This window comes from Ostrinia nubilalis, chromosome 25 (assembly GCF_963855985.1).
Source record: "Ostrinia nubilalis chromosome 25, ilOstNubi1.1, whole genome shotgun sequence".
Lineage (NCBI taxonomy): Eukaryota > Metazoa > Arthropoda > Insecta > Lepidoptera > Crambidae > Ostrinia > Ostrinia nubilalis.
Genome location: NC_087112.1, coordinates 2,346,587 through 2,890,529, shown reverse-complemented (window position 1 = coordinate 2,890,529; position 543,943 = coordinate 2,346,587). Strand labels below are relative to the sequence as shown.

Sequence of the window (543,943 nt, the reverse complement as noted above, 5' to 3'; positions counted from 1 at the left end):
GATCCAGGTATGAAGTTCACAACAACGTTTGCCCCTCATGGGATTCGAACCCGCACACTTCGATCTAACATCAAAATCTTCAGAAACAGTAGATACTTTCCGTGTCATTATACCCACGCATAATGCTTCAAATGCCAAGTCTAGACGATAATTAGGTATAAGATAGGGGAATAAATAAATAATAATTTTAATTAAAAGAATTTTATAAATATTGTTAATTAACTAACGACTGCAATTATGGACCACCCACGAAGAAAATAAATAAGGAAAAGAAAAAAATTACATGTTTACTAAAATTATACCTAAACAACACAAACGAACATTTGCAAACTAACAATTAGATTCACAGTGTCTTAGCCGGTAATCGAACGCGTGACCTTTCCTCCAACGGTCATAGAGAAATGCAATTTGCTAAATGTAGCATAACTGAACCTGGTCCCTTGCAAGCGCTGCAGCCAACACGCAATGTAGTAACATAACTCAGGTGAGAGCAGTAGGTCTAATATGTTCAGCCAGTGAAACTTAAAAAACTTTTATTCAAAATCAGGTATAAGTGGAACTAATAGTCAGTAATATTAGAAAAAGTAAAAATTTGCGATTTTGTATGGGTTTTCGTTCTGTCTAAATTTTAATCAAATCATCTTGATCATCGGGTCTTTATCTCCATGCAGGAACACGGTTCTTTCCAATTTACAGTGGCATCAGGATTGGGGAGGCCTGATGTTTGCATATTTCTTCATTATCACTAAAAGGTGGTACATACATTACTGTTCCACTCTATAGAGATTACCCTTCTCTAATTTTTTTGTGGGCCAGTTATTTTGGTGTGTGCCATAGCCTGATTATTATCAGTCTCCACTGCAGGAGAACAACCCTTTCTATTCTGCAGAAGAAAAAATATAGAATCTTGTGTAACTCTCCACGCTGGCAACTTTTAGGCAACTTGACCCCTAACTAATTCTTTGACAAATGCATTTGAGTACAGAAATATTGTATTTCTGGTACACTTCTTCATCATTTCAGCATAAGCCAGTCCACTGCCAGATGTAAACCTTCCCCAAGGAGCTCCAGATTGGCCGGTTGGTAGCAGCTTGTATCGAGCGCCTTCTTGCTACCTATAAGAGATCGTCTGTCCAACTTGTGTTTTCTATACTTGCCAGGTACGTGTATAAAATCTATATTTAAGAAAAGCACCTGACCCTTCTGCTACTTAATTTCCATTATGGCCGATGGCGAGTTCACTGGACGAATGTTTTAATTATGACAAGTATTACGATAATTATAATGAAAAAACCGTTTTTTCGGTTATTTGCATTTTTAATACTTAATTTGATCGTAATGAGATACTTTTGTGCGTGTAAGGTATTATAACAGCCGATGTGCTCAAGGGCGATATCGGAAAGCGTTAAGTTTTATTAAATGTGTGTTTTGTGTGGTCTTTTAGATACCAATGGAAGGTAAACCGTATTCACAAACATTACTATGAGGTCTCACAGTGCGCGTGGACGCACGGGGTGACACACGTACCAATCACAGAGCTCTATTCAACGCTGTGCGTTCGATTTGCAGCAAGCCTCGTTTGTGGATACGGGCGTAAGATTCTAAGATCCGTACCTATTAGTATTACCTATCACTAAGCAATCTTGTAAATGGTATTTCCTGCCATCATCATCATCAATGACGTCCACAGCTGAACATAGATACCCACATCGGCCGGTTGGTAGCGGCCTGGATCCAGCGACTTCCTGCTACCTTTATGAAGTCGGTCCACCTCCAGTAATCGTTAATAGTATACAAAGTCGCTCCCGATGTCTGTGCGCTTAAAGCTTTTAAACTACTCAACGGATTTTAATGCAGTTTTCAGAAATAGATCCAAGAGGAAGGTTTATAGCACCCGTGTCACCCGTGCGAAGCCAGGATGTACTATGAAAGACTGTCAAAAATGACCGTTTCTTCCGCCACTTCTGCTCAGCAAATGTCCAGAAGTGGTGGTAGTTGCTGAGGCAAGCTACTTACATTGTGATATTGTGTATAAGTGACTCTACCTACATCCTGAAAATGGCCTACCTAATAATAATAAAGAATTTCATGAAGTTTAAACTCGATTTTATCTCAAGCATCGATTTCGGCATTTGATTGTTTGAAATTCAATATCATCAGACCAATCAAAGGACAGAATCTATGACGGATATTTAATCTAGGTTCGAGGTTTTCAATACGGACCTAACAGCAACACTCATAACAATTCTCAAATACCAAGAACAGTGAAACTTATACAGTTTTGACGTGCGATTTTGCAGCAACAGTGTTTAACTGATATTATTATGCTGTCGACTGTACGTAGCGATCTGCATACACTTTTAATCTAATTAAATTAAATGACTTCATATACCATTAAATAATAATTTTATCGCTAAAATATTCATCATACAGTATTTTTTGCTTTTTCAACAAAAACTTCAGAAAACAGCGAAATATTTCAAACTGTATAATCATATACTGTAACAGAAACGATTACTACGGCTAGAACATCAAAACGCATAAGTCTGGTTTTCGAAATTGATTGGCAACCATACAAAAAGGTACTTATTTTACTTATACAAGTTCCTGCTTAGCGGGGCTTATCCCACTTTTTTCGATCGTTTGGTAAACGTTAAAATAATTTGCTACTTCAGTATTTGTTTTAAAAATATATTTTCATTAACGTACACCTCATTTATTTTTCTAATTAGAGTTCAGATTCGCGAAGATGATAGTTTTATTTTACAAAGCCACAGACCGTGGTAGAGTTGGAGAAAAAACAGCAGTAGTCAACCTTAGAGGGAAATTTTAATATACACCCCACTATTAAGTGTGGGCAAAACAATAAATTTAAAATTAGCCGAGCACAATTACTAGTAAGGGACGGTTGAGTGAGCTCTTGAATATGTATCGAAAAAAAAAATATGTCAGGACATATTTTTTAATCAGCAGCCATGAACTTTAATTAAGCGTGGATATGGAAGCACTGGTCTATGCGAAGTCCCATGGCTGGAAAGGTCAGCCTTTGAACACGATCTATGGCAATAGAAATCTTATTTTCACTTGCATCGTATCGTGAGCGAGGAGTGTGCTTGCAACAACTTCCCAATACACGTAGGTTTACGGATTTAAGTTTGATCATAGGATTAAACTATGTCACTAGTAAAAATGGGTGAGTACCTAGAGTAGAGTTTAAATGGTCTCTTAGTAAATCGAACGCAAGGCGTTGAATAGAGCTCTGTGATTGATTCGTGTGTCACCCTGTGCATCCACGCGCACTGTGAGATCTCATAGTAAAGTTTGTGAATACGGGCGTTTAAAGTGTCTGTCTACTTATACTTAGTTGATTCATGGGTGTAGTTAAACGTAGATAGATATGCTATTAAACGTTTTAAAGGAGTGATATAATAGAAATTTGAACCTCATAAACAAACCTACACTAATTTATAACATTTGAAACGAAAACTAATAACCGTGGCGAACGCAACGTCTATCACTCGCTATCGAGAACTGATAAATTGCAATCACATTCTCAAAACACTACAAAAAACAAACATAAACCATCAACTCGTAACGACACATCATCCGAAACGCGACCGAATCGATCACAAAACAAAAACTAAACGGCTGTTTATAACTAACAATTCAATCGGCTGAAAACCCCGTTTTTCGTCCACCTAAAAAGTTGCCGAATTAAAAAATCGCAAAAAAAACGTAGGTGCGCCACCCCTGGACTGTGAAAAAGCAGATTTGTGGAATGTAAATTATACAGAGATGTGAAAAAGTGGCGGAAAAAAATGCATTTAACGTGATAAGCGCGTCACGCGATGTTGTGCGATGTTGTATGGATGTGCACTTTGTACATTTTTTGTGGGGAATCGGAGGTCGTGCTTGGGTTTCCAATTTATTACATTCGGCTACTCCATGCAACATTCTAATTTATGCTTGTTAATACCAAGTTAAATTAATTAGACATCGGCCAAAATACTAATGTGGTGAAATGATTTCGGAAAATTTTAATGAAGCAGAATTTTATTACAAGTACCTAGATATAAAACAACGCTGTTCAGAGCTAAATACTTTCTTATAAATATTTTTTTACAATAAGCTTCTGTTTTACTACGAGTTTTTGGAGAAATGTATCGGTAATGTATGAGTTTTTTTTCTATTTATAAATGAATATAATGTATGTAAGGTGACGGTGTCGGCATCGCACCGATTCGAGATTCAAGGAGGCTTACATGATTCATCTACCGCTGGACTGATGTGGAACGCACTCTTAACACAATTATACTTAATATGATACTTACCTACCTATTTAGCTTATTTGGAGTATTGAGCGATATTTATTACATTTCGTTAACCATAAGTTACCTAGGTAATCTTTAAAAAAATATTTGTTACCTTATAATACCATCTATTCTGATTTCGATATGACAAAAGAAGTCAACCTACATATTTTGACGAATAAGTTAGAGATTCGATTCGTTACTTAGAGTTCAGTTAATCTTAGCTTTAAAAAAATGCATGGGTCACTAAGGGTCACTAATTATCGCCATAATTTAAAACTAAGTGGGAAGATCAGGAAAAACATTAAAATAGCAACATTGCATGTCCATGTTATGCTATGGCGTCCATTTTTTTGCCGCTGCGATCGTCGGCGATTTATTTCAAAATTATATTAATTAGCGCACCGTTGGGAAAATAGTGGTGGTAACCCTGGACTAGTGGGCTGGGGTATGTATGTACCCCAACAGTATTGTTTCTAGGTGCTATGTTGGACCAAATAAAATATTTTCTTTCTTTCTTTCTAATGTTCCTACAGATCATAGAAGACTGCTGGGCTGGGGTATGTACCCACATACCCCAGCCCAGCAGTCTTCTATGGTATTCCCCAATGGTATTGTAACCGGATGTCGATGTTAGTGTGTATAAAAATTCTTTAGGGGCGCTGTATAATCGGTCATACATTTAATGTCACATTTTTGTGACTGCGTCACTAGTGAAGACGTTTGATGTAAACTCACACTAAGGCCCGGTTTTTTGATACGTAGTTAAAATAACCAATAGTCAAATTTGACAGATGTCAAATGACAAGTGGTTAAATATCAGAAAAAAATGTTTGTCGAACAATGGTAAGCTTGAATTTTAGTACATTTTTTAAATATTAGTTTACATTTTGTTAATATTTAACCATTAGTAGCAAAATTTAACAATTAGTTATTTTAACTATGAATAAAAAAACTGGGCCTAAGCCCACGGATCATAAAATACCAAATTTAAACTCTGTGGCATAGTAGGTACTCGTACGGAGTACGAGGAGTATAGGGGGTCCTTTGCAGCAAAATCTAAATCTGAAGAATAAGTAAGTCTTGGCACAAAACAATTTCTTATGACTGTGTGAAAATAAACATTAGGTTTTATTACTATTAGCAGGGAAATTGGGTATTTCTGCACCCCAAATGTTCTTCTGTTCTGGGGTTTTTACTAAGTTAGAGACTACAGCTTACAATTATTATTACCTGATTGATTTATCAATGGAAATTAAGTTATTATGTTTGATAGTTGAAAAGAATTAGTTTAATTATTTTTGGTTATTATTATGACCACATATTATTTATTTATAGGTACATATTATTATAGAGTTTTCAAATCAAATCAAATAATTTTGTTGAATGAAAAGCATTTGCGGGTTAAAATATTGAGTGCTTGCAGATCGCACTGAGTGCGCGCTGATGACGTAACTGATATGACGTGTATAACGGTTTATTGTTACTTTATTATATTATTTATTTACATACACAATTACGTACAGTTACCTGTGCTATACAGGGTGTTAGGTAAATGGGTATATGAGCCGACACAAGCCCACGTTAAAACATGCATATAAATGGTATGTTGAAGTCAGATTGATATCATCATTTTATTTTTTTTAATGTTCATACAAAATAAAATTTATAAAATCAGATTTGTATGAAAATTAAAATATGTCGGCTCATATACCCATTTACCTAACACCCTGTATAAGTTGTACTTATTTTGATTACATTTTTAGGGCCTAGGCCTAGATTAACGACCGGAAGTTGTGTCCAAGTTCCACACAATAACAAATATTTGAGTGCGTACCTACAAACAATCCTTCATATTGAATTTTCTATACATATTTATTACTAAACTTCTATTTTTATGTATAAAGTCATATTTCTCTCAAAAAGTAAGAAGAACCTAATTTTTAACGTCGGTTAGGTATCCATACTTAGCACAAGTATTCCTTAGTTTGATTTTAATTTATGCTGTTGTGTAACAATGTCCAAGAATTTTAATTTCGGTAAATACGACAACTGTATCACTTGATTCCTTTACCAATACAGGAATCAAACAAGTTTAAAAACTTTAGTCGTTTTCTTTAAATTTATAATGTGAAAGTGCCATATAAAGACCAATAAATGTATTCCTAATCAGTTTCTTAGTCATATTTTATACTTTGCATGCGACGCACGATAAAGCAACATAATCCAGAAACACAAATGGAAAATTTCAATCGCGTTTCAGTGGTCTCGCATTATTTGCAACATTGTTGCGTAAACATTACCGTATACAACTTTGTAAGATCTCATGAAGCCGTGTGTTTGACTGTTTTCAAGACTTACTTAGCACTAGAGAGACGGGAGCAGTCATTTGACTGCAATTTGAATTTCAAACCTTAATAAATCATAAAGGTTTTGACTAAACTTTCTGATAATTTGTGACTTTTATTATTTTGGGTAGTATCTCAAAACTACATGATTAAATTATATTAATTTGCTTTTATTATTATTTAAAATGCAGTTGTAACTATAAAAACGGCGCGCTTACACTTTGGACTGATATTAGTAAAATGTTTATATTATGCGGATACGTTAGGTTTTAGTTGCTTTATTTCATTTGATCACAGAAGTAATATATTTCATCATTTCAATTCATGTTTAGTATGTTATAACGTTTTTGTGTATAAACAACCATGCCTCACACCTAAGAAGAAGTGAAATAACTACTAAGTATGTGATGGATGTCGTTAGCCATTATTAGGATCTTGTTATGATAATAAAACACTTAAATGTGAAAAAAAAACGATTGAATATAAAAAATAAAATATTAAATTATTATTAATTTTTTGTTTTGAAAACCTAACCTAGTATTTTGTAAACAAACAGTGTTTTATTACGAGTGCAGTCATATGACCGGCGTCCGTCTTTCTAGGTAGTTAAATTTTGCCGTCTTTCTAGTGTTAGAGCGCTTTCACATTAGGGCGTTAGTAGCGCGACTGCAGCGCGGCAGCGGCGTTTTTATTAATGTGAAGGCAGGCATCCGCTGTCAAATAGTATGAAATTTTCGCCAGCGCGTCTGTCGCGCGTTTGTCGCGCTGCTAAGTCACCTAAATGTGAAAGCGCTTTTATATGACTCTTTTACAGATTCTCTATAACTTTTTGTTTAGAGAAAAGAATATTATAAAATGTGCAGCACTAAAAAGCAAAGCAAGAAAGTGTCTAGCTGGTTGGCTGACTGGCTTTCTGTAAAAATATAAAGAAGCCCCTGAAAATAATATTAGCTGTGTGTTTGTGTTAGATATTTCTTTCACTATCTTTTCATAAAGAACAATTAAGTAATATTACAGCATTGTAATGCAATGTGACTATTCCCACCTCTAGTTCCCACCGCTGCAATTCCTGTGTAGCCAGAATTTGGAGGTGTTTGTCCTGGGGGAAAGATAAACTGTCATTGGACCTGCATCGAAATCAATCCGAACATAGGAAGAGAAAAATGCAAGCAAGAAATCGAAGTCGAACCTTAATTTCAAACTCCTATGTTCTTCTGATTAATTTCGTTGCGGGTCCAATGACAGTTAACTTTCCCCCGGGATAAACTTGACCTTCATTGGTTGGGTTTTTGTGGCGGTCAAGCTGTAGATCCTGGCTTCACAGGAGTTGCAGCGGGGGGAACGAGAGGTGGGAATAGTCCCGGTAAGCAAGAAATCAATATTATGATATCTTTGTCATCAAACTTGACTCCAGCAGGATTCAAACCCACACCCATCTAATCAGTAGACTAGTAAACTAGCTGCCAGCCCTGCAGCCATTAGCAAGGCAGATCGCCGTAAGGTGTTGTGAGCGAATTCATGAATGCTAATGAGGAACTATTGTCACGATATTCTTTCAGTCAAGTTATTGACCTGGTGTGAGCTTAGGTTGAGAACTAACGTTACAAGTTAAACTTAAAATGATAGGTAAATACAGTGTGAGTCACGTTAAAGTGTACATATGAAAATAGATTAAAATAGACCTATTTTTATCGACAAAAAAGAGGTCAAAATTTTTTTGAGATTTTTTTTAAATTTTTTATAGAATTTTTTTTCTTCCAATTACTTATTGTAAAAAAAACGTAATAACTTTTAAACTAAGCAGTATATCCTGATAAAATAAAAACAATAATAATGCTTAATAACAGACGATACTGAAAAAATACATAAAATATCCAGAAAATGCCAACAAATAATAAAAAATGATACTTTTTGAAAAAAAATCTGCTTAAAAATTCGTATTTTTTTGGTTATTTGATAAATTTCTCAAAAAAATGCCCCTATAACAGGTGGTTTTTATTACTTTGTATTATTTTCTATCGTATTATCTTTGTAAAACCAAAAATCGCATGTCTCTATCCCTATCACAACATTTGCTATGATCGTTTGAACAAAGGCCTGCCACAACATTATTTTCCGCTACAGGTAGAGACAATTTTAATTTTAACTAAAATGCTTATTTTACTTCGAAATATTTTGTTTTTATTTGAAATCTAACTTGTCTTTATCAAAATTACAAATCTAGAGCCATTTTCAGTTTCGTTGTTAACGAAGCGTTGAATGGCGCGCCCGGAGAGGCTTAGTTCAAACGATCATTGCAAACGTTGTGATAGGGATAGAGACATGCAATTTTTGGTTTTACGAAGGTAATACGATAGAAAATAATACAAAGCAATAAAAACCCCCAGTTATAGGGGCATTTTTTGGAGAAATTTATCAAATAACCAAAAAAGCACGAATTTTTAAGCAGATTTTTTTCAAAAAGTATAATTTTTTAATATTTGTTGGCCTTTTTTGTGTATTTTATGTATTTTTTTAGTATCGCCTGTTATTTAGCATTATTACTGTTTTTATTTTATCAGGATATACCGCTTAGTTTAAAAGTTATTATGTTTTCTTTACAATAAGTAGTTGGAAGAAAAAAAATTCTATAAAAAAATAAAAAAAAATCTCAAAAAAATTTTGACCTCTTTTATGTCGATAAAAATAGGTCTAGTTTCATCTATTTTCATATGTACACTTTAACGTGACTCACACTGTATATTAAGCTCGTCATAAAAAAGTAATGGGACTAGGAAAGTATTTTAAGCAACCACATCCCACAGCATTTTACTTATAAAATTTTTAAATATTTCACTTTTAACAACGTTCTAAATCAACAAATTGTGCCCATGTAGGTACTTATAAAAAACAAATACTTACATCGACTTCGCCATGTGATCAAGTAAAAAAACGGAATCTAAAATTATAATTATCATTGTGTAAGTGAGAAATATAGAAGGGCGCTGGATGCAGGCCGCTACCAACCGGCCATTATGGTTATCATTGGAGGAGGCATATGTTCAGCAGTGGACGTCCTGTTTTTGAATGATGATGATGATGAAGTGAGCAATATAAGAGTATGTATGTACCATTTCTAATTACAGCTAACTGTATTATATCTTCGAGTTTTATGTAAATATAAAATTCGGAGTAGGTTCAACTGTCACTTTTCTCCTGAAATTCGGGACGTCCCTCACAAAAAGGGACAGCAATATTATAACACAACATTTAACCAATTCTTCCACAATTTTCCAGTAACTTCGCGTGTATTAATAGCCCGCAAACACACGATCTCTTAGCATAGCATTCCCCTCAAGTAGATCGTCGATAAGACTTTACGGCGTCCATATTTCCTAGTGTTAACTGTTTCTAAAAATATAAAGTTGGTAATTGTTCTTTATAATTTACAGACTGAGTTATTACTGAAGATAGCCGGTTTATGGACTTATACTGGGTTATTAAGAAATTTTACTTTTATGGCGTTTTTATTCAACAGTTGTTTTGTTTAAACGCCCTTTGTAAGTTCATTTGTAAAATAACTGGTATTAGGTATAATTTTTTTTTATCACCCTCAGTTTATTGTTGCTTTTAGTTTAACTGTGGTGTAGTGGTTAAGAAACTTGTCTTTCACGATCCTTGCTCATACCCATGAAGAATCTAATCCCAGGAAGAATAAACTAAGGAGATTTTTTTTCCAACTGGGATAATGACTGGGTAATTAAATCGAAATTCTATTTACCTAGTCCGTCAAACAGGTAATAAAAAAATATTGGACACGTATTTTTTTTCATAATAGAATCATTACAGTATTATATTGAGTTGAAACGTCACATTTCAACTCGATGTAGCACTATAATAATATTATTATTTACGTATGAAAGAAAATAAAAAATACAAGTCTAATATTTTCTAATTATCTGTCTGACAGACAAAATATTGAAAATTTGTCATTCTAGCCTATTTACCTAGTTACAACATTGCATGGAAAATGCATGAATTTTTGATCTATCTACACTCTACAGTCTTTGGGGTTCGTCTACGAACATAAGCCTCCTCTTCAACCTTCCACCGACTTCTGTCCCCGGCCACTTGCATCCAGTTTATTCCAGCTTGTTGCCGGATGTCATCTGTCCACCTTTTAGGCGGTCTTCTTCTGCCGCGGGTGTTATTACGAGGTTTCCATTCCAAGGTGTTTCTGGCCAGGCGATCGTGGTTCATCATCCGTGCAATGTGTCCTATCCATCGCCATCTACGGCTCTCAATCTCTTCCACCACGTCGAATCTTTGTTAAATATCTATTTTTTTCTGGATATCTACGTATTTTTTTAATCGCCTCTGTGGTCTAGTGGTTAGACCACCTGCTTCAGACGCAGAGGTCCGGGGTTCGATTCCCAGTGGGGGCAGAATTTTCTGTTCGGTTTCGTTAGTAGAGCTTGTTCCAAGTCCGCCTGGCTAGCTACCACCATCTTACCTAAGTCTGTCGCCTTAACAACAATGTTAACAGCATTGTTGTGTTCCAGCAGTTAGAGGTAAGATAGCCAGCCTAGTTCCTCCGTGGTTGAGGATTCCGGGTGAAGCTCGCTTCCACCTTCGGCCTGATCATCACTTACCATCAGGTGAGATACTGGCCAAGAGCTTCCTCGTTGTGGATGAAAAAAATACAAAAAAAAGTGTTACGAGTAGGTACTTATACCAGTAGAATAGTACAAGCTTTGCTCAGTTAGATGGCGTGGTTTAAAATGTGAAAAAATGATAATTTATAAACCAAACATTGAGTTAATTAACGGTGTGATAATAATATGTTTTCTTCTAGTTATTGTAAATAACAAGGTTGATCTACAAACAGTTTTTTTCATTAAATATTTGTATTGAAAGCGACACCTCCAGTGACATGTAGTAATCATTAAAGAGAGCACGCCCAGCTCGCACTGGATGGCGGACAAAAACTGCTATTAACTCATTAATTATGTGGGGAACTATTCTGGAAGCCATCGTAATTTAATGCAAAGTAATGCAAGTTGTAATAGGATTTTTTTTTACTTTTCCAATTTTCCGCTCCTAAAAACCTTGTTTAGACTATTTTTTGTAAGTATTAGATGGCAGACGACTTTACAATTTTAAACATAATTACTCATATTTTTTACTATGGCTTCACGCGGTTTCTGCAAATACCTAGCCAATGTCAAGATATTTTTCAATAGATTAAGCCTCAGCACCTTAACTTTGATCGGTGTTAATATATGAAGTTGGATAAACTTTCGACGTTTCTTATTAGTTAAAGTAAGATGGTACAACCCCGTTATTGTAAAAAACACCCATTATTGTTATAGTTTCGGCTAAAGAAAGGTGATGCACGTCATTTGATTTAAAAATATCTGTCTAGCAAAATAACGAGCACCATAAAATTATTCTCTAACAAAAGTTTCTCTTAAAATTCATTTGATCTTTCAAAAGACGTTTTAATAGACTTTTCATTGACTTCTAACAAAGTTTTTTCCATAAATTATTTCGCCAAATCTTAATTACTTGTCAAATTAGAATGTTTGAGTATTGAACCATATCTAACTAAGGGACCACCTTGTTTACACGCCCCTTAGAAGGTCAGCAATCTAGCTAATGAGTGTCCGTGTAAAGGAAAGAAATATATTTGACTCAAACGGCATAAAAACTATCTGAATAATTTGTGTTATATCACATCATTTATTTCCAATGATATCCTTCTTCGTTTTCTATTAATAGCTAAAGCAGGAGCTATTTTTTCATTGCATTATATTTAATTAATCACCTAATTCCTTAATTAAAAGATTATTATTAGTACCTGGTCCTATACTGTGTCCATTCTGAGGTCTTAGAGTCAATTCCCAGTTGAAATACACAAATTGAAAAACCTTTATGTGTTTGTAAATTTTGTTGCCGCTGGAGCAGGAAAGTTCTTGAGTGGCGACCACGAGCTGGAAAACGTAGCGTGGGCAGGCCTCCCACTAGGTGGACCGATGATCTGGTGAAGGTCGCGGGAGGTGCCTGGATGCGAACGGCGCAGGACCGGTCTGTGTGGAAATCCTTGGGGGAGGCCTTTGTCCGGCAGTGAACGTCTTTGGGCTGAAACGAACGAAATTTTGTTGCCAGTTTGTTTAATTTAGACCATTTACTATCGCATGTCAACCAGCCAGGCTAGGAAACGCCATGACAAATGTATGGGCCTATCGCGGGGAATCGATAAAACCTTATTGCAGCGCGCATCTTAGGCCTCCTCGCCCAAAAAGAAAATGTCTTCGCCTCTGACCTGTCAGGTCATTTATTTATTACCATTGCCATGTCAATCGACTATGACGGCTCATAAAAGTCTAACTAGTTACACGACTGAAGACTCAGTTATAGAAGACAGAAGACTTAGGCTGGGTTGCACCATCTTACTTTAACTTTGACAAACGTGAAAAATCTGTCAAACTCCATACAAGAAGCACCGGTTATCGCTATTGTTACCGTCAAAGTTAGGTGGTGCAACTCAGCCTTTAACTATAACTTTAACTGTATTTATAATTTTATCCGGTGTTTTTATATGGAGTTTGACAGACTTGACATTAGTTACAGCTAAAGTAATATGGTGCAACCCTCAGTCGCTCGCATATGAAATTATTTTTCGATCGATTCCAAAATACCACCCAGTGTGAAAACTACAGGGAAGTTAACCAATAATGATATCGATTATCGCTAATCACACGGCGTATATTATAATTATGCGTTTTCTAAGAAAGCTGTTCTCATACACTTAGTTTTCTAAAGCTATTGTTCTATGAGCTGAAAAGGTGGGCACAGAGTAGATTAATGCAGTTGGACTATTCCAGAAAACTGACGTAGTAAAAAATATTTTAATAAGATAAATACTCTAGCTATAGATTTAGCACTATTCTCGTAGATAGGTATGGATGAACTTATATTTTATTAACGAAAATGTGTCTAAAATAAAGCAATAGAGAAAAGCTGCGGTACGATTAAGCCATGCTATTTAACATCTGATAATAATAATAATATAATAAAATCATTTATTTGCAAGAACATGGTTACAGATTGGTGTTAATTTAGTTAAATCCAGCATATTCTGTCGCATGCGACGTGCAAAAGTTTTTGTTCTTAAAGTTATGTTAATTATTATTGCTACATTTAGTCTTAGATTTTACATTTAGTCTTAGATACTGAGGCGGCGAAAAATCTTAAAGTGTGACACTAGGATGTGAGTTCCATTCGAAACGCCTAATCCATGCCATGGAATATTTTTTTATGACACCTAAAAGAAATAGTTAAAAATAGGGAGTGCAATTACTTTTTGTCTTTTCTTCACTTTTTTATATATTTATAGTAGGTACTTTTTGACTCACGTAATCAAGACCATTGGATACTGAAAGATTTAGGCTGTGTCTTTGAAGGTTAATTTATAACCATTTGACAATCGTAACTTCTGCAAGCATGCAATGAATAAAACTCCACCATAGCTTAGCTGATTTTATTGAATACTTTTACTTTTAAAGACTTCATGTTTCAATTCACTTCTGATTTCTGTATTAATGCCCTTGCCTAAGTTCATCATCATCATCATCATTCCAGCCACAGGACGTCCACTGCTGAACATAGGCTTCCCCCAATGCTTTCCATGTTGACCGGTTGAGCGGCCTGCATTATACGCCTTCCTGCTACCTTTATGAGGTCGTAGGTCCACCTTTTCTGTGTCCAAGTAAAATAGATCTTTTAATTTGTCCATCCGAAATTATCAATTAAGATCTATAGACCTACTGCTTAATTCAGTCAGTGCCTGAGGTATAGTTCCAAAATACTGAACTGTCCTATCCATGACATTGACAGTGGGGCGCCACCGTCAATACCGGATCGCTGGTTCCGATTTTTGCCAAGTTGGAAACCATATAGTTGAACGATGGTAGCGCCCCCCCTGTCATTGAGTTTGGTGGGACAGTTCAGCGTGGGTTATCTATATGGGAGCAGCATAGGAGGGGTGATTTTGACATTTATGACGTGACAGAGCAAACAAATCTGAAGTCTCGCTGACATTTGACGTGACAAAATACCTCAAGCATTGACTGAGTTAGATCTAGATCTATAAATAGCATGCTGAATGAATTTGGTGAAACTAAAAGGTTCCTTATTTTACTACGGAACTCTTATAAAGCTAACTATAGAGTTAAACACCTACTTAGCAAGCAACGAAGCTCGGACAGTGCAAGCTGTGTTGGCATTATGTGACAGGTGTCCATAAATTGTGGAATATTGTTCACATGACCTCTTGCCCGGTCATCTACCTTGGGGTTACATACAGGGTGGTCTGAAAAACTGATCAATATGGAACTACTGTTACGTTCATCATCATCAGTTCACCACAGGACGTCGACGACAGAGCTTAGGTCTCCTCAAATGATTTCCACTTTTACGTTGGTAATAATTATTATATTAATAAAAACTTTACCGCAGAAAGTTTTAGGTAAAAATATTCTTATGTTATAATTATATTCAACGCATGTTTTTCGTAGTCAAAGTCTTACGCCCGTATTCACAAACGATGCTTGTTGAAGCAGCAAATCGAACGCTCAACGTTGAACAGAGCTCTGTGATTGGTTAATGTGTCACCCTGTGCGTCCACGCGCACTGTGTGACCCCATAGTAATGTTTGTGAATACGGGCGTTAGTTTTTAATACTTATTAGATTTTTGTATTATTTTTAAATCTGAATGTCAAAAAAATCCTCTGAAGTCAGAAGAAATTAGGATCTTCATTTAAGCCTGCAAGTCTTAACCAAACTCAAAGTATAGAATACACAATCAAACTTAGAACCCCCCGATCAAGAAAGCTTCACAAAAAGCTTTTGGGGTCACCCAAAGCTTTTTCAAACCATGAAACCGTAAAACAAACAGCTTTAAAACCGTGAAATCTTTACTTACTAATTACCTCCTAATACTAATTGATATAGCGTGATTATATGAGAATACAATAATACTAGCTGTGCCCGCGACTTCGTACGCGTGAAAATGGTTTGAATAATCTTTTCAGTTTTTGCAACATTTCTCTTTACTGCTCTGCCCCTATTGGTTGTAGGGTGATGTAAAATAGCCCAAAGCCTTCCTCGATAAATGGGCTATCTAACAAAAATGTTTTTTTCAAAATCGGACCAGTAGTTCCTGAGTTCAAGGCGAGTGTGAATAAGCACTTACAGGGCAGATTATGTACTTTACCATCCTAGACAGTTTTCACTTAACATCAGGCCTAGTGTGATTTTACTTCAAATAGTGACTTGACTTGACTTATGGTCCTATGTCCCCTAGATGGGGCAGAGGGCGTCCACAACAGTCCTCCATCGCTTTCGGTCTTGAGCTAAGTGTTTGATCTCGCTCCAAGTCTTGCCGATCTTCTTCGCCTCGTCTGCCACAGTGCGCCGCCAAGTTTGCTTGGCTTCAAATAGTGAGCGCGTTAAAATTTTTTATGAAAATTTTAGTTCTTGAAAGATTCCGCTAGGGGCGCTGTACAATCCGTCATACATTTAATGTAATTTTTTACGCGCTCACTAGTGACGACTTTTGATGTAAACTCAGCCTTCAGGTGCGATTACGATCAAATATCTGCCTTATTCTGCATAAAAAAGCGCGTTCAATCAAACAAACTCTTCAGTTTATTATTAGTATCTAAGATAATAATATATTATTATTTCCAGTTCCACAAGTTCATACGAGGTGTTTAAACCGAGATATCATCTTCATCGTCACAGTGCGGTAGGTGCGATCAATTATGTCTAAATGTTAATTATACTTTTATACAGTCTTTATTAATTAAGTAGGGTTGCTCAAAGCGCGGAAATGGCATTTATAGCGCATATAAAATTAGTCTGTTGACTGCAAGAATATCCTACTTCTAATTTAAAGAAAGTTTGTGAGAATGGATGAATTTAGTCACTTGCCTCGCAAAATCCGTTCTGCTCTATGGGTGTGAAACGTGGAAGGTCACCAAGGTTATCTCGCACCAGCTGCAGGTCTTCATCAACCGCTGCCTTCGCCGAATTCTCGGCATATACTGGCCCGAGAAAATCTCCAACGTCGAGCTATTGGAACGCTGCCACGAAATTCCGATCGACCAGCAGATCAAGCGCCGCAAGTGGAACTGGATTGGCCACACTCTTCGAAGGGACCCCGATCACATCCCTAAGCAGGCTCTGGATTGGAATCCCCAAGGAAAACGCAATCGTGGTCGACCCAGGCAAACTTGGCGGCGCACTGTAGCGGACGAGGCTAAGAAGATCGGCAAAACCAGGAGCGAGATCAAGCGAGAAGCTCAAGACCGAACGAGATGGAGGACTGTTGTGGACGCCCTCTGCCCCATCTAGGGGACATAGAACCATAAGTCAAGTAAGTCAAGTCTCGCAAAAATACTGAAAATGTTGATGTTTGGTAAATCTCTAAACCGTAAAAACCGTAAAAAGAGAAAGAGAAGAAACCAGAGTAAAAAATAGTAAAGTTTATATTCCTGATTTAGTAATAAAAGGAGGCGTGACAGTGTTTCTGTCTCAGATCCAAATTCAAGCCAACCGCGGGCACAAACTACTAAGTTTTAATAAATATGACAGTTATCACATAAAGTAGTTACATCTTTATGTAGCTTTTGCAATTTGGTTTTATATGAGCGCATAATACATGTTCCAATATAATATTTTAAGGAACTAGCTATCTTACATCTGGTATCTTTAACTTTAGCAGCTGAAACAAAAAAACTGTTTTAGGAATAAGGAATTGAACCCGGGACATCTGGGTGTGAGACATCATCAGTCTCTAAAGGCGATATCCTAGAGAACTAATTGGCAATTGGTGCGGTGAGAACTTTGGCCAACATTGGTCTCAAAAAACTTCAAACGTTCCAAATAAGTATGGCGAGAAATTTGGCCAACATTGGTATCCTTCAGCACTCCAAACATTCCAAATAGGTACATCATAAGGTGACAATATACTCACTTCGTGGATTGTGCCTAAATGAATGCGACTTACCTAGGTAGCTCATTAAAATAAAAAAATCCAAAGTCTAGGTACCAGGCCTATGCGCAGCGAAGTGATAAGTGATTATTTATAACTGGTTGATTGTCTAAGTAGTAATTATCTAGCGGCGGTTACAGCTGACCTTTCGATCAAAACACCTGTTTTTGCGATGGGCAGAATTAAAGTGCATATCTTTTATAGAAATGTCAACGTTTCCGTTCCGGTCGTGTAGTGGCTTTGGAATAAGGGAGCGGTGGAGGCGTTTTTTCTACGTGTTTAGTTTTTTTACAATGTTTTTTTATCTGCAAAAACAAAATGGACCTAAATAGGCTGAAGTGAGTAAGAAAAAGTGTTAGGTAATATGTAGTATCTATCATCAAGGGATGAAAAATTTAGGATTTTTAAGGATATACACCTTTTACTCTGTCATATTGTGTATAAATATATAATAAATAAATAAGTAAATTTTTGCAGTCAAAAGTGGTTTTGACCGATTAAATTATGAGTTTTGACTGTAACAAATATAATAAAATCGAACGATACTGTAAAATGAAAATTAGATGATGACTCTCGTATAACAATAAAAACACTTTACGTATCTACCTACCCACACAGCTGTCTCTTTCAATTAAAAATTGCACAAAAAATCAAGCTACAAGCCAACAAAAACGATTTTAGTTAAAAAACATTTGTCAGAAGAATGGAGCATTTCTTCTTTTCTTTCAAATAAAACTTACAAGCAAAGAAAGGCGTCGACTCCACAGTTTTTTGTCCTCAACTCTATCGTGTAGTAACCTGCGCGCGCGCACGCTTGATCGCGCGACCTTTAGCCAGTTTTAATTAACGTCTAGCTGCTACCGGTCAGCGTTTGTAGTTGTATGACGTTTATGTCAGTGATATAATGACGTTGGTCCTTTTAAAAGGTACGTCATCATCATCATCAGATCATTTACGCCCGTATTCACAAATTACTATGAGGTCTCACAGTGCGCGTGGACGCACAGGGTGAAGCAAACCAATCAAAGAGCTCTATTCAACGCTGGGCGTTCGATTTGATGCTTCACTAGCAAGCATCGTTTGTGAATACTTGCGTTAGTTTTTAGAAGAATACAGAAATCCCCAGACTGTCTTGGTGCCTTAGAACCAGGAAGGCAGTTCCCAAATGAAATGTCAAAGACACAAAATAAGTAGTCTTTAGAAGAATACAAGCCATTTTTCTTTCGAGGCGAGCATCCGTCCAAATGTCACCTCCAAATAAATTGTCTAAATTCAAATTCAAATTCAATAATTTATTTGCTAGAATACATAATTACATGCTCGTTTTACAAAGCAGATCTTATAGCTAATAATTATGATTCCCATGTATTCAGCCTGCAAGCAGACGTACAAATATTTTATCAGTCACTAAGCTTTAGCCGAAGAAGATTCTTTAGAAGGACTGTCCCACTGCAGGGAAATGTTCTTCTATTTTCTCTATTTACTAAAGGCAAATGGAGGATCGTCATTATCAGGACATTATTCTCCACTAGAGACGACTTTTTGTTACTAAACGCAAATGTAGCATTTGCGCTACACACGCCATGCTGGCCAGAAGTTTGACTCTTACGACATCTTACTGGAAGAATCCACTTATTTTTTCGATGCTTGTTTGTATTCCCGATTATGAAAAATAGATAGTAAGGGGGTATTTCTCCGGAGGCAAAATTTTCGATGTCTTTGGGTATAGTTCTGTAACCAACTAACAAAATGGCATGCAATATTTTTTTTAGTATAGCTTAGCTTTATCCCTATCTGGCGCAAATTACATTTTTGAAATAATTGCTGTCTTTTTACAAAATAAAAATATTTGAAGTGTGATTCTCTGATTCATATGGTGTGTCCGTTGGCCATTTTCCGGAACAAAATGGTTAATGTAGCATTTTCCTTTTGATATATCAATATAAATTAAAATTATTTCGAAAGCTAATGAGTTGTCCTTCTACGAAAAAAATGTGTCATAATTTTAATTAAGTTAGTGTGTTCGCAAAAAAATAAATAAGCAGTGTCCGGCGTAAAATACTGATTCATATGGCGTGAGCTGTTCTTGACCATAACTGGTCAGGTTTTAATCATGAGAGTCTGGTTTCTGGCGTGGAGGCAAGCCCATCTTGCAACGGATGAGCTAGAAGGCAGACGTGGAACTGGTTGGCTTAGAACCCGGTGTGACGAAGGCAAATACTTGATTCATCTGTGCTTGGTTCAGGTGGCATGCTGATTACAATGCCTACTTTATAAAATTACATTTTTACATTAAAAATCTAATCTGTCTTTCTTGTGATGCTTTTGGGTTATAGATTCATGTAGAAAAATGACAACCCTGTAGTCTGTATGTATGACGAGTTTTGCTCGATTTTAGGCAAAAATCTGATTTATCTGTGCGTGATTCATATGGTCAGGGCCCTATATGAATCATAAATTAAATTAGTTTTTGGTCTATCAGGCACCAAAAAAGGGTTTTTTTTAACTAAGAATGACATCCCAGACTGCATCTCACTTAAGACCAGGTGCGTTTGCGGTCTTGTTATGAATAAAAAAATACATTATCATTTTTTTGTGAGAATAATTTATGTGTTTAAACAGTAAATAAGTAGTATATCTTTTAAGCTAGCAACCATAACACAAGCATATTTGTTGCTTATTTTGTGGCTAAATGGCGCTGTATGAAATTGCCCAACGATTTATTTATTTTTATTATTATTTCAGCTACACTTATGGCATCCATAGCACATAATAATATATGTACTGCTGAGCATAGGCCTCCAAAGATTTCGAGATTAACTGATTACCATTGCCACACCCTCTATAAGCTCATCTCACTTTCTTCACCTTGTAGGTGGACGTCTTAACAACAATAGCTTGGATAAGTGATAAAGCTCGGTAGAGTCATCTAAAATACCTTAGTGCCATAAGATGAAAGTCTACATCCAGTGTGTGTTATCAGTGCTGACAAATTGTACTGAAAAGCGGCCTCTCACTGTAGGCTTACGAACCACAAAGTTGCATAGTGTACTATGGAGTGGACTATGCTTGTTTTTTTATGCAATCGAATCTGAAATGAAAAGATCAGTAAACGATCTAAAGTCGCATGGTGGCATAGTCCAATATTTTAGCAAGCTGAAGTGATAATGGGCAGGACACATAGTATACAGAAATGATGGCCGATGGGACAGCACGTTTCTGGAGTGGAAGCCACGTGCCGGAAAGCTCAGTGTAGAACGTCCTCCTATAGGAAGGCGCAGGATGCAGGCCGCTACCAACCGGTCATTATGGAAATCTTTGGGAGAGGCTTATGTTCAGTTGAAATGATTATGATGATGACAAAATATTACGGATGTATAGTAAAGTTTCAAAAAAATGTTTTTTCACGAATTATTGTGGAATCGTTGCATTTTTTTATAACAACAGACCATTGTTTTTGTTATAATATGATTATTTTCTTAATTTAGAGCCAATTGTACATAAAGATTATAAATTTTATTTCTATTTTTGATTAATATGTAACAAATTCTGATTCATATGGGCACAAAATATTTGAACGCCGATATCTTGAAAACTACTTTACAAAAACGAGTCCCTTATCCAAATATATGTTATTGGGTGTACCTATTTTCATATGAGTCTATGTTACAAACCTAAAATTGAATTTGAAATTTGTCCATATGAATCAGCCGAAGAATGCGATTTCGAAGAAGTGCCCAAGGCCAGGCCTGGCTCACTCCGCGCGGTACATCCGATAATTACCTACAGCGAAGCGCCCCGCCGGCGGGTATTATATCAGTCGAGTGTCACGCGCGCGCCCGTCAGGACGCTGGCGTGCGTTGTAGTATGATTATAATTCTATGATCGAAGTATTATTTAAAAATGGACATAAAGAGAAAGAAATATTGTGCGGCGTTCGGGTGTTTAAATTCGAAAAGAAATCTACCGGATTTATCTTTTTTTTTCGCTTTCCAAAGATGCTGAAAGGTATGTTGGCCATGTAGGTAATCAATAATTCTTAGGATAGTATAGGAACCTAACCTACTATGACTACTGCTCAGAATGCGTTCGTTCGTTTCAGCCAAATGACGTCCACTGCTGGACAAAGGCCTCTCCCAAGGTTTTCCGTAATGAATGCCTACCTTTATACGTACGTACCTCATTACAAATAAGTAGATTAATTATTTTTTCACTAGACAGCAACCCTAACAGCGTAAGAAGAGTTCAGAGGCACGCGATAGAAAGAGACAAAACTTGCAGGTGAATAAAATTGTAGGTACGTAGTGCTGTGCGAGCTGAATTCCACTGTATCGCGTCGTAGCAAGACTCGCATTTATTTAAATCGTCTTGCGGAGTAATCCTTCTGTACCTGTACTATTACTTATTCTGTGCCAAGGCTAACATATTGAAAACTAGCTTTCCACCCGCGGCTTCGCCCGCGTGAAATTGTCTGTCACAGAAAAACTTTATCGCGCGCGTTACTGTTTCAAAAACCGGGATAAAAACTATCCTATGACCTTTTCCGGGACTCAAACTATCTCTGTGCCTTTCATCAAAATCGGTTCAATGGTTAGGCGTGAAAGCAAGACAGACAGACAGAGTTACTTTCGCATTTATAGTATTAGCATAGAAGTATAGATTTCCAGGTTTTCTACATCTTCTCAGAGAAACAACGGGCTTAGATTCATCTAAGAGGCAGATAATCGATTTAAAATCTAAAATCAAGTCAAACATTCCAATTGCTAAACATCGCGCCTTGCGTTCCCACGCGTGGTGCGACAATGGTGGGCAAAAACCATCGATTCCCACCAGCGACTTTCCCCGATTGCGATCGACTCGGTTTATATAACTCGCACAATGTTAATTTCTTCTGTCAACCTACTTTGATTATTGGTGCTGTATAGTACATTCGCTGAATTAAGTTACGAATTAAATTAAATTAAAAATGAAATAAAATTAAGGACCTATCGTCACGCGACCTGTCATTGGCCTTTGATCGCGCCATGAACGCGCCAGCGATGGCGATCTGCGCGCGTTATTGTGGTTGAAGCATTAGCCAAACTGCTGGACAAAGGCCTCCCCCAAGGATTTCCATAAAGATCGGTTGTGCGCTGCCCACATCCAGTTCTCGAGTGGCGACCACGGGCCGGAAGTACGTCTTAAAGCTGCGTGGGCAGGCCCCGCACTAGGTGGACCGAAGATCTGGTGAAGGTCGCTGGAAGAACCTAGATGTGGGCACCGCAGGGCCGGTCGTTATGGAAATCCTATCCTCATTATCAGGCCTATTAGTCTCCTTTGTAGGATGAAAAACCTATATTCATCATTTGATTATTTAGTTTTCCACTACAGAAGGACGTTACATTTTTTTTATCCACAACGAGGAAGCTCTTGACGATTAGGCCAAAGGTGTCGGAATCCTCAACCACGGAGGAACTGGCTATCTTACCTCTAACTGCCGGAACACGACAATGCTGTTAACATTGTTGTTATGGCGCCAGACTTAGGTAAGATGGTGGTAGCTAGCCAGGCGGACTTAGAACAAGCCCTACCACCAACCAAACTGAACAGAATAATCTGCCCCCACTGGGAATCGAACCCAGGACCTCTGCGTCTGAAGCCACTAGACCACAGAGGCGGACAATTAGAAAATTTAAATTAGACTTGTCATGCCTAATACTGGACCGATTTTAAAAATTCCTTCACCATTAGAATTGTACATTATCCCTGATGTATAAAAATTTACTAAAGAATTGGATGAATAAAGACATTCTGTGACAAGAAGCTATTATAATAATAGTGATGCCTAAAAAAATTATAACTACATAGAAACATACTCAATTGTTTAGATAGGTATTTACTGCACAATTCATTCATATTCTATGGTGAGTAACGGTTTCTAACGGAAACAATAAATTTATTATGTGGATAGTTTACCTATGTAATGTTATGGTAATTTTCCTGAACGTTGGTTGTAGATTTTCCATAGCAATGCAATAAATTCAAATTATGGGATATCATACTAATTTTATTAGAGTTCCTGTTAGGGCACTCGCCTAAAATAATTGCAGCTGAGTGGAACACCTTCAGAAGAACAAAATATTTTGTAAATATTATTACACCATAGTAAGCAGTATTTATTTATTTGTTGGACAATTATCGTTCAGATAGGTTTACGAATTTATTAATTTAATTCAACCCTAGACCCTACTTACAAACGTGACAGTTGTGATTTCAAAATTGCTTCATTTTGACGTTTTCTGTCCCTAGTAATTTCGATTCATGAAGTGGTTTCGAACATTCCAGACCAGAGAGTCTCACATATTAGACACTCATACAACCTATTAACATGATTGTTGATATATTACCATGTTGATAGATTAAGGCCCAGTTTTTTCATTCATAGTTAAAATAACAAATTGTTAACTAATAGTTAAAAAATGTACTAAAAGTCAAGCTAACCATTGTTGGAATTTTTTTTTTCTGATATTTAACCACTTGTCATTTGACATCTGTCAAATTTGACTATTGGTTATTTTAACTACGAATCAAAAAACCGGGCCTTAGGGACTGGATGCGGACAGCGCAGGACCAGTCGTCATGGAAATCCTTGGGGGAGGCCTTTGTCCAGCAGTGGACGTCATTTGGCTGAAACGAACGAACATCAGGATATTAAACATTTAACGGAATAATCGAGAAGCTGTTTAGTTCGTACGAACTCTTCCCTGCGGTAATTATTGGAGCCTGAGAAAAAACCATTTTTTGCCTTCATCAACAATGGTACGAATCTTGGCTGCTTTTTTACCCGCAACATTATTATTTTAGTAATTAATGCAGATACAAATTAAGATTAGTAATATTGTACGGGAAGATCTTAAAAATTACATTTCTTTTTTTTTACTATTCGTAACATTCTGAAAGATTATTTATGAAGTGATCCGGTCTTTTTTAATTACTTAATATATTTATGAAAAACTTTCGCGTTTATGTTTTGAGCTCAAACTTCATAAATTATGGATCGAGTCGTATAATACTTGGATATTGTTAATTTAAAAGTCTTACAAGGTAACGTAGTTTGGATTATTTTTTCTTTCTAGCATTTGATAGGTTTGTTAGTTTTAATGTTGTTCTAACTATAACACTTTTTACAAGATTATACAGCTAGACACTGTGGTATTTTACGTAGCTTAGTTCTAGATGTGCTACTTTGCAGTAAACGTGTACAGTTTCATGAGCTATCGACGTAGATATTATGCCGAGTAGATTTAAAAGAACATACACTCGAATTGAGAACCTCCTCCTTTTTTTTAAATCGGTAAAAAAGTTTGATCCTTCCTGAAAAGTTGACTCAATACCCAAACCAAGACAAATGGACAATATTATACAAAAGTTTTTTAAATATGTCACAAGTGGAAATCGAAACTAGGACCCCCGGAATGAGACCACTCAGACAACCCAATGTGTGCATAGTGCGCGTTTCTCCCGTTAAAAATCTATTTTTTTAACAAAAGCTTATAAATGAGCTTTTAACAGGTCAACATGCACACGGCTTAATTTTCCATAAACTTTCATGCCATATTTTACCACCTTCATTTAGCAATAAAAAGTCTATCTAAGTACATGGTCCATTCTATTTCTTAATCGAAATTGGTTCAGTCGTTTAGACGTATAAAAGTAACAGACAGACAGAGTTACTTTCCATTTATTAGTATGGATTACGATATTGCTGTATTGAATACATATCATCCAATTTTCCGAACCTCTATTGTTATATTTTTTATCATAATTGCCAATCTAATATGAAATTAATGCGTTAAAATGCCCGTCCGGTATTTAAATTCGAAAAATCAGCCAAAGCTGATCCATCTCTGCCATTAGGTGGCTATCTCGCTCTTTCAATACAATAATAAACAAAGACAAAAAAGGTTCGACGTCACTCTCTTGCAGGAGTCACCAGTATAACTTGAGCTATGACTTGTATTGAAGATTTTCTTGTTTGATACATTTTCCGAGGAAGGTGCTTGAAGGAAAGTGTCAAGTTGTGTTGGTCAAGGTATGTTGTTGTCTCTTTCTCGCGTGGAACGTATGTGATAAAATGAGCGTTTGCGAGGACGGCCTTTTTGCGCATAGTCTGCGCAGCTAGGCGGCATATTTCTGGAGAACAGAGCCGTCTGTGGAGACTTCCCTGAAACTAAAAAAAAATTTTTTTTCTTCTTCGTCGTTTCAAAGAGGTTAGTCTTCACATCGGAGGGCTTAGTGTGAGTTTAGAATTACATCAAAAGTCGTCACTAGTTAGTAAGCGCGTAAAAAATGACATTAAATGAATGACGGATTGTACAGCGCCTCTAGCGGAAACTTTCAAGAACTAAAATTTTCATATATTTTTTTAACGCGCGCTAGTAAGGACGTTTGATGTAAGTAAAATCACACTCAGCCCTCTGGTTTGGTGCCAAGCTTCACAATCCGTCACCATTCCTCCCACATTGCTTTGCAGCCTTTATTGTACACTCGTGGAATGTTTTGCGATATTTTTAAATGAATCCAAAGCTTCTACTAAATCGTTAAGATACGACTTTCCTTAGTGATTTTTCTTTTGCAAGCTTTACTCTTCATTTTGGCTTTCATTGCGTGTTCTGTTACACCGGGTTTAACCTTGTTGAGATTTGTGCTCATCACTCTTTAATTCGCTTCATGCGTGTGACATTCCGACCATTGACTATAGTTTTCCATAGCTTGGCCCTATGTTTTATTTATGAACTACAGATAAACATAATAAGAGTCCCTGCAGACTACAGAATTATTTCCACCGATAGTTTAGTTGGGCAGTTAATCAGTATGGTCATATTGAAGTGCGCACATTAGGTACACCGATTTGGTATCGGCCGATTCCTCATACAAATTGGAAACCGACCGAGTTTTTAAGTCTGTATGGAGTCTAAAGGCAACTCCACCGGTCCCCTGTCCCGTGCAGATGACGGGCGGCATTGCGTGGTCAGTTTTTGCGCGTCATCTGAACTGGACGTTCCAAGTTCAAATTTGAAAATTGGAACTTGGAGCGATTCGATATTTGAAATTTTAAATTTAGCATAAAATACTGGCCGAAAAATGCAAGGTATTTGTTTTCCAAATAGTTTTTTTTTAAACTTTGATCAATTTTTGAGCATTCGTTGTTTGAACATAAAAACAATTTTAACAACTCTTTTCTCTTCTTCATGTTGAAGATCTTTAACTTTCTTCGACCACGATTCCAATACATTAATGGTTTTTAGTGGAAAGAAAATAAAAATTAAATGAGTTCATTGTTATACTCTAAATTCTTGCTTTTTCTCAATTGTTTATTGACTGAAAACGCATGGAAATATGAAAATTTTATTTTATGCTTATTTTTTGACGACGTTGAAGTTTTTTGATATTTTTGATATTATTATGAAAATAGCTAACCTAACCTAAATGTTTTTGGAAACTATTTGTAACAGACTCATTTAAAGAGAAAATAAATCTTATAAAAAATTAAACAGGCTTATTTATTGGCCAAAAGGGCAGGATGATTGATTAGGATTTTTTTCAGTCGTCAATTAACGAGTTAATACAAAATTCATGATTAATGTGAAACCTTTAATTTACTGTTCAAAGACAAACAATTAATGTAAATAAGTATTTAATGAATTACATACAGGAATTAAATAAAATATCAGCAAGTATTAAATAATTCTATTATTTAATTGTATAAATGATTAATATTAATTGGTTAACTGGAAAGTAGTGAAAACCGAACTATCGAATAATTTATTTTGGTACTTACTTACTTTATTATATTTGTTGAATTTGTTATTTTTGGTAACTTAATTAGAAATTCAGCCAATTTTATTAATGACTAGCTTTCCGCCTGCGGCTTCGTCTGCGTGGAATTTTTCGGTTTTTTATAACCTATTACACTCAGCAATAATGTGGCTTTCTATTGGTGAAAGAATTTTTAAAATCGGTTCAGTAGATCCCGAGATTACAAATATACAAACACACAAACTTTACCTCTTTATAATATTAGTATAAGTAGATAGATAAATAGTTTATAACATTACACACGTAAAACCCATTTAAGTGTACCGGAATATAACAATATAATTTAAACATACTTATGATAAGCTACTTGTAGATTTTTATTAAAATAATTTATGAATTTGCATTAAAATAATTATATTTGGTGATAAGTAATGTAATGATTAGGCAATATTATTGACAGCAAATGTTTTTAATAATCTTTCAAAACGCTAAGGCCGATTTGCAACATCTTACTTTAGTTTTAACAAATGTCAAAAGTCTGTCAAACTCTATACAAAAATCACCGGTTATTGTTAATGGTTAAAGTAAATTTGTGCAAATAAGCGTAAGACTTGTCCCTTCTTTAAATAAGCATTTAGTTAACTGCAGTTCAGTTGTTGTGATTATTAAATAAAAATAATTAACAGTGGGTAGTATTACTCGCTGATTTGTACAAAGATTTATTTTCCTTTTTAGGACCAAATCTGACAAATGGTTGTATGAGAAAATCGTTGAATATCCAGATAACCTTCAAGGAGGTCATCCGTCCGTCGGAAAAGAGTCGTCAACGCAGTTTCCACTTTTCAGTCGTCATTATAGGACTTTTCACAGGGTTTTAGGTAAGTATTGTAACTTTATTTTTTATTTCGTAAACGAAGATAGTTGGCAGTGGCTGGATGAATTGATGATTATGAATGATGACACTAACCGTAGTGGTCAATGAATACATTATATCTATCAAATTAGCAAACTTATAAAGCGGGAAAAATCCTGAAAAACTCTAATCTGTGGACTAAGTACAGGGTTTTTTTTCGTAAAAGGCCATATTTTTGTTTTTTAAATGTATTATTAGTTTTAATAAGAACATAATTCGTATTTCATACACGATCCTCTTCTAGCAAGATTACCAAGACCTGCAATTGGGAGCGTCTTATCCAAGATTCTCCGCCGCTTACAAATCAATATCCATTACAAACTACAGTTTCAACCCTGACATTTCCAAGTTTCGTTCACCATACATCAAATGCTAGAGCCTAACCTACCACAAGGCTCGAATCCGAGCCATTTCATAGTTCATCCCAAGTAAAAAAGGCAAGACAATGCACTCGCGCAAAAACAACACAGCACAAGACCGCGCGCCCTACGGTGGCTATCATTTATGCAAACTTAGGCCACTCCTACGTCGACACGCCCAAACCCACATCTTCCATCTCCCTCCCACGTACACAAAAGACTATGTCCCTCTCGCTCGAATGCATAACGCCTACGCACTCCGCACATCCAGTTTTTAGTCGAGGCAAAGACGCCGAGCGGTCGGTCGACGCCGTGGAAACGCTGGCCGAAAAAAACGACAAAAAAAGTGTTTTCTTTTTTTTCGCGCAACGCTTTTTTGGCGGTTTGATAACGATAACGGTTTCGTTATCTATGCTAATGACATGTGAGAGTGGCGGGTGTTTGCGTCTCGCTCGCGCGGTTTTTTTTTCGTGCGTTTTGTGTGTGCTTGTGACTTTGTGTTTGTGATGTGATTTTGAGTGAAGGTAATTTTTGGTTTTCTCTAATTCATATGGATACAGTGTTTTATGCCTTAAGTTACATAAAAATGCTTTGCTTCTATTAAAAACACGCAAAAAAACTGATTTCAGAAAACACCCCTTGTAAAATTAGGGGATTCCCAGTTCGATATTTTGATTTGACCTACAGTTTTCAATGAACCTTTGTTGGACCAATCTTTAATGGAGATTTAAAAAGTGTTTTTAATGGTGGTGTCAGAAGGTTTTACAGGGTTAATGAACCTTAATTACCTAATTATTATACCTAACCTAATACATTAGGTTACCTATAATTGTTATACCAATTAAGTATGTACTTGTCATAAAGATAGTTTATTGATAACATGTATAAATCTTTATGATACCATACGATCGCCATGTTAAAAAAACGGGCGGGAAAACCGGCGATGAGCCTTGAATGAAGTTAACTTTTTTTCTGTAAGTTATTTATGGTTAGTAATTATTTTTATTAGTGATCCTACCAGTACTATCTCTTTTACTATAATATTTTATTTTTATTCTTGAGCTATGGGCCACTGGGCTATGTTTTTTTTTAACTAAAAATAAGATCTTTGATTTCTATTGAATGAATCGAGCAGTGAAGTTGTAGTTAAGCATTTGACTCGCGATCTGAAGGTCTAGCATTCGAATCCCAGATGGGACATGGAAAACTTTAAAACCATTAAAAAAAATTAATTACTCGAAATCTAAGGCTGAGTTGCACCACCTAACTTTGACCGTAACTGTAACGATAACCGGCGTGTTTTGTATGGACTTTGACAAATTTTTGACAATTTAAAGTTTGTCAAAGTTAAAATATTATGGTGCAACTTAGCCTTACTGATTTTTTAAGCCTTTGGCAAGAAAGAGTTCTGGCATTAAAATTCTTTCAATCAAACTCAGCTCATGGAGCTTGACACTATAATAATACTTATGTAAACAATATGTAGCAAACATGTACCTACTGAGCTAGCTTGTACTGAGTTCTTTTAACAAATACCTAACTAGTAAAAAGTTATCAGTTAAATTCTCGATATCGCATTTGCTTTCTGAGGGATTCAAACCCTCAACCGCAGTTGCCGTTGCGACCCGATTAACCACTAAGCTATATGGCAATGATGAACCTTTTCAAATGAAACAATTACTTCTGACTTCATATTGATCTATCAACGCATAGCCCAAACTACTGGGCGGATCGGGCTGAAATTTGGCATGCAGGTAGATGTTATGACGTAGGCATCCGCTAAGAAAGGATTTTACGTACGAAGTCGCGGGCGGCCGCTAGTATTCTCATATACCAAAGCCACGCCCGTATTCACAAACGATGCTTGCTTAAGTGAAACAGCAAATCGAACGCACAGCGTTGAATAGAGCTCTGTGATTGGTTCGTGTGTGACCCTGTGCGTCCACGCGCACTGTGAGACCTCATAGTAATGTTTGTCGGCGTAAGTCTAGGATAGTCTCTGTCAAATAGTTTTCTATAGCGAATGTCACATTGTCTACAAACATTGCTTATTATTGGAACTTAATAACAAACTGAAACTGGGACAATTAATGGATTGTGTTACGAGTACCAACCATCTTTTATTCTAGCTTATGCCTTGATTAATGATCGTGTGAACATTTTCGCGAGAGATTTTTCCTTATTTCCCAATATTTACTAAGAAACGGTTGCAAAATTCGTGCTTTGGTGATGATATGAAACGATAATAGAAACTACCCATGAATAAACATCAGGTAGTGTTCACTGTGCACCACTACATCACCACACATTATTTTTTAAATCATTGCATAAAAGTACCAGAAAGCGCAGCGTAGGACATCCACCCTCAAGGTGGACCGATGACCTCATAAAGGTACCTAACAAGAACGCGCTGGATGCAGGCTGCCACCCCGGCCATTGTGGAAATCATTGGGGGAGGCCTATGTTCAGCAGTGGACGTCCTATGGCTGAAATGATGATGATGATAGAAGTTGTAAAATTGAAGAAGAATCAAAATAGTAATAATGAAAATGATTTACGAAAAAGAAAAGTGTGAAAGTGATATAAATAATAAATCTGTTTTACACCAGTTATAAAATGAGAGAGAAAAAAAAAATAATAATAATTACTAAGAAATAAACTTAGTGAATTTTTAGCGGTCAGAAACGATGTGACAAGGCAAGCGACGATAATAATGCAATTAATTTTATTTACAATGGCTTTAATAGACGGTATTTAAGATATTTAGGTATGTCATTGTATGCTGAAGTAGTGAAGCGCAGTTGAAAATTTTCCCGCCCATTTTTTATTGATAACGCGCGTCTGAGCGTCTTTTGGCAGATTTTAAAGTAATAAATTAATCGCTAAATGTATTGTTAGTTAAGTGCAAAACCCAAGAACGACTCAGTCAAGCAATTCTGTCTTCGTTGAAGTCTGTGTACCTATAACTTATTTGATGGCTCTTAATAAAAAAAGTAATTTATGAAGTTTACCGGAAAATCTCGAATTCGGGAAAACTTACCATTTCCACAGGATATTTATTAAATTAAGAAGACCATTCTGCTGACAAGTTGTACAAAATCTTAAATTATTAACATGATGTTGACAAAATTTTGTCAAAGTAAGTAAAAAATTAGAAAAGTCCTCTAAATCGACACGGCCAAAATTAAATACCAAAACTAATCCTAGTCAAACATTATGAAATGTCTTTTTACCGCCAAGTTTTCTAACCAATCTTACAAAAATATTTAAGCTATCAAAATGTTTACAATTAATGTTTTTCAGCGTCAACAAAAGTTCACGGCCATTTTAAACGGCTGTTAACAGCGTTTACACCCGAATCAAAATAAATGTTAAAAACCATTTATTCTTTATTCGTTATAATTGAGTCGTTGCCGCACTCTTCTATCACTTATAGCTGTAATTAAAGCGCGAGCTTTAGCTTTATTTCAGGGTAGGTAAAAGAATATAAAAGTTGACTAGTTTCTTTCACTATTTTTCAGTACCAGTCGATATGTTGTCATTGGGACGTGTACCTTTAGGTGCCCTGAAAAGGCTACATAATAATAATAAAAAAAAAATGAACCACGAGCTGGAAGACGTAATGTGGTCGCGGGAGATGCCTGGATGCGGGCGGCGCAGGACCGGTCCTTGGGAGGACTTTGTCCAGCAGTGGACGTCGTTTGGCTGAAACGAACAAACCCCTATTCTTCCAGTGGTTGTCGTAAGCAGATACGGAGACAAATATTTGACGATTATTTGATCTTGCTTCTGCATTGTAGACTACATGGCCTGATGATTATACCTAATTATGAAATTTAATAAGAAAGCCGTGGGAGACGCTTGACTATAGGCTTTCTCTGACGGAGTTTTTTAATAGTCGGTATCTTTAAACTGGGTTAACAATGATGAAATAACGCACTTGTGTAATATCTTCTTATTTCACAAGAACTTAATCGCTCAATCAATTGCGCATGCAAACAAATTCGCACGCGGTGCGCTTACGCATGCGTTCGATTTTTTTCGTCTACGCACGATGCGTATTAGATAATACCAGAAAAAACCGGAAAAAACCGGCCAATGCCAATGTTAATGGCGCCAATCGGTATGCAAATCAGCTTTGTCGATGCGGAGACGGTTTTTTGCATGGTCACCGGTTGCAAGGTGTATCTTTCTGTTGCATGTCGATTTTGAAACTATTATGTCATCAAAGTCAGGTGTTGGGTGGTTAGGACTAAGGTCGTGGGTTCGATTCCCGTTTGGGACACTCAATTTGAAAACATCTATTTGACACGCACTTGTTGTAGTGTGCGTCCGTAGTGAGCGCCCAGACCGCTGCGTTTCGGTACCCTTGGTAGCCTTTTATGACATTTAGGGGAAAAGTAGGCAATCTTTTATAATCTGCCGGAAACACACGACCAGTTCATAAGTACTCGAACATTAATTAATAAAACATCTTCTATCGTTTACAACTGAAGTCAAAATCCTGTATGGTGTAAGACTTTATGAAGAGCCAAAGCCGTTTGACATGGCTCATCGGATCAACAGCTTAACGTGACCTCTGAAACAATGTACCTATTTTATTTCTTTTTCAGACTGCATTATCCTAAAAAAACTGGGAACAAATTACACTATGTGTTATTCTACATAGAAATCAAACTCTTGTAATTCGAGAGGCTCACATCCTAGTATTAAATTATCACGACAGCGTTAGCATAAATAACTAGCAGCCGCCCGCGACTTCGTACCTACGCATGGACCGCGTTTTACCCCCTTTAGGAGTGAAGTAAAATCATAATCATTAGGTCATTATTCATAAACAACTGTGCTACATAAAAGAGATTAATTAAACACACTTAAATAAATACATAACAATTTAACACGTCACTATCCGGTAATAAATACTGGTACTCATCAGGCTAACACTTGCCCCCGCCGGGAGTGGTACCCACGACCGCACGCGTCGATGACATCATGCAATAATCGTAATGAATGCAAACAATTTAATGATGGAATGACGTTGTTTATCACCTGCCATCGTAGGTCTGAGTTACTCGTAGTTATAAAACAATTTATATGGCTGAGTTGCACCAACTTACTTTAACCGGAACTATTTCCGGTGCTTTTTGTGTGGAGTTTGACAGATGATGGTGCAACCCAGCCCATTTGAATGCCCATGACTGACTTATTTTGTAAATGACTTGAAAAAATCGATATGCCATAAGCGGGAATCGAACCCACGACCTTTCACTTACCGGGAGACTGCTCTTCCATCTGAGCTACTTTTTTAAAGTTATAAACAAATTAAATGTGATAATTGGAATCTAGGATTCCAAGAGCTGAAAAATGACATTTTACAGGAAACTGCTCACGATTTGACAACTGTCAAAACATAATTCTCCCAAAGCTTTTAAAGCAATAGAAACTTGACGCCATTTTGTTGCCAACTCAATTGACCAATTTATTGATTAGAAAGCCACCAAAAATTCAATTTTACAGTTAAATTGAAACTGATTTGGTTTTCAAGGCTGCGAGGTTTTTAAAAATAGTTTTATCTTAGAATTATTGCTTAATTATCAACTACCAAATTACTAAGCAAGGAGATACAGGCAGTTTCGCCAGAAATCTTTTTTAAAATTCGTTTATGTTTTTTTTTTTACTTTTTATTGATACTATTTTGTCTTTTCTATGAAGTTTTGTCTTGACTGCAAATACACTCTGGCTTGGCTTTTATTAAAATAAATCCAAAAAAATCACATTACAAAAAAAAGATAAATCCTCCATTTGCTTCTGAAAAAGTGAGGGTCGTGCTCTTAAGCGGTTATCACACTGCGTCGCGCTCCGCCGCGGAGCGCGTGATTTTCATATAAAAAATCACGCGCGCGGACGCGTTGTCAGTGTGAAGTGCCGCGCGTGTTTTCTATACAAACTGAGGTACTTGCATACAATGATTAAATCTGTCGTCCCGCGTACCGCGGCGGAGCGCGGCGCAGTGTGATAACCGCCTTACAGTGGAGACTTAATGACCTGATGATGGTGATGATTTAAGTCAACTAAATCCATTAAAGTTATCAAACCATAATGAAGAAATGGCAAAAATTAAGGCAGGCTTACGCCATCTTACTTTACCTTTAAACAAACGTCAAAAATCTGTCAAAATTCATACAAAAAACACCGGTTATTGTTACAGTTACGGTTAAAGTAAGTCGGTGCAACTCAGCCTTACGCTCGTATTCATAAACGATGCTTGCTTAAGTGAAGTAGCAAATCGAACGCACAGCGTTGAATAGAGCTCTGTGATTGGTTCGTGTGTCACCCTGTGCGTCCACGCGCACCTCATACTTAATGTTTGTGAATACGGGCGTCATTGTGGTTAATGAAGCTATGGCAAAAATTAAGTAATATGGACGTGTAAAAGTATTTACATTCTTAGAACCTATTTTCAGAAAGTTATTTCTTGTAATTGGAGAAAAGCAAAGCAAGTAAAGTATGGTTGTGTCAGCACAAATAAATAACATTACGTTAACTAATTACATAAATACCGTTTGAATAACAATAAATTGTGGACAACAACACGTTTTTACAAACTCTAATGAAGTAATAAGTTAGAATAACAATTTTTAACCGATTGCGAAAGAGGGGATTGTTTCCTTATTGTTACTTAAGCTGACATTAGTGCTATGAAATAGCGGTTGTATGGAGTATGTTTATGCACTTTGCTAAAATATTCCGTACTGTCTAACAACGAATTACACTAGGACGAAATGTTATAAGTGAAACAATTAGAAAGTCTCAATATAATCTACATAAAGCGAGGTTTAGACTATTTAAAATAGGGATGTTATGGATATGTAGTTTCGGTTATGGATACGTTTACGGATATAGGAATAATATACCGGTTTCGGTTACGGTTACGGATATCTTAACATCCCTGGTTTAGACTAGCTATGAAACTTGGAGATATTGACTCCCGTAAGCTGTTTACCACTGTGTAAATAGCTGTAGCAAGCCAACTTCTGCAAAATTTACACAGTGGTGACAGCTTGCTTCAACTTCTGCAAATTTTATTGCTAGTCTAAACCGTAAGTGTAGACAGTGTTTAAATTAACAAAAATATCTTGGGAGAGATATTTCGCCATTTTCATAAAAAAAAACTAATTTTCCACCCGAATTAGCTTAAAGTTGAGTTAACTTTCACCAATACAAAAATAATATTAACAGGTTAACTGTTATAATTTAAAGGACCACGTGAGAAGCAAATACTTTTAAAACTCCTATTAATCTCACAATATTATTTCTATTTTCCATTCTATTTATTGGTAAAAAATATCTTCACCTTTATTCTTAAAATTCTTTCACATTTTTAAAGAATATTTAATGGATTCTTCAAATAAATTAAATTCTGAATGTCTGCTATCAAGTAAAAAGTTATTAAAGATATAAAATTCATAACATTTCATAAATTGTAGGCAATAGAAATCGTGTTAAAATTGAATGACTGGACCTATTACGTTCATTCACGAGATATCTGTTCTGTGACAAAAAATACCAGGCGCGATCGAGTATAGCGATTTACAATTTGCCTTTTACAGTATTATGGTATTTCGATGTTTTTGTATCGATTAATAAATTGGGAATTAATTTCTTTATACGGTGAATTCGGTAATAGATAGTAGATTTTTTCGTTACGCAAAAAAATTTTTTTGGTGTTTCACTTTTTAAGGGGTTAAACGTGTTAATTATTTTGAATTCAATTAAGTAGACGATTTTTTCTAAAAATGGAAAATTCTGAAAACATCTGTAAACTAGTAATTTATTTTGATTAATCTTCCTTAGCATCCAGATCATAATCACTAAAGACAAAATATTAGTAAGTTTAGGCTAAATACTATTTTTTCCTTTTCTTCAATGAACTTAGGTACTCATTTTTGTGCTAATTTTATAATGTTAAATATTAATTTATTTGTGATGACGCAAGTAACTATCAAAATGAAAATTATAAATTGTCTCACTGTTATTTTAATATATTTACTTACTTTTACAATAAATAATAATAAATAAAGTTTGTACGTAATTCGAGTGTGTTAATTATTTATTGTTAGCAGGTAGTCAAATAAATAATTTAAAACAAGATTACCTACATATCTGTATTATACTTAGAAAAGCATAAACGTACATAAAAATAACATAATTAATTAACATAAGTAGTGAAAAAATATAAAGCAAAATCGATCGAAAATAGATTACACAAATTTATTTTAATTAATTTAAATGATAAATTTTGTTTCTTACCATTTTTAAATCCATTTTCCTTTAAAAGTTTCGTTTGTAAAGATAAATGGTTATTATGGAGTCTTGTCCATTGAAAAATACCCCATAAATCAACATCTAGCTTTATCAGTTAATTAAATAAATATATTAAACTAGCTTTCCGCCCGCGGCTTCGCCCGCGTGGAATTTTTTCTGTCACAGGAAAACTTTATCGCGCGCGTCCCTGTTTCAAAACCGCGATAAAAACTATCCTATGTCCTTTCCCGGGACTCAAACTATCTCTATGCGAAATTTTATCAAAATCTGTTTAGTGGTATAGGCGTGAAAGCAAGACAGACAGACAGAAAGAGTTACTTTCGCATTTATAATAATATTAGTATAGAAGTATAGATATTAGTATAGATTATTTCTGAGAAAAATATCTCCTTACTTTAAAACAACTAAGGCTGGGTTGCACCGTCTTTCTTTACCTTGACAGATTTGTTAAAAACGTCAAAAATCTGTCAAAAAGCACCGGTTATCGTTAAAGTTACAGTCAAAGTTAGGTGGTGCAAATCGGCCTAAATAATAGACTTAAGTGTAAAGTGAAAATAAAACAAAACACCAATATTATTATCAACAAAATACCACTTTTGCCAGCACTGTAAAACTAACCTTATTATTTAACAGCCTCGTTTGCTTTTAGCATACTCTCCTCGTTCATTATAATACACCATACCTATCAACTATTATCACCACCACAGACTACAAATCGCTTGATTACGTCACCGAAATTCGAGTGGGCGGGGCCTCCGGTAGGCGGGGCGGGTGGGCGTGACCTGCCGGTCATCGACCCGTATGAACAGGTGATAGGTATGTGTAGGTCTGCAATTCTATTTCTATATACTGGAGTACTGAGTATGGAAGCGTACTTGTATGGAATTTTTAGACGTAGGTGTAAATTCCAGGATGGTATGGAATTCCAGGTATGTGACATTCTTGCCCTGATACGGTGGGGTGAGGATGTTAATTAGAAATGTAGGAATGATCATTGTTAGCTGATTAAGGCTTGAAGACGTATTGTGACTGGGAATCTTTGATTAGTGACGGTGTCTGATTTTACGGGAAAAGATGGATTTGTGTGGTCTTTGACTTTCACATTAATCTTATAAAGGATTTGTTTTAAACGAATCAAATATTTTATGATTTAAATTAGTAATATGCTACATAGAATTGTACTATCAATAAAAATCGACTCTAGAATCTTAGAGTGGGCCCAGTTGCCAGAGAAAAAATATTTAAAAATTCTATACAGCTACTTGGCCCGTGAACCAAGCTAAAAGTAGACCAAGTGTCTGGAAAACACCTATTTCCAAGCCATATTTATTTTGGCAAGTTCAATAAATATTAGTCTTAAATCAAAACGTCACAACTCCTATAATATTATATACATAATAAATGTACTGTTTAATTATTGTAATGCGATTGGATAGGACTGAAATTTGACAGTTGAAGGACAGATTTGGATTAATAGGATTGAATAAAGAAAACCGGTCTAAGTAGTAAATTTAAACGCCGACAGCCCACAATATCTGACACTTTCTTTAACTTTGACAAACGTCAAAAATCTGTCAAACTCCATACAAAAATCTACGGTTATTGTCATAGTTATGGTCAAAGTTGGGTGTTGCTACTCCTACCATACGCATACAATTATAAAAACACAAAGCAATGTTCCTATCTTTCTATTAAAATAAAAACAGCTCTATTGCCACAATAAAGCATCTCAATTAAACATCAAAATATTTGATCGCCATTTTCTTTTTACAGATGGTGCGCGGGAAACACAACGTGAAGACCGCAATGTTATAGTCAAATATTTATTTTAATTAATTCAGTGCAATAAAACATATAAATTGTATATTTGATTGTTAATCACAACTAAAACGGGTTTCAATGTAATTGACGACTGCTTCGCGCATTTTTGTTATTATAACAATTAGTTTTGTTAAAAAATTGTTAATGCCATCGTGGTTTTAAATGAGATTAATTTATTTATCTTATTTGTTTGAGTTATAACATAAATAGTAACAAAAACTACATAATATGGACATTGAAGTATTAATTTCAAGTGATTCTTTAAACCTTCATTTAAATAATGTTTCGGACATACAAAGATAGTGGTTCTTTTGTGAAATGTGTACAAACTTATGATGAACATTGTGAACAAAAGAACATTAAATTTGAGGGTTAAACTGGACAAGGGGGTACAATGTGGTTCATATGAGTGACTGTAGAGACCAGAGTTGTGAGATGTATACCACGTGGTACAGTAGGGGGGATGGGGGGATGCACCACCACCAAATGGGGCAGCTGTACCACCATGGCCCCCCCATGATCAAGACGGAGGCGGGGGTCAATAATGACTGCATGATGGCGGTGGATTATGCACCTCCTATTAAGGTAAGGTTTTCTCTGCTTTATTAAACTTTAATTGCATTTCTTTATAATTTAGTATTCTTGAATGTGTCTTTAGGTGAGTCTTAAACAATTAAACAATGAAGTTGTTTAACACCATTGCCCTATCTCCACTTCGGGAGTTCGAGACAAGTAACACAAGGTAGACCGACGACCTGGTAAAGGTAGCAGGAAGGCGCTGGATGCAGGCCGTTAGCAACCGTGCATGTGGAAGTCATTGGGGGAGGCCTATGTTCAGCAGTGGACGTCCTGTGGCTGAAATGATGATGATGAACACATTAGTTAGTTAGTTTTGCAATCGAATACCGCACTTAGCCTCATGATAGGGCCATTGTGCGCGATTTGTGGTTTATCTTCCTACTCCAACCACCCCAGATCCCCCGAGAAGGCGAGCAGCCCGTCCAGGCTGCTGCAGGCCTCCTGTAGCGACGATGGTGATCGAAGAAATTGAGCCCGTTGTTCTTCCACGCTACTGCACTCCATGAGCACATGCTGCGGTGTTTCCTCTGCCTCCATGCACCCCCTGCACAGTGGGCTGGCTGTGACACTTATGTTGTATAGGTGCTTGTTTAGCATACAGTGTCCGGTTATGACACTTAAGACCACATTATGTTGTCCCGAAGTGATCGCAGGTCAAGCTATATTCAGGACGTGTATTATCGCCCTGGAAAGGGTCTAAGTACGGAATAAATGATTTGATTTTATTGTATTTCACTTAAAAACCGTAACACAGAAAATATCTCACTATAGGCTTATGGTTGCTTTGGTGATCAAAGTTCTGCCGCAATTTAGTCTCCGCTGCAGGAGCATGACCCTCTCTAATTTACCAGAGGATTTGGTCTACATTCCTCCAAACATGGGGAGGTCTAATATTCGCATATTTGTCCCTTACCCACCTCTTACGATTACGACATCCACCGAAAGAGTGGTGCTTCTATTCTACTCTGTTGGAACCACACAGCTCTGTATGAGCTTACAACATAGAAGCAAACCGCTTGATTCAGCATCTTTCTTTAATATACCTTATGTAATATTGTGTAGGAAAACGCAGCGTGGACGTCCACCCACAAGGTGGACCGACGACATCCTAAAGGTAGCGGGAAAGCGCTGGACGCAGGCCGCTACCAACCGGGCAACATGGAAAGCATTGGGGGAGGCCTATGTTCAGCAGTGGACATCCTATGGCTGAGATGTTGATCTTTTTATCTCTATAATCTCTAGAAAACAAAGTCGTGTTAGTAACACCATTTATAACTCAAGAATAGCTGGACAGATTTTGATGTAATTTGATATTTACCCAACTACCCAAAAAGGAGTGAAATATTTCTTTAAACTGTGGGTAGTTCGTAACGTAGCCTACTCTTTTAATGCCATGCCAACAATAATTCTCTTAGGCGGTACGAAGTTCGCCGGGTCAGCTAGTTTTCAATAAAGTGTAGAGTGTAAGGATATCCATTTCAAAGTCTCAACAGTAACTAACTTGACATCCCGTCGGATTCTGAGTAATTACTGCAATTTATGTTCCCATTGTATTGTCTCAATCATTGTGATTAATATCAAATGAAATGAAGGTAGTAGGGCATGAAATCAGGTAATCAGTCTGTATATCCTTAATACCATTAAAATTTAAAACTTTGGACACTATCGCGATAGTATCGGATTGTGGTTTTGTTCCAGTTGTCACTGTTCTAAGGGAAGAACATATTGTAAGATTTAGAATAATGTACTAAATTTTAATAAGACTGCATTGGAGCTTCTCCAATTCTGTGCGTCATCGGTGCATCTAAATCTTTTTACGAAGAATGACCAATATTTCATCATCAGCCATAGAACGATATGGAAACCATTGGAGGAGGCCGATGTTCAGCAGTGGTCGTCCTACCGACATTTTATTCTATGTTTTTTTAAGTAGTAAGTTTTCTAAGAGGTTTAGGAGTTTGCCACTGCATCGACCATAGAAAGAAGGGATCCAGATCCCCTAAACTCCCTCTCATAATGGTCCATCAAATATTTAAAGTATAAATAACAGTCGTAATATGGTTATGATTCTCTCTAATCCTTATTGGCTTCCAATAATTTAAGTCGCAAGTATCATAGAAAGAAGTTTGTGTTTCTCTCTAATCCTATCAGGCTTACAGTCTATGTCGCAAGTTTCAATCAGAGACGGATCAGGTCCATGACACCGACACCCGTGCCATCGCCAGAACCCCACAAAAACCCATGAAAAAAGCAAAGCTACCTGTTTATATTACTCCAAAAGCGTTACGCACGAACGCTTGCGATCTTCCACGGCGCGGGCGCAGCATCCGCGGTCGTTTTTCTAAAGTCTATTACTATAGGGTACCGTATTATAAGGTCTCAATATTATACAGTTTGAAAGAAACCCTGTCTGACCCAAAAAGACATGATTTTGGTGTTCAAATTATCTTAAAACGGTGTCGACATCAGACTATCAACTGCCTAGTTTGATCAGTTGACCACTGGATTGTTTTCATCCTGGTTTATTACAAGCATAGCAGGGACAGGAATATTTTTTCAATTTTATGCATTCTACAAAAAGTACATTACTCCATTTCATAAGCGAATGATATCCATAATTCCTAATCCTATTCCATTTCCTACATCCTCAATGTAATTTTTTTCATACCCTAAACCAGCAACGTACTTACTCATTATTATGCCCTCTTCTACTATCTTTAAACAACTGCAAATCAGAGGTGGAATTGTGTAAAGCAATCGTAATCATTTGACAGTTCATAACGTACGATTATTCTGTCAAACGCTTTGTTTAACTGACTTTATCGTACGTTATGAACTGTCAAATGATTACGATTGCTTTACACAATTCCACCTCAGGTCAGTTACCAACTGAAGAGTATCTTTTTAAAAGGGTCTTTTCAAAACCGAAATCGTCCAAAATAATTTCCACTTTCATCCAATTTTGATTAAGATTCAAGTTTGATCATTATGACTGCTTCCCCTTTAAAATGTCACTTTTTACAAAGGTTCTGATTAAAAAGTGCTTGTGTTATTAAGTGTTCAAAGAGTTTGCTTTATATGAAAATAGTCCTTTTCGAAGAGCCTCTGCTTCAACTAAAACAAAAGTCTACGGGACCCCACACTATCACCATCTTCACCCTTCACCCATCTCAAAAGTCAATTTTACTTCCTCTTACAACAAAAACGATCACGTCTCGGCTACGTGAGTAATCATCTAGTTAGCTATTGACTTAGCCACCTGTCGGTTGAATGGAGTCCATTCATTCCGAGTGAATGGGTTTGGCTCCCGACGCGTGCTCATTCATGGTCCAGAGGATGGAGCAAAAAGTCTCAAGGTTTAGGGAATAAGGAGTCATCTGAACTGAACGAACACAGAGGCAGGAGGATTCAGTTGATACCTAACAAATATCAAGTTAAAACCATGATCATAGCGTCCAGATCCGACCCTGGTTTCTATAGACCTTCAATTTTTATTGGCAGCCAATCTGTCTGCGTCGGCACCCACAAGGTGAACCGACGACCTCACAAAAGTTGCAGCATGGCGCTGGATGTAGGCTGCTACCATCCGGTTATTACGGAAATCATTGAGGGAGGCCTGTGGTCAGCAGTGGACGCTCTATGGCTGAAATGATGATGATGATGAAACTGTAGAATCTAGCTACACAGGAATCACAGCGGTGGAAAAGAGAGGTGGGAATAGTCCCAGGTCACCATGGTCACCTTTAAGCTGAGCGACTTATTTTAACTTAATTAAAAGAAGAATTTAATCATCTAGTTAGCTATTGACTTAGCCACCTGTCGGTTGAATGGAGTCCATTCATTCCGAGTGAATGGGTTCGGCTCCCAACGCGTGCTCATTCATGGTCCAGAGGATGAAGCAAAAAGTCTCAAGGTTTAGGGAATAAGAAGTCATCTGGACTGAACGAACACAGAGGCCGGAGGATTCAGTTGGTAATAAATATTAAGTTAAAACCATGATCATAGCGTAAAGATCCGACCCGTTTTTCAGCCAATCTGTAGGCGTAGGACGTTCATCCACAAGGTGGACTGACGACCGTATACAAGTAGCAGGAAGGCGCTGGGACGCCTATGGTCAGCAGTGGACGTCCTATGGCTAAAATGATAAATTATGATGATGAGCCTATTCCGTGATTCCTGTGTAGTCCCTGATAACCATAAGGTTACGACATTGATGCCAAGTGATTTCCTTATTTATTATTTTAAAACCTTGTGTGCTTTTTTTAGTTTGATTAAAATAAATTACAAGAAGGAAACTAGTAGTTGTAACAATGGAGTCCATTCATACCGAGGAATGGGTTCAGCTCCCGACGCGTGCTCATTCATGCTCCAGAGGATGAAGCAAAAAATGCGGAGTTTTAGGAGTAAGGGACTCATCTGAACTGGGAAGGATTTGGATGCAGTTGGATAATTCCAATTTCAAGGTTTAGAGAACAGGGACTCAATTTAGATGCAGTTGGTAACGAACCATGACTACGACCCTTTCCATGGGCCTTCAGTAGTTGGGTTTTAATTGGCGGTCAAGCTCAATGCAGCTTCATCATAGGATCTTAAGTAGGAGTAGATCATAGGATCTACATCTTGGCTATACAACAGCTTTGCAACAGTGAGAGGAGAGAGAGCGTGAGCAGGTAATAGTCACAAATGCGGAGTCATTTTCCATTGCCTCAATTCCTCCTCAATCATAACATTGCCCTACAGCCAATAGGGGCGGAGCAGTAAAGAAAAATGTTGCAAAAACGGGAAATAGGAATAATCAAACTATTTTCATACGTACTTACCTACCTTCGAAGTTGTAGACAGACAATGCAGCTAGTAGTCAATATTTAATCACCATCATCATCATATCAGCCATAGGCCTCCCCCAATGCTTTCCATGTTGATCGATTGGTAGCGGCCTGCGTCAATATTTGTAATTGAATTTCTTTTACCTACGCTATAAATTCGTGGTGAAGTTACGATGAAAATCATAAATAAAACTTCAGTGTGCGTGTGTACTAATGCAATAGAAAATCAATTTCATGATCGTCAAGGCATTTAACACGTCGGCTGCCAACTTGACCATTGACGGGCATCGCATGTAGCTGATGTGTTAATACGCTAATTATAATGGTTGTAAAATTCCTGCAAAGGTACATCAAAAATAAGCGAGTGTTTAAATGAAGACATAGTTTGGGTTTTTAAAGTAGGTATTTCACAATTTAAATTGATCCCAAGGATTTGTTTACTTCCGAGTCGCTGTAAGCTATGGTCTGGCTCAATCAGAAGAATAAAGGATTATCTTTATAAAGCACAGAATGATCCTAAGATTATCCAAAGATATCTGTTTTCGGAAAATGACGTTGAAAACTCGCTACGTTAACCTCCAATTGCCAGAACACAAAACAATGCTGTTAACATAATAGTTATGGAGACAGATTTAGGCAAGACGGTAGTATCTAGACAGGCGAACTTAGAACAGGCCCTACCACCAACCATCATAACAATTAAAAAAACAATCAGTGTTTTTTTCCATTTTCGGATGCAATCCTGAACTTCGAAGTAAGAAGAGAAAGTTCGACTCTATAACAACTATGCCGTAATGGTGTTGCGGTTTAGACAGCTATAATGTCTGTCTTAGATCTGTTACAAAAAGTATATTTCTTACGGAAATAAACGGAAACAAACAATAAACATCAAAACATACCTAAGTACGAGTAGGTACCTATTTCGGCTTCTATAAAATAAATGTCAATATCTTATTTCTCCTTGTCTACTGGCTGGGCTTATTTGACACAATTTTCTTAGCCAAGCAAACCCACACTTGCCCAAACAGACTAATCCCCCCCCCTCTATTAGACAGCATCGTTAGACAGATTATAAAAATCTCCCGCGTCCTGACGTTGATGTATGGCAGCGACATCCCGCGGTTCGAAAAAACACTGACGAAAATAAATGCGAAGTGAAGTTCACTGCGAATTGGACGGAATTCAATTGCATAAAATAACGCACTAAGTTTAACTAAGTTTAAGCACAGAATACGGCTTAAGAATTCTCATTAATGGAACATTATCGAGCCCAGACATGACATAGTTTTTCGGTGTTATGTATTTATAGGAGGCCTTTGTCCAGCTGTGGGCTTAAGTGAGCAGATAAAAATGGTATTGTGTATTATATCAGAATTATTTATCCGCAAATTTCAATGCACAATAGGTAAGGAGTTAAGGACGAACGACAAATTGTGCTAAAAAATAATTAAAAATGTATTTACGAAGATCTCCGAGATCCGAGGAACGCAGATTTTCATCATGGCCTAATATTATCTTGAGGCGCTAGTCTTAATCAAAAACACATGCCTTCAATTCTCATCCTTTCTATTTAACGTCACTGAAGACAACCTACTATGAACAAACGTGTATAATGCATCCTATGTTAGATAATAGTATTTTCATAGCAAAACCATGCGTGATGCATGCACCAGTGATGCGACTTACGCCCGTATTAAATACAAACATTACTCTGAGGTCTCACAGTTCGCGTGGACGCACAGGGTGACACACGAACCAATCACAGAGCTCTATTCAACGCTATGCGTTCGATTTGTTGCTTCACTTAACCAAGCATCGTTTGTGAATACAGGCGTTAAATTCTTAGAGGTAAATTCCATTATATTGATTGTCCCTATAATGCCACCGTCAATTTGGGTCAGTGCAAGCTTTGTCTCGGGAATTAGGATGTGTGGGACGATCGGGATGCCCGTGACGTCATTAATCACTATAGGGGGCGCCACTGTGGGGTGGGAAGGCGTATATGTGACATTGTTTTGGTGGTAGCGCCATTTAGCGCTATAGATTGAGGTGTGGAATAAGAATTGTGATATCTTATTTTAGGGAGAGATTGTTTTGATGAATTCCTTCGTTCGTTCGTTTCAGTTAATGACGTCCACTGCTGGACAAAGGCTTTCAAGGATTTCCATAACGACCGGTCCTACGCTGCCCGCATCCAGACTCTTACTTACCGCGACCTTCACAAGATCGTCGATTCACCTAGTGGGTCAGTCCACCTGCCCAATGCTACGTCCTTTATCATCATTATTTTAGACCATAGCTTAAGACGTCCAACCAATATAAATTATAAACATTATAGAGCTAAAAATGATCAATTTAAATAAGAACAACACTCGTGACATAATTATACTTACTAGCATTAGGTATGTACAGTCGCGGAATGAAAAGGTTCGTCACCTTAGTGTCGGTTTTCGCTTGCACTAGGTAAACCTGCCAACATAAAAGTGCAAGAAACAGTGCTGCTAACATTTAAATAAATATTATGACGTTTGCTAACGAATAAGGTTTTGCTTGTTTATTTTTCTATCCCATCAGTGCAATGCAATGATGACATTGACCAATAATAAAATTGACAATAGTTTTTTTTTATTCAATAGAAATAATAATGGCAGGTTGAGCCAACAAGAAGGTTTTAGTTTATCAATCATAATAATCTTTTTGACAAGATTAATCGTCAAACAACTTTGATCTGAATAATTTTGAACTTTACTGACGAACAGTTAAAGATTATTTTCTCTAACTCGAGATTATTCCGTAACATAGTTTCAAAAGGTAATATGTGCTCGCGATTCGTTGAAGGAATCAATTTGAAAACTGACGAACCTTTTCATTCCGTGACTGTACCTACTTCATTCAAAAATGCATCATTACAATAACACAAAAACAATAACTACAGACTATCTATAGAAATATTTAGATATACCCGCATAATCATTCTACATAATGATAGTAAGTACCTAGTATTAAATAAAACAGGTGTTTGTAGCAGGTGTAGATTGTATAGTAATGTTTATAAATGTATGGAGATTATTAATGCTAGAATCAGATAAAGGTAATTAAAACGACAGTTCATAGATTAATCGTTTTATTTCTTTATTTTTACTTGTTATCTACATGCAATTACTTGCATTGGGTTTAAAAAAATATTTTTGTAAATATTAAATTGTCGATTTTTTCTTCAATTGTTGGGGTTGTAACAGGTGAGATCAAACCCTGATGTTAGATTTATAGATAACCAGCCATAGTCAGCAGTCTATTCCACTTAGATCACCTAGGTGATCTTACCCATGGGTGATCAAAGGACACCAATGTGTCTCCTGGAGTCCACTTTGATCACCTGGGTGATCAAATCTAGGTGATCAAAGTGGAATAGACCTAGTCAGCTGACTGAATAACATTTTGGAGACTTATATCGATATTTTTGTGTACCTACCGTATAAAAACATCTCTTTTAATATCACTGTTAGTTACAGCAAACGTATCCCTCTTTTATCTAGTGCTACTTACAGCATTACACACGACAGTAAGCAGCAAATGCAGCAGGATAAACGCCGGTGCCCGCCGGAATTACATCGGCGCCGCCGAACGCCGGGGGACGCCGGGAATTTAACGGGACCGTCAAACCCCACATGACTAATTGTGGAACTTCGGAAAAGTACGTCTGTGACGAAGTAAGCTGTAAACGAGAGAGTGTCATTTTTACGGCGAGAATTTTGGCGACAATAGCTAATAGTGTCGAGGGCTTAAATCGCAATGAATGAATGCATCGGAATGATAATTGAGAGAATCTAAGAATAAAGTAATTTTATTTTACCCACCTAAGTACAGTCACGGAATGAAAAGGTTCGTCAGTTTTCAAATTGATTCCTTCAACGAATCGCGAGCACATTACCTTTTGAAACTATGTTACAGAATAATCTCGAGTTAGAGAAAATAATCTTTAATTGTTCGTCAGTAAAGTTCAAAATGAATCAGATCAAAGTTGTTCGACGATTTAACTTGTCAAGAAGATTATTATGATTGATGTGGGGGGTCAGGTTCGCTCCGATGTAAAAATAACGCCGTTTTAAATGTTCACAAAACAGTTTATTGCGAGTATTTGCAAGTTTAGTACACTTTTGGGCAAACACGTGTTTCTTGTGCGCGGTAGGCTAACGCGGTGTCGCTCCGAGGGCGTTTGGCAGCAGACTGGGAGACGCGTGAAATTGTGTGCGAATAAAACTGCCGCGTCGCGTACCAACGACACCGAGTTACCCTCCAATAGAAAATAAAAATTGTTCTTAAACTACTGTTACATAATACAATAATATTCCGTCGCTAACACTCCCCACCCCAGTGCTGGCACAGCACTAATCAATTAAAGGGATCCTTGCGACGCGCGCTGCAGACCTCTTCAGCGTACCTGACTTGGTTCTTAGTTCAACCACCCTTACTCGACCGTCTGCCCCTGGGAACACCTGCTGAACTACTGCCTTGGGCCACACGTTGCGTGGCGCTCCTGGATCCACAATTAGAACCAAATCACCTACCTTCAATGACTGTTGTTCCTGGTTCCACTTGCGTCTCGGTACGAGGTCTGGGAGAATTTCGTTGATCCAGCGTTTCCAGAACATATCTGCAAGTAGTTGAGACTTACGCCACTGTTTGCGCAGGTACAGGTCATCGCTGCTGAACCTTCCGGGAGTTGGAAGATTCGAAGAAGTTCCAAGCAAGAAATGGTTGGGTGTTAGTGTCTCGTCGCTGCCAGGTTCCACAGAGACATGAGAGAGAGGACGACTATTGACGATGTTCTCGACTTCTGTAAGAAGGGTACTCAAAACCTCGTCCCTAGGTGCACGTTCCTTCAAGATGATTTTAAGTGAAGTTTTGATGCTTCGTATAAGTCGCTCCCATGCCCCACCCCAGTGTGGACTCGCAGGTGGTATGAATGTCCATTCAGTTGCGTTGTTTGCAGCTTCAGTGCGGAGCACTCCTTCGTCCAGTTCCTTGATTGATCGTTTGAGTTCTGTGTCAGCTCCTCGCAAGTTAGTCCCGTTGTCTGACATCAGATGTCGCGGCCAGCCGCGGCGCGCTGCCATGCGCCTGAGTGCCATAATCAACGAATCTGTGCTGACTGAATGGACTATTTCTAAGTGGACAGCGCGCACCGTAAGACATGTGAAAATTACACCATACCTTTTCTCATGTCGACGGCCAACTGTCACGGTCATTGGGCCAAACAGATCAATCCCACAATGAGTGAATGGACGTTGGTGGTGAGCTACGCGGGCAGCAGGCAAGTTACCCATCCTTGGTATTTCGGGCTTAGCCTTCCTTATTCTGCATACCATACATCGCGATGAGACATATTTAACAGTTGGTCTCAATTTTATAATCCAAAATCTTTGTTTCAGATGGTTGACTACCGACTCTTGGTTGCCGTGAGCAGCCTTCTCGTGGTAGTGTTTCACTATCAGACGAGCGACGTGGTGTTTTCCATCTAAAATTACAGGCCTTTTAGTTTCAGGTGAGACTCCGGTGGCGGCGTCAATACGGCCTCCGCAACGCAGCACGTCGTGTTCATCGAGCATCGGTGACAAGGTAAGTAGTCGACTGTTATTTTCTATGCGTTTTCCTTTCTTTATTGCAGATATTTCCGAGGCGAAACTATCCAACTGCGCTTGTTTAATCAGAAACCGCTCAGCTAGGTCCATGTCTGATAACAGGCTCGACGATGCAACCTTCCTGCATTTATTAATAAAGCGCAACACGGTAGCCGTCACTCTCACCAGTTTCAACCATGATGAAAATCTACTAACGTCGAGTATAGGTAAGTTGTTACTTTCCTGTTTAATTAAGTTTATTCTCTCCAGGTCACTGTCACATAAAGCAGTGAAATCACGGCGCGGCCAAGTAGTCTCATCTCCGTATAAAAATGAAGGTCCCGTGAACCATTCATTTCTAAACACCGTGACGTCATAAGTTTCCCTAGTACCAACGTCAGCGATATTCAACTTCGTAGGCACATACCTCCACTCAGTAGCTCGCGTTAAGTCATCTATTTCGCCGAGCCGGTTTGCTACGAATGTTTTATATTGCCGCGTGTCATTGTTAATCCACTGTAGCACTGTGGTCGAGTCGCACCAAAAATACCTTTGCTTGACTTTCATGCGTCCGTGCTCCTCAGCGATTGTCTTTGCGAGTCTAGCCGCTAACAAGGCGGCCTGCAGCTCCATTTTAGGTATCGTAGTCGGCTTTAACGGAGCAACGCGGCCCCGGCTGGTTATAAGCGCGATGTGTATGTTTCCATTGTGTTCCCATCTCCAGTAGGCTACGGCACACATCGCCTTCGATGAAGCATCGCTAAAAACATGCAATTGCAAATTATTATAATTATTACCAGTCGTAGACCCGTTCGTAGCATGGCCCGTAGCACACTCGTTATCCGTAACGCGTTCACTGACTCGCTGCCGCGTAGAATCTCGTAGCAGCGGCGTAGGCGATGCACTATCGGTCTCCCTCTCACTCGTAGTAAACGCAGACTCCGTCTCGCTCGCACCGGCCCTTACGTAATAACGTGGAATGCGTATACTTGGTATTTCTTTTAATAGATCAATCCAGCTGCACCATTTTTGATAAACATCGTCTGAGATTATTTCGTCCCAGCCAATGTTATGCCTCCAGGTATCCTGAAGCATTATTTTGCCCTGTATGGTGAATGGAGTAAGAAAACCAAATATATCAAAAATAGACATGACTACCGCAAGCATCAAACGTTTAGTCGGTCTTTGTTTACCTTTTACAATGCCGTCGGGAATACGTTTCAATGAAACGTCAAAACCTAGTTCATCTTGGGCCGGGTACCAAATCATTCCCAGCGTTCGCTCGCCTTGGTATTGTTCGTTAGATTTAAACTTAACGGCCGCGTCACCTAAAGTCTTCTTTGGCAAGCTATCTAACACCTGTAGGCTATTACTAGTCCAGTTGCGGATCTCAAAACCACCCTTCTTGTGAATATCCGTTATATTCCGTGCCATACTTATGGCTGTGGTTTCATCCGGTAGACTATCTATATAGTCGTCCATGTAGTGCTGCGTGTAGATAGCGGCTGCGGCGGCGGGCTGTGATGACTCATGCAGCTGCGCATTTTTGTTTTTAATAAACTGCGCGACGAACGGCGAACAGTTTGCTCCAAATATCAGTGACGTCATTGAATACGTCTTTATCTCACCTGAAGATTCATCCCTCCATAAGAACCTTAAAGCCGATTGGTCTTCAGGTTTTATTTTAATGCGTAGGAACATGTCTTTAATATCCCCGGTGACTCCAACTTTATTTATTCTAAAACGTAACATTATGCCAAATAAAGAATTTAGTAGGTCAGGCCCTGTGAGTAGGAAATCATTCAATGACTCACCATAGACTTTAGCGGCCGCATCGAACACGAGTCGCAACTTTTTTTTATTAGGATTATTTACCCCAAAATGGGGTAAATACCAAGTTCTTGGCGACCGTTCGGTATTTTGCGTTTCTTGGGCAAAATTATTTTCCAGCAAGTGTTTTACACGCTCCCTGTACCTACTCGCGTACTCCTGGTCAGCTGACATTTTCCTCTCAACGCTGTGCAGTCGGGAAAGTGCATTAGGGTAACTGTCAGGTAACTTACAGTTTGGGTCCTTCCACGGCAAGTTGACGTGCCACCTGCCGTCAATGAGCTGCGCACCCTCGTCCAGCATGGCCACCGCGCGCACCTCGTCTTTGTTCTGTCGTGGTTTACCTGTCACTCCCAAAGCATCTATAGAAAAGGAGCGCCGCACCTCATCACTGACTTCACTGAGGTCCCGAAGAGCGCGTTCATCATCAGACGCTGATGCTGAAATGAGTAAGGTGGTGTAGGGAGAAGAAGAACCAGCGCACGGCAAGTGCATTACTCCGTGCACGCACCAGCCCAGGGGGGTTCGTGTAGCTGACGGCTCATTGTTTTTACCAACATAAATCTCTAAAGGCATTAACAAATGATAATTGTCTTGACCTAATAATATTTCTGGCTTACACAAATCATTACAGTTTATAGTTACATTTTTCAAATGATCATACTCTTTACATTTAGCTAGTGAAAACTCTTGAACAGGCAAATCTAAGTTATCAACACTTCGCAAATTAATTGTAAACAATCTGTTATCACTTCCCTTACTAGACAAGTCCAGAGTGAGCGCTGTCGACGCACACACAAGCGCATCGTCGCCCCACGCGCCGCGCAGCCCTGCGCGCGCAGCCAGCTGCGAGCTTATCACTGATATTGTAGACCCGTCGTCTAATAACGCACACGCACTTATTTTACCGTTAGGACCGTGAATTTCGACCGGCACTACTTTCAACAGCACTTTTTTGTCCGTAACACTCATATGGGCCACAGTCTCGGTAGTTGACGTACTCGATGAGGTCTTCTTGCTCTCGGCGGTCGCCTCGGCCCCGTGCCGCTGCGGAGGGTTGTGTAACAGCCGATGATGCGCCCCGCCGCAGTCGTCTTGATCGCAAGCGGGCGCAGTACAGTTATCTCTGCCGTGCCGCGATAGTAGGCATTTAAAACATAAGCCGTATCGCTTGACGTGGCGCCATCGATCTTTGCGTAATGCTTTCTTGAATGATTTGCAACTTGTCAGCTGGTGTTCATCTTGTTTACAATAGTTGCATTTTTCACTATGCTCGCTCTTAGCGTCGGAGTGTTGAAGTAGTATACTTTGTGAGTTTCTAGCGTTACTTTCGTGCTGCCTGTATTTGTTTTGATTGTAACGTTGAGCTGATATAGTAACGTTGGCCGTGGTTGACATTTTTAGTGCCTCCTCGTGAAGGAAATCGGAAATCATGTCAATTCTTGACTTATCAATTTCTCCTTTCAATCTAGGGTAACAATAATCCGCCCATTTGGAAACTAGTACAGTGGGCAGCTTGGCCAAAATAATATTCGCTAGGTGAACACCGCGTAGGTATTCGTCACGCCCCACTGCACGTACTGCTGTTACGTAATTCTGGATTTTAACAGCAAAAGGCACTATTTCACTTTGATAATCCAATGGCAACGGTGGTAACTTCTGTACATCTTGCGTGATTTTAGTTAATATAAAATCTGGGTTACCAAATCTGAGCTCCAATGTAGACATCAGCTGATCGGGTGACGTTGCACAAATCAATAATGCAGATACAGCTTCTTTTGCAGGTCCTCGAAGACATTTTCGAAGCCTCCAGACGTTTTCCTTGTCGGTAAAGCCGCATATTTGTGTTGACTCCTCGTAGGACTGTTTAAAGTGAAGCCACTCCAGGGGGTCTCCAGCGAACTCAGGTAAGTCCTTTGGGATGCTCATACGGCTCAGTAGTTGCGGGTTGGGTCCATGAATGGGAGTAGTGGCTAGCTGCTTCAGTGCGCTCGTCAGCATCTCGATGGCACCATTTTGTGGATTCAGCTCGCCCGGGGTTTTACCATTGTGGGGGGCTCGCTGCTCCTTCTCCATCTCATGCTGGCTGTGGTCCAGCCACTTCTCGACGTCGGTGCGAGTATGAATGCTCTCGCGGTCTCCATTTGGTGGACTGTATTCATCTTCCAGGTCAGCTAGGTCTGCTTCTAGCTTTTTATCGATCAACTCCATCTGTATCCTGGCCTTTTCCTTCGCTGCCTCAAGTTCCAACCGTTTTCGCCTTGCTTTAGCTGAGGATGACGTCGATATTCGTGACGTGAGGTCTCGTGGTGCTTCCTCAGGAGACAGGTCCAGTTTGTGAACTGATATGTGCGACGGTCCTGCCTCTGCGGTCGGTTGACGTGTCGGGTGTGGCCACTGACACGACGTTGCATGCTGCGGTGGCACTTGTGACGTTTTCACGGGCTCGGATTTTACACTGCTTTTGAGATGAGTATCGTTCATTGTCTCGGTATGCACACTTGCGGACACCAGTTTTTTACGGTCACTACGCGTGAGAACCATTTTACTCGTACAACGTGGCGAATGATACATCGGACTGATCCGGCCGAATGACCAGCTGTGGGGGGTCAGGTTCGCTCCGATGTAAAAATAACGCCGTTTTAAATGTTCACAAAACAGTTTATTGCGAGTATTTGCAAGTTTAGTACACTTTTGGGCAAACACGTGTTTCTTGTGCGCGGTAGGCTAACGCGGTGTCGCTCCGAGGGCGTTTGGCAGCAGACTGGGAGACGCGTGAAATTGTGTGCGAATAAAACTGCCGCGTCGCGTACCAACGACACCGAGTTACCCTCCAATAGAAAATAAAAATTGTTCTTAAACTACCGTTACATAATACAATAATATTCCGTCGCTAACAATTGATAAACTAAAAACTTCTTGTTGGTTCAACTTGCCATTATCTATTAAATAAAAAAACTACATTTTGTAACATTGCACTGATGGGATAGAAAAATAAACAAGCAAAACCTTATTCGTTAGCAAACGTCATATTTATTTAAATGTTAGCAGCAATGTTTCTTGCACGGTTATGTTGGCAGGTTTGACTCTTACAGTACCTAGTGCAAGCAAAAACCGACACTAAGGTGACGAACCTTTTCATTCCGCGACTGTACATTAAAAATAAATAAATTGCACATTCTTACCTTTTCCAACATAAGCAAAGCTTGTAATAATGGGTACCAGATAACGGATAAACATACTTTAATACATTTTTGAAATACATAGTCCAGTACGCAAACCACTACATACCCTGAACTGTAACTGGACAAGATCCCTTGTCAATGAAAGGTCTTGGCTGACTGGACGTTGACTGAAAAATGAGTACAGGTTAAAACTAGCTTTAAACCGCGGCTTCGCGTTAAGCTTTGTTAAACCCCCATTTCAGCGCAATCTCTTCATTGATTTTGAGCTCTATGTTGACAGATCAGTCAGTCAGTTTCAAGAAAATTACGATAAAACTAGCTTTTGCCAACGGTTGCTTACATTGAACTATGCTGCCGCACAATTTATAAACGCAGTAAGTAACACGTGAACAGTTTCGAGAAAATCGCGATCAAAGTTGAAATTTTATTTTGGGGTGTCTACAATTAGTTACGCAAATATTTGTAAAAAAAAATATATGGGCTTATAGAGCTAAACTCAAAGTTTATTTTGATATGAGGTTTTTGTATTTTAATTAATATTTTGTATTTAAAATTATTAAAAAACTGTTTATGTTATGGATTAACTAAGTTTTCGTTCGATACTTACTACACATGAATGCAGTATGATTGTTCCTTACTGCGTTTATCAGTAGTTTTCGTTACTTACGGTAATGTGTTAAATGATTGATTTAAATTTTAGTTCTTACAACGTAATATATGCGCCGTATCTTTACAACTTACTGCATTTATGAGTGGGAGTGTGAATCAAAATAATTTATCAAAACTTTAAATGTGCAGTAATAATACAATTATACTGCGCTTATCATAAGCCAATAACGCTTTCATGTTGAACTTTCCCAAATGACCAAGGGGGTAAATGAAACAAGTATTACAAAATAATTGCTGAGATCGCTTGTTATTAAATCAAAAATTAAGATATGGCACCCACTTTTAGATCTTAAATATACCAATCTAATAAAATAAAGACTCGGTCGTTCGTTTCAGCCGAAAGACGTCCACTGCTGGACAACGGCCTCCCCCAAGGATTTCCACAAAGACCGGTCCTGTGCCGCTCGCATACAGGCACCTGCCGAGACCTTCACCAGATCATCGGTCCACCTAGTGGGAGGCTTGCCCACGCTGCGTCTTCCAGCTCGTGGTCGCCACTCAAGAACTTTCCTGCCCCAGCGGCCATCAGACAACTTATAGTGTCTCCAATCTTCAGAGGAGTGGGTACATCACGGCATTTGACATGATTTTTGTCTTGTCCATTAAAGACCCATTTGTTGAGAGGCTCTATTGAGGCAATCGATATTACTCGCCGATGATATTTATTCCCAATCCGCTCCAGTCCAGAAGCTTGAAAACATCTTCCAGGGTGGTAGTGAACAGTTTTAGAAATATGACATCTCCCTGTCTGACCCCTCGCTGCAACTGGAGTCCTGATCCCGGAGACGGACTGACATTGTGGCGTTTTCGTACAAGCCCTTCAACGATTATATCTATAGTCAATTTGGCACCGTTGGAGAGACTGTAGCTTGAAGAGAGAAGTCTTTCTCATAGACCACAAATGCCAGACAAAGTTGCTGATTATTCTCCTCAGTTTTCTGCCATAGATAAGTATGTGGTCTATCGTACTAAAGCCTTATCGGAAACCGGTTTGTTCGGGAGGCTAGATGTCGCGTGAAACCATTCGTGATGACTCTCAAAAACAGAATCAGAAGTGAGATGGGTAAAAAATAAATTCTTCAACAAGGTTTTGTTGCCTTTTTTGAAGAAGAGTATCACCACACTTCCGTGCCATGCCGTAGGCGTTTTTCCCTCAAGGATGACAGAATCGAATAGCTTCTAAAGAGCCTTTAGTACCGGCGTTCCGCCTGCTTTCAGAAGCTCAGCCGTGATTCCATCATCGCCCGGTGCCTTGTTGTTTTTCAGCTGTTTGAGAGCCATTCTAATCTCGTACAGACACGTCCGGGATATCTTCGGTAGGATAGTGTCGGGTCAATCTAGCTCTTGGGTCTTCGGCTAGATTTGTGACAGGTTTTCAACTTCTTTCAATAACGTAAGAGTCAGTCACTGCGTTCATAACATGTTAACACCTAGGCAGCACTCTGACAATCCTTAGTATGTACGCAGTATAATTGTAATTACTGCATTAATATTAAGTACGAGTCATCTGTTTTTCCTATGGAAACATAATATCAGTGTGTGTTTAAGTGGAATTACTGCACATATACTATGTGCCAGGTGAACTTAATAATTGTAGAAACACAATAAGAATGATGTAATTGGCACATACTGCACTATTACTGTGTAGCAAATTAAGTAAGCGCGAGTATTCACGTAATATTAAGTTATTATGTGCTCTTACTGCTAACATAGTATGTGAAGAAACCTAAAATATGCTCTTTACTGCGTTTATGATAATATGTATCTTCCGTTCTAAGATAGATAGAAAAAAACGGGTCTTTGATTCTTATAGATCGCGATGTCAGGATTCAGAATATTCAAAACAATCATAAATGCAGTAAGTGGTACTTACTGCGTTTATAAATTGTGCGGCAGTATGAACGCCTATTCAATTTTCACTCACTCATAAACAGATAGGTACCGAATTTTACTTATTATTTTGTTACCGTTCTCGAATGTTCATTAGCTTACAGAAAGTCCTCGCCCTCAATCCTCTTACCTCAGGAGTAGTACACATATTAATGATGCGGGCCTGCGGCTGATGCTGTTGTCTTCAAATTAATTGTCTCGTATGTTTTGTTTTGGTATTGTAACAATTCTATGTTTTATTTTGAAAATGTATACGTATTACTTATTATAACATTTTTCTATTATTCTTCACTTTGATACCAACTACATAACTTGTAATGACATAAGTAAGAATGTAACATACGTTTTGTAGAATTTGATAGAGCTCGTGAAGCAATTAATTTCAGGATCAGTATTTTTTTTTGATATTTTGTATTTAGAAGTAATCGAGTGAGATTACTTACCGTTTTCAATCTGTGGATTCCTCATCAATTTTTCATAATAAATGATAATTAATCTCACTCGATTATTTCTAAACTATACAAGATATCAAAAAACTAGTTACTGATCCTGACAGTGCTGCCAGTTTATTCTGTAACCTGTTATTGGTACCATTTGAAAGAGCTCGTGAAACACCTTCAGGACCAGTTTTTCTAGTTAGATATCTTCTATAGTTTAGAAATAATCGATTGAGATCACTTATCGTTTCTACCCTGTATGTATAATATCAACAGTAGCAGTCCAGCTAGACAGACCGAGGTCATTTTCTTGGAGGAAATGAGGGTTAGCCACAAAATTGCAAATAAAACTGATCTTCTTCACTCATCCTCAAGTGCCCCAACTACACACATACTAAATCACATGTCGTAATATCTCACACTTCCAAATTTCCTCAAATCGAAATCTGAGTACCTTTCCGTCACATACACAGGGTGTAACAAACATAATGAGTAAAAAATAAAAAATCTCGGTGTGTTTAAGAAGTTCTGTTTATTTGAAAATGGTAGAGGCTTATAAATTTTTTGAGTTATTGAGAATTGTGGAAAGTGGTGTTTGTTTATTTCAATTTTTTATTTCAGAATTAATTAGGTCAGTTTTATTTAATGAACAATAATTTTATAATATATTTACATAAACTTAAAATTACTTAAAAACTAAAATTTAAAAATTGCTAATGATAAAAACAATTAATTAAATTACTGTAGATTCCATTTGCAATAATTGGAGTGTGAAAAAAGGTAATAAACAAACAAATCCTTTTTTTCGTTTCATAATAAAATAATTAGCAATTTCCCAATTAAAATGGGATCAACTCGGGAAAGATTTACGAATCGGTTTTTATTTTTAAGTAACGGAGTTTTCACGTAACAAACATACAACCTAATTCAGAACCTCTTATTTTCTTTTAGTCGGTTAAAAACCAATGATATCGAATCCCATTCCGCTGCTTAACTTTTTGCCCTGTCCCTTACACCCTGTATGAAATTCCCTTTATTAAGGCCACGACAAATCGTCCCCATCTGACTGTCTTACACAGCCTCGCTATAAATCGGCTAGATGACGGTACGTCAACGTGACGCAAAAAACGCGACAAAAAAGCGGCAAAACGATTATTCACTATCTTCAGCCCCTCAGGTCGGTGAACTTTTGACAGTGACGTTTGGGTGAGCTTTGGTTTAGTTTTCACATGAGAGAAAATGGGAAATTAAGGCTGAGTTGCACCATTTCACTTGAACAGTAACTATAACAATAACTGATGGTTTTTGTTATGGAGTATGACAGATTTTTGACGTTGGTTAAAGTTAAAGTAAGATTGTGTAAACCAGCCTTAGAATGCTTAAGGCTCTTTCAAATTAGAAGAAATCTTTGATCATCAGTTGTGAGTTTGCCAGACCGCAGTTTTTCAGTTACACCATCTTAATTTAACTTAAACAAACGTCAAAAGTCTGTCAATTTCCATATAAAAGTACCGGTTAAAGTTAAGGTGAGGCACTGAGGCTTTTAATTAGCTTCTAATCCAATACAGTGCCATACAATTTTCCATGACATGACATGAGCAGTTCTGCAAACGGATGACTAACGTCCGGCTCAAGTCATCTAACCGCCTCTGTGGTCTAGTGGTAAGACCACCTGCTTCAGACGCAGAGGTCCCGGGTTCGATTCCCAGTGGGAGCAGATTTTTCTGATCGATTTGGTTGGTGGTAGGGCTTGTTCTAAGTCCGCCTGGCTAGCTACCACCATCTTACCTAAGTCTGTCGTCATAACAACAATGTTAACAGCATTATTGTGTTCCGGCAGTTAGAGGAAAGATAGCCAATTGCTCCGTGGTTGAGGATTCCGGGTGAAGCTCGCTTCCACCTTCGGCCTGATCGTCACTTACCATCAGGTGAGATACAGGCCAAGAGCTTCTTCGTAGATGTTAAAAAAAATTGAAATTACCCTAATGATTAGAAGTCCCCTCCAACCGACTATTCCCCTTTTCCTAGATGCAACAGTCGTTTTAATATCGTATCCTACAAATATGGTATTCTTATTAATAATTTAACAATAGTCTAAAGGCCATTGCATACTAGCCCAGTGATCCGTAACACTTAGCATAATTAATGTTAAGCAGTTCGCAACTCCTTGTACGTTCGTGCATTGAAAAAATAAATTAATTATTACGTTGATTGCGATTACATAGTTTTATCTAATTGTCATGAATAAATTTGTATGGGTAATAATTTATTTATTAAAAGTATCATGAGAAAGTATTTATGATGTTTTTAATTACAAAAATATGAACAGGTGGAAGTAATAAAAAAATCTGTTGTTGATGTAGTTCATGAACATTGATGTATTTAAAGGAGACGAAAATGTATTATTTCTTACGTTTTATGTATTTTTAGCACTATTTACAACAGTTGTTTTTACTCACCAATTCTTTCACATACCTAACCTATCAGTTTTTGGGTTTCGAAGTCAATTATTTTTTCTTTTTTTATAGATTATCATAATTACATCGAGTGCGTAAGAAACGACTACTCCATAGTGTTATAAAGCCTACACTTATTATAAAAATAATACTTACCTCTATTTTTATCATGATATTATACTAATTACCTTATTTACCTTGTTTCGCTACACACTATATTTTTATATTATCAAGTTACTTAAACTGAGTATCTTAGTTACTGAAAAACTTACAAAATCTTGTTGCCTATTTAACAAAAAATACGGCAATAACCAGTTAGCCACCCACTTAATTACTTCACGTCTTTATTAGTACCGAAAAGTCCCAACTGTAGTTACCATTAATACAAAAAATCCAATTACATTTCATTCAGTTTGATTCCCGCCTTTTTTCGCCATCTTGTATTCTCAAAGCGTTTCCCGCGTAAACGTTTCTATCACAGATAAAGCATAACTTTTTAATCTGTACCATGGAGGGAAAAAAGCGGCCAGTCACGTCGCGCCCTCTGCGCGTTTTTTTCGTTCTTTGATGCAGACGGCTGAAAAAGTTGAGGAAAAAACTGCTTCCATTCACTAGTACTAGATGGCGCTATACAGTTAATGAATGAAACGTACTCAGGTTTTTTATGGATTTTGAATACTCTTTGTGGATGAAACGAAGTTGTGGTTTTCAATAAAATTGAGAGCAATGATTTTATTGAGAAATAACGATTTTTAGTAATGAATTTTCATGAATTCAATAAAGTTAACTGAAGGAAGAGGCTTATTTTATGCAACTTTTTTAAGCTTATGGAGGCTTTTATTATCTTGGTCTCTGGAACTTTCACAGGTAGAAAAAAATGGATTTTACCTTTGTTTCTTACTTTGAATTATCTTCTCTTGTGACTTGATTTGATTCTCTCTTGATCTCTCTCTTCAATCTAAGCCATTTGAGCTTATTAAAGAGTGTTTATACAGTAGGTAACATTATCAGTGGGTAACCAGATAAGGCACTAACAAATTTCAAATCACTGAATTTCATATTAAAACACTATTTACCAACCAAACACTGCGTTGTCTCACAAACCCTCAGATTATTTCATTGACTGATATTAATTTTTGATTTCTTTTCTTTTTAGGTACCTACTTCTATTTGATTCACAATCGCCTGTAGATGATTCTCTATCAGATTCTTAGCTTCACATCCAACGAAAATACTGTGTATTAATGAACATTTAAACACTTTAAATAAAAACATATCTGCGAATGAAGCGAAGACGAATCCTGAATAGGTTAGGATACTATGGAGGGTCCGATTATGTTACCATTCGACAGTTCATCTCTATCAATCGGTATTTTATTTCTATCATTGAGAGAGCTTTTAAAAAATGGTTAAAATAAATGAAATCATTTTCTAAGTTTGGTTAACTGGGTAACTAGCTCGACCCTCGGCTTCGCCTGGATCTATCATTATAGACATGAACAAAATAGGTAGGTACTAAGTTTCTGTCAATATGGAAGATGTAGATTACCTATAAAATATGCAAACTCCCAAATTCCTACTCTCTCTTTAGTAGTATCTAACAGTTAGTAATAGTATTTTATACGACACAATTTTACAATAGAAAAATTCAAAGAAATAAAAAAGTTAATCAATCTAAAATATATCGAGCGACTCAAGAATTGCAAAAAATCTACCACAGCGCTGCCCTGCTAGCGGAAAACTTCGGTACTACGAGAAAATTACTATCCGACCGAACACAAAAGTTTTCTCGCGTTGTCCTTTTAAAGCGTTGCTGGGGTGTTTTTAATTCGCCCGGGTCGCAGGCTCTTAACCCTTTACTGCGCATGTCGCCATACATAAGTAGGTTTGGGGAAAAAAAACACAAATTTATACCGGGCAAATTTTAAACCTATACTTTTTTTTCACTCCCGCATTTTTATGTCGATCCTTTGTATGTGTGCGTTGTTCCACTTTTAATTACGTATCGACTTAATTTGCCTGCCACCCTGTGTTTCTGGAGCTACGTTTTGATAGATTCAGACGAAAATACACGTGTTTTAGACGAGTTTGCGTGCAGTTTGTTGTTATTATCGTGTGTTTAGATACTGGAGGTTATGTGTGTGGTTTCGTGCGTGTGAAACGGTTAGTTTTGGTGGGAAATCGTGGTGTTTCTGGGAAAATGTGCGACGGATCTGCTCGTTCCTGAGAAGATGTGATCTGTGGAGGGTTGGGACGAGTTTGGAAACATTTATTCCTACGATGTAGCTCAGGTACGGATACAAACATTGTTTACTTGGATTTTATGGACGCATGTTATTGTTATGGTTATGAAATGGATATTATAGCATAGTTCTTGGCAAGATATGGATGCCACCTGTTGAGGTGATATTGATATATTTAGAAGGCATATTTTGTGTGCCTTATTGTGACATGTGAAGTGTAATATGAACAGTGTCGTTGCAAAATAGCTTCTACTGCATTTGCATAGATGCGATAGTGTTACGCTTGATGATCTGTCAACATTTAATGATCATTTGGTTCATCATCATCACATCAACAATATCATCGGCTTAGTAAATATTCGTCATTGAGTTTTATGAGTTTTTATGTTACTCAGCATCATATTGTTAAATATATATTCGAAAATATAATAGAAAAACCAATTGTTAAAAGGTGATCTCGTGAGACAGACACGGTAAGGATTCCTTCCCATGGCAGTCCAGTTTTACGGAATCCAGTAATGCTGGATCGTGTGAACACACGTGTGTTTCGAAATTGGAATTCAAAATTCGAACGGATGGTTTTTGCGGGACACTGCAAACGGAATATTCGCGTGAATGTTAATATTAATCCTTCAAGCTCCGCGAATCTAGACACAATAGATAATCAATTGTTATGACATTAATTAATGCCGTCTGGGACTCAATCGGTTAAGACACGTATACTATTTGGATCCCTAAATGTCACCAAACTGCATACCAACTTTTTGGAATTTCTGGAAATTTCCATTTTCTACTATCCGGGGCCGTGATGGATGTGGGACACTGCAAACGGGATGTTCGTGTGAATGTTAGTTTTAAGAACACTAAGGCTGGTGAACTAAACGAGATCCTGCAAAAAACAGGATGTCTCCGTTTGGAAAATCTCTTAAGTGGTGAGAATGTACGTAAAATGTACCTTTCGGGACTATTATCCACTTCTCGTTCCAACCGCTGCAACTCCTGTGTAGCCAGGATCTACAGCTTGACCGCCAATAAAAATCCAACTAGTGAAGGTCAAATATGTCCCGGTCAAACTTTCGCGACGAAATTAATCAGATTCTTTAGATTTGTCAATTAATTGTAATGATTGTTTATAAATATTGAACTCTGAGATAATTTGCGCACCTGGTATTTCAGGGACAATTTGTGAAATTACAAAGATAAAGCTGCGTATTGTATAATAATTTTACCCACTTCTACCACAATTATTATTATTATTATATCTTTAGCTAGAGGGGTTAACGGGATTATTAGTAATTTTGCAATAAAAAAATTCAAATAAACATTACAATATGTCTTAAATCCTTTTTTAAATTAATTTGAAATTCCCTTCATTTTAATACGTTTTTGTGAAATACACAATATTATATTTTTTTAATTTTTTTTTTATAATTTGGAAAAATGAAGCGACCATCTTAATGCTCATTGTGTTTTTTATACTCTACTTTTTATGGGTGGCTAAAGAAATAGGGTTAATGTTTTAGAAATAGGTACTTATCCTTAAACATTTTTACGACTATTTTTAGGAATATATTTTTTTGTGATAACTAACTCTATTGGCTTAAAAACGAACTAGATACTACAAAAACCATGTTGCCAGACAACTTTAGCTTTCAGCGTATTCAGATTGGACTTAGAACCTATCCCTGAAAGCACCTCGCTTAGATAGACTTTAACTTGTCCCAGGATCGTTCGGTAGATGGCGTTTTAAAGGGATTACCTAAAGGAAAAAAAAATCTTGCTCTTAGAAAATAGGACATATTTAATTGTTCTGTTCGTCTATCTATATCTATAAAAGCAAAAGGTCACTGACTGATTGACTGACTTAGCACTCATCACGAAATCTAGAAACTACAGTGCTTAGGAGGCGCAAATTTTGCATGGGGGTTCCTTTTAGAACGTATAGGTTTTTAGGTGCTCACTAAGACAGGATTTTGCAAAATTCAACCCCTAACGGGTAAAACCTGATCCACCCGTACGAAGTCGTGGGCGGCTGCCAGTCTTTACTAAAATTCATCAAAATTGGTTCTGCACTTTAAATGTAAGAGTAGGCGCACACCGTTGATTTTTCGTCGACTGATAGTTTAGTCGGGCAGTTGATCAGTATGGGCATGTATGGGAGTGCACAGTGCACACACTACGCCGATTCGATTTGGCCGATTCTTCATACAATTTAAAATCAGGCACAACTATCGGCCAACTAAAAATCAACGGTGTGCGCCTACTCTTAATGTTACAGACAGACTTTCACACAAAATATTACTTGCGTACTGTCTTCGTCACTTGTATAACTTAATTTAATGTCTATTAGAACTTCAATAATTACACATAAGATTGTAAATACCGCACGTTAGAAACAACAATCTTTCAACTATGCGGTTAATTAATATAATCACACGTCTTAATTAAAGATAACTAATTGATAAAATAACTGCGAGATAGAAACTATATCAATCGTGAATGACATCAATATAGATGGAGTTTTTTTAATATTACTAGTAAGTAAGTAAACATTTATTTAATTTTGCTGCACACAGTCACATACATTTTTAAATTACTTTAAAACAAATAATCAGATTGTGATTTCAGATTAATTAATCAATACTAATTTTGTATTATAAAGAAGTAAAAGTATTTTATTAGAGGTAATTTCAGTAATTATTGGTCTGATTACAAAATAATGTTTCATACATCAGATCAACAAAGTACAGGGCAGAGTAGTAGGGTCACTCTTCTCGTGGATGTCGTCGATCATTTGACGTACTTTTCAACCGACTTCAAAAAAGGAGGAGGTTCTCAATTCGACCCGTATGTTTTTTTTTTTTTTTTTTTTTTTTTCTATGTTTGTTACGCGATAACTCCGTCAATTATGAACCGATTTGAACAAATCTTTTTTCGGCGTATAGGTAATACCTCAAGGGTGGTCCCATTTAAATTTAATAATAGAAAAAACAACCCCCAAGGGTGGAAAATTGGGGATGAACTTTTTTATACGCAATATCTCCGCCGATTATAAATCAATTTGAACGATTATTTTTTTGTTGAATAGGTATTATCAAAAGGGTGGTTTCATGCGAATTTGAAGAAAATATTTCACCCCCAAGGGTGGAAAATTGGGGATGAACTATTTTATACGCAATATTTTTAATTTTTAGTTTTTTTTTGTGTTCACGCATTTGAAGTCGGTTTTATTTTTTTTAAAAGTTAATTAATACTGTCAAAACGAGACTCCCAAGATAGGTTTTGTATGGCAATACAAGCAAATGACGTCTCTATTTAATTTTTGTCAACTCAAAAAAATTTGAGATAAAGATTTTCGTAATCATTACTCTATAATATCATCTCCCTACAGTTTGGCACTCTCTTTTTGGGACACCCTGTATGTAAGTACATTACTATTACATTCTGTGATTCATCTCGAATCTTTACTATCGTGTAGGTGTTAAACATCGCTATAGACTTAACCCTTCGTGGGAACAGTTTTTGCATCGCATAATTCGCGCTAAGGGTCGGATTTGTTTAAATTGTAAGGCACTAAATGTTCGGTCGTTCGCGAGCCATAACCTGTCAATGCGCGCGAGATGTGTTTACGAGGGGCTTGATGGACCAGCCGGGTAGGGTTGGCGAAGACAAACTTTTTTCAAAATTTTGTTTACTAAAATATTCCCCATGTTCTAAGGTGAACCCCATAAAGGCTGTTATAGATAGATAAAAATAGAAAATATTCGTACTTAGGATAGAGTTAAGAATCCTGTTGCTAACGAAATTTATTTGTCCAGAGATGTAGAGTTCTATCGCAATTCGCGACGTAAGGCACAATCTATAGGTATTATAAAGAGGTAAAGTTTTGAATTTGTAGGAAATCAAACATGTCAATCAAATCAAATCAAAAATATTTATTCAATTTTGCCAGTATTTTGGCACAAGTTTATGAACATCAAAGATAAAATTTATAATATGTCTCCTTATCTTTAGGGCGCTTCGAGACAAACATAATAATATGGCAGACACTGGAACTACTAATCTGACCAAACATTTCTTAAATGAAATATTTCAACTTTGTGAAGCAAATTTAAAAATTGTAATTTCGATTCAACGTCCATGATTTTGCCACGAAAGTCTAGGAATTATCATTAACAAAATAAAAGTTATATTGGCAACCCTGCTTATTAACCCTGCCAAAGGTAACAAGCATCAATGTCAACAATTTTACAGTGAGGCGGGAACGTAACTGCGGGGTATAAAACGGCCCACACGCCTTTGTGGGTTTGGCAGTTCATTATGTTGGCAGTAAACTGGAACGGTGATACGAATTGTGTTTACTCTTGTTTCTATTTGTTGGTAGAACTGTAAAAGTTGCGAGGGACTGAGGGTGGTGCTAAGTAAGCATTTTTATTTTTTTGGTAGATTTTGCCGGAGGCTTCGCTCATGTAAAGTGAGAATTATCTCTCCGCTCTCCGCTTTCAAAAATATTTTTTTAATACAAATACAGTTTCGCCTATGCAAAATTCGTTACATTAATTTATCCATTTCAAATTTTATTTACTAACCATACTTTAAAAAACATAATATCTTTGCCAAATTATTTGTATTTTGTGTAATCTGCAGTTCTTTTAAGGCGTAAATAGGTAACAAAAAAGATTGACACACAGAAGGACAAAGCTTCTTTCACATTGTTTTTATTATAGCTCACACGAGCAAGCAAGTATGCAAGTAATTGTTGGAAGATATTTATCACAGTCTCAATTTATACAGTGTTATTACACTAGTTCGTCCCATATCCATTCCCACTCCATACTTTAAACCGCATTAAGACATTATACGAAATACGAAGCACATCCCATGCATCCCAATCACCATAGACTCATTACCACAGACTACGTCTAAATAAAACAAATACTCTATGGATCATCAGAGAAGATGTAAACAGTATCCATAATGATACCGATTCGTTCCGACCCAACTCAGCTTCCGTTCAATTCAAATTTAGAACCTTTTTTCTCTGTGGCCGGTATCGGTTATCTTTCTTTTTGTTTTCTTTTCGACAGATAATGGTTTTTGCGTTCCGTTTTTCGTTTTTTTGCCGGCCAGTTTTATTGTTTTCGGCTAATAATGATTGTTTCATATAATGAAACGGCCGATATCAAACTAATTTGTTGCAAGACATGGGAGTGCGTGTTTTGTCTCGCTCTTTTGATGTTAAATGGAATGGGACAGCGAAGAGGTTATGATGTGATCTTGATTAAGCTACTATGGGACCAAAAGACGGGGCAATATTTTATTAGCAATTTTTGAGCAAAAACTTCTGTTTTTTGTAAGCTCTTACTTAATATCTACCTAGATATAAATGTGTAAAGCAGGTAATAACAGACCGTAAATCACGCTAGTGAAACTGCACCTGAATTCTAGTAATTTTGTGTGTGTGTTTACTTTACAGATTACCAATAGAAATTAAGTAAGGCCTATAGGGTACATCTTTGATTCTTTCGTTGCTGAACTAGATTCACCAAATCATCCCCCCACAATCATGGTAATGACGTTCTCGTTAAACCGAGTAGTCTGACCGCAACCGCAGGCAATCAGCTTCTGACTGCAATCAACAGTTTGGGTGTTCAGGCTCTTGAACCAGATATGGAAGAGAAAATGTATTACAATGAGACATCAGCGAGGAAAGGCTTACAGAATATTAATACACACAAAACTTGAGTGCAACATTTAGCGACAGCTCGGCGACTAGACGCGTATTAATTCTTGTCAATTTCATAACTATAGTTCCAAAATACTGAACTGTCAATACCGGATCGCTGGTTCCGATTTTTGCCATGTTGGAAACCATATATAGTTGTACGATGGTAGCGCCCCCCTGTCATTGAGTTTGGTGGGACAGTTCAGCGTGGGTCATCTATAGCTTGCTAATAGTATGAATTGACAAGAATAGGCGTCTAGTCGTTGCCCAGCGTGCGCAGTCGCTTAGTTTCCATTATAAACGAAAAAACAAAGACTGCTTCTAAGTAGATATTTACTACTAACTCACAGAGTGTGAATCTATTAGGCATAAGCGTAACTTCCCCCGGGATAAACTTGACCTTCATTGGTTGGGTTTTTGTGGCGGTCAAGCTGTAGATCCTGGCTACACAGGAGTTGCAGTGGGGGGAACGAGAGGTGGGAATAGTCCCGTAGCTTCACCATTATCATCACCACCAGGATGTAGTCTCCAATGTAGGAAAATGACTCTCTCTCTAAACTAGAGACGAATGAAGAAGTTGACCTTCGGTGGCCTGATGCTCACCTCTTGAGACAACCTCGAGAAGTATTCTTCTCGTCCTTTTCAACTCTACCAGAACCAAAGGAGCGGAACGGATGTCAGAACTTACACCTGATGACCTGAGTAAACACATCTTAAGCCTTGATCACACGTACCGAGTACTCGGTGCGTATGAACATAGCACCGAGTGATCGGCCGAGTGCTCGGCCGAGCAAAGCGGCGAGATAGTAGCTCGACTCCCGTTCTATTTACTAGGCCGAGTGTCCACCCTCCCGCTTCCCCGCACTGTCTCGCTCGCTCGCTCGGCAGGTCTGAACGTGCACTGTCTCGCCACTCGCCACTCGGCCAAATGATTGACGTCACGTCCACAGATTAGAGAAAAAGAAAAGTCTCAATAGAACTGAACTGACTGTGCTAATTTCAAAACACGTGTGAACAGCTACTTACTTACATCATTGTCTCGACCGAGTAAACATTTTACTGTCTCGCCCGTTTACTCGGTACGTGTGATCAAGGCTTTATGCCCGGAGGAAGTAAGACATAATATTATTATCACCCCAGAAAAGATGCTGCACTCAGAAGCAAATTATTGTAACAGTGGCGATTATACATCAAAACCAGTTGCAGTGATACTAGGATATAAGAACCTTTGACAATGTCATTAACACTTCTGCAAAGATAAGGAAATAATTATTTTATCATCAAGATTATAATACTGTATTACAAGTTAATATAAATGCAAGTCTACGATAGTAATTATTGACAGTTTATTAAATACTTATACGTTAGTCACGTTTATAAGTCCCGTTTCGAATTTGGAATTCAAACACACACTGTCCAGTTTTGCGGGATTCTGCACTACTGGATACTGGAAATTGTTACATTGATGCTTACACAGTATACAAAGCCATAGTGGTAATAACTAAATGCACAATTAATTTAAGGTAAACACCGCATGATATTAGTAACATCAATTATTGATTGAAAATGGTAAAGGGTCCTCACGATAATTTATTTCAATACATACTAAGTTTACCGGACGCCATTTATTGGAACACTTTGTATACTTTCCGGTAGTCCTTATAATTTATTCAGTAGCTAGAAAGTCTCCAAAAAAGCTTCATTAACTCTCGTTTTACTTAAACACAATTTAATGAATAAAAATATAATAAGAAAATAACTTTATTGCCAAATTCAAAAGCGCCGACTTCCGTACGTCTAAGGTGTCCAAAATGTGAAAATAAAACAAAATGGCCGCATCCTTCCTGGCCTTAATCGCATATCAGACTATACATTGCTATTGCAAAATAACCCTTACATAAACTACTTAAGGATCATCAGTTTACCTTGAAGTACCGGCGTACACCGCAGAGCACTTTTTGAGCTTATTGAAACTTAATAGGCCAATTACGTAAGCTTTGTTTAAAGCACCGCTTTTGGGATCGTACTTAAAGCAAAGTTATACTTAGTGCAATCATGTAAGTAATGAGGGTAAGTAGTGGTCAATAAAAATATGGTCTTGAGAATACTTACTTAAGGTATCTCGTAACAAAACAAGCTGGGGACTTTTCCCACCTCTCGTTCCCGCCGCTGCAACTCCTGTGTAGCCAGGATATAGTACAGCATGACCATAAAAACTCAAAAAGGTCAAGTTTGTCCCGGGGAAAATTATACTGTTATTGGACCCGCAACTAAATTAATCAGAAGAATATTTGGACTCGCAATTAATCAGAAGAACATTGGAGGAGTTCGAAGTTAAGGATCGACTTCCCTCAAGTGCAAAGCGGATGATGGGTGACAAACAAAGGTGACAAAGAAAAAGATACTGGACAAGACTTTATTTATACGAGAAGCTTTTGCACGTAGCTCGTAAAACTAAAGGCTTTAGGGTCAGAAAGGTTCTCAAGTCTTGGTCCGGAAGATGTATCTAGTGTAGGCAGGTTTCCACTTGGTGGGCCGACGATCTGGTGAAGGTCGCAGGAAGTCTCGATGCGGGCAGCACAGGGCCTAAAAGACAAAAGTCATGAAAAATTTAATGTTTCCAATTAAGTATTTTAATAATGTGACTAATTAATTGTCATAATCTATTTTTTTTTCTTAAATATGAGAACTATGTGACAATAAGTATTAGCAAAGCCTGAGGAAAGGATTGGAGGATTTTCCGCAAAATTCATTATTTCAATAGTTGTGCTTTTGTTCAGAACAGAACCCAAAACTGAACTACTTTTCAGTAGGAACAGAGAAAGAGCAACCAACTCTAGTTGCTAACAAAGGCGGTCTAGAAAACGGGACAGTTCGTATTTATTCCAGCTTTAAGGTTTTTACATTATTCGCATAAAAATAATAATATTTCATACATAGATACGGGAATATTCCATCCCATAAAGAAGTTCCCTAATGCATTATCCGAAACTATAAGTTATAGCGAGGAGATAGCTCGTACCGTCAGCAGAAAAAGTTTAAATTATTTTAAACCTTAATAAATACATTTTAAATGCTTAAATCGAACATTTTTCCATGTACTAGATAAAAAAGTTGACAAGTGCAGTCATTGTTCAAAATGAAAAAAATACTATGGTACCTACTCTTTGCACTCAAAAGATGGCGCCACCACTCGCCTGTGACGTCGACAATAACCGCATAGTCAAAAATAACCCTCATTGACATTCTCTCAAATGGATTAACAACAATTTCTCCATAAATACCTAAATAGCCCAACAAAAGTCATAACTAGGTCACTGAAAGGCCACTGACATTGACAAAACAACATTGAAATTTCGGATAGGTAAATCCAGTTTATTCTGTAATTTATTGATGCCGTTTGATAGAGCTTGTAAAGCACTTTCAGGATCAGTAACTATTAAATATGTTTAGTTTAAAAATAATCGAGTGAGATCACTTATCGTTTCCACCCTGTATGTATAGTCCTAATGTCAACTCAGGTCATAAACCTAAGGGTGGACTCTTTGAGAGACGTCTATGTTAGACCCCATCAGTATAAACTGCGTTAGGCTGAAGAAACTTTTAAGAGCCAATTCCAAAGAAACAGAATTATGTCTTCAGGAACCTGGAAATACTGAAAAAATACACCGCTCTGGATATATTTGAAATTTCGCTGAAAAGCTCCCAAATAAATTCATAGAATATTTTATGTATTTTCTGACCGTACGAGGCTTTTCTTTTACACTGCCGGACAAAATTATTGAAATCACTGCAAATATTAGTATTTTTTATTTACGTTAACATTGCTTAATTGTGTTGAATTGTAATGAATTTCTTTTGATTATGAACTAATTAGCTTTACTGTCGTTAATTATTATTGATTGTAATTTGAGACAGAAATGAGATAACAATAGATATTAAAATAATTAAGACGTTGATTTTCGGTAGAAATTAATTATCCTAATACAATTATTTCTACAATATTTGCTTCAAATATATTGTAACACATTCTTATTGCTAGTATTATTCATCATTAAATAAGTAAGTCGATTGAGAAAGCTATGGAAATCTATTTTCAATCATCTGTTTAGAGAGACATGGGTATGTCACCTGCAAATGACATTTAGTGAGTATGATTTAATGTCATACATAAAATTATTAAATAGGCTTTTTTTAAGCATTTATCAGACTTAAAAAAATGAATTTTGTTGAAAATAAAAAGATTTCATAATAAATCTTGATAAATAAACGTCCAAGATTCTGGGTCAAGATCTTATTATGACACTAATATTTCCCCCAAATAGAATTTGAACCGCAACTAGATTAGTAACAGTAACGAAAAAACAAATCAGGCTTTGTTTTTTCACAATTTCCGAATCAAAAATCGAACTATAAATTTTTCACTGCCACTCTCCACCTGACCCTACGCGTGTAGACATACCGTTTATCAATGAATTTAATCATAACAGCCAAAGTAGATATTCAATGCTATTTTCGTGCATGTACAGTTAATTTATTAATGTATTCACAAACCGCAAGACCAATGAAGCGGCTAATACTGTAATCGCTGGATTTTTAACATTTTTTACTGTGTTGTTGTTGAAGAAAAAGCGATAATCGTATGTAGCTCGCTTTTAAATGGATGAATAATCTTCAGTTGCTTATTTTCGTTGCCTAATTAATGAGACGGCGATAGCGCATACGATAATTTTGATCGCTCGAATATTATCACGCTGATTCGATAATTGACACCCGTACTAAAATACACGAGCACGCATAGTGTGGGCAATCCATAGTAATTTAAAATCTATAAGGACAGTTTAAAAATAAAGTTATTTTTACCCGACTACGCCAGAAGGAATGTTATGTTTTTAGTGGATATCTATTAATTTTGGACTTTTAATTTTTTTGCATTATTTTAGTAGTAGAGACAATATCACAAGAAACTCTGCAACTATAGTCATGAATTTATATTTTGGTTATAAGTCATTAACATCCTTAAAAAAGTGTCTTATTTCAATCAATAAGACAATTCAATAAAATGAAATAAACAAAGATGCAAAATGTTTTTCTACTGAAAATTGAACTTAAATTCAAATTCTCCATATTCGGTGTTCATAGTACAATAAGTTCTTACCGGCTTAATTATAAAACAATGGTCGTTGAGTTCTTAGAACTGTTTGTTTACATTAACATACCTAACTGATTACCGGGCGTTTCAGTTACTGCATAGTGAAAATAAACTAAGGAGACCCATTGAGGTAGGTTCAAGTTAAAAAATGTTGTCATGCCCACCTCAATAATAAAATGCAATCTATATCTTAAGTTTTGTAATTTTTTATAATGTTAAAATTGTTAACTACTTTTTTGTAGTTTACACCTGTAGCATTTCACACATTATTCGACAAGCATGTCAAAAATTCTGCGTTGAATACTCGATGAAGATTTTTTTTACATATTATATTTTTTATTAATGCAATTTGTTTATTAGAGAATAAATTTTATAATATTACATTAACTTAAAATGACTAAAAACTAAAATTTAAAAATTACTAATGATAAAAACTATTTACAAAATAAAAAAAAAAATTTATTAATATTTTATTTTTCATTTTTTCACCTTTAAATAAAGTAGAAAGTCCGTTGCAGTTTCGGAGTGAGTTTTTTAATTAAAAATTGTTAGTTGATCGTTTCTCAAACTAGAAAGTATAAAAAGTAGCAGGTCCACTGCTCTCTATATTTACCATGTAATGAATACTACCGACAACGCCACGCTTGTAGCGGAGTTTTGGGCGGACACTGAAGGTTTGTTGTCGACACGACAAGAAGAAGAAGTGGACCTACTGCATAAATATTTTTTACACATCCGAGTGGCCGACATCTCATTTTAAAGGTCCTTAGACTTTATTTACATGCGACATATGGACCACATTCGTACTACAATAAAATAAAAAGGACTAAAAAAGTGTTTTAAGTCTCCATTCATATTTTGGGCTTGGGAAGCGAAGGTCTTTTTATTTTGTGCAATATTTATAGTTAAAATGTGATCGTATGTGTTTGTGCTATATCTAAAGTTATTTGTGGAATCAATAAGTGATTGTGTTGTGTTGTTTTTCCTAAATTAATATTATTTGTTTGATTTTCAACCTTAAATGCCACGAATAAAGGGATATTTAATGTGCACTCAGCATGGAATAGGCTGGTACTGGAGCAAAAGGTGTAATATTTTTCGAAATTAGACAAACATAACTTTTACCAGCGTCATGGCAAGGTCCACGTAGATTTCGATTAAACCTATGGTATGATGTCATGAGCTAAAACATTATAGTGTTTCGTCAGAATCTTTCGTGTTTACATATTAGAATAGAATATGCCGTTGCCTGGATTATTCAATTATAGGTTCAGATAGATTTGAAGGTTTGGGCAGAGGGTGTGGTTACATAAATTACAATATAAAAGCCTTAAACTTTTAAAATATACTTTAGAATGAAGAAGGGATCCAAAGTTATATCATTAATTGTAAATAAAGTTTTTTATACTTTCAAAGAATTTCTTCCATTTTGGGAATTCGGTCCAAGAATAAAGACCAAATCTTTCAAAAAAGTTTAAAAAAAATTTCGAGTGCCCCCTTTCCCTGTCCCGCGGTGTATTCTCAAGCCTTTGTTGTCTAAGAGCGTAAGTACGATATAAGTTCAAAATTTAATTATAGTAAAAAAAAACACTTTTTTTTTTCAAATGCCCGCTTTCCCTGTCCCGCAGTGTATTCTCAAGCCTCCGTCGTATAAGGGCGTAAGTACGATATGAGTTCGGTTCGTGGCGTATACGTGCAACTTTTCACTGTGGGCGTGCTCGTAGATGTACGACTTTAATACTTCACTAGAATGGGTATCAATATTATTATTTTCAACTGAAATAAAAAAATGGGATAAAGAAATGTAGGTACACATTAATCACAGTAATAATTTAACTCCATGAATGAACAGAGCGTATTGAGTAGCGTCCTGCGTTCCCACATCATTGCCCAATACAATCAACAGTAGTTCGTTCGTTCGTTTCAGCCAAATGACGTCCACTGCTGGACAAAGGCCTCCCCCAAGGTTTTCCACAATGAACGGTCCTGCGCTGCCCGCGTCCAGGCTCTTCCCGCGACCTTTACCAGATCGTCGGTCCACCTAGTAGGAGGCCTGCTCACGCTACGTCTTCCAGCCCGTGGTCGCCACATAATAATATATTATGTATATAATCTACAATAGTAATACGTTATAATCAACAATAGTAAACAATAGTTATACTGTTCCTTGTATACATGTGTCGGCGGCTGAGCCCGACAGTTTTATTTTAGTCGCAAATACACCTTTAAAGAAATCACATGTTTTACTGTTCCAATCTTCTGACGTGCGTTTTGTGGACTTAACTTATAAAGTGGACAACAACAATAATATACCTGAACATAACTATATTATACAGGGTGGAAACGATAAGTGATCTCACTCGATTATTTCAGTTGTGCCCGATTTTAATTTGTATGAAGAATCGGCTAAATCGAATCGGCGTAGTGTGCGCACTCCCATACATGCCCATACTGATCAACTGCCCGACTAAACTATCGGCCGACGAAAAATCAACGGTGTGCGCCTACTCTAACTGACCAATGGTGCCAACTGAAGTATAAAAACGATAGCCTTCAACTACTGGTGTTTGATAGTAATTTGTTTTAATTATAAACTGTTCGAAAATGTACTTCCAAATTCAAAAATATTAGCCTTTTTTTATGGCTATGCTATGCCTCTTGCCAGTGTCGAGTTGAAGTTAAGCAGGTTATGTCTATCATTTTATTTAAGTTCAATTGTTTCTAGAATGCAATTCCAAATTCAAAAATACCAAGCCGCATCAATGAGGGCTATCGTTTTTATACTTAACAGTTGGCACCCCTGGCGATTGACAGGACCTTACTCTACAGTGGCGCCATCTTGATGAGTGCAAATGCGATAGTCCTCCTACCACTTTAGCGCTCACAAGTTGGCGCAACTGTCTTCGCTACTAGCAAGTGACAGGACCTTACCGTACAGTGGCGCTAACTGGTGAGCGCTAAAACGATAGCCCTCATTGATTGATTGTGTTCCAATTTTATTTGGATTCAATTGTTTCGAAAATGCAGTTCCAAATTCAAAAGTCCCAAGCCCCATCCAGTCTAGTGCTCATTTCTGTGATCTTCGCTCGGAAGGTGCACGCACGCGCACAGAGACTAGTCGCGTACTCGGTCTAGGAATAGGTCACAGGGACGTCTGTGGAGAGGGCTGTCTAGATTTATGATTTTAGGTTAGAAATATCGTCGAGGATTTAGCTAGATGTAGGTCTAAGTGATGTTTTTTAGTAGTTTTTGTGGTGAATTTCATACCTCCTAACAGATAATGAATGTCTCAAGATGGTACTAAGTTGCGGACTATCCGCAGCTTACTAGAGACACTAAAAAAAAACCCTCAAAAAGTAGCCTAAATGTTAGCTCCATACCAAGTTTCAACAACTGCAAGCTGTTCTGATCTGCCGCAATCACACGACTTTTTTCCCAGCTAGCCAGCCCTGTAAAAATAGTAGTCAAAAACGTCAAAAACGTTTTTGACCCAGGCAAAAGTGATACAAAGCCTCTTCTAAATCTTATTTAACCTTTGTTTTAAAACTGAGAACTTTATTGGAACTTTTACCATGTTTTTTTTGTCTTTAGAAACTTTTCTGCATTTATCATTCGAGAAGTCTCCACGCCTCCCATGTTCTCCAACGCACACATCCATACGCTGCACCTGTGTGCCCACACGTCTTGAGAATAATATATTTTTGTTGCTTTTATATATTTTTTACTGGTACTATTTTATATTTTCACTATGTATGCGCGGAGGTGCATGTATTTTTTCTGCTCTACCCTCGCTGGGTTTTATTCTTTATTCTTTTCTTTGGGGATATAAGATTTAATGTATTCTTAGAGATTGATAAAATACTTTAAGGTCTAGGAGAATACTAAAACTTGCATTCGATCGATGTCAGACGTTGCTAACTCGTAAAATTTGACATCAAGATTATTAGAAGCCACAGAAGGTATCAAAAATGTTATTATGTCATTAAAAATTGTTAGTAGAAAAATGGAGCGTCACGAAAAAGCAGGACTTTTCAGATTTTGAGAGTACGAAACTCTAGTTAATTGAATGAGATTTTCTCGCTCATAGCCTACGCATTAATACTTTTATTAGAAATTGGTTAAGTAAGAGTCGACATCACGCAGTATGGGTCCCGTACCGAGTTCTTCTTCATTTCGTTTATTATCTCATCAAGTAGACTAACCATAACATTGTAGTTCAAGTTTTCTAATTGGAAAATAATTTTGTACAATCAATAACAATTTTACTTTGAACCTTATTCCTTCTCATGATTCTAGGTTACGACAATCCTAAGAGTTCTTTTATTTGGTACGGAACCCTTAAAATAAAACTCGTTCAATGGAAGAAGGCCTTGGATATAATGACACAATACAAAGATTTAGACAGAAGTTTTCTGAGTAGTTATTCTTCCATTTTGTGTTTGTTCTTTCAGATTCATTCAGCCGTTTTATTCTGATAGAGGTATAATATTCAATAACCTAGTAATAGAGGGATACGTACTGTCAGGCCTGGCTCACTCCGCGCGGTACATCCGATAATTACCTACAGCGAAGCGCCCCGCCGGCGGGTATTATATCAGTCGAGTGTCACGCGCGCGCCCGTCAGGACGCTGGCGTGCGTTGTAGTATGTACCTAATTCTATGATCGAAGTATTATTTAAAAATGGACATAAATAGAAAGAAATATAGTGCGGCGTTCGGGTGTGTTATTCGAAAAGAAATCTACACCGGATTTATATTTTTTTTCGCTTCCCAAAGATGCTGAAAGGTATGTTGGCCATGTAGGTAATCAATAATTCTTAGGATAGTAATATAAGAACCTAACCTACCATGACTACTGCTCAGAATGCGTTCGTTCGTTACAGCCAAATGACGTCCACTGCTGGACAAAGGCCTCTCCCAAGGTTTTCCATAATGAATGCGTACTTACCTACATACGTATCTCATATAAGTAGATTAATTAATTTTTCACTAGACAGCAACCCTAACAGCGTAAGAAGAGTTCAGAGGCACGCGATAGAAAGAGATAAAACTTGTAGGTGAATAAAATTGTAGGTACGTAGTGCTGTGCGAGCTGAATTCCACTGTATCGCGTCGTATCAAGAATCGCATTTATTTAAATCGTCTTGCGGAGTAATCCTTCTGTACCTGTACTATTACTTATTCTGTGGTACTGTATTGTATTGGAAAAGAGTTAAGCAAAAATGTGGGCCAAATTCTTTGAAATCAGTTCAATGTCCAAATCAATAAATTATTTATTAGTCAGACTAATATTGAAACAGTGCCTACTAAAATTAAATTATATTTACTTTAATTTCATTCAGTTATTAGTTACAGTTATTCAAACAATATGCAAGGATAGCCTGCAGCATATTTTTTCCTAAAAATAGATTTTTTATTTATAGAAAGAGAACAGTTTGGCTTGCTCATATTGTGAATTATTCGTGAAAAAAATTATTTGAGGTTGAAAAATACATTAAGTTTTTGCCAATACCCTCAAGCTTAGAATGTTTTGTATGGGATGGTCCGTCGCGTTCACTTTACGCCACCGCCACCCTAATGTCAGCTGTATGTAAGTAACTTTAAAATTAGTCGTAATTATTATGTCATAAACATAAAGTTTTATGTAGCACTAATCTACTTACTCGTTTTTAATATGACAGGTGTATTATAGGAAAGGATAAAGATGTAATGTTGCTATATTAAATTAATTGATGGGTAATTTTAGCTAAGTTTGTTATTGCTTGAAAGGTTTAGAGAACTAGCTGTAGACCGCGGTTTTACACGAGTTGTGTTTTAACTATTACCTACCTTATAATGAAAAATCATTTCTAAGCTTTATTATTACATACATCTACAATCTTTTAGAATGCTTAAAAGAGAAACAAACATCCAGACATCCTGACATCCAAACTTTCGCATTTATAATGTTAGTAGGATGTCAAAATGTCATTTTTTGGACTAAGTAAGTAGCTGAAGATTTATAGGTCCATAGTAGAAAGAATAGATTAGACCCTATTCACTAACGATGCTTGCTTAAGTGAAGCAGCAAATCGAACGCACAGCGTTGAACAGAGCTCTGTGATTGGTTCGTGTGTCACCCTGTGCGTCCACGCGCACTGTGAGACCTCATAGTAATGTTTGTGAATACGGGCGAGACACTTTTACTAAGATGTCCGTCTCGTAGCTCTACAATGCACAAAATATTTTTTATTTGTTGCAAATAAAATAAACTAATATCAGTGACTACAAACCTTAATTAGTACCTACCAAATTAGCAAATGTTTTAAAATAAATCCCAATTTTGAAATCTAATCACTTGTAATACGGTTCGTTTTCCCACAACCGTCAAGTACGCACAACTTAAGATGTTTTCCGACTGTACGTGCGTTATTAAGACCTAGTTATCACCTGCGTAACAGTAAAATCTTCATTTCCTTATTGCTATGGTAATAGAGTTCAAAATCCTTCGAAATTTTTCTCCATACACGGTAATTGGCAATCCTTCTGTGTGTATTGTCTTATAAAATATACAGGGTGAGTAAATCTCTGAATGCTTTATACAGTGTGTTTTCTTATAGAATATCACAAACTTTTTTGCTTGTTTATTTATGCAAAAATAGGGTGATTGAATTTAATTAATATTTTTAACTATTGATACAACACGTTATTTTACTAGATTGTATTGATTTTTTATGCTTCATGCTCTTATACAGAAGATTTTCTTGATCAATATTTATTCTGATTAAGAAATCAATATGATAAGTACAGGCAACAACACATCAGAATATACGTTATTTCTATGCTACTAAAAAGCTTCCATTAAAATTACATAGTTAACTAGGATGCCAAAATTTTCTTGATTTATGCCATACTGTATTTTTCCTCACACCCTGTATTAGGGTCAAGTCACACAAAGCGGTGTAATATTCACTACGAACTAAAGTATTACTTATTTGTGTACGAGAGTTATTCGTTCTGCTAATTTTAGTACCACTTAGCATAGAACCAAAAGGAATCAATATTTTAACGAAGGGTTTAAGTAACAAATTCATAGAGCTTGTTAGCAAAGTCGTAGATTTCCCAAATTTACCGCCAGTACAAAGGTAATATTACGTAAGTTTATTGAACCTTCCAAATACACATACTATACCCCACCACCCCCCGGGACCAACATCAAAAATATATTACCGACGAGGTACTCCGCCGCTTTCAAATAAAAAATAAAACATTAAAAAATAAAGAAAAACCATAAAAGCAGCCGTCTTGCGATGCGTTATCATTTTTATATGTTCACCCCCCTCTCAACCCTTCCACCCCCCACCCCTAGATGCAACACACACACGAGAACGTCTATAAATGGGTTAAAGAAAAATGTGTCTACCTGAAAATCTACGATGCATTTTTTTTATTCCCCCCACATTTTCTTTGCTATCCGCGATTCTCATATCGCCGATATAAAACTGAAAAATACATTTTCCACCCCCAAACAAATTCAACTCTTACCCCCCCGAATACAAAGCTCAAACTGCTTTACAGTCCAGTGAAAAAACAGAGCACTCATACACGAAAAATTCGCTCGCATACACAAGGAACAGTGCCGTTTAGAAAAAAAATAAGGCGCACACATATAAATTGTGTGCGCACCGAAAGGGATGCACTCTGAGTCATAAAATACCCACACATGCTCACATCGCGACTCACACGCTCACTTTGCCGAGTGCGACGCACACAACCGCGCGTGAGACGACCGTAGACTACTCACACATGCACCCGCCAAGAAAACCTTCTATGTATTGGAAAAATGCTTTTTCCTTGCACCAAGCTCAGGGAAGAGTTTCATAGCGAATACCTCGCGGTAAAGACTACTTCGTCTAGTCCTCCAAAAAATTCCATTTGACAAAAACCAAAAACAATTCATAGCAAAAAATGAAAACTTTTTACTGAAATATCTCAGTAATCGATTGTGCATGCTGGCCAGTTGTAATTCGAGGCATTCCATCCGTTTAAAAAAAGAATCGGGCTGTGTTAAACAAAAAAGCGCGAAAACGACAAAGCGGTTTTGAATTAGGAAAGTTAATTGAAAAGTTTGATCTTAGAGCCACGTGCGCACATTAGTGATGTAAATGTGTACTAATGAGTGTCTTTGTGTGTGTTGTCCTTTGTCAGAAGTTTGCGTGCGACGCCGCTCCACAACGAAGTGTGAAATATGATTGACTTGTCCAAACACTAATTTGCAGTTTGTTTTGTTAATTGTGATATCTTTTTGTTATTATAAAAAGAAACAACATTTTCATTAGTATTTTCTAACGATTTTTTTTCTAATTGGACTGCATTTTTGTTAAGTATTAGTGGTATTTATCATTTTTTAGCCAGTCAATGTGCAATTAATTGATATTTATTATGTTTGTACAGACGGCAATTTGGTGTTAAAAATGGTTCGTGAATATCGACATGTTGGAATTATTAATGTTACTTATATTGTTTTTATTTGCGATTTGTTGCACGACTGGATCGTATTAATGACAATTATGTATTAACTTTGGAGAATGATATTTATTTTCGATCGGTTTCGGGATCGTTAATTGCTGAATTATTTTACACGATTGTTTAAATGTATTTTAGAAATCGGTCAGTTATTATGGCCAGTAAAATCCATTAAGTACCTTAATCAGTATCATTAAAAAGACATACCATAACTTAATCTAATCATTGCAATAAATGAAAAAATGAAACGAATCATTATATCTAAAGAAAAACTATGCTCATGGTTTCTTCTAAAATAATTGTGAAATATGATAAAAAAAATCCATTTTACAATTCGTCTTTATTATGTAGTACCTACCTAATCTGTAAAACTATCATAGCAGGCCTAACAATATCCTAAAACCATAATAGTGTCTGTAATAATTTAAAAAATATGGCATTTTCTCTTGTCCCGTTTAATTAGACTCATTCCCGCCAACAAACAGCTTTGTTTTGATTGCTCTACATTCTACAACTTACGATTCTGGATTTGTCTCCAGTATACTTATTATTTTTAATTTTGTAAATTTTTGGTTGTTTTTCAAATTAGGTACATTTAATTTTGTGTATTATGAAATCACAGTTCATTTATGAAAACCTTTTACATGTCCGCAAAAATATAGAGCAATTCACGAAAAAGAGCGATTTGCATAACTTTAATACAAGAAACAAAAATAAACTTGCCGTTCCAAATTTCAGATTGCATAAGATTGGTAATTCATTTATGGGAAAATGTATTAAATTCTTTAATAAATTACCACAAACTGTTGTAGAACTACCCATTCATAAATTCAAAGCACATATTAAAAGTACCTTAATGAAAAAGGGCTACTATAAAGTCGATGATTATTTAAAAGATAAAAATGTTTGGGATACGTTACTGCCTAGCTCGCATAAATATTTATAACTTTGTAGTTACATTTTAAAGCATGTAAACCTTTGAAAAAGAGGCTGACAATAGTGACTGAGTTTCTTGCGCTGCTTCTTCTCAGCACTGGCCCATTTATTGTCCTGAAGCAGTGGTAGGGTTAATACTGGGACGTGTAAAAGTGCTTTTTTTGAGCCTATTTACAGAAATAAATGAGTTTTAATGAGTTTTTTTAGAGTATTATTTTAAATCACCATCCTCTTTTTAGCAAATTTTGGTATTTTATTTTTAATTTTGTAAGTATTTTCTTGATGTTTAGTTTATTTTGTAAAATTTCAGTTTTAATTTTATAGTTTCTTCTCATTATTTAGCAAGTTGTAGTTGGGACGTGTATTAGTGCCCTAGAAAGGCCATAATTAATAAAGATTTTGATTTGATTTGATTAGTTTAGCAAGCTCTTCCAGACCTAATCCGAAAACAGCAGATGGAATTTGGATTCCTTATAGTGTTTAGAGTAATCAAATGAAACACAACGTTCCCTCTTTCTTTGAAGATAAAATTTAACTTCGTCCTATCCTATTCTAAAAAGGCTCATATCCTTAATGTAATTGTCAGGTCACCTTTGACAAGTCTTCAAGACCTAAAAATAGTATCCAGGTCGCAAAACCTAGTCATCTTTCTTTAGACACATTTCCAGCCTAAGTTAGTCAGTCTAGCATTCTAGGTCAGTAAGGTTAGGTACAGCAGGCGTCTATTTTCGCGAAAATATGAGGGTAGTGAAATATTTAAACGACCTATATCACGTTGGAACCGTCTGGACAGTTGAGTTATCGATTTAATTTCATCCACTGGGTTATTTTTAAGTCTGAGGTAAAACATAGTAGTATTTTGTGAATACTGATAGTTACTTGATGTTTGGCAATAGGCTAAAAGAGGTCAGTGGAAATAGTGGGACTATGGAAAATTTTGAAATTATGATAGAAGTTTGGAAATTAATTTAGATTCAAACAAACTACTCATAACAAATAAGATTGTTTATAAGTATTCGATAAGCCTGCGACCATTAATTAATCATAAAACAAAATCGTAGTCAAGAAAATTTAATGCAAAAGTGCTGTGCAGCTTAAATTATAAAGACAAAGAAATATCAACAAAACCTTTTCTAAGAGGACCAAAAATTAGAAAAATGAAAAATTTACGTCTTATCAGAATCTTATAAGATACAAACAATTACCTATTATAACGAATTCATAAAACTCTTATTAGAAAGTATAAAATCTTATAAGAAAACAAAAGAGTACAAAGCCTTTTAAGCCGGACACTATAACAAATTAGCAAAATGGATGGAAATGCCAAGAATTACATAGGTCTAGAAATAATAAAGTTAAAAAAATACTATACTAATAATTTGAATTTTGCTCCAGGCACCTCCCAATCCAACGATAGTTCCTAAAAATACCTACTTAACTTTAACTAGGAAGATATATTTATTTTTATTTCGAGATTATATGAACACTAGTGTATAGTTAGTGAGAGATTATATTTGTAACAAAGTGCCAATCGATATGTCTGTGACATTAAACACAAATTTTATGAAGAATCCAATGAATTTGCAAATGAAGAGAGAATTCGAAGAATTTAATGCTGAAGGGGAAGCTAAGATAGATCAAGCTGATAGTAATAACTCGAGCGATGTGAATTCGGAGACGAGCGACGTTGAGAATAACGGTCCTAATGAAGAAATTGGAAATACAGCTTTAGATTACACTGAAAATGCTTTGTCTTTGCAACCTGTGGCAGAATTTATAAAGAAAGAGTTTCCACTGGAGTTTGATTTCGGGAATCCCTTTAGAAACCAGAATCTTTCTTTCAAAGATGGATTCCAGAATCGATCGCCGTTTTTGCTTCCCACTCAGCTCTATAAGAGCTTTCTGGCAAGCCTTGGGAAGAGGAGGAGGAATGTCACTGATTGCTACTCTCTGTATCCTCGGAACATGCTGTTTGGCTCCAACGGTTTTGGATTAGAAGCTTCTGATGATGAGAACAATACTGATCGAACTTCAGACTCTCCGGATGAGGTATCTGAAACATCTTTAGCTCTAAACAAATTTGTAGAGATCTGTATCAATACAGAAACTATAATAATATGTATTTTAATGCCTATAAAAGTCTGTAAATTACTATGGTACATTCTTAAACACCATATTATTAAGAGAAGACCTAGAATGGATTTTAAACATTATTTATTTTGATTGTCTTATTAGAAAAAAATAGAACATTGTGTTTACTGTTCTAATTGGAAATCAATTTCTTATTGGAATTTGGAGCTCGGATTCCTATTAGAATTATTTCAACGACTGAAACATCAATCTATTCCATTATAGAAAGCTTTAATTCAACTTTTTTTGATACTCGTATATTAGCTCTTTTAGTTATCATTCCGTGACTGTCACAAAAGGCGATTTAAGGAGAATAATATTAATCTAATATCAGGCAACCTCAATTCATCTGGCCAGCGTGAGGAGTAAAGACCAAATTCTCCATTTGCTTTTGGTAACTTGGAGAGGCTCGTGTTCCTGCAGTGGAAACTAAAAGACCTGATGATTAATATGTGTTTAACTTCCTCAAGAATGGCCGCCACCAACAGTCATTGTGGAAATCATTGGGGGAGGCCTGTGTTCAGCAGTGGACGTCCTATGGCTGAAATGATGATGATGATGAAGTTCCTCGATTTGAGTAAATTCCACTGTACCATCAGCAGTACCAACACACGTTGCTTTGTTTCAGAAGGCAGGAGCATCATCGGCGTTCGTCTGGAGCGGAGGGGGGGTGACGGGCGCGGGGGGGCAGGAGCAGCCGGCAGCCCAGCCCGCCGCCGTGCCAACTGGTAACTCAAGCCCACTGTTGGGCAAAACTTCATAACAGAAAGATCTAGAATGACAAAATTGTTTCCATTATAAAATTTTTCCTTCTAAAGCAAAATTTTGTCAAGTGTCATAAAAAAGGATTTTCTAATAAGAATCTTATTACAAAATCTTTGTCTGATGAGGGTTTTCGCGTTTGAAAAATCCATCTGCAATACGTAGACGCGAGGTCCAAATGCTGCATGATTGGTTATTTTTGACATGACATTGACAGATAATGTCAAAATCCACCAATTACGCAGCAGTCAGACCCCACATCCACGTCCCGCTATCTAGCGGATCTTTCATTCGCGAAAACCCTCATTAGATAGGTAGCGTCTTATTTGACGATTTCTACAAATAGATCCCCTTGAAAAATTGACAAAAAATCTTTTACATTTTACTATCAAAAAATCAAAATTAAAATGGTGCCGAGATTCTGTTGATAGTTTATTATTAGGTGTGTATTAGTAATAATAAAAATATTTTTCTTTTTTTTTTCCTACGTGTAGTTTTTGATCTACCCTCAGTTTTAAATTTTAGCTTTAATCGGTACTTTGGTTGCACAGTTTGTAATGTTATCGGTATATTTTTATAACGAAATTTATTTTAATATCATGTCTGCATTGCCAAGAAGTTGCCTCAACGATCCAAATGTAATTTGTTACATTTGTGATGTGTACACAGTTAAGAATTTCAAAAATTTAGACAAAATTTTAATAAAAAGTGCTTATTTTTCTTACTTTAAGTCGGAAATTGTGGTTGTATTCAAGCCGTGGACACCCGAAATTGTTTGTATAATCTGCTGTGAACACTGAGGCAATGTTTCAATGGTCAAAGAAGCCATAACATGAAGTTCAGAGTGGAAAAAGTGAGGAAAAAACAAAAAAAATCCTGGTTTGAGCATAAAAAAAGTTTAAAGCAGTAAATTTTTGATGGCCCACAAATAAGAATATTAATAAAAGATACATTTCTTAAGTTTGATGGACGTTTGGAACGATTTACGTGGACTTATTTCGTTGAAGTTACTAAATTTTTTTTCGGAAATCACAGGACTAGTAACTACTATGAAATTGTGAGACATGCCCTAAAAACTCAGGATGTAATAATTTTCATCAAAGGGCACTACCTCCACAGTCATCTTGACCAATTCCCAGAGAATCTTGGGTCACTATAGCATGCTATAGCTAAGAACAGGGAGAGCGATGCTATCAAGACCTAAAAACCATTGGAAGAGAGGTACCAAGGCAGATGGGATAGCTATATGATGGCTGATTACTGCTGGGGGATGTAACGCGATAGTTCCATTACACCTCATTCACAAAAGTCGTGGAAAAGAAAGTTTTTAAGCACTTCAAAATATTATAAACGCTGATTTTGGTGAAATTTTGTATTTTTCTATACACGTCAAAATCTAGAAAACCACACGTAGGAAATCAACAAATTTGCTACTAAAGCAACCAGTATAAGGTCCTTAATCAAAAAATATATACAGTTCCTTGGCACCAAAACCACTGTTGACCAGTGTTATGGTCAAGAATTTATCATCCTGACACATCATGTCATAGTCTCCACTATGTTATAGTCGCAGTAGCATATCTTCTAATTTACCAAAGGAAAATGGAGAGTCTACTCTCTGTCACTAACGGGACTATTCCCACATCTCTTTCCCACCGCTGCAACTCCTGTGTAGCTAGGATCTACAGCTTGACCGCCAATTAAAACCCAACCAGTAAAGGCTAAAAGGCCAAAGCTCCGAAGTGCCGTTGCATCGTCTTACACAGAAATATCCGTGGCGGTCACACGAGTGAGGCGCCGCGCCGCATCGCGCGATACACGAAATCTTTGCGATGCGGGGCTGCAATGCAACGCATCGTGTGCTATGGATCTTAGATCTCTCTTAGGCTCAAGCTGTAGATCCTGGCTATACAGGAATTGCAGCGATGGGAACGAAAGGTGGAAATGGTCCCGTTAATGAGAGGACGAAGGAATGTAAGTTAGTCCTTAAGACCAAGTCGGATGTCCCTGTCATCTAATCATAAATCGTTTTCACCAGGCACGTCGGGCGGCGGCGGGGCACAGGGCTTGGTGCACTGGATGTCGGTGATGGCTGAGCACATGGGCGGCGGCCACCATGACCCCAGCCACTACGCCCTGCCTCCGTGGAACAACGGTGGTGTTGATGTGAGTACTAGATCTTAAGTCGAACATGCGAAAAAGAAGTGTTAGGCTGAGTTGCACCACCTTATTTTAATCGTGACTATAACCCTAACTGGTGTTTTTATATGGAGTTTGACAGACTGAGAAAAGAGAGTTAAATTAAGATGGTGCAACCCAGCCTTAATGTACAGATTGGACGAGGAAATGTAGAAATAAGTGAAGATGAACAGACGACGGAACCTCAAACACTGTAACACCTTAATTTAGTTGTAATATGGTGCTATTTTGCAAAAAAGATTATAGTCTGATGTGCTGTCGTTTGTAAATATTAATCAACTTGGAAAATCCTAGGGTGGAATCATGAAGCAGGCTCTTTCAGCTAGCAATGGTATAGTTTTCGATTAGCTATGTTTATAAAGTGTTACAATGCAGCAAATCTTAAGAGAATCCTATAAGATTCTTATTACACTAAAAATAATCTTCTGATTCTGATACACATTTTAATGATCGATTTATTCTTATAAGAACAATTTTGGATATCTTAATCAATATACCCAATCGATTTTGTTATGGATAACTTAACTGCATCGACAGATTCGTTTTGTTTTCTGAAAAATAATTTTGTAGACGCTATTCTACATGAATTAATTTTCTACTATTCTTCTAATATTTATTGACTTATCAACACTGAAAGATATAATTTCACTACCTTTAAGAAAAATTGGGCTTACGTTATAAGGACAAAATAATTATGTAAACCAAAAACAGTAAGGGAAGTAAAGTTTGTACCCCAAGTCTGCACTTAATTGCTTAACTCTTAAGTTACATTTCATGACATTTATGCAAATAACTTTAAATTGCCACAATCATTTGCACTCAGTTGCCTTACACCTACTGAGTTTATAGTTAAACTCTCTCATGATACTCAGCCTCTTGGCTTTGCTTTACTCATCTTTCATTGTGATTCCCTTGCTCTTCAAAGTGGGGAGACAACCATAAAAAAGTACAGCAGTACTTTCTAATTTTGCTGAAATCATTTAATGATCCTCTCGTAATACCCTAACTGACATAATCCTCACTATTCTTCGGTTATTTCCTTCTTTATCCATGATTAAATGATTATTGATCATTAAATGATATTGTAACTGTATGTTTCCCAAAAAATAAATAAATTAATAAATAAATTAATTAATAGCTTGTATGATTAGTGTTCTCAAGATCAGTTTTATAATTAGCTTCTCCTTAAAATTATGTTAATGGCTATTTTTATTTTTTAAGTTCACATGTATCAACTCATGCTGTTTGTTTCCTTAATAAAGAAAAAAATAAAATAAAATAATTTAAAATTAATTAACTTTTTAAAACCTTTGAAGTGTCTTTTTAGAAAAGTTGTGATTTTTGGGGAATAGTTTTTTGGCGAATTATTGGGGAATGGTGTCAAATTGTCATTTTCAAATCTAAAATTTGAGATTTTTTGCAATTAGCTTTTCTTCTATTTGGGGAATATTCTTTCTCTTCTTCAATGTTTGTATGAGCATGTCAGGCAGATTTGGTACCAGAGTTCGTAGACTCCACACCATTGATAGTACGTACTCGTAATAACTCAATAATATTCCTAGCATTTGCTATCCTACACAAATTGATCTAACCACACGATGCGCGAAGTTGAAAACAGCAATGATGGTTACTAGGAAGTATACAATCTAACTTTATTTTTATTGGAAAACCACTCCTATTTCCTCTACATAAGGCGCTACAGTGTAGCTTAAAGTGCCGTTGGATACCCATTGAATGTAAATTGATACTTGAGATAGTTACGCATTGTTCAGTCGCGTGATAGCGAGTGATAATAATTATTAAGACATCATTTTGCTGTTTAGGTATAAATTGCCGTGACCTATCTACATAAAGGTTACTTGTTTATTCTTTGTCGTATCCGGGTGAACAACCTATTTACACCCTTCTGTACTGAGTCGAACGCCCGTATTCACAAACATTACTATGAGGTCTCACAGTGCGCGTGAACGCACGGGATCACACACGAACCAATTATAGAGCTCTATTCAAACGCTGTGCGTTTTGCTGCTTCACTTAAGCAAGCATCGTTTGTGAATACGGGCGAAAGATAATGTAGTCACGTTTTATCTATGAATTTATACCTAAATGAAATTATAGGAATATAATTCCCATATTGTAGAATGACTCCGTAACTGTGCCGAAACGTCACCACTAATTCGTGAATGGCTGGACTGATGTTGATGAAATTGATATGAAGGTAGCTGACACCTCGAATTATTAACATAATTTTCTAATTAGTTTGAGATGCGACTCTTAACGCTAAAAATTTAATAATTATTAACATAATATAGGCCATGTTTAACCCGACTCGCTTATAAATTAAAAAATATTTCATAGATTTTAATTTCCTAATTTCATTTTAAAATTTTCTTAACCCATTCACTGTCTACGGCTTTTATTGACTTCAATCAAATCAGTTAAAAAAAATGTCTGTCACTTCGCTCGTCCAAAAAATGGTTAGTGTAATTTTTTCTCACGTCACCATTTGCATATACTTCTCATACTTGCTATCATTAATAAACAATGTAAAGAAAAGAAATCGCGCATCGTATACTAACTAGACAAAACCTGTTTAACCATTCTATACGCGTCATTACCGGGGCATAGCAAATTATTTAGATCAAATTATTAAAAATTTAGATCACCCTTAAGTTTATAGGCATAAGGAACAAATTCTGATCCACTTTGTATAAGGAAGTGTTTGATTCAATGAGAGTTTCGTCGCCTGCAGCGTTGCAAAAGTATGCAAATTTTTTTGACAGCCCTCAGATTTATCTCAATGCAATTTCAATCTTAAATCTATGGGCGTATGGTTAAGATTCGGGTGGCTTTAATTGCTAGAAATGTATTACGCAAAATTAAGACTTGTTTGGTAGAGTGTAGGATATATTTTTGATTGAAGTATTAGATATTTTTTTAAATTATGTTAAAGATGACGGATTAGGTAAATATCCCGGGACACTTGAAGGAATTAGAGTATATTTTGATTAATTATTCCCAATATATCGTGAGGAAGATTTGCATCGTTTAGCATTGTTCTGGATCTACAATATTTTTGCATAAATATTCTGGGAAAATAGGGTTGTGGTCATTAAAATCGGATTTTTTATTATAATTTTTTGAGACAATTGTGGGAAGAAAGGGTTAAGAGTGATTTTTTTGCAGCTGTTGCATGCACAGGTTAAGTAATATAAAAATTGTTATCTTATTTCATTCATTAAACTATTCAGATTTTTAAAATTATTTTATCAGTGGAAAAAGTACCTACATATTTTCAATACTGAGACTTAATTAAAAAAGTAACTTCATACTAAGTATATTAAACAAAACAATCAAAATAGTAGGTACTAATAAATAAGGTAACGAAGCGTTACTAATAAAAAACTAAAATATCAAATAAAAAAATACTTATCTTTAAACAAATAACGATTTTCTGACGAACAACTAGATTGTAATTATAATCCTAGACATAAGTTGTCAATTAAATTATTATTACGTTTGACATCTGCATTAAATTAATTCGAAAAATTACTTGACATTGACGGATTGACTATATCTTTTAATTAATTAACGGAATTTGCTTACCATCAGGTGATCCGTCTGCTCGTTTGCCTCCTATCACATAAAAAAAAAAAAAAAAAAAATTTACTAATTGACAAAACCGACGTTTTATAATTCAATAAATTAGTAACTAATTGTTTGCTGAAAGTATCCAATATTTAAGAAAATATTTTATTGTTTTGGTCAAACAATTAAAAGTTGCTTACCTCTGTTAACTAAGTCTGTAAAATATAAAAAAATAAATTAACAAAAGCTTACAATGAAAGTTACAAAGTAGATCGAAAACTTTGTGATAATGTACACTAAAACATTAATAGGAATTTTATGGAAAATTTCATGATTTTGTAATACAATTGCAACACTATCGTGACTATATGCCATTTGGTTTAATACATACAATAATAATAATATGTCGGCTATAGACACGGTAAAAATGTAAAAAAAATATTAATTTCGAGAAATCCAAAGATAATATTAATTACAATTAGGAGAATTACTTATATTATGTACCTAAATAATAATATAACTAATAATGTAAGATATTAATGAAAGTAATAAGGTATTATTTAGAATCCAGGTTAAATATTTACAGTGTGGGTTATGAATTGTAAAATATTTCGATGGATTAATTCCAAAGTAACATTAATATCCGCTTTAAAGTTTTATTGCTCTGTTAATAATTACAATTGCTATGATAATTGCGTTGTATTTTGTAATCAAATGTGTAAATACTATTTAGAGGCGTGCACACACAATAAAAAAAAATAATGCAATAAAAAATTAAAATATCGGGCCAAGTTTTTTTAAGGACAACTTTCTCTCCAGAATATTGTTGGGCGAGATTGCCAAAAAAAATTGTACAAAATTGTAGGCCTGCTCTTTTCATCTCTACATCAAAAGTCGTAAACCAAGTCAAGTTTAGTCAAAATGTAACTACTTAGTTCCTATTTTTAATCCTAGAGTGCCACGCAGTGATTCTGTCAATATTCGACAGATAGAATATAGGGCTCGATCCCACGGCAATTCAGTTTTACGGGGTCCAGTAATGCAGTACTCCGTAAAACTGGACTGTCGAGTGAACACACATATTATTATTTATGTGTTTACTTAACACTTAAATCTAACACTTAATCGCCGGGTTCTCTCAATATCTAAGTAGCTCAGATGGTGTGATCTGTCGCACGGCAAGCAAAAGGTCGTGAGTTCGATTCCTACCTTACGCCCGTATTCACAAACATTACTATGAGGTCTCACATTGCGCGTGGATGCACAGGGTGAAACACGAACCAATCACAGAGCTCTATTCAACGCTGTGCATTCGTTTTGTTGTTTCACTTAAGCAAGCGTCGTTTGTGAATACGGGCGTTAGACGATTGGAATTTTTCAAGTCATTCAAAATGACTAGCGGCCGCCCGCGACTTCGTACGCGTGGACCCCGTTTTATCCTCTTAGGGGTTGAATTATGCAAAATTTTAAGTGAGCACCTACGTTCTAAAAGGAACTCCTATGCAAAATTTGAGACTCCTAGCACTTGTAGTTTCTGAGATTTCGTGATGAGTGAATGAATCAGTCAGTGACCTTTCGGTTTTATATGCCCCCTTAATTGATATTTATTGTCCGTGGTGCATAATCTTTTCTTAAACCTTTGTTTGTCACCTGTCATCCGCATTGCAATGGAGGGAAGTCGAACCTTAATTTCGAACTCCTCCTATGTTCTTTTGATTAATTTCGTTGCGGGTCCAATGATAGTTTAACTTTCCCCCGGGACAAACTTGACCTTCATTGGTTGGGTTTTTGTGGCGGTCAAGCTGTAGATCCTGGCTACACAGGAGTTTCAGTGGTGGGAACGAGAGGTGGGAATAGTCCCGTTTTTATATAGATAGATAGAAATTTAATCGTGAAATCCGTCAGCTATCGACGATGATAGAGTCTTCGTGGCACTTCAGCGCTCCATCTACGCGTCTGCGCCCGCGCACTTTATCACAACGCTCCAACGACTCCCGCGTTTTTTCCGCACGCACGAAAATTTCGTCACGCTTCGCAGTACGAGAAAGCACATGGATTCAGCTATTGCGTTTAGATCCATTTTTAGAGATCTGTACAGTTATTTTAGTAGATTTTGATTAAGATTATAAAACGGGGAAATCTTGGTAATATTTGACTGATAAAATCTTTACTTCCTATCATTTTTTGTGTTTTTTTTTTATACAAAACAAGGCAGGTATTTGACTGCAATCACACTTGATGTTGCAGTGAGATAGTCTGGGTCCCTGACCCCCTAACAAAATGATGTAGGTAAGTCAAATAGTTTTTATAATTGAAACTAAATTATCTTATTTTACTTCCATAAAATATTAATTTTTGAGATTGGTATCCTTATTCCTATTTCCTTCTTAGGTCGCACCTACGTATTTCTATAGACTGAATTATTAATAATGATTTTTTAATAATAATCAATTAAGATTGATCATACGTGGAAACGTAACACACAGACATTTTATACGGAACTCTCTTATAGAATTTGCAACAACTTGGCCATTTTTTACCGAGTTTACTTTAAATTGGATTAGCAAAATGAATAATAGATTACGATTGAAAAGTTGTTCAACACAAGCTCCTTCTTGTTTGGGTACAGTCGTATAAATATTTGCACGTATCATAATTACCGTTAATGTTATCAATTTATATTAAAAACTAGCTGACCCGGCGAACTCTGTTCCGCCTTAAAGGCAATAAATAAGCCATCGCAATTTTTCCTTATTTGCTCACCGTTTAGACCTACCCTGGACTACGACAAACATTTTAAAACCAAAATCAGCTCAATCGGCCCAGCCGTTCTCGAGTTTTAATCAGACTAACGAACAGCAATTCATTTTTATTTATAAGAAGATAAAAGCGAAAGATCACTGACTGACTCACTCATTCAACACAAAATCTCGGAAACTACAAGTGCCAGGAGTCTCAAATTTTGCATGGGGTTCCTTTTAGAACATAGGTGCTCACTAAGACGGTTATTCCAAAATTTAACCTCTCAGGGGGTAAACCGTGGTCCACGCGTACGAAGTCGCGGGCGGCCGCTAGTGTTTTATAAATGTGAATGTGTATACATTTTAGTATTATTGCGGCTGACTGTATTTCAGTGCAATGATTCAATACCTGTCAAGCTGTTAGTCCGTTACATTTTCGGCAACGCGCCCAAGCAGAAAAACAAGTAACATTAACATTATACCTAATTGAAGTGTTTGTTTCTCATAAGCTTTAAAACAATTTGAGTTTCCGTTCATTATGAAGAAAATTTTTTAACTGAGAAAATTTTAAGAATGAAATATTTTGCGTCTTCGACTTTTTTCTATTTTATTTTATAGATAAGAACACGAAGTCATAGTATCATGATCTTATTTTAAAAGTAATTAGGTAATACAAGTTCGACTCTACGTTCAGTCAATGCAGAAAATAAGTTTTGAAACCTCGTGAAAGTCAGGCTTGTAGTTGTATGGAGTTGTTGATTTTCAACAAAAATGTAGAATCTGATATGCTGGGACATTATTTGGTACTCGAAAATCATTGATGATGACCATTATTTATTTTAACTTTTAAAATCTAGCCAAACGTTTCCAAAGAGGTATTTGTTGATTTAGTAGAGTCCTAAAATATAGTATCTAATACCTAATAATAATTTACATTACACTACAATAATAATAATTAAACATTTATCATCTCAAAGCTCTCTTGCGCAATAAGTATTGATCGAAAATCTTTCTCCGACCAAAAAAATGTCAAAGTGTTAATCGACTCGCACCAAGAACACAATGGTTCATATTTCACAACTAGACAAAAATACAAAGCCACCGCACTGTCTTGTAACAAAAAAAACGACACATGCGACGAGTAGATTTTTGACTTACTGCAAAAAAATTGCCAATATACACATTGTGCTCAGCCTAACGATATTTTGATGACTGCTCTGAGCTTGAACAATAATGAAATAATAAAACGAAGAAAAAGAAAAAAGTGATGCGACTACTGTGCGCGCCCAGTGGGGCGGACGCAATATTTCGTGGACAAAAAACCTGTAAAATAACTCGGCGCTAGCGGCGCTCGGATTTGATCAAGGTGATGTTTTTTGCACTTTCAAATTAGGAAAGAAATGATAGCTTTGGAGTCTTTCGAATTGATTTTTGGATGATCTTTTTTAAGACATGCACAGGCAGGCGCTTTTAAATTTTGCATATTTAAAACTTTAGGTAGGTACTACATCCATATTTTAGAATTACTTAAATCAGTTTTAACAAATACATATACATACATAGATCCGTTGGTCCGTCTGTTTTTATTTTACTTTTCCCAGTTGAATTAATCAACGGTAAGATGTTATAGTAATAGTATCATAATGAGATCTCATGATCTACTACTTATCAAAAGCATCAATGTATAAATATCAAATGTAATCAAATACTTTTTAATTACATATTTATTACAGTAGTCAGATTTATATTCAATGCGATCATTTATAATCATTAGATACATCCATCTTCATTAATAAAATGACGTTGTTTTTTTCTCAAAAACTTAACTAAGTTTCTCATAGGAAAAATTGGATCTTATAACCAGTCATCCGTCGCAATCGCATCAAAATTTAATCGAAACTAACTGGCATGAATAACATTTTAATCACTGTACGTCAAACTCAATTATGCACGTTTAATATTTGAATAAGATTAATTCTGAATCGTTTGTCAAAATGGTTGAGGGTTAAAAAACAAAGGTGATCTTTGTTTCCGTAACCCTTCGCGGCCCACTGTGCAATACTATGATAGTTTCATTGATTTGTTCTTGTTTTGTTATTAATAGTCCGATCATGAGTTTATCATTAGTCCCCTGAATCCTTTTCTCCGAAATTTCATGCTTGATTTAGTTAGGATCATACTTTATATTAATTTTTGGACCAGGTGTGTGGAAGGGAAGTTCACGCCCGTTTAAACTTGAACATGCCGTAGGCTAATTTTACCATTTACATGTCTTTTTCTTGTGAGAAATTTTGCATAGTTAACTTAGTACTAGCTTTCTGCCCGCGGCTTAGCCCGCGTGGAATTTTGTGTGTCACGGAAAAACTTTATCGCGCGCGTCCCTGTTTCAAAAACCGGGATAAAAACTATCCTATATCCTTTCCCGGGACTCAAGCTATCTCTATGCCAAATTTCATCAAAATCGGTTATGTGGTTTAGGCATGAAAGCAAGACAGACAGACAGACAGAGTTACTTTCGCATTTATAATATTAGTATAGATTAAACACATTCAAACAGCTTGAAACCAGCTTGTAAATAAAATACTTACGTGAAAATTTGTACATAAATTAATACATTTCAATCTATTACAATAAAATATGACGATTTCATTATTTACTCTGTATTGTATTTACAATATTACTTTCATTTGACACAAAGATGTAAATAATGTTAATTTGGTGCCAAATAACAACAAAAATAACTTAAAAACTTTACTAACTGACACTTGAATAGGCTAGTTTCCTAAAAAAATTTTTTTAGTCCGTCATGTTTAATATCAAAAAATATTGGACACGTATATTTTTATTTGTCAATCTAACAAATAATTACATAGTTATGGTGCGTTGAAGTTCCGCACGACGTCACAACGTGCGGCACTTTTATGCAAGCATTGACGTCACGGACCTCTTCTTATGAACTTTGGCGCGCTTTATCTCTTTCAATTTTCATTAGTTTGAAAAAATGAAAAATACGTGTAGAGTATTTTTGGATAAGTTAACTGACGGACTAATTAAAACTCTTGCTTTTTGACCCAGGAAACATCCCTATTGTATTTAGGCACTTCTACGAGTAACCACGGTATAACTATCGAAAATTGAAACTGTATAGAAAATAGCAACTTCCTTGTTGAAAGTCTCAATGACATATCATCGTGACAATCCAATCACATACTGTTATATGAACGCTTTATTTGTTAATTTAAATTGTTTATTACCCACGAAACATTGTTATCTTTACTTATATTGTCAATACTAAATTGTGTTGTATTTATCAAGTCGCATGTTTGTGCAGCCGGCAAAATATTTTATAATTGAAATTCTAAATCATTTTATTGATTGATCGAATGATCGCATTATTAGTTCTAAGTGAGCAATCACTCACTTATATTTGTTTGAGTTAGTTATTACAGTCAATTATATAAAACAAAATAACTGTTTTCGTTTGCGGAACTGATTGGTGCAATAATAATCGGTTGATTGTGATTAATTAATGTATCAACAGATAGTGTTATTGTACTGAACGTTTTGAATAAATATCGTTAGTTTTCTTAAATTTGACGTGTTGTGAAGTAAAAAAGATGGCCAATTCAAAGGTTGTGTGATGGATCAGACATGCAACGAATTATTTATGTATGAAAGGCTATTAGTACATTTAGTTTTCGCTGGGGAAAGTCAATAGTGGGTTTTTAAACTTTTTAATGATTACAAGCTTTTGTTTAACCGGTGTATGTGGGTAATTAATCGTACAATTGATGGATTGTTTTAATTATCACACCAATTAGTTTGCCCAAAGTGACCAGAGCATCTAAAGTGGGCAATATACATGTAAGTACTTGAATCTCCAATATATCAGCTATAAACGTAAAATTTGCAATGGTTGGCAGTAAAAACTGAGGATACATTTTGATGAAACTAATAAATTATGCCATTTTGTCAGACTAAGTAAATAATGCCATATTAATTGTTTCTGATTGTTAGTTTTAAATGGCGTGATCAGTTCAAGATATATTCTGGAGGCATTATAATAGGCAATTAGGCAGTGTTTTAACTGTCAAAATTATTGGATGAAATATTAATGGTACTTATACATATTTAAAAGGCAATAGGTAGGTACTTACTGATCTATCGATATACCTACAGCTCAAACCACTGAGCGAATTGCACTGAAATGCATCCAGATAGTTATTATGATTAAGTGAATGAAACGGTTCAAAGTTTAAAGCGAGCAAAACTGCAGGCCAAAGAAATTTCAAATACCAGTTAATAAGGCCCGGTTACCACTAACCAAAGCGAACTTACAAACTTTGTATTATAATATGTATTTAACCAATCAGAGTTCCGAATCGAAGCTGAGCACAGCGAAGATGTAGAAATAACGAAAAAGATTTCGTATTATGGGACAAGAGGCCAACGAGCAGACGGATCACCTGATGGTAAATGATTACCGTCGCCCATAGACACCCGTAGCCCCAGGTTTAATCTGATTGGTAAATCAAAATACATCCTCTTGTCTCCTTCTAGTCTAGAAATAAAGTTAGGAAAGCGGAGAGGAGAGGACTCAGCGTTGCCAGTTTTTTTTTTCGCCAAGTCGGGACTTTGGTACTTTTTGAGTGAAAATAGCGGGATTCTTCCGTCAGAAGCGGGACATGGTAAGAAACGTATATAATCAAAGGTTTTCAAATATTTATCTTTTTATTTGACTTAAAATTACGTTTACGTGACAATAGATAGCAAAAGTGGCCATAGAAAATTTATTTTAACAAAAAAATAATATTTTAAATCAGATTTACTCTATCGTTAAATTCGTCTTTAGAATAAAAAAAGCAAAAAAAAACAAAAAATGAAATTAAAAAAGTTTTATTCTTTAGAATAATATGGCGTTTCAAACAATAGTCTGGTCACGGTAATACTATGGTCTGGTGAAGTGAGTGTCTCTCTCCGAAAAGCGGGACAGAGCCTGTCCTGCGCGGGACATTTAAATTTGATTTAAAAATCGGGACGTCTGGCAACGCTGAGGACTCCTCTCCATCCCAACTGTAACATACGAACCGCCAGTTTTCAGTGGCCTTATCAGAAGTCATAACAGACAATGCGGACAATACACGGTGGCCACGCGTCTGACAGCGGCGGACAAGATTAATGGCGTCGCACTCATCGGCGTAATGATCCTCCGACTAATGACGTAGGGTGTGTGGGCGGGCGGGAAACGCGGGATCGGCGAGGGTTCCGTGAGGAGCTTCGAGGATTTGAAAGACAAGAAAAAAAAGAAAAATTGGAATCCGTCAATGCACGGGTTCCGTGGATTTCAAAGAAAGAAGAAAAAAAAGAAAAATTGGTTTTTTTAAAAGATGGTACATTAAGTGTTAAAATAAAGTCTGTGGGCGGGCGCACTTCGTTTGGGGATTGGTGTAACTTCAGCTTTTAAGAGATTTCGCTAAAAAATAGAAAAAATATAAAAAAGGGATGGTAGGCTTCGAGAACCATTTGATACCATTTATTGAAAAAAAAAATCACGTGCGTCGAAATTCTAGACATGTTCTAATAAACATGAATACTCACGTATTTAGCCAATTCTACATGAAGTGCAAAGTCTTCGTTTCCAAGCAAAAAACTGCTTATTATTTCACACTTTCCTGTCCCACCATATCCCAAACCATGGTCACTCCAGCGTCTTGCTAATGTCTTCTGTGTAAGGAAAAAACCGGCATGTTTATCTTGGTCCACGTTTCGGCCCCTAATCGATTTACGGACGAGTCTAATTTGCCGAATTAATTATGGACACCCTCTCGGCCAATTTACCTGCTCATTGCGAGTGCGGGTAGTTTGGCGTAATTGTTTTTTTGGATGATGTTGTCATCTACAATCCAACAATGTAATGTCATTATGAAAATTTAGGCTGAGTTACACCATCTTACTTAACTTTGACACGTCAAAAATCTGTCAAACTCCATACAAAAGGTTCTTGTTATTGTTATGCTGCTTTTACACTATGCGGAAATTATCCGAGTCAAGTCAAAAAAACAGAGGAGTGGGGATGAAATTCATTCATTTTACTAATTAGCTAATTTCCGCGCAGTGTAAACGCAGCATTACGGTTAAAATACTGTCCCTTGATCCCTGTTGACGACTGGACTATTGTGATGAATCCATTTGTGACATAGAGGTTAACAGAAATATTTGGTTCATATTGCATTTAAAAAATTACAAGTATTCTTTTAAAATCACGCTTAATGTACAAATTATGTAGCATTAAAGCTTAAATAATAAATAATGTCTTTACCACCTTAAAAACTGAATATTTAACCTTGAACCCATCGCATAGCTACAGTTTTAACCAAATGACGTCCACTGCTGGACAAAGGCTTTCCATAACGACCGGTCCTCCGCTGCCCGCATCCAGGTTCTTCCCAAGACCTTCACCAGATAATGTCCTTTAAATCATGAACAATAGATGTACATATTATGTGACACTAGCGGCCGCCCGCGACTTCGTACGCGTGGATCCCGTTTTACTCACTTAGGGGAGAAGTTTCAAAAAATACTTTCTTAGCGGATGCCTACGTCATAACACTCGTAACATCTACCTGCATGTAAAATTTTAGCCCGATCCGTCCAGTGGTTTTGGCTGTGCGTTGATATAGATCACTATGTCAGTCAGTTAGTCAGTCAATCAGTCACCTTTGAGTTATTATATTTAAAAGATTTGTAAATATCTCTATTTCATTAAATACAAACGTAACTTACGAATATAATCGTGCTATAAAAGTTCCCTGTTTACTACCGGCGTGTGAGTCAAGTTCGCAACTTCCGGTACAAGGCCCTTGGGGGTACACAATCTAATATAACTGCCAATTCCTGCTTAGAAAACGTTCAGTTGCTGAAAGAAGTCATGAAAGTTGTTTAGTTCATTTTTGTTTGATTTAAAGCTTTCTATCTATCAGAAAATGAGTAAACATACTTAATTAGAAATTGATCTCAACAGGTAGGTGCCTACTTAATTGGTTTTATTTTAATCTATATTTGATTACTGGCATTTGACTGTTTAACATTCCCCCGGGACAAACTTGACCTTCACTGGTTGGGTTTTTATTGGCGGTCAAGCTGTAGATCCTGGCTACACAGGAATTGCAGCGGTGGGAACGAGAGGTAGGAATGGTCCCGTATCATATTTGACTGTAAAATTATTATTGAATAGAGACGAAAAGTAACATTATAAATCAGGTTTTAATTTGTATTATTTTACCAGATTCTACTCGCGGCTACGTCATCGTGAATTTTTATAGAACAAAACTCCTATTTCAATCCTGAAATTGTTATTTAGACAAAACTTATTGCATCCTTTCCCCAAGCTCAATCTTTGTACTAAAATTCATGAAATTAGCTTTACAAAGAAACACTTTTTAATGTGAATCAGAAAACTTTTATTTTAAGCTTTCAATGCCATTTCTTTGAATTACCTACATACCAAAGACATTCTTTATTAAGTACATCTTCTCTACATTTTTTCTATCCAAACGAATCACACGCGCTCAATGGCTTGACACTTCAACTTATTGTCTAACCAAAGAACCGATGGCAAATAAATAACATGCCAATACAATATTATGATCAGTCCCACAAAGCTTCATATCTGCCTTATTACGGGGGTCGTAAATTCGATGCCCGGTGAGGCCATTGAGAACATTTGTAAAGGGGTGAGAAGAAGTAGGGGGTTGTCGCGGTATTTCTATTGATTTATATGGTTTAGGACGAAGGGATCTTGATACTTGAAGACGGTAAGATATTTGTAGATAAAATAATAGTTATATTTTTTTAGTTTTCTAGAATGGAGGTTTTTTAACGGTTAAATACCGGTCAGTTGACCCAAAATTTAATTAAACTTCGCTTATACGGGGGTAGAAGGATAAAACTTCGTCTCGGGAACTATCACATTATGGTAACGAATTAAATTTTTCTGTTACTAGTTTCCAATTCCGTAAATAATTAATTAAAAAAAACACCGATTATTATTATTTTTAGACTCTACTGGTTCTAAATAAGACATATTTTTTTCTCATATTCTGATGTACCTACTTAATAACCCATTTATTATTTATTTTGTACTAGGTGTTATTATTCTGCAACAAAAATGTTCACAAAGATGCTTTCGACTGTACAGAATCATATTTTCATTAGTTATTGTTCAGATTACATTTATTTAGCTAAATTGGATAATAATTAAATAACTGTTCAAGTAATTAATGAAATCGGTAAATGTATCAATAGTTTGTAATGAAACTTACAAGTAAAGAGTCTATTTTAAGTGATTTATTTTGTTAAATAAATAATTTGTCATTAGAAAGTTACTTCAGTAATATTTTTTATCACGCATTAAATTGCATTATATTTTATTTATTTTTCCCGACAATTTTTATTTATTGGATCCGTGAAAATGTCAAATATAGTCGATGATATAGCAAATAAACACGATAAAGCTCATTAATTGTATTTTGAACGTCAAATTTTTGTGTCAATTATCAAGACGATTGCATCCAACTATAAATTCTCACCATTTAACTTTTATATGATGACAACATAATTTCCGAATCAATACAGCTACCAAACCGCTGCATATTTTTTGTAGCGTTTTTTTACTGACCTTTTTTTTCTTTTTTCTTTCGCTGCTCATGCTACAGGGCTGGAGATAGGTTCATAAAAAGTATTAAGGAGATTTACTACTTCATTCTTTTGTATTTTTTATTTATAGCGAAGTAATGCCGAGAAATAAGTCAATGGTCGTTAGTAGATGGAGAGCGGCGGCAAACACAAAGTAAGTTTTTTCTGTTTTTTGAGATGACAGTTCTTTTTAATTTACAGTTATGCTGGCATTTTGTGATAGCTAAACATGTTTTGATCGGGAATTTTAAATTAAAATTGTTATTTGGGAGTTTTTTTTTACAAATTGCTAATTAATAAGTGGTAAAATAAAATCTTGTGTATCTCATTGTTATATTAATATCTGTTATGTTTTCGAAATTAATTTTAAAATATATTTTTGGGGCTATAAATATTTTCATGTAAAATATTGCCGATGCAAGGACATAATATGAAAAAGTTATCAAATCTCATGTAGAACGTATATTCTAACTCTAATTTTTTGCTACCAAAAAAGCATAGTAATTTAAGTGAGAATCGTACACTTATTTCCTGACTACAGCCACTAGTTTGAAGTATGAAATCGTTCTAATCAAGTACGAGTAGTGTTTAAGCCGGAAGACGTAGTCATCATCATCATCATCATTTCAGCCATAGGACGTCCACTGCTGAACATAGGCTTCCCCCAATGCTTTCCATGTTGATCGATTGGTAACGGCCTGCGTCCAGCGCTTCCCTGCTACCTTTACGATGTCGTCGGTCCGAAGACGTAGTGTGAGCCCCCCATTAGGTGGACCGACGATCTGGTGAAGGTCGCGGGAAGTACCTATACGGGCAGCGCAGGACCGGACTTTATGGAAATTCTGGGGGAGGCCTTTGTCCAGCAGTGGACTTTATTGAAACGAACGAAAAGTTTTAAGAGGTGGGCAAAGAAAACATACAAAACCACCATGCATTGTGTCATTGTCACTCCCTATAATGATCACGGGAATTCTCCCAAAAACAAAACTTAAGAACGTAATTAAGCTGCGCCATCCCAAATAATATCATTACTCTCCCTCCTAAAGCCATGTACACACTTTCGTTTTAACGGGATGAGTGGTAAGTCGGTCTGTCGCCAGCCTAAGACGGATGGTTTGGGTGCGGCCTGCCTACGGCGAATTTTGGTTCAATAGGGCGACGAATGATCGGGTGGCGGGCAGTGACCCAGTTAGAATCTGGTATTAGGCTTAGAGTTCGCTTGGTATGATTTTTTATGCATAATGCAAATAAACACGATAAAACTTATTTGGGTTTTTATCAATTTGGTATGGGTGGTATTATAGTAGCACTACAGAACATAGAAAAACATAGAATCCTTTTTCTATGTTCTGTAGGTAGCACTATATTACATTATTATTACAGTAAGATAATAATGACTCACCTCTATTACACAGGGTATTATCGAGGTAATGCTGTTATTTATTATATACTTTTATTTACTTGCTAAACAAGTCCGTTACCAAGTTTCAGAATAACTGTGATTCTTATAAAATATTTTTTTGGGGATTCTAATTAACTATCATCTTAATTATATCGACTTCTAGAGTCTTCAATTCATCAAGTTTCAGGAGAAATTGATATCTGGGCATTTCTCCACTAAATGGAAAATCGCTGTCCCAAGTTAAATTTATGTAGTAAACCTTAAAATTTCTCAGGTTTTTGTATCAATACCGACATAGAATTAGGTATTCTTAGCATGACATAGCATATTTAGTAATTTAATCATGGAATATTCGAATAAATAATCTCAAACGTCTCAAATCACAGTCCCCTGGTACGTCCCTTTTCCAGAATTACACATATTGTTACAAATGTTTATTATATTGCTGTTGATATTTGAATAAAAAATATCCAAATACATTAACAATAACAGTTAGCATCTTAATACATCACAAACAATGTTTACAATATAATTTTAATCAAAATATCCTTCTGAGAATGCTGTCCTCAAATTATTAAAACATTCCCCTGTTAAAATTTTAAAACCGGTTTAAAGTCATATTTAGTTTTGGCGCAAAGCACTTAGATCGCAAAACGGAACGCAATAGGTGTTAAGGTTGTTCAGTTGTGTAGCTAGTGGGCAGCCGCTATTTTTTTTAATGCTACTACTGCGTCATCTGGTGAATCACGCGTCTCGGCCGTCAGTGAAAACATTCCCCTGGTGAGCCTTTTTTTTAACTATTTTAAGAGTTTTAACCCAGATACTCCTGAAACTTTTTATACTTGTCAATTTTTATAAATTTTTAGTATGTTTCTAAATAGAGGTCAAGTGTCCACAGAAAAATATTAGAAAAATTCTTGGTCAACCGGAAAAGCCGGAAAATGGGTGGTGTTTTAACACCTGGTCGGAGAATGGACTACTACCACAACTACTACTATGAGAAAAAAAACATACTATGATTTTGTTAGGTTTAAGAGTTAAAAACGAATTGTAAGTTACACTCATTTACTAGAAAAATACCAAAATCTTATTCAGAGGTATGGTATATGGTAAGACATAAATCATAGCCTAGGATGCTTTAGTACGTGGCGCATGTTTTACACCAAATTGTTTTTTTCTTGCAAATTTTACATGTCACTTGCGTGTAGTACTCGTAAGTAAAGTAGTACATACATAGGGAGGGATGTAAGCTCCGTGGACCTGGTTGCTATGCCATGTATATTTTAGACATTTTGGCACAGAACTTTCACAGAAGGTGCTTGCACTATATTGATTTGTTGTAATTGTGATTGCGGTAGGTACTTTCATGGCAGAAGAACTAACTGCATTGGAGGCATCATTAGATTCATTTCGTCTTACTTTAAAAAAATCAGAGAGCGGGATGTTATCATCTTTATCTGAAGAAGATTTGTCGTACAGTACTTCTGCCTAGGCTCTAAGTTGCGAACCTAAAACGAAAAATAGCAATAGAAAACTTACACGCTATAAGTAGTAATGCAGAAGCAACGGATGAATATTCTGGTGAAGAAGACCACGTTACCTTACAAAATCTTCCAGGTTATAGTTAGATAAACGGAACCAGGCTAACCTGGAAGATTTTGTAAGGTAACCTGGTCTTCTTCACCAGAATATTCATCCGTTGCTTCTGCATTAGCATTTTCTGGTGGTAAAATTGCTATGTGATTCGGTATTTGAGCATCGTCGTCAATGTTTTCTAATACGTCCACAGTTTCGTGAAGTCTCAGCGGTCTTTTATATAGTGACCTAAATTTTTAATGAATATACAGGTTAGACGTCGATTATGCGACCAGGTGTTAAAACACCGATCGTAATTTTGTCATAAAAAGTATCAAAAATGTAAAGCTTTTCAAAAACATATGTTTATTGTTTTGTAGCTAACAGTAGTACATAAAATAATAACTAGTATAATCTGAGGTATTACTAGCAAGTTTATGAAATATCTTACCATTTATTAGACGTTTTTGCACAAAACTAAATAACAGAATTCAAAATAATAAAAAACTAACAAAATAAAGCAAATATGCGGTATCGAACATACTCAATTATAGCTTGATTCGTAATGAAGAGAAAATACAAGGAACAGTAAACAAATTCTTGATATTTTTATAATTTATCTGAGGATATTCCGAACTACTCTTTAACGGTGTTATAACGCCTGGTAGGAGTAAGTGGGTTAATAACGACAATTTGTTTAAATTAATTAATCTTCTAGTATGTAGCCACATAAGTTGCGTTTATTTTAATGTTTTAAAATGATATTGTTTTATGAAGTATTCACGTAAAAATAACATTCCCCTGGCGAACATTCCCCTGTCATTTCATAGCACAGGGTACTGTTCATACCACAGGGGACTGTTCATACTACTGTTTTCCTAGGTTTTGACCACTAAAATAACGTCTTTTTAGTAGGTATTATCTCAAAATTTCACCGAAAAAGAAGCTACGCGAAACATGAGAAGAATTTCTAGAACAAAAACGTATAGCTGTGCAATTTTGATATCATCGACTTGAAACATTACCCTAAAAGAAAAATTGAAAAAAAGAAGAAAAAAGAAAAACTTTAAATAAAATCAGTTAAAGATATGAGTTGTCGTGAGCATAAGGCTGTAAAAAAGGTTTGGAGGGAGCACTGTGCTAAGTTTCGTGCAAAAAAGAAAGTCATGAAGACATAACAAATAATTTGTGTTTCTTTACGAGATCGAATCAGAAATGAGGAGATCCGTAAACGAACTAATGTCGGTGACATAGCCCGACGGATTAGCAAGCTGAAGTGGCAATAGGAAGGCACATAGTACGCAGAACTGATGGCCCATCGGCAGCAAGGTTCTGTAGTGGAGGCCGCGTGGACGTCCCACGCTGCGTTTTACGGTACACAAGGTGGACCGACGACATTATAAAGGTAGTAGGAAGGCGCTGGACGCAGGCTGCTACGAATCGATCAACATGGAAGTCTTTGAGGGAGGCCTATATTCAGCAGTGGACGTCCTATGGCTGAAATGATGATGATGATAATGAACAAATAATTTCGGAAGGGAAAATACCTACATCTGATTCAGAAGATTTCGCAGAAGAACATCAGGCGCCTTTAAGATCATCTGACCCAACACGAAATAACAAGAATAGCGTTTCAATATTACATTCACCAGAAACGGGGTCAAAAAACAAAAATTAGCAGTAATAATGTTTTTTGTTTATTACTTTTTGTATTTTATTGGTTCTGTTTTAAAAGGCAGGATACTACATTTTTGATTATTATAAAGACTGACTTTAGTGTCATACAATTTAAGTCTTAAAACTTAATTATTCGTTAAGTTTAATGCTACTGTTATTAGGCTTAAGAAAAGTCATTATAAATTAGTAATATTTGTTTTAATAATAATATTTTTTGTTTCAAAAACTTACATATTTTTATAATAGCAAAGAAAAATAAAGAGTTTGTTTATTCAAAGAAAAATACTAATTGTTTTTGTCCATAATACATTCCCCTGGGTGGTTGCAACATTCCCCTGTCGCAATTTTGCGAAAAATCGCCAATAACTCAAAAACTAAGGGGAAAATGTGTGGGCTTTTTTTAGATATGTATTTAAATTACTATTGCCCTGAATTTCGTTAACAAAATTTCTCAACATTTAATAAAATTACTTCAGGACAGTCTTGTATGGACGATTTTCCAAATAGCAGAGAAACACCCATCTAATTAACTTTACTTTCACTAAGAAACAAAAATAGCAATTTCATAATGCTCAATACATTTGACAAAAAAATATATGTATGAATTTTTTATCTCAAATGTTTTAGATTTACAGCATTCTCTAGAAAATTTAGCAATTACAATGTCGAGATGGCGTGATTTAGTTCTTAGAAAATTAAAAAAAGCTTTTTACAACTCAAATTTATTTGACACTAGCTTTCCGCCCGCGGCTTCGCCCGCGTGGAATTTTGTCCGTCACAGAAAACTTTATCGCGGCGGCCCTGTTTCAAAAACCGGGATAAAATCCTGTCCTTTCTCGGGACTCAAACTATCTCTATGCCAAATTTCATCAACATCGGTTCAATGGTTTAGGCGTGCGAGCGAGACAGAGTTACTTTCGCATTTATAATATTAGTATAGACTAGTATAGATTTCGTGTTAAATTCGTCTTTTCCAGACCGCACCTAAAAAGGTGATTATTAGCTATCGCATTTGGTACAGACGTCAGACTACATTTTCGTTCCAAAATAGCCACTATCACAACTGCATAGCATCCTACAGTGTTAAGCTTGATTTCTACAGTCAGCGTCAAATGTTCGTGACACCCAAAGTGGCCAAAAAGTTGACACACAACCTTATTCCAATCGTAACAAAGACGTGTTGCCACAGAATAATAATAAGTACTACGTACAGAAGTTTTACTTCGCGAAGGTATTTAAAAAAATGTATGCTCAATGTCATTAACAATATGGTGTAATTTAGCCTGTCTCAAGAGTCAAGCACCATTTTGTTGACAAACGTCAGTGATCGGCACTGCGCCGAAGCTATAGGGCTGACTTCGGTAAAATGATGTGACGTGAGGTGCCAAACTGCGGAAAATGGCGGAGGAAATACATGATTTAGCATGAATTATCATGAATAATATTAACTACTTATTTACCTCTCAGTGTTTTGAGGCAACTTAAAAAAGTACATTCTGTGTTTTTATTATTATTTAGGCAGTTAAATACTGCACAGTGTTTAGTACACCATTTTCTTTATTTTCTTCCATCATACACAATACGCGTGTGTGAGTCAATGTTCGCTCGTATGTGAGGCCTTGTCGAATAGTATCCTGTAGGTGGGCCATCGTGCGTGTTTTGTTTTCGATGTAAACTCGCGGAGATGAACAGGCCTAGTGTTGCGAACTTTTTGGCTACTTTGGGTGTCACGAACTATGTAACGCTCACTGTACAGTACAATTGATTGCTTACTCATTTAGAAAACACCAGTTTGTTTGTTTGTTCTTTCTATTTTGTTATTAGTATTGCTAACAAACTATATTGAAGATCGTTCATTTCACAATATTGACAGCTATTTTAAATTAAACTTGCTTGAAAGTAATTTGAGTTTAAAACACTGATCGTTGCACTTACACAATTTAACAAGCACTTTTTAATATTGATAAGTTTTTATTTCATGATTTGTAGGTCTATATTAGTAAAATGCAAAATGGCGTAAAGTATTACATCTATGAGGCTACTTGTGAGGCTACTTAAGCAATAAGTAATGTTCAATATCATGATTAATAATGCTTCTTATTTGATTATGACGGATAGACTATAGACACGGAATTATTTTTTTAACTACAACGAGGAATCTTTTAGCCTGTATGTATATATGGAAAGTGATGATCAGGCCGAAGATGGAAGCGAGTTTCACCCGGAATGCTCAACCACAGAAGAGCTGGCTCTCTTACCTCCAAGTTTCGAAAGACTATATCGCTGTAAACATTATTGTTATGGCGATAGAGTTAAGGTTCAGCCAAACCAACGCAATCACATGCGATCAGCCGGCGTGCAGCGATGGCGATCAGACTTAAATACATTGATCGCCATCGCTGCACGCTGGTTTAGGTAGTTATCCAAGCGGACTTAGAAAAAACCCTACCACCAAAGTTTGGCGTCCTCTAGAAATCGAATCTAATGCTGCATCAAATGACCTAGGTTCACTCTTTGGACTACAATAACTAGGTTCTAATACCACTTACTCTAAAACGGGGCTTACTTATTCCTAAAGAAACAATCTTAGTCCTTCAATTAAATATTAACCCCCTTACTAATAAAAAGTTACACAGTTGTTGAACACTGTTTTAACCCTATACTTGGCAACGACGGTTTTGGTTAATATTTGTGATTTACACTATAAATATTGGATTTATGACGAGTAAAAATCATGTAAAAAATACGAAAAAAAATCTTAGGTATGTACTTTTGGAAATATAGTATGTATCTTTAAGTGCACATTGCCAGCTTTGAAGTAAATTAAAACATGGTTTATTTGTTAGTAGAAATTAGTTATTTATATGAAAATTACTACAAAACCTTAAGCTAATCCTTATTTGAAAAATAAAAAATAAATATCTTTTACAAAAAACTGAAAACAAAGTAAAAAAAACACTTCAAAGTCTGTAACGCCTTGTAAGTATAGCTGCATTTGGATGCATGAGAACCACTCCATCAGCGTCGTTGGAATACCTCCTGAAACTCAGACCCCTCTTACCATCCAGGAGAAGCAAACGCAGATAGAACACATGAGAATCTTGCAAGATCATTAAAGAAATACGAGGTGTATTGATGCCAACTGGTACCGAACTGTGTTCACGTCTTTGATTGAAGATAATTAGATATCCAACTTACAGTCGAAACGCAAGATAGCTGAAATGGATCTCTGGAACTCTCAGGGAAACTATGCAGCAGTCGAACTGGCTAAAATTCTTCAATCACCAGCTTTATAACCAGAAGCATGCAGCAGCCTGGACAGGCTGCTCGCTTTTTGTGGTGATTTGGGTTGGTTGGAGTAGGAAGATAACCACCCAAGAGAACCAGGAGACTAAGTGCGGCTTCTAATTCATCAGCTGAAGTGTCACCGCTACTGACTTTCGACCTGGTTCGAGATTTTGGAACCATAACCAGAATTTTGCGCGCCTGATTTTGTTGCTGCAGCACTTAGTTGTCGAAAAAACAACAATTCTTTAGTAAATGAATTAAAACTCATATCAGTATATTATAATTTACAGCTTTGAATATTACTAACTTATAACATATCACTTTTTATGCGATAAAATCTATGAAAAAATCATAAAATAAAGTCAACGAGAACCTGGCAATGTGTCTTTAAAGATACATTCAAAATTGAAAGTAAATTATTACGTATCTGACAATGTGCATTTAGAGATACATTCGGACAATCCGCATCGTACAAGAATAATTATACAAGTTTTGGGATGAAAAAAAAAGCACTATCATCAAGAAACATTTATTTACTGTCCATATTACTACAAATAATCACCAATATTCTTTTAAAAAAACACCGAAAATAATAAAAGTCATCAGCCGGTGCGTAGACGCCTGTCAACGGTCTGACATTTTGCATATTACTGTTAAATCTGTGCAGCCTGTAGCGATTCTATACTGTGTAACACAATCTGTAGTATTTGGGCTAACGTTATTTTAAAAAAACATTTGAAAATAGTCTTTGGTTTCTCCCCCAGATTTTTGTTTTGGTCAACGTATCTTTAAATGCACAATGCCAAGAAAAGGGTTAAAATGACATTTCCATCAAACGTCACTTTTAAACACTGTTCAACGAGCGTGTAAGGTTTATATTAGTAAGGAGGTAAGAGACAAGACCTACTTATTGACTTATTCTCATATGACATAGGTCTACATATGACACCGCGCATTATCTTCCACAAACTGCAACAAAATGCGGACTTAAAGCCCGATTAGGACGTCGTAGAAACGTCCAGTCAGATTAAGGAGGGTCACACCCCTAATCTGTGTTATCCTGCGAAATCTTTCCACTCCGCTAGATTGACGTTAAGCAACCTTAGCGCTGGCTGCGGATGGATGGGTGACCGTGTCAAAAATGTATCTAAGTTGATAGGTAGTAGATAAGCTCTGGTTAACTCAGGGTTATAAAATTGACTTCTGTGAAATTGAGGGTAGGAATAGTAAGTAGAATTTCAGAACTAAACCATTCGTTTACATTAAAAATTTGTTCAAAGGAACATGATACAATTTACATTTTCTCATAATAGGCCAGTAGAATTAAACACAAAAATGAATTAAATCGGAAATAATTCCTACTAAAGATTTTAGGGTTTTAATGGCTTCATTAGTTGCCCATTAAGATTGTCCTAGATTTTCGACTTCGTCGGAGTTGTGCTTAAGTGGTGGGGGCCCTCGAAAGGGGCGCTTTTTCGGTTTTCCGGTTATACCGCGTAAAGGACTTACCATATCGAAAAGTGGTCTTCTTGACGGTTGAAGGGCATTTAATCCTGCATTAAATAAGACCAAATTCATATGTTTTGGACAAACCGTTCTCGTGCAAATGTTCGGCAAAGTAGAAAATATGTGTATAATTAATACCCTTTCCACGTCCAATGGCTCGTTACCCGCAGGCTTCCAAGTCTTGAAAAGGAGCGCCTCAACCAGTGTAACACTATCAAGACTTACGAGCTGGATGCGCCTATCCTTGTTCGTCCCAGCCGTTCCTTAACTGCGGTTGCTGCACCTCTACCTGGCACTCACCTGAACGACTCTGTGTTACCTACTGTGGATGTCCCTCTTCCTTGTATCCTCCTGCACGACTACGTCGCCTAGCAGTATGCCTGGTCTAAGGTTCGACGCCAAAAATCAACAACAACAAGTTCATATTAAAACGCTGAAGAGTTTTTTGTTTGTTTGTTTGAACGCGCTAATCTAGTAGAATTACTAGTTTGATTGAAATAATTATTATTGTGTTGAATAGCTCATAAATTAAGGAAGGCTATAGGATATATACAATCACTCTACAACTAATAGAGACGAAGCAGTAAAGAAAAATGTTGCAAGCACGGAAAATAGTATTTAAACTATTTTCACGCGTACGAAGTTGATTTTGTGGCGTCGAACCTTGGACTAGGCATATGGCTAAGCAATGCAATCGTACAAGAGGGTACAAGGAAGAGAGGCAGCTACATTAGGAAACACAGAGTCGTTCAGGAGAGTACCAGGAAGAGGTGCAGCAACCGCAGTTAAGGAACGGCTGGGACGAACAAGGATAGGCGAATCAAACTCGTGAGCCTTGACAGGGATACGCTGGTTAAGGCGACCCTTTACAAGGCTTGGGAGCCTACGGGTGACGAGCTATTGGACGTGGAGAGGGTCATTAATTATACACATATTTTCTACTTTGCCGAACATTTGCACGAGAACGGTTTGTCCAAAACATATGAATTTGGTCTTATTTAATGCAGGATTAAATGCCCTTCAACCGTCAGGAAGATCACTTTTCGATAGGGTGAGTCCTTCACGCGGTATAACCGGAAAACCTAAAAAGCGCCCCTTTCGGGGGCCCCCACCACTTAAGCACAACTCCGTCGAAGTCGAAAACCTAGGAGAGTCTTAATGGGCAACCAATGAAGCCATTAAAGCAATAAAATCTTTTGTAGGAATTATTTCCGATTTAAAATCTAATTCTACTGGACTATAAAGCTAGAGCATGTTTCATATTATGAAAATTACTATTGTAGAATCCATAAAAATGTTTTTTGATATTTAGCTCCCTAGAGCTTTAAAAAATACATAAAGTGGTATGAAAAATAGCTGATAGCTGAAAATCATATAAATATTATAGTAGCTCTGTCAGTCTGTTATGTTTTTAGATCTGAACATAATAATATTTCGTTGAATTTTGGTAATGATTAAAGAAGTGAGACACAAATAACTCCGGTATTCACAAACATTACTATGAGGTCTCACAGTGCGCGTGGACGCACAGGGTCACACACGGTGTAAAAAGGGGGAAATTTCTCAAGCGAGCGATCTAAAAATTCATATTCATTTGTTAGAAAAGAAATCAAGTGACTTTATGTGACACACTGAAGTATAACAAGCAAGTAACACTAAAAATTGGAAAAGTAAGCTATAAAATCAAACTAGAAACTTTAAGAAACCATTACTCCATATCTTGTCCTTATCGCCCATCGTGTGTGACAGTGACGGATCCGTTGTCACTGTGACAGGCGGTGACATGCGCTCGTTACTTCGAGATATATCTTGAGATAATATCCATGGCTTCCTCCCCTCTGTTACACGCATTTCCTCAAAGACTTTTAGTTGATCTAAGGTTTTTAGTTATTAGTTTAGAAGTGCACTAATTAGATATAAACCGCCTCTGTGGTCTAGTGCTAAGACCACCTGCTTCAGACGCAGAGGTCCCGGGTCGATTCCCAGTGGGGGCAGATTTTTCTGTTCGGTTTGGTTGGTGGTAGGGCTTGTTCTAAGTCCGCCTGGCTAGCTACCACCATGTTACCTAAGTCTGTCGCATAACAACAATGTTAACAGCATTATTGTGTTCCGGCAGTAAGAGGTAAGATAGCCAGTTCCTCCGTAGTTGAGGATTCCGGGTGAAGCTCGCTTCCACCTTCGGCCTGATCAACACTTACCATCAGGAGAGATACAGGCCAAGAGCTTCATCGTTGTGGATAAAAAAATATACAGGGTGATTTTATTACCAGTATTAAATTTTTTTAAAGCTCTATAGAACAATTTAATAATACAACTTCATCTTAATTATATTCAATCGCGGTATTTTTCGCAAAAAAAAAATTGAAAAACTAATTCGCGGAAACTCCATACAAAAAGCACCGGTTACCGTTATAGTTACAGTTAAAGTTAGGTGGTGCAACTCAGCCTTTATTTATTAAGACAACCAAGAAAACAAACACGCATACATGGATACATGTATGTATCAAGTAATGATATTAAGCCAATTCTCGCCAACGAAACACCTGTACTTCAACAGTATCATCATTACCTCCAGAACGTTCCCACAGAAATCAACACAAATAATGTCATCAACAGTTATGTTAATCCGTCCCCCAAGGTATCCCTGTCGGGTGACAACCGCATCGGAATCGGCTCATCAGTCACCGTCAGACGCACGGTCACGCCCTCTGTGCTTACACTTGGCGATTTGTTTGGGTGTGCTCTAGATATACTTCTAAAGATAAGTGATAAGAAAGATGATTTCCAGCACTACAGAAATAGTCTATGGGTCTAAAATACAGGGTGGAATTTTGTAATGCCACCTGGAGGGAAAGTACTCTTAATACTGTAGATAAAAAAAAAATCTGAAAGAAAAAATTCCTTTATTTTCTAAAAGAAAGAGAATTTTTTTCGAAAATTCACTACCATACCTTACAATTTTCTGTACATAATTAAAATAATTTAAGATTTCATGGTTTTCCTTTCATTTGATTTATCAAGTTTGTTAGAGAGATTTCATCCTTATACTTAACCCTAACGATCGATGTAATAAAAATACAGGGTGTAATTTTTAACAGATTTTAGTTGGTTCGATTCCCGGGTGTGGCAAGCAATTTTTGGAAATCTTTGAATGCAGTTCTATTTCTTTTCAAAAATAAAGGAATGTTTTCTTTGAGAAAAAATGACTATCTACAATATTAAGAGTACTTTCCCTCCAGGTGGTATTACAAAATTCCACCCTCTATATTGTTTCATATCTAGTTGTAATACCAAAATAAGCATTTATTGTTATACTTGTATGGAGCCTTTTGGCTGAAACGAAACTAAAAATTAGTATAAACCAGATACGAATCATAGAAAGACGCTATTTTAAAGTCGCTGCCACAGTGAGACTAGTGTTTGATTGCTAATATTATGGACAATGAAATCAACATATTCGGTGGTTCTATGCTTTCAAGGAAATTATGAAAGCTTGTGAGAGTGCATGGATAAGTGTTTGTTACTCTTTTACGCTTAAACTACTGAACTGATTTAGGTGTGGTATAGAGATTTTAAAACGAAAAAAGATTATGATAGTTTTATCTCCGTTTTTTGAAGAAGTACGCGTGCGACAAAGAGTTTTTATAGCAAACCGAAATTCACGATGCAAAATTAAGCTACTTCAGCATAATTTAGACGGTTTTACTTACTCCAAAGCATGGCAAACATCTACAATTTGAGGGCAGCAATAGAATTTATTTAAAAGGAGATGTACTCCAGACATTTTCCTTTCCGAAAGCATCCATCACAGTAAGAAAACGGCGGAAAATAATGATTAACCACAAACTCCGTCGCTCAATTTGGGGCGAACCATTTGTCAAGGCGAATGAGGGTAGTTGGATTATCTATTTTGACACACGCCAACTGACGGTAATGACTTTTGTCTGTATTTGCGGACGATTAAAATTGATGCTTATTGAATATATCACCTTAACTGTAACTGTAATTTTAACCGGTGTTTTAGTATGTAGTTTGACAGACTTTTGACGTTCGTAAAGTTAAGGAAAGATGATGCAACCCAGGGAAAGTATTGTCGTCGTCCAGTGGCTAAAATGATGATGATGATGATGATTAAATAAGTGTCACTTCTTCTCAGCACAGCCAAATTATTGCTGCGCTGGTAGGGTAGTGACTTAAAATCATGACAGATAAAATATCGTCAAGATTTTTGATGAATTTATTTAGTCCATACTAATAAAAACATTTTTAATTTGATTTGAATGAGCTTAAAAGCTGTGCGAGAGCTTGGAAAGATAGTAATCGTACAACTACCAGTAGAGTAACGGTAATAAGCAATAAGTATTTGGTTTGGCGATTGAATTTGGTAAATATCCAAAAAATAATAATGAGACAAGTAAAGGCACGTTAAGAGCACATGGAACATGTCATAAAGATTTGATGATAATTAACGATTGGTGAGGTACCTAATTAATACATCATCATCACCATCATCTTTATAGAAACACGACTCTATCTAATTTACCAGAGGCAAATGGAGGATTTGGCTTACACTCCCCGCGCTGGCCAGACGGGTTAGGGAGGCCTGATGTTAATATTTTACCTTAGTCGCTTTTTGAAGACGAATTTCAACTGACCGTCTCTTACAACATTTAGAAGGAGAATTAAAATCTGTATTATAGTTTATTTCTATAATACCTGTTTATTTCATGAATCTAGTTCACTAAAAAGTTTATTTGAAAGCACAATACATGCATTGTGCTTTTGCAGTACTAGCTTTCTTCAGGAACCATTGTCCTTTTATGACAAAAGTAAGACATTTCTCATTTCAGGGCACATATAGAAACCATTATAACGTCCAAATCCAATCACTATACCATAGCTTTTAATGACGTCATCCAAATTTAACTCCTAAAGCTATGAACTTTAGAATTGAACATAAAACGGTGCTGTTATTGATTATCTATACAATGTTATTTCAAGACCGACAGCATAATATTTTACTACCCAAGACGGCACCCACACAGCTGTAGTGCACACATAGAAACACACTCACACACGGGGAAGTTAAGAAAAATACTCGTGTCGCGGGTTTTTCTTGGGAACAGCGCAGATGTGGAGTCGCTAAAGTTTTTGGTACATTTGAATAAAATATTTGTGCTCATATTTTTCGTAAGGTAATACTTGGATTTTGTGTACGTGTATTCTTTTGCTGTATTCAAATGTGTACCTTTATCAAATCCGAATACAAAAAACTAGGTAAGTGTTACGAAAAAAATTCTTATCAATGATGAATTTGAATTTAAGAATCACGGCAATAATTAATAGTACCTATTGAATAATGGAGTCTGCAAACAAATAGTTTTGTCTTGTATATTTGTATAACGAGTGTTTTATGTATTGAAAGTCTTGCCACTAAAAATAAAATAAAGAAGAATTAAGATTATGACTACAAATAGGTAAATTCAGAGCGAACGAAAAAGTTACCAATTTTTCACAAAACTTATTTATGGAGTTATTAGATTTTTAAAATTGTGTTTTACAACCTTAATTCCATCGTGTCTTTATAAGGCTTGTGCCAAATGTTCTTCATCTCCTTTTTATGGCAAAGACTTGATTTTGAAAATAACGAATCAATGGCATTTAACTTAAAGCTCAATGTAACGATGCTTTTCTTTCCAAACTGTAACTCTATCTCATCATAAACTTTTATCTGTATTCTCTAGTAAAAATGGAAATATTTAAAACTTTAAAACGCAAACGACTCCACGCCACCCTAAGTCTTTTCCCTACACGTCTCACACAGTGCCGTAACTAGGGCGGTGCCAGCGGTGCCCAGGCACAGGGCGCAGACCATGGAGGGGCGCAGAAATGACCAGACCAGTATCTAGTTTTGTTTCATGCACGCTCCGCACCCCCCCCCCCCCCCGTAGAAGGTTACTTTTTATTCAAAAAGGTTACATTTTTTTATATTTCTCGCACCGGGCGCATAAAAGGCTAGTTACGGCACTGGTCTCACATACATATACGTCTTTGCCTGCGTCACACGTGAGCGGCCCTCTCTCTCACTCGAATAAAGATAGAAAGAGAGGCCCCGCGTTTGGGACTAACGTTTTATATGTTGGCCGGGTCATGGATATAAAAATCGTTTTTCCAACATATACATAAAATGTATGTAAGTTGTGCTGTAACGGCATCGTAGAAAGCATTAGGATTCTTCAATAATAGAGAATTATTGCTATTGTACAGCCATTTTAAAGATTATACGAGTTTTCTGGCATGTTTATGTTTATACCTGAGGCAGGTAGGCACTTAGAAGTTGTGGCTATTATTTTGGACAGGGAAATAAGAAAATGAGATTCGCTTCAGTAAATGTAGAGTCGACGGCAAAACTGGCTATTTGGTTGCGAAATAGCTCTTATTGCGACTAAATAAATGCCATAGCGTCTCTACATCGATGTGCTGTCGTTTTTACTATCATCATCATAATTTCAGCCATAGGACGTCCACTGCTGAACATAGGCCTCCCCCGATGCTTTCCATGTTGATCGATTGGTAGCGGCCTGCGTCCAGGGCTTCCCTGCTACCTTTACGATGTCGTCGGTCCACCTTGTAGGTGGACGTCCCACGCTGCGTTTTCCGGTACGCGGCCTCCATTCCAGAACCTTGCTGCCCCATCGTTCTGCGTACTATGTGCCCTGCCCATTGCCACTTCAGCTTGCTTATCCGTCGGGCTATGTCAGCGACTTTTTTACTAACCAGACAAGTATTCATGCTGTCTTCGGTTTCGTTGTGATTAGTTAAGTGTAACTTCTATGCAATGCGCTGAGTCGCATCCTTTTATCGTTGCCCTTTAAGTACCCGCGAATCGAAACGTAGGTAATAGGAATCAGTTGTTACCGTGGTCTCATGGGACCATTTAGAGTTTGAGAGGATATACTGGATGACCAATATTTATAGTGACCCAAATAAAATCTGTAGTAGCTACCATCAAAACTTGTAAACCGATCATTATACTCGTAGTGTAGGATTCTAAATATGGAAATTATCTTTCTACACAATTTAATTTATATTATTTTTAGTAATAAATTCTCTCCAAACACAACAATATGTGGGTACAATATTCCCACTGCCCTAAAAAACAGAACACTTTGTATGTGTGTACACGTTGTGATTAAAATTTACTGTTCCCTACCTTGTGTTTACAGAGACAATTTTGCTGGCAGAGATTGTATTTAGCGATTAATATCGTCTAAACTATATTTGTACACATTTTATTTTATAGAAACTTTTGTGTTAGCTTACAGCTAGTTTTCAAGCAGTGAAGAAAGCCGGGCCATTTAATAACTCATATTATGGGTAATTTTAAGAGTTTTTTTCACACCTAAGTAATAACAGACAGTTTCATAGTGCATTTATGAAAATTAATGCAAAAGCTTCAATAAGATCTTTATCCTGTGATTCTTAGATTAGAAGACATGTGAAATCATTGATCACATCAAGTAAAACAGACGCCCTTAAATCATTCTAAAATCAATCTAAAATACCTAACCCCGCCAATAAATTGGTACTAAATCGGCTACGAAATTAATATGGAGAACATAATTAATAATTCCAAGTCTTCATTATGATTGATTGTTGTATTTCCACATAATAAAATTCCCCTTTTCTTCAACAGCACTGCCAACAAAAAGATGGCCTGGAATACGCCGCGTGGTCTCGGCCACGGGGCACCATGGCCATCAAACAGGGCTACGAGGTGAGCTATGTGTTGTAGCCTTTGTCTCTAATTGTAGCCCTTCGTAGTATGTGCTTGTAGTAGAATAGCATAACAGGCGTAGGGCTTGTATCGATGTGTTTGTTGTAGTTGCTCTTTTGTCTTAGCCCTTACTTTAGTTCTTGGCCCGTGATCGTCAAAGTAACTAAGAGGTGAGCGATGGATGTTGTAGCTTTGTTTATTGTTACTCTTTGTTTGTAGCCCTAGCCATTGTTTGGAATTGTGCTTGTGTGTTAGTGACTTTCATCTCTAATTGAGCTAAGATGTTGTCTCTAAGTGTAGCCCTTAGCTCTGTTCGTAGTACGTACTTGTCTCTAATTGTAGCCCTTTACTTTATTTGTAAAATGTGCTTGTCTGTGTCACTCAAACAGTTAGCTCAGAGGTGGAGTTGTGTAAAGCAATCGTTATCATTTGACAGTTCATAACGTACGATTATTCTGTCAAACGCTTTGTTTAACTGACTTTATCGTACGTTATGAACTATCAAATGATTACGATTGCTTTACACAATTCCACCTCTGGTATCAAACAGTTACGAGCTGAGTTATGGATGTTTAGCTTATGTCTCTGATTGTAGCCCTTATCTATGTTCGTACTATGTGCTTGTCTTTTAGTGCAGCAAATGGCCTTCAAAGAAGGCTACAAGGTGAGCAATGAATGTTGTAGTTTTTGTCTCTAATTGTAGCCCTTAACTTTGTCTGTAGCACGTGCTTGTCTGTTATTGTTTTATAGTTGTTGCTTGTTATGTGTTTTAGTTAGATCGTAATATTTTTTTAACTCAATATAGCTCTTGATTTATTTCAATGTGCTAATAAGAGCTATTAGAGCTTAAATTGATTCTTCTAGGTTAAAAGAGAATGTTAGTTAATAATAAAAGGTCTTAAAACTCTGAATTAAGATTAAAGTTATTACATAATAATAGCATTGGTCTGTAGAGTTTCACGATAGAATGTAGTAAAATAGGTTCTTTGAGAAAATGTAGCCTACCTAGGCATTGGACCAGTGGAATCAAAACCTAAGCGCATTTTAAAATTAATTTAAGACAAACCTATCCGTGTAATATTAACTTATAAGTCAATTTCAGTGGATTTATCTTAAGGGTAAGATCAAAACCGTGATTTCCATGGATTTATGACCGCTAGGTAAGGACCACAGGGGGCGTGTGAGTGCCGCTGCGTGAGACTTTGTCAAATTAGGGCTCTTTGTCATAGGGCGCCCCTAGGGCTAAATATGGAGTCATCAGCGACATGACTGGAGACTTCAGTTTGGGAGAAATTGTTGTAGAGATAGATAAAAAGATATCAAAATGGCCCAGTCTAAAACTAAATGTGCGTAGTATGTACTTGGGCTGAGTAGCAACACCTTACTTTAACGGTAACTATGACGATAACCGGTGCTTTTTGTATGGAGTTTGATAGATTTTTGACGTTTGTCAAAGTTAAAGTAAGCTGGCGCAACCGTGCAATTCAGCCTTAAACTTATAGCACCTACTCAACCACGAATAGCACTAGCACCTAGCCTAGTCCATATTGTGGACTAACGATCACCTACCGATGTCACTATTCGTGGACTCAATTTTCATACTCTTGTCCATGAGAGAGAGAAACAAATATCTATAGGTAGGTGCTCTATGTGAACTAGGCAATTAAACAAACAGTTGAAATATTTTCTCTTTATAATAATGTGTAGAAAAGGTACGAAGTTAGACTTTCTTCTTTTTTATAGAAATTAAAAATTAACAACATTGTTATCCCCAGTCCGTTTTCTTCAGCAACATCAGCGTAAACAACATGTCTGAAAAATATTGCATTCTGCATCCCGCGAGCAATACCCCAAAACATTTCATTACTTAAATCTCAAAACTGAGATAACCCTAAAACGCGAAAGTGGGTCGAAAAACACCGCTGTTTGTCACCCGCGCAGTTTACGTCAAAAGTTGCCATTAGCGGTGGATAGATGGCGCTTTACTAAAGAATTCCATAGAATGCACTTTGGGTTGACGTCGCCTTTACGACGCAGCATAAAAGTATTTGGTAGAATATTGACCTGTTTGCCATTATGCTGTTTTATGTGGACGGTCTTTACATCAATAAAAACTTGGGAAATTCGCGTGATAAAACTAAATACTTTGATAAATAGAACGACTGAAAAGCACTACAAAATTACAGTTCATTTATTGTTGGGGACTAGAATAAGACGGCTTTTTAAATCAAGATGTAAATAAATACAATCGTGCACAAGTTTTTTGGTAACATTTTATTTTAAATAAGTTTTCAGCGTAACTTTTCATCATTGGCAGTGAATATACAATAAATTTAAAATACCGATAAATAATAATTTTAAAAAATATATGTACCAGCTTTATTGCAATTTTACTTATCTCTTTAAAAAATGTTTTAACTAGACAGACTGTCAATCAATTTCTAGCCTTTTCGCTAAATAAATAAACCATCCTTTTCCCCGCGCCCCCAGACATTTTTACGACCGGGGGAATGGCTCAGTGACTTGCATAAGACCTTTAATGAGAAAGTTGCCAGTTTGATGCCGGGGGTAGGCAAGGTTAGTTATAGTTTAGTTTGCTCTTAATTTATTTCCTCTATCGTCTAGTGGTTGTAATATTGGAGGCTCTCTACTTCGAGGTCCTATGTTCAATTTCCTGAGGGACACATTCACATGAGTGACAGATTGACAGAGTTGAGTGACAGATTCACATGAATAGATAGGTCTAATATTATGCCATGATACCTATGGTGTCCCATAAAGACTAACTTACGGTCTGTCGCCTTATTAGGTGTGTGTATAATATAAGCGATAATCTTTTTGATTTTAAACAAAATATACTGCAACTAATTTAATATTTCTACAGCAAATTGAAAATACTATTAGTTTACATCGAAACAGTAATAAATTTCACTTCGCACAAGTGTTTAAGTTAACCCTAAACTGCGGTTAGTGAAATTAAATTTCACATCTAGTCGCCAGTGTAGTGATGTACGCATTCGGTCATTTTTGGTTCATTGGTATTTTGTGTGTATTTATTTTTAAGAATATAAAAAATATAATATTTAAATATGTATTGTTACCATATAAAGAATAAGTTAGTATTATAATATTATTTCTACAAATAAATATTTTATTTTAACACTCTTAAATTCAGACATCTGAATCGTTGTGTTATGGATTTCACTCCAAAATAAGACACACTTTTTCATTTAAACCTCAAAAAAAAAAGATTGAGTGCTTTTTAAGCCATCGTTTCAATTATCCATGGCATGGCCATAATACAAGTTGTTTTTAGCTATTAATCACTGAATAATATCTCAGGAGAAGGCCTATTCTCAGTAATTCACGTCCTACTGCTAATAAAAATAATGAAGTATTTCAGTACAAATAATCGAGATAATAAAACGCTATGATTTATGTATTAACACTAACAAGAGTCGAGCTTATTAAGGCCAAATATTACAGCACAATGTTATTATAATACGAATGTTGTCTTAATTATAAGTATTACACAAGATACGAAATTAATGTAGCATTAAATTCATTAAAATTAGGATTTACATTGTTTAAATATTATACTACATATTCTTTATTTTACTTTATTATCAGTATTGCAATCAATATAGTTGGAAATAAATAACATAATTAAGATAATGAAAAAATAATACGAGTACGTTTTTTATTGATCTCGTAAGTTACTTTATCAGTTTGTATGAAATAAAATATAATTTTTTAGCAAACTATTTTTTTCTCAATAATAATTTATTACAACAAACTTTTCAGCTAAAACTTTGAAAGGAACAAAAAGTCACACTCAAAAACCAAAAATGGCCGAATCCTATCACACCGGTACATCACTAGAGGGCGTTATCGGGGTAAATTAATTCGTAACGAACGTATATCGCCATTGGTTTGTCCCCATAGTTTGTGATTTATGTGTGTTTCGTATCTTTAGGATATAGTTTGCTAAAATTTGTCATTTCTCGAGGATAGGACATAGTTATTTCAATTTGTTAATAAGTTTTGTGTGTTGAGCTGTTTGTCTTAATATTCTGAACTTAATTATGTATTTACTCAGCCTAAGTCATCTGTCCACTCACAAGGTATACAGATGACTGATTATGGAGCTGGATGGCCTCTTACCAACCGGCCAATCTGGCAATCATTGGAAAAGGCATATTATGTTCAACAGTTAAGGTTCTGTAGCTGAAATGATGATGATGACTTAAAATCTCGAAAAGATCTTGTGAAAACTATGGACTGTGATCATTCCGCATTTTCGTTCGCGTCCACCTAATATGTTCAAATGACGAATCAGTCTTGAAACAGTACAATACAGTAACAGTAGACGATACTTCAGAGGAGTATCACTAGCGTTTAAAAACATAGTAAATGTATTTTTAAGAGTATTTTACCTAAACAATCCAAATATGACACTTGATACATACATAACCCAAAAAGGAATCGAATCCACAACTTCTCAACCTCTCACGCCATCGGGCGTCCACTCATAAATCCAAAACTTTCTTCCTCATACATCAACCACTTTAATCAGCAAGGGTGACCAACTCACTAATTCACCTTCGGAGGTCCCGTTAATAACGGTCGATTTGTCGCGTGGTCACCCTGTCCTTTGTTTCATTTCGACTTTAAAATATTAGTTTTGGACGGCCCTTCGACCTGTCTTCATTTTAGGGTTATGATAGATATACTTGGAGTTGTGAATACCACCAAAATGTATTTGATAAAAGGTCACCTACGATTTAAAATAAAATTGAACTTTTTATTTATTTTCCCAAACAGTGGTAAATCATCATCATTTCATCCACAGGACGTCCACTGCCAAACATAGGCCTCGCTTAATGATTTCTACGTCGCCCGGTTGGTAGCAGCCTGCATCAAGCGCCTTGTAAAAGTGTTACATGAACTTAAATAACAAAAAATAAAAACAACTATGGAGACTATGAGGACTGGAGTCTAAACTATGATATTCCCGTATTTCAGGACTCCAGGAAGTCCAGAAACCCGTACAAGTGATGTGTTTTTCTGAGGATTGTTCAAGTGATATTAGGGACCTCGCCCACGGCGACTTTTTGTTGCGATGCAGTCGCGCTGCTGTAGCGCGTTAGTAGCGCGTTGGCATCACTTCTGTAGTGCGTTGCAAATGCGACTAACGCGCGTTAGTAGCGATGCTGTCGCTCGTTTACGAAACGCGCGACAAACAGTCGCCGTGGGCGAGGGCCCTTACATTGAATTTTATGCGTTGCTTCTTCTCAGTAAAAGAATCATGTCGACGACTCGTAATTTCTATGACTTATGACAAGTCGATGACTGTGTCGTCGGGTTGTCAGGTTTTGTGAGTAGACTGCATCAAGCGGTGCTAACCACTCTAGGTGTGTCCTTACCTTTAAGATGTGAATGACCAAAGGGTAAGGGATAGTTTTTGTCGCCACCCCGTCTGTGACAACAGTAACCTAAATAAGTGTGGGGCGATTGTGACACACAGACAGAAAGTCTGACTAGCATTGGTAGAGTCATTTGGTTTAGAGATTATTATTTTTCTTGTTCTTGTCGCATCGACAACAAACCTACACAGTATGTAGAGTTAATAATTTAAATTGAACAATTACTAACAGTCCCGCTGGGCTCTCGTTATACAGGGCTGAAATTGAAATCGTTGGCATTTAAAGTAAGACTCAGCTCATGAAATGTACATTCCTCAAACATGAGATGATTTATGATTTGAAAACTTCTTTCTTTTTAGGCAGCTATTTGTCTAACTTCCCGTAACATGTTTTTATTTAATTTTATATCTTTAATGAGAGCAAACTTTAAGCTTACACGAGCTATGTTATTAATATCGCTACATGTCGTATTTTCAGTCCAAACTTCTCTACAGACAATAAAAACAGCACTTCATTGTGATACCCGATAAATATTAATACAAGCGTTACCATTAACCAGGTAGAGAAACCAAACAAACAACTAAAAAAGATAATTAAATCGCTTATGGATATATAATTGCGGCTAGATTGATTACAGAAAATGGCACGTTACTGTTTCAATTGCGATGTGCCAACCGACATTTTGCGTTTACATTGTTTTCATAACTGAACGTGCAACATTTTAATGATGATTGATTATGTTTAAAGTTTATAGTTTTGTGCATATTATTATTGTAACTCAGTTCTTATTCTCGACTTATTTTAAGCGGCCGCCCGCGACTTCGTCTGCGTAGATGTCGAAAACATTTTCGTAGGATTTTTAAATGGTTTGTAACGTTATGTTAATGTTTGAATAGTTTTACAACGAAATCGAAAACGGCACCTACCGCAGTATTTCTTTGTAAACAATATTTTTTTATTTTCCTTCGGGTGTTAGAATCACCAAGCTTCTTACTATGTATCCAATGCAGTATTAATAATCTTCTTAGAATATATAATCTCCTATTTCACATTTTCTCTTACTCTCTCTTTTTTCTTTCCATTCTCAGGCAATGACTTAAGTATCCATTAAAATTTAAAAAAAACGCTCTTTTTTATTGTTTTTTTTTTTTGCGTAACTTTAATGTTGTGTAAAAAATAATATTTTTTTAAAATGTTCATCGTTCTTAAGAGCATTGTGTCACACATTAAAGTGATATATCTACCTTATCTGCGTTACTCCTACACTAGTTAAAGACAAAGTGACCATGCCGTCTGAGATTATTTATTATTTTGAGTTACACCGTTTTGGCACGAAGTAATTTGTTTATTTTGAGATAGGACGTTTTGCGTTGTGGATGTTAATTTTGATTTTAGCTGTTGCACAACTTGGCTTTGGCAGGAATTGATTTGTGTTGTGGTTTTAACGGGTTGGGGGTCAGTTATTGATATTTTGTAGTTAAAGTTAAGGAAAACGCAGCGTGGGACGTCCACCCACAAGGTGGACCGACGACCTGATAAAGGTAGCAGGAAGGCGCTGGATGCAGGCCGCTACCAACCGTGCGATGTGGAAGTCATTGGGGGAGGCCTATGTTCAGCAGTGGACGTCCTGTGGCTGAAATGATGATGATGATGATGATACGTATAAGAATCAGTTTAGGCAAATCAGAAAAGGGTTTTCTAGTATTAAATTTTATTTACTAGTGTATTTAGGTTCACATTGAAAAAAATACAAATTTTTCCAAAAATGTTAGCATAAATTTCTTGCTCAATTTAGGTATAAGAGTTTAAAACGCATTTTTGAAAATCGCATAATACTCTACCGGTACCTACTTAGTCCTAAAAAGCAGTGAATGAAACACAGTAGTTTTTCTGATACTCTTTTTCAAAGGTTTAAAAATAGTGATGCGAGCGAGTTAGGCCCAGAACAGACGGCGAAACGCAACTGCAACGAAATTGCAACTTTCTGATGATTCTGATGAATGAAACTGAAACTGAAAGTTTCAAACTGGTCGCGTCATGTGTGGTCTCTCAACGGACGCTATGGCAGAAACTTAGATGCAACTCAAAAGTAACTAGCAGTTGCAGTTTCGTTGCAGTTGCGATTCACCGTCTGTTCTGGGCCTTATTCACAATATGATACCTTCCAAAATACCTACCAAACATTTTCCTATACCTACTTTGCTATAAATAAGGTCTGTTCCAATAACATTTTCCTCAAGTCCTGTCTCTTCTGTTACAGGCCAAGATGAGCACCGGGGACGGGTCAGTCGGCGGCCACCAGAAGGTAGACGACCGGCTCGGCCACCACCAGTCCATGAGCCAGATGCTGTATGGAGCGGGGCTAGGCCCTGGGCGATCAGGTAAGGCGATCATGACGAAGACTGCTCAGGTAGGGCAAATATGGCAACCTAGACTGCATCACACTTAACACCAGGTGCGATTGCAGTCAAGTGTCTACCTTTTTCTGCATAAAAGATGCTGTATGGAGCGAGGCTAGGCCCTGGACGATCAGGTAACACGATCATGATGAAGTAAAGACTATTCAGACAGGGCAGGTATGTACCGGCGTGAGAAGCACCCACAAGGTGGATCGATGACCTCATAAAGTTAGCAGGAAGGCGCTGGATGCAGGCCGCTACCAACCGGGTAATGTGGAAATCATGAGGAGGCCTATGTTAGCAGTGGACTTCCTGTGGCCGATATACCATCCTAGACTGCATCTCACTTAACATCAGGTGCATTTGCGGTCAAATACCTGCCTTATCTTGCATAAAAAGGGGCTATATAGAGCAGGATTGGTCCTGGACGATCAGGTAAGACGATCATGTCGAAGACTGTTGAGATAGCTTAGTATATGGCCACCAGAAGGTAGACGACCGGCTCGGCCACCACCAGTCCATGAGCCAGATGTTGTATGGAGCGGGGCTAGGCCCTGGGCAATCAGGTAAGATGATCATAATGAAGTGAAGACTATTCAGACAGGGCAGGTCTGTACCGGAAAACGCAGCGTGGGAAGTCTCACACAAGGTGGACCTCATAAAGTTAGCAGGAAGGCGCTGGATGCAGGCCGCTACCAACCGGGCAATATGGAAATCATTGGGGAAGACCTATGTTCAGCAGTGGACGTCCTGTGGCTGATATGCCATCCTAGACTGCATCTCACTTAACATCAGGTGCATTTGCGGTCAAATACCTGCCTTATTTTGCATAAAAAGGGGCTATATGGACTATTCAGACAGCTTGGCATATGGCCACCAGAAGTCTACCTTCTCCGAGCCGATCGTCTACCTTCCCGCCCCGCTCCATACAGCTTCTGGTTCCTATGAGCCTGGGGCTCCTATGGGACTAGGCCCTGGGCGATCACGTAAGACGATCATGATGAAGACTGTTCAAATGGTTCAGTCGGCGGCCACCAGAAGGTAGACGACCGGCTCGGCCACCACCAGTCCATGAGCCAGATGCTGTATGGAGCGGGGCTATGCCCTGGACGATCGGGTAGGCATGATGAAGACTATTAAATACTATTCAGTTATCTATGTGGTTGGCAGAGAGTAGAATCCACTCTTGTCTTGGATGTCGCAAAAGGTGACTAAGGCCTCAGCCTCGAGTTTAGCGGGCAGCGGGGCGGGAGCGGCGGCGGCGTGGGAGCGGGGCGGGCAACGCAGACCCGTTCTCGAAACAAGCGGGCAGCTCGCGCGGCGCTTTAGCGGCGAAATGTTGTGTTCGGGGTTGTGTTGTCGAGATATTTGTTTTTATTCGCAAACGAAATGTTTGAACAACGGCGACAATTTTATTTCGATTCTAATTTATTCCTAACGCTCGATTTATTGTGGGCAAAAGAAGGAGTGCGCTGCCCGCTCGTTGCCCGCTCAAGCGCCGCTGCCCGCTCGTTGCCCGCTGCCGCGCCGCTGGTTTCGAGAACCGGTCTATTTGATTTTACGCATAAGATCCTGCCGCTCCCGCCCCGCCGCCGCTCCCGCGCTGCTGCCCGCTAAGTTCGAGGCTGAGGCCTAAGGGAGAAATATGCGAACACGATCTACCCAATGTTTCGATTCAGCGTAGGCCAAATCCTTCATTTGCCTTTGGTAAATTATAGAGGGTCGTCCTTCTGCAGTGGCTGTGGAGACTAAATGATGTTAATGGTGGTATTCAGTTGGCGCCACTGGCGCCACTGACTTAGCCAATAGCAAGGGATACGACCTCACTGGGGATTACGGAAAACTAAAGTCCAGAGACAAAAACTCACTGTGGGTCTACAGAAAAGTAATTGGTCCTAGCCAGCCAGTGATGTCAAATTCAATAGCCCTTATTCATTTTCGTAACAGTTAAATGAAGTAGGTGTAACCTACATTTTGTGGTGTGTATTTTACAACAATTGTTTGCATAATGGAGGCCTTTGTCCAGCAGTGGACGTCATTTGATTGAAACGAACACTAGAAAATGATCTGCGTGAAAAATTTATTGTGATTAACCCAAGATTTTGTGCAATACAAACTAATCTTCTTATACTTTACCTTACTTACCACCCACTCCCTCTCTTCCAGGCTCGTCCTCCTCCTCCCCAGTGGGGGGCTCCAACACAGGCAGCGGGTTGCTGGTGGTGCCCCAACCACTCGGCAAGGGCCCCGCCAAGCTGCAGCCGTTGCACGCGCACGCGCGGAAGTACCACTGCAAAATGTGTCCACAGGTATGTCCTATTTATTAAGCCAAGCTACGGAAAACAAAACAATATATTTGACACATTAAGATTCTTTTCCTCTTTTCGTGTCGACAACAAACCTACACAGTGTCAGCCCAAAACTCCGCTACAAGAGTGGCGTTGTCAGCAGCGTTCATTAAATCTTCCTGCGTGCAGATGTTTGGGCACGCAGGGCACGACATCATGTGCTTTGTCGACTGGGGAACAAAACCACACGAGCACTCCAAGCTTGAGCCATCCAAGAACCCCCATCTGAACAGATTGTCCTTACTACGGCCGAGCTGAGTCCGAAGTCTATCTAAAGATTAAGATTTATTGCCTGCCTTATTTGGCAAAACACTATACCAAAGTGTGGCCGTATGATACTATCAGAGTAGAAAACCAACCCGTCTCTTCTCGCAGATGTCTTAAGAAACGACTGCGAACGACTCCCCAACCCATCTGACCAGGGTGGAAACTTGTGAAATGATATGACATTTCCAGATTAACGCCCTTATTCACAAACATTGCTTGCTTAAGTGAAGCAGCAAATCGAACGCACAGCGTTGAATAAAGCTCTGTGATTGGTTCGTGTGTGACCCTGTGCGTCCACGCGCACCGTGAGACATAGTAAGTAATGTTTGTGAATACGGGCGTAAATGTCAGTTTAAGCTAGAGTTCAACTAGAGATTAACTTTTTGTAAAAAAGCATTTAAAAGACTACTTGCAAAAAAAAATTAGTTTGGTGAGTTTTAATAAAAAAAGTATTCCTTACAAACGACTTTGCTATCGCTAAATCTAAAGTTACACGGCCCGTAAGTGTATCGTGACGGGGAATTTACACGGTGCGTCTGACATAATTTTACTTAGGGCCAGCTACACCAAACCAATCATTGACCATAACAACGTTTTCTTTCTCAAAAATTGATTTGTTCATGCCATTTTGTGGTGAAACTATTTTCTTTAAAATTGTCGCTAGCTTTACATGAATAATAATAATACATTACCAATAATAACAATAAGAGCTGTTAGTTCTCGAATGTAGCAGTGGCGAAACCCTAAGCCTGCAAATGTGCGCGGGGGCAGCCGTCGCCGCAGAATGATAATGAAACAGCCACCGGCTGTCACTCATCAAAATTCAATTCGTCAACTGTGGACGGTAGCGTCAGCAAAAACAGGAAAATAATATTTATTTATTCTTTGCCATATAATTGGTACATAAGGCGAACTTAATGCCATTGGGCATTCTCTGGCAGTTCATTTCAAAATCAAAATCAAAAATATTTTATTCAGTTTAGACCAATATTTTGGCACTTATGAACGTGAAAAATAAAATTTATAAAAAGGTATCCCTTAAGGGGGCACTTTACATGTCTCTTTATCTTTATTAAGATTAATTCTTATCTTTATTAGGAATTTATTAGGCATCTCAAACTAGATTTTAAATAACTTGAAAAAAATAAACTAATTGCCTAAGATCGCATACTCGTAGACATACAAAAATTGTGGACGTGTTTAGTTATAAAAATACTCTTGCTTGATACTTTCTGGTATGTATAGCCCCAGAGAATTTTGTCATAAAGCTTCAAAAAAAACTGAAGACTTCAAACAAATAATAACTGTAGTTAAATAAAAAAAATAGATAAATAAATTAGAGATCCAAATATTGAAAAAGTCAACCCAGATGACGCCAGTATCAAAGATTGTTTAATACGCCAAAGTACACTTTTTTCGTTAATCTTAGCACTGCCGAATAATATTTTATCACTTTTCCTGTTTTTAAACTTGTTTCACTCATCCATAAATAAAAACTGTGTAGAAAAAGCAACTTTTTTCACTACAAAAATAATAATCGTAAAAGTTTAACACATTTTAAATGTTATTGGATGTTACTTTCTATAATTGAACATAATTAACTATCATACAATTTTAATAATATCTTGTACAAGAAAAATTACGTTCTTTCACATTAATTCAATGTAAAGCATGCGATATATTATAATTGCCATAGTAGCTATTTAATACTTTGATGTTAAAAACTGATGCACCTTATGCAGTCGTTATAAGTGTTAATTTACAGCAAAAATGTATGTTAGTGCTGAAATTGTTATTCTACATAGCATCACGAACGATTCATAGTTAATTAATTAACGAAAGATTTTGTATAAAACTCGTTTCTTAGTTTCTAAATGGGTGTCAAACAAATGTAGATAATTTTTGGGGTAAAGCTAATTTGATATTGTCACTTATTCCAGTATAAGATTTTTGTCTGATTGCAGTCTGAACCCAATTACCAGTGTAAGATTTTCGTTATTGAAATCAATATAAATAAAAAAAAATATGTCGTACTACATTACATTTCTCCTGCAATTCAAAATCTAAGAGGAAGGTCTTCTTTTATCTTTTATCATTGGTTAATGATAAACTACACTAAAACACACTAAGTAATACAGTTTTTTGGTTAAAAAACTGTATTACTTTTGTATCTATTGCCTGATATTTTTTACAGTACAAGCTTCGCTCAGTTTAGGTAATGCCGCCGTAAATTTTGAAAAAAAAAACTTATAACACTGGATATTTTAGTTATTAAATTTTCTATTTCATACTCCTTTTTCTGCTGACGGTATTAACGCCGTTGTCCTGTAGACCTTGCAATTAATTCTCTATCGCCGTTTTTTGTCGGTCCGCCGAATCTCGGCTATAATATCCAAACAATTTCGCATTATTTAATCATTTGGCTTTAATTTGATTTTAGACTAACAGCTAGTTTGAGTACTAATTTAGTACTAAATATACAGTCCTCAGCAGATGAGAATATGCATTTTTGTAGTAAATTGACACGTATCATAAGTACGTTGATGTACTGTAATCTGTACCTACTTATACAGTTATAATGAATTTGAGAAGGTAATTAATAGGATTAGAATAAAAACAATTTATTTGCACCATCTATGTACTCATTGTAGGTTACTACCTATCTTACAGTTACGAAGAAATACGAGTAGCTTCTGCCTACTTACAGTTTTGTTTGGACGGATTTCGATAAAAATAAGTTTTTAACTAAAAACTGTTTCTGTTATATTAGATATCAGTTATTTAGTTTTTCAGTTTCATCAAAATCTAGCCAGTATTTTTTCGTAAAACTTTCGCGTTTTTACCCAAATATTTTTTGTTGCAAAATTTAATAATATTGTTGTTTATCATTAAGATTTAAAAACAACATCCTAGACAACAACTTTCATTATGCATTAAATACTATGTTCTAAAAGTCTATTCTCACTTTCACCTCCAAAATTTTTTCTCAAAAAATCTAAAAAAAAAACTTAACCTTTGCAGTCTCTAATCAAAACGGAGCCTGGAATGTCATCGCGGGAATGCGGCCCGACGGACTGACAAAAAGTCGAATCGGTTAATACTTTTGCGATTGTGTAAATTTTCGGATTCCTCGGTAGTCGGTCGGTAGTCGGTTCCTTTCGGTGGCTTGTTTTGCAGGGGTGGGTAGGCTGAGGGTATGGTTTTTAAAGAAAGGATCTTGCTCATGATTTTTAAAGAAAGGATTTAAAAAAAAGTTTTTTTCTTGCTTTTTAGAACTATGAAGTCTTTTCTTGTTCCTTGACACATAAATAAAAATAACATCATTCATATTATCATGTACGTCAACAATATCCTACCTAAATTGGAAACAACATTTGAATCACAGTCACATCAGTCATGGACATTATGGAAATAATTGGGGAGGCTTATGGCTGATAATAATATGATGATGATGAAAAAAATAAGTTGGTTTCTATTGTGTCTCGATTCGCGGGTACTTAAAGGGCTACAACTTACCTATGTACATATAACATAGTGTTTTGATGAACGTGGAGGATTTAACACTGCGTTTCAACCGGGGAACCGAACACGAATCTCCAAGTTCGATTCTAAATTGAAACAATTATTGCTAGAGCCTAGATTCTGAAAGAGAGTCTAGATTCTCAAAAAAGAAGGTCAAATATAAATAATCGTTGAGATATAAAATGTTGGCCATCTCTTCTTTAGGGCGGCAGCCGGCACTTTTTGTTTGAACTTTCGACTGACGCCAAAACTAAACAATAAAACAATGCAACTAACGGTTTTCTAATTAAAATTATTGAATTAGAAACTATTCGTCAGAATTTATAAACACTTAAGTCTGTCAGTTTGTCTGAAGGTTGGGGTTGAGGCATTTGAGACCACTGAGGCCGACAAAAAGGATAAAAGTTCTAGCAATTTTTTTAAAAAGTTCCAAATGACTTTTTGTATCGAGAGTTGTGTATGAAGATTTTATTTATTTATTTTTTGGGAAACACAGTTACAATATAATTTAACGTAGGTGCAGTAAGCAACACATAAACCAATTAAGTTTCCACAGTTAAATATTATATTTTATCAAGTGGGGCAAACCATATGAATGAAAACATGAAGAAACCTTATAAGTTATGATAACAAAATACTTCAGTAGAACATTACTTTTTTTCCGAACGTATTTGGCACCATAATTTGGCGTACCTACATTTTTAGGGTTCCGTAGCCAAATGGCAAAAAAACGGAACCCTTATAGATTCGTCATGTCTGTCTGTCTGTCTGTCTGTCCGTCCGTCCGTCCGTCTGTCCGTCCGTATGTCACAGCCATTTTTTTCCGAAACTATAAGAGCTATACTGTTGAAACTTGGTAAGTAGATGTATTCTGTGTAATAATTTTAATTTCATAAATCAATGGTACGGAACCCTCGGTGCGCGAGTCCGACTCGCACTTGGCCGGTTTTTTTAAAATTCGATCTCTGTTTTGTCTTATTTTATCTGGATCAAAAATGGTTAATTGGACGTTAAAACACGCTTTATTTTTTACGATTCAGAAGCTGTCTACAGTCTAGTGTAGACAGCTTCTATTCTGATCTAATGATCATTTAAGAATGATAAATAAATCGCACAAATTACCCACTTTCCTCACTTCTACCGGATATCTTCCCAATAAATCTGCAGCCATTTGGTCACCCTACATCCAATAAGTTGACGAAAATGACTGTCCATTGCAGACGAGTGCAATATCAGAGTGACAGAAAATGAGGTGTCGTTACGACAAACGAGCGATATTAAGGATGTAAAGCAATCGGGGCATGTCAACCTTACAATCGAAATACATAGTATTCTACTCAGGGTGGGAACGATAAGTGATCTCATTCGATTATTTTGAAACTATACAACATATCGAAAAACTGGGTAGTCTGGGTACTGATCCTGAAAGTGCTTCACGAATTCTATCAAACGTATCAACAATTAGGTTACAGAATAAACTGAAATCCGAAAATTCAATGTTTTCAACCTCCATGAATTTAGTACAGCTACAAACCATACATACAGCTTTAAGGAAAAGTTTTACATTGCATTGTTGTACAATGCAATGTAAAATGTTAAAGTTGTTAAATAAACTTTTATTTTTATATTTTATTTTTACATGGCCTAAAACTAATCTATACTTCTATACTAATATTATAAATGCGAAAGTAATTCTGTCTGTCGGTCTGTCTGTCTGTCTCACTTTCACGCCTAAACCACTGAACCGATTTTGATTAAATTTGGCATAGATATAGTTTGAGTCCCGGGAAAGGACATAGGATAGTTTTTATCCAGGTTTTTGAAACAGGGACGCGCGCGATAAAGTTTTTCTGTGACAGACAAAATTCCACGCGGGCGAAGCCGCGGGCGGAAAGCTAGTGTATGTATAAATAACCTATTATTAATACGTGATTTGATTTCTCGATACGATAAACGTCAAATAAGTAGGTCTGTCAAAATTAAATAAAATAAAACAAAAGCTAGTATAATATAAAATGTTTATAATAATTACTGTATTTAACTGGTTACGACAAAATTGACTGGTTTAATGTTACTGCCAGTTGATATAGTGAATAGAAAATAGCTATTGTTATAGGAAGTAAGTGTCGTGCAGTTCAACTTGTACCTGTCATAGAACAAGTGTTTAGTTCAAAGGAAGAATTAATTATTTTAAAGTACACTAATAAGTACTTATACTTTATGTAGTTGGAATTAAATACGAAAATGCATTCGATTCAGTTTTAAAAAAATACACATAAAGGGTCTTTCACAAAATAAAAATAAATCTATTTGACAAATAAGAACACAGCAACCGAATTGAGAACGTCTTCCTTTTTGAACTCGGTTAATTACAATCAAGTGCTACTTTAACAAACAATGATTTTGAAAGGGTAAGAAAATTTAGTATAATTCCCATGAATCAAAAAGCCAAGAAAGCTTAAAAACCATAAAGACTATTAAAATTACCAAAACCTCCGAAGATTCTCTCAATAACCATATCTACACAAGATAATGACAACACAGGCGAAGTCGAGTGCCCCACGAGTCGGGTAATCCCTCACATCGTTTTTGCGAGCCTTAATGACGTCATTAGGACAGGGCGAAATGAGAGAGTGCATGAGGGGCGAGTCGCAAATGTTTCGGAAATGATCGGAGAATTCGCCGGCGGTGTAAAGGACCGCGTGGCCCATTGGAGGACGCTGGTCAGTGCCGATCGCGAAAGTTAAGGATCTTTGTGTTTGGTTGTTTGGGGATGGGTGACCAGTGACATGGCAACCGAGTGACTAGACAGACAGGGTGCCTTATCATCGTTGCTCCTTGTGTGTGATGACTTGATGGTTGACAAACTCTTAGGCTGGGTTGCACGGTCTTACTTTAACTATAACAAATGTCAAAACCCTGTCAAACTCCATACATAAAACACCGGTTATCGTTACAGTTAAGGCACAGAATACATAATAGTAGCAACAGAAATTGCACTCCTTTGTGTAGGATCAGATGCCGACATTTTAACGGTAATAATAATAATGCAAAATATCCAACGCACCTGGTGCATTCGAAATCGCACCTTACTACTACGCTCACAAGAGCGCAATTTTTTTGTGTTCAGAGTTGATCTACCTCACAGCTCAAGCGTCAGGGTTGTATAAGCAAAGTAAAATAAATAAAAACTTAATTTTAAGAAGCATTTATTGTATTTACGATTGGTAAACTTTAATCTAGTGGTGTTTGTATAATCGTACTCTCTAAAGTACCTATTAATAAACTTCAGTGTTGCGATATTTCGAAATTGGACAAACAGTTTTAAATGGTGCAGTGTCGGAAAATAGACACGGTGAAGTAAAGTTCATGTTTTTATTAGCTAAAATAATTTTTTTGCTACAGTTTTTTGTCATAAGTATTTCAAAATTATTTAAAAAGTGTAGTTTTTTTAAATTATTTAAATCACTACAGTTAATTATTATTCCTAAATATTACGATTTTCCATTAAATAAGAATAACAGTGCTGTTGGAACAATAAACCTTGATTGCGACGATGATCGACCGAGCGTGTATAGGTAGTAATAGGTACGCGTGTGTACACAAGCGCGTGGCGGCCCTGACTGATCTGCAACTTCAAGTTGTCGCGCGCTGTAGGTAATTATCTCGGCCGGCATAGGCGAGTGACGGAGGCCTGGTTAAGGTTAAAGATAGGTGGTGCTATAGGTGACCAAGAACACGACAAAGTAGTACTTTGTGTGATATTTGTAGATGACTGACAATCGACGTCTCAAGGGAGAACATTGTGTGATCGCTTGTGGAAGGATGATGAACATCATGGCAATATCGCAGTACATTGTTTGGATGGGTGACCAAAGGAATGGAATTTTCGTCACATTTCCCTGATACATAATTATTATTATTATCTAACTAATGAACATTCCACCTGCCCGCATAAGGCGTTTCGCTGACTTTCCTGTTGCTAACAGCTAAGTACGGACCAAAATGGGAAACAAAACCATTAGTGTAAATATCATGAGCATATTCAAATTCAAATATTTATCAGACAGTTGGTCCATGGGTTTAGTACAAATGAAATATAACTTACAATCTTTCCGCCCGCGGAATGAAGTGGAATTTTGTCATCACAGAAAAACATTATCGCGCGCGTCCCTGTTTAAAAAACCGGGATAAAAACTATCCTATGTCCTTTCCCGGGACTCAAACTATCTCTATACCAATTTAATCAAACTCGTTTCAGTGGTTTAGGCGTGAAAGCAAGTCAGACAGACAGAGTTACTTTCGCATTTATAATACTATTATTATAGTACTACTATTATATTATTATTTTAGAAGTATAGATAGTATAGATTTTATTATATCAGCCTACAGTTGATTCATGGGTAAGCATAAATGAAATATAACTAATGACTAGTGTTAGTAACAGGTAGAAAGAACTACCTGGATTTAAGACAAACAACAGACGTTGCTTTCACCACTTGATAAATGTGCTTGACAGACATCGTAACTTATGTGAAGATTTAGAAAGAATTGGCCATTTTATTAAATATTTACTTTCGTGATCAAAAAGTAGAAATATCATTTACCAACTCCACGATTTACTATAATAAATCTTACAAACACACCTCAATAATCTATTAGTCTACGAGCTAGGCAATTAATCAAATAACAAGTAAAACTAAAGGAAGAAACACGCAATAAATTTAATTTACACGAGTCAAAATATTATTTACTACCACTCCACCATTGTGTAATCAACAGTTAACAATGCCCAAAAAACGTATCATGAGCAAATAACAGCTACCACAAAATAAATTGCAATTACTTGGAAACATAACACCAAATAATCAAACAAACGAAGAAATGAAAATAGATAAAAAACGCCATAAATTCCAATTATTTTAAAACACACAGTGTCCAGTCCAGCCATTGATTTGTCCAAAAAAGTGCAGGAAGGCTCGAACATTATTTTCCATGATAATGAACAATTACGCGAGTATACGCGTATTATTTTGCCAAGTGCGAGTCGTGGGCAGGTGGGCGGCGCGGGCGCAATTAAACGACGCGAATGCTTGAGTGTGGGGCCACACAAGGGGCGAGAATCCAGTACTAATTGAAAATATTTCGTTCCTTCGTTTTAGCCAAATGACTTCCACAGCTGCCGGCATCCAGGACCCCACAACCTTCACCAGATCGTAGGTCCACCTAGTGGGAGGCCTGCGTACACGTCTACGTCTCCCGTGTTTTTTGCCCCAACGGCCATCAGAGCTATGAGCTATGTGCTCCGCCCACTGCCACTTACTTGAAAATATTTGTATTCCCGTATTACTCGTAGCAAAGTGGTTCGTAACCAACTCTTCTGGCCAGCAAGGGGAGTGTAAGCCAAATCCTCCATTTTCCTCTGGTAGTAAGAGATATTCATCCTCCTGTGATGTAGACTAAGATAATGATGATGATAATGAGATGACGCTTATCATCTCCACTGGAATTTACCAGTTAAGCAAATAGGAGAATGTGGGCCACACTCCCCAGGATAGTCATTCATTTACATAGGTAACGTCATTCCTAGTGTGAGGCTGTTAAAGCAGAATAATGTTTCAGCCTCAACAAAGTTTCCACTTTTATGAATTCTAAAATCATCATGAATTGTACTGTATTTCCTGAATTATGAATTACGTTATGTAAATGTGTGTAAACGGTGTTTTGTCTAAAGCTTCAATCATACCAACGCATGCAGTTCGCCATCGCCGGCGCGATAAAAGGCCAATGACAAGTCGCGCGACCCATGACAGTTCACGCGACCTGTCATTTTCCTATGATCGCGCCGTGATCGTGCCGGCGATGGCGATCTGCACGCGTTGGTTGGTGTGGTTGAAGCATAAATAAAAATAGTTGTATCTGTATTATTTCGTATGCATGTTTCCCGCTAGTTTCCTGGCCACACACGCCAACTTAACGTTAGACATAGCGTGCAATTTAACATTTTATATTAATAATCTTCGCTCGCGACCGTTAACAGTGCTTATCAGGGGCCTCCTGATAATTTACAACACTTCATTATGTTGACGGCCGTTTTAAAAATTGCATTTTTAGAGATCCGTGGAAGAATATTTAAGCTAGTTTACCAGGAAGCTTTTTCTTTTATTATAATTAACTAGCAGCCGCCCGCAACTTCGTACGCGTGGATGCTGTTTTACCTCCTTTAAGGATGGAGTTTCGTAAAATCGGTTCTTAGCAGATGTCTACACCCTTTAAGGAACCTACTTGCAAAATTTCAAGTTTGTAAGTGTTAGTTTCTGAGATTTGGTCTGAGTCAGTCAATGAGTGACCTTTCGCTTTTATAAATATAGACGATAGAAGATAGACGTCATGGTGAAATTCAATTAAAGTTTAAGGCTATGCCTTAAATCATCATCATCAGTTAATTTAGTATCCTGTGCAAAAGTGCGACCATCTCTAACTTAAGTCTATCTAGTTTGTTAATTAAATAATTAATTAAATTAGGTATCAATTCCATCATCATGACTGATGACAAATGTACAAAGTTTTCCAATTTAATTTACCCAACTGGGAATTGAACTCAGGATCAAGATAGTTTAGCTTCAACCACTACGCTACTTAAGCTTTCATAAAACTGCATAATTTATTCATTAAACTCTAGATAATTTGTTTTTAATTTACAATTTAATTTACTTGCAAGTAGGCTTTGAGAAAGCTCTTTTAAATGAACTCAGCAATAACAAAGCTTATTATTTCATAAGCCGACAGAACCCAAAGCTTTATAAAAGCATTACGCCCGCCATTTTGTTAATTTTACGGCAGAAGCTCGCATACACGTATGAAGGAAGTGCGCAATTTTATGTCTACTTAGCTATACTGTTGCAAACACAATGTATATAATTATATACTATATAATTACACACGGTAGCGCCATCTAGCGAGATCGTAGATAGTATGATTGACTGTGAAATGGCTCTGGTAGGAATATCTTTATAATTTGCTTTTGTCTTTATTTGACGAGGCAAAGCAGGCGTGACTAAAAAGTTATTAAGTTTTATAGCAAAGTTTAAAGCTTTTGAAGTAATGAGTATGTAGTAAGTTGTAAAAGTTAGTGTTATTTGAAAAAAGTACGAGGGTGACTTGCAGACATAATTTACATTGATTTGTAGTGTGTAGATTGTTTCTTTTAATGACTTTTTACTGTTTTAATTAGCAACTCTGTGTTTTAACTAGATCGTTTAAAAACTATTAAAACTCTGCTAAAGTGGTAAAAAGGTAATTATAGTTCTTGGAACTCACGAAGGCGAGTGAGCTTTACTTGTGTGTGTACGTGTACTACATACACATAACGATAGTGGATTGTCTGTCAAAACTTATGGAAAACGAACAGTGGGCTGAGAAAAAATGTATGAAAATTTTAGTTTTTGGACTTTTCCCGCTAGAGGCGCTGTACAATCCGTCATACATTTAATGTCATTTTTGACGCGCTCACAAAACTCATACTAGGCCCTCAGTAGCTATTAGCGAGCCACCACACATGTAACGCTCACTTGCCTTCGTGAATTGAAACAACTACCTACATCAAATATTTGATTTAGAGGTAGGTAGTAGGATTGAGTTTGCAACAAAAATATTCATAAGTCTGTAATTTTGTATTTTCCTTATTTTCTTTCATGTATCAGTTTAACGCTATTCATATTTATCCCTATACAGTGTTGGACTGGGTTGGGTTGTAGATTCGAATCCCAGTGAGCACAAATCTAGTGTGATTAGAAGAACGTGTTTTTATAATATTTTATTATTATTTCTTACCCACAATAACCATTTGGTGGCACATAAAGTCTCACTTCACCCATTTCATTATGTATGAAATCATTTCATTATAAGGGAGAGTCCGCTAATTTGGACCAGTTTTTTTCAATCCCATTTTACACATAGTTTTCTTTTGTTTTTGCTAATGTCCATGGTATATGATAAAAGATACATTATTCAACTTACTATTTCATAAATATTAATTAACATGATTGTTGTATATTTAGCACAAATCAACAAAGTACGAGTTCAGAGCTTCGGTCCAATTTAGCCAACCGGTTCGATAATTTGTACCACAGGGTTACTAAATTGGATTTCAATAAATTTCAAGCCTTTAAAAAAACTATGGCAAAATATTATACAATACATTCTTAACAAATTAGGAAACGAAGAGGAACAGTAGTTAATAACATAGACAATCGATATTGTTTTACACGTTATCACGATTTTGAGTACAAGTTTTGTAATTCCAATTATCGTAACGAACACTTGTACCTAATCTACTTTGCCAGTCTTTTGCTTTCATTTATTGTTAGTCAAACATAACTACGCTATTATAACTTCAAAATATGATTTACTAAAAAAATTTTTAAAATCCTTTGGTAAAGTTCCATACAACTTGATGTGGTACAATTTAGCCGACTAGGTGATAGTGCTTTTAAAAAATCGGTAAAAAATATAGCTTATAAATATCGAAAAATGTTTCAAATAATTGTAATCCACACTAATTTACGCTTCTAAATAATATATTAGAAACACCCTGTGATTAAATTTAACAAAATTACAATCTAAACATGTATTGTCATAAGCTACTTGAAAACAATGAAAAAATACTTTTCAAAATAAAACACACGTGTTTGTTGTCACGGCAAAAACCACATGGCCGATGTTAATTGATTTTAGTTGTGTATCGCTGAGTGTTGCATTTACAGACATTCAATAAATACTTTACGAAATATGAGGGTGGTACAATTTACCCGGCGGTACAATATACCGAACTCTCCCCTATATAACAATTTACATTTCCAAGTCCTTTCATACAATCCGCGCAACTTGGCGGCCATTAATCCCGATGTCAGACACAGCTCCGGCGTGTGTCAGTTTGCTTTTGTCACTCAAGGGTGGGAATTATTATATTTTATATAATATACTAGCTGTGCCCGCGACTTCGTACGAAAAACCCTAATCACCTAGGGGTATGAACAAGTAGTTAACGTCCTAATCTCAGACCTACTAAACTGAATATAACATGCAAAATTTTATAAAAATCGGTTCAGCTGTTTCCCAGGAGTACGTACGGCACTAGCTTTTGCAAGCTGCTTCGCCTGTGTAGGCTTCGGTGAGTGACAGACGGTATTTTTCACGCGTAAGTTGCTCTTCCTGAAAACGGGATAAAAAAAAATCTATTTCCCCTGAATCTCAAATTATCTCTATAACAAACATCTACCGACAGCCCGGTGGCTTAGTTAGTGACGTCATCTTTAATTCAAAAGAATCATGTCGATGACTTGTACTTTCTATGACTTTTGACAACATGTTGAAAGTTGACGACTGCTGCCCTATTTTACGGTAAGATACTTAGCGAAAACCGATACTTTTTGTGTGGAATTTGACAGATTTTTTTTATTTGTTAAAGTTAAAGTAAGATGGTGCAACCCAGCCTATGTCTTTGTTTTGTACAAAATGAAATATGTCTACATATTTAAATCTTAAAATATACATTTTCCTTCAAAGCCTTTTAACTTCCCCATAACAAACATTTAATCCAATCCAAGAACAACAAAGTCCTTATATGTGGTTAGCGAGTATGTCTGTCTGTCTTAAGTCGCCGCAAGAAGATTTGTGGGTAGAGACGTTTTTGCTGAATGTACAGCCGACTTGCGGCTTACAAACGATTGTGTGAAGACGGGAGGGTAGGAAAATATTAAGATACTAGCTTTTGGTCCCGGCTTTGAATGAGTTTTATTATCGCAGAAAGTCTTTACTAAGGCTGGGTTGCACCATCTTACTTTGACTTTAAGAAACGTCAAAAATCTGTCAAACTCCATACAAAAAACACCGTAGTTACGGTCAAAGTTAGGTGGTGCAACTCAGCATAAGCATCCTGTAGTTCAGTTTGATAACACAAAAATTGATAGTAAAATACTCTATTTTTTTACTAAAATAATGGAAAAGCAGTCATCCGGCAAGCGAAAGGTCGTAGGTTCGGTTCCCACATTTATTAAAGTTATTTATATTTTAGTTTGACTTGCGACTTAGCGCTAGAATAACTGTAAAATATTGTTAACTTGTGAAATTATAGGTACACGACTCTATAAAATAGCATCCCTCATTTCACCAGTTTTAATACTTTGTCCTCTTTTAAGTCTTAACTATCTCTATACTAAAAAATAATCATTATGCAGAAAAAATGACATAGAACAATTAACTATTAGTTGTGTCATCATCATTCAAGCCATAGGACGTCCACTGCTGAACATAGGCCTCCCCCAATGAATTCCACATCGCCCGGTTGGTAGCGGCCTGCATCCAGCGCCTTCCTGCTACCTTTATGAGGTTATCGGTCCACCTTGTAGGTGGACATTGTATACTTATTTAGAACCGGAAACTATGATTGTAGAGATACAGTTTCAACTTATAATGATAATCTCAGAAATAACATACTTCTTTATCTTTTAAGACTTAACAAAGTACAGGAATTCAAACTTAAGTCCATCAATATTTGCAGTAAGTACTTCCCCAACTTAAGACTCTACATCGGATTCGAGACACGAACGTGTAAAAAAATAAAAAATAAGGGTGCACGCAGGTTAAACACAAAATTACAATGACAATGCGTCGGTTTGCTAATAGCTAGTCGGTAACCACCTCTACAGTGTCTTGGGATAATCCGTCACGTTAAAGCTTGGGGTAGGGATGGAAAGTGTCGATAGAATGTCGATAGAGTCGATAAATGTACGAATATTGTGATAAAATACGTTTGTAGATAGGAATTTATTGAAAGATGAAAACTACGGTACAAAAAAGGTGCGTAATATTATAAAAACACAGAATTTTTAGAAAACGATTTTTCACGTGGCAATCTCGTCGACCTCAGTTGAGACTTGACCAATGATATTTCGCTTTTTGGGAGACTTTCTGACCACTGACCTAGATAAACAGCGCGAAATTAAACCTAACATTTTTGTTAGTACGTACTCGTAGCTTCAATTGTTCTTTAAAATCAAAGGAAATCGATATTTAGAAGTTTATTACAATCTTCTATTGCTCTGGACTACCCAACCTTCACCTGATTTAGTTTCAGTAGCAGTCAAGCTGTAGGAGACAGCAGTTGAGCTCTAGGGCCAGCAATTACAAAAACGGTAACTGGCAGTGGCAATCATCATCATCATCATCATTTCAGCCACAGGACGTCCACTGCTGAACATAGGCCTCCCCCAATGCTTTCCATGTTGATCGATTGGTAGCGGCCTGCGTCCAGCGCTTCCCTGCTACCTTTACGATGTCGTCGGTCCACCTTGTAGGTGGACGTCCCACGCTGCGTTTTCCGGTACGCGGCCTCCATTCCAGAACCTTTCTGCCCCATCGGCCGTCAGTTCTGCGTACTATGTGCCCTGCCCATTGCCACTTCAGCTTGCTAATACGTCGGGCTATGTCAGCGACTTTGGTTCGTTTACGGATCTCCTCATTTCTGATTCGATCTCGCAAAGAAACACCAAGCATAGCCCTCTCCATAGCACGCTGTGCAACTTTGAGCTTCTGTATAAGGCCTATAGGCAGTGGCAATAGTGCTGTCAAAAGTATCTACTACCCTAACCCATTTTATCGATATCTCGCTGATCCAACCCTATATCTTTTTACTCATAAATCAAACAGCAAATTGATGGTATTATGTCAACAGTGACAATGATTTTGCATCACAATCCACACTGCGCCAATTACTGCATCAACCCAACCAAACATCTGGACTTGACAATTCATTATTCTCTACCCTATCCCAATGTTAATAAGGTTGCAGATTTAGCAAAATTTTCTGTCATTCCTTCCGCGTTTTCAGGTCTATGATTATCGAGTTTGGTGCCCTATTTTTATTCAAATAAGAATGAAAGTGGCTTGAATATAATTTTGGATGGGTCTCCATACATTGATATGTGAGAATCTATAAACTTTTGAAGATGCTCAGTAATTTGTCAACGCCAAATTCTTAAGCTGCGCACGATTTTATGGAAATTCGGGAGATTAGGGATATTTGCATTATCTAGTGGATAGATTGTGGGAATCTGACTACAGAGGTACCTACTTGATACAGTTTGAATAATTTTTGCAATGAGCATTTATAAATGTCTACATGTAACGGTTTTTAGAAATTTAATAATAACCTAATTGCTTCAATACGACATGGGTTGTTAATTACAGTCGTAAAAATGAAATTAATGTTAGTATTAAAAATAATTAGGTATCTAGGTAGTTAATATGTATAGGCAACTATAGAGGGTATAAAAATATCAAGCCTTTGTTATTAATTTCTTAGAATTCTTAAGTATTATAGTAGCAGAATGACAAACAAATTCTCATAAAGATTCTCAATAAGCTCAACTTTTGTTATCGGATCAATTTTCATTAGTTAGTAGTCGTTAATTTAGATCGGATTACTAAGTTTTTATGGGACAGGAGGATCAAAAAGTTTTTTTAGGAGCAGAGTTATAGGATTACTAAGTGATTTAGTAATTACTTCAATATTTGAATCTGACCCAGTGAACGAATCACCCAATTCATTCCATTCCAATTTCAATAAACGCCATCGTTTAGTCCCAATTTCCATAACTACACCAATCAATACAAATCAATATTGTTATCACTTCACCACACAACAATGGCATGCAAAATACCATAGAACTCAATGGGTACTTTAGCCCCATCTCGCCTCCCATAATGCATCAATACTCAATAATCCTATAATAGTCAGGTAGAAGGGTTAAAAGTTTAAAATCCAACAAAGGGAACAAAAAGACCCATCGACAGTTATCTAAGGGTTGTTTCTTCGGAGATTAGGAAAAAGCCGATTTTGTACGCCTTTGTAATAAAACAATAAGGCTACGTGAAGTGCTTCTAATCTGGGGTCTAACTGTTCATTAGATCATGGTATTTTGCGATGAGCAAGTATTAATAATAATAAATACTCAAAAGACTCTAAGCCAATGAGAAAGGCCACAAAATGAGATAGTAATAGTTCGTTCGTTCGTTCGTTTCAGCCGAAAGATGTCCACTGCTGGACAAAGGCCTCCCCCAAGGATTTCCACAAAGATCGGTCCTGCGCCACTCGCATCCAGGCACCATATGATAGTAATGGTGTAGCATATTATCTTTTAGTCAAAATTTTGTTATGTGTGTGATACTGACTATAAGTATTTTTCTGTGTCATTAATTTCTACTTCTAATCACTCGCATTTCTCATAGTGTTATTGCCATAGCTATTTCAATTTGGATGACTCATTTTTATTCGATTTCAAATTCAGTTGTCTAGGTAGAACGTCATTGAAAGACATCTAAAGGTGCGTTTATCAAGTTTACTATGTAAACCAATTTAAGTTAGTTCTATGCTGAAAAACTTGAAGTAAGTGAAATGGGCGATAAAATTGATACAGGAATCACTTCTTTTCAAGATAAGGCATATTATTACCATAGACAAGATAAAAACATACTTAGGCTGTTGTTAATAAATAAAAAGATTTCATTAGTAGTTATTATTTGCGGACTTTATGATAGATCAGAATCCACGCAAGCATAGCTACTAGATACAAACTAGCTTTAGATACAAATAATACGCTTATTTTCAATTTGAAAACAATTTAAAGGAGCAAAAAGTAGCACCCAAACGACAAACTGGTGCAAGGTCTCATTTACAGGTTGGTGTACAAGAAACACCACAAGAACTACCGGAAGCCAATGATTCAAACAATAACAAAGAACCGGCCGTGGCTGCGGTCACCACAAAAAGCGATCTATAAAAGAAAATCGATGCTAAATCATCCATAGATCATTATCGCGCACGCGTCAATGTCAATCGGTGAATATCAACAGTTATGGATCTTTCAACCCTCGAAATATAATATTTGAAGGGTTAAATTCTTAAAGTTACAATCAATGATTGCACAATGGACAATAGCTATGTAGTCAATAGCAGTATTGGTTAGATTTTAATTTGTTATGCATGGACAACCTAATTATGGATATTAGATATTTTGTCTAAAAAAATACATGTTTTACCCTAAAGTATCTCTACAATATAATTGACTGACTAAAAAACATACTGTTTAGAAAAAAATAAGTTTGTAACTTTTTTGTAACTCATAATGAAAATATTCACTGATTAGAATATAGGTATCTTAGTAAAACTTTACTAATCGTTCTCGATAAAACATTGTAACCAAAGACACATAATAATGTTCACAATAATTCAATTTCTTAACCGATAAAAAACAATAATCTAACAATTTCTATAAAGTTATATAACGGTTATTTTAACACAAAGAGGTAGTAACAAAGCTCCTAATTAATGCGGACATCCGCATCCCCGTGTTCTCACGATTTTTTAATTACGACACAACATCTGCCGTTTGTTCCTAAAAAATGAATCACCCAAAATCAAAGCCGTACAAAAAAACTCCTTAATATTCAAACAAAAAGAATAAAAAAGATTCCACGATGACTGGCGCATCAAAACCGGAATTCAATTAAACACACAAAAGAAATTACTATGGGGACACAGTTTCTTGCTGCAAACAACTTTAATTATTCACCTTACCTAATAAAGAATCTTCAAGACTCTCACACTATCCCAAAAGCATCACTAATGATACTCACAATAGCAAAAAACCTGACCCTCAATTCATGAATTAAAAATTCCTCTATCCTTAAAATAAAGATCAGAATAAACATACTTGAAAAGACAGTCTTGGAACTTTAATATGCAAAATAGTATGCAAAAATAAAGGAAGGGCAGCGAAACTGGCTATGCAAATCTCCGTGCGAAGTTAAACGGGAAAAACAAATAAAAAAAACCGCTTGTACGTGTGTGATATAACATTTTTTTCATTGTCTATCTTTTGGTTGGATAATAAAAAGTTGGGCCGAGGATAGTCCCTTGCGGGACACCTTTCTCACAAGCGCATGCAAATGAGTGATACTATTTAATCTTTTATTTTAATGGCATCATATTGTGTGTGATCTTTTCAGCTTTTGTGGGGTGGGTATCAAGAAAAAAGGGCAGAGTAAAAAATTAATCATTGCACGTATGCAAATTTTACACAGTCTTAGATTGTGGGAATCTTCTTTTTGGTGGATCGTTAAGATTTTCTATAGGGTGGGCCTTGTTCCATAGTTTTTTGGAGCTACTGTTTTTTGAGCCAGTAACGAACTTTTTTTCTTTGTGATTATTATTGCAAAAAGGTGTAATGATTAAGGGTTCATTTTTATTTTGAATTTAGATTTTTATTACTTTTAGTTCCTGATAAATATTTTGAACAATTTGTTAATTTTAGTATAATTTAACTTATAATATTATTTGTAATAATGTTCAATAATATGTATTCTATAATGTTAACGTAAATTTAATATATCTGATTATGTTTGTGTATTTTTACTTATTGACAGAAAACTACAGAAGCCAAATTAAAGTGCTTTGTAATATTATAATTGTAGCTTTTATAAATTTTAAATGACAAACATTTGATTTTAATAATTGTGTTTTTTTAGAATCCGTAATAATAACTTAATGTTTATTTGTTACAGGTACGTACACTAAAGTAGCTGATGCAGGTACAAGTACAAGTATATTTTTGAATCTATTAACATAATCATCTACCCTATTTTATTGCACATTGCATTATTATTCAAATATCAACAATTGAAAATCCTAAACAGATCTAATGATAAACTGAATGCGACATCTAGCGAGACTACTCCGAACTATAATTTTAGTTCGCTAGATCATGCCTAGATGGCGTTGGGTGATGCACGATCGATTTTAGATCCTCAAGCTAGTTGCTACCAGTAGAATATTGGAGTTTAATAAAAAAGTATTTATTTTAAACAGTAGCTGTTACGTACATAACGTAATAAAACTTATATTTTTATCTAAACACAAGAAATGTTTTTTTAAATTTTATAATATTTATTTAATAATTGAAAATATTTAGTCAATTAAATCATGCTTTTTGAAATTGCTATCAAAATTACTTGAAATAGGCTATTAATAAAAAAAAAAAACTTTCCAATGTCTTGACCTCCCCCTCCCTTTCTAAAAAAAATCAAAAATGTTTGTAAAGCAAAAATAGATTATTTCTCTACACTAGGCAAAATAATCTCAACCTTATCATCCCCAAAATCCATTCCTTACAAAAATTCGACAAAGCGTGCAGCACAAACACAGATGCATCAACCCCTCACATACAAACGTCTTAAACGCACACAAGGATCTCTGGCGCACACATCCATAGCCGATGAAAAATGACTTCCAATCAACGAGGCGTTTGTAACCCGAATAATTCGTCCGTCAATGAAACTTGGCACATGGTGAAAGTAGGTAATATAGATCATAGATATGCAAAAATCCAACAAAATTTTTTTTGGGAAGTTATGTTTTTTGACCTAAACATGATAATCGTTAATAACTCTCTATGTAAAAATTCTCAGCCTGAAATTCTTTCTGTATACGTACCTATGTACTACTTAGAATATGTATGTAAAAGAATCCAACACTTTTTCGATTTCAGAGATACCTGAAATTTAACTTTTAACATTTTGCACTATAACTTCTACTGAAAAATTGCTCTGCTGATTTTTATTTTTTAATACGCTTTTATATGTTCAAATACATAGCTATTCACAGTAATCCAATAGATTTTCCTTTACTATGTTATAGTTCTTATTTTTACGTAATTACGTCGTGTGAATAATTGCTCCGTCCATTTTTATACATCTATTGGCCATTTGATAATATATTAAAACAGATTTATCAATAATCCAACAAATTTTCGAACGTTAACTATACTTTTAATGATATAATGCACGCGGGCAATGTAGTTCGCGGGCTAAAGTCAGCGATACGCTCTTATTACTACTCCCGTAAGGTTGACATTTCAAGTAACAGAAGGTAGACGCGTATCCATAGCGAGTTTTTCACCATACGCCTTAATTTTAAGTAAGTATTTGGTTTAATTATGTACTAACATAGCGATTGTAGTAGGTACCTAGATAATCGACATACCTAAATATTAAACAAGCTTATTTCACGTAATTACGTTAATTCTATTTACACTTATTTACCTCTCTTAAAAATAACACTGGGTGATTAAATTTTATCAAAATTACAAACTAAACATGCATTGTCAAAAGTTACATAAAAACATAAAGTTATTATTCCTTCCTTCCAAAAACGGTTCTGTTTGACGTGACGGTGACGGCATCACGCATCTCTTTTTATTACACCAATTTGCTGCTAGTGACATCTCGCTCGCTCAGTCATTTGTTGCTCTATTCTAGCTAGGTAGGTGTAATAAAAAACCTAAACTTTATGCATGCATAAATAGTTACAATGAAATAAAAACTTATCTTAACAAAACACACGTCATAGGTATTCAAAAACCATTTTATAGCCGATATTCAATGAATTTAGTTTCGTATCGCTGAGTATTGCAATTTGAGGGTTCGATTGCTATAATTATTTGCATGTAACATTTTTGGAACTTTACATACTGTTCACGACGACTACGAATTCTTCCCGCAGAACCCTAATAAACATAAAGAAACCGCAGCAAATACATATACGCACTTATTATAGCTATCTGGGGGCACGGCCGCGGCAGTGCCCCCACCAAGTCGAGCAAAAAAGCGGCACGGCCGTACCATCCTTTTCTCGAAGTAATTCAGGCCATTTTCGACCGCCTGTAACTTCGTTGTGGATAAAACTAGAAGGCTGAATTTTCATTAGCTATGCAGGCATTGTAAAGACACGGTATATTTAAAATTTCATTCAATTTGAACCAGTAGTTTAAGAATTATAACGGGTCAAAGTTACTTAATTTTGTCACTCACTGACTCACTGACTCACTGACTCACCGATCATCAAAATTCTAAGGCACTTCTAGCAGACCTAGAAGCTTCAAATTTGGAATATAAGTAGTGTTTGGTGTATGAATCAAGGAAAAACTAAAATATTTGGGGGCACGGTAGTGCAACCGCCAAGTCGAGTAAAATTTTTCAATTTCGGTCCAGTTTTCTAGATACATAACTGCTGTCTACAAAATACAAAAAGAAATGAGATTTGGTGGCACGGTAGTGCAACCGCCAAGTCGCGTAAAATTTTTCAATTTCGGTCCAGTTTTCTAGATACATAACTGCTGTCTACAAAATACAAAAGAGAAAGAAAACACGTGTAAATTAAATTATTTAGTGCGATGGCCAAGTCAATAATTTATGTAAAACGTTAAAGATTTCCTGGCCTGGACTTGGTATTACATGGATCTCACAACTTTTTACCGTAGAACAACTGAGTTGCGAGACTTGGTTTTTTTGACAAGTATTGTTTTTGATGTGGGATAGATATGTTATAAATCATCGGCGCGCGGCAAGTATTTGAAAAGAAAGAGACAGTGCGAGCGCACAAATGACAGAGATAGCACGCGCGCCCGCGATAACCGACCGTAGCGCGTAAGAAATAAGGCTCATATCCGGACGCCTTAAAACTTTGTTTACGAGTCCCGCGCGTTAGAGCAAGTACTCGCGTCTTCCAGAAAGCGGGCGAACCGTCGATTTTCTAGTTAGTAGGCGAGCTGGAGCGGTATACAGTGTGAGTCACGTTAAAGTGTACATATGAAAATAGATGAAACTAGACCTATTTTTATCGACAAAAAAGTGGTCAAAAATTTTTTAAGATTTTTTTTAATTTTTTATAGATTTTTTTTTCTTTCAAGTACTTATTGTAAAGAAAACGTAATAACTTTTAAACTAAGAGGTATATCCTGATAAAATAAAAACAGTAATAATGCTAAATAACAGACGATACTAAAAAAATACATAAAATACTCAGAAAATGCCAACAAATAATAAAAAATGATACTTTTTGAAAAAAATCTGCTTAAAAATTCGTGTTTTTTTGGTTATTTGATAAATTTCTCCAAAAAATGCCCCTATAAAAGGTGGTTTTTATTACTTTGAATTATTCTATATCGTATTACCTTTGTAAAACCAAAAATCGCATGTCTCTATCCCTATCACAACATTTGCTATGATCGTTTGAACTAAGCCTCTCCGGGCGCGCCATTCAACGCTTCGCTAACAACGAAACTGAAAATGGATCTAGATTTGTAATTTTGATAAAGACAAGTTAGATTTCAAGTAAAAACAAAAGATTTCGAAGTAAAATAAGCATTTTAGTTAATATTAAAATTGTCCCTACTACCTGTAGAGGAGAATAATGTTGTGGTAGGCCTTTGTTCAAACTATCATAGCAAATGTTGTGATAGGGATAGAGACATGCAATTTTTGGTTTTACAAAGGTAATACGATAGAGAATAATACAAAACAATAAAAACCACCTGTTATAGGGGCATTTTTTGAAGAAATTAATCAAATAACCAAAAAAACACGAATTTTTAAGCAGATTTTTTTCAAAAAGTATCATTTTTTATTATTTGTTGGCTTTTTTTGTGTATTTTATGTATTTTTTTAGTATTGCCTGTTATTTAGCATTATTACTGTTTTTATTTTATCAGGATATACCGCTTAGTTTAAAAGTTATTACATTTTCTTTACAATACGTAACTGGAAGAAAAAAAATCTATAAAAAATTTAAAAAAAATCTTAAAAAATTTTTGACCACTTTTTTGTCGATAAAAATAGGTCTAGTTTCATCTATTTTCATATGTACACTTTAACGTGACTCACACTGTATAAACCGGCCGCCGGACCGATTCGTCAATCATAGTAGGGAATTTAGTTCAAGAACCCCTCCACTTTGGTATAGAAGGCTCATTTTTGCACCAGTTGTTCTTTGGGTGCTCCTGAGTAGATTTCCGGTAGACATCGGGAGCCCCCCCTGTGGTAGCAGGGGGAGGGGGGGCAAGTTTCCTTCTGCCGCGCTTCACTTTAAGGCCCATATCTTCATCACTGCCTTAAGCACGCCAACTACTCCACAACACAGTAGCTCGTTACACCGTACTCGCCGGCGAGTACGAGGCCCTGCCTTCCATTTCGGACGGTACAGACATGTACCGGGCCGGTTCTCCCCAATCCGTCCCCCGGACACGGCCTGAGCCGAGGTCCGAGCCTACCGTGGCGCCCTCAGGCCGCGTCCGTAGTCCCCTCGATCGGGCCCACTAGAGTGAGCCCGCCGTAGGCTGGACTTTGGTCCAACACGGCGGTGGGCAACCCTCTAGTTGGGTTCGCCACTGATCGGGCGCCTTATGCGCTCGATACGGCCCGATCGCGAACGTCGGTCTGCGACTGACGCGGACGAGCCTGGGCTTCGCTTCGCGAAGCCCACACTCGGCCTCGTCGGCACGCGCACCGACGATCGCCAAACGGCTAGAGTACCTTCTGTACTCGCCACTCTGCCCGGTGAAGCTGGAAAAGCTCTTCAAGCTACCAGCGCGCGTCCCTTCAAAAAAAAAATCCTTACTTGCTTATGAACCAAATAGTATGAATTCATGGATAAAACAAATATTTTTTTCCGACGCGCAGTAAAATTCGCCCGCTGTGTCCTGAAGAAAAAAAATTGTTCACCTACTTTTTTCGAAAAAAGTACCATACACTGGTATATATTTATAATCCTGGTAAATGTAGCTTTCAGAACATATTTTTTTATTAGATTATCTCCAATGGTTTAAAAGTAAACGACGTTTATTAAAAAAAAATACTTTTTTGTTTTTGTGATTTTTTCTCAATATTTCTATTTTTTTGTATGAAAAGGCAAAAAGTTTGTTCTAGAAATGAATTCGCCATCCTTTAGTTATCCGAAAATGACATCACACTTGCCCTAATACCTATAGTTTTGAAGATATGGGCCTTAAAGTGAAGCGCGGCAGAAGGAAACTTGCCCTCCCTCCCCCTGCTACTACAAGGGGGGCTCCCGATGTCTACCGACGGAAATCTACTCAGGAGCACCCAAAGAACAACTGGTGCAAAAATGAGCCTTCTATACCAAAGTGGAGGGGTCTCCATACAAATCATTGCACTAAATTCCCTACTATCAGTTCCACAATCAGTTTTACTCAAGACAGTTCTCCGAACAGATCAAGAGTGAACCTCCTCCGACCGAAGAGCTACAGGAAGACTTCTTACCGCGATAGAAGAATAGTGATTATATTGACGACTTCAGCATCAAAACCGGACGGTTTTTTTTTTCGTTTTTATTTAACTTTTGCAGTGGCAGTCGAGCCTGAATCAAGGGAAGAGCCTGGATGCGGGCAGCGCAGGACCGTCCATTGTGGAAAACCTTGAGGGAGGCCTTTGTCCAGCAGTGGACGTCATTTGGCTGAAACGACGACGACGATTTAACTTTTGACAATGCATGCTTAGTTTGTGATTTTGGTTTTAATCACGTCACAGTGTTTTTAATTTATTATTCAGAAGCGTAAATTAGTGTGGATTACAATTATGTATTTGAAGAATAATAACCCCCTTACTAATAAAAAGTTACACAGTTGTTGAACACTGTTTTAAAATGACATTTCCATACTAAACGTCACTTTAAAACACTGTTCAACGAGCGTGTAAGTTTTATTAGTAAGGGGGTAAGTATTTATTTTTAATCGATTTTATAAATGTACAGTCAAAGAATTATTTCATCATAACAGCTATCATTTGCGCATGTCATGGATTATGTTCCCTGTCTGCAACAATTAGTAACTACTACAAACAACTAAAGCCCGGTCGCCGAGTACGTAGAATTTCGTCCAATGACCCATCTTTAGCAACTGTGCAGCATGCGGCCGCAGTGAGTGTGCGAGTGCGACAGCAATACAATTACGCGCGAGTGATAAGGATGGGTTTGTTACTTGAAATGTCAACCTTACGGGAGTAGTAATAAGAGTGTATCGCTGACTTTAGTCCGCGAACTACATTGCCCGCGTGCATTATATCATTAAAAGTATAGTTAACGTTCGAAAATTTGTTGGATTATTGATAAATCTGTTTTAATATATTATCAAATGGCCAATAGATGTATTAAAATTGACGGAGCAATTATTCACACGACGTAATTACGTAAAAATAAGAACTATAATATAGTAAAGGAAAATCTATTGGATTACTGTGAAAAGCTATGTATTTGAACATATATAAGCGTATTAAAAAATAAAAATAGGCAGAGCAATTTTTCAGTAGAAGTTATAGTGCAAAATGTTAAAAGTTAAATTTCAGGTATCTCTGAAATCGAAAAAGTGTTGGATTCTTTTACATACATATTCTAAGTAGTACATAGGTACGTATACAGAAAGAATTTCAGGCTGAGAATTTTTACACAGAGAGTTATTAACGATTTTCATGTTTAGGTCAAAAAACATAACTTCCCAAAAAAAATTTTGTTGGATTTTTGCATATCTCTGATCTATATTACCTACTTTCACCATGTGCCAAGTTTCATTGACGGACGAATTATTCGGATGTCTCCATACAACGAATCTCCTCGTTGATTGGACTACCATGTGGTAGTTCGGTGTCGAGTATTTTGACGAATTCCGAATAGACAGTGTCTGGTGCGCCGGCAGGAGCACTCTTAAATTTTTATTTAAGCTAAAAAAAGTCTTCAATTTTTATTGAGTTCACATAATTTCTAATTTGTATTGTACTAGCACAGAAGATAATTTTTAAATCATCAATAGTAAAAATAGTGAAAATGAACACAAAAATAAAAAATAGCTCAAAGAGAGACAAGGTAATAAATAGTCTTAACGATAGATGATTGTAATTAAAGGATAAGTTACATAACTTGATTGTCGCACAAGACAATGACAGTAACAACAATAAATTAAAATAATGTCGGTAATCATAAACACGTATTACTCAATGGAGGAACAATAATTGACATAATTGCGAATTTTAATTAATTCATCAGCGGAGAGGACAATTGACGATAAAAGATGAAAATGGATACTTAAAAAAATAATTGAAAAATTATTTAAATACATTGCGTTAGAAGAAAACCTTTTTTAGAAATGTGCATTAATTTAGTTATTTGAAACATATCCAAAGCATTCAAAAATTATCCTTTTTATGTTTTTTTTTTCGTTTAAGTCTACAATTTTTTGACCCAATCCGGAAAAACTTTTGGCGTGCATCTACCAAATATACGGCATATACGGTAAGCTGTATTCTCACCTGATAAAAGTGATGATCAGACCAAAGGTGGAGGTGAAAAAAATTCTAAATACCCAATGACCTTGAAATTTTTAAACTCCAAAAAATTAGAGAGCATGCTAGCGCAACGCACACGGCGCCTCTATGACGCGCCCGCGCACGGCAGCGGCGACGGGCGAGGGGGGGGACCAAAACCTGATTTTCGTCTATGCTGACCTTGTAGCGGACGCATTACATCACAGTGTTTTATAATGCCTTATTTCTTATCTCCCCCATTGTGATTTCTACCGTAACCAAACAATCTAGAGCCGAGTTTCGATTGACAAGTTATATCAAAAGTTATGACCTTACACTCCTGCGCAGATAGTTTCGTGATCTGACGCATATTCAAAGAGACTGCTACCTACTCGCCAGGTTTTTCCGGTATCGCTTTCCGCGTTGGTTTTCAATTTTTGTTTTGGTAGCGAATCTGTGACGTCACCTTCTAATTTTGGACCTGGGCTCTCTTGACAATAGTATTTATAGACAGACAACACTGACAACCTGTCACAATCAGATGTTATGTTTCAGTTACCGTGTAACACATGTTTCTGCTAATTTTTGTAAAAAAAATGTCGTATTTTTTTTTACACCAGAGTTTGTATTGTAATGGATATAATTTGCATAATATTAAAAATAAAAAAATCACATTTGTGAAGATCATCCGTTTGACAAATCTAGGTACATAGCTAAAAGGAACATATTATTATTATTATAGAGTCATAGGTACTCTAGTAATTGGACCCCCCAAGTTTAATACACTTTACATTCACATCCTTCATATTAAAGCTGTAAACACACCTAATTATGTATTGAGTATCTTACTAATATTATAAACGCGACAGTTTGTATGGATGTCTGGATGTCAACATGTTTGTTACTCTTTCACGCAAAAACTACTGAACGGATTTTGATGAAACTTTACAGTATTATTGTTTATAACCCAGAATAACATATAAGCTATAATTTATGACGATCTGTGACAAAATAAATTTCACGCGGGTGAAGCCGCGGGCAAAAGCTAGTCGAATAATAATCGCGATAATTATTCGTGCTCATTATTCACCTTAGACTGTCACCAGTGGGAATCGAATCTAGGTGAATTAAAATATTATGTATTATTATGTGAAATAGTTAATCTTGCGATTGCTATTTTACTAATTTTCGATCAAATAATTATTTATTTGTTTTAATTAAAATTCAGTTGCCAAAAACATAATTTCTACCAATTATGTCTACGACTGCAGAAAACATAAAAAGTATCTAATTTTGAGATTGTTAATTGCTTTAATTTGTTAATATTTGCAAACATTAAAAATAAATGCGTGATGTAACTTTGAACTTGAAAAGAACTGGTTCCAAGACGGTTTTTATGTTAATTCGTGCTGCAATAATAATGTTACTAGACAAGTTTTAGACTTAGGCAAGTCCCAGGTTTTTAGACTACAATTTAGGTACAAGCATATATATAATAAAAGACCGCGAAAGGTATATTTATATGGCAGAAAATGCAACGAAGAAGAACATAAAGAAGAATACTTTTTATTGAACGGATATTAAAGTTTCACATTCAGCCAAAAAGAGGGAAATGGGGTTGCCATTAACAAGGCCTTAGTTTATAATAAATAAATAAATAATGAGACTCTTGTTTAATATACCCAGATATAGTCATAGTCTCGTTTAGTCTTAGAGTTATTTTAGTAGAGACAGAAATAATAGATACCTACGTTTCTATTTTTGTAGGTTCTACAATTATTTATTATTAAAATAATCAGAAATCAAAATATCAATAATGTATGCAATAAACCCGACGACCTAGAATTTAAAAACAATACTTTCCTGCGACTTTATAACAATGACTTTTTACTCTACTTTCATATTTACTCGTATTTAACTCACAGATATGAAAAACTATTATTTATTATATTTTCGACAATGTTTATTGATATTTAGCTCCAATTATTATTAACTCAATTATCACTTTCTAATTTAAATTAAGTATAAATATTCTATCATACCGTATTAACATTAGAAGCCTACTTTGAATATTAAAGAGGTTTTTATCTAAGCATGTCTTATTCCCAAGGCCGTGTACAAAAGAACGCCTAATAAATTAATAAGTCTGAATAAAATACCAATTAATTAAAGTTGAACCAATAAAACATAAGCAATGAGAATAAATTTGCTAAAAATATTCTGCTGTTGATATGTTAAGGTAGTCTTTAGGTTATTATTGTAGAGTTCAAACTATTTTTCAAATAGTGTAGTTGGTTCTTTTTTCGATATTGTAAACATTCTAAAACTATTTTATTATACCTATTTACTTTATTGTACCTATATACTACATACAAAAATGTACAGTTTAGAAACTTAGGGCCTCTTTCACCACCTCCGAGTAAAGTTCTAGTTACTTCCTGATAAATCTATTTAGAGCTGATTTTTCTATAGTCAGATTTATCTTTTAACTGAAGAATAAACCTGTCATTTTGATGTATATCCCATACTGAAACTGTCAATGTGCCAAACTTATTCCTCAGTTAAAAGTTATCCGACGATTGAAAAATCAGCCCTTAGCAAGTACCTAAAAGTAAGAAGTATTCTAACGTCAAAGTCTTGTCAGTGCCATAGTTTCGTTGCTTCAAAGCCATAGCCTACTTGACACTTAGAGATTTTAAATGAAGCCCTTAGGGTCTTGGAAGAGTTAAGAATATAAGAATTTTCATTAAAAATAGGTCATTTTCTTTTTCCATTCAAACACCAAAGGTCACGTGCTATCATTCGACCGGGTAACCCCAAAATTGACAAAAAATGGCTGCCACCTAATTACGCGGGCTTTTTGCAGTTCAAAAAAAGAACTTTCGGTATCACACGGGCCGCTCGTAAAAACAACGATTCACTCATTGTATTCGTTTTTCGAACTCTAATCCACCATTTTGTTTTTTGTTTTATGGGCACGGTAAAAAGTATTGCCACAGTACAAAAATTGAAACGGAAAGTTACATCTACTACACATCTCACATTATTTATCACAATATTTTGTGATAGTATCGTATTTTGTTACTGGTGTGCACTTTTGATTTTATTAGAATAATCAATTAGATTTTCTGTATTAATCGTGATACAAAAAATGCTAACTACCTTAGGCAGTATTAGAAAGAAGGCATCGTAAATGAAAATTTATCTTCATTTTTGAAACAAAAAACATGGAATTACATTACATTACAGTATGATAGTCCTTGGGGGAGGCCTTTGTCCAGCATTGGACGTCATTTGGCTGAAACGAACGAATGATATAATAGTATAATATCTTAAAAACTTGATACAAAAATAATAATTAAGAGAATTGTGTTAATATTACAATGGATTTAGGTTATTATAAAACAAAATTGTCATGTAAGACGAAAGACTTTGAATCAAACTTAAGTTACTCTACTTCCTTTCAACTGTGTCACCGTCGAATTGTTTTTTACATAATAAACTGTTTTTTACATCAAATTATTGGGTCACTGTGTCTCCATTTGTCCTTTAACTGGTTTTTAAGGCTATTTTATTTAAATTTCGCTGTTTCTGAGTCACAGACCGTTAGTGCAGTAGTACTACGATTGACCGATTGATGTATTCATAGTAAACAGCTATTATTGTGTTATTGACTTCTTTAGGGCTCGAATATGTAAACAGAAGGCAGATTTTGTATAATTTTAGTAAAGTTACAATAGTGATTTGATAAAGTAGACTTGGCTATTTGCTCTATGACGTAGGTCGTTAAATTCTTGGGGAATACGTAAGAGTACGTCTCTTAAAATCTATGTAGTTTATCTACATAATTTTAAAGAGGTAAAGTCAACAAGTTTAAAAGTTTGTGGGAAGTAAGCTCTAGAAGTACTGAATAGATTTTGAAAAACTCTTTCACCAGTAGAAAACTACATTATAAAACAAACTTATAAGTACTTATATTTTTTGTAAAAGACTGAATTTGACACGGGCGAAGTTGCGGGCAAATACTAGTGACGTCTGAGTTATACCACCTATGACGATAACCATTGCTTTTTCATGTGTAAGATGGTGCAAATCAGCATTAGACATATTAGACTAGATTTATAAATGTATTAGGAGTAAAGGCCGATAATAGTAGAGCACTCCTTCAAAAAATATTTCGTTATTCGTTTATTCTTGTGACTCCACTTACTTGAAACTAGACTTAAAACAAACAAATACTAATTTTCCATTTGCTATACACGGATCCTGTCAATTTGTAAACACATCAAGGCAACACCGTGGCATCTTACTCCGTTGTATTAAGTACCATATTGCAACAGAAATGAGTAGCTCAATGTGCTGCACATTTCGGCAATGTCCAAATCACATTATAATTCCCGGATTATAAACATTGACTCAGCTCTCGTCGCATTATATTAGTTATTAAAGTTATTACTGATTCAACACTATCAAAATATACAATGGAGTTACAGTGAGTATACTTCAGAGGCAGCCATAATAATTCAAAGGTAGACAGTCTTCTTCTTCTTGTCGTGTCGACAACAAACCTATACAGCGTCAGCCCAAACTCCGCCACAAGAGCGGTAGACAGTCATTTGTTACAAACGCTTCAACGTGATAATCATCAAGTCATTGTATTCTCCACTACAGGAGCACATCATCATCATTTCAGCCACAGGACGTCCACTCCTGAACATAGGCCTCCCCCAATGACTTCTACATCGCACGGTTAATAGCGGCCTGCGTCTAGCGCCTTCCTGCTACCTTTATGAGGTCGTTGGTCCACCTTGTGGGTGGATGTCCCACGCTGCAGAAGCACGATCCTCTTCAATTTACCAGAGGTAAATAGTGTTGTCCCGAAGTGGTGGTAGAGCAAACTTGTATGGTGTGAAGTGCCCTAATGTATTGAATTACTTAGGCTGAGTTACTGAGTTTTACCCTTTGGTAGTGAAAAATGACATTTTCATATCTGCAATAATATGTCAGGAATACTGAATCTTCTTCGTTTATTATAACAAGAAATAAACACTCGCGAAATAGTCATGACGGATCTTTTCTTGGTAAATACCTAATGATCAACGTAAAAAAGTTACAGACATTATTTTCTTTAATTTGCCTACGTATAAAGAGGCTTTTTTAGATATGTACCGACGTGGTAACTAAATTATGTATTGCTAAATATAAGTTTGTGGTTAGTACAGTCAGAGTTAAAAATATTAGAAACCTGCTCTTTTACTACTTACCCTAACAATGCAGTGAAATTTTTTTTTAAAAAAGTTGTTTAGTACTAGCAATTTTAGAGAGAGAGAGAGACCATAATTTGTCAAGTTTCTTTATTATGGCGAAAGATAATAATTAATTCGGGAGGTAACCCTGTTTGAAAAAAATATTTAACGGCTTACCTATTTAAAACTTTCAGAATATTTTAAATTCTTTGTGATAGATCAAAATCCATACAGGCAAAGTCATAGGAAGAGCTAGCAAAGCTTTCCCTTGACATCAATTTTCAAAAAAGAGCAATAACTGGTAGTCTACGAAATTTTTACAAATCGACATCCTTTTTTTATTATTAGTAGAGCTGGCAGCTGTAACTAACGTCTTAATTAAGTTATTCTTACATTTTGATGCGTGTAATTTAGTAATTTAGTTATTTGCATTGGAGTTGACATTTCAAATTCAATTGGATACAATCGAAGCAGTTTCAAAATCATTAAGAAATGTTTGTCAACCTTATAAGCTAACTTTAGAAATCTAGACTAGATTTGTCAAATAGACTTATTTTTTAGTTTTTTGTGCCGTGAGCCAGCATCGTTCCATGAATAATGAGAAAGTAATAATCAATTTTAATATCCAATAGTAACAGAAAAAGTTATCCAATCAGAAATAGTTACACTGTTTTTGAAGGTCACAAAAATGTAGAGATCGTATAGGTAATTCAGTTTTTTACATCTCAAGCTTATCTTTTCTACATGAGCAAAATACCTCAAAAAAGTTACATGAGTAAAATTAATATATTTTCCATAAAAGTTATTGACAATCAGTTTTTCCAAATTTCCTTATGTGTTTTTGTTGCTGACTGTACTTAAAGTTAAACTTGAGAGTTATGAATATGAATCAATGTTTTTGCTCGGACCAGTGATTGACGCGCGCGCATTAGTAGTAATGCGTGCTTCTATGCTAGGTGCGCTGGGGTGACCAGCCGTTTGGTAATAAAACAATATCTTCAAGGTTAGGCATGTACTATCGGCAACAGTGTTAACTACCCATTGCCGGTCATGTCGTCTCGTTCTATCGCAAAGAATCATCATATGATGACAGCGAGAACAAAAACGAAAATGAATAGTTAACACTGTGGCCATGTGTACATGTACCATCCTAGACTGTATCTCACTTAACATAAGGTGTAATCGGTCAAATATCTAAGTAGAACGTCCACCCACAACGTGCACCGACGAACTAATAAAGGTAGCAGGAAGGCGCTGGATGCAGGCCACTACCAACCAGTCATTAATGGAAATCATTGGGAACCTATGTTCAGCAGTAGACGTCTTATGACTGAAATGATGATGATGATGTTTAATTCTTGCATTAATATCTGCACCTAAGTATCATGTACCATTTTAATAACAAACTAAACGTCTCCAATCCAATCCAAAACTCATGGTTCCCCTATCAACAGGTTTTCGGCTAACACTTGGGCACCCCACGACCAGCGAAATAATTCTAAATACTCAACGTCAAGCATCTGTCATCATGAGGCACCTCAATCACCAGCGACTTGTTATATAATGTTTTGTGATTAATTCGGCTATTAGGTTTTGCTGTTTAAAATCTACATGTCTTATTTCAACTCGGTAGGTAAAATCAAAATCAAAATTATCTTTATTTGTTTAGACTAATTAAATTAGTTCTTGCAAATCGTCAAATGCTCGTAAGGAGCCTATACATGTCTCATTCTTTTTTTGCCCTACCAGCGCTTCGAGACAAACATTTGGCAAGTGCTGAGAAGAAGCGCCGCAACAAACTCAGTCACCACTGTCTGCCGGTTTAAAAATATAAAAAAATATAAAAAATGTATCATTTGTCTTAGAACTACGTCTCTATGTCAAATTGCTTCATTCTTCAGTGAGCATTCACCTCCAAGCTTATGGCCCAGATATCAAACCTAATGTCTGACCGTGGACAGTCTAAGATGCTAGAAGCTGTAATGCAATGCAAGGTATTGGTGCAAATATTTGGTTCACAATTTGAAACAAAATTATTCATAGTTGGCTGAATTTAGTCCAACGTCTGGCCGCGGAGAGCCCAAGATGTAAAATGTGTTGTTACACAAATATTGGTGCCAAAATCAAAGTCAACAATGTTAACTATTTGGTAGCCATTCTTGGTCAATATATGCAATGTTGGAGCTCACACTTGGTCCACAGACTTAAAATATTGGCTAAATTGGTCCAAATACCTGGTGCAAAGTTTGGCCATGTACACAGTACCAAATTCAGGATACTTCTAGAATGAAACGTATTGGAGCCAACATTTGCTATATTGAAGCCAAGCTTGGCCCAAATACCTAATCAATGATTGTCTACAATCCGTGACTAGACCCATCAATTGTGTATTAATCAAATCTTCTACTTGATATTTACCTGTATGCCAAACACTCCATTCCTCACCTCCTAACCATAAGAGCCATGCCTCAATTGGCATGAGATCACCAATCAAAATAAAAGGTTATATATCAATTATTTATTTTTACTGTCGAGACGATAGGTCATATTATAGTGTGAGCATTAATAACCTACTAATAGATGGTAGTATGTTGTATTCTAGCAATTATGTGATAGGGAAATGTTATGGAAAAATCTATCAAGTAATGTTGTAACATGAAAGTTGGACTACCAGTGAAGCCAGTTGACACCATCAAAAAAACCCAACCAGCGAATACCAAGTTTGTCCCAAGGGAAAAATAAACTGTTATCTATAAAAAAATCGTACGTACGTTCGTTCGTTTCAGCCAGACGTGGAAAAGGCCTCCCCCAAGGATTTCCATAACAACCGGACCTGTACTGCTCGTATCCAAACGCTTCATCAGATCGTCGGTACACCGAGTCCCTGTCTCATATTATGATCCTACTTATAATATTATAAATGCGAAAGTTTGTATGGATCTTAGGATGTCATGGTGTATGTTTGTTACTCTTTAACGCGAAAACAACTGAACGGCTTTTGTTGAAACTTTACAGTAATATTGTTTGTAATCCCAACTAATCCCAACTAATATTATAAATGCGAAAGTAACTCTGTCTGTCTGTCTGTCTGTCTGTTACGCTTTCCCGCTTAAACCTCGCAACCGATTTTGATGAAATTTGGCATAGAGATAGTTTGAGTCCCGGGAAAGAACATAGGATAGTTTTTATCCCGGTTTTTGAAACAGGGACGCGCGCGATAAAGTTTTTCTGTGACAGACAAAATTCCACGCGGGCGAAGCCGCGGGCGGAAAGCTAGTTTATTATAATTATGATCTGTGACACTAAATTTCACGCGGGTGAAGCCGCGGGCAAAAGCTGGTAAAGCAAAATTGGCATGTTCCCGTAAGTGCAAAGCATTTTCTAATCTACTAGAAAGCAATCGCAAAAGCATAGCTATATCTATGTATTCAGGACGGGACGTTCACCCACAAGGTGGACCGACGACATCATAAAGGTTGCTACCAACTACCAGCGCTAGACGCAGGCCGCTACCAACCGGGTAATAATATGGAAAGCATTGGGGGAGGCCTATGTTCAGCAGTGGACGTCCTATGGCTGAGATGATGATGATGATGATCTATATATTGAAATGTCTACGGATTAACTGCAACAGTGTAGTAAATTAAATTAACACGGACAGATTTATGAAAGACAGACAGAGCTGCGTTTATACACTATATGAATAAATTACACGCTCTATTCTGCTTATAAAACATTATTCTACTCGATCGGACACACAATCCATCATAATTCAATTAATTCGTTATTACACGTCGAGCTTAAATAATTTTTCGTCTACAGACACAGTGAAAGTGTATTCAGTAGAATCAGTTCTTACATAAAATAAAATATTGCTAACATCATCGGCCGCGAATGTCGCTGTAAACGAAAAAATAATAATTTATAAGCAATCAAATTATGTACCGAAGTTGCCTAAATGACAATTAATCACAAAATCATATATTTTAGTGTAACCATGTCTTTTAACTGATTAGCAATACAAAAAGAAGCATGATGTTGCAATCAAATTGCTGTATTTTTGTCACTAAATTAATAATTACGAGAAACTAATGCCACTGCTGAAACTCTATTGAAGCTATGATCGATAACTCGAATAGTACAGTAAATACCAAGGTTTTCCCAAGGGTGATTTAAAACTCTCACTGGACCCGCTTCAAAACTAATCTATCGCCCCGCAAGACTTACATACTGAACCTACTGACTTCACTTCCACTGTGACACATACAAAAAATCCAAGGTCGTTCGAAACGTGCAAAATATAATATTAGTTGCTGTATAATTACAATTAATATATCTTTGCTTAATTGATGCCCGCGGAGAACTAAAGTGTTGGGTTGTTAATTATTTTTTCTTATCACGGGAAGATCAGTCAAATGGAAATCTACTGATGTAACTTACTGAAACCATCCCCAACTGGAAAATTAGCAATTAAAGAGCATCAGTGCATAAAAACACTCTATAGCAGGGTTTCCCAAACTATGAACGAAACACCGCCACCCGACCGATCAATTGCTTTCCTACAGGTGGGTCCCGAGTTTGGGAACTTGTATCAGATGAGTCGTAGCCCAGACAACTTTGGGAACCACTGCTCTATAGAGTTCGTACGCCCGTATTGACAAACATTACTATGAGGTCGCACAGTGCGCGTGGACGTACAGGGTGACACACGAACCAATCAGAAGGCTCTATTCAACGCTGTACGTTCGATTTGCTGCTTCACATAAGCAAGCATCGTTTGTCAATACGGGCGATAGATAACAATACTTGTCAATGTAAAGGTTCGGCCAAACCAACGCTATCACACGCGATCAGCCGGCGTGCAGCGATGGCGACCAGACTTAAGGTTCAGCCAAACCAACGCGATCACACGCGATCAGCCGGCGTGCAGCGATGGCGACCAGACTTAAATGCATTGATCGCCATTGCTGCACGCCGGCTACTGATCGCGTTGGTTTGTCCGAACCTCAGATCATAGAAAGAGAATAGATATGAAGTCGCGCGTAACTACAACGAGAACCAGTGTCCCCACATTTCCCCCACCACAGCTCCCACACACACATTCAACTGTGTAAAAACAAAGCGACTGAGAGTCTACGACAACATGTGCAACCGGCTTAAAAGTGCTGTGATTGGCCAGAAGGCGTGCCTTATGGCCAATCAATGGCCGCGTGACGTGACGCACACTTTGAAAAAAGCAATTAGAGAGAAGAAAGATAAAATGGAGTCGATAAGATATCGATACTTTAAATCCTGGGGGCAAGGCTCGAAATTGGTTTAAAAAATGCTTGTATGAAAACCTTTTTATTATTATACGTTATTATTATGTTCTTTAACGATTTTTGCATAAAGGAGTCAGTTCCATTTTGTATGGACGAAAAACTCAGAATCAATTATTGGGACTAAATGAAGTTACCTTATATTAATTTACCCCAACCAAAGCTCAATGTCGTTATCGATGGAGTATAGAAGTTATAGACTGACAAAGTTTGTATGAAAAGTCATGGGTTAAGTAGGTACTTGCTATTTTTACCAGTATTTACAATATTGGTAATATATTATTATTTACTTTAATAATAATAACAGGATCACTGTAATTATTCTTAACTACTATCGCGCATTAACTTTTTAATTATGGCGAAATTCGTACCGCCTATGTTTATCAAAAATAATGCCTATATTAGGCTTTCAACTAGCTCTTATAGTAATTACATAGTTGACAGTTACTAATCCCTTCTACTATTGTTATTGTTTTTGTAAAAACTTAAAAATCGCAAGCAACTCATGATTTTTTAATTCAAAATTAGAAAATAGAAAATAATAATTTACTTCTATTTATCGATAATAGGAAACCGTATTAGAACACGAGCCCTGCACTATGTTACGACCGGCACATGCGGCCGTACTGTGTATTTTCACGCGTCAGTGGATATCGGAAGAAATAAAATACATTGCGCAGTAGTCACGCATGACATAAAGTGGTTGCTAACTAAATCGTCAATGTACAACGTGTTTGAATTTTTATCACCACTAATTTCGATATCGCAGTAAATGTCAAGGCACTGAATTCGTTCGTAAAAATGTTTAGTTTTTTTTATTTATAAGCAAAATACCAATGGATTTGCAATACTTACATGTGGTAAATGACTTCATTGTTCCTGTAGTTCTTCGTTTCACTTATGTTATTGCACGTTACGACGCATTATCCAACAATATCGGAGAACATTTCCTCAGTACGACTGAATCGCGACTAACCTGGCGTCGCGGGCGATGTTCGTTTCTGGGCATATCGCGGAGACACGCGCCACGCCCCCGTTTCACATCTATTCCCTTCTATGATCTGAGGTCCGAACCTTTGAATGCATTGATCGCCATCGCTGCACGCCGGCTGATCGCGTGTGATCGCGTTGGTTTGGCCGAACCTTTAGTAACTTGTACAAGTGTAGCGCTTAGCTGAGCCAGTGCCTGAGGTCTGGGAGCGGCACGGGAGCGGTGACATATGACGTGACAAAGCATACAAGTCTGAAGCATATCTGAAGTCTCACTGACGTTTGACGTCACAAATATACCTTCCCATACTTCAGGCATTGACTCAGTTATGCGTTATACCTGAAATAATTGTCAGGTAACTAGACTTAGGTACTTACTTTTTGTCGGCCTATAGTTTGATCGGGCTGTTAGCATGTATGAAAGTATTTGATATCAGCCGATTCCTCAACAAATTGGACGACTAAACTATCGGCCGAAAATTTTTGTGTAGTTTAGGGGACTCTCATCTCATCTCCTAACCTAACCTAGGTAATTTTTAAATACATACTTAGTTATATTCTGTGAACATTATCTTAACAACTTATGGTACTACATACTAGCTTTCCGCCCGCGGCACCGCCCGCGTGGAATTTTGTCTGTCACACAAAAACTTTATCGCGCGCGTCCCTGTTTCACCGGGATAAAAACTATCCTATGTCCTTTCCCGGGGTATCACAAACCGGGATAAAAACTATCCTATGTCCTTTCCCTTGACTCAAACTATCTCTATGCCAAATTTCATCAAAATCAGTTCAGTGGTTTAGGCGTGAAAGCAAGACAGACAGACAGACAGAGTTACTTTCGCATTTATAATATTATAAGTAGGTATAGAAGTATAGATTTGCAAATTTAATGTCACAATCCTCATACCTAAACCAACGAAAAATACTTGCAGGTCCCAAATTATTCGTCTTGAGACCGTTTACGTATACTTTTTCTATTTCCTGACCCAAAACTGTTTTAAATCGAAAATAAATGTTTCCAGACCGACTGGAATCAATACAGCGTGTTGACTTACGACTGGCATGAGCAAGGTTTATTTGTATGGATAAGACTTAAGACTATACTCGGCGCAAAGACTCGTGGTAGGCCAAGGCGGTGTAATAATAAAACAGTGCAAAAATCACGTGTTCTTTCGCACTCACACTGGTTATGGATGACGTCAAACAGAGGCAGGCATATCGTATTTATAATCTTCTATCTTCTATATAAATAAAAATTAATTGATGTTCGTTAGTCTGATTAAAACTCGAGAACGGCTGGGCCGATTGAGTTGATTTTGGTTTTAAAATGTTTCTCGTAGTCCAGGGTAGGTCTAAACGGTGAGCAAATACGCGCGCGATATTGTTTTTCTGTGACAGACAAAATTCCACGCGGGCGAATCCGCGGGCGGAAAGCTAGTACGTAATAAATTAATCAAATATTGGTGAGTGTGCATCTCTGTTTCAAAAATTACTTATGGTCCCACCTGCCACGAGTCTTTGGGCCGAGTATAGGCACGGACCTCCGACTTTTAGTTGGCTGATAGTTGGGCCAGATTCTAATTTGTATGAAGAATCGGCCGATACCAAATCTGTCCATACTGATTTAACACACTGAGAAATAGTCTGTACGTCTGTGGCTAGGCTTAGACTTAAATGTACAGACGACAGTATACCATGCTAAATACTGGGGCATCCTAAACGGTTTGTAACAGTTGCTATTTGGCAACACAAAATAGTAATTTGATCTGCTGTTGACTGTACCTCTAGGTTCGATGACATTTTACCTTTCCCCGGGACAAACTTGATCTTCACTGGTAGGGTTTTTATTGTAGATCCTGGCTATACAAGAGTTGCAGCGGGAACGAGAGGTGGGAATAGTCCCGCTGTACCTCTGTGTCCATTGGGAATATTGGGATACGAGTGAGTGGAGCAGATTTGCCATGAGGCCCACAAAAATTGTAGAGTTGACAGACACTCTTGTTGTTTGATGACAACTTTAATCAAGTCTTCAAGCCATCAGGTGAGATACAAGCCAATGGCTTCCTCGTTGTGGATTAAAAAAAAGTCTTGATGGAATTATTCAATCTCAAGATTTCTGTTTTCTATGTTTTACATTAATATTTAAACTGAAGCTAGTGAAATGTTTTTGTTCCCCTTTTCTTGTATTTTTTACGCTACATAGTGTATTGTTGGTCTCGCTCTGTAACATTTCGTTGCATTAAATTAAATTGTCTTTCTTTTCTTTCTCTCTTATTTTGTTATTTTTATGTTGATTTTAATAACAACACATCACACATAACATCTATTTATTTATTCTCGTCACATCCATACTAAACTGTCGTATCAATAATGAGTTATAGCCGAGCTAGACAAGTGCGGCCCAGATGTCGTGTGACATTCCCAAATAATTATTTATTAACTAAACATAATTATAAAAATAACAATAACACGTGTGTAGTTTCGTTCGGATGACAGATTGGTCGTGAACTGCGCGTGAACTTTATTATTTCAAGTATCAAGATCGTGTATTTTGATACTTTCAAATCGATTTTTATTATTATGAAAAGTTGCTGAAAAAATAAGCTTTTCGTAAGTTTTCATTCACTACAGTTCAAGGTGGACCGACGACCTCATAAAGGTAGCAGGAAGGCGCTGCATGTAGGCCGTTACCAACCGGGCGATGTGGAATTCTTTGGGGGAGGCCTATGTCACCTATGTTCAGCAGTGGACGTCCTGTGGCTGAAATGATGATGATGATGATTAGTAGGCCCATTTCAGGGCATTGACAAGTACCAATTATAGCTTGTCCTACCACCACTTCGGGACAAAATATTGGCTGGTGCTAAGTTTGACACTAATGTGAGATTCCATGAGTCACGTAAGTCGAGTCACATAGGGGTCTGACATAATTTGTTGCATCATTTTGTCTTAGAAATTGACATAGAACCCCTATAAACCACTCCCAAACTCAATTTTTATATAGTCCATATTTGAATAAATTGGTTAAATAACAAAATAACACAAAACAGGTTAAAATATGTATCAAGTCTACTTCATGTTTAGCATAGACAGAAATAAAACGATTTTAAAAGACCTTTCGTTATAATTTATTAATAATAAACATTTAAGAATACATTGACCCCTACACGTCCAAAAGATCATTTTTTATTATTCACAAGTGAACTTTTTATACTGGCCTTGATAAATTCGTTAGGTGCAAACATGAGCGCATAAAAACTACGTTTTTTATGATCCAAGTGCAATATTAACTCAAAGGTTATAACAGAATTCCCGGTAACTAGACTCTAGACTATAATTAACATAATAAAGATACCTATCTTTAAAATAGATTTTTGAGGCTAGCATATGGACTAACACTTGCAAGGAAACCTTAAAAAATGACGCGTAATCTCCAAGAATCTTCCCATCGGAGCTCAAAAGCGTATCGCCGCCCGAATTTAAAAAAAATGCCTCAAAAAATCCCTAGTCTATCACCTGTTGCGCCCACGCATCCGTTGCTAGGCAACCGCCCGCGCCATCTTGGAACATGCGCGAGAGCACGCCATCTGTCAAATTAACATTTCGTTATAATGAAGAATGTTCACTAATTTTGTTTTTTAGCTTTCTGTATTCTCTGTTAAAAATAAAAAATACACGTGAAAGAATTATTTCGATACGTCAATTAGTTTCCAAGATATTGAATTTTAAAAGTGCGGGCGGCGGCCGGCCCGCCATTTTATGCGCGTGACGTCATATTACAACGACTGGCTCATATTTGTATGGGTGGAATCTTGCAAACTGAATTAAGACCCACTTCCAGGCAACCGATTAAGCTGAAATTTCGCAAACACATGTGATTTGGATGACCATGCAATATTATGATGACATGGAGCTGATCTGATGATGGAGCTGGAAGGTGGCCATAGGAACTCTATAATAAAACGACTTAAATGCATCGAGTTTGGGCTCGTTCGTTTTGTATTGATGAGTATTTTAATTCTATATAGTAATCGGGGTCTAATGATGGAGCTGGAAGGTAATTCGCAATAAAACGACACAATCGCATCAAGTTTGGGTTTGGTTCAATTTTAATTTCTGTGATGGGTCTGGGTGTTAATATGTATAATAAGTTTGTATTTACAAAAAAAAAATATTTAAGTATGTTTATATCCGTTTTCTAGTGAGCGGACGCTGTGAATGTACGTCACACGGGGTCACGTGACCGTCGGCGGGACTCAATATTTAAGCGAACTTTGAATGCCTATAAAATCATAACTACTGGGTATTTTTGAATGAAATAAAAACTAATGTATTTGTAAATGTAAAAGCTTAACTGTAACATAGGTTTCAAGTGATTTTGCATACCTAGTAACATTCTCAATTACGACCGCAAAAAAGACAATAAAATCGGACAATTAGCTGTTTTAATAACAGTGTATTCTGGTACTAATTTTAATAATACTGGAGTTATTTATTGTTGTTTATTTCCTGGGTGTTTTATTTTGAATTTCAAGGAATACTTGCGACTATGACTAACACGAATATTATATTATTAGTAGTAAAATAATTTAAATAAATTCATTATTTTGTACGTTTGCTAAGTTAATATCTTTGATATTAGTACCAGCTTGTTTCAAGCGAAATATGTTTTACAAAAAAACTTGTAAGTTTCTAAAATTGCAGTCAAATAAAGATGTTTTTCTGTCACAGAATTATTCATTTACATAAGTGATTGCTAATAAAAATACTTTGAATATGCAATCAAAGAAAGATAACTGTGTTTAAAGAAAGAAATAAGAAAAAACCTAACCTGTTCTTGGTGTGGGCAACCCCAAAAAACCGCCCAAATATCTGACCTGTTATGCAACAGAAATCAAACAAACAACAAAAAGTGGTCACTTACACAAGAAGGGCACTTCAAGTAACGGGTTAAGCCACAAAAAACGTGTGCCTTATCAAAAAGGCGTAAGGTTCATTTGGATCTAACCCGCGTGTGCCATCCGAAAAATTCTGACTTTTTTCGCGATCGAAACAAGAGCAAAAAGGCATACAAAAAGCCCACAATGGCCGTTTTTGCAAATACAACTCGGAACTTTTTCTAAGCACGTGTTTGAATTTTAAAGTTGTTTTTGTGTTTATTGTTTTTGTCAAGCGCAGGTTGGGTTAGGTCGCGTATTTGAACTTGTAACTGGGTCATCGGTTCAGGAAGCCTTGGCTCTTCTCACTTTTCAAAATACGCGTTTCGTAATGAGGGGTTAGATTTTTGACTCTACTAAAACGTAACTTGAATGCTCATAAATAAAAATATAGAAATAGTTATATTCTTAACAACTTATTTTTTATGCAGAAATATTTAAACAAGGTGTTCATGTAGTAGGTATTTGAATGCAATTTTATTCTAGAAAATACCTAGCATAAGATTATGAAAATGTAAAATTGTAACTAATTATTTCTTGTTACTTACTAATATTTTTGAAACAGATAATTTAAGACTACATTGTAGGTACCTATGTGTATGATATGGATTTATTGATTTAGACTCATGACTGTCTGTAAACTGTGTTTTTTTATAACTTTTCTTACGTGTTCTTAGCTCTACAAATAACTCCAGAATTTGTATTTTATTATTAATAACTAGTTATTCTCTATATCTAATAGTTTTCAAAAATCCAAAAAACCTGAAACAAAAACTCTACAGCCTACTTTGTAAGTTTACGTTGCAAGCGAAATAAAACGTAGGCCACACCACACGAAATGCATTTAAAATTTAACAAAAATGCACACAACTTGTGTATTTCTAAATCTCACAAGTCGCCACATGGCAAGCGATAAATCTGGTGTGTGTGTGTTAATGCCAAAACGCGAGTGTGTGCGTGTGCGCGCGGGCAGCTTATTGTGTGCGCGCCATTCCCACCCCCACGCTAGGGAAGGATCCTGAAGTCTTGATACTTGACGTTTAACGCTATTTTTAAGATATTTCTTGCGGTTCTATTTAAAATGGCAAGTGAACTCAGATCACTCTATTAACTGTATATCTTTTCTAATCTTTAATATTTATTACAATACAATAAGTAAATACATTTTTCTTCTAAGCTACTTACATCATCTACCATTTGACTTTGACTTTATAATGTTTTCTTACAATATCATTATGTATTCTAGCAATATTTACAAAAATACATAAATTAAACAATAGAATATCGCGTCAGAAACCATTAGAGACCTTTGTTCTAAGCATGAACCCACAAAAAAACAGCTTAAAATTCACTAACTTATTGTGTTTTATGAATCCTAATTAAATGTACCTCATTATAATGTTTTAAATACCTACGCAGGTTCAAATGTTAAATACACAAATAGTTTTGTATATTTCACATCGTTCTTGCGTCAGTAACACGTAAACAGATGTCACTTAAATGTACCCTCTTATTTCAGGTCACCTTTTGAGTGTCTAGAAAATATCTAGTAGATTTGGTTAAAATGTTATTTAATACTTAGTTTCTTATAATTTTATGGTTTTCAAGAGCATAATTAGGGTCTCTAGACAATGTGACATCTATGATTGCTTCCCTGTGTCTTTTCTTAAGTAAAAAAGAGATTAATTAATCATTAATAAGCTGCTATCATAATAAAAAATATATCAATTGGCATGAAAATAATTTTAAAACTATTTGACGCATTCAAGGATCAAACCCGTTCGTTCCCACTACAGGGTAACAATCGTAGGAGTCTAAGGGTGGGGTCGCACAAGCAACCATTTTTTCACATCCACTAAACATTTTTTCTACCTGCGAACCTCAGAATTTCTACCTGCCTATGTGCCCACGCGCAGATTCGAGCATTTCTTACTTTTGGGGAAAAAATTCGTATTATATTGAGGGGGTTTCTTGCTAGGTTTTTTACATTTCACTTGACTAAATGTAAGGTGTAAATGTTTTTATAATGTTGTTGCGGTTTTTATTTTGAGTTGCGTAAAAGGGTTACAGAAAGTCACATGAAGAACGTGTCTTTATTGAAAAAAAAAACTCGGCATCTCTACATTTTTTAAAGTCAAAATATCTTTCACTTAAAATTAAATAACTATATTTTAAACATTGAAATCCTCTTTCATATTTTTTCTAATCATTATCAGTCTAAATCAGTCCACAGCTGAACATAACAACTCTTTGAAGTTTAAGATAAACATAATAATAAGCTTTCTCAAAATTTAACTTTGGAAATCAAAATTGCTGAAATATCCCCCAAACTGATTTAATGAATTATTTTGAACTAACCAATAATCTCTCATCACAGAATTGGTCATTGATTTTATTTAAATCAAAGATGTAACAGCTAAATAATGTAATAATAAATAAATAATTTTGTCAAAGAAACGATCATACGTTAAGTTAATGCAAAGAAAAATGAGATACAATCCTATTTCTATATTTTTAAAACAATTTGAAGAGAGGTACCTGACTTATTTCGTTATAATCAATTCATATTTTGTACCTACCTAAATCTAAATTTTATGTAATACTAGCCTTTGCCCGCGGCTTCACCCGCATGAAATTTAGTTTGTCACAGATCGTCATAAATTATAGCCTATATTTTATTCAGGGTTATAAAGAATAATACTGTAAAGATTCATCAAAATCCGTTCAGTAGTTTTTGCGTGAAAGAGTAACAAACATCCATCCAGACATCCAAACTTTCGCATTTATAATATTAGTAGGACTAAATAAGAAATTACCGTTATGACCGATAGAGTCCATATATTGTACAGAGCATCCTATTACGCATCCTACTTCTCAGGGACATACGGCGATGCGCCGGCGCAGGTGTTACGAGCTAAGTGGCCAAACATCTGGTCAAGCCGTGAGCAAGCTTACTGAATCAGTATGAAGACATAGAAGTGGGTCGATTCTTGCCTTAGGCAGTTCAATTTTTCAAGTTATTTATACATAATTTTCAATATTAGTTTGAGACGCAAATAACCATAACCCCCATACACAAGTCTTGTCTCAAATTTCGTGTCTCAATAGTGACTGAGTTTCTCAGAACTGACCTATTTATTGTCCCCAAGCAGTGGTAGGGTTAAAGAAATAGTGAGACCTGTAAAAGCGCTTTTAAAAGCCTACTTGCAAAAAAATGAGTTTTTGAGGTATACTGATTTATTTAAGCAATATTTTTATCCCCTTAGTTACTAAGATACTAAGGCTTAATAACAGATCATTTTACACATCCTACAATAATTTAAACTTTTTAAATCTTAGCACAGCTTCGAGCTTTCGGTGGCCTATGTTCAGCTGTAGACGCCCTATGGGTGAAATGATGATGACGACAACTTCAAGAAAATTGACGCTTGGGTTTGCAATTAAATAAATAAATAAAACGTTTACTCACTACAATCAAGAGTTTACAAAATTAAGTCAGTTAAAACATGGCTAATGTCTTTTAAGTGATTTTCGTGGTATATGATTTATGTGACAGAGCAACATCTATGAAGCTTTGAAATTTGATATTCGTAAAACTAACTCAAAGACTTAAATCGTCCCGACCAGGGATCAAACCTTCAAACCAAAGCGGCAAATATAATAACATCAATTGCCATACCTTCATGGTGTTCAGGACATACTCCTTACTCTAGCGACAGGCATGCCAAAGAAGAACGGTCACGCCCCATACAAAAAAAACCCAGACCCGACAGAAACGAGACATACCTCAGTTTTTTTGTCACGTCTTAATTAGTTAAATTATATATTTTTTATATTCGAAATCTATGTATAACACCAAAATATTACCCTTTGTTTTTGTTCAGGCGTTATACAAAAACTAATACAAAATGCCTATTTATCACCAAAATTGGCAAATGTATGTACCTAAATAGCTGCTATGGAATGTATCTAGGTGACCTGGAGATACAGCCGGATTATACAGGGTGGTTATACATATGGAACGATAAGTGATCTCACTCGATTATTTCTAAACTATACAAGATATCGAAAAACTAGTTACTGATTCTGAAAGTGCTTCACGAGCTCTTTCAAGTGGTACCAATAATAGGTTACAGATTATGGAAACTGGTAACATTGAATTTTTGGATTTTGTAACTTCTCGTTTCCACCCTGTATAATCCGGCTGTATCTCCAGGTCACCTTGATACATTCCATAGCAGCTATTTAGGTACATACATTTGCCAATTTTGGTGATAAATAGGCATTTAGTATTAGTTTTTGTATGACGCCTGAACAAAAACAAAGGGTAATAATTTGATGTTATACATAGATTTCGAATATAAAAAATATATAATTTAACTAATTAAGACATGACAAAAAAACTGAGGTATGTCTCGTTTCTGTCGGGCCTGGGTCACAGATGACCGTTCTTCTTTAATGGCGTTGCCATAGGACTCGTTGAAAACATACTAATCAAGCTCGAACTGATACTTGAAGACGTGTTCAGTATGTATTTTTTAACTAGCTTTCCGCCCGCGGCTTCGCCCGCGTGGAATTTTGTCTGTCACAGAAAAACTTTATCGTGCGCGTCCTTGTTTCAAAAACCGGGATAAAAACTATCCTATGTCCTTTCCCGGGGCTCAAACTTTCTCTATGCCAAATTTCATCAAAATCGGTCCAGTGGTTTAGGCGTGAAAGCGAGACAGACAGAGTTACTTTCGCATTTATAAAATTAGTATAGATGGTACAGCTTAATACTACCACCATTTTGGCTAATCGACAGCTATCAATAAATAGACTACTATCTGGAAGATTCAACGCTCGCAGTGCCTTTTAATGTAATGTTTTGTGTCAACCCCAATGACATACCAAAGAAATAACTTTAAAAACATGTTAGGTCAACCCTTACTCAATACTCATGTGACATGCAATAAAATAATTTGAGTTTGACTCATCGTAGTATCAAACTCGGTGGACAGACTGATGACCTGGTTAAGGTTGGAAGCTGCTGAATGCAAAAGTTGTGGCAAAAGAGACGGTGAACCTGATGGATGAAAAAGGATAGGAGACAGCAGTTGTAGTAGCTCTCTTTGGAAGAGACCTATGTATATCCTGCTGTGGACATTTAGAAGCTGATCAACCATGATGATGATGACCAGTCACTATAACCAAAAAATTATCCATAGATATAGCTGTCAAGGAGTTTTAACTACCACAACAACTGTTAAACGTAATATTCTCTGAAAAGAAAGAAAATCGTAACACGTTTGCATCCAGCTATTGCTTACTATCTTCTTGAGGCAGTCAGTCCATCCAGCTGGGGTTCGTTCTACATTAAATTTGCTTAGACTTGGTTTCCACTCGAGATATCTCCAACTTTCTATTTATTCTCTTCACTATCAGCCTAATCCCTAATTTTTAAGTGACCTCTATGGCAACACATAAAAGGCATTTTGTTTTCATAGGGGTCACTTAAAATTAGGGATTGATGGTGAAAACGGGCATTAGGCTGGGTTGCACCATCTCACTTTAACTTTGACAAACGTCAAAAATCTGTCAAACTCCATACAAAAACCACCGGTTATCGTCATAGTTACGGTCAAAGTTAGGTGGTGCAACTCAGCCTAATATTGCCAATTTCTGGTCTCAGTTATTATTTTTGGTACGTAGAGCTCAAAAGATGTAAGAACAAAAGCAATTTTCGTCCGATGCCAAACCAATCTCGTACCTAATAGACTATAATAAATCAGAAGGCCGAATATGGTCTCAGCTGAGTACAGAACTCCTAAAGCTCGCTACCTACCACGAGTATACATTATAAGCATTGTATAACACTTACAATGTCAAGTTCACAAAGTATGTTATATTGCTATGCCTCATCGTGCGATGTAACTCGGTGCAAGAAAAGAGGCGACGGTTTCGGAATTATTTTTTTGATAAAAAAGTGAAAATCTTTTGTGGGACATTTTCTTCATCGTATCGTATTGTTATTAAATTAGTATGTAAATTTAGCAAATGGCATTATTTATACATTTCATGTAAGTAAACAACATTGTAAAATTAATGTGAACACATTAGTGCTCTACAATTTCTCAAGCTAAGTATCACGAGAAAATTTAACAACCACCAAATTTCAGGTACGCTTTGAGCCATCTCCAAATATTATTGTACTTTTTTTAGTTTTTCAACCTTTGGCTGGTATAGTGAAAAATATTTTTCATTTTTGAAACTTTTACTATATCAGTAAAGTTCAAAATTTGTTGGCATCAATTCTGCCACCACCAGATAGAGATTTAAAGTACTTTAGGTCTTTGTGACTCTCATTTAACTTGGTTCTTCAGTCTTGAAAAATCACTTAACCGCAACACTAAAAAATACTCGCCATTTTGTTTTCCTTTCTTTTTAATATTCAATACTTATAAGTTTTTTTCTATAAATTATAATTTTTGTTAAAAAAAATATATTTTTTAAAGACACACTTCTCACTCTATTTCGCACCACATCTCAGATTCCCCGCGTTCGTACCGAGTCGCACCGCGATACGAACTCGTTTCGCCCGAGAGTCACGGCCGCCGCCTAATACGCTTGTGATTCCAAACTTACCTATAGCGACAGCACATCAAGCTACACACTGTGGTGTCATTCAGTTGGAATAGGGTCGATATTGCAATGAAAATGTAGAGTTTGATGTGCTGTTGTCTACACATTTTTGCTTCTACTTATACCATAATATCCGAAGTCCAAAGTAATACAAAAATTATTTATTTATTTTCATTGCATTGGACAACTTCATCTGACAGTATGACTAAAGTTTTAGGAAATTAATAACAAGCTACCACAAAATTTTGTTGAAATGTGGGCATGTAAAAAATGATCAGAAAACTCTACATTATTATTGTTTAAAAAAATGTTCCTTATTATTATTATACCTACTAGTACTCTTCCTCCTTCTTATAAAAGACAAACTAATTTTCACAGAAGAAAGCTTTCAAAAAAAGGTCAACCAGGAAATTAATCAGAGATTGTGCTAGAAACTACGCCTCAGAAAAATACCTCCTAATCAAAATACCTTCACAATTTGAAACACGTTCTTTGGGCTCTAAATTTTTCACTGACTAGATCCAATACATAGACGCACAATTTTAAAAGAAAGCTTTTAAAAAAGCTCAACTAGGAAGTTAATTCAGAACTGTGTTCAAAACTACGCTAAAGAAAAAATAGCACTTAGTAAAATACTTACAGAACATAAACATAAAAGTATTCGGGCTATAAACAAGTAAAACAAGTTGCTACAGACATCTCACAGACGAAATAACGATATTATTATACATTATACACAGTATATAAAACTAACTACAGCTAATATTAGCCTGCAGATCACTGATAAACAAACACACAACCTGCATTTTTATTAGTAGGCACTTAGAATTCTAATGCCCATCTTCGAGGTCGAATTTGGTTTAGTACAGAATACAGTTTTCACTATATTATTTAATTTAGGTACTTGACTTGACTTAAGGTCCTATGTCCCCTAGATGGGGCAGAGGGCGTCCACAACAGTCCTCCATCGCGTTCGGTCTTGAGCTTCGCGTTTGATCTCGCTCCAAGTTTTGCCGATTTTCTTCGCCTCGTCTGCTGCAGTGCGCCGCCAAGTTTGCCTATAATATTATTTGGTATTAGATATTTGACATGTTTTATTATACCTTTTAATTTTGTAATAATGGTAAATGTTACTACGTCTGTCTATTAGGGTTTCACGCCTAAACCATTGAATTTTTGATGAACTAAATTCTGAAAGACAATGGAAATAAATTTAATTTTGTCGCAAAATGAAAGTCTAGTTACAAAATCTAATAAAAAGCTCTGCTCTAAACAAAGTTAAATATGAGTAGTAGGGTAATTGCGCCGGTTTTCCGTCCAGCTCCTGTTTTCGTCCATTTGACCGACTTGCCACAAACAAATACGGAAAATTAGAATACAAACCTAACTTTCCGTGCAAGTTTGGACTTGTTACAATCTATAATATCTAAGTAACAGTCCTGCCTGCATGAAAATGTAATTTGACAAGTAATAACTCCAAAAAAAAATCTACGGAAGTTGCTGCTGCACACAGGTGAATGGAAAACGTCGTCAAGTTAGAAAAAAAAACGTGCCAGTAGGGAACTTTCATGATATGTTTATGTTTACTGTTTTAGCTACTTTACGTAATGTTTTTGGCACGTATGTCTAATTATTAGCATAATAAACACTATTTTAAGGTTTTATTAAAGTTTTTGTATAGAAATCTTAGATAATTAAGTGGACTAATACTAGCATAACAATTTTGCAAGATTTTGGTTTTCGTCCACGTGGACGGAAACCCTGACACCTAGTTAATATTTTTAATAATCATTTTACTTCAATGGACCTACAAAATACAATGTTTTTTCTTCCAATATGATCTTTATTGCTATTACATTAAACATTTTAGTTTACGTCCACTTTTTAACAGTGATAAACCCATAAAAACCGTTAAAAAGATGTGGACGAAAACAAAAAACAGCTTTAAACGTTGTTGTGTTTTCGTCCATGACGTCATGAGCAAGCACTGGGGTGGACGAAAACCAAAATTAGCTATTCCTGTAGATTAGTTTTCGTCAATTTATCCTTCAACCTATTGCAATATTTTCCTAAATTTAGCTAAGAAACTTATTTAAATCTTTTTGATATTTAGTTTAAGCTAACAAAATTACCTTTCAAATGATATACCACAATCCATAGTTACTGTATTGTAGAATTGGTTTTAAGTTAATAATTCAACTGCACCCATTTTTCTACACAGTGGTCGAAAACTAGCGTACACTAGGACGAAAACTGATTTTTTTGGACGAAAACTAGTGAAATCGTCACTTTTGCATAAAATATTTTTTATAAAAAAACCCGTGGTATTTACTTATTGTCATATAATATTAACGTAAAGTAGACTATAAGGACTAAAATGACATATGATACATATGAGTAAGGGTATTTTAAGATATTCATTTCGCATCACAAAGTTGGCAACTCCGATAATTGGACGAAAACTAACGCACTTACCCTATATGTATTTTTATTTACTACGCACCTATATCAAAATGACAACACGATGTTAAGTAGAATTAAATCTTTATTCGTCACGAAAAATACAAGTACATTAAACAGAGACTGAAAGCACTGAAAGTATTCCCTTTACATACCTACCTAATTTATATTTACTTACAATCTCTCTTCTAAATAAAAATAATATAATATACCTCGGCTAGCAACAGGCGAGAACATAATATATTTTATAACATAACATAGCACATACAACTCTACATATAATTACAATATAGCAAAAACTACCTCCGAGGCGATGAGAGCAATTCAAGGTTAAGATTCGGGTACTAATGTACTTGTACGAGATTGGGTTTTAGGGTTCAGTAAGGTTCTAACTGAAATATTTGACAAACGTTTATTTCTATAAAAAATGTGTGTTTGCTTCAAAAAGATACTAGAGAAATAGGTAGATGGAATGAAAGATTCTATTATGTAAGAACCTTTGTTTGCAACAAAGAATTTAAATTCATATGTTGAATGTATTTTTTTTTTAAAGAAATTGACGAACTTTAAACTTTATAGGCTAATGAAACATAGATTCTAATTAAGCCCTGTTAAACAATTAACGAAATATAAAAATATTATTCTAGAAATTAAAAAGATCTTTTGATGACGTTCTCTCCAAAATATTACGTAGTGTTTTTATCAAGACAAGACCTTGTCTAACTTTTTTAGTATAAAAACTGCTCCAGAATTCTAAAAAAGTGTAAAGTTTTTTTTTACTCGTAACGCAGAGAAAACAATTTCGCCCATCGTAACGCACAAAATTGTCCCCATTTTATTTCAATTGAATTAATAAAAAAATCACATTTACGTATCACGCCGATAATTTTAAAAGAAATTTGTTCCACAGACCACTGACCTAGTAAAAGCGAAAAAAAATGCACACTGACAATACGGATAATCTCCAAAACTCAGATCTAATGCACAATAATGCAATCAAAAGCCATAAAAAGAAGTAGACAGATTTTTTGAGAAAAAAAAACTGCATCGTGGGATTTCTTTTTTTCTCAAAAAGTCCTCTTTTTAATAAAAAGGGGACGATTTCATTGTCAAAGCTCAGGTGGCCGCTTTGTGTTCCGCTGAATACGCGTTTCGCTATAAAATTTCGTAATATATTGGTCTGTCTTTGTGTTTATTATAGTGCTGGATACTCGTGAAAATTGCGCGATTGTTATCCGTGGATGGATCAATTTTTATATTTTTAATCATTTTTTTGAATCCTCTAAACTATCATCGACTGTCCGCAATTTTAACAAATACTTTATGTTGATTAATTTTTAAACTTCATCTATTTTAATGCCATGACTGCTAATCTCACGTGAAAAAGACAACCTACGTTTAAATTGTGTACTTTGACAGTCAAAAATATATCAATCTTTGTAAAAGCTTCGAAGAATAATAATTAAAACCACCCTGCACTGTCTTAAAATCCCAAATGACCAAACGAAAGACATAAATCTGAAGCAACTCACGACATGTGGCTCTTCACTCTTTGTTACAAAACCCTTAAAACTGTAGCTCCGCAGGACGCGTCACTAATTCTGATAAATTCCGAAACTACGGGAAACGCACATTTTCGTATGCGCCGGCAAAAATCTATTTGAATTGCTTCCATCTAATGAGCGAGCTCCAGAAAATGGCGATGCAATGTAAACCTTATTCAGTGAAGATACAAATGAAATTACAAAGCACAAGCAGGAAGCGGTAGGTCATTAAGTGTTCGGGGATGCTATACAAGATGTTGCAGATGATGTACTGTTCAAGAACGATGTTACTACAGACAGCGATAACGAAAAACCAACTGTAGATCGTTTGCATAGAGTTGATAATGATTTGGTGAAGACTGGTGATATAGGGCAGATATTTGATAAGGGTTGGTTGCAGGTAGAAAAATTCAAACATTCTAAGGGATGAAGAAAAAATAAGGGTCGGTTTTAAATACAAAGGATGGCGTTGGCGTCATGCAGAGCACGATGGACGGATGCAGTTTTAGATGCATCTCCCGATTCCAAAAATGATATTGAAATTGTTAATTGAATGTGCCTTGCAGAGATTCCTTCAAAGATTAAGCTAATGTATTGCGAGGACTAGCTGTAAATATAAAGTCGAATGTTTATGGGAAGATTGTAGTTAATTGCCACGTTTTTTAATTTGAAGATTAGGCCCCAAGTCTACTACAGATGGACATAATGAAAATAGGATACATTTCAATGGCTTAAGCACGAAATGTAAATATGCTGAATGGATGGACGACCTCTTAAAGATAGCAGGCAGTAACTCGATGAATAAAAGCAAAAGATCGACTTTGCATAGCTTCTTCGGAAGAGCTCACGTCTAGCAATGGTCTGTCTAAAATGATGATGAAATGACATGTATTAAGAAGAACACTTATTTCACACTAGTTTAAATTAGTAAATGTAAGGTGACTAAAATATTATCATGTTACTTGCAAATGCACTATTTCGGATCACCCCCAATCTCAAGTGCTTATAACATCTGCATAACAATCAACTCTAAATAAATAGAAACTTTTCAAAGAACACATTGCCTCAATAAACCTCAGGATTCAAGTAAAAAACCAATTTGCATCTCGGTGCTCTTATCACGAACGAAATAAGGTCCAGATTGACAGAAAAAACGACAGGTTTTTGTGAAATGTGGTAAAAAATAGGCGCCCACGATGTTCCGGCAGGAAGGAACTTATATGATTATAATAAACATTAGTGATCAATATAAAAAGTATGATACCAGGTGCATATTCTGATGGTTTTGTTTTTTCATCAGTACCACCCTCTCCTTTTGTTTGTTCTATAATATCTGTGCTAGCTACCCTTTGGTTAAAAAGAATTTTTTCGCCCACCCAAACGTTTTATGGCGACGAAAAAATAAAAAGCGAAAGTGCACTTTTTAAACTGTTTACAATAGAATCTTTTTGTTTCTGTTTTTTAGTATTTTATAATTCTGGTAGCCATCCGTCCATCCTTCTGTTTGAAGGTTAAGTTTCACTTTTATTTTCTAGCCTATTGTACGAAATTACTTCAGATGAGCAATAAAATTTGGAAATAAAAATTAAAAACAAGCAGCCAATTCTTCCTAAATTACTTAAAGTGTCGGCGAGTTACAAAGGAAAGTAGAAAATATTTAAGTGTTAAACTAGATAATATATTGAAATTGAATAGAAAAATATTTGCGTTGTATCCGCGACTTCTGATTTATTTTTTTTAAGACTCAAAAAATATTTCTAAATTAGGCAAATCTTGTGTTACCCAGATTTGACTGGAAAAATCTGGTGCTTATGGATAATGAAATTGATTGGCTTAGGATTGTAAGAAACTTTTTTGAGCTCTTTGTTTGTTTTAACTAACCTCTGGAAATAAATAACCACCTAACGTCTGTCCAGTGTTAGCATACATTTTTCATCCTGCACATTATTAATAGTAGTTCATACCTTATCAGTGGTGAAGATATGTTTTAATAAATCGGCTCTAATCCAGCCCAAAGACAGAAGCACAGCTTAATCTTTGTCTTATGTCTGTTAGAATAGAGGTCAGAAATTATCTTCTGGTTTTTGGTGGACTGTACGCCGGGAATCCGGTTTAGGCATTCGCGTGACGGATGACTGAGCACGACTGTACCAAGTCGCTACTTAGTGGGTCCTTTTACGAGCCTTCCAGTTTCTTTCTCATCCATTGCTGTTTCTGCACCTTCTACAACCTTGAAAGTTCAATCAAATTCAGCGATGGATGCTAAAGGATTTGTATTAAAGTTTTTCGTAGCACAATCATTATTATGATGAGCTATAGATCGTTTAGATCAAAATGGCGGTCCCAAAATACAGGTTCCGTGATGGTGGGATAAAAGAAATTAGCTGCACATGTTAGTTGGGACGTGTTCTTGTAATTTGAAACGAGGCAATCACAGAATCGTTTCCTTTTAGAAAAAAGTTTTAACCAACACAAAGTTTTAAACATGCAATATTTATCTGAGCTTTTTGGTAGCGTAAAAATAAGAAAAAATATTTAAATAATTCATGTATTTCCATAATAATTCAAATATTAAATCTCACGCTTCAAATACACCTGTAAACCCTGTTTCACCTGATTAAGGTGCCCATTATTTGAATAATAATACACAAATCATAATATTTTATCCCTGAACCGATCGACATCCTGCTTCCGAATGCGACAGGTTAAAAAAACTCACTCAATTGTACTAACCCTTACGCAAACCAAAAAAACCTCTCGTCAACGTATGTGTTCGAAAAAATGTGGTAAAAAGTAATGAATGAACGAACGAAATCGAATTTATTAACCCCTCCACTGCATGCAGTAAAAAATATTTCAAAAAAGTTCATCTTTTTTGGATATTAAGTTTATTTTAAAAAGTTTTATTGACTTGTTTGCAATATGTTACAAACCGTAAAATGTATTAGTAATTCAATGCAGTTTCTATATTATAAACTAAATTGGTTTGTTTACTTCCAATGAACTTTTGTCCTAACGACTTTACGTCACACTTTAGTGACCTTGGAACAAAAAGCAAAAGTTATACAAAGAAAAATGCCGACAATTGTTTTATTGCACTTATTATTGTTAAACTTTTATTTGTCGGACTTTTGGGAATAGGAAGTGGCACGTTTTAAGCTTTGGAAATAGGCAGAAAGCTTTATTATTTTATTGGGTATTGCTTCCACTGTTCGAGATTTATTGATGGCCCAAAAATACCAGGTTACTGGGTATATTTTGTTTTTACTCTCACTTTTAGAGGCTTTTACCTTGCAATACGAAAATAGATGTTAAATTCTAAAATGTTTATTTAATCAAGCATTTTTTTACAGCTACTAACTAAAACTAAAAGCTGAGTTATTTTTATTTTTCTGTCTGTGTTTTTCTCAGATTTTTTAAAAACGCTATACATTATTTCAGATAGGTAATTATTTTTAAAACTTTAAGGTTTGGTTGTATGAAACCAAACTAATACCATTTCTTTTCCGTGATTCTTGAATGTTTATTCAGTCGTTTTCAAATTCAAATCGTTCCCTTTGGACGAGAAGCAATCGATCTGCAGGATCAGCTTCTGCATACAATTAACCACCCTCATTTAACTGCGTCTGGTCAATGACAGCCCTGCTTTAATCAATAACTTCTTTTCGCGCCCCGCGTCCTTGGTTTTTTTCCCCCGGCGCGACTTTTTCTGCGCGCTTTTTCGCTCATTATCTGTCAATCGGCCCGCGACTTTTTATCTATGACCACACTATCAGACCTCACCTCGTTTCTACCAATTCCGCAAAAAGCTCAACAAAAAAGGCCAAAGCTTCGCCAAAAAATCGTCTACCGAACATCTCGTATCGCCGGTCTTGTAGCCATTTTAATTATTATTTAATACCAAGGGACGAGCACGTGGCGACGCGCTCCGTCCCTCTCGCGCAACGAGGGTTAAATGCGGCCGACGCTCGCCATCCCGCTCGCACCGAGCCCACTTACACACATAAAAATCGTGAATAATAAAAAAATGTGTACACATTTTTTTCGCTTAACCACCGCGCGGCTGCGTGCGTGCGGCCTCATGCCGAGCGAGCGAGACGCCGCTATCCAGGCGAACGGAACAGACTGATCCCCACTCCGATTTTTTAAGCTCCGGCTTTCAATGTTGTCGTCCGTGTGATTTTTTTCATTTTTATGTGTTAGTGTACCCCGCGCTCGGTGTAGTTCACTTTTTCTACTATAGATCTGAATTTCAGTCTCGTTTTTGCCGCGTTGGTCTTAAGGCGGGCGAGCGGGCGTTTTGTGTTGCATTTTTGTTGACGCGAGTGGCCGGTGTCGGTGCTGGCTGTCTTGAGCCGGCTTTTTGTGAACACATGTCCTAGCGCTACTGCAGGCTGCACGCGATCGCAAGTGCGAGGAAGACGGCAATACGCTCACGTGTGGATCACCTACATTTATACACAATTATATAGCACACTAAAATATTGAGCACAAAAAATCTGGCAATTTTGATCCTAGCAACGCATTCATAATTTTACCGCAGGGTCAAGAACACGCCGGCGCTGCTTTTTCGGCCGATTTTTTTTAAATGTTTATTCGCGGGGCGCACGTGCATTTTTTTAATAATCTTGGCAATCGAGCCCTGGACTGTTGCCTAAGTTGCCTTTTGGACGTGTTGTGACGTTGGTGTTACCATAATAATGTGATATATTTTTAGTGACAATTAGATAGGAACAAACTGTGATTTTTATGGTGATATTGTTGGTGATTGTGAAGATTTTTGGATTGTGACAGGTATTTTTTTATCTTTTTTTTTCTGAAGTGGCAGGTCTTCTTTTTCTTGAGACGTATAAAGGGGGTTGGGGGGTTCTAATGGTAGGGGGTGGTGGAATTTTTACGTAACACCCCGATGTTGTAATTGCGAGCCGGCCATCTGTCAAGAGTGACCTTGAATCTCGCGCAGTCTATAAATACTGCTATATTTTCGGACGTTCTCGTGTTATTTTTGAAAAAATTTGATTTGTAGACTGCGGTGGACGTTTGGGAATGTTAGTGCAACAGGTGACCTGCCACTTTATTGTTTTTTTATTTTATTTTTTGAGACATGTCCAAAGCGTTGTCAGTCAATTACAAAACACCCCGCTTTTTAGCATTTTTTCGGGATTTTTTTTGAGACAGCTAATCGCGTACCATGGCAACAAGACTGGCTTCCAAAAAACAGTTTTTCTACACATTTTTTACTCAACTCAAGTTATTAGAAACGCTCTTATCCAATATCAGAAAACTTCTTGTCAAGCAACCTTGTATTGCACGGTTCAGTAACTACGAAATCTCGGCTACTTAACAAACGCCCATTTTAACTAACTGATCGAGAAAAAAATAAGACATGTGACATATTTTTTGCCGTCAAAAACAAGTCCCTAACTACTCGACGATATGTGGAGCTGATTAAAATTATAAGTACAATCCTAGCGATTGTACTTATAATTTTAATCAGCTCCACATTTTTATAAATCAATAGGGAATGTGTTTATTTTATTCATGCTTCTTAATAAAAAAAATCCGACACTCAAACCTACCTAATATAGCAGCTAACTAGTTAATTGATAAACATGAGAACATAGAATTACATATTCATAGAATTCACATTCAAGTTTGTACCTAACAATCAATAACTCCGGGCAAAAATGTTCTTACCTATCAAATTAAAATTTGCTATCTACAGGGTTTGAACCCGCAACCACGTAACCCAGACGCAACAGTCAATTTGTGAAGTTACTAATGATATTCGTCATTCAATATTTAACGTCTCTTAGGAATTGTATCATGAAATTTCGAAGTGCAAGAGATGTTAGATTAAAGAGAAATATAAAATGGGTAATAATAAATATTAATGTCTGATAATCTAAACAAACAATACACAGCGGCTTCGGAAGTGTTAACTTAACGATTTTTTTTACCAAAAAAACGTAATTACTCCATATAAAACACTTCCCTGCTCAAACTAGTATGATTACAAATCTTAAAGTCGATTGACCGAGGCCCTGTGTACAGACCAAATTACATCCGGCATCATCATTTGGGCAAACTACAAAATTGTCTGCGAAGCCCCTAACGCGCAGACCATAAAGTCTACAATGCAAGGACAAATACAGTTGGTAACAGCAAACGCGATTGGTTATCATTTCTATACGCGCAATTATATCTTTGACAGCGTATTGCTAAGGTACAATCGATCGCACAAGTGTTAACTTAAAAACATTTAAAAACAAATATCGAACCTTTTCAAAAAAAGAACTCGCTTTTTCAAAAAAAAAGAACTCATCTTTTCAAAAAAAGAAGTCAAAAAATAAAATAAATAATAAATAAATAAATAAAATAGTTTATTCATTAAAATAAGAGCATTTCAAGAACTTATTATGCTAGAGTTTACATATACAGTTCATAGTCTTTTGTAGCCTGAGCTAGGTTAAAAAAACCTGTGTTTCAGGAGAAAAAACATGATACATTTTTTTCATAATAAACCTGTTTGATGGCCAGTACCTACATTGTATCGTAGATGTGCGTGCAGTGTGATTATCGCAGCCTTATTCGATACGGCATGTGGGATAGATCGTTGACACACAGCCTACGTGCGCTCGTCACCTGCCGAGAAAAAAACCGCCACCTTTTTTACTCTTCAAATCTAGTTTTAAATAGACAAACGACTTTATACTCGTTACAAGTTTCAATTTTAGAATTCAATTAGAGATTATCATGGGGTTTTAAATTTTAGAACACGACAACGTTTTGGACAACGTCACTTTTAGAATGGCATTTGATTTCCGAAATTGTTTTTGCAGACGTAACGGAGGATCTCGAAAAATTCCATGACAAGGATAACAAGCGGGTCGATAGACATACACCGTATATTTTTATAAGATAGTGCCAAATAATACGAGTTTATATATTTAGATAGAAATTTTAAATCGATCAAGATGATGGAAGGCAGGACAATCGATTACAGGCCGGACGGTGGTGGCCTGGATTATCACAATTCACCTTTAATGGCAGAAATTCCTATAGACAATTACTCGCACATACACAGGAGTATAGAGCACCTCAGATCTATAGGTGTACCACCTCCGCTTGATCATCATAGGCATCTGTCAGCGAATATAACTGACCTGCGGAGGTATGAACATCCTGATGAGATACCTGAAATAAAGCCGTCCGTATTAAGGTTATCTGAATTCAAGAGTGGATTACACGATATCAGAGTGAACAACGATCAAGAGAATGACATCCAAAGACAGATGACGCCGCACGACGATGGACCGAAGGGATACAGCGCGCCATCGACGCCACTGTCGGAGAATGGGGGGCAGAGCGTTCAGGAAGAGAAGGTTAGATCTTTTGATTCATCATTCCAGTCCACTTCTGGACTTGATTGCGTATAATGAAGAATTATAATTCCAATTCGCATTCAAATAATATAAGCCATTTGATATGCAAATCGGAATTCTAGTTTTTCAAATATACTTAGGACTTCTCCAAGGCACTATTTTAAGTCCGACTTCAGTCTACCAACGTCACGCCTCGCTGGAGGGCATCCTCTGGCATCTCGAGTCAAAAACTCGATTTCGGTAATTAAAGTAAATTAATCATTACCACTTAACCTTGAACACTTCGGAAGTCTTCAAATGTTTTTGACGTCATTAAAGTCTTATTCGGGCGCATTGTTCGTCGGATCGCAGAATCACGATGCTAAAGTTTGTTCCGCGTACGAAGCCATTAATCTTTAGATGATTCCTAAATTATGTTTTCGTCTGCCTCAACGGTTTTAGCACGTCCAATGTTAAATTTTAAACTGCCTTTGATTTTTAAATTAGCGTTTACGTTCGTTCTAATTGGTTTTGTTAATGGTTAAATTGATTTGAATTGTCCTTTAACGATCCAATAAGATTTTATCCGCTTTATAAGTTAATTTTCCGCTAAGGCGTTTTTGGTGTTTATTACTGTCTTTACTTCTTCATCTTTTAATTTTTTTACCTACGAGCGAGAGCGAGGTATGGAATGTGTCATTTTATATTTCATTTTCCTTTATGTATTAATTTGTCGCCATTATTGATGCTATTAAATCACATAAAATTATCAAGCTTTACACTCACATACGCAGTTTGACAAATACCATAGCCATTCTACTTGTGCTTAAACACTTGAAACTTTGATGTCATCCAGTCTTCTGCCTAACTACAAAATAAAGCTGGTTTCTGAAGTGCTATCGAGAGCTACTCAACCATAGAGGTTATCACTTCCTTGAATTAAACGATTTGTAAACTGCCGCTTCCTATTGCCAGGCATTTTATCTTCAATTTGTATTTTTGTTTAACTAATTGCCATCGTCTCGATCTCAGACCTTATATTACTTTTATCTGACCCAATATCAGTGAGACTTCATATTGGATCATCACGAAATTTTCCAATAAGACATAAATAGCCGTTACTCATGAATTATAATTATGTTTATCTATCGGATAAGTAATAATTACCGTTCTCACTTTTAATGCTAATTTGCACATAATGTGACAGATGCTTTTGTTTTCGAATGTCAAAAATTGTTGTACGTCACTATAGAATTCTATTTACGTCTGTAGAAGCAGTGATTGACATAATACAATTTATAATTTTTACTTAAATGAATTTTGTGAAATGGAAATTTTCTCGCAGAGAAAGTACCTATAGTAAGAATGATTGCTATTGAATTAAAAACAACCTATCTATTATCCTTTCTGCTACAAAAATCTTGTCAATTCATATATTCATCTATTACGTAATTAAAAATTGAAGGCATCTGTTGCCAACTTACTCCATTCGATTACAAATCCACAATTTGCGTTTTAACCTAAAGTATAATGGTCTGATAAACGTCCGTGTTCACGAATTCGTCAAGGCCAGGCCATCCCAAACAGGGTTACCACTTTTAAAGTCTAGAAATTATAAAAATCTCAAAATTTTACTAAGATTTAGCACTTTTGCAGAGTGCTTTTACATCTAGTTCTAAAAAATGTACTCCCTAATGAGTTGAAGACAGAAACGTAAAAACTAAAAGCCAAAAACAAAGTCCCAGACAATTCTGATGGATGGTCACCCTGCCCAGGTCGCTTAGAGGTTGCGGAGATGATACTAAATTGTCTGTCTCGGTTTTTTAAATGCAATTACGTAGATAAGCACCTGTATGAAGTCAATGAATAATTCGGCGTACGTTTTCCGGGACGATATGTATCTAGCAGGTATTTAATTTGAGTGTGCTTAGAACTGATGCGTAATTTTGTAAGATGGCAATCAAGGATGTTTGGGTCTCGTTTTTCATCTTTGATTTTATTACAATGCTAGGCAAAGTAAGGACGAGGGTCTCGCCTAGATTAAACAATCAAGTGAAGTACACTTCGAAATTATTAACCTTTGGTACTAAGTATTTTAACCGCCTCTATGGTCTAATGGTAAGACCACCTACTTCAAACGCAGAGGTCATCGGGTTCGATTCCCAGAGGGGGCAGATTTTTCTGTTCGGTTTGGTCGGTTTGGCTTGTTCTAGCTACCACCATCTTACCTAAGTCTGTCGCCATAGCAACAATGTTAACAGCATTGTTGTGTTCCGGCAGTTAGAGGTAAGATAGCCAGTTCCTCCGTGGTTGAGGATTCCGGGTGAAGCTCGCTTCCACCTTCGGCCTGATTGTCACTTACCATCAGGTGAGATACAGGCCAAGAGCTTCCCCGTTGGGGATAAAAAAATCTTGTAAATGGTAAAATTTTTTTTTTCACCTTTTAGTCTAAATATTATTTGAGATCTCTACCAAATTTATTATTTTCAGCTGTGGCATACTATGTCTTAAATCAATTTGACTGGTAATAAATATGATTTTTCAGTTTTCTCATCTTTCTTAAGAAACTTAAATATTTTATATCTCAGTCAACTAAGACTACCTTAACAAATTGACTATTATTTTGAAGTGCATTTTTGCATTCATCTTAGTATTTAGAATTCTTGTCATTGCGTTTTAGTGTTGTGTTTTATGTGCTTCTTATCTATGCTATGAATAGTCATGAGAAGTGTTTCTTTAATACTTATTAAAATGAATTGCTATGTGCAAATGACTGTAGACTAATTCTTGTAGCATTTAAATTGTAATGGAATGGTTTGCTAATTTTCTAATTAAACGATTCCTAATAAATGCACACACACACAAAACAAACCAAAATTAAACCTTAAAAAATAAAACCATAACCATGAAGGTAGGTAGGTACTTCAAAATTATGAATAAAGACAAAAAATATGTGTCATTTGTATCCCATAAGATTTTTTACTGTAACAATCAATTCTCGTTGTATTGCAAAAAAAATTACTTGACACGTTAAATTGAGTTTCGTACACGTATATTTAATTGGAGTATTAAATTAGTTGAATTTATCTTTCGTAGCATGTATCATTAATGACTGTTTAATACAATTTCTTAGATAATATTTTACAAGATTCTAGATTTCCAAATTAAGCCTTTATTCAAGTTTTGCGTTCACGTTACCAAACACTCATGGTCGTTATCTAACTACACTGCGTAAAATCCTGGAATCTTATTATTTGTATTTTATTTATGTTTGCTTAAAAGGTATGGCTTCGATAAGCTTGCTCTATGACCCGTTGACGTCCCAATGGTTACAAGGCCATTGATAAATTCCCCTTGGTTTATGTTATGTCAACTTTACCATCAGTCGCAAATTCATTTAAACACCATAGATTTCGAAACTTTTCAATTTTGAATTTCGTTCCATTTGCATTCCATTTGTGATTTTTAATCTATGTTTCTTTTTTATTTTATTTTTAAGCTCACATTGGTTACTTTTTTAATGTCATTCATACTTTTTTCATTTACAAAAGTCTGTGTGGTCTTCCAATAGTCTTATTAATCCTAATAGACATTCTAAATTAAATCGCTTTCACTGATTAATCCACAATCTGAATTCGTTTGTTCTTAAATATACCTAAATATTTGTAAATCTTCCAATGCTATGCTAAGAAATTCGCATATTTATTACCTCTGTTTTCGCTCTTTGTTAAACCGAACTTGATTTTTTCACCAAATTTGACTTTCAATCTGTCATGTTCAACCTTCAAAATCGATTTGAGTGAAATTAGCACACATTTGAATACATCTCTTATTTCTCGCCAGAAAAATACCTGACAATTTAAATTTCTGATTTCTTTAATGTTATCATGGACAACCTTTTTGTATTGTAAAGATGACCTCAAACTTATGAATACCCCCAAAATATTTTTACATACAATTTAATTTTTAAATAAAATATTTGGCTGTGCAACGTGAATGATCTTTGCTCCCCCATTTGACGTTCTATGAATTTTTAATATTTTGACTAACAAAAATATTTGTTTCTCTTTTAAAAAGGGTAGTATTTAAACGAGTGACTGTAAATTTATGTTGTAAGTGTCAAAAATAATGAATGTGGGCTAAAGAATTACTAAGTGAGCGACTGAGTGCGAGTGACGAAAAATCAAAAGAATAGCAACTTACAAAAAAAAATTGAGTTCCTTAAAATACAAAATGAGAAGCTTCATAATATTTGAGCGACCTAATATTTGATTGAGTGTCAACGTTAGGTCCTGCATTTTTTTCAATATTTGGCAAATGCTTTTTTTATACTGAGCGGTATTTGAACTTTAATGAAGTGTTTCGAATGCAAAAACTACTTTGAAAAATACTATTATGAGCAGCGTATTATGAGCCCACATTTAAATAAAAAATGATCTTATGAAATAAATATTTGACGGAACACTATTCTAGTAGCGAAAAAAATAAATCATTAAAATTTAAGGGTAGGTAATCAAATGAAACAATGTATTACGAAAAATGAAATAAATTTGTATTTTCTTAAATCGAATCAACAAAAAAAAAAAACAAAATAAAATAAGTCGCTTCTGTCGACCCAAAAAAAGTAATCTTATTAATAAGGTTCATTGATTGGTACCTGTGAGGATTGAGGAGCTCTACTACTCATCGTCACTGTATGATAAGTGCTGGCTTGGACTTAGCGGGCCGGCCTCGTTTTCTTTTTTGTCCAATAGGTATCAGTTTTGCTTCCAGTGGCGGTGTTGTTAGTTTGAGCCGAATTGCTAGACCCAAAACGTGTTTGCATACATATTTTGTTAAAAATTCGGGACAGTCGCCCATTCGAATTCGCGCGCTGTAACAATCTGTAGTTTTCATTATAGTCCAGTAGAATTAGCTTTTAAATCGGAAATAATTCCTACAAAAGATTTTATTGTTTTAATGGCTTCATTGGTTGCCCATTAAGACTCTCCTAAGTTTTCGACTTCGACGGAGTTGTGCTTAAGTGGTGGGGGCCCCCTAAAGAGGTATTTTTTCGGTTTTTCGGTTATACCGCGTAAAGGACTTACCCTATCAAAAAGTGGTCTTCATGACGGTTGAAGGGCACTTAATCCTGCATTGAATAAGACCAAATTCATATGTTTTGGACAAACCGTTCTCGCGCTAAAGTTCGGCAAAGTAGAAAATATACGTATAATTAATGACCCTCTCCACGTCCAAGGGTTTGTTACCCACAGGCTTCCAAGTCTTGAAAAGGGCCAACTCAACCAGTGTAACCCTATCAAGGCTTACGAGCTTGATGCGCCTATCCTTGTTCGTCCCAGCCGTTCCTTAACTGCGGTTGCTGCACCTCTTCCTGGCACTCTCCTGAACGACTCTGTGTTACCTAATGTGGCTGCCCCTCTTCCTTGTATCCTCCTGCATGACTACGTTGCCTAGCCGTATGCCTGGTCTAAGGTTCGACGCCAAAAATCAACAACAACAAGTTCATATTAAAACGCTGAAGAGTTTTTTGTTTGTTTGTTTGAACGCGCTAATCTTAAGAATTACTAGTTTGATTGAAATCATTATTTTTGTGTTGAATAGCTCATACATTGAGGAAGGCTATAGGATATATACAATCACTCTACGACTAATAGGGGCGAAGCAGTAAAGAAAAATGTTGCAAGCACGGGAAATAGTATTTAAACTATTTTCACTCGTACGAAGTTGATTTTGTGGCGTCGAACCTTGGACCAGGCATATGGCTAAGCAATGAAATCGTACAGGAGGGTACAAGGAAGAGGGGCAGCCACATTAGGTAACACAGAGTCGTTTAGGAGAGTGCCAGGAAGAGGTTCAGCAACCGCAGTTAAGGAACGGCTGGGACGAACAAGGATAAGCGAATCAAACTCGTGAGCCTTGTTAGGGTTACACTGGTTAAGGCGACCCTTTACAAGGCTTAAAAGCATGTGGGTAACAAGCCATTGGACGTGGAGAGGGTCATTAATTATACGTATATTTTCTACTTTGCCGAACTTTAGCGCGAGAACGGTTTGTCCAAAACATATGAATTTGGTCTTATTCAATGCAGGATTAAGTGCCCTTTAACCGTCATGAAGACCACTTTTCGATAGGGTAAGTCCTTTACGCGGTATAACCGGAAAACCGAAAAAACGCCCCTTTCGGGGGCCCCCACCACTTAAGCACAACTCCGTCGAAGTCGAAAACTTAGGAGAGTCTTAATGGGCAACCAATGAAGCCATTAAAGCAAAAAAATCTTTTGTAGGAATTATTTCCGATTTAATCAATTTTTGTGTTTAATTCTACTGGCCTATTAATAAAGCGTATCAAAATAAAAAACATGAAACCTCAAATATAATATCAGTAACCAATAATCATTAATAAAGCAGCTCACAAAACTATGCTTACAATTAACTTTTTTGTAGTTCGTTCAGTAAAACCTCAATTAGAAAAATCTAATGTATCTTCATATTAAAGTTGCCCTCTCTGTATTTCTAGTCGCTCACTTAGTAATTTAGTCGCCCGGATAGTATTTTTATGTCTGAAATGTAATAATCAAAACACACATTTTGTAAGCTCGTTCTGGATTTTATTATTGATCAATATTCGTCGTTAGTTTGGTAAATTTTTCGCTTATTCAAATTCATACCGCTCAAGGTATTAAAACAGTATGCCATCATCAGTCGCAAAGTTTTTTTTTAGTCGCTCGTTTTATAATTCCCCTTTTAAAAATACACATTTGCTTCCTGGTTGGAAACAATCTTCACGGGTTTTATTACAATAGCCTATAAATTTAAATAATTTAAAATAATTCGGCATGCCATCAAATATTCGAGTCTGCACCTAATTCTATTCCATTGCTTCTATCGATTGTAAAAAAAACATGACTCGTTTCCCGCGCGAATCGCCCGCTTCGTCCGTCGAGGAACCGATTGCCAAGGCCGCATTCCAATTTCAAACCATTGTCAATGTCGCCAACCGCACATGACTGATATGTTTACGTTGGCTACGCAACTTTTTCGAATATGGACCAGACTTTTTGGTGACTGGACTATTTGAACAATAACCATGTGACCAGTATTATTATTTTATGCGCTTTTTTAAACTTATAGTTTTTTTTTAAGAGCGTTTACGCGAAGCGCGGCGTTTCAAGGGGCATCATTGGAAATGATTCGCGCGCGGCGTTTTTTAATAGTTTTCAAATGTTTAGTAGTAGGTATTACTGGTTAATGATTGTAACGAGTTGAAAAAGTACTGTTTTTGCGCCAAACGGCGTAAACGCTCTTAAGAACAAAATATAAAATGCGCTATTATTGTCTACTTAATAATTTTTTTTCTTTTTCCTTTCTTAAATCCAAAAGCCGAAAGTTTCTAAGCATATCAACGTCCCGTTGCAAAAGAACCGCGTGCGCATGCTGTTAATTTGCTTGTTCGGGTCTAAGTAAACTGGTTTATCCGTTCGACGGTCAATGTCAACATACAGGGTGAGCAAGACATGTGTCATATTTTTTCTATACCGCAACATAATCAATTAAATCTTTACAAACAACTTTTTGCTGGGTTCATTGACTTCTTAAGCTTTTTTGACACACATGTCACACTTACATCTAATTAATTTCACTTTGGATCTAATTTTAGTTTTTTTTTTAATTAGATTAGGTATAATGTTAATGTTTGACATTAAATTCAAATTTTGAAACACCTCTGATTTCGAGGAAGGATTCCATTAAAAATAAATAATTAATCATTGAAATTAATTCTACAAATGGAATAAAAGTAATTAGGTGCGATTAATCATTATTAAAATTTGACCTTTTTGATACTGTCTGGGCCAAAGTGATGTAATACATACATATAAATGGCACCTCTCCGTATTAATTGAAAGCATCTGCTATTTATTTATCTACATTACATTAGTAAAAACATTTATTCTACAGATTATGTAGATATTCATTAAATTACAGACCAAAGTCCATTTAAAATCAAACAAAGGAATTTCGTTCCATTAAGATTGGTTATTTTATTTCTGGTTTAAAAAAATAGTTAAGTCAACACTGGCCAGCATGTCCAAATTCAAAAAATCAAATTTGGAATCTCCAAGTCGACCGACCAAATATTTTGTAGGCAACTCGGCAGGTCTTGATCCGTGGCAGTTCTAAGAATGCCACAAAATAATTATACTCGTTTAAGCGAACATTAAGACGAAATAAAACCTCTATTGTAAGGGAACAAAGTTGATAATGAGCCACGAATTTTATTGGGCGGACGAACATACAAATTTGTTGGTGTGTAATTTTGATTGACACCAACCATTACGGTTGAGTTAGGTATTGCGTCATCACGTAACTACGTACAGATGTGAATAAAATAAATGCTTTTTGTTTTATTTAGACACAAGCACAAGTTGGATACATTTGTTAAAGTCAGAATTTCGGTTGAGGTAACAATAAATTATTAAACATCAAATACTGACATTTAAAGCGTATGATATTCATCATGAAAGTAATATTATTTCATTTAAAAGTACAAGTTCTTAATTAAATCTGTAACTACAATTTTGTAATTGCTAGTTCCACATTGACTGTTTGACCTAGAGAAAATTTAAAATTGTACCTAAATGTTAAAATGTATTTTGACAAGTAAGGTTAGTATATTCAAATTATGACGTATGTATTGTTGTCAAAGGGCGGTATGTTTATTTTATTCTAATTACATTATGAGTTATTATTATATCTTGTGTATTGGAGTTTTAGAGGCGTGGTTAATTTTTGAATCGTCCTTTTGTCCTGGGGTTTATGTCAGTTCAAGGCTTGCTAGTGTCTATATCTACAGACTATGGTCGATATAATACTATTTTCAACAATTTTATTTAATCTCATTCGTTCAAACCAAGATTTATGTCGAATAAAATTGCTAATAATACTCACCAGCCATAATGTCGTCCGGGAATGGATAAACTTTTATAACAGCTATTTAGAAGTATAGATAAGTTTATGTGATAGTGAATACAAAATAACGAGCTGAGCTTATAAAAGCTTGTATAAATAGATAAAGACTTAATTCTAATAATGAGAGTAGCGATAAAACAATGGAAAGCTTTATTAATACTTACCGTTTATTCAAATTCAAAACGTTTATTGCATGTCACATTACAATTTATAGTTTACACATAAACATGTGACATTATTATAAAGACATTTATACCGTGTGTCAGTATTCCCTTGAAGGTTTTGAAGCCTAAATCTTATTTATTATTATTTATACTTCCCAAAATCTAAACAAACTCCGAAGTTAACAAGCAAGCCCGTCTTTTACCGAAATTGCTGTAATGGTGAGGTCCGTCACGCGATTTGTCTATCTCGGCTCGGTGTGATATAATTTGGCGTCCCTGCCGGAGGCTGCGGCATTCTTAGCTGGCGGTGTCTACGATTTAGATTTTTTGAAATACTTTTTTAAGTTATATCCATTTTTTTAGAAAATAAACGTTTGAACTTGAACCTGTGTAAAAAAATTTAGAAAATACTTCTCAAAAAAGTGTATTATTTTTTGTTTTTGGCTTTCCTCGTTATTTTACTGTAGCTGCTATTTTTTGAAATCGATCAACCGGTCAGTTCAAACATTTTTATAAAGAAAGGAACCTTTTTTATTGTGAGTTTTTTTTTCAATAAGGAAAAACATCTCTTGGTCTTACTCCATTCTAATCATAATTTTTCTAACTCTATAAAAGACTTCTAAAGTCTTCTGAGTTTTAAAAGTAATCAACTTCATGAAATACTATCCCAAGTAAACTTACCTATGGTCACTCTACCACCAACATGTTCTTGAGTTAGTCGTTAAGTCACTTATAATAACCACATGTCCGATAGCATTACTTCCTTTTAAGCCAAACTTATTTGCTCGCCGCAATAGAAAACCAGCTCTACCTTTATTGATTTAAAATTCATTATCCCTCCCCGCATTTCGCCTTATCGAAACGCTCTTAACTCAACCGAATAAGAGCTATTCTCAATAATTTGGCGGACAATTTTCGTGTACTTGAATCTTCGCGTGTAGGTAAGTACGTTTAAGTACAGAGTGTTCGTAGCGAAAACAATTATTATTCTAATGTATTATTCTTACCAGTCTAATAATGTTTATGTTGATTACCACAAAGGCTGTTCACACCACCTGCCTGTTTATAGCCAGGATCAATATATCTTTACATAAATAACCACATGGTTTTACATTAATTAACGTATTTATATGACTATTCATAACGATTTTCTATTCAGACATTGACTTTTTATTATACGTCAGCTTAAAGTATCAATATTATTTTTCCCTGTATTAATTAAATTTTGAAAAAAAGAACGCTAGTTTTTTTAGGTCGTTAATGTCATGAAAAAATACTGGCACAAAAAGTACTCGATTAAAATATTTTAAAGACGCATTTGCCTATAATTGAAACGAAAGGAAAATTATATTATTTTATTGCATTAAATAAACTTTTAGCACGCTTTTAGTATCTAAAATTCTTAATCCTTTTAGTATACCTACCTATGTTGTTACATACAATCCAGCCGAGACCAAACCTGTTTTGGTACATTAATCATTGTAGAGAATTCGCTAACCGAAATATTAGTAGCAAGACTTGTACAGTCATACACAAATGCTTATTTATAGACTGACAATTTTATACATACATTTTAACCGACTTCAAAAAAAGGAGGTTCTCAATTCGGTTTGTATTTTTGTTGCAAAATAGAAGAAAAAAATTTAATATTATGTTATGACGTAGTCATGATTTTTAAGTAGGACACTTCTAAAATCATTGACACAAATACTTTAACTTTCGTAAGTACCATAGTATTTTAGAGTGTAAATAAATTATGTAATATCCATTTAAAAACAATGCTTCTTACGCTAATTTGAACCCATAAATGAACATTAAAATAAATAATGTATCTAAACAAACGTCTTACAATGTTAACTTGCACAAAACAACTTGTTTCCCTTGTAAAAAAAAACAGGAAACTTTTTTGCTAAGCCAAGAATAGAATGAGTGATTCATCACAATTATATTGAACAATGTGTTGAATTATTTAAAACTGGTTAGATTTGGTCTTAGTTATCACAACAACCTTTGATTTAATGCCTTTATAATACCAAATAATTATAACAATAATTTTATGTCACTTGAATACTGACATAACTGGGAATAGAACCTGCGACCTTTCGCTTGCCAGGAGACTGTTCTACGAAAAATATAACCCTCCTTCTGGCGGAGTCAGGTAAAAAAACAGCACGTTTAAAATAATAAAATGTTAAATAAACGTTTTTAAGTTGTCATCTTAATAATATCTTATGTCGATTAATGACATAAACGTTTTCGAGTTATTAACATAATAAATGTCTATGTTCTTTAATGATAGAAACTTGAAAAACTATTTTTTGAGTTGATGCTTTTTACAACTCTGCGTGACAAGTATAGTAACCTATTGACCTAATACTTTTTTCTTTCGTTGGTTCTTTAGCCAAATGCCATCCACAGCTGGACTTGTGGCTGGGCAAAGGCCTATTTCCAGATTGTTTATTAATTATTATTTAAGGGTTTTCTAAATATAGCGTCGACCTCTATCCTTCAAGTCCTCATTCATCACACTACATTAGTGCGTCATCAAATTCTTCCCATACACACCTCCACCATTGGCACTGGTCCGAGGTAGTGTTGCGTGAACATCGATTATTTCACTGTCGACATTTTTCTTTGAGCAATACCATTGATAACGACAATACTATCATTAGTAGACGTTTCAACTCCTGTGTAGCCAGGATCTACAGCTTGACCGCCAATAAAAACCCAACCAGTGAAGGTCAAGTTTGTCCCGGGGGGAAGTTAAACTGACATTCGACCCGCAACAAAAATCAGAAGAACATAGGAAGAGTTCTAAGTTAGCAAAGCGGATGACAAGATAATAAAATACCTATCGGACGTAAACCTATCGTTAATATCAGATCGTTACTCTTACTAAGTATTACACATGACAATAATCAATAAACTTGTTATTTTTTTTCCTTTACTATCAAAGTCTATCGATAGTAGACTATGGATAAGCAACACTAGTCCGAGGACGGACCAGGTTGCGCGGGCGCCGTGACGTCACTCGACGCATTCGGCGGGCCTTGAACGCTCCAATGCCAGGCTAGCGCACTGTGGATCTGCTGTTGTCTATGACCTGTTTCTTGTAGCTATGGTTTTGAGGATTGGAAATAGAATTCAACGGGACTTCAAAGTAATTGTTAAAAACAATGGCTGTGTTAAAACTTTTTACAAATAAAAATGTTGTTTACACGATATTATAGAAATTATAATAAATTAATTCATTTCCTGTTTAAAAAAATAAGTAAATTTAATTGGAACCCTTTCGACCCTTAGAGAAGGCGGAAATATTGAGTAAAGGGACAAAAGAAGCATTAAAATAAAAATAAAAACGATTTCATATGAAGAAAATGATAACTCATCAACATTAAAAGATAAGTCCCCGCCAAATACAAGGCATTTCAACAATAAAATCAACGACAAAAAAGTAATAATCGAAAATAAAAACCACAGTATTTTCTCAGCAAATCGAAATAAAAAATCTAATTTATATCCACAACACGCGCACGCGCCGGCCGTCCACAACATTCTTACGTCACAGATGTGACCCAGACATTGGATTGCGTAATGCCACTCTTTGTTTTGCTAGCCAGTTTGGCAACTATCATCTGGTACGCATGCGGCCATTTCTTATTTTAAAAAATAACGAACTTTTTGAATTCATTCTTTTTTTTTGTCAACTTCGTGTGGATTAAGCCAGTGTTCTTTTTGGTTCGTAATAAAGCAATGTATTGGACCTAAATATTGTTACAACTTTTTGAATTTTTCTTTTATTTTTATTTTTTTTTTTTTAACCCAGCCCTAACACCGCGTGGATTCAGCCAGTTTTTCCAGTGCTCAATGGATCAATGCTTACTATTGGAACTTTTATTTAGGGAAACGTGACTCATAAAAAAAAGGATATTTTTATAAGGGACTATTTCCCACCACTACAACTCCTGTGCAGCCAGGATCTTCAGCTTGACCGCCAACAAAAACCAACCCATGTAGGTCAAGTTTGTCCCAGGGCAAAAATTATACTATCATTTAATTTTATTAAAAAATACTATACTCTTTGGTGGACTACTTTAATTGCGTATAACATCTAAAATTCATGCTCGACTCCGGAACCGAATTGCATACCCTCTTAACTACTGAGGCGTCGGGCCTGTAATTAATGACGTCACGCAAATCAGGCCCATTACAACCAGGCCGGGCCCAGAGCGATGACTGGCGGTTTTATAATTCGCCACTAGTCCCAGACCACTTTTGGGCCAAATTAATCTTTGCCCAACTATTTTGGGTATTAATTACCTATGTGTGGAAGTTGAAGGGTTAGTTTTGTGAATTGTTTAAAATGAGGGCTAGGAACAATCGATAGCACTTCAAGGTATACATTTTTGGAGCAAAATAGCACTTACTACGATTGAATCACATGCCACATTGTTTTGTATAATGTGACTCTTTGTCTAAATAGTCTGTACCTACATTAATTGAACCTCTAAAGTTAAATGACAATTTCTTTTGAGGAATAACGTCTTAAGTCAAAAACCTTTTAATTACGTTCAAATCTATTTAATAACTTACCTACACAAATATTATTAAAAATGAAACATTTTTAGCACATTAAATAATTTTCTAAATAAGCCATACATAATTAATACTACGACTAAAAAGTACAGTAGTACAAATCAAATCAAAAATATCAATTCATTTTTGACCCAATTGACACAATCTTGTTAACCTCTCAAATACGAATGTATCAGAAGTGCCACACCGGTCTTTTTTGATACCCGATACGTTAAAATGCCCATAATAGTACCCATGGCGCTTAAGTGTCAAGTTATTGCCTTTACAGTAATTTAGATGCTAATAATGCATGTGTTTTATGGACTTTATGGGGTCTGTGTAATATGGTAGCGATAAGTATTTCGAGTTGATAATTTTATTGTTATCTGACGAAAACATGGAAGATTACAAATTAAAAGTGAGAATTGGTTGAAGTAGAGCTCTCAAATTAAGTTTAAAAAGAGTCTTGTGCCAAAAAAAGATGTATCTTACGTAAATATAGCTATCAGATTTTATTTAAGGTAATAAATTTCCTTTTTAACCCATCCACTGCTGGACCAACAAGACCTCTACCAAAGTCAGTGTTAAAAAATTAGATTAATTTGAAACAAACACAATCCTTTATGAAATATTAACCCTTAGCCGTGCAGCAATGTAGTAATGTAGTGGCAATAAATTGGGCAGATAACGTTCGTCTTAGGTCGAAGAGGCCTATCTGTACCTTATCTATGCTAATGGGGGCCAGCGGGGTTCATATTTCACCGCCGTGGACCTGGCACCGACTTGTTTGGAACTATTGCATATTTTGGCAAAATTTAGTTTGTGCGTGCACGTAGGGGTTAACACTAGAAGTGCCGAAGATTACGACCCCCCTAAAAGCGCCGCTGGGTCAATTTTGTCCCAGCATATATTTTGTAACATTTTTTAGTTTCAGGCATGAACATTATGGTTAAAACTATTTGTAGTATCCTTAAAAAATGGTTTATCTATATAGTTAAATCAATATGTACTTATTTCTTTAAAAATATAAATGTATTCAATTTTAATTTTGAATTATTAAAAGACAGATATTTTTGGTTTCATATAAAAATAGTCACATATTACATGGTGTTATACTGTATTAAAATTTTGCTGTATTAAACAAATAATAGTGCACATTTTGCACAAAGTTTTTTTATATGGTTTTTTGTCTCTCTGGTGTACTATGTGTTTAGGAATTTCTATAGGTATGGTTATTTTTCTGTTATCCGTACACACACAGTGAAGTTTTTTACCAGTTACAATGAAAAGTATGTACGTTTATTTTTAAATTTTTTATAAGTCACACATTTTAAAAATGTATCAAATCATACAATGTATGAACTGGCCCATGTCTAGAAGTCACCTTCCTACTAATGTTATAAATGTAAAAGTTAATAAAGATTGATGAATTGAAGGATGGATGAACCAATGAATGGATAGGAAGGATGAATGGGTGGATATAAACCTTGAACTTGAACTAAGTGAGTGTGGATTCATGGTTAGATCGATTGATGTTTTTTCACTCTTATACGCAAAAAATACTAAGCCGATCTTAATAAAACTTTGCAGTTTTATTGTTCAGAATAACATAATATAGTCTATAATTTACAATAATATTCAGTTATTTGGTCAAATAACAACGATGAGTGTCAAGAAATTAGGTCTTTCTATGATAAACTTAATTTATCACTAGGTGAAGTCACAGGCAAAAACTAGTACAATATATTTACATTTCTGCATTGTGACGAGTCACCTAAACGTTCCTCACCTCTCCATTCTCGTATCTCCTTGAAACAAGGACTCTTCATCGAATTATTGTTGCAAATACCAGGGTGGGACAAAAATGACCCAGTGGCGCTTCTAGGTAAAACCGATTTTTAAAAATTTTCTAATATTGATATATTATCAAAAACATTAAAAAATGATAAAATTCAATAAATCAGGAAAAGTCAAAAAGTTTCATGGACTTTCGTTGAAAAATAAAAAAGTTAGAGACGATTAAACTCGCGAGTGGGACAAAAATGGGACGGCGGCCTTTCTAGTGTTAAACCGAGTGCCCATCAGGCATTAGTATTGTAGCGGAAATGCGGTAGTATACGTGTACTTACTTATAAAGAACATTTTGATATTAATCAATGAAACACTGTTTGACAGAAATGTGGGCTGAATGTGAGTTTTAGTTTTTGAACGTTTCTCGCTAGGGGCGCTGTACAATCCGTCATACATTTAATGTCATTTTTTGACGCACTCTCTAGTAAGAGCATTTGATGTAAACTTTATATACTAATGTATCGCACATCCCTTGATTTCCCATACTAAGATTTTAAAGCCAGGCAGGCTTAGATTCGGTAACCCTATATTGTTGAGATTCTGTGAGTTTTTGTAGAGAAATATCCATATTAAGTTAATCTCGAAAACCTACACATTACGAGTACACAGCTTTTGAATAGCTTAACTTTATCTTTCATCTTAAAACAAGCTGACATTAATCAAAAACAGCTCAGTAGGGTAAGATCATGCATGATTCCAATGTATTTTTTTTCATGCACAAGAAAAAACTTACCTACATATTAAAATTTACCGGACATTTCAAAATGGACAGCTGACCACTTCATAACTTCTACGGCTTCTAATTTACTCACAACTTTTACTTAATCGCAAAAAATGGCACACCTCAGTGATATGGTGTCAAAATCTCATGTGCTCACTCTCCCATGTAACCCTCGGGTGGTCCGCCGACATCTGACGTAACCCGCTCAACACCTGTCCAGGGTAGGTGTCAATTTGACCCCTTTTAGAAAAAATGCTCCGATAGGTAGGTACTACATACTTACCTACATAATTGCTTACTAAATAATTTGTTAACAAGTTAATGTGAAATGTTTGAAGAAGAAATAAATAGAAATTACTTGAATTTATTGTAGGTAGGTCGAAAATTCTATAAACTTGCAAATTAACGGTAATAATAGTTGCTATGTTGTCTTGCGGTTTTAAAATAATTTCGCTAGGTAGGTACATTTCTATTTAGATCATCAACACTTTTGCTTTAAACAGACTAGTCATTAGTTTAATCTTAAGGTAGCCATTCGAGTAGCATTGTTGACACTCGCTAAATCTCTCAGTAAAATCCTACATCTCACGGGGTACAAAATGACCAATGCATCATCCAACGGTTAGACAACCTCTGACCTTCTTCCCTTAATACGCAAAATTCTCACAAATCTTAACAGACACGCAAATTCGATCCATCACGTACACAATGCATCCTAAACATACCAAAATCCGAATACTATTGTGCGTATTGTGCAACGGATATCGATTCAAAAAAAGGAATTTCCGCAGTTACGTAAATTTGCGTTCCCACGGGATTTGGCGACAGAAAAAGGACTTTACTTCTTAGGTTTATAGTTTATTTTGGGGTGGTGTGGGGGATGGTTTAAGACCATATGCGTCGCCACCTGCGGGTCGTGGGACAGGTCATGCATCCCTCTCAGCGCATCCTGCTTAAGTTGGGTGCTCAAACCAGCGCTTGCGCATCCTGGTATGCTAAGTTTTTTCTATTATGGTTATGTGGGGCATGACTTAGTTTCGCATTTAGATGGGTAAATAGATAGAAAGTATTTATTTGTTTCAAAATTGGTTACAATTACATGAGACAAAATGGTCTATGACTCAGTGCAATTTCTGTAATTTATTGAATAAAAAAGCGATAGACGTGACTTTGTGCCGTGACTTTTTCTCGGCACTGGCCCATTTATTGTCCCGAAGCAGTAGTAGGGTTAATACTGGGACGTGTAAAAGTGCTATTTAAAAGCCTAATAATTGTAAAAATAAATAAGTTTTATGAGTTTTTGTACTTAATTACATCGATATTTTATATGAGACTATAAATACTTGTAGAGTCAAGATTTTTTTAAAAACCTTTTGCTTAAACTCAAATGAAACATTAAACTACAAACAAAGACAATGGAAATCGTTTTCAAGTTTACAAAAATATACATATGTCGTGTAGTTGTAAACATGATACAAAACTAAACATCTGTCAATATTATTTTACATAATGTTACGCTAATACACAGATATTTTACACTTACATAATTATCTTGACATTATATTATCTAAAATCCGACTTTTTTTTATCAAAAATGACAAAGCTCTTGGCCTGAATCTCTCCTGATGGAAAGTTAGGGAATTCTCAACCAAGAGGAACTGGTTATCTTACCCCCAAATTGGATATTTGCGACCACTCCCCAATAATTCTAAAGCACAACATTTTTAAAAAGGCACTTCATTTTGGCCTTAAAAACTTAATTAATTTAAATTACCTGTAAATTAAGATTTTTTGCTGCATTGTTATTGAAAAAAGTTGTTTATTTGACGTCACTGGCTAGTATTGCCATACAAAATCTATGGGACAGTCTCGTTTTGACAGTTTTAAAATGTAGGTACGTCAATTGATTGGTTGTGGCAAATACCCTATTATCGGTATGGCAACAAACTTGGGTAAGTCGGTAAGCAGCTAGCCAGGTGGACAAGCCATAACACCAATAAGACCAAGCATAAAATCTTACTCCCACTGGGAAACGAACCCGGGACTTCTTAGTCTGACTGGTCTAACCACTAGACCACAAGCTTATAATCTTTTTCACGTCTCGCGTGATTGTAAGCAATAAACAGAATGCAGACTCATTTCGCGTAATCATCTTTTGTATGTCTGAAAATATTTTCAACGTTATTACGCTTAAATAAATATCAAGACAACGTTGGTTTAGCACAAAAAAGCAGTTAAAAAAGCTTTGCAGGTTACAGGGCTTGACTTTCTGCGTTCGATTCTCAGATAGGTCACCAAGGATGTCATAATAGAAAATTGCTATAATAAAATGCGAAAGTAACCTTTTCAAGCTTAAATCACTGAACCGATTTTGATGATATTGAGTAACTAGAGATAATTTGAGACTCAGAGAAAAATATAAAGTTTTTTAAAGGGGTAATTCTGTGACAGACCGAAATTTATGCGAGCAAAGCTGCTAGAAAAAGCTAGTTTTATGTACTTACTTAGTCATAAAAATACCTACATGTTTTTAATTGATAACTAAGGCCCATAACAGACGGTGAAACGCAACTGCAACGAAACTGCAACTGCTAGTTACTTTTGAGTTCCATCTAAGTTTCTGCCATAGCGTCCGTTGAGAGACCACACATGACGCGACCAGTTTGAAACTTTCAGTTTCAGTTTCATTCATCAGAATCATCAGAAAGTCGCAGTTTCGTTGCAGTTGCGTTTCACCGTCTGTTCTGGGCCTAGTACAAAAAACATAAACCTCCTTCTGGCGCAATAGGATAACTTAAAATGCAAAATGCTGATTTATCTCTGTATTCTCTATTTTAATTCTACAAGATCCTTCGTTTTAAGAATCTGATCAATTACTTTATTCCAACATGACACCATATCAAAACCTCTCCAATAGCATGCAATCTATAGTATTATTAGATCAATTTACACACTCTACGGCTTTTTCCTTTTATTATTAACATCCCTATCCCATTGAAGTCCCGGATCAGCAACGGTCATCCCGCCCCTTGGTGCACACAATGCACCCCTGCTCTCGCTGACCGATATAACGTATTCTCAGAATACTGATTTGAATACAGAGAATACACCCCGATATAAAAATATAGAACAGAGATGCTATAGACCTCGGAATAAAAGATGCAAATAAAAAAGAAAATTGAATATAAACAAAACAATGTGATTTGAAAATGGAACAAAAAAATCACAAAATAAATAATGCAATTCGAAAGAATCTTCCAGCATCTTGGCCCAAATTTAGCTTGGTCCACGGGCCAAGTCGCTTAATTGAATTTTTAAATATTTTTCTTCCGGCAACTAAAAGTGGGCCAAGTCACTGCAAGACTCATTTTGTCTTTGAAAATGGAACAAAATAAAGAATCACAAAAAAATGCAATTTTGAAAATGGAACAAATAAAGAACTTTTCTTTTTTTAAGTTAAGAACACGATGCTTCTGCTACTGGCTGTACGAAGCTGGTGAATTTGTGGTCACCTGCCGTATTACGTTATCCTACACCATTCATACAATACCATAGAGTTCAGGATAAATAGAAAACACTAGCAAAAAGAAATAAATAATACTTTTTCTTTTTTCTTTCCTGTCTACATCTCGAATACATTTGTTTTACAAATCTTTCTTATGTTTATTTATCATTTTACATGTACTTTTAGTAATTTATCACCAATATAAAATAGCGATGTTTTATAAAAGCTTAGTTGAAAGCTCTAAAGCTTTTTCTTTTCAGTCCAATATTTCAGTTCGCTTTTCATCACACATAGAGACAAAATGTTTATACAAATTAAAAATGTTCTATAAAAAATAGTACACAATGAGAGCTTAATGCCATAAGGCATTAGGTAGGTACCTGCCAGTTAACCTAAAACTTGTAAAAAACTCAAAACTCATGAAACTCATTTTATTTTTGCAATTAGGATTTTAATAACCTTCCTTCTGGCGCAGTCGGGTAAAAAATCCTTTACACGTCCCAGTATTAACCCTACTACTGCTTCGGGACAATAAATGGGCCAGTCCTGACAGTGTTTTAACGAAGAGTTAAAAAAAATACAAAAATGTTACCATTTTTTTGAATAAATTACTTATTGTAACATTCTGAGCTCTATGGTCACTCATCGACAAACAGACTCGCATTGATAATAATTCTTTACAGCGCCAAAACTGGTATTACTGTAAACAGAGACGGGTGCTATCCGCTATAGGAGTGACAGAGACAGCGCGCGGGCATTTCCTGCGAATACACTAGGACGTTTTTTAAGGTTCATTGCAGTCTAAGTGTTGTAATACATACTAATATTTAGTGCATTTTTTATGGAATTTTAATGTGTAATAAGACCTACGAGAGATTTTTTTTACTAAGTATTTAGTGCCAAATAAATCGTTTCTTCTATCATTCTTAAGTAAATCGTAAATTTATAAAATAACAATAATATTGTTACTATTATTTCTTGGGATAGAGAAAAACTATACCCCAGAGAACATCCTCATTTTTACAGTCGGTTATAAACACATTACCACTCCTTTTCGTCGCGCAGTCGGGTAAAAAAGGTCTAAGAGTATAGGTCTATCGAGTCTATCAATCTTTAATTTACTACCTACGTATGTTACTTTCCGAGGTACTTTAGTTTAAATCAATAATAAAGATAAATATTTAATTACTTATTAAAACAAAATATTACATAATACTTTATCTTTTATTTTGACTTACGAACAAGGATTTGATGAACTAGGAAGTGCGGATATTAAGATACAATAAGTTCAATGTCAGTTATCTGATTATTTAATAAACAATTATGTATTATTTGTTCCTTTTATTATCATTTTTTATGTAGTTATGTCTAACTCAGATTATGTTGTGACGTAAAAATTGTTATTAGTTATGAAATATAGATAATTTTAAGATATGTTTACACTATCACTATATAACTGGTCTAAACTAGAACTACATAGCAATAGATAAAAATATTGTTAAATTGTTATTACTTGTAATATATGCAACTCAATTAAGTATAATATTATGTACTTTGAGTCATAGATTCTGTAAAGGTGACTAATGCCTGTTGTATCCATCAATCCCTAATTTTTAAGTGACCCCTATGAAAACAAAATTCCTGTTATGTTTTACCATAGGGGTCACAAAAAAATTAGGGATTGATGGTGAAAACGGGCGTCAGTTTCTTCCGCCACTTCTTCTCAGCACCAGCCCATAATATGTTGTCCCGAAGTGGTGGTAGGGCAAGCTATATTGAGACGTGTGTGTAACTTTGATTTGTGCTGTGATTGGTCTTACAAATTGAAAAAAAGCTCATTTTATTTTTTCAAATTATTTTTGAAAAAAGTATTTTGAGTGATCTAGTTTTCCGTTTTTTAATCCACATTACGGAACCCCAAAAGACATAGGATGAATAGCACCAACATACTTTAACCGTAACTTTAACAATAACCGGAGCTTTTTGTATGGAGTTTGACATATTTTTAACGTGTCAAAATAAAAGTAAGATGGTGCAACTCATCCTTAGTATGCAAATATTTCCCATCAACATTTTATGTGCTTGTTTTCAGAAGCTTCTTTGTTGTTAGGTCAAATAAATTATAATATTGTAGTAATATATTTATCAATACTATATCAAGTCGAAAGCTCGCACACCAAATGTCAAGCCCGAACAGGTGGTTCCATTGTAGTCCGACCACTTACTAATTACGTACAGTCAAGCACATAAGAACATACATTTTTTGTTGCAAAATAACATATTACAGCTATAGGTCTTAACTGAGTCAGTGCCTTTTTTTTTATCCACAACGAGGAAGCTCTTGGCCTGTATCTCACCTGATGGTAAGTGACGATCAGGCCGAAGGTGGAAGCGAGCTTCACCCGAAATCCTCAACCACGGAGGAACTGGCTATCTTACCTCTAACTGCCGGAACACAACAATGCTGTTAACATTGTTGTTATGGCGACAGACTTAGGTAAGATGGTGGTAGCTAGCCAGGCGGACTTAGAACAAGCCCTACCACCAACCAAACCGAACAGAACAATCTGCCCCCACTGGGAATCGAACCCGGGACCTCTACGTCTGAAGCATGTGGTCCTACTGACTCTATAGGTAAGCACTAGACCTACAGATAAGTTGCCACAATTTTAAGTTTGATACCCTGTCTGTAAACCATGTACAGTCATCCGTAAAATTGCTAATGCAAACCTAAAAGTTGTTAAAACTAAAAAAATAAAAGCTTCGTTGAGAGCTCACTTATTGCTAATTATTTTAAAACTACACCGGATTATCTCGCGTGTAATGTATAATTGCTTTTTTAATTAATCTAGACCAGGCTCTTAATTGCTTAAATTTTATTTTAAAATATTAATGGGAAGATTAAGTTGGAAGGAAAAATAAAGAGAGATAAATATTTGCTCTGCTAATAAATGAAAAGATGCTGAATAAATATTTTTCTTTCTTTCAAATTCAGCAGCATTCCCACTCAATTGTCCCACTAAATCCAGTCAAACTTGAAATAAACAAAAAATTTAAATAAAAAATATTTGGGGTTTAAAATGTTTTAAAAACTACTTTCGCTGTAAAGAATAAAAACAGTAGGTATCTAATCAAAAAAAAGTACAGAGAAATAGATAGAAAAGATTAAATTCATGAGACCCCATGAATATCAAGAAACCCTTTCTGTACAAACAAATAAAACCTTGCAATATTTGAATAAGACTTAACATATAAAATTGATTTTAAGCTCGACTCTTCGCTTCTGAATTACAATGGATGTTATAGATAACCTTATACAGTGGTAAATCAATACTATTACCTTAAAACCACTATAAAAAGGAGTAATACCAAACAACCTCACTTTTCTTAGAAATATTAATCTTTCATTGCATCTTATTATGTACTTTATCCCTCTAAAATTAAAGTTCAAATTGCATAGTCATCTTCTGTTTGCTCTGACACGGTTTTTATGACAGATACGTCAAAGGAATATGAGCTATAACTTCTTGAAAATACACTTTACATTTCGCCAATATCGCGTCATCTCTACTTCTTTATTATGAATCGACTATGTACTTTATGGCGCAGACAATAGAGTTGAAATTGAGATTGACGTATGTGGCATTTTGTAATAATCCAGTTATAGATGCTCCCGCGCATCTTACGGTGGCGGGCGGAAATCTTAATGGGGCCTGGATCCCGAACTAACGATGGGACCCATCGATCCAATATTGCGTAGACCTCATAAAATAAACGACATGCCATTGCAATAAATAAAATTTGAATAAAAACGACGTATCTCGAATTATGTCGGTTTCCTGAATAAAGGAAATAAAAATTGAAATTACTGTTAAGTTTTTGTTTCTGCCAAAATGAATAAATAAGTATTCTAAAATGCCGATGAAATATTAATGACTGTTATTAATAATAATAAAATTCACTGTGATATTATTATAATTAATTAAACTTGTCAATTATCAATAAATCATCGGTTCTGTCATTTTGCCAATAATTATAGGTCCACATAATTAGGTGAAATTCAATTTAAATCCTTCAACAGTTTTGAAATTGAAACTCCTTTATAAATACGCATGTCCATTAATGTTGATTTCACAAAATATATTAAAATAATATAATACATTATTTAAATAACAATTAGATTTAAGTACGTAGGTACGTACGAGATATAGAAATACAATTTGTATTTCTATATTATCTTGTACGTACGAAAGATTTTATTAATAAAACCTACTTTTATAAAAACGGAGTATTAAGTCGTCAGATAATATTATACTTTCATCAAAAGGCATTGTTATAATTATTTTGACTTATTCTTGATTGATTGATCTACAATTAGTAGAGTACTTTTCCTTTCTTTTCTTTTTTTACTCGATCGAGATTTTTTTCATTGTTTTTTTTAATTCGCAGCCCACAAGTACGACTTTTTTGTTTCAATTACGATTGTTAATAACTGCAAAAAAAAGTTGTGTCTTTGCGCTCTATTAAAGCCTTTACCTACGCTATTATTTTACGATCTCAATTTTTTCATTTTCTCGTGAAAGTTTTAGCATTCCATTCTATCTAATTATTGAAGACATTTTTGAAAGATTTTACTTTAATCATCTTGTATTTTTTTTTCTTTAATAAAAGTATCAAATATGCCAAGCCTTTAACTCTTTGATGGTAAAATTTACCTTCTTTTTTTAATATCAGATATACAAATATTAAAATAGGATAGGTACTAAAATATCCATAGCTTGTGTTCAAAGCTATTTCTATACGAGATTAAACATTCGCGTTTAACGTGAGTATACATATAATGGAAGACGGTAGCGTGGGCAGGCCTCCTACTAGGTGGACCGACGATCTGGTAAAGGTCGCGGGAAGAGCCTGGATGCGGGCAGCGCAGGACCGTTCATTGTGGAAAACCTTGGGGGAGGCCTTTGTCCAGCAGTGGACGTCATTTGGCTGAAACGAACGAACGATACATATAATGTAACTCATTCATAAATGTCGCGCTAAGACCCGTGTCTTTCTATTTTATTTCAATATTAAAAAACGTAACACATTTGGCTACGTTTACTAAATGCAATATTATTATGTTTAAAAACTATTCAAAATGTTGAATTAAAAACGTAAAAATTAAAAGAGGCTATCTACTAGATGCGACAGTCTACATGTCATTACTCCGGCATATTTGCTCAGGCAGCGCGCACCGCACCAGGCGAAACTTCACACGGGCACAATGTAGCGGACCTTACGATAACTACGATTTGCATACGAAAAAAATTGATATTAGACTAGTAATGGCTAACAGGCTTTTTAAAAAGCAAATCCATTTAAACTTCTGTATATTATTTTGCATTCATTTTTTTTTTCTTAAAAATAAAAGCTGTCTGAAAACAAAAAGTTTAAGTATGCCACTTCGAATGTTGTCGCATCTTATATTTTTAACTTTTCACAAAAAAGTGTGTAGTATCTTATATTCAATCAAGTGAAGTTTAAACCACTATTTTTTATAGTGTAACACCACTGTTACTCATGTTATATCTGTGTCTATGGGTGTTACTTGACTCTACAGCAGCTTTACTGGATGAAATTCCGATGGTCACTATTAATTTTCCCTTATAATTGCACCATATTATTATGTCCATGAAATAAACCCAAATATTCAAAAGGTAACATTTAGTTTAAATCCTCTTTTGATACTTTATTTGCCTTTAACTGACTTGACAATGATGATTTTTAAATAAATATGTGCCCACTATTAACACTTTATGACTGTTTACTCGATGCAATCAAAAGAGCTGTATCCAAGTAAATAAACAAGGAAGTAATAACAATTTAAATTGAGGAAGGTGTTTAAAACATCCGAATCGATTCGTTAACATCGTTTAGGCATGGACGGTGTTAATCAATTGTCAGTCTTAATTATTATAATTAATTGGGGAATTCGTCTTTTTAATCAAACATGAAAATTCATAATCGATTTTTTTAATTGGAATGGTGGTTATTTAATAAGTTTGGGCTTTATGTAATTTTTTTCAATGATGCAAACCATCATGGGATGATTAACCTTTACGTTTATCAAAAGTACTTACTAAGTCTCTAAGATTAGGCATTTAACAATTTTTTTAGTAGAGAAGAAGAATATAATCTACTCTCTATGTATCCCTCTTTTGTTCCTAAATGACACTGTTCCAAACTAAACAGGTATTAATTATTATTAACTCATACAACAAATTATTCATGAATTCAGATTATCTGCTGAGGTAATGACCTAGGAGCACACAATTATTTAGATAAGGAATATTTATCTGCTTTTAATATTATTTAAATATTAAAATTATGTATTCTACACTTTTCAGGAATTAGTTAGAAATTATTTATTTCGGTTATGAGGTTCTGTATTCGTGTAAAAATGAATCGCAGCCAGCTGGCCAGTCCTTCTTATTATGTCAAATCGAGTTCTAGATTTTCCAAGCGACCTCCATCTTAGATTTTGACAAAAACCGATCGGCTCCAATGTCAGCTCGGCGATGCGTGTCAATCTGACGCAAGCGTCGAAAAAAGAGCGATCTAGGTAAATAGCGAGAAATCAACCGGCAAGTTACTACACAGTATAGTCATTGGTAATTTTGATAAACATTGCTTGCGACATGCTGATGAGTTTTTGACAGATTTTAAAGGTTTTTGTGCGCTGAAATATTGGCGAAATTGAGTTGGGCCAGTATTCAAATTAAACTCTTGCAATTACTTTTTCATTAAAATTTAGATAATATGAACTTACAGTGAATAAAAATGAGTGATTGTATCATTACCAGCCAACGAAAAATGAAAAATATACCAAATTCTGAATCACGATACCTTAAAAATTATAATGCAAAATATCATGTTTTATGCAAATATATATTCTGATTCCAGTTTTTTCCCATTTTAGTTTTATGTATTTATATGTGCAATAAAATCAATTAAGCTCTAACGCGGAAATAATATATGGACATTTGACATACTAACTTATATTTAGTACCTAAAATAATTATATAGAATGGAATTTATGTAAGCTATATTTAGCAGGTTTCATTTTATTTTTAAACTTTATTCGTATTCGAAAAAGGCAAAAACATATTCAAAACCAGCGCCCCCATGCGGAGAGCGTGCGCGACTCAGACCTCTTCGGAACTAACAGTTTTTCCTAACTTTAAAGAATCGTCCAAGACCTACTTATCTTATAGAATCAAAGCAAATTCAACTCTATCACCACGGAGTAGGGTGTGCCTGTTTTTTTCTTTTTGCCACCCAAAGCAATGAAAAACTTGGAAATCGTGCCTAAAAACATTATTGGCATTGAACTGCTCGGATTTGAGCGTAACGATCCGTTTGCGACGCTAAATCTGTCGCACGCCATCATCTGTGCTAATGTCACGATTTTGAGGTATTCAAACTATTTGGTAAAATCACAAAACTACAAGAAAAAGATGACCACAATAATAAAAAAATCTTTTTTTTAATTTAGTACCTGGCCATTTTTACACATTTGGACACTTAAAAAAAGAAAAAGTAGAGAAACGCTGAAGTAAAATTTTTGATTTAAAAAAGAACAATTTCTCAACAATTTTTGCACCTTTTGACACTTGAAAAAAAAGTAGAGAAACGCTAGTAGAGTAAAATATTTGATTTAAAAAAAGAAAACTTTACGAGTTGTTCTTTTGGGCTGAGTTGCACCTCCATGCTTTAACCGTAACTATCATAACCGGTGTTTTTTATATGGAGTTTAACAGACGTTTGACGTTTGTTAAAGTTAAAGTAAGATTGTGCAACCCAAACTTATTATTTTTTATTGCCTACTTCAGTAAAAATCTTAAAGAATTAAACGTTAAAATCATCGAACGAGAAATAATCCGTCATACATTTTAATTTAAAACGTTAAAGTAAGTACAATGTGCGTCATTTGTTATTCCATAACTCATTAATGATACAAAATGTACGTTTACTCATTAAATTAAAAATACATGAATGTTTATTTATTATTTATTTGCTAGCATGAAAAATGTACCATCGTTAACTAACAATAATCTGAAATCCATTGCCTGTTAAGTATACTTTAATTGTTTAAAGTTAATTTATAATATTGAAATCTTAAAATGTTTTGTTTTACTAAAAAAGTAAAACAAAACATTTTTTTTAAAAGTAAAGTATTTAGGAGCTTTAAAATCTGACGTAAAACCTTTTCAGTCACTCACGTGTCAAAATAATATGGAGGTTTTGCATGTTTTAACTAGAGATGAAACGGATATCCGGTAACTATCCGGTAGGCCGGATATTCGGCTTAAATTTACTATCCGGCCGGATACCGGATATTAAAAAACTACGACAATTTCCTATTAATAAAATGAAATACATTAATCTTTGAAGTAAATATCAATAAAATGGCTCATAATAATGACGGCTTTTATTTAAAGTCGAAAAAATTACAAAAAAGCCATATTTAAGGCCTTACAAAACTAATTTCTTTTTCTGGGCTATTCACTCTAATGACGAATACATAAATAGTAAATATCTGTTAATGTCGAAATATTGCCAAATAAAATAGGCGATTTTTTTTTCACTGATGGTCTGATGACGTGATGCAACTAATGTCGCTATTTACTCACACACTCACGATTGCAACCGAGATTGAATTGATCCTCCCCCTAGACAAGTGGCAAAATCTGACATTCTATTCGGACGGATTCCATTTTTGAAAAGTGTGACTAGTCTAGTCTACTAATAGACCCACTAATCGCGTTTGTAGCACCTGTGCGGCACTATTATATACTCGTCACGACATGCAACGAGACAATGGGCCAACTATCCGGCCGCCGGATATCCGGCTATCCGGCCTAGCAGCTGGCCGGATATCTGGTATCCGGTATCCGGCCAAACAACTATCCGTTTCATCTTTAGTTTTAACATAAGCCATGTTTTCTTTTATTTTAACCATGCAACACAAAACCTGGTAAATTCATTAGTTAAAACAGGGTGTGTAATGTATGATATAACTACATATCATATAATACTTAGAGGATATAACATCAAATTATATAAAATCATTTAATATAATAATTATTTACTATAATAAACGAATAATATAATTTTAAAACGAATAATTTTAAGACAAATAACTATTAACTGATATAAAATGGTTTGATATAATGAATATTTTCTATAAAACTTACAACGTATAAAATTTAAAACAAATAACATTCAAATCATATAAAAATAAAGTGTCGAACAATCAAATGAGATAAAATTCTTTTCCTATAAAACTTAAATCATATAACAATAATAATTTTATATAAAGTTCAATTGTTATAATAAGCATTGCATGCAGCAAGCAAACAAGCAAGCTAGCAAACGAGCAAGCAAGCAAGCGAGCAAGCAAGCTAGCATGCAGGCAAGCAAGCAGGCAAGCAAGCTAGCATGCAGGCAAGCAAGCAGGCAAGCAAGCTAGCAAGCAAGCAAGCTAGCAAGCAAGCAGGCAAGCAAGCAAGCAGGCAAGCAAGCAAGCAGGCAAGCAAGCAAGTAGGCATGCAGCATGCAAATTTGACTAAAAACTTGAGACTTCTGTCACGGCTCCGGCACTGCGGGGCTCTGGCGGTCCCTCGCGTGCTAATCGTCGCAGATGGCTTTCGCTCGATACCGCGTCTTCGGCTTGCTGGCCGGCTTCGCCGGCCAGCCTCAGCCGCGGCGCCTCCCTTCCAGCCACCTGCTCCTCAGCCCGCGGGCCGCCTCGCCCCTCCGTGCCTACGCGCTTCTAAATTACACTCAAGACAAATTAATTAAATTACATTAAGGGGTAGGGCAGACAAGACTACGTGGAGTCGGTTTTACGGCGATTCGTTTTTGTCACTAAAGTCATTTATAAGTCAAGCTAAAGAAGAACATACTAAAAGTTATATCTATCAGAAATTATGTCAATTAAAGAGTATACCAAATAGTCGTTATAACAAATAATATTTATTTTATGTAATGGTTATATGAAATATTATTTATATTAAACAAAATTACATCAAATGAGTCTTAGGTTAAGTAAGGTTTATATCAAATGTCTTTATGCGTTTTGATTGGTATCTGAAATGACATTATTAGAAAAAATATTTATTATATGAAGTAAACATTATATGTTAAAAAATTATATCAAGTGTTATTATAATATACGTCTATTATACAATATGAACGTTATTGAAATGAAGTTATATCATATAAACTTATATAAACTGTCACGCACCCGTTAAAACATAACTAGGGGCAGGTACTAAAGGACAACTAAGGGTAGCAACTTTTAGGTTAATAAGAAAGTCAGTCATGTAAAATACTACATAAAAAAGTCATATTTTTTTTTTACTAAATTGTATATTGTAATTTAATACTAAAATAGTACTTCTCACAAAACCAAGGAGATACTCGAATATAATCACAAAAAGTCTCAAAAATATAACATCAAAACAAAATCTCCCCCTAAACCTCAACCGCCATGAATCACGACACAGCGACGAATTTTTAAAATGGCGCCAAACCCCTGTTTACCCTGATTAATCATGCCGCAAAAACTATGTCTTATTAGAGAAAATCCTGCCCCAGGACAAACCCTAATATCCTTAGATAAATACGCGAAATGTATGCCCCCTATTAATAATAATTTAAGGGCAAAAACCACGGTCAGTTTTTGTCGTCACGCCTTTTTGCTCGTCACAAATTTTCACGTTATGCATTTAAGGAAATTAGCCGACCCCTTGGCGTTTCGCGTTTTTGCTGTAAACGTATGAAAATTAGTTTTACTTGATAAATTGCATGCCATTGTGTTTGAATGGTAACTTTTTAACCTTTTTAACTTTACACGTCAGTATTTTTTTTTCGTTTTGTCACCATTTACAATTAATGCTAAGGTTTCTTTAAATATTTGGATATATTTGAGTAACTATAAATGCTATTATAATTAAGTTGTTGTACCAAAGACGTCATAGAGTTTTATTTCTATAAAAATTGTAGAGACAGTGTTTTGAAAATTTATAAAAAGTAAGATAGTGTTAACTAACCAATCAATATTTGTCCAGTACATAAAAGATTTTTCACAGACTTTAACGTCAATGTAACTTAAAACTCTGTCTGGAAACTTGTCTATTAGTTTGAAACTTTTTAATTGTTTTCTCTAAAATCCTTGTCATGTCACAAATAAACTGTGCCCATTTAATTTAAAACGTTAAATCTCTAAGAAATCTAACACTCGTATGACCCCAAGGTATTTTTGGGCAAGGGTCAGCTGAATGACCCTTGTTCGTCATAATGACGCTAATCCTTTAGCCTCCTGTCAAAATTGGCTCTCGTCATCCACGCCGGAGGCCTTGTTTACACGAGGGAAAGTCAAATTGACAGATTAAGATGACGCACTCGGAATTTTTAGGAAATCGTGATAACAAATTAAAAAAACCCAACTCGTACTTATAATTTTCTTGATTAGGTCAAGATAAAACATTTTTTTTCCTTTTTTTTAAACATTTAAGGAATAGCAGTAAATGCAAAAGAGTTTTAGAGAAGCCAAATTCTTTAGCTTCACAATTACATAAGTTAATACTAAAAATGTGGAGGTTTCCATCATTTGCATAAGTTTCATGTCTTAAAAAAACGTATTACCACATTCAACAATCTGTAAACAATTTTACAAAAGGTAACCTTAGACATTAGTTTGTCATTCATGGTTAAAACTTGTACCTTTTTTACAATTAACCGTACTTACATTAATAAATCTTCATTAAACATTTTGTATTAAATTGTTTAATTTGTTTTGTCTGTTTTTTATAACGTTATGTCTGGATTCGTTTTTTGCTCCATCTCTCGTTGCTAATCACTGCTCGTTTTAATTTATTTGATGTCTTTTTAACATCGTTAGTAATGTGGCTTAGTATTGTGGTTAAACGGTGGCTGGCATTAGATTTATATCGGTATTAAACAAATTTTAAACTCAGTTTTTATCAAAATAATAAATTAGAACCTAAGTAGGCACAATCTGGTTGCCTTACTCTTTTACGCCCAAACGATGCTTCAAAGCATCAAATCGAACGCACAGCGTTAAATAGAGCTCTGTGATTGGTTCGTCGTGTGTCACCCTGTGCGTCCACGCGCACTGTGAGACCTCCTAGTAATGTTTTTAAATACGGGCGTTAGTATTTAATGTCTAATATTTTCAAATTTCTAAGATTGGTACTTCCTAAATGCGAGGGACAATGCTGCCGTACTGACAGTCTTTAACTTACCAAAAAGAAGCACGCTTAGTTATTTCTATTAAAGCGGAAGGCGCTCCACGCTCCAATTTAACAGAGATTCCTAGCCGAATCGATCCTTCACGAGGTCCTATTAAAAGTCAGCCACCACCTCGAATTTCAACCTCATACCATTAACCAGAGCCCAAACTTTAATTATCTTCAGTCTGTGACCAATTGCGTTCGTGTCTCGGTTTCTTACAAGTCATCCAACGTGCTACCGTGTCCTGCATTGAATCTGTACACTCAACCGCTACTCCATCTACATTATCATCTTTAACTCCATCATCTTTAGGTTTAAATTCCTCGTTAGTTTCAACATCGTTATACGGATTTTGTACAGCATCAAGCAGTATCCGATCGTCATCATCAGCCTCTAATGATGGAATCTCAGCTTTATTTGCCTATGCATCAAGATTGAAATCGGGCTGATTATTTTCGTTAGTCGATCAGAAATTGAGTCGTGTTCTAGCATCGGTGCCCGTAGGAACGTGTTTCGTACGCCGATTGTTGTGAATAAAGTCTGTAGTTGGGATGACGCGCGGTTTTGCTTGGAAACTAATTTGAAACATCACAATAGCTATCAATGGTGCTCGGAAAGTACCTTTTGAATGTGCGAAGAGTCGGCGTTGTTTAATAGCTACTATGTTGGCACGTGTAGATTTATTAGATAGGTTGAAGCTAGAATGACTTTTGAATACATTTAAACTAAGATCGGTTTGATAGAAATTCTATTTTTAATGGCTAGCTATTTCTTGTTCGTAGGAATTTATATTGAGTGATGCAATACTCATTGAAGAGATTTTTTGCTTTAAAAGTTATGTTTGGAAGCTTTTAAATAATAGTTAATTCTTCATTCATACCGACTACATTGATTGCAGACTTGGTGTTGATTTACAGATAAAATATTTTTCTCTTGTGATTATAGATAACCAAAAACATTTATTATCTAACAATGCAATCTATCGCCACCATTTTTAAAAAACAAATTCACATTCGAAAGATAAGAAAATCGAATTTGAATATCGAACAATAATTGAATTAATATAAAAAAATATAGACAAACCTTTAACGTGCAGAAACGCACTTCAAGCTTACTCTATGATATATCTTAATGTATTAATTAATAATAGGGGTGATTCTGCAACAAAGATGTTACTTCTGATGTGCTGTCGTCTATACTAGGAAGCGGAGTCATATCGCGTGAAAACCCCGTGACGGTAGCATCCTGCCTTTATTACATCTTCTAAGTAAATAAAAAACCTCTGCTTTGCTCGGATAATTGGTTCCGGTTGCTGCGGATGTCGTCCAAGGCTGCTGCTCACTTTCGGTGGCCAATGGCCATTGGGACCATTTAGGATAATTGTAGTCATTGGATAAGGCTACTTTAATTTCGAGGTAGGCTTCGAGGCAGTAGATAGTACTGTAAGTATTACCTGTAGGGTAGGAAGATAATTTTCGTCATTAAATGCCAGTAAGCCCTGCATAAAATCCCCCAGTGAGAGTCTTGAATACACAAGTATCCAACTTTGTAACTACCTATTAAAAAACAAATTATTTGTACTTTTAGATCTTCTGAGACTTAAATGGATAAGTGTTTTGGAGAAAATGTGTTGATATTTGTAATAATGCAATGTTCTTCTATAACAGACACAAGATTCAAAAAGCTATTTTTATTGACGCTATACTTAAGGTTTTTACATAAATATACCTATAGTTTATTCATAAAAGCCATGTTTCGTTGAAATTGATCTTATAAAATTTATTATCACCAGTTGACATTTAATAACCACCCAGTCGCGATTTTTAAGTGTCATTGCTATAAACGAAATTCCAAATCAAAGATGTTTATCAATTTTATTTAGAAAATGTTTATCAAATATTAACATAATCTTTTCTTTTCATTCCAGGTGTTCGGTTCAAAAGCGGATCTGCAGCTGCATACACAGATCCACCTTCGGGAGGCGAAGCCCTACCGCTGCACCCAGTGCCCGAAGGCCTTCGCCAACTCCTCGTACCTGGCGCAGCACTCCCGCATCCACCTCGGCATCAAGCCCTATCGCTGCGAGATCTGCCAGCGCAAGTTCACCCAACTGTCGCATCTCCAACAGCATATCCGCACCCACACCGGAGACAAGCCGTACAGGTGCACTCAGATCGGATGCACAAAGGCCTTCTCCCAACTCTCCAACCTCCAAAGCCACAGCCGCTGTCACCAAACTGACAAGCCATTCAAGTGCAACTCTTGCTACAAATGCTTCACGCATGAGAAGGATCTGCTGGAACACATCCCGAAACACAAGGAGTCGAAGCATTTGAAGACGCACATCTGCCAGTACTGCGGCAAGAGTTACACGCAGGAGACGTATCTGAGCAAGCACATGAATAAGCACGCGGAGAGGGCTGACAAGCGGCCGCCGATTTCAGCGCTGGGACTTAGCGGCTTGAATCGCTCGTTAGCAGCTGCCGCGCCCACAGCGGCGCCGTTCGCTGAGCATCCTTACTGGCCGAAAGTGAGCCCGGATTCGGCGGCTCACATGTCTGACGACGGCGGCTACCACCAGCAGCGCGAAAGCGATGACCACCACGAGCAGCAGCTGCAGCAGCAGCGAGCGTTGTTCTCGCAGCACGAGAGCCAGGACGACCGCATCCACAGCACGCCGGTCTCGTCGGCCGCCAACTCGGCCTTCACCCCCATCAACTCCATGGCCCCGCATCTGAACGGCCTGTCGCACCACAGCGCGCTGCCGACCCGGCCCTACCTGTACGACCCCCTCCACTTCCAGCAGGGCAAGCAGCAGCCCAACTCCTTCCCCAACCAGCTGATCTCCCTCCACCAGATCAGGAACTACGCTCACCAGCCCTCGGCCCTCCTGCCCGCCGAGCATATCCTCCCCCACGCGCTATCCCACAAAGACAAACAGTAAACCCTTGCCGACCTAGATACGCCTACTTTAATACGATGGTATTACTAGCATATAAATAACGAAATATTATAAAATATTTAGAATCTCGCTCTCGAAGACAGTGGTATTAATGTATGAAATACGAAATTGGTTTTATCGTTAGTGAAACAAATTCATGTTTTTAGACTTAATCGTGTATGAATACTCTGAATTTTGTGAGTAGATGATACTGGTTATTCTGAATTTATTGGTCGTTTTACAGATTGTAGATTAGTTCTCGTCAAAGCAGGCTTCTGTTGATTGACTGATGTTGCGTTGGTAGTAACGAAAGGTTGATCACTGATTTTAGAAGAAATTTTTAAGCCAAAAATTTTGTTACCTCATGACTCGTTTCGTTGATCAGTCCTTCGTTACGACTCGTCCAGTGTCACTTCTGCTTTCTAGACAACTAATCTTGGAATCATGCACATTTGTTCCATTGCACAAATTTTAATAATTTCCTGATGGCCTATTGGAGTAACAGCTATGGTCGAAGAGACGTTAAAAGTATTATTTTCTTATATTCATTTTATCATAATCGTTTTATTAACCTCTGGAAGGTGGATGGATCTCGAAAGTTAATAATTTTAACCAGTTGTTTCAAGGAATTGATTCGAGGTCACTGGTATCAGAAAGCTCTTAGATTTACATGCACATCAGATTTTACGTGAGACTGCTTTAAAATCTATAGAATATCCAGTAATTTATTTCCAACAAATGTTATATAGGATATACGGTTGAAATTTTAATGTTAAAAGTTCCTGATAAACAAATATTTGTAATAGTCGAAATATCACATTTACTAGTACGAATTCTTGAAACCACTTGGATCTAAGTTTCATTCTGTTGCATTTTTATTGATAAGTACATACCTTTACTAAACACCGATCTCTTGAATCATCACATTTGCACTCAGTTCCTACTTAGGTCGTATGGATTCATTTATTTAGTTTTATTTCGTATCTATCTTAAAAAAGTAAGTCTCTTCTAGAAAATGTGGTTTGCCTTCTGTTAAATTTGACTCTTATCTTTGAAGGTTCAGCATATTTTCTACGTTTTAATTTAATTTCCCATTTGTACATTATTAAGTGGCCAAATCGCTTTGTCTTTGTCATTTGGTACGACGAAAGGTGCACATTGTGTAAATATTTTGTAAATAGGAATACTTTTTTGAGGAACCTTAAAATTATTGAGACGTTTTTTGTTTACTTTTAGTCTATAATGCTTATGCTCAATTACACTAGCCGTAAGACTATGCAGGTAGCTGACAGTGATTGGATTGTAACTAAAGGTACTTAATGTCCCATTTTCATTTGATTTACAACGATTGTTTTAGACTAATTTGAAGTATACGACAAGTTGTTATTTTGTTTAGGAAGTGTCTGTAGTAGATAAAATTTAACGAAATGTGATAGGAAAGGATGAGGAGAATAATATTTTTGGAGGAAACGTACTTTGTTCTTCTGCATTGATTTGCTACAAATCTTTTTCGATTTTATTTTAAATTGTTAGGTTGCGGTTCTTTGTGAGGGTTCCTTAGGGATCGTGTCGCAAACCCAAAAGCTAATTAAGTTCTTGTACAAATGTTTATTTGTTAATAAGGTAATTACGGCAATACTTAATTCTTCCGAATTGTTGTTAAAGAAAGACGAAATGGTGCGAGTAATGTAAAGGTTTTGAATTATAACAGCGGTTATATCCCAAAATTGTTTTTTAAATTCATCGGATTTAAAAAAATAAGCCAATATCTCTCTATTGTAAGTAGAAATGTGATATTGTAATTTGATTTTTTTTAGTTAAGTGTAAACTTATTATGATTAAATACATATTTTTGTAAGTAATTACGTTTTACGATAGTTATGCTTTTCTAGCCTTTCGGTTAAGATTATTAGATGGAAGTAAACGAAATCATTTTTTTTGTTACTTAAAATCAATTAAAATTACAACTATGCCAAGAATCACATGTGCCTTTTTATTTTGAAACCCTTTAAAATATCAATATTAATTTCAATATTAAAATTCTTGAACTGAAGGTAGCAAGAAATAAAAAAGTAATAAACTTTCCTCTTTTATTTAGTTAACAGTCGCAAATACATTATATAAACCACTTAAAATAGGTATTTACAATATAGGGGTCATTCTACCTACGTAGGTAAAACTGTTCATCCAGCACAAAACATACAGAATTAGAAAGCGAATACATAAATGACCTTACGTATAAATATCACAAATTACAACTTACTTCATGTCTAAGCTGGAAAAGAAGGATTTTAGGAAAAGGAAAAACCTATACTAATGAAGAAAATTAATGACAGTAAGCAAAAAATATATGACTCATATTCCCAAAATCCTACTTTTGATTTTACAATTAATCCTTAAGCAATAGGCGAAGAAGATGATCCTCTAACACTACTTTTACCCAAAAAAGACGTAGAAGAAGCTAATAAAAAAGAAAAATCGCCTACTGACAAAGAAAATATCGAAATAAGTCGCAATTCGTGCGCTTACAAAATAATAGGGAATATTTAAGTTAATACTTTATATGAATTGTCATTTAGTCGCCCTAATAAACTAAACGAGAGTCATATAATGTCTTAAAATGGTACTTGTCTCCGAAAACCCATGTTAGAACTCCCAAATGCTTTAACTAAAAGATAAATTACAAAAGGAAGAAAACACTAAAACAAAAAGGATGTCGGGCAGGTTCAGTCTTGTATTTATTTTTATTGAGAGATCAATTTCTAAACGGATACCATACACGTTGAAGAACCTCCCCGGAACCCTTAAATCGCCTTAAATTGTGATTGATAGAGATTAAATAAGTTAAAATAATGATACTTATGCTACCGACAGCGTATGTAGACAAAATACTCCATAACCACAAAAGAATCCAAAAATATACCCCCACAATTTCATCAAAAAATATAATTTAGTAATTGGAAATGGTACGTTAAAAATAATTAGGAACTAAATACCCAAAAGGACAAAATAGATTATAAAAACCAGATTGATAAACCAATGACTAGAATACTCGACTAGCAAAATTTAAGCACTCTACATACGCTATCAAGGAATTGGCACACTGGATGTGGTCTGCGGTCAGGACAAAGTGATCGCAGCCCGCATTATGAACAACGGTCTCTACAGGGTGTTGATTTCAATCCTCGCTATATTTATTTAGGTGATCTATTATGCATATCCACCAAAAAAAATTAAAAATGAAAGTGGAATTTTTAGCGAATATTTTCCGTGCGACATCAACCCTACTGTGGCTCGCAAAACTGCAATACGTTTACACTGCGGCACCATCGAGCTACGCGGATCGCTTATCATGTCGGATAGCCTACTGAAGGAAACCACGTAAAGTAGGTAGTGTAAATAGGTACTTTTCTTTGACTAAAAAAGTTAAAGTTCGTTTTAAATTTTTTTCGAAGTCAATTTTTTTACTGCATAATTAAGCTACATAATCAATTCCCTAAATATGGCGAGGATTGAAATCAACAGCCAATATACATTTTGTGTTGATGCGATCTGACAGTGCGAGTACAAGTAAAGAACGCAGAACACATCCAGTGTGTCAAATTCAACCCTTCACGCCTTAAACCTCAACTTTGTAGGGAGAGCCGGGAATGTGATCATCCCCCCACTTGACGATGACGATGTAGTCTCCCCTGTCCCTGACGACGTACCAGCACTCGTAGTTGTTCTTGCCTTTGTGCTTGAGCTGGACCTCGTCGCAGGGGCCTTTGGGGCCGTAGATGCCGACGTAGAGGATGTTGTTGCCTGTGAAGGGTTAGTATTAAAATATTATAACGCTTGTGCAGCACACAAAACAAGAATAAAATGAAATATACAAAAGGTGGTCTTATTGCTATGAGGGGTTCTGTTCTAGGCAACCCAGAGGACGGTTGTTTCAAATATGCAAAAAGCGAAAAAACAAAGCGCAGGTAGTTTCTACTGTAGCACCACCTTCTCTAATTTACCAGAGGCAAATGGAATATTTGGCCTACACTCCTAAAGCTGGCTAGACATGTTAGAATGCCAGTCATGTTCGATGACATCAACTCAAGATAAATCACGAAGTTCATAGCATCTACTTCTACATACATACTTGTAATGAATTCGATGTTTCATTAAAAATGTAGTCTGATGAGTTGTCGATATTAGTACTTGTTCCAAGAGTCAGTGTGACACTCATAAAATATGTCAATACAAAAAGATGTCATATTCTGGGTAGGGTAATTGCGCCGGTTTTCCGTCCAGCTCCTGTTTTCGTCCATTTGATCGACTTGCCACAAACAAATACGGAAAATTAGAATACAAACCTAAGTTTCCGTGCAAGTTTGGACTTGTTACAATCTATAATATCTAAGTAACAGTTCTGCCTGCATGAAAATGTAATTTGACAAGTAATAACTCCAAAAAAATCTACGGAAGTTGCTGCTGCACACAGGTGAATGGAAAACGTCGTCAAGTTAGAAAAAAAACGTGCCGGTAGGGAACTTTCATGGTATGTTTAATTACTGTTTTAGCTACTTTACGTAATGTTTTTGGCACGTATGTCTAATTATTAGCATAATAAACACTATTTTAAGGGTTTATTAAAGTTTTTGTATAGAAATCTTAGATAATTAAGTGGACTAATACTAGCATTACAATTTTGCAAGATTTTGGTTTTCGTCCACGTGGACGGAAACCCTGACACCTAGTTAATATTTTTAATAATCATTTTACTTCAATGGACCTACAAAATACAATGTTTTTTCTTCCAATATGATCTTTATTGCTATTACATTAAACATTTTAGTTTACGTCCACTTTTTAACAGTGATAAACCCATAAAAACCGTTAAAAAGATGTGGACGAAAACAAAAAACAGCTTTAAACGTTGTTGTGTTTTCGTCCATGACGTCATGAGCAAGCACTGGGGTGGACGAAAACCAAAATTAGCTATTCCTGTAGATTAGTTTTCGTCCATTTGTCCTTCGACCTATTGCAATATTTTTCTAAATTTAGGTAAGAAACTTATTTAAATCTTTTTGATATCATTTGAAAGCTAACAAAATTACCTTTCAAATGATATACCACAATCCATAGTTACTGTATTGTAGAATTGGTTTTAAGTTAATAATTCAACTGCACCCTTTTTTCTACACAGTGGTCGAAAACTAGCGTACACTAGGACGAAAACTGATTTTTTTGGACGAAAACTAGTGAAATCGCCTCTTTTGCATAAAATATTTTTTATAAAAAAACCTGTGGTATTTACTTATTGTCATATAATATTAACGTTAAGTAGACTATATAAGGACTAAAATGACATATGATACATATGAGTAAGGGTATTATAAGATATTCATTTCGCATCACAAAGTTGGCAACTCCGATAATTGGACGAAAACTAGCGCACTTACCCTACTTCTACCCTAGAACATGACATCATGCAGGGTAGCTATTTTGTTTCATTTCTACTACTTTACTTCTCCCTCTGTACATTCTCTGTCTGTGTTCTGTTTTCTGTACGTAGCGTGAGCAGGCCTCCTACTAGGTGGACCGACGATCTAGTAATGGTCGCGGGAAGAACCTGGATGCGGGCAGCGCAAGACCGGTCATTAAGGAAAACCTTGGGGGAAGCCTTTGTCAAGCAGTGGACGTCGTTTGGCTGAAACGAACGAACGAACGAGCGAACATTCTGTCTGATGATTTTCTTTATTTTTCTGGAAGATAAGTGAAAGATCACACAAATAAAACAGGAACATACCTGCATCACCACAATGCACCGTGAACTGATTGTGCTTGTTCAGATACGCCTTCTTCAGGCCCATGCCCTTGGAGGTGACCTTGGAGGCGTCAGACTTGAAGTGGGGCAGCACGGGACCCTGCTTCTGGCCGGACTTGGAGACCTTCTGGACCGTCTCCACGGTGACTGAAGATGTCTCCTGCGCACCGACTTCGGCGAGGTTTCCACCTGGAAGAAATACATGTAAGTATTAGATAATCAGTAGGCCTAGGATGCGTATTGTGACAAGCTTTTATCGCGCCATTTTATCGATTTTACGCGATAAACCCATACGTTTGTCAACTAAAATAATTGAAAAGATTTTATCACGGCGCGCATCCTATCCCTACAGGTGTTTCAATTGATGTAATACTCTTCAACCAATAATTATAGGGCACAACGTTTCTAAACCTTATTTTATATTCTAAAACCCAATATTTTTCACGTAACTGCGAAGTTAAATTGTAGAAGTTTCGAAATCTATAACGATTTTGGTTTATGTCTTTAGGCACACCCAAATATACCTGTCAATTTAGTTTTTTTGAATGATAAGCAACAATCAAATCCCTGGAAGAGACTCAAAAACTATGGCTTTATTACCAAGCTCGTAACAAGTACACAATACACATAACACAACAGAAATAAGTATAGTACCTATAATTTGACGTCTAATTTGGTATTTTTCTTCTTCATCCATCAACTTTACCGTTTGTTTAGTTTATTAAGTGACCCCCTTTATAAACTACGTGTTCTATTAGAGGGAAACATCGTTCAATAATACGGTTTTTCTCAAAAAAATTCTTGATGATTTTCCCAATAACTGATTGGAGAAAAAGAACTTCACCGTTTATAACAGAAAATGTATTTAACGTTTTTGGTATCAATTAAAAGAGTCACGTCTTGTGGTATTTCTTTTTTTCGGTATCCATTCGGCCGTAAAAGCATAGAATTTGGTTTTTGTTGCATTCCACGGGTGTGTTTAAGAGGAGTTATTACTGCTTTTTCTGGCATAATAAGAAGAAAGAACTAATTATCATTGTTTTCGATAATATCTCAAAAAGTGTGAAGTTTTAAATGGTCACACCTTTGGAAATACAAACACTATCAATTTTGCAATAATTGCGTAATAGTTTATTATGATTTTATGATTCAGAGGGATCTCAATCCTGTTTCGTGCTCGTAATAGTGTTTTCCCTTATACTCAACTTGGAACTGTCGTATTGTCAGGTACCTTAGAGTCATTTTACAATATCTAACTGCTAGAGATGTTATGGATGTGTAGTTTCGGTTACGGATATGGTTACGGATATTGGGATAATATTATACCGGTTTCGGTTACGGTTACGGATATTTTTTTATTTCGGATATCCGAAAATTTCGGTTACGGATATCCATAGCATCCCTGCTAACTGCAAGATTGGTGAAGGAAAGCACTGGGATGGACAGCGTAGGACCGCTTGTTGTGGAAATCCAGTCCAACAATGGACGTCTTTTGTCTGAAACAGAAGGCCAACCACTCCCATCCACTAGTTCACACTTATTTCGTTGTAGAGAAGAGCCTAAACCATTTCACTGTTAAAATATAGTCTTTAGACCCCTACAGTAAGCTCTACATTGAGTTAAATTAGTATTTAAACAAAAATCTCACCAGTAGCCTCAATCTTGAAGGGAGAACCAACGATGTGGGCTCCGCTGTACTTGATGCTCAAGTAGTAGAAGCCGGGGGCCAGAGGCGTGTATCGGACCTAAAACAATACCTTGAATTAATAAACTGCATAACTAAAACTACAAGATAATACCAGAGTAAATACAAATGAGTAGATCATCTTCATAGAAACAACACCACAACCCCGCTACGCTAAATTTTGTCAGTATGTGCGTACGCGCCGCATACGTGTTGGCGCGCTCACATACAAACCGCGCTCGGTGCGTTTCTATGAAGATGACTTACTCATTTGTATTTACTCTGAAAATACATAGAGTAATTAAAGAGGGATAGAGAGAGAGAGAGAAAACGACAAGTGTATAGAGAAACTAAAGAAGAAACTGCAGAGCTTATAAATGTGAAAGTTTTTGAGGAAGGATGGATGCTTGTTACTTTTTTACGCCTATACTTGAAAGTAACTAGTTTACACAACAAAACGCTTCAAAGCCTACATTACCCATATAGTCGCTCTCCTAAAAGAATTTAACAGCTTCCCTTGCATGTGTATCTCAATAACACACACTAACAAAAAAACCCTCTAGGAAGACTTAAGATAGTTTTTATATCTGTTTTTTAAAAGAGATAGACACGCGCGTTTTGTTTTCTGAAACAGGCCGAAACTCATGCGTTTGAAGCCTCAGGAATAAGCTCATAAATTACAAGAAATATTTTTGTAATTTCAGAGTTTTAATTAAAATGCCCAAAAATGGTGCAATAATGGTCAGAACCACCCCATCCTATAGGGTACGGGACTATTCCCACCTCTCGTTCCCACCACTGCAACTCCTGTGTAGCCTACAGCTTGATCCTATAGGGTAGGTACACCTTACCTTGTAGCCCTCTTCAACCTCCGTGCAGTCCATGGCGACCCTTGAGGGTCCGTCCATGGTGACGGCCAGGATGCCGGCTCCAGCGTTGCAGGTGTCGATGATGAGGTCCGTCTTCACTCCTGGAGGTAAGAGGTAGGTGAGTATGTGAAGTGGAAGGAAAGTATACTAGAGATCCTGGGTTCGATTCCCAGTAGTTCGATTCTCTGCTCGGTTTGGTCGATGGTAAGGCTTTTTGCTAACGTTACCACCCGTCGTACCTAAAGGACAATGACCGAAAGTGGTCCAAATGTCCACCACTAATGAGACCTATAATGGCTTATAGTCCATAAAATAGAGATTAACTTTCAGTATGGGACGAAAAAAAAATAAGCTGTCAGTAAAAAGTTATGACTGTTTGAAAAATCGTAGTAGTTTACGCGCTAATCTCAGGAACTACTGGTCCGATTTGAAAAATTATTTTTGTTATGGATAGCCCATTTATCAAGGATGGTTTTAGGATAAATAACATCACCCTATAACCAATAGGGGCGGAGCAATAAAGACGAATGTTGTAAAAATGGGAAATATTATTCAAACTATTTTCACGCGTACAAAGTCGTAGGCACAGCTAGTATAATATTTAATAAAATTCATCTATAACCCCGCGCCACATGCGACATGACATAACATGCGTAGATTAGTCCAAAATGTGCAATGGATAGAATGATATCAAGAAGATTTTTCGGATGAAAAGGTAAAAAACAGACTTTTCATTCAGTCATAACTTTTTACTGACAGCATATTTTTGATTGCGGTTTGGTTATAATGAATCAGTATTTAATAGACTATTTTACTACATAGGTCTCGTTAGTGGTGGACATTTGGACCACACTCCATACATTTTTGGTCATTGTCCTTTGTCGCCATAATAAAAATGTTGAGACTAAGTCGTAGTATATGTTTCGGCGGTTAAAGGTAAGTTAAGGTCCTCTGTAGTTGAGGATTTCATGTGGATCTCTGTAAATTAGGTCGACAGTGGACTTCTTTTACTTTCAACGTAGGTAGGTAATTTACATTTTTCATTATAAAGTTACAGAATTCGTTTTTTTCTATTTCTTCTTTATTAAATTGATCTCGGGATAGTTGCAGAATTGCCAGATGTTTAGCATTGTAACAAATGTGATAAAATATTATTGATTTTTGCTTTAGAACGCTTCGAGACCAACATTTTGGCAAATACTGAGAAGAAAACTAACATAACGATAATGATGCTTTTGTCTGGTTATTATGAAGTATTTGATTAACAACATAGCTTACCAGTCTTCACTGAGCCCAACCCTGGGCCGTGTGCGTGGACTGCCGCTGGATCGGCGTCATCTTTTCCCACCTGTACAATTAATTAAATATAAAACTCAAATAATGAACACTGGCCGCCAATTTAATTTTATTTTGATAATTTTATTTCTGGTCATTATACTTTAAAACAGGATATCGCTGTCGAAATAGGCTTAATTTATAAATATTTTTTCAATATGACTTCATCGATTAGCATCTAATAAATAGTTATTTGTTTGCGAATTTATAAATATTATTAGAAGACCACTGAAATTATATTAATAAAAGACTTAATAAAGAATTGCTTTGGCGAAACATACCCTAAAATAAACGTCTTATGCTCATTTTCACCATCAATCCCTAATTTTTAAGTGACCCCTATGAAAACAAAATTCATTAATGTGTTCATAGGGATCACTTAAAAATTAGGTATGGTGAAAACTGGCATAATAGTTTCTCCCTATGTTTCTATCTTACGTACCTTGATCCTAAGAGGAGACGCGGGGATATGCACCCCGTTGAATTTGACGTTGATGTTGTGGACCCCGTTCTCCCTCGGCATGAACCTGATGGAGTACTGGTCTCCGTCGATGTTCTGGATGAAGCAGTCGTCGGTCTTGCCTGAGGGGGAGATCACCTGGAGAGAAAGAAGGAAGTTGAAAAGTTTGGTAAACCTAGGCGCAGACCACCAACTTTTAGTTGGCCGATAGTTGAGTCGGGCTGTTAATCAGTATGGAGATGTATGGAAGTGCGCACATTACACCGATTTGGTATCGGCCGATTCTTCATGCAAATTAAAATCGGGCCCAACTATTGGCCACCTAAAAGTCGGTGGTCTGCACCTAGACTAAAAGTGAATTCAAATTCCAATATTTATTTTCACAATTTTGGGTAAAAATAATGGTGTTAAAACCATAGACCAAGTATATCCCACCAAAAACAAATTGATTTATAATTTGCCAAGTCGAGAAAAGAAGTCGCATATTTAAAAACCATCGATTCAAGCTTCTAGCTCTACACGCCCTAACTCTAGGAGTCTAAACAAACTCTACACCTAGTCAAAATATGGGGCACGGTCGTTTCGCTATCGTCACGTAGAGTTTGAGTGAGATTAAGTACTGTAAGCTTTAAGAGCCACCTTAGACGTTTGTTACTGTGCTCTACAAAGCACAGAATCTTATTATTTTCGTTAAATATTTCAACGAAAATAATAACAATTATGATTCTGTCCTTTGATTATTATCTCCCATAATCACAAACGGTGCTTGCTTAAATGAAGCAGCAAATCGAACTTACAGCGTTGAACATACTTAGAGCACTGTGATTGGTTCGTATGTCACCATATGCGTCCACGCGCACTGTGAGACCTCGTAGCAATGCTTGTGAATATGGGCGTAAGTAATATTCATATTCACTTCGCAATGTTACAGAAGGTCCTAATAATACATACTTTTCCTCAAGTATTTATTTATTTAAAACTTTTATGCCAAAGTAAGCTTGTAGATACATGTGCATTCTCGACCAGTTTACCTTTAGGTTGAGCAGAAAAAAAAATTTTTTGGGTTACTTCTAGTGCCATTGTCCAGCAGTGGACGTCTTTCGGCTGAAACGAACGAACTTCTAGTGCAAGAATGAAACCGTGTCCAAAAGATTTCTCAACTACGGGGCCAAATCGCTCAAAAATATATTTTCTATCATAAAATATGTAATAAGAACAAGAATACTAGCTTTGCATACTTTTTATTAGACTACTTCGTTATGCTACAAACAACAAATCAAAAAGAGAACCTCAAGGGAAACTGCCATATTAACTTTTATATCACGCAAAGTTCCGTATTCATCGCTTTTATAAAATATTAGCGTCGAGATTTATCTCAGGTCACGTGCCACGGTTTTATTGCGTTTTTTGCCCGCGCCCGCCGGCCCCGGCCCACTGTGCAATGAAACGCTAGTTTGGCATGATTAGTTCACGCGACTTCGTCCACAGTTTGCGAGAAATACATAGTGTTTAGATAGGTAACATTCTTCAAGAAGAAGCTTTAAATAATTGTGTAGTAATATAAAACTTTGACCATGCATGTTTTGTCTATTTTCCATGTTTTTAAATAAATGTGACTCTTTTAGCGAATAAATAGATTAATGTTTATGTCCTCATAAATATTTTCCTGCTAGGTACCACCTGCTACATGTAGTCAGATAGATTTTAATACCTACCTTAATAAAGACGAATTAACCTAAATAAACAGGATTACTATAGTTTTTATAGACAATTCATAGTATTTAGTAGCAAAAATTTTAAATTATAATGCTTTAATACTGGCCACCACGAAAAACCATGTAACAAAAGTACTTAAGTAGGTAGTTACTAATGCCCGTATTCACAAACGATGCTTGCTTAAGTGAAGCAGCAAATCGAACGCACAGCGTTAAATAGAGCTCTGTGATTGGTTCGTGTGTCACCCTGTGCGTCCACGCGCACTGTGAGACCTCATAGTAATGTTTGTGAATACGAGCGTAAATCTCTGAACTCTAAAACTAACGTGAATTTTCTTCCTAAACATTTCTCATCTCACACCCACTGGTGCACGTCCCAACAAATTCTGGAAAAAAATACCCAAAATTTCCGACCCCACGTACATCAAATATTACGTACAGTCCGACCCATCGATCATAAATCACGTACAGTCGGCGTCATGTTCACACGATAAATCAAACGGTGTGTTTATTGGAAGACTTATTGTGGTCAGTTTATAAATCTTAAATGGACTGTGGGGCGGGTTTCGTGCATTTTTGGAATTTATATGATGTAGATAAAAGTTAGGGAATTGAAAAGATTGGGTGACCGTAGCAAAGATTTGAATTAGACATTCCATTTATCGAATTAGTTGCTATATGAAACAAAAATGTAATCTGGGTGCTATAATTCATTATTTCACCTTCATCATTCGACTTAGCAGTAACGATCCAGTACTAAGAAAGTGTCTTACTTTCTTAGCATTATTACGGATGTATTGGTTCGATTCCCAATTTCAAAAAAAGAAATAAAATTCCGTGCTTTGGAGACACATTAAGAGATTCCACACGATCGTTGACTTTGCGGTGCGTCACCGCAGCGGCGTGGCAGCGGCACGGCGTGTCGCAACGTTAGTGAAATCTCTCTGACTTCTTGCAAACTAAGTCTGACACCTTCTTGTAACTTCAATAATAAGAAGAAGAAGATTAGAAACTTACCCTCGCGTCCAGTTCTCCCTTAGCCCCGTTGAACCTGATGTAGAACTGGGCTGGCTTGTCCACCTGAGCCGAGTCTGGGAACTGGGCCACTTCCAGCAGGTATGCATCGCCCACCGCTGGGGAGATGTACACCTTGAAGGGAGAATCTGGGATATGCTGCTCGTTGAATTTGAGGCCGATGCGGTATTCACCTGGAGAAAGATTGTAAAATTAATGTCTGGACATTTCACACAGCACCGTCTAGTTCATCGTTCGTTCGTTCGTTTCAGCCAAATGACGTCCACTGCTGAACAAAGGCCTCCCCCAAGGTTTTCCACAATGAACGGTCCTGCGCTGCCCGCATCCAGGCTCTTCCCGCGACCTTTACCAGATTGTCGGTCCACCTAGTAGGAGGCCTGCTCACGTGGTCACCATCATAGGTTATCTTTTATTCTCCACTGGCGAGAGAAATGGATGAGGACTACCCTCTCTCAGAGGCAAATGGAGGATAAGATAGGGAATGCTTGACGCTGGCCAGACGGGTTGGGGTGACATGTTCATGCATGATGAAACTAGTAGTCCGAAAAATGTAGATTAAATTAATGATTATTTATGCAGAGCGCCAAAAAACTACTGCTAATTTTAAAATTTTGCAAATAATGTATACAACTAGTATCTAAAGCAGTGTTCCGCAAAAGGTGGTACCGCGGCACACTTTTTTTTTTTTTTAAAAAAGATTATTACCAATTTGTATTGCCCAAATTACTAATAGTCCCATTAGCCCCTCGTGTTAAGCTAAATAAGCTTGTGTTACGAGTGGGCTCACCACAATAGTCGAGCGGCGGTGGGATTCGAACCCGCGTTCCTCGTATCTCGAGTCGGCCACTCCGACCCCTTCACCGTTCGGCTATCGTGGCTATAAACTTGACTGGGTGTACCGTGGTCATTAGATGGTGTGCCTTGAAAAAATAAGATTATTTTATAAACTTATTTTTAGTAACGTGGGAATAGCGTGTGACGTCCACCTACAAGGTGGACCGACGACATCGTAAAGGTAGCAGGGAAGCGCTGGATGCAGGCCGCTACCAATCGATCAACGTGGAAAGCATTAGGGGAGGCCTATGTTCAGCAGTGGACGTCCTATGGCTGACATGATGATGATGATGATGATGATTTTTAGTAAGTAAGGGTAAGACTAACAAAGGTAAAACCTCCAAAAAATTTAGTTTTCCTAGATGTACCTTGAACACAAAAAGTTTGCGGGAACACTGATCTAAAGCATCTTAAGTTATACAGGAGAGTAAGAAATCAAGTTTCTGCCAATATAAAATACAGGCATGTCAGTTTTAAAAAACATGTTTCAACACAAAATTAAAGTAGTAAACCTCTCATTATTCTAACTTATCTGGTAACTCAAGTCAAATACGGACATGATCTAACTCAAAAAACCATTGTAGCACAGGTCATGTGTATAATAAAGATACAATCAGGAAGAAACTTTCATTTCCACATTTCCAATCATAAATCAAACGAAAACGTCAATTATCGTAATAAATCAAAAATATCTGCCAGCTTTCATCGAGTAAGTACCTATACCAGAAAAAAGACCGGCCCGTTAATTAAAACAATACCTCTAATAAGCAATTAATAGGTATAATTCAAACACGCAGTAAAAAGGTGTTGATGGCTTACACGTCAATTGTTGAAGACCAAACAAAAAATTATATGTAAACAATAAGAAATCATACGAGTGAAACACATGAACCTAATGAATTCTAAAATAAATAAACAAACTAAACAGCCCAATTAAGAACACACCGGAAATAAATAATCTAATTCCTCTACGAAGGACCGACAAATATAAATTTGCACAGTGGGCTAAAAAACCGACGAAAGTGGGCAAAAACGCGATTTAAATTTTGAGAAAAAACCCGCAAAGGGGAGGGATGTCACTCAATCTGAATAACGGACTAACGATGCCTCCAATATTTCTTTCCAGGTCTGGCTGCAAATTCAAATTTTCGCATTTGGGTTGCAGGGGTCTGCTCCACGAAATGAAAACTGCAAACCTCAAACACTTCTATCTTTTTTGGGGAATTTTAACTAAGGACCAGTTTATTTAGGAAGGATCCTTTTCTAAATCTAATAAAAATAATTTCAATCTCTATCGCGTCACGATAATATTATTAGTGTTTTAAAGAACACCGACTAACTATTCAATGAGTTTGCCACTTAATCTTATAGATCTAATTAACTATTGGTCTTTATTAATTACACTATCTTCTCAAATCTAGATAATGTAACAACAAGCTTAACACTGTCATCTTCTCGTTCTAAATATATTTAGGTAAAGTTAGCCTAAAACTTAAAGTATTGACGTGGCTTTATACATTTTTAACTAAGGGCCTTGCACGGGTACTAAAAATTCATATGTAACTCAGAAAAAACATTGTATTCTAATGGTCTAAAACAAATCTTTAATAGTTATTTAATTTTTAGCATTTTACCATCTCAAACTAATCTACGACCTTCCGCTTGCCGGGCTTCATGGGTTCAATTCCTGCCTTAGGCAGATCGATTTTTTCAAGTTATTTATAATTTTCAAATCTTTACTAATAAGAAATGTTGTATTTCCTAGAGATACGGAACCATTCAAAGATGCTTCAGACTCCCTCTTGACCTTCCCATACGTACGGGCGCGGATCGTCGCGGTGGGCATATTGTAGCTACAGATTTATTTACATTCGACTTTACTTTTTTCGTTAGTTTTTGCGGATTGAGCAAAAAAATATTTCTCGTGTTTTTAGAATGTTTCTTTGCGTTTCGTTTTGCTAAGAAATTAGTTTGGCCGGTTGCACCGTGTAAGAGTTGGGTTTAACAATCCGTTATATTATGTTAAATGTTAACATGGGCTAGTTAACATGAGATTTAAAAGTTATTACTTTTATCTGTGGTTTAAGTTTCTAACTTATAAAAGTAATACCCTGCCTTGGCACTATAATACCAATTATTTCTTGAAGATGAGATTATACTATTTTATTTAATTGTAACTGTAGATTTTTCCTGAGGTTCTGCAGTAGTAGCGTGTACTTTAGTTACTATATTATAGTATATACCTACTTTAATTTTGGCTCATTATTTTGTATATGTCAGTTTCAGTTTTAATTAGTAAATGTAGTTTTTTAAAACTTTGTGTAATCAAACTTAATATTAAACTCTAATTAGATATTTTTCTGACATTGAGAAAAATATTTGTTGCGGCGCTTCTTCTCAGCACTTGCCAAATGTTTGTCTCGAAGCGCTGGTAGGGCAAAAAAAGAATGAGACATGCATAGGCTCCTTAAGAGCATTTGACGATTTGTAAGTACTAATTTAATTAGTCTACACAACAAAGATAATTTTGATTAACCGTTAAATCAGGTTAACCTCGGTTTAGGAATCGGCGTAACCCGCCCGCGTCGAAATAATGATGTAGGTCTCATGCAAAGTGGTAGTATTGACATGTCCCGGGTTCGATGCCCGGCGCGCTTCCTCTTTCAGTTTTAAGGATTTTCGGGAACAGGTGAAGGGATTTATGTCATTATCGGCTGTTACACCTGTTTTGGGAGAAAAAATGTCTCAATCACTTTCGAATTCCTGTGGGAACGTTTTAGAGGGAAAACTTATGGAAGTGATAGAGTTTTGGTGCTTACATTGTTGCGTTTATTAAATTGTTTGTGATACTTTATGCGTTCTACTTTACTTTATGGGATAAATAAGTATGAGAAAAATCAACTAAACAGTGATTCAGCTTCTCAAAATGTTTTCTCTTTGTAATGTGTTGCAGATATTATATCATATTGCAGTAAACATAATCCTTATTTGTTTGAAAAATTTAGTTTCTTTTTAAACTCTCCTAGTTTATTTATAGTAACAATGGTAACAATATTAGGTAATAAACACAGTACCACATAAAAGAAATACCAAAATGAAGGCACAAATTAGGCGGTCTGCCTCATAATATTAGAAACATAAATACATTATGTACCACCATGTTAGAAATTAAAATCTTCAACAAAATCAAAAAGCTTTCACATTAGTTACATAAGTTTACAACCCCCAAAGCTCACACATTTCGCCTCATTTATATTAATATTCCTCAAAACGATTGTTCATAATTGAAGTATCATTAACATTTAAATAATCGCAGCAGCTGCCACTAAGTGGGAATTAAACAGGACTGGGATCATTTGATTTGCTAATACCCCCAATATTTGCATTTTATAATCAACTTTAGTTAGTGTTGATGAGTAATTTATTGTTAACAGCCAATGTTATGCCATATTGGCTATCAGGGATGGCGAACCTTTCTGTATCAACGTGCCACTTTTCTAAAAAAATGATGTAGCCATAGACGTGCCATCAAATAACACCTAATAATGCTAATAATGACCTGTTATCCGCTTTGCAATGGAGGAAAGTCGAAACTTAACTTCGAACTCCTCATATGTTCTTCTGATTAATTTCGTTGCGGGTCCTATGACAGTTTAACTTTTCCCCGGAATAAACTTGACCTTCACTGGTTGGGTTTTTATGGCGTTCAAGCTGTAGATCCTGGCTACATAGGAGTTATAGGGGTGGGAACGAGAGGTGGGAATAATCCCGTGCCATATTATAATAAGTTTGTCGTACAAGTGGCGCCACTGGCGAGAAACAGGACTCTACCAGTGGCACTAACTGATGAGAGCAAATAGGTACGATCATAAGCCAATGACAAGTCGCGCGACCCATGACAGTTCGCGCGACCCGTCAATTATTGGCCTATGAACGCGCCGGTTTATGTGGTTGAATCTTTATACAAAACACATTTGCACTATTTATAAACTGAATTTTGTGATTGGTGGCGTGCCCTAAATTATGATGGATCGTACCATTAGTTCGCCATCCCTGGGCTATGCTAAATTCTTTCTAATTAGCAAGCGACTAGTCTACCGGAAACATTGGTATTTATGAACGTTTAGACAGATGTGTATGTTTATTTCGCTTATTCATTTAAACATTAGTTACGACCAGAAAATTACGAAGTAAATTATGCCAAAACGATGATCCTTGGTTTAAAATTATGTTCGTCAACACAATTATAATCACGCAACGCTTTTACAAATTATGTTATGCGTTTTAAGTTTTAATGTTAAACACATTGCTAAAATTAAAGGATCTATTTTAAACTTTCCCTTTTGGTTCACGAAAGTTTCCATGGCGATGATTTCTATGTTACGAATAGTATTAATGCTAAAATTTCTATGATATTTATGACAAAATGCTAGGGATTGTGATATTAAGTAGGTCTTAAATAGTAATCGTAGACACAAACATAACTAACTAACTGAGAACCTGCAATTTTTTCAATCTGCTACAATTAGGTATGATGACCTACTATAATACGATTAATAGCAAAAAAACACGCAAACAATATAATTAGTTTGACCTGTATATTCGCTGTAAAAAAAACACAAAAAAAATACGAAAAAAAAAACTGCAACGCAGTTTCAAAACTAAGGAGCCAGGAATGCAGTAAGTAACCGAATAAAAACTTAGCATCAACTTAGGTATACCTAAAACACACATCTTCGAAATACTATCACTGCCCAGTGGAGCGAAAGGAGCCCGCTGGCCAAAAAACCCGTCTAAAAGTGGCATTCCGTCATAGCGCGTAGTCTGTTCCCGATCTTTGGATTTTTAGGGTTCCGTAGTCTTTAGAATGAGGATAAAGCGCTAGGAAAACTTCAAATTCAAATCTTCAAAGCTAAATTACAAAGAAAGAAGTAAACTAAGGGTTTATTCCTACAGCAGTCCTGCATTAGGTACTGGATCCCGTAAAACTGGACTTTCATGTGAACACACATTTATGTGTTTGAAATTCAAATTACAAATTCGATTGGATTAGTTTTTTGCGGGACACTGCAAACGGAATGTTCGCGTGAACGTGAATATGAATATTAAAACACGTAAGGTACTACTAAATTTTTTATTTTATTTATTTTACCAATGGTCCGTGACCCTCACTCGGCATGGGGCACACTGAAAACCAGCGCCGTGGCCTTCGTCACCGTGGGCCACGGAATATGCTGAGTGGGGTCCCGTTGCAGTGGGCATCTTGTTGGTGGATGGGTGGCACTGCTCAGTTTACTCTTGTTTTTATTTTTTCTTCTTCCATTATTACGTGCCACTGTCATGTCTATGTAATTGCCTGTATTTGTGTGATGTCCATTGTAATAAATGTGTCTTTCTTTCTTCTTTCTTTCTTTCTTTCTAAATGGGATCCTGCAAAAATAGTATACGTGGGAACTGGGAATATCCACTAATTTGATGACTTGTAGTTAATAAACGGTTCATTCATTAAACCATAAATCCACAGACATAATTTTACCATCTATCTCTATGGTAATCGATGAACAGAAGCAATTTAATAAAATGATAAGATTCCCGCGCATGTTCGATAGGCTGACATAGTAAGATATCTTACATTTTTAATATTAATAACTTCATGATGTACTTGAACCAAACGAACACTTTTGTTAATAAAACTCGAAGGAACCATCTCACCACAAACTTTACTTACACTTATCAAGTTTTTTCAAAACGCCCCTCGGTCCAGCGGTCAATTAAAATGATTCTTAAACACCAGCAGCCCGGAATGCGAGCTTGGACTAAATTTGTCCGCAGTCCCATTGTATTCGTCAGTACAAAAAAATGTCAGAGCATCCGACAAAGAACCGCACCCTTTTTGCGCTGGGACTTCATAATTGTATCCCGATTAGAATTTTCTATCCCAAATAATAATGACTTAAGTTTTGCAGTTTTTAATTTGAAATTTTTGAGGCGACAGTTATTTTGGAGCAGGTATTCGCGGGCGATTGACCACTGTGCGTCTCATTTTGTATTGACATAATTTTGTTTTGAAAATGCGGCAGATTTTTTTGGTTTCGTTTGGTGATTGGTTTGATCACAGAGCGACTTTACATAATTATTCGAAAAACAATCATTATTTTTAGTAGATTTAATAATCGTAATATTTACTGCAATTTTATACCATCAAAAAAATCGTCCCAAAAAAATACATTGGAGAGTCCTCGATTCAACTCTCAAGTTGGAAATTAGAGTAAAAAATGATGATTTGTATTTTCCACTTAATTGGTTATTTGAGGACATTTTCTATGCAAAGGATAATAATTATGTTTATTTATACATTAATTTTAATTCTTCCAACTCTCTTTATTAAGAAGTCTACATCTAATAGCATGTCTTCATTTTACATTATTCATTTGAACTTCACTTGAACGTGTCAACTCGCTTCTTAACCGTTATTCGTCAACTTTTCTCATTTTCTTTTTTTTGTCTACTACCTACGCAACTTTTAAAAACTGTTTAAAATTCGAACGCTTTAGCCACAGACCGACAAAGCAACCGCTCGCTTTATTTTTTAAGACCAAAAGAAGATTCGATTTGTTTTGTTTTACGTTTTTCAGCAATTCATCAAATTCCATCCTATAGAAAGCTCTTTCTTTTAAGTTTTTATAAAAAAAATCAAATTAATCAACACTGTTGAAAACAATAAGTGATACTTGCAAAAACGGAAAAAAATTGTAGTACACTAAGTTGGAGTCTGATAATAATTATAATTATGAGACATAGCTCATTCAGTCCTCATTAAAAAAATAACTCAGGAACAATAAATATAATCATGAAGCTATCAAAGGTCATGGTAATTAATGCTGTAAGGGTTTTTTAATAAGTCACGATTATCGATAATATACAAATTATTACTTGCTGCAAGAAAACCCCTATACAAAAACGATGTATCAATAAAATTCCCTAATTAACACAAAACGGCAAAAACCGTGGAATCCTCGCGAATTATGACTTTCATTAGCAAAAACACGTATCGTAAATCCGAATAACCACTGGCCGCTAAAATCGCGACATCCATTGCGTAAAAAAGGAACACACGTCTCCGTGGTCCAGTGTTGCCAGTCGGGTCTTGTCAGAAATTACCAGAAATATAAAAAAATGTAACCTTTTTGAATAAAAAGTAACCTTCATACGGGGGGGGGGGGGGTGCGGAGCGATTGTGTAAGGTTGTTCATGGATGGTTCATGTTTACCTAAATTCGAAATTTTGACCATTCCATGAAGACCGAAAAGTGACCGGTCGTATAAAACCGTTTCATGGATTTGCGTTTTATTATCAAAAAAACATTTGCTAAAACTCATTATAATAAATCAAATTCATGTTTAAATGCAGTTTATGACATAATTTTTAAATTGTCACTATTAATATTTTTACTGAATAACCTGTAAAAGTTAATTCTACAATTTCTGAAAAATCACCTAAAAGTAACCTTTTCATTAGTGTAACCTAAAAGTAACCAATGCAGTTCAAAAGTAACCTAAAAGGTTACAAAAGTAACCTTCTGGCAACACTGCCGTGGTCAGCGTAAAAAGAAAAAAAATCAAGAAAGAAATTTAAAAAATCGAACTGTCAAAATGGTTCGCGGTAAATTTTGCCGCGCTCGCGGCCAGCGGTCCGCCATTGGCCGGTGTTTGGATGGGCGTGGTCAACATTCGAATAAGGAACAAGTTAAGTTTATTTATGACGTGCATTTCAGTATTTATAATGTTTTTTAGGTGTCCGCACGGGCCCGGCGGGGGCGGATTTGAATTGTTGATTATGGCTGAGCCTCCGATAAAAGGGAGCCGTGTGTCACCACGACTATGTGCTTTAATTTTTTGTTAAAATGTAAAACGCACTCGTAAATAACCTATTTCGATGTAAAATACACCCAAGATGTTTTTCAACCTGTTTATTTTTAAACTATGAACCCACCCGTAATCTATCCACTTAAGAATAAAAGTTTAACTGGAGGAAATAAAAAAGTCGTCACGTCCACCTTGTACGATACATCGCAGGAGCCATTCTTCCTGTCCTTGAAGTCAATCACAGTTTTACTAGGCCCTTCAAGGAACCCCTATGGTAAACCCACTCTTAACATAACCATAGTTTAGCTAGAGGGTGAACACCATGGCTCTTACAGCTATGTTAGCAAGAATAATAATAACAACTTACCAGGCTCATCAACCTTGTACGACACGTCGCAGGAACCGTCCTTCCTGTCCTTGAAGTCAATTTCAGCCTTGCTGGGCCCTTCAAGGGAGATGGCGAGCTGGCCAGCACCAGCTTCGCGAGTCCACACGTTGAACTCGTTGAAGCGCCCGGCTTCGCCTCTCTCGAGGCCGCTACCGCCAGCTTTGACTAAATGGGCGCCGGAGTCCCTGAGAGGACCCACGGTGAATTGGAAGGGAGATCCTGGGGGAAGAAAAGGAGATTTTGATAAGATGAGCTTCTGTAGTTGGAGGTAATATGACCAGTTTCCCTGTGGTTAAGGATCCTACTGAATCCCCGCTCTACCATCGGTCTGATGATCACTTTTCATTAAGTAAGATGCAGGTCATGGTTTCCCGTTGTGGTTCTTAACAAACTGACCCCAAAAAAAGAACATCAGCTCTATCAAGGAATGATTCTTGCTGCGAAAATCGGTAATTACTTACATTATTTATGACGTTTGAAAAGCACCCGGTTAAACAAGTACTTGAATACGACTCTATTACTGGTCGATAACCGCTTGAACTGAACCATTATTATGTCTTATTTGTTTGGTGTGGAATAAATTATCTTGATTTGATGGACTGACGACCTCAAGAGCTTAGCTGACAGTAACTGTGGTGACATTTGCTGTAGGTGACCAGTGGTTTCCTTGTCTTAACCAGTGAACATTTTCATTTCCTGTTACATATTACCAACATGGATGACCCATGTTGGTAACATGTTGGTAATCATCATCAACATCATCATCAGGTCCTTAGTCTCTGCAGGAGCACGACTCTAATGTACCAGAAGCAAATGGAGGATTTGGCCTACATTCCCCACGATGGCCAGACAGGTCCTTCTTTCCTTTCAAACTCACCAGGTATATGGATCTCCCTATACTTGACGGAGACGGTGTGGACGCCCAGCTCCTTAGGCACGAAGTGGACGGAGTACAGGCCGTCTTCTACCTCCTGGATCTCGGCGTCTTCGGACACGCCTCCAGGGCTGGTGACCGTCGCGGCCAGGTCGAAGGAGGTGATGCCTGGAGGGAAGAGAAAAGATTAATAGGCTCAAAATCACCAAGGTTGCGAATTTCAAAATCGGTTTTATGACAAAAAAAATTGCAAGCTATAATGATGACTATTAGTTTATACTGTTGCTTATTTTGTATATTTTTAAACCTTAACAGGGCAGCGCACAGAATTCTTTATTTTTTTTGTAATATTGCTTAGCAGTAAATATCTTGCAGAAAACCATCAATTCGGGAACGTTTTCCTAAGTTTCATAAAACCCGGAAAAACCAAACAAAGCGCATAATTTGAGCTTTGTTTAAAACATGGGTATATCATGTATCTATTTTGAATAAGCAATAATGAAATCAATACATTCAAAATTTTCTACAAGCAAAATACGTCAAAAAAATAAATAAGTTGCTATTATTCCGCATACAATTTAAGAAATTTCATAATATTTAAAACTCTTTTAATCAAATTAACGTAATATGTACAGAACAAAAGTTCTGTAATGTAATAAAATATACATAATATTGAAATACCTCCATTTATGCGTATTTTACCTAAATATTGTAACGTTCCCGAAAATGATCAACCGTTCCCGGAATGACAAAAATGTTCTCGAAATGATGATATATTGATATAATTAGGTAGAAATAAGGAAATATTTAAATTATAAACAACGATTTCAATAACTAAGTTATTTATTTATATTGCCATATTGTTCACAGTTAAGAAAAACTACTCTTACTATTAATAAATTCTTATTATAATTCAGTGTTAACATCTTCATAAATCAGTCTAGTTAAACTTCTGTACTCATATTATATTTTTTATAAGTTTTAATCAGTTATTACAATTTCAGTCTTTTGACCTTAAATCACAGTCTACTTCACTAAACTTCTGTATATAATACAAAAAATATATAAGAAACGTAAGAAAATCGTCAATATATTCTGTCACGAACAACAAGTTAACTAAAAAAATATTAAAATTACAAAACAAAACTTATTATTTTTCTAATAATACTGATTATTTGCTCAAAATCAATAGTAATCATTTATCCTTAGGTTACTAAGATTTCTCTATCATCATCTTCGACACATGTCGATGATGATGATGATGGGTGATGTCCTTCCTGCCCCAGCGGCCATCAGCTCTCCGAGCTATGTGCCCCGCCCACTGCCACTTGATTTGAGCGATTGTGCGGGCTATGTCAGTCACTCTGGTTCTCCTACGGATCTCTTCATTTCTGATTCGATCACGCAGGGAAACTCCGAGCATAGCACGCTCCATCGCTCTTTGGGTGACCTTGAGCCTTCTTATGAGGCCCATAGTAAGCGACCACGTCTCAGATCCGTATACCATCACTGGCAACACGCATTGGTCCAATACTTTTGACTTGAGGCACTGCGGTATTTCGGACGTGAGAATATCGCGACTCGCATTAATAAATTTGAATAACTTGGATTGACCAGTCCCCGAAAGCAGCGCCTGTTCACAGACATGACGAGTGAACCAGCCATCGCTTCACTCGACCATATTAGAGGGAATGTAACGACCCGCCTCACTACGCCACCACCCCAGAGACATTTTAGTGAGAATGACAATTCCAAGTTATTTCTTAAAAAAAGGACAAAAAGGTCTCTTCTCAGTAGGAATTTTAACAAGCAAGAATGTTCCAGGATATACGAGATTTGGATATTTTCTTTGCCATAAGACTTATTTGCTTCAACATCAATATGTTTAACTTTTATCTGCTGAATACGAGATATTGTTTCTAAATCTTCATTGTCCGAGGAAGATGAACAGTATACAGACTTATAAATGACTCAATTTTTCTATAATATTCTCTGTCCTTAGCCCCTTTAATTTCTTACTGCTCTTCAGTCATTTAATCCAAAAACTTTCTTTTTCTAGCATTCGCCTTTTCCCTTTGGCGTAAATAAGCTGCAATATCCTTTTTAAGCTTTTTTTGAGATTTTTTTATATTTTTTTTTATCAGGAGTTTCCATTTTGCTGTAATTATAAAGACACAAAATTTTAAAAGAAATGTATTAAATATTGTAAATGATTCGCCCTTAGAAATAATAATCATCATTCCGAGAACGCAACAGTCATTTCGGGAACGTGCCATCATGTCCGGGAACGTTTCCGAAATGACCGTTCACGAAATGACGATTTCAAATAAGCGCGCGCTTTAATTAGACGGTAGCCACATTAAATGCGATCTGGGTTTGTCAATAGGAAAATATTTGAGATTACTTTGTTATTTCGTGTAGTAAAAAAGAATTTCATCAATAATTAAATGTAATAATTACGTTCACGAAATGACGGATTATTGATGTACGCTCTACGAATAATGAATTGAAAGGTACTTACCATTTAGATTTATTTTATTTGACGATAAATACTCTGACAGCCCGTTTTGTTATTGTTTTCTTCCTCGACTAACGTTAGACACCGAATGGCTGCGTTAACTTAAAATATTTTTTGATCGATTATCGATACGTTCACTGAAATGACTTGTGCGGTATCGGACAAACTATATTGGACATTTTTATAGTTAAAAATAAATAATCTTTTAGTATCCTTTCTAAAACTAAATTTTGTATAAAAAATACGGTGTATTAAGTAATGACATGTGTAAATTACCTTAAATTATTATGTAAAATTTTGGACTTGTTGCTGAAGATTGTACATTAGGACGCGTTCCCGAAATGATTATCCATGCATGTGTATTGATTTTATTTAAAATTTGCTTTATTAATTAGTTATATTGTTTGATGTACACACAAAACAAGTTAGATGAAGTAATTTATTATTATTATTTTCTCAAATAAGTCAAGATTTAAGACATTAAATTGCTAGCAAAGCCAATTCTGCACCTTGGTGATTTTGAGCCAATAAAGCTTGTTGATACAACCGATCAATTGACTTAACTTTTATGAGCTTTCAAAACGCAGCTCTTCTTTAAATTTTGTAATGCAAAGACAAGCTATAGTGTCTCTTTTCAGTCAACGCAATAAAAGGCTATTGTTTTTAACAGTTGGCAACACTGACTAATCACAGGACCTTACACTACAGTGGCGCCATCCTAGTGAATACAATTATGACTAACTAACTTGAATTCCACCAGGATGGGGCAAATATTACCCGTATTTATAGTTTATAGCCCTTGGTCATACAAATGTGTAGCACTATTGTTTTCACGATCGAGCGAATTACTCTCAATACAGATTTCAGACATTTAGAGGACCAACAAATTAAAAATTAAAAAAAAATTAAGTAAGTAAAAGTTTTGTTACATTTCTCAACATTGGCCGAGACAGCGTATTAGACTTAAAAATTTCGACGGATTCATCCAGTGTCTTGCGTTCGAAAGCGAAAGGTCGTGGTTTCGATTTCCGCCTTAGGCAGTTCGATTTTCTCAAGTTATTTATAAATATTTCTCAATTTTCAGATTACCTGGCATCTTGAAGGTGAGCTTGCAGTTGGTGCCGACCTCCGTCAAGGGCGCAGGGTCGCGCTGCCTCTGAATCTTCTCTCTCTGTCTGTTGCTGCCCTCTCCGGTGACCTGAGGACGAGGTATTGTTATTAAGATGACACTTTAAATGGGGAATTCAAAGAAACCTCTAATATTGGTCGCAATTTCCATCTAAGATACTAAACTATTATAAAGCTGTTTATTGAACGCGTTAATCTCAGGAGCTACAGGTCCGATTTGAAAATATTTTTATGTTAGATAGCCTATATTTATCGAGGAAGGCTTTAGGCTATAAAAAATCACCCTACAGCCAATAGGGGCGGAGCGGTAAAGAAAGATGTTGCAAAAACGGGAAATATTATTCAAACTATTTTCACGCTTACGACGTCGCGGGCACAGCTTGTAGATGCTGTGATAAATAAATAACTATAAGTCTAACACAGTCTTTCCCAAAGTGGGCGATAACGCCCCCTTGTGGGCGCTGCAGGCTTAAAGGGGGGCGGTAAGAGACCCAGAAAAAAAATCGGGACGTTGTGTAGAGGTTTGGGAGGCGTCATCTACTAGGAGGACTCTTAGACACCGACTGAGCTCGACTCTTGACTAAAAAATGGGGGGCGCTAAAAAATAATGTATTCTCAAAGTGGGCAGTAGACTAAATAAGTTTGGGAACCACTGGACTCTAACACATAACTCAGTCAGTGCCTAAGGTATGAGAACGGCATGAGGAGGGTGTTTTTTGTGAAGTCAAATGTCAGCGAGACTCCAAATTTGTTTGTTCTGTCACGTCATAATGTGTCATAATCACACATCTCACATACCTCAGGTACTGACTGAATAGCGCTAGATCTACAGTGTGATATTATAGAAAAACTTTGGCGTGCGTAGCGTGGGCAGGCCTCCTACTACGTGGACCGACAATCTGGTAAAGGTCGCGGGAAGAGCCTGGATACGGGCAGCGCAGGACCGTTCATTGTGGAAAACCTTAGGAGAGGCCTTTGTCCAGCAGTGGACGTCATTTGGCTGAAACTAACTAACTATAGTGTGATACAAAAACTTTGGCGTGCGTAGCGTGAGCAGGCCTCCTATTACGTGGACCGACAATCTGGTAAAGGTCGCGGGAAGAGCCTGGATGCGGGTAGCGCAGGACCGTTCATTATGGAAAACCATGGGCTAGGCCTTTGTTCAGCAGTGGACGTCATTTGGGTGAAACGAACGATACAAAAACTTTATTTGTTCAGTATCGAAGGAGTAGCGGATTCAACAACCAGTAGACTTCAACAAAAAATAATTACACCTAATTGAACTTAATTGAATTGAATTAAATCGAAACACGTTTCTTATACTTATCATCAATATTATAAATTTTGTAATCATTAACGCACGCGTTAATTAAAATAAACAGGCAGATTAAAACGCGTGTTAGTTCTGAAGGTCAGTTTATTTCATTAACAATATTACAGCTTTTAAAGTCACGCAACTCGTTATTGCTGAGAAAGTTATGGAGACTTATCAGTTTATCACTAATTGAATTTGAAAATTAATTAATATTTTTTATGTGACAGGAGGCAAAGGAGATCACACAAGAAACAATCACAAGAGCAAACGGGTTGACGTTGTAGTAGCCAGGCTAAATGGGCTAGTATATCAGATCGTGTCCCTTCTCATAGTCAATTCTCCCAAATACTCTCTCTTGAATTGCTAGTGCTATTGCCCGCAGAATTATTAAACTCAAATGGCAATGGACAGGGCACATAGCTCGTTGAGCTGATAGCCGTTGGAGCAGAAAAGTTCTCGAGTGGCGACCAAGCAGCCACGGCCAGAAGACGTAGTGTGGGCAGGCCGCCTACTATGTGGACCAACGATCTGTAAGATGCGGCCTAAGATGCGCGCCGCGATAAGCGGTTATCACTCCATTTTATCGATTTTGGGAAGGTCATGGGAAGTATCTGGAATCTGGATGCGGGCAGCGCAGGACCAGTCGTTGTGGAAATCCTTGGGGGAGGCCTTTGTGCAGTGGACGTCATTTGGCTGAAACGAACAAACGGACGAACTCTCTCTTACCTTGACATGGAAGGGTGAGCCTTCCACGTGGTGAACTTCAGGTTGACGATGTAGCTAGGCTCAATAGGATTGTAGCTCATGGGGTTCTCATGGTCAATTCTCTCGAATACTCTCTCTTAACAACAGGAGTATTCCCGTCTCTCGTTCCCACCACTATAACTCCTGATTATCCAGGATCTATAACTTGACCGCCAGTAAAAAGCCAACCAGTGAAGGTCAAATCTGTTCTCTTACCTTAACAGTGAAGGGTGAGCCTTCCACGTGGTGGTCGGCGAACTTCAGGTTGACGATGTAGTAGCCAGGCTCAGTGGGCTTGTAGCTGATGGACAGCACGCCGTCCTTGCTGTCCGCGCACTGGATCTCGGCCTTGCTGGGACCTGGTGGAACAAGTCATAAATGAAGTCAAAATCCTCAGAAATACCAGCTTAAAACAAAAAATAATGTAAACGATCTCTCCAGTTCCGAGACAGGATTACCTAGTTCTACTAATCATAAGTTGTTTGTAAACCTTGAAAAAAATATTATTATTGTAAAAAAATGAAACGGAAAGATAAAAACAGGAGGTAGTTTCCAGCATGGCATAGCAGTTCTGTAGCGTCATCTTTTTGCCAATCCTATCTATCTATTCCCACCTCTCGTTACCACCACTGCAACTCCTGTGTAGCCAGGATCTATCAGCTTGACCGCCTATAAAAGGCCAAGTTTGTCCCGGGGGAAAGCTAAGCTGTCATTGGACCCGCAACGTTTATCAGAAGAACATAGGAAAAGTTCGGTCCGGTTGACCCAATCTGAGTTGACCATCTAAATTATTGGCTAAACGTGGATAATTTAGAAGTTGTAGACACTTGCCTTCAATGGAGAGGGAAAGACCACCATAACCAGCGTTCCTGGTGTCAACTGAGAAGGTGTTCTCGCTGTGTGTCTTTCCTTCCTTCAGGGCTGTGCCAGAAACCTGTAAAAACAGTAACTTTCGTTATCTGTGAACTGAAACCTATGCTGATATCAGACGCAATGTTCTAAAGTTTTTAAAGCCTATAATCCATTTCTCGGACATCTTTTCTCACAGTAAATCTAATTCATGTGGCAGACTTTTGGTAGACGCTCGCTATGGCGTTCTACGTTGGAATTCTACGTTTACGTGATGATGACACGTCTCGACTCGTACATCTTAACTCGTGGAGACCGCGGTAACAATTGATTTCGATTATGTCTCGATTCGCTGGTACTTGAAAGGCTACGAGCATTCCTAGCTTTATGTAACAAAATGTTAATTGCCTAATACAGTGTGAGTCACGTTAAAGTGTACATATGAAAATAGATGAAACTAGACCTATTTTTATCGACAAAAAAGAGGTCAAAAAATTTTTTTAAAAATTTTTTATAGAATTTTTTTTCTTCCAATTACTTATTGTAAAGAAAACGTAATAACTTTTAAACTAAGCGGTATATCATGATAAAATAAAAACAGTATTAATGCCAAATAACAGGCAATACTAAAAAAATACATAAAATACACAACAAATAATAAAAAAATATACTTTTTGAAAAAAATATGCTTTTAAATTCGTGTTTTTTTGGTTATTTGATAAATTTCTCCAAAAAATGCCCCTATAACAGGTGATTTTTTATTACTTTGTATTATTCTCTATCGTATTATCTTTGTAAAACCAAAAATCGCATGTCTCTATCCCTATCACAACATTTGCTATGATTTTTTTACCTCTTTTTTGTCGATAAAAATAGGTCTAGTTTCATCTATTTTCATATGTACACTTTAACGTGACTCACACTGTATAGTCCATCTCACTCACCTGAACTTTCTTAGCATCTCCGACCTCCTGCGTCTCGACAGTAATAGTGAAGGGCGAGTTCTGGATGTGCACACCCATCTTCTTGACAGATACCACGTGCTGGCCAGCCTCGCGAGGAGTGAAGCTGATGCCGATGTTGCCAGAAGGCAGCCGCTTGAGGAAGCAGGGTTCTTCCAGGCCTGATGGCGCCTGGAATAGTGGAAGAAAAGTTGGATAAAATAATGATGATCAGTTTGGAATCAAAATTCGTACCAACAAACTTAACGCTAAAACGAAAAATAGGCTTTAGTATATTTAAACACCATCCCCCTATTAGTTCAACTAGGGTGTAATTTTTATTAATAAGGGGACATCAGTTTTATAGCCTTTCAACAAATTAATTCAAGAGTATTAAAAAAAAGAAAATATAAAAAAAGAAAATTTTAATTCATTATATATCACATCGCAATATTCGCAATTGCAGGTAGTAAAGGACAATGTTCGTTCTCCATACATTGTTCGCCTAAGAACCAACAATTTTGACATATTACTACCCGAAAGCGAAATAATACAATTCTGTGTGTAAGAACAATGATTCCTGATGGACACTTGCCCTAAAATAAATGATTATGAATATTAAATCACAGCGATTTTATAATATGTCGTTTATGACAACATGGCGTCTAAATCACATTGATTGTATTGTGTGAATGTATGAACACCGATTCGCGAAAAATGTTTTGTATTGTCGTCACGCCGAGTCGCAGCCAAATAGTATAAAATAATAGAACAAGTTTTAGAAATACAACTCGGCATTCCACTTTTATAATATGCCCACCTAATGCACGTAAATAAACAACATGAATCGTAGGTTGTTTCCACCCTTGTCATCTGACACATGAAATAAACTCCTATTGTATTATAGATATCAAAGCCGAATCGTATATAATAATAGAATGGGTTTGGGAGATCACTCGGGGTTCCACTTTTATAAAATACCTACATATTGCATAAAAATAACACGAATCATGAGTTTTCTTTTCACCATTTACATCTGACACGAGATAACAAACTCCTATCTCCATGACTACCGTCGTAGTCTATGCCAAAGACTACAATATTTTAAGCAAGAAGTTTCAAACCTTAGCGGCTACAGTAACCCCTGGGCCACATACATCGTGATAACATTCGGTCGACACCGGAACGAAATGCAAAAAAGCACCGTATTCTAGTGCGGCTATATCACGTTCAACCGGGGTTTTAATTGGACTAAAGTCCTGACTAAAGACTGGAAGAAAATACGCCGCATTGTATGAGCACTTCGTGTTCGTTAAAGCGGCTTCAGATCTAGAGCCTACATAGTTTTCTTTCCAATAATATCCGCAAGTAGCGCTGCATGATCTTTACAACAAAAACGGCAATAGTTATTAAGGTGCCAAAATTATATGATTAGTTACTTTGGCACGGTATTATACACGTTCGAAGATTTGTCATTTTCATTCATTTCATCATCATCATCATCATCATTTCAGCCACAGGACGTCCACTACTGAACATAGGCCTCCCCCAATGACTTCCACATCGCACGGTTGGTAGCGGCCTGCATCCAGCGCCTTCCCGCTACCTTTATCAGGTCGTCGGTCCACCTTGTGGGTGGACGTCCCACGCTGCGTTTTCATTCATTTATTATTTTCTTAAAGTGCCGGAAAAAAATAGTTTCTAGCTGTCCCAGCAACTTCGTCAATAAAAAGTTGTCTTGTCATATCTTTAAAATCGTAATATTAATTTCTGAACGTATCCTGTTTGACACCTAATAATATTATTTGACATAGCTGGCTCGGCGAATTTCGGCAAATCAATTTTGACATTGCAGAATATGACTTTTGATAGGTTTATCATAGAATTCGGCGGGGATATCCTCACGGAGGAAGTTCGAAAAATGGCGGAACAAGATCTTATAATAATGCAAGGCCGAAGCTGTAACGCGCGTGCTCCTACGTGTAATCCGGCGAGTATACAATAAATAGTAATGTCTGGTAAATAGTGGTAATACGTATCGTTCGTTCGTTCGTTTCAGCCGAAAAGACGTCCACTGCTGGACAAAGGCCTCCCCCAAGGATTTCCACGAAGACCGATCCTGCACCGCTCGCATACAGGCACCTCCCGCGACCTTCACCAGATCGTCGGTCCACCTAGTGGGAGGCCTGCCCACGCTACGTCTTTCGGCTCGTGGTCGCCACTCAAGAACTTTCCTGCCCCAGCGGCCATCAGCTCTACGAGCTATGTGCCCCGCCCCGTCTATGTCTATATGCGCTACGATTACAGGGTATCATTTTGCAAAGTCGCAAGACTTCACTCCGCTGCTGTCAAATCAATGTCGCATAATGTTATCGCAATGTGTGTGGCCCTTGGCCAAATCACAGAAGCCTATGCGAAGAAAGAGCACTTGAATGACAATGAAAATCAGGGTTACCATTTTATAAGATCTCCTCACTATTGAGGGTAACAAAGTAACATTAATAATCTAGCCATTAATTACATTTATTACCTATACGAGAAAGTAAAGCAACATGCGGTTTTATTTTAATTTGTAAAATATTTGTAACAGTTTGTTCTAAGTTTAGTTTTACAACAGTATTGCTGTTTCAGCTGTCATTGTGAAGCTTTGGGAAAATAAATAAATAGAAAAAATATTAACATAAATATTTATTTAAGTTTTTATGTTCATTATCATAATATGCCAATTTAAGTTACACTGTGTGACAGTCTTTGACACTAAACAAACTCTTCAGCTTAATAATACCTACCTACAGGGCGTTTTTATAGTTACTCTTGCTGATGAAACAAGAAGGGTTGATTCTACTACTGAAATACAACTACTTTTCTTACAGGACCAATATCAAATTCTCAAAAAAATTCACATCCTCGTGATGGTGATAATTTCTATGGAGAGGTTTTTTTTTTTATATTCGGTCTCTTGGGATAAGTTATTCCATTTGAGAAGTAGAATTAATCCTTTTTATTTTGATCACATATAAAAATAACACAAGTGTTTAGGAAAACTTCTTCTTTGGTATGGTATCACCAAGGAGTTATAATGGCGGCAACTCTGTATCACTGACTTGTAACTTTCAAACAGTATGAATAATAAGGGCACCACATTGGTTTTCTTTCTGAAAAAAGGCTTTCACTTTTAGTACTAACCCTTTAGCACTATTTCATTGAAATAAAAATACAATAAACGCACAGAAGACTGAAATTGAGTCAACTGACGTGACATTTATAATTTGTTGACATTATGACAAGACTAGGGATTGAAAAAGTTTTAATTGAAAAAGTAAAATGACAATTTATTAAAACGATTCACAAGGATATAATCGATTAAAAATATTTATAAAATGTTCTGATACTTGCCTGTAGCGATTATCCAATCCTGGTTTCTACTGAAAAACTACCTAGTGGCAAGATTTTAATAAAATAATAAAATATTTATCTTCTCTTTCACAATCTATAAAAGTTCATTCGGTCTATTATGTGCTATGAATGAGGGTTTTCGCGATTGAAAAATCCGCGAGATGGCAATACGTAGACACGAGGTCCAAATGCTGCATGATTGGTGGATTTTGACATATCTGTCAATGTCATGTCAAAAATAACCAATCATGCAGCATTTGGACCTCACGTCTACGTATTGCCATCTGGCGGATTTTTCAATCGCGAAAACCCTCATTGGCATAGATTATGAGAGACTGGCAACTATACTAGGTTGATATATGTTTCTCTCACTTCAACTGGCATTGGATTGAACATCGGATTCTGACACTTTTACAGTTATGATACCATGAATATCAGTTTATGGTCCTAATTATTTTTATTTTATTTACGACCTTCGACCAGTTGGACACTTTAGATAGCTTCTTGTGATAGTGTCAATATCTTTTTAGCTTTTAACGCAAATCTAGTCTTCAAAGCAGTTTAATCGATTTATTTTATTTTCAAAATCGATATTTTATTGTCTATGATGGCCGCAGGAACATCACTATACATGGACTCCCAGCAATAAAGTACGGTAATGCCTCGTACAGATTTTATCGGCAAAAATTATGGAACTTGATAGGTTTTAGACCATGCCACGCACCAAAACGTCCGGAAGTTGTAATAGTATTATAGAATAAACGTTAAAAGACTTATTTATTTAATTTTTCAATGCTTAAGTGTCCATTAGAATGAAAGGGTGCTTAATGTATTAAAAAAATTAGAAAATAATTATGATGGGTTAATGTTTTTGGGCGGTTTTTTAGGCGATTTCTGACAATGTCCTTTCTAAAAATATAAAAACCATGCAATTTTCATGGTCAAAATTTTATATTAGAGAGACCATAGTGAGGGCTATTGACAGTTACATGGTTATCGATTGTTTTTGAGACATCACGTATGTATTTTAAAAACATTGAAAATCTACGAGAAATTGCGTAGAATCAAACCTAGAATAAATTACATAATAGTAATAAATACCTGAATAGTAGCGTTGAGGCTGCGGATGTCATTGTCGCTGACCTTCCCCGGGAGGGTGACCTCGCTGCAGCTGCCCACCGAGATCTGGTTCCTCTTGCGACCCTCGCCAGTGACCTGGAAGAAGAATAGCACGTTGAATGAGAAGTTTAAAGAGGAAAATAAGGTCCTAATGACAAGAGTGAGAAGGACATGTTATGTTGGTTAGAACAGTCTAAAATAGTTACAAAATATTTTAAAAATATTGTTGATGACGAATGTCCGAAAGGACATGAAGGTACTGGGACTCAAACAAAACGTATAAAATAGAATTAAATGGCGGCATATGATTGGGAAAGCTGAACTGATCTGAACTAAGCCGCGTAAGAGACCAAGGCAAGGAAGAAGAAGAAGAAAAAGTAGCAGAGCAATTTTTTCTAACTACGAGTCTACCTTCAAAATAGTTCTTAAACAAAGCTGCTGCTCTCATACGGAAAACTGCATTTTTGGCCTTTAGTCCTGAAGTGTTTTATTTAGGATTTTACTATGTTTTTACCTTGGCGATGAAAGGTGATCCTTTGATGTGTTTGTCCCCAAAACGAATGGAGACTTTGTACTCTCCAGGCGCTGTGGGCAGGTACGATACGGCGACGGTTCCATCCTTGTTGTCGTGGCAGGTGATCTGCAATTTGATAAGAGTATGAAACAATATGCTTTCTATAACACATTTATCGCTACATCTAAGCCTGTTATACTTTTAGTACCACTATACAAAACCATGGACTACCCACTAAATGCTCATGATATACAAAATATTCAGTTCGCTGCTGTCTTCAAATCTCGAGGTGAGAGAGTTATCAATAAAATCTCCTCTAACTAACCTCCGATTTGCTGGTCTCATGGAAAGTTTACCAGATTTCTATGAGCTAAAAGGGAGTTTTCGCATTTCACTGATTTCAACTACAGAGATCTTTATCTAATACTACTGACCTCAGCATTGCTAGGTCTCAAGACAGCCATGGAGAACCCTCCATCTGGCATCCTTGACGCCGTTGGTGAAATGGTCTAGCTGTCTAGTAACTTAATCTCCAGAGTCTTTAGCCTAAGAAGAAGAGTGAACAATCTTCTACTAACCTCAGCCTTGCTAGGTCCCTCCACAGCCATAGACAGTCCACCAGCGCCGGCACCCTTGGTGCTGATGGTGAACAAGCTAGGCTCTCCGCTGACGCCGCTGATGAGGCCGGGCCCGTAGGCGGTCACGTAGCCGGAGGCAATGGAGTCCACGGTGAACTTGTAGGGAGACCCTGTTAAAAATAAAATTGGAATAATTAAACACTGTCAGAAATTCACGCGGCGTGGGACATCCACCCACAAGGTGGACCGACGACAGCATAAAGGTAGCAGGAAGGCGCTGGACGCAGGCCGCTACCAATCGATCAACATGGAAATCATTGGGGGAGGCCTATATTCAGCAGTGGACGCCTTATGGCTGAAAATAATGTTGATGATAGAAATCACGTGGACATTTTTGGGAGACAGAATATTTACGTGTACTTACACATAAAATGGTCGCTACAATGGTCGGGTAGTTAAAAAGTATGAATCAGTCGAAAGTTATGGGTTTCATTACCAGATAGGAAAGTTCAAACTAAGTGTTCCGAGTTGCAATACACTGCAAGCCTCAACATTTAACCTTAACCTTCGAAAAGATACATTATTTTGCTTCAAGGGCATAATATGCTATCGGTACGGTGTCGAGTTGTCAGTCACTGTGAGATTCTACATAAAATCGAGTCCAGCTACTGGGAGTCTGACCAGCCTAGTATTTATAACCGTCGCGATTGAAGAATGCGATATGCTTAACCCTTAATTCGACGACGTGCGATATGCTTCCCATTGAACGAAAATAAATCTCCGTAAAAAAATTGACCGTATATCTTGAACTCAAGGTGTTTATTTGCTCCCTGAACTATTTAACTATGCTGTCAAAAATCAGCAAGGCACCAATATCGATGAGACGCGAGCAATCTCCAATAATATGACGGGGAGGAAGGGCCCGCTGCGCGGGCTCTCGGTAAATTGCATTTTATTCATTATTTTACGGCTTAATACTCTTGTAATATTATTAAAAACTATAGATAGGATACCTGCGAAGCTACTTACAATGTATTTACTGTCATACAGAGTTTTGTTTTCGTTTTACGACACCTATAACTTTCATGTCTAGTATACTTCCCGTCGTCGAATTACTAGTAAAGTAACTGCTAAATACTATGTCCAGTATTCTTCTTATTCAAATTGTTAGAAAATTAACTTTTGTGGTTTTTGATAATAATATTTTAGGGATCCACACATAATATGTTTTCTGCCTCACTATGTACCGTTTTCCAGAGTTTCAACTCTAAAACACAAGCCTTAGTAGCATTGGTGCCGCCTAACACTACTCCTTTTCATAGAGATATTGGTTTTCATCAGAAAATTGTTCTTCTCACCCTGCTTTTTCATCAGTTCTTGCATAGAGCGCATGAATATAGACAGCTAAATCTTTAACTCTGTCTTACTCGAGGGAATAATGCCAGAGGCATGGAACAGAAGCGTGGTGGTACCCTTATTCAAGGAAGGGGATAACACCTTACTGAAGAATTATAGTTCCATCACGCTTCCGAGCCATATCTACAAGTTTTTATGCGAGGGTTATTACATGCCGGTGTCCGAGAAGTCTTTGTAACCATAAACCACATCCATACGCTGCGGCAGGGTTATACAGAAGACCAAAGAGTATTACTTGCCATAACGCTTGGCGTACGTGGACTATGAGGAGGCTTTCGATTTGATTGAAGCTTGAACAGTGCTGTAGTCTTTCCAGAGAGCTTCCGTATTGACCCTTGGTGCTGAAGTGCTTGCACAAAACGCCACCTTGATGGCGGTCCAAGTGCAGGAGAAGAAATCAGCAACAGGTCCAAGTGTTTTACCAGTAATCACATAATGATACCTACTGAAGGTTCCTTCTCACAATAAACCCTCTCTATATCACAGCATGACATGGAGAGGGCTGTACTTGGTGTTTCTGTGCGACATCTAATGAGGAGATCCATAAAAGAACTAAAATCACTGATATAGCCTTATGGATTAGCATGCTGAAGTGGCAATGGGCAGGGCGCACATCACGCAGAACTGATGGCTGATGGCTACAGCAAGGTTCTAGTATAGAGGCAACGTGCCGACAACCGCTGCGTGGGGGGGGTCCACCTACAAGGTGGACAGATGAACCCATAAAGGTAGCAGGAAGGCGCAGGATACAGGACGACTATCAGATTGGCCGGTTGTTAGCCCACTTGCCAACCTGATAATCATTGGGGGAGGATAATGTTCATTAGTGGACGTCATAAAGCTGAAATTATGATGATGATAATTAATATTTTATTACGGAACCACTTGTTTCTTTTTTCTGACTCTTCGACAACGGGAAGTATACTGGACATGGTTGGAGAGCGTCACTTTCTTATGAACTTGGCAATGTCCAGTATACTAGACATAGGTTTTTCAGGAAACTGAAATAGATTTTTTTGGGTATTTTTTCTGGGGTCCCATACAAGCTAAGAAACGAAATCAATAACTGTTTTATAAATTTTACTAAAAAAAAAATCCGTCGAATGAATGAAGGGTTAATAAGGTAACTGATGAACCATGCCTGAGGTATGGGAGAGGCAAGGTTCAGATGTCCTTTAGAATTATATCATGCTTTTTCACGTCACAATAATTATGTCAATGTCTCCCCTCCCGTGCCCCTGAAATACCTCAGGCACTGACGCATCCGAAGGCGCATCTTTATGGAGTATATATTTATTTACATGGTAATTAGTCCAAAATCGTTTATCACATACCCTGCACGTGTTCCCCATTATACTTGACGTAGAGCTCGTGGATGCCCTCCTCTCTGGGGTCGTATCTGATGCTGACTGTACCATCCCTGTTGTCCTCGATGACGGGCTTGTCGACGTTACCGCTGGGCATCTTGACTTCAGCTGGAAAGATTACCATGTGTTATTCAAGATAAAGCCTTACCATTAATATGCTGTAAACACTGATGCATGGTTTCTGAATATGGTTTCTTAGGATCTATTCAGTTGTTGATGGATGGATACAAAAAACTGCTGCATAAAATGATGTGCTTTCAAAAAATGATAAGATTCCTCTAATGTTTAACAAAGTGCATGGGGATTCTTCTCGTGATTTTTTTAGAATCATTTTTTTTTGCTGCAGGCTGAAATGAAATAAAGGAAGAAAAGCAGGAAGAAGGAAAGAAAAATAAAAAGTCAAGGGCTTACCCTTATTACCCAGATCTTAATCAGAGGCATAATATTGGGGGAGGCCCTATATCCATCAATGGACTGAGTCAGACTGATAAAAAATAAGATGATGATGATTGGATGGCTAATTTTTCTACTCAATCTTTATTCAAACGTAGTTGCATTAAAGCCTTTGTATTTTAAACGATGGTATAGCCATGAGCGTGGCATTGCGCAAGACCTTCAATGTGGTTTGTAGCCTTAGGATCTATAACTATAGGATATACAATAACTATACTATTCTACCAACCTTTCCTAGTATCAATATGGTAGAGCGTCACAAAATTTATCGGCGTATAATCGAGTCCAAAATTGTTCTTATTGAATCCGATCTTATGGGCTTCACTGAACACTATCGCGAACGCTTCCTTGTCGACCTCTGATACGGAGAAGTACTTTTTGAAGTTGTCAAAGTAGAGGGTTGAGACCTCTTCCCAAGTGACCTCTTTCTCACTGCCTCCGACAATTGAGTTCCACAGCCCACTCATGAACGCCATTTAGTTGTCAACTACTCACAACTTTGGGATAAACATGCCAGTGTGTGTGTTATGTGGTTTTTGTGTGAATTTGCTGTGTGATTGTGATTTTGTGTCTTGTGTAGTTTCGTTTTGAAGTCTGTGTGAGGAGTGATCAGAGGAATTTTAAAGGCATATTGTTGTTCATAATGTATTTTTGAGCCAAAACTGTTCTCGATTGTATTTTGTTTCAGTTTGATTCGCAGAGTTCATATTATCCGATTGTATTTTGTTTTGGTTACTGAACTTGACAAATGATAGATTAAAAATAATCAGAACGTTCATTTTTTTAGAATCAACTGAGTTTATTGCCTAAATAAAAATTATTATTTGTTCTACTACGATTAAAAATCATCAGAATCTTCATAGCCTTGATCATACATAAGTTTATTGCCTATTCCAGTGATGTGTTTTCTATTGAACCCTATATTTATAATGTTATCCAGTTCAGTATTTACAAAAGCCTAGCGCTTCTAATTGATCCAAGTATTTATCTACATTCAAGAACTTTGACCAGCGTCTTTATAATAAATTTATTTTTATGCATCACATTATAATGTGACGATGTAATTTATACGTCCGAATTGTTTAAATTCCCGTGGCCAGTTAACGTCACGGCGCCTATTTTTAAGCCGTTCCTTATGTTGGTACTCCTGATTACGTCACGCTAGATATATAAACTTAGAAGTTTTATGCCGTACGACGTGGACATCATAAAAATTGTTGGCAGCATTGACAGCGCAACATTTAAAAACCCCGATTAAAAGTATTTTAACATTGAATTATTTTATTTTGTAGATGTATTTACGGCAACCTTTGCCATGTCTACCAGTTTCTGGATAATATTTTTGGAGGGCAATTAATGAGTTGTAAAGATATTTATTTAATAGTCAGACAAGATGGTATCCTCGGTGCTGATGACGTTTTTATGTTCAACATTTGAACTATGGCAATTTTAACAAATCCTCGCGTCATATTTTTATGTTTTTTTTAGTTAGTAGATAAACATTTCTGTGTTACAAAAGTGATATTAGTAAAGTGTAACTGGAACAAATAACCAGGTCATAAGATCAAAATGATGTTTTTATTCAAATTTCCAGTTGAGCTGTTGACATGCACATCGTAAAAAGAATTAGAGGTGATACAGTAACATCCGTAATAAAATCATTAACAACTTTTATTTTACTTTCCAAAGTCCAACGAAAGTCGAGGTGACATTATTTTTCGCAAATGTAATTGGACAAACATAAATTAAGGTCATTTTATTTAAACCTATTAGTGATATTCAACAAAACAGTCGTTTTTAAAAAGAATATAACTTCCTAACTCTAGAGGAAATGCCAAATCACTGAATATAAAAAACAAGAATACCTAAAAACAGAATCAAATGAGACTAACAGCAAAATTAAAATAAAGACAGACAGAAACTATTAGCAAGATGAAACTTTGATAGACACATCAATATTGTATGTTATGATAGGCGTCGATCCAACACACACAGTCCGAAAATAAATAGAATATAATTTAATATATTATGCCCAAAACATTCGCTAAATGTTTCCGACGACTCACTAATGCTCGACACTGACTTTGATTGAAGTGTACATTCTATTATTATAATCTTTGACCCATATTTCGATTTAAAAGAAAAATTGCATTGTTAAAAGCTTGAAAAGCTGCTATTTTCTGATGAAGGTACAAATACAAATATTTTATTTATGCAAACACACCGTTTACGCATACACCTTCAAATACAATAATTGGTAACAAGGTTAATCGTTAATTTTATCAAAAAGAAAGATAACATTAATTGCGGTCATTTTTTAAATCCTGTAACATTATTTACATACTGTAGTCGATCCACAGATAGTATTCTAACCCTTTTTATTTAGTAAAATTCCGAACCATACAGTGGTAGCAGCTCTTTGGGGCTATCACCATAGAAGCGACCTACATCACGATCGCTGATGGATGGGTGACTGTTCCGAGCAAAATCACTTTTATCACGTATAGAATGCACGTTACAATGTTAGTAATATAAATTTATCATCTGTTTTATTGTTACAGTTGTTAACTTTCCCCCGGGACAAACTTGACCTTCACTGGTTGAGTTTTTGTAGGCGGTCAAGCTGTAGGTCCTGGCTACACAGGAGTTGCAGCGGTAGGAACGAGAGGTGGGAATAGTCCCGTAATAATAATCGCCCCCAAAAGGCTGCTGCCACTGTATTACGTCAACGTATCTTAGTGTGAATATACCTTTATCTCCTCCATCCTGTCCTACAGCGTCACGCGTCACTTGAGATTGTGTTTTTTACATGTTATGGGCTATTTCTTGTTATTTGTTACATGTTTATTGGCTATTTAAAAACTGTTTACCACTATATGAATCATTAATCGGTAATAGATTGTTTGACGCAGTATTTTGGCTTGCGTCAATATTGTTTATAATGGAAATGCATTTTTTAAGAAAACATGTCCTGCACAATAATGCTCAGAACATACTTATCAACTCGGAAAGAGATCAACACCGTATCGTCTTTCGCGCGCTGTCAATCGCAAAGCGAGGCGTTTACTTTACGGTGCGGATAATAATAATGAGTAAGTAAGCGCACACCGTTGATGTTTAGTTGGCCGATAGTTGTGCCCGATTTCAAATTGTATGAAGAATCGGCCAAATCGAATCGGCGTAGTGTGCGCACTCCCATACATGTCCATACTGATCAACAGCCCGACTAAACTATCGGCCGACGAAAAATCAACGGTGTGCGCCTACTCTAAGTGTGCGTTGCAGTATGGAGTTTCATACAAAGAATACTCACCGCCTAGAGTTGATACGGTTACGATCCCTTTCCGGGTTGATAAATGTGCGAGGTCCTTTAATCAATATACAAACACCACCTGATATTTAATACTAGTGACGATTGCATAAACGCCAGAAAAGCAAATCCAAATTTTCATTTACTTTTAGGACATTTTAAATGGTAATGGTATGTAAATGGTGATTTAAATGGCAATGTTTTTGGTAAATCGGAACAACTTGAAAGTTTTTCGGTTTTTGAATTGAGATTTTTAGCTTGAGCGTGCTCATCTACTTAATGGCCACAAATGGCCCATATAAAAAATATATTTTTCAAGGGCTGAAGTTTAAGTAACAAACAACAGAAACAAACATAACCAAATTAGAAAGAAAGAAACATTTATTGCAGTGGACAAAAGCACAAAAGACAATAGGTAAATAAAAGAAAAAGCAAACAAGACAGAGGTGGCACACAATTAAACATAATTAAACCTCTACCTTTTCTGATGTCGGTTATTAGTATACCATATTACAACAATAAAATAGCTAACGACAACTAACATGTATTACATATTAGACAGAATTGAACAGATTAATGTGTCTACATGTTCATACAATGTTCCTAATTTTTTAGCGAGTTGTATGACTAATGGGGCGTGTTTGGAATCAAAGAACAGTGATGTATGGGATTGTGTGAAGTTTTATGAGGGGCTATTAGTCCGGTGTTGACAAATCGTATTGTTGTTTTAATGTATGGAAACAATTTAAAAATTGTCGGGTTTTGTTAAAGTATTCATTTGTAGTCGCATTTTGACGGCCGCCTATAGCTTATACCGCGCACTAGAGCGGTGGTTGCAGGTTCGAATCCCGCCGAGGGCAAAGTTAATGTTATTGAATTAATACAGTTTCATAATCTACATAATTTTATTAAAATGAAGTTCTAGACTTGAAGAGGTAATAAGGTATAGTACTTATAGCTTGAAACAAGACACAACTTTTTAGAAGATCTCTAAAATTCGAATCCAGAAAATCCAGTCCCAACCCAATTAACTGTAAAATAAGGTTTTCATGCCCGCATTCACAAACATTACTATGAGGTCTCACAGTGCGCGTTGACGCACAGGATGACACACGAATCAATCACAGAGTTCTATTCAACGCTGTGCGTTCGATTTGCTGCTTCACTTAAGCAAGCATCGTTTGTGAATACCAGCTTCTGTCGTTTACATAAAATAATCAATTGAATTGGCGAAAAGGTGACGTCATAGGCCTGCTGACCTGACCTGACCTGAGAAGCGCATATCATACCTCCTCTACCTGACAGGCCAGGGAGAGGGGTGTATGCCAAATCCTCTATTTGCCTTTGGTAAATTGGAGAGGGTCGTGCCCCTGCAATAGACATAAAGGACCTGATGATGAACAACCTTATTTCATCACCATCATTTCAGCCACAAGATATCCCCTGCTGAACACATCGCCCGGTCGGTAGCGGCCTGCAACCAGCGCCTTCCTGCTACCTTTATAAGGTCGTCGGTCCACCTTACAACAACTTATTTAGTTGATTGCAATATACATGTACACATTTTGGATACCTAGTCTAGCAAGCACTCTATATTCTTTTTAATAAATAAATCTATCCACAGCAATTAATGTGACAGGACTTCAGCAGTGTGACTCGTATGTGATTCACGGTTGGTTTTACGATGTATCAGCTCGTATTCATTTCAAATCTATAACATTTGAGCGTTTTAACGACGCGACGAAACGTTTCTGGGGTCATTAAGGGAATATAATGGCAATCAAGAAGGAATAGCTGAAAAAATGAAAAAAATGAAAAAACATTTATTCAGTATCTTTTAAGTTAACATAATTGTTGCAAGTGGCTGGGGTCTCCTTTTAAGTATAATACCTGTGTTAGGAGGCCCCGCTCTTTCTTAAAGTTACAAAGATACATAATTATGTTAAACAAGCCACAAAAACTCACAAGTACGTATTACTAGAACTAGAACAACGCTAGATATCTTTATAGTTTTGGTTACATTCAATAGTTTTGGTTACATTCACTAGTTTTATAAACAAACAGCTACTTATTTCATAATAGCTGTCGAAAGATTTTTTCGTGATTATCGCCCGTATTCACAAACATTACTATGAGGTCTCACAGTGCGCGTGGACGCGCAAGGTGACACACGAACCAATCACAGAGCTCTATTCAACTCTGTGCGTTCGATTTGCTGCTTCACTTAAGCAAGCATCGTTTGTGAATACGGGCGTAAGAAATTGTGATTCATATTATACGTAATTTAACTGTGATGGCATATAGCACATCAACATTATCAGATCTGTATCTATTCGCAGTAGAAGCTCGGCCCTTTTTAATTTCTTTAAACCATTTTTTATTTCTTTAATTGGTGTCCACTGCTGGACCAAAGTCTATTAAGGATTTAACTTTATGGGATTTCCACAACTACTGGGCTAACGCTGCTCGCATAGCCTTTCTGTTACATTCACCAAATCGTCGGTCTACATAGACCTGCCTACACTACGTCTTTGGTTCCGTTTCTTTGTAATTTGTCATCGTCTCTTACCTACTTCTAGAGTCCCATGATTCTTCTTCTTCTACAGTGTAGGTAATAACTGATGTCACAACAACAAAGCCTTTATAAACCGTCATAGATCTGATGCAACTCAATCCAACCATAAAGTTATTTTAAATGTGTATCCAAGAACGATATGGCTTCAATTCCCAATAAAGATCCCCTGAATCCAGAGAATCTCACGCGTGTTTTCATCATCAATCGCTAATTTTTAAGTAACCTCTATGGAAAATTACGGATTGATGGTGAAAACGGGCATTATTCAAGTATCCCAGTCCCAACATAACATGAGCGTTATTTACTATGATCTCACAGAGTTCTATGACCTACAATGGTGGAACCAAAACTAACCCAAATAAAAGCCCTGCCCTAAATAAGAGTAATCGAAATCACTCAGTTATTTACGCGAACTTATTTATTATACATCTCGAGTGTTTATAATAACCTCGTATAATCCTGGGCCCCCAAATATTTTGTGTTAGATAAACACGTTTCGTTATGAATCCACGGAAAACAGCGCCGTGCGCGCAGCTGCCGCGATATACAGGGTGTAATGAAACTTTTTTGAGTAGTTTTCGGTTGAAACTCGAAGGAGAAAATGATAGTTGCATTCATCCTCATCACCATTTCAGTCATAGGACGTCTACTGCTGAACATACGAGTAAGTCTGATTTCCATAGTTCCATTGTCTACAGGCCAAGATGGGACTTGGGATATGAGAGTTTGTTAGTTTGAGAAATTATGGGCTGAAATTAATCCGATTATCTTAGAAGGAATATTGTTCTGTCTTTATCTACGAAGGGCTAGTAAATGCCTGATAGCACACGCTTCTGTCTAACGTGAATGGAAGGTAGTTTCTTGACCAGGTTTTCATTTAATTCCCAAGACAAACACTTTAAAAAACTTCTGTAATTGCTCTTAATTTGGTTAGAGCATCTGGTTAGATCATTTGCAGGACCTATGATTATTTCCAAAGTCATCCTTCTGATAGTTATTTCAAACGCCTATGGCGATTGGTTACTCATAAAACTTAGCAGAGTGCTACATATTTAATTTATTTGGAAAACATACAGTGAAACAAACTGCAGTAGAAAGCTCATAAATGGTTTTCCCAACCATCAAGTGTGCAATCTGTGGGTAGTTGAAGTTAATTAGCACTTGCAACAAAATTATTACCCAAATAAAACATTAACGGCTTTTCAAATGTTGTACGTAAAATCAATGTTATTTGATGTGGTGAGGTGTAATCATAATAAATTCTTCGAGCAAACCGCGTTAAAGATGTTTACTTTCGCGTGCCTTTGAGATGAAACCGTGTTTTCAGTTATGTGCTTTTTCAGTAATGTTTTCAGGATATTGTGATATTTGAGTTATTTGTTTATTATTTACTTTAAGATTACTGACTCATATTTTCTTATGGGCATTTATTTTCAGACATATTGCTTGGCAAAGATCTGGCTTCATTTTGTTCCTTGTAAAGTTTATAATAGAGTTCAATATACTAGCTTAAGCTTTGTGTTTAGTTTAGAAGATGAAATTCTTGAAAATATCAAAGAATAGTGGGTTAATCTACTATGTATAGTCATCAGCAGAGCCCATCATACTCTACAATTTTGAAACTAGAAGTATGTTCGTCATCATCATCAGGTTATTTAGTCACTATAGGAACACGACTTTCTTTAATTTACAGAACCAAAATAATGAAGGATTTTGCTGATTTTGCCTACACCACAATTAAACAACATAACTCGTAGAACTGATGGCCATTGCTTGGGGCAGAAAAGTTATCGAGTTGTGACCATGGGCTGGAAGATGTAGTGTGAGCAGATCTTCCATTCAGTGGACCTATGATTTGGTGAAGATCGCGGGAACACCTGGATATAGATAGCGCAGGACCGGTCGTTGTGAAAATCCTTGAAATAGGCCTTTTAGGAGGTCCAGCAGTGGACGTCATATTTTGGTTGATGCGAATAATAAAATTGCTATTTTTTTTTTACTTATTTAGCATACCACCCTGTATAAGTGCATTACATTGGCCGTATAATATTTTGCGCGCGCGCAACCGGCGACTTTAAATCTGGAAACTGGAACAGATACTCTAGATACTGGATTCAACGGGTACCGTCAGCAAAAGCATGAAAAATATTTATTTAACGCTTATTAAGGTTACATCAATACAAAAACATGCTACGCCGTAAATATTTTTGAAACTTTATTATGATTGGAAATGCTGTTACAGCCTTCTACAGTAGAAGGTAAAACAATGGAAAAAGTTATTAGAACTCCGCAGAAATATTTACGAAATTGTGTAGTTATTTTATTAACAGCATTTATTTGGTTAAAAATATTTCGTATAATTTCCTTGTCAAAACTCATCTAATTTTCTTTGTGAACATAAATAAAATAAAGCCTTGACAAGTAGGCACACCATTAAACAGGAAATCTTTATGTGGCTATGGATGTTAAATAACTATTAGAAGAAGAGGTTTTTTATTTATTTTTAGTAATAAAATTAAGGAAAAAAAATTAATAACCTCATTGTTTTAAGTTAATTGAAAAAGTAGCCCTGAAACGTGTTATTTTTTAAAAACGAATTTTATTTTATTAGGTTATCTAGAACATTTTAATAAAATAAATACATTGTTTTTGAACCTGCGCGACATCAGTTACATACAAAAGTATTATTATTTATTTTACTCATTGACTGTTTTGCAGACCGTACCCCTTTAATGACACGCTTCCATATTCTTAGCCCGGCCACTGATTTCATGACGATAATCTGTAAAACGTCCGGTGCGTTTGTGAAATACATTATTTATACAGATTCAGGTGTTAGGATCATTTGTAACGATGATTTTTCTGCTGACACTACTATTAACGAGCCGTTAAACTTTTCGTTGACAGTCTAGATCTTAGAATTTGTGTTTATTTATCTAGCATTTAAATAGACGTGAATACTATCATAGCTGATAAGAAGAGAAAGGTTTTTGTTAGTTTTTACCTTAAGACAAGCTTAATAAATGGTCAAGTGTTTCAGCCTCATCTTCATCTCATGAAGTTTCATGAACAGCCAAGGAGTAGATCCTTGGCTGTTCATGAAACTTCATGAGATGAAGATGAGGCTGATTTACAGGACTTGTACAGGCAGTGATGGGAACGAAAGATGGTGCTGAAGATGAATACGAAACAAATTGAAGTTATAAGGGAATTTGTTAAAATATTTAAGCTACTTTCGGACAGTGAAAGGGACTGCTTAAAAGATGTGATACTGATTATGATACTGTCACAAACTAAAAATTGTTGTAAACGGTCTCTCAAATGGAGAACACGTTTATGGTACTCCTTAAAGCCTTAGATCCATAGTGGAACTGCTATTGACTGAAATTATTAAAGTGGTTAAAACTTTCGAACCACGTGTTTTTAGTATGGGATGTGATCTTTGATTACGAATGCGATTCGTTTTGGCTAGTTTTTTTACACTATCTTATATTAGGTACACAATTACCAAAGTCAATCGTACTATTCATAACTCAATTATCCAAAGGTTGCCTGCCAAAGCGATCGTCCTCGCCGTAAATACGTCGCGTACCTCTCGCCAAGATTCCGCTGGAATATCCGCCATGTTGGAACCTTCAGGGTAAATGGTGAGTGACGAGATACCAGCTATGACACGTTAATGACAAAAAGTCTACAAGAATTTTTTGGGGTTGCTTAATAAGTGTCAATTAAGGTAGTAGACACCCCAGTCAGTCAACATAATTTTTATGAATTGTCAAAACACGACTCCAGGGTGACTGATAGGATTATGACGTCATGATATCCTTCGATTCGCGGACGATATCGTAGTCATGGCTGAGACCTTGGACGATCTAGGCACAATGCTCGATGGCCTCAGTAGAGCCTCTCAACAAGTGGGCCTCAGAATGAACATGGACAAGACAAAAATCATGTCTAATGTCCGTGTTGCACCCACTCCTCTGAAGGTTGGAGACTCTACACTCGAGTTGTTTGAATAATTATGTATACCTGGGACAAACAGTCCAGTTAGGTAGCCGTAGGTCCAACTTCGAGAAAGAAATCAATCGTCGAATCCAATATTGGTGTTATGACCAATAGCTCATAGGCATTCTCGGCCATTTTACTAGAATCTGTAGAAGTAGTTTCATACAATTTACTACAACACAGGGAGACATCCGCAAGCTTTAAACGCGTTTACGATGCAATGAAATTATTAAACTGTCGGCTAAAGTAGATTCCCTCTTTGATCTGGCGGCGAAATGGTTAACTGCTGGTGGGGATTAGGCATGAGTAATTGCAGATTCTTATGTGGCAGGTGGTTAATTTTGGAAATCCTGGACAGAGGTTTTCTTTATGCGTAAGCGCATCGTATTCAGAAAATTCTTGGTAATTTTAAAAATTAAGGATTTACCACACTGGATACGGGACTATTCCCACCTCTCGTCCCCACCGCTGCAACTCCTGTGTAGCCAGGATCTACAGCTTGACCGCCAATAAAAACCCAACCATTGAAGGTCAAGTTTGTCCCGGGGGAAAGTTAAACTGTCATTGGACCCGCAACGAATTTAATCAGAACAAGGAGGAGTTCGACATGTAACCACCCTGGATGAGTTCTGCGGTCTGCGGTCAGGTCAAAGTGAACGCAGCCCGCATAATGTATGAACAACATCGCTCAGGGCAATCGGTCAACGGTCCAGGTAAAGCAAGCAAGTCAACGGACGTGACAAGGCAATCTGGTACTGGCAACTAGTGGTGACTGAGTTGGTTCCGGCGTTACTTCTCAGCACTTGCCATATGTTTGTCTCGAAGCGCTGGTAGGACCCAAAGATAAGGCGACATGTAAAGTGTCCCTAAAGGGGCTTTTTTTTACTGTATTTTGACGTTCATAAGCCACTAGTGGTCTAAATTGAATTAAATATTTTTGGTTTTGATTTTGTCAGCGGTGCGGTTTGCGTTCTTTGCTCGTGCCCGTACTGTTAATCGCATCAGTACGAAATGTACAGAGACTGATAGAGTTGTTCATACATGATGAGGGCTGAAAAGTGGAATGTTAAACGCGACTATTCCGACCTCTTGTTCCCGCCGCTGTAACTCCTGTGTAGCCAGGATCTACAGCATGACCGCCAATAATGGTAAAGTAAAGTTTCAACCACAATTCATCATCGTCGTCATCATCATTAGATCAATTATCGTCTCTATTACAGAAGCGCAACCCTCTATTTTACCAGAGTCAAATGGAGGTTTCCTGGCCAGACGGATTCGGGAGGCAATAAATATTAATGTGACAAATTACGAAAACTAAAATCTAATGTAGTACATTTCCAGACTGAAAAACGTTGCATTTTTTCTCTCATTTTACCTCTATTCCACGAATGAGAGGTCCTATTCGACAGAACGCCCGAAAGTCGTCTTCTACGTAGGTACCTACTCGTATAATGAAACGTACGAAGCAGGCACAACTAAATATAAATGTTTTAATTATATCTCATTAGAAACTGGCACTTATTAGATAAACAAATATGCAGCTAAAATATGTAATTAACAGTAAATATGATGCGCTACAAAGTAGTGTAGATATTTCAGTGTCTTTCAGTAATTTCAGTATCTAGTCCTTTGAAGTCTGCGGGCAACTAGGCGCCATATTATTAAGATTTAAATTATGGATGTTACTTATTAAATGAATATAATTAACGAACGATATACCAATAAAGATAAAATATTCGTTTACTACGTTCTACTTTCGACAATAGTATAAGAGTAATTATGTCAAGTCAATTATACAAAAATGCATGGTTATAATATTTGTTAATAAATAACACCGGTCAACAAAAAAAAATTTTTTTTTGCGCATGGATTTTACTTATTATATTCTGATTATAGTATAAGCAAATTTATATAAAAATGTGCGATTACAAATCGAAAATATTTGCTTTTTAAGAAGATATAGCGATTTGAATTTTCGATCTTCATAGTAGAATGTCTCTAAAGATGCACGTCAAATTCTCATTGGGATACATTTATAGATAATTATGGGGGCTTATTCGCAAGGACAAAGGGCACGCTTCCATAAAAATATAGTGGGATTTGAGAGACGACGTTACCAAGGCCAGTATACTGAAACCATGATAGGGTTAGGTTTTTATGAGAAAACTCTTCTATGGAACATGACAGGAAAGTAGAACTTTTCATTTTTAATAAAAATTTGGACTCTATTTTAAAATTTATCTTGTGAGAATGAATCTCAAATGGATGTTTAGTATATTTTAATAATTAGAAAAACAGAAAGAAAGAAAGAAAAAAATATATTTGGCAACAAATTAAATCATCTCTATGTCCATGTTTCATACATTCATTGACATGAATTTTCCGATTTTTTTACACATAAAAGCAAATTCAGAACAATTTTTTGTTGTTATTCTTATTTCTAGGTATTAAAGCAATAAAAATAAGCTATCCATAACCCGTGCGCAAAAATACTGTAGACAGTTGTAATCATAGTTAAATATTGTTATTTAGGTGCAGTTCCCCGTTTGGTGGCATATTGCACAAATAAGAATCCATCCATATCAGAGAGATCGCTAGCTACAAAGAAAGTAGAGATTGAGCCACAAAGAAAACTTTTCAGGCTTTTCAGCGTATTTTTCATGACAAAAATCTAATTTTCCACTTCTACTGAATAACTTTTCTCACAGTTCCATCTAAATAAAACAGTTGGTGTGAAGCCTTTCCCAATAACCCATAGCAAAAACCCTGGAGTCCAAAACTCTATAGGTTCAGTCCAATTCACTACGAATCTGTTAAGAATGTTGCTATTACTACGTTTTCCAGAAACACTCAACGGTCACCCATCATTATAAGTTAACCTCGACAAACGTGCTTCCCGCGTTGATCGTAAAAATGCATTTTAATCTGCCTACTAGCCGTCTGTTTTTAATAGTGACACCTCCCGTATTCACAAAAATTACTATGAGGTCTCACAGTGCGCGTGGACGCACAGGGTCACACACGAACCAATCACAGAGCTCTATTCAACGCTGTGCGTTCAATTTGCTGCTTCACTTAAGCAAGCATCGTTTGTGAATACGGACGATTGAAGACATCTTGACAAGCGACACGATTTCACAAGTATTGACTGCAAAAATACGTGATATTTTGGCTCAGACATCTAAAATAAAAACATTAATAAATTTTAAATTATGTACCTACTATAAAATGACCGCACGATTACGGAATACTGAAATAAACTACTGAAAAATATCTTCTGCGCATCTCCAGCGGTCTTTATTGCGTTGTGGTAAGGTTCGTTTTTGCGAAGTTTTATAGCTGATGATAAGTGTCCCTTGAGTTTATACTTTAATATATTTTATTGGATAATGTAGGTTCTTCTAACTAAACTAATTAATACGCAGTCCTTGGTATATTTAAACGAAGATATTTAGTTATTTTTACAATTTTTCGGGCTCCGTCTGCAATGTTACACTTCATAATTTAGATAAATAGTTTATAAATAGAGTATAAACCATATAAAATCGATATTCACAGGAACCGCAATAAATTGGTACGGCGCCATAAAGGCTGTCTTAACGCCAATAAGCGATTTTCTCCAAACAACCCTGGAAGAGTCAGTTACGTAACCTAATCATTTCTAAGTTTTACACATTTATTTAGACTTTAATATAAATTTTCAGTCGTCCTATTTGAAAGAATTCTGTACCAAATTCACAATAAATATTTTTCCTTTTTTTTGTAGCAAAAAGTATCACTTCAGTGAAGATTAAATTCATTATTCATGTTAAATAAGCCTAAATAAAACGGCAAAAAACTAAATACACAGTTACTACAAGTCAATCTCGTAGTTTAAACAAACGTTTTATGGCCCATCGACTTCGTAGCACAATGGCGATTGTTCGTAGCAGTTTCGTAGTAACAATAAACCGTAATAAAATTCTCACTGATCACTCCTTTGATTTCTGATTATAAAAAATCAAATAAATCCTTCTTGGTTAGATTTAAATTTTGAATAAAAAAAATGTGTAGTGTATGTGTTCCTGGCTGAAAAAAAAAGAACTCGTACTCGCGCCATTTTTTAAAACACCAACCGTATTCGAAATTTGAATTTTACCGCACAGATAACACTTCACTTGTCACTTGTTTTTTAAATCCCAACGCAGGCTGCGACCCGGCCACGGTAACTCGCGGGATTGAACTAGGCCGCGCAGAGCGGGCCCACAACGTTACACTTATTTATACATATCAAAATAATTATACATTTATTCCAAACATTTTCTCGGGAGATATTATCGTCACAATAATCTACATGCAGTACACGTTTGCTCCTTTGTCCTTTATGAATAAAACTGTTTATTATCAACTTTGAAAATGAAAAGTACGCGAATTCCAGTGTATTTTTATAATTGTTTGAATAATAAATAAAGGCTGGTTTAGCGTTTAAATCAACGGTCGTTGCTCTCCATTTGTTTTTATAACAGCGCAACCTGCCAGATAAACATAAATTTTGTGCCATATAATTGGAAGATCCATTTTTGTGTAACGATAAAGTTTTGAAAATATTGTTAAATTCTTATCTAATTGGCAAGCATGATTCAAAACACATACTGGCTGTTTTTGATCAAATAAAAGCCAACAAGGTTTTTTATAAGTTAGTAATAATTCGTTTACTAAATATTATGCTATTTTTACATGCACCATTACTTATGATGGCATTTCGATTTAAATCGATCGACATTGGGGTGTTTTCTGTCTGATTGGCACATTTTAGTTGATACTTTTTTCGCGAAATTCTTTTCACACTTCACGAATCGTTGTTTTCTTTTCTCAGTAAAGAAACTAGCCATTATTTTTTACAAATCTACATGTAAAAGCATTTTTATCAACGAAAGTCAATTACTTTTCAAAAAAGGTTGAAAAATTCCTAATTTTCGTTAAATCCTTTTTAAACAAAAAAAAATCAAAAACTTTTTTTGTTACCAAAATAACCCTGGCCATTATTCTTCCAGATTTAAAACAGGATATCGACATCCGAAGACAGTGTTTATCACAAAATGACATTAAATTAATAACAGCTGAAGGTCAAAATGGCTTGCACCAATGCAGTCTGTAAATAGCCTGCAATCAACTTTATTAATCGGTGTTTACTGTGTTACAGCTGGATGCAGGATGATGTATGACCTGGAATCCAGGAGATGAGAACTGTTTCCTCATTAATTAATAAGGTGCGGACGATATGCGAGAATTTATACTGGAATTTTGTTGGAATACACTTTTGGTGACTGTGAGTGATTTCATATTAGACATTGCTTGCTTGAGAAAGTTTTGAAATTCAGGACGGTTTCTTTTATATGGTACTGCCACTTTGGCAGAGCCTGGAAATTTCTCCTAACTTACAATATCATAGAATGTCATAGATTGGAATGTAAATAACAAAATTATTACTCTCTGATACTCGTAGCTCTCGATTTTTTTATGAATTTATGGTAGAGACATAATTCCACTTGGAAGAAGTATGTATAAAGTCTATTCGAACAACTTGCTGAGGGTGAAATAAAAGGTTGTACCTAGAAAACTTTTATCAGCGCCAGAACAAGTTAGGGATACGAAACATTGGCTTTCAGTAAAAATTAAAGTGTTTTATACGCGGAAAGCGTGCTAATCATTTCTGAAGAAAACCTAACTATCGAGAAAAGTCACGACCTTTCTTCCATGTCATTTTAACATGTCAAATCATACCAAACCTACCTAACAACTTATAAACTCATAAATTTTACTTGTTACAACATACAAGACGTTTTAAAAACACTCGCAAATGAAAATGAATGCGTCGTAACGCCTCGAATTGCATTTTATTATGTTGTCCAGTCAAAGTGACCTCATGCAATGTTTTGGTGGACTTCCAAATCCAGGAGCTATTGGCATGACATTCTGCGCGTGCGTCGATTAGGGTAAGCGTACGCTAAGAATCCTCGATTACAGTGATATTGATATTTAAAATTGTTATGGATATGAAGTAGGCTGTGATTGAAAATAAAGGGTATAAGTAAGAAAAGAAGGCATCCGAAAAGAATCAAAATAACTATTTAGTGACTATGAAGTACTCGAACCTCTAAATGCGCAAAACGGAAAGGCTTTTATGGAACCTTTGAACCTTTAAGTCTGACTGAAATCCAGGTCGTGTGATCTCAGTTGCGTTGCTACATGTAGGCTACATAAAAGAAGAAGATCATTAAACCACTTTAAACCAATAATGGTATTTGGATTAGTATTACTATGGAGTAGAGTAAGCAACGATTTCAAGTTGAAATTAAAATGTTCTCGAGGTAGGAGCATTCCAACTTTGTTTAATTTACTTGCCCATTCTGTGGGCTGAGTGTGAGCATACATCAAACGCGTTCACTAAGTGAGTAATTTTAGAAAATGTATGAAAATTTTAGTTTTTGATCGTTTCTCGCTAGGGGCGCTGTACAATCCGTCATACATTGAATGTCATTTTTTGACGCGCTCACTAGTGAGCGCGTTTGATGAAAACTCATACTCAGCCCTCTGGTTCACACTGAACTTACGCGCACCCTAAAGTTTAATACTGCGCATGAGCTTACCGAATATCTTTATAATAATCAGTAAATTATATTCAAAGATAGTGCGACGTCTACGTCAAAATATATCCACATTGTAGTTGAAAAGTCACGCTAATTACAAGGACTGATGCTACTGTGATTATGCCCGACGGATTAGCAAGCTGAAGTGGCAATGGGCAGGGCACGCAGAACTGACGGCCGATGGGGCAGCAAGGTTCTGGAGTGGAGGCCGCGTACTGGAAAACGCAGCGTGGGACGTCCACCCACAAGGTGGAAAGATGACATCATAAAGGTAGCAGGGAAGCGCTGCACGCAGGCCGCTACCAATCGATCAACATGGAAACCATTGGGGGAGGCCTATGTCGTAGTGGACGACCTATGGCTGAAATGATGATCATGATGATGCTACAGTGAAGCTTGAGATGTTTTCAAGAAGGTCTGCGTTGAACATACTTTTGTTTAGGTATGTGTCTATTACCTATAAACAGGAACGTAAGGCATGGACTATACACCTACCTGACTCGCACTTACCTACTACCTACATATTTGAAAATGGTATTTCTTATAAATAAGTGGCTGGAAAATGTGACTGAGCTTATTCCGCCACTTCTCAGCACCAGCCAAAATTTTGTCCCAAAATGGTGGTAGAGCAAGCTATATTAGAACGTTAGAATAACGCTCGTACTAACAAACGATGCTTGCTTAAGTGAAGCAGCAAATTTAATGCACAGCGTTGAATAGAGGTCTATGATTGGTTCGTGTGTCACCCTGCGCACTGTGAGACCTCATAGTAATGTTTGTGAATACGGGTGTAAGTGCTCTTAAAAGGGCCTACAATACTAATAAAGAATTTTAAGTAATCGACTTCTTTCCAGTACAAATTGGATAACAGATGACGTATCAAGAATACAAGCATTGTAAGATGTTATGTGTGCATACTAAACTTTCTCTCTGGAAACCTACGTCTGAGTCGACATTTAAAAATATGTAAGCCAGTGTGACCGAGCAGTTAGTGCTCAATTAATAAAACAAATTATTTATCGCAATTGGCGCTAGTGAGTCACGCGGAATCTTGCGGAATGTCACACTTTTTCAAACCACCTGAAACATTGCCAAATGTAAGCTGACATTTTATTATATTAGATAGAGGAGATGCGCAAAGACCCAATTGCTATGTAAAGGTAGGCGCTGACGCGCGAGTTTTTAACTAGGGATTAGTCAGCAACGATGTAACTGTGACAGTCAAAACTCATAATCGGTAAAAACCCACTTTTGACTGCAAAAATCAGTCAAAAGTGGTTTTAACTGATGTTCTTGGTCAATATCACTGACTGATTTTTCCAGTCAAAAGTGGTTTTAGTTTTGTGAGGTATTCGAGTTCGAGAGTAAACTTTAGCATCGGATTATGTTAGTCCTTTGTTTTCAAGTTATTTCTTACTTCGAAGGCTTTAAATTTAAAGTCTTAATATTGCTGCAGCAGTTTATTTTAAAAAAAAATACGAATTTCCTAAACATAAAGTCTCCTGAGTCTGCTATTATTATAAGTCCGTATGTCCGTAAAGTATGACTTCATTCGACTCTTTTGAAGATGTAGAGGTATCTTATAAGAATCTAAGTAATCTTAGGTTGTAGATTTAATTTACTGAAGCGACTGTCTCATAATTTTCAACTATGTAATGGCCCAAATTAAAAGGCCAATGGCATAAACAGCATAGCTAAATTTTATTAATGCCCGTTTTCACCACCAATCCCTAATTTTTAAGTGACCCCTATGGTAACACAAAACAGAAATTTTGTTTCATGAGGGTCACTTAAAGTTTCCCGATGTGCCCTACGCCTTACAATTTGGCATCACACGCTAGAATTAGACTCCGCCTAATGAGGCGCGCTTAAGGCAGCCTAAACTAATTGCTTCCAGTGCCGGTGCACTATTACTATACATTATAGCTTTCCGCCATTTTGTCCTCGTCATCAAAGACCTTAACGAAACCAATTAGGTCGTCCGTCCATCGGGCAGGTCATCTCAAGTTTAGTGTTGCAAGTTCATCAAGAACTACAACGCGTGCTATACATATTGACACTTCAGCTAAATTTTTTGGTAGTTAATGTTTCGGTAAGGGCAATAAGCTATCGCTTTTAATATACCTTGACCCATGGGTGAGCTACCTTCTTATTACCAATTGGGTTTCATTGGGTTATGTCGGCTACCTTCTTTCATAAGACACTTTGTCGATTATTATGAACTAGCGGCCGCCCGCGACATCGTACTCGTGGATTCCGTTTTTATTCATCTATCTTACGGTGTTTAGATTTTTTCATACAAATGTTTTTTCCCGCTAACTTCCGTTCCCGTGGGAATTTCGCAATATCCTGTTGTAATTAAGCTTTAAATTTACTAAGGTACCTGCATGCCAAATTTCAAGCGTCTAACTTAAGCGGTTTAGATTTTTCATACAAAAGGATTTTCCCGCTAATTCCCGTTCCCGTGGGAATTTCGGGAATTCCTTTCTCAGTGCACTTCTACAATACCTAAGCTACGACCCTTCCAAATTTCAAGTGCCTACGTTTAGCCGTTTAGGCTGTGCGTTGATATGTCAGTCAGTCAGTAAGTTTCTCCTTTTATGTATATATTTAGATACGTTGTGGTAAGACCTATTTTCCCATAGTTTTCAGCAATGAAGAAAATAATAGAAATAGAGCAACTTTAATTTACAACAGGTACACATTTATAACAAGGTGAACGTCTCATAAAAAAAACTATTTCATAACAAGCTTCTAGTTACGTCCGCGAATGCATTAAAATTTCTGAAATGCGCAGAAAAAAGGCCGTTAAATGTCTTAAAAAAGTATCTTATGGTGCCAAGTGACTGTGGTTGTAAATAATTTGTCTTTTTCTAACCACTTTCTGTGGGCGAGATGGGCAGACAGAATTTTCGTGATTCAGTATAGTTAATGTTTGTGAGTCAGTTATCTATTTTTCGTCCATTGAGGAGTTGTTGAGACGTTATTATTTATGTCAGATGTCAGTTCAGTTTTAGAGGACATCAAATTGGTATTTTACAACGGTTTGGTAAAAAGATACCAGATAGAAAATGACTTATTTTCTCAAAAGTTCACTGGGTTTACTAGTCAACTGTGACCTGGCTATAGGTACATATAGAAGTTGCAAAAGAGCAAACTTAGGTAGTTGAAAGCCAATCAACACTTCAACAGCCATACTTTTAATGAGCTGTCAAAATACACAATACAACATTGTAATAGAAACTGAAAATATAACGCTACTTTTTCACCGACTCATTGACCATTACTTGTTTCAGATCAACTAAAAATGCTTACTACTTACTAATTACTAAGAATTTGTTTTGATTTGTAACTTGTTTTGAAAAATACTTACTAAGAATTTGTTTTGAATATATAAGGTTGAAGTGCCTTAAAGGTTTTGGTGTCAACAACTCAAATGCATTGTGAAAAATAAACCCGCATGCAATATTTATATTTTAACTGCAGTTTCTATTCCTATCCAGTTATTAGGATGTCTTTAAATGTAACTTGTATTTTATTACTTGCGGCAAAACTGATGCGTTTTATTGCTCTATCTTCCTTTGATGTAGTATCGATTTTTGATCGTTGGTTTACGATTTTGCAACTCGGATGCGATTTTATTGCATGACTTTGAAGTCTTGAAGTACATTACAATTTTGTAAAAGGACGTTTCAATTAATTTTATTTTCTGACACGAAAAAACGACATTGAGATCTGATTACTTATTTCATCATCACACAGTTAATCTAAAAAAAAATAAGTGGACGTCTTTCGGTTCAAAAGGAAAAAAGTATACCAACGCTTATACGCTCTTTTCGGAGATCTTTTAAACATTATAAGAAATACAAATTACAAGAAACATAATTCCTTAGTAAATTCAAATTCAAATTCAAATTTTTTATTGCATATTAAGTAATCAGGACTACTATAAATTACCTACTATATTTATAGTCTACTTTCATAAAGCCTTAGTCTCTCTACTCGACCTGTGGTTGACTGGCAGATAATGCCACCTGGGATTAAGTCCGCCACTGTACAGTTGTATGTGCAAAAGTGTAAATAAATAAATAAAAATCTGCAAATTGATTTTATGTAAGTAGTAGGTATAATGCTTTCTCACGTTAATGGACCTTCTCAAAAAGCAGGAAAATATGATATTAGCTTGTAATCTTTTCGAGAAACGTGTATCTTTGTAATCATAATCGCAAAAACTCGTAATTACATAACAAACCTCAATGTCCTCCGTCAATCACCGCACATGACAGATTGCCAGAAAAAAAGTGACAATTTAAAAATGGCCGCTGGTCTTGCCGCCTTTTTTATGGGAAACGGAAGTGCCGGGCTAAATGGCGCGAACAGTTACAGCGTCTTTTTAATTTTCTGACGGAAACACGACTTGAATGATATCTAATTTGTCGCGAATATTTTGTTTGAGACGATATTTGATATTGTTACGGTTTTTGGATGCTAGTGTCATTTGGATTTTTATATCCTAGGAAAAGAAATAGGTATCATCATTTAGTCTCCACTGCATGAGCACAACCGTCTCTAATTTACCAACAAATGGAGGATTTGGTCTACACTCCCTACACTGGTCAGATGGGTTGGGGAGGCAAAGAAATAGGTATATTCTGATTAATTTAATAAAATAATGCAGAAAGTAGAGCAAGAACGTTCGCGAAGTGTGGCTTTGTACTAAACTCTTAGTGTGGTTTGCTTGGCCCTTAGTTTCCATTATATTACAATGATACCCATAGCTGGGCATTAACTCGTTAATCCGTTAATCGTTAATTAACGAAGTTAACATTTCTTTTAACGGATTAACTTTTAAGTTAACCATAAAAAAAGTTAACGGACTCGTTAACTTCCGTTAAATTATCCTAAGTCCGTTAATCGTTAATCCAGTACTTACTATTTACCAAAAAGATACAGCAGGCACGCTGAATAACAATAGATAAACGCGTTCTGACAAGTACGTTCGGGCTTCAAGAACTTCCAGAACCCAAAACAACAGTTTTTGTAACCAGAACGAAACGATATAAAAAATGATATTTTTTTATTTATTTACAAGCTTTATATTGACATCACTTGTTAGCATGTGTGGGACAAATCTTGCAACTGAATTTAAGACCAGTTCTCAGCCGATTGAGCTGAAATTTGGTATACCTACTTATGTAAGTACGATGAAAATGCAATGTTATAGTACTATTAAGCTGGTCTGATGATGGAGTCAGGAGGTGGCCATAAGAACTCCTAAATGAAACGGCGGCATCGCATCGAATTTGGGCTCGTGGGATTTGTCTTTTCGAGCACTTTAGTACTAGATAATGTCCAGGGTCCTGATGATGGAGTCAGGAGGTGGCCATGGGAATTCCTAAACGAAACGGTGGAAAATTATCGAGTTTGGGTTTGTTGGATTTGTCTATTCGAGCATTTTGATGCTAAATTGTATTGTAATGGAACCAAGGCTCTGAGATTGAGATACTATAGATAGACTAAAAGCTAGTAAACGCCAGACCTTCGTCATTTTATAACAGCTGAGTTTATCAGCGTATGCTCCCAATACGTATCTTAGGTTAGAATGTGAAGGTGGATTATGAAGTTAGGGTCATCGTTGCTTTGGCAGCTATCCTAAAAAAACTGTCTGGGGAAGGATTTGGAACTGTCAAAACTGTGTGGCTGATGTCGAAACAACTTCTAGTCATTGCCCAAATATTAAACAAAAATCAGATTTTTTGGTATAACGTAAGTAGAATTACAGTCTATTGAATATACAGAAAAAGCTACCGTAAAAGTTAGGCTTATACCATACGAGTATACCATAAAAGCTGATTTTTATATAAAATATTAGGGCAATAATTAGAAGTAGTTTCCTCATCAGCCAGACAGTTTTGACAGTTCCAACTCCTTACCAAACAGTTTTTTTAGGATAGCTGCTATAGCCACGATGACCCAAGCTTCATGATTCACCAACATTCTATCCTATATTGGGAGCATACACTGAGAAACTTTCAGCTTTTATAAGATGACGTAGGTCTGGCGTTCACTAGCTCTTATTCTACTACTAAAAAGTGTAAAATAAAATTATAATAATGAAATACTTTTTTAAAAACAAGCTTTTATTCTGAAATGCAGTTGTTACTAAAACGAAAAAAAAAATTGTATGCAAGGTTCAAATAATTTCGAAAGCTTGTAGCGCAAACATAAAAGAGGAATAAATTCCGTGCGCGATACAAGCTTTCGAAATTATTTGAACCTTGCATACAATTATTTTTTTTCGTGTGTTAACGGATTAACGATTAACGTTAACTTGCGTTAAATCTTGCTAAATGTAACGTTTTAACGTTTAACGAAGTTAATTTTTTTATTAACGGTTTAACGATTAACGAAGTTAACTATTTGATTAACGGTGCCCAGCTATGATGATACCTAGGCACAGAAGATAGAACATCAAGGCACTACTACTGCATCTACGAGTAATCTTGTTGTTAATATCTTAGACGTAATTTTAACCAGCACCAATCGATTTATTGTCCCGAAGTAGTGTTAGCAAGCTACACGGACAGCTACAGAGACGTTTAAGAGTCCCCTGAAAGGGGCTTACATACTAATAAAGAACTTGAAATTAAAAAAATATATAAGTAGTTATAGTCGAATGTGCTTAACGACAGTGGGATACCTTAAATTTTGAGTAATTTAGAATGTAGGTACCTACCTAATTTAATTATTCTTTACTTTTAATATGATATGTATGTTCCAAGACTGCAACGTCATCGTGACCCGTCTCAAACTATTTAATTTTGAAACGTGAAACGTGAAATTCCTACCAGTTTAAAATACATACCGGGTGGCAACCACAAAATATTTATAACATTATTATAACCACTGCGACACCTGCTCTCATAAAACATATATTGCGTCACATACTTCGTGGAGTACATTAAACATAGATATCAAGGAATATGTATATTTATATTGCTCTAACTGAGCTGTCAAAAGTTTTGAGAAATATTATATTCATAATTTACTCTAAATAAAAATATACAGGAATATAGAAAATGTATTTTTAAACCACAAAATGGTTTCAGTATAAAGCTAAAACTAGCTCAAATAATGATAGCAGCAAAAGCTTTACGAAAGTTCACGATTAAAACAAATTAAAACCACGGACGATACAAAAAGTAACAAATGAAAAGGTTGGTATAAAATCATGCAAGGCACTGGCAAAATAACGTGAACGGAATAAGAACAATAAATTTAGAATTTTTCAATTTAGAATTTCGACCAAGACAATCTTGTTCCCTGTGAGAAAAACCTGAAAATTCCGAAAGAAATATTCGCTGCTAGTTACAATATCAAGCAGCTTTCAGCGAACGACGACCAAACTGCCATCTAGTGAGTGGCGGACTCAACTATTAACCCTGTATTCATTGAGTCCGCTTTCAGTGAAGATGTTGCTTTTTATAGCACCGAGTATACTAGTTTCATAAGAAACTAAGAGATGGCGCTGTTCACGAAAAAATGATCGTGTTAGTAGCACAGCATTTTTAATATCATTTTGTAATTACAATAATTAGGTGCGCAATAAGAAAGACGTCACAATAAACGAAGATAGAAAACTGGGCAACATGACAATGGCAAAATCAATCAATTGGCATGAGGATTGGACAAAGATCTGGCTAGGAAACATACTCGGAAAATACACAAAATGTAATGGTTTCATAGGGCCTGGGTCACACAGACATACCCATTATGTGTAGCCTTATATCACTTGGGCGGTAGAACGGTGGAAAAAAGTCTGGAAACGGATAAGTTAGTTTTACAGACAGTAACTTACTCATAATTCATAGCAAGTTTTGATATTAGACCTAGCGAAGTTCCCTAGTAAAACTGAAAATTTGCCTACTCAACTTGTCGAAGTGCTTTTCTTACACAATTGCACCATTTTATGCGACATGATGCGTTTTCTGAGTTAATCGTAATTTGTTAGGGCGGTGAAACGCATCCCAACAGTTTCTAGGCTCATTTTATTTGAAAGAAGAGCAATGATGCAGCCTGAGAGAATTGTAGAGTCACAACAACGCATCATGTTGCCGTAGCCTTCAATAAGTAATTCTAAAAGTTTCAAGATTTTTTTTTATGAATCTAACTAGGGCTGGTTTGCACCATCCTACTTTAACTTTGACAAATGTCATAAATCTGTCAAACTCCATACAAAAAACAACGGTTATTGTCATAGTTACTGTCAAAGTTAGGTGGTGCAACTCAGCCTAAGTGTGTTAAAAGAATAAAATGTAGCTAAAAAGATACATACCTTCTAGAAACTGTCTGGTAGGAAGTCTTAAGGAGACCTTGAGGGAGGAGGCGTAAGTAGAGTCGATGTACCACCGCGGGTCGCGCTGGTCACCCAGCCTACTGTCACTGCCTCTGAAAGGAGCAAAACAATCAATTAATACTGGATTCGTTTAAATACACATTTGTATCACAAATTCACAATACATGTATGGTACAATGTGCTGTCCCAATGCTATGCTGAAGAAAACAACTGCTGATAGCACGTGGTTGCTTTCTGCAGCTCGTTTCAGATTAATTAATTTATTACTATAAGATAAAAGTAGCTCTACCCAAACCAAAACTTTTACGATTTATGTATTATTTTATTTAAAAACTTAATTGCACCCACAACAACAAAAGAATAAGCGGTACAAAAAGGCGAACTTAATGCCATGTGGTAGGTATTCTGTATCAGATGACCTTGGGCGAAACAGAAAATTTATGTCTATAACTTAAAACATTATGCTTGTGAGCTTTGGCACTGAAGGAGTGCTGAAAACTGGACTAATTATGATAACATGGTCATTGGTCATATAGCTACCAAGGCAGACAATATGAGAGATTTGCAGGCATGCCATAATATTCTGTTCGTTTTGGTATTTGTATTCATTCAACAATTACCAACAATTGGGATAATAATAGTCCCTATTCTTCCTTTTCAAAGATATGGGAAGTTGTTTCAAGTTATTATAATTTGTTTCATCGTATAATAAACAAAAGAATAAAAGTTCGCGAAGCAAAAAGTTTTGATCGAAACATCGTGATAGTTGGCCTTCACGACACAATTAGTTCAACCACTAACCGCTAACCCATAGTGACTGAGGATGTCTGCCACTATCTTCTAACTATAGTATACTGTCTTTTTTAACCGACTACAACAAAAAAAGGAGGTACTTAATTCGGTTGCTGTCATGCGAATTGCAACAATATAGCTTAATAAGCTACGATGGCTTTTGAGTAAATATCCTACTAGAGACTATTTCCCTATAGTATTTGCCCACATTAGGTATTATGTATTTGGAAACTGTAGTTTACTGATATTTATTTGTTGTTCGATAAAGAATGATATTCTTGTATTATTAGGTAATTTGAGAACTTAGTATTTTAAACCCTTATTATTATGTGTGTATCTTTAAATACGTTATATTTTTCATGAAATATGCATTTTATGTTGGTATAATAAATAAACAAATTAACCGCGTAAAGAAAAACTAAATATTTTATTATTTTGTTGATTAAAACATTAAAATAAAAAATATTTTTAAATAAACAAAAGTAGTTTGAATAGATAAAAAAAACATGTTAAACAGTCTCTCAAAAATATCATGTTATAAGTTTCTTAAATTCGCTAGAACTCTACAAAGAGAGGTTATAACAAACCAAAACATTCGCACGTCTAACTTTTCACAACATTTTGCAGAAGCAAACATACAAGCAAAAGGCGAAAAATAATTACCCCGAATCCATTTTGAGGACCATCTAAGGGAGCACGTATAATCTATGTATAAAATAAAATTCGCTAGCGATATTTAAAATAAAAACTACATGATTCTTTCGTACATATGTCAAACTAAACTATTTTTAACGCCCAAGTTCACGTTGCTCGGCGCAAACGTAAATATCTCAGCGTGCGATTATGTCTGCGCGCGCGTCGATTTCAGCAACTTCATAGAGCTTACGGCTTTTCAGGACGTCTGTGTTTGTTTGTAAAAAGTTCCGAAGCTTTGAACCGGATGTCGCTGTAGAGTTACTGAGAACGTAGTTCTACTATTAGGCGCTAGATGGCGTGTTTTTGATTGAGTATAGATTGCTTAAAATGTTTTTCCACTCGCCGCTAGATTGCGCTCTCTACTTCACATTTTTGTAAGTAGTAAAAAAGGTAGAGTAGAGACTTATAATTATTAAATTAAATTAAAAAAAATAGATTGTTCCAAGAATTTACTAGTACACCTAGATTGTAGTTATAATAGCTATTTAAAAAGGCATTCTTCTTTTTCTGTTAATTTTCACATACCTATTTCCCTATTTGAAAACGAATTTTACTAAAAACACCAATTTATAAATTAACTGAAATATACGAGCAACTTTTTGAATCCATTTAGGTATTTGCAAGGTACATTTATCTAAATTGATGTGATCGTAAAATCCAAAGCAAATATTTCTGCCGAAATAGCAACGTTAATGTTCTAAAAATCGCGTACACTGTTTGGTTACAAAATAACATAAACACGTCTGATTTTAATACATTGTTTACTAAGAAATATATCTAAGAGAAGTCGTTACTGATAGTCCAGGGGCCTAGCAAGTTAGGGCTCTTTCTCACGGAGACATCCTGTTTCATGTAGGATCCGAAAGTTAGTAGTAGGTATACGTATCCTTTACACGAACATCCCGATTGGAATGTCCAATTTCAAACATACCAATACCAATTTGAGAGTCTAATTAAAGGATCGAGACAGATGGCAAGCTCGCGAGAAACTCAAAATGAAAGATATTCAGCTGCAAACGGCTTTACCTACTTATTTTTTGATGAAGATGATGATGATGATTAAATTAGTACTCAACATCCTGAAAGGAAACCTACTTTCATGATTGAGAAGCTAATCACTTACCTAAATAATAACTTTGTCAAACATTTACGTACTTTAATCATGCAATTTTGGGTTTAATTTACCCACGCTCCTTGAACTTTAAGCCTCGTTAAATCTTTACGAAATTATTAAGTTTAATTATTTTATTTTATGTTTTTAATAGGACAACCTACAAGACACTCAAAAAACAATATTTAAAACGTACATATTTTAATTGGTACCCTTGCCCCTAGCCTAAAAAGCGGTATAAAAATATGCGTGCGCGCGGACAGCGGCTGTTATTACAACGCAGCTGTTTCACGACATGCTTGCATTCTAGATCTAAGGTACAGTCAGCTTCAAAACAGTTCAATTTCCTTCTCTCGTTTCTAGGAATATCTTAAACTCCTGCTTTTAAGTAAGTGACAACTAAACATTCCTTAGTTTCTTAAAAGAGTATTGTAGCGGGAAGCAATTTAATCAGAATTTCCATTCATAAAAATGTCAATAACAGATGAGGTGCAAATCAGGTTGAAAAGCAAATGAAGGAGGAATCTTTCTAAACTTTAAATTCATCTTTCAGGTTTTCAGTTCCAGAAATTGATGCTTCGATGGAGCAAAGTCTTAGCCAACAAGATTTAACGCTAAATTAGCTATGTGTTTGAATTGAGATTTCTGGCTTAAATATTATTATTTGTTTGACTTTGAATATTAAATACATACTTGAGTACGCTCAAGCTGGAAATCTCATTTCAGAAACCTCTATCTTCCAAGCTGACTGTACTTGCGTTATGAATTGAGCTTTTGATCCAGATGCACATTTTATTAGGTCAGCGTTTTAGGTCCACTTACTCTTAATATCTTTGGATTAGCACACAGTTAATAGCGTTCGCCAGTTTGTTTTCCAAGGATCAATCGGGTTAAAATTAGCCATTAGGATGGAACAACAATGTAAACTGTGTCTTTAAACTTTATGACACATTATTGACTAGTCTTCATACACCTACATTGGCATTATGATAAGAATGATATTTAAAAAACGTGTAAAGTTCGTTCGTTCGTTCGTTTCAGCCGAAAGACGTCCACTGCTGGACAAAGGCCTCCCCCAAGGATTTCCACAAAGAGCGATCCTGCGCCGCTCGCATCCAGGCACCTCCCGCGACCCTCACCAGATCGTCGGTCCACCTAGTGGGAGGCCTGCCCACGCTACGTCTTCCGGCTCGTGGTCGCCACTCAGAACTTTCCTGCCCCAGCGGCCATCAGCTCTACGAGCTATGTCCCCCGCCCACTGCCACTTGATTTTAGCGATTCTGCGGGCTACGTCAGTCACTCTGGTTCTCCTACGGATCTCCTCATTTCTGGTAGAGTATAGCTAAATAATTCATTTAGAACCTGAGATAATTACCTATTTTCATTTTAGGTTGAGATTCTTTATAAAATAACATTAAAAAGGCAAAGATAATGCCACATGGTATTCTTTTAAAGGAAGTTCGGTAGCTAAAATGAAGATGATGATTGTTTTGAAACTAAAATGTATCCCACCAAACACATTTTCATGTATTTTGTTACCAGGACGACACCATATGGCAAAAGTCATCAGATCATGTAGAGCCAAGCTTCTAACTCTTTAAGCCCTAACTTTGCAAACTTTACACCTTCTTGACATTTCTTGGCCGTTTCGTTATTACAAAAACTATTAGAAAATTAGAAAAGTAATATACTCGTACTTGACACTACACTGCCGTAATCTCTAAATTAATTTTTAACCAAGTTAAAAAAGGAGGAGGTTCACTAATCATCTAGTTCTAGTTATAATAGCTTTCCTCTCACATACAGGCGTCCAACAATAATATTACGAGGAACATCCAGTCGGCCGTTTGTCATCTCGACATTTTGCTATGCGGCACCCGATACTGTTTGAAACGGATCAGTTAATTACTTATATTGTGAGGACTCTATTATGACGGAATGTTATGATTTCTTTTCTTCATCCATTCACTAGCATTTAATTTGCTTGTCGATCCATACAACCCGGTCGAATTAACTGCGCACCTGGTGGCTGTCACGTCACATCGACGCTCTGGTACTGACGGGGTTAACGCGGGGAGGGCTACAGGTGAGTGCAAATAAGAGTCGCATTCCAGTGAGGTACGCAGTTAGCTTAGGCCCAGAACAGACGGTGAAACGCAACTGCAACGAAACTGTAACTGCTAGTTACTTTTGAGTTGCATCTAAGTTTCTGCCATAGCGTCCGTTGAGAGACCACACATGACGCGACCAGTTTGAAACTTTCAGTTTCAATTTCATTCATCAGAAAGTTGCAGTTGCGTTTCACCGTCTGTTCTGGGCCTTACGGGTTGTAGTTTCAGATTCCTCATTAATTTCGTTGCGGGTCCAATGACAGTTTAACTTTCCCCCGGGACAAACTTGAACTTCACTGGTTGGGTTTTTATGGCGGTCAAGCTGTAAATCCTGGCTACACAGGAGTTGCAGCGGTGGGAACGAGAGGTAGAGAGGCAGATAACCTTAACTACCGGACACCTATAATTCCCATTTTATTACGTCACCAGTCAGTAATTAACGATAAATCTCAATCAAAACCGTAGAATTAACAAACAAAAGTAAAATCCACAAGAATGCATCGTAAAAGTCTGCAGGAAATGTTGGTTACCCGAAGAATTGCCAATTTATAGCCGTTTTATAAATACATTAATTAGGTAATAGCAATTTCGTCTGACACATACTAGAACAATGACGCGTACATACGAAAATATCTGACTGTAAATATATAAATAATGCCAAATTACGTTTAGGATATTACAAATCAGACGATGATTGATAATCTTACAGCACACTAGCTTTCGCTCGCCTGAAATTCAGTTCGCCACAGAAAGAATGACTTACTTGTAATTTGGGAAAATAATTCAACATTGTTCTAATTATACTACAATAACATTTACTGTGAAGTTTCATCGAAATCCGTTCAGTAGTTTAGCGTGAAAGAGTAAAAAACAAACATGCGTTCATCCTCATTATCAGGAAGTATTCATTCACCAAATGCCAACCATTCATTAATCCAAAAGCATAGTTGTCTCTTTTTCTCACTTAAATTCAATTTTGACATATAGATATTTATTTATTGTTATTTATTCTTAGTTTAATTGCCTACAAGTACTTTAAATAATGAGTGCCACGTTTCTGGCACAGCTTCTTCTACACTGCACTTCATTATTCTCCCAAAACAGTACCTAACATTATTAAAATTAATATCTTAGACATAAAAAGCTTTTCATATGCCAGAATAGAGCTACATAGCACAAGAGACAAAACATGGTGTTATGTGTAAGTAGATTTTGGACTAAAGCAGACGACTTTTTGTAAACAATTCTAAAAAGTCCTTTATCTTCTCCAAAAAAGGCTTATAAATACATACTGGGTCCCCAATCAACTGCATTCAGGAGGATTTTATGAGTGCTGCTGACAACGCCACTCTTGTGGCGGAGTTTTGGGCTGACACTGTGTAGCCTAGGTTTGTTGTCGACACGAAAAGAAGAAGAAGAATACATACTTTTGTAAAATCTTATACTTTTATGTCTATTATCTTTTCAGATTGTTACGAGACAAGAGACAAACGAGAAGACAAATAGAATGAGAAACTTTTATTGATAGAGCTTCTAAAGTCTACTCCTTTAGCTACGCACAGATGAAACTCAAAATAAGTAGTCTATTCAATTTTAAGCTTTTCATTGGATGACTATTTGAATCAAATCACATGGCAGAATCCTAAAACTCGAATCGAGTTTTCAGCTTTGTTTTGTAATATTGTATTTTGAGTATAATCTGGTAAGACTTAAATTGTTCAAGCAATAACTTTAAGCCAAATCTCTACAGTGGCCACATACTGCAGCGTATTTATTAAAGCTTTAAATGCATTACGAGGCCGTCCATAGCGTTAACATTCTTACGCTAATGTGGAAGGAACGTTACGATGCGCGAACGCAGCGTAAACATGTCAATGCGACGGTAACGTGCGCTTTTGTATGGCCCATATAATTCTGAAAGTCAAGAGTCCGGAACCAAAAAATTTAAACTGAAAAAAACATACACTCGAATTGAGAACCTCCTCCTTTTTTTGATTTCGGTTAAAATGTAGCACATGGTTTTCAGTATCGAGGGTCAGTAGTTCAATTACCCCGTCGCACACTGGACTATAGTACCTACACACTCTTAGAACAAAGATAAAAATAATTTGTGCAGACCAAATTACCAATTACTAAGGTAAGCGCAGGTAATACCGACAGGGGCCCAGTACTCGTCACATTTTACAAAAACGCTTGTTAAAATTTTCAACCAACATTAAGCTTAACATTTTTTATGGCATCACATTTTTGATATTTTAATGTATAAGTTAAAATAACAACAATTAGTTAAAACATGCAATGGATGCCGAATAAAATTTTTTGAAAATTCTCTTTCCAAAATTTCTCATTTTTTGTCAATTTAGGCACTGAATTTGAAATCTGACCCGTCAGTTTAGTTTTTACTTTTTGCAAAATCTATCGGGTTTAGGGAGGTGTGACTTTTTTTGTAAAAATGTTAAGTAATTTTTCTAGCCACACAACCCATAAAACGACTCTTTTTTTCATTAGTTTAATGTAATTTACGTGTGACATTTATTGGTTCACTAAATTCCCTGCTTGACCCAGTACTCGTCAAAATTAACACTATTTTGACGACAATTGGGACATGCTTATTGTATTGCACCTAAGTTCGTCAGTGTATTAATTTTGAACTTTATTGCAAGGGAATAAAGTTTAAATGACATGCAGGTTATTTAAAAAATAGCAATATTGCACTTGCAGTGACGATATTATATTTTTAACAGAATCGCATGACTGTACTGATTATTTACAAAATTATTATCATCAGTAATATACTCGTATGTATTTCAAAATGTTTTCTCCCTCACTCTCGCCGTGATATCACAGGTAAGTAAAGTACTTATGAGTTTCATAATATAGAATCCAAAGTATGCGCTCACGTCTCCATTTAAGCATTACACACTGATTAAGAGCTTACAAAGGTATTCAGAACAAAGGATGTCGTTTCCCGAAAGCCCAGCCGAGTTGGATCTCTTCTAGAAGTTGGACCTACCTACTCGTAACTAGAAGTTTGGTACTATTATGCTTCAACAACATAAGAGTTTCAAGTCGAAAATCTTCGAGTGGATGCAGCCAGTGCTGCATAACGTCTGTACATTATGGTATAATTTTTATTTTGTCCATGTTTATTTTTAGACATATTAGTTGAGAAGCTCTATTGAGGCCATCAAGCATTGTGCATATAGGTCTTCTAACGTCTCAGCGTAGTCCACTCCAGTCCTAAGGCTTTAAAATATATTTCAGGGCGGCATAGAACAGTTTTGGAGATATGTTATAGTTTACCTGTCTTCTTACCCCTCTCTGCAACTGGATAGGCTTCGAATTCTGATCTTAGAAACAGACGGATATTGAAGCGTTTGTGTGTCGTTGTAGTTCTCACTATAAAGACTATAGAACATCCCAAGTCTTGATGGAATTGCTGGCTTTCTCATAGTCCACAAACGGAAGGCAAAATACTTCTGTATAATCATCGTATGTATGTGGTCTACTGAAGCCTTTTCAGAAAGCAGCTAGTTCGGAAAGCTAGGAGTAGTAAAACATCCAAGTGGAACAATTCGTCATAACTCTCGATAAATGTACAGATAACCCAGAAGTATGATGGGTATACATACAATTCTTTAATATAGTTTTGTCGCCTTTTTTGAATAAGTGTACTACCATACTTCTATACCCACGACAGCCGAACGGTGAAGTGGTCGGACTGATCGACTCCAGATCCGAGGAACGCGGGTACTAATCCCACCGCCGCTCGTAACACAAGCTTATTTAGATCAACACGAGTGGTTAACGGGAGTATTAGTAATTTATGCAATACAAATTGCTAATAAACTTTTTTTAAATACCTCAAGGACAGTTGTTCCTACTGCTTTCAGAAGCTCAACCGTGTCTCCATTATTTATTACGCGGTGTCTTATTGTTTTAGCAATTTAAGAGTTATTACATGTAGGTACTCTTTCCCACGGTGACATCCCGTTTTATGCAGGACCCCACTTAGTAGTAGTACTATAAGTATTTTCACACTATCATCCTGTTTGCAGTGTTAGTAAATTAAGCTCTCAAAAATATAGAGAGTACTTATCTAGTTTGAAACTTGAAGTTTGATGTCTTATTTAATTGTTAACAATCACAATTATTATTGTGGTTGGACGTTCTACGCTGTACTTTCCGGTACGTGACTTCCACTCCAGACCCTTGCTGCCCCATCCGCCGTCAGTTCTGCGTAGTATGTGCCCTGCCCATAGACACTTCAGTTTGCTAATCCGTCGGGCTATGTCAGCGAATTAAGTTCGTTTACGGATCTCCTCATTCCTGATTCGATCTCAAAAAGAAACACCATGCATAGCCCTCTCCATAGCATGCTGTGCAATTTTGAGCTTATTTATAAGGCCTATATTGAGAGGCCACGTTTCCAAGCCGTATATCCTCACTGGTAACACACACTGATTGAAGACTTTCGTATTTAGGCACTGAGGTAGGTAGATACTGACGAGCTCATAAAGGTAGCAAGGAGGCGCTGGATGCAGGCCGCCACCAACCGCCCACTGTGGAAATCATTGGGGTAGGCCTATGTTCAGCAGTGGACGTGCTATGGCTGAGATGATGATGATGATCAGGGACTTCGAGATTAGATAAATCGTTAAGACTTTCTATTTTTTGGAGGAAAATAAATACTAAGAATGAGAAATTTATTTATAATATTCATTACATATCAAATTTTCAAAAAATATGTTCAACAAATATCTGCGAAGATGTTGCTTGCACTAGCTGACACTCAAAAATACTATACTTTATTACCTACGACATAAGTTTCAAATTGGTGCCGAAAATTGACGAGTACTGGGTCACTTTGACGATAATTGGGTCTAAAGTGTCGAGTACTGGTACAAATGGGTCTTTTTTCAATAAAATAATTATTTGAATTAATTCTTAATACCTACAACAATGAATAAAAATTAACATATAAGAGGAATAAATTATCTATCTGGCCATGTAATCAGATTTTTTCAAAGTAAAATAGTTTTCTCGTACCAGCGTTACAAAGTTAGCCAAAGTGCAAAAAGTGTCGAGTACTGGGTGTTTTACCTTAGTTAACTCTTAAAAAAACTTAGAGCAATGCTAAAAATTGTACACTCATACTCGTAATAATTCTAGACTTCCAGTTGTTTTTAACTTTCTGTTGCTATTCATTCAAGTTATCCCTTTCCCTAAATATTAGACAAGATCCAAACGTAAAAATCATCAAAGATCTCACGCAACTACTAACAACAGCTCGACAACACTCAACAAGTAATTTTGGCAGACGAAGAAAAGCGGCGTATCAAAATAAAAAACAATAGACCACATAATTTAACTGTAGGCAGAACGCATAAAGTTTTCTAAACGCAGATCTTTACAATAGAAATAGGAAGCGAAATCCCGCGCTACACTTACAAAAAAATTGAAGCAGAGGACTACAGAGTTTCTTCTTCTGCTAACAAGATTATCAGGACTTCTAAATATTTTTGTTATTAATAATACCTATTTTTTCGTATCTTAAAAGTTATTACCTAGTGGAAGATCATGCATTTTAGAATAGCTGAGACAGCTCCATTATCGCTGTTTGTCATTTATTAACCAAATTCGTTCATTTATCTGGGATTTCAAATAAGAAGATAGAAAGATTAGTCATTAAATGATGGAGAAGAGAGCAGGAAAGACACACTTGAATACACATAATACATACTAACTTCTGCACACACTTTCCTTTGATAGAAAACTAATGGTGAATAATTTAAGCTCTTTAGATAATGTTGAAGTAATCTCACAGTTAACAGCTGATCAAAATAATGCCGTCTAAGCAAAGCTTTCCCAGTACGTTTAAGTTCAATTCTTTATCAACAATAATTAAAGTTACTGTAACTATTTCTATTATGTATTTACCCAGAAAAGTGTCAGCTTTATTTTGATCAGTTATTCTTGGCTAGGACTGGCGAAAGCACATGACGGGTTTCTTTAATTTCGTTAGTTCATTAATGTTTGACACATTCTCTTGTGAATTTAGAAAAGCTGTCTCGGTCTTTTGACAGTGCCACAACTTTTACAGACGATATTTTTTATTTCGATACTTATTAGTAAAATGTAAATCATTAAATAGAAAAGATAATAGAAAATAAGCATCTGTGATACAAAATATCAGTACCTACAGCATCATCATAGATTTTGACTCTATGTTATATTCTTTACATACGTAAAGCTTCGCTCTACCTAAATGGGGATAACTTTTTCACAGAGCGTGCCATACGGTCCGTCTTCGCAACATTTTACATGGAAGTATTTTTGGTGGGATACTATTAAAAACAAAAATAAAAAAATGCAGGGCACATAGCTCGTAGAGCTGTTGGGGCAGAAAAGTTTTCGAGTGGCGACCACGGGCCGGAAGACATAGTGTGGACTACCCACCTGGTGGACCGACGATACCCAGGTACTTCCCGTGGACAGGGCAGAGCCGGTCGTTGTGGAAATCTTTGGGGAGACCTTTGTCCAACAGTGGACGTCATTGCAGAAGCACTTATTCATACTGTCACATTTCTTCACACTCATCCAACACAGCGCGGGTCGTTTGTCAGCGTTGGCGCAACGCGTGCTATGATTTATAAGGTAAGCTGTGTTGCCAGCTTACATCGTAATTTTTTTGTTTTATGGCACTGGACTTTAGTAAGAATATCCATATGAAAAGGGTTTTTGCGTTCGTTCGTTTCTGCAAAATGACGTCCACTGCTGAACAAAGGTCTCCCCAAAGTATTTCCTCAACGACTGACCCTGTGCTGCTTGCATCCAAGTACTTCCCGCTACCTTTACCAGATCGTTGGTCTACTTAGTGGGAGGGCTGCCTGAGGAGGATATTTAAATGACTAGAATGCGTGGACTTTACTTACCTAGCTTGCACTTACTTAATACATATTTTGTAAATCGTATTTCCTGTAATAAGTTGAAGACTGACAAATTAACTGAAATCTTCCGCCATTTCTCAGCAATACCTGATATGCTGTCTAAAAGTGTTTAGGTCAAGGGACATAGAAAAGGGCCCTGAAAAAATGTGCAAGATTTTTTTGATTAGGTATTCAATTTTCCAGGATTAAAATGAAGTGTTCTAACTTTGTGTCTTGAAGTCATTGGTTACCAAGATTTCCTTTTGTAGTTTTTTCAGTTAAAAACTTACAATATTAGTAATTTGTCTCGTAAGCTGGCAACACTGGCACCTTTGACATTTCCACTCCACGCTCGATTTGGGCCAGGACTCTATAAACCCGGGCACGCTCTACTTCTGCTAAACACTTAGGCTTAATTGACTGGCTGGTAATAGACGGGAATATTGCGGAAACCCTAGTTATATTATTATCTATACTTAATATTATAAAGCTGAAGAGTTTGTTTGTTTGTTTGGTTGAACGCACTAATCTCAGAACCGATTTGAAAAATTCTTATGACTATAAAATAGGTAGTAGTAATAAGTACAACATATAGTAAAAAAGAGATTTTAATTTACCAGGCATTGTGAATTTCTTGGTCCAGTCCTTGAAAAGAGTATATAAAGTCAAAAAAAGTAATTTATTTTCTGCAAATAGGCTTTTGAAAGCGCTTTTACAGAGCACAAAGACTATATGGTCATTACAAATTACATCACTAGTTTTACTGGTCGTAGGAGAAGTCTTGGACCCCATGGTCTTGACAAAATGCAGTACGAAAATACACGAAATAGGTAAGTTGAAGTGGAAGTCATTGGGAGAGGCCTATGTTCAGCAATGGACGTCCTATTGCTGAAATGATGATGATGAATGATGAGGTAAATTGATGCAATTAACCAATAATTCCAACTCATAACAGAGTCAGTTTTCAATTTGCTGTTTTTTAAATCAAATTTCGAAAAATACTCAATTGAGTTCGCGTAGTAGGTAGTGATTGACGAGTGTTGTCAACTACCTTATTGTTTTCAATCAATTTAACTGACTACTAGCTGAAGACTCTTTAATATCTTGTATCATTCACAGATCGCAACAATGAAGCGAACAAAAGGCGTTGGCACCCTGCCCGGGTTCACAATATAGCGCCATGGTAATAACCGTATGGCACCTCTGAAGTGTTGAAAGGCGCCTGGATTGTAGCCCTTTTTAGATTGGCCCTCAATTCCTCAGTCTATAGTTAACTTTACTGAAATATTAACGCAAAAATAACCTCTGTTTGTTGCTGTATCTTCTGTTTCCCTGTTACGTCTTGACGTCTAAATCGCTGACACTTTTTGATATAGAAATTCATTTTCATTCTTTTAGAAAACAATGTATTCTGATCGTGGGACTCATGAATGAATAATAATGACTTTATGGGACAGTTAATATCAAGACAAAGCCACGGGAGCTACCTGACAACAATTTTAACAGCATTGTTGTGTTCTCCAACTTTCTGTAAGACATTTCCTCTGTGGTTGAGGATTCCGAAGTTCGCTTGCACCTGATCACTTTCCATCAAATATGGCTAAGAGCTTCTTTAAAAAATCTAATAATAATTTACTACTAAACCAGAGTGATTGTTATGTCAAAAACATACTGAAATTCAGTATAATTAGGCACTAATAAATACGATAGTTCAAGAACTACGGTAATAAACGTAACAAGTATTTCCAAACTGAATAATGTCATAGCTGTCGTTTAACTAGGCCTAAATACAACTTAATCTTTCTCAATCAGTTAATTGTTTTAACACGCCATATATCTATGTTTGTCATCCAAAATCCTTGGACATTCATTAGATATAGTTGTCAGCCATCGAACAATTAATTAATTTTATCAATTAAGCCGGATCCAGACGAGTGTATCGTGTAATGGAATGGGAATAGTATGGGAAGCACTTTACATGTAATGCTCGTAGTGCCGTCCACACGTAGAATTCGTGTTACATTACACGGTGGATTACATTACACATTAAGCCGGGTCCAGACGGGTGTAACGCGTAATGGAATGTATCGTGTAATGTAATGGAAATAGTATGGAAGCACTTTACATTTAATGCTCATAGTGCCGTCCACACGTAGAATTCGTGTTACATTACACGGTGGATTACATTACACATTAAGCCGGATCCAGACGGGTGTAACGCGAAATGAAAAGTATCGTGTAATGCAAGGCTCAACCTTTTGAAGAGTCGGATCAAACGGTGGATTCAATCGTTAACGACGGACCACTTACATTACCTATTTCAGTTACTGTGATTTTTGAATTTTGCGCGGGCGACTTAAAATTCTTTCCTAGGCCTTGGGTTCAACAGCCTTGGTGTGATGTAATGTAAATAGTATAGATAAGCAGCACTTTACACGTAATGCTCAGTAATGGAATGTTCGTTCGTTTCAGCCGAAATTAGTCCACTGCTGGACAAAGGCCTCCCCCGAGAATTTCCACAAAAACCGGTCCTGCGCCGGAATGTATCATGTAACGTAATGGAAATAGTATATGCAGCACTTTCCATATAATGCTCATAATGCCGTCCACGCGTAGAATTCGTGTTACATTACACGTTACATTACACCCGTCTGAACCCAGCTTTAAGCTACATGGAACCACGAACCACGATAGGGCTGGGCAGCTGCCAGTCAGCTGTCCCGTCGCGTCAACCTCGCCGCACAACGCGGTTCAACTATTAATATCTCGTAAGATGATCGGGACAATTTAAAAAGTGGGTGGAAATATTTTTGGTAATTAGCTATCAAATTGGCAGTCTTTAAAAATAGGTAAAGTGATTTTTTCGTGAAATTCTTGGTGGTGACCGTAACACCATTGCAAGCATTTCCTTCACCTTACCTTAACATAGTAAATTATGGAATTCTAGGTGTATCTTAATTTCTGTCGGAAGAAACTTATTCAATTTAAATATTTTTGTTATTGTTTTCACTATTAAAGATTTTTCAAGTGGCGTCTGATATACGTTTGTTAGTTTAAGCTCAAATGCTCAGTGTAGAGTCCCCTATTTTACTAATTTTATTAGCATATAGAGACTATTCGTTGCAATACAACAGAAAAAAAACAATACTATTAATGATACTTAACTACTGGACTATTCACGTGGTCTAAAGATCGACCACCAATGACCACCATATATGTAGTTATAGCCTGACCAGGAACATAAAAACCCTGGCATAGAGGCGCGTCAATTGCATTTGATAGTGCAACACTGAGTACAGTCGTACCTGTGTTAATTAATAGGCTAACTTTATGTATCAGGATTCAGGATTACGGGCTAATTTGATATTTTCATAAATTAACGAGAAAATATTATTATAGGTAACCTGGTTTAAATAAATTAAATGAAACCATCAATCGAGCTAGTAGGATTTATTTTATTATTCATCAATAATCAAATTCAGAACTTGTATATTCAACTGCAATGTTTGCTCATGAACGCTTCAAACTCGGTACTTCTTTCCCAATTCCATAAAATTCAACACTTAGAAAGTGACAAAAATTTTTAAAATAGGTAGTTGAAACAAACCACAGCTAATTTTCATAGTGGACTGTACTATGCGATAAACATGTCAGTCAATTTGACAACCTTTGTCGGAAACATTATTCAATGAAAATATTGTCCGAACCCTTAGTATTTCTCTTCGACAAACACTTTAACACATTGTAAACCACTTTTCTTTCACGACTATAAAAAGATTTTAGCAATTTAATTCACAAAATCAATTGCGCACATTTAAAATAAAGTTTGTTTACACTTTGACAGCAATAGACTGACATGCAAGGTGACATGACAATGAAGTTTTCAGTTACTGTTGCCATTAAAAGAAATTAGTACCATTAGTTTTCCGCAACATGGCGAGGGTTTTTATGTTCCTGGTCAGGCTATACATATATTATACATTAGTATACGATACTAAATAAAACCATTAATTGCATTTATTTTACTCTTGTAGCGGAGTTTTGGGCTGACACGGTGTAGGTTTGTTGACATGATAAGAAGAAGAAGAAACGTTTATTTTAGGGGTATTAAGGGGTAGTCAATGGATGCCAAATACATGTTATACTCGTTATAGGTAGCATAGAAAGTAACATCCTATTAGCCAACATTCTAACCAAAACGATTTCAACCGTTGATTATTATTTTAAGTTGATTCAAAATCAGATCAAAGCCGTTCGGATTCGGGGAACTCTCCCAGACGTATTTAATATAGTATTTATATTGAAAATGCACCACTTTGATGCAAAATTATATCACGTAAGCGTTTAATATTAACAGACGGTTTGTTGGTATGTTAGTGTTAGTTGCGATGATAGGTAATTGAAATATATTTTACGATATTTTCAATGTCTTTCTTAGATTTAATGATCATAATCGATTTCATCGGTTCAAATTTTGTTTATGTTAAATTAGATAATATAGTCAGTCCACTCAAAAATGCAGTTGTAGAGTGCAATTTCTTCAGAAATTGGTTCAGGATGCTTAGAAAGTAAATGTATTAAAAGTCCCCGCCTCTAACGTCCATCAACACCAAGTTGGGTGCCAATCCGTCAGACAGATAATAAAAGAACATTTGACACTATTTACCTACAATAATTAGTTACAGTATTTTATTGAGTTGAAAAGTCGCTTGACGTACTTCTAGGTAAAAAATCTAAAAAAAATCTTCTAAAAGCACTCCAAGCTCTGAGCACTCCTGTGGACCCCTTGCATCCACCAATTACAATAGATATCCCTGTGGAAGGTGAGTGTTATCTAAAATCAAATATCACCCAAAAACATAACTTTTACAAAGCTAACTATAATGATATAAATAAGCACCTATCGCAAATTGACTGGAATAGCTTATTGCCGGACGAGGCTGATGTAAATACAATGACAGATACATTCTATAGGATCATTGCCGAGACAATAACAAAGTATGTTCCCCTGTATGGACCCCGACATAGAAGGTTCCCTCCATGGTTCAGCTCAGATTTAGTAGGTAGACTGCGGGAGAAGGAAAAATACAGGAGAAAATACAAACAATACCGGAATCCCCTTGACCAAATTTCATAACGTCTGTTATCTGAGCGGTGTAACTTACTGATCAAGGCCTGTTATAGATCTTACCTGGGCAATGTTGAGCGTAGTATCAAAACTAACCCTAAATATTTTTGGAATTTTGTAAAAACAAAACGTGGCGGTACTAGTAACTATCCTTCTTCCTTGTCTAACGGCATCGTTTCCACTTCCGATGGAGTCGAAGTTTGTAATCTGTTTGCTAATCATTTCGCATCGGTGTACGACTCTCCTAACACAGGTCTTGATTGTAGACTGTCCATAAATTTTACGATTCCATATACCAGTGCTGGTTTCTCTCATTTAAGCCTTAATTGTACCAAAATAGAGGATAAGCTTAAGTGCTTAGACGTCATCAAAGGAGCGGGAGCCGATGGCTTACCTCCAATATTTATAAGAAATTGTGCGTCTAGCTTGGTTGAGCCATTGAGTTGGATCTTTAACAAATCTTTAGATACAGGTGTTTTTCCTAGAGCCTGGAAGTTGGCTAAAGTTGTTCCTGTCTTTAAATCCGATAGTAATAATTTGGTTCAAAATTATAGACCTATATCCATTCTTCCAACCTTAGGAAAGGTTTTTGAGAGCTTAGTCTGTCCATATCTACAACAATACTTTTCTGGATTTGTATGTGATAGTCAGCATGGTTTCCTGAAGGGTAGGTCAACATGTACCAACTTAATGAGCTTTGCTGAGGATCTTGTAGAGTCCATTGACGCTAGCAAACAAATAGATGTGGTGTACACGGACTTCAGTAAGGCTTTTGATCGGGTGCCACACAAAATTTTGATCGAAAAGCTTTCTTCTTATGGCTTTTTTGGATCTATGTTGGGCTGGTTGGACTCGTACCTTAAGGAACGACAATTTTACGTAGTTGTCAATGGTTTCACGTCTAGCACTCATTATATTACGTCCGGTGTCCCACAGGGATCGCACTTGGGCCCTGTTTTGTTCAACATGTTTGTCAATGATTTGCCATCCTGCATTCGCTACTCTATCCCATACTTATTCGCTGATGACCTCAAACTTTCAAAAGTTGTTGACTCATTGGATGACGCGGTTATGCTCCAAGAGGACCTCGATTCCCTTAAGAAATGGTGTGACATTAATGGAATGGATCTCAATGTAAAAAAATGTTCGCTTATGAAATTTACACGAAAAAATAATATCATTCCAACCAAATACTCTATTAATGGGATTGGTTTGCAAGAGTTAAAGGTGGTAAGAGACCTAGGTGTTCTAATGGACAGTAAGTTCACTTTTGTTCCTCATATAAATAATATTATTAAAAAGTCATCAAAGGCACTAGGGTTTTTAATAAGAAACAGCAAAGAGTTTGGAATCTCAACCAAAATTCTCCTCTATAACTCACTCGTTCGATCCACCTTGGAGTATGCAAGTACTGTCTGGAGACCACATTACACTAATCACTCATTACGGATAGAAAGAGTTCAAAAAAAGTTTACCAGACATCTTGCTTTCGTCAGGGGTATTGCGAGGAGGGCCTTAGCCTACGAGGATAGATTATATCTTTTTAGTATGAATAGCCTGGATAAGCGTAGGGACCTTTCTGACCTAATCATTTTATATAAGATTTTAAACAATAAGTTGTGTTGCTCGAAACTTGTGGAGAGAATTCGTTTTCGTGTTCCTCTGCGCTTGCCACGCCACCCAATAGACACATTTATTACTCCGTTTCGAAGAACTGTCTTAGGTGCAAACTCACCAGTCCCGAGAGTGCTTAGGTTGTATAATAAATGTAATCGCTCCACAAACATTGATCTCTTTTCCATGTCATTACGTAAATTTCGAGAAACATTATTGGATGGCTAATGATTGTACAATGTTAATACCTACTTTTATTGCTTAGCTAATATAAAAAAAAAACATTACATAGATTTTTATTATATTATATCTTTTTATAACCAAAGAATAGTAATTATGGTATATTTTGGAATTTATTTTTAAAGTCTTCTTAATGTAAACGCAAGTTGTGTTCGCCAGTAAGTGGCTTTACATTTAGTAAGATACTGTAGAATAAGTTTAAAATTATCTAATATGTATTAGTGTATAAGCTGTTGGTGAACCTTTTTTATTAAATAAAAAAATAAAAATAAAAAAAAAGAACATAGGAGAAGTTCTCACTGATCATCACTTACCATCAGGTGAGATACAGGCCAAGAGCTTCCTCGTTGTGGATAAAAAAGGCCGAAATTAAGGTTCGACTTCCCTCCATTGGAAAGCGGTTTAAAACATAATTAGGTATTATAAAAAATACTTCAACCAGAAAAAAGGCTACGTTAAAACGTATGTCCTGTGTGTAATGATGTCCCAGGACATCGTTTGAGCATGACATTTTCGAGACTCTTATGTTGAATCTTCCCTTTTTGTTTTAATCTAAGAGACAAACATAAAATAGCAAGTATATATTCTACCATAAAACGTCAACATAAAAACTCTTAACAAATCCCAGAGCTCACTTATAAGCACCTGCCAATCGTCATTTGATCTCACACAATCCCTTCTGTCTTCAGCCAATAAATTAGACCAGTGATAGATCAGTACGACATAGGCGGCGCGTGCGCACCGCTACTATTGGCTATCTTATTGACTATTCTAATACAGAATAAACACTATTAGATCTTATGCAGTGGTAATTGGAGCTATTTTGGAACTGAAATGTTAGTCGAATGTGCTTGCTGTCAACTGTAAGTGGTTTGGAATTTCATTCAGCAGTAAGTGGGTATTAGCTATGAGTTAGGCGTTTGCCAAGTTTCTGTTTCTGATATTGATGATTGTTTATTTGATTGGTTGGATTCATTTAAGTACCCTACACAGTTTGTTTCAACCACGGACTTCCACTGCTGGATACCTTCACCAGATCTACATTAAATCTACGAACTATGTGCCCCATCCAAAAATGGAAAATAAAGACAACGGTCGTCGGTCTCATTCAAGATTATAAGTGAAAGATATATCAGGATATTCTATCTAGAATATATATCTGTACATAGAGCAGTGAGGTTAGACCAGTAGTATGAGCTACTCGTTAATGACGTTGAAGCAAAACGCAAACTCAACGAAAATCAAATTACACGTGTAACAAACTTTGAAAATAAATCTAAGAACCTACCATCTAAATTAATGGATCCTGCCATAAATAAAAGATGATATTTTAACGTTTAACGAATATTTATCGAATCGCAAATATTTAACGTTTCTGTGTTTACACGCGTTACATTCTTGGCGTACTAACGGTTCGCCATCACATAAGTGCTGGCAGTATTTACAAATTCGCAAGTGTTTTTAATTCCACGTTGGAATTCTAAATAGAAGGCTTAAAATTCGAATCAATGTCCAACAACTCTCGTTGATTACAAAAATAACATTGTTGTTGTCAAGGTTTCACTATTACAAAGACTGATCAGCACAAATACATTCGCAATGAGCGTCGAGTTAATTTCCAAGTGCACTATTGTTTCGGATTTAAATTATTATATGCAATTGGATTACATTAATTGCAAATGTAATTTGTGCATCTATTCAAAATATAGAGCAATTGGAATTCGACAAAAAGATGCAGTGACTCACGTGTTGTGGGTTTTAAACATAAAGTATATATGTATAATCCATTCAGGTAGATGTCTTAATCCAAACCATATTTAATCTAATTGGAGTTTAGAATTACCTTTAAAAACTACAATTATCCAAAATTCAAACTGATAGAGTTATTTGGATGCTTTAATTTTATTCTATTTAGAGAACTTAGAAAAATCTAGCGTAGCATAGGCTTAAGGATACTATTAACCAAAAGTATGTAGTTATCAATATTCTTATGATAAAAAATTAAAAAATATGAACTTGACCTGGGCCTACAAACGCCCTTGACCTCAGCCTCCAAAAATCCCTGCCTTTATCCCAATATCGTTCCTTAACCTCCAAGTCTTAAAGGTCACCTAAATCCTGAGGCCGTTTGCAAGGCTCTGACGTAGTCCGTGACGTCACAGCCTCCCGTTCTATCCTTGTATTCGGGTTTGCCGGTCGTGAAGGACAATTTTGAGGGCACGAGGACGCGGAAGGTCGAACCGGTCGCGTAGAGGCCAAAGGTCCAAGGTCAGGTCACGGAAAGGTTGCGAGATTTGCCCTCGAATCGGCAAGGTTTTTGGTTCTTTTTGTTAATGCTTATTTTTGGATGCTGGGAAATGTTTTTGGACTCTTCACGGGACATTTTCCGGGAAAGTACTTACACAAAATTCGTTAGAAAGCGTTTTTCTTGTTATCGTTGAGTAGCATATCCATGTAAAATACTATCAATTTGATCGGCTGTAGGATATTTTTTGTAGAGACAAGCTCGCTTGCACTCTTTGTGTATCTTAACTTTTCTATATATTTTATTGAATGGTGTGTGTCATCATAAATGATATTTAATTTCATTTTGCTCTACATCTCAATAGTTATTTCTTAATATTAGTTAAAATAATCTCAAAATATTCTTATTAACACTGCAGTACACGCGCCCCTTTTTTTACACGAATACACGCGCGGCCTACTCTGGTAAGCCAATTTAAAATCACTGTAAATCAGTTTATAAGCAAATTATGAATAGAATTACTATATAAATGATAAAAGTGTTTATTATAGTTATTTTATAATCAAAGTTTCTTTATATAACTATTTGGGATCAAACATTATAAACAGATTTAAAAGTTGTAAATTTTTTGGACCAAAATTGCACTCTGAGACCAATGTTAAGAGCGTTGTAGCAAAAAGTTGGCGTTCGAATTTTAGGTTTTTATTGCTTGACGTCGCGTAGTGAGTGCGCAAACTGCATTTATCTGTACAATTTCAACGCTGCGTCGACTAAACGATCTTAATCCGTAGTTGTATCGTACCTAAGATAGTACATCATACATAATAATAAAGAAATAATGTATAATTTACCTATTTGATTTTTTCTCAGATCAGACTTTTAGCAAAATCAAGTTACGTAATTAATGTATTTTTTACACTAGTAAATCCCGCGACAAGTTTTTAATCTTTAAATTGATTAAAGTAATAAGTTGATGGGTTTGAAAGAATGTATGTTTTATTTTATTCTTTTTACAGCATCAAAAGCTTGTTTATGAAAAATATTTACTATTTAAATTTTACTTTTGACTTTTTAGTTTTTATGATGCGGGATGGAAAAATTAAAATTTATTCTGATTTTGTGACGTTTCCGCACATAAATATGGATAGGTTAAATAAATAGAATGAAATGTATGAAAACGAGCGTGCCATTTTTTAAACGTTATCTATAATATCTGTGTCCATCAAAGAGCTCGTAACTAAACATCGTAAGCGCCATTCACATCTATATATCTATACTTATAGTAAATCTGTAGAGAGGTCAATACATGAAATATATTTTCAAAATAACTATCAGGGGGTGATTAGTCATCGATACTGATGCCAAAAATGCAATCAGTAAAATTTTTGTCTGTCTGTCTGTCTGTATGTATAGAAACAAAAACTACTTGACGGATTTTAACGAAACTTGGTACAATTATTTTTCGTACTCCTGGGCAGGTTATAGGATACTTAGGAATTCCCACGGGTACGGGAATTAGCGGGAAAATCCTTTTATATGAAAAATCTAAACTGCTTAAGTTAGACGCTTGAAATTTGGCATGCAGGTACCTTAGTAAACTTAAAGCTTAGTTACAACAGGATATTGCAAAATTCCCACGGGAACGGGAGTTAGCGGGAAAAAACATTTGTATGAAAAATCTAAACCGCTTAAGTTAGACGCTTGAAATTTGGCATGCAGGTACCTTAGTAAACTTAAAGCTTAGTTACAACAGGATATTGCAAAATTCCCACGGGAACGGGAGTTAGCGGGAAAAAACATTTGTATGAAAAAATCTAAACCGCGTAAGATAATATATGAAGGGGGTAAAACGGGATCCACGCGTACGAAGTCGCGGGCGGCCGCTAGTATAAAATAAAGTCGTGTTAGTTACTCCACTTATAACTCAAGAACGGCTGAACCGATTTAGCTGAAAATTGTCAGGGAGGTAGTTTAGAGCCAGGAAAAGGACATAGGATACTTTTTATCCCGTTCGAAATAAAAAAAAGTCTGCTTATTTATTGCCATTAAGGCGGAACAAAGTTCGCCGGGTCAGCTAGTTATTATCTAAAAGTTAATAATAAATATTTAGTTTTTGTAAATCTAAACAAGTCAGGAAATCAAAGAGGTAAATACTGATATCATTGTGATTTTATAGAATTTATTATTATAAACCACGGTCGTATAATGCTAAAATATCAGAGGTAACTTTAAGATTTTTATCCATAGAGCAATATTTATCTAATCGTGTTTTTAAACAGTTATCCCATTAGGTACACATGCGTTCTGTAATACAAACCCATCAAAAACAATACTTGTCAAAAAACCAAGTCTCACTACTCAGTTGTTCTACGGTAAAAAGTTGTGAGATCCATGTAATACCAAGTCCAGTCCAGGAAATCATTAACGTTTTACATAAATATATTGACTTGGCCATCGCATGAAAACACGTGTAAATTAAATTATTTAGTGCGAAATGAAACGAAATTTTGCATGCCTGTGTAGACATGTAAAATTTCAGCTCAATGGGAAAACGGGAAGTAAGTAAATTTTAAGTTGCAAGATTTTACAACTCCAGATGTCAAAGAAAATAAAAGCTTGTAGATAGCTTTGCAAAGAAAAGAAAGATTTATGAATAAAATAAAAAGTACTGTCTACGATACATTTGTTAGGCCGTGTTGCACCGTCTTACTTTAACATTGACATCAAAATTTTGGATGTCAAAAATCTGTCTAACATAAAACACCGGTTATTGTCAGTTAGGGTCAAAGTTAGGTGGTGCGTGCATCTCAGCCTTAGTGTATTTTAATTAACTTTAATACAAATAAGGATGACGAAAATAATCGATAAGTGACTTACTCGAATATTTCTTATAGCAGGTATACAAGATGTCGAACAAATGGTTACTTACTGAAAAAGTGCTTCATGAGACCTAGCAAATGGCATCAATAATATGTTTAAGAACGAACTGAATCTATTCAAAAAACCTATATTTCCAGCTTTCATACATTTAATACAGTTACAAACAAACACGAAATCAATGGTGTCTGAGAATTCTGAGTGCCTTAATGCCGTCCCCTTTATCTGTTTATTTAGTATTTATTAATTAGTATCTCTTGATGATATTGTAGCAAGTTAAACCTAAAATAATGTTTTCCGTAAATAATTTAACTACGAATGCAATTTACGAGTTTGTTGTTTGATTATTATATATTACTCAATTAAAAATTTAAATTTAAAAAATTAACACTTCTAATATGGTAGGTATGGCTGGCGGCATACATTTAGTATGAAATTCGGAAACATTGAATTTTCGCATAGATCCAGTTTATTCTTTGACCTATTTATTGTTATTGTTTTAAAGAGCTCATGAAGCACTTACAGGAACAGTAAACAGTTTCTTGATATCTTGTATAATTAAAATCAAGTGAAATCACTTATCGTTTCCACCCTGTACCTATACTTTTAAAAATAAACTCATTTTATACGTTCATTTGTATACGTATCTACAATACAAATACCTAACCAACTTAGTTGACGTTTTATAAAACTATTTGTCTAAGTGTCATCGAGTGACCGCTGGTGGATTTGCCATTTACCTGACCTACCCCTTTATTACTAAACGTTTAATATCAGATGAATAGTTACGCACCAATTTCTTTCATTCAGTCGTCAGTAATTGAACTTTCGGAAAAACATGACGAAGCGTTGTGTGACCATACATACGCTATTCAACTTTTATTAGTAAGAAAGAGTATATTTTATGTTGGTAGAAACACAATAGCATAGACTAATGTTTTGACACCCTGTTAAAATTTTTATTAGTCATTTATTTTTTCCTGACCAAACAGATACCATAATAATATATTTTGTCTATTCTACCCATATTCTGTAAGTAAAATAATAAAAAGTTTGAAAAGAAAGAAATTACAAGTCCGATTTACCTAAACAAATAAATTAAAAATACTTGCGGATCAAAAGTACTCAATCATACTACAATTTACGAAAAAATCACGCGTGACGCATAAACGTCAGTGGGCAGTCAACTGACATAGACCCGGCGTCTACGAGTGCCAAAGCACGACTGATTTATGCCATTTGATGCACCCGATTTTATAGTATTTTCAAATTAATTTTTCATTTGAAGATTGAAGATAGATATTTTTTCTTTTTCACACAATAATAGTACTATGTTTCTTCTTAAGTATAAAGTAGTTTATGTTGCCAAATGACTTTTAGATTATGAGATGTGACCTGTTTTCTTGCAGTAAATTTCTCGAATTTTGACTATCTTAGACATAATAAAAATGCATTTTAATGAATTAAACATTAAAATTTTCTCAATACACTTTCTTCTTCAGGGTATGCTTATTCTAATGAATACATTCTATCTTCTTACTTAGAAATAAATTTGTTGTAATATTAGTTCAAAGTTGTGCATTCGCGAGTTACCTGGAAATCGGGCTTTCGAAATTCGCTGTTTTCGTAGGCAAAAATCCAATTTGAACGAGATTTTGTCAATAGACATTCCGTAAAAACGTATGATAATTACGATGATATAAGTCAAAAGAAGCTATAACAATAAATTATATGACTAAAATCATTTCGAAATCTGCCAAATTCTCGATTTCTGCATGAAAAATGTGACAACGCTCTTAACAAAAACAATTTGACTGAAAAAATATGATTAGTTTTTTATCTGTCATAGTATTCATGACTTTCTACTGCCTCGTACACGGTGTAAGTCCATTTGTTACAAGTCTTTCATAATTTTTTTGTCGAGTGATTTCGGACTTTTGAGTAGACCCGTTGTTTTGACGGCCAATTTTAGAAAAGTGCACAGGTTCTAGCGACCCAAGCTTTACTGGCTTACTGACAAATTTAGTAAATGAGGCTTTCCTGGAATGCCAGCTCTCTGGCGCAAGTTTTCAAAAAGTTATAGCGTAAAATGTTACCCTGGTCTACTATAGTAGTCCGCGCGTGTACTCTAGTGTTAATTCTAATTTAATAATCTACTTTGTAAACATTTCGTAATATCCTTGGATTCAAGGACTCTGTTCAGCGCATGCGTAAACTTCATTTTGACAGCTGTAATATTCTGATTTGTAGCGCAAAACGTATGTTGAATGTTAAACTTCTTTAGATCTCAGCATCTTCAAAGTAATTAATTAAATTCGTCTGCAATGTATCCAAAGCTTTATTAAAATTACTCAGTAGCGATCGATATACTCTAAAATAGTTAAAGTACACTGTAAAATGACATTTTAACCCGTTAAAAAAACTAACAAGGCTGTCGGCAGCATAATTAGCGCACCGTGCATTTCACAGCCAATGACAGCCGGTGACAACTGTAATTTGACAGCTAAAACGCGCGCCATCTTGTATTTCCTTTTGTTTTCCCGCCGCGTGCTGGGCGGGAAATGTCAGCTATTAATCATTTTAGAACTTTTACTGTGCTTTCACTTTTGAAAAACTAGGTATTTGGTTGACAATATTAGGCACAAGAGAATTAATCCTCTTAGTATTAATATATTTAATAAATACTTATTTAACGATCTAGTAACTTAGTTTTTGCAAAATATTATGATTGGCATAAATCGCATCTTTATCCGTTTTGATTGAAATATTCGCAAAATAGTGATAATCGTAGATCAAAATTATGATCTAACAGCTTGCTGTGCGATCATAGTTCTATTTTAGTTATCAACAATCACTTGCATTGTGTGCTATCAAATTACTCTCATTGTTATTTTTTTAACATAAACTATCATGACCAGCATTTTGAACGAGTAAATTACATATTTTTTTCTTGTAATCACTCATAGAAACAACTTTTTATACTTTATGACCAAACGAAAAAAGATTGGTTATTAAACACGCTTTTACGGTCATCTTATAGCAGTATGAATAAGGTTAAGTTCAGTGTTAAACTAACAAATATCCCAATTTTGCCCACAAAATTAATTTTCTCCTCTCAAATTATTATTTTTTCATTCCAAATAAAATTCTAGCGTAATAAATTACTGGCACTATTCTCTTAGCAAAAAAAAGATAAAAACTTACCGCCAAAATTAACGTCACCACACCACAGAGCACAATTTTTTTTCTAACCTAATCTACGGCTAAGGCACTAACGTCTACGCGTTCCTAGTTGTAGTATAAGTTTAAAATATATTATCAGATGTATACTGCCATCGTACTGAGGAATCGTTGGCCCGCTCTATAAATAAATGAGACGTGCATTTAGGAAAATTGAGAGTTTACGCCCAGTTTACGGGTCAGAAGATTTTCCGAAAGTTACATGGTGTGAATGAGTATTTTACCTATGACCATTGCCTATGACTTTCTTATTGTATTAGGTGAAGACAACTTTGTACTCTTTACTTTTAGGTATGAATCGTAACCTTTACAAAACATTTGGGATTAATTAAGGCAATGCATAAAAATAAAAGAAAACACTTCTTTGATCGCGTTGACTAGTTAATCACTAAAATTAATAAATACTGGTTTCAAGCTTTAAGTCACCTTAATCATCAATCATGACTCGATTGGATGCACGAAAACATTTTGTTCTACAAGATAAACATATTATTATTTGTATGGTAAAATGTATTTTTGGATTCTAAAAACGTGAATGTTGTTGTTGTTGAACAGTGGAACTAAAAACAGAAAATTAACTACGTAATTATACTCGTAGATGTTTTTAATGAGAGTTATACTATACATAAAATATTACGGAACGCCAGACTGTCGCCATTTTAAACTAGTACTTATTTATGTTTATACTACACAAATCTTCAAAGAGAGCATATCAATTATTGTCTAACACACACGTTTACCACGACTTTTATAACCATAGTTCTATTAATGTAAACCTTATAGACTATAAATTATTATGACTTATTCATGCTAGCCCTAAATCATTTAAATATCAGTATCATTAATAATTATATTATTAATCTAAATACTAAGATGCCATTGCAAAAGTTACTAACATAAAAAAAATAGTGACTGTCAAAATTCCCGCGTATTGCATCTGACAGGCAGACATCTTGCTATTTCGCATCTGTGGCGTGTTTATTAAAAAGTTTATTGGCTTTGGCAATACAAATTATTATTTCGTAAGTGGGAAACGTCTGCTTTCATCCATTATTTTTGTGTCAGGAATACATTTAGATTACATACAGATCCGGACTGCCGTACGATAACAATATTGGTGGTTAATGGAGGTTTTGTATTGTGGATAAAGCGCCTTTCCTAATATTAAGTAAGACTTAGGTATTTAGTGCAATTCACTTATGATCAGACACCTTTTGAGAGTTTTCAGTTCTGACTATGATCGGATCAGTGGCATTGTTAAGTAATAAACAGTCTGACTTTACAACAAACGATAGAACAAAATAATACCTAGGGATTTCAAGGTTTAAATTTTTCTAACATTACCGGCCTAGTAGCCGGACACAGCAAGCAAGCATTTGACAGTAACTATGGCGATAACCGGTGTTTTCTGTATGGAGTTTGATCTTTAATGTTTGTCAAAGTTAAAGTAAGATGGTGTCAAACTCCATTAGCCATTAGCAAACGCAACTCAGCCTAAAATAATAATTATGTACAAATAACTAGTAAAATTCAGTACTTTTAGTGTCGTAGGCTATGTAGCTACGCCGTAGCTAGGCATAGACCTCATGTGCTACGACATGCTACGAGGTCTACGATTGGCGTAGAGTTATTTTTTTACGCGAAACACTATGAAAATGAAATTATTTATATTATCTCTGCCTCATTTTAGACAAGATCTTAAAATTCCAACTGTTCCGAATTTATTCTGATGTTGCTATCGAAGTTCATACGCAAAAAACGTATTTTTGGCAAACCCATTCCTATTATGACAGCTCGATTCCAAAATTTGACAAATTATTCAAGATGGCCACGCGTAGCTGTGACGCCATTTTGTCAAAACACTCATACAGTCTAATTTTTTAGAAATCAGCAGAAATGTCATCAAAAATGGCCAACTGACATAAAAATATTTTTAGTCTGTGAACTAGTGATGCGACAAAACCTCTCGTTAATCGCGAAGTGAAATTATTGTAGTACTTGCGTATCATCGCCGGGTGATCGTCAAAATACTAAAAATATGCAACAAAGTCGCAACATTGAATGTGAACTGATTATGAAATTTTCGAGAACAGAGCCCCGATTACGGTAATTTTTAACGTCTTCAATCCATGTACGCTTCTCGATTCTGCGATACGATTGGTCGTTCAACAGCGTACGTCAGCTGTTTTGACCAATCGTATCGCAGAATCGATGAAGCGCGTCTGGATTGGAAACGTTAAAAGTTACCGTAATCGGGGCTCAGGAAACAAACTGTACCTATGCACAGATGTAATCAAAAAAGACACTGGACAGTAAAAAAATCAATGATATCCGTAAAGTTATTAAACTTCAAATAGTTGCAAAAAGTTCTGTTTGACAGTGTTGCTACTAGTGACATCTCGCTCGCTCAGTTCTTTGTTGCTCTATTCCGCTAGGATTTTTATTTTCTTTTATCTGGGGGCACGGCAGTGCCCCCGCCAAGTCGAGCGCGAAGCAAACACTGCCGTACCATCCTTTACTGGAACCATTTCGCCGCATTTTCAGGCCCCTATTTGAGAACCTCTGGATAAGACCAGAACGCAGAAATTTTCGTCATCTAGTAAGCTATAATCACATACTTTAAATCCAAAATTTCAAGTCTGTAGGTCATTTACTTCCGAAGTTAAGCGAAAGCAAAGTTTCGCATTTACGACACTCACTCACTCACTCACTCACTGATGATCATCAAAATAGAACTAGTACTTCCCATTAACTCAGAGAGCTGAAATTTGGTACAGAGTTAGGGTTTAATGGCCACATAAAGGGAAAACTATAAAAACTAGGAAAATCGAAGATCTGGAGTAACCACATTCATAATCAATACTACTCCGGCACCGTGGTGTTCGCCTGTATCGCTCACCGCTAGATGGCGCTAGCACTAGCAAGCGGTGTCCAGATTTGTTTCCTTTCTAGAGAAAGTCGTCGATTAAGTTGAATGTTGTGTAATTTGCATTTCGTTGATTTCGTTTATTATACTGTAAGGTTCGCTTAGGTTATGTTATTAAAACAATTCTGATTCGTTGTCCATTTTAAAGGTCGTTGAGTTTATTTGTGTTTAATATCGTAAAAAAATGTCGATAAAACGACGATTTTAAATAATTTTGCCACGTTCTACAAAAAGAAGTGAAATCCCACCAAAAACATTCTGTAAAAAACTAGCCAAGTCTCGATGGAGCTGCTTGTTTATCTCTAAAAAGTAATGAAATCTAGACAAAGTCGTGCCAAGTCTATGGTTCCTTACTGCGATTTCTTTATTATTATAGTTAATGTTGTGTGACTTGGCCGTTGAACAATCTTTATTAAGATAATCATACATTATAAATACGCAGCTTTACTGAACCTACAATTGACTTGTTATTGTTGAATCAACGTTTTCCAAGTGGCAATTTTCCATCGTCAATGGGTAGCGGTTCTGGCGACAGATTGGTGCAATGGTGTCATGGAGCACCTGGTTTTGTCACCCTTCAACGGCCAAGTCACACAACATTAACTATAATAATAAAGAAATCGCATTAGGGAACCATAGACTTGGCACGACTTTGTCTAGATTTCATTACTTTTTAGAGATAAACAAGCAGCTCCATCGAGACTTGGCTAGTTTTTTACAGAATGTTTTTGGTGGGATTTTATTTACTTATATAGGAAAATAAGCAATGGAACAATACGTAAGCCTAATTGCATAAAAAAGTAAAATAGTTTTGTTTAAATAAAACCGACTAAAAATTAAACTGACTCCGAAAAAGTATACACTAAAAGTAGAAAAATATTTTTACGTTATCTCCAATATTGTCGAAGTTATCGCTGGAAAACTAAACAAAGTATCGTACATTTTTTATTTAAAATTAATCAGTAATCGGAATAAGTGAATGCTTAAAATAATATCGATTAAATTTACAGATTATTGTCTATGACTCACAGGTTACAGCACTGATGTGTCAGAGACAAGTCATAGACAATATGGAGATAACACATGATTTTAAACGTCAAGTCAATTTGACAAGTCTCACAAATTTTCATCGTCCACGTATTTTGCTAAAATAATTTGTTTCAAAGATTGATTTCAAACTTGTATAAACATGAAAATAAAGTTGGTTTCATGGGCTTGTTAAATAATGTGTATGATATTATGAACACGTAAGTGATTATGGTGTAATTGTGTATGAAAGTGTTTGTTTACATCTCTGCTGGATTCTAAAAAATCAAGGTATACGTGAGTCAGAGAAGCAATAACTCACGCTATACCGGAATGCGGTGCGGGGTTGCCAACCTTTTCTAATTTCAAAACATTGTAAAACTAAGAATAGCAGTTCTTAACGTCTCTAATCCATTATGCTATCAACGGATTTCATTAATCTGAGAGGTTTTAAAAGAACGCCGAGAAAAAATTGTTTTGAAATAATTACGATATTTTTTTGTAGGTGCTTTTGTAATACTAATTTGTGGTTGTTATTTTTGACAGTTAATTGCTAGGTTGTTAAGTATTTATTTATTTAAAGACTTTATTGCACACACAACAATGTTCTGTACAAAAAGGCGAGCTTAATGCCATACGTAAGTAGGTATTGATTGACACGAGTTACGATATAAGTTTATCTTTAAAGAATTTATTCTCAAAAGAACGTGTACTTAGTTTACAAAGAAATAAATATTTATTCAATACTCAATAATTTATTGCATCCATAATGTGGTAACAATAAGGTGGTACTTATGATAATTTTTACATACAATTACGAACCCTGTCGGGCACAGAATTTTAGGAGAGGGGAAAATGTAGTCTCTCAGTGTAGTTTCCTCAATGTAGTTTCTGTCCAGATAAAGCACAACTGTCTAAAAAAAATATAAATGCGGTGTTAAACCTTTCGTTAATTAAACATTTTTTTGAAACTATGGTGCATATGGTACATTTTTTAGAAGCTTATAAGATTTTCCCCATCATTAACACGTAAACCTATCTAACCACTAACTAAATAATGGTTTATTATTCTTGTCATCACTTTTAATTTAATAAATGAACATAGTCAGCCTCTTAAAAGTTTTTATTATATGATACCGATCATTTACAATCAACGACGCGTCCCACTAAAAAACCCACACGAGCTCTGTCAAAAAATATAATAATACTAGCTTTGCCCGCGACTTTGTACGCGTGAAAATTATTTAAATATTTAACCGCTACCGCACCTGTTGTTATGTGAGATGCAGTCTAGGATGGTACATATTATCTGCCCTGTAAGTGCCTATTCACTCTTGCCTGAAAAGGCTCGGATTATAGTGTTCAGGAAAGACAGCAGCAGGCAGCGAATTCCAGTCCCTAGCTATTCGCATTATATTAAGTGTTATAGAAACGCTTTTTTGCAACATTTATCCTGCTCCGCCCTCCTTGACTGAAGGGTGATTTAAAGCCTAAAGCCTTCCTCGATAAACGGGCCATACAACACAAAAATAATATTTCAAATCGGATCAGTAGTTCCTGAGATAGCGCGTTCAGCCAAACAAACAAACTTCAGCTTTATAATATGAGTATAGATTGAAACTATGTCGAGAATAGCGCGGATCCTGGTATATCCCTAATTAAAGCAGTTGGACAGTTATTTATAACGTGTTTTATAGCGGGATCGGTCTACGAGATCATATGACTGGGATTTTGTAGGGCTGGCACCTTGTAAAGATGCTCTTTATCGAAAAGATCTACCTAGGTAATGGAACTTGTTGCAGTTCACGAAGGCACGGTAATACTATCTATACAGTATTCCAACTCGGCCATATTTTTGAAATAAATGTCAACAGTCGCGCGGAACGTCACCGCATGACAACATGCGATAGGGCTACCCACTTGCAGACCCTATTTTCATTACATCTGCCTACTTTGAATTTTTATCTAGTATTGTGAATGTATTTTGTGATTGTAATTTTTATTTTATTTTGACAAACAAAATACTTTGTGAATGAAATAGGATAAAAATGCATGTTACTTTGTCATTAGTAGATTTAATTAAAAAAATATATTTGTGTTAAAGTTTAGTAACAAATCTCATTAATTTATGATCGTAAAATGTACCTATGCGTCTCGCTCGACTTAGGCGTACTAAATGATTGTTTATTATACAGGGTGTTAGGTAAATGGGTTTATAAGCCGACACTGGCCCATGGTATATAAATGGTATGGTGAAGTCAGAAAATTGATATTATCATTTTAATAATTTTAATTTTCACACAAATCTGATTTTATAAATTTTATTTTGTATTCAAATAAAAAAAAAATGAGGATATCACTGACTTCACCATAGGTATGTTAACATGGTCTAGTGTCGGCTTATAAACCCATTTACCTAACACCCTGTATAAATAGGTACTTGTAATTATTTTTATAAAAAAAGAGCGCTTACTGTTTGAAAAACAACATATCGTCCGTTTATTACTGTGGCACATTCGCGACACCCTCGACTTTTGCACTGCAGACCCACGATACCCCTGGCGATACCCCTGGTGGTATCGTGGGTCTCGTTAAAGAACTACACTTCAGACCCACGATACCCCTGGGAGTAAAGTTGGCAAACGAGGACCGGCGCGGGCGCGGGCGGGCGGGGAGGGGGGACGCACAGTGCACACGGCTAGTGCACAGTGTTGTGGAATACCTCTATGAATTCTAAATTGATTTCATTGAACATGCAATAAAATGTATAATATTGTATATCGTTAAAAATAAAAATAAAATAACAACAATTCATACCTACATACTACGAATAAAATTAATTAATAGCACTTATAAAATAACTTTTTGACTTTAATTATTTATTTTTGTTCTGATACTTTAATCTTTGTTATTTGATGTGATAAAAAGATAATTTCATCTACCACGTTGTGTGTGACAATGATTTAAATGAGTAGTTTGCCCTTGGGAAAAAAAAGAGATATTATCAATAATTTATATTTATTCACATAATATTAATTTTAGGCTATATTTTAATTTTATGAAGTGAAAATAAAGTTTTTTTTAACATTACAAAACTTCTCCTGTAGAGCAGTTTGTATGGGAAATATAACCAGTTGAACAGTTGCGCAGTTGAGCAGTCTAGTTGAGCAATGGGGAAAAAAGGAATTTACTACGGTAAATAAAAGGTACCAGGGTAACATAACCTTATGGGAGCTATTATCAAATTCTTCTTGGTTGACCCGTGAAATAAATATGTATCACAAAATAGCTCCTTTATGGTTATGTTGCCCTGGTACTTTACCTGATACTAATTAATTATTATACGAGTATGTAGATATGAATTGTTGTTATTTTATTTTTATTTTTAACGATATACAATTATACATTTTATTGCATGTTCAATGAAATCAATTTAGAATTCATAGAGGTATTCCACAACACTGTGCACTAGCCGTGTGCACTGTGCGTCCCCCCTCCCCGCCCGCCCGCGCCCGCGCCGGGCCTCGTTTGCCAACTTTACTCCCAGGGGTATCGTGGGTCTGAAGTGTAGTTCTTTAACGAGACCCACGATACCACCAGGGGTATCGCCAGGGGTATCGTGGGTCTGCAGTGGACTTTTGCATGTCGAGCGCATACCGAGATTTGAATTTCGAAGGAAAGCTCGCGTTTCATCCGTTTATATGAAGTTACAATACTGTATGATAGTATTACCGTGACGAAGGCGAGTGAGCTTTACATGTGTGGTGGCTCGCTACTGTTCGTTTTTCAAAAGTTTTGATAACATTACACTATCGCTATGTGCGTGTACACGTACACACACAAGTAAAGCTCACTCGCCTTCGTGAGTTGCAAGAACTATACATATATTATGAATTTAATGACAAATTGTTTGAGTACTGACATGGACTCTATGCCCTTGCAATTTTTCCTACTAGCTTGCAATTGTTCTGTTCCTGGCAGGAAGAGATTCCCTGATCCAGGTGTTAGAGTCTCTTGATTCGGGAGTCCTAGTTTCGATTCTTAGACCGGACACACTGATGGATAAATCGTGTGTAATTACACAAAGAAATAGGACATTGCAGTCTTGAATCAACCTGACTTTCAGGTACCTGCTTTAAATCCGAAAGATCTATTGAGCCATTGACAGATGCCTACATCTGACGCAAGGGTTGTGACCCTTACACCCGTATTCACAAAAGATGCTTGCTTAAGTGAAGCAGCAACGCTATACAAAGTCGAACGCACAGCGTTGAATAGAGCTCTATGATTGGTTCGTGTGTGTCACTCCTCCACTCAAGTGTCTATGAATAGTATTTTGGGCCCCTGTGCGTCCACGCGCACTGTGAGACTTCATAGTAATGTTTGTCAATACGGGTGTTAGTTATTGGAACGAGTTGCAAGAAAATAAACCAAAAGATTTTTTGTGGCAATACTGTCAACGTGTCAACCCTATCTCGCCTGACCCGGGAAAACCACGTGGATGGATCTGGCAAGCCATCATCTTCCCACATAGTATCCATTGATCTGATTAACCATCGTGATATGTCACATAACTCTAACACCTTGATTTGTGAGTCTTATGTACCTACCTCTACCCTACTACTTAAGTATACAGTGTGAGTCACGTTAAAGTGTACATATGAAAATAGATGAAACTAGACCTATTTTTATCGACAAAAAAGAGGTCAAAAATTTTTTGAGATTTTTTTTAAATTTTTTATAGAATTTTTTTTCTTTCAATTACTTATTGTAAAGAAAACGTAATAACTTTTAAACTAAGCGGTATATCCTGATGAAATAAAAACAGTAATAATGCTAAATAACAGGCAATACTAAAAAAATACATAAAATACATAAATAAGGCCAACAAATAATAAAAAATGATACTTTTTAAAAAAAACTGCTTTTAAATTCGTGTTTTTTTGGTTATTTGATAAATTTCTCCAAAAAATGCCCCTATAACCGGTAGTTTTTATTACTTTGTATTATTCTCTATCGTATTACCTTCGTAAAACCAAAAATTGCATGTCTCTATCCCTATCACAACGTTTGCAATGATCGTTTGAACTAAGCCTCTCCGGGCGCGCCATTCAACGCTTCGTTAACAACGAAACTGAAAATGGCTCTAGATTTGTTATTTTGATAAAGACGAGTTAAATTTCAAATAAAAACAAAAGATTTCGAAGCAAAATAAGCATTTTAGTTAAAATTAAAATTGTCTCTAACTGTAGCGGAGAATAATGTTGTGGCAGGCCTTTGTTCAAACGATCATAGCAAATGTTGTGATAGGGATAGAGACGTGCAATTTTTGGTTTTACAAAGATAATACGATAGAGAATAATACAAAGTAATAAAAACCACCTGTTATAGGGGCATTTTTGGAGAAATTTATCAAATAACCAAAAAAACACGAATTTTAAAGCAGATTTTTTTCAAAAAGTATCATTTTTTATTATTTGTTGGCCTTTTTTATGTATTTTATGTATTTTTTTAGTATTGCCTGTTATTTAGCATTATTACTGTTTTTATTTTATCAGGATATACCGTTTAGTTTAAAAGTTATTACGTTTTCTTTACAATAAGTAATTGGAAGAAAAAAAATTCTATAAAAAATTAAAAAAAAATCTCAAAAAATTTTTGACCTCTTTTTTGTCGATAAAAATAGGTCTAGTTTCATTTATTTTCATATGTACACTTTAACGTGACTCACACTGTATAAGGTTAGGTGTTCAAGTATACAAAGTAATACCTCGTGTAAGAGATTACGGGGATTATAATCTGATATAATGAGTGACTAGTTAGTCCTTCTCTGATGAACGAGGGACTTATATAAAGTTGGGAACGAGGGACTATACAAAGTTGGGAAATAGATTTCAGAAGAAACCATTATTTTGTTAGTCGGCCATCCAATAGAATATAGCACTGCGTTTATCTCAGGATCTGTCCCATATTATATTATTTTCTGTAAGTAGGTATGTCATTCTATTAATTTTAATGGAAAGACCAGACATAAGTAGAATACACAAAAATAGTGCATTTAGAACAATGATGCTATCGCCAGGAAATGACGACACTCATGACTAAAAAGTGGCAATTTTCAAATAAATACTTAGAAGAATAGTGCATCATAGCATCGTCTTAAAACTTTATACACAACAAAAACAAAACAAACGAAAAAAATACTTGTCATAATTATAGTAGGAACTATCCTACTTACTTCGTAACAAGTATATTTTTTTACTTACATAAATAACAATTAAACAGGTAGTTAAGATGCTTTTCTTTTAATGATGATTGTTTTAATGTGTTTCAGGGTATCAGGTATATTGGGCACGTTTTATTTATTTATCTTTTGTAGGTAGGAACACAAACTTACTTAACTGATTGTCATCTTTGCAAGATAAAATAACTATGCACTTTTAGAGTGTGACGAACAGTTGATGCATTTGAAGTTCACTAAAACTAATGGTTTCCAGTATTAACGACTTTACCTTAGTTTAAAGATTACCGAGAAACAAAACAGTATGACAACACTGTCCGTTATTCGGGTAACTGGTGGAAATAGTCCCTGATTCTGTGGAAATAGCCACTAAACGGTATCCTTGTCCCACATACGTTTTAATTAATAAAGGAACCAGACAGTGACTAGCGTAAATAACTCAGATAATATTTTGGTGGCACCTACGGCTAGAGTAAGAAAAGCTGAATGTAATTGTCCCTAGAATTGTAAAGCTAAAAGGAACAGTCACTAATTCTCTGCTAGGTTTTTCCCGCGGCTTCTCCCGCGTGGTTCAGTTGTTATTTAAATAGGTAGTTAATTCAGTTTTCGCTGAAAAACCGAGTCATACTTAGGTGTACTTTTCGTTGTAATTTGGCCAATAATCACGCGGTTAAAGCAAGAAAAGCATGGAATTTTCCCTAAAATTAAGCTTCTCTAAGGATTAAGCTTTTCTACTAGGACTAACTTTTACCCGAAGCTTCGCGTGATATTCAATTTGTTATAGAAAGACAGAGTTACTTGATACTTTATAATTTGGCCAATTAACTCAATATCATTCAAGTAAATTATAGCCTTTGTTACTCAGATGTAAAGTATAAAAAACACTGTAAAGTTTTGTCAAAGTCCATTCAGTTCCTTTTGCTTAAAAAAAATAGTTTCCATGACAACTGAAAAGATGATTTGAAAGAAACACTATTACGCTCCCTTACAATAATTTTAAGTTCTAAAATAAACTTTCGTACATAGTTTAATATCAAAGCAAAGCCACGCGGTAGGATCCCTAAGCAGAAAATATTTTATCAGAATTTTGCGCCCAGACATTTTGTTACTACACGAGATTTCGATTTAAATTACCTTTGTAAGTACTAGCTATAAATCATCTATGAAACAACATCCTCACATCTATGTGACTCAGCGGCGACGCCACATAAATTACAGTGTTTGTGTTTAAAAGATTACTATATTTATTATAGAAATCAACCTACACCGAATCAAAGAGTTACATTCAAAATAACGGAATCCAAGCAAATCCGAAAATAGCGGAATCTGACCGATTGCATCATGGGTTGACATTCTCGATGCTGGTCCGTCCAGCGTTTAATATTACTCGTAACTGCACGAAATCTAACATTTCTGCCAAGCCCCATTTAATGTCTTTCTACGTAATAATTCGCCCGCCAGCACACTTGGACAATTTGTTAAACGCTCGACAGAAAACTATTGCGCTGTTGCTTCTTTTCAGTAAACATATTTTTCATAAACAGACACTTAAAAAACATCTACCATACCTTCAGCTCCAGAGGCCAGAAAACTACAAGAAAAATCACTCACAAAAACACTCAAAAATAAAAGAAAAATACCAAACTGGCTGTATACCAATATTCCTTGCACTTACTTCCGGGAAACTTGAAAAAATCCGCTCACAAGATGGCGGTCCGAAAAGCGCGGGAAATGTCAACTCGCGATCCGCGCGCGAATTGAAATCGGCGGCTATCACAAAACGGCGCGAATGTTAACGTGGTTAGATTAGTCCGTTATATAATGTTATAGCTCGAGAATCGAGCTGGTGGAATTTTTATTGCGGAGTCTGCGTACCCGGCCAGCGAACATACGTGACTAAGCTGGTTTCACGTGCTTTTAATATAAAATTTAGGTGGCACCGGGTGAAAATGTGCGGTAGGTACGGTGTATTTTGGAGCGCGCCGTAAGTCACACGGTTCACTCTCGGTTTCGAATAATAACGCGCGAATTTGTGATATGATAGCGCAGACACAGATAACTGACCGGAAAAGTTTAAAATTTATGCGATTTTTTTCTGTATCGTTGAATTTTTTTTTTTTTTTTTTTTTTTTTTTTTTTTTTTTTTTTTTTTTTTTTATCCACAACGAGGATTATTTATTATAACTCGTTTCGAATTACTTTATGAAGTGGTGAATGAAGAGGTTTATTAATAAAGTTTTATTTAAAGGATCTTCTGATTCAGACTGCAGCGTTACTGCGAGCGCGTGATGAAAAATCTTTAATAAACATCTCTGACGCTTTCAAAAGCATGAATCGTTTTCTTTTTTGGTTAAATTGTGTCAAGGGACGATGACTTTAGCCTATACAAACCCACTTCACGGTTCAATTTTTTTCTGTATCGAATTTCTTACTTGCTGTAGGCCTAGGATGCGCGCCGCGATAAGCTTTTATCGCGCTATTTTATCGACTTAAGCCCATAATAATGTGTATCGTCTAAAATCATCGATAACATTTTATCACGGCGCGCGTCCTAGCCCGGCTGGATACCTATTAGGTACAAGATCTTTTTAATAAACCCCACACTCACTCATTTCTCATTTCGCCTTTACTTATCAAGAAATAAATTCTTGCACAACTTGTTTGCACTTAATGACAACTTAGTGATAACGACTTGGTAGTCCCATCCAGCTCCTTCGTCAATATTCCTATTTTACTGAACCATGTTTCTTCTTAGGGCTTGCGGGAACAGTTTTTGCTAGAATTACGCGTTCACTCTAACATCGCGTACTTATGAATTGTCCCGTAAAAAACTGATCCGTTCGAATTTGTAATAAGTAAGTAGGTACAAAGGACATTGTCAGAAACCGCCTCAGATTCCTGGGCACAGCAGTAAAGTATCAAAATTAATCTCTTACTTTTTGAATACTTAAATATTAATTAGATTGTAACGGACACTTGAGGATTAGAAAATGAAATAATAAAAGTCTTTTATATGTATTCCATAATACTATGACGACATCCGGTCATTTTAGGGCGTGGCCTGCTCCATATCCTATGAAGTTCCATAATTTGTGTCGATAAAATCTATGTAAAATCGGCACAAGGCAATGCCGTACTTCATTGTTAGGAATCCATGTAATAGTGATGTTGACTGCGGTCATCATAAACAATAAGATACCGATCTTGTAAATAAAATAAATCGTCCATTTTGCTACAGTATGACTAGATTTTAATTAAAAGTTAAAAATATTATTGCACGATACTACAAGAAGCTATCTAATGTGTCCAACTGGTCGAAGGTTATGAATAAAATAAAAAGAATTGTGATCATAACACTGATATAGACAATGACAACAATATGGGATCATCTTTAATATATCTGTAACAGTTTCAAAATCCGATGAAAAATCCAATGCCGCTTAAAGTGAGAGAAATGTCTAAAGTTCTAATAGAATTGAAAGTTTTATTTGCTCAAAATGCTTATAACAATAATTGGTAATACATTTCAAATATTAAGTACCTTTATAATGTATCGATAGAACCAAAAAGATGTCCTCTCAGCTTGGAAAGGGAAAACCCAGGATTGGGGGAGCGCTCCAGGCAATGTTCAGAACGTTTCATAGGTAGTAGTAAATAATATTTATTTTATTATTAAAATTGAATATTTTGATATTGATAAAATGGAATATATCTTTCGATTCAAATACCGAATATTTTTCAATCGATAATAATTATCGAGAATTGTTAATAATATTCAATTAAAAGTTGTTCAATCCCTAGTCATGCATAGACTAAGACGGTAACCATGGAGATAGTTAGTTTGGTAAGTCACGTGTTAAATGTCAAGAGTGGAAAGTAAACATAGGATTCATGTTATTTATTTACGTGCAAAATGTAAGTAAGTAAATCATAAAAGTGGAACGCCGAGCTATTTCCAAAACCCGTCCAATATTATAATACAATTTGGCTGCGACAACTACAATACAGAACATCTCCCAAATCGATGTGCATAAAATAATATAATACAATACTAGTAAGTAAGAGGTTATGATAACAATATTGCTATCAATAAGTTTATAGAATTGGTCCGCCAGGAATAATTGTTCTTACATAAAGATTTGTGTCATTTAGAACCTAGAAAGTATTTTTTCGGCACTGTTGATCTAACGGCGAACAATGTATGGAGAACGAACATTGTCCTTTCAAACAGACACACAACAGAGCCCCGATTACGGTAATTTTTAACGTCAACAATCCAGACACGCTTCTCGATTCTGCGATACGATTGGTCGTTCAACAGCGTACGTCAGCTGTTTTGACCAATCGTATTGCAGAATCAGAAACGCGTCTGGATTGTAGACGTTAAAAGTTACCGTAATCGGGGCTCAGTTCGGTTTTGCGGGCCGTGGAAACGAGCCCATACCTTATTTATTATTGTGACTCAAGATGGAAAAGGTAGGATTCAATTTCTTAACATAAATACGGGAACCGATAAATTAACTCGCGCATATCAGTTAAGTACTTTTCTCGTAATTAAAATCTAGAAATAGTTCATTATACTGTCTAATTTAATTAAACTGTGGGCTAACAAACTGAATGTGCCAAGATGTATTGCGTTAAGTGTATGTAACGTTGGTCTGTTGGAATCCTTTCATGCGTGCGTGCAGAATTTATTGTGCTGTGTGTCGCCAATAATTCTTTAGACCGGGCAAGCGTGCCATAATATTACATTAGCTGGTGGTCTTAGTGCCTAGGTCACCTACCTAAATTTTAAACCGAATTTTAAGATTTTGACGATGTATTGATTTGATAATTCAAAGTGATAAAATAACATGGAATTAACAAGAAATCAATATTTGATGGAAAGTAACAAAGTTGTTGAAATGGTGTCACGGTAGTAGAGGATTACCTAACTTTTTCTTTTTTTTTTTCTGTTTGTTCGTTCGTTCGTTTCAGCCGAAAGACGTCCACTGCTGGACAAAGGCCTCCCCCAAGGATTTCCACAAAACCGGTCCTGCGCCGCTCGCATCAAGGCACCTCCCGCGACCTTCAACAGATCGTCGGTCCACCTAGTGGGAAGCCTGCCCACGCTACGTCTTCCGGCCGAAGTCGCCACTCAAGAACTTTCCTCCTGCCCCAGCGGCCATCAGCTCTTCGAGCTATGTGCCCCGCCACTTTTTTCTGATAAAATCTTTTAAATATCATCGATTGAGATTATTTTTGTCGTGATCATCAGTCATTCAGTCTGAATTGATTCAGTCTCCACTGCAGGAACACCAGTAACACCACCCTCTGAAACGTAAAGGAGCTTTAAAGCTTTTTCAATCTCAGCTTTTTCCTCGTACAACATCTGCCGATAGATGGCCGAGCCCGATTAGTGATGAACTTAGCGCCATCTATTATAGAGTAGGATTACTATGTTCTTAAACACCTTGGATACCTCTGTGGATACCTCAACATTTTAACTATCTGTGCCTTAGCAGCAGCAGAATATGTATGAAAATAAGGAATATAATAAAGTATCGAAATACCTAAAAAAATTAATAAATAAAATAATTTTGTTAAAATAATATTTAGATTGTTCATAAAAAAATCAATGGTTTAATTCACTAATTTTGATTTCTGTTGTTTATAGTCTATGGTATGGGTTTTCTTTTTGATTGATGTGATCGTTTTTAATTTTACAAGGTGTATTTTTGTGTAAATTTAAGTGTAATTAAAGTTATTTTGTGATTAGAAAAAACCTATTCACTCTGAAGATCTTGCTCCCGTTGAATGTTGCTCATGCATAATTAAATAAAAGACGAACGACCTTTCAGTAATCATACGTACATCTATAAACAAACAGCTGTAAGCTGTGCTTGTGTGCATGCACTTGTTGCACCTACTTTCAAAAACTTAGGAATTCACCCGTTTTGTGAGAAAGTGAACTTGATATTTTATTTACAAGCTGGTCCATAGAAATTAGTATTCACATTTACCGTTACGGTTGACGTTAGGACGTGGGAAATGCTTGTTGTTTTCATTTACGTTAAAGTTCGTTACAATGCACCTGCACTGCAGATAACTGCAACGGGTTGAACTCGCCGAGATTATGACACGGTCCAACGGAAGACGAATCGCAATCCAGTTAGTTGTTACGTGGAATCTATTATTGCAGTGCAGGTAGAAAACACGACCCGACAAGTGAAGAGTCGACAGACCTCAAAATGACTCATACGTGGTCACTGGCATGCAGTTATTGTTTTGTTTTCGTGAATTCCTCGGCGATGACAGTGTTAGAAAAAGAAAAAAAGTGTTATCTGTGATTTTATGAATATGTTCTATTTTTGAAAATTTAAAACTTTTTGTGGAGTGTTGGAACATTACATATTATTTTTTGATGAAAATGGCCCAAAATTCGATGGATTCTGATAGACTTTCGTCTGCTGGAATTTCAACACATAGCTCAGGAACTGCTGGGACAGTTGGAGGTTCAGTGGTGGGTGTGAGAGTGGGTGATCCTGGTCTCAAAAGGGATGATGAAGATGAATACAACCTTGGGCCACTTCCCCCTATGTGGGAGAAGGCTTTTACTCCCACTGGGGAGGTCTACTTTATAGAGTAAGTACATAATTATCACTTACAACCCAAATTCAAAGAGATTCAACACAGTTTTCATTGACAACTTCATGTTACTGGGTCTGCTGCAATGATTGAAATGTAGTAACATAATTACAATTTCAATCAGGAGAAACTTGCAGAATACATTATGTTTTTGCTCTTATAACCCCGATTTGATAGAGCACAGACGTCGACAGGTAGATTAGTAGTTCAAACAATGTTTTAAAGTAAATAATCTAAAATTAGTCTGTTAGTTCAACAGCATCTTTGCATAGTCGAGGTTCAGTGTTCGTATAATGGAAGTATATAAGAATGTTGGGCTTTCCCTCTCTTGAAAACTGCATATACATGCAAATTTTGCTATAACGCATGTAGTATGCGACTAGTGAAACTTGTAAAGTGTTGTATCAAATGTGCATAGCGAAAAAAGATATATTTGTGATGATGTGCTTTGGAAAGAAATCTAAAAGGTATTTTGTTTGTGTTCATGAAAATTCAGTGGGATAAAATCTTAATACTGCTTATTATGAGTAATAACAATGTAAGGTTTTTCTCTCTAGGTTAAATCTCAATGTTTATACAAGTAGGTACCTACCAGGTATAACAAAAGAAATTATGGTATTCATAAGCTATCAGTGGATTTATTATTATCAAGAAAAGATAATTTCTATGTATTAAAAACAATTCCAAAGTTATTGTAAGAATTTCATTTGCATTGATTTAAAAAAAACTTGGTGCACTATTTAAGAATTTAAAAAAAATTGTCTTAAGAATTGTGTGACTTCAACAACTTATATGTTATTTTTCAGCCACAACACTGGAACGTCCCACTGGCTAGACCCTCGCCTGGCAAGAGTACGGAAACACTCTCTCGGAGAGTGCGGTGAAGATGAACTGCCTTATGGCTGGGAACGAGTGACGGACGAACGATACGGGTCATATTATGTAGACCACATAAACAGAAGAACTCAGTACGAGAACCCTGTATTGCAGGCTAGACTGAGAGGTAATTCAACATCATTATAAAATATTTTAATGAGAACTTAGTTACGAATTGCTTATGAAACAAAAAAAAGGAAAACATTTTTGAAAATGTAAACATTAGAATTCAGCTGAGAATAATTGTATAATTAATAGGTGGTTGCAGTTTTGTGTAGACTTTAATTACGGTTATTAAGGAACACTAGAACAATCCTTAGCATATGGGTGATCGTTCTTACGTATTTATAATCTTCAAAAGGAACGCTACTGTTTATACAGTTATGGTAACGCCTCGTTACGGTCTGGAACCAAGCTATTATAACATAACTAGTTTTTCCAAGGAATTAGGAATGATAAATTGCTACCATGTTGAAGTAAAAGCATGGATTAATCGACCCAATTGAGCGTGCGATAGTATAATCTGAAACTGCTTATTATGCTACAGTACTGTTATGAGCAGTAAGCTCACTCCATGTAAAAAAAAATGTTATGCATATGATCAGGTGTACTGTTTGCATTTTTTTTAATATAATACGAGTAGTATAGTAAGAATTTAGTAAGTAGGTATTTAAAAATATTGCACTAGCGTAAATTTCAAAATTGTGCTTGCCACAGTGTTTAGCTTGAGCTGTGTTGCCTGACCTCTCATCTCTCTCACACGTCTTAATATTCAAATCTACCTCCAAAGAAGGAGCCTTCTCATCACAAATCAACAATTGTACAACCAATTTTATAATATTCTTTTTATGAGAAACAGATTTGTTCTGAGATTATAGACAATAAGAGTAGAATTCTTACTTTCCATCTCCAGAATGTGTCATCGTTTTATTCGTTGCATAGCTTCTATCATATTCTAAAATTAATTCTTCGTTCCAGCCAAGAACGCAGCGGAGAACAATGCCAACAACAAGCCCAATGGAGGGACGCCTACAGGAGAACTCAGAGGCGAGAGGTTCACTCTCTCACTCACTAAAGGCACTCAGGTATGTAGAGAAGGTAACCCCAGCTGCTTGAGTTTCGTCGTTTCAGCCAAATGACGTCCACTGCTGGACAAAGGCCTCCTCCAAGGTTTTCCATAATAAACGGTCTTGCGCTGCCCGCAACCAAGTTCTTCCCGCGACCTTTACCAGATCGTCGGTCCACCTGTCTTTATTTTAAGGACGGCTAAATTTAACAGAAGCACTCAGGTATGTAGCGGGTAAGTGATTAAGGCCTCTTTGGTTTATTCAAGGGGCAGCTAAAATTTACTAAAGTACTGTGAAGCGACTGCCAATGTCCATATTACCCAAAATATTTATTAAAACCTGGGTCGATTTCTCTAACATCAGTCTGTAAGTACAGGACTACATCTAGCCAAAACTTTGGAAAACTTAATTTTGTCACCGTTGTACAACGGCAAACTCATTCATCGCAAGTCGCTAGCACGTAGAGGTTGTGTGAAGTTCCGATCGCTCTCGCAAAAGTACCCTCTTTTGAATAAAATGCCCAAATCTAAGTTACGTCGATGTGATAAGTGCCAAAACACAGTGACAAAAATCTCACCAGGACTGGAATGCAGTAAGTGTGATAAGCTGGTGCACGCTAAAGCCGAGTGCTCAGGATTGTCTAGTAAACAAATCTCGGCACTTCGTAACACTAGCAACCTAGAGTGGACCTGTAACGAATGCCAACAAGATTCCCCGCCAAGGTCATCATTCATAGCTCCTGAGGACGAGGAAGACGATACCGAGAGTTCTATTCTAAAATCTGCTAACCCTACCATTGATGTGAAGAAACTTCTAAGTGACATCTCTATCGAAGTTGAACGAGCCATCAAAAAAGAGCTCCGCCAGCTGAATGAAAACTTAGAACTGTACGCGGACAAGATGAGCTACATAGAACAAGAGAACAGAGAGTTAAAAGAGAAGGTAAAGAATTTAGAAAATATAAACAAGCATCTATCAAATAATAACAAAAATCTTGAAACACGAGTTGCAGCCCTTGAGCAGAGACATAGTGAATTTGAGCAAAGTCAACTAAGTAAGCACGTAGAAATCGTAGGAATACCACCACAACAAAAAGAAAACATAAACCAGATTGTTTCAAAAATTGCACTAAAACTGAAACTTGACACAAAACTGGTGAAATCTGCCAGCAGAATAAATACCTATAAGGGAAAAGCATCCTCCATCAAGATAGAACTTACTGACGAACAAGAACAACACCTGTGGCTCCAAAGTGCACGCACGACGAGTATCATACTCAAGGATATAACCCCAGAAATACAAGATAATACACAAAACGATAAGATTATCATAAGACCGGCCCTAACCAACTTCAACAAAGAACTCCTCTGGCAAGCTAAGCAAAATCTCAAGGACGCAGGATTCAAATACATCTGGCAAAAAAACGGAAAAATATTGGCTAGAAAGGACGACAAGGAGAAGGTACTACATATTCGCAATACTGAAGATATAAAAAAACTAACAGGAATTGTAAAGAAAGAATAAGTATCTTATCTGGTTCCTACTCGTATTCTTAAATACTCATATTTGGCTACATATTATAAATACTAATTGCTTACAACTTCCTCTATAAATGGCCTCCAATATAAATGAACTTAAAAATGTACCAAACCTAACTACGTACTTTAACTACCTACCTAGCCCTCATCACTTAAGTATTATGCATGTAAACATACGATCCTTGTACAAGTATTTTTCAAATCTGTTGCAAAGCATTAGCAATGTTAAAAATAATCTAGATGTAATAATTGTAACTGAGGCGGGTATATCAGAAAACGTAAAAAGTCTTTACGAAATCGATGGCTATACAATGTACACAAAATTAAGAAAAAATAAAAAGGGTGGGGGTATCATTATCTATGCCAGCAATAAAATAAAAATCGAATTAATAACTGATAATATCTTACACTGCGAGAGCTTAATTGCAACAATTGGGTATCAAGACAGCAAAATATTATTATACGCACTGTATAGACCACCTAACTGTAATAAAGATATATTCCTAAGCGAACTGTCAAACCACTTAACTCGTTACTCCAATAACAAAGATGTAATACTTATGGGAGATATTAATATAAACATTCGAATCCATAATGGCACCAGCGATAGGTATCTCAACACACTGGCGGATCTAGGTCTACTGTGCGGGATAACTGAATACACTAGAATAGAACTATTAAATCGAAAAATTACACAAAGCTGTATTGATCACATTTTCTGTCGCATGCACACAGGGGACCTATTCACCGCCGCGCTCGACACCACACTGGCGGACCATCGCATGATCGTGCTATCCTGCCTTGGAATGCAGCGAATACAGAGTGTGCCCAAATTTACTACATTTGACCATAGGGTATTGTCACAAGAGTTAAATAAAATAGACTGGAAGGACGCGGAAATCATGACGTCACCTAACGAAATTTATAACTATATAGAAGTTAGCCTTCAGGAATGTTATGAAAAATCAAAAATAACTAGGGTTGGTAACATTAAAAAAACAAGAGAAGAGTGGATAAATAATAAAGTAATTTCGTCATGTCTCGCCAGGGACAATCTTTTTAAGGAGTGTAAAAAAGACGTGAACAATATGGTATTAAGATTAGAGTACAATAAATTACGCAATAAAACTAATAAAATCGTTAACGATGCTAGAAATAAATATTATAACAAACTAATAACCAAAAATAAGAATAATCTTAAGCAAATGTGGAAAATATTAAATAAAATAGCTGGAAGAATAACTAAATCGGTGGATGACGTCATCAGTAGGGCTTTTGACGGTATAAGTGAAGTTATTTTATCTGACAATTTTGCTCAATCGTTTGACCGTAACGTAAAGTCCATTTTGCCAACATGTAACAGACCCTTACTAGACAAAGCACAATACTCTCGTAGGATAGACCGATCTATATACCCTAAAAAGGCAACCCGGCAAGATGTCAGTAAAATAATAAAAAACATAAACATACACAAAGCACCAGGTCATGACCAAATACGTATGATAGACATCAATCACATATTAGAAAACATTGTAGGAGTTATAACAAATCTTATTAACACTTCTATAAAAACAGGTACTTATCCAGATAGCCTAAAGAAAGGTATAGTTAGACCTATATATAAAAAAGGACCTCACAATTGCTATGACAACTATCGGCCAATAACTATATTACCATCAATTAATAAAATAGTTGAAAAATACATATGTCGACTAATTACATCGTTTTATGAAACCAATGACGTACTTAATGATCAGCAGTATGGATTCCGTAATAACAAAAGTACAACTATGCTACTATCAAAATTTACTGATGAAATCAACGAAAATCTAGGTCATAAGAAACATGTCTTAGTTGTCTTTATCGACTATAGCAAAGCTTTTGACACGTTGCGACACCACACATTGATAGACAAGCTGGACGACTCCGGAGTCAGAGGTCCCCTACTGAAATGGTGCAAGAACTACATGGAAGATAGGAAATATGTGGTAAAGGTTGGTGAAACGTACAGCCGGCCAATTAGCATCACGGAAGGCACGGCACAGGGTTCCGTACTAGGCCCCTTAAATTATCTGACATATGTAAACGACGTTCCGGGAATCGTGACTGAGTGCTCCTTGTACCAATTTGCGGATGATACTTGCATTATATCGGCGGATCGAGATGTAGCAACTGCAGAAAGGAAATTACAGTATGATTTTACAAACTTATGTAAATGGTCACACGACATGGGTCTGGTTCTAAACGCTAGCAAAACCAAAATGATACATATACACTCCAGTCACAACAAACCAAGCAAGTATGCACGCCTACTGGTTCATAATCATAATTGCCTGCACGTTGAACAACCGGGATGCTCCTGCGAAGCCGTGGAACGGGTTAGCCAGCAGACATACCTTGGCCTAATCATTGACGATCGGTTCAACTGGGCCTGCCATATAGAAACCTTAATAAACAAACTAAGAGTTATCCTATCAAAATTCTATTACATCAAGAATAAAATACCGTATACAATTCTAAGAAACCTGTACCTATGTCTTGTGGAATCAATTATCTCGTATGGCATCACAAGCTATGGACGTACATATAAAACATACCTAGACAAAATATACTCCATACAACTCAGATTTCTAAAGTTAATAGTTCCTAAAAACATTAAACGCCAATTTGCAGATAATTATCACGAACTCTTTAAACACTGTAGAATAATACCAGTACACCAAAAAGTATACTATAGCTTGCTAACAGAACAATATCATCGAGAAGAACTACGCGTGCCAATAAAACATAATAAACTAACCAGAAAAGTAAAAGATAAAAAGGTCTCAACTATATCTGCTAAAAATACCTACGGTGCAAGAACCACTCAGTACATCGTTCCGAGACTGGTTAATCTCCTGCCAACTGAAATAAAAGAAAAAATAAACACTAAAAATATAAAAATTATACTTAGGAAGTTCTTTTATAATAATAATTTATAATCAACATACCGTCGTGTTGCTAAATACCCATTAATCTACCTAATCTATAAATATTAATTGAACTACAAATAACATAACACAATGATAAAACTTACCCTTAACTACCTTAATATAAATTACTAAAACTATAACAAAACTTTCCTCTGACCAAACTATGCACTTATTACACATCTTACACAGAGTCATACTAGTTTACTAACTAAAATAAAATAAAAAAATATATATTTCTTTGGAACAAGTATAACTTGTATTACATAAACATGAAGACACCCTGTAGGTACGTTGCAAAAAAATAACTAGCGGAACGCTCGACCCGAGTCGACGTAGTATCGCGTCGTGCGACTCACCTCCAGCTGGCAAATTTATTGATACCTACCGCCTTCCTATAATATTAATTTTTATACTTATAAGCTATTGCGATGAATGTGCAATGTCACAACAAACATTTTTATGTTTAGTGATATAAGAAATGTTAGATTATAAGCCTAACCTTGTAATTAAATTAAATAAAATAAAATAAATAAATAAAAAAACTAAATAAATAAATACCTTAGCATATCATGTAAACGTAATATAATACTAACTTATTTTACAATAAACAATGATATCTAAGCTAGTCTGATGTGATGTGACATGTGACTGTAAATACGTGTTCTTTTATTCCAGGGCTTGGGCTTCACTCTCATCGGCGCTGAAGGCATTCCAGAAACAGAAGGCTACCTCCAGATACGCAGTATTGTGCCCCACAGTCCAGCTTGGATAGACGGTAAAAACATCCATTACATAATCCATCTATAATAATGCAGTAAATGTACGCACAAAACCCGAGAACGGCCAGACCAGTTATTATTTTACTAAAAAGTATAAAACCCTTCAAATCAAAAATCCAAAGAGCTGACAAACACCATGAAAACGCAACTTGACCATGGATACTAAACTCACTCCCTACTCTTCCTGAACTGTAACTAAGGGAGATATTTTAATATGCGAACATCAGGCCTACCCAAGACGTCTGGCCAGCGTGGGGAATGCCAAATCCTACCTCTAATAAATTAGATAAAGTCGTACTCCTAGTCGTATTTAAGTATGTTTATATCCGTTGTCTAGTACCCATAGTACAAGCTTTGCTTAGTTTGGGACTAGAAGCGCAGTGTAAAATGTCCAAGGATATTTATTTATTTATTTAAAACGAATTAATTTATTTATTAGAGAATAAATTTTATAATAATACATTAACTTAAAATGACTTATTTATTTATTCCTACAGTGGAGACTTATCTTACTTTAACCGTAACAATAACCGGTGTTTTTTGTAAAGAGTTTGACCACAGGTTTGACAGACGTTTGATGTTTATTATAGTTAAAGTAAGATGGTGCAACCTAGCCTAGAAATGACTTAATGATGATGAGATAACCAGAATATTTCTTCCAGGAGCTCTCCGTCCCGGCGATGTAGTGGTAGGCGTCAATAACCGAGCGGTCCGTGGATTATCGCACGCGCACGTCGCGCAGATATTCCAGTCCATAGCTCCAGGGTCTGACGTCACGCTACATCTTGTCAGGGGTGAGTGACCTTGTCGCGTTGCTGATACAAAGCAAGTTAAGCGGTCCGCGGTCTGTCGCGCAGATCTTCCAGTCCATAGCTCCAGGGTCTGACGTCACGCTACATCTTGTCAGGGGTGAGTGACCTTGTCGCGTTGCTGATACAAAGCAAGTTAAGCGGTCCGCGGTCTGTCGCGCAGATCTTCCAGTCCATAGCTCCAGGGTCTGACGTCACGCTACATCTTGTCAGGGGTGAGTGACCTTGTCGCGTTGCTGATACAAAGCAAGTTAAGCGGTCCGCGGTCTGTCGCGCAGATCTTCCAGTCCATAGCTCCAGGGTCTGACGTCACGCTACATCTTGTCAGGGGTGAGTGACCTTGTCGCGTTGCTGATACAAAGCAAGTTAAGCGGTCCGCGGTCTGTCGCGCAGATCTTCCAGTCCATAGCTCCAGGGTCTGACGTCACGCTACATCTTGTCAGGGGTGAGTAACCTTGCTTCAAATTCATTGGGAAGGTGACTCTGAGGGTCGTAATATCCTAGACCTGGCCATAAACAAAATAAGAAGAAGAAGAACCTTGCCTCCTTGCTGATATAAAGCAAGTTCATGTCAACAACAGAGTAGTACAGGGTCTCGCACGCGCACGTCGCGTAGTTCTTCCAGTCCATAGCTCCAGGGTCTGACGTCACGCTACATCTTGTCAGGGGTGAGTGATCTTGTCGCGTTGCTGATACTAAGCAAGTTAAGCGATCCGCGGCTTGTCGCACAAATCTTCCAGTCCATAGCTCCAGGGTCTGACGTCACGCTACATCTTGTCAGGGGTGAGTGACCTTGTCGCGTTGCTGATACAAAGCAAGTTTAAGCGGTCCGCGGCCTGTCGCGTAGATCTTCCAGTCCGTAGTGCCTGGCTCTGACGTCACGCTACATCTTATTAGGGGTGAGTAACCTTGCTTCGAATTCATTGGGAAGGTCACTTTGATGGTCGTAATATCCTAGACCTGGCCATAAACAAAAGAAGAAGAAGAACCTTGCCTCCTTGCTGATATAAAGCAAGTTCATGTCAACAACCGAGCCGTCCGGGGACTGTCGCACGCGCACGTCGCGCAGATATTCCAGTCCATAGCTCCAGGGTCTGACGTCACGCTACATCTTGTCAGGGGTGAGTAAACTTGCCTCAAATATCCCAGATCTGGCCACAAACAGAAGAAGAAGAACCTTGCCTCCTTGCTGATGTAAAGCAAGTTCATGTCAACAACCGAGTAGTCCAGGGTCTCGCACTCTCACGTCGCGTAGTTTTTCCAGTCCATAGCGCCGGGGTCTGACGTCACGCTACATCTTGTCAGGGATACGTGACCTTGTCTCGTAGCTGAGGTAAACAACTTCATAACAATTAAAAAAAGCGGTCCATCTACTAGTGGAAGGCCGGCCCACAGTATGTCTTCCGGCCCGTGGTTGCACTCGACAACTTTTCTACCCTAGCTGCCATAAGTTATATGAGCTATGTGCCCTGCTCACTGTGACTTAAGTTTGGGCATTTCTGCTGGCTATATCGATTACTTTGGTAACTCTGCGGATGTCCTTATTTCTAATTCACACAGGGAAACTCCGAGCATAGCTCACTCCTTCACCCTTTGGGTTACCTTGAGCCTTCAATCCTTGGACGAATAAACTTGTCCAAGTATGCAAGTATGAGGACTCTTTCGTCTAGTTAATGCACGATTCTTATAAGCTAAAATAAATATTTTCCCCCAGGTTACCCGCTATCGTTCGACTCCGAAGACCCGAACACTCGAGTTCTAAGTACTCTTGCGGTGGACGCCACCACTCCTGCCACCTCCGACGCGGTCGCTATGCAGCAGTTAACCAGAGCCCTGAGGACCAGGTGAGTCACGTAAGCCCCGTTGTACGTACGTTATCTTATAATCTCCATTGCAGGAGTACGACCCTTTCTAAACCAAGCAAATGGCGGATTTTGACTACACTTTCCACGCTGGCCAGACGCACTTAGGAGGCCTGATGTTCGCATATATTTATCTCTTAGTCGAAACGCGATTCCCCCATAGCTTTGTGCGAATGCCATACTCTTACAAATGCCATACTCTGGCAAAGACAAATTTTATATTTTCGCCTACTTAATTGAAAATCTGTTGAATGCCCGCTAAACGCAATGGCAAGCGTCCAGTGTAAATTATAATGATAAAAAGATGGTCTTATGATGTTTACAGACTGATTTCCATTCCACAATTTTCTAACTACAACCTTCAATATTTAACAAACTTATTTCAGATTCAACCTGGACTCTCCCAACCATGTAGACCCGACCCAGGGTCGTGACGAGACGGACAACTCTCCAGTGACGCCTCACAGTCCCACCCAGCGACGTCTGATGTCCCGGTCCTTTGACCTGGATGCCCAGGGACCGCGGCCTTTCTTAGACGAGAGCGAGGGACCACCTGTGCCCCGCTGTCCCTCTGCTGACCATCTACTATCGCTGGCTACAGGTAATCTACTCGTAGATGCTATGGAAACAGACAACTCTCACAGTCCCACACAGGGGCGTCTGATGTCCCGGTCCTTTGACCTGGACGCCCAGGGACCACGACCTTTCTTAGACGAGAGCGAGGGACCACCTGTGCCCCGCTGTCCTTCTGCTGACCATCTACTATCGCTGGCTACAGGTAATCTACTCGTAGATGCTATGGAAACAGACAACTCTCACAGTCCCACACAGGGGCGTCTGATGTCCCGGTCCTTTGACCTGGACGCCCAGGGACCACGACCTTTCTTAGACGAGAGCGAGGGACCACCTGTGCCCCGCTGTCCTTCTGCTGACCATCTACTATCGCTGGCTACAGGTAATCTACTCGTAGATGCTATCCCGCCCAGGCTATTATTTGACCTGGACGCCCAGGGGTCGACAACTAGACAACTCTTCAACAGTAATAACCAGTGTCCTCGTGTCCCGGTCGTTTGAGATGGAAGTGGCAGGAGAACTATAGAAATTGCTCTCACTAGAGTGGCGCCACTGTAGATGCAAGTCCTGTTACTCGCCAGTGGCGCCCACTGGTGAGTGCAAAGGGGATAGATACCCTTCATTAGAGTAGTGATACCTACTGCGGACGCAACTATACTCGGCGCAAAGACACGTGGCAGTCGGGGCCACATATCACTTTATAATAAGGATGCGCACGCGCAGTAATAATCCAGTAATTCTACTGGATTATCGATAATTTTATTTTTACTTTTAATATTTGTTTTATGATTTTATTGTTTGTATTTATGTAGTAGGTATAATCTGTGTGTTTGTTTTTTTTTTTTTTTTTACGGCGACCCCAGTGCCCCAAAGGTCCTTGCTGAAAATCAGTGTCGTGGCATCTTTGTCACGACTAATGCTGAGTCAGGGACCTTTATGGCACAGGGCACTTAAAATCTATTTTATTTTTCTTTTTTGTTCTTTCTATGATGTTTTAATCTTGTATTGTGCCTATATCATGTATTGTGTATTGTGCCAAATAAACAATATTCTATTCTATTCTACAATACAAAATACATATAATATATAGGTGTTTTAAATAACATTGTATGTCCTACAGAGCACCAACCTCGCGGTCTAGGCAGCGAGGCGGGTCGAGAACTACTACTGACGCTGCGGCGCGGCGCGGCGGGCTTCGGCTTCACCATCGCCGACAGCGTGCATGGGCAGAAGGTCAAGAAGGTGAGCTTACACCGCATTATCATCAGGTCATTTGATCTAAAATCAAAGACCCACTGTAAAGTATCAGAGGTTCAAGAATTTATGGCAATTTTTGGGATTTTGTCGTCGAAAACATCACAATTTCATCCTTCGACATTGAAAGAGACTTTCTTTTGATTTCAAGTGTAGGTACATATCTTTCTCTTTTAATAAAACTCTCGTGTCTCGTTGTGTTTGTAACTAAACTCGTCCGAAACGTTTAACCGATTCTTATAAAATTTTGTAGATATGTGAATAGGACGTAAAATATATTTCAAACCCCTTTTTGGCACAAAAATATCTGTTTATGTATAGTTTTAAATCTCTGTCTTTTTGAATTTTCTTTTTGGGTCAAATGAAGTTTTATTTATTTTATTTTATTTTTGTTTTACAAGGAAAACAATACAGTGTAAAAACTATGTAGACTAACATTTTAGAAAACTTATAACCATTAAGAGCGTTTACGCCGTTTGGCGCAAAAACAGTACTTTTTCAACCCGTTACAATCATTAACCAGTTACATTACAAATATGTTATAGGCATAAATAATTAGGCAATTTCGTCGTCTAAATAGTTAGTTGAGAAAATATTTCGATTAGTATAGTATTTAAGAATTATATCAAGATAAGTCCACACAGGTTTTCAAATTTCCACTTTAGCGTCAGTTTACAAGCTGAAATTTTTTATAAAAATACTGTGAAAACGATATAAAAAACATTTATATCCTATAGCATAGGTCATTAGGCAAATAGTTAGTTGAGAAAATTCTTAGATTTAAGCATTTTACAATAAGAAATCACAAATTCAAAGAACTTGCAATACCCAAAAATCAAAGTAATTTTTACACCATTATTCTTCTTTAATTCAACATAAAAATAGCTTAATATAATAAAATAACATCTTCTTTAAAATATTTACTTTGAAACGATATATAATTCATTGTTATTGTTTTGCTATAAACATTTGAAAACTATTAAAAAGCACCGTGCGCGAATGTTTTCCAATGATGCCCCTTGAAACGCCGCGCTTCGCGTAAACGCTCTTAACATGTTTTCACATTTAGAGCCTGTTATTTTTTTTGATATTTTTTTTATCTTATCTCCTAGCCTAGATGTAAAACAACGTTTGGTGGGTCAATCATTAAACTCAATTTATCTTTTTAGGTATTGGATCGCAGCAGATGCGCAGGATTGCGGGAAGGCGACCTTTTGCTACAAATAGGCGACACAGACGTCCGACATTCGCCGCACCAACACGTGGTCCAAGTGAGTTCCTGTTTTACTGGCTTGATTCATATTTCACTGTACAGTCACCGTCAAATAGCTCGTGACACCTAAAGTAGCCTTTTTGGCCACTTTTTTGTCACTACTTATTTGACGCTGACTACTAACGGCACTTAACCTTGGTATATGAAGAAAAAAGACTATTCAATAACGAGAGGTTTCGTTCTCACCGCTGCAACTCCTATGTAGCCAGGATCTACAGCTCGATTGTCTTTTGAAGCTTTATTTTAATTTATGTAGGTTAGCAGGCATTTATTTATTTATTTTATACACATACAGTGAAACAATAACAGCATTGCCAAATGTTGGTCTCGAAGCGCTGGTAGGGTAAAAAGATTATGAGACATGTAGAGGCTCCTTAAGAGCAAAATGACGATTTGTAAGAACTATTTATTAGTCTAAACAAATAAAGAAATTTTGACTTTGCATCTTTACGAATCTTCTTCTTTTCGTGTCGACAACAAACCTACACAGTGTCAGCCCAAAACTCCGCCACAAGAGTGGCGTTGTCAGTAGCACTCATCAAATCATCTTTATAGTTCCAAAATACTGAACTGTCCTATGCATGACATTGATAGTGGGGCGCCACCGTCAATACCGGATCGCTGGTTCCGATTTTTGCCATGTTGGAAACCATATAGTTGAACGATGGTAGCGCCCCCCTGTCATTGAGTTTGGTGGGACAGTTCAGCTTGGGTCATCTATACGAATGATTACTTGCAACGTAATATTTGTCACCTAGGTGCTAAAGGAATGCCCGGCGATGCACGAGACTACCCTCCGAGTGTGGCGCCGTAATACCGCGCGCGCGCCGCGCAGCCGCTCGGCCACGAGGCTTCAACCTGCAGGTATAGATAAAATCAATTTATTCACCTTCATGTAAGGTTTTAACCCTCTATAAGCCACAACATCTTTTAAAAAATCATTGGTAGTCGACGCTATGATACAATAAGTGATAGGTATGATACGTTCAAAAGTTGTGGTAGTAATAATAAATTCGCCAGAGCTCTAAAGGTTATTTATTTATAGAGCAAACGCTTCTTCGATTATGAACAGTCCCACCGACAAGTGGCAAAACACGACGGTCATAATTTCGAAAGGCCTTTTCTCCGGCGTTTATTTGTATAGAGTTACTTCGCATCGTGAACGGATTCGATTTTCAAAGCGATGAAAAAGTGCCACTTGTCTTGTCGGAGTGCCCTGTAAGAAAGAGGGGCGTGAATAAATAAATGTGATTGACTGTCTTAAAGTAGCACTTACCTATTTCAAAACGACATTGACCGCCTCTGTGGTCTAGTGGTAAGATCACCTGCTTCAGACGCAGAGGTCCCGGGTTCGATTCCCAGTGGGGACAGATTTTTCTGTTCGGCTTGGTTGGTGGTAGGGCTTGTTCTAAGTCCGCCTGGCTAGCTACCACCATCTTACCTAAGTCTATCGCTATAACAACAATGAGTTGATTAAGATAGCCAGTTCCTCCGTGGTTAAGGATTCCGGGTGAAGCTCGCTTCCACTTTCAGCCTGATCGTCACTTACCATCAGGTGAGATACAGGCCAAGAGCTTCCTCGTTGTAAATAAAAAAACATAAGATTCCACAGTACTTAGCTTGATGTGTTATTGTTTGTACCTAATAAAAAATATTTTGCTATAGCCGCTCCCGCCAGCCAGCTCGGCCGCAGCAAGACGCCGACGGCCGAGCAGCTGCGGGCGCCGCTGCACGCGCCGCGAGACCTCAACAGCAACGTCAACGCATTGGACGAGATGAACTCAGGTAATAATTTAAAATAAACTAGTCATTTAAAGAAAGAAAGAAAGAAAAGACAATGCCGGAAATTGGCGTCTTTTTTTTTTCGCGCGGCCATCGACCAACCCTTGTTTTTTGATTACAAAATAGTGTAATAAACCAAACTTACTATGACATGTATACCTCTAAACTCAGTCTGAACTGAGTTACGAGCATTAGAAGTTTGATGATTTTCATACTAGATTTGCTTTTTACGCGCAAGTTTTGTAAGAAATTGCAACAAAATAGTGACATTGTATGTGTAAACAAACAATACCATCCATTATAGGCTCCAGACATCAGTATGCAGCAGAATCAGCGCAATAAAAAAATAGCGCAATATTTTGTTGCAATTTCTTACAAAACTTGCGCGCAAAAAGCAAATCTAGTATGAAAATCATCAAACTTCTAATGCTCGTAACTCAGTTCAGACTGAGTTTAGAGGTATACATGCCATAATAAGTTTGGTTTATTACACTATTTTGTAATCAAAAAATAAAGTTTGGTCGATGGCCGCGCGAAAAAAAAAGACGCCACCTGTTGGCGATGGCCACACTGCTGCAAAACCTGTAAAATAAAACCTGAAAAATAAAGTAAAATCGTTAAAATATATTTCATTTGTTTATGTATAACAGTAGAATAAATAATGTAAAATAATGGAAAACAAATATAGGAAGCGCCTGATCACTTTGTGACTTTATTTACACACCTTATCTTCTTGTACTTAAAACTAACAGATTAGGCGTCTTCATTTTGGTTAAAATCACTAACTATGGTCATTTCAGTAATCAATTAGAGTAAATAAGCAATGCAAACACTTACCTGTATGATGTACTTGTATTTACTTACCTTATGTACGTTCAGGACCCTTTGGTTATCAAGCTTTATTGTTATTTAATAAATGAGCGTATCTGGGGGGCAATCGTGCGGTGTTCCTAAAATCATTTTTACTTGACAGTCGCAACTCATCTTTGGTAGGGCCCGCACGCCTGCCGCCGGGATCGGTTTTCAAAACTAGACTTCAGTGTTTTCACTTCTCTTTTCCTCACGCTGGCGACCACATCGTCTACACCACCTTCAATACAAAATCTGGCATTGCCATTTACTTGATCTTTGAATTTGAATTCTTTGATTGAATTTAATGCTCCTTATTGTGGACTTTGTTACAGGGCAATAAGGTTCAAAATTTGCATTTGTTTCGTTCATTCGTTTTAATGTTCTGCATAAAAACATTATTTGTCTATAGTCTGGTCTGTGAGCACGTAGAATTTTGTTCAATGACCCCAAGCTACCCATCCTTATCGCTCGCGCGTAATTATGTTGCTGTCACGCTCGCACACTCACTGCGGGCGCCCGTCGCACAGTCGCGACAGCAATATAAATTACGCGCGAGCGATAAGGATGGGTAGCTTGGGGTCATTGGACAAAATTCTACGTGCTCCCGGACCAGACTATAGTACTAATAGAACACAATTTGTCCATATTGTGGACTTTGTTACTGGGCAATGAGGTTCAAAATAACATTCTCGCTTCGTTTGTTTCAATATAATATCATCTACATCTGGATAAAAACTCCCCGCAAGGATTTTCAAAACGACCGGTCCTGCATCCAGGGGCTTCCGCGACCATCACCATTTCTTCTCAATCTACCACTTTACGTCTTCACCTTCGTTCGTCCTAGTCACCCGAGAATTTTTCTGTCCTAACGGCTATCAGTTTTACTTATTTATTTATTTATTTATATTAGGGCTGATTTTTCAATCGTCAGTTATCTTTTATCTGAAGAATAAACTTGTCATTTTGACATATTTCCCATACTGAAACTGTCATGTGCCAAACTTATTCTTCAGTTAAAAGTTATCCGACGATTGAAAAATCAGCCCTTAGGGAAACAAACAATTTTGATATACAGACAAATAATCACACAAAAAATAGGACAGAGATCAGCAAAGTTTCCACAGTTCAAATTAATACAGAACAGTTAAAATTACGAGGTAAAGCTAAGCGAATAGGCGTCTTCACGTGGATTCATGGAATGTGGATGTCTTCAGGACGTCCACATCGCCATATGAGGTCCTCTCTCCTTTTCTTTTATTTTATCGTCAGCAAAATGTGTGAAATTGCATTCCCACCATCCGCGGTAGCTAGTGGGTTATGTGGGGCTTTCCCTACCAGAAGGGTAGACAATAAGGGCATTTAAGTGGGGAACACACACGGGACATAAGCATTGGCTGTTGCCTGTCGCATTCCGCGTTCCATCTCTTCTCCCCTTGTAAACTCGGCCTTTTGAAAATTGGTTCCACTCATTTCTGATTAGAGCATACGAGTAGTATATTGATTTTTTATGTATTTTAATTCGCAGTGGACGCCACATACGCAGTGCCTGACCACAAAGGGCGTGAACGGGAGAGCCTGATCGACCGGCGCCGCCGGAGTTCTACTCCCGGCGGTCGTTTAACACTGCCCGGCGTAGCGCCTTGGAGCGAACCACAGGTATCTACCTTCTTACAGCCTGACCACAAAAGCTGACAGCCCGACGGATTAGCAAGCTGAAGTGGCAGGCAGGGCACATAGTACGCAGAACTGACGGCCGATGGGGCAGCAAGGTTCTGGAGGGGAGGCCACGTACTGGAAAGCGCAGCGTAGGACCCACAAGGTGGACCGACGACCTCATAAAGGTAGCAGGAAGGCGCTGGATGCAGGCCGCTACCAACCGGCCTTTGTGGAAATCATTGGGGGAGGCCTATATTCAGCAGTGGATGTCCTATGGCTGAAATGATGATGATGATGATGATGCCAAGAGCAGCGCTCTTGTATCAGTAGACCCCGCCTACCAGTGCCTGACATAAGGACCGTGAACGGGAGAGCCTGATCGACCGGCGCCGCCGGAGTTCTACTCCCGGCGGTCGTTTGACACTACCCGGCGTCGCGCCTTGGAGCGAACCACAGGTACTTACTAACCTTCTTACAGCCTGACCACAAGATCTGACGGATTAGCAAGCTGAAGTGGCAATGGGCACATAGTACGCAGAACTGACGGCCGATGGGGCAGCAAGGTTCTGGAATGAAGGCCGCGTACTGAAAAGCGCAGCGTAGGACCCACAAGGTGAACCGACGACCTCATAAAGGTAGCAGACGCTGCCGGAGTTCTACTCCCGGCGGTCGTTTGACACTACCCGGCGTCGCGCCCTTGAGTGAACCACAGGTATTTACTAAACTACAGCTTGACCACAAGAGCTGACATGGCCCGAAGGATTAGCAAGCTGAAGTGGCAATGGGCGAACCGCAGGTATTTACTAACCTTCTTACAGCCTGACCACAAGGGCTGACATAGCCCAACGGATTAGCAAGCTGAATTGGCAAGCAGAGCACATAGTACGCAGAACTGACGGCTGATGGGGCAGCATGATTCTGGAGTGGAGGCCACGTACTGAAAAGCGCAGCGTAGAACCCACAAGGTGAACCGACGACCTCATAAAGGTAGCAGGCGCTGCCGGAGTTCTACTCCCGGCGGTCGTTTGACACTACCCGGCGTCGCACCTTGGAGCGAACCTCAGGTATCTACCTTCTTACAGCCTGACCACAAAAGCTGACAGCCCGACGGATTAGCAAGCTGAAGTGGCAATGGGCACATAGTACGCAGAACTGACGGCCGATGGGGCAGCAAGGTTCTGGAGTGGAGGCCACATACTGGAAAGCGTAGCGTAGGATGTCCACCCACAAGGTAGACCGACGACCTCATAAAGGTAGCAGGCGCTGCCGGAGTTCTACTCCCGGCGGTCGTTTGACACTACCCGGCGTAGCGCCCTGGAGCGAATCTCAGGTACTTATTAACCTTCTTACAGCCTGACCACAAGGGCTGACATAGCCCGACGGATTAGCAAGCTGAAGTGGCATGCAGGGCATATAGTACGTAGAACTGACGACCGATGGGGCAGCAAGGTTCTGGAGTGGAGGCCACATACTGGAAAGTGCAGCGTAGGACGTCCGCCCACAAGGTAGATGCAGGCTGTTACCAAGCGGCCTTCGTGGAAATCATTGGGGGAGGCCTATGTTCAGCTGTGGACGTCCTATGGCTGAAATGATGATGATGATGCCAAGAGCAGCGCTCTTGTATCAGTGGACGCCACGTAAGCAGTGCCTGACCACAAAGGGCGTGAACGGGAGAGCCTGATCGACCGGCGCCGCCGGAGTTCTACTCCCGGCGGTCGTTTAACACTACCCGGCGTCGCGCCTTGGAGCGAATCACAGGTATTTACTAACCTTCTTACAGCCTGACCACAACAGCTGACATAGCCCGACGGATTAGCAAGCTGAAGTGGCAAGCAGGGCATATAGTACGCAGAACTGACGGCCGATGGGGCAGCAAGGTTCTGGAGTGGAGGCCACGTTCTGGAAAGCGCAGCGTAGAACCCACAAGGTGAACCGACGACCTCATAAAGGTAGCAGGCGCTGCCGGAGTTCTACACCCGGCGGTCGTTTGACACTACCCGGCGTCGCGCCTTGGAGCGAACCGCAGGTATTACTAACCATCTTACAGCCTGACCACAAAAGCTGACAGCCCGAAGGATTAGCAAGCTGAAGTGGCAATGGGCACATAGTACGCAGAACTGACGTCCGATGGGGCAGCAAGGTTCTGGAGGGGAGGCCACGTACTGGAAAGCGCAGCGTAGGACGTCCGCCCACAAGGTAGACGGTGGATGCAGGCTGTTACCAAGCGGCCTTCGTGGAAATCATTGGGGGAGGTCTATATTCAGCAGTGGATGTCCTATGGCTGAAATGATGATGATGATGATGCCAAGAGCAGCGCTCTTGTATCAGTAGACCCCGCCTACCAGTGCCTGACATAAGGACCGTGAACGGGAGAGCCTGATCGACCGGCGCCGCCGGAGTTCTACTCCCGGCGGTCGTTTGACATTACCCGGCGTAGCGCCTTGGAGCGAACCACAGGTATCGACCTACTTACAGCCTGACCGCAAGGGCTGACATAGCCCGACGGATTAGCAAGCTGAAGTGGCAGGCAGGGCACATAGTACGCAGAACTGACGGCCGATGGGGCAGCAAGGTTCTGGAGTGGAGGCCACGTACAGGAAAGCGCAGCGTAGGACCCACAAGGTGGACCGACGACCTCATAAAGGTAGCAGGAAGGCGCTGGATGCAGGCCGCTACCAACCGGCCTTTGTGGAAATCGTTGGGGGAGGCCTATAAATATCTTTGGACAATCTCACACAGCGCCATCTAGCCCCAAAGTAAGCAATTAATATGCTTGTGTTATGGGTGCTAGCTTAACGGATATACTACTTATATACTTTTTTTTTTTTAAATACATACATATTATACATAGTAACACCCAGACCCGTCACAGAAATTAAAATTCATTTCAATTTCTGCCCGGCCGGGAATCGAACCCGGGACCTCTCGGTATAGTAGTCCGTTCTGAACCACTACACCAAACGGCCGACCAATGCCTATGTTCAGCAGTGGACGTCCTGTGGCTGAAATGATAATGATGACAAGAGCAGTACCGCTCTTGTGTCAGTGGACGCCACGTACGCAGTGCCTGACCACAACGGCGTCGCGCCCTGGAGCGAATCTCAGGTATTACTAACCATCTTACAGCCTGACCACAAGAGCTGACATAGCCCGACGGATTAGCAAGCTGAAGTGGCAATGGGCACATAGTACGCAGAACTGACGTCCGATGGGGCAGCAAGGTCCTGGAGTGGAGATCACGTACTGGAAAGCGCCGCGTAAGACTCACAAGGTGGACCGACGACCTCATAAAGGTAGCAGGCGCTGCCGGAGTTCTACTCCCGGCGGTCGTTTGACACTACCCGGCGTCGCGCCTTAGAGCGAACCGCAGGTATTTACTAAACTACAGCTTGACCACAAGAGCTGACATGGCCCGAAGGATTAGCAAGCTGAAGTGGCAATGGGCGAACCGCAGGTATTTACTAACCTTCTTACAGCCTGACCACAAGGGCTGACATAGCCCGACGGATTAGCAAGCTGAAGTGGCAGGCAGGGCATATAGTACCCAGAACTGACGGCCGATGGGGCAGCAAGGTTCTGGAGGGGAGGCCACGTACTGGAAAACGCAGCGTAGGATGTCCACCCACAAGGTGGACCGACGCCCTCATAAAGGTAGCAGGAAGGCGCGGATGCAGGCCGCTATCAATCGGCCTTCATGGAAATCATTCGGGGAGGCCTATATTCAGCAGTGGACGTCCTGTGGCTGAAATGATGATGACAAGAGCAGTGCCACTCTTGTATCAGTGAACGCCACGTACACAGTGCCTGCGGTCGATTGACACTACCCGGCGTCGCAGGTACTTATTTACTAACCCACCTTGACCCATAAAGATAATATACCTAGCGGAATACAGCAACAAAGAACTGAGCAAACGAGATGTCACTAACAGCAACACTGTGTGATAAAATAGATATGCGTGATGCGACCTAGACATAATAATGGAATCGGAATTAATCGCTTTATTTGTATTTTAATCACTGAAATGTGCTTTATTAAGTACCTATATTTCTACGCCTACAATCAATGGCAAAATATGTTGAACTATGTATCTATTTTATGATCAAACCACTATGATCACCATATTCTTGGAAATAAATGTTATCTTATCTTATCTAAAGCCCGACGGTGTCTTCGGAGCCCAATGAAACGGAGCCGGGAGTTGTTCAAACTTGTACATTCTTCCGCGGCTTCAAACCGATTATCTAATTGAGTTTTTTATTATATTTCGCCTCGACTGTTTCCGAAAAAACTGGAGCTGGTGAAACGTAACGATCGCCGTTAATGTCATGAAAAATATTTCAAATGCCCAATCTTTTTCATACCTATAACCCATCTCTCCCTCCAGGAAAATCAATGGCAAGAACGCGAAACCTGGGTGGACAATTCCAACATCAGAAACTGGGCGGAAAGTGCCCAGAAATGGGGCGAGGGCGGCAACGGCAACGGCTGGGCGCCTACCGAGGGCGGCAACGGCAACTGGGCGCCTACCGAAGGCGGCAACGGCAACTGGGCGAACGGCGAGCAGTGGCCCGGCAACTGGGCGGAAGTTCCCACGCCCACGGTGCATGTTGATATGAATGCTGCTTACTGGAGAGGCAACGCCAGTGTGGCGGATAGCAGCGACAATGGAGGTGAGAATTGACTCTTTTAAAACCTAGAAACTGGGCAAAAAGCGCCCAGTAAGGCGAGGGCAGCAACGGCAATGGCAGGCCAAAAACGTTATCCGAAATTTCGAATGTTTTCATCTCTCTCGCACTAAGCTAGATGCTAGCACGAGCGACAGTGACAAATAGACCCTAAACTACGTAATGGTGTTACGGAGTAGCCCTGCTGGGTAGAGGTACAGACGAGATCTTATGCTATTTGCTGTCTTAAGCTATGTTTTTTATAAATATGTAAATGCGCTGAAAGGAAATACTTCTGAAGAATTTGAACTTGTATAAGCGGAATAGCGACGTATAATGACATCAAAATCGGTCTAAACCTGTCTAAATAATTGTGTATTTTCAACAGGTTTCCCAGAAGACGGCATGCTCCACTCGCCTACCACCGCAGCCATAGGCGGGCTCTCCGCCCATAGACAATCTCCGTCCACCAGCAGAATGAGGCCGCACTCACCGTCTAACTCCACAGGTACATGTTTACTTGTCTGTCTCAAGCAGGTTTTCCAGAAGACTGTATGAACTCGAATCTCTTTCTGATTTGTCAGAGGCAAGTAAAGGATAAGGTAGACCGACGACCTCATAAAGACCTCAGAAGGCGCTGGATGCAGGCTGCTGCCAACCGGTCATTGTGAAAGTCATTGGGGGAGGCCTATGATCAGCAGTAGACATTCTATGGCTAAAATGATGATGAAGTAGAGAAATTAGCTTACATTCTGCATGCAAGTCAGACAGCTTGATGATGCGTGATTTTCACATTTTTGTCCATCAGCTCATAGCAGACTTATCAAGTCGGAAAGGGATCAAAACCGTATCGCCTTTCGCGATCTGTCAACCGCGAGGCGACGAGTTTACTTTACGGTGCGGATAAGTGTGCGTTCATACAAAGAATACACCTCGAGTTGATACGGTTACGATCCCTTCCCGGGTTGATAAGTGTGTTCCGTCCCTTTAACGTAGATGTCGTTAACTGTAAAACATTAAACCTTATTGTATATTCCATAGGTCGCCTCCGAAGTCATTCGCCATCCAACACCAGCGCTACCGATCATCTACTGGCCGGCTCGCCGTCAGGCCGGCTGCAGAGCCGGTCGCCTTCCAACAACTCCTGCGGCCGCATCAAGGGCGAGCCGCTGAGGTATGACAGGCCCCGAGCCACTCAGACACCAGGCCACCGACGGCTACTGGCCGGCTGCAGAGCCGGTCGCCTTCCAACAACTCCTGCGGCCGCATCAAGGGCGAGCCGCTGAGGTATGACAGGCCCCGAGCCACTCAGACACCAGGCCAGCGACCGCTACTGGCCGGCTGCAGAGCCGGTCGCCTTCCAACAACTCCTGCGGCCGCATCAAGGGCGAGCCGCTGAGGTATGACAGGCCCCGGGCCTCTCAGACACCAGGCCACCGACCGCTACTGGCCGGCTGCAGAGCCGGTCGCCTTCCAACAACTCCTGCGGCCGCATCAAGGGCGAGCCGCTGAGGTATGACAGGCCCCGGGCCACTCAGACACCAGGCCACCGACCGCTACTGGCCGGCTGCAGAGCCGGTCGCCTTCCAACAACTCCTGCGGCCGCATCAAGGGCGAGCCGCTGAGGTATGACAGGCCCCGAGCCACTCAGACACCAGGCCACCGACCGCTACTGGCCGGCTGCAGAGCCGGTCGCCTTCCAACAACTCCTGCGGCCGCATCAAGGGCGAGCCGCTGAGGTATGACAGGCCCCGAGCCACTCAGACACCAGGCCACCGACCGCTACTGGCCGGCTGCAGAGCCGGTCGCCTTCCAACAACTCCTGCGGCCGCATCAAGGGCGAGCCGCTGAGGTATGACAGGCCCCGAGCCACTCAGACACCAGGCCACCGACCGCTACTGGCCGGCTGCAGAGCCGGTCGCCTTCCAACAACTCCTGCGGCCGCATCAAGGGCGAGCCGCTGAGGTATGACAGGCCCCGGGCCACTCAGACACCAGGCCACCGACCGCTACTGGCCGGCTGCAGAGCCGGTCGCCTTCCAACAACTCCTGCGGCCGCATCAAGGGCGAGCCGCTGAGGTATGACAGGCCCCGAGCCACTCAGACACCAGGCCACCGACCGCTACTGGCCGGCTGCAGAGCCGGTCGCCTTCCAACAACTCCTGCGGCCGCATCAAGGGCGAGCCGCTGAGGTATGACAGGCCCCGAGCCACTCAGACACCAGGCCACCGACCGCTACTGGCCGGCTGCAGAGCCGGTCGCCTTCCAACAACTCCTGCGGCCGCATCAAGGGCGAGCCGCTGAGGTATGACAGGCCCCGAGCCACTCAGACACCAGGCCACCGACCGCTACTGGCCGGCTGCAGAGCCGGTCGCCTTCCAACAACTCCTGCGGCCGCATCAAGGGCGAGCCGCTGAGGTATGACAGGCCCCGAGCCACTCAGACACCAGGCCACCGACCGCTACTGGCCGGCTGCAGAGCCGGTCGCCTTCCAACAACTCCTGCGGCCGCATCAAGGGCGAGCCGCTGAGGTATGACAGGCCCCGAGCCACTCAGACACCAGGCCACCGACCGCTACTGGCCGGCTGCAGAGCCGGTCGCCTTCCAACAACTCCTGCGGCCGCATCAAGGGCGAGCCGCTGAGGTATGACAGGCCCCGAGCCACTCAGACACCAGGCCACCGACCGCTACTGGCCGGCTGCAGAGCCGGTCGCCTTCCAACAACTCCTGCGGCCGCATCAAGGGCGAGCCGCTGAGGTATGACAGGCCCCGAGCCACTCAGACACCAGGCCACCGACCGCTACTGGCCGGCTGCAGAGCCGGTCGCCTTCCAACAACTCCTGCGGCCGCATCAAGGGCGAGCCGCTGAGGTATGACAGGCCCCGAGCCACTCAGACACCAGGCCAGCGACCGCTACTGGCCGGCTGCAGAGCCGGTCGCCTTCCAACAACTCCGGAGGCCGCATCAAGGGCGAGCCGCTGAGGTATGACAGGCCCCGAGCCACTCAGACACCAGGCCAGCGACCGCTACTGGCCGGCTGCAGAGCCGGTCGCCTTCCAACAACTCCGGAGGCCGCATCAAGGGCGAGCCGCTGAGGTATGACAGGCCCCGGGCCACTCAGACACCAGGCCACCGACCGCTACTGGCCGGCTATTTACTTTTCCCACCTCTCGTTCCCACCGCTGCAACTCCTGTGTAGCCAGGATCTACAGCTTGACCACCAGTAAAAACCCAACCAGTGAAGGTCAAGTTTTGTCGCGGAGGAAAGTTAAACTGTCATTGGACCCGCAACGAAATTAATCAGAACATAAGAGGAGTTCGAAGTTAAGGTTCGACTTCCCTCCATTGCAAAGCGGATGACAGGTGACAAACAAAGGATTAGTAACCTTTATGAGAAGATATACACCACGGACAATAAACATTATTAAGGGGACCTATCTTATTATGAACTTCCTGCCAATATAATTTTTCACAAAATCGCTTAAAAGCACGGTTTTTCGCTGAGGTGTTTGTAAACCGATCGAGTTAACTGCGCACCTCGCTGGAATGCGACTCTTTCTCCCACTTAACCGCACACCTTCCCCTGTTCGCCCCGTCCGTACTAGAGCGTCGATGTGACGTCACGGCTGCCAGCAGCGCAGCGTATAGTCCGGTCTGTGAGCACGTTGAATTTTGTCCAATGACCCCAAGCTACCCATCCTTATCGCTCGCGCGTAATAGACATATTGACACCACCAATCAATTGACGTACTTTTTAAAACTCAAAACGGAACTCTCCCATAGATTTTGTATGGCACTACAAGCAAGTGACGTCACTATTTTATCAACTCAATTAAACTACTTTTTTCAATTACAATGCGAACAAAAATCGTAATTTACAGGTAATTTAAAATTTATTAAATTTTTAAGACCAGAATGAAGGGTCTTTTTTAAAATGTTGTAGTTTCGAATTATTGGGGTATGGTGTCAAACTGTCTATCATGTTGCTATCGGGCTCGCACACTCACTGCGGGTGCCAGTGCGATAAGGATGGGTAGAGGTCATTGGACAAAATTCTACGTGCTCACAGACCGGGCTTTAGTTACTCCACCGGGTATGTAACCTGCGGCTTCTGTTGCGAATCGTGAGTTAGAACACATGAAAAGGAATAAAAGATGTAATGAGTTATGCCAAAAATGTTAAGTTTGTGGGATCAATAAAAAGTTAGATACTCGGCCGGTGTCTTACTTTTTATGAGCAGATGTTGTTGTTAGTGTTGTTAGCTTATAAGTTTTGTTGAAAATCTTATTAGTTTTCGACCTTATGACAAAGTAATACAGTTCAAACTACAATGGCAATATTTCTATCCCAGGTTGGGCGAGTCCTCCCCAGGCCGGCGTATACACTCGCCGGTTTCTCGGCGGTCGCCATCTTGCTACGACAACGACGCGATGCCGCATCCCAGCACAGTATACGTGGCCAACTACCCACAGGTACCATACCACCAACGATATTAAACATAGAATTATTTATTAATTTATTTAATTACATTACATCAGATGTAACTAACTACATGTACGTCGCGGAATGAAAAGGTTCGTCACCTTAGTGTCGGTTTTCGCTTGCACTAGGTACTGTAAGAGTCAAACCTGCCAACATAACAGTGCAAGAAACAGTGCTACTAACATTTAAATAAATATGACGTTTGCTAACGAATAAGGTTTTGCTTGTTTATTTTTCTATCCCATCAGTGCAATGCAATGATGACATTGACCAATTGACAATAGTTTTTTTTTAATTAATAGAAATAATGATGGCAGGTTGAACCAACAAGAAGGTTTTAGTTTATCAATCATAATAAATCTTCTTGACAAGATAAATCGTCAAACAACTTTGATCTGAATAATTTTGAACTTTACTGACGAACAATTAAAGATTATTTTCTCTAACTCGAGATTATTCTGTAACATAGTTTCAAAAGGTAATATGTGCTCGCGATTCGTTGAAGGAATCAATTTGAAAACTGACGAACCTTTTCATTCCGTGACTGTACAATATCTTGTCCCAAAAGTAAATGGGTACATGCACGCACATGCCGGAAATAATAACAACTTATGTTTTAGTATTATTTAAAAAAGAAATCTTTCTTTCTTTCTTACTTTCTAGTATTCAAAGTAGATCTTAAAACACGAAAAAATGGAATATATTATAAAAAAATAACACCGCTTAGTCATTATAATTTCCACTGAATGATTGAGTTACAGTTATACATTTTTACCATTTTTTTTTTCGATCTGTGAATAATCTTTTTTTTTTAATCTAATTCGTAAAATTTCCAACTGTCCAATTCTCAATGAGGGCTATCGTTTTAGCGCTCACCAGTTAGCGCCACTGTAGAGGAAGGTCCTGTCACTTGCTAGTAGCGAAGACAGTGGCACCAACTGGTGAGCGCGAAAGTGGTAGGAGGACTATCGTATTTGCACTCATCAAGATGGCGCACTGTAGAGTAAGGTCCTGTCAATCGCCATGGTTGCCAACTGTTAAGTATAAAAACGATAGCCCTCATTGGTTCAATTCGCAATTTGTGATTGGTCCAGGTCGCATTTGTAAGGTAAGGAACTCGTAGTTACGTAGACATCTTCTCTGAGCAGTCAATGCAGGTGCTTCTGTTTACTTCTGTTTATACCAGGTGGAGGCAGGCGGCGCTATGGATCCTGAGGCAGACGTGGTGGTGCGACTAGCGCGTGGAGGCGCCGGCTTCGGCTTCCGCATCGTGGGCGGAACTGAGGACGGCAGCCGCGTCGCCGTGGGATACGTTGTGCCTGGTAAGTGATACATACCCTCAGAAATAGAATATCAAACGCGAAGCTCAAGACCGAACGCGATGGAGGACTGTTGTGGACGCCCTTCTGCCCCATCTTAAGTCAAGTAAGTCAAGAAATAGCCCAGGCCGATGGGGCAGCAAGGTTCTGAAGTGGAGGCCACATACAGGAAAGCGCGGCGACCGACGACCTCATAAAGGTAGCAGAAAGGCCCTAGATGCAGGCTGGTACGTAAAGGAAATTGAGTATCTATTATGCGGGAGATGCGATAGACCCTGAAGCAGCTTGATGTATGTGATACTTGACTTAAGGTCCTATGTCCCTTAGATGGGGCAGAGGGGTTCCTCAACAGTCCTCCATCGCGTTCGGTCTTGAGCTTCGAGTTTGATCTCGCTCCAAGTCTTGCCGATTTTCTTGGCCTCGTCTGCTATATTGCGCCGCCAAATTTTCTTGGAGCGACCACGTTTGCGTTTTCCTTGGGAGTTCCAATCCAAAGCTGTTTAGGGACGTGATCGGGATCCTTTCGGAGAGTGTGGCCGATCCAGTTCCACTTACGGCGCTCGATCAGAATTTCGTGGCAACGTTCCAATAGCTCGTCGTTGGAGATTTTCTCGGGCTATATGCCGAGAATTCGGCGAAGGCAGCGGTTGACGAAGACCTGCAGCTGTTGCGAGATAACCTTGGTGACGACCACGACCTTAGGACATTGAGTATCTATTTGGCGGAAGATGCGATGGACCCTGAGGCAGACGTGGTGGTGCGACTAGCGCGTGGAGGCGCCGGCTTCGGCTTCCGCATCGTAGGCGGAACTGAGGACGGCAGCCGCGTCGCCGTGGGATACGTCGTGCCTGGTATGTAGTACATACCCTCAGAAATAGCTGTAATAAAACCACCCAGGCAAGGTTCTAGAATGGAGGACACGTACAGGGAAACCCAGCGACCGACGACCTCATAAAGGTAGCAGAAAGGCCCTAGATGCAAGCTAGTACATATAGGAAATTGAGTATCTATTATGCGGGTTGATGCGATAGACCCTGAAGCAGCTTGATGTATGTGATACTTGACTTAAGGTCCTATGTCCCTTAGATGGGGCAGAGGGGTTCCTCAACAGTCCTCCATCGCGTTCGGTCTTGAGCTTCCCGTCTGATCTCGCTCTAAGTCTTGCCGATTTTCTTCGCCTCGTCTGCTACAGTGCGCCGCCAAGCTTTCTTGGAGCGACCACGTTTGCGTTTTCCTTGGGAGTTCCAATCCAAAGCCTGTTTAGGGACGTGATCGGGATCCTTTCGGAGTGTGGCCGATCCAGTTCCACTTGCGGCGCTTGATTGGTCGATCGGAATTCCGTGGCAGCATTCCAATAGCTCGTCGTTGGAGATTTTCTCGGGCTATATGTCGAGAATTCAGCGAAGGCAGCGGTTGACGAAAACCTGCAGCTGGTGCGACATAACCTTAGTGACCTTCGAAGACCTTAGGACATTGAGTATCTATTTGGCGGGAGATGCGATGGACCCCGAGGCAGACGTGGTGGTGCGACTAGCGCGTGGAGGCGCCGGCTTCGGCTTCCGCATCGTGGGCGGAACTGAGGACGGCAGCCGCGTCGCCGTGGGATACGTCGTGCCTGGTAAGTGATAGAATATCAAACGCGAAGCTCAAGACCGAACGCGATGGAGGACTGTTGTGGACGCCTTTCTGCCCCATCTAGGGGACATAGGACGTTAAGTCAAGTAAGTCAAGAAATAGCCCAGGCCGATGGGGCAGCAAGGTTCTGGAGGCCGCGTACCGGAAAGTGCAGCGACCGACGACCTCATAAAGGTAGCAGAAAGGCGCTAGATGCAGGCCGCTACCAATTAACTAAACAAAAGCTGAAGTCCAGTCGCCGAGCAGGTAGAATTTCGTACAATGACCCCAAGCTACCCATCCTTATCGCTCGCGTGTTGCTGTCGCGCTCGCACACTCACTGCGACCGCCCGTCGCACAGTCGCGACAACAATATACCTAATGCGTGCGAGTGATAAGGATGGGTACCTTTGGGTCATTGTACGAAATTATATCTGCTCGGTGACCGGACTTTAGAAGAGGACGGCAGCCGCGTCGCCGTTACGTCGTGCCCGGTAAGTGATAGGAAATGGAGTAGGTATCTATTTGGCGGGGGATGCGATGGACCCCGAGGCAGACGTTGTGGTGCGTCTAGCGCGTGGAGGCGCCGGCTTCGGCTTCCGCATCGTGGGCGGCACTGAGGACGGCAGCCGCGTCGCCGTGGGATACGTCGTGCCTGGTAAGTGATACATACCCTCAGAAATAGCTGTAATAAAACCACCCAGGCAAGGTTCTAGAATGGAGGACACGTACAGGGAAACGCAGCGACCGACGACCTCATAAAGGTAGCAGAAAGGCCCTAGATGCAAGCTGGTACATATAGGAAATTGAGTATCTATTATGCGGGAGATGCGATAGACCCTGAAGCAGCTTGATGTATGTGATACTTGACTTAAGGTCCTATGTCCCTTAGATGGGGCAGAGGGGTTCCTCAACAGTCCTCCATCGCGTTCGGTCTTGAGCTTTGAGTTTGATCCCGCTTCAAGTCTTGCCGATCCTCTTCGCCTTATCTGCTACAGTGCGCCGTCAAGTTTTTTGGGGCGACCACGTTTGCGTTTTCCTTGGGAGTTCCAATCCAAAGCCTGTTTAGGGACGTGATCGGGATCCCTTCGCAGAGTGTGGCCGATCCAGTTCCACTTACGGCGCTTGGATCGGAATATCCTGGCAGCGTTCCAATAGCTCGTCGTTGGAGATTTTCTCGGGCTATATGCCGAGAATTCAGCGAAGGCAGCGGTTGACGAAGACCTGCAGCTGTTGCGAGATAACCTTAGTGACCTTCGAAGACCTTAGGACATTGAGTATCTATTTGGCGGGAGATGCGATGGACCCTGAGGCAGACGTGGTGGTGCGACTAGCGCGTGGGGGCGCCGGCTTCGGCTTCCGCATCGTGGGCGGAACTGAGGACGGCAGCCGCGTCGCAGTGGGATACGTCGTGCCTGGTACGTGATACATACCCTTAGAAATAGCCCTGATCAAACCACCCAAGCCGGAAGCAGGAAAGCGCAGCGACAGACAAACTCATAAAGGTAGCAGGAAAACGCTAGATGCAGGCCGCTACCAATGAGGGCTATCGTTTTAGCGGTCACCAGTTAGCGCCACTGTAGAGTAAGGTCCTGTCACTTGCTAGTAGCGAAGACAGTGGCACCAACTGGTGAGCGCTAAAGTGGTAGGAGGACTATCGCATTTGCACTCATCAAGATGGCGCCACTGTAGAGTAAGGTCCTGTCAATCACCAGGGGTGCCAACTGTTAAAGTATAAAAACGATAGCCCTCATTAACTAAACAAAAGCTGAAGTCCGGTCGCCGAGCAAATAAAATTTCGACCAAGCTACCCATCCTTATCGCTCGCGTGTAATTATATTGCTGTCGCGCTCGCACACTCACTGCGGCCGCCCGTCGCACAGTCGCGACAGCAATATAATGCGTGCGAGTGATAAGGATGGGTACCTTTGGGTCATTGGACGAAATTCTATCTGCTCGGTGACCGGACTTTAGAAGAGGACGGCAGCCGCGTCGCCGTTACGTCGTGCCCGGTAAGTGATAGGAAATGGAGTAGGTATCTATTAGGCAGGCGGCGCTATGGATCCCGAGGCAGACGTGGTGGTGCGACTAGCGCGTGGAGGCGCCGGCTTCGGCTTCCGCATCGTAGGCGGAACTGAGGACGGCAGCCGCGTCGCCGTGGGATACGTCGTGCCTGGTAAGTGATACATACCCTCAGAAATAGCCCTGATCAAACCACCCAAGCCGGAAGCAGGAAAGCGCAGCGACCGATGACCTCATAAAGGTAGCAGAAAGACGCTAGATGCAGTCCGCTACCAAGCAACTAAACAAAAGCTAAAGTCTGGACGCCGAGCAGATAGAATTTTGTCCAATGACCCCAAACTACACATCCTTATCGCTCGCGTGTAATATTGATGTTGCGCTCGCACATTCACTGCGACCGTCAAACAGTCGCGACAGCAATATAATGCGTGCGAGTGATAAGGATGGGTACCTTGGGGTCATTGTACGAAATTCTATCTGCTCGGTGACCGGACTTTAGAAGAGGACGGCAGCCGCGTCGCCGTTACGTCGTGCCCGGTAAGTGATAGGAAATCGAGTAGGTATCTATTTGGCGGGGGATGCGATGGACCCCGAGGCAGACGTGGTGGTGCGACTAGCGCGTGGAGGCGCCGGCTTCGGCTTCCGCATCGTGGGCGGAACTGAGGACGGCAGCCGCGTCGCCGTGGGATACGTCGTGCCTGGTAAGTGATACATACCCTTAGAAATAGCCCTGATCAAACCACCCAGGCCGATGGGGCAACCCACCACCACCCATGATCATACCAACCTCGCGGTTATTGTTGCCGAATCTTGAGAGATGCACGCGGAAATTGCGTCTGCTAGGCCGATCGGGCAAGGTTCTGGAGTGGAGGCCACGTACAGGAAAACGCAGCGACAGACAAGCTCATAAACGTAGCAGAAAGACGCTAGATGCAGGCCGCTACCAAGCAACTAAACAAAAGCTGAAGTCCAGTCGCCGAGCAGATAGAATTTCGTCCAATGACCCCAAACTACACATCCTTATCGCTCGCGTGTTGCTGTCGCGCTCGCACACTCACTGCGACCGCCCGTCGCACAGACGCGACAGCAATATAATGCGTGCGAGTGATAAGGATGGGTACGTTTGGGTCATTGTACGAAATTCTATCTGCTCGGTGACCGGACTTTAGAAGAGGACGGCAGCCGCATATGGGATACGTCGTGCCTGGTACGTGATACATACCCTTAGAAATAGCCCTAATAAAACCACCCAGGCAAGGTTCTAGAATGGAGGACACGTACAGGGAAACTCAGCGACCGACGACCTCATAAAGGTAGCAGAAAGGCCCTAGATGCAGGCTGGTACATATAGGAAATTGAGTATCTATTATGCGCGAGATGCGATAGACCCTGAAGCAGCTTGATGTATGTGATACTTGACTTAAGGTCCTATGTCCCCTAGATGGGGCATAGGGGTTCCTCAACAGTCCTCCATCGCGTTCGGTCTTGAGCTTTAAGTCTGATCTCGCTTCAAGTCTTGCCGATTTTCTTGGCCTCGTCTGCTATATTGCGCCGCCAAATTTTCTTGGAGCGACCACGTTTGCGTTTTCCTTGGGAGTTCTATCTAGAGCCTGTTTTGGGGCATGATCGGGATCGTTTCGGAGAGTGGCCGATCCAGTTCCACTTGCGGCGCTTGATTGGTCGATCGGAATTCCCTGGCAGCATTCCAATAGCTCGTCGTTGGAGATTTTCTCGGGCTATATGCCGAGAATTCGGCTAAGGCAGCGGTTGACGAAGACCTGCAGCTGGTGTGAGATAACCTTGACGACCACGACCTTAGGACATTGAGTATCTATTTGGCGGGAGATGCGATGGACCCTGAGGCAGACGTGGTGGTGCGTCTAGCGCGTGGGGGCGCCGGCTTCGGCTTCCGCATCGTGGGCGGAACTGAGGACGGCAGCCGCGTCGCCGTGGGATACGTCGTGCCTGGTAAGTGATACATACCCTAAGAAATAGCCCTAATGAAACCACCCAGGCCGATGGGGAGCAAGGTTCTGGAGTGGAGGCCACGTACAGGAAAGCGCAGCTCAGTAGCAGAAAGACGCTAGATGCAGGCCGCTACCAAGCAACTAAACAAAAGCTGAAGTCTGGACGCCGAGCAGATAGAATTTCGTCCAATGACCCCAAGCTACCCATCCTTATCGCTCGCGTGTAATTATATTGCTGTCGCGCTCGCACACTCACTGCGGCCGCCTGTCGCACAGTCGCGACAGCATATATTGCTGTCGCGACTGTGCGATGCGTGCGAGTGATAAGGATAGGTACCTTAGGGTCATTCCGCATCGTGTGGGATACGTTGTACCTGGTGAGGCTTATGCCCTACGAAATAAGGAACACATTTCTATAGTATCGGCATCATCAAAACACCCAGGCGATGGGGTAGCAAGGTTCTAGAGTGGAGGTTACTTACCGGATAGCGCAGCATAGGACGTCAACCCACGAGGGTTCAGACCGCCTGTAACTCCCCTGGGTGTCGTATGAGTGGCGGTCTTTCCCGAAGACTATAATCCGGATCTTTTCAAGACGAGAGTGAAGGCACTTACAGGAAAGATAATATGTACCATCCTAGACTGCATCCCACTTAACATCAGGTGCGATTGTGGTAAAAATAGCTGCCTTTTTATGCATAAAAAACACATTTCTGAACCAAACACGCCTCTCATTATAATTGTTTGTTTCAGGTGGGCCAGCGGACGGCCTATTGCGGCCAGGAGACCTGCTGACATCAGTGGACGGCATCCCGCTAGGTGGCGCCACCCACGCGCGTGCCGTGGCCTATGTATGCCAGGCTGCTTCCAGAGGACATGTGAGTGGTTGACACTTGTCTTAACTAATTGATCATCATCAGGTCATTTAGATTCCACTGTAGCTCTAATTTACCAGAAGCAAATGGATGATTTGGCCTTCACTTCTCATGCTTGCAAAACTGAGGCCTGACTGATGTTCACATTTTTCTACGTTATTTGTTTTGTTACATACCTATGTCATTCAAGGGTAAAGTGGGGGTGATCCTATTCTACTCTTCCGGAACAACACGTCAAACAAATGGCTATAACATCTCAACGATGCTGTTAACTGTAAGGCCCAGAACACACGGTGAAACGAAACTGCAACTTCTAGTTACTTTTGAGTTGCATCTAAGTTTCTGGCATAGATTCTGTTGAGAGACCACTCATAACGCGACCAGTTTGACCAGTTCAAACCGGTTTCAAACTGGTCGCTTCATGTGTGGTCTCTCAACGGACGCTATGGCAGAAACTTAGATGCAACTCAAAAGTAACAAGAAGTTGCAGTTTCGTTGCAGTTGCGTTTCACCGTGTGTTCTGGGCCTAAATGGACAAGCTCTATCTCCTACAGTATAGGCTTTCATATGCTTCACTTTTTGATGTCTGAATATCTGGATACTAATGAGAATTTATCTATTTCCAGGTGATGCTAGGAGTGCGGCACAACCGGGCCGATATCCAACCTCTCGGGCTGCCCGCGCCCGCGCCACACCCGCACCAACCGCTGCTAGCGTAAGTATAGTGTGCTACGGATCGAATTTCCGATACTTTTCTTGTGTGTTATCTGTTAAATTTCATCAAATTCAAATATTTATTAGTACCTACATTAAAGACGGTACCATAGGATGGAACACACAATTGATAATACAGTTCAACATGTCTCTCCAAATTATGTAAAAATGAATCAAGTCATAATATTTTTTAGTATGATTCAAGTAAACAAAGTCTATTACAGCTCAAGAAAATCGACAAAAAAAACTATGCAAAGACGTGTTGTAAAATATTAAGGTCACTTTCGTGTATGTGGACAACGTAAAATGATAAAAAATCTAGATTCAATAAACTGAAAACATGAGATATTGAATTTTCAAATGGCTTTCATTCTCTCCTAAATAAGTGCGACCCCTCTTTGTATTGTTTGTTGTTTGACCAAGAACACGTGGGTAAAGTAATATGATTTGTCCAAAACACTCATTTTCATTTAATACATTAAAATGCAACTTATCGCATGCTAAATTTACTCATTATTTCATTAACTGCAGCGCGGAGCCCCCAATGCACCACATGCCGCCGGCTTCCTACAACATCCTGCACCCTGCACCCATGTATCCGCCAGCCGTACCTATGTAAGTCAGATTAATCCACCCGTTAAAAATATTTATTTTATTTACAAGAAAAAACATTTTAATTTTCATTCATTAGATGCTCGTGGAAGGGCCTGTGGCTTTGTCATGCTTGGTTATAAGTTAATTGCTTCATGAATCACACTAATCACCTAAAATATTGATTTTTCTCGTTACCATAATCCAAGGTTATCAAGCCTCCATTTGCCAATCCAAACTTGTTAGATGAAGAAATACACACTAATGACTATCCATAATAATAGTGCTCACCGCACTAACAAAAATACGATTTTATGTTTCTTATTTATACACCACTAAATTTTTATCACCGAAAAAAAATCTGGGTAATGAGTTATTGATACTGATCCTATTTATGCAAAAAAAAGTGATAAAAATGTAGTGGTGTATTTTTAAAGGCATACACAACAGGTCTCAATTCTTCTTTACTTATTCTGTTGTGCTTTGAAATAAATAAATAAACTGTATATCTAGACGAAATAACTTAGTGATAGGTCATGATTGAGCGACTTTGATGCCAGTTAAAGGTCACTTCCAGACAACTTGAACCATTCTCATTTTCACTCAATCCGCTCACCAGGTACGGCGGCGGTCAATTCGAGGGCGGCGCGGGCTGGGCTGGCGCGCCCTACGACGTCACCGTGACCCGTAGTGAGGGCGAGGGCTTCGGCTTCGTCGTCATATCGTCCACCAACAAGGCCACCAGCACTATAGGTATGCTGTAGTGTGTGACAGTGACGTGTGGACAGTAGGGCGGCGCCCTGCGACGTCACCGTGACCCGTAGTGAGGGCGAGGGCTTCGGCTTCGTCGTCATCTCGTCCACCAACAAGGCCACCAGCACTATAGGTATGCTGTAGTGTGTGACAGTGACGTGTGGACAACCCACCACCACCCATGGCCATACCAACCTTGCGGTTATACTGGCCGAATCGCGGGAGGTGTGCGCGGAATTGCGGCTGCCTAAGGCAGATTGCACTCCACCGCGCCACACTTCTTGACTCCCTACAAGTTATTTTTCTTCGTCCTTGTCCCTATATTTCAGTTCTCCCCCTTCTGGGGCCTGACATTCACGGCACGGATGGCACCATCTGGTGCCGTGCAGCGCTAGCTGTCCTCCTTCTATGCCAGCCGTACGCAAATTCGCGTAGCCGGGCGAAGTTCGCCTCCGAAGAGACGAGATCGGAGTACCAGGCAGGTCCGGGTCTCTCGAACACGATTCCTTGAAGCAGAGCTTGGCGTAAGTCTTCGTACAAAGGGCAGGACCACAGAACGTGGTGCCTGTCCTCTTCACGTTCCCCACATTCGCATTCCGCGGCGGTCCGGAGACTCATATCGCACAGGCGCTGTGGTGGTGGCAGTAGGGCGGCGCCCTGCGACGTCACCGTGACCCGTAGTGAGGGCGAGGGCTTCGGCTTCGTCGTCATCTCGTCCACCAACAAGGCCACCAGCACTATAGGTATGCTGTAGTGTGTGACAGTGACGTGTGGACAGTAGGGCGGCGCCCTGCGACGTCACCGTGACCCGTAGTGAGGGCGAGGGCTTCGGCTTCGTCGTCATCTCGTCCACCAACAAGGCCACCAGCACTATAGGTATGCTGTAGTGTGTGACAGTGACGTGTGGACAGTAGGGCGGCGCCCTGCGACGTCACCGTGACCCGTAGTGAGGGCGAGGGCTTCGGCTTCGTCGTCATCTCGTCCACCAACAAGGCCACCAGCACTATAGGTATGCTGTAGTGTGTGACAGTGACGTGTGGACAGTAGGGCGGCGCCCTGCGACGTCACCGTGACCCGTAGTGAGGGCGAGGGCTTCGGCTTCGTCGTCATCTCGTCCACCAACAAGGCCACCAGCACTATAGGTATGCTGTAGTGTGTGACAGTGACGTGTGGACAGTAGGGCGGCGCCCTGCGACGTCACCGTGACCCGTAGTGAGGGCGAGGGCTTCGGCTTCGTCGTCATCTCGTCCACCAACAAGGCCACCAGCACTATAGGTATGCTGTAGTGTGTGACAGTGACGTGTGGACAGTAGGGCGGCGCCCTGCGACGTCACCGTGACCCGCAGCGAGGGCGAGGGCTTCGGCTTCGTCGTCATCTCGTCCAGCAACAAGGCCACCAGCACTATAGGTATGCTTAAGAGTATTATGCCAAATAAGGAAGATTAGAATTCAGTATGTGGCCCCACTACCGAGGAAGATTCTGCCAGGCACCATTTGGCGCTATTGGCGGATGGTCCTGTTACTAGTTGGTGCCATTGAATCTGGCTAGTAAGGTATTCATCAGTTTGCGCCACTGATGAGTGTGGTTGCATCTTACTAGTTGACTCCAGTATTAACTAATCTGCAGTTACGAGTATTATGCTAACTGATTAGTGCAAATAGGTACCTACTTAATTAAATTTTAACTCTTATATTTTATTGACATCAATGAGGACATCAATTGTACCGTCTGAATGTTTGACATTAAGTCAAGAAGCTAGTGAGGAACCCACAATTTCCCAGGTCTGGATTTTTGATGTCAGGACTAGTGTCACAATAATTAATAAGAGCTTATTTTCTTTAGGTTGACTAGAGAGAAAAGACAATGCTGTAAAAATTTTACTATTTTTTTTTAATAATCCCTTATCGATAGATCTTCTGAATAATTGAATTTATCGTCTTCAAAACCAACTAAATCATACCAACACTTTCACAGGTCAACTGATCCCCAACTCGCCTGCCTCCCGCTGCGGTCTCCTCCACGTGGGCGATACCATAGTGGCCATCAACCACGTGGCCATCCGCAACCTACCGCATCCAGAGGTGGTGGCCCTGATCAAGCACTCGGGGCCGGCCGTCACGCTTACGGTGCTCCCGCCGCGCGCGCGCCAGGACTGATACTGGTTCGCCGCCCGCGGCGGGAGGCGGTACGTCATGGTTGTCAAGTGCTTCGTGGCCGAGGAGTTTTAGTGACGTGACAGTGACGTGGCTGAGGAGTTTTAGTGGTGTGACAGTGATATAATGATAACTGGAAGATTTTGACGTGACTTTGGTGGAAATCATTGAAGAGGTCACTCTGGGCCGTAATATCCCAGACCTGTAGGCCTAGGATGAGCGCCATTTTATCGATTTTATGCGATAGGACCATGCACTTATCGTCTAAAAATCATCGATAAGATTTATCAAGGCGCGCGACCAAAAGAAAATTGGGGTGAAAAGACGATTGATAGCAGAGTTTATGTTGGTAAGTGTTATGATACCATTTTTAGTCAATTAGTATCATCGTTGACTGTTCTTTAACTTATGTAGGCCACTCCCCTTACCACAAAAAGTTCTTGACATCTCCATAGTAAACCACGATAGGCCCGCAAGCTACCTGATACCTCACTAGTAAATTTCCAAGGATGGCCCGTGACCTACCTAATACCTCACTCTGTGGTGTCCCTGATCAAGCACTCGGGGCCGGCCGTCACTCTCACGGTGCTCCCGCCGCGCGCGCGCCAGGACTGATACTGGTTCGCCGCCCGCGGCGGGAGGCGGTACGTCATGGTCGTCAAGTGCTTCGTGGCCGAGGAGTTTTAGTGATGACAGTGACGTGGCTGAGGAGTTTTGGTCGCGTGACAGTGACGTGGCTGAGGAGTTTTAGTGGTGTGACAGTGATATAGTGATAACTGGAAGATTTTGACGCGACTTTGACAGAATTCGTGGCGGAGGTCACTGTGAGGGTCATAATATCCCAGACCTGTAGACCAAGTGCTTCGTGGCTGAGGAGTTTTAGTGCTGTGACAGTGATAGTGATAACTGGAAGGTATTAATGTGACTTCATTGGGGAGGTCACTGTGTGTGCCGCAATATTTCAGACCTGCAGGCCTAGCATGAGCGCCGTAATAAGCTTTTATCGCGCCATTTTTTCGATTTTGCGCGATAGGCCCATACATTTGTCGTCTAAAATTATCGATAAGATTTTATCAAAGCGCGCATCCTAGCTTGGCTGGCTAGAAAAAGATTGGTTGCTGAAGAAAGTGGTGAAAAGACGATTGGTAGCAGAGTTTATGTTGGTAAGTGTTATGATACCATTTTTAGTCAATTAGTATCATGGTTGACTGTTCTTGCCAAGGGCTCTTGACTTTCTCTGGGGACTAAGGCTGGGTTGCACCATCTTACTTTAGCTTTAACAAACTTCAAAAATGTGTCAAACTCCATACAAAATCACTGGTTATCGTTACGTAGTCACGGTTAAAATGAGGTGGTACAACTCAGCCTAAATATCCATTTAAACAAGTGATCAACGCGCATTTAAAACATTTTGTGGTAAGTCCCAGAGGACTTTTAAGACACTACCCTAATATTCGTCCAAATCGCCGAACACTATGTGGCATGACTCCTACAAATATCCACAAGTCACTTCTAGAATTATGAATTTAACTGTTTAGGTAGATAATGTCAAGGTTTGACCTCGAGTCAGGCCTTTTTAAGTCCATGTTGTCCAACCAAGACTATAAGCTACAAGTACTATAAAAAGGTATTTGAGAAATATTCATTACCAACATAAAAGTAGGTAAATGATGGTTAATTAGATGTATCTTCTAAAAAATCAGTCATAGGCTCACCATAAAAATTAGGTGCCAACAAAGTCAAAAATATTTTAATATTTCATTATTTTTTATACTAGTAAAGTAAGATTTTAAAAATCTCATGGCAGCTAGAAAATAATGTATTGCAGCTATTTTCTTAGATTTTAAGCAACTTCTTATTGATCGTTTTATCTACGAAGACCCGCCCCACCAATTTTTGGTCGAGGGAAGCGCGGGGTGAGGGGAGTTTGATCCGAGCGTCATTATTGTAGTGTGCGTGTGCACTCATGGATAATTTATCGTGTACCGATAACACTCAAACATTCGTGGAAGAATGGTGGGGCGCGTCTTCGTGGATGAAACGATCTATACATAACTTTTATAAACAAAAAACAATTCTACACAAAGTTGCAATACTCATTGTTGTTTTTTGACTCAAATGTTGTTCATCATTTTCAATGCAATAACGTAAGTAAAAAATTAAATTATTTAGTTAAATTCATTGATGTCTAACTAATATAAGATTGATGTTATTAAAAATGAAATATAGCTTTAATGAATATGTTAGTTGCCAACTCAGATCATAGAAGGGAATAGATGTGAAACGGGGGCGTGGCGCGTGTCTCCGCGATATGCCCAGAAACGAACATCGGCCGCGTAGCTAGGTTAGTCGCGATTCAGTCGTACTAAGGAAATGTTCTCCGATATTTTGGATAATGCGTCGTTACGTGCAATAAAACAAGTGAAACGAAGAACTACAGGAACAATGGAGTCATTTACTACATGTAAGTATTGCAAATCCATTGGTATTTTGCTTATAAATAAAAAAAACTAAACATTTTTACGAACGAATTCAGTGCCGTAACAGTTACTGCGATATCGAAATCAGTGGTGATAAAAATTCTAACACACTTGTACATTGACAATTTAGTTAGCAACCACTTTATGTCATGCTCAACTACTGCGCAATGTATTTAATTTCTTCCGATATACACTGTCGTGTGAAAATACACAGTACGGCCGCATGTGCCGGTCGTAACATAGTGCCGTGCTCGTGTTCTAATGCGGTTTCCTATTATCGATAAATAGAAGTAAATTAATTTTCTATTTTGTAATTTTAAATAAAAAAATGATGTGTTACTTGCGATTATAAGATTTTACAAAAAAAAATAACAGTAGAAGTAATTAGTAACTGTCAACTATGTAATTACTATAAGAGCTAGTTGAAAGCCTAATATAGGCATTATTTTTAATAAACATATGCGGTACGCAGATCGCCATAATTAAAAAGTAAATGCGTGATAGTAGTTAATAATAACGTATAATAATAAAAAAGGTTTTCATACATAAGCATTTTGTGAAATCAGTTTCGAGCCTTGCCCCTAGCGATTTAAAGTATCGATATCTTGTCGACTCCATTTTATCTTTGTTCTCTCACTAGCGTTTTCAAAGTGTGCGTCACGTCACGCGGCCATTGATTGGCCATAAGGCATGCCTTCTGGCCAATCACAGCACTTTTAAGCCGGTTGCACATGTTGTCGTAGACTCTCAGTCGCTTTGTTTTTACACAGTTGAATGTGTGTGTGGGAGCTGTGTTGGGGGAAATGTGGGGACACTGGTTCTCGTTGTAGTTACGCGCGACTTCATATCTATTCTCTTTCTATGATCTGAGGTTGCCAATGTTCATAGTGTACAAGATCAATCAAGAAATAATAACTTTGATATGGGTATTGGTACATTATTTTATGAACTACCAATTTGACATAGTCTGAGTCTTAGTTATATCTTAGTATATTATTAATCAATGCATTATCTCTTGATTTTTAGTAAGTAGTGGTTTTGTCCATTCTTCCATACTATAGTCCGGTCGGCGAGCACGTAGAATTTCGTCCAATGACCCAAGCTACCTATCCTTATTGCTCGTGCGTAATTATATTGCTGTCGCGCTCGTACAGTCACTGCTGCCGCCCGTCGGTCATTGGACGAAATTCTACGTGCTCGGCGACCAGACTTTACCTGGTACCTTACATGGTACCTTTTAACATCCGTCCAAACACACTGAATTACTTTTTAAGTTGACTTGTTTTATTTTATTTGTGCACTGGTATTTCTTTACCCATTAGTGAATAAGTAAAAAATACTGGTATCTTAATCTGTATTATGTGCTTTTATCACTTTTTTTCTTTTATAATCTACTATTTCTAGTGCTATTTTTACCTATTGTATTATATCTAATCTATTTTTAAACATAAATATTTCTATGTGCTATATTCTGAAAAGTATTATGACCCTATATTCCAATGTTTTAAATGTGAAAGTTACATAAACTGTACATATTTTTTTAATTGAAAAAAATGTTATTGCTCATTTATATCCTGCATTTGTGGATTGCATTTTATTGATCCTTTTTATTCATTCCTATACTTATAATCTTTTTTATGGAACTAACTTTTGTAAATCTTGCTCAAATATTTGCAAAATAAAGCTCTAAAATTCCTCAATGACCCATTGACCCTATAAAGACTTTTTCAGAGGTCATTGAGAAAAAATTAATAAAAATTGCATTGCAACATAGAGCTTACATGTATATTGTATACGTATGAAGATTGTGGGTATACCATAAATGAGATAATAAAAATAATGATAATAATCTGCCCCTATTAAAATTAAAATTCTATATTTACTTCAATAGAAATAATAAAATTATGATAGACCAAGTCTGTATAGTTGTTAATTAATATTTTTGTAAATGTTAGTAGATGTATTATGGTAACATATTTTAATGGTATTAATATTTTGGGATTCTTGAAAGGAAACATAGCTTTAGCTATGTATGCTTAGTTATAATTTTAATCTGATAAATTAACTTTTCTAATGAATCTCTTACAGAAAACTGAAGAGGTGTAAATATCATGCATTTTATTGAATTTATTAATAGCTAACGTCTATTTTTATCAATCTGTCATTATTATTAATTAATTATATGGATTTTACTTAATTTTGATCCAGAAAAGTTGTGTAGTTAAGGATTATTTCTTGTATTTTGAATTTGACTGACTATAAAAGAATAGCCAACATCTAAGATTAGTGCTAAATGTTGTATTCCGGTTGTTAGATTTAGATATTACCCAAGATGGCAGCCATCTTACGCTGGAATTGTTGACATTTTGACCATTAAGTTAAAGAGAACCACCGAGCTTGATTCGTTAAGATTTAAAATAATTAGTTTTTAAGCGAAAGCAATAAGTATCGTGCCTTTTAATGTGTATGTCTTGCCTTGTGTAAAAATGGAATTATGTGAAAATATTGCCTGTTCTATTTAAATGTGTCCCAAAGATATTTCCTAAGTCTTCCGCCGACTGCCGTGACCGACAAACTTTCCATACTACCTACATGTTGTAAGGATTTTTACGCAATATAAATGTAAAATTTTAATCAATAAATAAAATATTTTATTTAATACATTCATTTTTTATTAACAAAATGTCTTATCATACCTAAACATATAAATTAAAATTTTGAGAAGAATTTGTAAAAACTAGATTCTTTAACTTAATCAGTGACGAATTTTGGCCTAATTTTGCTCTTAATTTTTATTAAGACACATCAAATCTCTAAAAGACTAGAATAGCCTTACTCGATTCATCAGTACTTCGAAATTCTTTCATGATCAACACCAGTTCATTTACAAAATGATTTTGTGGACTTGAAGATAGGATTCGCTATAATCACTGTTTTGATCCGTGGACCACATCGCGATCGGGGGACAGTGGCTAAGCAAAAAAGCATCGAAGTATACGGGAATACTTGGCGATAATGCAAAATCGCAAATTACATTTGGGACGTGGAACGATTGGGAAATAGTATATTGATTTTGGTGACGTGTGAGTCGAGTGCGGCAAACGATATCACAGTTAAACTGCCAGCATGCGGGACGCTCCAGAAGTCACTTGCATGATCCAGGTGGTGTAGCTGTCGACTCTGGTCCACACATCGGGGTGGGTTCCGTCGCAGTTCTCGTAGTAAGACGCAATTCCGACTAAAACGTTGCTGATCACCGCCGGGGCGCCCACGTCGCCGTGGCATATGCCTTGGCCTGGCGCGAAGGTGCAGACGACGGCTGGAGAAGAAAAAGACTTATTAGTCGATGAAGTATTAAGATTCGTTCGTTCGCTTCAGCCAAATGACGTCCACTGCTGGACAAAGGCCTCCCCCAAAGTTTTCCACAATGAACGGTCCTGCGCTGCCCGCATCCAGGCTCTTCCCGCGACCTTTACCAGATCGTCGGTACACCTAGTAGGAGGCCTGCCCACGCTACGTCTTCCAGCCCGTGGTCGCCACTCGAGAACTTTCCTGCCCCAACGGCCATCGTCTCTACGAGCTATGTGCCCCGCCCACTGCCACTTAATTTTAGCAATTCTGCAAGCTATTAAGATTAGCTCTGATATTTTCGCAGGCCATCGGTCCACATTGTGGGTGGACTTTCCAGTTTCCGGTAAGTGGCCTCCACTCCTCATAAAGGTAGCAGGAAGGCGCTAGATGCAGGCCGCCACCAACCGGCCATTGTGGAAATCATTGGGGGACGCCTATGTTCAGCAGTGGAAGTCCTATGGCTGAAATGATGATGATTTTCGCTGAGCTGCCAAATTGTGGCAGTGGACGGGGTAGATTAACTCGTAGACAGTAGCCGTTGCGTTGGGATAGAAAAGTTTTCGAGAGGCAAGCGGACTGGTAGTGTAGGTGTGCTTTTTTGGTTGCAAAAATGCATAATGGTCTGAAGTGATATCCTCTGATCAAATAACTCCGATCAAATTATATTTACAAGAAGCCTTATTTTTCATTTTTGAATCATGCTTTTTGTATTTTTTTTTTGTCCTTTTTTCCATACTGTGCTAAATACTCACAAGGTGTAATGCTGGCTTCTTCGGAGTCGGCGAAGGCTTGCTGACACTGGGCCAAAGGTATCTTCGGCAATAAGGCGGTCTTCAGGTCATTAAGCGGGCCACCGTCCAACTGAAGACATAATGCAAAAGGGAGATGCAGGTTATGGCGCACGAAAAGAAGAAGATCGTTGCTTATATGAAACTCCGACGACGCATGATCACCAAATTATTTTATTTGAAGTTACAAGGAAAACAATGTAGTGTAACCAAAGGGGTTGAACCTGTTCTGCGTGCTATGTGATCTACGCATTGCCACATCAGATAGCTAATCCGTCTGTATTTTAATTGATTCTATAGGTTTTTGCGAAGCTGCTGTATTCGTAATGTACCAATTTATAAGGCGTTACACAATAAGAAATAATTGATCATGCACTCAACAAGCAAAGAAATCATCATGAAACACTTACAGATTCAAATCCCCAGCTGGCCACTCTCAGGCTGATTCCATCAGGGATATCGTACCCTGGAGGAGGCAGGTACAGGATGTTCACAGTAGAAGTGATGGGAAGGAACTGCTCCAGGAACAGAACTGCAATGTCTGCTGTCCTGGGAGACTCCTCGAAGTCAGGGTGCGCGATGAAGTGTGTGACGCCGACGTCAGTGCCTCCGGAGAGAGGCTGGGCGGAACCGGCGCGGACCCTCATGTTATCGAGGTCTGCGCCGCTGATGAAGACAAAATAATGGTGAGTAAATTCTCAATAATATGGAGCACTGAAGAGTTTTAAGTTAGCAGAGTCTTGTCCCTGTCAGATTGATTGTCTATTATCTCAACTGCTAACAAAACCCAACTTTTCACTGTCTTTTGAAAGAGGGGTCTAAGTTCTACCAGTTCTACCTTCATCTGACTCCTTGCTAAGTTTCTAAGTTATTTTATTTAGTTTAAGCGGTGAACAGATATTTTAATTATCTTGCTTGATGGAAAATGAAGATGCCCTGTGGGAAAACCTTGGAGCAGAGCTCAGAATCACCAGTAAGTATGGACATAAATTCTTCTCTTTCTACGACCATTTTTCATTGTACCAGACAATGATAGGCTACAAAATTAGTGACTACTGGCTACGTTTTATAAAGTCATCATGGTACCTGAATACTTACTCAAAGCAGGACGCAGCAGTCATCACATGGATAGACGAGACGAGGGAACCCACGCATCTCTGAACGGTGATCTGAGGCCGCGGGTAGTAGTAGGTGATTGCCACCACGGAGGGAAACTCCTCGACGGGCAGCGGGCTGCCTCCAGTCAGGCGGGATCCTGGGGCCGCTGATGCTGTAAGGTTAGAAATGTTGATGGATACTTCGTTGAGAACAAGTTTAGACATGATGGCGTATTTGGTTGATGAATGGTTAATGGCAGATTTTTGATGGGTCATAATGAAAAGCAAACCTTGGCTGACTATAACAATAACATGCTTTGCCAAAAAAATCCAACAACTGAAGGGGTTCCACTGGTTTCAGGGATTCAATTTAAATTAGCTTGGAAATTGATAATATCACCATCACCCAACATAAATCACATACTAAACAAAATAGGAGCAAATTTTAAATCACAAATTAGTTTTTGACTGTCCTAAGACTCCTGGAATTTGTATGTAACTTATGTCTATTGGATCACTTCACGCACATTTTAACTTATTGTTAGTGCTTATGGTCAATATGGTCATGGCCTTCACTCACCAGCGGAAAGCAAAGCCAGCGCGCATAGCACTTTGAAAGCCATGTTAGTGATAACCCAGTTTGATTATACTCTTTTAATTACGAACGGCTGCATCTTATATAAAAAATCGCGAATAGTTTAGCTACTGATAAGTGCAGAAAGCCCTAATTGATATGTTTTGTACAGGGTGATTAAAATAATTCATTTACACTATAAGCATTTTTTGTTTATAACTACGAATAGTTCTTTTATGTGTCCTATGAAAATCACATTACGTAGGTACGTACTTATTTAAGCACTCGTCCCACTGGTGGGATAAAGCTTGGTGGGACGAACTGGAATAATCCCTTGCAACTCGCAAAGTACTTTTTAACTACTTACTCTACCTTTTAAAAGTAAGTATAATAGCAACGTTTCATTGGTGTATTTCATTGGTCAACAGTATGGTGTTTTTGAAAGTAATAGGTACTTATGTACAGAACGGATAAGTATAGCGATCTAGCTTCTATAGCTTCGTTGCATCCTTTAAAGTTAAGAAAAAATCTTACACATTTTCGACACACGCTGTATAATTAAATTAAGATAATAACTACAGTCAATCGGACACGTACGCATTATCTAATACCATTTACCGATAATCTGCCACCTTGTCTGCAAGTGCACCACGCCGGAAACACTAGTCAGTCCCCTGGTTTTGCTTGCGTGCTTTCATCGTCTCACACCAAAACCTTTAAAAAGCTTTTCTTTTTCTTCTCCATACTTACTGACTGATCTGTCTATGACTGATCGTAGAAGAATAATATAAAGGGAAGTGATTTTTGCATTGAGCTATTAAATCAATGGATTTTTGGTTGCAGTATAAATACTTGTAGGAGTTAGGTAAACAAACAACTAGCGGCCGCCCGCGACTTGAATCACGCGTGGACCCCTGTTTAACCACCTTAGGGGTTGAATTTTGCAAAATCCCGTCTTAGTGAGCACCTACGTTCTAAAAGGAACCCCCACGCAAAATTTGAGACTCCTAGCACTCTTGTAGTTTCTAAGATTTCGTGATGTGAGTGAGTCAGTCAATCACACAAACAAACAAACTTAGTGACCTTGGTAATTTAGTAAGTAGGCAATATCTCTCAGTATCGCCACGCATTGTAGCGTAGGCTAGGTAGGTATCATACATGAATCAGCTTGGAGTCGGTTTTTTCTTGGTGGAGTTGATATATAATCAAGGCTCAGGGGAAGACCGAGGGCTGTAACTGCACACTGGTATGACGTATGACACACTTGATGCCCCATTGACTGGATAATCTTTCGAGCGCTCGGCTAATAAAGGAGTTAGGATTACTTAGGATCGCTTTGCGCATCGTTATTACGTCATCTTGTTTTTTAACTAAAATAAGGCACTTTAAGTACTCTGTAAAAAGCTCTGGCTCATCATGGCCTTATTTTAAAGCGCCTTTTTTTAGGAGTGGCCCCAGTAGCCGCACTCATACCGTAGGTGAAGGTATCAGGCGTGGAGTCATCGTAGGTGCTGGATTCTGGAGTAGGCTGCGATGTTCACCAGGACCTCCCCTCTTTCGTCTTTTTACCTGACTGCGCCAGAAGGATGTTTTTTTCATTTTACAGCTCCGGCTGTCTACATTATCAAAAGTCCCAAATATCCTTCAGAGAGGAATAAAACACTAATAAAATCTTAATTTATATATTAACCACTAAACCACAGGCGCGACCCTGACAGGCGAGGCCGCACTCCTGCCGTAGGGAGGGACGGCCTCCTGCAGGATCCAGCCGGTGTGGCGGTCGATCCTGGTGAAGGTGTCGGGCGTGGAGTCGTCGCAGGAGCTGGAGTAGGACGCGATGCCCACCAGCACCTCGTCGACGACATGATGATAGGGATTTGAGTTGAGCTACGAACTCTACGATAATTTACGTGAGATATTCACAAATTCAGGCAATAGTAAAATAAAATCAAAAATATCTTTATTTACCCGGACAAATTAAAGGAGTTCTGCAAATCATCAATAAATTGTTCTTAAGCAGCTTTTACTTGCCCCTTTTACTAGCGAGCTGAGAAGAAGCGCCGCCATCAGTCATCCGTATAGTAGTAAGTACCTATAGTCCGCACAATAGACTTCAATCGTTTCAAGATACACTTTTTCTTCTTTTTTCATTTTACAACTCCAGCTGCTTACATTTTCAAAAGCCCCAAATATCCCCTAAGAGGCAAGGAGAAATAAAACACCAATAAAATCTTAATTTATTTAATAATCCTACATAACAGGCGCGACCCTGACAGGCGAGGCCGCACTCCTGCCGTAGGGAGGGACGGCCTCCTGCAGGATCCAGCTGGTGTGGCGGTCGATCCTGGTGAAGGTGTCGGGCGTGGAGTCGTCGCAGGAGCTGGAGTAGGACGCGATGCCCACCAGGACCTCGTCGATGATGATGTAATGCGAGTTGCAGAGCAAGAGCTAAGTTACTTTAGCTTAGCTGACGCGGTTTCCATTGTCGTGTGCAAATGCAAACTAAATATAAAAACACTATGGAAAACTGCGTCAGCTATGCGAGCAAGCTAACTTTGCTTAGTTTTTGGGCTGCAGCCCGCGTAGGGGGACGATTTGAACTAGTACGTTGCTAGAAACACTCGCATAAAATTCAGGCGATAGATATGTAGTACCATAGTAGTACGTAGGTGGGAATCAGATATGATAGGTGACTACTTATATCGGTGACTCAGTGTATGTATGTAAGTAATCCGCGCAATAGATTTTTTTTCAGGGCAAACGTTTTCAAAAGCCCCGGCAATAATAACACACCAACAGTCTTTTATTTTTTATTTTAGTTATCCTACACAATAGGCGCGACCCTCACAGGCGAGGCCGCACTCCTGCCGTAGGGAGGGACGGCCTCCTGCAGGATCCAGCCGGTGTGGCGGTCGATCCTGGTGAAGGTGTCGGGCGTGGAGTCGTCGCAGGAGCTGGAGTAGGACGCGATGCCCACGAGAACCTCCCCGATGATATGATAGGGATTTGAGTTGAGCTACGAACTCTACGATACGTGTGACATTCACAAATTCAGGCAATAGTAAAATAAAATCAAAAATATCTTTATTTACCCGGACAAATTAAAGGAGTTCTGCAAATCATCAATAAATTGTTCTTAAGCAGCTTTTACTTGGCCCTTACTAGCGAGCTGAGAAGAAGCGCCGCCATCAGTCATCGGTATAGTAGTAAGTACTTACTTTGTCCGCACAATAGACTTCAATCGTTTCAAGATACACTTTTTCTTCTTTTTTCATTTTACAACTCCAGCTGCTTACATTTTCAAAAGCCCCAAATATCCTTTGAGACAGGGAGAAATAAAACACCAATAAAATCTTAATTTATTTAATAATCCTACATAACAGGCGCGACCCTGACAGGCGAGGCCGCACTCCTGCCGTAGGGAGGGACGGCCTCCTGCAGAATCCAGCCGGTGTGGCGGTCGATCCTGGTGAAGGTGTCGGGCGTGGAGTCGTCGCAGGAGCTGGAGTAGGACGCGATGCCCACCAGGACCTCGTCGATGATGATGATAATTCGGGTTGCAGACCAAGAGCTAAGTTACTTTAGCTTAGCTGACGCGGTTTCCATAGTCGTGTGCAAATGCAAACTATGAATTAAAAAAACACCATGGAAAACTGCGTCAGCTATGCGAGCAATACAAGCTAACTTTGCTTAGTTTTTAGTCTGCAGCCCGCGTAGAAGGGACGATTTGAGCTAGTTATGTTGCTACGAACGCTCGCATAAAATTCAGGCAATAAGCCAGTACGTGTAGGTGAGAAAAAGAAAGAGATTTTATTTCAGTGCAAACTATTTTCGTTCCCGCGTACTTTTTCAAAAGCCCCGGCAATAATAACACACCAACAGTTTTTTATTTTTTATTTATTGGCTATCCTACACAACAGGCGCGACCCTGACAAGCGAGGCCGCATTCCTGGTGTATGGAGGGACGGCCTCCTGCAGGATCCAGCCGGTGTGGCGGTCGATCCTGGTGAAGGTGTCGGGCGTGGAGTCGTCGCAGGAGCTGGAGTAGGACGCGATGCCCACCAGGACCTCGTCGATGATGATGATAGTGCGGGTTGCAGACCAAGAGCTAAGTTACTTTAGCTTAGCTGACGCGGTTTCCATTGTCGTGTGCAAATGCAAACTACTTAAATATAAAAACACTATGGAAAACTGTGTCAGCTATGCGAGCAAGCTAACTTTGCTTAGTTTTTGGTCTGCAGCCCGCGTAGGAGGACGATTTGAGCTAGTATATGTACGACAAGTTGCTACAAACACTCGCATAAAATTCAGGCAAAACTTATGCAGTGCCACAGTAGAATGTAGGTGATAATCAGATATTATGGTAAGTACCTAAACTACTTTTTAAATGTCGGTGACTCAGTTTAAGTAATCCGCTCAATAGTTGTTTTTTCAGGGCAAACTTTTTCGTCTATTTTCGTTCCTGCCTCCTTTTTAAAAGCCCCGGCAATAATAACACACCAACAGTCTTTTATTTTTTATTTATTAGTTATCCTACACAATCGCAACCGCACTCCTGCTGTATGGAGGGACGGCCTCCTGCAGGATCCAGCCGGTGTGGCGGTCGATCCTGGTGAAGGTGTCGGGCGTGGAGTCGTCGCAGGAGCTGGAGTACGACGCGATGCCCACCAGAACCTCCCCGATGATGATGATAATGCGGGTTCCAGACCAAGAGCTAAGTTACTTTAGCTTAGCTGACGCGGTTTCCATAGTCGTGTGCAAATGTAAACTACATATAAAAACACTATGGAAAACTGCGTCAGGTAACTATGCTTAGTTCTTGTTCTAGGTCCTCAGCCCGCGTAGGGGGACGATTTGAACTAGTAGTTACGTTGCTAGAAACACTCGCATAAAATTCAGGCGATATGTAGTACCATAGTAGTACGTAGGTGGGAATCAGATATGATAGGTGACTACTTATATCGGTGACTCAGTGTATGTATGTAAGTAATCCGCGCAATAGATTTTTTTTCAGGGCAAACGTTTTTCAAAAGCCCCGGCAATAATAACACACCAACAGTCTTTTACTTTTTATTTATTGGCTATCCTACACAACAGGCGCGACCCTCACAGGCGAGGCCGCACTCCTGCTGTATGGAGGGACGGCCTCCTGCAGAATCCAGCCGGTGTGGCGGTCGATCCTGGTGAAGGTGTCGGGCGTGGAGTCGTCGCAGGAGCTGGAGTAGGACGCGATGCCCACGAGAACCTCCCCGATGTTATGATAGGGATTTGAGTTGAGCTACGAACTCTACGATACGTGTGACATTCACAAATTCAGGCAATAGTAAAATAAAATCAAAAATATCTTTATTTACCCGGACAAATTCAAGGAGTTCTGCAAATCATCAATAAATTGTTCTTAAGCAGCTTTTACTTGGCCCTTACTAGCGAGCTGAGAAGAAGCGCCGCCATCAGTCATCGGTATAGTAGTAAGTAGTCCGCACAATAGACTTCAATCGTTTCAAGATACACTTTTTCTTCTTTTTTCATTTTACAACTCCAGCTGCTTACATTTTCAAAAGCCCCAAATATCCTTTGAGACAGGGAGAAATAAAACAACAATAAAATCTTTATGTTTTTATGAAACTATCCTACATAACAGGCGCGACCCTCACAGGAGTAGCCCCACTAGCTTCACTCCTGCTGTAATTATGGAGGGACGGCCTCCTGCAGGATCCAGCCGGTGTGGCGGTCGATCCTGGTGAAGGTGTCGGGCGTGGAGTCGTCGCAGGAGCTGGAGTACGACGCGATGCCCACCAGGACCTCCCCGATGATGATCGGAGCCCCGGAGTCTCCGGTGCACATGCTACGGCCGGCCGCTTGGGTGCAGATCACCTCTGGAAGTTTGGAAGGTAAGTCATTGTTCTTAGTGTGGAGGAAAGTAATTTTGTAAAATGTATTACTTTGTGTACAAATTAGTTAATTCCCGTTCAGTTCTCCAGGTTAGCTATACTAATAATTAAATGCTTGTCTTAGGAGTGCATTCACCACAATGTGATTACGAGTTCATGGTATTACTGCTTTCTAATAATACTGTAATGTAAGCCAGGTTCTGTAGCTTGACAGGCTATGACATCCAGTGAAGGTTATCTTATTAATTACCTCCCTTGTTAAACTATCATGAAACCCGCACACTTAAGTTTCAGCCAAACCAACGCGATCACACGCGATCAGCCGGCGTGCAGCGATGGCGATCAGACTTACCATCGCGTGTGATCGCGTTGGTTTGGCTGAACCTTTAAGTGCTTTAAGTAAGTATGCGTGTTATTACCTATGTTACATTAAACTATACAGATTTATGGAAACAGAGGGAGCTTTGTAAGGAGTACGGGATTACTCCCACTTTTCGTTTCCACCGCTGCAAGTCCTGATGTGAAGCCAGGATCTACAGCTTGACCGCGGTAAAAAAAACCCAACCAATGAAGCTTATAAGGGGTGGGTGATATCCGGAATCTCTGTAAACTTCTGGATACGTACGGTCGTAAACGTTGATGTTGTCATCATCAGCGAAAGCCTCGATGCACTGCTGCAGCGGGATCGTTCTGGTGTCGAACACCTTCAGGGTGTCCAGCAAGGCACCGGCCTCCTGGAATGCAGAGTTTGGGTGTGAACATCAAGATTTGGAATTAATTTTTCGAGCTCCTATTGAAGGTTAGGAATGTATTGTGCTCCTACCAGTAGTTGGACCTAGAGGCAACGGTAGAAAATTATCGTTACTATCTCAACAACAACCGATACGATTTACGCAATGCGTGTAAAGGTTGTTGGTTTTTGGAAAAGTTGATATTGGCTTTGACTAGACGCTGCTTCATTTCATGCAAGTACTTAAGTATTTTTTGTAAGTCGTATCTTCGAGTACGTACTAAGTAGGTACTTTACGTACTTAGGACTAAGGTACACCAGCACCACCTATATAATATTACCTATAGGACGTAGCGAATTCATCATCAAATTCAGAATCTATCACGTGTCTAGTTTGTCTAGCTAGCTAGCTAGTATAGAATCTAGGCCTAGACTGAGTTTTTATCTCAGTTAGGATTATGAATGTTGAATAAATAAATGTATTTATATTATAATAAATTTCTTATCTGACACTTAAGTAGTTTATTATATTTGTTTGGGTATTATGGGTAATACATTAACGTATGTAATTTATGATAGCTGATACTAATCAACATGATATTCATGATTCATGATGACGGACCGTGATGAATTGATGGAAGGGAAAACCGCCCCGATCTTATTGTTATTTTATTTAGTACGTTCTATTGTGAACCTCTTTTATTATTATGTGTCAGGGAAAAACTGTGACGCATTGAAGAATGTAGATTCTAGTTACATATTAAATGCCGCTGAAGTGAAATTGATAATCGTTATTTATAATATTATATTATGCCTCGTAGCAACATGAGCCTTTTGGAAAGAGTAAAAAATGTGACATGGAAATCATATTTTCTGCACTAGAGAACGTAGCACGCAGAACTGACGGTCAGTGGGGTTGTAAGGCAGTAGCGGCGTAAGGGGGGGATGGTCCGCCCCGGGTGCCAAGCATAAGTTACTCCCCCCTGGAGGTCGCTTTGAAGGAACTAAGTCAAACTATCTGATCTAAAAAGTCTGACAGTCCCCCGAAGTCAGAAGTGTCCCCCCCCCAGGCTAGAGCTGTGTATAAGTTGCCCCCCCCCTAGGTCAAAGCTGGGAGCTGAGAATAACTTGCCCCCCCCCCCCCAGACGTACGACCATGTCTTGGTTGATGATGTAATAATGACGTCAGATGATGGTGATCTTGAGTGAGCTACTTAAGTACTTACTTCCTCAGCCCCCCAGCCAATAGCCCTCACAGTGTAGCCATCAGGGATGTACGTCTCCTGCGGGGGAATGTAGATCACTCGCACGCTCTCGCTTATGGTGATGTGCTGGGTCAGCACCACTATGGCGGCGTCAGCGGTACGCGGGCTCTCCACATAGTCGGGGTGAATGATGATGTAATAAATGTCGAAGAGAGTGCCACCTTCCATGCTGCTAGTGGAGCCGACGCGGAGCTTGTAGTTTTCGACATTTGGGTCGCTGGCGAAAGAGCGGGAGAATTTGTGGCGGTGAGACTTGCAATTTTCGTCAACAGATGTCGTTGCTTTAGTTCGGGCACAGATACATTTCTTTACATTTCCTACTTTCGAGGTGGAAATGAAAAGAAATGATTCCGTGGTCAAGAAGAAGTTGTTCTTGACCAACTACTGTTTTGCCACATTCACGGTTAAAAATTATTTATTATTATTACGCTAACACTAAACTACAACTTGTAATTTAAACAGGATTTTTTATTCTCGAGCTATTTTTAGATGCATATTGCACAAATCAGAAGGCTTCTTAATTTTATTTTATTGCTGTAGCTTATGTAACTAAAAAAGTAAAAATAAAAAGTAAACTTTTTAAAAGTTATAAAATACGCTTCCCGCGCAAAACTCGGGTTGCACTTTTTTACTTTGTTTCGCAAGGCTGCAACGGCATAAACTTAGGGTGCCTAGATTCTTGTGCAAATTAAGAGCAATTTTTGTATTTTGTAAAATCAAGGAAAAAAAATCTCACGTTGTAAAATGTAAAACATTCATACCTAAAACAGTGAGCCGTAGTCAGCACATGCCACGAGGATATGATAGAGCCAACGCATCTTGGCGTCTGCTCTCCAGTTTCAGGGTTTGTGTACACTATGGACACCACGAAGGGGTAGTTGTATATCGTGGCGGGATATCCCCCCACGATGCGCGTGTCTGGGCCCTGAGAGGTACATAACACTAAAAAAAATAATGTAAAATTAAAACTGATTGTCTATAATGTCTTCGCGCCATGATTTAAAATGAATGAATGAAAAAGATACAATACCGGGAACCGGACCCGGAAGTTCACCAATTTAGGGAAGCGATCGTCATCTGTTTATAATGTTGCCAACTATAGGGTACCGGATAACATTTAGGGAAAACCGGAGGCATTTTTAAATTTATTATTATTTTTAACCGCTTATTTATTTGAATTCAATATTATAGTTACATGTTAAGTTATTATATTAGTACTCACCAGCTGACACGATGGTCAATAGTAATAATAGTGAGAATTTCATATTTGATATTCTAATAAACTTACAATAACTACTTATTAACCTTACGACCTAAACCACACTGCTTTTACATCAATCATTTTATTCAATTTATATTTAGGTACTAAGATAATCTCAAATTGTTAATCAAATTGGATTAACTTACCTCACTTGCTTTGTATTGAAACATAAATAAATGCTGATAAGTAAGTATTTAATGCTGTATGCCCAATTTCCCCGACCCGTCTGGCCAGAGCGTGGGGAGTGTATATTATCCTCCATTTGCCTCTGGAGTGCTGCAGTGAAAACAGACTTAATGACCGATGATGATGATACCCAATTTCAACATGCCTGACTTGTAAAATTTGAGCGCTTATGGCCAACACCAACTATCTAAAAATAATTTAAAGCCTAAACTAGTTTAAAATAGTTTTTCTGCAATTTAAAATAGTTTTTTTGGCCTTCCCACAAGATGATAAAGTTAAATAAATTGTTCCAATAAGTACGAGTAGGTACAGTGTTGAAATTAAGGGCCAATGTAATTAATTGTGTCTGATGTTGTATGGTAAGAAAGAGGCATACCCACTGTTTAAAATGTTTTTTTATTTTTATTTATTTATTTAGGTACAGCAACAGAATACAAATTAGTTTTTACAATGTTAGTATTAATATCCGTATTACATACTTACATTTGATAGAAGTGGCCAATAATCTTATAAACCCAAAAATTGCTGATACCAGCCTAATCTAAAGTAATAATACAATATAATTTAACTACTTATTTCAGGCACATTTGACATGAAACACAAGTGCAAAAACCAGGATAAATATAATTATGATGTATATGTTACGGTTAATGTGATAAATCGAAAATTATTAATAATAACCGGTTATTATGAATAATTCCCGACAGTCGCGGTGAAAGTGATAAATTAATCACATTTAACAGTGATTATTTAATAATTCAACCTTAGTACTAACAAATTTCATAAAAGAGAACAACATCTTGTGTACGTGTTCGTGTACAGCCAAACTTTTGAACGTTTTGATATCATATATTAATACTAGCTTTCCGCCCGCGGCTTCGCCCGCGTGGAATTTTGTCTGTCACAGAAAAACTTTATCGCGCGCGTCCCTGTTTCAAAAACCGGGATAAAAACTATCCTATGTTCTTTCCCGGGACTCAAACTATCTCTATGCCAAATTTCATCAAAATCGGTTGCGAGGTTTAAGCGGGAAAGCGTAACAGACAGACAGAGTTACTTTCGCATTTATAATATTAATATTAGTTGGGATAATTTGGCATAATGAGTTTGGAATGTTTCTTGCATAATATTACTTTTCCATGATGCCTATAACATAATGTTTTGATTTAAAGTGAAAAATAGGTTAAGGTGCGGCGGGGGTGGCCCTTGGGCCACCCCTAAGCCGCCTATTTAGTTTTATACACACATAAATGACCTCATATTAATTACATTTACCAAATCATGCGGTAATTATTCATAATAACCGGCGATTATTCATAATTTTCACATTTATCACTTTGACCGTAACATATACATAGGTATTATTACTTATTTAAATTAAAATAAATAAATACTACGTGTATTTACTGAGAATCTCATTCAACAACAACAATAAATAATAGATAATCTACCTCCAAGTTTAAAGCGTAGATATCATTTTGTTTTGTTATTAAATTGGCAATCTCCATATTATTCATCCTCATGCTTTCGACAGTAGTTTATCAAGTACATACCCAAATACGAATAAGTAGGTACGAGTTATTTAATGAACGGGTAAAGCGATTGAATCACGATAAAGCATAGTTAGAGGATCCTTTCCATGAAAAGACTCAATTTAAGCCTAGGCGCAGATCACCGACTTTTAGTTGGCTGATAGTTGGGTCGGGCTGTTAAGGACATAATGTATGAAAGTCTAACTAAAATAGGGCCTAACTATCGAACTAAAAGTTGGTGGTCTGCCCCTAGGCTTATCGTTACACGAGTAGTTCACGCTTATACTCGTACGTCATAATTTAGGTAGGTACATTCATATCTACTACACACACAAAGTATAAATCATTGGATATAAAAGGTGTAAACAACGTCATTAAATGAATTATTATTATCAACGTTATCAGTGCAGACATAAACAAGGTTCATTAAAAAAATCCAATTCTTTGTATACCTATTACAAATAAATAAATGGCTACGCCTAGGTGCCTGGTAGATTGTGAAGAGCAAAATCATTCAGCAGTTAAATGTACCTTTAAAATTATTTAAGTTCTCTAGAAAATAATAATTGCATACAAAATGTATAAAACTGTTTCTTTTCTAAATACCTAAAATACTTTTTCTTTTTCTTGTCTTTCAATGACATGACAAATTGTGACAAATCCATAATGACAAATTTTTGACAAAGTAAACCAAAATTTTAAGTCTGAAAATTTTAAATAAAATATAAACGTAATGGGCAATAGACATGTAACAAGAATTATTAATGATATTGAAGATCAAAATATAAGTTCAACTGGAGATAAAGAAAAAAGAAGACGGAAAAGATACTCTAGAAATGCAGCAACTGCTTCAAACTCAAGGACTCGAAGAAAGTCGAATTCTAGATTCACAAAATCTTCAAGAGATGAACTTCGGAGGCTTCGTTCGTTATTAGGAAAAGAATTACCAATTATTTTGGCATTTCTATCATCTGAATGTAATAATCCATACGACATTTACAAAAAATTACATCGAATCAAACGGTGTCACTCGGAGCATAACAACCTAAGACCTTGTGACTGTGCGCAACCTTGCAAACCGTGTCAAAGAGTAAATTCATATCCATGTGCAACGTACTGTCGTGAGTGTAGTAAAATGTCTGTAGATTTTCAACATCGGCAAAGTCGCAGTGTAGCAGTATGATAGTTGAACGTAGAATCTAAATATAATTTATTTCATTCATAAATAAAATTACCACCACATTCTGACGTTTGTTTTGAGGTAAACTTAATTTAATTATGGCAACACTGACAGTGGCGCGCCTTCGTACGAGGTGAACGTGTTGCGTTCGTGTGTCATTGAAAATCAAAGTTTTCATGTTTTTTTGGAATTAACACTTGAAATCCCTAAATAATCTCAAAAGTGACGTTTTTGTGATTATGTGTTATCATCTCATGTGCGGTGGAGGTACAAGATAAGGGTAAGATAACCGTATATAAACATTTGTTCGCTCAGTGTCGGAGCATGTTCATGAAAGGCCGATGGCTCTAAAAAGATTGTTTTATGCATTTCACAGTCACAGCATAAAATGCTGTGTCGATATTTGTCACCACGAGTATTGTTAACACCCTTGTTGGCGCCGGTAATAAATTATGCATTATTTACAGTTCCTCATATCCTGGTTCATGTTTTTATGTATATCTCTACTTTATGACGAATATACGCAATTCAGGAACATGCTAATAGTCCAGAACAAGTAACATTTTGATTTCTAAAAAATACCAATTGGAATCTTATTAGAATTCACCCGCAACGAAACTTAAAAATACAGACCTACCCTTTAAATAAAAAAATTACCCTGCTTGAATACCTACCTAAATAATGCCAAAATTTAGTGAAATTAGTGCTCCTAGTTTGTGCACTCTTTTAGGTAAAATAATGGAAGTATTAATTATTCTATGTAGCTACGTAAACTTATGTTACAACTCAAAAAATTAAAACGTCATTAAAATACTAAAAAATACATTTTAGCATACTAAAATACGAATAAGCAGTATCTAGAAGATTACAGCTTTCTCAGACTTACTATGTTGTTTGTTTTGGTTCGGTTTCCAATAAGATAACAATGAGATAATCCTACAAGGACACTCCTAATTTGTTTATAAATAAGATTCTTGTCCAAATATTTACTTCCAGCAGCTATCTAAGATGTTACACAGGCAATAAAACACTTTAAGTGTTAGAAGAGGCAATTTTAAACCGTAAAATTTTCAATAAGTCGTATGAACAATGGTGTAAATGAGTTATATTCCAAAGTAGGCAGTCGGATTTAACAAAATTTAAACTACTGATTTACTTCTTAGAAATAAAAGTCAAAATAACAGATTACAATTTGGTGAAACTAAACCCAACTAAAATTAAGTTCCGAGCTTTAGAACCATAAAATTACTATAATTATAAATTTTTTCATGTAGCTAAATTGCTTTGTCTTTAAGTTTAAGCACTATACACAACCAATTTTTGTGTGAGATTGTCATATAGCTTAAAAAAATACAGTAATTATCCTTTCTTTAAGATGAGAAAATGTTCAAAGAACTTTTTTACTAAATAATTTAACTGTGTTACAACTCAATATTGGAATGTAATTGGAATGTTTATGGGCATAAGCACACACAGCCAAATATCCGATGTTCAAGATGAACGTAACAATTGATTCCAATCACTCGGAGCATGGTAATTGTTCTAACTGGCCGGCGCACCAGCATTTGCATCTTGGATACTAATTAATTGCTGCCAGCGTTAACAAGATGGATGGACAAGTTTGATGGGTGTATTGTTATGGAAAATGGTTTTAAGTTATTATATTTATTTAAATTAAACAATAGCCCTTTTAGTACCTAATAAAAATGCAAAGCAGTAATCGGTTTCCTATTAGATTTTATGATTGAGTAATTATTTAGATATTTAATGAATTTATAGCTCATTCCACATTTGTTTCAAAAAAAAATATTTAAACTATATTGACCTTGAGTACAATAAGAATCCTAAGAATGCAGACTTACATAATAGATGTAAAAAAAATCAGACTATTCAAGGATGTGTCCTAGTAGAGGCTAGGAAAAGGTATGTTAGTCGTCGTTTCAGCCAAATGACGTCCACTGCTGGACAAAGGCCTCCCCCAAGGTTTTCCACAATGTTAGTAGTAGGAAATATTCAGTCTGAATCAATACTTTATGTACTTCGTAGGGTGTCAAGACATTTTCAATTTGTTTACACCTGAGTTATGGCCTTCCTTGATTTCATTGTCTGATCTACCCACCAAAGCTAGGGGCCCCTTTTCAATCTTTTCAGATTTATTAACATTCAGTGCTAATAGATTTCCTTAAATAGCCAAACCCATGAGAACACAGTATTGTTGTTATTTTTTACAGACTACCTACTACCTTAACAATAAAGGTCGCAGGTCGCAACAGATGAGAAACCGCACACTTGTACCAGTGGCGGGCATTTTATTTTTAGGTAGGCAAACTCAACATTCACTGGTTGGGTTTTTATTGGCGGTCAAGCTGTAGATCCTGGCTACACAGGAGTTGCAGCGGTGGGAACGAGAGGTGGGAATAGTCCCGTTTTACGTAGGCAATAGATTGGCTAAATACACAGTTTTGTTGCAAAATAACACCTATTACGACTGCATAAGAGGCTGCAACTATAACTAGTTTTTGCCCGCTGCCTTGCCTGAGTGAATTTCAGTCTGTTACAGAAAGACTCCCGCGTATCTCTCTTCAAAAAACCGGGATAAAACTGACCTAAATGTTTTTCCCTGGGTCTCATTTCTTTACCAAACATCAGTGGTAAAGCGTAAAAAGGAAACACAGACAGACAATATTACGTGAAGAATTATGTGTGTTGGCTCTTCAATGAAAACTCGAGTCATCATTTAATTTTACTATAGGTATATTTAACACAAACAGTTGTAGAAATGGAGGGCAGTCAGTTCAATTGATAACTAGGCGTACATACGCGGGCATTGTCTTGTTTACTGTATTCCTTTTATTTAGGCAGACGTCCGAAGCCACTAAATTAGCGGTAGTAGATTAGTCGTATGGGTTGCCGGAAAAAAATGCCGATCCAACCGACTATGTCTGACAGAAATGCAAAAACACTTATAATTTTGCCGCAAGTCCCAATATTCCTGTTAACCCCCAGCTAAGCAAATATATGCTTGGGTTATCGATGTCGGAGTTCGGATAATCCGACACTGACACCGTTACCGCTTTCCCTAGAAACCGCTTTTCCTGCTTAAAGGGCGTGAAAAATTTGCTTTAAGCAACCATGTTTCCCCTCATTTATTAGAATATCATAACGGGACTATTCTCACTTCTCGTTCCCACCGCTCTGCAACGCCTGTGTAGCCAGGATCTACAGCTTGACCGAAAATAAAAACCCAACCAGTGAAGGTCAGGTCAGGGGAATAATAAACTGTCATTGGCCCCGCAACGAAATTAATCAGAAGAACATAGGAGTTCGAGTACTTTATCCCAATAAAAACCCAACCAATGAAGGGTCACGTTTGTTTCCAAACTGCCATTGGACCCGCAACGAAATTAAGAAGAACATAGGAGTTGGAGTAGTTAATCATAATAAAAAACTGTCTAAACGTTCCGCTATTCTAGTGGCCTGCAAGCTATTAGTTTATACGGCGTTTTTACGAGCGGACAAGCGCCGGCAGCAGGCTTAAAGCATGCCAATCACGATGTGATGGCACATGCCACACGCTCCGAAAGTGCTTTGTAGGTGTTTTTTTGTTTTTCCCATGGTCCTAGTTTCGGAAATTCCAGAAAATCCCAGTATAGAATAAAAATACGATAGGATTTTTTAAAAGGATGTCTCTTGGAGTGTCTGTTTCAAAAACCAAATTTTCTTTACCTTTTAGATTCTTCAAACTATTCGATATAACACGACACTCAAAGAGAAAAAAAAGCACCAAATATTCTCACAAAAGTACTAAAATGACTGGTAAATTTTCAGAGGGCGATGTTATCGCCATTCCAACAAAACCTTGAATAAATGAAAGATGTCTTTATCAGATTTGTCCCTTAAATTCTGGAACATTTTCTGAAGCCTTTTCAACTACTCTAAGATTAGGACCCTTTAACTTTTCCTATTGCGCCGAAGGGAATTGTCGGAGCAAAATAAACTGCCTAAGATTTACGTACTGACAAAATGATGTGAGATAGGTAGAATATTTTAGGGATTTACCCTTCTAAAGCTTCATATTATCTTTCTAAAGCTCTAATCGGCATATTGTGTGATAAAATAGGTATAACAGATGAAATTCGATGCACCTGCTGTTCAAAGCGCACCAGTTAATGCAGCATCCCGCTTCTAAGTCCTGTTCCTCATTCAGTTTTGGGATCATTTCCACATTGATTTTCCAGAAAAAACACTGTCCATGTACGAATAGATACTTTATAGCCGTATATTTTATTTATACTATGCTCTTGCCAAACCATCTTCAACTGTGTGTCCATAACTTATGTTATTTGATTAACTATGGTCAAGGCTGCAGCGGGCTAGCAACAGAATTGTATTTTAGTGTGGCGCGACAGCCACTATCAATACATCGTCAATTTCATCCCATAATAAGAAATGAAGACGACAATAATCATCCCCGATTTCGCCCTTCAAGCTTTTTCTGATAAAAGGACATTCTGGTTCATACAATCTACCTATCTGTAATAAAAAATCTTTGAAGACATTAAACCGAGGCAATGACGATCGTTGTCCGTTGTCACTTATTGTTTATCTTTCTAGAAGCTCGTGGCAATAAATGGCTTTATTTATTGTTACATTAAGACCATTCCCCAGTTTGTAATTGTATACGAGGCAGCGATCCAAGTCGGCGCACACATTCAGTTCCCGAGAGATACACGCACCTGTTCCGAAGCCATGTGATGTACAGCACATAAAACTAAACATTGTAGCATCTTATGTACGTTGTAATAGGGGCGATTTTCAGCAGGTTGCCTAGCAGGTAGTCTGATGCCGTCGACTGTACGTAACTCGTTGAAATTACTTTCTTTGATTTATTTAAAGGACTGGTAAATGTCACATAGGTAGGTAAAATAGGCACGTAGCTTTGGGTTTTAGCTTGCTTGATCGACAAAGATGAAACTGAAAAGTTTTGGTTCCACAGAAGAATGGATTATTTCTTTCTATTTCATTTAAAAAAGAAAATTATAAGGAAAAAGTATCTCTACTTCACAGAATGTTTTCACATATAGAGAAACTCAGCAACTTTCTACTCACTTTTTCTTTGTAGTCAACCATTCAGCTATGATCCTTTATTTACGAGAGAATTTCTATATAGTACAACATTATACCTAGTTCATTAGTATTCCTCTCCTGTTTCCCAAAAAGACAATATTTTATGTAATCCCACAGTTTCTTCCTAATAAGTAGGTCCACCAATTACACCCGGGAAATGTTGTCAAAGATCCAATCTCTCGATCATGATTAGTGCCGTCGCCAGTTGAATACCAACGACGAGCGAGGTTTAGTGCCCGACAATAGTAGTTTGCTATGAATACGGCGCTCGTAGTGATAGAGCGATCGTGGATTTGCTTTTTTTTATCCAAATGAGATACTTTATGATTGTTTTTAATGTGGTCTTTGAGGTTTTGACTGATCGAAATTCCCCTTTGCTATAAATATACGCGTGTTAGTTGCAAAGATACTAGAATCTAGTCGAAACTAACTGCTGCTGTTTCCATATTATACTCGTAAGACGCCACAAGAAATATAAGTTCTTGTAACTTATTTTTTCTTGAGTTGACTCGTCCTCTTGGAAAAGGCCTCCGAATTTTCCGGATCGGAATTTGAGAATCCAAATGCGAGAAAGTATAAACGCCATATTTTGTTTCCTATGTACTGATTATCCACATTTCCACTCGGTAGTTAGGTGTATTCTTTTATTAAATAATCGAGCTTTCCCAGTGTTTTAAGTACCTATAGCTGGACATTTTTATTTTTCGTAGCGATAAGACTGCCTAAATATTGCCATTCTTAATACTTTTTGTGGCGTGTAATAAAGAGTATCACTCCCTTTCAGTATTCCGGTTTCATTCCCTGAATAATGAAATTCCCTCGTAGCTCAGTTTTATTGTATTTCATAGATACCACCGCCCACAAGTTTCCAGCCTTTGTGTAATATTTTCGGCACGAAACGAAATAAAAGAAAATATTGATCGATACAGCGATCGGCATATACATTTGGCTCGAGAGCAGTATAGTGTTGTGAGCCGAAATTAAATGGCTGCTTACTACAAGTAACAGGCAATGTAATGGATCATTCTATCGAATACATTTTACACATTGTGCCACTGGAGCATAAATTATTATTATAGCCATATACTTTAGATTGGAAGATGGATCGGGTTTGCTTTGAGTATGTTGTAAAATAAATTGTTATGGCCCATATCCGTAGTTAGCTGGATTGGAAACAGCTGATTAACTAGTTTAACTTGTAGTTTAACTAGACTGGGCCTGCGTGTTGGCGGATTAGCAGGCGCAATAAAAACTAATTGTCTTAGCCGCTGTAAATGGTTATGCTTGTCATGTGGTCTGCAAAAACTCTTGGGGACTCATTTCTGAAGTGTTCCATACGAAACATTGTGCTCCTTCGTTGCCACTAGTGCCATTAACAGTTTGGGATACCTACGATATCTATGAGCATTGAATTCTCTGAATGCCTGATGGATGACAGTGATAATAGGGACATATCTCTTGCCTCTGTTTCTTCTCAGCACTGACCCACATTATTATACTGAAATACTGGTAGGGTTTTATCATCATCATCATCATTTTTGTATCCACTACTAGACAAAGTCTTCCCCTTTAGGATTTTAGCGCGTGTATGGACCTTATCAACTCCGCAATCAGATTTTTATCAACATCATTGGTTCTTGCTACTAAATAAAAATCATGCACGACACGTTGGTATATCTTGGAACTAGGCCCATAAGACCAGACAACCGCCAATCAAGTAAAATATAAAGACATAAAAAGGGTTACGCCTTGCGATCGTCATAACAAGCAAACGACACACTCAACGCACCATCATCAAAGAAAAGCCAATCCCAACCCTGCATAAAAATACCCGTAACAATGCCAGCACGAAAACTAACCCTTTAGGAGCTCGGGCTTCCTTTTGGGTCGACTAAATGACGCCGTTTGACGTGGAGGTAAGGGCTGTCAACTTCGATGTTGTATTTTTTAGATTATTTTCAGTTCGTTTCAGCCAAATGACGTCCACTTTGATAGATTTCCCGCATCTAGGTGCTCTCCAGATCATCGGTTATTTTTAGCAGTGTTTTCTAATGTAGTCTTAGCTCTATCTCTCTATTTATCTGACATAGACATAATACATCAATTAAACACAATATTTCGCGATTTATTATTAGGTGTTTCTGTTCGGGAAGGCGCTGGATTAGGTCGCCACTCGCCACCAACCGGCCATTGTGGAAATCATTGGGGGAGGCCTATGTTCAGCAGTGGGCGTCCTATGGCTGAAATGATGATGATGATTTTGATTTCTGTATCACCAATCACCATGTTGTAGCATCTTCTGTAAGCAATCTCGTTCTATTCTATTCGCTGTAATTTCATAATTTAATATCGGGTATGGGTACGATTCTTTCTGGTCATCTATTTATAATCGTGCTACTTATTTATTACCTAAGATATTCTTATCGTGCCATGTTATTATCTCTGTCTGTGCTAAATGGCAGTTTATTGTATCTAGTCTCGTTGGTTTCTAGACATTTAATTAAGTCCGATATCTTAATTAACTGCAAAAGTTTATTTATTATCAACTTATGACTCATTTTGAATCTATCTTCAGTTTTTATCATTGACCATTCGTCGATGAGATGACACGTACCTGATACATTTCTGGTGTACCATTTAACTACCTGATTTATTATTTATTCGTGTATTTTTATAGGTTTATTGTTAAACATGGATTCTCTGTCTTTTTAAATTAAAACTTCGTCAGCAATATTTCTTCATTTAATTGTTTTCCGACAGAGTTAAGATAGCCAGTTCCTCTGTGGTTGAATATTCCAGGTAAAGCTCGCTTCCACCTTCGGCTTGATCCTCACTTTCCATCAGGTGAGAATATGATGAGATACCGGCCAAGAGCTTCCCCGTTGTGGAAAAAAATGCATATTCATGATGTCATGATTTTCTAAATCCTTCATCATATTCTCGAATTCCTGACTATTCTATTCGACCTGAGTACTTTACCATTCAAAAATAACTTTAATATTACATTTACAATCCAATATTAAACTATGCCAATACCTAGACATGTCTAACCTATATCCTATGCATAGTTGCGTGTTCACCTCAAGGGCCCTCTGTCAGCCCTTCGCTCTTCCTATAAACGTAGGGCGCAGGGTTGTCACTGCCCTCCTTTCGCATCGCGGCATCGTTCCCCAATTTGCCCTAGTTTTAGCCCACTTGGGAGTAGTATGTTACGGAACTGTAATGGGAAGGTCATATTGATCAGATTGTGTGAAATTGTTGATGGCCCGTTTGATGGTTAATAAGACTGTTGTCGAAGAAATGTTATTTTTCAATACATTCGGAAAGGTTTGCCTTTTCGTTTATGAGACATAGAACTGTTCTATCTGAATTCGGTAATTTCTCACGAAAATATAACTAAAAGAAACTGTTTTTCCTAGTTGGAATAGGTCCTGCACATGACGTGTGAAAAACAGATCTGATTCTGTCATTATGAAATGCACCTCTTGAAAGCTTTCGATTTAGCAAGTTTGTATAGAATCTTTTTCCTTCCATCCGCCATTTAAATTCAAATGAACCTTTTTTTCTCGCTTAATTCAATTTAGCAGCCCTAAGACCTTACCTGCGTCCCATTTTAAGGGTACTTAGCCAAATTGCTATTGAAGTACCCGCTGAAATCATTTTAATCTATGCCGCGCCCGCGTTTGTAATATTGGCATGGATACTACCCACATCCCTGAGGGCTGACCGTGCATTAATATTTAATTAAACTGGTATTAGGCCTACTTAGCGAAATAATGCCCTGGAATTTTGATGGTGGTTCAGCATGGAAACATAAAAGTAAAGGGATATAGTTATTTTTGTACTATTTTTACTAAAAGCTTTGGAGTAATAATTACATAACCCATAACCAGTCGATATTATGAAAGTTTGGATTAATTTGACTGACAGGAAAAGAAGTAAAATTATTTTTAAAACATGTATTACTTATGCTGTAGGAAACTGGCGGAATACCTATAAAATAATGAAGAAATATCTGAAACCATTTAATGTTTCAAACGGTTTTAAGATTTTACATAAACCAATTATTGTTATTGGCTAATCAGAGGCCAAGTTTTCCAAAAGATAAAAGAGAAACCTTCCTAAACTAAATTCACCCACAATTTGCTCGGCCGCGATGATACATGCTTCTCAGATCATTACCAGTTCACTGTAAGAATAATAAACTGCAGGCGCAATGGAAGAAAACTCAGTGGGGGCGCTTCTAATACTTTATTTACCTTGATGACTTATTTATTTTAAGCGCAGATTCCTTTAAAATACATTATATTTGCTAATTTTATATACAGGGTACACAGTCTTTTCCTTCCTTTTTAGGGTTCCGTTGCCCAATAGCAAAAAATGGAACCCTTATTGTATTACTCGTATGTATAGAGATCAAAACCGATAAAATCTCATCCGTGACTTAAGATACATTTAGCTTGTGCGCATAGCTAATATCGCTCAGTAAATCCAGACATCACGACATCGTGGTGACCATGGCAACACGGAACCCAAGGCTCAGTCTTTATAAGATGCTATTGGCGCCCAACATGGCTCAACCTACATATTATTATCTGCAATTCCCTGTGTAAACTGGCAATATACAGTGATTTCTCAATTGAACCTAAGGGACCAAGTCCTCCGGGCCCAGAATGTGCAAAAATTTGTCCCGAATTTGCTCTACTTCTAAGCCTAGGCGCTGACCACCGACTTTTAGTTGGCCGATAGTTGGGTCGGGCTGTAATCTGTATGGATGGACATGTATTATTGAAGTGCGAACATGACACCTATTTCATTTTCATGCAAATTAAAATTGGGCTCAACTATCGGCCGACTAAAAGTCGGTGGTCTGCGCCTATACTAAGACCTAGTTAAACTGAGACTACTTCACCTATCTCAGCTAGTTTCAGACAAGACTCCTCCATGCATCATTCACGCGAACTGACAAACAAAAAACGTTCCAAAGCTCAGTGCTTTGTACCCTGTCCCTTGGGCGAAATGTGGAAACGGCGGCTTCAGTTTCCCATTTGTTTCGCGCTCTAATTACTGGGGCTAATTACAGAAAGTGCTTTAGTTTTAGTTGTATTGCTTCATGTGTTTGTGTTAATTATGTTTTTGCTAATCCTATGTTTTCGGCAGTTTCGTGTGGAATAGGAAAAAGTTTGTGACAGTGTTCTAGTTACTAATTAATAACGTCTATTATTTAGGAGTCTGGTACGATTCGATTCTTTCTTCGATTCTGGCTCGATACGATACATTTTCGAAGTAATCGCCATTGAAACTTTCTTCATCGCCATAGATCTACATCTGATTCCAAAATGACATCAAACAAGATATTTAAACCCCTCCATTCTGTCTCATCCCAAAAATAAATAGCAATTTTCAGAAATAGCAGTTTGTTTCTTTCTCAAGCTGCGGGTAGAATTTCAACAAGACGGCAATTTCCTAAACAAATAATTGATCCAATTTTCTCTCTTAGCTTGTGTGTGCCAGTGTGCCACTGAACTTGATTAAGTTTTGTGTTTCAAAAGTATTTTGATGTTATTGAAATACCATTTAATTTTGTAAAGCCATTTGTGTTGTTGTCATGTTATGCGGATAAAACATTGTCTCTCTAATATGTTAAATTTTAAATAAGTCTAAACTTGGGCAGGGTCATAGCTAGATGATAAGTTATTTTATTAAACAAAACATTGTTCTATTGTACACGTTTTGATTGAGGATAACTTACATAAATAAAATGTACGTTAAAATTTACAGGAAAACTTACTAATTAAACTTCTTGTTATCAGAATTTTTACCACTTTTATCAAAGCTGTGTCACACCACACATAAGCTACAGAATTATAACAAATTGCTGCCATGGTACCATACTACTATGTTACGAATGATTATTTCTCCTTTTAAAAGTATTTTCAATATTTTGTATAATTTATCAGTACACGTCGTGTCTCTAATTGTTTGAGGCAAGGATATATTATCCCAGAAAGTAATATACTTTGGTGAATGGGTTTCTTATGAATCATAGTCCGCAAGTCCACAATTTATGAAAAATACCGTTACCCGAATGGTAGGACGAGTATAATTTGCACTTGACCGATTTTTTATTTTTACAATTCTAAAAAAATAATGCAGCCTCTCACGATCCAGGTCAGTTGACTCTCCAAAGGCTATCACGGTCCGCAGCCCTCCAAATATAGGCCGGTCCCCCACAGATGCCTGATTAGACAGCACGCACCCACGTATTGATTGCCCTTTATCTACCGTGGAAAATGCTAGTCTAAGATAATATTTATTGCCTAATGGCCGGCTCGTGTCGCCACGCTCGAAAAAGTGAAATTACAAAAACTACACCCTAACTTTCGCCGAAAATAGTGTGTCCCTGAAACTACGTTGCGTGTGGTTGCTTCTAATCGATACGAATTTGACCATATCAAAGTAATCAGTGAACGCTGTGAATACAAAACTCCCATTTTATGTACCTATGTAAATTCATAATTATTGCCATTGCACCGATGTGCATCATTATTTGGCAGACCAAAGTAAGTTTTGGTATTCAGAAGTTTTCAAGTGACTTAGCTCTTTTAATCTAATTCCCTTATTAAAATTACATTATACTCTCCGGGTAAATTGCCATTTTGTGGGAAGATGCGTCTAAATTAGGGTAACACAATAACTGTCAAAAAGTTTTATTAAAAACACCCAACCCTACACGTGTGGGAAGGGCATAACATTCTCAAGTTTGAAGGCAAAGTGAACCGTATAGTGTTGGTGGTAGAATGGGGATTCCCATTGTCTGATTCCGGGAGGGCGAGGGAAAGAGGTTCAGATGGTATGCGAAAGGCGCAAGCTATGTTTCTGCGCTGTGTTGCTGTTCGCCCTGGTCGTGTGCTACTTGTTCTTGGATGTACGCCGTGCGTGGTATAAGCTGATCCTGCACCTGTTTTACTTCGTGTGTGATATGCTGAAGCTGCTGATGAAACTCGTCGAGTTGTATTGAAGATGATTTGATATTGGTGCGAGGTGAGTTGCGGAAACCGGCGTTAGTTATTTCGTTTTCATTGTATTGTGTTGTGAGTTGAAAATATGTTTTCTTTTTCTATTTTCAATGCAGAAAATGCACAATTCAAATGCTCTTATTGAAACTCATTTAAAATGTAATTACCTATTACAAAACAATGCAAAAAGATGTTACTAAATATAAAATCATAAGGTGCATTACCCGTAACTTCCGCCTTTTGTTTTTAACTTATGCCTTAACTTCTGCCTGCGGCTTCACCCTCGTGGATTTTGACGTTTCACATATTATTTGCGTGTCTTGTGATCATATTAACTCTTATTTCTTCCCAAGAATTATAATATGAATTACATTCTTCATCTACCTTATGTCATCTACTTCGCCCACTTCTCTATGAAAATTTAAAATATTCAACATTACCCAAAGCGTGATAAAAACGTAACAAATAGTTATTCACTATCCATTACACATTTCTAGCAGAGACCGAGCACTTGTAAGTCTACTTAGTAGGGAATTTAGTGCAAGAACCCCTCCACTTTGGTATAGAAGGCTCATTTTTGCACCAGTTGTTCTTTGGGTGCTCCTGAGTAGATTTCCGTCGGTAGACATCGGGAGCCCCCCCTGTGGTAGCAGGGGGAGGGGGGGCAAGTTTCCTTCTGCCGCGCTTCACTTTAAGGCCCATATCTTCAAAACTATGGGTATTAGGGCAAGTGTGGTGTCATTTTCAGATAATTAAAGGATGGCGAATTCATTTCTAGAACAAACTTTTTGCCTTTTCATACAAAAAAATAGAAATATTGAGCAAAATTCACAAAAGCCAAAAAGCATTTTTTTAAATAAACGTCGTTTACTTTTAAACCACTGGAGATAATCTAATAAAAAAAATATATCCTGAAAGCTACATTTATCAGGATTATAAATATATACCATTGTATGGTACTTTTTTCGAAAAAAGTAGGTGAAAAAAATTTTTTCTTCAGGACACAGCGGGCGAAATTTACTGCGCGTCGGAAAAAAATATTTATTTTATCCATGAATTCATACTATTTGGTTCATAAGCAAGTAAAGATAATTATTTTAGAATTTATTTAGAGTTCCTGGCACATCAATCTACCATGATTTGTATTTTTTCTTCAATTAATTTTGAACTCTATGTGTAAGACATAAGGTTGAAAATAGCTTAAATACATTTTAATGTTGAAAATATCTTAAGAAGAAAGCACTAAATAAAGAACTTGAATTTGTCTAAACGTCTAATGATTATTATTATTTTAATTAACACTTATTTGTACATACTATTGTACCAGTGATTTAACGGAAAGGTAAGTGTGAAGAAAGCGAGGATTGATAATCATTGTACGGGAGATTATTTTTAGCACAAAAGCTACGGCTGTGACCATTATAGTTGTTTTTTCAGACAGCACCAGCTTCTGCACTACTTCTTGCACTTAAATATCACCATTTCCAGTCAAGCTTCAACAGCTACGGGCAAATTGGTCCATGTAGGCTCCATGTTGCTATCGACTCTGGTCCACCCCCAACCAGTCGGGTAAAGGAAAGACTGAGTCGGTTGCTTGCAACTGATCCTATACGCGAAACCCTTGATAAACTGCCAGTAGCCAATGCTGATACAAAGCTGTCTGGGTTATCTTATGTAGGGCCACACCTAAGCGTAGTCCACAGCGACCCATTAGGATCTTTATTCTCCTTTTTTATTCCCTATCATCTAAAAAAATCCTTTCAATGAGTTAGGTGAATTAAGCGTCTGAATGAAAGCCACCTAGTAGTCTTCTGATGCCGGATATGCTGACCCAAGCAGACCCATCTTTACAGTATTAAGTGTTTCATGGACCCCACACATTATTCCACATGCTCGAAAGCTTCTGTTGTTAGGCCCATTTTGTGGGACATGTGGTTCGTTCCATAATGCCCAGTTTGCGTACCTGTAATTGCTTGGGCTTAAAGGACATTGTCAGAAACCGCCTAAAAACCACCCAAAAACAATAACCCATCATAATTATTTTCTATTTTTTTTAATACATTAAGCACCCTTTCATTCTAATGGACACTTAAGCATTGAAAAATTAAATAAATAAGTCTTTTAACGTTTATTCTATAATACTATTACAACTTCCGGACGTTTTGGTGCGTGGCATGGTCTAAAACATATCAAGTTCCATAATTTTTGCCGATAAAATCTGTACGAGGCATTACCGTACTTTATTGCTGGGAGTCCATGTATAGTGATGTTCCTGCGGCCATCATAGACAATAAAATATCGATTTTGAAAATAAAATAAATCGATTAAACTGCTTTGAAGACTAGATTTGCGTTAAAAGCTAAAAAGATATTGACACTATTACAAGAAGCTATCTAAAGTGTCCAACTGGTCGAAGGTCGTAAATAAAATAAAAATAATTAGGACCATAAACTGATATTCATGGTATCATAACTGTAAAAGTGTCAGAATCCGATGTTGAATCCAATGCCAGTTGAAGTGTGAGAAACATATATCAACCTAGTATAGTTGCCAGTCTCTCATAATCTATGCCAATGAGGGTTTTCGCGATTGAAAAATCCGCCAGATGGCAATACGTAGACGTGAGTTCCAAATGCTGCATGATTGGTTATTTTTGACATGACATTGACAGATATCCACCAATCATGCAGCATTTGGACCTCGCGTCTACGTATTGCCATCTCGCGGATTTTTCGATCGCGAAAACCCTCATTCATAGCACATGTATAATAATAGACCAAATGAACTTTTATAGATTGTGAAAGAGAAGATAAAGATTTTATTATTTTATTAAAATCTTGCCACGAGGTAGTTTTTCAGTAGAAACCAGGATTGGATAATCGCTACAGGCAAGTATCAGAACATTTTATAAATATTTTTAATCGATTATATCATTGTGAATCGTTTTAATAAATTGTCATTTTACTTTTTCAATTAAAACTTTTTCAATCCCTAGTCTTGTCAAACTGTCATAATGTCAACAAATTATAAATGTCACGTCAGTTGACTCAATTTCAGTCTTCTGTGCGTTTATTGTATTTTTATTTCAATGAAATAGTGCTAAAGGGTTAGTACTAAAAGTGAAAGCCTTTTTTCAGAAAGAAAACCAATGTGGTGCCCTTATTATTCATACTGTTTGAAAGTTACAAGTCAGTGATACAGAGTTGCCGACATTATAACTCCGTAGTGATACCATACGAAAGAAGAAGTTTTCCTAAACACTTGTGTTATTTTTATATGTGATCAAATAAAAAGGATTAATTCTACTGCTCAAATGGAATAACTTATCCCAAGAGACCGAATATAAAAAAAAACCTCTCCATAGAAATTATCACCATCACGAGGATGTGAATTTTTTTGAGAATTTAATATTGGTCCTGTAAGAAAAGTAGTTGTATTTCAGTAGTAGAATCAACCCTTCTTGTTTCATCAGCAAGAGTAACTATAAAAACGCCCTGTAGGTAGGTATTATTAAGCTGAAGAGTTTGTTTAGTGTCAAAGACTGTCACACAGTGTAACTTAAATTGGCATATTATGATAATGAACATAAAAACTTAAATAAATATTTATGTTAATATTTTTTCTATTTATTTATTTTCCCAAAGCTTCACAGTGACAGCTGAAACAGCAATACTGTTGTAAAACTAAACTTGGAACAAACTGTTACAAATATTTTACAAATTAAAATAAAACCGCATGTTGCTTTACTTTCTCGTATAGGTAATAAATGTAATTAATGGCTAGATTATTAATGTTACTTTGTTACCCTCAATAGTGAGGAGATCTTATAAAATGGTAACCCTGATTTTCATTGTCATTCAAGTGCTCTTTCTTCGCATAGGCTTCTGTGATTTGGCCAAGGGCCACACACATTGCGATAACATTATGCGACATTGATTTGACAGCAGCGGAGTGAAGTCTTGCGACTATGCAAAATGAAACCCTGTAATCGTAGCGCATATAGACATAGACGGGGCGGGGCACATAGCTCGTAGAGCTGATGGCCGCTGGGGCAGGAAAGTTCTTGAGTGGCGACCACGAGCCGAAAGACGTAGCGTGGGCAGGCCTCCCACTAGGTGGACCGACGATCTGGTGAAGGTCGCGGGAGGTGCCTGTATGCGAGCGGTGCAGGATCGGTCTTCGTGGAAATCCTTGGGGGAGGCCTTTGTCCAGCAGTGGACGTCTTTTCGGCTGAAACGAACGAACGAATGATACGTATTACCACTATTTACCAGACATTACTATTTATTGCATACTCGCCGGATTACACGTAGGAGCACGCGCGTTACAGCTTCGGCCTTGCATTATTATAAGATCTTGTTCCGCCCTTTTACGAACTTCCTCCGTGAGGATATCCCCGCCGAATTCTATGATGAACCTATCAAAAGTCATATTCTGCAATGTCAACCCACCACAAGGTGGACCGCGACGACCTGATAAAGGTAGCGGGAAGGCGCTGGATGCAGGCCGCTACCAACCGTGCGATGTGGAAGTCATTGGGGGAGGCCTATGTTCAGTAGTGGACGTCCTGTGGCTGAAATGATGATGATGATGATGAAATGAATGAAAATGACAAATCTTCGAACGTGTATAATACCGTGCCAAAGTAATCATATAATTTTGGCACCTTAATAACTATTGCCGTTTTTGTTGTAAAGATCATGCAGCGCTACTTGCGGATATTATTGGAAAGAAAACTATGTGGGCTCTAGATCTGAAGCCGCTTTAACGAACACGAAGTGCTCATACAATGCGGCGTATTTTCTTCCAGTCTTTAGTCAGGACTTTAGTCGAATTAAAACCCCGGTTGAACGTGATATAGCCGCACTAGGATACGATGCTTTTTTGCATAATCGCAAGACTTCGTTCCGGTGTCGACCGAATGTTATCATGATGTATGTGGCCCAGGGGTTACCGTAGCCGCTAAGGTTTGAAACTTCTTGCTTAAAATATTGTAGTCTTTGGCATAGACTACGACGGTAGTCATGGAGATAGGAGTTTGTTATCTCGTGTCAGATGTAAATGGTGAAAAGAAAACTCATGATTCGTGTTATTTTTATGCAATATGTAGGTATTTTATAAAAGTGGAACCCCGAGTGATCTCCAAAACCCATTCTATTATTATATACGATTCGGCTTCGATATCTATAATACAATAGGAGTTTATTTCATGTGTCAGATGACAAGGGTGGAAACAACCTACGATTCATGTTGTTTATTTACGTGCAATATGTGGGCATATTATAAAAGTGGAATGCCGAGTTGTATTTCTAAAACTTGTTCTATTATTTTATACTATTTGGCTGCGACTCGGCGTGACGACAATACAAAACATTTTTCGCGAATCGGTGTTCATACATTCACACAATACATTAGACGCCATGTTGTCATAAACGACATATTATAAAATCGCTGTGATTTAATATTCTTAATCAATAATTTTATGGCAAGTGTCCATCAGGAATCATTGTTCTTACACACAGAATCGTATTATTTCGCTTTCGGGTAGTAATATGTCAAAATTGTTGGTTCTTAGGCGAACAATGTATGGAGAACGAACATTGTCCTTTGATGAGTTTTCTCTATGACCCTGTATTTCCCTTTAGGAATGATTTGGAGAGGCTTATATCGTTGGAGCTTTCCCATTCAGCCCTGTGCTTCTTGGATATGCTTTTAGATAAAGAACTATCAGTTCTGACCCAATAGATATCGTCTCTGACCCTTGTCTCGCTAGACTGTCGGCTCTCTCATTACATTCGATCCTTGTATGTCCAGGTATCCCACATCAGGAACACTTTGTCATGCCACACATAATTATAGCGTAGAATTCAGCTTGAAATACTGTAGCAAACCTCCTTAAACGTTCACTGTGTTCGTAGTGTTTACAGTAAACGCCCGCTCCCGTTCCCAAGGCCAGCTTGGCTTGGAGCTGACAGATTAGGCTGTTCTGTTGGGATTTTGGTCCTCTTTTCTAGTCGTCCCTTGTTTAAGATCTAGGTATCCACTTATTAGCTCAATCCACTGTTTTTTTCCCACTTATCATATTAATCCATTGGTATTGTTTTAGATCAAGTACCTCCTACTATTACTTACTACATGCTTTACTATGAACGAGTGCTGTAAGTGCCCACCAACCTAGGCAGTTTTGTATCAGAATTGGCTACAGGCAGTATATCAAGGGCAGTAATCTTTCTTTCTGTCTTTCTTTCTTAATCATGTCCTTATGATTTTTTCAAGTTATTTAAGATTTAGTAGGTTCAAGGGGTTCGCGTATACATAGGGTCAGTTGCAAGCAACCGACTCAGTCTTCCCTTTACCCGACTGGTTGGGGGTGGACCAGAGTCGATAGCAACATGGAGCCTACATGGACCGATTTGCCCGTAGCTGCTGAAGCTTGCCTGGAAATGGTGAGATGCAAGAAGTAGTGCAGAAGCTGGTGCTTTCTGGAAAAACAACTATAATGGTCACAGCCGTAGCTTTTGTGCTAAAAATAATCTCCCGTACTATGATTATCAATCCTCGCTTTCTTCACACTTACCTTTCCGTTAAATCACTGGTACAATAGTATGTACAAATAAGTGTTAATTAAAATAATAATAATCATTAGACGTTTAGACAAATTCAAGTTCTTTATTTAGTGCTTTCTTCTTAAGATATTTTCAACATTAAAATGTATTTAAGCTATTTTCAACCTTATGTCTTACACATAGAGTTCAAAATTAATTGAAGAAAAAATACAAATCATGGTAGATTGGTGTGCCAGGAACTCTAAATAAATTCTAAAATAATTATCTTTACTTGCTTATGAACCAAATAGTATGAATTCATGGATAAAATAAATATTTTTTTCCGACGCGCAGTAAATTTCGCCCACTGTGTCATGAAGAAAAAATTTTTTTCACCTACTTTTTTCGAAAAAAGTACCATACAATGGTATATATTTATAATCCTGATAAATGTAGCTTTCAGGATATATTTTTTTTATTAGATTATCTCCAGTGGTTTAAAAGTAAACGACGTTTATTTAAAAAAATGCTTTTTAGCTTTTGTGAATTTTGCTCAATATTTCTATTTTTTTGTATGAAAAGGCAAAAAGTTTGTTCTAGAAATGAATTCGCCATCCTTTAATTATCTGAAAATGACACCACACTTGCCCTAATACCCATAGTTTTGAAGATATGGGCCTTAAAGTGAAGCGCGGCAGAAGGAAACTTGCCCCCCCTCCCCCTGCTACCACAGGGGGGGCTCCCGATGTCTACCGACGGAAATCTACTCAGGAGCACCCAAAGAACAACTGGTGCAAAAATGAGCCTTCTATACCAAAGTGGAGGGGTCTCCATACAAATCATTGCACTAAATTCCCTACTAACTCACACAAATAACCGTGACCATAATCACAGAATAAGTAATAGTACAGGTACAAGGATTACTCCGCAAGACGATTTAAATAAATGCGAGTCTTGCTACGACGCGATACAGTGTAATTCAGCTCGCACAGCACTACGTACCTACAATTTTATTCACCTACAAGTTTTGTCTCTTTCTATCGCGTGTCTCTGAACTCTTCTTACGCTGTTAGGGTTGCTGTCTAGTAGTGTCTAGTAAAAAAATAATTAATCTACTTATTTTTAATGAGGTACGATAGTAGGTAAGTACGCATTCATTATGGAAAACCTTGGGAGAGGCCTTTGTCCAGCAGTGGACGTCATTTGGCTGAAACGAACGAACGCATTCTGAGCAGTAGTCATGGTAGGTTAGGTTCCTATACTATCCTAAGAATTATTGATTACCTACATGGCCAACAACATACCTTTCAGCATCTTTGGGAAGCGAAAAAAAAGATAAATCCGGTAGATTTCTTTTCGAATTTAAACACCCGAACGCCGCACAATAATATTTCTTTCTCTTTATGTCCATTTTTAAATAATACTTCGATCATAGAATTAGGTACTACAACGCACGCCAGCGTCCTGACGGGCGCGCGCGTGACACTCGACTGATATAATACCCGCCGGCGGGGCGCTTCGCTGTAGGTAATTATCGGATGTACCGCGCGGAGTGAGCCAGGCCTGCCATAATGTAGTTATTACGAGTATTATTAGAATGGCAAAAAGACTCAAGTAGTGTGTATCTGGCTAATGTTCCTAAAGTGATATCATACTGGCTGTGTTTTGTCCAAATTACCTCATTACTGCATTTTATGGTCGTCTTACTTATGTAATAAACAGTAAGCCATAAATAAGGTACCTACCTACAGATCTTTGTGCAAGACCAAAATTTATGAGCAACGCCGAGCTCTCAATAATTTAATTATGTTTATTTGCAAAAGCAATTAAATTATTTTCATTAGACTTTTGACGTGAGTTACTCTCGATTGTTGGTCTATGGGTCCAAATGCCATTCAAATAAATAAGTAAACAGCACTGGTAAACAGTAGGTAGGTATGCAACTTGACCTTCCTTGTTTTGGTATCGTTCTACGGCAACAGCTCTCAGGGGGTTCCCAGCTGGTTCCGGTATATCCAAATGTTGCTAACAAATGGCCAAATACATTGACACTATTAACATTCAGTGTTGACACAAATACACAAACAGAACTTGGTAGTTACATAACTTCCTTTCGAGCTCAACTGAAGAATTAAGGAGTAAGATAGCCAGTTCCTCTGTGGTTGAGGATTCCGGGTGAAGCTCGCTTCCACCTTCGGCCTGGTCATCACTTACAATCAGGTGAGATACAGGCCAAGAGCTTCCCCGTTGGGGATAAAAAAAAACAAGTCTCGACTCAATTCTACAAGAATCTATCGCCAGAGATTTAAATACTCTACGAGCTTTTGAGCGCTGAAGCTTTTGCTTCACGAGTAGCGTTCGAGTTCTCTTGACTTTTTGAGCCTCACCTTAGGTACTTATTAGTGTTTGTATTGTGTATCTGTCAATATTCAACAAACGGAGTCTTTTGAATGAACGAGCTTTAGGTCAAGTTTTCATGTTCAGATTTTCAAAATGGCTGCATATTAAGAGTACATAATTTGGGCTTGAATCTCTACGAGAGTCTGATAACTGAAAGCACCTGTAGACATTGTCTTTCCTTGCTGGCAATGCTTCCCTGTAGTCCCTTTTGATTTGAGTACTTGTTAATTAAAGCATAAAGTTGCCTAATAAGGTATTCATTCCACTAACCATAAGATCCGCGAATTGTGAGGCAAGCCGCTAAATTATGTGCACACGGCACATCAGACTATGCGAGTGCATTTTTGTTGCAACATCGCCCTTATTTCAACTGCTTAAGATACCTCTATTTAAAGCATGATTTGTACAGTCAGCGTCAAAATGTTCGTGACACCCAAAGTAGCCAAAAAGTTCGCAACACGTGTTTGTTACAATTGGAATAAGGTGTATTGTTAACTTTTTGTCCACTTTGGGCGTCACAATTCACAAACTATTTGACGCTGACTGTACATATTTCGCTATCTGTGCAAACAATAGAGTATTAACTAAAACTAATATTCGAATCGTGTTTGGTGTTTAGCCGTCGGCCGTAGACTCTGATGGACAGAATCTTTATGAGAAATAGTTATTGATGAGATCAATATATTGTAATCAAGCTGACAAGTTTTGTCAGCATTTCATCAACACAGCCATATTTCTTTCGTAGGACATTGATCATTAGGTCGTAACAGGTCCTAATGATTTCGACACCATATCGTAAATCTTTCTTTCTAGGTTCTGTATTTTTACTGTATTTTTTTTGTAAGACCCTTTGATAAAGATGGTGACTAAACTATTCATCGAAATTAGACTGTGAACTATTTTAACAACGCAGAGTAGCTAAGTTACATTAAACTTAATTGTGACCGCGGCTTTGCCCGCTTAAATTTCAGTCTTGACCTAGAAGTTTTAACGCTTTCTGCTATTTTCTCTATAAAATTAAGTCCGCCAAATCGGTCAGGCTCTCCTTATTGACCAAATGATGCATGAGTAAACTGATCTCGTTAATCTCAAGCTACTCATTTTATTAATAAATTCTACTGCTATTATTACCTGTAAAATATAAATGAGTAAAATATTCACATCGCCGTTGGTTAGTGGCTGCCCAAACAAACATCCGTACGGGCAGTTAATTAAGACTCGATATGAGCTTATCTCCTCTATCGGCCCGCGTGTGGCGTGAATCACGACCGCTTGTGGCCAAAACTTATGCTTCAGCCACACTACGCGCTTCGATGAAGTACCGAAGTTAGCCGAGTAGGGTACGGGACTATTCCCACCACTCTTGTCCACCGCTGCAACTCCTGTGTAGTCATGATCCTAATCTGCATCTCACCTGATGGAAAATGCTGAAGGTGGAAGCGAGCTTCACCCAGAATCCTCAACCACAAAGGGACTGGCTATCTTACATCCTACTATACTTTAAAAAAATATTATAAGTGCGTACTTCTTTTAACTTCGGCCAACTTTGCAAGTAGTGTAGCTGGGGTATTTAGTAGTTTTGCTGCTGTAATGTGTTTACATTAACAACCGATGATGATGAATATTGCTACATGTGTGAGCCGAAACAGACTTCATGAGCTTCCTATTAATTCGACATGTTAACCCATTAATGTCCACTGCAGAAGCAGTAATGGACAGTTTGGATCATTGGTTGGGCATGAGAACTAATTAGTGTTTTGTTTTATTTATTTTTTTTCATCCTTTAACAAATTGGACGGTCGCACTATGTGACGAAAGGCCGATCTAGATGGACAAAAAGGGTTAATTCAAATCTCCAATAATACTAGCAAAATCGATAGTCGACAATCTGGAGGTCACGATTCTGGTGATAATTTTGTGCAAGTACCCTCCAATAAATTAATAAATATTTTTGAAGTGTCATTACGGGTGGAATTCATGAAGAAATCATTCACTTTTCTGCATTTGGTCTGTCGCTATTTCAAAGTGTTTATAAAATTAATAGTGCTAAAGTTAATGATGGATCGTGAAGTTGATGGTAAGAACTACCATTTTTATTCATTCACATTGCAAATAACTTTACAGTTGCCGAAAACATAGCTGTCGAATGTGATGGATATTACATTTTTAATGCGAACTTTGTGTTTGTTGGACCAGAAACTACATGTACTTTGTTGTACCATGGCTGCAACTTATATATGTTGTAGTCTCATTCATATTGTATTGCTCAAAGTAAATTAGAAAGTGCGGACTGGTGCGGAACCTTGTCAATTTTTTTAGTAAAGCTGATGCCAAAATTTTTTTTTCGTTCTTTTTTTTTTTCAGAATACGTAATATTTATATCCCGAAGGGAGTTCTACTAACAATGGATAAAATATCCCAAAAATGAAAAAAATAAACGGAATGAATATTTCGATAAAATACGAAACTTACGAGGTAACGGAAGAGTTATGAAATATTGAAATGAACATTTTCGGAATTGGTTGTAACAATTGGCTGGAAAGTGGCTGGCATGGCATTCTATATTTTTATTCACTCATCCTTTTTATTTATTTTCAATTGCCATAAAGAATTCAGCATTGTTTTTCTTCTTAGAAACATGTCCATTTTAAGCTGACCTCCTATCAGGTAGTAATTCTTTATAACCGTGTATCAACGTATACTGGTTTATGTATTAAAGCATTAAATGTACCAAAACTAAATGCAATTATGACTGTTTTTGCTATATATAGTCAAATCATCAATAGGTACCGCCTTTAAAGCTAATTAATATTGTCAAATAATATTGTCCATCTTGATCGGCCTTTCGTCACATAGTGGGTCGTCCGAACTTATTTGTGTGTTTACGTTTACTTGGGGGAGGCCTTTGTCCAGCAGTGGATGTCATTTGGCTGAAACGAACTTTTATATGCATTTTAGCACTCGAAGAAGCAAGTATTTATGATAATCTTGATGCAAAATTTTTGGATAACTTAAAAAATACATATTACTACCCAACTATCATAGGTGCCTAAACTGCCTAACGTGCCTAACGTAAGCCCCAATTGGGTATGTACTTGACTTTCAACGATCACTAACTACCTACAATAGATGCTGTATAATGGCTAGCATCCCGATTGCATTTGTTGAGGTATGACTGTAAGCATTTGTGTGCAAAAATGAAATGGTATGGATTTAGATAGGACACCTTGTTGTTTTTAACCGACTTCAAAAAAGGAGGAGGTTATATGTTCGACTGTATGTATGTTTTTTTTTTTTCTATGTATGTTCACCGATTACTCCGTCAATTGTGGACCGATTTTCAAAATTCTTTTTTTGTTCGATAGGGTACACTTCTGAGGTGGTCCCATTGTCACCAAGTCGGGATCTGATGATGGGATCCTAGGGAAATCGACTGCAACCCTCAAATTTTATAGGCACGTATATCGTTTTTCAAACATTTTCTTAAGTTATTCAAGTATTTGCTCATGGAAATCATCATCTCAAATTCATGAGCTGATGATAGAAAGTAAAACTCCTTAATGCTTAGGAGTTGGAGGATAATTCTTTAAATTTTATAGATAAGTATAGTTTCTAAAGTTATTCAAGTGTTTGCATCAGATAGCCATCATCTCATCACGATGAACTGGTCATGGTAGGTACAACTCCTTAACGCTTAGGAGTTGGAGAATAATTCTTTAAATATTATAGGTACAAATAACCTAACAGTTGTATTCTTTCATGTTTTTAAGGTGGGCTGACGGTTAAGGTCTTTTTAGGTTGCCGATATGGTAACCTGTATTTTGTAGGGAATATTATTTTACACTTGACATTAAGAATATACTGCCTACCTTCAGTGGTAACACCAAGGTAATAATTAGTTAACTAAAAAGCAAGAAATAAATTAATTTTTATTAAAAAAAATAAAACCGACTCCAAAAAACATACACTAAAAAGTAGAAAAATAATCACTAATTACTTATTTATTAGGACGAATTAATATTTATGTATACCATAATTGATACTTTTGGAGTCGGTGCAGGCAAACTTCACACGTTTCATAATCTTGGCACCGACTCCAAAAGTATCAATCATGGTATACATAAATATTAATTCGTCCTAATAAATAAGTAATTAGTGATTATTTTTCTACTTTTTAGTGTATGTTTTTTGGAGTCGGTTTTTTTTTTTTTTGTATTTGTAGGATGTTGTTTAGTGTACTAAAGATATAGATCTCGTGACTGGCTAGAGTTGTATAGCTATGCCTAATCCCTAGATTTACCATGTCAAGGGTACTTTGCAAAAAGTTTTCTTATAAAAAAATCCTAGTTTGACATGAAAACTCCCGACAATTTTTACTTCCGGCCCGAAATTTTCCACTAGATCTGGCATCACTAATACCACTATTGATATCCACCGGGAGGGAACTATGGCGCCTGCATATTTTATAAGGTCGTCTGTCTACATATACTCCGCATTAGCTTCTGCTAATAAGTAATTCCTTTGACGAACAAATGACTCGAATATCCACGTAATTTTAATGATGAAATTTAAATGACTAAGTATGAGAAATTATTGAGGATTCAGGTGAAATTCAAACAGCTAGGGACTGGAATTTGCTACCTACTGTCTTTCCAGAACGCTTTAATCTGGGTCTTTTCAAGGCGAGAGTGAATAGGCACTTACAGGGCAAGATACCATCCTAAATTGCATCTCATTTAACATCAGGTGCGATTGTGATCAAATACCTGCTGCTGTTCTGCATAAAAAAAAGAAAAAGTTAAAAATGTTTGAGGTGGTTGTATTGTCTTGGACCTAATAGCAAGGAAAGGGGTTTATTTTACAAAAATGGCAAAGTAATATAGGAGAGATTAATCATAAATATCACTTGCCTCCTGCATCATTCCTGAAAATTACTATATCTTTGTTGGTCACCTGTTGTCAACCGCTTTGCAATGGAGGGAAGTCGAACCTTAACTTCGAACTCCTATGATTTTCTGATTAATTTCTTTGCGGGTCCAATGAAAGTTTAAATTTCCCCCGGGACAACTTGATCTTCACTGGTTGGGTTTTTATTGGCTGTCAAGCTTTAGATCCTTAGCTACACAGGAGTTACAGCGGTGAGAACGAGAGGTGGGAATAGTCCCGTACTTACATCATTCCTGAATTATTTTTTCAGAACGTTTTGTAATAACAAGCTTCCAATCGGATAAATCTCACACTGTTTTAAAATGTATAAAGTTTAAATTTCCCCCGGGACAACTTGATCTTCACTGGTTGGGTTTTTATTGGCTGTCAAGCTTTAGATCCTTAGCTACACAGGAGTTACAGCGGTGAGAACGAGAGGTGGGAATAGTCCCGTACTTACATCATTCCTGAATTATTTTTTCAGAACGTTTTGTAATAACAAGCTTCCAATCGGATAAATCTCACACTGTTTTAAAATGTATTGCGCTGATTCGCGCCATTGTTTATTTATTGTTCCCGCGTGAATGGATGCGTCATCAAGTATTTCGCGGTACGAACCATGTTCCAAGAACTGATTAATTTGTTCTTTCGTGTAATAATAATTGTTAATATTCGTGACGTCAAACCACGAGTTAAGAGTCCAACTTCAGAGAAAAGGAAGTTAAAATCAAAAAGTATTTCGATTGGATAAAAGCAGGCAGCAACCAACGAGGCCTATGTTCAGCAGTGGACGTCCTGCTGATGATGATGATGTCGATTGATGGTTCAACATTCAATAACATGTCAGGATGTTATTAAATGGTAGGACAAGCGCCGTCTGTATTCATCCATTTAGATGTAAAGCTTATGCCATCAATTTTTAAGGCACAAATGGGTTGGTTAGTCTTGAGTAACATTAAAAATGTTATAGGAGGATCATTCTTCCTTTCAGCCAAATGACGTTCACTACTAGACAAAGGCCTACCCCAGACTTCTACAACGACCGACCGGCATCTTTCTTTACTTACTTAAGAGTTACTTACTAAGTAAATAATGTTATTTTAATTTTGTCAACAGGTGTTGGTGCATGGTGGGGGTAAGGAGAAGGTGCGAAGATGGGGGACAGTTTTCTGCATCAAGGGGACATAGTCTCCCTTCATGCAGAGGGCACAGTCTCAGGATTCCTGAGTACTTTGGGGTAAGAGTCATCTACATTATGGCAGTAGTAAACAAAAATAACGTAATATTAACAAATAACTACTCAACTAAACTATAACTAAATAAAAGGGTAAAAATTAAAATATCTAAAGTGCCTTCGTTTAAAGAAGAAAGAATGTAATTATCACAGAGCAAATGTAATAAAAAGCACATACCAAACAGTAGCGCATAAACATGAAAAAATAATAAATACTTCCTGAACTTTTATCATGTCATCTACGCTATAATACAAGCTCTCCATAACAGTGTAGAACATGCGCTATTGGTCTGGAAATGAAGTGCTTAAAATAAATTCATGCAAATAACTCATAGCTAAAATGTTTTCTGATATGTTTTTTGTCCGCAGGTTGGTAGATGACAGGTGCGTGGTCTGCCCCGAAGCAGGCGACCTGACTGATCCGCCCAAAAAGTTCCGGGGTACGTACAAACTTAATTCAAACTACTACTAGTTAAAACGTCATCATCAGTATAGATCGTTTCATCCAAGAAGACGCGCCCCACCATTCTTCCGCTAATGTTTGAGTATTATCGGTACACGCTAAATCATCTATGAGTCCACACGCACACTACAATAATGACGCTCGGATTGCTCGGATCAAACTCCTGGCACCCTGCGCTTCCCTCGACCAAAAATTGGTGGGGCGCGTCTTCGTGGATGCAAAAGATAAAAGATAAAAGATAAAGATATTTATTTACATAAACATGTGTGAAAACATATTACAAAGCAACATGATTTGGTCTTACAGTTTTAACAGGTGATAGGTACAACATGTTTTACCAAGATATTGGTATGTAAATGATATGTCAAGTAAGAATGTCAATAATACATTAAAATTCATAATAACAATAGGTACATCTGATAATTGATAATAAAAGTAAAATTAAAATTAAAATTAAAATTAGTCAAATTTTGTCACTCAAGAAGTCTTGTACAGTATAATAGGCCTTGTCAATTAGAAAATGTTTAAGTTTCTTTTTAAACATAACATTATGTAATTGTTTCAAGTTTTCTGGGATTTTATTATATATTTTTGGTGCCATACAGATAATACTTTTATTTAATAATGTGGTTTTGGCCAAATGTAAGCAAAGACGGTCCCCACCGCGGCGATTACGTACAATTACATCAGACATTCGAGGAAATAGATGGGGATTGCTTTTAACAAATAAGGCTGTTTCAATAATGTACAGAGACGGAAGTGTCAGAATCTTATGCTTAACAAACATTGGTTTACAGCTATCAGTGATTTGAAGTCCAAACATACGATCGTACAGCAACGATCTACATATATCTTCTTAGTCAGGACAACATTTTGATGCAGGAAATGTTTTGGACAATTTAATTCATAAGCTCGGATGAATCCGCGGACAAGAGCTAGCGAATATTTCAACTTGAAATATTGTTAAAATTTATAACCAACCAGCACGTTGAGTTGATCCTTCCTCAACTTCCCAAGCGCCGAGTGACGTTGATAAATAAATTACGAGTTGCTCGTTTTGTCGGGGAACTTAGAATGGTAAAGTTTTGTAAAACACTTAAAAAGAATGCAAGAGGCAGTTTCAAACTTAGTTTACCTAATTAAAATGCCCTACAGGTTTCTATAAGAATATTTTTCACATTACTTCAGAATTTTTCAAGTTGAAAAACGCTTAACATCCATGGGAGAATTTTACTGTCCTGTCCTTAGTCGTTGTGGAAACACTTCCACAACGATTAAGGACAGCCTTAATCGTTGTGGAACTGTCCTTAATCCTTGTGGAAATCCTTAGGAGAGGCCTTTGTCCAGCCGTGGACATCATTTGGCTGAAACAAAATGCATAACTAAGCTTTACCATCTTACTTTATCTTTAACAAACGTCAAAAATCTGTCAATCTCCATACAAAAACACCGGTTATCATTATAGTTACCGTTAAAGTTAGGTGGTGCAACTCAGCCTTTTAGATCATAAACAGTAAACAGATACATGAATCGGTGATTGGTTCACGTGTCAAGTTTTAAGTAATGAATCCTCCCCCAGATTGCCTGTTCAAGATATGCCCCATGAACCGTTACTCCGCTCAAAAGCAATTCTGGAACACAGCCAAGCAGTCTGCCAACAACAACACCGATACTGGACTACTCAAGAGGTTACACGTGAGTATACACTTATTTGAGAACCTTTGTGATGATACTAGATGCTAAAGTCCGGTCGCCGAGCAGATAGAATTTCGTACAATGACCCCAAGCTACCCATCCTTATCGCTCGCGCGTAATTATATTGCTGTCGCGACTGTGCGACAAGCAGCCGCAGTGAATGTGCGAGCGGACTTTAGAGAGATGTAAAAGGTAGACAGTAGTAGTAGGGCTAGGATGGGCGCCGTGATAAAATCTTATCGATGATTTTAGACGACAAATGTATGGGTTTAACACGTAAAATCGATAAAATGGCGCGATAAAAGCTTCCTACCAGGTTTAGTTGTTCACACCAACAATCGGCGGACGCTGATATAAACAACTATCCTCTGTAATTCATAGCAATGAAAAAGATGTATGTCATTTCCAAGTACAGGAAAAAGAAAAGTATAGGAAAAACATTGTGTAACTTTTATCAGTTTGAAGACAATGCCGACTTGACCTGAATGTCTGAAAACTATTCTAAGGGGTCGTCCTCTAATAACTGAAGTAAGCTTGCTACTCTTGCTAGTACAAATAAAAGCTTCTTTGCTACTCCTGCTGAAACGAATCCTGCAAAAAATATGAATTTTTAAGTCGATTTTTAAAGGTGGATCCGTTGTCGAAATCCGTTTCTCTAATTTTCTTTAATCAGTTGCATATCGCTATCCTATGAATCACATTCTTTGACATTTCAAAGAGCAACAAAGCAAAATAACTCTTGACTTCCCAAGAAACTGTCTCCCAACAATCCATCACATTTACCTAACTTCGTGTTTCTTCAAAGCGGTGCCACCTGCGTTCAGTAAATTCGCACGGCTGTGGATTCATGCTATAAATCAAATCCACGTAAAAATAAATGAACGCGGGTGGCGCCCGCCTTTCGACGGGCGAACCCGCATGTGTTTTGTCAGTAACATAAAACATTAAGGGCCGCTGAAGAAAAAGAAAATTACAATAATATGGGCTTTGTCAGAAATTTTCAGTGTACAAAAGGCCGTTACACTGATTTATCAACGCCACTTTATCATCTGATTAAATTCGTTGTGGGTTCCACCATGATAGTTATCTTCTTTTTATTTTTTTTTATTTTTTATTTTAGGTGGTAAAAATGCATTGAGTTGCATACCCGCCGATGTGGTAAGGCGACGGGTTATGTGGGGCTCTCCCCTCCAGAAGGGAGGGGCCTACCCACTAAAAATCCACCAATCTCCGTCTTATTGAGCAGAGGCAGGAGCCGGTGTAGCTGAGCCTTATCCCGACCTATCCAACCAATGCTCATGTAGTCAGCTTAAGTGTGCAGACTCCGTCTTTACCACATCCTTCTTTTAACAGTGGCGGCTTGCTGATCCGCCACCGACCACTCGGAGATAAATTTACACGCTATATACATTAACTTACTACTAATTGTATACAAGAATGTACATTTGTGCAAAAATCTATCTACCTACATATTATTTACAAAAACAGTTGAGACCAGCGGAAAGGTGTAAAAGGCCTATCCACTGGTACTCTGTAGAACCTTAACTATATGACTAGCGTTGACTAGTGTCAGAGACGGTTAGCAAAAGCACGCCGTCTCCGACCAGCTCTTCGGCGGCGGATGGGATCTGAGAGAGGATCGTTTTCCCGTTCCCTTTCAGCCGCCTCTTTGGCATTAATCACTTCTTCACAGAAGTTTTTAAATGCGTCCCAGCCTGCTTCACTACTGACCATGGCCCTAACCACAGCCGGCAGCGTTAGGTCAAATCCGATAGTGGCGCACAGTGTTGTTCTGTGCGCTGTCCAAGCCTGGCACTCTTCCAGAGTGTGTTGCGCCGTGTCCTCGGTGCAGTCACAGTCGTGACAAGCAGCAGCTGTCTCACGACCGATGTCGTGCAGGTATTTACCGAAGCAGCCATGTCCGGTCAATACCTGCACCATGCGGTATGTGAGCGAACCACTGCTCCTCTCCACCCATTGTCGCAGGCAAGGCTGCAGGGCGGCGACTGTTCGGTGCCCAGCACTGGGCTCCTCTAGCTACTCTGCCCACTCCTCCAATATCAAGTTACGGGCCTCCTCTCGCCAGTACTCGATTTCACGAGGTGCCGGAGGGTTTCCACAGCGTCTGGCGGCAGCGGATGATAGTTATCTTCTGGGACAACCTAACCTTCACTGTTATTCTGGGTTTTATTGGAGGCCAACGCTATACTGTAGATGGTGGGAAGGAGCGGTGGGAATAGTGATTGATCTATTATATTTACACAGTCATATCAAGCCAGTGAAAGATTACGCTGAATTTTTGCACACAGAGAGTTATTATGACGTAGCATTCGCTAAGAAATAACTTTTCGAAATTCACTCCCTGAAGGGGCGAAACGGGATTCCAAGGTTTGTATCTGCGACAAAGATTGGAGTTTTATTCGTCGTCGTCCAAAGTAATGTCGCAAAAAGTTGATGGAATAATCACCCCTGCTAACATATCTTGCCCTGTAACGGTGTCTGATAAGAATTCGCCCTAGTTAGCGCCACAAAGCGCAAAGTTTACATTGTCGCAATCGCACTAAAACATTTCAATCGAACTCAGACATTGTGTTGGCGAAATTGGAATGGACGCTTTTGTTTGCTACCAGCTGGTGCCAAGTTACGCCAAGTCACAGTGCCCTGTGCACTCTGTCAAATAGATGGGGGTAGTTAAAAGCCAGGAGCTAACACACAGTTTAATTAAAATTCAGTTCTTATAGACTATTGGTGTATATTTGTTTTATTCCGAGAAAGGCATGAGATTTGAAAAGAAAAGTACCGCTTAATTTGGTTAAGTATAATTATTTTAAGATGCTTTTTATCAGGGTGGCAATTCTTAATTAATTACTTCCTCTTCTTGTCGTGTCGACAACAAACCTACACAGTGTCAGCCCAAAACTCCGCTACAAGACGGGCGTTGTCAGTAGCCTTCATTAAATCTTGCAGTTGTTTGGCTACTTAATTATGCATCATATTATGAGAAAAATTAAGACTTCATTTGCTTGATGATACTATAAATACATATGTTTTGGGCATCATCTCTTTTGCTTAGGTAGAAGTCAGAAAAGTTAATGAAATTAATCAATTTTTGTTTGTTAAAAATCGTCAATATCGTGTGGATGAAACTTTCTGTATTGTATCTAAACAATGTTAGAAAACTGTCTGATTGTTATTATCTTTATTCCGTTTGTAATAATTTTAGAAGATATCTAGCTCCGCGATACAAGACCTAACGATCAATAAACTAGTCTTTAGAAACTGCCTGTCATGTCACGGTATCGAGCTCGGGAATTCCGTGTACAGTCACCAGCACAATAGACACATTTTTATTGCAAAATAGCTCTTAATACAACTATACAGGTTGTCCCAAAAAGTACTGTCAAGCACCTACCTACCTACCCGAATCAGCACGACTTTTGATAATTTTCGTGTTATTAATTTTTTTTTACAACATTTTCAACTTTTTTAGTTTACATTCATGTTATGGATGTAAATACTTCTGATACAGCTAGGCATAGTATTCATCTAATAATAATTAAAAAATCAGGCATGTATCTTATCTATTCGCGCCACATAGTCCAGTCAAATTAGACATGAACCCTGCAATAATTCGCATACAGCTGAAAATTGGTACGAATGTTCGGAGCACCATTATGAATTAATTGTAAAAAGTCCCCATCGATCCGACATGTGCTAAAAAAAAATTTCTATGTCAAAGTTAAAAAATACGGGTTTTTGAGATTTTCAGCCAAACGGTTAGTTTTATCACAAAAATATGTATGACAAGGTTTAAGACCATACAATTATCTATCAAAATTGTCTATACACTTTCTCCTAAGAGTCAGCGTTTCTGAGATTCGATGATCCGAAGAGTCAAAAAAGTGTTTTCTTCATAACTGTCTTACACATAAATCCAATGTGATATCGCCTCGTGCCTCGACTCAGCATTGTATCATGATGTGTTGTCGACGTCGAATATAAAATGATCAACCTCAATGTCGTCTGTCACCTTTAATTATCGAAAAATGGGTGCAACTTTGACGAAGGACTGCACCGTGAGTTTCTAAGATACGAAGTTTTCGTGTCTATTACGTTTAAGAGCTCTTATATGCACACGTCACTACTCTACTTGTAACTCTATGGTCACTCTTTTAGCCCGGTCAAGTCAGAAAATCCAGGTTATAATAATTTGCATAGAGCTGAAAATTTGTGTGAATGTTGAGAACACCATCCTTAATGAAATGTCAAAAGTCCCCAACGATCCGTCATTTGAAAAAAAATTTTACGAAGTCCAAGTTTTTTGCATTTTTCCGCCTAACAGTAAACTTATCATAAGAAATGATAAGAAATAGTAGTAGATCATAAAATTATCTATTAAAATTGTCTTTGCCCCTTTTTCCTAAGAGTCACCGTTAATGTGGTAACGATGCAAAAAGTTGAAGAATTCGCATTCTGTTAACTACTCCACAAGTCCACAACTTCAACTCTTTCAAAATAGTTTTGAATTGAACAGGATAACAAACACATCCTAAAAAGGCCTACTGGGGAAACTTGGTAAAAAAAATGCGCCAAATAACCATCATAGGTGTTGTAGAAACATGTGCATATAGCGAGAACATCTTTACTAACTTTTTGATTCGTTCTACCTCATAATCGGTGACTCTTAGGAAAAAGGGGTAAAGACAATTTTAATAGATAATTATATGATCTACTATTATTTTTTATCTATTTTTATGATAAGTTTACTACTTGGCCAAAAAATGCAAAAAACTTGGGACTTCGAAAACTTTTTTTTTAAATGACGGATCGTCGGGGACTTTTGACATTTCATTAAGGATGATGTTCTCAACATTCACACAAATTTTCAGCTCTATGCGAATTATTATAACCTGGACTGTCTAACTTGGTCGGGCTAAAAGAGTGACCATAGAGTTACAAGTAGAGTAGTAACGTGTGCATATAAGAGCTCTTAAACATAATAAACACGAAAACTTCGTATCTTAAAAACTCACGGTGCAGTCCTTCGTCAAAGTTGCACCCATTTTTCGATAATTAAAGATGACAGACGACATTGAGGTTGATCATTTTATATTCGACGTCGACAACACATCATGATACAATGCTGAGTCGTGACACGAGGCGATATCACATTGGATTTATGTGTAAAACCGTTATGAAGAAAACACTTTTTTGACTCTTCGGATCATCAAATCTCAGAAACGCTGACTCTTAGGAGAAAGTGTATAGACAATTTTGATAGATAATAGTATGTTCTTAAACCTTGTCATACATATTTTTGTGATAAAACTTACCGTTTAGCTGAAAATCTCAAAAACCCGTATTTTTTAAGTTTGACCTTGAATTTTTTTTTAGCACATGTCGGTTCGATGGGGACTTTTCACAGTTAATTCATAATGGTGCTCCGAACATTCGTACCAATTTTCAGCTGTATGCGAATTAATGCAGGGTTCATGTCTAATTTGACTGGACTAACAGTGACCACAAAAGTGTCTAAGTACAGAAATTTAAAACAATCATAACTCGAAAACTAGCAAAAATCGCGGACCATTCATGGCGATGATTCGGATAGCCCTAGTGATGCTCTACCTCTGGGCTTCAGCTTGACACAACTTTTTGGGACACTCTGTATTCTTATGCTACAGTTCCGCTTGTTGTGTTGTCTGTACAATTGATATATCGCTTCACATTCGGGACGATAATATCTCAAATCAACACTAAATGAGCCAATTTGGAGTTTAAAATTTATAATTAGACTGATGTTTAGCCGTGTGTCTGTCTGTAGCAATTATTTTATTGTTATTAACTCATAAGGCGTAAGCATTCGAGTGTGGATTACATGTATCGTAAGCGCTACTTAGATGGAAATAATCCAATTTACTAACACACAAGTAAAACTTTTACTTCCGTCTTAGTTCCTTACGGTCTATTTTTACTTAGTTTGGGACTAGAAGCGCAGTGTAAAATGTCCAAGGATATATTTATTTATTATTTATTTATTTTGTATTTTAATGGCACACCAATTCAGCCCTCCAATAGAATGTTTAAATAAATAAGTATCAGTCAGAATGGCGGTCCTATAAAGCCTTTGTTGTAATACGAATTTAATTATTAATTCATTCAAGCCTTTATAAAACTGCCAAGAAAGTAACCCGGAAAGTAAATCAGTACGGTACGGTTATTCCCTGACGTACCTACCTACATTTTTACAATCGGCTAGATTTTTCTACGGGAACGTACGCGAAAATATTATTTATCCTGAAAACCATTGACCAATTTAGCACAACATATTATTATCAGTCAACCGACCACGGGCCAGAAAAAGCAAAAAGGTCGCGGGAAGTATCTGGATGCGGGCAGCGCAGGACCGGTCGTTATGGAAATCCTTGGGGGAGGCATTTGTCCAGCAGTGGACGTCATTTGACTGAAACGAAGTTATTACGTAGTGATTAGTCAGTTTACCACCTTTCAGCTGATCCAAGATCCTCATTATAGCTCCATTATGCAACTTTAAATGCCAATAGAGACGTGCTGAACCAATCAAGACCCAAAGTAGGGACCGTACCCCTTTTCTCTTATTCCCCGATGTCATCAACTTGCTGAAAGATCCCAAACGAGATCTAATCGGGAGCGGATCCTACCCTTTTTCTCGTATTCCCTGATGTCTAACTTTCTAAATCGTATTATAAAAGTTTTGTGACACGACAATTTATAATATCCCCTGTAAAGTCCTATATTATATTTGTAGCTTTCCACCTTTATCAATCACAGAAGTGTCACTTCCATGCATAAAGGTCATAGCAGACTTATCAACTAGGAAAGGGATCAACACCGTAGCGCGTATGGCCTCGGCCTCGAATTTAGCGGGCAGCGGCGCGGGAGCGGCGGCGGGGCGGGAGCGGGGCGGGCAACGCAGACCCGTTCTCGAAACAAGCGGGCAGCTCGCGCGGCGCTTTAGCGGCGAAGTGTGTTGTGTTCGGGGTTGTGTTGTCGAGATATTTGTTTTTATTCGCAAACGAAATGTCTGAACAACAGCGACAATTTTATTTCGATTCAAATTTATTCCTAACGCTCGATTTATTGTGGGCAAAAGAAGGAGTGCGCTGCCCGCTCGTTGCCCGCTCCCGCGCCGCTGTTTTCGAGAACCGGTCTATTTGATTTTATTTTACGCTTATGATCCTGCCGCTCCCGCGCCGCTACCGCCGCCGCCCCGCTGCCCGCTAAATTCGAGGCTGAGGCCTATCACCTTTCGCGAACTGTAATCGCCTTCGCGCGTTGTCAACCGCGAGGCCAGATGTTTACGTTACGGTGCGGATAAGTGTGCGTTGCAATATGGAGTTTCGTACAAAGAATACTGACCGCTTCTGGTTAATACGGTTACGATCCCTTTCCGGGCTGATAAATGTGCTACGTCCTTAGCAGTCGTCACTTTGACGGATGGCTCCATTAGAGCATCCGACGTTGTTTATTTTGCCAGCAGATACATTAATTAATCTTTTACCAGCAGGGTAAGGCGGAAGACACGTTTTATCAAAAGCTACTCCTTAACTATGTAAGTAGGTACTGTGTTTCAATTTTATCGAATCTTTCCGTTTTATCGGATCTGTCTGACTTTTGTATTTGCAATGAGCCGGTACGTGGGAAAGTGTCAGACATAATCTACCATTACCTATGAATATCAGATTGAAGAATTTTATTTGAAGGTTATTGAGAAACTTAATATTAACTCGTATTCAATTTGTGCTAGTACATTGCTAATTCTAATGACTTCAATAATACGTGATTAAAATATATAGGTACTTTATTTCAGTTTCTTTTGAACTGGTAGTTAAGTTTCAAACTTAATGGGGCTTCTCAATGGGCAATGTTTTTATTGCAATACTGCTATCATGTGGCTTCTCTTTGCTCGCTATAAAATTTTTGTCAATTTGGCCAGGACATTAATGCAATATTGCGATGTTACCGGCCACCATTGCAGCCTCATATTTCAGAAAAATATTGTCCATTTGTCCATTCTTTTAAATAAATAACCTCGTAGAAGTTTTCAAAGTAGTGTGGTTGAACCCTAAAACCTTTTGGCGTGCATTATGGTGACATTAATGTGGTGTTACATCACATCGGAGACACAAATCTAATTTGATTGTTAATTGGGTGATTTGGATGTAGGTCGTCCGTCCGATTTTGAAATCTCTTAATTTATGTCTTCTTTTGTATGTTTTGTACTTGTAACCATTTATTATTGTATTTTTTGTGTTAACCATGAATAATGGGTCGCCAAAGTAGTTTTTTTTTTTAATTTTATGCTTTTGTCTGTTCCATGTTTTCTGGATATGCCAGCAGCAATACAACTGTATTGAATCCGTTAACTTTAAAAAAGTTATATTGTGTGATGTCATATCTTACGATTTCCATATAGGGTTCGCTCCCGGGAAATCCCGGTACTCATTTTTCCCGGGAATTCCCGATAATCTTATCCTTTATCTAGTTCCGGTACTGATGATGCAATTCCCGAGACTTTCGGTACTTTCGGGACTTCAATAATTTATTTTTGAATAACAATTTTTTGACTAGATGCCATCATTTTTTTACGTACACACTATCAACAAATGAAAAAAAAAATCCTAATTCATTACTATCCTTTTAAGACTGATTGTTTTATCTGATTGTACTTAGGTACTACTTATTGTTTCTTATAATAGCATGTTTTTTTATGAACCTAATTTATTTAATTTACATACACAAACGCACTTTAATACATTACAATTTATTATTATTATTATGTACACACACACAGTTTTGTTTTTTAAATATTATCTTTTTATTTATAAATATCTTATCACATCTTTTCTACTTCGTCTATATCGTATATTATTATTTTCTACTACGTCTGTATACACCGTGTTACTTTGCATTCTTGCCATATTCACAGAGATAAAAGTAGGGAACAATACCTATTATTTAAGATAAACAAGAGACTCCCATAAAGAAAGTACACTAAGATTTTAGTAAATTTGGTTTTTCAGTACAAATCGGAATAAACCAATTTTGTCTCGCACGTTCTACAGGTGCAAGTGGAATAAACCTAGTGGGCGTGGCCTAGTTCTTAATAATCTGTTGTTTTATGGCTCTGGGTACCAGCCTTTTTATCCAGTCATAATAATTATTTTAAAATACTCTTCAGTTGATTTCAGATTTTCCTTTCTACTCTCAGTTTCTACTTTACGGGCTTAGGACCGTCAAAAATACGTAATAATTATTAGGGTTTTAATTAATTTTAACATTGTACCCTATTTTTACAAATTAATAAATTAAGTATGAAATGAAATCACCTTATTCACAATTAATTATTTATTTATAAGTTCCTACTTACAAAGTTTACGTACTGCGAAGCAAGTGTTCAAAGTGTCCTCCGTTCTGATGAAGGCACAGTCTAGCACGGCGAAGCGTAGGTTTTCCGCTTTAGTTTTCACAACACATAAACGTTTTGTCTCACAGTTTCACTAAAACAATCCTTTCATGTAACGCGTTTACACTGTTTATCTCTTCTGCGCATACCAGTCGTTTCAAGACACGCCAAAAATCCATTGGTGTCAGGTCCGAGGATCGTGGTGGTCAAGCTACTGGACCACTCGTCCAATCCACTGTTCACCAAACGTATTATTCGCGCACTTGACGTCCTTATTGTGGGGGAGCACCATCCTGCTGCTAGTAGAGCATTTGGTGTAACGCTAAGGGTACGTCATCAAGCATTTCGTCTAAGACGTCTTGCAGACACTCCAGGCACCATTTTGATTAAATTATTCGTTGTTTGAATACACTTCAGACATTTTTGTATAATTTATAACGTGATTTGTGATTGATGGATTTCTCAGTTTTTTACAAGTGTCAAAAAGACATTTTAAAGACAATAGATTGCAATAGATATTTAAAAATACAATAAAAAGTAAAAAAGTCTTCATCGCCATCGCCAACAAGTGATGTGCATGCGTTACGATAATTAGTGATGTGTTTAACAGATTGTCGATAAAATAAAATACTCAAGATTAAAAAAAAAAATTTTCGGGCATTATTTTTTAACGGATTTGTGATCAGTATCAGTAATATAGTCACCTCTGTAAATATGGCAAGAATGCAAAGTAACACCCTGTATACATTTAAAATTTATACGCGCACTATTATTATTATTTATGTATGTATATTTTATGCAGTATAGGTTAGTGTCCGTGACTCTCACTCGGCATGGGGCACACTGAAAACCAGCGTCGTGGCTTCCCTCACCGGGGGCCACGGCATATGCTGAGTGGGGTCCCATTGCGATGGGCATCGCTGTGCGACAGGGTGGCACTGCTTAGTTTATTCATTCATTCATTGTATGTTTTATGTCACCTCTGTCTTATTTGCTTTTTTTTTTCATTTTACCTCTTTTGTCTTTTGTGATGTCCATGGCAATAAATGTTTCTTTCTTTCTTTCTTTCTTTCTTTCTTTCTTTCTTTCTTTCTTTCTTTCTAATTTATGTTTTGTCCCTTGTTTGTCCCTAACTCTTGTCGCTGCCAGTATTTGACATTGATAGAAAGTGAGAAAACATATTTTAACTAAAATAGGTTGATTAAACGATTGTTGCTTTTTATGAATATGGCATGGCGGTTATGATTTTTAATGGGCATTTATAACTAGTTTTGTCGTGTTGTGTAACTGTTTTGACTGATTTATTATTAAGGTAACAGACCAATTGAACTGAACAGAAAAAGTTTAATATTTTTGTTAATCTAATCACATTTTTATTAAAATTACGTACAAATTAGGTAATTTGTCTTAATAACCATTGACGTGGGTACCGAAATTCCCGAATTTTCCGGTTTTTCCGATACTGGCTTGGACCTGGTACCGGTAATTCAGTAACACTCCTTAGTACCGGGACTTGCAACTCCTATTTCCATATCAAAATAATCGAGATAATACTATAAAGAAAATTATTTATTTCCGAAAATATGGTCACTTTAGCGTCGCTTGTGGGCATAAAAGACACCTGACTACATTTTTAGCGAAATCGTACGTATTACAAGAGGCATTAGATACCATAGTGTTTAGCTTTATATGCTATGCTTGACTTTCAATCAAAGCATATTCCAATGAACCACATACATTTGTCACGGCAAAATATTAGTTCCCATAAATTATAGAGACGTTCGCGGCAGTAAAAAATATTCCATAAAACAACATACCTACACCAATCTTTGGCATTACCATAGGCATTACTCAAAGAAAGTTATGCCGTCCCGTGGCACTTTTGAAGCGTATTTATAAACTTTTGTTTGAATTTCACTTCAAAGGCGCGGATTCTTCGAGGCAGACTCGATTTCTTTAGCACGCTGTTTAATTTCGATCGCAGTGTTGATATAGAAAGTTTTATTTCAGATTTTATTCTCGGATAAATCTTTATGTTTTGAAAGAGTTTCTTAAAGCTTTTTTATGCGGTTAATACTGGTGAAAGATGTTGACTGTGGTTGACATAGATATACTCGTATTTGTCAGGAAACTACAAAGACATAATAATTCTTCAAAATTATCAGAAAGCTACAGTCATCAAAACATTGTACACTACAATGTACTCGTAATTTGATGTGACTTTATACAACTAAACATTGGAATAGATTATAATGCTAACTGCGAATCAGGAAGTAGATTCAGTATCCTAGAACTTACTATTCATACATTGGAGTAGGTACTATAATATACATTGGCGATTGCAGTGTGACGCACCCTAGCCACAGATAATAGTGACAATACCTCCTAAGTAACATTTAAAAAAATCGATTTTCTTAATACAATAGGCTTAAATTTCGCGTGGACTTTTTCCATTCGAAATTTTTCTCCTAACTGATATTTTTGTTTTTAGATAACAATAAAACTGATAAAACTTTGTGGAAATAGCTGCTATATGCGCAAGTAAACGTATTTTTTTCTTTCTCCTGAAAACCAAAAAAATAAATACAGTTATAGGAGGTATTGTCATACCAACCAGTAAAAACAGTTGGCTATAGGAAGATGACCCACAGTAATTTCTGATGGTCCTATGCTACTCTGCCGGAACCATACGGCTTATCATTATCATCATTTCAGCCATAGGACGTCCACTGCTGAACATAGGCCTCCCTCAATGGTTTCCATGTTGATCGATTGGTAGCGGCCTGCGTGCAGCACCTTCCTACTACCTTTTTGATGACGTCGGTCCACCTTGTGGGTGGACGTCTCACGCTGCGTTTTCCGTTCCATACGGCTAAATTGATGTGTTCTTATTCCAGCATGCAGCGGAGATAGAAAAGAAGCAGAACGAGCTGGAGAATAAGAAACTACTAGGGACCATTGTGCAGTACGGAAGCGTGATACAACTGCTGCACGTGAAGTCCAATAAATATCTGACTGTGAGTACGGGCACAGAATAATAATAAGTACTATGTACAGAAGTTTTACTTCGCGAAGGTATTTAAAAAAATGTATGCTCAATGTCATTAACAATATGGTATAATTTAGCCTGTCTCAAGAGTCAAGCACCATTTTGTTGACAAACGTCAGTGATCGGCATTGCGTCGAAGCTATAGGGCTGACTTCGGTAAAATGATGTGACGTGAGGTGCCAAACTGCGGAAAATGGCGGAGGAAATACATGATTTAGCATGAATTATCATGAATAATATTAACTACTTATTTACCTCTCAGTGTCTTGAGGCAACTTAAAAAAGTACATTCTGTGTTTTTATTATTATTTAGGCAGTTAAATACTGCACAGTATTTAGTACACCACTTTCTTCCATCATACACAAGAATACGCGTGCGTGAGTCAATGTTCGCTCGTATGTGAGGCCTTGTCGAATCGTATCCTGTAGGTGGGCCATCGTGCGTGTTTTGTTTTCGATGTAAACTCGCGGAGATGAACAGGCCTGGTACGGGTGTCATACCAGGCCTGTTCATCTTCCCGCGTAGCCATCGATGACAAAACACGCGTAGCGCATGAGACATAGCTGTCGCGAGTTATGTGTTCTGTTTTTGGGCATATTGCTGCGATACACGAATGTTGTGTTCAGCTACAATCGGAGTGCAAATTAATTGTTAATTTTTGTTCAATGTACTTTATTTTTAAGCCATGATTTGCAATCTGTTGCTGTACCTTAATAAATAAATAAAATAAATAAAATACTGGCCACGCCCCCTTTTCACATCTCCCTTTAGTTTTTGTGATCTGTGATGGCGACACAGTAGTTTCTTGTAGCAGTCAGCCCTATTGCATTTTGCCAGCACTGCCACCCTATAGTTATGCTAGGTACTCAATTTCTTTTTTTTCTTTTTTTTTTTTCAAAAAATCTAAATCGAAAATATTTTATTCAATTTAGACCGCTAGTGGCACTTATGAGGCACTTATTTTAACAGGTCATTTAGTTTCCACTGCAGGAGCACAGCCCTCTACTTTACCAGAGGCAAATGGAAGATTTAGCCTGCACTCATAATCCTATCTTAATTTTATAAGATATGATTACTGAATAGACCTATTTGAATTTTTTTGTATATCCACAGGTAAATAAGCGCCTACCAGCGCTATTAGAGAAGAACGCGATGCGTGTGCATTTAGACGCAAATGGTAATGAGGGCTCATGGTTCTATGTCATGCCATTCTACAAACTCCGGTCGACTGGTGAGTAATTTGATTCACATTTAGCCCTCTCCCTGATTAAGGTCCGGTTTCCCTCAAGGTGGAGGGGAGCAGAGAAATGTTTTGAATAACCAATCAGATTTCATTATCTCCACATCTTTTCTCCGCTCTGCACAGTTCCGCTCAGCGCTGCGCCGCCGCTGCTGTCAAATTCTATAGAAAAATTCGTCCGACTGACACTTCTACGCTCCGCTCCGCCTTAGTGGAAACCGGGCCTAACAGTCAGACCAATCATCGTAGTCTTCGGGGATCCCCATTCATATACCACTTGTTATTGATGTCGTTCACGACATTAATTTACCCGCACAAAACGTTTTGCAAACTTTTTTATAAAGCAAATAGCTAGGGACTGAAACTCGCTGCCTACTGATTTCTTTCCCGAACTGTATGACTGCAATAATGTAGAAAGATTGTAAATTGCAATTACACTTAACAAAAAACGTTTCGAATGAGTATATCTTTTCTTAGTGATAAATGTAGTATGTAGTTGTGTACACAAAAGAACAATTTGCTTTATATGCGGGTTGTACGGAAAATAAAACGGTATTTTAACCTTAATATCGGTTTCTAAAGCTTAACCCTTAATTACTCGCATAAAGAATCTTACATAACTGCTCGCATGGGGTCACAGACATAGCTGGGCACCGTTAATCAAATAGTTAACTTCGTTAATCGTTAAACCGTTACTAAAAAAATTAACTTCGTTAAACGTTAAAACGTTACATTTCGGAAGATTTAACGCAAGTTAACGTTAATCGTTAATCCGTTAACACGTGATAATAAAACGAAAAAAATAATTGTATGCAAGGTTCAAATAAATTTAAAAGCTTGTATCGCGCATGGAATTTATTGCGCTTTTATGTTTGCGCTACAAGCTTCCGAAATTATTTGAACCTTGCATAAGTACAATAATTTTTTCGTTTTAGGACAACTGCATTTCAGAATAAAAGCTTGTTTTTAAAAAAGTTTTTTTTATTATAATTTTATTTTACACTTTTTAGTTGTATCTCAATCTCAGAGCCTTGGTACAATTACAATACAATTTAGCACCAAAGTGCTCGAAAAGAAATCCAACAAACCCCAACTTGATAAGTTTCCACAGTTTCATTTAGGAATTCCTATGGCCACCTCCTGACTCCATCATCAGGACCCTGGACATCATCTAGTACTAAAGTGCTCGAAAAGACAAATCCAACGAACCCAAATTTGATGAGATTCCGCCGTTTCATTTAGGAGTTCCTATGGCCACCTCCTGACCCAACCATCAGACCAGCTCAATGGTACTATAACATTGCATTGTTCTCGTACTTACATAAGTACCTATACCAAATTTTAAATAACTGAAACTTGAAAAAATCGAATTGCCTAAGGTGGGACTCGAACCCACGACCTACCGCTTGCCGGGCGACCGCTCTTTCAACTGGATGGACCTGGATGAACCTGTCGAAATTTTCAAGTGTCGTGGGTTCGAGTCCCGCCTTAGGCAGTTCGATTTTTTCAAGTTGTTTATTTAAAATTTAGTTTGAGAAGCGACTCAATTCGCTAATAAATTTTAATAACGATGAGTATAGTTACTTTCAGCTCAATCGGTCGAGGAGAACTGGTCTTAAATTCAGTTGCAAGATTTGTCCCACACATTATTAACAAGTGAAGTCAATATAAAGCTTGTAAAAAAATTTTAAAAAGCTTTTTTTATATCGTTGCGTTAGTGATCTGGTTACAAAAACTGTTGTTTTGTGTTCTGGAAGTTCTGGAAGCCCGAACGTACTTGTCAGAACGCGTTTTTCAGCGTGCCTGCTGTATCTTTTTGTTAAATAGTAGGTACTGGATTAACGATTAACGGACTTAGGATAATTTAACGGAAGTTAACGAGTCCGTTAACATTTTTTAAAGTTAACTTAAAAGTTAATCCGTTAATAGAAATGTTAACTTCGTTAATTAACGATTAACGGATTAACGAGTTAATGCCCAGCTATGGTCACAGATGACCCCAAATTGTGTGAGTAGTTTTTAATACATACTGAAATTTATAAGTAAATGAAACTATATTATTATAAAAATGCTTTATTTATTCTTTAATATCTATAGGTAATAACATGAATTTCTTACTAATTATACAAAAACAAGCTAAATTAAAATGATTGTCAATAATTAACAAATTGTACTTAGGTATACTGAGATCATAGGTAATACTAGTATTTTTTAGGAACTCTCCGAATCATTCTTGTTACACTGTTGACAGTATATTTCAGAGTGATCATTGCGCACAAATCTTGTACATTTCTTGCATTTTCGATTCACTTGATTATGCGGAGGATTGCTCGATCTCATTAGCGCTATCATGATCACTTTTTGTTATTTCATCTAACTCTGGCTCAGAACTCGACCCTCCAGCTTCTTCTTCATCAGAAACATGTTCCAACCATTGCACAATTTGCTATTTTTTCCTATCTCTACTAACTCTCAAAAAAAAAAGACAAAGTAGTAGTAAAACTGAATTTATCAATATTTTTATTGTTTAGAGCTGTAAAAACACATTTATAACAAACATTTATTCACTGAATATACAATAACACAAATATTATTTATAATACACAAAATAAATACATAAAACAAAAAACTTACCTCTTCCAAAAAAGTTACGTAATTACTCGCATGGGGTCACCACTCAAGAGCGCAGCGACGCATCCTTCCACTCCCGTGAATTAGTCGCTATCAAAATACAAACTAAAACGTGTTTTATGAAGCTACCGGGGGCGCGGAGGAAATCGGGCCGCGCCAAGTGCTTCATTTTTATATCCGAAAATGCTTTGACCCCATGCGAGTAATTAAGGGTTAAAAAAGCGATGAATTTACCCATTTGCCTTTTTGTGAAGGCGCCAAGTATCAATTTGGCCTAAGGGATACTCCATAAATATTTACTGATGCCCACCGAAAATAAATTCAGTCGTTGTGGCTACAATGAAGGGATCTAAACCCTTTTATGTCAGTTTCGTCCGTCCTGTGTTGTTGATATTCAACGGCTTATCGTAAAATATAAAAATAATTCGTATTATCTAACAATGAATGTATTTATGGAAGCTTACGTGTTATTGTGATAATGCAAGCTTATAATATTGGTATCATTTGCTGCTTTATTTATTACATTTTTGAATATACAATCACCACGCAATATATGGTTATTTAAATCATATTGATGTAGAGACGACAGTAAAACCCGGTATTTCAAATGCTAACAAAGACTCAAGAACAAACAGGGCTATCATTTTTCCTGTCCTGTAGGCCTAGGATGTGCGCTAGGCTTTCGAGGCTTTTATCGAATTTGTACGAAGAGAGTAGCACTTTGTCGTCTAAAATTATCGAGCGCGAATCTTCCGACTGCTGAGTGCAAATGCGATAGCCCTTTTATCGCTCCAGCGTTCATCAGTTGGCTACTGTCTTTGTTATTAGCCAGTGACAGGACTTTACAGTGGCACCATCCCAATACGGTAGCTCTAATTACTTCATAGATTTGAATTTAGCCGAGTGAGTGAGGGAACCGGAGGCCCAATCGGGGGAACTTCACTGATGTTGCGGGTGTAAAAAGGGCAGCGTGATCCGTCTGCTCTTCTGCCACATATCAGATAAAATAAAACCCTGTTTATTTCCAGGCGACAATGTGGTGGTTGGCGACAAGGTCATCATGAACCCCGTGAATGCAGGTCAACAAGTCTTACACGTGTCCTCTAACCATGAACTACCTGACAATGCCGGCTGTATGGAGGTGGGTAGCTTAAACTAGCTAGGTTTCGTACACTTTAAAATCTTGATTCTTTTTGAATAAGAAACCAATCAAACGAGGATAAAGTTACTGATCATAGAATCATAGACTTTTGCCACGTCAAGGGTAACATTCGTTACCGTGACAGTATGTCTCTCCATAGATAAAAATATGTACTACATTGTCTCTATTTTTCTCCTTTAAAAAAGTGTAAAAGATAATACTTAAGATCCAAATGTACCAACATGATGCAATAAACATTTATGACTATGACTATGACTACTTGTCACGATGACAACGTGCGCGCGCGCGAACCACTTGCCCCGGATAGGTAATATCTGACAGATGAAGTTAAAACTTTTCTGTTAGATGGCGCTGTCTTGATTCATCATAACAATTTCCACCATTTTTTCCAGGTGAACGTCGTAAATTCGTCGACGTCATGGAAGGTGACGCTGTTCCTCGAACACAAGGAGAACCAAGAAGAGATCCTCAAGGGAGGAGACGTGGTGCGGTTATTCCACGCCGAGCAAGAGAAGTTCCTGACTATGGACGAATACCGCAAACGGCATCATGTGTTCCTGCGCACTACCGGACGATCTAGTGCCACTGCGGCCACTAGTAGCAAGGCGCTTTGGGAGATCGAGGTCAGAAGTATAACATTGTAGCGGCACGTAGCGTTCCGTAGCGTTATGTAGCGTTCCGTAGCGTTATGTAGCGTCCCGCTAGCAGCAGCAAGGCGCTCTGGGAGATCAAGGTCAGCAGTCATCTGTAGCGTACTGTAGCGTCATGTAGCGTCCTGCTTCCAGCAGCAAGGCGCTCCGGGAGATCGAGGTCAGGAGTCATCTGTAGCGTACTGTAGCGTCTCGCTACCAGCAAAAAGGCGCTCTGGGAGATCGAGGTCAGGATCGTAACATTGTAGCGTCGTGTGGCGTCCCGTAGCGTCGTGTATTAGCGGAACAAGAGAAGTTCCTGACGATGGATAAATACCGCAAGCGGCACCATGTGTTTTTGCGCACCACCGGACGATCTAGTGCCACTGCGGCCACTAGTAGCAAGGCGCTTTGGGAGATCGAGGTAAGGAGTCATCTGTAGCGTTCTGTAGCGTACTGTAGCGTCTAGTAGCGTCCCACTAACAGCAGTAAGGCGCAAGGTTTTGTGGGAGATCGAGGTCAGGAGTCCTCTGTAGCGTACTGTAGCGTCCCGCTACTAGCAGAAAGGCGTTCTAGTAGATCGAGGTCAGGAGTCCTCTGTAGCGTACTGTAGCGTCCCGCTACCAGCAGAATACGCTCTGGTAGATCGAGGTCAGGAGTCCTCTGTAGCGTACTGTAGCGTCCCGCTACTAGCAGCAAAGCGCTCTGGCAGATCGAGGTCTGAAGTATTCTGATGTATAAGATTGTAGCGTCGTGAATTAGTGGAGTAAGAGAAGTTCCTGCTATGGACGACTACCGCAAGCGGCACCATGTGTTCCTGCGCACCACCGGCCGATCTAGTGCCACTGCGGCCACTAGTAGCAAGGCGCTTTGGGAGATCGAGGTAAGAAGTCATCTGTAGCGTACTGTAGCGTCCTGTAGCGTTATGTAGCGTCCCGCTACCAGCAGCAAGGCGCTTTGGGAGATCGAGGTGAGGAGTCATTTGTAGCGTAGTGTAGCGTCCTGTAGCGTCATGTAGCGTCCCACTAACAGCAGCAAGGCGCTCTGGAAGATCAAGGTCAGAAGTCATCTGTAGCGTTATGTAGCGTCCTGCTTCCAGCAGCAAGGCGCTCTGGGAGCAATCTCCCAGAGCGCCTGGCCTGACCTCGTTAGGCCAGGAGTCATCTGTAGCATCCTGTAGCGTTGTGTAGCGTCCCGCTACTTGCGGCAAGGCACTCGGGGAGAACGAGGTCAGGAGTATAATAAGATTGTAGCATCCCGTAGCGTCGTGTAGCGTCTCGTAGCGTCGTATCGCATTTGCCGCGTTACAACTGAGTTGAATTTCCTAAAAAAATGTATGATTTGATGTGCTGTCGTCTGTATTATTATCTACAGCGTCATATTGTCTGCAGGTGGTGCAACACGACCCATGCCGCGGCGGCGCCGGCCATTGGAACTCGATATTCCGGTTCAAGCACCTCGCGACGGGACACTACTTAGCGGCAGAGGCGTGCAACCGACCGCCGTGAGTACATACTCTTCCCGTCATCATCATCATCATCATCATCATCATCATCTCAGCCATAGGACGTCCACTGCTGAACATATGTCTCCCCCAATGCTTTCTATGTTGCCCGGTCGGTAGCGGCCTGCGTCCAGCGCCTTCAGTTACCTTTAAGATTTCGTCGGTCCACCTTGCGGGTGGACGTCCCACGCTGCGTTTCCCACTACGCGGCCTCCACTCCTACTCTTCCCGTAGATGTCGTAAAAGTCAACAAGAGATAAATATGCGAACTTGGGCCTCACCAGGCCCCCCTAGACAAAGATGAAAAGCGACAGCTATGATGGGGAATATTCATGTTTTTAAACTCGCATTTCTTTAGCCTTGACATTATCAAATATCTCTAGAAACGCCTAAGATACAGATCTATACTATAATATTATAAATGCGAAAGTAACTCTGTCTGTCTGTCTCTCTTTCATGCCTAAACCTGAACCGATTTTGATGAAATTTGGCATAGAGATAGTTTGAGTCCCGGGAAAGGACATAGGATAGTTTTTATCCCGGTTTTTGAAACAGGGACGAGCGCGATAAAGTTTTTCTATGACAGACAAAATACCACGCGGGCGAAGCCGCGGGCGGAAAGCTAGTAATATCTCATGACGTCACAGTCCACATTGAAAAGACAAGCAGCGTCCCATACTAGTTTAGTATCTTCTTTGTTTCCAGTCCGATTTCAAAACTTATTTTACACAACTTTTACTAGGGAATACCTATTCTAAAATTGCTTATCTCCGTCATGAATGTTTCTTTGTACAGTAGCTTTATTTTCAAAACTAATCTTTGTTGCAGTGATGCCCCAGTAGAGATAGGCGAGCCAGCATACCAGCTGGTATCCGTCCCGCACTCGTCAGAAATCGCGACTCTGTTCGAGTTGGACCCCACCACCATGACGCACTCCGACGCACCCGTGCCACAGAGCAGCTACGTCAGGTAAACGGGACTATTCCCACCTCTTGTTCCCACCACTGCAACTCCTGTGTAGCCAGGATCTACAGCTTGACCGCCACAAAAACCCAACCAATGAACCTACGTCAGGTAAATACTAAATACGGACCTTTTTCGACATACACTCAGGGGCCATTCATTTATTACGTCAGACTATTTTCGCTAGTTTTTGACCCCCTCTACTCCTATTATAAGAAAAAGTTAAAAATGGCCGACCCCCTATTGTTTAATATTTATTACGTAAGAACCTAAACTTCTAAAGAAAAAAAAATGAATAGGTACAGTCAGCGTCAAATAGTTCGTGACACCCAAAGTGGCCAAAAAGTTGACACAACCTTATTCGAATGGTGCAAAGACGTGTTGCGAACTTTTTGGTTACTTGGGTCATGGTGTCACTAACTATTTGACGCTGACTGTACACGTTTGACGACTAGTGCACTAGCGGGGAATTCCCGGAAGGCGCCGTGCGAGTGGCGCGGGTCAGTTGCCATGGAAATAGAAATCGTTTACTTATACGCATGCGAGCAAAGAGTTTAGAGTCGTGTGAGCCCTTGTTCAAAAAATATAACCTCCTTACACTGACAGGACTCTACATAAAACAAATCTGCAGTTTTGTCAAAGACAATATGGACCAATTTGTCACTAAACAAACATCTGACTTGAAAATTTTTCGTAGTAGACCAGCAAATAAACTAGTAATACCTAATTATAGATTAAGCTTAGCAAATAATAATGTGTGCTCAATGGCTGTCAAAATATTTAATTCCCTGCCTGATAATCTTAGACAGTTAAATGGACCACTATTCAAAAGACGTCTACATGAATACTTAGTAGAAAATTGTTTTTATTCAGTCAGAGATTTTCTTGACAAAACTAAGTAATGACTAGAATTATATTAATGAATTAAATAAAATATTGTATATGTAAAATGTAAATTATATTAATTTATTGAATTGAATATTAATACCTACCTAAATGTAAATTATATTAATGTATTAAATTGAATATTATATATTATAAAATTATTATGTAAAATGTTTGCATGCTTTTATATAAGTAGATTTTGACGAACAAACCATTTTAAGAACACCTTACTGTATTACTCAAGATTGAAGCAAATAAATATATTTCATTTCATTTCAAAACTCGGCACTCCCCACTTCCTAAGAAAAAATAAGACATGGTCTACCCCCCTTCCCCCCTAAATCGTCTTACGTAATAAATGAATAGTCCCTCACAGAAACAGACTCTTACACATGCTGGGCTGGGACCCCTTGACGATTAGCAATCAACACCATGTGCGTTTACTACCCACTAAAACCTTGCGTTTTTTTTTTCAGGTTACAGCACCTTTGCACGCATACGTGGGTACATTCAACTTCCATACCTATTGACAAAGATGAAGAAAAACCTGTTATGTCAAAGGTAACAAAAGCATAGCAAAGATCTTATATTAAAACAAAAACGGAGGAAATTAGGTGTGTGTTACAGTCAAAACTCAATCGGTCAAAACCACTTTTGACTGCAAAAATCAGGCAAAAGTAGTTTTGACTGATGCTCTTGGTCAATATGGTCAATGTGTTGATCGAGGACGTTAGTCAAAACCACTTTAGACTGCAAACAAGTGCTTTCGCCTGATTTAAAATTTTATCAATCAGTACAAACTTCATACAAAGTAATGATTTAACTTATATTTTGTCTGACAAAAATCTAGATTTCTTAAAAATATGATAAAAAATATAAAACACTAGAGCTCTTCGCTCTGTCTCGCTCATCGGATCGACCTATGTAGTGCAGCAGGGCCTAGTTTTGATTATTTCAATGTAAGCGTATGCTGTATCTTCCGTTTTTGTTTTAATGTATGGCAAGGACGTAAATAATCATCATTGGTAACTGTTTGGGTGTTTATAAAAGATTTTATGTATCAGGTGGGGTGCTCAGTGGTGAAGGAAGACAAAGAAGCCTTTGCCCTGATCTCCGTATCGCCGAGTGAAGTGAGGGATTTGGATTTTGCTAACGATGCTTGCAAGGTGCTCTCTGCCTTGTCGACTAAACTGCATCATGGAAATATAGAACATAACGAGCGAAAGTAAGTGCTATTTTTGCAAGGCCATACCAATTTTTACATGAAATCTACTATCTTAAACCTTTTCCTCTTTTTGGCACAAAATCCTTTTAAGGGTACTTTTACACGTTCCAAATATAGCTTGCCCTATAGCTACTGAGGGATAACATATCAGTTGGCGCTGAAAAGAAGTGGCGACAGAAACTTAAATCACATTGATCAATTATGTTTTCACTAACTAAACTGTGTTGAATAGTTGTCCAACACTGAACCGTCCCAGCTATGACATCGTCAGGATGGTGGTATCATTACTGGATTATTACTTCCGCTTTTCGCCACGTTAGACAACCGTATAATTTACCGACATTTACAAGAGGGCGCTACTATGAATACTGTGTTCAGATTTTTGTCCCTTGACGATAGGACTGTTAGGCTGAGTTGCACCACCTAATTTTAACGGTAACTATGACGATAACCGGTGCTTTTTGTATGGAGTTTGACAGCTTTTTGACGTTTGTCAAAGTTAAAGTAAGATGGTGCAACCCATCCTTACATCTTTAGATCATATTTTCTTCTCTATAACGCCATGGTATCTATTCCAGGGCCCTAACCTGCCTGCTCCAAGACCTAGTGTACTTCATAGCGGGCTTCGAAAATGAGCCCAACAAGTCTGAAGCATTGGAACTGGTCGTGGAGAACCCCAACCGAGACCGCCAGAAACTTCTGCGCGAGCAGTACATCTTGAAGCAACTGTTCAAGATCCTCCAGGTACGTGCAGGCACCACCAAAAACGGACTATTCTCACATCTCGTTCCCACCGCTGCAACTTCTGTGTAAAGCCTGGTTATGTTACTGTCGCGCTTGCACACTCACTGCGGGCGCCCGTCGCACAGTCGCGACAGCAATATAATTACGCGCGAGCGATAAGGATGGGTAGCTTGGGGTCATTGGACAAAATTCTACGTGCTCACGGACCAGGCTTTAGCCAGGATCTACAGCTTGCCCGCCAATAAAAACCCAACCAGTGAAGGTCAAGTTTATCCCGGGGGAAAGTTAAACTGTCATTGGAGCCGCAACGAAATAAATCAGACGAACATAGGAGGAGTTTGAAGTATAAGGTTCGACTTCTCTCCGGTGCAAAGCGGATGACAGGAGACAAAACAAAGGTTAAGTATACTTAACAGGCACTACCAGTCCACTGAGACACATTTTCTTTCTGTGAAATGGAGACGTGGTCACTTACTACGGGCCTCATAAGAAGACTCAAGGTCAAGGCAGGCCTTCCACTCAATGGACTGACGATCTAGCGTAATACCCGCCGTTGTGGAAATCCTTGGGGGATGCCTTTTTCCAGCTTTAAACATCAGCTGAAATGAACGAATCTGTTTATCTATGAGTCAACCAACTGGAACCACTACAAAGCGAGTTCATTCAGTCAATCCTGATTTTAAAGTGGAAAACCAAGGAGAAAGGTTTAAACGGTGTTATAGGAATCATTATCAAATGTCGACTTTGTTCATTTTCATTTTGAAAATTATCTAAATATTTAAGCATATGCTAGGGTTCACAATTCAGATTTAGTAATAAAATGTTCTAATGTAATAAAATGTTATAATAAAATAGCGCTGGTAGGGTAAAAAGATTATGAGACATGTAGAGGCTCCTTAAGAGAAAAATATTTGTGGATTTGTAAGCACTATATAATAGTCTATGCAAATAAAGAAATTTTGACTTTTGAATGCTTATTGTTCCCAGGGCCCGTTTCAAGAGACGACTGAAGGGGAGGCGTTTTTGAAGATAGAGGATCTGTGCGACCCTCGCTACGCCCCTTATAAGTACATTTTCCGGCTTTGCTACCGGATACTACGACTCAGTCAACAAGACTATAGGAAAAACCAAGTAAGTCTTGTAAAGCGAGGTTAACGGCCGAATACTGAAACACTACTCAAATCTTTCACTCAGCTGACGGGCTCCTAAATTTAAGTATCCTTCAATTTTAAATGGTATTCTCAAACGCTACTCAACGGATTTGAAGCCGTGATCAGCTAAGCAGCTCTCAAATGTTTACATAATGGCAACATTTGCCAAAAAAAGTATGTTTTCATTTACACAAATGATGACTTTACGTTTTTTATCCATTACACGCAGCATCGTTTGGTTATGTATTGTCTTTTATGGAAATATACTCAATCAACTTAACATAGAACAGTTTATTTTTGGTTTCTATTACATATAAATCTCGTTTTATTATATAAAAAAATTAATGCTTGCATTTTTATTTAATAAAAATAATAATTTTAAAGGTGATACTTTTTATTGTTGAAATCTATTAAGTGGCGATCGTGGACCGAAACGTAACCACAATTGACATTTATCATTGTTGACAGAGCATCAAATTGACAAATCAAAAACTCTTGGAAATGCTGCTATAGCTTAAACCCATTTGCGATGTCCCCATATTCCTCAGAAATAGGCATGTTTTAAAGCGATTTCATAGCAGCTATTTTGGTTGTTACTTTGTGCACTATACGATGCACAGTTGGCTGTTCGATGTGGAAGATATCACCTACTTAGTACACGTTCATAACTTCCCGTTGCGTAGAACCGTAGGGTTATAATAAGTATTTGGTCCACTGCTTGTATGGCGTTTGGTGAGGGGTTTCAAAGAGCTTCCAAATTATGAATCCAGAAACAACACCGTTTCTTTAGAGACGCGGAACCTCGCTCGGAATTGCATGTCATTATCAAATAATATTTTTCAATAGCGTTCAGCCTTATTGCGTTCCTGTGATTAGATCTAGGTATTTCCTCGAGGTTCGAAAGAAATGATAACGTTGACACAAACATTATTTACCACTTTTTAGGTCGATTTAGGTATAAGAATAGGATTTAAGATACCGCGCAAGCACTCTCAAATTTAACGGCTGCTCAAGACGATTTGACAGTTGTTTGAGTAATGCTTAGCGTTGAATGGCGTTTCAGTATGCGAAAATTCATTTGAGTGGCGTTTGATTGCAACTTAATTTGAGAGGTGCTTAAAAATTGAGAACTGCTTAGATATTGTTTTGAGTATGCGAAATGTAAGTTTAGGAGCTGCTTAACTATTTGAGAAGCCGTCAAATATTTAAATGGCGTTTCAGTATTCGGCCGTTAGACTAGCAATAACTTGCAGAAGTTGACTTCCGCAAGCTGTTAACCACTGTATAAATACTTGTGGCAAGTCAACTTCTGCAAGATTTACACAGTGGTGACAGCTTGCGAAAGTCAACTTTTGCAAATATTGCTAGTCTACTAAATCTCGCTTAAATCTTACAGTTATCGTATTAGATACACACACTACAAACTGCAGGTCTAGCGGTTAAGCCTAGTTGCAGACCATCGATTTTTCGTCGGCCGATAGTTTAGTCGGGCAGTTGATCAGTATGGGCATGTATGGAAGTGCGCACATTACATCGATTCGATTTGGCCGACAAAAAAGTTGAATGGGCTTCCCAACTAACTCAATCAGTGCCTGAGGAATGGGAGCGGTACAGGAGGGCTTTTTTGTAACGTCAAATGTCAGCGAGACTTCAGATTTCATTTATAGATGACCCACGCTGAACTGTCCCACCAAACTCAATGACAGGGGGGCGCTACCATCGTTCAACTATATGGTTTCCAACATGGCAAAAATCGGAACCAGCGATCCGGTATTGACGGTGGAGCCCCGCTGTCAATGTCATGCATAGGACAGTTCAGTGGGTCTAGTCAAAACGCACTTTAAAATCGCAAACCCATCGCAAACCAGTCGCAAACAAATAAACAAATCGCAAAAGAGGTCGATAACAAAAAAGGCTTAGTCAAACGGCAAAAAATCGAATCTCAAAGCCCTGCCTATCGACAATCGAAAGACTGGATTGAAATTTCCCATACAAAGGCTTAGCCAACATGCATTTAAGACTCTATCAAAATCGAATCGAATCGCAACACCCGCCATTTTCATTGCGATTACTAAAACCCCGGTGATAAGCTTCGATTCGATCGAAAAACAATAGGGTGAGTTGCACCACCTAACTTTGACCGTAACTATGACGTTAACCGGTGTTTTTTTGTATGGAGTTAGACAGATTTTAGACGTTTGTCAAAGTTAAACTAAGATGGTGCAACCCACCCTAAGGCTGTTTTGACAAATCCGTATCGCGATGTCGTTATGACAGTTAGTTTGACAGCGAAGCATAGACGTAAACAGAGAGCAGAAAGAAGGAAGAAACTAATTAAAAAAAAAAGTAAAAACAATCGCAAAGTCATAGACATTTTTTAACTTTTATTCGATTTTGAATGAACTTTTATATCGCCGCGTCGTTGGTGGTTCAATGTGCATTTTGGCTGCCATTTTCCGATCGAATCGAATTACTGGTGACGCGGCGACTGACATTAGCGAAAACTTCCTATTGGTTTGCGATGGCATTTTGACTAGACCCACCGTATTTTGTAACTAGTCAATGTCACCCCTTCCGTGCCGCTCCCATATCTCTGGCACTGACTGAGTCAAGCATTAAAACTATAAATCCTTTATTTATGTACTTCTTTCCAATCCAAGCACTAATGATGTTTGTATTGAACACAGGAATACATAGCGAAGCACTTCGGCTTCATGCAAAAGCAGATCGGCTACGATATCCTGGCCGAAGACACGATTACGGCGTTATTACATAACAACAGGAAGCTTCTGGAGAAGCATATCACGGCGTCGGAGATCGAGACGTTTGTCGGTAAGTCAATAACCAATAAACAATAGACCCAACAAACTGAACTGTCCACTCCGTGACATTGACAGCGGGGCGCCACCGTCAATATTTACCGGATCGCTGGTTCCGAGTTTTGCCATGCTGGAAACTATTTAATTGAACGATGGTGGCGCCCCTCTGTCAATGAGTTTAGTGGGACAGTTTTTAGGTCATCTATACAGTAGTTGTACCATCTTAACTTTAACCGTAACTGTAACCGGTGTTTTAATTTGGACTTTGACAGACCGAGTGTAACTATTTTAAAAGTCCATAAGTTATGGTTACATAAATATCTAGTTTTATGTTGCGATTTTTTTAAATAAGACTGGATATGATATTTATGTACACTACTGATGAATTGAGTTGTTCGCCAATTCAATAGACTCTGACGATAAATGAAACAACTACAAATCTGATTCGACAATTGAGTTTTTAGGGTTCAATTGAGTTTTTCACAAATGTAAGACCTAAGAACTTATGCTAGTTGATCTAGCATTAGAAGTTTAGTCTAGTTCTCTCAATGAACGTTGCAAGCAGCATCGAAATAGTGTCAGCGAAAGCTGCTTATCCTCAACGAACTCAATGTTTTGCAACATTCATTGCAACAAATAGATTAACTAAACTTTCAATGCGAGATTAATTCCTGGCTAAACTAGTATAATACCTGAGGTTAATATTAACATTTAATTCTTTATTCTTTTTCCTGTATATTAGGCCTAGTCCGCAAGAACATGAAGACCTGGCAGTCCCGGTTCCTGGACTATCTTAGCGACCTGTGCATCTCCAATAAGAAGGCCATCGCCGTCACGCAGGAGCTGATCTGCAAGAGTGTGCTTTGCGCTAATAATTCGGACATACTTATCGAGACCAGGTAAATATCTTATAAAGTCTGGTCCGTGAGCACGTAGAATTTTGTCCAATGACCCCAAGCTTCCCATCCTTATCGCTCACGCGTAATTATATTGCTGTCGCGACTGCGCGACGGGCGCCCGCAGTGAGTGTGCGAGCGCGACAGCAACATAATTACGCGCGAGCGATAAGGATGGGTAGCTTGGGGTCATTGGACAAAATTCTACGTGCTCACGGACCAGGCTTTAGAAGGTAAGGTGTCAGCCAGAGGAATTCCTATTAGGATATTCTCTGGACAAAGGGCTAGCCAGAATACGTCCACTGCACAATTATTATATTATTTCCATATTCATCGAGACCAGGTATGTTATCTTGAATAGGTAAGGTATCAGCCAGAGGATCCTCTGGATAAAGGTTTCACAAGAAGGTCATCGCCGTCACGCAGGAACTGATCTGCAAGAATGTGCTTTGTGCTAACAACTCGGACATACTCATCGAGACCAGGTAAGCTTAGAGCATTGGTTTCAAAGTGGGGGGCGCGCCCCCCAGGGGGGGCGTAAATACCTTTAAAGGGGGGCGCGGGCCATCTGTGTACTTAAGTATAAAAACCTGCGACCGCTGAGAGAATACATTCCAGACTGCTCGATACGACCAATAAATAATCTTGACTGGAAGGGGGGGGGGGGGATTTTTGTACGGTGAAAGGGGGCGCGTCTCAAATGAGTTTAGGAACCAATGGCTTAGAGCCAACGCACACGATGCGCCGCACCGCAACGATTTCACCGCTCGTGTGCCAGCCACAGATATTTCTATGTAAGGCGACGCAGCGACACCGCTACGGCGATGCGCCGCAACGCGTCGTGTGCTTTGGTTCTTACACCTTTAACATAGTTTTAGAAAGAAAGTTGGATGTGACGTATTAACAATACGTCACGAGATTTCATATTACGTCTGTCTGTATCATATATTTATATGGAAAAATAAAAGCTCTGTATAATTTTATAATGACAGGAGTAAAGAGGTGTTACATATAAAAGAAAACCTTCCCACAGCATGACTGAAGTTTGCCTTTTGGCCACATTTGTCTGATGATAATATTGAACTGTATTTTCTTCTAGATTGGCCTCGACAAAATACGAAAAGACGAAGATATTGGAACCTGACGACAAGAGTAAATACTCTGTGGAAGACGAAGTCATATTGCTGTGGAATAATAAGAAGGTAAGGAAAACTTACTTTTTGGAAGGCCACTAATTCAGTCTCCATTACATGACAGATTTCTCTATACAGGGTGTTAGGTAAATGGGTATATGAGCCGACACTAGCCCATGTTAACATGGGCATATAAATGGTATGGTGAAGTCAGAAATTTGATATCATCATTAATTTTTTTTTAATTGTCATACAAAATAAATTTTATAAAATCCGATTTGTATGAAAATTTAAATAATTAAAATGAAGATATCAATTTTCTGACTTCACCATACCATTTATATGCCCACGTTGACATGGGCTAGTGTCGGCTCATATACCCATTTACCTAACACCCTGTATAATCAGAGGCAAAAACGTACCGGAAAACGCTGCCTGAAACGTTCATCTACAGGGTGGACCGACGACATCATAAAGGTAGCACGAAGGCGCTGGATGCAGGCCGTTACCAATCGGTCAATATGGAAATCATAATAAATCATTGGGGGAGGCATATGTTCAGCAGTGGACGTCCTAAGGCTGAAAGAATGATGATGAAATGGAATATTTAACCTTCCACTCCATGTTGGCCAGACGGGTTAGGAAAGCCCGTAATTATTTCTCCTTTAGACGCTTCTTACAACCTCAGGAAAAGTGGAAGAACTGTTCTTGCCCTGCCCTCTGTTTTATGTGACGTCACACTCATGTTCGTTCGTTTCAGCCGAAAGACGTCCACTGCTGGACAAAGGCCTCCCCCAAGGATTTCCACGAAGACCGATCCTGCGCCGCTCGCATCCAGGCATCTCCCGCGACCTTCACCAGATCGTCGGTCCACCTAGTAGGAGGCCTGCCCACGCTACGTCTTCCAGCTCGTGGTCGCCACTCAAGAACTTTCCTGCCCCAGCGGCCATCAGCTCTACGAGCTATGTGCCCCGCCCTCTGCCACTTTATTTTAGCGATTCTGCGGGCTATGTCAGTCACTCTGGTTCTCCTACGAATCTCCTCATTTCACTCATGTAGATTAAATTATTTCTCCGCAGAATTCCCGGTTACTCTCAGAACTGGCTGCGGAGGCGCGCGTGAGCCCCGCAGGCGAGGCGGCGGCCATCTTGGACTACTACCGCCACCAGCTCGACCTGTTCTCCAACATGTGCCTCAACCGGCAGTACCTCGCGCTGAACACGCTCTCGCCGCATCTGCACGTGCACCTGATCCTCAAGTCAGTATACACCGGGACTTCCCAGCTCGCGTGAGCCCGGCGGGCGAGGCGGCGGCCATCTTGGACTACTACCGCCACCAGCTCGACCTGTTCTCCAACATGTGCCTCAACCGGCAGTACCTCGCGCTGAACACGCTCTCGCCGCACCTGCACGTGCATCTGATCCTCAAGTCAGTATACACCGGGACTTCCCAGCTCGCGTGAGCCCGGCGGGCGAGGCGGCGGCCATCTTGGACTACTACCGCCACCAGCTCGACCTGTTCTCCAACATGTGCCTCAACCGGCAGTACCTCGCGCTGAACACGCTCTCGCCGCATCTGCACGTGCATTTGATCCTCAAGTCAGTTTGTAGATGTTAATGTAACCTTTACGAACCGCCTCTGTGGTCTAGTGGTAAGACCACCTGCTTCAGACGCAGAGGTCCCGGGTTCGATTCCCAGTGGGGGGGGGGGGGGGCAGATTTTTCTGTTCGGTTTGGTTGGTGGTAGGGCTTGTTCTAAGTCCGCCTGGTTAGCTACCACCATCTTACCTAAGTCTTGAGCTTACCATTACAACAATGTTAACAGCATTGTTGTGTTCCGGCAGTTAGAGGTAAGATAGCCAGTTCCTCCGTGGTTGAGGATTCCGGGTGAAGCTCGCTTCCACCTTCGGCCTGATCGTCACTTACCATCAGGTGAGATACAGGCCAAGGGCTTCCTCGTTGTGGATTAAAAAAAAAAGATTCGTTGACAATTTGGTGTACAGTATTATTAGCTTGCTAGTTTACGCCAGACCTACGTCATTTTATAAAAGCTGAAAGTTTGTCAGCGTATGAGGAGTATAGGCGTTCGCCAGCTCTTAGTCTATTGTTTATGGTGACCGAATTACTAAAAGACTACCACTGCTAGATAAAGATCTTGAAAATTTTCCACAACGATCAATCCTGCGCTTCCCGCGACCTTCACTCGTCTTCGTCCGTCCACCGGCGGCTTAGGCTACGTCTTCCGGTCCCCAAGCTTCAAGACATCTTGTCTCCTTAAAACAGCGCAGTGTATAAATGATTACATCCTTGTAAACCTTGTCGGATTTCACGTCCGTCTTTCTTGCAAGCAAAAGAGATATTGTTATGCGAATTCACACCCTAACTTCTTAGTCACATATTCCAATTTTCCACAGGTGCATGTCAAATGCGGAGTTATCCTACGAGCTGCGCGCGTCATTCTGCCGCCTCATGCTGCATTTACACGCTGACCGCGACCCTCAAGAGCCTGTTACGCCTGTCAAGTACGCGCGTCTGTGGACTGAGGTGTGCGACCGCATCCACATACACGAGTGAGTAACATAAAGAGAGTGTAAGGCGGGTTTTAGAATCGCGCTGACCGCTCGCTGATCGTCGGCGCTGACAGATCAATATGTATGTAATTGAAGGGAACGTTCCTGAGTGACGCTGATCGCTCGGCGCCGACGCTTCATACATTTCGGCTGTCAGCGCTGACGGTCAGCGTGCGTCAGCTTGACTCTAAAACCAGCCTAACGTACACGAGAGCGTAACATACATGAGAGTGTAACATAACATGAGGTTTTATGTAGCCGGATCAACTTACTCGAGCATGACAGGATAATCGACAAACTCTTATAAATGGAGGAACACAGTCACTTGTAAATGCAGGAACATTCATTCTATAGTCTGGTCTGCGAGCACGTAGAATTTTGTCCAATGACCCCAAGCTACCTATCCTTATCGCTCGCGCGTTATTATGTTGCTGTCGCGCTCGCACACTCACTGCGGGCGCCCGTTGCACAGTCGCGACAGCAATATAATTACGCGCGAGCGATAAGGATGGGTAGCTTGGGGTCATTGGACAAAATTCTACGTGCTCACAGACCGGGATTTAGAACTAGTAATACACCCAAGTGCACTCAAGGCTAGAGCCACACACGGTAGTGGGTTGCACACACGTCCCGGGTCTACAGATTCACACTAGCGTCATTCTGCCGCCTTATGTTGCATCTCCACGCTGATCGCGACCCTCAAGAGCCCGTCACGCCTGTCAAGTACGCGCGTCTGTGGACTGAGGTGTGCGACCGCATGCTGCTTGGCACCCGGGGCGGCTTATTAGGCTGGTGTTTTTTTTTTATGTATAAATCTATACCTATAATTCAAGCTTTGATTACATAGATGGTGCTGTATAACATGTCTAAGGCTGAATTGCACCACTTAACTTTGACCGTAACTATGACGATATAGTTCCAAAATACTGAACTGTCCTATCCATGACATTGACAGCGGTGCGCCACCGTCAATACCGGATCGCTGGTTCCGATTTTTGCCATGTTGGAAACCATATAGTTGAACGATGTTAGCGCCCCCCTGTCATTGAGTTTGGTGGGACAGATCAGCGTGGGTCATCTATAACCGGTGTCTTTTGTATGCAGTTTGACAGATTTTTTACGTTTTTCAAAGTTAAAGTAAGATAGTGCAAGTCCTAAGAATATTTACTTACGAGAAGCATTGATTCTGTGAACAAAATAGTAAAATACATTGAATGTTTCCAGCTACCAGTGCGTGAAAGGTGGGCCAGACGCAACCCGCGAGAAAGTTAAAGAGCAATTCGCTCTCACCATCCGCTTCGTCGAGAACTATCTCTGCAACGTGGTCACTCGCACCTGGTACTTCAGTGACCACGACCAGAACAAGCTCACCTTCGAGGTGGTCAAGCTGGCCAGGGAGCTAATATACTTCGGCTTCTACAGGTGAGTGTCAGGTCATGTAGACAAGGTCACCTGTGCACCTGGTACCAGCGACCACGACCAGAACAAGCTCACCTTCGAGGTGGTCAAGCTGGCCAGGGAGCTAATATACTTCGGCTTCTACAGGTGAGTTGTCAGGTCATATAGACAAGGTCACCTGTGCACCTGGTCACTCGCACCTGGTACCAGCGACCACGACCAGAACAAGCTCACCTTCGAGGTGGTCAAGCTGGCCAGGGAGCTAATATACTTCGGCTTTTACAGGTGAGTTGTCAAGTCATATAGACAAGGTCACCTGTGCACCTGGTACCAGCGACCACGCCCAGAACAAGCTCACCTTCGAGGTGGTCAAGCTGGCCAGGGAGCTAATATACTTCGGCTTCTACAGGTGAGTTGTCAGGTCATATAGACAAGGTCACCTGTGCACCTGGTACCAGCGACCACGCCCAGAACAAGCTCACCCTCGAGGTGGTCAAGCTGGCCAGGGAGCTAATATACTTCGGCTTCTACAGGTGAGTTGTCAGGTCATATAGACAAGGTCACCTGTCCACCTGGTAACAGCGACCACGGCCAGAACAAGCTCACCTTCGAGGTGGTCAAGCTGGCCAGGGAGCTAATATACTTCGGCTTCTACAGGTGAGTTGTCAGGTCATGTAGACAAGGTCACCTGTGCACCTGGTACCAGCGACCACGACCAGAACAAGCTCACCTTCGAGGTGGTCCATCTGGCCAGGGGGCTAATATACTTCGGCTTCTACAGGTGAGTTGTCAGGTCATATAGACAAGGTCACCTGCGCACCTGGAACCAGTGACCACGGCCAGAACAAGCTCACCTTCGAGGTGGTCAAGCTGGCCAGGGAGCTAATATACTTCGGCTTATAGACATATAATAGACAAGGTCACCTGTGCACCTGGTCACGCGCACCTGGTACCAGCGATCATGAGCAAGCAAGCAATTAGATATTGAAAGACGTTGAATTTTTTATCGTGTAAACTTTGGCGGCTCGTAACTATCTATCCAATCATTATCTGGATCTCAAATTCATTTCATTATTCGACTAAAGACATATTCTATATTAATATCTAATAAAAAAGCGGTTGAAAACACGCAAGAAAAAAAATTGAAGCAGTTTTTGGGTCAAATTTCGGAAAAAAATAAATAAAAACAAAAATATCAATAAAAAAAAGTAGCTCATTTAGGGTCAAATGGGCGAACTTGTATTCTCAAAATTACGTTACCTATACAGCCACGAAGTTTGTCTAACCTTCCACCAAACACACTGTATATTTGCTGTCGATTTGAAGTTAATTTTACTTTATCTTCTCCCACAGTTTTAGCGACTTACTCCGACTGACGAAGACCCTACTCAGCATACTTGATTGCGTCACAGCCATGGATCTGCTGAATGAATCCAACGCCCTTTCCGGAGAGGTGGAATGTAAGTAGAAATAAACCCATGAAGTAAACCATAGCCCAATTTTGTCGGAGTCGGACCTCCGAAGATCCGAGGAACACGGGTTCAAACCCCGCCAACACTGGACTATTGTATTGAACCCACTCGTAACACAAGCATATTTAGCCAAGAAAAGTATTAATTATACTTTAAAAACTGTTTAAAATAAAGTAGAAAATACTTATTTTTAATACTTATCACTTTTTACTGCGCATGCAGCCTCGCAGGAGAAGGAAGTCAAAAAACGTAAGTGGAATGCAAATACATCATTTTTGGTGTTGTTTGTTTGTAGAACGAATGTTTATCTGAAACTCAAATTAATTTATTTATGGTCATTGAGATGTTACGTACATGTTAAAAAATTCAGCCTTGTCGGCTTGCAAATACTATGAATATGTATGTCAACGTGAAATTGTGAACTCTGTCAGTTTATAATATAACGCGTTAGATTGTAAACTAACAGTGGGTTAGGTTAGGTTAGATTGTAATTTAACTACGTCAGATTATAATCTGACGGAATTCACAATTTTACGGTGACATGTACGGTCAACAGCACGTCAACGTAAACACTGTGGCATCTTACGTAGTTGCGATACGGGCGACTTTGCAACGAAAATGTATAGCTTGATGTGCTGTCGACTGTACATACTTATGTGATTTTAATGTCCCTAATTTTGTTCCTTATTTAGCTGAAGGGGGAGTACTGCGCAGCATTGGTGATATGGGTGCTGTCATGACTTCTATCACCTTGGGTTCCGTCGCACGGAATGTGAGTTATTCATATTTAGTTTCATTATACGAGTAATTTGTAGCTTATTCGCAATAGAACAGTCCTGTACATTATTGCTTGGATACTTTGTTTCAATGAGGGTTTGAAAAATCCGCCAGATGGCAATACGTAGACGCGGGGTCCAAATGCTGCATGATTGGTGGATTTTGACATATCTGTCAATGTCATGTGAAAAGAAACAAACGAACGAATTTTGATCAAACGTTTAATGACTTTGTAGCATAGTTGATCGTCGCTTATCTCACGTATTCTAATCCTCATCTGTGTGGTTACCATGAGTTTACGTTAGGTGTGCTCGCTAGCGACTGCGTCAATAAATGACATTAAATTATAAAATTGTCGGCCGTTTGGTGTAGTGGTTCGGAAACGGACTACTACCACTACTACGCCGAGAGGTCCCGGGTTCGATTCCCGGCCGGGCAGAAATTGAAATTATGAATTTTAATTTCTGTGACGGGTCCGGGTGTTACTATGTATAATATGTATGTATTTACAAAAAAAAAGTTTTTAAGTATGTTTATATCCGTTGTCTAGTACCCATAGTACAAGCTTTGCTTAGTTTGGGACTAGAAGCGTAATGTAAAATGTCCAAGGATATTTATTTATTTATTTATTATAAAATATTGTGCATTTAAATATATTGTGCAGCGCCTCTAGCGGCTACTTTTAAGAAATAAAATCTTCATAGATTTTTTTGACGTACTCGCTAGCGAGCACACCTAACGTAAACTCATGGTAAGCACACTGTAGTTTTATTAAGTTCAAATTATCTCTGTGCAATTATTTCAAAGACTAAAACTTTTCTTTTTTCTTTTTTTTCTTATCTCTGACATGTGTTATGTGTACGCCAATATTATTATTATGTTTATGTATCTAGGTGTATGTCTATTATATTAATATGTATTCTTATGTTATTTATTTTATCTAATGCTATGTAAGTATATTAATTAAACGTCATATTTATTACACCGCCTTAGTCTCTCTACTCGACCTGTGGTTGACTGGCAGATAATGCCACCTGGCATTAAGTCCGCCACTGTACAGTTGTATGTGCAAAAGTGTAAATAAATAAATAAATAAAATGACCGTCCTACCCGCAGGTCGGCGGGGGTAGCGGCGGGGGTGCGACAGCGGGCGCGGGGCTGCAGCGCAGTGCGTCGGCGCTCGTGCTCGCGCGTGAGCACCCGCTCGTCATGGACACCAAGCTCAAGATCATCGAGATACTGCAGGTATTATAACGGGACTATTCCCACCTCTCGCTCCCACCGCTGCAACTCTTGTGTAGCCAGGCTACAGCTTGACCGCCAATAAAAACCCAACCAATGAAGTGTAACCACCATACGGGACTATTCCCACCTCTCGTTCCCACCGCTGCAACTCCTGTGTAGCCAGGCTACAGCTTGACCGCCAATAAAAACCCAACCAGTGAAGTGTAACCAACATACGGGACTGTTCCCACCTCTCGTTCCCACCGCAGCAACTCCTGTGTAGCCAGGATCTACAGTTTGGCCGCTAATAGAAAAATGCAGGTATTATAGTGTAGTCGATATCATCATCTTCATCATAAGGGCATTTAGTTTCTACTGCAGAAGCACGATTCTCTCTAATTTTTTTTATGCATAACAAGACATTTATTTGACCACAATCGCACCTGATGTTTAGTGGGATACAGTCTAGGATGGTACATATCTGATACATATTTGGACGCTGACCAGACTGGTTGGGGAGGCTTAATGATTGATTTTTTTACCTTATGCGACTTTTAGCACATTTACGAAAAGAGTGGGAGAGGTCCTATTTTACCCTGCCGGAGACACGACAAATGCAGTAAAGACAGCTCGGTGTTGGCCGATATTTGGTTTTATACGCTAGAAAAAATCCAGGTTCTATTGGCGTCAACTATAAATCTTGTCATACCATCTATATTTCTTACTGTTCTTTTCCTAGATCTTTGCTTTTTCTTCGTTAAAAAACGCGCGCGCACGGGAAACTTGTCACCGTGACAGTATGTCTCTCCTTAGATAAGAATAAGCACTACGTTCTCTCTTTTTCTCTTCATAAAAGTGTAAAAAGAGAAAAATATACTTTCACAGTGACACCCGTGCGCGCGTAGCCCTCTAAAGATGTTTATTTATGCTTCAACCACACCAACGCGTGCAGATCGCCATCGCCGGCAAAGCCTATGGAGCGCGCTATGCGTGAACTGTCATATAGATGACCCACACTGAACTGTCCCACCAAACTCAATGACAGGGGGGCGCTACCATCGTTCAACTAAATTGTTTCCAACATGGCAAAAATCGGAACCAGCGATCCGGTATTTACGGTGGCGCCCCACTGTCAATGTCATGGATAGGACAGTTCAGTATTTTGGAACTATAGGTCGTGAGACCTGTCATTGGCCTTTGATCGCGCCGCGATAAGCGGTTATCACGCCATTTTATCGATTTTGCCCATACATTTTGACGTCGATAAAAGTTATCACGGTGCGCATCTTAGGCCTACTGCACGCGTTGGAGTGGTTGAAGCTTTACTCAATCTATTCGTGTCTCCCAGTTCATCCTAGACGTACGACTGGACTACCGCATCAGCTGCCTGCTGTCGATCTTTAAGAAGGAGTTTGAGCAGGCCGGCGACCGAACGGACGCCCTGGCCCGCGCCGACGTCGAGGCCATAGGGCTCCAGGCTGAGGGCATCTTTAGCTGCCGGTAAGTGTCACTTTGGTGGGGGTAAAGGTGGCAGTTTTCTAAGTCGACTTTGATAGATTTACGCCGGGTTGCTACGAGTATATCAATCCTTCTGTCAACTCTCGAAATAGCTATGATTTTCGATGTTTTTTCATTTTCGTATTGTTTATAAGATTATTTATCTTCTGTAATATAAAAATGAATCGCAAAATGTGTTGGTAAGCGCATAACTCAACAACACATGGACCAATTTTTACCAATTCTTTTTTTTTTTAATATTCATTGAAGTCAGAGGACGGTATTTACGGCGAGAAAAATTCGAATAATTTCCGGGAAAACCCTAAAAACAGCCCTTTTTTCACCCGGGCGAAGCCGCGGGCGGAAAGCTAGTTCAATATAAAAGAGTAAAAACATCGAAAATTATGGATATTTGATCGAAAACAAATTGAAATTTGACAGTTGAAGAACGGATTTGGATAGGGATTGAGTATAGCAACTCGGCCTTAGGGCCCATGCACACTACGTTTTTCAAGGCACCGTCAACGCGCGTTTTACTCTCGTGCGTTAGCTTCTAGATTAAAAGTGCTACGTTAATAACGTCGCATAGGTACATATTGAAAAATGTAGTGTGCATGGGCATCGTTTTATCCGGTCTCTGTAGACTTGACTTCATTAATGTAATACGCAGGGTTTAACATTTAACTATTTATTTCAAATAGAAATCGGAATACTAATTTTTAGCACGGCATTGATTGGGTAATTGATTTTTATAACTACTTTGCCATGAATGTGACCAGAAAAAACTGAAGGACACTAACCAAGTAATCTTAATAAATACTGACAAAAAAGCATTAATGATTATTATAAAAATAAAATGTTTTAAGGACCCTTTGCATTCGCCATTATTTATAAAGCGACATGTAAATGATATCAGTAAATAATTAAGTAGAGCTGTAGTTAGTGACTAACGCATGAAAATTGGTGGCGGGTCACGGTATATTAGCCTTGTTATTTTGCTTTCTACAATTCACACCTTATGTTAATTCCACAGTTAATTACGCCAGTAACTTGACATAATTCCAGAAAGAGAACACTATACGAACTTTGAATATAGTAACTAGTTTATACAAAACCAATATGTGAATTGTAGACCGCAAACATGGTATCCCAACTAATATTATAAATGCGAAAGTAACTCTGTCTGTCTGTCTGTCTGTTACGCTTTCCCGCTTAAACCTCGCAACCGATTTTGATGAAATTTGGCATAGAGATAGTTTGAGTCCCGGGAAAGAACATAGGATAGTTTTTATCCCGGTTTTTGAAACAGGGACGCGCGCGATAAAGTTTTTCTGTGACAAACAAAATTCCACGCGGGCGAAGCCGCGGGCGGAAAGCTAGTAAAATATAAATAGATCTAACTTTTTATTGAGCTATTTTACAGTTCCTGTACTATAGTATTTAACTACAGAAGTTTTTCAAACAATACTTATATTTCAATAAACAGATTTTAATTGAAAAGCTTCTGTTATACTTATCATTAAAGTTTCCGGCTCATACTGATGTGAGTGAGACGTGACTTTTCATACAAAATATTAATCGTATGTGTATAACTACAGATATAGCATTTAACTGAGTACATTCCTTCGCAGTTAAGCGCTATGCCTGTAATAGTATGCGATGAACAACTATAATATATATATAATATACAGTGTGTCCGGGCATGTAGTGATCAAACTTTAAGGGCGTAATCTATGGACAATTTTATCGGTGAAAATACTTTAAATTTGGGGCTTGACCCATTTCTCGCATATTTACAAGGATTTAAGTTTTTAATTTTGAGTTTTCACCTCTTCCTTCATAAACAAGTGATAGCGTGGGTAGTTTAACATTAATAACCAAAAATTTTATATCATGCGATAGCCAATAAAATTATCTATTAGTAGAAGTAGAAAACAGATACAAGTTTCATACATTTTAAGGGTGTAAGAATGGATTTAATTACAAATAAACATGATTTTTTTCACATCTTTTTCAGTTATTTCCCAACACAAGAAAAACCAGGTCGTTAAGGTATGTTTTATTTGCATTGTATTATTAGTATTTGAGCTACTCTACAAAACTAATGTAAATTTATTAGTCTACGTCTATTAGTTTCGACGTAATTGTTGAACAAAGATACCCCTTCCCAGCGGTTTCCATAGCGCACGCGACATGCGAAAATGCACTGCCTGAAAGAATCACACAACCTATTCCGATTACTATGGAAACCGCTGGGAATGGGTATCTCTGTTCAACAATTACGTCGAAACTAATAGACGTAGACTAATAAATTTACATTCGTTTTGTAGAATGGCTCAACTACTAATAATACAATGCAAATAAAACATACCTTAACGACCTGGTTTTTCTTGTGTTGGGAAATAACTGAAAAAGATGTGAAAAAAATCATGTTTATTTCTAATTAAATCCATTCTTACTCCCTTAAAATGTATGAAACTTGTGTCTGTTTTCTACTTCTACTAGTAGATAATTTTATTGGCTATCGCATGATATAAAATATTTGCTTATTAATGTTAAGTTACCCACGCTATCACTTGTTTTTGAAGGAGGAGGTGAAAACTTAAAATTAAAAACTTAAGTCCTTGTAAATATGCGAGAAATGGGTCAAGCCCCAAATTTAAAGTATTTTCATCGATAAAATTGTCCATAGATTACGCCCTTAAAGTTTGATCACTACATGCCCGGACACACTGTATATATTCTCAGCACTGACCCATTTATTGTCCTGAAGCAGTGGTAGGGTTAATACTGGGACGTGTAAAAGTGCTTGTTTTTAAGCCTATTTACAGAAATAAATGAGTTTTAATGAGTTTTTAATGAGTTTTATAGTTTGTATAGAAATGTAAAACTCACTCACAACGGTATGCCAGAGGCTTAGTAAATCTTCCACAAAACAATATATAATATTATATTTTATTTATACACTATCTAATGATACAAATTATTTCAGAGCGATTCAGACAGTGCCCGACAGCTGTCTCCCAAAAAATGTAGATTTGTTAGTAAGATGATTACTTGCATGCACGAGTGACGCGTGTAACCGCTGTGGCCACAAACTTGACTTTTTCCTTGATTTAATGACTATTTTATAATCCTAATAATTACCTTCTCAAAAGTTTTCAAAAGACAATAATGTATTTGTATTTTTCCTTTTTGCACTTATCAAATCTTTGAGTTGTATTTCTTGCAATAATCGAAGGTGACTGAGCTTACTGCACCACTTCTCACTTCTCAGCACCAGTTGATGTTTTGTTCCGAAGAGATGCTAGGCTAGGCAATAAGCCTGCATCTGTATATTATTTAAGTGCAATGTTTCAATAAATAGGACACGCTCTATTTGGGGGTGTATAGATGCCATGGCTAAATAAAGAATTTTAATTTGAATCAACAGTAGACAGACAAATCTCAAGTTTATGGTCACAAAAAAGCTTGAAATGAATGATGACTGGTATATGTAACCCTATAATCCGCCTTGTAATAGCAATTCTAACAGCATGGTTCCAAAGATACATATACTAACAATATGGTTATAACCCTAAGACTGCGCACGGGTGACTTTTTGTCACTGTGACAGTATACCTTTCTCTTTTACACTTTTATAAAGAGAGAAAGAGAGACAACGTAGTGCTTATTCTTATCCTATCTATGAAGATACATACCTACTGTCACGGTGACAAAAGTCATCCGTGCGCGCACGCTCTAAATGTGTCCCCAATTCAATTGTATAGTGTGAAATGTGAAAGTTTTGTTTTTGTTGGAATTGTTTTGTTTTTTCTTTTGTATTCTATTTTTTTAATAAGTAACTCTTTTTACACCCTACGAAAATATTAAAGGACAGTTGAATTGTGATTGACCCTTTGTAATATGTCCAAGTTACGCTTTTTCGCTTACTACCAAGAATAAAATGCATATTGCCCATGTACTTACAAAAACTAAAGTGTTAAAAAATGCAGTTTCCTTTTTGTTTTGTTCTTAATTTCACACCTGAATAACTGTCAGATATTGTAAAATTTTAATATCACTTTTACTCAACAAGACATGTTTGTATGATTTGAGTTTCTTTTGATTTGTTTTCTTATTTCCTTATTGTTTTATGTCTCTGGAATGCTCTATACCTTCTACAAATCGCAAGAAAACATTCAAGTCTAAATTTAAATCCAGGGACGGACTTGACCTGGACGAATGCGGGGGCCGAATGGTCCTCCGAGTCCTGCTACAGCTGTGTTCGCAAGGGGCCTCGGCGGCGCTGGTCTCTGGAGCCCTAGCGCTGTTGTTCCGGCACTTCAGCCAGCGGCAAGAAGTGTTGGCTGCCTTTAAGCAGGTGGGATATTGTTTCATAAGACAGTAGGAATGAGGTAGCTATTAGCTTGGATGAATGCGGCGGCTGCCTTCAAGCAGGTAGGATATTGTACCTTATGACAGTAGCAATTAGGTAGTTAGAAGGGGATGCGGTGGCGCTGGTCTCCGGAGCTCTACACACAGGATTACAGCACTGTTTTCCAAAGACATTGATTGACTGATGGTGATTTTCAAGAATAAATATAATAATAATAATAGGTCGAGGTGCTCCAAGCATAGTCTTAGACGACATAAAATATGGATGATAATATTTTTAAGTGGATGCGCATCAAATCCCCAATACAAATCTACCTGATTGCTCGTCGATACGCGTCCATCTTAACAAATCCTAAATGTGTCGATTACGCTGTCTCAAATATAAAGATTTAAAGTGATGCCAACTAATGCGCTAAGTTCGAAATTCAGTCTCGTATTAGAAATTTACACACAGAAAGTAATCGAAATATGTGTTCATTATCCACTGCGGTATCAGTAATCAACGTTCTAATAATCTCTACGCAAGCAATGTAAACTGTTTACATAATGACGTCGCTGCTGTCATCATTGCTGTCACGAGCAATGTGTTCTGCTTTTGGACATATTGCTGCGACACAGGCCCCGCCCCCTTGTCTCATCTCCCTTTAGTTTCTGTGATCTGTGGTCTCAAAGGTCATCGCTGTTTTTCTCCACCCAGGTCCAACTCCTAGTGTCGGACGCGGATGTGGAGTCCTACAAGCAGATCAAAGCGGACCTGGATCTGCTGCGCCAGAGCGTCGAGAAGTCGGAACTCTGGGTATTCAACAAAGGACGAGCTGGTATTCTCGATGACCATTCAGGTATGGACATGTGCTTTATTTGTTTGAAATAGTAAAAGTCAGCCTCAAATAGTTTATGACACCCAAAGTTGACAATACAATTATTATATTTGTAACAAGACGTTTTGCGAACTTTTTGGCTACTTTGGGTGTCACGAACTATTTGATGCTGCTGTGCAAGATAATTATGTTTTTTATGGATCGGTCTATTTCATCCATCCAGATTGATCTCTTCTCTTATCATGTGTTTAAATGCGTTTTTAAGTGTGCCCTTTTCTGTATTAGATTATAGTGATCCTTTACAGTTATTTTTGTTGATTGATTTATTAGCTTACCTACTTATACTATTGTGATTTAGAAGCTATTTCATATTATTGTAGTTGATCACTAACATAATATCGTGTTTATAGGCTTCACTTCATACTGTATAACGAATAACGATATTAGTTTGTGATCTTTAATTAGTAAAAGTGATGTACAGGTTGAGTTTTAAATTAATACAACTTTTTCAACAGGACGAACTTTACAATAAATAAATAAAAAAATAACATCTTTGTTTAGTTTGTGTAAGAACAATAATTCCATAGGGATTAAATTTTAATTTTGAAAATCCATTTTGTTTATATTAAATAACCTTATAAAAACTCAGCATGTGACATATCTTTTAGTGTTTTGTAGTGTTGTCTCCTTCTGTCATTCATTGAACCCTCGTTCACAAACAGAGGAACACTCCTATGGATACCGAGTGAGTTTCCCTTTTCTTCTGTGACACATTCTGAACAAATGCATGATCACATTTTCCTATTTTTTTTTAACAAAGACACATCACAATTTGTGTACGTCAAAACTCCTTGCACCATTTGCACACAACTATGGTTTTATTATTTATATTTATTTATTTTAGAAATACATCGACACAATGATAATTTTCACGTTCTATTTAGCCGTATGCTATAAAGCATGCAAACAAAAAAAAAACATAATTTATAACTATATTCAGTGTTGAATTATTTGTCGACTTTTCCATCGTCATATTGTACAGTTTTGTCTCTTGCAACACAAATTTTATATTTGGCATACAAATTAATTTCAATATCAATAGCAACGTTACTCTGCTGATTTCTATCTAAATGACAGAAAACGAACACAAAGTTTATTAGTTGATACTTTTTATCTACTAAAGTCTGGTCGCCGAGCAGATGGAATTTCGTCCGATGACCCAAAGCTACCCATCCTTATCGCTCGCGTGTAAATGGGTAGCATGGGGTCATCGGGCGAAATTGTTAGTTCGAAAGGCTACCTTAACAATGCATAAAACCGTCACAGATATGTCTATACTTTATATCTTAAACGTGTACGAAATAATTAACAGGTATAACAGGCACTGTGGGCCCGGGCGGTGCAGTGCTTGAGAGGAACGCATCTCTTGACAACGTTCTAGACACCTCTAGAACGACTAAGCATGACCATATGAACGAGTATAAGAAAATTAAAGAGGTAACGTAATCTTTTAACTTTTAATTCAGTATAATTTACAGATTTGACAAATACTTTGATTGTCACACTTGCCAGTATTGTTGTATTACCAGGCCTGTTCATTGTTCATCTCCGCGAGTTTACATCGAAAACAAAACACGCACGATGGCCCCCTACAGGATTACTATTCGACAAGGCCTCACATATGAGCGAGCATTGACTCACGCAGGCTTTAGTTAATATTATTCTAGATAATTCATGCTAAATCATATATTTCCTCCGCCATTTTCTGCAGTTTGGCACCTCACGTTACATCATTTTACCGAATCAGCCCTATAGCTTCGGCGCAGTGCCGATCACTGACGTTTGTCAACAAAATGGTGCTTGACTCTTGAGACAGGCTAAATTACACCATATTGTTAATGACATTGAGCATATATTTTTTTAAATACCTTCGCGAAGTGAAACTTCTGTACGTAGTACTTATTATTATTCTGTGGTATTACTTTATACGTATTATTCGCAGATCCTCCAACGCATGATCAAGTACTGCACGCAAGGCAACAGCGGCGGCGGCGACACCGGCCGCCCGCGGCGCCACGAGCAGCGCCTGTTGCGGAACATCGGCGTCCACAATATCGTCCTTGACTTGCTGCAGGTCGGTGCTACACCTAGGTTCATCAGCATCGGGTACCACAAGGTGGACCGACGACCTCATAAAGGTAGCAGGAAGGCCCTGGATGGGCCGCCGCCACCAAGCGGCCATTGCGGAAATCATTGGGGGAGGCCTATGTTCAGCAGTGGACGTCCTAAGGCTGAAATGATGATGATGATAATCAGGTATTTTAGTCTCCACTGCAGGAGCACGACCCTCTCTGTACCAGAGGGTCCATAATATAGTTCTTGACTTGCTGCAGGTCGGTCCCACAGTTCTCATAAAGAAAATTAGCTGTCAATTTGCATGGTACCAATTACCAATATTGTCATTTTGATTAATTGCTCGACGAATCATTTTGATTAATCGACGTGGCCTCTCACTATAGGCCTTATACAGAAGCTCAAAGTTGCACAGCGTGCTATGGAGAGGGCTATGCTCGGTATTTCTTTACTAGATCGAATCAGAAATGAGGAGATCCGTAAACGAACTAAAGTCGCTGACATAGCCCGACGGATTAGCAAGCTGAAGTGGCAATGGGTAGGGCGCATAGTACGCAGAACTGACGGCCGATGGGGCAGCAAGATTCTGGAGTGGAGGCCGCGTACCGGAAAACGCAGCGTGAGACGTCCACCCACAAGGTGGACCGACGACCTCATAAAGGTAGCAGGAAGGCGCTTGATGCAGGCCGCCACTAACCGGCCTTTGTGGAAATCATTGGGGGAGGCCTATGTTCAGCAGTGGACGTCCTTTGGCTGAAATGATGATGATGATGGTCAGGTATTTTAGTCTCCACTGCAGGAGCATGTCCCTCTCTAATGTACAAGAGGGTCCTTAATATAGTCCTTGACTTGCTGCAGGTCGGTGCTACACCTAGCTTCATCATCAAATCAACATCAGTGTGCTTACCATGAGTTTAAAGAAAGAAAGAAACATTTATTACGATGAATATCACTTAGGACAATGAACTTATACGGAAAAAAATAAAGAAATAGCTCATAAATATTACAAGGAAATAAAAAGTGAACTATGCAGTGTCACCCTGTCGCAACAGCGATGCCCATCGCAATGGGACCCCACTCACCATATGCCGTGGCCGGGTTTACATTAGGTATGCTAGCGAGTGCGTCAAAAAATCTATAAAGATCTTAGATCTCGCAAGTAGCCGCTAGGGGCGCTGTACAATTTGTCATACATTTAAGGAGCCTCTACATGTCTCATAATTTTTATGCCCTACCAGCGCTTCGACACCAACATTTGGCAAGTGCTAAGAAGAAGCGCCGCAACAAACTCAATCACCTCTGTCTGCCGGATGAAATAAATAATGAAAATTGAATCGTTTGTTCGTACGTTTCAACCAAATGAGGTCCACTGCTGGACAATGGCCTGCCCCAAAGATTTCCACAACGACCGGTCCTGCACTGCCCGCATCCAGGTTCTTCCCGCGACCTGGTGAAAATGGACTTACTTAAGGTCCTAAGTCCCCTAGATGGGGCAGACGGCGTCCACAACAGTCCTCCATCGCGTTTGGTCTTGAGCTTCGCGTTTGATCTCGCTCCGAGTCTTGCCGATTTTCTTCGTCTCGTCTGCTACAGTGCGCCGCCAAGTTTGCTTGGGGCGACCACGTTTGCGTTTTCCTTGGGGGTTCCATTCCAGAGCCTGCTTGGGGATGTGGTCGGGATGCCTTCGGAAAGTGTGGCCGATCAAATTCCATTGGCGAAAATTGAATAAACGCATTTAGTTTATATTTTAATCTTGTAGGTGCCTCACGACGAGGATGACGCAGACATGGATGAACTGCTAGCCCTGGCGCACGAGTTTCTGCAGCACTTCTGCCACGGCAACCAGCAGAACCAGGCTATCCTGCACAAGCACCTGGATCTATTCCTCAATGCTGGGGTGAGTTCTGTCAATAGGGATGTTTCCCGAGTAAAAAAGCAAATTTGAATTAGTCCGTCCGTCGGTTAACTTATCAAAAAATACTCGACACATATTTTTCAATTTTTCAAACTAATGAAAATTTAAAGAGATAAAGTGCGCCAGAGTTCCAAAGAAGAGACCCGTGACGTCAAGGCGTGCTTAAAAGTGTAAGTGTGACGTCACGCGGAACTGCAACGCATCATAACTTCGTAATTACTTGTTTGATTAACAAAATTAAATAAACTAGTCTATTCCTACCTTTCGTTCCCACTTCTGCAACTCCTGTGTAGCCAGAATCTACAGCTGACCGCCAATAAAACCCAACCAATCAAAGTCAAATTTGTCCGGGGGAAAGTTCAGGGCTTCCACTAAAACTTGCGCGTTCGCTGCTTATACCGATTTTCGTGAAGAACCGCGCGAGTTTTAGAGGAGGTACTAAACTATCATTAGACTGGTTGGAAAAATTAGAAATACATAGGAGTTCGAAGTTAAGGATCGAACTGTATCTGTTGAATGGAGACTCCTGTATGTTTTATTAACTGCTTCGTAACTAACCAACACTTGAAAACTTACCACATACAATTCATTTCCAGATCAGAGAAGCGCAAACAGTGTGCGCAATATTCAAAGACAACGCAACGCTCTGCGCGCACGAGAACAACGAGAAAGTCGTCGGCCATTTTGTGCACTGCATAGAGTCGCGCGGCCGCCGTCCGGCCTACCTGCGCTTCCTGCAGACCATAGTGCACGCCGACGCACAGTACATCAGGAGGAGCCAGGACCTCGTCATGCAGGAGGTGAGCAGGGCCGTCTTTAGGGGCCCTGGGCATTTAAGGATTAAGGGGGGCCCTTATAGGGTTGCCAGGTCCTTAAACACAAAAGCCGGACATGCCACGGGGGGGGGGGGGGGGGGGTGAAATTAGTGTCATAGCTTACGAGTGAATTCTATCATCATCTGTTGCCCAACATCCTGATGCGTGCGCTTGATATTATTCTGTAGCTCGACTTTCGCCTGGCGCGGCAACCACATAAAAAGCCTAACAAAAGTCGGACAGGCCGGACAAGACAATTTTAGGCCAGACATGACCGTAAAAAGCCAAACATGGCAACCCTAGGCCCTTATCATCTGGAAAAAGGTCTTATTAGCAGATGCGGGGCCCTAGGCACGTGCCCAAAGTGCCCAGTGGGAAAGAGGGGCCTGGAGGTGAGCCACTACACCTCACGCGGCAGGTGATAGGGCCGACAGTCGCGCGGTCTACTTGCGTCTGCAGACCATAGTGCACGCCGACGCACAGTACATCAGGAGGAGCCAGGACCTCGTCATGCAGGAGGTGAGCCACTACACACCTTAGGCCCGGTTTCCAAGCAAGCGGAGACGAGACGAAAGATGTGCGGCGAAGCTGGCTGATTATTTCCACACCAAAGTGGACTGGAGACGAGATTAGAGGAGAGGAGGAGATGTGGTATGTGCGTAGCTGTCAGCTGGCAGTCTATTGCTGTCTACGAACGGTATGACACTTGAGAAGACAGCGAGGAACAAGGCGCGTGAGGCCGCCCGACACATCTCTTCTCTCCTTCGATCAATTTCCACCGAAGCTGAGCGAAGAGATGAAGATATAACATACCTTCAGACTATAGACCAGTGGCTCGGACAGTGACGCCAATGAGGTCTACCGTTTTTTTTATTTAACAGTTTGCATCACTGGTGATTGACATGCCCCTACTCTAAAATTCTGCCATCCTGGTGAATGCAAATGTACCTCCTACCGCTTCCCATTGAATAGAACAGACATTGACAGTGACCTTACTCTACAGCAGTGTTTTTCAACCTTTTTCATGACGCGACCCCCCTAGCATGAAAAAATTTTTTGCGACCCCCCGACTGTTTGCTTTTTTCATGCCTTTTACGAAGATGTAGGGATCAAATTCTTCAATCTATTACAACATTTATGCATTTGCATAATTAGGTTTCGGATAAATCTAGCTTTAAAACTTTACTGTTTTTTTTTACTAAGGTAGTTTTTACGACCTCTCGCGACCCCCCTATAGAGACTTCGCGACCCCCCAGGGGGTCGCGACCCACAGGTTGAAAAACACTGCTCTACAGTGTTGCCAACTGGTGTGCGCTAAAGCGATAGCCCTCAATAATGGGTAGGCTGTTTAACGCATTTTTTTTTATCCACAACGAGGAAGCTCTTGGCCTGTATCTTACCTGATGGTAAGTGACGATCAGGCCGAAGGTGGAAGCGAGCTTCACCCGGAATCCTCAACCAGAGGAGTTGGCTATCTTACCTCTTAACTGCCGGAACACAATAATGCTGTTAACATTTGCACTCTCCGATGTGCCATTTGAGATTGTTTCTGTGATTCGCCAGTGATGCCAACTAGTGATCATATGGTGCTTCATAAATGCCATATTTGTTTACAAAGTTCATGATTAAGATTTACGCATCCAGATTTTTTAGTGTCTAGTTCATCGTTTATTTAAAGCATTATTGTGTTACAGATGGTGAATGCAGGCGAAGACGTCCTGGTGTTCTACAACGACAAGGCATCATTCAACAACTTCATTCAAATGATGAGACAATACAAACTGACCAACGAAATGCCAGAAGCTTTGACGTAATTATAACATTTCATTTACGTATTAATAAATGTACAGTCTTAACCTAGCCGCACACCCAGTTTGTCGACCGATAGTTGGGCTGACTATCACTGACTCTCAGCTACGTTAATTTTTCTTTTCCGATTTAAAAAGTAGTACAGGGACCTGATATTTTTTGAAATTGTCGAGGGGTGTCCTTTTTAGGCCTTTTTGGAAAGTCAAGAAAATCACCCAGTCTGGACAATGGACATTTATGGAAGTTCGTATACTACAACGATTTGCTCTTCATAAAAATTAGAATCGGGCCCAACTATCGGCCGACTAAAAGAAGAGTCTGCGGGAAGTCTTAAGTTGCTTTTCAATCGAAGTGTATAGTTTCTTTTCGCACATTTTTGATGATAGAGCAGCCTTACAAAGCTTAGATCGTATCTTGCTTCTTTTTCTAGCTCATGACTTAGTCAGTGCCTGAGGTATAGCAGTGGCACGGGAGAGGTGACATTGCCATGACAGAGTATACTAATCTGTGGGTCTAGACAAAGTGCAAATTATAATCGCAAACCAGTCGAAAAGTGGTCGAAAAGCCCCTTTTTTGTATGGAGTTTTGACGGATTCGATTTTCGATTCGATCAAAAAGTGCGTTTTGTCTAGGGGGGCTGAAGTCTTTACTGACGTTTGATGTCACTAACCGCCTCTGTGGTCTAGTGGTAAGACCACCTGCTTCAGACGCAGAGATCCCGGGTTCGATTCCCAGTGGGGGCAGATTTTTCTGTTCGGTTTGGTTGGTGGTAGGGCTTGTTCTAAGTCCACCTGGCTAGCTACCATCATCTTACCTAAGTCTGTCGCCATAACAACAATGTTAACAACATTGTTGTTCTGGCAGTTAAGAGATAAGATAGGCAGTTCCTCTGTGGTTGAGGATTCCGAGTGAAGCTCGCTTCCATCTTCGGCCTGATCACCACTTACCATCAGGTGAGATACAGACCAAGAGCTTCCTCGTTGTGGATAAAAAAAAACAAACCTCCCGCGCCGCCCTCATATCTTTTTTTTTAGCACTGACTAAAGCGGTAAATTTATAGTAAACGCGTTAAAACTGTCCGTTTCCCATCAGATACCACATCCAGCTGGTGAAGCTTCTGACCTGCTGCACCATGGGAAAGAATGTGTACACGGAGATTAAATGCCACAGTCTGTTGCCGTTAGACGACATAGTGGCTATGATCACGCACCCGCAGTGCATTCCAGAGGTGAGAACTACCCATCAAAAGAAGTTTATATGTTAATCCATGGTGTTCAGCTAAAGCCTGGTCCGTGAGCACGTAGAATCCCGTCCAATGACCCCAAGCTACCCATCCCTATCGCTCGCGCGTAATTATATTGCTGTCGCGACTGTGCGACGGGCGCCCGCAGTGAGTGTGCGAGCGCGACAGCAACATAATTACGCGCGAGCGATAGGGATGGGTAGCTTGGGGTCATTGGACGGGATTCTACGTGCTCACGGACCAGGCTTTACCTTCATACCACATCGTCATCTATCCAGTCATTCTTAAGTTATAAAGGATAGAGAAGCTATCGTAAGCAACATTCTTGCTGGAGATACTTAAAAAACTTGTAACACCTACTTCTAATACCCACGTTCGCAAATAAAAATGATTTGATTTGCTCCATTTTGAGAAAAAATAAAAGTATAAGTTCACTGCAGCGTTAGCCTAAACCATTTCTATTCTCTAACCAAACTACTAAAACATGCAGCGATAGATTGCTTTCAGAGTATAGTTTTCTAATTCTTGCGACCAAAAGGTCAAAGTATGGTGCAGTACAGTTCAGAGTCAGTGTTTGGATCGCGTTTAAAACATATTTACATTCATATTTACCTGTATATTCATTTATAGTATCTTGTTGTTATACAATATAGGTGTTGCAAAAAATGATCAGCCCTGTAAGGGCACATTTGATTTGATTGAACCACTGGTTTGTTTAAGGGTTATTCGTTAAAGGTCTTGGTGTGGAATCTCGGTTAGAGCAAAAATATTGGCCTACTGGAGGCCTAGGATGCGCGCCGCGATAAGCGTTTATCACGCCGTTTTATCGATTTTGCCCATACATTTTTACATCGATAAAGTATATCACGGCGCTAGCCCGGCTGGAGTGATATTTATAGTACTATAATGCCATGCTTTGATTATTTTGCACTGATATTAGATTTTTATGAGCATTTTATTAGCTAACCAGAATGGTCCATTTTGTTCTGTTTAGTAGCTGTCTGTATTTCATTTATCGTCGATAACTATGATTGAATTCCTTTCTCATCAAAACTTATATTTCCAGGTGAAAGAAGCCTACGTGGGCTTCCTGAACCACTGCTACATAGACACGGAAGTCGAGATGAAAGAGATATACTCCAGCAACTACATGTGGGACCTGTTCGAGCGGTCCTTCTTGCAGGACATGCACGCCATCCTGCAGGACCCTGCGCAGCCGACGCCAGGTGACGTCATTATACTTAGCTTTTTATCTTTCCGTACCCCTGACAAAGAACCCTTATAGTTTCGTCATGTCCGTCCGAGATTTTGCTTGGAAACTATTGGCACTAGAGAGCTGTAATTTTCTGGAGGTATGTAATTAATCACGCCGACAAAGTGGTAGAATAATATTTAAAAAAAAAAATTTTTAGGGTAACTAGCTCCCCTACATGTGGGGATGAATTTTTTTTTTCATCTTCTACCCCATCGTGTGGGGTATCGTTGGATAGGTCTTTTAAAATGACTTAGGGGTTTCAAAGACTATTTTTCGATTTAGGGATCCGTTTGCAAAATATTAAAGTTTTGAAAAGAATATAGGTCGCTCGACGAAAGTTGAGACGTTGGCCGTGTAGTTTCGGCAGAGTAGAATATGACCAACCTCACTCTTTTTTGGAATGTCGTGAAAGGCCAATCAGGAAAATCAGTGAACATCAGTGGGCTGTCTGAGTTAACATCAAACGTCTTTACTAGTGAGCGCATTTTGAAAATTTTATTTCTTGGACGTTTCCGCATTTTTTGATTTAAATTGTGTAATAACAATTACTAATAACCTTTAAAAAAATTCACACTAGGTCTCCGAAATAAGTGAAGACAAGAATCCGTCTAGCTAGCGCGCATTATGGAGAGGTCAAATCATCCATTTGCCTGTAGTGAATTAGAGTAGAACTTTATTTTACCTTATTTTCTCTGCTTGAAATGTGGCTGACTTGTAGAAAATTCCATTAAGCGGTAAATCCGCCATTGTACATTACTAACGTACAAAACGTATACACTCGATGTTTCAAGCCTACGCCCCATAGTAAATAAATGAGACTTTGTTAAGGTGGATTGATGTTTGTTACATCTTCATCCAACGATCCTAGGACATACTTCGATGAAACTATTTCGGTGACATTGACATATTATGACGTGACAGAGTATACAAATCTGAAGGAGATTTGAAACTTCTATACTTTCGCGAACTGACTTAGTTATGCGCTAGGACTGTTTAGGCTACTTTTTATCAAATTAAAAGCGGTTAAAGCCAGTTTTAACATTCGTTACTACCTCGCAGGTCCGTCGACGTCCACAGCGTCGCCTCGCAAGGCGGCGAGCGCCGGCCAGAAGGCGTGGGTGCACTACGTGACGGACGTGCTCATGCACACGATGTGCACGTGCACCCGCCTTCGGGACACTAGCCCAGGGGCGCGGGCTTGTCGAGAGGCGGCGGTTCGAACCCGTCGCTGGACTATGGCCAACCCACTCGTAACAAGCATATTAGCTTTGCTTGAGGGGCTAACGCGACAGTACTTTGTATTTCATAATATTATGAATGTGAGATTGTTTGTTACGTAACTGAATTCCAAGATAGCGATAAAAAACTAGTATTATAATCACGAAAATGTATGAAAATGAACGGACACTCCTTACACATTTAAGCAAAAATGTCACTGTTGTGACTCGAAAGCCAATAAAACACATTTCTGATGCTCAGTCAGATATAAAGTACGTGCTACAAGGGACGCGTGCGCACAAGCCTTCTCATACGCTACAGTCACTATTTTAATCAGGTTATTATTATAGAAACCTCCACTAGCGAAGTGGCAGGTGAAACCTAGTTCCAATATTCGTTACTAGGTATCTTGTGAGGTACCCTGGTCCAGCTAAAAGCGTCGGTGCCTGAGCGCGTGAATGCTCTAGACCAGTTTAGTCTACTTTTTATCAAATCTAAAAGATCTGAAGTCTCGTTGACGTTTGACGTCACAAAAATACTCCCGTGCCGCTTCCATACCTCATGCCGCTTCCATAACCGACTTATTTATGTGCTAGGACTGTTTAGGCTACTTTTTATCAAATTAAAAGCGGTTAAAACCAGTTTTAACATAAGTTACTACCACGCAGGTCCATCAACGTCCACAGCGTCGCCCCGCAAGGCGGCGAGCGCCGGCCAGAAGGCGTGGGTGAACTACGTGACAGACGTGCTCATGCACACGATTTGCACGTTCTTCAACTCGCCTTTCAGCGACCAGAGCACTACTGTACAGGTGAGAACTACCACTCGTCTGTTACTACTAACTTACTTACTCTAGACTACATCTAAAGTCCGATCGCCGAGCAGATAGAGATTTCGTACAGTGACCCCAAGCTACCCCAGCTGTCGCGCTCGCACACTCACTGCGGCACCACTGTACAGGTGAGGATCACCACTCGTCTCTTACTACTGACTTACTTACTCTAGACTACATCTAAAGTCCGATCGCCGAGCAGATAGAGATTTCGTACAGTGACCCCAAGCTACCCCAGCTGTCGCGCTCGCACACTCACTGCGGCCGCCCGTCGTACAGTGAGTGTGCGAGCGCGACGAAATTCTATCTGCTCTGCGACCGGATAATTTTAATGAAATATTTATTTTTTTACAAACCGCTTTCCATAATCGGATTTATCACCTGTGATTAATGTGAGTATAATGTTGACACTAAGTTCTTCTTTAATGCTCGTTATTTTAAACTACCAAATCCTAAAAAAATCTTTTCTCTGTCAGTGCTAGTTTTGCGGGTAATAAAAAGAAATGCGTGTTCTATGTTTCTGTTTGAAATCAAACGATAATTAATTTACTTTTGAAAAAAGAGTTCAATGTGGTTATTGTTTCCATTAATTATTTCTCATTATCTTCAGACCCGGCAGTCGATATTCGTCAAGCTGCTGCAGACCACATTCAGTATCTACCAGTGCCCGTGGCTCGCACCGCCGCAGAAACTCAGCGTGGAAAAGTGCATACGAACGCTGAGCGAAGTTGGTGAGTGTACAAGCGTAGCCCACTGTTGGGCTTAGGCCTCCATTATAAAATGACGACAGAGACCAAGTCAAGTGGTGTCCACGGGTTCGCTTGTTATACCATCTTTTAGATGGTATAACAAGCGAAGCCCACTGCTGGGCATAGACGTATAGCATGACCACCGAGACCACGTCGATTGACGAATACGGACCAATAGACGTGTATACCAAGCGTGGGCAGCGTAAAGCTGGGCTTAAGCATACATTATAGCATGACGACCAAGACCACGACCATGGGCCAGTCTTCTGGGTATTAAATATTGTAGGTAGGCTTCCGACTAGGACCGACGGTCACGTATTAAGGCACAGTCAAAATCTCGACGTTTAGAAGTCGTCCTAATAAAAAACGGTTCTAAATCTGTATTCACAAGGGTCATTTCGTTAGAACGATTACTCGATAGGATCGCAACTCAGCGATTTGTTGTCATTGAAGTTTTGTTACGTAAATAAGGCTAAGGAAGGTTGCAAAAGCACCTGGACGCGGTCTAACCTTACCAATGTCTAAGTGGCTCAGAGGTCAAAGCAGTTGCCCGGCAAGCGAAGGGTCGTGGGTTCGATTCCCGCCTTAGGCAATTGGATATTTTCAAGTTATTATAAATTTCGATAAAGGTAGTAGGAAGGCGCTGGATGCAGGCCGCTACCAACCAGGCAATATGGAAATCATTTAGGGAGGCCTATGTTCAGCAGTAGACGTCCTATGCCTGAAATGAAGATGATTGTCGAATAACTTACATTTCCTTTCCAGCCAAATCTCGCAGTATAGCTATCCCCCTGGACTTAGAAGCCAAGATCCAGGCGGTATTCGAGAAGGCGGCGGCGCTCTCGCGGCAGACCAGCAGGTGGTTGCTGGCTTCCAAAAACTCCAAGCTGGAGAAGATGGCTTCACAGGTACGGGACTTTCCCACCACACTTTCCCACCATTGCAACTCGGGAGTATACATCAATAGCAAGGCTGCTCAACCTGTTGAAGAGTCGGGCCAAACGGTGGATTCAGTCGTTAACGACGGGCCACTTACATTTCCTATTTCAGTTACTCTCTGGACAAGCGCAATGAAAAACTCAATTATTAAGATCAGATCAAAATTGCGCGGGCCACTTAAAATTCTTTGGGCCTGGGGTTGAGCAGCCTTGATCTATATTTTTATTGAGCCACCCATTAATAAGACACTGTTTTAGTGACTCCACTTACATCTGCCCCCCAAGACAAAGTTACAAATATTAGTTTTCCCAAACCGTTTCACACCCCGGTGTTTTTTATGTCTATTGATGTTACTTTGGTCCATGAAGTGAAATAAATTCAAACTGTCACGAGGGTTACCTTTTCAAGGCTTGTAGCCCCATCATGCTTAGTAGATGGCTCATAAGTGGTCTGGGGGCATTATAAAATCACAAAGTTAGAATAGAATAGAATAGAATACCTTTATTCAGCATTAACATTTTTATGCATACATGTACAGAGGTTAAATTACTGAGCCATGCTGAAAAGGCGCCCGCTCAGCGAAAATCGTGACATGACACAAGTCGTCAAGTCACGAAGCTGGTTTTCAGCGGGTACCAACATGGGGGTTACTATCAAAGAATATATTTTTACTATTCTACGCCAGTTATGCGCCCTTTTGACAGTGACGGTTCATCGATAAAATTCGTGTCGATTCGTAACACTTCCTGGCAAAGTTGAAGAAATTCTCTTTTTTTAAATTACCAAGCCTTCCTGTTTTAATGTCGGTTTTAAACACAGCACAGCGGTTAACCAAATGAATCCTCAATTGTTGCAGTCAAACCTACAGAACGATAGATCCGTAATGGAGGGGCTGCAAGAGATAGTGGCGCTCCTGGAGGAGCAGCTCAGGCCGCTGCTGCAGGCCGAGCTGTCGCTGCTCGTGGACATCCTCTACAAGCCGCACCTACTGTTTACGTCACCCGGCGACGCGGCGCAGCCCGACGCCTCCGGCATCTTCATCTCCAGGTACCCGGCATCTTCATCTCCAGGTACCCGGCATCTTCATCTCCAGGTACCCGGCATCTTCATCTCCAGGTACCCGGCATCTTCATCTCCAGGTACCCTTCATCTCCAGGGACCCGGCATCTTCATCTCTAGGTACCCGGCATCTTCATCTCCAGGGACCCGGCATCTTCATCTCCAGGGACCCTTCATCTCCAGGGACCCGGCATCTTCATCTCTAGGTACCCGGCATCTTCATCTCCAGGGACCCGGCATCTTCATCTCCAGGGACCCGGCATCTTCATCTCCAGGGACCCTTCATCTCCAGGGACCCGGCATCTTCATCTCTAGGTACCCGGCATCTTCATCTCCAGGGACCCGGCATCTTCATCTCCAGGGACCCTTCATCTCCAGGGACCCGGCATCTTCATCTCCAGGGACCCTTCATCTCCAGGGACCCGGCATCTTCATCTCCAGGTACCCGGCATCTTCATCTCCAGGGACCCGGCATCTTCATCTCCAGGGACCCGGCATCTTCATCTCCAGGGACCCTTCATCTCCAGGGACCCGGCATCTTCATCTCTAGGTACCCGGCATCTTCATCTCCAGGGACCCGGCATCTTCATCTCCAGGGACCCTTCATCTCCAGGGACCCGGCATCTTCATCTCTAGGTACCCGGCATCTTCATCTCCAGGGACCCGGCATCTTCATCTCCAGGTACCCGGCATCTTCATCTCCAGGGACCCGGCATCTTCATCTCCAGGGACCCTTCATCTCCAGGGACCCGGCATCTTCATCTCCAGGGACCCTTCATCTCCAGGGACCCGGCATCTTCATCTCTAGGTACCCGGCATCTTCATCTCCAGGGACCCGGCATCTTCATCTCTAGGTACCCGGCATCTTCATCTCCAGGGACCCGGCATCTTCATCTCTAGGTACCCGGCATCTTCATCTCCAGGGACCCGGCATCTTCATCTCCAGGGACCCTTCATCTCCAGGGACCCGGCATCTTCATCTCTAGGTACCCGGCATCTTCATCTCCAGGGACCCGGCATCTTCATATCCAGGTACCCGGCATCTTCATCTCCAGGGACCCGGCATCTTCATCTCCAGGGACCCGGCATCTTCATCTCCGGGGACCCGGCATCTTCATCTCCAGGGACCCGGCATCTTCATCTCCGGGGACCCGGCATCTTCATCTCCGGGGACCCGGCATCTTCATCTCCAGGGACCCGGCATCTTCATCTCCAGGTACCCGGCATCTTCATCTCCAGGTACCCGGCATCTCCATCTCCAGGGACCCGGCATCTTCATCTCCAGGGACCCGGCATCTTCATCTCTAGGTACCCGGCATCTTCATCTCCAGGGACCCGGCATCTTCATCTCCAGGGACCCGGCATCTTCATCTGCAGGTACCCGGCATCTTCATCTCCAGGGACCCGGCATCTTCATCTCCAGGTACCCGGCATCTTCATCTCCAGGTACCCGGCATCTTCATCTCCAGGGACCCGGCATCTTCATCTCCAGGGACCCGGCATCTTCATCTCCAGGGACCCGGCATCTTCATCTCCAGGGACCCGGCATCTTCATCTGCAGGTACCCGGCATCTTCATCTCCAGGGACCCGGCATCTTCATCTCCAGGGACCCGGCATCTTCATCTCCAGGGACCCGGCATCTTCATCTCCAGGGACCCGGCATCTTCATCTCCAGGGACCCGGCATCTTCATCTCCAGGTACTCGGCGCTGCTGGTGCATCCAGTACACCACGGGACTATTCCCACTTCTCTTTCCCACCGCTGCAACTCCTGTGTAGCCAGGATCTACAGCTTGACCGCCAATAAAAACCCAACCAGTGAAGGTCAAGTTTGTCCCGGGGGAAAGTTAAACTGTCATTGGACCCGCAACGAAATTATTCAGAAGAACATAGGATCTAGTGCACCAATGACTCGTGCCGGCGTCCATCCACAAGGTAGACCGACGACCTCATAAAGGTAGCAGGAAGGCGCTGAATGCAGGTCGCTACTAACCAGACGATGTGGAAATCATTGGGGGTGACCTATGTTCAGCAGTAGACATCTTGTGGCTGAAATGATGACGATGATGATCGTGCCAACGCCAGCGGCATCTTCATATCTAGGTGAAATAATAATGGCTGATAAAGTCTCTCCGATACCCTGCTGCCCCCAGCCTGGTTGACCAGTGACTTCATACTGGATGAAAGAGTGATTGCACTCCTTGGCAGGGAGATTTCCTTCTACCAGTGGACTACTGGCAGCCAAATTCTAGCTGATGTTAAGTAGAAGTCTAGTAATAGTATATTCAAGTGAGCTACGTGGGACGCTCATAGCAATCGAGTGATGACCTCAATGAGATGGCAGTGAATGAATGAAAATGAAAGCTTAGTATTCATCACTTTTTAACCCTTAATTGCTATGAGTTTAGTCACAAATGCATGTTGTTTTCACCTTTAATTAAGTATCGTTTTTGTAAGTTGCTTTGTGAATGGTACAATGTAACCTTGTTGATGATTAAATAAACAAATCACACTGGTCATGTAATAATCAGCAAAATCAGTCATTATAAACACAGGATTCAAGAATATTTCTTTTTTCAGATTAATCCGTCATACGGAGAAGCTACTTGAAGAGAAAGAAGAGAAGTTATGTGTTAAGGTGTTGCGAACACTTCGCGAAATGATGGCCGTCGACCCCGAATATGGGGAGAAGGTATGCGTTTTACTACCGATTCGCATTCTTAATAAATCCAGGTTCTTCCCGCGACCTTTACCAGATCGTCGGTCCACCTAGAAGGAGGCCTGCCCACGCTACATCTTCCAGCCCGTGGTCGCCACTCGAGAACTTTTCTGCCCCAACGGCCATCGTCTTTACGAGCTATGTGCCCCGCCCACTGCCACTTGATTTTAGCAATTCTGCGAGCTATGTCGGTCACTTTGGTTCTCCTGCGGATCTCCTCATTTCTGATTAGATCACGCAGGGAAACTCCAAGCATAGCCCGCTCCATCGCCCTTTGGGTGACCTTGAGCCTTCTTATGAGACCCATAGTAAGCGACCACGTTTCAGATCCATATACCATCACTGGCAACACACTGACATTGTGGAAAGCCTTGGAGGAGGCCTTTGTCCAGCAGTGGACATCATTTGGCTGAAACGAACGAACATTGAGCTATAAAGGACAGAAAAGCTATGGAAAGCAAAATTCTTGCATAGTTCTCTCATCTACCAAAAATTATAATATGCAGCGCTAGATCGCTTACATGAATGTCAAAGTCGCAGTAAAGTACAGCACGGATTGCAGTGCAGTTCAGTTGAACATAGCGACTATTCGGATCGTGAAAACTATTGCTTTGATTTTTTATTTGATTTGATTTTGAATAAACTGTTTGTCAACAGGGCAATCAACTTCGTAACAAGCTTCTCTCCCAATACTTCGTGAACCGCAAATCTGAGCCCAAAATCCAGCCTCCCCAACCATCTCTGACCGTGACCCACGGACCGGGTGGTAAGTGTCATTGTGACCTCACATACACAACACACTCATATTACACACATCTAAAACAACATCTATATACATAGGGAATGTTAAGTTAACACACACACATTAATGATACAATATGGTACAAAATTAATTTGAATTATAATCAACGTATTAAGCCATGTATGACAAACAAACTGAGCTTCATTTGCTCTAAACTGACTAATCATTATAATATTGGTGGTCACATAATAAATAAACTAATAACTCCGATTTTAACGTCTATTGTGTTGATGGTTTATTGATAAATATAAGGAAGTAAAAGGATCTTTTGACTTCGATTGTCGAACAATAATTTACCGTTTTTTTAATTGAAATAATAAAATACAATGTACACACGGCCACAGTGTTAACTATCCATTTCCGTTTTTGCTCTCGCTCTCATCAAATGGTGATTCTTTGCGATAGAACGAGACGACATGACCGGCAATGGGCAGTTAACATTGTTGCCGATAGTACAGTCATTGTCAAATAATTCCTGACACCCAAAGTGGCCAAAAAGTTGACAACACAACCTCATCGGATTACTAATGTTTGGCCAAAAAACGTTTCCCAAATCATCACATCGCAAACAACGTTTCGCAAATTTTCATTTGGCAAATTCTCATTTGGCAAAACAACTTATTGCAAACTTTTAATTCGCAAATGTCGTTTTTGGCATATTATTGTTTAGCAAATTATTGTTTGGCAAAGTATGTTTTGCCAAATGTTTCATTTGGCAAAGTATGTTTTGCCAAATGCATTTGGCAAAAATATTTCACGATAAACTATTTACAAAATAATTTGATTGGTGCATAGAATGGAATACAAATTAGCTTGTGGTTATTATTTTGTTTAGTGGGTAGTTAATATAAAATTTGTCCTAAATTAATTTTCTTATTTCATTCTTTTTATCGAAATTTCCAAATGATTCATTAACAATTGAGGTTATTCTAGCGCTCGGCGGCCGCTGCCGCGGCACGCTTCTCTCGCCTTCGCGCATTACGGGTCACTGTTCTAACCTAACCTAACCTACTATTTTCTGCAATACCTACTTTTTGCAACCATACTATTTTCTGCGATCTCTTTGTTTTACATAAAATTCTAGTGAAAACCATGATCATGTGCCTTATGCTTTGATTTGTGGGTAACGGTGGGTAAGTATGTGAAGTGCCAATGTGACCAAACAAATTATTTGGGATATAATATTTGGCAAAATAAAACATTTGCTATATAAACATTTGCCAAGTAAAATTTTTCCAAATGATAATTTGACCAAATGAATTAGTTGCGAAAAGTACAGTTGCTAAAAGTTCATTTGGGAAATGAAACTTTGGCGATAAGTTGTTTGCGAAGTGAAATTTGGCGAAAAGTAATTTGGCCAAACGAAAGGATACCAACCTCATCCCAATCGTAACAAAGACGTGTTGCGAACTTTTTGACTACTTTGGGTGTCCCGAACTATTTGACGCTGACTGTAACATTATAAAATACACACACAATGGGTTAAAGCCTCTCGCACACAGCCAGTGTGTGTATGAACGTTTCCATACAAATTGACAGACATTGATGACGAAATGACAGTCAAATTGTATGAATACGTTGCGCTTACGCATATGCTGTGTGCCAGAGACAAATTAATGGTGACTAATGTTAAGCATGGTGTATTTGTCGAATTTCAACATGGTACTAAATAGAAGCACATTATACATTATACTTACCTAGTACTAGACGTGGTAGTGCACTAGGTCAAGAACTAAATAGATTTGGTATTAAATTACATAAAAAACTGCAATAATAATATGTAGCTCACACAACCGTTAAAACAAGCCTTTATGTAAAACATTGTGTTATCTTGTCTTTAAGTCTTAACATAAATAAACATGTCCGAAGAATATTAATATATTTGAATCAAATCTTGTAAACAAAACACTAACAAATCAATGTCATAATAATAGTTGTGTGAGCTATTTAGTTCAATCAACTTGTCACTATTAATAACAACTAGTTTATAAATAGTTCTAGGGTAGGCACAGGATACATATTTTGCGAAGGGTGCCTTTGTAATCAATAACACTGCTGTATTTTTTAACATAACATCCTTATAACCACAATTTTATAATTTATAATATCACTTGACTGCTATGTTACATACATAACAACCAATTTCAAACGATATAGACAAGTTTATAGTGTCGCGATTTTCCGCATTAACTCTGCATTTGATTTGAAATTAATTATTTACATTAATTAATCATGACCACTTAATTTGACTCTATCCCTCTCTTTTACTAATATTAACATCACGAGTTAAGCAAAAGAAAAGGATAGAGCTACATTTATACCTAAATAACATGCAAAGGCACCCTTCGAAGCACATTCTAGACTAGACTTTAGACCGATGTTTTCTTTATTTCACTACGCGCATGCGACGCAGACCCTCATCCGCACCAGCCGAAGACAGGTGGGTCCATCTACAGACCACCACTGGATGTTGTTTGGTTGCACTTGTTTTAACCTGTGTCGTATAACGTAGATTATTCAACTAAAGTCCGGTCGCCGAGCACATAGAATATCGTTCAATGACTCCAAGCTACCCATCCTTTTCGCTCGCGCGTAATTATATTGCTGTCGTGCTAGCAGACTCACTGCGGCCGCCCGTCGCACAGTCGCGACAGCAACATAATTACGCGCGATCGATAAGGATAAGTAGCTTGGGGTCATTGGACGAAATTCTATCTGCTCGGCGACCGCACTTTATACAGATTGTCCCTGTAAGTATAGATCAAAACAAAAAGGATTGATTCTACTATTTTAATGCAACAACTTTCCTAAAGGAACAAAAAATTCTCAAAAAAAATATTGACGTGCCCATTAATTGACTGATTACTAAAGACAATTTGTATGAAAATAGTTTTTTTAAGGTTTTGAACTTTCTTCTATTGATAAACGTTACTAATTTGAGCTTTTTGTTTGATCCACACTTATATGGTCACCCTGTATCTACTTAGCAACAGCACGGTTTTTATGTTACCATATAAAAATACATATTGTGTGTTGCCAGGTAAATATTTCACTTAAAGAAACATGCTCAACGAATAAATGTTTTGTTGGTTATTAGTGGAAGAAACGTGTTTCTTTTTAAATAACGTAGTTAAAGTAGCTTAGAAACTTGTGTTAATTTTCAAGATGTACAGTTCACTCTCTATTTCTGTCTTACCCGCGCAACACTTATTCCCTTCTGCTACTTTCCCATGAATATTTCTTTCCGAGTTAAAAAAAAACTGTTAAATTGAACTGCTTTCTCTAATTCCAATTATATAAATGTCCCCTTCAATAACTTCAACTTTATTACGACATAAACCTGCTTTATTGGTGTTTGAAATAGCTATTATAACCTTAGCATGAACCCGCACTGCACCTGAACATAATGCAAATTAAAATCCACCTTAATTTGGCTGTTTACATGTGCTATCTTTATCCTCAATTCCGATCCCTAAGATTTCTATTATTTATTGATAAGATCAGTGTGTTTTTTCTTTTGAACGATTGCGTGAAATTAAAATATTCAATCTTTGAAGTTTGTTTTGGATCGAAAAATAATTGATATATCACAATTTAATTAAATAAAATTAAAAAACATCGATATTAAGGGAACTTTCTGTGTGAGTGTGTTTTTTAGAAACTTTACCTAGCTTAAACTTTGAATAGGTACTATTTAATGTTTATTTTTCACTGAAAAAGAAACATGAATACTATCAATCTGTTTGTGTGATTGTTTTTTTTTCGACAAGTTTTAATTTGCAATGTTTGAGGTGTGCCTCCCCCTAAACCTCCCACTTTATACTATAAAAATACTTGTGTCAAACAGCCAAGGTACTCATGCGAACTGGCCAGACCCTGGCGCAGGTGCAAGCGCACCTTGACAAGGAGGGAGCCTCCGATCTGGTCGTGGACCTGGTCATCAAGAGCACCAACCGCCCCGCCATCTTCCTTGAAGCCATCCAGCTTGGTAAGTGGCCATAGACAAGACACTCGTAGTACTACAACTTTGATTTTGATTTGAAAATGTGTGCAGACTTAGGGACTACATATCAAACAGAGAACGGGTAGCTGCGCTCTCTGAAAAAAACAATCTTTTAAACTGCGATCTCCAACCCGCCTGCCAAGCGTGGGGATTATGGCAAAACTCTCCACTATAGTGGAGGCTCAAAGTCCAGCAGTGGACTGTAAAGGGCTGTTGATGATGATGATAGTGCAGTTGACACTTGACACGATAAAACAATGATTCTAACGCCCGTATTCACAAACATTACTATGAGGTCTCACAGTGCGCGTGGGCGCACAGGGTGACACACGAACCAATCACAAAGTTTTATCAAACGCTGTGCGTTCGATTTACTGCTTCACTTAAGCAAGCATCGTTTGTGAATATGGTCGTAAGACAACGTCTGTGAAAGAAAACACTTAATTCTAGACTTTACTTTTATATTTGCTGTAAAATTAGACTTTTGTTAGCTTTAAAATCAATCAAGTTAGCCTCAGGTGATTGATAGTTGAATCAATTACTTTCCATTTGCTTACAGTGTCGGTTCTGAAGCTACGGAAACCATTTCAAACCTATGATAACAAATTCTTCAGCGGTCGAATTTGTCAAGAAAAATTATCATTGGTTTGCCTAAACTTTGTAATTGATTTCAATTATTTAAATCCAGTATAAGTATTTCGAATATTTTATAAGTAGTAGAATGTTATAAGTAAGTGATAAATTCGCTAATTCCTAAAATTGTCTTTTGCAGGTATCGCTCTTTTGGAAGGTGGAAATCCCATCATTCAACACAGTATATTTACCAAACTTCAAAATGGCGAGATTTCGCAAGCGTTTTTAAAGGTAAACCGTCATTTTTGCTGTTGAAAATAGTACTCAATTTCCTATGTGTCCATGACTAAAGTTTAGAAAACGCTGCATTAGCGGACTAATCCCCGTTTTCACCATCAATCCCTAATTTTTAAGAGACTCCTATGGTAACACATTCACATAACAGGAATTTTGTTTTCATAGGGGTCACTTAAAAATTAGGGATTGATGGTGAAAACGGGCATAAGCCCGTCAGAAGTCCGGGGCGACAAAGCTAAATGAGCCCCCCCCCCCCCCCCCCAGCTTTTTAAAAAAGTAATTTTAACATTTTTCATTCAGTTCACATTTGTAAGTTCAGGTGTTTGTTTATTTCGTTAAAATCTGGCTAACTACTAAGCGCACTTTTAAAGTTTTGTTTAAGATTTGATCAGGAGAACGCGGAGGCATTTGGGGCCCTCCAAAGACCGCCCCTTCCACCCTTCTGTTTGTCCGCCACTGCAACGCTGCTCTAATTCATTGGAGTAACAAACACTATTACAATAAAGTCCTTTACTCCAGGTGTTCTACGACAAAATGCGAGAAGCCCAGCAAGAGATTCGCTCTCTGGCGGCGAGCACCACCGCCGCTGCCGGCTCCGACAAACAGCGCACCTCGCACGCCGACAAGCATAAACAGCCTTCTGTCGACGGTCAGTCAGTATACGTATCATTTCTCCTCTATCAACAGGATTCAGTCACAATTTAGCAACCTATTACGTTCATCCGGGGCCAGCGTTGATATGTCATCTTCGCTACGTTCGTTCGTTCGTTTCAGCCAAATGACAAAAGTCCACTGCTGGACAAAGGCCTCCTCCAAGGTTTTCCACAATGCACGGTCCTGCGCTGCCCGCATCCAGGCTCTTCCCGCGACCTTTACGAGATCGTCGGTCCACCTAGTAGGAGGCCTGCCCACGCTACGTCTTCCAGCCCGTGGCCGCCACTCGAGAACTTCGCTACGTAAATTCAAAAAACAAATTTCTGAATTGTATACTCCGTCAGTTTGTTAATAATTCATTGTTTTGCATTTTGTCACTTTGGCAACGTTATTGTTATCCAACATTCTGTGCATGTCGTGGCAACCTTTAATTAAGGCAACACCTTAGCTTATTTATTTATAAGGAAACTGTGAATGTATGGTGTATGTTTTGTTGGTTGTCCTTAAATAAATAAATACAGTGCGCTTAGTGCGAGTTTACACCAAACGTCATCGCTAACGACTGCATTATCACCGGGCTAACTTCAAATTGCACTTTCCACCGTGTCTTTATAAACACTCGACATTGGCAAAACCAGTGTGCTTTAAATACGCACCATTGAAGCTATTAGACAGAATAATAATAAAAGAATGACATGAATTATACTGTGTCACTACGGGACTATTCCCACCTCTCGTTCCCACCGCTGCAACTCCTGTGTAGCCAGGATCCAATAAAAAGCCAACCAGTGAAGGTCAAGTTTGTCCCGGGGGAAAGTTAAACTGGCAACGAAATTAATCAGAAGAACATAAGAGTTCGAAGTTAGGGTGGAATCAAGTGGAATCAACTATGGAGTTGATGCTTACTTACCTTTGTTTCGTCACCTGTTATCCGCTAAAGTATGTATCCCCACAGTTCCACTGATAATGAAAAGGAAATATTGAATGGTATTAATAGACCCATTCTCCCAGCAGGTCGTACAACACCAGCCAACTTAGTGGTGGGCGAAGATATGGACGAAGAGGTCGCCAACGCTTGCGGATCCGCCGTGCACGCGTACTCAGACATACACACTATGTCTCACGGTAACTAAGAGTAGGCGCACACCGTTGATTTTTCGTCGGCCGATAGTTTAGTCGGGCAGTTGATCAGTATGGGCATGTATGGGAGTGCGCACACTACGCCGATTCGATTTGGCCGATTCTTCATACAAATTAAAATCGGGCACAACTATCGGCCAACTAAAAATCAACGGTGTGCGCCTACTCTAACTTTACTACATTTTATTCTATTTATTTAGGTTTACCAACAAAATGACATACAAAAAAATACATTTATTTGTTGACCGACTATTTTCATCAAGAAAAGGATACATAGATTTCGAAAAGTATATCCAAAATACGTAACAGTCATAAGTACGTCAAATTATATTTTTTTATGACTTCACTCTGGCCACTTCTGGGCACCCACCACTTAAGCACAACACCGTCGAAGTCGAAAACCTAGGAGAGTCTTAATGGGCAACCAATAAAGCCATTAAAGAAATAAAATCTTTTGTAGGAATTATTTCCGATTTAAAATCTACTGGCCTATATTAAATTGTCAAAGAAATATTGGTAAGTCTGTAAAATTGACCTCGATCTATAACTAGCTAAGATACTTAGTTTAGAGAAATAGGATCTTAATTGACAACACAACAGTATTTTATATTGCTGTGTACTCATATTAACTTACTCCTTTGATGGCATTCCCACTGTAGGTACAACAGTTTTAGAAGAAATAATGGCAGAAAAGAAGCGCGAAGCAGGAAGCGGCGACGTATTGCCGGCGAAAGTGTCGGTGATGCGGCCCATCCTACGGTTTCTGCAACTGCTTTGCGAGAACCATAACCCTGACTTGCAGGTACGTTACACTTTAAGATCTTTTTCTTATTTGTGAAGTAAGTAAATAAAAATTGCCAGATAGATAAAAAAGAACCTTTATTGGTACAACAAATACAAGAAAAACCTAATTCAACTTGTATCTTTTAAAACCACATTTATGTATATTGTGGTGAACAAAGGCCGAATTCTATCGAGGTTTGAGCTTTGGCCTTTTCACATTGGAAATTTTCGACTCACACAAGATTTTGGCGAAGCAAAATAAGGGCAAAAATAGTATTTATTTAGCCATCTCTTCCGTCGTAGCTTTTAAAACACCCAATAACTTCCAGAACCTTCTTCGCAACCAAAACAACAAGTCCAACTACAACCTCGTCTCGGAAACTTTAATGTTCCTCGACTGCATATGCGGCTCCACCACCGGCGGGCTCGGGCTCCTCGGGCTTTACATCAACGAGGGCAACGTGCAGCTCATCAACCAGACCCTCGAGACGCTCACCGAGTACTGCCAAGGTGAGCCTTGTTCTCTTACGATAGGGTTGTTCCTCGCTGCATATGCTCCACCACCGGCGGGCTTGGGCTGCTCGGGCCTTACATCAACGAGGGCAACGTGCAGCTCATCAACCAGACCCTCGAGACGCTCACCGAGTACTGCCAAGGTGAGCCTTGTTCCCTTACGATAGGGTTGTTCCTCGCTGCATAGGCTCTACCACCGGCGGGCTCGGGCTGCTCGGGCTTTACATCAACGAGGGCAACGTGCAGCTCATCAACCAGACCCTCGAGACGCTTACCGAGTACTGCCAAGGTGAGCCTTGTTCCCTTACAATAGGGTTGTTTCCTGGGTAAAAGCAAGAATTTGAAATTAGTCCGTAAGTGAACAATATATTTAGCTCTGTTACCATACATGTTTTCCTAGGTAAAAAACGAGCTCTTACGCGGATCTTCAACGCACCATAACTTAGTACTTACTTGTATGATTGACAAATAAAAATATACGTCAACGTCAACGCCTGAAAGAGACCACAACAGTACATTTCTATAGTGAGCATTGTGATGAGACCAAAGCCTTAAGTGTGGCGCGTAAGACTTCGCCGAGTACTGTCAAGGCGAGCTTTATTACCTCATCAAATAACGCTTGATTACCTTCAATGCTGACGTCGGTCGCATAATTTTGAGGGTACATTGTGATGTTAGTAGCTCAGTATGGCGTAGAATACTGCCAAAGTGAGCATTTGTTCCCTTCCTAGTTAGGCTTATTTTCCTCCTATGCTGACGTCTGAAAGTGCCACTTATCACCATCAAATTATGGCATAACATAATTAATAGTTATTTTTTGTCCCAGGGCCCTGCCACGACAACCAGAACTGCATAGCAACGCACGAAAGCAACGGCCTCGACATAATAACAGCGCTGATACTGAACGACATAAACCCTCTGGGCAAGACTCGCATGGACCTCGTCCTCGAGCTCAAGAACAACGCCTCCAAACTCCTGCTGGCCATCATGGAGTCGCGCAACGACTCCGAGAACAACGCCGAGCGAATCCTGTACAATATGAACCCCAAGCAGCTGGTGAGACCATGCATGGACTCGAAAATCTGATGATATCCTCACCCTTATTCCCATACGAATCGTTTTGATAGGTCACAGTAGTATGTCAACTGACTGGGGTGTCCACTACCCTAATCTCAAGCGATTAATCAGCGATTATTGCAGTATTGCGAGCCACTGTATAGCTATTGATGTTGCACAGAAAATATTCGCTAAAAAATCCACTTTCGTTTGTAAGTTTTTTTTGGTGGAAAATGCGTTTATGTATTTTTTCATTTTTTTGGAAAACAAACAGCATATATGTATTATTAATAGATAAGGCGGTTAAGAAAAATGCCTTACATAGTTTTCACAAATATCCGTCATGTAAGTCATAATAGATCACCTAAATAAATATGGCGAGGATTGAAATCAACACCCTGTATATTATGTCTCGCCCGCAGGTAGATGTTGCGTGCTCAGCCTTCCATCAGGAGCACGCTATGGACGCGGACTCCGACTCCGAAGATGATACGCCCGTGCAAGGCGTTTCACCGAAGGAAGTGAGTACACGGATTTAGTTTCTTCTTCCAGGTTACAAACTTTACTAAAGCCTGGTCCGTGAGCACGTAGAATATGGGTACGCGATAAGGATGGGTAGCTTGGGGTCATTGGACAAAATTCTACGTGCTCACGGACCAGGCTTTAGCTTCGTCATTATCAGGTCATTTAGTCACTGCAGGGCACTCAGATCATAGAAAGAGAATAGATATGAAGTCGCGCGTAACTACAACGAGAACCAGTGTCCCCACATTTCCCCCACCACAGCTCCCACACACACATTCAACTGTGTAAAAACAAAGCGACTGAGAGTCTACGACAACATGTGCAACCGGCTTAAAAGTGCTGTGATTGGCCAGAAGGCGTGCCTTATGGCCAATCAATGGCCGCGTGACGTGACGCACACTTTGAAAACTAGTGAGAGAACAAAGATAAAATGAAGTCGACAAGATATCGATACTTTAAATCGCTAGGGGCAAGGCTCGAAACTGGTTTCACAAAATGCTTATGTATGAAAACCTTTTTATTATTATACGTTATTATTAACTACTATCACGCATTTACTTTTTAACCGCTTGAGTCCCAGACGGCGGCATTAATTAATGTCATAACAATTGATTATCTATTGTGTCTAGATTCGCGGGCCTTGAAGGATTAATTATGGCGATCTGCGTACCGCATATGTTTATCAAAAATAATGCCTATATTAGGCTTTCAACTAGCTCTTATAGTAATTACATAGTTGACAGTTACTAATTACTTCTACTGTTATTATTTTTTTTGTAAAATCTTATAATCGCAAGTAACACATAATTTTTTTATTTAAAATTACAAAATAGAAAATTATAATTTACTTCTATTTATCGATAATAGGAAACCGCATTAGAACACGAGCACGGCACTATGTTACGACCGGCACATGCGGCCGTACTGTGTATTTTCACACGACAGTGGATATCGGAAGAAATTAAATACATCGCGCAGTAGTTGAGCATGACATAAAGTGGTTGCTAACTAAATCGTCAATGTACAAGTGTGTTAGAATTTTTATCACCACTGATTTCGATATCGCAGTAACTGTTACGGCACTGAATTCGTTCGTAAAAATGTTAAGTTTTTTTTTATTTATAACCAAAATACCAATGGATTTGCAATACTTACATGTAGTAAATGACTCCATTGTTCCTGTAGTTCTTCGTTTCACTTGTTTTATTGCACGTAACGACGCATTATCCAAAAAATTCGGAGGACATTTCCTCAGTACGACTGAATCGCGACTAACCTAGCTACGCGGCCGATGTTCGTTTCTGGGCATATCGCGGAGACACGCGCCACGCCCCCGTTTCACATCTATTCCCTTCTATGATCTGAGGCAGGGCACGACCTTCTTTAATTTACCGCAATGATTCGGCCTACACACAAGTCCTACGCTGGCCAGACGGGTTGGAAAGGCCTGATATTTCTTTATTTATCCCTTCTGCTGCTTCTAACTTCTGCCAGGTGGTCATACCCAGCTTCTAGTCTAGAGGGAGAGGGGGCAAGTCAGATTTTTTAGGTCAGATTGTTTAACTTAGCTCCTTCGAAGCGATTTCCAGGAGGGGATAACTGCCCTCCCAGTACGACCATGACAGCCTCGGGAAAGTGGAGTTGGTCTTAGGGTTCGGCCAAACCAACGCGATCACACCGCGATCAGCTGGCGTGCAGCGATGGCGACCAGACCTAAATGCATTGATCGCCATCGCTGCACGCCGGCTGATCGCGTTGGTTTGGTCGAACATTTATTTTGCTTTGCCAGATCCACACGGCTAATTTCACAGCTAAAATTGCCTTACAAACGCTATGCTATCGTCATAGTACAACAGAACACATTCGGCTAAAAAAAGAAATAAGGCTTTAATATAGCACCAGAAGTGATAAGGTCGAGTTTATGACAAAAAAAATACAGATTTCACATCGTGTGTTGTGGAGGTGTCTTTATTTATTTATTTATTTGGAATAACAGCCGACACATATAGACTTAAATCAAATATTTTTCTTAAACTAATTAGGCCAAAAAGGTTATCCACAGAATTAACTAATTTTGCTTAAACTGCTTAAACTACCAAGTTAAAAACAGTAAAGAAATGTATATAGACACCTGACCACAATTCTATGCTGCCCTATGATAATATGTTTGGCATGATCCAGTCTACACACACGTTGATAAATACTGGTATGTAATAATATATTCGTCGCAAAACAACGTTTTTATACCTAAATTCTTTAGAAATTTCCTCAAATGTAAACAAACACTTGTGCACACAATAACACCATAATCACTTACGTGTTCATAATATCATACACATTATTTCACAAGCCCATGAAACCAACTTTATTCTCACGATTATACAAGTTTGGAATCAATCTATAAACAAATTATTTTAGCAAAATATGTGGACGTTGAAAATTTGTGAGACTTGTCAAATTGACTTGAAGTTTAAAATTATGTGTTATCTCCATTGTTGTCTCTGACACATCAGTGTTGTAACCTGTAAGTCATAGACAATAATCGGTAAATTTAATCGATTTTATTTCAATTATTCAATCATTTTTATTACTGATTGCATTTAAATAGATTTAAATAGGGTCTTAATCAACAATGTATTTTTTCTTCATTGAATGTACTACTAATTGTTTAATGCACTGCTTTATAAAGCATTATAAATTCTTTCTATAGGTACGTAAGTACTACAATAATTTCAATCCGCGATTAACGAGAGGTTTTGTCGCCTCACTAGGGCACAGATTATAAATGTTTTAATGTCAGTTGGCCATATTTGTTTACATATAGGGAAATTTCTAAAGAATCCGACTATACGCACGTTCTCAAAGTGTTGTGTCCCCAGGTGGGCCACAACATCTACATCCTGTGCCACCAGCTGGCCGGCCACAACAAGGAGCTCGCGGCGCTGGTGCGCGCCTCTCCCGCCGGCCACAACGCGCCCGCCCTGCAGTACTACCGTACTCACACGGCGCAGATAGAGGTAAAGTGACGTGTCCCCAGGTGGGCCACAACATCTACATCCTGTGCCACCAGCTGGCCGGCCACAACGCGCCCGCCCTGCAGTACTACCGTACTCACACGGCGCAGATAGAGGTAAAGTGACGTGTCCCCAGGTGGGCCACAACATCTACATCATGTGCCACCAGCTGGCCGGCCACAACGCGCCCGCCCTGCAGTACTACCGTACTCACACGGCGCAGATAGAGGTAAACTTACACTGCCTGTTATGTATCATGTGCCGGTATGCACAATACTTAATCTCTTCATATCTTATCTTGATCACGTTCACAGTGTCAGCACATTTATCACGTATAGTGCTGATGCTGTGACGTCATTTACCTTTGATATATATCGTATAAATAGTCACGCAGTTCGTGTTAATAAACAGATTAATATCAGAGACTAACTACAACCCGTGTCTCATTTATACGGTCCCCCAACATGGCACAAATTGGTGACCCCGACGTGATAGACGATCCCGACGAAGTTGCCACAAATTGGTGACCCCGACGAAGAAGATGAACCTGACGAAGTTGACACAAATTGGTGACCCCGACGTGATTCATACATACGGTCATTCATACGGTCCCCCAACATGGCACATAACACAAGATACCGACTGAGATTGGACGCGGGAAGCATTTAGCGCAAGACCGGTCGTTATGTGCCTGAGGCACGGTAATAATATCATACAGTATTGTAACTTCATATAAACCGACGAAAGGCGAGCTTTCCTTCGAATTTCAAATCTCGGGACGTGGTCGAGATGAAAAAATTAGGGGTGTCGCGAATTTGCCGAACGGACGTCGATAGCCTAATGTTGAAAATGACTAAGGTGATTGAATTTGACTGACCATCATTTACGGTCACATTTGTCAAAAACTAGTCATTAACTGTCAAAAATGGTCATTTTCAGTCAGTTTGATTTGAAATGAAAATTTGTATATTGTATCCCATCAAAAACAATACTTGTCAAAAGAACCAAGTCTCGCAACTCAGTTGTTCTACGGTAAAAAGTTGTGAGATCCATGTAATACCAAGTCCAGGCCAGGAAATCTTTAACGTTTTACATAAATATATTGACTTGGCCATCGCACTAAATAATTTAATTTACACGTGTTTTCATGCGATGGCCAAGTCAATATATTTATGTAAAACGTTAAAGATTTCCTGGCCTGGACTTGGTATTACATGGATCTCACAACTTTTTACCGTAGAACAACTGAGTTGCGAGACTTGGTTCTTTTGACAAGTATTGTTTTTGATGGGATCTCATTTCTTTTTGTATTTTGTAGACAGCAGTTATGTATCTAGAAAACTGGACCGAAATTGAAAAATTTTACTCGACTTGGCGGTTGCACTACCGTGCCCCCAAATCTCATTTCTTTTTGTATTTTGTAGACAGCAGTTATGTATCTAGAAAACTGGACCGAAATTGAAAAATTTTACTCGCCTTGGCGGTTGCACTACCGTGCCCCCAAATATTTTAGTTTTTCCTTGATTCATACACCAAACACTACTTATATTCCAAATTTGAAGCTTCTAGGTCTGCTAGAAGTGCCTTAGAATTTTGATGATCGGTGAGTCAGTCAGTGAGTGACAAAATTAAGTAACTTTGACCCGTTATAATTCTTAAGCTACTGGTTCAAATTGAATGAAATTTTAAATATACCGTGTCTTTACAATGCCTGCATAGCTAATGAAAATTCAGCCTTCTAGTTTTATCCACAACGAAGTTACAGGCGGTCGAAAATGGCCTGAATTGCTTCGAGAAAAGGATGGTACGGCCGTGCCGCTTTTGCTCGACTTGGTGGGGGCACTGCCGTGCCCCCAGATAAAACCAGCTTTTGCAACTATTTCACCCGCCTGAAATTAAAGTAACAGGTCATTAAGTACTCATTATAAATAATAAATAAATATCCTTGGACATTTTACACTGCGCTTCTAGTCCCAAACTAAGCAAAGCTTGTACTATGGGTACTAGACAACGGATATAAACATACTTAAATACTTTTTTTTTGTAAATACATACATATTATGCATAGAAAAACACCCAGTCCAATACAAACAAATATGTTCATGCACACAAATGTTTGTACTGTGCGGGAATCGAACCCGCAACCTCCGGAATAGTAGTCCGTTTCGAACCACTACACCAAACGGCCGATGATTATGATTAGTAGATTCAAAATTATTTCAGTATTTTTTTTTTATTAAATCTACTAATCACAAAACAACACGCATTTTTATCCTATTCCATTCACAAAGTATTTTGTTTGTATAAATAAAAAAAAATTACAATCACAAAAGTAGACAGATGTAATTAGAATGGGTACTGTAGGTGAGCAGCCCTATCGCATGTTGTCATACCGTGACGTACCGCGGGGCTGTTGACATTTATTTCAAAAATATGGCCGAGTTGGAATACTGTATAGATGTCTATGTTCGTCAGAAAAAATACAGATAGGATCTAATGGTGAAAGAACCAGTAGTTTCGGAGCCCATTCAATACAAACAAATAATCAAATAAGCGGGCAGCGCAGGACCGTTCGTTGTGGAAAACCTTGGGGGAGGCCTTTGTCCAGCAGTGGACGTCATTTGGCTGAAACGAATGAACGAACGAATCAAATAATATTGGCGTTGGAGCGAGTGGAGGTCGCGAGAAGCGTTTAGTGCAAGACCGGTCATTGTGGAAATGCTTGGAGAAGACCTTTGTCCAACAGTGGACGTCCTATGGTTTAAACGAGCGAACTGTACAAAAGATTGATGCCAGAAGTACGCACGCACTCACTCGGTACTCTCAATAGCACAGAGGTGATTACGTCTTCTCTTTTTACGGAATGTTAATAGATTACGTTTGAAGTAGACTGACAACCCGCAACACCTAGATAAAAAAAAACTTCAAAACTGCTAGAAGTTAAAAATGCAATGTGCATTTACGTCTAAAGTCCGGTCGTCGAGCAGATAGAATTTCGTTCAATGACCCCAAGCTACCCACACTCACGTGTGACGGGCGGCCGCAGTGAAAGTGCGAGCGCGACTGCAATATAATTACCGGACTTCAGCTTAAATTGTTGTGATGGATTTAAAGGCTGATTTACACGTATTAAGTAGATAAGTAGGTAACTAAATTTAAACTTGATTAACATCCGTATTCTCCCCACCAGATAGTGCGCACTGACCGGAGTATGGAACAGATAGTGTTCCCTATCCCGGAGATCTGCGAGTATCTGCCGGCCGACAGTAAGCACCGCGTGCTGCAGAGCGCCGAGCGCGACGACCAGGGCAGCAAGGTGGCCGACTTCTTCAACCGCCTCGACAACCTGTTCCACGAGATGAAGTGGCAGAAGAAGTTGCGCGGTGAGTGCACACGGTGCTCCCCTAGCCACACGGGGCTCCCGCTAGCCACACGAGGCTCCGTCTAGCCACACGGGGCTCCCCATAGCCACACGGGGCTCCGTCTAGCCACACGGGGCTCCCCATAGCCACACGGGGCTCCGTCTAGCCACACGGGGCTCCCCTTAGCCACACGGGGCTCCCCCTAGCCACACGGGGCTCCCCCTAGTTGCTACACGGGGCTCCCCCTAGCCAAGCGGGGCTCCTCCTAGCCACACGGGGCTCCCCCTACTGTAAGCACCGCGTGCTGCAGAGCGCCGAGCGCGACGACCAGGGCAGCAAGGTGGCAGACTTCTTCAACCGCCTCGACAACCTGTTCCACGAGATGAAGTGGCAGAAGAAGTTGCGCGGTGAGTGCACACGGGGCTCCCCTAGCCACGCGGGGCTCCCTCTAGCCACACGGGGCTCCCCCTAGCTCTAGTGTCCCTGTCCCGGAGATCTGCGAGTATCTGCCGGCCGACAGTAAGCACCGCGTGCTGCAGAGCGCCGAGCGCGACGACCAGGGCAGCAAGGTGGCCGACTTCTTCAACCGCCTCGACAACCTGTTCCACGAGATGAAGTGGCAGAAGAAGTTGCGCGGTGAGTGCACACGGGGCTCCGTCTAGCCACAAGGGGCTCCCCCTAGCCGCACGGGGCTCCCCCTAGCCACACGGGGCTCCCCCTAGCCACACGGGGCTCCCCCTAGCCACACGGGGCTCCCCCTAGCCACACGGGGCTCCCCCTAGCCACACGGGGCTCCCCCTAGCCGCACGGGGCTCCCCCTAGCCACACGGGGCTCGCTCTAGCCACACGGGGCTCCCCCTAGCGCATAGTGTCCCTGTCCCGGAGATCTGCGAGTATCTGCCGGCCGACAGTAAGCACCGCGTGCTGCAGAGCGCCGAGCGCGACGACCAGGGCAGCAAGGTGGCCGACTTCTTCAACCGCCTCGACAACCTGTTCCACGAGATGAAGTGGCAGAAGAAGTTGCGCGGTGAGTGCACACGGGGCTCCCTCTAGCCACACGGGGCTCCCCCTAGCCACACGGGGCTCCCCCTAGCTCTAGTGTCCCTGTCCCGGAGATCTGCGAGTATCTGCCGGCCGACAGTAAGCACCGCGTGCTGCAGAGCGCCGAGCGCGACGACCAGGGCAGCAAGGTGGCCGACTTCTTCAACCGCCTCGACAACCTGTTCCACGAGATGAAATGGCAGAAGAAGTTGCGCGGTGAGTGCACACGGGGCTCCCCTAGCCACGCGGGGCTCCCCTAGCCACACGGGGCTCCCCCTACAGTAAGCACCGCGTGCTGCAGAGCGCCGAGCGCGACGACCAGGGCAGCAAGGTGGCCGACTTCTTCAACCGCCTCGACAACCTGTTCCACGAGATGAAGTGGCAGAAGAAGTTGCGCGGTGAGTGCACACGGGGCTCTCCCTAGCCACACGGGGCTCCGTCTAGCCGCACGGGGCTCCCCCTAGCCACACGGGGCTCCCCCTATCCACACGGGACTCCCCCTAGCTGCCACACGGGGCTCCCCGTAGCCACACGGGGCTTCCCCTAGCCACACGGGGCTCCCCCTAGCCACATGGGGCTCCCCCTAGCTACACGGGGCTCCCCCTAGCCACACGGGGCTCCCCCTAGCCACACGGGGCTCCACCTCGTTGCCACATAGGGCTCCCCCTAGCCTCACGGGGCTCCCCCTAGCCACGCGGCGCTCCCCCAAGCTGCCACACGGGCCTCCCCCTAATTACCACACGTGGCTCTCCCTGGCCACATGGGGCTCCCCCTAGCCACTCGGGGCTCTCCCTAGCTCAGTGTCCCTGTCCCGGAGATCTGCGAGTATCTGCCGGCCGACAGTAAGCACCGCGTGCTGCAGAGCGCCGAGCGCGACGACCAGGGCAGCAAGGTGGCCGACTTCTTCAACCGCCTCGACAACCTGTTCCACGAGATGAAGTGGCAGAAGAAGTTGCGCGGTGAGTGCACACGGGGCTCCGTCTAGCCACAAGGGGCTCCCCCTAGCCACATGGGGCTCCCCCTAGCCACACGGGGCTCGCCCTAGCTCATAGTGTTCCAACCTGTTCCACGAGATGAAGTGGCAAAAGAAGTTGCGCGGTGAGTGCACGCGGGGCTCCCCTAGCCACACGGGGCTCCCGCTAGCCACACGGGGCTCCCCCTAGCGGCCACACGGGGCTCCCCCTAGACACACGGTGCTCCCCCTAGCCACACGTGGCTCCCCTATCCACAAGGGGCTCCCACCTAGCCTCACGGGGCTCCCTCTAGCAGCCACACGGGGCTCCCTCTAGTGGCCATACGGGGTTCCCCCTAGTGGCCACACGTGGCTCCCTAGCCACACGGGGCTCCCCCTAGCCACACGGGGCTTCCCCTAGCTGCCACACGGTTCTCCTAGCTGCTACACGAGGCTCCCCCTAGCTGCCACACGGGGCTCCCCCTAATTACCACACGTGGCTCCCCCTGGCCACACGGGGCTCGCCCTAGCCACACGGGGCTCCCCCTAGCCACACGGGGTTCCCTCTAGCCACACGGGGCTCCCCCTAGCCACACAGGGCAGGGCTCCCTGACACAGACACGGCAGCAACTTCAGCCGCCTCGACAACATGTTTCATCAGATGATAATCCATGGTTAGCGCAATTCATAGGTCTCCCCTTAGCTGCAACACAGCTGGTTGCCACACAAGGGAGATCCCCTAGGTGCCTCATAAGGGGCTCTCACGAACAGCTTGGTTACAAATCCTTATTTTGTGTTATTGTTTCAGGGCAACCATTCCTGTTCTGGGTGTCGTCCTACATGTCACTCTGGAGCAATATATTGTTCAATTTCGCCGTTCTTATCAACGTAATCGTAGCTTTCTTTTACCCGTTTCAAGACGAAAATCCCAGTAAGTATGAAAATGTTTTAGAATACCTTTACCTTTATTCAGCATTAACATTTATATGCATACATGTAAAGAGGTTAAATTACTGAGCCATGCTGAAAAGGCGCCCGCTCAGCGAAAATCGTGTCATGACACAAGTCGTCAAGTCACGAAGCTGGTTTTCAGCGGGTACCAACATGGGGGTTACCATAGAGAAAAGTAATACATGTTAAACCATTCTACGCCAGCAGTTTTATATAATTGATCTTACTTGTATATACTAATTCAATATTTTAATATGCATGGCTTAAGTTGTTTACTGGCAAATAGGTCCCAAGCTAGAGATGCCATTGAATTGAACGTGTTTGCCACGTGTCGCTTCGCGCTCGTCACTGATTTAGGCAACCGCGTTTCATTAAATCAGTGTTTTTCAACCTTTTTCATGACACGACCCCAGTAGTCGAAAAAATATTTTTTGACCCCCCACCGTTCGCTTTTTTTCATGCATTTTCATACAAGTATGTATTTGCATAATTATTATATTTCGGATAAATCGATCTTTAAAACTTTACTGTTTTACCCCTATAGCCTATACCCCACAGGTTGAAAAACACTGCATTAAATCATATCCAAATCTTGCATTTTCCATGCACGCCATAAAGCTGCGTGAATGTTTATGTATCTTTAACTCACATTTGGACGTTTTTGTGTACAGAGCTGGGCCAGCACCTATCCCTAGTGGTGTGGTGCGTGGGCGTGGTGGGCGCCGCACTAGTGACGTGGCTGCCGCGCTCGTCGGGCGTGCGAGCGCTGCTGGCCTCCGCCATAGTGCGGCTCATCTACTGCGCCGGGCCCGAGCCTACGCTGTGGGGCCTGGCCATGCTCACGGTGAGTGCCTACACTCATGTTCCCACAGGCTCACAGAGAGGTAATTATCATAAAGTCATTTAGTCTTCACTGCGGGGGGTCAAGCGCCGCAAGTGGAACTGGATTGGCCACACTCTCCGAAGGGACCCCGATCACATCCCAAAGCAGGCTCTGGATTGGAACCCCCAAGGAAAACGCAAACGTGGTCGACCCAGGCAAACTTGGCGGCGCACTGTAGCGGACGAGGCGAAGAAGATCGGCAAGACCTGGAGCGAGATCAAGCGCGAAGCTCAAGACCGAACGAGATGGAGGACTGTTGTGGACGCCCTCTGCCCCATCTTGGGGACATAGGACCTTAAGTCAAGCGGGGGGTCGACCCTCTCCAATTCACCAGAAGCAAAAGGGAGAATTTAACATACACTTCCCATGCTAGTATAACGGGTTAGGGATGTCTGATGTTCTCGTATTTCTCCTTTAGTTTCCTTTTACGACACCCAGCAGTCGAGTGAAGTACCAATATTCTACTGAGCTGGAACCACACGTATAGGCGGCGGCCATACGAAGTAGTCCTGTGAAACTTATTTACTTACTTAACATTCCCCTGTTACTAATGTGGCCTACACCTTTTGGATTTCATCAGCGGGGAATAGCTACAAATTGCAGTGTGATAAAGTGTTGCCATGTGTTACCACCTTGAAAAGAGTCAACGTATTTGCAATTTGTCTGGACTGCACTTGACAGCTGTAAACTTAAACCACAGTTATTTTAACTACAAACTGTTACGAACTGCAAAATATGCAAGGTTTTTTTTATTTCTCACATTTCAGAGTAACTTTGGCATTATCAAATCAATCAGTGCTGTTCTCTAACAAAAATTTCAAAAAATACCTAAGATATAGACGTTAGAGATCTCATGACGTCATTGGTCATGTTAGAATGATAGTACGCAGTCTCATACAAGTAACTATGGGCGGGTGGCATTTGACGTCACGCTCAGCTAATTCCATACACTTGTAACTTTTTTGTTTCTAATCCGATTTCAATACTACCTACCTAGTTTTTCAGAAATTCTATAATTTAACTAAAGTGTTTATTTAAACATAATTTACTAACTTTTAAAATCGATGCGTACTTATTCCTTATTAGATGTTTATGGTCCGCAGATAGTGGTAAAGGGGATCCACTTGGTGAGCATAATGGGCAACCAGGGCACGCTGTCGAAGTCGACGCGGCACGTGCTCACCGACCCGGAGCTTCTCTACCATAGCGTCTACTTGGTCTTCTGCTTCCTCGGAATCTGTTGTCATCCATTCTTCTTTTCCGTTTTGGTGAGTTTATTTTATGTATTTTAAGTAGGGATATACTTTAGACAGTGGTTGGAAATCCTTATTAGTAAGCTCGATAATTTTTCGAAGTTATTAAAAACATATTGGAAAAAATGTGAGGCAACCATGTAAAAAGCATATTAGGTTCCCATAGTCGAACTGCTGTGAATGTTATTTAATTTTTGCTTAGTAGGTATAACTAAATGGTAGGATCAAGACACTCTCACGGCTGTCAAAATGTGTACAGTCGCGCCAGCTGTGTACTGAAGGCGTAGTAATTTTCATCTGTACCATTTTCGACTGTATCCTAACTGTGAGACATTTCCACCAGAGATTCCGCAAGGATCGCTTCATTTACCTCGCCTCGGTAAATGAAGCGATTTCATTGGTTCTTTACAAACACATCCCTCGCTACGCATCCTCTCGTGGAAATGCAGCCTGGCCTTGTCACTTTGGCGGAGCGGCGACGCGGCGGAGACGTCGCGGTTGCGCAACGTTTCCGCCAAGAGTTTTCGCCTCGTGATCGCCGCGCAGCCGCGACGTCTTCGCCGCGGTGACACGGCGTGTTCGCTGCGTCGCCGCTCCGCTTTGAAAACGCTTGCAATCCGCCATTGTGGCAGCTCAGTAAGACAGGTTTAATTTCCGTTCCAGCTTCTGGACATTGTGTACCGCGAAGAGACCCTGTTGAACGTAATGCGCTCAGTGACACGCAACGGGCGGTCGATCCTACTGACGGCCGTACTGGCGCTGGTGCTGGTCTACATGTTTTCCATCGTCGGCTACATGTTCTTCCGGGACCACTTCCTCGTCAGCGTAGACCGGCTCGATGGTGAGTGACTTATAACTATATGTACCCTGGATATTAATACCAAGATAAACCTTCTAGCAAGACGAAGATTACCAATGACTAGGCAATAATTAGAAGTAGTTTCCTTATCAGCCAGACAGTTTTGACAGTTCCAACTCCTTGTCAGACAGTTTTTTTAGGATAGCTGCCAAAGCCACGATGACCTAAACTTCATGATTCATCAACATTCTATATTGGGAACATACGCTGACAAACTTTCAGCTTTTATAAAATTACGTAGGTCTGGCGTTCACTCGCTCTTCGTTTATTGGGTCTCAACGCTACATTTTTATATGAGTTACTTATGTACTTACGGTTTGACATTTTGGATGTGTTGCGTTGAGACTCGTGTTTCTCTATTTGAAACAATAAGAAATGCTTTAACCCTGGGGTTTCCAAAGTGTGCGCCTTAGTTTCATATTATAAAAATAGTTTTGTTTTTTTGCAATCTACCTACTTAACTATCAACTATCATTATAGGTGCCTATTTCTTTCGACTGTATCTTTTTCAAAGAGTAGGGCGCCCGGGCGTCGTGACAAAATACTAAATTTGTAACTGCGCCGCGAGATGGAAAAGATTGGGAACTCCTGCTTTAACCTGTCTTCGTATCCCCAGACGACGACGACCCTCGTTTCGGCACCGACGACTGCTCCGGCAGCTCGAAATACCTCTCCCCTGAAAGCTGCCGGCGCTCGCGCTCGCGCTTCGTGTCGGTGGGCGGCGACCTGCGCGAGCGCAGCTGCGACTCGCTCATCATGTGCATCGTCACCACCCTCAACCAGGGGCTGCGGAACGGCGGCGGCATCGGGGACATCCTCCGCGCCCCTGCTAGCTTCGTGAGTGACGTCATCATCATTTCAGCCCCAGGACGTCCACTACTAAACATACTACTACTAGATCTCCCCCAATGAGTTTAGCCAGTTGGAGCAGCCCGCATCAAGCGCCTGACCACTTTAATCAATACTTCTTCTAGATATGTCATCATTATCAGGTCGTAATTACATGCGAGCCATAAGGATGGGTGGGGTCATTGGACGAAATTCTACGAGCTCGGCGACCGGAGTTTAATTTACTAGAGGCAACTGCAGGAGTCCCCACGTGCGGACTAGACGAGTTGGAGAGGCCTGATTTTCGCATATTGCTCCCTCAGTCGCCTCCTACGTCATCCCCTGAAAGAGTGAGTAGTCCTATTCCACTCTGCCGGATCCTCACAGCTTTATGAGTGTCCTCCGGGCTCCAAGCGACCTCGTGACAGTAGGTCCCCACCTGCGACGACTGCTCCGGCAGCTCGAAGTACCTCTCCCCCTCGAGCTGCCGGCGCTCGCGCTCGCGCTTCGTGTCGGTGGGCGGCGACCTGCGCGAGCGCAGCTGCGACTCGCTCATCATGTGCATCGTCACCACCCTCAACCAGGGGCTGCGGAACGGCGGCGGCATCGGGGACATCCTGCGCGCCCCCGCTAGCTTTGTGAGTGACGTCATCGTCGTCATTTCAGCCACAGGACCGACTGATGAACATAGGCCTCCCCCAACAATACATTTTCAGAGTAGCTAGTTGGAAGCGTCCCCGGCGCCTAACAATATTAACTACTCCGCGCCCCTGCTAGCTTTGTGAGTGACGTCATCATCATCATTTCAGCCCCAGGATCCGCTGCTGAACATAAGCCTGAATGCGAGGAGTGCAGGACCAATAATCGTGGAAACCTTGGGAAGGTCTTTATCCAGCAGTGGACGTCATTTGACTGAAATAAACGAACGAACATAGGCCTCCCCAATGATTTTCAGATTGGCTGGTTTGAAAATTATCAGTCCATTGCGTTGATGTCTAACAATTGACGTGCGTTCGCGCATCCTAGATTGGCCAGCTGAAAAACCAACCAGTAATTCAGCATCACGGCGCCTAACAATCTTAACTACTCCGCGCCCCTGCTAGATTTGTGAGTTTGTCATTTCAGCCACAAGACACCTACTGCTGATCATAGGCCTCCCGCAATAATACATTTTTAGAGTAGCTGGTTGGAAGAGGTTACCCAACGATTTCTTGTTTAGCTGGATGAAAGTGGCCCGCATCCAGCGCCTGACAATATTAATCTATCAATTCCGCAAGATACGTCATCATCTTGACCAGGTCATAGTCTGTAGCAGTGGCAAGAGGACAATCCTCTCTAATTTACCAGAAGCAACTGCAGGATTTGGACGCAGGCTAGACAGGTTTCTAGACGGGTGTCTATGGGCGACGGTAATCACTTACCATCAGGTGATCCGTTTGCTCGTTTGCCTCCTGTTACATAAAAAGAAGGTTGGGGAGGCTTGATGTTCGCATATTTCTCCCTTAACCGCCTGTTACGACATTCACGGGAAAAGTGGAGTTGGTCCTATTTTACTCTACTGAAATTACCCGGCTTGAGATAATTTTGAAACTTTCAAAAATAAAAGACTAGGCAAAATCTTTGTTTTCTCTTTTAAAAAATAACTTGCAAGCAGTGATCCAAATCGCTAAATACACTATCATTCCAGGAGCCTCTGTTCGTTGCGCGCGTGGTGTACGATCTGCTGTTCTTCTTCGTGGTGATCATCATCGTGCTGAACCTGATATTCGGCGTCATCATCGACACCTTCGCCGATCTTAGAAGCGAGAAACAGCAGAAGGAGCTGATACTCAAGAACACCTGTTTTATTTGTGGTGAGTTCAGACAAATATAGTATGGTCCCGTAAATGCTCAGTAATCAAGGTAGAGTTTCATATTATTACTAGAGTAAGTACCCGTAAGGCGATTATCACACTGCGCCGCGCTCCGCCGCGGTCCGCGTGATTTCATATAAAAAATCCCGCGCGCAGACGCGTTGTCAGTGTGTTGTGCCGCGCGACGCGCGTGTTTTCTATACAAACTGAGGTACTTGCATACAATGATTAAATCTGTCGTCCCGTGTACCGCGGCGGAGCGCGGCGCAGTGTCCCAAGCCTATTATGGTACAGACCCGTAAGTGTCCTGTGTGATAGGGACAACTGAATGTACTGTGATCAAAGTAGGGATCTACGTTTGTGCGTAATATCGTAGGGACTCGATCGAGGGCTAATAATGATGACAACGCCTTTCTTTATACATTATGTCCAACACATACTCTGTATAGTTATTGTTTTGTTCGCAGGATTGAACAGGTCAGCCTTTGACAACAAGACGGTCTCGTTCGAGGAACACATAAAAAGCGAACACAACATGTGGCACTATCTCTACTTCATGGTGCTGGTACGGGTCAAGGACCCCACCGAGTTCACCGGGCCCGAGAGCTATGTGCACTCTATGATCAAGGTGAAGTGGACTCTATTCCTCAGGTCCCACAGTCTACAGTAGAGTGAAGCGAACACAACATGTGGCACTATCTTTACTTCATGGTTCAGAGCTATGTGCACTCTATGATCAAGGTGAAGTGGACTCTATTCCTTAGGCCTCACAGTCTAGCCGCTGCCTCGGAATTTCGCGTGCAGTGTGGCAGCCTAAGCGCAGACTAAAGACTTTTTTAGTCGGCCGATAGTTGGGTTCGATTTTATCTAATTTGTATGAAGACACACATTCATATCTCCGTACTGATTAACAGCCCGACGCAAATCGGTCAAATAAAAGTCAGTGGGCTGCGTCTAGTCAATCAAGTGGCAGTGGGCGGGGTGCATAGCTCGTAGAGCTGATGGCCGCTGGGACAGGAAAGTTCTTGAGTGGCGACCACGAGTCGGAAAACGTAGCGTGGGCAGGCCTCTTACTAGGTGGACCGATGATCTGGTGAAGGTCGCGGGAGGTGCCTGGATGCGAGCGGCGCAGGTTCAGTCTTCGTGGAAATCCTTGGGGGAAGCCTTTGTCCAGCAGTGGACGTCTTTCGGCTGAAACGACGACTGCGTCTAGGCTTAGTGTTATGTATTATGTAGATGATTTATTAAATTGGTCTTTTCTCCACAGTCAAACAACCTGGACTGGTTCCCGCGTCTGCGCGCGCTATCGCTCGTGGGCGGCGGCGAGGGCGAGGGCGGCGAGCTCGAGTTGCGCGCCCTGCAGACGCAGCTCGAGCGCGCCCAGCGCCAGGTGCACACGCTCACGCACCTGCTCACAGAGCTGCGCGACCAGGTACCCTCGCGACATCACTGTAGCCTCCCCTCCCCGGCGGCGAGGCTCGAGCTGCCCTGCAGACGCAGCTCGAGCGCGCCCAGCGCCAGGTGCACACGCTCACGCACCTGCTCACAGAGCTGCGCGACCAGGTACCCTCGCGACATCACTGTAGCCTCCCCTCCCCGGCGGCGAGGCTCGAGCTGCCCTGCAGACGCAGCTCGAGCGCGCCCAGCGCCAGGTGCACACGCTCACGCACCTGCTCACAGAGCTGCGCGACCAGGTACCCTCGCGACATCACTGTAGCCTCCCCTCCCCGGCGGCGAGGCTCGAGCTGCCCTGCAGACGCAGCTCGAGCGCGCCCAGCGCCAGGTGCACACGCTCACGCACCTGCTCACAGAGCTGCGCGACCAGGTACCCTCGCGACATCACTGTAGCCTCCCCTCCCCGGCGGCGAGGCTCGAGCTGCCCTGCAGACGCAGCTCGAGCGCGCCCAGCGCCAGGTGCACACGCTCACGCACCTGCTCACAGAGCTGCGCGACCAGGTATAATAATCTATCTTTAAATGCGAAAGGTCACTGATTGACTGACTCACTCATCACGAAATCTCAGAAACTACAAAGGAAAATTTGAGTCTTCTAGCCTCAAATTTTCCTTTTAGAACGTAGGTGCTCACTAAGACGGGATTTTGCAATATCAATCCCTAAGGGGGTTAAACGGACTCCGCGCGTACGAAGTCGCGGGTGATCGCTAGTAATAATACAAAAAACCTTTATTCGCTGACCTTTCTAACTTACTTAGCGCGACCAGGTAACACACATGAATTCAACTTGACTGCGTCTTAAGCTATGTCTCCTCCTCCTGCGCAGCCAGGATCTACATCACCTCGCCCACCTACCCCTACCCGCTCGTGATACACCAGTATCCTCCCCTATTTGCAATTGCGACTAGATACCCTCCACCACACACTTTATAATGAGTCTACATTTCAGGATTACGTACTCTGCAGCCTCTTACGACTATTGTGGTGAACCCACTCGTTACACAAGCTTATTTAGCTTACCATGAGGTGTTATTGTTTCTTTGTCAAAGAGCCATCATCAACAGACGTCCACTGCTGAACATAGACCTCCCCCAATAATTTCCACATCGTCCGGTTGGCTGTTCAAAGAATACGCCACTAAAATCCACCTCATCCACAGATGACGGAGCAGAGAAAACAGAAGCAGCGCATCGGGCTCCTCAACTCAACCTCGGTGTACCTCCAGAACTTGCAGATGAACCTGCCTCCGTGAATCCGCACCTGCTCACACCAGGACACACACACACGCTCACTACACTCGTGACGTCACCTTACATCTAATATGCTCAGTACAGTTTCATGCCTGCCTACTTTCAACACATGACGGCATCTTAAGACTGTTGATGCTCAGTATTGGATATGCTTGTAAAATTAGCAGTATGAATCAATTACACACGTGCTTTTTACACCCGTGACGTCATCGTACAACTTTACGCTCAGTATAGTTTCAAGCCTGTAAAATTTGCGGTATGAATCAATTACACACGTGCTTTTCACACGCGTGACGTCTCGTACAACGTTACGCTCAGTATAGTTCCAAGCCTGTATGATTTGCGGTATGAATCAATTACACACGTTCTTTCAACACTCGTTACGTCTTGCAACATCTTGCAAATGTTGATGGTCAGTATAGTTGCTTGTAAAATTTGCGGTATGAATCTATTACATACTTACTTTCAACACTCGTGACGTCATCGTACAACTAATGCTCAGTATAGTTTATGCTTGTAAAATTTGCGATATGACTATTAATTTAGCTTTACACAAGCTTTAATGCCGTTTTACATTCTGTTGTTAAGAAGTGTTGTGAAAGTTAGTATGACCAAATAATTTATTTAGTTTTACTTGCTTGAGAAAATAAGCAACGTGTCGTATAAACTCTTTGAAGGAAAGGTGCTTTTTAAGCTAACTTTTCTTTACACACGCATAAAACATGCTAATGTGATATCAAATTGATTTAGCTATACTTTATCATCGAGACGAAAGGTAAGTACGAGCAATATATAATTTATATGAGCAGTGTGTGTCGTGTCTAATATTTTACCATCTTACCTCAACTTATCGCACAATCAAATAGAAATGTTCCATTTCAAACTTGATAACTTCGATTTTCCGTGACACTAAATGAGTGAAAATACCTACAGGTTAATATTGTTAGCGTGAGTCATACATAAGTATAGATTCCTATTCATAAAGATAGTAAGCTATCAATATATTCCACTAATGACGTTGTATTTAAAGATAAATACTAAAAATTAAAGAGATATAAAGAAAACAAGATACAAAATAAATTTTTCCTCCTGTAGGTATCTACACATATCTATGATATAGACCGCGTATATAGTTATATTGTAATTGGCCAAGGATTTGATCATTTAGAATCTAATTTAGATTAGATCTATTGAATATTTAATATAGAAACCCGGTTTCTAGTTTTCAATTAAAGTAATTGTTAAAACAAACGTAAAGATACTTGTTTTTTAATGAAATAACGCAGAAAGTGAAGATTGTAATTTTTTCATTAGTGAAATATCCCAATAATATGTACTTAAATTGAATACCTAGAAATCGGGGACTCGATGATTTTCGCAAGAAAATCACGATTTTATGACTTTGATGACAAATAATGTAATGTTATATTTCAATTGTAACTTTTCATACATTTCATTACAAGTAACTTGTTACATTACCTTTTCTCTAATCTTGTCTAATGTGATTCAAATATAAGTTGTTGAATTTTATTGAAGTTACATTTGAAACAATGTTATGCTGTATGAAACCTATGATGAATAATTTAGAACAAATGAATTTGTTTTAACTAGTGTTCATAGATTTAGGTGTGGATGTTTTTAAGTGATGATGATGAAGGAGCTTACGACTTGTTTTGTATATTCTTGTCAGAAATTTAATTTCTCCTTAGATTTTATATACAGATCGTAAGCATTATACAGGCAGATCAAAGCAATATTTTAAGTAGCTCCTTCGAATAACATGTGCAATCGAATAGCTCAAAACCGTTACCTAATCGTACTGTAGTTAGATAAAACGAATTTTATTTAATTATCCGGAGATCCGAGTCTATCTCTACAATGTTATCGTGTGAAATGTATACTTTTGTTGTGGTTGTCTTATGTGTTAAGGTGTTGCCATGTTGCCGCGAATATTGGACATAACAACATTTATACAAGAATGGATGCATTTTAATAGCATTTTTAGGTATTAAACTGGCCTCATTCGAAGACTTATGAGGACACTGAATCACTGCATAGTGTCTAATTTTTGTTGAAAAGAATTTGTTGGACTTTTTTAATCCAATAAGTACAAGAAACATCTATAGTCAAATAAATAAAAGTTATGTTGTTTAATTTAGGGCTTATTTCAATCGCTATGCCATGAAACTTTTTTGAGAATAATTTTCACTTATTGACAGTTTATGGGGAAATATTGACATTGTTAACTATGTTCTTCAGGTCAGGGTTGTAAAGCCCTATGTCTACGAATATTCGCGGCAACATTATTTTTAAGCTAGTAAATAATTCGATTCGACTTAAAACGTGGTTGTTGGTCACTACAGGTTTGATGTACGAAATGATGCAGCTGTAGGCTGCAAAGTGAAGTATGCAATACTATTTTAAGCCTTTCAATCTGTCGCCAAAATCACCTCGTACGTGGCGTTAATTTGTCATTATTATTTTTAAGTATGAGGCTTTGAAGATATTACAATGTTATAATATAACCGATTTCTACGTAATTCGTTTAAGTTCGAATAAGGTTCCTCAATGAAACACGTTAATATTTAGCACTCTGAGCATTACCCGTGCAAAGTTATGTTCATATTACCACGTAGTGTGCTAGGGGCGGGTTCTATATGTTTTTATGAAACTTATGCCCGTAATCACCATCAATACCTAATTTTTAAGTGATCCCTATGGTAACACATAACAGGAATTTTGTTTTCAAAGGGGACACTTAAAAATTTGGTATTAATGGTGAAAAAGGGCATTAAAACATAGTATTGGGTACGCCCTGTTTTCGCTACGTGGTATTATGAGTATATCATTAATGGTATAAAATATTCTCATGACGATACTACAATAAATTGTAGGTTTGAAAATTATGAATCTGTATTTGAGATCTAAAATATATGTAAATCAATCGAACAATAAAATAAACACTGACTTACTAAACGATCTGTGCCATCCGAGCAATAGTAGCTAAGTCGATGTTTACCACGCTATTTTAATGTATGATATCATATAAATCGAATGTTTATATGCCGAATATTAGCAATTTGTTATTGTTTTTGTTGATCTGTTTATTTTTGTACTTAAATCTTGTCTCTCTTGAAATCTATCTCTCTTATATTGATCTTTATATAGCTATAACTTGTATATATTTATTTTACTTTTCGCGACCAAATTGTACTTACATTCCTGATTCTTCTTACTACACTGAAGTTTGCATTTATAGGGCAATTATAGTTAAATATATCTAGCAAAATTAGGACAAATCTCATTTTGAAAATTAGTAAATATTTCATAAAAATTAGGCAGTGCTTGGAAAATCTTCTCAAAATATAATTTGACTTAGTTTTAACACGTCGAAATAAGTTTTCGAGTGCAAATTCTGTAAAACTAACAACTCGTTTATAATGCAGAGCTTTATATTATTTTTATTTATTTATTTACTTCTATCAAAGTTATATTTTTAAATGTTTAGGTATATCAGTTACGTTCTAGTTTGTTTATTTATTGTATTCCGTCGGGAATCGATGCTGGAACCCTCTATTGCTGTAAGGACGTATCATGGTGATCGTTGACCAAATTTCAAATGTATCTATTTTTTCCTAGAAATCTATATTTTTATTACCACATCTTGTGAGTCTTTAAAGTTTATAGAATATATTTATCGCACGTTTACATTCCTATCGTATTTTTTATATTGTTTATGGTCTTTCGAAATTCTAGCGAATCTTTCGGAAAATGTAAAGTTCTCGCTTGTGGGTAGGCAGCACAGCGGTAGTACTTCAAAATATAATTTTATAACTGAAAATAAATAATCAGTCTAAAAACGCAAAAATGTTTTCGCTGTTGCGCCGCTCACAGCGGACCCTCTTCCTTAGATGTAGCCAAGGGCTTGTTCCGCTACGGTCTCAGCGTTTGCCCCTATAGGGTTCGAACGCGGGACCAAAGCGGAGCGACCGTAGACTAGTAGGATATTGCCGGTGCGACGGCTGCAATAACGTGTTTTGTTTATAAATAAAAATAATGGCACAAATATATCGTTTCATTTGAATTTAACAGCTTTATCTTAACTGTAAAGTTGATATAAATACATTTTCCCACCCTACACCATCCAAGCTGTTTTGCACGTTCAGGTTTTACACATAAAACATATTTACATTATGTTTGGTTGAGTAAGTTATTGAACAGGCTTACAGAATGATACAACAATTATAAACATATCTAACAATAGGTACCTGGTTTCCACCAGTGACCAAAGTGGAGGGGATTGAAGATGTGTTTTAGAGTAGGCGCACACCGTTGATTTTTAGTTGGCCGATAGTTGTGCCCGATTTTAAATTGTATGAATCGGCCAAATCGAATCGGCGTAGTGTGCGCACTCCCATACATGCCCATACTGATCAACTACCCGACTAAACTATGGGCCGACGAAAAATCAACGGTGTGCGCCTACTCTTAATAACCAATAGTGTAAAAAAGTTTTCAAACCGAACCTGAGAGGAGAGGTGATGTGGAAACAAAATCTGTTGGGTTTTTCAAACCATAACTGAACCATTTATTTTTACTGCAAATGTGAACACTACTAGCACTGCCTACTTGATAAGCTAGATAGAAAGTATTTATTTGTCTATAATAACATTATTTCGATGAATTTGCGTATTGTTTATCACAAGGTGAATACTTAGGATAGGATTAGATTTTATTTCTACGATATGGACAGTTCACGTGCAAGCAAAGGTACACGGGAAATTCGCTAATCTGTCTTTATAGATAGATACAATCCTTCCAGCGAAAGATATTATAAAAGGTGTGAATGCTCTGATAAAAGTATTATCTTTTCGATAAAACCCCGTTCGACATTTGTGGACGGACATCGAAGCGGCATCATGCGTCTGACATTATTGTTTTTAGCCATTTTCTCGTGTAAGTTTTGTGTTCAGTGAAAATACTTCCAAGGAACGTGTTTTATGTTGTGTTCAAATGTGAAGTCCGGTGTTGGGTCTAGTTAATTCCTCTATGGGTCTAGTGCAGTGTAATTCAGTAATTAATGTGGAGTTTGACAGTGTTTCATATGTGTTGATATTAGTTAAGTCTAAGTGCATACAATTTTCACTTATTAGCGCTTTATTAGACCTCGAATCTTATTACGTTGAGCATAAAGTTTACATTATAATACTTTTATTTACCTGTAAGTAATGAGCTTTTTTTACAACTCAATATTGAAGCGATTCGCTTGTGCGATCCAAACAAAGCTGTTAATTTAACTCTCTGTCTCTCATGTTAATTTTTTTCAAAAAACATTCAAAAAAGTGATGTGTGACATTAGACAAGGCCTCTATAGCCCAGTGGTTCGACAACTCGAGCTCGACCCAGAGGTAATATGTTATATTCCCGGGTGAGACACTCAACAAATAAGGTTTAAGAAGGTATTTGTTCCTAGTATGACCTGAAACCACTTTTTCCATTCCACTTGCGTTTACACGATTAATAAAGAAGATTAGACCTAGTAAATAGTAAACTTTTATAGCACGATCAAATACTTTGGTTTAAGCATCATCCGAAGTCCAGACAAGCTTGCTTAGTCATAAATAACATTTTTACATGGACGAAATTGTAGTAATAGGTAGTTTAAACTTCTATGTAGTTTAAAATAAATACAGGTAGGTAATTTACGTGTGTGATAATAAGTAATGATTCATGTTTTTCGCAATAAGTAGAGATACTTGTTAATAAGTATCAGCCCTCTTAGACAAAGTCAACATTCTTGCTTGATAGATTAAATTGAATGATAATTTCGCTACGTTTTTTTTACGTGCACATCGCACTACATTTTGGTTGCAAAGTTATTATCTACGTAAGTTTTCAATGTTAAGCAATTGTTTTGTTAATTCGTAATAACTTCGCTATTAAGTAAAAAAACTCAATTTATTTTTTTGAGAACTCAGGGGAGAGTCGTTAATTTTTGTCCTTTAATCTTAAGTATTACCATTATTTCTGAGCACATGTACCTAAGCCGTTTGAATGAAATAATTCAATGTAGGTAAAACAAATTTCGATTCTGATAAAATGGATTACAATACTAATTTACTAAACAGATAATAATTTTGGCTACCTTTATCAATCAAAATTAGTTATGATGAAAGAAGGCTATTGAGCCTTCTAAGGAAATAGAAAAATAGTTGAGTTATTTTTAGAGACCATCAATTATACCTAAGTTCCCTGAATAAATACATAAAGGTGAGTGATCAGAATATGCCATGAGCATGTAAAAATAGTCTTATCAATGCTTACCTGTGGGCACTCGAACATTGATAAAGATAATTATCGTGTTATTTACTAATCAGTGTGCTTGTGTCTGTTAGCGAATCGAATCTTGATTAATTGGATGGAATACCCCGATAATTAATACTAAAACTTAGTAAATTCGTGAAAATCAGTTAGGTCATTCCTTCATTTCATAAACCTTGTTAGAAATCAAGTATTTCTTCGAATTCTTAAAAGGTATGGGTTGAGGAAGACAGAAATAGACTGCAAACTTGTACTGTGACACATTTGAAAAGCAATGAATTCTTTCTAAAACAAATTCAATAGTTTTCAAAACCATAAGCGACGATAGCCGAACGGTAAAGGTATCAGACTGAGACTCTATATCCGAGGAACGCTGGTTCCAACCAGCCTCCGCTGGACTACTATTAGTAATTTTTGAAATTCAAATTACTAAAAGCTTTGCTGTTCAATCGTTTACTTAACGATAGCAGTTTACAGTCAACTACAATGATAAACTTTTCCTTTCAGTGTCCCAATCGTGGGCGTGGGACTCCGAGGCAGACACGCTGAATGTGGTCGACTTATCCCAGGTTAACCCGGACTCCCGCATCATCGGCGGGACGTCCACCACCATTGAGCGGTTCCCCTACGCTGTGCAGGTAAGAATCATTCTAGGTCAGGGATGGCGAACATATGGCACGCGTGCCATTGATGGCATGATACGAACCACAATATGTAGGGCATGCCACCATTGCCACCAATCACCCCAAAATTCACTATGAAATAAAATAGTAAATAATAAAAAAGAGCCCTCATCTATCGTATTTACTCACATCAGTTGGCGCCACTGTAGAATAAGATGCTGTAATGCTGTCATTTGCCAGTGGTGCCACTGGTACGATGCTCCCTCATTGATAGCATTAAATGGCACGTCTACGACTACATCAAATTTGTTTTTAAAAGTGGCACGTTGCTACATAAAGGTTCGCCATCCCTGTTCTAGGTACTTAATCATAATAAGTTTAAGTAATTAATATACAGGGTGGCCAAGCAAGACGTGGTCGCTTAATATGGGCCTCATAAGAAGGCCCAAGGTCCAGTGCCGTATTATCCATAAGGCACTTTAGGCCAGTGCCTAGGGGCCCACTATGGCCAGGGGCCCACTATGACCAGGGGCCCAGCACTCCCGATAAAAAAATGAAAAATAAAAATGTTAAAGATTATTTTTATGCAACAAAACTCAAACCACCTCAAAACTTCGCCTTATTTTGGTTTACCCATTCAATCGTCATATTTCGATACTGTGGAACCTAATTAATTTTCGTGACGTTGGCATTACTGCTTTGGTTTACATGACAGGTCGACGGTTGACGCCCTTCAGAGGCTAAAAAGCCTCACTGTGGAGGCTAGGGAGAGGGCTGAGGGTGTGTTGGCTGTATCATTCGATATAGCCAACGCTTTCAATACCATCCCTCATCCCACCATACTCTAGGCACTTCAACATCACAGAGTGCCTCAGTACGTTTGAGCGCTGCTGGGCGATTACTTACGGGACCGCGAAGTCCTGTATGTTAACAGAGACGGCCAGCTCAAACGGCGCGGCGTAGCCAGCGGGGTGCCGCAGGGTTCGGTGCTCGGTCCACTCTTGTGGAACCTAGGCTTCAACTGGCTATTCCGGGGCGTCCTTCTCGCGGGCATGAGTGTCACATGCTATGCGGATGACACTCTGGTCACTGCCCGAAGAAGACATTTGGGGCCGCGGCACGGCTGGCGTCGGCGGGCGGCACATTAGTCGCTCGCAGAATATGACGCCTCGGCCTGAAAGTCGCGCTGGAGTAGACTGAGGCCCTCTTTTTTCCGGGGCCAGCGCAACCCTCCTGACGCGTTGAGGACGTTAGGATTGACGTCAAAGGCCAAATGAAATATCTGGGCCTCACGCTTGACGGGAGGTGGCATTTTAGCCCGCACTTCAACGGGCTAGCGCCACGCCTTCTCAAGGCAGCCAGCGCACTGAGTTGGCTCCTCCCGAATTTGGGAGGGCCACAAACGAGCTGTCGTCGACTTTATGCCGGCGTTCTGAGGAGCATGGCGCTGTATGGCGCCCCAGTCTGGGCGGACACACTCGACAAGAGGGAGAATGCTGCCCTTCTGCGCAGACCCCAGCGGGCCATAGCGCAGAGGGTCGCAAGGACCTACCTCACGGTAGGGCACGCTGCGGCGTGCGTCCTCACTGGTACTCCTCCTTGGGAGCTAGAAGCTGGGGTCTTGTCTGTCATCTATCACTGGATGGCAGACCAGAAGGCGCGTAGATAGCGCTCGGCCCCAGACCGGTGCGGCGCCGTCGCGAAGACATGACTCGCGCGCAGTTTGGCCGCCATTGGTCCTGTTCTGGACGGTACGACCGCACGGGTTCCTCACGTTCCGTCTGGCGCAGGTGCTGACCGGGCATGGCTGCTTCGGTTCGTACCTGCATAGAATCGGGCGACAGGAATCCCCGTGTGCCACAAATGCGGCGCGGCGGATGACACGGTGCAGCACACCCTCGCGGTCTGCACAGGCTGGGAGGAGCAGCGCCGTGTCCTCACTGCGGTCGTGGGCCGGGATCTTTCGCTTCCGAGCCTGGTCATCGCCATGCTGGGAAGTGAAGGATGCTGGAAGGTGGTCGCCTCCTTTTGCGAAGAGGTCATCCTTCAGAAGAAGGCAGCGGAGCGCGAGCGGGAGAACGATCCTCTCGCCCCATCGCTCCGTCTCTCGCTCCATCAGAAGGCGGTTGTACGACCGTTCTACTCTGCCCCCAGGTGGCGGCCAGCAGGCCGGGGGTGCGGGGGCACCGTTGTCACCTCCGTCTGACGGGAACGGCTTGGCGTTTCGGGCATTCCCGTCGGACCCCCACAAGGGGGGCGTGTAGGGTCCGCCGTGCAGGCGAGCTGTCGCTGTAGCGTGGTGTCGCGGAAGTCTAAGGCTACGGCCGGATACTCGCGACACCCCCACTCGGGCTACGACAGAACGCCGCGGAGGTTTTAGTAGGTAAAACCCGTCCTTTTCCCTTTTTAGGGCGCCGGGAGTCCCACACACCACCCTGTCCCCCGGCAGTGGTGACGGTGCGCAAATCATATCCTCCGCGACAAAAAAAAGGGGGGCCCAAAAGGAGCTGTGCCTAGGGGCCCCGAGATGGTTAATCCGGCCCTGCCAAGGTCATCCAAAGGGCGATGGAGGATGGAGCGAGCTATGCTCGGAGTTTCCCTGCGTAATCGAGAAATGAAGAGAACCAAAACAGACAGTGACAGATATAGCCTGCAAAATTTCTTAAATAAAGTGGCAGTGGGCGGAGCACAATGCTCGTAGAGATGATGGCCCCTTGGGGCAGAAAAGTTTTCGAGTGGCGACCACGGGCCGGAAGACGTAGCATGGACAAGCCCCCCACTAAGTGGACCGACGATCTCGTCAAGGTTGCGGGAAGAACCTGGATCCGGACAGTGCAGGCCCGGTTGTTATGGAAGTTCTTGGGGAGGCCTCTGTCCAGCAGTGGACGTCATTTGGCTGAAACGAATGCACGATCAAGACCTAGGTACTTATACTTAACATTATTCAATAAATAAAATATTATTTTCAGGTTCAAAGAAGCAATCAGCTGACGTGTGGCGGGACGCTGCTCACAAACCGAGTCGTGCTCTCGGCCGCGCACTGCTTTGTTGATCGGTGAGTATCATGTTAACGCACAGAATAAGTATGCTAGAGAAAGGTTCCGCGGCACACTGGTGTACTGTGGTCATTATTAGATGGTGTGCCTCGAAAAAATAAGGTTATCTTCTAAACTTAACCGCCTCTGTGGTCTAGTGGTAAGACCACCTGCTTCAGACGCAGAGGTCCCGGGTTGGATTCCCAGTGGGGGCAGATTTTTCTGTGCGGTTTGGTTGGTGATAGGGCTTGTTCTAAGTCTGCCTGGCTAGCTACCACCATCTTACCTAAGTAAGTCTGTCGCCATTGTAACAACAATGTTAACAGCATTGTTGTGTTCCGGCAGTTAGAGGTAAGATAGCCAGTTCCTCCGTGGTTGAGGATTCCGAGTGAAGCTCGCTTCCACCTTCGGCCTGATCATCACTTGCCATCAGGTGAGATACAGGCCACAAGAGCTTCCTCGTAATGGATAAAAAAAACTTATTTTTACTGTCAATGTGCCAATTTTACCAGGAGTTATTCTCGGATAAAAGTTTGTTCGAATAGGGCCTAAGTAAACAACTGTTGTTCTAGTGTTCAAACTTTTACGAACCAAACGTCGGCGTCGTACATTTTACTTGTATTGTATTAATACCATCGCGCATCGTAAGAACGTTACATCGTAAAAACAATACTTCCTTTTACTTAGGTCTGCAACAAACATATCGTGACAATGGGCGCATGGAGTTGCGAGGCTTTTGAAAGAAACTATCTACCTACTTAATATTTCTCTACTTAGTAGTAGTTTAAAATAGGGCTATCCGTGTTTGAGTATCAGAATTTATCATTATTGTAGATAAAGTTTGGGATATAATAAACATGGTTCACCATTACTCGTATGTTGATAAAGATTGCATTTTGGAGTAAGAGACGGGGAATACCTAAAATGTACTTTCAGCAGCACTTAAGTCAATCTTAAGAAACTAAGTAGGTAAGTACTTAGGCATTGAATGTATCTCAATGCTTAAGGTATTCGTTAAATTTTTCGCGTTTTAGCGGTCGCATTATTCATCTTAAGTGTATTTAACATACAGGCATCTCTAAGAGTTGTCTAAACAGATATTCGAGAGACAAGAGAGACAGATCGAATCAGAAATAAGGAGATCCATAAACGAACTAAATTCGCTGACATAGACCGACAGATTTGCAAGCTGAAGTGGCAATGGGCAGGACACATAGTACGCAGAACTGACGGCCGATGGGGCAGCAAGGTTCTAGAGTGGAGGCCGCGTACCGGAAAACGCGTAGGACGTTCACTCACAAGGTGGACCGACGACATCATAAAGGTAGCAGGAAGGCGCTGGACGCAGGCCGCTACCAATCGATCAACATGGAAAACATTGGGGGAGGCCTATGTTCAGCAGTGGACATCCTATAATCTGAAATGTCGATGATGATGATGAAACGGATATTCTGTCGGAGTATCAATTTTATTAGCTATTGATATTTTAAACAATTACTTATTTTCAGATTAACACCCAGGCCAGACCCGTCGCAGTACACCATCAGGGCTGGTACCGCGCTACGAGGATCTGGTAAAGTGTAATTCTATACATTTTTATTGCAAAATAATATGTATTTATAAAAGTTAACACATTGTGGAAAAAATCGCTATGTCCATAAATCGCAATTTCGATCCATAGTGCGCCACTGTGTTTAACTTGATGTGCTGTCTTGGTGATGTCGTCCGTACCTACTATAGATGACCCACGCTGAACTGTCCCACCAAACTGAATGACAGGGGGGCGCTACCATCGTTCAACTATATGGTTTCCAACATGGCAAAAATTGGAACCAGCGATCCGGTATTGACGGTGGCGCCCCACTGTCAATGTCAGGGATAGGACAGTTCAGTATTTTGGAACTTTAACCGTTATATTTTTTGTCAGACAACTGTCGCGATACAGTTAGCGTAACGATTGACTTTCCCACATATCTGGGGAAATAAGCAAAGACATCGGTACTGTACTAAAGTCCGGTCGCCGAGCACGTAGAATTTCGTCCAATGACCCCAAGCTACCTATCCTTATCGCTCGCACGTAATTATATTTCTGTCGCGACTGTGCGACGGGCAGCCGCAGTGATTGTGCGAGCGCGATAGCAATATAATTACGCGCGAGTGATAAGGATGGGTAGCTTGGGGTCATTGGACGAAATTCTACGTGCTCGGCAACCGGACTATATCAGCATGAATCATTTGATTACTGTGATTTGAATTTGTGCGATTTTGTGCGATATCCGTGTATTCATTTACAAATTGCGTTACATTATCCAGGCGGTACCACGAGCCGGGTGTCGGTAATAGTGGTGCACCAGTCGTACAACACGGTGACGCACGACGCCGACGTGGCGCTAATGGTGCTGGCCTCACGACTGAGCTTCAGCACAAGAATCAACAGGGCCAGTCTGCCCATGCAGGGACAGTCGCTGCCGGTCAACACGGGACTCATACACGTCGGCTGGGGGACTACCATTGTGAGTATTCATCGTACCGAGTGAAGTGAGGGTCGCGGAAAGAACCCAGGTTCGCGACCGTTCATTATGGAAAGCCTTGGTGGAGGCCTTTGTACAGCAGTGGCTGAAACGAACGAACGAACCGAGTGGACGGTACCCTTCCCTACTGGACATTGCAAACCAAACCCTTACTAGGTACCCACCTTATATTTATTCTTACAACCACCCGAACGAGCTAACGGCTCACCTCGCTGGAATACGACTCTTCCTCCCATTTACACACACACCACCAAGCGTTCGCCCCGTCCGTATCAGAGCGTCCATGTGACGTGTTGTAAGTACAACTGGACATTTTTAAAACTTGACTATTTGCGAATTCGACAATTTGCGCATAAAGGTATCGGATACCACCGCATCGTACAAAGGGACTGAAAAAACTGATTTTCCCCTTACGCCCTGTATCCTTCTCTAGCCAGAAGATGAGTGCGCCAATAATAGAACTGGGAACATTGACTTACTTAAGGCAGAGGGCGTCCACAACAGTCCTCAATCGCGTTCGGTCTTGAGCTACACGTTTGATCTCGCTCAAAGTCGCCGATCTTCTTCGCCTCGCCTGCCACAGTGCGCCGCCAAGTTTGCTTGGGGCGACCACGTTTGCGTTTTCCTTGGGGGTTCCAATCCAGAGCCTGCTTGTGGATGTGATCGGGATCCCTTCGGAGAGTGTGGCCAATCCAGTTCCACTTGCGGCGCTTGATCTGCTGGTCGATCGGAATATCGTGGCAGCGTTCCGATAGCTATTCGAGTATTATATACCCGGAAAAAACCGAGCGAGTCCAGAAGCTCTGAGGTGGCCCACCCACTTGCCCGAAAATACTCGATTAACGAAACGAACACAACAGGGAAATTTTGATTGATAGTAAAAAAAAATAGGTTTCCACCACCACCTTTGTCTTGCTTTTTCTACTTGCGGTTTTCAATTTGACTTCCCGACTTTCTTTCATTTTTAATTTGATTTCCAGGCGGGAATCAACGCGTTGCCGACGACGCTGCAGGAGGTAACTGTGCGGAAGGTGAACTGGACGACATGCGCGGAGAGGTACCGCTACCTGCAGGCCATCACAGGCGAACCCTTCCTCGTCACTACCAACATGATATGCGCTGGACTTCTTGATGTTGGAGGTACGTATCTATATTCTAACTTCTTAACGAAGAAGTTTGCAACAAGAGGAATAGGGGAAATATATTCATCATCATCATTTCAGCCATAGCGCTCTAAATGATCAGTACCTCTAGCATGAACAACTTTCGTCTTCGAATCGTTTGCGTATTCGATACTCAACCTTCGAATTAAACGATAACGTGACAATTTTGATTCTCAAAATAAGTTTCGTGCAACCACATCTCATACTAAGTTCACTTTACGACACGTTCACGGCGCTGTTGTAGTTTTCTTACTAAATCTTTTGATGGCGATTCGAGTACGCAAACGATTTGAACTCGAAAGTTTTTCGTGCTAGGCCATACTGATGATGAACAGCAAAAATATTAAAATATTCGTTGCAGGCGCAGACGCGTGCCAAGGCGACAGCGGAGGCCCGCTGCTGTACGGAAACATCGTGGTCGGCATCACGTCGTGGGGCTACTCCTGCGGTCACCCATCATACCCTGGCGTCAGTGCGCGCGTCGCTTCCTTCACCAATTGGATCAACGCCACGGTAATGATAATGATAAATGAACTTTATTTTGAATATGAATGTAAGCCAATCACACAAAAACATGTCGACATTCAACAAATTGTCTACAAAAATGTTGAATGTTGACATGCTTTTGTTGATTGTGTAGGGCAGTGTTTTTCAACCTGTGGGTCGCGACCCCCTGGGGGGTCGCGAAGCCTCTATAGAGGGGTCGCGAGAGGTCGTAAAAACTATCTCGGTTAAAAAATAGTAAAGTTTGAAACATAAATTAATCCAAAATCTAATTATGCGAATGTATAAAATATGTTGTACGGATTGAAGACTTCGGTCCCTACAACATCTTTTCGGGGTCGCAAAAATTTTTTTCATACTAGGGGGGTCGCTGCATGAAAAAGGTTGAAAAACACTGGTGTAGGGCAAAACATGCTGGAGACCCGGCTTTAGGTAACATAGCAGATAAACACGGCTTACGATATGTCCTCAAACAAAACCAGCATAATAGCATCATGCCACCGCAGAAGTCGGCATCGAAGTTTTTATTTTTAGTCTGACTTCTCGGTTGTTATTATTTTTAGAAACAGCTTATTCAACCATGTTATTCAATATGTTTTTTTATTATTTGTCGATGACAAAATTACGAGTCATAATTCTAGCAGGACATAAAGATTCGATTTAAACTGCCCAGCATTTACTAGTTACAATTTACTGGTGGTCAAATTGTAATACCTAGTATGGAAAAAAGTAGTTTATAATTAAGATATCATACGCATTTCGATATTTATATTTCAGCATGTTTATCTATCAGTTTAATCAGTAAATGGGTCAGTTATCGGCGTGAGTAATGCGATATCTACGGTTATCTTTATCCAGATAATAAACAATAAAATTCGCGGTAGATAACGGGAATTTTATTTGTATACGAATACTGCACGTTTTGTTATAGTGCAATTCATGTCGAACGCATTTTTCCCCCAGACAAATTGGTTCTACTTATCTCTCTCGCGAAGATGAAACGCAAAGATAACTGGTTGAGAGCGATAAGATCTGATTCCAATAGTTTTACGATGTGAATCTTGAGGACGTAGCACACTATCAACCCGGAAAGGGATCGTAACCGTATCAACTCGAAGCGGTCAGTATTCTTTTTATCCGCACCGTTACGCAAACGCCTCGCCTCGCGGTTGACAGCTCGCGAAAGGCGATACGGTGTTGATTACTTTCAGAGTTGATAAGTTTGCTATGACCTTTATTATGTACTAGCGGCCGCCCGCGAATTCGTACGCGTGGATCCCGTTTTACCCTTTAGGGGTGGAGTTCCGTAAAATCCGTTCTTAGTGAGCACCTACGTTCTAAAAGGATCCCACATGCAAAATTTGAGACTCCTAGCACTTGTAGTTTCTGAGATTTTGTGATGAGTGTGTCAGGCCTTGTCCAGGAGGGCGAATTCGCCGCGAAGCATACGCGCGTTGGCAAGATACATTCCGTCCACAAGACACGCGCGAGTCGTTAATTCGCGCGTAAATCACGTCACACATACGCTCGTGTTCGCACGAAGACCTGGACAAGGCCTCAGTTAATCAGTGACCTTTCGCTTTTATAGATATAGATAGATCACAGAAATAAACTGATAATAATGTATGTTTCCAGGTCAACCAATACAGCAGCAGTCCACGGCTCAGTGGCAGCACGACCGCGACATCATTGCTCCTGGTGACGTCACTCTTGGCTTCATTCACGCTGATGATCAAGGACTTTTAATGAATTTATCTTTTTATAATCTCACCAAGGGAGTGTTTTTATTCCCTTGCCCCGAGATGAGTCTAGAGAAATGTTATTTTTTGCTATAATAAAGTATAGCAGATTATTGACAAAACTATTTATATTTTTTTAGTATCTGTTATTCACTTTCAAAGTACTGTAAGCGTAATTTGGTACCTCAATTGTAAATACGCAGTAAATGTTTGTATTTAGGATAATAAATTTATTTTTATACAAAGTTCTTAGATTTTTATTGCCTTTGGCAGTCACAGGCTTCATTTTGTACTGATTGGTATGATAGCATAAAATTTTATGAACAAATATATTTGTTTTGTTACAAACAACTCAATGACAAATGCTGATTTATATATGGTGTTGTGTGATTGAAAAAGAAATGTTTTGTAAAAAAAAATCGTCATTTTAAATAAATGGTAACTCAAAACAATTTCTCAGAGGAGCACGACCAATCTGTACGGCAAATAAAAGTCGTATGTCTAGATATCACATATGAATATTTTATTTACGAATAATGATATAGTATATTATATGTTACAGGGTACATAATAAATATAAGGTACAAGGTGATCCGCTACACACGTCATAACTGCGCCAGCGCCACCAGCACCACCTGCCGGCATCGCGCTGCAACAAAGCGGTCTCTTTACATATTAGGCCTACACCACACTAAGGCTTAAAACTCATGGAGCGATTTTCACCCGCGCCCGTGGCGGTTGTGGAATGAGGGTTTTCGCGTATGAAAGATCCGCTAGATGGCGGGACGTGGATGTGGGGTCTGACTGCTGCGTGATTGGTGGATTTTGACATATCTGTTAATGTCATGTCAAAAATAACCAATCATGCAGCATTTAGACTTCGCGTCTACGTATTGCCATCTGGCGGATTTTTCATACGCGAAAACCCTCATTGCGATTTTATTTTAAAACTCACGGGAGCGGTTATTTGCGTGGTTACGCGGTTATCGCAAACGTGGTGGGCGATAATCGCAAGACGGGCGGTTGCAAAACGGGCAATTAAGTCACTGGTACAAAATGGTCGCCCGCTAATCGATCGCAGAGCGCGCGGGTGAAAACCGCGCACGCTGCGGGTGAAAATCGCGTCGTGAATTCTTAGCCTAAAAAGGATGGAATTTTGTAATGCCACCTGGAGGGAAAGGACTCTTAATATTGTAGAAAGATTTTTTTCTAATTCAGACAGACCAATTAGTCTGCCCAACATCTCCGCTCCACATCTTGGTGGAAACCATGCTTTAGGCTTAAGGTTACTCACGGCGCGATTTTCACCCGCGCCCGCGGCGGTTGCGAACTCGCAGCTTCAGTAGAATGCAGATACTTATGTAAAAACTAATGCACAACTCACGACGCGGTAACCGCAGTCTCGGCGGTTTTAGCACGCGTAACCGCGCAAATAACCGCTCCAGTGAGTTTAGAAATAAAACCGCAATTCCACAACCGCCGTGAGTTCTTAGCCTAAGGGAGATACCGGCTAAGGCGGTTATCACACTGCGCCGCGCTCCGCCGCGGAGCGCGGGGCGACAGATTTAATCATTGTATGCAAGTACCTCAGTTTGTATAGAAAACACGCGCGGCACTTCACACTGACAACGCGTCCGCGCGCGGGATTTTTTATATGAAAATAACGCGCTCCGCGGCGGAGCGCGGCGCAGTATGATAACCGGCTAAGACCGTCCCCGCTGTGTTAACTGGCCAGCACTGACCTTTGTCCGTGAAGGCCTCGTGCACGACGAGCTCGGCCACGAGCCCGCGGCCGTTGGAGGCGCGCCCGCTCTCGGCGCCCGCCCAGCTTGCAAGTTCCTCTGACGCCGCCACGCTCTCCGTGCACTAAGGAGAGAAAACATGGGTTTAATTAGTTAGGTTCTGCAGTAAAAAGGTTCAAAGGCTTCTATTTATAAATTAGACGTTTTGAGCTTAAAGTAAAAGTGGTTGTAAAATATCTATGTTCTATGACAGGGATGTAATCGTAACGGATTCAAATATTTCGGATAGTTACGAATTAAACTAATTAAATCTTAGTATTTTTTTATATTACACTTGAGTAGCCTCAGGCCGAATAGCCTCTTCTTGAGGCAGACTAATGCCCGTTTTCACCATCAATCTCTAATTTTTAAGTGACCCCTATGGTAACAAATAACAGGAATTTTGTTGTCATAGGGGTCACTTAAAAATTAGGGATTGATGGTGAAAACGGGCATAAGGCTGCTTAATTGGCTACGAGGCTTGAAGTACAGAGTCGACACACGTTGCGAATCGAAGTGAGGCAACAAAAACCGACAAAATCCGGCTCGGTCCACGGCGAAGATTTGCCTCGCCACGAGTCGTGCCTCAAGAGGCAGCGTCTCCGTTTAAACTACCCGAGGCTGCTTCTAGTGGAATTCCGGCTTTAGAGTAAGTCCTAAGGCATCAGCGAGCGGTCAGCGCGATTCTAAAACCCGCCTTAGAGTAAGTCCTAAGTCTTACTTCGTTGGGCACTTGCACGGACGAAGGCGGCGCATTAGTATAGTCGCGAAAGGCTGGGTCTCACTTCGTTGGGCGCTTGCACGGGCGAGTGTGGTGTTCAAGCGACCCGAGGCTGCTTCTAGTAAAGATCCAGCTTTAGAGTAAAGCCCTGAGGCATCAGCGAGCGGTCAGTACGATCCTAAGTCTACGGGCACGAAACTGGCGACGGCCGAGCGATGGCAGGGCGACTAAAACCCGCCTTAGAGTAAGTCCTATGTCTCACCTCGTTGGGCAATTGCACGGGCGAAGGCGACGCATCAGTATAGTCGCGAAAGGTTGAGTCTCACTTCGTTGGGCGCTTACACGGGTGAGGGTGGTGTTTAAGCGACCCGAGGCTGCTTCTAGTGAAGATCCGGCTTTAGAGTAGGCCCAGGGCACCAGCGAGCGGTCAGCACGATTCTAAGTCTGCGGGCACGAAACTGGCGACGGCCGAGCGATGGCAGGGCGACTAAAACCCGCCTTAGAGTAAGTCCTATGTCTCACTTCGTTGGGTGCTTGCACGGGCGAGGGCGGCGCATTAGTATAGTCGCGAAAGGCTGGATCTCACCTCGTTGGGCGCTTACACGGGCGAGTGTGGTGTTTAAGCGACTGAAGGTTGAATCTAGGGGAGATCCGGCTTTAGAGTAGGTCCTAAAGCATCCCCCATCAACCCCGCTTAAGTCTTACCTCGTTGGGCACTTGCAGAGTAGGTCCTAAGGCATCAGCAAGCGGTCAGCTCCATTCTAAAACTCGCCTTAGAGAAGGCCCTAAGTCTCACCTCGTTGGGCGCTTGCACGGGCGTTGGCGGTGCATCAGTATAATCCCGGAAGGCTGGGTCTTGATGAAGCGGTAGAGCGCGCGCCAGCACGGTGCACGTGAGCGCGCGCGAGCTGTCCAGCACGAGGAAGCTGTGTGGCGTGTCGTCTACCCACTGCTCGTGAAATTCGAGGCAGCGGCTTCGAAGAGCAGTCTCACCCCGAGGAGCTTCTTATTGAGACAGACTAAGGCTGCTTAATTGGCTACGAAGCTTGAGGTATCGAGTCGACACACTTTGTCGAAGTGAAGCGACAAAAATCGACAAAATACTGCTAGATCCACGGCGTGGCTCAGGTTCAAGCAGCGTCTCCATATGAGCGACTCAAGGCTGCTTCTAGAGTAGGTCTTAAGGCATCAGGGAGTGGTCAGCGCGATTTTAAAACCCACCTTAGAGTAAGTCCTAAGTCTTACTTCGTTAGGCACTTGCACGGGCGAGGGCAGCGCATCAGTATAGTCGCGAAAGGCTGGGCCTCACCTCATTGGGCGCTTACACGGGTGAGGGTGGTGTTTAAGCGACCCGAGGCTGTTTCCAGTAGAGATCCGGCTTAAGAGTAGGCCCTAAGGCATCAGTGAGCGGTCAGCGCTATTCTAAATTTGCGGGCATAAAACTGGCGATGGCCATGCGATGGCATGGCGACTAAAACCCACCTTAAGAGTAGGTCTAAGTCTCACCTCGTTGGGCGCATACACGGGTGAGTGTGGTGTTTAAGCGACCAGAGGAAGTTCCGGCTTTAGAGTAAAGCCCTGAGGCATCAGCGAGTGGTCAGTACGATTCTAAAACCCGTCTTATAGTAGGCCCTATGTCTTACCTCGTTGGGCGCTTGCACGGGCGAGGGCGGCGCGTCAGTATAATCCCGGAAGGCTGGATCTTGGTGGAGCGGTAGAGCGCGCGCCAGCACGGCGCACGTGAGCGCGCGCGAGCTGTCCAGCACGAGGAAGCTGTGCGGTGTGTCGTTACCAGCCCACTGCTCGCATGATTCGAGGCAGCGGCCTTAAAGTAGGCCCTAAAGTCGGCACTGACAGCCGAAATATGAAACGTCGGCGCCAAACGATCAACCTCAGGCCGAGGAGCTTCTTCTTGAGGCGGACTGAGGCTGCTTAATTGGCGAGGCTTGAGGTAAAGAGTCGAAACACGTTGCGGATCGAAATGAAGCGACAAAAATCAACAAAATCCGGCTCGGTCCACGGCGAAGATTTGCCTCGCCACGAGTCGTGCCTCAAGTTGAGGCAGCGTCTCCGTTTAAACTACCCGAGGCTGCTTCTAGTGAAGATCTGGCTTTAGAGTAGGTCCTAAAGCATCAGCGAGCGATCAGCGCGATTCTAAAACCCTCCTTAGAGTAGGTCCTAAGTCTCACCTCGTTGGGCACTTGCACGGGCGTTGGCGGTGCATCAGTGTAATCCCGGAAGGCTGGGTCTCGACTCGTTGGGCGCTTACACGGGCGAGTGTGGTGTTCAAGCGACCTGAGGCTGCTTCTAGTGAAGATCCGGCTTTAGAATAGGCCCTAAGGCATCAGCGAGCGGTCAGCGCGATTCTAAGTCTGCGGGCACGAAACTGACGATGGCCGTGCGACTAAAACTCGCCTTAGAGTAAGTCCTAAGTCTCACCTCGTTGGGCGCATACACGAGCGAGTGTGGTGTTCAAGCGACCCGAGGCTGCTTCTAGTGGAGATCCGGCTTTAGAGTAGGTCCTAAAACATCCTCCATCAACCCCGCCTAAGTCTCACCTCGTTGGGCACTTGCAGAGTAGGTCCTAAGGCATCAGCAAGCGGTCAGCGCAATTCTAAAACCCTCCTTAGAGTAGGCCCTAAGTCTCACCTCGTTGGGTGCTTGCACGGGCGTTGGCGGTGCATCAGTGTAGTCCCGGAAGGCTGGGTCCTGATGAAGCGGTAGAGCGCGCGCCAGCACGGCGCACGTGAGCGCGCGCGAGCTGTCCAGCACGAGGAAGCTGTGCGGTGTGTCATCTACCCACTGCTCGTGAAATTCGAGGCAGCGGCTTCGAATCCACTTGAACAGCCTCAGGCCGAATAGCCTCTTCTTGAGGCAGACTAAGGCTGCTTAATTGGCTACGAGGCTTGAGGTACAGTCGACACGTTGCGGATCGAAGTGAAGCGACAAAAGTCGACAAAATCCGGTTAGGTCCACGGCGTGGCTCAGGTTCAAGCAGCGTCTCCATATGAGCGACTCAAGGCTGCTTTTAGAGTAGGCCCTAAGTCTCACCTCGTTGGGCGCTTGCACGGACGAAGGCGGCGCATTAGTATAGTCGCGAAAGGCTGGGCCTCACTTCGTTGGGCGCTTACACGGGTGAGGGTGGTGTTTAAGCGACCCGAGGCTGCTTCTAGTAATGATCCAGCTTTAGAGTAGGCCCTAAGGCATCAGCGAGCGGTCAGTACGATTCTAAGTCTGCGGGCACGAAACTGGCGACGGCCGAGCGATGGCAGGGTGACTAAAACCCTCCTTATAGTAGGTCCTAAGTCTCACCTCGTTGGGCGCATACACGGGTGAGTGTGGTGTTTAAGCGACCAGAGGAAGTTCCGGCTTTAGAGTAAAGCCCTGAGGCATCAGCGAGTGGTCAGCACGATTTTAAAACCTTCTTTATAGTGGGCCCTAAGTCTCACCTCGTTGGGTGCTTGCACGGGCGTTGGCGGTGCATCAGTATAGTCCCGGAAGGCTGGGTCTTGATGAAGCGGTAGAGCGCGCGCCAGCACGGCGCACGTGAGCGCGCGCGAGCTGTCCAGCACGAGGAAGCTGTGTGGTGTGTCATCACCAGCGAAATTAGAGACAGCGGCCTTAGAGTGGGTCTTAAATCTGGTTTTGAGTTTGATTTCCTTCCACGCTGACGTCGGTTCCCGATATAGGTCGCGCGTACGAATATACACTAGTTTTATGAAGCACCGCACTGCAACGCTGTCGCTAACAGCGGGTGATTTAGTACGCCGCGTACGACGCGCGTCAATCTCGCTCGACAGTGACGCATACGTCAGTTGACTGACGCGCTACGGAACAATAGGAGCGCGCTCAGTGGTGCTAACCGCTCTGCAAACTGCAACTGAAAACCTGTCAAAGTCTCACCTCGTTGGGTACTTGCACGGGCGTTGGCGGTGCATCAGTGTAGTCCCGGAAGGCTGGGTCTTGATGAAGCGGTAGAGCGCGCGCCAGCACGGCGCACGTGAGCGCGCGCGAGCTGTCCAGCACGAGGAAGCTGTGCGGCGTGTCATCGCCGGGAGAACTGCTGGGCGCTGATGGCTCCATCTGGAATGGAATAGGTTATTAATGGATGGTTTTATAATGCTTTTGTAAGTCTACATCATATTTTAAAATCAGTTAAATGAAGATAATGTTGATGAAACTTATGTGCGTGTACGGCTGTCATTTCATCTTGAGTGATAGAAATAGAAACATTCCAAATTTAGAAGAACAGAATAGCTCTCATAGATGCATACTGATTTAGTAAAAAGTGTTAGCATCTCTTTGCCCCCCTCCTAGCATCTCTCTGCCCCCCTAGTATCCCGCTACCTGCGCGCGCGGCGTGACGACGCAGGTGTCGCACCTGCTGGCACCTGTGTGCCCCTACCTGCGCGCGCGGGTCGATGATGGTGGCGGGGCGTGCGAGCGCCGGGCTGACGAGCTAGGCGGCGGCGGCGCGCGGCGTGACGACGCAGGTGTCGCACCTGCTGGCACCTGTGTGCCCCTGGTGTGTACCTGCGCGCGCGGGTCGATGATGGTGGCAGGGCGGGCGAGCGCCGAGCTGACGAGGTAGGCGGCGGCGGCGCGCGGCGTGACGAGGCAGGTGTCGCACCTGCTGGCACCTGTGTGCCCCTGGTGTGTACCTGCGCGCGCGGGTCGATGATGGTGGCAGGGCGGGCGAGCGCCGGGCTGACGAGGTAGGCGGCGGCGGCGCGCGGCGTGACGACGCAGGTGTCGCACCTGCTGGCACCTGTGTGCCCCTGGTGTGTACCTGCGCGCGCGGGTCGATGATGGTGGCGGGGCGGGCGAGCGCCGGGCTGACGAGGTAGGCGGCGGCGGCGCGCGGCGTGACGACGCAGGTGTCGCACCTGCTGGCACCTGTGTGCCCCTACCTGCGCGCGCGGGTCGATGATGGTGGCGGGGCGGGCGAGCGCCGGGCTGACGAGGTAGGCGGCGGCGGCGCGCGGCGTGACGACGCAGGTGTCGCACCTGCTGGCACCTGTGTGCCCCTACCTGCGCGCGCGGGTCGATGATGGTGGCGGGGCGGGCGAGCGCCGGGCTGACGAGGTAGGCGGCGGCGGCGCGCGGCGTGACGACGCAGGTGTCGCACCTGCTGGCACCTGTGTGCCCCTGGTGTGTACCTGCGCGCGCGGGTCGATGATGGTGGCGGGGCGGGCGAGCGCCGGGCTGACGAGGTAGGCGGCGGCGGCGCGCGGCGTGACGACGCAGGTGTCGCACCTGCTGGCACCTGTGTGCCCCTGGTGTGTACCTGCGCGCGCGGGTCGATGATGGTGGCAGGGCGGGCGAGCGCCGAGCTGACGAGGTAGGCGGCGGCGGCGCGCGGCGTGACGAGGCAGGTGTCGCACCTGCTGGCACCTGTGTGCCCCTGGTGTGTACCTGCGCGCGCGGGTCGATGATGGTGGCAGGGCGGGCGAGCGCCGGGCTGACGAGGTAGGCGGCGGCGGCGCGCGGCGTGACGACGCAGGTGTCGCACCTGCTGGCACCTGTGTGCCCCTGGTGTGTACCTGCGCGCGCGGGTCGATGATGGTGGCGGGGCGGGCGAGCGCCGGGCTGACGAGGTAGGCGGCGGCGGCGCGCGGCGTGACGACGCAGGTGTCGCACCTGCTGGCACCTGTGTGCCCCTACCTGCGCGCGCGGGTCGATGATGGTGGCGGGGCGGGCGAGCGCCGGGCTGACGAGGTAGGCGGCGGCGGCGCGCGGCGTGACGACGCAGGTGTCGCACCTGCTGGCACCTGTGTGCCCCTACCTGCGCGCGCGGGTCGATGATGGTGGCGGGGCGGGCGAGCGCCGGGCTGACGAGGTAGGCGGCGGCGGCGCGCGGCGTGACGACGCAGGTGTCGCACCTGCTGGCACCTGTGTGCCCCTGGTGTGTACCTGCGCGCGCGGGTCGATGATGGTGGCGGGGCGGGCGAGCGCCGGGCTGACGAGGTAGGCGGCGGCGGCGCGCGGCGTGACGACGCAGGTGTCGCACCTGCTGGCACCTGTGTGCCCCTGGTGTGTACCTGCGCGCGCGGGTCGATGATGGTGGCGGGGCGGGCGAGCGCCGGGCTGACGAGGTAGGCGGCGGCGGCGCGCGGCGTGACGACGCAGGTGTCGCACCTGCTGGCACCTGTGTGCCCCTGGTGTGTACCTGCGCGCGCGGGTCGATGATGGTGGCAGGGCGGGCGAGCGCCGGGCTGACGAGGTAGGCGGCGGCGGCGCGCGGCGTGACGACGCAGGTGTCGCACCTGCTGGCACCTGTGTGCCCCTGGTGTGTACCTGCGCGCGCGGGTCGATGATGGTGGCAGGGCGGGCGAGCGCCGGGCTGACGAGGTAGGCGGCGGCGGCGCGCGGCGTGACGACGCAGGTGTCGCACCTGCTGGCACCTGTGTGCCCCTGGTGTGTACCTGCGCGCGCGGGTCGATGATGGTGGCAGGGCGGGCGAGCGCCGGGCTGACGAGGTAGGCGGCGGCGGCGCGCGGCGTGACGACGCAGGTGTCGCACCTGCTGGCACCTGTGTGCCCCTGGTGTGTACCTGCGCGCGCGGGTCGATGATGGTGGCGGGGCGGGCGAGCGCCGGGCTGACGAGGTAGGCGGCGGCGGCGCGCGGGGTGACGACGCAGGTGTCGCACCTGCTGGCACCTGTGTGCCCCTGGTGTGTACCTGCGCGCGCGGGTCGATGATGGTGGCGGGGCGGGCGAGCGCCGGGCTGACGAGGTAGGCGGCGGCGGCGCGCGGGGTGACGACGCAGGTGTCGCACCTGCTGGCACCTGTGTGCCCCTGGTGTGTACCTGCGCGCGCGGGTCGATGATGGTGGCGGGGCGGGCGAGCGCCGGGCTGACGAGGTAGGCGGCGGCGGCGCGCGGGGTGACGACGCAGGTGTCGCACCTGCTGGCACCTGTGTGCCCCTGGTGTGTACCTGCGCGCGCGGGTCGATGATGGTGGCGGGGCGGGCGAGCGCCGGGCTGACGAGGTAGGCGGCGGCGGCGCGCGGGGTGACGACGCAGGTGTCGCACCTGCTGGCACCTGTGTGCCCCTGGTGTGTACCTGCGCGCGCGGGTCGATGATGGTGGCAGGGCGGGCGAGCGCCGGGCTGACGAGGTAGGCGGCGGCGGCGCGCGGCGTGACGACGCAGGTGTCGCACCTGCTGGCACCTGTGTGCCCCTGGTGTGTACCTGCGCGCGCGGGTCGATGATGGTGGCAGGGCGGGCGAGCGCCGGGCTGACGAGGTAGGCGGCGGCGGCGCGCGGCGTGACGACGTAGGTGTCGCACCTGCTGGCACCTGTGTGCCCCTGGTGTGTACCTGCGCGCGCGGGTCGATGATGGTGGCGGGGCGGGCGAGCGCCGGGCTGACGAGGTAGGCGGCGGCGGCGCGCGGGGTGACGACGCAGGTGTCGCACCTGCTGGCACCTGTGTGCCCCTGGTGTGTACCTGCGCGCGCGGGTCGATGATGGTGGCGGGGCGGGCGAGCGCCGGGCTGACGAGGTAGGCGGCGGCGGCGCGCGGGGTGACGACGCAGGTGTCGCACCTGCTGGCACCTGTGTGCCCCTGGTGTGTACCTGCGCGCGCGGGTCGATGATGGTGGCAGGGCGGGCGAGCGCCGGGCTGACGAGGTAGGCGGCGGCGGCGCGCGGCGTGACGACGCAGGTGTCGCACCTGCTGGCACCTGTGTGCCCCTGGTGTGTACCTGCGCGCGCGGGTCGATGATGGTGGCAGGGCGGGCGAGCGCCGGGCTGACGAGGTAGGCGGCGGCGGCGCGCGGCGTGACGACGTAGGTGTCGCACCTGCTGGCACCTGTGTGCCCCTGGTGTGTACCTGCGCGCGCGGGTCGATGATGGTGGCAGGGCGGGCGAGCGCCGGGCTGACGAGGTAGGCGGCGGCGGCGCGCGGCGTGACGACGTAGGTGTCGCACCTGCTGGCACCTGTGTGCCCCTGGTGTGTACCTGCGCGCGCGGGTCGATGATGGTGGCAGGGCGTGCGAGCGCCGGGCTGACGAGGTAGGCGGCGGCGGCGCGCGGCGTGACGACGCAGGTGTCGCACCTGCTGGCACCTGTGTGCCCCTGGTGTGTACCTGCGCGCGCGGGTCGATGATGGTGGCAGGGCGTGCGAGCGCCGGGCTGACGAGGTAGGCGGCGGCGGCGCGCGGCGTGACGACGCAGGTGTCGCACCTGCTGGCACCTGTGTGCCCCTGGTGTGTACCTGCGCGCGCGGGTCGATGATGGTGGCGGGCCGGGCGAGCGCCGGGCTGACGAGGTAGGCGGCGGCGGCGCGCGGGGTGACGACGTAGGTGTCTCGCGCGCAGGCCGGGTGCGCGCACGAGTCGAGCGCCGAGCCGGCTTCTGTTGTGTCATTCGTCTCAGTCTCGTCGAAGCCGTCCACGGCGCTGCTGATGTCCAGTTTGTCTTTCGCTGATGAATGAAAAGAAATATTAGCTATCTTTCAAACAAAACCGACTTAGAAACTTGCGCAGGCGCCTCATACGTGTCTGTATTGAAAAATAGTAGGTATGAACAGTGCAATGTGGAGCGCATGCGTGACAAGTTGCCACCACAGATGCAAACACGCATTGAACGTCAGAAGCGTCCTTGCATCCGCGCAAATTTTAGCGTAGAGGCCCTTAGCAGTTTAGGTGCTACTACTCCCTGCCAGCGTTGACGTGATGGCGGTTAGAAAAATTTGAAAAGCGACGTATCTTTTGAAAATGATATACGTATACATATGAGAGTATAGCTCGTTTCATCCACGAAGGCGGTGCGGGGAGTTTGATCCGAGCAATCCGAGCGTCATTATTGTTGTGCGTGTGCAATCATGGATAATATAGCGTGTACCGGTAACACTCAAACAGTGGAAAAATAGTGGGGCACGTCTTCGTGGATGAAACGATCTACATTTTCTATGATCAAAACTCATCAGTGAATTATAACAAGATATTCCTAAATTAATAGATAAAAAATACTCACCGTGGTGTGGTAATAAGCGACATAACGAGTAGCCTCTGCAGGGCGCCGCGCGTGACACGCGAAACCGCGCCGATCCACTTTCCCACATACTCCCCAAATCTGGAAGGGAACATACATTAATAAGTCATGAATTTCATTTTCATGAATAATAATCCGTTAAACATCAACTTGACGAAATACGAGTATCATTGTCAATGATAAATTATATAGTCTGGTCTGTGAGCACGTAGAATTTTGTAATATGTTGCTGTCGCGCTCGCACACTCACTGCGGGCGCCCGTCGCACAGTCGCGACAGCAATATAATTACGCGCGAGCGATAAGGATGGGTAGCTTGGGGTCATTCGACAAAATTCTACGTGCTTACAGACCGGGCTTTAGTTGGGTTGAAGGCTGAATGATTCACAAAAGGCTACACAAAAAGGACATTTTCAGCGCGGCACAAGCCTAACTGACCTTCGTAGGTGTTGACGGAGCTGTCGTTGATGTTAGCGCCGAGCATCTCGTGTTGCTCCGCAGTGTGGTCTATGAACACATCCTGCAATAAATAAACACCAAAAATTTGTATAGTTTGGTCGCTGAGCACATAAAATTTTCTGTCGCGCTCGCACACTCACTGCGGGCGCCCGTCGCAGTCGCGACAGCAATATAATTACGCGCGAGCGATAAGGATGGGTAGCTCTACGTGTCTACGTATGTGCTCTACGTCTAACAAAACTCTACGTGCTCGGAGACCGGGCTTTACCTATTGTCAAAAATTTAGTTCTATTGTTTTTTAGGGATTCCGTGAAGACAAGTAAGTGATCTCACCAACCGGGTTCAAAGCAAGATGTTTACACTACATTCTGCTCGACAAATACAAAACGCGACACACCAAAAGATTTTGTACATAGAAAAACAACTCCCAGGATTAGATTTTTAGAGTAGATTGAAGTGTGCAAACTTTACGAGGCCACAGTAAAAAGATAACAGGTTACTTTATGTAAAAGGGGCGTTACCTTGGGCTGGTGGTGCTTGTACTGCAGGCTGATCTTGCTGAGCTCGTGGTCGAGGTTGGCCAGCGCTTCCGCGTGCCGCGTGCTTTGCGACGCTTGGCTCTCAGCGCCGTCCGTCACCTCCGACTGTATACAGAGGGAAAGGGACGCTATTAATGTAAAGCTATACACTATTGGGAAGGTTGAAGGCACAAGAGCTGGACTGACCAGGTCAAAACCGCACTCAATGGTCCACTCCACGAGTGCACAAGAAAGGCTGCAGTGCGGGAGGAATGGCGACGGATTGTGAGGCTTGCCACCGCACCTGGTGTGACGACCACGACCACTCTGGCAAGAGTGTAGCGACGAAGAAGAAGAAGAATACAGTATTGGCGATCTGGTGAAGGTCGCGGGAAGAGCCTGGATGCGGGCAGCGCAGGACCGGTCCGGACCGGAAATCCTTGGGGGAGGCCTTTGTCCAGCAGTGGACGACATTTGGCTGAAACGAACGAACACTATTGGCAGGTAGCTAATAGCTCATAAGATAGAACCCCTTAATAGATGTTTATTGTCCGTGTTACACATCTTTTCTTAGAGGTTACTAAAACTTTGTTTGTCACACGTCATCCGCTTTCCAATGGAGGGAAGTCGAACCTTAACTTCTAACTCCTCCTATGTTCTTCTGATTAATTTCTTTGCGGATCCAAAGATAGTTCAACTTTCCCCTGGTACAAACTTTTCCTTCACTGGCTGGGTTGTAGATAGGATCTGAATCCTATCTATTGGCCAATTTGGCCTCCAATGAACTCCTGTGAGTTACAGTGGTGGGAAAGAAAGATGGGATTAGTCTCGTAAGATAAGATAAAACACACAAATTATAAAAAGGGGTATGCCAGTTCTATTTTAAGAGTGAAAAAAGGTTAATATGCGCACCTTAGCCAAGGAATGTAGCGGCCGGTGCGTCGGCGAGAGAGCTGGGCTGTACTCGAGCGGAGACTGCGGGGACACCGGGCCCTGCAGGTGCAGAAAAACACTTGAATTACTTCAATGAAGAGCATTACAATAACTTAAGCAAAATAATTAGTATAGTATCTATCTATATAAATAAAAATGAATTGCTGTTCGTTAGTCTGATTAAAACTCGAGAACGGCTGGGCCGATTGAGCTGATTTTGGTTTTAAAATGTTTGTCGTAGTCCAGGGTAGGTCTAAACGTGATGGCTTATTTATTGCCTTTAAGGCGGAACAGAGTTCGCCGGGTCAGCTAGTAGACAATAAAATATACGTGGTGTTCAATCTTGTACAAAGTGTCAAATAATTCGTGACACCCAAGGTAGCTATAGATGAACTACACTGAACCGTCCCACCCGTGACATTGACAGGGAGCGCCACCGCCACCGTGGTTCCGATTTTTGCCACGTTGTACAACCATATAATATGACATTACCAGAAGGCGCTAATATCAATACTGGGTTTAGTTTTAGGTTTTTGCCACTTGACGTTTGAGAATCGTGGGACTATAGTAAGTTCACAACACGTCTTTGTTCGCAATTATCTATTGCACAAAAACACCTGTCAAAAAATCAATTTTTGTTTATAAGCGGCGTTTTTCTCGAAAAAACGTAACAAAATATGAAATTAGTCCTTGTAAATAGTGTGACTCACGCTGTTGGAGATGGAAGCGAGCTTGTGGTGCAGCGAGAGCATGTACTCGCTGTAGGAGTGGCTCTTGTTGGGCGTGCCCGGCGCCGTAGAGCCCGTCGAGTTCGCGCTCGTCATGTCTGCAACAAATATCATGCTTGACACCACTACAACGATACTGCTTGATGGACAGACGACGGTAATGAGGGTTTTCGCGTATGAAAAATCCGCCAGATGGCAATACGTAGACGCGAGGTCCAAATGCTGCATGATTGGTTATTTTTGACATGACATTGACAGATATGTCAAAATCCACCAATCACGCAGCAGTCAGACCCCACATCCACGTCCCGCCATCTAGCGGATCTTTCATACGCGAAAACCCTCATTCAAGCTAAACAATGTGGAATCTTATGTAGCTGTAATAACATTAATTTTGCAGGAGACTATGCTGTGTTTTCGTCTGTACAACAAGAAATGTTCCAAAATGACACGCAACTAATAGTTCGGTCAATACAACGCGTGCAGCCTATGCGCGCGATGGCGATCAGATGTGGTGTATGAATTTGTAGCGATGAGTTCACATTAACGCGTCCTGTCATTGGTCACGGTGATCTATGCACGCACAGTGATCGCTATCGCCATCGCCAACGTGAGTTGCAGACCGCGTAAAAAGAAACATACCTACACCATATTAAGAGACGGCATCTAGTCATAGTAGTAGCAGGCCTGTTCATCTCCGCGAGTTTACATCGAAAACAAAACACGTACGATGGCCCACCTACAGGATACTATTCGACAAGGCCTCACATACGAACGAAGATTGACTCACGCACGCGTATTCTTGTGTATGATGGAAGAAAATAAAGAAAATGGTGTACTAAATACTGTGCAGTATTTAACTGCCAAAATAATAATAAAAACACAGAATGTACTTTTTTAAGTTGCCTCAAGACACTTAGAGGTAAATAAGTAGTTAATATTATTCATGATAATTCATGCTAAATCATGTATTTCCTCCGCCATTTTCCGCAGTTTGGCACCTCACGTCACATCATTTTACCGAAGTCAGCCCTATAGCTTCGGCGCAGTGCCGATCACTGACGTTTGTCAACAAAATGGTGCTTGACTCTTGAGATAGGCTAAATTACACCATATTGTTAATGACATTGAGCATAATTTTTTTTAAATACCTTCGCGAAGTAAAACTTCTGTACGTAGTACTTATTATTATTCTGTGGTAGTAGTAGTCGTAGTTAGAGCTAGCATATTCATTAATTTTTTGCAATGTCTCTTCTCTTGTGAATATGTAGTAATATTAATTTATATTCCATAGGTGTACTCGCCGGAAAATTAATTATTTTGACGTAATATTGAATCACCTTAAATTAAATGTATAGTAATAGTACCATACTCACTGGCCATTTCCATATCAGCCGCTCGCCTTGCAAGCGCGTGCGATACTGCTCTCTGGGCCACCAGCTGTCCGAGGTTCTGCCCCATCAGGCCCATGCTCTGCGCGCCCAGCGATAGGTTCTGACCCCCGATGAGATTCTGACCGCCTAGCCCTAGGTTTTGACTCGCTAAACCTGTGAAGAAACGTTCGTAAGATGAGAAGAATGTCATGTTTAATGTAGGATGATAGCCGAGAGGATAAGTTCCTTTTATCAGACAGATGAATAAGCCTAGTGCGTAGCTTGACCAGGAAATAAGTAAGAACAGAGAGTTTCCAATCAAAATTAAGTAACGTAACTATTTTTACTTTTCGTTTCAACCATTTAAAGGCAGAAAACGCACTGAGCATGATCTTAGCGCACTGAGATCTGGCGGTTCCATATGAAATATAGAGATGCTGTCTACCAGAACAGTGTGTTTTAAAAGTGCTTTTTTTAAGCCTATTTACAGAAATAAATGAGTTTTAATGAGTTTTCAAAGCTTTTAAACCCAAGAGTCTTTATACCCGCAAGGCCAAATTGCTGTCCCAAAGAATTGACTTCACCAAAAGCAGCAACCTGTTAACCTATGTTCTGGGATAATAAGTCTGAAGATTATCCTCACCTAAGTTCTGATGGATGAGGTTCTGGTTAAAGGCACGCGAGGGCGGCAGCATACCAGCCGGTAGGAATCCGCCCACCTGCTGTCCAGACGTCTGAAGCGCCTGCTGTTGCACTGTAACACGCAACACGTTCAATAGATTGATTTCTCTATGGTTAAGTAGCTTGGATCTACGCTAAAACTTGCGCGGGTGCACGGAGCGCCTATAAATGTACGGGAAAGCACGCCTACGACCCGTGCGCGTGTGGAATCCCGTCATACGCATGCGCTGCTCATATGTACTATTTTTCTATACAGTGTGTCCGGGCATGTAGTGATCAAACTTTAAGGGCGTAATCTATGGACAATTTTATCGATGAAAATACTTCAAATTTGGGGCCTGACCCATTTCTCGAAAAATTACAACGATTTAAGTTTTTAATTTTTAGTTTACACCTCTTCTTTAAAAAACAAGTGAAAGCGTGGGTAGCTTAACATTAATAGGCA

The 543,943-nt window shown here is 38.9% G+C and overlaps 8 protein-coding genes and 1 long non-coding RNA gene across 23 annotated transcripts; 6 read left to right on the top strand and 3 right to left on the bottom strand.

Annotated features, from left to right (window-relative positions):
- Positions 1–29,059: 29,059 nt before the first annotated feature.
- Positions 29,060–85,801, top strand: LOC135084287 (uncharacterized). Its single transcript, XR_010259804.1, has 3 exons — positions 29,060–29,291; positions 38,866–39,498; positions 85,729–85,801. It is a non-coding gene; the product is annotated as an uncharacterized LOC135084287 (long non-coding RNA).
- A 2,123-nt stretch (positions 85,802–87,924) lies between these two features.
- LOC135084258 (zinc finger protein rotund-like) lies at positions 87,925–227,261 on the top strand. 3 transcript variants are annotated; one of them, XM_063979035.1, is made up of 5 exons: positions 87,925–88,025; positions 120,226–120,306; positions 127,993–128,113; positions 130,298–130,440; positions 225,972–227,261. In XM_063979035.1, the coding sequence occupies exons 1-5, from the start codon at positions 87,939–87,941 to the stop codon at positions 226,986–226,988; spliced, it is 1,449 nt and encodes a 482-aa protein (XP_063835105.1). In that variant the 5' UTR covers positions 87,925–87,938; the 3' UTR covers positions 226,989–227,261. The 3 variants fall into 3 exon arrangements, with proteins under 3 accessions (XP_063835105.1, XP_063835107.1, XP_063835106.1); XM_063979037.1 differs by lacking the exon at positions 120,226–120,306; XM_063979036.1 differs by lacking the exons at positions 87,925–88,025; positions 120,226–120,306; positions 127,993–128,113; positions 130,298–130,440 and adding exons at positions 188,864–189,386; positions 191,435–191,977.
- A 1,800-nt stretch (positions 227,262–229,061) lies between these two features.
- On the bottom strand, positions 229,062–330,149 carry LOC135084232 (filamin-A). 13 transcript variants are annotated; one of them, XM_063978980.1, is made up of 20 exons: positions 292,513–292,683; positions 291,037–291,149; positions 290,470–290,520; positions 265,697–265,837; positions 262,947–263,116; positions 262,369–262,494; positions 261,837–261,950; positions 257,343–257,531; positions 256,381–256,483; positions 255,766–255,908; positions 253,452–253,560; positions 249,848–250,012; positions 248,950–249,189; positions 239,866–240,056; positions 237,116–237,271; positions 236,617–236,686; positions 235,321–235,439; positions 234,434–234,530; positions 232,768–232,974; positions 229,062–230,789 (listed from the first exon to the last, which is right to left on the bottom strand). In XM_063978980.1, the coding sequence occupies exons 1-20, from the start codon at positions 292,533–292,535 to the stop codon at positions 230,605–230,607; spliced, it is 2,712 nt and encodes a 903-aa protein (XP_063835050.1). In that variant the 5' UTR covers positions 292,536–292,683; the 3' UTR covers positions 229,062–230,604. The 13 variants fall into 13 exon arrangements, with proteins under 13 accessions (XP_063835050.1, XP_063835052.1, XP_063835055.1 ...); XM_063978982.1 differs by lacking the exons at positions 290,470–290,520; positions 292,513–292,683 and adding an exon at positions 329,909–330,149; XM_063978985.1 differs by lacking the exons at positions 290,470–290,520; positions 292,513–292,683 and adding an exon at positions 329,802–329,885.
- A 5,019-nt stretch (positions 330,150–335,168) lies between these two features.
- Positions 335,169–358,669, top strand: LOC135084068 (uncharacterized). The gene is made up of 18 exons (XM_063978808.1): positions 335,169–335,327; positions 335,667–335,863; positions 336,715–336,821; positions 341,989–342,088; positions 342,755–342,886; positions 343,879–344,022; positions 344,616–344,745; positions 345,150–345,718; positions 346,457–346,578; positions 347,760–347,861; positions 348,622–348,727; positions 349,529–349,648; positions 352,023–352,153; positions 354,512–354,610; positions 356,539–356,824; positions 357,207–357,326; positions 357,860–357,992; positions 358,477–358,669. Exons 1-18 carry the CDS (start codon positions 335,269–335,271, stop codon positions 358,667–358,669), a joined length of 2,850 nt encoding a protein of 949 aa, XP_063834878.1. The 5' UTR covers positions 335,169–335,268.
- Positions 358,670–370,501: 11,832 nt separating this feature from the next.
- LOC135084064 (membrane-associated guanylate kinase, WW and PDZ domain-containing protein 1-like) lies at positions 370,502–374,435 on the top strand. Its single transcript, XM_063978807.1, has 3 exons — positions 370,502–370,515; positions 371,021–371,154; positions 373,130–374,435. Exons 1-3 carry the CDS (start codon positions 370,502–370,504, stop codon positions 373,309–373,311), a joined length of 330 nt encoding a protein of 109 aa, XP_063834877.1. The 3' UTR covers positions 373,312–374,435.
- Positions 374,436–378,405: 3,970 nt separating this feature from the next.
- On the bottom strand, positions 378,406–381,704 carry LOC135084229 (trypsin-7-like). Its single transcript, XM_063978968.1, has 5 exons — positions 381,605–381,704; positions 381,026–381,197; positions 380,338–380,593; positions 379,892–380,000; positions 378,406–379,107 (listed from the first exon to the last, which is right to left on the bottom strand). Exons 1-5 carry the CDS (start codon positions 381,645–381,647, stop codon positions 378,902–378,904), a joined length of 786 nt encoding a protein of 261 aa, XP_063835038.1. The 5' UTR covers positions 381,648–381,704; the 3' UTR covers positions 378,406–378,901.
- A 2,715-nt stretch (positions 381,705–384,419) lies between these two features.
- LOC135084019 (trypsin-7-like) lies at positions 384,420–390,812 on the bottom strand. Its single transcript, XM_063978759.1, has 6 exons — positions 390,707–390,812; positions 390,246–390,426; positions 389,446–389,701; positions 388,115–388,223; positions 387,401–387,474; positions 384,420–384,581 (listed from the first exon to the last, which is right to left on the bottom strand). The coding sequence occupies exons 1-6, from the start codon at positions 390,747–390,749 to the stop codon at positions 384,423–384,425; spliced, it is 822 nt and encodes a 273-aa protein (XP_063834829.1). The 5' UTR covers positions 390,750–390,812; the 3' UTR covers positions 384,420–384,422.
- Positions 390,813–393,123: 2,311 nt separating this feature from the next.
- On the top strand, positions 393,124–515,459 carry LOC135084236 (inositol 1,4,5-trisphosphate receptor). The gene is made up of 58 exons (XM_063978988.1): positions 393,124–393,923; positions 420,777–420,897; positions 421,264–421,334; positions 422,937–423,052; positions 435,395–435,514; positions 436,661–436,778; positions 440,447–440,559; positions 440,973–441,203; positions 442,601–442,713; positions 443,542–443,682; positions 445,038–445,122; positions 445,626–445,786; positions 446,365–446,530; positions 447,518–447,661; positions 450,369–450,513; positions 451,243–451,399; positions 452,496–452,598; positions 453,609–453,787; positions 454,943–455,098; positions 456,323–456,520; positions 457,850–457,956; positions 458,661–458,740; positions 459,862–459,990; positions 461,318–461,469; positions 465,670–465,829; positions 466,541–466,682; positions 468,034–468,158; positions 468,664–468,795; positions 470,554–470,691; positions 471,306–471,509; positions 473,219–473,334; positions 474,426–474,561; positions 475,643–475,802; positions 477,718–477,860; positions 478,492–478,612; positions 479,396–479,538; positions 480,426–480,616; positions 483,209–483,320; positions 484,005–484,113; positions 487,997–488,137; positions 488,925–489,016; positions 489,542–489,671; positions 490,691–490,801; positions 491,476–491,618; positions 491,929–492,109; positions 492,939–493,168; positions 493,591–493,689; positions 496,573–496,710; positions 499,898–500,090; positions 502,871–502,993; positions 503,685–503,857; positions 505,000–505,164; positions 505,813–505,990; positions 506,625–506,845; positions 508,524–508,689; positions 509,157–509,317; positions 509,957–510,121; positions 511,303–515,459. The coding sequence occupies exons 2-58, from the start codon at positions 420,815–420,817 to the stop codon at positions 511,393–511,395; spliced, it is 8,103 nt and encodes a 2,700-aa protein (XP_063835058.1). The 5' UTR covers positions 393,124–393,923; positions 420,777–420,814; the 3' UTR covers positions 511,396–515,459.
- Positions 515,460–516,243: 784 nt separating this feature from the next.
- Positions 516,244–527,554, top strand: LOC135084235 (trypsin beta-like). The gene is given in 9 exon segments (XM_063978987.1): positions 516,244–516,349; positions 518,222–518,352; positions 521,307–521,392; positions 522,881–522,945; positions 523,686–523,885; positions 524,884–525,043; positions 525,428–525,556; positions 525,559–525,579; positions 527,206–527,554. Coding segments are annotated over 9 exon segments (1,029 nt in total). The 5' UTR covers positions 516,244–516,312; the 3' UTR covers positions 527,406–527,554.
- Positions 527,555–543,943: the final 16,389 nt, after the last annotated feature.

Excerpts from the sequence above, each read along its gene's own strand:
- LOC135084232 (XM_063978974.1), bottom strand. The coding sequence starts at position 266,658 with ATGGCGTTCATGAGTGGGCTGTGGAACTCAATTGTCGGAGGCAGTGAG. Across the intron at positions 255,909-256,380 it reads TCTTTCCCTCTCCATTGAAG|GTCCCAGCAAGGCCGAGATC; the intron begins GCAAGTGTCTAC and ends TTGTTCCACCAG. Across the intron at positions 249,190-249,847 it reads TAGGGAGATCCATATACCTG|GATCTCCCTTCCAATTCACC; the intron begins GTGAGTTTGAAA and ends TTCTTCCCCCAG.
- LOC135084064 (XM_063978807.1), top strand. Across the intron at positions 371,155-373,129 it reads CAAGGCCACCAGCACTATAG|GTCAACTGATCCCCAACTCG; the intron begins GTATGCTGTAGT and ends ACACTTTCACAG.
- LOC135084229 (XM_063978968.1), bottom strand. The coding sequence starts at position 381,647 with ATGGCTTTCAAAGTGCTATGCGCGCTGGCTTTGCTTTCCGCTG. Across the intron at positions 380,594-381,025 it reads ACTGCTGCGTCCTGCTTTGA|CGGCGCAGACCTCGATAACA; the intron begins GTAAGTATTCAG and ends TGTCTTCATCAG. Across the intron at positions 379,108-379,891 it reads AGAAGCCAGCATTACACCTT|CCGTCGTCTGCACCTTCGCG; the intron begins GTGAGTATTTAG and ends TTTCTTCTCCAG.
- LOC135084258 (XM_063979035.1), top strand. The coding sequence starts at position 87,939 with ATGTCGGTGATGGCTGAGCACATGGGCGGCGGCCACCATGACCCCAGC. Across the intron at positions 88,026-120,225 it reads GGAACAACGGTGGTGTTGAT|CACTGCCAACAAAAAGATGG; the intron begins GTGAGTACTAGA and ends TTTCTTCAACAG. Across the intron at positions 130,441-225,971 it reads ACTGCAAAATGTGTCCACAG|GTGTTCGGTTCAAAAGCGGA; the intron begins GTATGTCCTATT and ends TTTTCATTCCAG.
- LOC135084236 (XM_063978988.1), top strand. The coding sequence starts at position 420,815 with ATGGGGGACAGTTTTCTGCATCAAGGGGACATAGTCTCCCTTCATGCA. Across the intron at positions 446,531-447,517 it reads AACTGTTCAAGATCCTCCAG|GGCCCGTTTCAAGAGACGAC; the intron begins GTACGTGCAGGC and ends TATTGTTCCCAG. Across the intron at positions 461,470-465,669 it reads GAGGGCATCTTTAGCTGCCG|GGACGGACTTGACCTGGACG; the intron begins GTAAGTGTCACT and ends ATTTAAATCCAG.
- LOC135084019 (XM_063978759.1), bottom strand. The coding sequence starts at position 390,749 with ATGAAATTCTCACTATTATTACTATTGACCATCGTGTCAGCTG. Across the intron at positions 390,427-390,706 it reads ATTGACCATCGTGTCAGCTG|TGTTATGTACCTCTCAGGGC; the intron begins GTGAGTACTAAT and ends TATTTTTTTTAG. Across the intron at positions 388,224-389,445 it reads TTGGCTGGGGGGCTGAGGAA|GAGGCCGGTGCCTTGCTGGA; the intron begins GTAAGTACTTAA and ends TCTGCATTCCAG.
- LOC135084068 (XM_063978808.1), top strand. The coding sequence starts at position 335,269 with ATGTGCATAGCGAAAAAAGATATATTTGTGATGATGTGCTTTGGAAAG. Across the intron at positions 346,579-347,759 it reads ATGGGCAGAAGGTCAAGAAG|GTATTGGATCGCAGCAGATG; the intron begins GTGAGCTTACAC and ends TTATCTTTTTAG. Across the intron at positions 347,862-348,621 it reads CGCACCAACACGTGGTCCAA|GTGCTAAAGGAATGCCCGGC; the intron begins GTGAGTTCCTGT and ends TTTGTCACCTAG.